Genomic DNA, 576,716 nt, shown 5'->3' on the forward strand with positions numbered 1-576,716 from the left:
GCTCATGCACTATCTTCCCCTAGTACATTGCATATTACTTGCCTGTTGACTGCTGAGTAATGCATATTGCATACCACCACTCCCTCCTCTAAAAGCGCTCATGCACTGTCCTCCCCTAGACCACCCACCCTCCCTCCCTTCTCAACACACTGTCTATTGATGATAAGCTGGCAGACATAAAACAAGATCTTCAATCAGTGAAGGAGGGCATTCAGAACCTGTTACACTTCTCTATGAAGTTGAAGAAACTCTGGAGCATAAATACCACCCTAAACCCAACCAATCTTGTCATCTCGCAATAGTCAAACACAATCGAAATAGATCTTCATCCATGGTAAACTAGAGCCTACACTGGTAATCACGGCCACATCCCAACCACCTACCCAGGCCCAATAGGATAACTGACCATTTAACGGAAGATGACATTCAATCCCTTCTACTATCGTAAAACTTCTCCCATAAAAATTCATCACTCATGTCATTCAAGATCCTAACTATTCCCTCCAATCCACTTAGCGAACTCAGCATCAATCTCAGAACTATGAACAAATATAATGTATTACCTGTCTCCACTTCTCACCTTGAAACGATAGTAACTAAATCTCAAATCAAATCGATGCTTCTTAACTGAAGGTCAGCGATTACACATGCTGCCGATATTGCTGACCTCATACTTACACAAACTGGACCTATTGATACTAACTGAAACTTGGCTCAACGACTCCTCACCAATTCTGTACATCTTGGTTCCCCCCCGATTATTACATGATCAGACTGGATAGACAGGTTAAAGGTGGGGACTGCACAGCATGCATATTTCGCTCCACTCTTACCCTGAGACATATACAAACTGCTCCGATGTCCTCTTGTGAACACCTGAGCATTGACATCTGTAACAAGGACAAAATAGTCTGTACATTCCACACAATCTATCACCCCCCAGGTGATAATCTTCTCTTTGTCGAACTATTAATGGAGACCATTTCCTCTAACTCTGAGCAACACCATAACCACATCTTCCTTGGGGATTTGAATTTACACTGGAACAACGTACATTATCCCCAACTGTGCACTTTAAGGCTTTCCACTCAGACCTAAACTTCACCCAATCCTGCGACCGGCCTACCCATAAAAAAGTTGCCACCCTTGATTTAATCATTGCCAAAGACAACGTTATGCAACTGGGTGACATATCACATTGTGACTGGTCAGACCACTACCTTATCACTTTTCTCATCATGGAAAATGTGATGATCAGACAGGGACAACCTCTTAAGACCAAACCATGGGTAAGAGATTTGAGGAACATCAACGCTAATGATCTCACCTACATCAGCAATAACCTTCTTTCTCCGCCCCATCATATGTCAAATCTGGATGACATCACTGATCTTTACATCTCCTCCATGACGAATTTGCTCGACAAAATTGTGCCAAAACAGCTCAAAAGGATTCCCAACAAGCACTCCAATCCCTGGTTCAACTGCTCCCCTAACAAGGAAATATGCAAACTTTGGGTGGCACAGAAATCATGGAGACACTCTCCTCCCATTACTAATTTCATGCAGTTGAGGATGACAAGAAGTGCGTAGAACAAACACATCCGTTGCGCCAAAACCAATCACTTTAAATCACAGCTAGACAATGCTAAAAACAGACCGAAAAAACTCTTCGCAATTGTCACAGAACAAGAAAACCAATCAACTAACCTGCACTCAACACTTAGAACTCATTCCCTAGCGATGAGGAGTTCTCTACACACTTCAGAGAAAAGACAAGAAAAATTGAACTAGAACTGCAGCTCACCTAACCAACTACACAGCTTCAGACCCACCCCACTTTCTCTCCATTGGTACCCTTGATAAGTTCCCCTCTCCTCGGCTATATGGAATATACTCCAAAAAACAAGGCATCGTGGAACTCCTTCTCAGTACCAGACGATACTGAACTATTCAAAACGTTAACTTCACTTAAACCTTCAAATCATTTCAAAGATCCTCTCCCTGCCAAGTGCTCCAAAGAACTTAGATCTTCTGTGCTCCCTCTCTGGTCAAAGATACTCCATGAATCACTCATGCAGGGCTTGATTTCTGACCGCCTCAAAAAAGACCAAGTTACTCCCATCCCTAAGAAACCTAATGCAATCTTATCTGATCCTAACAACTTCTGCCGTATTTCTAATAGCATGACTTTAACCAAACTGCTAGAAAAACACATTCCCACACAACGCTGTAACCATATAAAAGTTTCAACTCCTGGACCAATTCCAATCGGGTTTTAGATCCGGACATAGTACTGAAACTGCGTTAACACACAGTCTATGGCACCTCCAGATTACTTGACCAGAACAAACCTTGCTTACTAACACTTCTTGATCTCTCCTCGGCTTTCAACACAGTCTCCGGTCTTGCTGCAAGAATTTGGAACGCTCTTCCATCAGAAATCAGAGCTAACCCTTCGAGCGTCATATTAAAAAACAAGTCAAAGGTCTATTCTTGAAAAACTCCTGCAATTATAGACCGGAAGTCGCATAACTAACTTTTGCTTCTTCTACACAACATGGATCAACCTCTCAACTATGTAATGCTTTGACTTGTTATACCTAGTATGATCACTATATGTTTATTAAAATTCCTTTATGGTTTTGCCTATATGTACAGTGCTCTGGTAATCTATAGGATCTTGCTCGCGCTCTATAAAACTTTTCAAATAAAATCAAACTGATCAAATCTTTTGGATTCTCAGTGTTGTATGTGGACGATACGATGATTTGAGTATCGGTGTCAGGTAATCATTCTCAGACAGCTGAACGATTCCGTAAATGCATGAAGAACATCAGTGCATGGATCAGTGAAAACTGCCTAAGACTTAACTCAGGAAAAACTAAGGTTCTGATATTTGTTAATATCACCTTTTGGTTCCCATATTGGTGACCACAGAACTTAGGCCCCCTTTCCACACCAGTGGATAAAGTAGGAAATCTTGTGGTCATATTTGACAAGTGACTTACTTTTGGAAATCAGGTGAACCAAATCGCCTTTGATGTGTTCTACCTTACAAAGATCATCAGAAGAATTCTTCCATATATTCCCGCTCATATTCAAACATCTGTGGTCACAGCACTAATTTTGTCCAAATCTGATTATTGTAATGGACTTTATGTGAATATGCAACCGAAATTACTGAGAAAACTCCAAACCTTGCATAATGCAGCAGCACACCTTATGTTTGGTCTTCCCAAACACCAGTGGGCTTCCATGGCATTACGCAAACTCCACTGGTGGCCCATAAGGAAAAGACTCCCCTTTGAAGCCCTAAGCATTGCCTATAAGGCTCTGCACAAAACCAGAATATTTCATCCTGAAATTTAGATGGTAATAGGGCTTCTAGATCATTTCGCTCCATGAACGGTAAACATATGACAGTTCCAAGTTTCTTTTGACTAGCACTGCAAAAACTTGAAACTCCCTTCCCCTTAACCTCTTAACCTTTAAAAATCACAAAACCTCCTTCAATTCATAAAGGCCTTGAAGACTTGGCTTTTCAATCATTAGCCACTCCCTCTGCAGTTATACTTTCTTGAAACTAGCTCCTTGCACGGCAGTGCCAAGACACCTTCGTATAATCGAGCGCTATACAAAACATTAACAGAAAAGAACACCTTAAATGTTCATCCATCCAGTCCCACCTGCCTTTCTGTCTTTGGAGGTATAAAAAGTTGAGAAGCGCTCTGAAGTCCAATCCATTTCTCAAAGTCTTTGTGTAAGAAATGAGGTTATTGATTAGGGGTGGGCGGAATTTGCGTAATTGCGTTCCGCAAATCTCCGCGAAACGGTAAAAAATCTCCGCGAACACGATGAAATTCCGCGAACACGTGGAATTGCTTGTTCGCGATGCTTTTTTCCTGTTCACAATTGCTGTTTGCGTGCTCGGGGAGAAATATCTCGCGAAAACGCATTTTGAGAACGCGAACAAGCAAAAATTTCGCGAAATCGCGGAAAGCAGACTTTTGAGCAATTTCGCGTTCTCCGCGGAACGCGAAATTCCGCAAAGTCCGCGAGCGGAACGGAATTTACTGCCCAGGCCTATTATTGATTGAGGGCATAAAAAACAGTTTCAAGCAGTAACCACAATCCTTGTTAGGATGAACCACAAAAGTCACTAAATTAACCTGTTATTTATAGGGGGTCAGGATCCACCCCAGGCAGAGACCAGGTACAGGGTTCAAGGTCTTTGGAGCTTCAAATGTCCCTGTAGATCACATAGGAGGCCAACCTACTAGCCCTTGGAGTCATACCGATAGTCTTGGGATTAAGCAGCTAGGCAGGTTTCAAGCAGCTAGGTATGCTTCAAGCAGCAGTGCAGTCCTCTGAGGTACAAAGCAGGCCTCAAGCAGCAGGGCAGTCTTCTAAAGTATAAGGCAGTCTTCTGGAGTGCCTCTGCAGGTCCCGGGGTGAACTGAAGAGTTGGTCTGATATTTAGACCAGATGCTAGTCTTTGTAGTGGCGGTAACCTCTAGACTAACCCAAAATCTGATTCTAGGAATTTCATTCCTTCGCCTGCCCAGGCTCCAAGTGGTCTAGGGTGACAATATATATTGGTGTTAAGTTCTTTGGGAGTGTGCGGGGAACAGCCCTTTGAAATGTAAGTGGGGCAGGGAACAGCTCCACCCCTCACATCCTGCTACCTAGTCCCCCTTTGTCTCTGTCTGGGCGAAATACACAAAGGCCAGCTGCCCACTATTCACAGTCATGTGAGTCAGGACACAGCATCAAATGGTTAGGACAAAAAATGCCAACTTTCTAAAAGTGAAAATTTCAGAATTGTGAATTAAAAGCTTACTTTACCATTAAAGAGGATTTACATTACAATTCTTTTGAGACCAAACAGGATATTCCCATCTGTTACCAATCAAAGGTTAGCACATGTTAAATGTAAAAGGTAACCCAATGTTATCCTGTGGGAAAGGTAGGCCTCTCAGCAGTGAAAAGAGAATTTGGGAGTTTTTCACTAAACTTCAAAAAAACATGTCCTACCTTTTAATTTTAATGAACCCTGTCCTATGGGCTGCTGAGGGCCTACCTTAGGGGTGACATTTGTATTAAAAATGGAGGTGTAGGTCTAGCAAAAGGTTTATCTAGCCAGGTCGAATTGCTAGTTTAAAAATGCACACAGGCTGCAATGGCAAGCCTGAGATAAGTGTATTAGGTCTACTTAAGTGGTTGGCACAATAAGTGCTCCATCCCACTAACAGCATTTAATGTACAGGCCCTGGGTAAATACAGTACTGCTTTACTAGGGACTTGTATTCAAATTAAATGTGCCAATTGACGGTTAGCCAATTTTGGCATGTTTTAGGAGTGAGCACAAGCATTTTAGTAATGGTTAGCAGTGGTAAAAGAAAGTGCACAGAGTCCTAAAGCCAACAAAAATTAATTTCAGCAGACAGGAGGACAGATGGCACAAATTCTGGGGGAAGAGCCACTCCAAAAGCTGCCAGATCTAACACTTTTTTATTAATCATTGGTTACTCTAGATTTCAAATAACTGACGAATTTGGTATTTGCTATTTTCATCCCTTCTAATTTGATTATAAAATTGTCCTAAAAATGTTTCACAAAATTATCTGTGGAAACACCCCTGTTTGGGGGTGTTTTTTTTACCTGGGCCTCGGTTTTTCCTTTTTAGATCTAGTCAACCTTAGCAGTATTATCAGTTCCTCAAAAAAGTAATAGTACAGAGAAAGTGGGCTTTGGTCAGCAATTGGATTTCCTGTGTTTTTCAAGGACTTCCATTGCTTTTATAAGTTGCCCATTTAGGTCATGAAATTTTGCAATCGAGAAATAGAAAACGGTTACATTTTCCCATTTGCGCATCCATTAGGTTTTGATGAATGGGCTCAAGTAGTCCTTTTGTTAGATAAAAGCTACTGCGCTCTTTGCTGACACAACAACATTTTAATAGCTGTTCTATGTTTTTTTAAGTTTATGGATTGCTTGCTGTTTGGATGTCTTAGTATGCCATGAAAAGGTGTTGTTAACAAATAAACCTAAATTATTTTAGTTTGTTTTACAGATAAAGGACACATGCACATACATTTTCTTAAAAATTCATCGAAAATACTGGCACTTAGTTAAAAGTATTTACCATGCAATATTTTCACCTTCCAAATTTTTTCACAAAGCTCTCATTTGAGAATCCAGCTAAAGTCTGCTACTGCAGTCTGTTCAGCAAAGGATCCATACCTCCATCTTTATTATTTTAGCGCAAGGTGTTGTATTTTGATATTTTCTTTCTTACATATTGCTGGGGAAACACAAAGTGGCCATCTGTTACCAAACACTTCTTATCTCCTCTGTCTCAGACTATGGGACAGATATTAGACATTGTGCGAAGTGGATGGTTTTCTCAAGGCTAGAAAAGTTGGTGCTTGACACTGTGTTAGACATCATTGGCAAGTAACAGAAGAAGGCCTGGTATCCAGTATTTTCCATCCTTCAGATACTGGATTCTAATCTGTAGATGCACCTGCGGTAGGCCTTGCTTAGGCCTTCTGGTATCTTGATCATGAAGCTAGCTGTAGCAGGGTGTTGATGATAGCTTTACAGATTAAGCAGTAAGTCTTGATGATGCATTCAGCAGGTGCAGCCAGTGGAGCTCTTTAAGCATTGAAGATATTGTGCTGAATGTCCAAAACCCTTTGGCCAGTCTTACTGCAACAAGTAGGAAGCTTGTCAGGAGTCAGGCACATTTCAGGTTTGTTGGCCATTTGAGTATTGCTTCCATCAAGTTAAGACATAAGCAGGGCCTGTATACTCATTTAGATTATCTCTTCCTGGATTAAAGGCTTCATTTTGAAATAGTTGCTGTAGGGCACTCTTGGTAATGTGTGATAGGAGTTTTAAAGCTATGGATGGCATAATGTGGAAGACTTATGTAGAGCAGAGTCCTTCAAGTTCATTTCATTGAGCCAAGCTTGTTGGCAGTAGTGGCTACATTACACATGGGGTGCGACTGCACAATATTCAAATCTGTTATCAAAAAGACTGAAAACACTACAGATGGTTGATCTCCATTTTTGGCACTAGGCAGTCTGTCATCAGTGTTTTGAAAACAGACTAGAGCATCTTGCTATGTAAAGCCTCATGCTTATTCATGTTCTGATTGAATCTGTATACTTTATTCCACATTCCGCAGTCTCCTAGGTTTTTCAGAAACAGCCAAGCAGAGGGAGTGGTTTTTGGGTGACTTCCACACAAATGCAGACATCTTACATCCTTATGAGCATATTTTTCTATACTACTGCTCATACTGTGCGCTTCATCTAAGCAATAACACTGTGAGGAACGCATTATATGGTTAATCATGTATGAATGAGTAATTGGTCTTTGCTTTTCCTGGCCCATATCCGCGACTAGTCTTTCCGGCTACAGACATAACTCATAATTGCTGCTTCTATCAGTCCTTCCTAACCTTGCCAATCCTGAGGTCACTTTATGTGTAAAAGCGTCCCTTTTGCTACCTAGAAATAAGTGTTCGCTTGTTTATGCTAAGCTAGCATTTTATATGAATGTCCTGATTTATTTACACTGGCCAACATTAAAATCTATTTTTGGTGAGCCTTTTGCCTCCTCTCATATTCCACTGGTAAGTGTACCAGCTTGCCACTTTATTTCAAGGGACGTATACTCTTAATCCTTACAACCCACTGTACAGACTTATGTGATGTACATTCTGACCTTCTCACAATCTAAACCTGCATTGATGGATATAAGAAGCACTTTCCGGACATGTTTTCAAGTCCCAGATCATTCTGACCATAGTCCAATCAGTACATTTTCTTCGTGAGCTAAGTTAATACCTTCCACTTCCTCTATTGATGTGCCACTGCTTCTCGCTTATACGAGCTTATTTGTGATAACTATATGAAACAGTTAATCTTGCATCTAATTTATATGTATCACTATTGGACTATCTCGCAAGTTTCATTCACATTTTGAGCATTTAATCCTGCACATTCCATCTCACTCATGTAGGTCAGGTTCTGTACAGTTGGTAAATATTGACTATTTATAATAATACTATATCTGTTCAACAAATCTGGCTCATGCAATTCCGGCCCTATTCTCCAAGCATCCCAGTGAAATATTTCGGTCTATTGTATTATAAGGGACAGAAAAATCAAGGAGAGTGAGGATTTGCACCGACTGTACTTCTAGTGATCAGACACACCCTTAAGTCGAAAAAACTGATTTGGTGCCCCTTCGTTGTCTGAAGCAACAATGGTGGACAACATACAATGTAGTCTGTCTTCATATGTTCTTGTACTTTGCGAATGATCAAGAACCCCATAATCCTTCGTTGGAAAGGGGTCTCTAGAAATGTTCATGGGGCCTGCGGCAGTCTTTTTTATTAGTAGTGCTACTATGATTTGTCAATCTTTACAGATACAAGAACATACCCTGGTGAGATGAGTTAAATGAAAAGAAGGGATAGAAGGCTGCATGAAGGGAAGAGATTACTCCTGTGAGGTCAGGTGGATTGACCTACCTGGCTGAGGTTTGGGTAGTTTGCAGGAAGGGGAATATGCTTCTAAACAAACATTATTATTTGGCCAATGGGAATGTTAGCACTGATTACAGCTATATTAATATACCAGAGATTTCCAGTTTATGTAAGAGTGATGATTCAAACATACAAAGATAAAGTGCTGGGGGTGCCAGCGTGTAGACGTCTTCTCTCATGGTCGATAAGGTTCACTCAGGAGGTTTGAGTCTTTGATTTTTCTTGTACTTCAGAAGACTTGTCAAAGAGTAAGCACTGAGTAGAAGATGGTGGTCTGGCTATTGGCAGGTGCTATGAAGCCAAAGTGTGATGTGCCCCTACTTTCCAGTATTCCAGCCTGAATGTCTCCATCTTGCCACTGAATGAGATGAGCAGGTTTTCACAGTAGCTCTTGATTTTTTTTTCTGGATTTCTTCAGGTTGTCACTGCAGGGAATATTTTTGAACAGTCACTGGTCTTGTTAGCAGGTTGGATGATTCTGGTGCCACAGAAATAGCATATACATACAGGGATCCTTTTTTTGCCCTTGAAGAAGCTAATCGTGTGGTGCCTGACATTATTGGCTTCTTAGCAGTATGTGATTGAAGTGGCTGAAACTTTTCTCCAGTCTCTTCTCAAACTACACCTCTTGCCTTTTTAGGTCTGGAAAATCGGTCTCAAACTGCTTTTTAATTACTTGATGTGTGTAATTTTGTTTTTTATAGCAGGCAGCAAATGCTGTGCCACGGATGCGGTTGATGTTAAGATGAGGAGCTTTAAGCAGTTTTCTAGAGTCGCCTGCAAATCCAGTGGGTTTTGGAAAGAGGTGAAATTGTCCCAAGAGCTGGAAGGTATGTCAGTGACTACTGGGAATAATGTTTACAGAATTCTGTGGTTTCAGCTTGCCTTTTTGGATTTTAAAAAGTAATCTGGAACAATCTCTCTAACAATCAGTAGTCTCCATGGATGCATCTATCACTAGGGGGCACTATACATTGTACAATATGTTTATCTTGACTCAATACAAATTATTGTGTCCCACAGTACACAAATGACTGGCATGTTTTAGGTTCCTGCAAGTATGGACTACTGAAAAAAAGATGCTGTGGACTGAAAGTGGAATTAAACTTCTGATACGACTTACTGGACATATAACAAATCATTCTGTCTTGTAAATACTATGAATACAAAACTAGTTACTGGAACAGTTAATACATACATCATATGTCAGAAACTAGGCAATGAAGCTCAAATTAGTGATTTTTATTTTCAATAAAACTTGCCCGTATGTTTAGAAACATGTTATAAACACTGTAAAATGACATTTAAAACATGCCTTGTGCATTTACAATACAGAGCTGCACGTTTCATATTTAATAAAATGTATATTTTGTACAACAACTGACTGATATATTTACTTTTACAACAGTTTTAGCTTTGATTTAATATTATTCTTCATCGCTGAAGGGACAAAGGAAATTATTTTACTAATATTTACAATAGGAATAGCTACAAGATTGTGTAGTTATGACTGATCATCCACTGTGGAAATGCACGTTCTCCTGAGTGTCTACTTTTACTATATTACGTCATAAGTAGTTATATGGCGACATCGGCTCGAGATTAAACGCTAGAGTTCATGAAGACTGCAGGGCACATCTTGGATTCGTCCATCACTTGAATTACACGGGCCATTCTTGCGTGTCTCATCGCGAGCTTCCCTATTTGGCAGCGGGATCCTTGGGTGGGCGGAGCTTGTACATATTGAAGTAAGATACGACTTGATTGGGCACCTCAGCCAAGACGCTCTGAGCCAGGGCTTCTTTTGGAGCCTGAAGAAAACATATGTATTTATTTAGTAATCGTGAACTGTAACATGGTGGCCGCACAGGAGTATGTTACTACATTGTAAGGCAGGGTTTCTTCAAATTTAACATAATGACTTTTATAAGCAAAAGGTAAATGTCAACCAAATTAAATGGAATAGCAGGTCGTATTCACTCATTCACACTGGTTTTCTGGACACACCTATTTCACATTTAAGGGCAGGTGTTAGCATACACCTTTTCATTTTGCTTTCAGCCACCTCTCCAGTTATTGGTGTGTTGTTGTGTCATCCACATTTTGCTTCCGCCCAGAACAGCATGGGGCAATAGGTCAGCCTATTTCAGCCACTGGCTAACTTCACTGAGAGTGACAGCATTTTGCTCTTTCAAACAGAACACGTCCGCACAAAAGTTAGTTCTTTTCAGTACCAGTGTTTTTAGGTCTTGCCTACATAGTGGATGCACTGTGCTGCAAGACATTGTTTACAATTCGGTGGGCTTACAACCCGCCCACAGAATACCATTAGTTGTTTTCATTATCACTCTCATTTGCATTGCTCAGCTCCCTTAAGCTTCTCTTCCATTCCTACCTGCAGCATGGACCAAGTACATGTGTTCTTCCTCTTTTGCGAAGCACTTTTTTTAATCTTATAAGTATTTCAGTTTTATTCCCGGTTGTGCAATGTGCTTTCCTACTTTAAACACAAGCACACAGCTTTTTATTTATGTTGCTTTCACCATACCTGCTGTCTTTATTGACACTTTAGTTACTTGCACCCACAACTGTACAACTCTTTGCCATTTAACTCTACGCTATTTCACTCTATACCACTCAATTGTATGCCACTCCACTGTACTCTAAGCGACTCTACTCCGTGCCCCTCCACTCTACTCTGCCACTCCACTGTACGCCATGCCACTCTACGCAACTCTACACCACTCCACTCACCTAAATAAGTCACCTTTTCTAAACCACAGCGCTAATGTTTAGCCATGCTGCTGTACAACATGGCCAAAAGACAATGGCAAAGCCAATAGTCTCACATATGCGAGACCTACTGGCTTTGCCAATGCTTGTTGTTTTTACTTTGTATTTACTTTAGCATTGCCTTTATGTTTGGAGCATGATTTGATAGCTGGATGCTTTTGATTTAAGCACAGGGCAGATTCCATCTTTATCAGTTGCTGTCCCCTGCTAATGCTGTTGTAAGTTTGTTTATTTGACTGCTGCTAGTTTACAGCACTGTTGCAAATGCACAACATGCCAGTTTATGCCCATTTGAAACTATCCTGTATTAAGTTATCCTCTTTACAATACACCCAATTAAGTGTAAATATAACTTATCTATTTTAATATGAGACATAAACCAAAAGTTTCAACATCATAGGATGTGAATTCATAGGCAGACTATTCTGAATAACATGTTTATCCTGCACTTGGGTTCGAAAATGGTTATTTAATCAACTTGGTACAGGGAGAAAAACAACCTTTATAGTGTATGTTGTTCGGTTATGTTAAAATTATTTATAAAGCGCACGAACACCGATTGGTTTCTTGGCGCCAACTATAGGAGTGACCGGAGTCCTAGGTGGATAATCAGATGTCTGGGTAAACATTCATGTTTGAGGTTAATAATATGCCTGAGTAAACAGCCATGTTTTAAGGAGTTTCCTGAATCTGAGGAGATCTGTGCAGGATTGGTTGTCAGGAGGCAGGGCATTCCAAAAGCGGGAAGACAGTACAGTGAATCTGCCGCCACCTAACCATTTAGATTTGTAGTACAGGATGACCAGCCGGTTTGTGTGGGCTGATCGCAGATTGCGGGTAGGTGTGCATCTCTGAATGATATTGGAGATTAATTCTGGGCATATGTCATGTAACGATTTGAAGATAAGACAGCCGATTTTAAAGGTACATCGTTGGAGTACAGGGAGCCAATGTAGCTTCTTCATGAGAGGGAAGGCATGTTGCCATCGGGGCTGCCGATAAAGGAGTCTTGAGGCCGGATTCTGCATAAGTTGCAGTCTCTTTATCAGGTATGAAGGCAGGCCGAAGTATAGGGAGTTAGCATAATCGATGTAGGACATGACCAGGGCTGATACTACCTGCACCAGGGCTTCCCTAGTGAGAAATTTGCTTATTTTCCGTATTTTTCGTAGCTGAAAACGTAGAAGTGTATGATTCGCAGCACACTTCTAAGACTTTTATATAAAGATAGATTGGGTGTAATTTGGGTTTCAGTAAACAATATTTTAGAATGTGACCCTTAGAAACAATTTGAGAAATATACGGGTGCTTCAGTATCTGAACATGGAATTACAGTTATCTTCATATGCTGGTAAGACAGTTATTTATAATATAGTCACTGATACTTTTGAAGCCAGTGAGATAACTCATCAAGAGTGCAATTACATAAACATTCATGAGCCAGGTAGACAGCTCATGATAGTGTATTCAGGGAGACCTTTGCGTGCTGCTGAGATAGCTCATTGGGCTGATTCTGAGTGAGGTATGCCAATCTGTAACGCAACCTTTCTGATTTCACTTCTTTCTTACTGCTTTCTTTAATTCCTTTCTTTCTTTCTAGCCTTCTTTCTTTATTTTCGTTTTGGTTCTCTCTTTCCTTCTTTTCCAGCCTTCTTTCTTTCTCTCATATCTTGCTTTCCCTCTTTCTATCCTTCCTTCTTGGCAACTTTCTTTCCTTTTTTCTAGACTACTTTCCTTCCTTCTCGGTTTCTTTTTATCTTGCTGTCTTTCTTGTCACATTTTTTATCCCGCCTTTTTTTTTCTTGCCCGTTTTCTTTCTTCCCGTCTTTCTTTGCTGCTTTTATTTATTTTAAGCCTTCTATCTCAAATGCAAGAAGCTGGCATCCAATGCCACACCACGTGGATTTTTTTTGTTTTTCAGCAGACTTCATCCATTAGTCTATGGTTGTGTCAATCACATCTTTCTTCCACTCACTCTAGGGTGCATTAAGGTGTTATACCTCTTCAGCCATTGGCTGACTTCACTATGAGTTCACAAGAGCACATCCACTCACAAAGTAATTCCCTTCAGTGCCAGGGAGTGCTATGGTACTGTATGCTTTCTTGAGACCAAAAAAACATTTTTACTTGTAGCCATTTTTTTAGGTCTCGCCTGACCCAGCGCATGCGCTGGTCTGACGAGACTTATTGAGAGGGCTCCAAAAAGTGCTACCAGGCCAGCCTAGAGCTACAGTGCATGTGCGCGGGCGCGCGCGCCGCACCGCGATTACATTCACTTTCACGGCCGCTTTGCATAGCCAATAGGTCTCGCTTTTGGGACCTTATAAGTATTTAGTTATGCAACTGTTTCATAGCTAAACACTTATAAGGTCCCAAAGGCGAGACCTATTGGCTATGCCAATGCTTGTTTTTAGACTGATGAGGGCCAAACAGCTTACCAAACAAGGTTTGCAAAAACCATGACAAATCAACTGCCAAAAGGCTGGCGGACAATGCCAGACCTATTGCCTTTGCCAATGCTTGTTAAACCTGTGGATCCAGAGGGCCAGAACAAGACAACTGTGTGTGACAATCGATAGGCAGAAATAACAGGAATAAGATACACAACATGTCCAAGTCCATATCTATACTTAACTGGTTAAGCAATCAGCAAAGCAACTGTACAACATCTACATGAACTTGTATCAACATTTCAGAATTAAAACTGTAAAAGCGAGCAATGTCAAGAAGTGAGCCATTTTAAATAAGCTCATCACTTCACACATTAATATTAGTTTACTAGACACAGAGCAAGCACTTGGAAGGATAAGTGGCATTCCTGGGCTACCTGTGCAATAATCCAGCTCGTGAAACAATATTTAAAAGGCCTTGGTGGAGGTTGGCAGAAACCCAAACATATTTTAGAGCTTTAGTGGCTAATCAGGAGAGCCTTTCATGTGCCAAGGATAATGCAAAAAGGGGTGCAGTGTCAACCATTGAAGGCTTTCTCAGACTGCCCTACTAATTTTCAAAGAAAGAGGTTATTTTAATATGAGATATCTAAAATGTAATTCAACGCCTGGAAAAGGAAAGCCAATTTTTTGTTGTGGGTCCAGAATCCAGTTTTCAGAATGTTGGCAGCTTTGAAAAGCTCTGCAGGTCCCTTTATGGTCGTATGACATAGTCTACCTAGCTGGTAACTGCACTGGGTTGTCCAGTCTGAGATTTTGTGTATAGTTGTGATCCTGAGCTGCAGGACTGCAGGGAGAGAAAAGTGGAGGGATCTATTGTGATAGATATTTTCACGATCATCTCATATATTAGTGTCTATGTGAGATATAAAGTAGTGGTCAGAATGTACAGATATTCACGTCCTGCAGTGATTGGACTATATTAAAGTCCTCCACAAATGTCCAGTAATGTGAAAGATCTCTTCAGTTATTCAACGCCTGTGCATTTGGTGATGTTTTCCTTTAGCTGTACACAGCTGACGATGGACCACCCTCATAGCAGATATGTCTTACTTGAATTTAATCGGGTATAAGTTACAATTTGTTGCTGACAGCTCTGTATTATGGTCTTGGCATTATTGCGGGCCATAACTGCTATATATGGAAGTAAATATCAATATAATGCCACAGTGAACCCTCAGTCAGCTCCTTTTTTGCTTGCCTGCATAATGAAAGCAGTTTGCTGGTTGAGTTGTTTGCAATTAGTGGGTTGAAAGCGGATTTCGCTTGATGGTGCAGTGTTTTCTGGGCTTTGTTGCCGGGATGCAGGTTGTGAAGTTATCTAGGAAATAGCCAAGTTTTCAACTGTCTTTGGAAGTGTTAATGTTCCTGGGTGCTTCTAAATGTTGGCTGGTGGCGAGTTCCAGAGTTTGGTAGCTTGTAATGAAAAAGCAGTGCCTCCTACAGACTTCTTATGGTAAGGTGGTATGATGGTAAGTGGTGCAAGACTGGAGCACAGTGTTCTGTTTAGCTTATATTGCTTGAATTTAACTTATAGGTATGAAGGCCATTTTCCTTTGGTGGTTCTGTGGATAATGAAGAGCGCCATGAACATTGTCCTTTTGGCTATAGGTATCTAGTGGAACAATTGCAGGACTGGAGTCATGCGTTCTCTCGGGTGAAGGCGATGGAGAAGCCTTGTGGAAGCATTTTAGATGAGTTGTATTTTGCATATAATAAATACAGACGCACCAAGGTATAGGTGTTGGCCTAGTCAAGCTTGGAGATTACAAGCGAGATAATGGTTTGCAGTTTAAGTTGGTGCACAAGGTATGGGAAGATGCAACGCGTTTTCATCATTGTAGAAGGCACTCTTTTTGGAGTTGTTAACATGAGGATAGGTCTGAATGTATGGTTACTCCTAGTTTTCTAACTTCTTTTGATGTGGTTGGAGAAGCTTCAAGTTCCTTAGGTCATATGGCCGTAGTCATAGTGGTTATAGTTTGTCAAGCTATTTATCATGCAGCTGCCATGTTATTAGTTATCAAAATGTATTACACACTTTCTTATATAAGCAAATTATATTATATGTTGTCGCACTATTATTTACTGCATATGGCGTCTGCACCTGCCATGCCGTTTGCTATCTAGTGTTTTGAGGGCGTCGATGGAAAATGACTGCATTAGAAAAACTACAAACTGGATTACAAGCAATGGTCTTAAATTAAACGGCAACAAGACCGAGATATTGCTATTTGGAAAGGCTCAACAGCTTGGGTCAGCAGACTGGTGACCCGCTGAACTAGGTCTGGCCTCGTCCCCGAGGTTACTGCCACTTGTGGCAAATGTTTTGTTACCATGCGCCTCTTGAGGAAAGCTTTCCATTGGCTTCCGTCCTCCTCCAGGAAAACCCTAGTCCAGGCCTTAATTAAGAGTTGCCTGGACCACACAAACGCGCTGCTGGTTGTGGCCAACGACACACTGATGTGCAAGCTTCAGGTTGTGCAGAACACTGCCGCCCGACTAGTATGCGAATCTTGCCTCAGGCTCTCCTTCAGCATCCATTTTAAGTGCCTTGCACTGGTTGCAAGTTATAAAGCGTACAATCTTTAAATTATGTTGTCTAACTCACAAGGCACTAACCAGCAAAGTCTCAATCTATCTGCACAGTAGGCCTTGTCGCTACCGCCCTCTCATATTGCTTAGATCTATACACAAAGCATTACTACGGAGTCCTGGAATTCGCACCTTGAGATTTGGTGACAGTTATTTCACATACCTTGCCCCTTTTCATTGGAGCAAACCTCCTTTGTAAATTCGCTCATGCACAGAGTCTGACAAATTTGAAAGACTTCTGAAGATGTGGCTGTTTTAATGTATTCTATCGACCCTAAGTTAGTGAAGTGCCGAGATACACCTCCGGGTGTGAGCTGCTGTACTATAACAAGTGGCAGTAACATAACAGAATGATGAAGTTAGAATAGACAAGGCCATGTTAGTTTAAATAAGGTATGGTAGACTAGGCTGGATGTGATGTTAAGCTAAGCTTCATTTTATTGGTACCGGTACTTACACAGTGCTTTCCATACCCACTGCTAGGATCAGGGGGCTTTCCTGGCTTTACACCCCAGGCTAGGCCATCAAGCCCTCTGATTTGCATCAGATTCTTGGGAACCCTTTGGAGTGCATGGTCAAAAAGGTGTTTGTAGTTTGGCCTACGTGGTACATGTTGATCTGGTGCATGAGGCTTCATAATGTGGTATTGCAGCCCATGAAAATAGGTGTCGCAAAGTATGGGAGAGCAAATGCAGCCCTGCCAGCAGGTACTTGATATCTTACAAACACCTTAACATAAATGTTCTATGCAACATATGTAATGTAAAGTAAACATTATTTATAATAGACAGCTAATGCTCAGATAAGAGTTCCAAAAGGAACAACTCATGGAAGGAATGCTGAACAATGTCAAACATTCACCTACAGTACATAGATCTGGGCCTAAATCCATTGTATTTTTGCTCAACATGCCATTCCAGCTTGGACCCAGCCATATGCAAATCAGTCTCAACCCTGCTCCCTATGGGAGCAGTCCAGCCAGAACCCCCAGGCCAGGTCCTTCCCAGACTGGAAACAAACATCCTGGGACCGGTTTCGGGGTATCGCCCCTCATCAGCCAGGCATCGGGCAATTCAGGCTTTGGCAGAATTTGCTACATAAAATTTAAAGGCAGGGAAAGCACCAGGTTTTCAAAAGCAGGGTCAGAAACCCTTCAACTGGTGATCCACCAGCCATAGGGCCACTGTGTCACAGTGGAGGATGACCTACCCTACTAAGGGCAGGGCATGCACCACTGATGTTTTCAGCCAAGTCACGCCATACACAGCATGGTGGTTTCAAGCAGGAAAGCAAACTATTATCCCTGACTCTCAGGAAGAAAAGTCCCAATCTTTCATGGTCATTGGTCTACTTCTTTTTCAGAGCCAACCCCTGCTTTAGGTTTTATTTCTGAAAAAGAATAACCGTGGCAAGTAGTCCACTGTAACTTGGGGGCTCACTCGTTCACTTTTGCAAAAAATTAATTACAGACCGGTGATTGATGCATGAACCTTTGTAGATTTCCTATCCGAGGGAAAAGTAGGGAAGGTATTCAAATTCACCTTGGACCTCATTCGTTTTGACCCAGGATGTTGGAGATTTGCACTTCCCGAGTCTGAGTAGTGACACTGACGCCTATGCTTGCCATGCCCACTCTCCTCTGCCCACAGCTCAGTCCTGGGAACCTGTTTCCTCTTGCTCTTGGCTTCACGTTCCACCACCGTGGGAATCAAGGAAGGTGCCATGGAGTACTGCCCCACTACCAGCCATTTATCTGCTTCACTTTACTTTTTACTGACAGACACATGAGCTTTGTGGCCCTGGTCCCCTGGATCTCCGTATCTCTGACCTCCAGTCCTTGTCCTGCCAAGGGCTGGACCACTTCACAAACCGGATTCCATATACCAGATAGCTCCAGATACCGCCATAACTGAGGTCAGCCGGTAAGCTGCCACGGTGAACGTGAGTGTGGCAGAGGGTTGATGGGGGTGCGCGAGAGGGTGTGAGCTAAGAGGAGCGTAGGAGTGGTGTGGAGCACAAAGTGAGAAGAAGAGTAGCATGAGGAGAAAAGTAGAAACATCAACTTAAGTCAAACCAAGCCAAGACTAGCCATCTAAGCGAAGAACTAGCTGGGCCTGCAGACAGCACCAAAAGTCAGTAGGTGCCCTGCAGCGAGGGGAGGAAAATAAAGAGGGATAAATCACATGTAAAAGATCGAGAACCTCAGAGGAACTCAAACCTAAAAGGAACTCACAGGCTTCAGGTTCTGATCCAGGTTTAGCTCTATTTTGGACAAGGTTCGCTACAGAAGTAGAGGGGCGTGCATGTTCCCTCTGTAGGAAGCCAACACCCTGCCCGTAGCGGCTTGCTAAAATCAGCCAATTGCCCTCTATTTTTCGATTCTTGAAAGCCGGTCTTGGGCAGTCTTGGGCCCCGGCTTGGGTGACCAGGCGTCCCGGATTTGCCTGGACAGTCCCGGGTTTCCAACAGTTGTCCCGGCAGATTTCGGTAAAAGTGGCTCATGTCCCGGTTTTTTGAGAGGGTAAACCGAAAACAGTGAGAGGCACTTTTTTAGGTGTTCCAAAGCAGGTCTAGTAAGCAACTATTATGAGTAAGCAATTTAATGAACAGAAATGATACTAAGTTTAAAAATTAAATTTTATTTATTTTCTTAGTGCCTCTTCTGTGTTTCTATTTGGATGAGTGCTGTCATTTTTTGGGCACTTTATTGATGTACATTTGTAGTCATTCCTCTATTTTTGCGAAATGTCCCGGTTTTTGGGTGGCACGATCTGGTCACCTTAGCCCCGGCAGGGGTCCTCATTGTTCATTTAGTGCAGACAGAGGCAAGCATCTTGAGAATGTGGCCCCAGTGTGGCTTATAGTGAAGTGTTTCGAGCTGGCAGACCGGACAATCGACAGCAATTCGGCCCCTACGGTACATTTGCTACCTCCTCTGATCTGCCTTATTAAGTAGTTGGTTTGACTGGCCCAGCACGACCTAACCAGCGAAGTGTAATGCCACCCGAAGACAGAGTGATTAGGTGGAACTTTAAATAGGGTAGAGAGCCTTAACCTACCCTACCCCCGCATACTGGGAGAAGCACGTAATAATATAGAATATCCTTGCAATTATGCATAAACACTAAGACTCATTAGACAGAACTCTAAACCAGGAGCACAAGGTGCCCCCCTTGGTGTTTATAAGGGATTCAGAGATATGTCTATAAATATTGAATTTCAACAGCTTGACGATAGTAAAAACAATTTTCTGCACTTTCCTTTTATGCTATCTTAGTTAGAAAAGTCACCCAGACCCATTTTCAGTTCCTGTGATTTGCGCCTTATGCTTAGGGTGATCAGATCTTGAGAACCAAAAACCGGGACATTTGGCAAAAATAGAAGGGCTACAATTTTACATCAACAGTGCTGTGCAGAATGACAACTCTTATCAAAATTGGAACACAGAAGATGTGCCAAGAAAATAAATAAAATGTTATTTCTAAAACCACCATCATACCTGTTAATTAAATCGCTTACTTATAACAGCTGCTAACTAGCACAACTTTAGAACACCCAATAAGTGCATCTCACTGGTTTCAGTCAACCCCCTCTAAAAAACCCAGGACATGAGCAAAAATTGCCAAAATCTGCCGGGACAGCAGGTGAAAACCCGGGACTGTATGGGCAAATCCGGGACGCATGGTCACCCTACTTATGCTGTATGGCTGAAATAATAAAGGAAGAATTAACCAGACCCACCCTGCCTGTTGTGCCAGCACGACCCTCACGAATCACACTGTAATTGCCGTGGGAACCTTATTTTCTATGACACCGTCTATCACTGGGGCCATGCAGGACAGAAATGGGGTACATCAGAATCCAAAACGTTTCTCAATGCATTAGACATGATTCTTCTCCTTCATTTTAGGAGGATAAAACTTCCTGGACCAGTGATGTGTGGACCCTCACATAAGCGGCATTACATTTCTCAACCAGGGAAACACTAGCTTCAAGAGTCATCCAAATCCTGCTTTGCATAACGGTATTTGCATAGTTAAAGTAATGGAAAATATTCAATTTTTAAACAACTAAATAGAGCCAGTAGGTTTATGGGCTGTATGGAAACAACTTGTTTGGCATCTCTAGTTTATACAGATGTGCCTATGTATCCTGGGTTAGGTCATGTGTTAGTGGTGGGATGGCAGGCTGCGGCAGTGGTGGACCGAAGTTCTGCCCTCCCACCCGGCGATCTTGGTCGTCACTGTGAGGTATTTGTGGATCTGAGAACGGCTAACAACAGACAGAAACAGACCATTAAACATTGGAAGAAAGAAGTAGAGGCTGTGTGTAGTGTCTTGCATTTCTGCTTAGACAGTTTAGTTATCCTGTGGAATGTTGACATTCATGTGATGGTTGGAATGTTGGCATTCTGGACTCTAGGAGTCAGTTGAGAGCTGGGCTGAGCAAGTAACATACTGCTCCTGGTGGGGTCTCTGCATAAGCTTCCATCTTCTACTTGGAATAAACTTCTAAATATACTACCTCGTCTGATTCCTGATTCATACACCATCACTACAATTTTGGCGACGATTTGACTGAACTTCCGCCTGCTACTTCAAGGATTTCTAAGATTAATGAAACTTCAAGGTAATGGACTTCCTTTTCTTCTAACCACTAATTCAAAAGCATACTGGCACCCTGCGAGCCCCACCAGTGACCTTTCCACCGGTCGCCCACATCCCTTAAGTGCCAGTCCCTGCTGTAATTTACCTACATGCTTCTCCTAAAATCCATGGAGAATTATTCTGCCTTGCTGTAACCTCCTGCTTGCTTGCCTTATTCCAAAGCTACTAATCGTTCCTGCCTACTTGCTGTTTGACATCCTTTCTGTCAACTACATGACTACAGCACTGCTAACTTCCTTTTGTGCTGCCCTGAAACGAGCGTTTTCTAACAGTTGGCTATCCCCTCAAAACAACATCCACAAGGTTTTCGTCCTGGCGTTGTTTGGCAGAGCTTCGTCCCTAATGTGCACAGTTATCTCTTCATTCCGGCATGATTTGAATAATGAGTCGTATGGGAGAAGACTTTTGTTAATGACATGTTATTGTGATGAATTTAAGGGCATGGGAGAAATGATTCTTGTGTATAAGAACAACTTGAAGTGTTTTCTACTAAATCGGCAATTTATGCCCGGACGTCTCAGAGGTCTGAACAGAAACTTTCCATTCAAGCGACTTCAATTTCTGCCTTGATTTTTAACCTTGTTTTCCTCCACGGAACAGTCATGCATTATTAAGAGGCCTGTCACCTGATTCGAGACATTGGGGGGTGAGTTTGATCTTATTTTTATTATTTTTCAATATGGCACAGTGCGCACCTTCCTTTTGGCAGTTTAACTGTTTTTTTTAAAAACGTCGCATGAGCCTTCGACAGCACGCTCACACACAGCGCGAGCACTCTCACCTGTAGCTCCGGTGCAGTTCTGTCTTCATGATGTCTCTCCATTAAAAATTGCTTCTGGTGATTATAGACGTTTGGAGTACGATGAAGCCGGGAGCCACCCGGCACAACGTAAAATACGTGCCGCCATTTTATGCATAACTCACCGATTTCACGTTTGCATTGCCTTATATTGTTGTTGCCAACCATTCTGCCAACCACGTTTCTACTTGGCAATGTGAACTTCCTCGTTATACAGCATGCAGCACTGTTTTTATTGATTTACGAAGCATTCTCCTCACAAATTATTTTTAAGAGCTTGAGGCACAACATCAACCTTCTTCACAAATAAGGAACTAAACTTCAAGGTCAGCATTTGAGTGTTGATTTATTTCGTATTTCACTCGTTATTTTCTTCTACCGCAGTGACTTACTACATGAACTGAATTAATTCAACAGCGCCATCTACTGGTTTTTATTTGAATATTAAATTTGATATTAATCTTGGATTCACCCTACTAGATCTGTATTTTCGCCAGTGAACAACGGTGACTACCTTATTTATTTTATCTTATTATTTTCGAGAAATTTTACTGTGTCATCTGCATTTTTCGTGCTTCACATTTCATTTTCTGCCTTCAGTTTATTTCTCATGATCTGTGCAATTTCTTGTGTGTAGAAGTACATCACTTGAAATTGATTGTTCACATTCTTCTGATTAATGATGATTAATGACACTCGTTATTTTCTTTGCAGGTTCTTTCATTCATGATTTCAAACTATGTTAGAATTTTTTCGCAAATTCTTCTTGATGTTTGTCTCCTGCATTTTCATTATTCTGTATTTATTCTATACTCATGAGTTTTCTTGGTTTTGTGCACGAAACCTCTTCCTGTGATTCTTCTTCAAAAGTTCTGTATGATTTTTCTTCAACAGTTCTGTATGATTCTTCTTCAAATGTTATGCCAGTTTCTGTTTCACCTTGCGTAAGGGTTTCTTTCTAGAAATGTTACTGGCAATTGTGGTTCTGCCATTTTTTTTAGATGGTTTGTACTCCTGTTAGGTGTAGTTTTTCACCTTTCTTCTTTCTTTCTTTCTTGGAGATTCATGTTGTTTTCTCCTGTTAGGAGTACTTTTCTTGTTTTTTGTGTTTCTCTTCGTTGCATTACGTTTGTCGGTTCTCGCCTTCATACCAGTCTGGCCAATTGGTGTGTTTTGCTGTAACCTTGAACGTGTTGTATAATTCTCTTTTGTCGTTGAAAGAGAAGATGTCGTGTCGTGTCTTCCTTCCTTCATCCTTGTTGTACTTCTCTTACCTTTGCTATGCTACGTTTTTCGTATCGTGCGTCACATCTTTTTCACATTTTGTAATTATTCACCTCATGTAATTAGTGTTTTCTTCCTTTCTTATTCTTGCTGTTCTCGTTTATAGCTCTTCCTATTTATTTAATTCTATTCTATGTATTTTTGGTGTCTTACCATTTTATTCTTGGTGTTCCTGCTTTGTACTTTTTCTTCATGTTACTTACTCATCGTCCACCCTATGTTTCTATTGTTATGGTTATACTTTGCATTTTTTGATGCCTTTATAAGGGGGAAGATGTGTAGTGTCTTGCATTTCTGCTTAGGCAGTCTAGTTATCCTGTGGAATGTTGACATTCATGTGATGGTTGGAATGTTGGCATTCTGGACTCTAGGAGTCAGTTGAGAGCTGGGCTGAGCAAGTAACATACTGCTCCTGGTGGGGTCTCTGCATAAGCTTCCATCTTCTACTTGGAATAAACTTCTAAATATACTACCTCGTCTGATTCCTGATTCATACACCATCACTACACTGTGCAAGGCAAAGGTTTTCACACCACTGATGAAAGCAAAAAACAACGTTAAATCACCGCTACACAACAATGCATGTTCTCAATTATTTAACTGGCTTCGTACTGCAGCAACACACAATGGAAAGGCAGCTGCATACAAGAACACATGAAATAAAGCATTAAAAATCCACGGAGTTAAAACAAAATGACGACTCACATTTTGAAAGTTTCTGAATGGCACAAACTGCACAATATCCCGGACCGCCGTCTCTCCCGTAATAGCTCTGAGCGCTCCTCCGTCACTGTCCAGAAACTCCATAGCGCCGAAGTCAGCCCCGCCCACTCCAACAATGATGATTGACATGGGAAGCTTGGCAGCGCTCACGATGGACTGCCTCGTTTGATCGAGATCCGTAATGACTCCATCCGTGATTATAAGTAGCACAAAGTATTGCTGACAAAAAGAGCACACTTTTAAATCATGAGATGTTACTCCCAATATTTACAGTTTAAAAATATAGGCAAGCATAACATTTAGCTTAAAAAAAAAAACTGTTGAGTGGCACGTTTTTAATTTTTAGCTACAGCTAACAAAATACAATATCAAACACACTTTTTTGGAATGTAACGTTAGTGGTTTTATAAATTGAGTTCAGTGGCACAGGTGTCGGGAACAAGAGACCACATAGAATGGTGCCTTGAGGTCATTCTGTCAAGAAAAGGACAAGGGAACCCAACTCACTAAGGAACCTGGGTGGGTAAATTATTGTCAGAAACAGAGGTTCCTGTGGAATAATAGAATTATATAAAGATAATATAGTGCACAATCGCAATGGAAGGGTTAAAATGATGTCAGAGGGTGAAGAAACCAAATAAACCTATGGTTTTAGTTTGATACAATAATATTTTACAAACAAAGTTCTATATACAATGAAAAAGAAAAATGTGCGTAGTGTCCCCAGTGAGAAAAAGGAACCTAAAATATTGGTGACATAATTGTGACAGCATTTTACAAAGGTATTCAAAAAAGTCGACCATTTAGCAACTCAATACACAATATACAGCAGCTATATACAATAATACGCGCTGTTAATGGTTCGCTTTCCTTTGTTGTCGACAAAGTTTCGACCCTATGCGAGATCTAGGGTCTCATCAGGACCTATGGATTTAGGGACATTTAGGAAAAGATAAAAATAATAACGCATCTGGCCCATGTACCAGTACAAATGCGACCAATTGGATAAAAGGTAAAAAAAAATCAAAAAGTACCTGACGGGTAGAATGCGCAGCCGCGTGAGGTGTACGTGCCAACAGTGGGTGAAGGAGAAAAAGGAAAACAAGAAACTCACAAGGACACCCAGCCGGGTACTGATTATGTGAGAAGAAAAACAAAGAGAAGAATATTAAGTATAGGGACGGCAGGCAAGATGGTAGAGGTGCTGTAAGGGCGATCTGTACTAATGATAATACATAATAAGGAAACCTTACCCCAAGTGAGAGTGGAGGCTGGCACTCTATGGGTAGCTGAGCACTGTTACTGTGTTGATGATACACCGACGTGTATGAAGACGGTCATGAGGAACTCTGTTAATAATGGGAAACAATTAGGGCCTGCACACTTAAGGTGTGGTTCTATAAAATGAGTACCTCTGGGGTCTGATTTTACCTGGAGTTGGTGTTAATCACAAGTGGTGCTGTCGGGCTGACCTGTGAATCACGACTGTTCAATATGGTGGCCTGTACCTGAGAATAGCAGGGGGGACAGAGTTACATTGCATAACGGCATTGCGCGGTGGAGCAATGGCGGGCAAGGCCAAAGGTTCTTACCTACACATGGTATGAAGCCCATCTATAGAAGCGAGTATTTTTTAATGAAGACAAATCCTGTAATTAACAGGAATCAGCCGATTAGTGAGGCAACAGGGAGAGTGAAGCTACTAGAGTCTCTATGAGTGCGCAGCATCATCAGGTTCTTACCTTCAATAATACCAGTCCTCAAAGCGTGAGGCGATCCACTACGCGGGCAGCACGACAGCATCAGTCTGTCTGCTGTTGGCCAAATGACAGTGAGCCTGTGCTGACTCTGCCTTTAAATACACAATCTGCCGCCAAAAACTGAAATGACCGGCAGGCATCACAGTTGAGTGCTGCAACACCGTGTCATCCGTTTTTCGGTAGAAAAAGTAGATAGTAAAGAAAGTCCGGAGATTGAAAGGTCAAAAAGTAAAGAGAAGGTAAATGCAGGGTCAAGGATAGGATTACACTGTGGCAAAAAACGGCTGCGACACAGATCAGGGGGCATTTTAAATGATGGATGCTTGTCCTTTGAGGGTTTATGTAAAAAAAGGATGCATAAGCGGTTGAAAAAGTGATGAGTATCCCATGCAGCAACCATGTGGGGAATTGTAACGAAAGGGGCATATGGGAGGACATTTTCAAGTCCTAGTTTATCCACTTGGTTTGTTTTCATAACATGTCTGATGCGTGTGTTTCCACTAATAAAATTGTAGGTAGTGAATTTTAATATTGCGCAAAGACATAATTCACAATTTCTATAACATATAGAGATTATCGTGTGCTTTTTACAGAAAGTAAATGATGAGCGATTATTACAAGGATTAGTACTTCATGATTTATTATGTCATCATGTTATTACAGTTGTGATTTGCACCTAAAATGCTCTCAGGAAGGCATTATTAGGGTTGATGCGCTATGTATATTAGTGTGGTGCATACAAAGTGGATCTCTTACAGTTGACATATTACATGAAATAGTGTGTCCAAGGAGGCGCATACGCAATTATACATTCTCCGTTGTTGATGACATCCTATATTATATAATATTCTATATTCTGCAGCCACACTCTGCTTCAACTGTGACATTGGTAAGGAGGACATATTTTAGCCGACAATCAAAGGGTAGACATTTTAAGTAATGATATTGTGCTGAAAAAAAGCTATCCTGGCTGATGACGGCTGATAGCCAGAAACCGGTCCTAGGATGCTTGATTCCGGTCCAGGGAAGACATGGCTTGGCAGTTCGGGCTGGACTGTTCCCATGAGGCACAGGGTCAAGACTGATTTGCATATGGCCATGTCTGAACTGGGGTGGCGTAGTGGGCAAAAGAACTATGGATTTAACCCAGATCTCTTGACTGGGGGAGAATGTCTGCATTGTCAGCATTCCGTCCATCAATTGTTTGTTGTAACGCTTTTCGCCCTAAGTGGGATGGGTATTCCTAGACGTGGGACCCGTGCTCACTACGCCACTGGAGTCAAGCTATCCTGGCTGATGACGGCTGATAGCCAGAAACCGGTCCTAGGATGCTTGATTCCGGTCCAGGGAAGACATGGCTTGGCAGTTCGGGCTGGACTGTTCCCATGAGGCACAGGGTCAAGACTGATTTGCATATGGCCATGTCTGAACTGGGGTGGCGTAGTGGGCAAAAGAACGATGGATTTAACCCAGATCTCTTGACTGGGGGAGAATGTCTGCATTGTCAGCATTCCGTCCATCAATTGTTTGTTGTAACGCTTTTCGCCCTAAGTGGGATGGGTATTCCCAGACGTGGGACCCGTGCTCACTACGCCACTGGAGTCAAGCTATCCTGGCTGATGACGGCTGATAGCCAGAAACCGGTCCTAGGATGCTTGATTCCGGTCCAGGGAAGACATGGCTTGGCAGTTCGGGCTGGACTGTTCCCATGAGGCACAGGGTCAAGACTGATTTGCATATGGCCATGTCTGAACTGGGGTGGCGTAGTGGGCAAAAGAACGATGGATTTAACCCAGATCTCTTGACTGGGGGAGAATGTCTGCATTGTCAGAATTCCGCCCATCAATTGTTTGTTGTAACGCTTTTCTCCCTAAGTGGGATGGGTATTCCCAGACGTGGGACCCGTGCTCACTACGCCACTGGAGTCAAGCTATCCTGGCTGATGACGGCTGATAGCCAGAAACCGGTCCTAGGATGCTTGATTCCGGTCCAGGGAAGACATGGCTTGGCAGTTCGGGCTGGACTGTTCCCATGAGGCACAGGGTCAAGACTGATTTGCATATGGCCATGTCTGAACTGGGGTGGCGTAGTGGGCAAAAGAACGATGGATTTAACCCAGAACTCTTGACTGGAGGAGAATGTCTGCATTGTCAGCATTCCGTCCATCAATTGTTTGTTGTAACGAAATATAATATATAGCATAGAGGTATGTCCTTATGTCACTGTTTCACAATGTACATCTATTGTAAACAACCATAGGAGAAAATAATGCTTAATGACTACAGATACACATTGACAAGTTTACAAGATGCAGTTATAGACACGAGATCTGATAATGATATGGTCACAACAGTGGGCTAGTGTGGTCACAAAACCCAGCCATTCTCCGGCAGAGTTCAGCCCATCATTGATAGAGTTAATTCTCTCTATCCAGCGACATTCTAATCATTATAAAATTTGTGAGATATCACCTCCTCTTTGAGGGACAACAGCGACGTCAATCACTTACCATCTAATGTCCTCTGCAGTAGGATTTCTTTCATCAAAATGGGACACCAAAGGGGCATTGGCAACAGAGTGTCTTATCCAGCTGCGATGTTGTCCAATGCGTGCTTTTACTGGCTGTTGTGTTTAGCAAATGTATGGTAACACACAAGGGCACCATATGCAGTATAGTACATTTTGTGTATTACAATTGGAAAAGAATTCCAATGTGTGCTTCAAACTTGCATGTTCAAATACGTTAGTGTTTGATGTAAAAGTGCAGGAAACATAATTCTTACACTTGCGTCCTTTGATTTCTGGTAGGCCCCATGTGGATTGTAATGTGTTGCTTCGACCTCTGTAGATGAACTAGGTGATCTTTAATGTTCTTACCGCGTTCAAAAGCAAAAATTGGGGTGTCAATCTTAGGGACGATACTTTTGGTTATGTCCCAATTATTGGTTATCAGCCTTCGAATTTTGTTGGTGTGTACAACAAATGTAGTAACACAAATCAGTCTGTCTACTGTAGGTTTTTCTCTGGTGGTTAGCAATTGTGGAAATTGCGTTTCCTGCACTTTAACATCAAACACGAACGTATTTGAACATGCAAGTTTGAAGCACAAATTGGAATTCTTTTCCAATTGTAATCCACTGTATATGGTGCCCTTGTGGGTTACCATACATTGGCCAAAAACAACAGCCAGTAAAGGCACGCATTGGAAAACATCGCCGCCGGATAAGACGCTGTGTTGCCAATGCTCCTTTGGTGTCCCATTTTGATGAAAGAAATCATACTGCAGAAGACATTAAATGGCAAGTGATTGACGTCGCTGTTGTCCCTCAAAGAGGAGGTGGTATCTCACAAATTTTACAACGATTAGAATGTTGCTGGATAGAGAGAATTAACTCTATCAATGATGGGCTGAACTCTGCCGATGAATGGCAGGGTTTTGTGACCACACTAACACACTGATGTGACCATATCGTTATCAGATCTCCTGTCTATAACTGCATCTTGTAAACTTATCAATGCGTATCTGTAGTCAGTAAGCATTATTTTCTCCTATGGTTGTTTACAATAGATGTACATTGTGAAACAGTAACAAAAGAACATACCTCTGCTATATATTATATTTCAGCACAATATAATTTCTTCAAATGTCTAACTTTTGATTGCCGGCTAAAATATGTCCTTCTTACCAATGTCACAGTTGAAGCAGAGTGTGGCTACAGAATATAGTTTATTATATAATATGGGATGTCATCAACAACAGAGAATGTATAATTATGTATGCGCCTCCTTGGACACACTATTTCATGTAATATGCCAACTGTAAGAGATCCGCTTTGTATGCACCACACTAATATACATAGCGCATCAACTCTAATAATGCCTTCCTGCGCGCATTTTTGGAGCCAATCACTACTGTATTAACATGATGACGTAATTAATCATGAAGTACTAATCCCTGTAATAACCGCTCATCATTTACTTTCTGTAAAAAGCACACAATACTCTCTATAGGTTATAGAAATTGTGAATTATGTCTTTGCTCAATATTAAAATTCACTACATACAATTTTAATAGTGGAAACACACATGCATCACACATGTTATGAAAACAAACCAAGTGGATAAACTAGGACTTGAAAATGCTGATGCGTCCGTTTTTTACATAAACTCTCAAAGGACAAGCATCCGTCATTTAAAATGCCCTCTTTTCTGTGTCACAGCCATTTTTTGCCACAGTGTAATCCTATCCCTTACCCTGCATTTATCTTCTCTTTACTTTATGACCTTTCAGTCTCCGGTCTTTCTTTACTTTCTACTTTTTCTACCGAAAAACGGATGACACAGTGTTGCAGCACTCAACTGTGATGCCTGCCGGTCATTTCAGTTTTCGGAGGGAGATTGTGTATTTAAAGGCAGAGTCAGCACAGGCTCACTGTCATTTGGCCAACAGCAGACAGACTGACGCTTTCGTGCTGCCCGCGTAGTGGGTCGTCACGTGCTTTGAGGACTGCTATTATTGAAGGTAAGAACCTAATGATGCTGCGCACACGTAGGGACTCTAGTAGCTTCACTCTCCCTGTTGCCTCAATAATCGGCTGATTCCGGTTAATTACAGGATTCGTCTTCATTGAAAAATACTCGCTTCTATAGATAGGCTTCATACCATATGTAGGTAAAAACCTTTGGCCTTGCCCACCATTGCTCCACCGCACAATGCTGTTATGCAATGTAACTCTGTCCCCCCTGCTATTCTCAGGTACAGACCACCAAATTGAACATTCGTGATTCACAGATCAGCGTGAGACAGCAGCGCTTGTGATTAACACCAACTCCAGGTAAAATCAGTCCCCAGAGGTACTCACTTTGTAGAACCACACATTAAGTGCGCAGGCCCTAATTGTTTCCCATTATTAACAGAGTTCCTCATCACAGTCTTCCTACACGTCTCTGTGTATCATCAACACAGTAACAGTGCTCAGCTAACCATAGAGTCCCAGACTGGGGAACAACCTTTACAACGCAACTATTACAACGCACTACACTTACAACGCAATTTTTACAACGCAACATCCACTACAACGCATTCCATTACATCGCATGACACTACAACGCATTTTTAAAAACTACCTTTACAACGCATTCCATTACATCGCATACTACCTTTACAACGCATACCATTACAACGCATAATATTACATTAAACCCCCTACACTATCCAACACTTACCCTACTGTTGCACCCCCTGGAGTTAGAATAGTAATTTTTACCCCCATACTATCCAACACTTACCTTTAATGCAATGTAATATTATGCAATTTTTACAACGCAACATCCACTACAACGCATTCCATTACATCGCATGACACTACAACGCATTTTTAAAAACTACCTTTACAACGCATTCCATTACATCGCATACTACCTTTACAACGCATACCATTACAACGCATAATATTACATTAAACCCCCTACACTATCCAACACTTACCCTACTGTTGCACCCCCTGGAGTTAGAATAGTAATTTTTACCCCCATACTATCCAACACTTACCTTTAATGCAATGTAATATTATGCGTTGTAATGGTATGCGTTGTAAAGGTAGTATGCGATGTAATGGAATGCGTTGTAAAGGTAGTTTTTAAAAATGCGTTGTAGTGTCATGCGATGTAATTGAATGCGTTGTAGTGGATGTTGCATTGTAAAAAATGCGTTGTAAGTGCATGCGTTGTAAAAGTGTGCGTTGTAACGACATACATCTGCCAGACTTCACTCTCACTTGGGGTAAGGTTTCCTTATTATGTATTATCATTAGTACAGATCGCCCTTACAGCACCTCTACCATCTTGACTACTGTCCCTAAACTTAATATTCTTCTCTTTGTTTTTCTTCTCACATAATCAGTACCCGGCTGGGTGTCCTTCTGAGTTTCTCGTTTTCCTTATTCTCCTTCACCCACTGTTGGCACGTACACCTCACGTGGCTGCGCATTCTACCCGTCAGGTACGTTTTGATTTTATGACCCTTTTATCCAATTGGTCGCATTTGTGCCGGTACATGGGCCATATTCTTATTTTATTATTTTTTCTTTTCCTAGATGTCCCTAAATCCATAGGAACTGATGAGACCCTAGATCACGCATAGGGTCGAAACGTCGTCGACAACAAAAGAAAGCAAACCATAAACAGTGCGTATTATTGTATATAGGTGCTGTATATTGTGTATTGAATTGCTAAATGGTCGACTTTTTCGAATACCTTGGAAACCTTGTAAAATACTGTCACAATTATGTCACCAATATTTTAGGTTCCTGTTTCTCACTGGGGACACTACGCACATTTTTCTTTTTCATTGTATATAGAACTTTGTTTGTAAAATATAAAATATGATTGTATCAAACTAAAACCATAGGTGTATGTTGTTTCTTCGCCCTCGGACATCATTTTAACCCTTCCATTGCGATTGTGCACCTTATTATATGATTCTATCATTCCACAGGAACCACTGTTTCGGACAATAATTGAGGTCAGTCTGTGCAGGATTTCCCACTGACTTTGGATGTTTGAAGAGAGTGCCCCCTCCCTACCAAAGAAATTCCCTGCAGGGAGATGGAGTAATGAGGGCAGTGAAGTAGCAATCACCTGACAGGAAAAACCATGCATAGCACACTAAACAACTATGAACAAACAGAACAATACATAGGGACTTTTAAATAGGATACAAAAAAGATTGGGTCTCTAAAGGGACATGGCTTGTGTCGCTATAGGTGTGGGTTAATCACGTAAACTAAATATGTGATTCCCATAGTGTGCCAATGTATTTTGGTGCCTCTCTGAGCTTTATGCTATTGTATCCAGATATAATAACACAGCAACTGATGTACACCTAAAACCAGCCACGACTATTGGCTTTGTCAGTGGTTGTCAGCGTGCGCTCAGGAGAAAAGCCAAGGATTGGATGACCATGTATTCAGGACACCCTTTTGACCCACTAACAGGCACTGGGAGAAACTTGCACTGCACTCAACTTCAAATCCAGACCTCTTCATCACGGCCATAATAAACACCAGGAGGCTGCTCATTTCAAAGCATGCACTGAACAAGAGTAATATGCTGAAAGAACAAAAAACACAACATCCTGGCGATAGCCACCACTCTAATGGAGTGCAAGATTTGGTAAAACATGTGATAGATACACGAGAACTAAATCGCTGACAAGGATGACCGAAACATTTATTACATTGACTGTTCAGAAATTGTCAGTGTTTTTCCCCTCAGTAAAGTTAAGGGCATAAGGACCAGATAGCAACCCATTTCAATGTCTGGTCTACAATACTACCGCGGGCAGCCAACAGGCAGTCCCCTCTTAGAGGCACAGCAAAAAAGCCTCAGCTTATGACAAAAAGCACCCTATCACCACCATCAGTCTCCAAATAGCCGTGAGAGAGAAGGAAGTAGCCTCAGAGTGCTCCCCAGACAAGAGAGCTCAGCACTGATGTCTTAAACAACAGGGAGCACCTCCAGCAGGTTAGCATGATTGTCGATCTCGCTAGGAAGAATAAACAGGGTGTTCAGAAATGAAAAACAAGCATATGACATTTATGGCAATAATCCCCTAAATATGACCATTGCAGGAATTTAGCATAGTTATACCCTCCAATACATAACTATTTGAAGGAAATTTAGGATTACCACTTCATTGCACTTAGGGTAAATTCACACAGTTTCCTATGAAAACTAGCATTTGCAATGCAAATAGGTCTCGCATTTTGAGAGTTAGAGGTATTGGCGAAGTAAATGACAATGTCTTTTACCCATGTGTTTTGGATTGGAGTGGATGTATGTGCTGTGGAGTTGAACTATGGGGGTTAAATTGGAATTGTTAGCTGTGTAATTGTGTGTGGTGGTATGTATCGAGTAGATTTGTGCAGTGGAATTATGTGGCATGGTGTGTAATGGAAATATGTGGTATTGAGTGTACTGGAATTATGTGGCGTGGGATTGTGCGTCAGAGTAATTATGTTGAATGGCATTTTGTGTTGTGGAGTTTAATTCTGTGGTGTGCTGTTGAATTTTGTGGCATGATGTGGAATTCTGTGGTGTTAATTGGATGTTTGTGGTGTGTTGCGTAATTGTGTTGTCGAGTTGAAATATATGGTTTGTTGTTGAATTATGTGGTGTGGAATGGAAATGTATAGAGATAAATTGTGTCGAGTGGAAGTGTGTGGCGCTGAATGAAATTAGGGCCGACTGGAATTAGGTTTCATGGTATGGAGGGCATAAAAAAATGGAGCCTGTACATTGAGATACATATATACACATATATATATCACCATATCAGTGGTCTTCAACCATCACCACCACAGCAGCCGCACCCGAGCATCGAACGAGTAGAGGATTCCAACAAACGAAAAGGGTACAGTGGGATGCACATAGTGGTTTTATTTTGTAGAAAACAGTGCACCAAACACAAGCAGGATGCTCCTTTCCACAGCACTCTGGGATGCAAGAAATTCCATTTATTCAATCAGGCCACAACAGACAGGACTCGTTTCGGCTGCGTTCTACAGCCTTTGTCACCTGATGAGCACCATTTTTTAAACCACTTATATGCAAATTCAAAGCATGAATGAATGAATATACACTTGTAAAGCGCATGGCTACCAAAGGCCTCCCAGCGCCAGAGACAGAGCCTAACTCGAGACATGCCAGCAGATTCAAGGGAACAGCAGGGTCTTCAGTTGTTCGCGGAACAGAAGGTGGTTGGGTTCGAGACGAATCGGATCTGGTAGTTGATTCCAACATTTTGCCGCAATGGCGGAAAAACGCCGGCCACCACTCCGCACCCGGTTAACTCTGGAAACAATTGCGAGATGTTTCTTCTCAGAGCGCAATGATCTTTTTGGGAGATACCGGGGGATGATGGCACGGAGAATCGGTGGAGCGCTATCCGAAAGAGATTTGTGGGCAATACACAATGCCTTAAATTGGATTCTCTCGGCCACTGGCAACCAATGCAAAAACGTGATGTGAGGCTTATTATGGGCCTGCATCAGTAGTCGAGCAGCGCAATTTCGGACCGCTTGAAGTTTTTTGATAGTAGAGCCGGGGACGCCTAGATAGATGGCATTGGAGTAATCAAGCCGCGAGAGGATCAAGGCTTGTACCAGCAGTTTCCTAGCGCTAAAGAGCAGGAGGGGTAGAATCTTTCTAATCATTTTAAGGATGCCATAGCAGGTACCTGCCACCCTGTGCGCCTGTTCACCAAGGTTCAGATTGTGGTCCAACCATACCCCGTGACTTTTAATATGATCTTTGGGGGGTGGCATAGAACCTAGGCACTTCGGCCAGAATGTACTGAACATAAACGAAATACTAAAAAGGTATCTTGCCTGTATATTACCTACTGGCCGTAGTCAGTAGGTAGTTATAGTTAGGACCTACTTTCCATAGGAAGCGCAGTGTTTTCTCAATATATTTGGCGCCGGTTGACGAATCTTCAGGGAAATTTTCAAAACTGGCCCGCTCCTGTCAGCGCCTGTCTTGAAAGTTTCGGGGTGATTCGACAAGCGGGGGCTAAGAAAAAAGGGGGGTCCCAAAACGTGTTTTCCCCATGTCATTTTCCATAGGAAGCTTTAGACACGGCTACAGCCCGAACTCCTGAACGTTATTACAACAAATTTGGCAAAAAGGTAGGTCTTGTTACAGAAAGTCGTTTTTGTAAAATAGTGTAAATCTGTTCAGTAGTTCCTGAGAAATTTGAAAAAGAAAAAGTTTCGATATCTAGGGACGCGCTGGAGTAGCGACCTCTCCCGAGCACGAGCTTCACTGTGATTGGCTGCCAACACTCCAAACCAGGAAGTGTTGGCAGCCATCTTGTGACTCGGTAGAACAGAGTCACAAGAAAACAGCAAAACAAAGGTGAAAAAAAGAAAAGGGGGCAGGGCAGAAACACCCTGACCCCCTAGGCCTGCTCAGGGGGTCCCCCAGGGCCAAAAAAAAGCATTTTTTTTTTCCTATTTCGGCGAAATTCACGCTGGTGTCGCGAATCCTGCCAAAATAAAAAATGAAGTGTAGGCTCCTGCGCTTCATTTAATTGAGGCCCCCGGGTGGGCCAGGTCCCAGGGGCATTGCCAACAAATATTAGCGGGGCCCGTGTGCGGGCCCCCGCAGCCCCGGGAATCACCACCTCCCCGGGGCTTGTTTAATTTGTGGGGGGCCTCCAAGACCCCCCCAAGCCCTGGGAACCGCCACTCCCGGGGCTTATTTCATTTGTGGGGGGCCTCCAAGGCCCCCCCCAAGCCCCGGGGACTGCCACCCCCGGGGCTTTTATTTAAAATTATTAAACCTGGATGGCCCCCTTCCACGAGTCCTCGATGGCCCTGGGGACCGCCCCCCCCCGGCCCGACTCCTGCAGTTTCCCGGGGTGCCCACCCCCGGGACACTGCTGTTTAGCATGTTAGCAGCTCCCTGTGTGGAAAAGCAATGCCAGCTCCCGCAAGACGCGGGGAGCCGGCGGGACCGTGGCGGCATTGGGGCTCCCCCCACAATCCCCAACGGATAGGGCCGGCCCGGGGGAATGGGGTCCCCAGGGCTAGAAGTGGCCCGGGAGAGGGGCGCGCCGCCTCGATCCCCCAAAAATAAAATATAAATGCCGCCCCCGGGGGAGGGGATCCCCGGGGTCAATAGAGGCCTCAAAAGGGGGGCCACGCAGCCCCCCTCGTTAAAAAGTTAAATATATGTGGCCATGCCCCGGGGGATGGGGTCCCCGGGGCGAGGATTGGCCACGGGAGGGGGGCTCAGGTGGCCCCCTTCCCGTTCAGATTTTTTCTTTTTTAAAGGGGCCAGGCCCTGGGGGATGGGGTCCCCAGGGCCCAAAAAAAGGAAAAATAACAGCCCCCCTTCTCATACAATTTTTTTTTAAAAAAGACAGCAACACACTGCAATTGCGCCCTGTGTCGTGCGTTTTAAGTTGGGGAATTCCCCTTCAATACTGGGAGTCCCTGGGGGCCAACTAGCCCACCAGGTACCTCCAGTATGCACCACAGGGCTGCCTTGCAGAGAGGTGGTCTGAGGCCACGCCCCTTTGTACACCTCTCTGCAACACAGCTCTGTGGCGCTTAGTGGAGGTACCTGGTGGGCTAGTTGGACCCCAAGGACCCTCAGGACTCAAGGGGATTTAATACCCCAATTTACAACTCGCCAGGGGGTTGTGTTTGCACACTTCTCACATCAGGCCCTGCCCCCCCTCCCTGCACCACAGTGCAAACGCGCCCTGTGGCACGTTTTACGTTGGGGGATTAATTCCCCTTCAATCCTGAGGGTCCCTGGGGACCAATTAGTCCACCAGGTACCTCCTATAAATGCCACAGGGCTGTGTTGCAGAGAGGTGCTCCGAGGCCACGCCCCTTTTTACACCACTCTGCAAACGCAGCTTTTGGTGCACTGCTGGGGGGGCGATGAGGTCCTCTTGTGTCATGGAGACCTCAAGACACAAGTGGACTTCATCCTCTGAGCAGCAGTGCGCCAGAAGCCGCGTTTGCACGTGGTGTAAAATGAGGCGTGACCTCAGAACACCTCTCTGAAACACAGGTCTGTGGCGCTTACTGGATGTCACCGGCAAGAATCGTGGGGGAGATATCTTTTACGGCACTGGCGAACGACATCGAAGTTATGTCTTATTGCCCTGGGACTTTGTTGCATTGGCATGCCTGAGGACATTTTGGGAATCATTCCGTGTTCAAAATCCTTACAGATACTTTGGCTCCTGGGGATACATAGAGAGATCTCCATTTCAGCAATATCAGATGAATTAAGGCGAAAGCTAGTTTCTATTGGAGTACTTGAGATTACATGTTCCCGTCTGGACTGTTATTCCAGTGTGGCCCTAACACTAGGCCTTTGGATCCTTTGCTTTATACGTAGAAATTGTCTATAGCCCTACTCATACACTATACATTGTGTATTTTGATTGTTGATGGCCTTTTCCTGGCCACAAACCAAAATGATGAAGTCTGATGACGGAAACCTCAAGCAGTGGCATTTTCGAAATGCGCGTCGGCGCTTTTCACCTTTGTCGTTATATGTGCTTTATGTGATGTATTGGCTTTGTATTTTCTGTCTTAAGCTTTTTCTTTTTGTCCTGTTAGGATAGTTCTTTAGTTTCACATTCATGTAGGTTTGTTATTCAGTCATGGTCTATTTGGTAGTGAGTTGATCCTCTGTATAGTGTTGTCATTTTTTCTTTTTTTCTAGGGCTTGTTCTGTCTTGTGATTATTTGCTTGTTGCACATATGAATGGTGTTATTTATTGTGTATTCACATTTATTCACTTATTTATGTGAAAAAAAGAACAAAAAAAAAGTAATGAATTTTAAAATAAGATGAATAAATAACTGATTTCATTTCTTCAGTGGGCGACACTGATTATATATGGAGCTACTGCCCATTAAAATTTAGGATAGCGGGGACATTCCGTCATGTTTCTTATTGCGCTTACTGATGTACCTGGTGGGCTACTTGGCCACCAGGGACCTTCAGGATTCAAGGGGGCTTAATAGGGATGTCATAGTTAGAAATTAGCATTTAAAAAAATTGAAATTCACTGAAAAAAAACAGAGGTTTCAGGTACATTATAGTTAGAAATTAGCAAAACACAGCACCAAATGCACCACTCTATTCATATAATACAAATAAGTCCAAGTCTTCAAGGTAGTACGTTTTCCAAAGGGTTCTTCTTTATTGTTCAATTTAAAATGTGAATTTTTTGACAACAGCAAAAACAGCCGACGCGTTTCGTCCAACTTTGGACTTCTTCAGGGCTGCAACAAATTTATATACACAAAAGCACAAAAAATAAGTGACATACATAAAGACAAAAGCACAAATAGCACATACAATACATCTATAAATATTAAAAAACATGCTGAACTGGAGCATATTAATATCAAAATAGTGACAGGCTCATTTGAGCACATCTTAATGCGGCTAAAAAGGCTACAACGGTAAACAACAATAATACAGTGAACAACCGTGTGCATTGAGATATCAAATCAATGTTATAGTGAGACATAGGGGCACGCCTCAACATATGTCACATGTTTAGGATGACCCTAAGCTATCATAAAGGGAACTAAGGACTGGAGAAAGAAATAATGGTACAACAAAAGAAGGAGAGACGTCACCCCAGTGAGATAAGGAGACAGCAGTCAAGTAAAAGGAAACCAGCTAGTGATGATAAAAATAGGAGCAAGACGAAGACAGCGTCTTATCAAGACAAATGCTCAATCTGTACCCACCTAAGATCGTAGGTTGAAATATAAGCACATATGGTTCTGATCGGCTCAAATCGAAAGTCTAACACAATCCAGTCGGATATGGTATATTCATGGTATAAGATCACAGTCCCTAGAAGGGAAAGAAGGTCACATCAGAGGCCCTATGAGGAAACCAGCAACTTCTCTAAAACAATTGTCGTAACGTAGTCAGGGTGTAAACCTACTTACTGTATAGGAGAGGAAATGGATAATACTAATTAGAATTCAGAAGTTCAGAAACGGTGTTCCTAAGCCATCAATGACAGGTCATAGTCGAATGATAAGAACAAATTTGTCTTATCGTGGGATACCTATGAAAGAAGGGGACATGTTTGAGGCATGTTTCTCACGAAGGATTGGCGTTTTACAGTAAAATGTCAAGAGGCAGAGAGAGTCAGGCCAAATTCCTTAAAAGTAGGGAACGTGAACAAGGGTAAAAAGGTATGTATCAATAGCATCAATGTCAGAAATAGCCATGAATTAAGCTTAACCTGCGCAAGGCAAAAGAAAAGTGCCAAGAATTCTGTAAATCCTACGTTTAACCAATAGGGAATGTCAAAGACGTGACGGTTATTTAAGTAGATAAAAAATAACCTCAGAAACTATCCGTAGCACGCTATTACCATCATGCACCATGACCCTCCCTGCAGGCATGATAGGAAGCTTCTTACCCGATTCAGTATCCAAGAGCGAAGTGAAAGGCAAACGTCCGCTCCGTCCAGAGAAAGCAACAACCACTAGTCAGGAAAAACTTGTTTAAATAGTGTGGGGTATCAGACTCGGATGGAAAACACCTGTAAGCAATTCCCATGGGTCGGGAGTTCAAACCTAGGGTCCGGCGTCAGCCGAAGGGGAAAGGTATCGGGAAGCCGGTCGCCATATTGGAACGAGCAACAGAGCCTGAAAGACCGTTACCCGTATCATAACGTTAACGGGAAATTAATAATCCCAAGTATGCCGGAACACTCTCCATTACACCTAATATGATTTCCCAGAATAGTGTAGGGTCACCTGTCAGTAGTGCCGAAATAAGCAAAACTTTGATTCAATGAATCTAAATAATAATACTAAATTTTAATGGCTCTCTAAACACGACCATTAAAAGCCGTACATGCCTAAATGTGAACCTAGCTGATAATTTTTTCACCTTATTATTATATTGAGTCACTCTTAAATCCGGTGCTGTCTCAGTGGGATTCCGCTAGCCCTGTGGTTTTTACTTAGTTAGAAATTAGCCTTTAAAAAACCATTGAAATTCACTGAAAAAACCATAGGTTTCAGGAACGTTCTAGTTAGCTGGACATTTCACTCTTACGAAATCATAGAAATACAGCCGTTCTAGTTAGTTCAGCTAACTATAACTCACGCACCCGCAATGGACAGCTCATCAGTGACATCACTGATGACATCTCAAATGATATCACTGATGACATCATCCAGTGACTGTGTGTTTCTGTAAAGTTTAAATATCTTTTATATATATATATATATATTCCAAGGTGTATTGAAGAATGAGTGGGTGTATAAGTGTCTGGATGGAGGATTTAGTAGGTGCGTGACTGACTGTATAAGTGAGTGATTAAATGTGTCTTACTGAATGCATGGGTTAGTGACTAAACTGTGTGAATGTCTATCAGTCTGTCTGTTGTTGTGCAAGCTGCTGCATGGGTTGGTCAGTAGTTACATGAGTGTCTATTCAATGAGCACTTTTGATGTCCGGTTTTAAAGAATAAAGGAATGCTGCCTCAAGAAGCAGGATTCGCCGTTTCATTCAAGTTCATCCTCAAAGGTGGGATACCTGTTGTGTAAGTATATTTTACGGCCAGTCCTGGTCGCGAGGACTGAACTACCACGAAAAGAATGTGGGCTGCCGCGCACAGACTGCCTGTGTTCACGTATGCAGGTTTGAACTGGTATCAATTAAGTAGCCGGAATCGGGTGCTTGTAGCTCACTGGACAGCTTAATTTGTGCATTATTGCTGTTCATGAAAGCGGAATCCACTGGAGGACATAAATTAAAGCGTTGGATAACTACGAGTTCCAGAACTCTGTTATTAATGAAGCCCACCAGAGGGCAGAACCTATTAAAGGACTAATCTGCCTTTGAACATTGCCAGGAGCCCGTGAGCAAGGAGCAGGAGCTCCGAAACGCGTAGGGCTGTGTATTTCAATGAGCACTTTTGATGTCCAGTTTTAAAGAATAAAGGAATGCTGCTTCAAGGTGCATATATATATATATATATCCACAAGAAAAGCCTCCGAAAAAGGGAGCCTCCAACCCTTCAGGGCGGCCTCGTATACGGGCACGGAGAGACCCGCTACTTTCAACAAAAGACCAATACGAGCGAGGCCCACTTCTGGAAAGAAACGTCTTTAATTCTAAGCATAGCCGTACATGAGCCCTCCATAGTCCAACATGTTTCAGCTTTCATAGCCTTGGTCACGGACAGAGGGTAGTTGCAAAGTGCGTGCGTACCGGCATATTTGAATACATGTGGTCACGTGACTGTTCAAAAACTGCTTCTCCCACAATGCACCTTAATGAACAGAAAATGTGTCCATTAATAAGATAGTACTCATTTTGAGGAAAGTTCCAAATATTAACATTGCCCATGGTGCATTTCATATTTATAACATCCAAATGGAGAGAACAGTCACAGACGGATAATTCTCAATAGTGATGTTTGTTAAAGTCACCTTGAAACAAATAGGCTCCGTTACCAGAACGATTAATGGAACGGTCAGTCCCATCAAATCCCTTCCAAAGCTGCAACTGCTTTCGCTGTCGTAGCGTCTCCTTAGTAGGTTCAGTGGCAGCCAGTGAGTCATGCTCCCTTATTTGTATCCACAAGAAAAGCCTCCGAAAAAGGGAGCCTCCAACCCTTCAGGGCGGCCTCGTATGCCGGAGTCCAGAGACCTCTGATCTCCGCCTCTCCCATGTGGCTGCCCCACCCCAGCAGTGATGCATCTGTCACCACTGTGAACTCTGGTTGGGGAAGGGAGAGCGATCTGCGGTTGACCCAATACTGGTTCGTTTGCCACCACTGCAATTGGCGTGCAGTGCCCTCTGAGATCTGGACGCAATTGGAAAGATTCCCCTGATGCTGTGGTCACTGGAACTTCAGGCCCCACTGCAGAGCCCGCATATGCCACCTTGCATAGTCCACCAGCAGGATGCAGGAGGCCATGAGGCCCAGTAGCCTCAGGGTCATTCTGACCAAAACCCGTGATAGAGGCTGAAAGATTGGAATCATAGCCCGAATATCACAGACCTGCTGCTCGGGAGGATAAGCCCGGAACTGTGCAAATAACACCCACGACCTACTTCTGTGGCAGGAACATGCTCTATGGCTCCATTGGCCAATAGAGCCGTAACTTTCTGTTGGGGAAAGGCCAGGTGATCCTCCGACATGCGATGGAATTGAGGTAGCATGGATGGAGGGGTAGTCTCGAATGGGAGGAAGGAGCCCCTTCGGACTATCTGCAAAACCCACCTGTCCGACGTGATGTTGAGCCAGTGGGGGAGGGGATGGCAGATCCTGCTGCCCATTGGCGATTGATGGGCCTGAAAGGTCGGACTAGGAGGGTTTAGAGGCTGCTGCAGAGGGGGCGCTGGTGGATTGGTCAGCCCGCCCCCGCCAACGGCAGTGGGATCCACGTCCCCGGCCATGCAGAGGCTTGATAACTTGCGCAGGCCAGTGGCTCTGGGCGGAACGTGGCGGGGCACCCCTTCCGTAGCCATGAAAGAGGCAAAAAGCAGACTGCACTGGGTGGGAGGTGGAAGCAAGGCCTAAGGATCTGGTCGTAGCCCTAGAATCCTTAAAGCGCTCGAGAGTGTTGTCTGCCTTGTCGCCAAACAGGCGACGGCCATCTAAGGGCATGTCCAAAAGCATTGCTTGTTCATCCCCGAAAAGCCAGTGGACCTCAACCAGGCTTAGCGTCTCAGTGCTACTGATGTGGAAATCGTCCTGCCAAGTGAGTCGGTGGTGTCCAGCCCACACCGGATGGTTAACTTCGCTGCGTCTCTCTCTATGGCAACAGCGTGGGAGAGCACGGCCTGAGCCTCCTCTGGGCATGTGGCAACACCTGCGCAACCATGTCCCACACCGAGTGGGAGTAACGGCCCAATAGACATGTGGTGTTCACCGACCGCAGTCCCAAGCTGGAGGAAGAAAACATCTTCAGGGAGGCCCGGGGCCGACGCCGGCTAAAGACACAACCGGCGTCGGAGGTCGGCAGGGGTGTCGTCGCTGGATTCAGCGCCAGAGGAGGTGTCACGAGGTCAACCAGCGCCGATCCGGATCCAGGCCTGCAGAGATGTAATCAAAGACCTAGAGCCCCCAACCAAGTCCGCGGGGCCTGAGGGCTTGCCGGCGGAGTCAGGCTGCCTGAAGATGGAATGTAAGGCTTCCTAAAAGTTGCAAAGCTGGGCAGGGGTCGCTCTGGCTCCCGGAAAAGGAGGGAGGGCCTGAGTCGACCCAACAAGCTCCTCGGGCAGAGCCGGACGACTACCTTCTGCTTCCCACGGAGGAGGAGAACACAAAGAGTGACAATACTTCACCTTCTTCTTGCGCTTCGACTTACCCGAAGACAAAGCCTTCGGTAACTATGGTGGTGGCTCCGTGACCGGTCCCGTGACCTCCCTCTCGACCGGGACCTTGAACGGCGCTGAGCAGAAAGCCGGGCCTCGAGAAGCTTTCGGGATCACTCCCGCAAAGACTTCGGGTTCATGGCCCGGCAGTCGGCGCATGACTCTCGGTCGTGGTCGCACTCCAGGCACCAAAGGCACACGAGGTGCGGGTCTGTGACCGACATCAATTTGCAACAGGAGTCGCAAGCCATGAACCCGGTCCGACGTAACATCCCTCCGTGCACTAGGAGTCGATCAACACAGAAAAGGTGTCGACAAAAGTCGCAAAACTGAGTCAAAAAGTGACTCGAGGTACCGCTCTCTCCGGATCTGCGTTGGCTGGTGTGGAAAAAGAAAACTGACGTCAGCGCTCGAGGGTGGCATCTAAGTAGATACTGCGACATCATTCAGGCGACCACGACACCAATGACGAACGCGGAGTCGACCGTCGCCACCTATCGACGCGAAGAGGTACTGCTGAGGAAAACTTTCTGCGGATCCAGTCTGACGCCTTGGGGTAATTCTAAGGTGAGGAATCCACAACTAATAGTCTCTTTCAGATATCGGTTTACAGCAGCCATAGTACATTACGGCCCCTGTAGCCTTCGGAGAGGACATCATTCTCTTGCACACACAAAATATTTTGGAAGGAATTTGTCAACTGACAAAAAGGGAGGGCAGCTTGAATCTGCGTCTGAAGGCAAGGGAAAAAGGAACTGCCGTCGCCTTCAGTCTTCTGAGACGGAAAGAGGCATATGAAGTTCCGAATCCATTCTGGCACCTGGGGAATATACTAAAGATGAGGAATCAAGCATCAGAGCAGTTATTACTTGTAATTCAAACAACATCTTCATATGTAAGAGCAGAAGAGGTGTCTTGGTATGCTTTTATATATAGATATGAAAATTAAAAATATTTTTTTAAGATACTAACCAGGTAGAATCATGACGTGTTGATTTCAATATACATTTATTTATACAGCTGATGGACAATCAGTAATATTTAGGAAATTGCAATCAGCAGATAGTATATTAATTGTAGCAAAAAATAGTTAATGTATATATTTCTCATACACTTCATTATCAAAGCTGGAAAAAGTCTTTAGAGTGTCTTGCAGTTGAAAAAAATATTCGGAGTTACATGTAAATCAGATTTTCAAAGCCTTTCGTGAACCTCTGGTCACTCTTGTGTTCCCAGCAAAGGGATTATCATGGGCATGCATTGCATTGCAGTGGCCTTTTTTGGAGTGGATACCTCTGAGCTACCTAAATTGTTTAAACAAGTTTAACAAACCTATCAGAGGTAGGTCAGTAAATTCTTCTTTACATTCACTCCCCTCACCTGGAACCCGTTTCCTCCTGCGAGATGCATAGCACTTATCAGCTCTGTTAACGAGAACATCCAATAAAGCTGACAAGTCTTTTCACTGTCTACGGTCTACTCAGAGACTTTAACATTTGTTTGTATTTAGTCTTCTTTTCTTTCCAATCATTTTATAGATTACCAATGATTCAATGTGCCAAGAGGTTTAGGGATCAATTCTGATAGTTCCATTAAGATTCCCTTTATCCAGTGATATGTTGTGGCAATTCCAGCATTTTGGTAATCATACCCTCCCTCCGCAGCCTCAGCATATCAATCCTTGCTGTAATTATGGGATAACATAAGAACATTGCATGTCGAGTAAGATCAAAACACTCCTCCTATTTTCTTTTTACAAGCATTAGCTGAAGCAACCTGCAGTTTGTCTGTAGTGCTGAAACTATTTATTTCCAGATTCTACACCACCTATCCTGGCTTTCGCTCCAGGAGTGGACTTTGTTCAAGCTTGTTGTATAGTGCACAGAACATTAAGCAAAGATCATCTACACATAACTTCTATAGGGCTTTTCTTTCAAAAACCATGACCGTCATCATGTGATGGCCGGTAAACTGTATCAGTAATGTTTCATCTACAACACTGTGATATGGCAATTCCAGAAGAGCAGCATTACCACACTATTGCAAGGTCTGTACCCAAAAACTGGGAGCAAATTGAGAATTCTGAAGACATCTATTGAGAAAGAAAACTGTTGAGAACAGTTTTCTTGCATAACTCATAATGTTTATCTGGGAGGAAACTCCTGTTTCTACCTAAATTGGGAAAACCTCGAAGTTCATAAAGAGTGATCTTTTAAATTCTGAGTCGAAAGTGGGGTTAATTAAATGAACTGCAACATGATATGCTACTGTAAAGCTGTTCCATGTAATACAAAACGAACACTAGGAAAAATACTTACAGAAGCGGTTTGCTGTTGGGTTGCTGCTGCAGCAAACTTAGCCACGTGGTTAATAATTGGAGAAAAGTTGGTGGGTCCATATAACTTCACCTGGGGAAGGCAAATTCGATAGGCATCTACAATGCCTTGAATACCTGAGAAAACACATTACAAGTCTTGTAACTGCAGATAAAACTCAGTGTTGCATCACTGCAGTGCTTTATTCTATCAAGCATACGAGGTTTCGAATCATAGATGTCCGTTTTAGAATCAAATCAACTGGCGCCACTAGTACAAGACGTCTGCATCTTTAAAAATAAAGTCTTAAAATATTGTATAAGCTATGTTCGATCTTTAACAACTAGACTACTACGCATGCAGACAAAAGAGCAAGTATTCCTTTGTTACTCTACTTCGCCATTCACATTTTATATTGAATTGTACATATACAATAGAGTGACGTTTGTATAAAGTCATACAAAAGTGGTGATAGACAATGTTAAATAGAGTCTATTCTTTAATCCTTGCGATACCATAACACCATTTACATGAATGGACAACTGAAGTAGCCTTGCAGGCTGTAATATTACATAATTCCTTGAATACTAACCAGTAAACTTCATTAATCTCATTACCTTTTCTCGTACAGGAACTTACTATATGAGGGACTACACAGAACACCAAGTCACAACATGACCCAGCAATAAAACAAAAAATAAAATAAAACCATCCTCCTTAGCCTGCCGTGGCACCTCACTGTACCTGGGGAATAAACTGAGGAAAGGTCTTATACGCATCCTGTCATTCCAAAGTCTGAAGAAATCGAGGCTGTGAGTGGGAGAGGATGGATGGTCTTATGTACTGTTGAAAGAAAAGGGTAATCAGATTAATGAAGTTCACTTACCAGTAATCGGGCAATACCTCCTGAACTCGCACCAGTACTTACTATTTGAGGATTTACAAGAGAAGTCATAGCAACCGGATTGCCAAGATTAAAAGACTGGGAAACCACATCTAGTTTTTAATAGAAAGTTTGCAGAAACAAACAGGACAGAAAGATTTCATCTGGGAATAGCAGCCACTTGTACTGTAGATCTAATTTCCATTGATTGATGATTTCCAAAGTCCACTCCATGGAGACAAAGGTGGGGTGGTCCACTTTGCCGTCTTACAGATGTTTTGGATAGAAATACTACAGGCCTCACCCAAGATGCAGCCATACATCATGTACCCCAACCCTAATTTAATCCTTAGAGGAAAGCTGAGGGAAATACATGCGATGGAAATCATTTTTAAATTCATTAACTCATGGTAGAAGAGGAAGTCTTATGCTCATGCCTACAGACAACATTTACAAAAAGCGAAGTTTCATCATTCTTTGTAGTCCTGAGAAGTAGTAAAATAACCCTGGGTGACATCTAAATTATGCAAGGATTATTATGAAGGGGAAGGAGGAAAAAATGAAGGAAGTTTAATTTCTTTTTCATGACGGAATGAATACATTACCATGGGACGAAAAGCAGTTCCTGGACGAAAAACTAATCTATTTGAAAAGATCTGCAAGTATGGGGGTCACATTGATTTAAAAAAACAGTTCTCATAACCTATGGGCTGCTGTTATGGCCACCTGAAAAAACCACCCAGAGTCAGATGGTTAAGATTAATATGTGCAAGATGGTTAGAAGGTGGAACTGAAATGCCCAGAGGATTAAAGGAAGATGCCAAGAAAGGAAAAGAGAAAAAACTAACCTTAAAAATATGGCAACACCGGTCCTGGGTTGCATGCGTTACGTTCAGGGAGGACCTGGCAGTTCTGGCTGGACTGTTCCAACTGGAGCAGGGTCAAGACTAATTTGCATATGGCTAGGTCCAAACTGAGCTGGCATGGTGTGCAGGAGAACAATGAACTGTGATACAACCCGAGTGATTACCTGTGACTGAGATTAATTCAAGCATTCCATCCAACACTTTTTTGTATACTTTAATACTTAGGAATAGATAAGCATAGTTCATGCCCACCTGAATAGATGCACACACAGATTGAAAATCCTTTATCAAAGACTGAGATGCATATATAGCAAAGATAACAGCCATATTTGCAAGGTTCAATCTGGAAAAAATATTTTTTCAATGAAACTTCCATCTTGTGATCCACCATATCAGAAACGTAAACGTCATTGGAGAGGACAGATGATTGCCGTACCACATTCTTTAGTGCTTAAACAGTACAGAAAGAACAGCTCTCTCACAAACTTGCCTTTAGGAGTAGAATCTGGAGCTTGAACATCAGCATCTGTGAAGGCCATGCAGAAGAAAAAGGAAGGAGAGGATACATCGCAAGAAATGTTTTGAAGAAGTCGGTGACTGGCTTTTGACCACAGGAATGCCTCTGAACACTGAGACACTAAGGGAAAGGAAACCTTCACTCGTATACACTCAAGGAGGACCCCAAAGTTGGTCTTGATTGCCCAAAATGTCCCTTCTTTTTTGTCCAGAGAACCTTGAAATGTATTGCAATGGGATAGACCATAAACAAAGATACTTAATCTTGGAGAAAGTGGGAAATGAACCTTTGACCATCAGGCTGAGAGTCACAGGGGCAGATGTACGACCATTTTCAAGTGAAAAAGCGTTCGCAAACCGATTTGCGCTTGCAAAAATGGTCGTGCGCAATGTAGGCAATGCACTCGCAAATCACAAAATTGCGATGCAAACAAATACCAACTCGCGAAAAATATGACCGGTGTTTGCGTTCCGAAAATAGCGACTCTGAATGAGCGAGTCGCAAATGAATGTACAGACCATTTGCAAATTGCAAAAATGCACAAATATGCCCATTTGCGCATGCAATTTACGACTAATCAGAATCAGGAGGTAAACAGGCCCAACCTACGAAAAGTGGCCCAGAATGCACCTGAAATCATTCCACAATGTCTGCCCTGTATGTGATATCGAGGAGGATGCAGATACTGGATGCTCAGCAGAGGAGGCGGAGACAAGAGAGGTTTTTCAGAGTCAGGCTGACATTGTTTGAGAAGACCGAGGAAGAGATATATGACCAGTACAGGCGGAGTAGAACTGTCATCCTAGACCTCACAGAAACCTTGAAGCCACAATTGGAAAGCAGAACCCTGCACAGAAATGCAATCCCCACACATGTGGAGGTGTTGTGCTCCCTCCACCTATTGGCCACTGGTAGCTACCAAGATGTCACTGCAGTGGCTGGAGGTGTGTAGCAGAGTCTGCTTTCACGTTTCTTACACTATTTCCTAGATGCCATGCTACACCACATCCATCAACAGCATCTACCTGCCCAGGAAAGATGTGGAACTTGAAAATACAAAAATGCAATTTTATAGAATAGCAAGGTTTCCACAGGTCATAGGGTGCATAGATGGGACCCATGTGCCCATATGTCCCCCCTCACGCATAGAATACATATTCCGTAATAGAAAAAGCACACATTCCCTCAACATCCAAGTTGTCTGTGACGTAAACAACATCATCACAGACATTGTTGACAAATATCCTGAATGCACACGACTCGTACATCTTCAGACACAGTGGCATATACCAGAAATTAGAAAGAGGTGACTTTGATGAAGGATACCTACTAGGTACTGAATTCCCATGTCCACAGAGAAATGTAACTACACTAGGATGTCTGACTGCATGTTGTCTCACCTTCATATATCCCCCTCCCATGTGACAGTGTGTATGCCCTGCGTCCATGGATCCTCACACCGTATCTGTGTCCCACCAACGCACCTAAAAGGCGGTAAAACAGTGCACAGACGCACCAGGTCAGTCACTGAGCACACATTTGGCATACTAAAATCACGATTCCGGTGTCTTCTCAAGTGTGGTGGAGTCTTGAAGTATGCGCCTGAGACAGTCTGCAAAATTGTGGCAACCTGTGCCATACTCCACAATATTGCCTGCAGGCATGGCTTGCCCATGGTGGTGTCTGAGTCAGACTCGGGAGATGAAGACCCTGGTCCAACAGCCAAGCAAGCGAAGCTCAGCAGCAGAGGGGAGAAGGCCCAGGTACCTCATAACCAGACATTATTTTTCAAGGTACGTCATTACCATTGACAGTCTACACACAACAAATTACACCACAAAATGTGAATCTGACAATTTGAATTTCCCTTTATTTGAAGGGCATGACAATGGACAATGCTGGACAACCTGTCCATCTCAATCCACATAACCAAATGAAAGTAGAAATGTCATGTGGTTACTGCACCACCCAAAAAAAGCAAACCTGCATTTTACTATCAAAAAATTCATTTTTTCCCTCAAAGCCCAGCATGTGAGGATCTGCTGCTTCGTCTCTGCATAGGTGTATATGCAGAGGAGACACTGCTGCAGCTGGACACCTCGCTGTCTACTGTTTCTGTGGCTCCTCCACTAGCAATCATGTTTGTCTGGATTGCCTCAACTGCCGCTGTAAGTTTTTGCAGCCCTCGTACAACGTCACCAAAGTAGTGGCCCATTTCAATCTGCAGAGCCAGGGTGCACCTAGAATGCTGTGTTGTTGCCGTTGCCAGCCTACCGATTGCCCTGGTCATTGAGTCCATTCTGTGTGCCCTGCTGCGCTCAATTCTCCTATGCTGCCTCTCTCCTCCCACAACTTTGTGCACAGCTGGCCAATAGCCCCTGTAAGGGCATCAAATTTCCCCTCAATGGGGGCTGGTTTTCAGCCATTTGTTGGGTGATGTTTAGGAATCCCTGACTCAGCTTTGAACTGATCAGCCTTATCTGTTTTTGTTGCAGGCGCTGAACTTCAACATGGCTTGCTGCAGGTCACCAAACACCACCTGAGTGCCTGCTCCAGTGTAGGTGGGAGTGTGCAACCGAGCTTGAAGTCGCCTTCCGGACTGCTGTGTCGGACACAGAACACGGACCCTGGTGCCCAGAGTGCACTGGGATAGTGCTTGCTGCTGTGTTGCTGGTAGGAGCCTGTGATGAACTCTATGCAGCTCTTCCCAGGACATTTGAACAACTTGGCTCATCCTGCCCTTCCTCCATCTGGACCTGCTGTGCATCAATAACATCTCCCCTTGGGTCACCTCCCAGAGGTGTATCTATGTTACAAAAGGGGGAATAAAGAAAACATTCTGAGTCACTATCTCAGTGGTGGTTCTTTGTTCTTAAACTCATGTCAGTCCCAAACTGCACTGTTTATGTCACCTTCTACATTTCCCATAATGCACCAACTATGACTTTTGGATCATGTAGATGGAGCATGTAGATGCAGTTGGTTCTGGGTGTGGGGCATGCATTAGAGGAGCTGATTTTTGTTTGACATACTAATATGACACATTTCTCACTCACCAGAGGGTGGTGGATGTTGAGATGTGCCGAGAGTCCCATATCCCACTATTGCCCCTCTCTCCAGGGTTCTTTCCACCATGCTGCTGAAGCTTCCATGACATTGGATGGGCCTCCTCCTGTTCCTTGTGCTTCATGCAGCCACCCTCTCCTTGGCGCTGGAGTGCAGGTCCTACCACCTTTTCTTAATGTCGTACAGGGACCGGTCAGCCACACCCAGGGCATTTATGCGCAGCTGGATATCTCTCCAGATTTGCCTTTTCTCTGATTCTGGAACTGTATGTGATGACCTCCCAAACAGGTGCTCGTGGTTGTTGCAGCATTCTTCAGTTAATATGTCCAGTTCCTTCTCAGAGAATTTGAGTTTGTGCAGCCTCTCCTTCCCTGCCTTCTCACTGGACTTGCTGGAAATCTCGATTTTCTTTCCTTAGCTGGCTTGCACTATTGGACTGTGCTGCTGCACCTTGCCATGTGCTGTCAATTTTGTTCAGGATTCTCCAGCGACACCACTACCTGTTTTGGGGTCCTTTTGCTCTCCCGGTAAGAAACTTTTCTTTTTTTTTTATTTGCGCATGCAAAATGCCCTTTTCAGCCCTTTGCGCACGCTAAACTGGCTATTCCACCACGAATGCCATCTGCGTGCGCTTAGCGAGTCGCAATTTGTCTCCTCGCTTTATTGCTATGCGAGTCGCAAATTGGGGACCAGCTGGGTACATACATTGATTTTTGCGACTCGCAAATTGCGACTCACTATTTGGCGCAAATTACGAGTCACAAATTCATGCAGTCGTACATCCGGGCCACAGACTCAAAGTACTACCCCATAAAAGAATCTACCTTAAAAAAAAAATATGTATCAAATAAAATTTACTATGATTCAATCAGAAGAAACTAATTATCGGTCCTGCCTCCAGCAAGCGGAGAAAGAAGACAGGCAAATAGTCAAGTCAAAATGCTGAGCTACTTTTAAATGTCAGCTTGTCGTGACATCTCTTTGATCCTTCAACCTCAGAGTTCACACCACGACCAATCTGGAGCTAAACGTTAGTGAAAATGATGGGAGAGTCCAATACATCTAAAAGTGAGTCCACGTGGAATGGTGAGACCTCAGAATAAAGGTACTTCTTGAAATTCAGGATGGATTATACTCAGACTGAAGTGAAAAAACAGCCATAGATGATAAAAGTAAGTTGTTTCTTCCCGATCCCCCAGAGACTTGAGAAAAGTTAATGTAACTCAGCCCCTCAAGAGTACCCAGAAGCCCTGGAAGTCCTTAACAGTAGTATGTGACACGGATGAGGGATCCTGATGGCACAGGGTCCATGCCGATTCACTGCATCGCTTTAGCTTTCAGCCTCTTGCTTTCTCATCCAAACCTTCCTAACTCTGTGATAAGTTGGAAAAGGGTGAGGTGAGACACTGACGGACAGCACCAGGCAAAAGTCTAAAAACCCCAGGACTACCTGTGACAGGGACTCCGTGTTGAATCACAGAGGAGGAGTCACTGAGAAATTTCCAAGACGCTGAGGCCGGGAAAAGAATTCACTGGTGTGGGTGCCTTTATGTGCTGTCAGAAGTCATCACATAGATTCGTGCTGCCTATCTCATGCTGCTGCTAGGCTCAATCTACATTTTTTTCTACTATTCTAGCAGTGAATAACAGTTTATTACCAGTATAGAGGAAAAAAGGACAGAAAAATAAGGGGTGCAGTGCCAAGAAACTCATAAGATGGAGCCTCCCCTGATGGCCAGTTTGTCACATGGAGAGACAGCACCAATAGATAAACTGTACAAGTTGCCTCTAGAAAACTTGCTGCTAGACAGAAATTACCATTTTTAGGTCGAGCCTACTCAGCGCATGCGCTGCCCTGCGAGGCATGCTGTAATCCTCTCAGGTGTTGGAACACACTCAGCACTTTTTCATTGGTTGCTTGATCTGCCTTCACACATTCCATTGCTTTCTTTGGCTAATAGTGTATATTTCTCCCGCCTCCTGGCTGTTTTGATAACGCCCTGGCGACTGGCCCTGCTACTCTGATCCTTTTATTAGTGGCCATTTGTTTTGTTTCTGTGCACTACTTTTCTTTTCACCATCTCCTTCCAGCTCGCTATTTTATTTTTTTTAGGTACGAGGCTCGAACTTTGATTCCCAGTACCAAAGTTGGGCTCTCTACATCTTATGCACATCCTGTCGTAATAAGGATCGGCATTTTTGGGCCTTTTATCTACGTTTTCCCAGGCACCCTCCCAGCACACCCACCCTTACTTAACCCTTTCCTTTTGTTTGTTACTTATTTAGACAATGCACACTGCCACGGTTCTGCACTATTTTCTTTGCAGCCGTGAAGTGTTTTGAAAAGTGAGCTTTTTGACTAACAGATTTCATCCTCTTGGGGCAACAGCCTTTTTGTGTTTATTCATTGAAGCTCGCATGCGATTACCGAAAGATTAAAACACGCAACAGAAAGAAGAGAGGGGAAACAGCAGGAGTGATGGAGATATGGGCTTTAGGATAAAAAGGGTGCCAGCACCACTTGGAGTCGGATACAGCACAAAGGCACATTTAGCAAAGCTAAGCTCTCCACGTTGGTAAACCTGGATAACTTGATCTTTGATGTAACCGGCTTCAGACTGGCCTGTGAAAAGGCTGCAGCTGCTGTTTATTTTTTAGGTCTCGCCTGGCGTTGCAGCGCAAAGCGCTGCTCGCTGGGCGAGAGATATTGTAAGAGAGTAGATTTGAGAAGGGGACTTGAAGCCCCGCCCATTTTCATTGGCTGGCGTGCCATTGGAAATGAGGTTTTTAGGCTACTGCCCTTTCTCCCTTTAGTCTGGCCGATCTGGACAGGGTTGTCGGCTTTGTTGCTGTCGCAATGCAATTTCTTATCTTTATGGGGGCCATCTGTTTTCACTCAGCCCTGTGTTTATTTTTGCATGGCGCTTTCACTTAAAGTGAAAGTAAAAGCGCGATGCAAATATAAACAAGTGGCTGGGTGAAAACAGATGACGAGTGCTTGTTTTAACCCCTTCGGCGCTCATGACGGAACGGTTCCGTCATGAGCGTCGGTTGAGCAGTGCTCATGACGGAACCGTTCCGTCATGACCACGCCCGCGCAAGAAACGGTCAGCGCTGAGCGGGAATCGGCGCCGCATCGAAGGGGTTAAAAGAAACGTGCATGCATCCGACACAGCATCAGGGTGGGGTGTACGGTTTAAAAGATGAGGGTAGAACCTTTGAGCTCGTTTCATGTGTAACAATTTAATACAGCGGTTTGAAGTGGCTGTGTGGCGGCAGCTTAAACGATGCCGAGCCCCCGCGGCCGTCATTCATCACTCTAGGTGACGCTCTGACGGGAGATAAGCTATCAACGGCCTCCAGATCAGAGATTTCTTCCTTTACCACAAATCTCCAAAGCTGCCTCGCCTTCCAAGGGGCCCGGTAAAAGCAATCTGGGCTTCAGCTGGTGTGTGCGGGCCTTGGGGGGGGTGGGGCGGGGGCTGAGCTGACAAAGAGGAACACTCCCAGTTTGCGAGCAAAGCCTGGGACTTAGATATAGGCTCCGATAATAGGCAGCTCCGATCCGAATTGCCAGCCCCTCATGCAGCAGCAATATGTTTCACGTAAAGGTGATATAGCTCAGTGGGCTAATGTGCGTGCAGCAAAGATCGGAGCGATAATGTGGATTCACCGATTTGCTCGACTCATTCTTTCCATTGACGTAAATATGAGCTGAGCAATTATACCACTAATCGCTTTGCGTGTGCAGAGGCGTGAAGTCGCAACACAATGTCAGGAAACGCTATTAAATGCAAGAATTAATGACACATAGGAGAGATTGGACAAGGGAAAAATTTTGAAGTGTCGACGTCATGTTGGGTGTTGGAAGTGGGGCGGGGGGCATATCACATTCGAAGCCAACACAAACAATACGTGAGAGTATAATTAATCCTGGGTCAGCCTCCCGACAGCTCTTTCTCGGAAGGTGTCTGAGCGCTATAATCACGTAGAACAGAAACGAATGGTATACACTAGCGGAACAGACTTAGGTGTTGTTGAGTCTTACACACATGAAGTACCCACTCCACATGCTTCCCCACCACTCCCCCTTTCCCGCCCAGCCTCTAGATTCTCAGAGGAGTGTCATGTTTGCCTTCAGACTTATGTTTTAGCCACTTAGACCTGCCCACCTTCAGCAGGAAGGGGTGGACGAATACCTTCCCGCTCGCTGAGGCACGCTCCTATTGAGACGCAGATTTCATTTCTCTTCAGAGTGGGTATGGCCATTAATGAGCCCCGCCTCTCACAGGGAATGCATGACCCTTCATCATCATCGCATCCCATCAGAGCAACCCCTCCTCCAGTCAGCTCCAACATCTAGATTTCATTTGGCACATACGGGACTTTTGATTTGAACCGAAAGGATAGCTCAGTGGGTTGGGCGCCTGCTGCAGAGATGTGTGTTTAACGAAGCCGGCAGATCACAGATCCCACTTTGCTATCACAACATAGTTTCTTCACAAGCCTAAAGTGATGCAAACTGTTTAGCTCAAAGATCAAAGTATTAATCTAAAACAAAAAATACTAGGAAAACACAAGACAAAAAGCAAAGCCATTATAATTATGGGGCTGGAGACAACTAGATTATGTGGTAGGGTTGACTAAATCATGTGTGAAGAAAGGAAAAGCATGCACATACCGTGGCACGTTTTGTCATAATATTACTTAATTATTGTCGTTTAAGGTCGAGCATTCGAGACCTCTTGTATATACTTTAGTATATACTTATATGTGTATGTACTTTGTGGGCTCTTCCACTTAGGGACTTTTTTTTTCTGTTCAACTGCCTCTATTTAACTGTTGATAGAAAACGGCCAGTAGAGGTCAGTAAAATACCAGAAATGCTTTCTGCTGAGGGACTTTTTTTTAAAATGTTCTGGCAATTGCCTCTATTTAACTTTCCTGATAGAAAATGGCCAGCAGGGGTCAGTAAAATACCAGAATCACTTTAGCATTCTCTAGATTCCAGTCCATAGAAATCGTCTTCCAGGAGCACCCGTAGACAACAATATTTTTTTTCAAATCTGGTATGTTCAGTGATATGACCACCAAAGGCCCTGATTTTATATTAAAAACAAGCTTTAAACTTGACCATTTCCCGCTGAAAGGCAATATTTCTCTCCATGTGTTCCCATACCTGACGTGTCATGCAGTTTGGTGCTTACTTTCCCTCCATGTTAAAGAACAGTAGATGTTTCAGCACCTAGACTAATGTGCTGCATAGCTAAATACTTATAAGGTCCCAAAGGCGAGGCCAATTGCATTGCAAAGGCTTGTTTTCTCCAGCAGTAGCGAGGGCGGGAAGTTTCTGTGCGCCCAAGGCGCTATTGGAACAAGGTGAGGTGCCAGTCACTGTGGCTCTCTGGTCGTGGCACACTATTAGGTAGACAGGTACTCAAAAATCACCATTTACCGACCGTGGATGACAGCACCACCTATATTTGTAAAGTGAACATTAACAAGCATGAGGGTGCTTGAAAACACTTCCCAATAGTTTACACGATATCTCAACCAAAGTTAATTATTTAAATTTGTCTAGTTGTTCAATGTGTAGTGTTAGACAAGCAAAAGGCTTTTTTTTAGAAGGGTGTGGGATCACTATCTTTTATTTAAAGGATTGTATAACTGCACATCAGCTAAGTCACTTCAAAGTACTGGAACAGAAAGAACAAGCATTTGCGATGCAACAGGTCTCGCGTTTGTGAGTTTGAGCTACTGGCATTGTCAACTGCAATGCCTTTTATTTATGTGTTGGTTTTTAAAACAATTAAATAAAAGGCATTGTCATTTACAATGCCAATAGCTTAAACTCTCGCAAATGTGAGACCTATTGTATTGCAAATGCTTGTTATTAGACTGCTGCTAGGAGTCATGGTACCCCACAGATCCATACATTTAGAAAAAGAAACAAACAATAGATGAGTGTTATTAGTAAATAGCTAAAAGTAAACTTACCTGCACAGTAAGGGTTTGCAGGGTTAAAGTTCAGTGGAAACTCGTGTGATACCTGACGGAATGAATATAGTGAACAATTTAAGTTATAAACATCCAAATGTCATTTGCGGTAAACATGGTTACTTTTATTAAGTTTTAGTTCTCCGCCTCCATCGGTGTCTTTTTGTTCACAATATATTTGCTACACCTTTCGTATACATTGCCAAATTAATGGTAATTTGACCTCAGATATTACAGCCATGACAAGCTAATTGCAAAATAAACTTAACTACTTACAGGCATGAACAATTTTGATTCTACAATAAATTATTTTACAAAATAATAAAATGGCCACTGGCCAGGCTCCCCAACTAAGCTATGCCATTCTAGGTAGGTTAAAGGGCATCTGTCTCTTTACATGACTCTTTCAGCCTTTTAAAGAAATACTTATCAGAGAACTGGGCCTTTTCTTGTTTGCTGTGACAAGAACAGAACCAACCCTTGCCCATGTGCACACTTTCCTTTGCATGTAACAGTATCTATCCTTCTAGACCTGAGAAAGAGACTCTCAGAGTACTTTAATACATATGCCAGGACAAACATACAGCTGTCAAGTGTAAGCTTTGAACAATATACAGAGAATCTAAATCTGGCTGCCACATTTTACTTGTATGTGCACTGCAAAGGCAGAAACACTGTTTCTAATGCTTACATGAGTTAATGAGAATGGACCATACCAGTCACATCAGAAAGTACTGTGTAGTAGAATCCAGCTCTGCGCACACATCAAACAAGATAGCAACTGTTAACTTGCATTGCAACCTTTAATGTTCACTCAGTGTCTGCCAGGCTGCAGTTCAGTCATAATATGGTAAAGTGTGCCTCACTTTTTATTCATTAACTGCGTTTTACTGTACGGGTCTTCTAATGTTTCAAGCAGGGCAGGCTCTAGCGCTGGTGGCACCCGGTGCGACAATCATTTTTGGAGCCCCCACACCCATGACAGTCTATTCGAATTCTCTCACTACCACCTGGAAAAAGTGTCCCTCATCTCTGCAATCATAAGCTATTGCTAAACATAGCCCCCCCCCCTCTTGAGGTCGGCACCCCCTCCACAGGGCAGCGCCCAGTGTGGCCGCACCAGTCACACTGCCCTAAGGCCGGCACTGGTTTCCAGACACCCTCTTGGACACGATATTACAACAAGTTTTCATGGATACAGCAAGATGGTTCTGTAGATTTTGCTTTGCTGCGTAATAGCGCCTTTTCCTTACGCGCAACTCAACTTCACAGTTTCTAAATATTTCAATACTCCTTAGAGTTTCTCAGTATCTCCCACTATTAGCTTTTGCATCGGGCTCTCATCCCAAATAATAGAGAAGCAACAGAGGCAGTAACTATTTACGCTCCCCTACAATATCTCACTCCCTTCAGGGAACATTCTTATTGCCTGAAAATCAGCAAATATATGGCTGTAATTTATGGGAGCAAAAAGAACTATTGAGGGACAGAATGCAGAACAATGTCATACATTCACCCCAGTACAGAGATCTGGGCCTAAATCCATTGCTTTTTTGCTCACCATGCCATTCCAGTTTGGACCCAGCCATATGCAAATCAGTCTTGACCCCGTGCCCAATGGGAACAGTCCAGCCCGAACTGCCAGGCCAGGTCATCCTTGGACTGGAAACAAGCATCCTAGGACCGGTTTCTGGGTTTCACCCCTCTTCAGCCAGGATAGCTTGATTCCAGTGGCATGGAGAGCACGGGACTCACGTCTGAGCATACCGTCCCACTCGGGGTGACAAATGCAAAAAGAACGATTGATGGACAGAATGCAGAACAATGTCATACATTTACCCCAGTACAGAGATCTGGGCCTAAATCCATCGTTTGGAGGGTATGCCCAGACGTGGGTCCCTTGCTTACTTTGCCACTGGATTCAAGATAGCCTGGCTGATGAGGGTTATGAACCCGAAGCTGATCCCAGGATGCTTGTTTCCGGTCCAGGGAAGACATGGCTTGGCAGTTCGGGCTGGACTGTTCCCATGAGGCACAGGGTCAGACTGATTTGCATACAGCCATGTCTGAACTGGGGTGGCGGAATGAGCTAAAGAATGATGATGGATTAAACCCAGATCAGTTGACTGGGGGTGAGAGTGCTTGCAATGTTCAACACTCCGTCCATCATTCGCTTTGGTCTTGCTTTGTTTGCCCTAAGTTGGGAGGGTATGCCCAGACGTGGGTCCCTTGCTCACTTCGCCACTGGAATTAAGATAGCCTGGCTGATGAGGGTTATGAACCCCAAACCGGTCCCAGGATGCTGGTTTCCGGTCCAGGGAAGACATGGCTTGGCAGTTCGGGCTGGACTGTTCCCATGAGGCACAGGGTCAGACTGATTTGCATACGGCCATGTCTGAACTGGGGTGGCGGAGTGAGCTAAAGAATGATGATGGATTAAACCCAGATCAGTTGACTGGGGGTGAGAGCTTGCAATGTTCAACACTTCGTCCATCATCCTCTTTGGTCGTAATTTATCGGAGAACCTCTACATTGATAAACAAATCAATACCGACAAAGACAGGAAACTGGCAATCAGGAATACATACCATTGGAGAAGAAGGATAACGACTTTAAAAGCATAACAATAACAGTTGGCTCCATGAAGCCAATTTTAAGAAAATATTCTTTCGAGTATAGATTGTGTCAGTTAGAATAATATTAGAACGCCTCCAGGATTGGGCGGAGGAAAACTCTGTTCGGTCTGACCTGCAGTACGGTTTTCGTGCCGGGTTTGGAACGACAGAGCAGGGTATAAATCTATCAATCCTGGTGGGGAAATACACAAGGGCAAAGCAGGGAAATCTATTTTTAGCTTTTGTGGACCTCACAGCCGCATTCGACTGCGTGGTCCACAGCAAACTCTGGTTTATTTGAGAGGATATGGGGGTTGATGTTCAGATTATTTATTTTCTTAAGAGTTTTTATTGTGATGCTAAGGCACGTGTGCGATGTGGATTGAAGGGCGAATGTTCGGCTGCATTTCCAATTAAGAGCAGAGTCAGACAAGGTTGTGTTCTGGCTCCGTTTCTTTTTAACCTCTATATAAATGGGCTGGGGAACGCCCTTCTTAAAGACAATAAAGATTTTCCACAAGTGGGAGGACGTCCAATACCAGCGCTTCTATATGCGGATGACGCAGTGTTGATGTCCCGCACACAGGTTGGCCTTCAGAGAGTGTTAGAGAGCTTCTCTCTTTTTATGACAAATCTTGGCTTCAGAGTAAACTCCTCTAAGACATTCATTATGCGTTGTGGCCCTAGCATTAAGAAACCCAAAGACATGTTTGTTGCAGGGCAGACGATTGGGGCAACTAAAGAGTTCCCATACTTGGGAATTCTTTTTGCACATAACGATACCTGGGGACAAGCAGTCTTAGCAAAAAAGGTGGTACTCCTACGCACAACAGCAGCCCTAACTACCTTTGCTAGAAAGCTGGGAAAGAGACCACCCGAGGAGCTTATCAAGATCTACAGGGCAAAGTCTGTCTCATCTGTTTTATATGGGGCAGGAGTCTGGGGGTTTACCGATTCTCTCGCAATCCAACGCATAGAAAATTCTTTTTTAAGATATATTTCATCAGTTCCGAATAGCACTTCATCATATATATGCCATGCGGAGTTGGGGCTCTCTTTCATTTCGGATTTAATAAAGCTACAGCCTCTTCTTCTTTGGCATAGGCTATGGACTAAAGAAGAGGCCAAGTTAAACAGGGATATTCTATTAGATGTGTTAAAATTAGAAGGGGTATTGAAAATCCCATGGATAAAATATGTCCGTAACACTCTAAAAGATCTTGGCCACTTAGAGTATTTTACGAACCCTCTATCTATTCGACAAATAACAAGGAAAAATCTGAGAAAAGAGGGTCTTTTGCTGTTGGATTCTAACAGAGTGTCGTCTGAAATTGTAAAACCTACTGTACTTCACAACCAGATGGTTTTAACTACATTTAACATTCAGCCCTATTTAAATCTATGTACCCGGAGTTTATGATAGATGTTTATTAACTAGATTCAGGCTGGGAATATTTTATAGACTAGTTACCTTGCCTACAAAGAACGATTGGTCTCAACATCTCCCTCCTTGCCCTTGTGATAATAACTAGAATCAATCTATGATCCATGTAATGTTATTTTGTAAATTTGATATCCACTTGAGGAAATTGTATTTGGTACCAGTTTTAAAAATGTTTGGGCTCCGCCAATGTCGACCTGCTTTACTTGCATTACAACAGCTTGATAATGCGCACTCTACTTTTAGAATAGTAATTTATTTGAAGCAAGTATTGAGACACAGGAACTGTTTGTTTACTTAACCTCTTCTTTGGATACAGCACACGTGAGTTTAATCACACTTTTAATCCTATAATGTATTTATACTGAAATGATATTTATATTCTTTTAGGCTATGAAATTAGTTGTTTTTTATATTGGTATGATATTTTTAATGTTACAAATTATGTATTGTGTGTTTCTATGTGCTTTTATGATTGTCTTATGTAGCAATCGAATAAAGCTTATTGAATTGAATTGATTGTGTCAGTTTGTTGGGAAACCTCTGATGCGCATCAGAGGTTTTCCAAACTCACTCCAATATGTTAGTGATCCTCTGTACAATGGGACCCAAACCCCTCAAAAACAAGCAGATTAAATCCCAAACCTGCACCAGCGCATGTAAAGGGACGCCTTCCTTAGAGGGCATTCACGTCTCTTTATGCTTTCGGGATGAAGCTGAACCTCTCTAATCCTAACCACTGAGATGTTGGAGGCGAAGTTCAGTCCCATTATACAGTCACAGAAGTCCTTCATTGCTTCTCTATAGAGCTTAGATCAACCATAGAGGAGGAACACCATTCCTTGCAGTTGCCAAATACAGCCCTAACCTATGAAACACAGCTTCCAAGTCAACTTCAGAGGCTACTTGGATAGTTTTACTGCCAAACTCAAGGTCAAAGGTAAGGAATGGCTCATGATATCTAGGCTCAGCAGAGTGCCCTAAAAATCCTGGCATCTACACACAGGTAGACGTGTGCATCCTGGCATCAGGTGTGCCATAAGCATACATATTTACTTGGTGAAAGACTCATGGAAATCAATATTAGTCACATCAGAAGACGTACTGGTAATTCTCACACCCCATTAGGTAGCGCAGCAATCGGGAGGCTTTCTGAAACTGGCATCTGAAGTTATGCCTCCTGAAGAAGCATAGAAAACAGCCAGTCACCTTCTTGCGAGAAGAAACAGATCTAGACCTGAGTGATCAGCTAAGTACTTGTGCCCAGATCACAGGTGGGCCCTTAAATTACGATCCCTGCTTAGGGGGGTTTAAGGCGTGATTAAACCAGGAAATACAAACTGGCTTTTGGATTTTAATTCTGAAGCCAAAAGTAATGTGAAAATTGTGACCAGATGTCTGAAGTATGGAGTTCAAATCTACAAGATTTTAAACAGGTCAGTCATGTTGGAGACTTAGCAGAAAAAAACTAACTTTGGAAGCAGTCTTTTGTAAATGTTGATGCAACATCAATTAAATATTTCTCTTAGGGGAGGTATTGTGATAAATTTCCATGCTAATGATTTTCATTGCATTAGGTCTGGATCGTAGGCAAACACATTAAGAGTACTATCTGACAACATACAGGAGGAGCCTGTTACGGTTTGTTTTAAATAATTTTACCAAGATTCAGAACAGGGAGCGACATAAAAAATCCAGTCGCCACAAACAAGCATTTGCAATGCAATCGGTCTCGTATTTGCGAGATTTAGAGCTTTTGGCATTGTAAATGACAATGTCTTCTACATATGTGTTTTGGTTTGAAGTGGAGCGGATGTTTGTGGTGTGGAGTGGAATTACGTGGGTTAAATTGGAATTGTATGGGGTGGAATTAAGTGGTGTGTAGTGTATTGGAATTATGTGGTAAGGTGAATAGATAGCGGTGAGAGCTGCACAGACTAGATAGAAAGGAAAATAGAGAGGGATAAGTATTTTGTGCTCGAAGTGGTGAATGAACTTCAGACAGAGGAGCAGAAAGAGTGTGTGAGAGAGAAAGACGGGGAGAGCAGGCTACAGATGCATTTGAGGGAGCGCCCGTGTATGCAGAAAACACCCTATAAGATGAGTGTGGGTTTGAGGGACAGAAACCTTGAAAAGCCACAGGAATGAAACTGTGCTCAAAGACATGAAGACAATCATATGAGAGAGGTAGGAAGAGTGCATGAGAGAAAGGAGTTAGAGAGAGTAAGAGAAGGAGGGACGAGTGGGAGTGGTAGCTAGAGGTATGGGGTGAGAGGTGAACCAGTGCACAGCATGAAGAGGTACAGCAAGGTAGCATGTGTGAGCAGGTATTATAGAGAGGAGAGAGGGAGTGTGAGGAAGGGATGAGAGGGGGCAGTGGGATTGCGAGATGAGAGGGTTGGTGGTAGTGTCAGGGGGAGATGAGAGGGGTAGTGGTTGTGTGGGAGAGAGATGACGGGTTTGTGGAAATGCGAGGGAAAGATGGGCTGTATTGGAATTGTTTGTTGTGGAATTGTTTGTTGTGGAATTGTGTGGCATGGAATTGTGTGGTGTGGAGTTGTGTAGTGGAGATAAGTGGCATTGTGTGCTGTGGAATTATGTGGATAGTAATTATATGGTATTGAGTGTACTGGAATTATTTAGAGCGACACTGTGTATTATGGAGTTTATTATGTGGAATGGTATTGGTGTTGTGGAGTGGCGCGTTGTGGAGTTGCATTATGTGGTGTGTTGTTAAATTTTATGGCATGATAAGGAAATCTGTGGTGTGTATTGCAGGTATGTGTTGTGTTGCAGGTTGTTTTGTAGGTCACACCAGGAAAGTCAGAGAGGGCAAAAATTAGGTAAGACTAAGTTTGGAGAAATGGAAATTTAAATCTACTCTGACCGTATACAGAGACATTAGGAACATTCAAAACTGTCTGCAGGGAAACCCTAACTAACGAGACAGGTCATTAAACTGGCCCAAGAGGAAGAAACAATAGAAAGGTACAGGAGTGCATTAAATGAAATGAGAAGCCAACACTTAGAGAGCACAGGAAACAGTTTGGAATCTGCAAAGACCAGTACTAGAGTGACATATTTAAGGTCTTCTAATATGTACCATCATAACCTAATACTGCCACTTACAATTGTTTGATACAACACAACCACACCCAGTACTAGAAGCATTAGTGCACTCAATGAGCATCTGAATTATAGTGAGAGTAAAGAATAATGAAAAAATTGTGGCAGCAGTAGCCATGATATGCACAAACAAAACAGCGCAGGTATGCTCATCTAAAGTCTGACATACTCATGGATAGTTTAAAAAGACAAAGAATGTATATTACTAGCACTGTAGAGCAAAGAGAACAATACGGAACACACATGATGATCATGATAAAGATTAACAGTCTAGTTTGGTTCGATAATGGCATGCTCAGATAGGTGTATACAGTAAAATCATGGGACAGGAGGTGGTTTTTAAATGGTTGATGTGCAGGAGCATGGAAACTGATGTGATCGACCTAAAAAATAAGAGCAATGGAGTGGTAAGTTGTTGCTAGTTTAAAGTTGTTGAGGTAGCCTGCTCCTAGGGTTCTATCAGTACACTTCGAAAATTAACTAGTGAGACGCGGAATGCTGCTATGATTCTGTTGTGGGATGAATTATCTTAGCTAGGAAGAACGATAGGATGGTGCTACCCCGGTCTAGCGGAAAGCAGATCATATCTGTGAGATAGGTCTGTTGGATAAGCATTGTATGTTGCCTTTCATGAGGTAGCTGTTAAAGCAGACATGCCATTTCAAAACATTGCATTAACTTTGACAAGTATTAGACTATTTTTCCTCTGTCTTTAATGTTCAGCCTTCTGTTCTGCTGTCCCAATAACAGATGCTGTGATGCTGTTCCATGTATTATATAGAAGCGCTAAGCTGCCAATTAGAGTTTTGCAGCTGCCCCAGTGTTAGGAGTTGGGCTGTCTTTGTGTGAGGTGCTTGCTCCTATGTTTATCTGTCTTTGGTGGTACTAGATAGTAGATAGAGTATTGTACTGTTTCCCTGCTGTAGGCCTCATTGTTTTAGCTACACATGGTTTCTTGCAAAGTCAGTGTATATTCAAGGTCGGATTGGGATAGGAAATAGTCCTGGGCACAAAATAAAGTTTTGCCATTGGTGAATTAAGTGGCTAAAAAGGTGAATTGGGTCTTTAAATCGGGGCAGTTTTGAAATTACAAAGATACGCTGTATATATAATATGCAAGGTATGGAAAACTGCAATGGTTGTGATAATATCGGGGAAATCGACAGTTAATACAGGCCCAGCAGACTTTAAAACAGGTCCACAAACAGCCCAAAAATGGCCCATACTCTGATCTGTTAAACCAGCCCTTCTGGCCTCACTTTCAATCGGAGGCCAGCGTTTACCATAAAGTATGACACCAGCCAATGAAAATGATGGGCTTGGCTTCACGTCCCCTTCCGAAATCATCTCAAACACAATAAGCCTCGCAGAGCGAGGAGCGCATGCGCGCTTCAGCGCTAGGTCTGCGAGACCTAAAAATGGAACACCATATGTATCGAATTCAAATATGTATGACTTGGACTAAGTCTTGCACTTATTTGATTGGTCCGTCTCTTTTAGTTAATGTGTAGACATGGAATGAGGCTCTTGTGAATGATACCCCAAGTAAATATGTCACCCTGCTCTCTTTCTAGGGTTTACAACACTAATTACATTTCAAAGCAATAAGTCCATCAAACATGGAAACCTTCTCCCCTCTTTCCAACATTGGGAATCCGGTTTCCATAGGATGACGAGTACCGCTGCCATTAGGTTTAGCTTCCAACTGCTCTTTCAAAACTGCCTATGCCTTCAAACTTGCCTGCCTATATATAATGTATTATATATAAATATCTATATCAACAATCCTTCTACAAAAAACTAACCAAAACACAAAGCAAGTGCAGCATATAAGAAAACAAGTTACTTACCTATAACTACAGTTATCCAGTATTGGTATCTTTCATAGATTCACATGCCTGAATCATTCCCCGTCGCCGAGGCGGGAGTCCCACGGTAAATAAAGTAGTGCCAAAAGTGGTAGTAGTAGTAGTAGGCCCCAAAGAAAAGGCCTAAGGCCTAGATCTTAGCAGCCTATCTACATCATTATGCAAAAAGAACCAAAGAATTGGTACCAACCAATCAGACATAAGCACCCTTCTAGAACCCTCTCAACAGAGCCAGTTCTCCTCAGATTTTCCTAGCAAAAGTGGGAAGTAAACATCCCAAAACATAGAGAACTGACTCTACGGGGAGGAGGGCGGGTGCATGTGAATCTATGAAAGATACCAATACTGGATAACTGTAGTTACAGGTAAGTAACTTGTTTTCTTATCCAGTATTGGGGTATCTTTCATAGATTCACATGCCTGAATCAGAATAGTAAGCAGTATACCAAGTATACAGTAGTTTGCGGATGGTGGGAGACTAGTGTTGATACACTCCCAATTGCATCCACAACTTGTTAACAAGAGGTATAAGAAAAACCAACCTTAAAATTCACAACGTGCAACATACACAGGGAAATGCAACATGCAGTGTAATAACATTCTAAGTGAAACATGTCATTATCGTAGGTGAGGGACCACGAGAACTGCTTAATGCTCACAAATAAGATCAAGGCACGCACTGGGAAAAAGAGCAGACACCACCCACTGGGGATAGTACTTACGCCAAGATGTCTGCTCTGCACGGACTTGGATTGCTGAGTTCGGGCCACTCCCTATGAGACTGTGTCAGAGATGCCTCAACCAATCGTAGAGAGGCATTCTCTCTTTTAAAAGTGAACTGGAAAATCATTTGTAACTTTGGCGGCATCTGAGGAAGTTTTCACAAACTAAACACGTCATGCCGATTGCCGATGAATTCATTAAAGGGCAGCTTACCTGATAACCCGTGTGTGCTCCGCTTTCTTTAGCAAGGGAGTGTGGTTTTGAGATATATATATATATATTGCATTTGAAAAGCAGAAAAGGTACCTGACACGGGCCTCAAAGAAAAAGATGTTGTAGGACAGCTTGTCCGACCGCTGCATCGTCTTGGTGCGTAGATTGAAGGCAGTAATGCCTCGTGAACGTGTGGCAGATATTTTCAAGAGTCACCCCAGCAAACAATGCTGTAGACGCTGCTACTGTTCTTGTGGAATGGGCCTTGGCTTTCCTTAACAATGGCCTGTGAGCTTTATCATGGCAGAAATGGATTGTTGATGCTATCCATCTGGCAATAGTGGATTTTGTAACTGCATTCCCCAAAGTAGTTTGGCCATAAGCCTCAAACAACTGGTCAGACTTCCTAAGGCTCTTTGTGTTTTGAAGATAGAATTTTAGACATCTCTTGATATCAAGAGAATGTAAGGCTCGTTCTACTGGAGTAGATGGGTTTGGAAAGAAAGTCTTTAACTTTACAGGTTCATTGAGATGAAACTGTGACGGTACTTTAGGGATGAATGTCGGATTCGTTCGGAGGTGCACGTAGTCTTGAGTGAAGTGTAGAAATGGTTCCTTTACAGTGAAAGCCTGAATTTCACTCACCCTTCTAGCTGACGTTAGAGCCAGAAGTACAGCAACCTTCCAGGTAAGGAATTGGAGTTAAGCCTTGTGGATAGGCTCAAATGGATGTTTCATTAATTGCATTAAGACTGTGTTGAGTTCCCACTCTGGTGGAGGAAGCCTGATCGGAGGAAACTCCCGGAAAAGTCCTTTCATGAATTGCTTGATTAAAGAGGACGAACACAGAGAAGGAAGATGAGCGCCCTTTCTGAATCTGGAAAGTGCGGCTAAATGGACTTTGACTGTAGAGAAAGAGTCCAGATCTTGCCAGATGTAACAAATAAGGAAAGATCTGTTCCGCAGGAGCTTCCACCGGGTGAATGTGATTATCTTCGCACCAACAGCAAAAACGTCTCCATTTTAGACGGTAAGTTTTAATCGTGCTGTGAGCTCGTGATTTTGTCAATATGTCCCGACAGTCCTGAGGGATGTCCAGGTCCTTGAATTCTAAGAAATCAGGAGCCATGCGTGTAAATGTAGAGACTGAGGGTCCGGGTGGAGTAACTGACCTCTGTTCCTCGACAGCATTGCGGGCGTTGGAAGAAGACGGATCGGCTGGTCCTGGGATAATAGCAGAAGCTCTTGAAACCAGTACTGGCGTGGCCATCTGGGTGCAATCAGGATGAGACGGCAGCCCTCCAACTTCATCTTGCGTATGACTCTCGGGATTAGAGGTATCGGGGGGAAAAGCGTAAGCACAAATCCTGGACCATCGCATGGACAGGGCATTCTCCCTTGACCCCTGTTGAGGGTATCTGCTGGCGTAATAACGGCATTTCTTGTTTTATTTTGTTGCGAACAAATCCAGTGCCGGCGTGCCCCAAGCTCTGAATACCCTGAGCACTTGAGCCTGCTCTAATTCCCATTTGTGGCAGTCCGATTGGGACCTGCTGAGCGTGTCCGCTAGTGTATTGTAGAGACCTCTGACATGTTCTGCTCTGAAGGTTATGTTGTGGAGTGTGACCCATTCCCACAACTTCTGAGCCTCTCTGGATAGAGTTGCTGATCTTGTCCCTCCTTGCTTGTTCACATAAAACATGCTGGTGGTATTGTCGGTCCGAACCAGTACCGAAGAACCTGCAATCCTTGGAAGGAAAGCTTGCAGAGACAGGAAAATTGCTCGCAATTCCAGGCTGTTGATGTGCTGTTTCTGGTACTCTGGAGACCACTTCCCTTGTATCTGTAAATCTTGGAGATGACCTCCCCATCCTTCCATAGAGGCATCCGTAGTGAGGACAAACTCTGGAACCTCCTGTATGAAAGTGAGTCCTTCTGCTAGGTTGGGTATCTGGGACCACCAACGCAGAGCGCTTTTCATGCCTGGTGTGACTCTGAGGATGTCGTCGAAGGAACCCACAGCCTGTTGCCACTGAAGGTGTAGCTCCTCTTGCAGGGGTCTCATCCGAAGTCGTGCCAAAGGGACGAGGTTTATTGCAGAAGAGCACATCCCCAGGAGTGACGCAAACATGCGGACAGAAACTGACTTTCTTCTGGAAATCAGGATTTCCAGCTTTTGAACACGAACCTGCCATTCGTGAGATAAGAATGCCCTGCACTAGACGGTATCCAGCAGAGCTCCGAGAAATGGAAGGACCTGCATCGGGCATAACTGCAATTTGCTCTTGTTCACAGTCAGCCACAGAGAGTGGAACAGACGAAGAGACATTGTCACAGCAATCTTGACTGCGCTTTCCGAAGGACCTTTGAGTAACCAATCGTCCAAATACGGGAATACTTGGATTCCCCGGGATCGTAACGCTGCTGCCACAGGAGCTAGGCACTTTGTAAAGATCCTTGGAGCCGATTTTAGCCCAAACGGGAGCACTTTGAACTGATAATGGGCACCAGCCACAGTGAAGCGAAGATACTTGCGATACTTCGGATGTATTGGGATGTGAAAGTAAGCGTCTTCATATCAAGAGAAGCCAGAAAATCTCCTTCGTTGAGACAACCTAGAATTTCTGCCAGTGTGACATTGCGAAATCCTTGCTTCTTGAGTCATCTGCTCAGGTTGCGAAGGTCTAAGATCGGACGCCATTCCCCTGATTTCTTTTTGATGAGAATAGAAACCCGTCCCCTTTTGAAGTGCGGGAACCTTCTCAAATGCATTCTTGAGGAGCATCGTTAAAGCTCCTTTGAATAATAATTGAAGACGAGGGGGAGGGGGTCCGTTGGGTGGGGGGTGGGGTGGTGGGTGGCTTGGTGACAAACTCCAAGGTATGACCGTTGTTTACCAGGTCTAGAACCCATTGGTCCGATGTAATTTCCTGCCACTTGTCCACAAATGCTGAAATTTCCGCACACACAGGGAGGGGGAGGGGAGTGGAAGGCGCCCTGCAGAGATCACTGCTTCCTTGATTTTGCGACCTTTTTAGTCCGCATTGACGAGAGAAACCAGACGTGTTGGATTGTCTGTACGATGACTGATAAGATTGTCTACATTGGGGCTGGTACTGTCTATTCTGCTGGGTTTGATACCCTCCTCTAGAAGAAAAACCACGCCCTCTTGCACCTCTGAAGTTACCACGTTTGTACTGCAAGGAACCCAAGGATCTTGCGGTATCAGTATCAGTCTTTATTGATTGGAGCGCGTCATCTATGTGTTTCCCAAACAACGATTCGCCATCATAGGCCATATTCAATATCTTTGTCTGGACTTCTTGTCTGAAAGTGGTGGCCTTAAGCCAGCCCTGGCGTCTAAGTACAGCTGCACCAGCCAGTTGGCAAAAATTGGTATTCACAATGTCCAATGCGGAGTCGATGGTCTCGGACGCTGCGCGCTCTCCTTATAATAAACTTTTTCGAGCGTCTTGTCTCTTGTCCTCCGGAATGAGCTCAATAAGGCCAGCCATTTCTGACCACATTTGGCGGTCATAACACCCTATTATTGCTAGGGAGTTAGCTGCTCTGATGGAGGCAGCTGCCATTGTAGAAAATGTCTTGCCAATTAAATCCAGACGACGCCCCACCTTGTCCGGTGGTGTAGTAATAGGTGCTGCCGGATTTTTAGATTTTTGTTGGGCAGCCTGTGAAATGACCAAATCTGTCCGAGGATGGCCAATGAGACAGGATGGGCTATTGGCCGGAGCACGGTATTTGTCTATCCGCGGAATCACCGCTGGCACAGATGCAGGATTTTTCATGATTTTGACCCCTTCTTTCCAGATGTAGTCGATGATGGGGACAGCTCTTGTGACTTTCCTTGAATCCTCCTTAAAATCATGGAGAAAGCATTCAGACTGTTCAATGGTAACCGGCAAGTGAAACCTAGCAGCAGCCCGCTGCATGAGATTATGAAATCCCCCTATATCCTCTGGGGGCAAATCAGATGGTAGAGGGGTGGGTGGCGAAGGCATAGGGATAATATAGGAATACCAAGGATCTGCTGGATCTGGAAGTTCACCCTCTTCAAATTCCTCTTCAGAGGTTGAGTCCTGACCCTGACGCGGGTCATTTGGAGGATCTGGAAGTTGAGGCGTTGGAACAGGAGCATCAGGTGAAGGCAAAAGATCCGGAAGCGGCACAGGTGGTGGAACCTGCGGAAGGACTGGCTGTGGGGGAAAACGTTGTTTGTAATCTACGAGCATGGCTTGCAGGTCTTGTATCAGAGTTGGAGGCAGATGGGACATCTCGCTCGGACGAGGTTGTTTATTTTAAGTCTTATGATGCGGGACGACAATGTCCTCCTGATAGTATTGTTCTTGATAATTGTCCTCCTCCTCCTCAGAATCATCATCCTGACATTTGATGTGTAATTCGGAAGGATGGCGAGCTATTCCAAAGGGACCTTCATCCTAGTCATCCTCATAGTCATCATCCTCATCCTGAACATATGTTTCCAGGAGATGTGAGGGAGTAAGGGGTGATATATCGCTATAGTCATGCCTTTGAAAGGTTTTAAGTTGAAAACTCCTGGAAGAAAAGGGAGTGGAATGAGTGGGTGCCATTGCAGGTGTCGCAGACTGAACAGGCAAATCCCCTGGCATCGTCGTCGACTGGCTCTCAGTTGATGCCTTCGTTGTCAACAGGCTTTTAGTTATCGTCGTCGACGGGATCGACGTAGACGGGATCGACGTCGACAGGCTCGACGTCGACAGGCTCGACGTCAACGGGATCGTTGACGAGACCCTCGTCGACAGGACCTTCGTCAACGGGACGCTCTTCGACGGGGTGGACTGTATCTTCGTCGACACTTCTCTCGTCGATGATGGAGGCTTTGTCGACGGCAACGTCGTAGACATGGATTTCAACGCTGGCTTCGTCGACGAGGACTTCGTCGGCGATGGGCTTCTTTGACAGGATAGTAATCCTCGTAGACAGAATAGGAGAGGTGATAGACGTCGTCGAGATAGTTTCCGTCAACGATGGAGCAGAAGAAGTGACAGAAATCGTCGACAAAGGAGGGAAATCCAGAGATTTTGAAAGGCTTTTACTCACTGTTTGCGAAGATGGCTTTAGAGCCCTTGAGATCAGAGTCCTGAGGAGAGTGCGCTGATTCAGAGGAAATGATGGGAGTCCTCTGAGAAGAGCCAGAAGTAGAGTGGGAAGATTTATGGCGTTTTTTCCTCTCACTGGAAGAGCTGTCATGCGACCTAGCTCTCTTGCTAGAAGTTGAGGCTCTGTCATCCTCTTCAGCCGAAGAGGACTTAAGCCATAATAGCACTCTCGCCTCCCTATCCCTAAGAGTCTTTGTTGGGAAGGTGCAGCAAATTTTGCAATCTTTTACCTCATGTTTGGGGTAGAGGCAGTAGATGCAGTCCACATGCTGGTCAACAACAAAGACCCTCTTCCTGGCGCAGGTTCTGCAGGACTTGAACAAGGCCTTCTTGTTAGACATGATGAAGAAAGTTGAAAACTGAGTGGCACTCAGGGAGACTCCCTTCCACACGACGTGCGGTGAAAATCTGAGGAGAACTGGCTCTGCTGAGAGGGTTCTAGAAGGGTGCTGATGTCTGATTGGTTGGCACCAATTCTTTGGTTCTTTTTGCATAATGATGTAGATAGGCTGCTAAGATCTAGGCCTTAGGCCTTTTCTTTGGGGCCTACTACTACACTACTACCACTTTTGGCACTACTTTTTTATTTACCGTGGGACTCCCGCCTCGGCGACGGGGAATGATTCAGGCATGTGAATCTATGAAAGATACCCCAATACTGGATAACTTACAGCATGCAGCCTCTGTTTTTTATTTTACTCAAGACCTATGACATCATGATTTCTTCATGCGTTACAGTAGTAGTAATGCTCCAAAATGTGAAATAAGAACTCAAAAAAGTAAAGGACGGAGCATAAGAGGGAAGAAAGTCTGAGTAGGGACCATGAGAAGATGACATCCGGTTTTGTGTGTGGCATACAAAGTAAGACACAAGTGAAAACAGATGGGGAATGGCTCACATAGGCTTAGCGCTGTGTGATGATTGATATAGTTCACTTCGGTGATGCTCTTTGTGTTAGAGGTTCTATCTAGCTGCTGATTCCTAACCTTTTGCACATTCCTCAGGCATCAGACTGAATCCAGAAACTTTTCAGCAGTACCTCTGCGCACTAATATGTACCCTCCCTCCCCCAGATGCAGAGCCCCAAAAGCAAATTGATGTTTCCAGTTTGCAGATTCCTAGTATTTAGGTCCTACTAACGGAAAGGGTCCAATCACAGTAGAGGTATGGGAGGGTCTATCTGTGGCTAGATAGATTCCCTAATGAGCAGGCAGTTCTTATGGAGATTGCTTTTTAGCCAATGCGTAGCAGAGCTTAATGCAGAGCATGAAACAGTGGGAGATGGTTCCCTTTGCAGAGCCTTGCATTTTTTCTCTCCTGCAAAGCCCAAAAAGAACAGATAGTCCACCTAGTGTTCATTGGTGTGCTTTATGCAAAAGGTTAGCGTTCTCTTAGTGAAGGTCTCATTGGGGAATGACAATGGGAGAGGGAGCGGACCATTTTTACAACGCTTCCAAAAACGGCTTTACAAATGGGGACGTCAGCATTGAGGGCTGATCTGCCAACTGTAAAAAAGCCAAAAGAGCCAAAAGGTACCCTTTAGCTGTGCCCAAAGCAAAGCCTTGCTGGACTAGGGACAAAACAAATAACAAAACATCAGATAATGTTTCCTGAAGGAGGTCTATATGCGAAACACAGCTCCAAGCTATAAATCTATCCCAACAAACATCAGATACAGTTTTTGTTGAGGGATGCCTGGTTGCTAAGATGACATCAACCACCTCTGGAGGAAGGTCGAAGGTGTTTAGCTGTCGCTGTTTAATCTCCAAGCATGAAGAAGGAGATTGCGGTGGCCCGAATGCAGAACCCTGCCCATATCCTATGACAGCAGATCCTCCCAGAGGGGCAGCCTAATCGAAGGACAGATGCTCAATCCTATCTTCTTGAGAACTCAGGACAGGAGAGGTATCAGCGGAGAGGCATTGAATCTCAAGTTCCACTTGAGGCGAAACACATCTCCGTGCGAGTGATGCCTTGGAAACTCAATCCCACAGAACTGCTTACATTGTGTGTTCTCTGCGGTGGCGAACGAACTGAGCCAAGGTTTTCCCCATTTGTGTAAGAAAACTTGCACCATCTCTGTGATCTGCAGGCACGAACAGCTGAGCTTGTCTGGCCTGAATGTAGTCATAGAGGTCCCCTTGATATTGGGCTCACTGAGGATTCAGATCCCACTGCAAAGCCCACGTGCCCCCTGGCGTGCTTGACTAGCTGGACGCAGGAGGCCATCAGTCTCAGCAGCCTCAGAGTCAACCTCACTGAAATCCAGGACCGAGAGTAAAAGAATGGGATCATAGTCCGAATGTCATGGACTCTCTTCCGCCAGGGAAAGGCACCAAACTGAACCATGTCCAGAATGTCGCTGATAAAGGAGAGTATCTGAGAAGGAGTAAGGTGTGACTTTGGCACGTTGCTAGAGAACCCCAATGATGACAAGAGGCTCACCAGAGACTGGAGGTCGTTGGCAATGGTGTGCTGCCACCATGGCCATCACTTTTGGGAAAACTCAAAGGGGAGCACAGCGAACTGAATATTCTTCGGTCTCACCACGAGCCTCAGCTAACTGCAGGCCTGCAGGACGAGTGTATGGAAAGTGTCAGCCTGCACGTTCAGCACACCACATCCAGTCTCCAGGGACTAGGGTAGAAAAGACATGTCAGCTTTTTTCATTTCTCTTATTTGAGGAAGACGTTGAGAGGAACAGGTCTAAAAATACGATGTAGGACTCCCTCCTTTTTGGGCACCAGAAAGTAGCAGGAATAGCAACCATGTCCTACTTCTGGTGCAGGCACCCTCTCAAAAAGCTTGAACTTCCTGCAGCAAAATGGAGTGCTGGTCTTCTTTCAGTCACTGGAGGGATGGTGTAAGGTGCAGCGATGAGGGAAAGAGGCAGGGCATATCACAGCCGAACAATTTGCAGGACCCACCGGTCTGTTGCTATGGCCTGCCAACCCAGCAAGATTCATCGAATCCTGCTTCCCATCAGGTGGCTGTGCTCCATTAAGCACAAGCTAAAGGGGTTTGACAGGTGAAGCTGCAGGAGAAGTGGGGGATTGGTGAGTGAGTGTAGCAGGAAGGGGCTTAGTCTTGTTTAGATATTGTGGGCATTTTCTTTGACTTACTCGACAATTTTGACTGAGAAAAAGACCAACACCCGGAATGACTCCTGTGACCTCTTGATATGGAATGGGAACTTTCAAAGTGGCGTGGTCCAGTCATGGAGATATCCGGTGCTTGGAGATGTTTAGTTTCACCTCAAGGCCAAGGATGGCTTTCGGGATCATTGACGCGTATTCGCAGCAGGCTTTAAAGAGGTGACTTGACCCTAGAAATCTTAAGCAAAACTTGATGGGGGTCTGTCACAGACATTTGCTAGCAACAGTTCCTACAAAGTTTAAAGCCTGTAATTACCCTTGCACTCAGTTTTACAATTTTGAAGTAGTAAAGGGAGTCTCAAAGAGATGAGAGTGAGCTCCGGATCCGCGTCTGGTGGCACGGAAAGAAAGAAACGGATGTCAGTGCACGAGATTGGTGCCTATGTAGGCATTACAGAGTGGAACTGCATCAGTGCAGAGCCACATGGCGCCACCTATCGACCAGAGGAACTGTTTCCGGATCTAGTCCACCGCCTGGGAAATATTCAACAGATGAGTGATCTGCGGCTAGAAGTCTCTATCGGAATAGATAACACTACTGAGAAAAGGAATAGGATTCAGTAGGAAAGAAATTGATTCTTAGTAAGTGCCAAAAAAACTGAGGTAGAAGCAAATGCGAAAATAAAAAAGATGTGGTTGAGGTAAAAACGTCTGGTTGTAGAGGGTAGGGGGGAAAGGGAACTGTAGGACTGAGTCAGTCATATATCTTAAGAATGAGTAATGAGAGATGGCAGTATATCATTCCTTTTGCTACCCTTATTATTGCCTTTGCTACCCCAATCTCAATGTTAATAAAGGAAGCAGCAGGAACAAACAGTACATAAGGATCAAAAAGCTTAAATACTTTCTGCAGTTTCCACTCTGTTCCTTCCCCTACCCACTAAGCAGCAAACAGTTTGCTCTAGAGGGGCTAATGGTGGTCAACCTGGTGATGTCATCGGTGGGCCAAAAGGTGTGTGATGTTACCTCTGCGACCCTTGGCATTAGTTAATCAATATTCATGCTAACAGAGCTAGATGGCAGAAGGTACTATCTGAGGGTCGTTGTGGGAAGAGAGGAGACAGGTAAACAGAACAAAATGAAACAAGGGGATGTGGGTTCTAGTATTGCCCAGATGTGGAAAAGTAGCTATGGAGGGACAGAAATCATGATACGTGGGTGACTGATAAAAAATGAAGTAGGAGGGAAAGAATTATTAAGCAATCAGAGTAACCTTGAATGTAGAGAGTTCTATATATGACTGAATGGGAAGAAAGAAGTGGGCTTAATTGGTGAGATGGAGTTTTGTTAGGTATAGCGCAATCTCGGCACAAGGGCACTGGCGCGCTTTAAATGAGCAGCAGTTGTACTACATGAGATCATATTTTTTTTCCATAATTGAGAGATTAAGTGATTTGTCCAGAATCACAGGGTGTTCAGCAGAGAGGACATCAACCTGGTTCCCCAGTTTCAAAGTCGTCATTTCTGGCAATAATGCCACTTCCTCTCTTTGTATATCCCTGAATAATTCTGAGCGATAAGATGTTACCTTACCTCTGAGGCCTGAGTTGAAAGGGTATTGAAAACATAAATAGAACTCAGTAAGAAAGAGGGTAGAAGGTAAAGAACTGATTGATGGAGGAGTGAAGTAGAGGGAGAGGGCCTTGTAAGACACAGAAATGGGTGCAACTGAATTGTTATTGCTAGAGCTGTCTTTATGCACTGAAAGAAGGCAATGCACTGGGTCTTTCATAAAACTTTAACAAAACTATAGGGTGGTGACCTATGGCTGCTCCTTTCCCTGGCCAGGGTAAACAACTGCTCTGAGTGGACAATATGTGTATGATGAGGTGTTAAGAAGAGGGTGCAGACAAAATTGAGGAATGAGCAAATAGGATAATAGCAAATCAACAAACTGAGTTCTTATGAGCAAATTTCATAAAATGGGGTAGCAGTTACACTGAAACCGTGATAGCTCTGAACATTGGTGTGGGTATATGTGAGATATATTGTAAGGGGGTACGAGTAGTTTGAGGAAGGAGAAATTAATCAGAGGTGGTACGTGTCATCAAGAGCCATTTGAGGAGAGAATTTGATGTCAAAATAAGCAGCATAGGGGAGGTGGGAGATTCTTTACCTGCCATGAAGGTGGTACTTGAGCACCAAATCCAAATGCTGGGAACATCTTGTCCCTGAAATAAATGAAACGATAATTTAATTTTTTAGACCAGCGTTTCCCAAACTGTGGGTCATCAGCCAAATTCTGATGGGCTGTGAAAGAGCAATAAATAAAGATGACTTTACAGTTTGTATTTATCAGTTTGTATTTATCTTGTCGCATTTTCTGTGCTTCAAATGTCAGACTACGTCTCCTCATAAACTGCAGTTTAACATGGGGATTGGTGTTTACTTTTCTTTCCCCGACTCCAAAACGGAGTCGGGGAAGAGGAGCTTTTAAAATGAACTATATGACAAACATGGTGGGGTATAGAAAGTAATGGCTGTAGGATGTAATGTTTTGTAACACACAAAATTTAGATAACCGTAAATAAACTGAACACATTTCAGAATAGATCAGCACTTAGGAAAGCAAAAATGATTGACTGACACACATTTTAATTGGATGAAAACAAATCAAGATACTTGCAGTTGATGTGCATAATAAATATTCACTGAAATCAGATTTCCACACATTATCATTTGTGTGCTAGATAGTTTTATACATATAACTGTGTCTGCGCAAAGTTAGTGGCCATTTCAATGGAAACTGTGCTGTCTGTGAATGACAGTGTGCTACTGCACAATGCTTTAGTATTACATTTGTAGCAGTGTGCTCCTAAATGGACCATCAGCTACAGCTTTACCACTCTCCTGCTGAATACAATATTATGACTAAGTCCAGTTTTAAAACAAACCCTCGCAAGAATTCCAAAGCAAGACTCCAGATGAAATTTCGAGTCGTTTTTTCAGCTTTTTCTAGTTCACAAAGTCATTTCAACAGAGAATGTACACAATATAGGCGGGTCTGGTGGCTTAGTGGACTAACGCATCCACTGTAGGGGCTTGTGTTCGACCTCATGGTCACAGCTTCAAATCCCAGTGGGTCCATTCAGCTTTTCATCTTACTAAGGTCGATAAAATGAGCACCACTGAGTTGGGTAACAAACATCTGTTATTCACGCCAAAATACCCTTGGGTGAACGTGCGCGTTACATATACACGTTATGTTATTATAGGTGATCATAAGCAATTATTCCACTTGTATATGACTTTCACACAAAGTGAGAAATATGGATGTAGACTAATAGCCAGAGCTGCTGACTTTGAATCTGGGGAACCAAGGCAGAGTCCCAACAGAGGCTCTAGGAAAATCCCTTTATTCTCCTGTGCTTAAAATAAAATGAATATGACCTTATATAATGTAATCTGATGCTCATGTAAAGCGGTCCTATGCCCTTAGACCAGTGATACTCAAAAGTACAGCCCGGAAGGCCGCATGCAGCCCTCCTGACCTTTATGTGCTGCCCCATGGTCAATAGCAGAACTGGGCTACTGTTCACTCGATATAGCACTAACATTATAAATATGTTAAATAAATAGGGGAGCATTTATTTAAATGTTACAGAGTGGGAGTAACTAGGGTGTTCTTCACTGCTTGACTTTAGGAACACCAATTTATAAAGACATCTTGCAGCAAGCTCTTCAAAATTCATTTAATTAACATGCAGAATCATTTCACCTTAGTATCACATTATATCAGTGCACTGAGAAGTATTTTTTATTTAAAAGTGAGTTTTCAAACATTAATTTTGAAGCATTCATGCTCCCCCTTCCCCATGCTGGAAACAATACCAATAATGAACTAAGAGGCAAGTCAGTTGTTATGTGCACCCTTTGGATGACCAGGGTTGCTAGTATACATGAATATTATAGTTAATTAAATAAAGCACAGGAGAAGATTTTGTATGATGCATGTCCTGACATCATGCATTTCAAGGCCCACTTATGAGTGATAATGGAGGGAAAGTAAAATAAAAAAATTGTCTACAATCATAGTTTGGTCAAGTGGGGAAGCCAGAATTGATCCCAGGTTTTCTGGTTCAACATTGCGCGATTCAGACTGTAGTTAAGTTGCACATGTGTCACGTCACTCACACCAAACTTAACCCCCAACCCCCTGCTGGCGTCAATGTGGCCCTCTGTCACAGCACGACCAAACTTTTTGGCCCCTGGGAAAGTGTTTGTGAGTACCCATACCTTAGACCGTGTTTGTGCTATAGAAATGGGAATATATATTTATGGAGTTCAAAATGTACCATAGGGCTTTGTTTTAAAACAAAAATGGACATGAGGCCTTATGCCCATACTCTGCTGCTGAAAGGCTTTTTCAAATTTGCTAAAATCACTCTTATTAACACTAATATTTTTCAGAGGCCTTGCGAGTTTAGTGAACAGATGCCACAGGTCAGCACCCCACCCTAAAACGTGTTCCAGCTCCAGTGCAGTGCACCACCTGCTACCTTTATGAGCAGATCAACATCTTGACCACAGTCATATGAAGACATATCGAAAGTGTGTTTAAGGTCGTGACATTTACTAGCTACCGTTCGAAAGGAAAACAAAAAAAGTAGAGTATTTTATTTTGGTAATTTACGGCATTTTGAAAAACAAGTTTAATATTACATTAAAAAAATCGCCCCTGCTTATGTCTGTTTAGCGAGGTGGGTCGAGAAAGTTTGCCATTCTAAAAATGGGGTTATGGTTCTCTACGTGAGTTTTGAGCCTACAAAGCGGGCTGAATTGTCTTTGTTTCCAGGGCTGCGTCCACATCTTAGACAAAAGTAGTGAGCCAGTGGAGCACAGTTGAGAGAGGGGTGATGACAGCAAGACACTGAAAACAGACTATTAGAAAGACTATCAGAAGACCCAATGAATACGACCCAAACTCCACTTTCAGCAAAGCAGTACTCCTATTGGTTAATGTATGAACTAACTCTTGGAAGCCAAGCTCAAGCAAAATTAAAAACAATGGCTATTGAAGACTCTTCCTGTTTGGATTGCACTGCCATCCGTTTCCATCCCCATAGTTTTGCAACCAGATCCCATCTTAGGCTGAAGTTTGATCCCAACCTCAAGTAAACTCCATAGCTGGGTCCGGGTGCGTCTGACAGACCGCTTTTATCCTCTTTGAGTCATGTTGAGATCATGGATTTACTCCATCCTACTCTAAGAAAATTACATTAAAACTACTATTTGTTCTCATCACAGCTAATGGAATGCCTTTTATTGGGCCATACTAATGTCTACACTACTTACAATTAGAGCGGAATACGGCTCTTAAACATATATCAAGGTTAGCAGATACTACGGACACTACCTCTACCATCGACACTTCACTATATTAACCACAGCGACCACCATAGAATTTGTCTGGCTTTTTTTGCAAAGCAGACAACACGCAGCCTGCACATTGCCTTCAGTTTGCCAACCTTGTGGTCCTTTTAGCAGTGAGAGTTTTTCGACCAAATACTATCACCACTTTGTTTTCCTACTTAGCTTCTTGCCTCTGTAATTTTAAGTCACTTTCTTGCAGACCTAAACTGGGGCAATTTTTTAATGTAAAAAAAGGACACATCCGAATCTTTTAATGTGACCAGTGGGCAGAACCCTTTATAAAAGCATAATTTAAAACCACATGAAGATAAGTAGACATACGTATCGTAATCTTGAATGACCATCCCGACAGACCAGATCGCTGTTAGGTACTGATTCACTCCATTGGGACTGATGTAATGCAGAGAATCTGGTGAACGTGGATCTCCATTTGAGCCCGTAAAGTCTACCCCAACCTGTTAAAAGGAACAAAGAATTCACCAACAAAATACAGAAGATACGCACTGATTATTTGTTAATGGAAAGATTTGAAAATGGACTAGTAAACAGCAAAATATTTTAAAAACATAAAGATGATCTAAGTGCGCCTGGTGAACCTTGATTAAACATAGGGATAGCACATGTCCACACTGCAGGTGAATATTTGTGTATCACAATACTAGGTGGATCATTCACAAAATTGCAGCAGACACTGTCATTCGTATTCATCAAAAGAGCGAATTTGCTTATGACAAATGAGTATTTTAGTCAGCAGTAAAAAGGCCTGATGTAAATGGTAGAGACACGATGCTGTAGCGCAAACCCAGCACCATATTTAATGTTCAACTGATCATTTACAGATCCATCAATCGTTCACATGTAAATATAATAAATACTGCACCTTTCACTGGATCCTAAATCTTGTTTGTTTCCTATTTTGCGATCTCTCATATCCTTTAAGGGCAGTGATGTTGGAGCAGAGGCATTCATTTGTTTTCTGAGATGGAGGGTCAAATAGCCTAGCACATCATTCATTCACATTTAGATATATAGTCCATGCAACACTCTTCTCTGGAGTCCAAATCAGGTTTATTTTACACACTTGGACTATATGTGTTACTTTCAATCTCCAATAGCCTCGAAGGATGGAGATGTTGGAGTCGAGGCATGCATGTGTTTCCCCAACTAGGCTAGCGAACAGAGGCAGAGCACCACATACTGGACCAGGGGCCTGCTGATCAATAACTCTACAGGGCGTACGCCATTCTTAACAGGGTGGAAGCCAAAACAACAAGGGTCAAGTAGGCACATCAGAGACAGAGAGGGTGCATGTAAACAATGAGAGGTATCGAGATGCAAGAACGCGTGTTACAGGTATGTAACATATGCTTCTGCATTGCGGATTGTCCTCAGAAACTGTCTACTAATATTTTTTACACAACCGAGGGAATGTCAGCATCTAGGCACACAACAGTATACAGGCAGTCATTACTTGGAAATATCACTTCTTTGCAAGGTTCAGAGGGAGGAGTAATGGCTGTCCGCCCCCTATAACTAGTGAAATTCAGTTATTTTGGGTTTAAACTGTAATCAAAATGCCCCTTCAACTTAACTAGTTGCTTTGTTTTTTCAATTAACAAAAATTGTCTTCTCATACGACTAAACAATAACTTTCCTTTTCACACGGTTTTGTCAATGAATAAAAAAAATGTTTAATGTTATACTGTCCAAGATGTCCAAGATGGCCGCTGGAGTCGGAGGTGCCTACGGCAAGCTTCAGGGCATGGGCCTGGGATCACTTTAATATCCTTGATTGTGCCTGCCATCTACCCGCGAGTTTGCATGTATGCATTGGAGGACCGGAGGACATGAGGATCACGCTGGAAATTAATTGAAAACAGAACACACTACTTACGTGAGGATTCCACAGACATGCTGGGGAGTCTCGACTGGCCTCTCAGTGGATACTGCTGCTAACCGAAGACCTTGCTGGTTTGTTGACTGTCGGCTGGCGGTCACTGACTCCTTTTGTTGGGCCGCTTTATAAATCAAGAGTTGGATGTCCTGCGGTTCCCCTGCCTTGAGCTGCAGCTTGAAGAAGGTTGTTCCGCTGTTGCCACGCCGCGCTCTCTACCGTAGCAGGAGAGCTCACTGGTCTGCCGGCTTCCATCCTTGCGGCCCGAGGCTGTTGCTGGCACCCCCGTTCCGCGCCCACCGAATACACAGGCAGTGTAACGGTACAGCAGATGCGCTACATATGGGAATGAGCTGTCCCGTGGTTCCCCTCCACCACGCTGCATCTCGAAGGAGGCTGTCCCGCTGTTTACACGCTGCGCTCTCTGCAGTATCTGGAGAGCTCACTGGTCTGCCGGCTTCCATCCTTGCGGCCCCCAAGGCTGTTGCTGATATTCCCGGTGCACGCCCACCACATACACAGGCAGTGTATCGGGGCAGCGGACGCGCTACACTTTTGAAGGAGCCCACTGGTCATCTTGTAACTGCTAAGGAATTGCACTTGTTCTGGTTAAAGGGCGATCAGAAGGGAACGTACGACAGGTGATCGGGTGCCGCTGTTGGGGCAATTGGGAGCTTCTCTCTCTCTGCTACTTCACTGCATTGATCACACTCCATCTCTTTAAGCTGGGCGCGGGGCTAACTACGCCTACCGACATCTTTGCCTACGCTGAGCACCTCTATCTCTCTTTATCATGGATTCCACCCCACTGAAGTCACCTGATGCCAAGCTGCTGCCACTGGGCCTCAATGCTTTATCAAATACCCACCTACCCTAACAAAAAATGCATCTAAACGCCTCAAAACAGAATGAAACCTTAATCTCTGACCCCTACTTCTGCATGAAAAGGGGTTCCACAATTAATGATCTTATCTTCTACTCAAAAAGAAGAGCTACATGGAGGAAAGCGTTCCACTCGCAACTCAATCATTTCCTCCCCAAAATTTGCACACGGTCTAAGGCTTGTGGTAATCCCCTCCCCCACCTTCAAAGCAGACGCTACCATCACCATATACAACAATGGGATAATCCTCATCCAAACGGCTGACCGTCATCTAGGTACTTTTGAAGATACGTTTCACAACATTAGGAGGTCTATTACGAACAGCTATCTCGATATAACAAATATGGGGCTTAGCCCCTCAGCCCCCCGTTGCTTATTACCTCACACCTTTCCACCCCTACCCATGCTTTCCTCACCATCCCGCCGAGCAGCTCCCACCTTCCCAGCCCCCCTCCTCAGCCAATTGGACCTGACTCATAATTAGCAGTGAGCCTCCCCACCCATTGCCCACCCCCCCAATCTGGGCAGCCATAACATCTCCCTTTCACTGCCAAATGGACCCGACTCTCACATCACGATTAGAATGGATCCTACCCAACCCACTACCACACCCCCCTAATCTAGGCAGCCATTGCAATTGCTCTCCCACTACATCTACACTTACACACACATCCTGCGATAGCCCCTGTGTACTGGATTCTAATATGTCCTTCACACATCCCTCTGCGCAAAAGGTGACCTCTCTGAATCCTCATCCCACTCTCCCTAGTTACATCAGTACTCATACGACCCCAGCATCTCTTTACAATCAGCTCAGGAGTCTCCTATCGCACCCAGGCATGTCTAATTATCCTTCCAACTCAACCTCCCCTTCGCGGGATCACACAGTCCAGCATCACACAAACGCCACTATCAGCTCTCCACCCCCACAAACGGACCAACAGATACCCGCCATATCTTCTGAGCATCACCTAATCTCTGCTCCTTGCCTAGCTGACATCTCTCGGGATCTCCAACTACTTCAGGCTGACCTACAAAAGCTTACTGTCATCACCTCAGCATTGGTTAATGACTTCCTGGCCTACAGGACATTAGGCAAGAACAGATATAATCAAGCGCCAGCCACTAACTACCGCACTAATTCTATGTCCTCTCCCCTCTCATTGAAGAGATTATCGCTCTACACGATCCCCCCCCCCCCCCCCCACAAAAGGTGGAGATCCATTCCCTGCCCGAATACTACCTCCAGACCCTGTAGATTTAAGATCTCCTTAACAGATTCGGACATTCACTCCCTCCTTCTTACTTATAACTCTACTCATACAGTCAATTTGGGTAAACAACTCCATATTCAGTCTATCCCCCCTAATCCTCTCAGAATACCCAGACACAACCCTAATACTATAAACACCTCCAACCTCAAACAAGCTCTCATCACACAAGCTACCTCATCTGACTCAACTAGCCACTTGAAATGCATACTTATCATTTGTAGATCTGCTGTAAAACACACCGCGGATATCGCAGATCTTATCCTTGCGCAGGACCTTGACCTTCTAATACTTACGGAAACCTGGCTTAAGGAGTCTTCAGGTCCAGTCCTGGACATCCTAGTCCCTCCTAGCCATAACATCATCAGACTTGACAGAACGATCAAACCTGATGAAGGGATCGCCTGTATATTTCTGAACAGTCTTACTGTGAAACAATCACTCACTGCTACTCTCCCATCTTGCGAATACATGTACATAGACATTTCAAGCAACCTCAGGCCTCTATACACCTTGCACACATTCTATCACCCGCCGGGTGATAACTTCCATTTGTTGAACAAATTATGGAAACCATCTCCTCAAATGTGGATCAGCACCTGAATGTGTGCTCTCTGGTCAAACACTATATGGAGATCTATGACCTTATTGAGGATGAATCTCCTGATGTGTTTTTCATTACTGAAACTTGGCTTACTGATGACACAGTTGCAGAACCAGGCCTTGCACTCCCCGTGGGGTTCAGCATTCGGACTCTCAACAGAAGGACTAGAGGCGGGGGGATTAGCTGTCATTTTTAAATCCCACCTCCACTGCACATTTGTTAAGGAAGACAATGGGTGCGAATGCGCCCGTTTAGTCATTTCCTTTAGCGCACACTCCTCTTTCTCTGGTCTATTAGTTTACCGCCCCCCTGTATCCATCTTAGAATTCAAAACAGCCATTATTGAGGCTGTGCACTCCCTGGCACTGAGAGCCGCGAATTTTAGCCTCATTGGAGATCTAAACATCCACTTCGATCATCCTTCCGACCCGGAAATTGGCAGCTTGCTTGCGGATATCGCTGCATGTCAACTAAGACAGCTGGTCGTGGGATCCACCCACACTGCTGGGCATTTACTTAACCCAGTTTTTTCCAACATCTCCCCTCTTACGGTCAAGACCCCTAGCCCAGTGTGCTGGTCCGATCCCCAACTTATTTCCATCGCCCTCCCCTTTTTTGAGGGAGTGACCAGAGCTGACCTTAGGGCCACCTTCAGACGCTGCTGGCATAAACTCAAGCTGGAGGACCTTCTTGCCTGTTTGGCTTCCTGCTCCCCTATCCTTGACACTGACCCGGAGCAATCGTACAAAGCAATCTGTGAGTGGATACTTTAGGCATTAGACACTCTTATTCCGGCCAAATGGTCCAAAGGCCGCTGCTCTAGCTCCAATCCTTGGTACAACGATTCTCTAGCCGCTTTGCGTACCACATGTAAACAGCTAGAATGGGCCTGGAGAAAGGACTATGACCTTACAGATAAAAAGCGGTATCAGGACGCGATCAAACGCTACCATAAAGCCATACATTTGGCTCAAGCAGCCTACCTCGCCAACGAGATTATATCCAGTAAAAACCTTATGAAAAGTATTTTTAACATACTTAACCATTTTAAAAAGGAGGAAGGATCCCCCTACCTCGACGATTACGTCTGAACAACAATGTGAGGATCTGGCCACCTTCTTTGTCCAGAAGGTAGAAGCTATATATAAATCCTTCCCTATTTGCACCACGGACCTGGCGACCGCTTAAGCACCCAAGCCTATCACCATTTTGGCAGTAATACCCCCTATTTACCAGGACGAGCTTCTCACATTGAGCACTAAGGTCAAATCGGGCTCCCCTCAGGAACCTATGAGGCCGGCCCAATTTAGAGACTGTCTACCTATACTTCTTACGCCCTTATGGCAGACGATTGACTCCTCCTTCAACATGGCAGTGGTCCCTTCGGCATGGAAGCAGGCAAAGGTGCTCCCCCTTCTGAAAAAACCCTCATTGGACCCCACCAAGCCGGAACATTTTCGACCTATTTCTATTCTACCTTGGGTTGCAAAAATCGCGGAGGCCTACGCCAATAGAGTCCTCTCGGACTTTTTGAACAACAGCAGGATCTTAGACCGCTCCCAGAATGGTTTCCGCCCCGGTCATAGCACAGAGACAGCGCTATTAGCAGTGAGTGAACATCTGCGGACCATTTTGGATGAGGGTCAAACGGCGGCGCTGATATTGCTTGACCTCAGCGCCGTGTTTGACACGGTCTCCCATCAGATCCTCCTGCGCCGTTAAGAGGAAGCAGGGGTAGTCGGCATGGCACTGGAATGGTTCCAGTCCTTTTTGTCCGACAGATCTTTTCAGGTCTCTGCCCCTCCCTTCCTCTCTTACGTCCATTCCATCAAGCAGGGGGTCCCCCAGGGCTCAGCGCTAAGCCCTGTTCTATTTAATCTCTATGTCCAACCCCTGGCAGAAGTCGCGCGGGACCATGGTTTGGCCATGGTCTCCTATGCTGATGACACTCAGCTGGTGGTGGCCCATTCTGATGACCAGTCTCGGGATGCCATTCAGTTCCGGAATGGTCTAGAGGTGGTCGCATGCTGGATGACCACGAACTGCCTCCAGCTTAATGCTAATAAGTCTGAAGTGTTGCTGGTGGGGAAGGACAAGGGGCTCTGGAGTACGCAGTGGTGGCCAGTATCCTTGGGCTGTGCCTCAACCCCCTAAGTCGGCGGTGAAGAATCTAGGGATCTGGCTTGACTCCATTCTTGGATTTCAAGATCATACTAAAAAGATCTCTGGCACCTGCTTTGGACTCCTACGGGGTCTGAGGCCTACATTGGGGTTCTTTGACCCAGCCACACGTCAGCTGATAGTCCAGGCGACTATTTTGTCGAGACTTGATTATGCCAACTCCTTGCTGATAGGTGCCAATAAAGAGGAAGTGAACCGCCTTCAACGAGTCCAGAATGCAGCCGCCCGAGTTCTGCTCAGACTCCCCAGAACATGTCACGCGTCGGGCGCTCTACGCCGCCTTCACTGGCTTCCCATCTCCAAGAGGATCGGATTTAAGACACTGTGTTTAGCCTTTAAAATTTTAAAACTCTCCACCCCTGAGATCCTATCCAATATGCTGGTCCCCTATGTCCCCACCCGCCAGCTACGCACTGCTGAGCAAATCCTGTCCACTGTTGCCCGAGTGAAACGCATCAGGGCGGGGGGCAGGTCCTTCCGCTATCTGGCCGCTAAGTTGTGGAACTCCCTCCCTGTGCAGATTCGTCGTTTAGACTGCCTGTTATCCTTCCGCAAGACATCAAAACCCACCTGTTTCCTACAGTCTAGCCCTGGCTCTCTTCGGACACTGCTATCAGTGCCGGGACGCCCCTTCACTGGGGCAGCTGCACGCTATACAAGAGGCTATAACATACCATAACACTGTCCAAAAATCTTCCTCGCTGACTTCAATCTTCACTAGAATGACGATAATTACCCTGCAGTGAATAGCCTCAAAACCTTCCTAGTAGACCTTAACATGACTCAAAAATGTGACACCCCCACTCACAATCTGGGCGCGATCCTGGACCTTATTATCGCTAAACCAAACTTCATTCAACTTGATTCCATCGTCCCATGTGACTGGACTGACCACCACTACATCTTCTTCCGCATCATGGAACAGTGGACTAAGCTAAAATCTCAGCCTAAGAAACCTAGGCACTGGAAACGATCCATCCGAAGTGCAAACCTGGATGAAATGATATTTCTTAGTAACATGACCTTACCTCCTCCTACTCAAATGTCTGGGGTTCATGACCTCACCGAACACTACAACAACTCCATATCGAGCATTCTAGCAGCTATCGCCCCCTTACAACTAAAAAGAAGGTCCACCAAAGACTCCAAACCTTGGTTCAACAAGGGGCTAAATACAGACAGACGCAATCTAAGACTAGCCGAACAATCCTGGAGAGGCTCGCCGTCTCTTGAACCCCTTGTGCTCCTGAGAGCTAGGAGGAGCACATACAATAAACACATTAAGAGCACTAAAGCGATCTGCAGAAAATAACTTGATAAACCCAGAAAATAGGCCAATAAACGCTTTTGAATTAAACAAACTACAATCCAACAATCTTCGTATTCTTTCGCCAACTGCCTCCATTACACAGCCAAACTGTGATGATTTCTCTGACTTCTTCATTGGAAAGATGGATGAGATTAAAAATGATCTCCAGACATCGATGAACCAGCTGACAGACCCTTCCCCTCCCTCCCCCAAGCACCCCATGTTCTAGGGTACACTCCCAAAAATAGCACCTCCAGGAGCCTTTTCACACCCTTTGACGAAATCTTGATACTTAACATACTTACTACACTTAAACCCTCCAACCACTTCAATGACCCTCTACCACCCAGTTTCATGAAGAGGTCCCTAGCTCCAATTTGGACCAAGATTGTAAATGCCTCCTTTCAGCAAGGGGTGATTTCTGACTGTCTAAAGGCTAACCAGGTTACACCCATTCTTAAAAAACCCTCTAAGCAAGAAGACCTTAATAACTTCTGCCCAATCACTACCATTCCTACGCTATCTGAAGTGCTAGAGAAATGTGTCCATGTCCAACTCTGTAGCCACATTAATCAATTCCAGCTTTTTGATCAATTCCAATCGGGCTTTCGCAGGGTCATAGCACCGAAACAGCCATTATCCACATCATGGATGACACTCTAAAAATGCTGGATCGGAATGAAGCTTGCCTTCTAATCCTCCTTGACCTCCCGTCAGCTTTTGATAAGGTCAAGCATGACAACCTCTTGGATATACTGGAACAAAAGATGGATCTCTCAGGATCAGATCTGAACTGGTTTGCCTCATTTCTTCACAAAAGATCGCAAAGAATTAAAGTCAATCACTCCCTCTCCAACTCTTTGATCACTCTGTGGGTCCCTCAAGGGTCCTCACTCTCACCAACACTCTTCAACTTGTTCATGGAGCCCTTAACACAAATGCTCAAACCATCCAATATACTGTACCACATGTACGCGGACGATACCCAATGGTACTTGAAAATCGCCTCCCCATAAGACATTACTTTACTCAATTTGACCCTACTCAAAACCCAACACTGGTTGACTTCCAATCATCTATAATTAAATTCCATCAAAACGGAATTCCTCCTTATCTCCCATCCCAAACAGACCGCTACTATCACTGAATACATGAAGCAACTTACGCCTCTCAACTATGTTCCACACATCATTGACTTTACCATATCTCTTGGAATAATACTTGATAAGGCCCTGAGCATGCAGGAACACATCAGCACCGCCACCAAAGGAGCGAACTTCCAAATGAGCATACTAAGAAAGCTAAACCCTTCCTTCCTCCGGAAGACTTGAAGTCTGCTGTTCAAGCACTAGTCATCTCCAGATTGAAGTATGGGAGCTCAACTCTCTGTGGGCTTCCGAGCTACAAGCTGGCCCCGTTGAGTGCCTCTCTGAACTCGGCGGCTAGGCTCATCACATGATCCAAAAGAAATAACCACATCACACCGGATTTGAAATCTCTAAACTGGCTTCCTATGGAGGCTAGGATTCATCTTAAAATTGCTTGCATGGCGTACAAAGCCCTTCACCTTAACACGCCTCTGTACCTCGCCCAGAAACTGGAACTCTCGGGTAGTTGCAGATCTTTGAGGAGCTCAAACACTTTACTGCTGAAACCACATAAATTTCAAATGAATAAAACCTATAAACGAGCCTTCTCTGGTATCGCCCCGAGAATCTGGAACGCCCTGCCTCCGGAAATCAGTCTGAATACTTCAACGTCCTCTTTCATTAAATAAGTCAAAGCACATCTAATGCATAAGTTCTGAACCTTTACTGTAACTACTCCCCCCGGTAACTATGCGCCGAGACCCCCTCCTCACACGTTTGCTCCCTTACTGTACTTTTGTGTCGTTCTGTTGACTGCAGTATTCTTGTTTACCCACTTATCCTGCATTGTCGGACAGCTGTTCCTGTCCTTATGTGAAGCGCTCGGATATCCGCTTAGGTCATGTTTGCGCTGTAGAAAACTTTATAAATAAAATAAAAATACTGTCAAAAGCAGGAATCCACTGCACAAAGAATCTGTTTCTTTATAGTGGGCACTGGGTGTAGTGTGGTGGCAGTCCAGTCTCAATGGCTGCTCAAAGACCTGTGATCATGCCCTGCGGCTAGTTAGTCTTTTGGTCAAGTACAGCAGGCAGTGGAAAAAGGATATGGTCTTTGTCCAAGCCCTTTACCCAGTACCCCTCTCTCCAGGGTAGACGGAAGAAGGTGAAACAGAGAGCATGATTAGAGTGTAAGGGAGAACAGGCAAGGAGACATGCAGAAGGGTAGCAGAGATGAAGGGGAAGATGTCATGTGGGAGTAAAGACATAAAAGAAAGGAAACTGAAAGTAAAAGTATCACAGAAAGAGAAAGTCAAGCACCAGGAGAGGCGCGAACAAGGAGGGGCAGGAGGAAGATGGGTCTGAAATTCAAGTGACACAAAACTATCCAGGTGCCCACGGGAAATGTGAGCAAAAAAGGAGACTTGCAAAGATATGAAGTAGACAAGGAATTCAGAGGGTAAATGACAAGCGCAAGACAGGGAAGCAAACGCAAGGAAGAGGCTTCAAAGAGATGTCATAACATCCTCATTTCAAAATAAATGAATCTTGAACCAAAATTCTGCAATGGTTGGGTAAATCCAAGGGGCATTGTTTATTTCTGACAGTGCTAAAGACGTAATATTGTTCTTGTTCTCTACGTACTTGAAAATTCACTTTAAACACGGATTTTACCTGAAGCAGGTTTAAGCCATCTTGGCCTTTAGTGACATACTCTGGAAGGGGGCACTCACGATTAATCAGAAGAGGAAGGAATTAATCCTTCTAAAACACATGCCTGTGCTTGCGTTTTGATGTGCTATGCTCTTTAACAACCCAAGTCTGCTGTACCAGAAAAGGGTTGGATTAAGGAATTTCAGTATTAGGTGAAGGCCTATGCTTTCCTCCACTCTGCTAGAATTCGGAATAACCAAACATTGCCGTTTCCGTTTTATATTTGTGAATTTTTGAGGAAGCCATAACTCTGCAACTTCAAGTCTTCAAATGGGACAGGGCCTCAGATGCGCCCTGTGACAACGCTGAGCAACCTGAAAAGGGTTGAGTTAAATATATGGGGAATGGAAGAGACCACTAGCGGCAAAGCTGAGTGTTCTCCAACACACTGCTCTGAGGATCACTTGATATTTGATTTTTTTTTTAAAAGCCAGTAAAGATGGACAGCCACCTTAAAATGTTATTTTGCATCTTGCCAAACGGCCTCAAGTTTTTAAGAGGGTGAACAGGCCCTTTGTTCAAAGAATTCAACCTTAGAAATCAAAATTTTCTGTATGGTCTCACCAGAAAATATGTTTATCAACTGAAAGATCACTTGACAGGTAACAGTACTTTGCTAATTAAACCGAATTTAAATGGAGAGCATTCCAGTACGCATGCGCCACATCGCTTTGACTGCGTTACGCTTTGCATTACATTCATCAGCCATAAAAAACTTCTTGCAAACAAAGGCCACGTGGGTAGAGCTGCATTCTGGTGACAGGCAGCCAGCCATGCTCATATGTATTACATCCACAGGTGCGACATGGTTTTTCACAAATAGGAGGCAACAAATGTCAAATACGCAACTGTGCACAAGCATTTTTGACAGTTACATTTCATTTTGACATCTCGAATTTGGTAAAACTATGTTGAGTGCTCTGTGCATCAAGTGTATTGTTTGACGAGGGTCGTGCTCCGTGCATCACCAGAGCGGAGAACTCTGTGAAATCACGCGCCCTTTGCTTGCGCCAGAAAACGAAAGTACATTCCAAGGACAGTTTGAAATGAGTCAGTGTTCTAAGAGGTCAGGAATCCCTAAAACACCCAACGGTCTTATGATCACTGTGACCTACGTTCCAGAAACCTTTTGCTGGGCTGTTAGACGTTTCTTGAAAAATGCGGCTACCTGGTAGACAGTGCAGGGCACCCAACCATCTTCCAAGCAGCGGCGTCTAGGCTTTAAAAAAAAAAATACTGTGGGGAAATTGACATTTCTTTGAATCTATATGCAGCATGATTTCCTAAGGAAAAAGAGCTCTTCCAATTATTTTGTATATGCTTTACTTACTATAAAATTCATCTGGCATCCTCCCATTATGTAGTCAAGGAATGTGTATTCTATTGTAATCTAAGAGGAAACAGAAACTATGGTGAGCTTGGCATTCAACAGCATGAACTGACAAACCAACATAACATTAAAATATATTTCTTATCAGCATCTGATAATCCTTTGAAAAACTTACAAAGCAGGAAAAAACAAACAAAACATCTTTCTGTTCTGCAGCATTCAACAGTTGAGAAAGTATTTCTGCAAGTTTATTGAAATATTCACCAAGAATGACATATGCGCGGAAAAGAAAAGAATTTAACATACTACAGTAACATGGACTAACTACAGTAACGGCTCACAAGTCATTTTAAAGAAGAATTCGACCCCTCCTCTTATAATCTTGATAAGTTTTTTTCTGGACTTTCTGCTCCCCCATCTCTGAATGCTGAGTTTTCTGCCTTAGAGGCGGACATTACCCTTCAAGAGATTATTGCCGCCCTTCAAGCTTTAAAGAAATCAAAAGCCCCCGGCCCGGACGGATTACCGGTGGAGTTTTATTGTACTTTCAAATCTTTGTTTGCCCCTAAATTATTGCAGCTGTTTAATTCCTTCATTGCTGATGCGAAAGCATCAGGCTCCTTTATGGATGCCCTGATCGTCATTATCCCTAAGCCTGACAAGGACCATTCTTTATGTAAAAATTTTCGCCCAATCTCCCTTATCAATTACGACTGCAAGATCTTCGCTAAGATTATTGCATCTCGACTTGATTCTATCATACCCCTTTTGATCAAGACGGACCAGGTGGGTTTTGTCAAAGGTAGATTGGCTTCCGACAATGCTAGAATGTTCATGAATATCCTGTCCCATGGTAAAAATTATAAAGATCCTTTGGCTGCTTTGTCTCTGGACGCTGAAAAAGCATTTGATCGTATAAATTGGCAGTATATGTTTCATACTCTACAATGGTTTGGTTTTGGCCCTAATTTTATTTCCTTTATCAAATTGTTATACTCATGTCCGAGGGCAAGTATTTTTGTTAATAACCAATTCTCTCAATTTTTTCCCCTATCCAGAGGCACCAGGCAAGGTTGTCCTCTCTCCCCATTACTTTTTATCCTGTGTTTGGAACCCTTCCTTGAGCGTATTCGAACAAATCCCAAAATTAAAGGTTTTGTCTCTGCTTCTGTTGAAACTAAAATATCTGCCTACGCGGATGATATATTGGTATACATGTCCAACCCCAGTGAATCCCTTCCCCCCTTTTTAGAAGAAGTCCATCTTTACTCTTCCATTTCTGGGTACAAACTCAATCTAACCAAAACGGAGGTTCTTCCTTTAAATTCGATTTGTTATCAATTCATGTTTGCGGATACAGCCTTTGCATGGTGTCCCTCCAAAATTAAATACCTTGGCATTTGGTTTGCCCCCAATATTGCGGACACTATTAAATTCACCTTTAACGCACTAATGAATAAGTTGAAATCCCTTCTCCTTGTGTGGTCCCCCTTATTTTTGTCATGGTGGGGTCGACTAGATACTATTAAGATGATGGTCACTCCTCATATTCTTTATACGGTTTCTATGCTCCCTGTCAAAATCCCTAACACGTTTTTCTCCCAACTAAACTCTTTATGTATTAAATTTTTATGGAACAATAAACGCTCCCGCATAGCCTTAAACAAACTTATTTGCCCCAAGGAAGAGGGGGGAGTGCGTTTCCCTAATTTTAAAATATACCACTCTGCTTTTTTGATTAAACAATCTTTCTCATTGGCCTTCGATTTTGGGGATACGCCTATACCTCGTTGGATTATCTTTGAGCGATCGCTTCTAAAAGAGTTTCAGTTTCAGCATGTTACATTTATGTCCAACTGCACCTTTTTGTCTAAAAACCCTGTACTAAAATACTCCCGTGAATTGCTGTGCAATACATTTCTTAAGGACCTATCCCCTATCCAATGTTTTTTAACCTCTACCCTGTGGTATAACAAATTTCTCAAATACAAAGGTAGATCTTTCTATTACAAATACTGGAAGGAAAAGGAGATCATTTTTGTCCATCAGTTTTTGAATGGGTTCTCTATCATCTCCTTCCAGGAATTACAAACACGATATCAGCTACCTGACTCCTTCTACAAGGAATACCTTATTATCTCTAATGCTATACAAACCCAATTGGCTACCTACTCTCTCCCATCAGCCCCACCTTCTTTAACACCCTCTTCATCATTGTATCCTCTATTCCCGGCGCATAAACTCAAAGCTGCCACTGTTTATAAGTTATTGTTATCTAATGCTAATGTTCGTTCTAAAACCACCATTGAAAGTGCATGGGAAACGGACCTATCCTTTTCTCTTCCTATTGAAAGTTGGGACAAACTATGGTCGAAATTATTTAAAGTTTCGGCTGCAGCCAGGATAACCCAATCTCTGTTTTTTCTGTATCATAGAGCCATTATTACTCCTGTTACTATTTGTAAGTTTTCCCCCACATCCTCTCCCCTTTGCTGGTCCTGCTCTACCGAAACTGGTACATTAGTCCATCAGTTATATGAATGTGCATCTGTTCTATCTTTTTGGAATTCAATTTGGAATGTATGCATGTCAGTTTTCAACTTTAATGCAACCTTATCTTTTGTAAACATCTTTTTAGGTTCCTTAGCTCCTGATATGGAAACTGTTTTACCTAGTTCTAGGTTATTTGCCCTTTTTATTGCATTAGCTTTTAAAGTGATCCTGTCTGCATGGAAAGATAATTCTAAACTGTCGTCAATTACTTGGTGGAATTTTATTTGTGACGAACATAGGAGTGCTTCCATTTCCTCCTCTTCTGTCTCCCAAAAAATCAAAACTGATCTTCTTTGGCTTCCTTTTACTGTTTATCTCTCCTCGCACCCTCCCTTGCGGTAATTCTTCTTCTTTTTACTCTCTTCTCTCTCTGGCTTTCTCTCTTCTCTTCCCCCCTCACCTCTTTGGTCTTTCCTCTCTTCTTCACTTCTTTCCCTCCTATCCCATTCTCCAGTGCCATTTTCCTCTATTTACCCTATTATTGATCCTTTTTTCCTTTTGTTGACCTAATCATTATAAACCAACTTCGTTTATATAATATTTCTTATGGCGCTATATTGTAATAATTGTTTTATTGTATCATTTGTTTTTTCTTTTTCTTTTTCTCTGAAAATTCAATAAAAACTTCTTAAACAAAAAAAAAAAAAAAAAAAAAGAAGAATTCGAAAGTCTACTCAGACTAGTTTTTCTACTTCAACTGAAGAACATATCAGACCTTTTGGTATGTTCACAAAATCCACAATAAGTTGCAGTCTTAACTGAGGGTGTTTCAAGGAAGTCTTTACCCCACCTTTTCAGGAGTACATTTGTGTGCAAAAGGGAAAAATATACTGGGGATATTTAGGAATATCTGCATCATTAGGAATTTCAGAGGGCTCACCAGCTACCCAATAGTCACCATACTACCCCACTCCTCGGAACAAACATTTCCAACAAAACCCTAAACTTACTATTGTGGAAAGGCTACAACACTGGCAGATTTTCGATGACATTTTTTGAGTAGGCGTAAATGCTTGCAGATATGGATTATGTTAATCAAGATGTACGAATTATGCTTCATTTGCCATTTTTAGGGCATCAAAGATGAAATCTCTTGAAGGGGGACCTTCCTTTCTGCAGTCACTCCAACAGCAGGTGTTCACACCACAATCAGTACAGAAAATGCACCAAACCCTTTACTAAGTGCAGGGCCCACTCTTGACGTTTTCCATGACTCAATGTGCATTTCCTGAGAGTCTCGTCCTTTAGTTGTAAGAATATATTTGCTATTTATATAGCGCAAACCAAGCCTGAAAGGCAGCAGAACCATGTATATGGTCGAAAGCAAGCGGGAAGTTAATAAGTGAAAAGAGATGTGGCTGGTTCTGGGAGGAGAAGTGTACAGTTATTGCTTTGCAATGTACTGCTCTTTAAAGAGGAGTCTTCCACTCATTGCTAAATTCAAGCAGCTCAGGGGCAATTCTGCTGGGTGTGAAGATGTTGTTCTGGATCCTTGGTGCACAGATTAAAAAGGCCTGCTGCCTTGTTTTTATACTTTTTTACACTTCTTAGTCTCCTGTTTGATGATGTCCTGGCTGAGGGTGTGCTAAGAACCACCAGAGAAGGCCAGCTTGCTTACTAGATATGCCGCGGTGCCAGTCTTGCTGGCTTTGTAAACAATACAGCTGGCTTAGAAGATGGTGCAGGTTGGCAAGAGGAGGCAATGGAGTTCCATCAGGATGGGGGTGATGTGATCATATTTCTTCAGTCCTTGGTGGAGACGGACTGCGACAGGTAGGTTGCCCTTAATGGGTACCAGTGTGGAGTCTGGGAGGACATGGAGAAGGGTGTTTCCCCATCCAGATGTGAGAATATGAGGGCTTTGAACAGTGGTTCTGAAGTCAGTTTCTGGTTTCATTTTCTTCAATAAAGACAGCTGGCTTTAGACCATCTTTATTTTCTTGGCAATGTGTTCCTTGAGAGTAAGGTTGGTGTCCAAGGTGAATCCAAGCGACCTGGCACTTGGTGAAAGTTGTGATTTGAAGCCATCAAGGGTCAGGTCACTGACCCATGAGTGTACTTTTTATTGTTTATTGTTCTTGGCAAACAGGAATTATGTCTTCTTGGGTATGAGCTTCAGGTCGGCACTGGACATGCAGGTTTAGTTGCGGTACAGGCAGTGTTTGAAGCAAAGTGGAGGAAACATTCAAATAGAGTTGTGTATTGTCAGCATGTTGGGGAGCTGTGATGCTATTATCTAGGAGTAGTGCAAAAAGAACAATAGATGGACAGAATGCAGAACAATGTCATACATTAACCCCAGTACAGAGATCTGGGCCTAAATCCATCGTTTTTTTGCTCACCATGCCATTCCAGTTTGGACCCAGCCATATGCAAATCAGTCTTGACCCTGCGCCCAATGGGAACAGTCCAGCCCGAACTGCCAGGCCAGGTTCTCCCTGGACTGGAAACAAGCATCCTAGGACCAGTTTCGGGCTTTCAGCCCTCGTCAGCCAGGATAGCTTGACTTCAGTGGCATGGAGAGCACAGAACCGCCGTTTGGGCATACCCGTCCCACTCAGGGTGACAAATGCAAAAAGAACAATAGATGGACAGAATGCAGAACAATGTCATACATTCACCCCAGTACAGAGATTTGGGCCTAAATCCATAGTTTTTTTGCTCACCATGCCATTCCAGTTTGGACCCAGCCATATGCAAATCAGTCTTGACCCTGCGCCCAAAGGGAACCTTCCAGCCTGAATTGCCAGGTCCTCCCTGGCCTGGAAACAAGCATCCTAGGACCGGTTTCAGGCTTTCAGCCCTCATCAGCCAGGATAGCTTGGCTCCAGTGGCATGCAAAGCACGGGATATCTATGAGTAGAGCACCCAGGTGAAGGCGCTCCATGCAGAGATTGAAGATGGGACAATATGTAATCGTGGAGAACCTGCAGGTGTCTATATGAACAATCTGGTGTCTGTTATGGGAAACATCCGGAACAACGACTCCGGAACAACGAGTTCCGGAGTCACGATAGTGGAACAAAGACATGCCCGAACGACGACTGAGCCTTAACCACGCATGTGCATGTTTAAGGCTGAGTCGGTCTAGTGTTCGGGCAGGGCGGAGTTCGGAGGAGCATCGCAGTCGCAGGGGAACAGGTAAGAGGGGTTAATTTTTATGGGGTTAGGGGTTAGTTTATAGGGGTTTGGGTTTAGTATTTAGGGGGTATGGGTGATCGGGTTTGTTTAAAGGTGTGGGAGGGATTAGTATGAAGGAGTAGAATTCATATAGAGGTGGTGGGGGTTTACGTGATTATGTAAAGGGAGAGGGGAATTCGTTTTATGGGGGTTGGGTTTGTATTTAGGAGGAGGGGGGTTTCGTGATTATTTAAAGGAAGAGGGGAATTACATTTATGGAGGTTGAGTTCGTATTTAGGAGGTGGGGGTTTCGTGATTATTTAAAGGAAGAGGGGAATTACATTTATGGGGATTGAGTTCGTATTTAGGAGGAGGGTGGTTTCGTGATTATTTAAAGGAAGAGGGGAATTACATTTATGGGGGTTGAGTTTGTATTTAGGAGGAGGGGGTTTCGTGATTATTTAAAGGAAGAGGGGAATTAGATTTATGGGGGTTGAGTTTGTATTTTAGGGGGTGTGAGTGATCGGGTTTGTTTTTAGGGTGGAGGAAATTCGTTTTTATGGGGTGGGGGATCGGGGTACTATTCGGAAAGCATTTTTTTTTAACACGCATTCCTTTACCACGAAAAATCGTGATAAAGGAATGCGTGGTAAAAAAAATTGTGGTTGCGACCTTGTTGTTAGGGAAGTCGTGGTTGGGGAACTCGTTGTTCCAACATACAACTGTCTTTTATAGAGGTAGGAGGACAGCAAGCAACAGGACACTGCCAGTGAAACCCATTGAAGACTCCAGGCATGTAGGAGGGTGGGATGGTCAACAAAAGTGCGGAAGGCAGCGAGGGGTCCAGTAATATCAGCAGGAAGTGGTCATCATCCATAGTTCAGGAGAACATCATCCATTATGAGTAAGGCAGAAGTTCCCATGCTGCAGCATGCTATGTAGGGCTTGATTGTTTAGATGAGCATTCAGCTTCTGCTGGTGGCTTCATCACTGGTGTTGATATAGTACTTGCTTTGGCTGACATGGTGAGCTGCCTGTGTGTTTTACGGAAGGAGTTTAATATTATTAGATCATCAGGAGTTCTGTTTTTCCTCCATACTTCTTTCTGGTCAGCGGATGAAGCATTTATTGTCAGCAAGGTCTTGAGAACACCAAGGTGCTGTAGGTTTTGGCTTGCACTTGAGTGTTTTAGTTGAAGGCCAGATGTTCATATAGTTCTTGAAAATGGTGGTGAAGTAATTTAAAAGGGTGTAGGCGTTACGAGATGAATTCAAGCATTAGGATGTCAATGCAGAAGCAGTTGAAGGATCTGAAGGTTTGGATTTCTCATTTGGGTTGACTTTTCTTTGTAGGTAGGATGCTAAGAAGAGAGATTGGGAAGGTGAGATGGTCAATGCAGTCTAGGGTATGGAAGGTTTGCAAAGGACTGTTGGTGATGTTGAGAAGATCAAGTCAAGGATGTTGCCTTTTGAGCCTTAGTTCCATAACAACACCACATTTTTTTTATTTACATTGACTACAACTGCGAGGTGTCCTACCATTATATCCAAGTGTTAATATCAACCTGCACTTACGTCAACTCCACATTATCGACTACCAGCATATCCTCAAAGTACATTGGTATGGAGTTGTCAGCAGTAAAACAATACTTCCCTACATTTACTTATCTTATAATATGTTGGTAGTAGGCAATGCGTAGTCAATACATGTGCAGGTCAAAACTGACTTTTAAATGGAGACATACAACCAAGAGAGTGCTCTACCACAATATCGAGTACTAAATATTATCCCGACAAATTTCTGAATCCAGGATATTGACTACTACAACATTGTGAAGTTAACTATATTTAGATAAATATAGATTTACTATTCTTAACTAAACATGTACATCCCTTGAAGATATCTATACAATACTGGACCCTGTTTTTCACTTGCATCTGCTGGAAATATTCTCACAGTAGGACAGACACCATTTTTAAATAAGATAAGAATAACGTGTTTAGAGAGTTTTGATTTACTTAGGACCTTTGCTGATTTACCCTCATTAACGTAATGTTATTCGCAGTTCAGGATATAAAACAACAAGCGTTGTGTGTGTATACACACACCTACATATATATATATATATATATATATATATATATATATATACACATACACATACGTGTATATATACATACATATATACATATATATTCAGCACTTAAAGTTATCCTAAGAAACAAAGACTTGTGCACTAAAGAAATAACTCATGCCCCTGCCATGTACAGTTTTCACATTTTCTCATCAATAACTGTATTGCCAATGTTGCAGTGATTATCAATGATGTCATAAAAGAGGTCATGACAGATGTAATATGTGGGGTAATAAGCAGGGCATGGCGAGGACGCAAGTCATAGTTATAGTTTCTTGAGAACTATAACTGCTGAATTTCTATGGTTTTAAGTGTGTAAAATCTGAACTTAACTATAAAGTCCCAGTAACCTTTGATTTTTTTCAGTCAATTTCAAGGATTTTTTAACATAAAGTAATATTTAATTACCATATGTTAATCCAGCTGACGGCGGGCATGGCCTTTGGCTGTGCGCAGTGGTGTGTTGGCCACAAGGCCTGGCCTGCGACCAGACCCTGTGGCTAACCCCCAAAGGCAGCCAATTCACAAGTCCCCTCCCGGGGAAGCTTTTAGCCCCAGGGATTCCACCCCTAAGGGCTCAGGACCACATTTAATTGGGAGGGGAGCACTTGGCCTCCCTTCCTGTGCCGGTGCTGGACCCTAACTCCACATTTTGTGGGGAAGGGAGCACGTGTCCCCATCCCTGGGCCGATTTTTGCCCCCGGTGGACATCCCCAGAGTACCACCACTATATTTACCAGTGAGGGCACGCAGCCCCCCCTGACTGATTTTGGCCACAGGGACCCCATCTCCCAGGGCCTGGCCATATTCCAAAAGGGGAGGAGGAAACACAGCCAATTTCTGGCCTGGGGACCTCATCCCCAGACCCATGTCCAAAGGGGGAGGGCGTCGGCATGGTTCCCCTCCCCAAGCCAACAAAGGGTTAATGCCCTGGTACCCACCCACAACACTATGGTTGGGGGCTGCAGAGGGACCCCCCCCCACATCCCCATCATGCTATCCACCTCCGGCAGGAGCTGGCATTGCTCCCACCCACAGGGAGCAACTAAAGATGCTGATCACTATGGCAGTGTAGGCAGGGAAATAGATGAAGAGTCTGCTCCCAGTGGGTTGGAGAATTTTTCATGTTCCCATCTGCTGAGAGCTCATTTAGTATTTGCTCCAGCTTGGGTGGAGTTTTGAAATTGCTCCGCCTGTGAGGGAAATGGCTATGTCCTGGGGGGAGGCAACCTCGGGACATAATATATGAGCTGGCCCAGAGGGATGGGGTCCCCGGGCCGAAATTGGCCGGGATGGGGGTCCGCATGGCCTTCCTCCTCATTACTTATACGCCCAGAGGCCAAAATCGGCCCGGGGAGTGGGGCTGTGCACCTCCTCCCACTTTTAGAATCAGGCCAGGAGTCGGCGACAGCGTTTGTTTTTTTTTAACATTTTACCACGGATCCAAAGCAAATTTGCTGCAAAATTGAAGAAAAAAAAGGGGTTGGCTCCCGGCTTGGTCCCTGTGGGATCCCACCACCAGGTTTACTGAGTCAGGGTTTTCCTACACTGACTCCTTGTGGTTTTTTGGCCGGTTTTATTGGAACTCGGTCAAGTCCCAAGACGGATGCCAACACTTCCTGGTTCAAGTGGTGGCAGCCAATTGTCGCATTGCTGTTGGTGCGTAGGATCCTCCGTGGTGGATCAGTTTTTCTAGATATTCATACATCTTTTTTCTTTATTGACACCAAAACTATTGAACAGATTTTCACCAAATTACACTCTTTCTGGACCAAGATCTAGCTTTCTGACAAATTTGGTGTAATTCAGTTTCATGGTTCAGGTGGTATGGGAAATTGAATAGGGAAAACATGTTCTTTTTTCTTAGCCCCAGCTTGACAAATCACCCCGAAACTTTCCAGATAGCAGCTGACGTGACTGGCACACTAGTTTTGAAAATTTCGGGAAGATTCCTCCAACAGCGCCAACGTTATTAGCAAAACAAGAAATGCTTTTACTATGGAAACTAGGTCCTAACTAGAGCTACCTACTAGCGACCATCAGTAGGTAAGATATTTATCTCCTTAAATTGTCACTGAAATGTATACTTCACCTCTTCTTAATGAGATTTGGATAGCTTGTGTAATGATTAAATATTTAAATCTGTATATTCTTATAAACAAACCAAAATACATATTAAAATAATTATTTTCAGTATTGATATAGATGCGCAGGCCCTGCAGCAAAACATCATGAAACGTATACCTCTGATTCTGCAGCACTGAGACTGCACACATCAAAATATCCATGTGCTATTCAAAGTTACATTTCTTTAATGTATGTGCAATTCGAACCATATCCACACTTACCTCACACTGTTTCACACTCACTACTCCAGAATTTTTGTAGCCTTTTTTCTTCTGTTTCTTTTTCGGATTTATACAATCAAATTCAACCTACAAAAAGGAATAAATGACAGAACATCAATAACAAGCAGATGTCAGTGGGCCAAACAATTTTACAACGCAAGTAGAATGTGCTCTTATCGTAGTCAATGCTGAGCACGCGCCTTTGGTGTTGCTGCAAAAGCAAAAAGAACAGATGATGGACGGAATGCTGAGTTAATCAAATATTCACCCCCTGTCACAGATCTGGGTTTAATTAATCTTTTTTTGCTCACCACGCCATTCCAGTTTAGACCCAGCCATATGCAAATCAGTCTTGACCCTGTTCCTCGTGGGAACAGTCCAGCCCAAACTGCCAGGTCAGGTCTTCCCTGGACCAAAAACAAGCAGCCTTGGACCATTTTGGGGGTATCACACCATATCAGCCAAGCTCGCTTGAAGCTGGTGGTGTAGCGTGCACGGGACCCACATCTGGGCATACCCTTCCCACTTAGGGTGACAAATGCAAAAAGAACAGATGATGGACGGAATGCCGAGTTAATCAAACATTCACCCCTTGTCACAGATCTGGGTTAAATTCATTTTTTTGCTCATTGCACCATTCCAATTTAGACCTAGGTATATGCAAATCAGTCTTGACCCTGTTCCCCATGGGAATAGTCCATCCTGAACTGTCAAGCCAGGTCTTTTGCTTTCTCACCTTAAGTGCGCCGGGTATGCCTAGACGTGGGTCCCAGGCTCACTGTGCTACTGGATTCAAGCTAGCCTGCCTGATGAGGGGTGATGCCCCGAAACTGGTCCCAGGATGCTTGTTTCCGGTCCAGGGAGGACCTGGCTTGGCAGTTTGGGCAATACTGTTCCCATGAGGCACAGGGTCAAGACTGATTTGCATATGGCTGGTTCTAAACTGGGGTCGCATGGTGAGCAAAAGCACTATGAATTTAACCCAGATCTCTTGACTGGGGGTGAATGTTTGATTTGCTCTGCATTCCATCCATCATCTGTGTCTTTTGCTTTCTCGCCCTAAGTGCGCCAGGTATGCCCAGACATGGATCCTGGGCTCACTGTGCCACTGGATTCAAGCTAGCCTGGCTGACTAGCGGTGATGCCTTGAAACTGGTCCCAGGACGCTTGTTTCCAGTCCAGGGAGGACCTGGCTTGGCAGTTTGGGCAATACTGTTCCCATGAGGCACAGGGTCAAGACTGATTTGCATATGGCTGGGTCCAAACTGGGGTAGCATGGTGAGCAAAAGTTCAATGGATTTAACCAAGAGCTCTTTACTGGGGTGAATGTTTGATTTGCATTCTGTCCATCATCTGTGTCTTTTGCTTTGGTGTTGCTGCAGTGCGGCTGTGCAGGTTCAGAGCCCTGCATAAACCGTAAAGAGCCGGTGAGGGCGAGGGACCCTGACAACCCCTCTCAGCTGTTGGTATCTTCAAGATAACCCTTTGAGTCATAAGTTTGAGCGGACAGGAATATATAGCTGGTTTATTTTTTCTCTTATTAAGCTAGTCACAGGGGAAACATGAAGTCATTACACTATCACCTAATGAGGCCCTTAAATTCTAAAATATCAAGAAAGACATTCTGTAAAGTTCACCCTAAATTCCCAACTGCACGATTCCATGGATTGTTTAGTTCATTAATGCCATTCCCTTCTCTGATATAGTTGCAGTTTAATTAGTCCACTGGTTAAACCCTGGATGTTTGCAGGAAACACACTGCTGAGCTGTCGCGCTTTCAAGTCTTAATAAACCTTATAAAACATCACTTTACAAGTAAATATAAATCGGCTTAGTCTGTCAGTACAAATTGAAAATATCTTCTTGTCTTAAAATAACCTCAGTTTCTAATCTCGCCGCTGAGGAGGACACACAACAAACAGGACGCGCCTACATGAGCTCTCCGAATACACACCGGAAACATGTGAGAAATAGTGATGAAACAGAGACATCCCTTGAGTTGAATTACACTACTCAGTTACACCTGAATGGCACCGGCTACACTACCACCTCCTTTAAGTTTATTCAATCATTAGCAGTTTTGTACAGCACAACTGAGATGACAGAGCGCTTCAAACCAGAACAAGTTGCCAGTGCTAGGGTACACAAGATGAACAGCAATAAATGTTAATATATGGATATGACGCTAAGGATTTTGTTCATGCCCAATTAAGGTTAAAACGGTAAACAGCTGTCAGGACCCCTTTCAGAGGGCCGTGGAGGTATTCATGGGATACTGGGCCTAACAGTGGTCGTTAAGGATTTAAACTCCTTGTGTACTCGGGGCACAACCAATTATGGATCCTGACCAACTGCACCAAGTGCTCCTTTTGCACTTGACTCTTAGTGGTAGCTGTGGACAAGCAGTCAAAGGCTCTTTTAGGGCCGAGAAGGAGTAGTGCAGATACAGGTTAGTGAGCACGACCCATAACTCAAAGTGCGAACAACACTTTCAATAAATCAATGTCCCGTCAATACTTATTTTGAGATTAATAAGAAGTATTTTCGTTTCTAACTCTACTCATTTAAATAAGTATTACGACATTCATATGCCATAGCACAATCCCCTTGAGGTAGGACTCTAGTGTCTCACTGGCAAATCCCTGCCCCACCTATTCGTCATAGGTTAGGGATTTATTCCCCATTCACTGGTGGCGCATCCATGGAACGCTAACTAGCAGGCCCTACTCAAGAGTCCACTCCCAGTCTCTGAAAGCAGCCAAAATTCTCTATGGTGCCTCAGCACTTTCAGCAGCGAGTCCCCCGGTACCTGGTGGGCCTGTATCATGTCTTATCTGCTCCAGCAGAGTGGAAGCGTTCAGGGACTCTGTGGGTGCCTCGACCTCGTGTACTTGCAATGCTACACTCCTGCTCGGTCGAGTCGATTTGCACGTGGGACGAAGAGCAGCAACCAGCAGTGGCAGGCTGTCCCTGAGCAGCGTGGCGGCGCGAACATCGATCAAAGGTGCTCCTGGGCTTCTGTCACTCTGCATAGGTCTTGGCGCTTTGTCAGCAGCAATTACTTTCATGGTTGCTCCACTTGGTGTATGGGGTCACCAAAACAAGGCAGTACAGGTTTTATGCTCCTCGCATAGCACTCAGTTCACGGCAGCCCTCTCCTGCCCTACCAGGTTGCTGACCTGATCCTGCTGATGGGCTACAGCCCATTCTGTGCACAGCCATCTCCTCAGACCTCATCAGGAGTTCTCTCTGCAGGGCTCCCCACTGGTCCTTACTCCCTCCAATGCTCTTCTTTTCCGCACAGGATATACTGGCCTTGGAAAGCAAGTAGGCACTAGTGCTCCAGGCTCCACAGCAGGTGGACTTGGTTTCCCTAGGTGATGTCCCCTCACCCAGAAGGGAGACTAGCAGGCCTTGGCATCAAGTCCTGGTAACAGGCAGAAGTCTTGCACAGCTTCCCCTCCTCACAAAACCTGTTTGGCTGCTGGACAGATGACAAATGTTTGGGGTCTCAACCTCTCCTTGTGCTAGGGTTCTTCTGAAAGTACACACTTGTTCTCTCCTTCTTGAGGGCAGGACGGACTCCTAAGCCAACAGCCGTAAAACACAGGCCATGGAAGCGAAAATAGTTCACTCCCGGATGTCAGCCAGAGTGATATGTACATCACAAGGTTAATTCAGGGCTCCAAGCCCTTCTCTATAATTCCCTTTCAGCCCCATCTCCTTCCTGAGATGTGTCCAGGCCCTTTCCTTGTGCTCGCTCACTGAATCAACAAGCACCCTTTAATTTGTATAGGGGGAGTCTCACTCTCCCTTCTCTAGTGTGTCCCACTAGTGTGTCCTGCTCACGGGAATGCGCAATACATAAATCTGTCTGGAGGATTCCTCTACTCCTCATGTTTTCACGAAGCAGGCCTGGGCTTTCCAAAATTGAACCCAGTGTCCTCCACGTAATGTTCCATAAAAGGCATACTTGTACTTTGTGTTTATACACAGCACACACTTTGTCCAGTTCTGTTACCTACAAGGTTTGTGTCACCACAGGCACACATGTAGTCAGCACACAAATTCAACCCGCGCACTACCCAGTACTGTAGTCTTCCTGTATTGTGTCATGGTGTGCTACTTGCAAACACATATGTTGCTAGCACGCCTATTCATTGTGGGCGTGCCGCACAACACTCCACCTTCCATGTATTGTAATTTTCAAAAATACTGATACACCCAGTATATGCATTCAACGCATATGCATTGCACAGAACTACATTTCTCATGTAATGATATTCCTCGCAGATATACTTACACCCAATACATGCACCCACCATGCATGCACTCCACAGAATTGCTCTATCCCTGTACTGTACCCTTCCTAGGCTCACATGCATTCAGTGCAGAGTCATCACTCCTGCACTGCGCAGCACTTCACATCTAATAGGTAAAGTTAAGCAGACAGCAGCAGAACTTCAAAAAGGTGAGTGAGCTGGTAGGACTCACTCCAGTGACACAGGTTAAAAAGGACATGTTCACTCCTACTGATCACTACAGAATATGCTGCCACCACCGCCTATGTCATGGCGCACAAGCATGGTCCGCGTTTTTGCTGTGACAACAAAAAACAACATTACGTTATCCAGACAACAGTACAGTGGGCACTCAGGGCAGGGATACACATCCATTACCATGCAGACAACTTTTCCACTCCAACAACAGCTGTCTAGAGGAAAGAGTCGGGTATTACCAAGGTTAAATAATACTCCTATTACTTCTTTATGCCATTTGTGGCCTCAACACCTGCAGAAGGCCTGCAAACCGCCAATCTCCCTAATGCAGCAATCACAAGTCAGCTGGTGAACACGAAAGTAGCTATAATCGAGGTACACGCTTCAGGTTAGGGAAAATCATGAGAAATGTTAAACTCACTACGAGAGGCAAGCGCATCGTCTGCACAGACTACCCATAGGAATGTTCAAAATGTTTTTCCATCATTTGTTACTCCTAGCATGCTGTGTATAAAGGTGCATGGTGCACCATGTTTGCCAGTGATCAGCTTTGGGAGACCGAGAGTAAATTAGTTACTTTCCTTCAGTAACCTTTCTAGTAGGGTCAACCGCAGATTCCTCACCTTTTGAATACTCCCTAGGTGCCAGACGGGATCCGGAAAGTTTTGAGCAGTGACGCTGTGCCGGTTGGTGGCACCATGCGGCTACACAGAGATGCGGAAATACTGCAGAAATGATATGCGGGGCCCATAGAGACCCCACTCCTGCATGCTGATTTCTGTTGCTTTTGAGGCTTTCCGCACCCCCATATGCAGAGCCCCAACAGCAAATTGGCTTTGACTAGTGTGCAGATTCCTAGACTTGGGATCTTATTAATGGGTAGAGACCAAATTATACACCGGGGAGGATGGGAGGGCCAGCGTGGAATCTATGGTTAGATAGTCTCCACCAGAAAGACCATTAGTCGAATGCAGGTAACTTGTTCTTGTGATAGAGACTTATAACCGCAGATACTTCACCTTTTAAATAGATACCAGAGCAGTAATCCCTCCTTGTGAACCTGGCTGTCCAGACAATAGTAGTTTGTGAACGTACGGAGGGACGCCCACGAAGTCATCTGGCAGATGTCCAGAACAGGAAATTCATGTGCCAACGAAGTGGTAGCAACTTTGGCCCTGGTGGAATGAAAAAAAGTGGTGTAATATGGATTGAGGTAGAGAGCCTGCAACTCGCCGTGGCAATGTTATGGCAATAAGGAACACGGTCTTGAAGGTAGAAGGCGAAAAGGGGCAGCTGTGAAGCAGCGCAAAGGTTGTGCACTTCAAATAAGTCAGGACCAAGTTAAGGTCCCACTGTGGCATGACTAAAGGAGAGGGAGGAAACAAATTTTGTAAGCCTTTTCAAAAACTACATCACAACGGATATTTTAAATAAGGGATGGTCCGGCAACCGTAAAAATACCAAAAGAGCAGAGAGGTACCCTTTAATGTGCTTAAAGCAAAGCCTTGGTGGGCGAGAGTTAAAACAAAAAACAGAATGTCAGATAACCTGCCCTGGAGGGAGTCAATCTGGCACGTGTTGCACCAAACCACAAATTTATCTTAACAGCTGTATACAGTTTTTGTCGAGGGCCACCTGGCTTGCAAGAGGACTTCAACCATTTCTGTAGGAAAGTCAAAGGTGTTCAGCTGTTGACGCTCAATCTCCACGCATGACGGTAGAGTTTGCAGGGTCCAGGTGTGCAGAACCCTGCCCTGCTGTTGCAACAGTAGGTCCTCCTGGAAGGGCAGATTGATCAGCAGACAGATGCTCAAGCCCAGGTGTTCTGCACACCATATTCTCCATACCCAATTTAAGGCCAATTGGATGACTTGGCCTCGGTCAGTCCTGATCTTTTTCAGAATTTAGGGCAGAAGAGGCATCAGTGGGAAGACATATAGGAGAGTCCAGAGTTCCCCTTTAGACTGAACACGTCTCCCAGTAAGAGACGCTGTGGAAACTTCAATGTGCAGAATTGCCGACATCGCACATTCTTGGTGGTGGCAAATATATCAAGTCAAGGTTCTTCCCATTTGCGGAAGAGACCTTGTGCCATCTCCGGATGTACCTGCCACCCTTGATCTGCTAGGTGTCGCTGGCTGAGCTCAAACACCCTGGCATTCAAGGGTCCTGGCAGGAGGTTCAACACTGGGAACATTTCTTGAAGGTCTAGCCATTACCAAAGGCATATCACCTACTGAAAAAGGGCCCAGGTCCCCACTCAGGCCAACTTGTTACAATACCACATGGCTGTGGTGTTGTCCATAAGTACCTGCCTTAGATTCTCCCTTGATGGACAAAAAGACTTTCAACACCAAACAGATGGCCAGCAGCTCCAAGAGGCTGATCTGGAGCCCCTGCTGAAGACTAGAGACCTATGGTCTCCACACCTCCCATGTGGCCACTCCAACACAGAAATGAAGCATTGTTCACCACTGTCAGCTCTGTTGGGTAAGAAGAGTGGTCTGACACTGGCCTAATCGCGATCAAGTAACCACCACTATAGATGTTTCGCAGTCTCCTCTCAAACCTGGACATGGTCAGAAAGGTCTCATTGATGTTGATACCACTGATACTTCAGATCCCATGGCAGAGCCTACAGATGCCACCTGCCCTACTTGACCAGCAGGATGCTGGAGGCCTTCAGTTCCAGAGCTCCTGTGCCAACCTCACTGAAATCCAGAACACAGGATGAAAGATCCGGAACAGTACATAAATAGAGAGGCATCGACCCACAATTACAAATAATACATGGAGTCCAGAATTAAGGCTTCAGACGTCTTGCAACAAATTTATAGTAGGTTTAATTCCTTTATTCTTCTTCAAATTTTTCTCCATGCAATACAGCCATGTAGTCAATGTGTTTCGCTCTTGCTAGTTGGACAAACTGAACGTACTGATAGTGAGTTGAGTAGTCCTTAGCTGTCACAAGATCGAGATCGTATCCTGAATGTCCTGTACTCTCCTTTCTGGGGTAAAAGCACAAAACCGAACCGTGTTCAGAATGGCTCAGATGAAGGGGGGTGACTGAGAAGGAGTGACTTTGGCAGTTCATAATGAACCCTAATGATGACAAAGTTCGCCGCAGTTTGGAGTTGGTTGACCATTGCCTGGGGCGAGCCCACCATCAACAGTCAGTCATCGAGGAAGGTGAAGACTAGGCCCACAGACCGACAAAGAAATGCTGCTGCCAGCACCGCCATTACTTTTGTGAACACCAGAGGGGCACTGGTGAGACTAAAGGAAAGCACAGAAAACTGATAATGCTCCTGTCCCTCCACAAACCACAGATAGCACTGGTGGGCTTGCAAGAGGGGACCGATGGGAATAGGCGTCCGGCAGGTCCAACATTACTGATGGAGCAAGGACTCATAAAGAAGAGACTTGCTGGGAAATAATCCTCTTGTTTAACTCACAAACATGGTTATTAAATACGTTTTGTGAATAACTAATATGGACCACATGAATACGCGGGTTAGTGAAGCTTGCCTATATGTTTGCTAACGCTAATAACATGAACGAAGGGCTAAAATAGCTTTTAACAGGGAAATCTTTACACATGAGCAGAAGGCACTAAAATGGAGTCTTGAAGACTCACGTGCATGGCACCTGCTTAGCTGAAGTGAAAACGAGCTATTTTAGTAATGATAATACGGGAAAAGTATTAATAAGAAAAGGGGAATAGAGTAGAGATGGGTGGTAAGCAGTGTGTCCATTTTATTTGTGAAAGTAACATTTGTCTCTTTGACTTTATTACTAGTGCGCATTTGGGCCTCTCGTGTATAACTGAAATAAGCCGAGTCATGTGACGACTGCGCAGGTCTACTGAAAGTGAACCCGGAATGATGACTCAGAGTTTAAACAAAAGCCAAGTTCGCAAAGTGTCCTAGCCTGAGAACGGATGGTGAAAAGTTCAATGGAGTGGCTTTACATGTTAGACTTTAACCAAATGTTGCAAATGAAATGTGAATGGAGGTGGGAATGAATATGCTACTTACCAGTATGCATCTGTTCTTGGCATGTAGGGCTGCTGACATTCATAACTGTGCATAGATCGCCGCCTAGTGTTGGGTCCGGATGTTTGCACGTTGTTGTCCTGGAAGAGTCTTCGAAGTATCCTGGGATAGGTGACTCCTCCCCTGGACTACAGTGCGCATGGGCATCCTCTCCATCCTCAGATTGTTTTTCGCCATTGTGGCAGTGATGGAGTAGATACAGAAAGTGATGACCATGCTTACAGTAATTCTGAGAGCTGCAGCTGCTACAGGCGCCGGGGAGGAGGGAGGGCGATATGAATGTCAGCAGCCCTACATGCCAAGAACAGATGCATACTGGTAAGTAGCATATTCAGTTCGAGGCATGTGGGCTGCTGAATTCATATCTGTGCATAGAATACATAGCAGTACCTCCTATTAGCGGCGGCTACCAGTGCCAGCTGCAGCGGTCTGAAAAAGAGTTTTGAGAACAGCCTGTCCTACAGCTGCCTGCTGTTTTGATTGCACATCTACACAATAGTGTTTGGTAAATGTGTGTGTAGTGGACCAGGTGGCTGCTCTACATATATCATGCAAAGGAATGTTTCCCAGGAAAGCCATGGAGGCCCCTAACTTGCGTGTTGAGTGGGCTCGTGGGGGAATCGTTAATGTACGTTTAGCCTTTTGATAGCAAATTTGAATACATTTAACGATCCATCTGGCTATACCTGCTTTGGAGATGGCGTTACCTTTGTGGTGTGGGGCAAAGGCAACGAAAGGTTGTTTGGTCTTCCTAAAGACCTTAGTCCTGTCGATATAGTACAGGAGGGCTCTCTTTACATCTAGTGTATGGAGTGCTCTTTCTGCGACAGTTTGTGGGTTTTGAAAGAAAACAGGCAGTTCAATAGTTTGATTCATGTGGAACTGCGATATCACCTTGGGCATGAATTTGGGGTTGGTACGTAGTACGACCCTGTTGGCATGAACCTGTATAAATGGCTCTTGAACGGTTAGTGCCTGGAGTTCACTAACTCTTCTCAAAGAAGTGATTGCTACTAGGAAAGCTACTTTCCAGGTGAGGAATTGAATCTCGCATGAGTGTAGAGGTTCAAAGGGTGGACCCATCAGGCGTGTGAGGACCAAGTTGAGGTTCTACATTGGAGCTGGTGGGTGGCTTGGAGGAATTACTCGTTTGAGTCCTTCCAAGAATGCTTTGATGGCCGGCACTCTGAATAAAGAGGTGCTGCCCGTTTTGGAGATAGGCTGATATTGCGGTCAAATGGACACGTATTGAGGTATACGCCAGATTGCATCGGTATAGGTGTAAGAGGTAACAAATTATGTTTTGGATGGATGCGTCTAGCGGGTTAATGTCATTATTATTGCAATAAATGACGAATCTTTTCCATTTGGCTGCATAGCAAGCTCTGGTAGTGGGTCTCCTGGCCTCCTTAATGATGTCCATACAGTCAGGTGGCAGGTTTAGGTAGCCAAACTCTAGGACTTCAGGAGCCAGATTGCCAGGTTCAGCTGTTGCGGATCTGGGTGCTGAATCTCTCCATGGTTCTGCGTCAAATGCGCGGGTTTGATCCGCAGCCTTTGATGCGGCACCACGGAAAGTTCGAGAAAGGTGGTGTACCATGGTTGGCGTGCCCACGTTGGAGCAACCAGGACGAGTGTCAGTGAGTGTTGTCTGAGTTTGCGTGCCACCAGCGGTATCAGTGGTGCTGGGGGAAAAGCGTACGCAAATCTGCCGGACCAGTTCATCCATATCGCATTGCCCTGCGACTGCGGATGTGGGAACCTGGCGGCAAAGCTTTGGCATTTTGCGTTTTCGCTTGTGGCGAACAGGTCTATGTCTGGGTGACCCCACTGCTGGAAGTACGGCTGGAGTACTGATGGGTGTAGCTCCCACTCGTGCATCTGGTGGCTGTGTCTGCTGAGCAGATCCGCCATCTGGTTGTCCTTGCCGGAGAGGTGTTCCGCCATGAGGAACATGTTCCTCTGAATGGCCCACTTCCACATGCTCTGAGCCAGATGAGACAACTGTGGAGAGTGTGTTCCTCCCTGCTTCTGTATGTAGTACATGGCGGTCATGTTGTCCGTCCGGATCAACACGACTTTGTTGCACAAGTGTACTTTGAATGCTTTCATAGCCAGGAAGATTGCCATCAGTTCTAGAAGGTTGATGTGCATCTTTTTCTGTTGTGTTGTCCATAGTCCCTGCACTGTGTAATTGAGTACATGAGCTCCCCATCCCTGGAGAGACGCGTCCGCTGTCAGTATGATTTGTGGAACAGGCTCTTGGAACGGTCGGCCCTTGCAAAGGTTTTGTGGATTCCACCAATGCAGAGAGTTGTATGCCCGACCGCTCACCAACACTAGGTCTTTTAGTTGTCCTTGAGCCTGATTCCATTGACGTGCTAAGCACTCCTGAAGCGGGCGCATATGTAGTCTCGCGTGTGGGACTATGAAAATGCAGGAGGCCATCATGCCTATCAACTGCATGAACACTCGCGCGGGAAGGGAGTGTTGGGGTTTGAACTTGGAAATCAGCATTTGCATGCTGTTGATTCTCACTAAATTCGGCTGAGCTGTGGCCGCCAGAGTGTCTATGGTCGCACCTAGGTACTGTTGTACGTGTGCGGGTTGGAGATGGGATTTTGGCTAATTTAGTGAGAACCCCAGACTGTGAAGAAGGTGAATAGTGCAGGACATGTGGCTGGCACATTGCTGGGCTGACTTTGCCTGAACAAGCCAGTCGTCAAAGTAGGGGTAGACATGAATGTGTTGCCTCCGTAAATGTGCGGCCACAGTAGCCAGGCACTTTGTGAAAACTCTGGGCGCTGTTGTCACACCGAAGGGAAGAACTTTGAATTGGTAGTGCTGCCCTTGAATAGTGAACCTGAGATATTTCCTGTGTGATGGGTGAATGGGTATGTGGAAATACGCATCTTTGAGGTCTAGCGTAGCTAGGAAGTCTCCCTGTTTGAGCAGTGGGAGGACTTGTTGCAGGGTGAGCATGTGGAAATGCTCCGAGAGAATGTAGCGGTTGAGGGGTCTCGGGTCTAGTATAGGTTTTAGTGACCCGTCCTTTTTCGGTATTAAAAAGTACAGGGAGTACACCCCCGTACCGTGCTCGTGGACGGGTACGACCTCTATTGCGCCTTTTTGTAGCATACTTAGCACCTCCTGCTGTAATAGCGTTAAGTGCTCTGAGGACATAGGACGGTGTTTTGGGGGTATTGTGGGTGGAGATGAGGTTAATTCTAGGCAGTAACCGTGTTTGATAATATCTTTGACCCACCTGTCCGTGGTGATGGAGTTCCACGTGGACAGGAACCTTTGTAGCCTTCCCCCGACAGGTGTTATGTGGTCGGGAGGAAGGGAGAGGGCGTCACTGTTTGTTCTTGGGGGAGAACCTGGTGTTGCCGTATCCGCGTCCTCTGCCCTTTGTGCTTGAGCCACGATATCCACCCCGGGTGTTTTTATCGTAGGAACTTTGTGTGTTTCCCTTGTTGTAGGTTTGCTGTGACCCCTGTCCTCTACCTGCTCCTCTATTTCCGGGGCGACGAAAGGAGCCGCTCCGAAATGTCTGCGTTTGGAGAGCCCCCATGGACTTTGCAGTGTCTGTGTCCTTTTTTATTTTTTTTAGGGTGGTGTCAACCTCTGGGCCGAATAAGTAGTCGGGGTTGACCGGCTGGTTGAGGATGTTATTTTGTACCTCAGGTTTGAATCCGGAGATTCGTAACCAGGCGTGTCGTCGTAACATGACGCTAGTGTTTATGGCTCTGGCAGCTGTATCTGCGGCATCCAGCGCACACTTAATGGATGCGTTGGTGAGGAGTTGTCCCTCTCTGATGAGGATCTCTGCTCCCTCTTTGTATTGGTCAGGGAGATGTTGGAGCAATGTTTCTAATGTGTCATAATGTGCGCGATCATAGCGAGCTAGGAGCGCCTGAGTATTGGCAATACGCCATATGTTAGCTGCTTGGGCTGCAACCCGTTTGCCGGAGGTCTCTAGCACCTTGGACTCTTTGTCCGGGGGAGGAGCATCCCCTGTTGTCTGCGAGTGCGCCCGTTTGCAAGCGTTCGCGACTACTATGGAATCCAGTGGCAACTGGCCTCTAATGTAGGTAGGGTCCCCAGGTGCTGACCTATATTTTTTGTCGATCCTGGGGTTTATTACTCTTGCCCTGGTGGGTTCTTTGAAAATGTCCTTTGCTGGTTTGAGGACACCTTTCAACATGGGTAGAGTTTTGATATTCCTTTCTGAGGATGCGAAAGTGTCCATGAGAAAATCGTCCTCGATGGTGTCAGAGTGGAGTTGCACACCATGATTGGCCGCAGCACGTTCAATGAGGGCGTTGAATGCGGCAGTGTCCTCTGTGGGAGACGTTTTTGCGCCATATAGTTGCGTGTCCTGTGTATCCATAGGTGCACCGGGGTCTACAGGGTCATCCCAAGCCTGGTCAGGGCCCTGTTGGCCTTCAGGGTCCAGCTCTCCGGGGTAGGGGACGTGGTCACCCATGTAGTCCTCCAAAACGTCGGTTTCGGAGTGTGTCGGAGAGAAGGACTGTGGATCATGGTAAGAGGTATGGAGAGGTTCGTAAAGAACTGGTTCTGAATCCACTGGCAGCTTTTTCTTCAGCGGGATCCGGTAGGAGTCCAAAGCTGGCTCAGAAGTTATTCTCCTCTTGTGGAGCATTATTCTGCCGGTGTCGGCATCGATTATGTGTGATGGTGACGTCTCCGTAGGAGAGCGTTCGGCAGGTGTGATCCTGGTGTGGGTGACACGTGTTCTGATTTCGAACAGTTTTTGCGCCGTGGATGGTGGCAGGCCAAAAGTGATGTTGGCCGGTGCCGGAGAAGCTTTTTGAGCTTTTTTCGGTTCGGAGCCCGACGTATCCTGGAGGGCTGCCTTGTCTTTGATGCGTTGCAAGGACGCTGCAACTTGCCGCACCTGGAGCGTCGACGGTTCTTTGGCGCCGACCGGTTCTGTAGAGGTGGGCGTGGACCTCTTCGGCGCCACTGGTTCATCGAGCCGAGGAGAGTTAGTAGCTGTCGACGGCGTCGATGATTGTGCCTTTGGTGCTGCTTTCGAAGCGGTGTGAGACGCAGCAGCCATTTTGACCTTCGTGGCTGGAGCCGAATGTTTCGGTGCCGTGAGCCGAGGCGGTTTGGCGGTACTGATGGTCTTTTTCCATGTGTCGGCGCCGACATCGGCTGCTGCAAGCTCGGCACCGAAGTCCCGTTTGGTGCGCTCGGCGCCGACAGGTTTGGCTGGCGTCGAATGCGTGGTGGGCTTCGATCCGACCAGTGTCACTTTCAGTTTCGGTTTCTGATGAACCAATACGGCTTTCGGTTTCGATGAAGGGAAACCAGTCGTTTTGGGTAATAATGGCTGCCGCTGAATGTCCGAGGCCGGGCCAGAGGGCGGGGCCGAAGAACTGCGGGATAGGTCTTGGGTAAGGCCCGAAGGCGATCCCTCGACCGGAGCCATAGACTGACGCACTGGGATATCCTCAGTCTGTACGGGTAGGCCTTGCTCGTCACCGGAGCTACTCTCTTCGGCCCCTAGGGCCTCATCGTAGTCTCCTACCTCGGTGTCGGCTTCGTCTCTGTGAAAGAGTCGTTCTTCGACGTCTTCCGATCCGGAGTCGTGTTCGGAAGCGGGGCTGGAGGGTAGGTTCTCCACGTCTTCGACATCTTCGTCTTCGGCGCATAAGATGTTGGTCGGGGCCGGTGCCGCTTGCTGCGCTTCGAGTCTCGCTGCTCGTCGATTCCGGAGAGTCTTCTTGGATCGGAATCGGGCACAGGCCATACATGTGGACTCGTCGTGATCCGGTGAAAGGCATTTGTTGCACACTGGGTGGACGTCGACATGGGGATATTTCGCATTGCATACAGGACACCGCTTGAATGGTGTCCTCGATTCCATCGTCGATGTCGGGTCGATGGTCGGGTATGATGCGAAAAAGTTGTTCTTGAAGTTAGTAAACTAACAAATAACTATCGATACCGATCGGGAACAGTACCGACGCGAACTAAAGGCCTTTTGGCCTGTAAAAAGTTTTTCCTAACTTGAGTCAAGATAAGCACATCCGAACCCAATGGCGGAAAAAACCAATCTGAGGATGGAGAGGATGCCCATGCGCACTGTAGTCCAGGGGAGGAGTCACCTATCCCAGGATACTTCGAAGACTCTTCCAGGACAACAACGTGCAAACATCCGGACCCAACACTAGGCGGCGATCTATGCACAGATATGAATTCAGCAGCCCACATGCCTCGAACATAAAATTATGAATACAAATTAAGGGGATGGGTTTGTGAACAATGGTTTAACTGAATTAGATGACATGTAAGCATGACGTGATGATCTCCCCCCTTGCCTGACCAATTAGATTTTGTATTTTTACGATATTGAAACTTTAGTGGGTGGTACATGAAGAACGAAAGGTATCATTGAGAAAGCTTTAGTTAGTTAGCACAAGAGATGAAGATATGCAGAGCTGGGGATGCTGTCTGTGTAGCGGGAGATGCTGATGCTGTGAGATGCTGATGAAGAAGCCGAATGCAGAACCTTCTAGCCTAATTTAATTGTGTTAGATAAGAAGATCGCAGAAGAATCTCGAGGAGGAAGAGCGTGTCAGAGATGGGTGCGGCGCAACCATCTGTATTAGAGAGGTCAACTATCCTGTCCTGAAGCTTATCTCGCCTGATCTTTCCCGGGTGACCCTTACCAGCCCTTTGGCCAGGAGGTTGGTCTATACAACCTTCTTGGTAATTATAATTTCACGTTATTTGCAGATTTTTTCTCTCTCTGTCCTCTCCCTTTCTGAGCATTGATCATAGCATGAGTCCGAAGTAAGAATTTGATGATTGACTAATTGAATTTTGGTGAATGCGCTGTGAATTTGAGAAGATACACATGAATTTGATTTAGATAAAGGTTTTAAAACTTCCCGAGTCTGTGATTATTTACTTTAAATGAATAAGATAGAGTTAGTGTTAATCTTCACCATCAACTAGTTCAACTAATGGTCCATCGACCAGAGGAAAGAACTTTTTGATCAGTGAAAGGTTAGTTAAGATTAAGAAATAACTAATCTTGCATTGTGGAAAATCATAAACTTTGACTCCAGCTGTTTACTCAAATTGTGTGTGTTTATGGGCCCAGGTGAGTATATGGTATTGGAGTATCGGTTGTTGGTACGCCGCTGGATCACTACCATCCAGTCTCCAGGGTCGAGGTCAGATAAGACCTGGACCAGAGTGAACATCCTTAATTTGTCTTCCAGAAAAAGGCATTGAAAGGACATGCATCTAAAATAGGACAAAGGCCTCCATCCTTCTTTGGCACCAGCATGTGGCAAAAGCAGCAACTACAACACACTTCCAAAGCAGGTACTCTCTTAAAAGCCCCCTTGGCGAACAGAGCTTGTGCTTCCTGCTGTAAAGCAGACAGATGTCCCTCCATTAGTCATTCTGGGGATGGAGGAAGGTGTGGCGGAGTAGGCAGGAAAGGTAGGGAACACTGGATGATCTGCAGGCCCCAGTTTTCTGATATGATGGCCTGCCAGTCCAGTAACAATCGTTGGATTCTGCATCCAATTGTGTGGGTACACTTCACTAAGCATACGCGAAAGGAGTTAGGCAGGTGGGGGTGCTGGGGATGTTGGGAGGGGATCAGTAGTCTGACTACCTTGTTGGCCTGGACTATGAGGCTGGTGGGTGTAACAGCCACAAAATGGCTGGGCATCTTGGTGAGGTTGTAGATGTTGCCTGTGAGGAAACGACTCTTTTTGTAAAGTCAACTCCAAGTTTTTGGGCAGATGATTCTGGTTTTTCGTCTCAGAGTTCAGTGATGCCCGCTACCCAGACATCAGTGCCAGTGCCCTGACCCTAAAATGTATATGTTACATAAGCCCATACCCAACTGACATAAGCTAACTTACCTATAAGTCCAAAGGATGTGTGCCCAGGGTATCCAGGGCATGCAAGTTAGAGGGTCACCCAAGGGATTGCAGCGCTGGCTGTGCCACCCTGGAAGTGACCCCAGTAAAATGAGTCCTCCAGTCCCGCTATTGAGCGTTGGAAGAGCAGTTTCAAACTGCTAGCTAGACTTTGCCATTTAAAGCAATGGCAAAGTCCAATCTCCCCCTGAAATATATGCAAGTCATCCCATGACAGGCCTACCGAGCCCTAAGGCAGAGTTCAACATATTTATTGGGCTGACCATGTATTTTACATGTTCTGGCAGTACAAATGTGAAACTATTTTACTGTAGAAAGACTTGGTCGCCCCTTTGGCGAGCACAGGATTACATGCTCAGCCCTCAGCTGTGCTAACTTTGGAGCAGTTATTACTTTACACCTACTGTAGAAGGAATGAAAAAAAATGCTTAATCTCCATTCAATGCACTACTATATGTCTCATCCTATACCTCTCTCAATATATCCTCTACCTCCACTCTGACTCTTTCCAAACGTCATTCTACTACCATGATCTCCCTAAGATCCTTTCTTGACTTTTACCTCCTCTATGCCTCCTTGACTCACCCCACACCTCAGACTAATACTATGATCTCCCAGACAACCCTTCCAAGACTGTTTTCTCCTCCCTAAACTGCCCCAAATCTCATTTTATCACTATGATCTCCAAAATAACATTTCCTATACGCTTCCCTCTTCGATCCCTCCTTTGTCTCACCCCAAACCTCATTTTACTAATATGAGCTCCAAAATAACAGAATCTAGATTCTTCCCTCCTTTAACCTATTCAATCACACTAACAGACTTGCATGCCCACTGCTCAAATGAACTACCTCCTTTTCCCTATACTAATCTACCACTAATCCTTCCGAGTAGCATGCTATGCATCGAAACGCACCTCATTGCCTCCTCAGGGGTAGGAAGCGCTGCATTACATTACATTACATTTCTTTCGGATCACCTGCTCCTCCCACATTAGTCTATTCTGAACTTACAATGCTTGTTTAAGGGTCACATGCTAAGAGCTTATGGTCCCAATAGTTTTCAACACCTTCCATTGTGCATGACATTAACTTCCTCCACTGTTGGGATGTTGCCTCCACATGTAGCACTAATTACCCATAGTGCCATGGGCTAAAATTGCTTTCATCCTTTCAATGAAGTCCACTCATCCACTATTCTGTGTTGAACACAGCCCCACCCAACTCTTTCCTGCTTGCAAACTAGATACTAGATACAGGACTGAAACATCAATTCTTCTAAGATCATTTCGGTTCTTCAAACTCGTTTTTTCATTAAAAAAAAAGAAAAACAAGCTCTCAAACAATTTAGGAAGGAACTTACCGGCGATGAGCGTTTTGCTTCCTTACATTTGGACATCGTGGTCTCAAAAATTCCTATCAGGTCATGCGACCCGTCATTGTCATAATCGTAGCATTCCACCTGAAAAAAATAATTATTATTAATAAATGTATCTAACATTTAATGCCAATAAAAACTCTCCGTTGGCTTACAGCTGAGAAAGTGGAAGGTAAAGTTATTCCCTAAAGGTCACTGTGTTTAACTGTGAAAGAAGGCTCTAACTTAGAAGTCCTCAATTTAATACATCCTGAGTGCACAGGGTTATAATGTAATACTTTGACAGACAGCAATAGATTTAATGATAATAGAAAATCGGTTGAGCTATGTAAGAAGCCTTACTGATAGCCACCGAATTTTAAGGTAAAATGAAAATTTCTGATTGGACAGACCATGTGGCAAGACCATTTAATTGGATGTCTTGTAGGGTGCTGCTGCAAGGTTATTGATCAAATAATGATCATCTGTTCCTTGTACTTAGTATGTTCAATTCATAATTTCAACAGAAAATTATATTTAACAAAAAAAAGTCAGATAAACATGGATTCAAATCATGGTGCAGCACTATTTTCGTCTAACTTTCTTAAAAAACACAAACAAAAAAACATGTTTCACACACGACTATAGGAAAAGGTCATCACTTATCACTGGTCTGCCCATTTACAGGGAAATCTCAACAATACGTAGCGAGAAGTGGAAAGAATGGGTGATGTTGTTTAACCACGGCTTCAGAAGGGACAGGAAAAGGCAGTCTGGACATGAATTTAGTCCAGCCAGGAAAATGAGCAGGTATGGTCGCACATTCAGACCTTCACAGAGGACTAGAGGGGATTAGGTAAATAGATTACGGGGCAACTTTTCATTTAGCAAGAAAACGCTCCAGAATATGGGACAGTGAGAAATCTTAAAACCTATTGGACTGAAGCAGCTAGACAGCCAATAAAATGGCCACAAAGAGGCAGAAAAATTGAGTATCCGCAGAAAGCCACCAATCTCATGTGAAGCTACACACATGATTTCCTTCGATAGCCAATTATTCCGATGTGGTGATTCTACTGAGTCATGAAGGAGTCTCTTGTGGGGCACCAAGACTCACCCTGAAACAGGGGGTGAATTCGCATTTTGAGTCCAGCACTTCTGCAACTCTCTTCAGTGCAGGTTGTTCTGTTTAACAACAGTTGTTGTCCTCACCATTACTGCTCAATGCATGTCTTAGTCGGACAGCAAGCTTGTGTGTCAATAGCTGAGCTGCTCTAAATCACTCCTGTATCATTGTACAGTCAGTGTCCAGGAACCAAATAGCAAACATGTTTGTTTAATATAGAAGTCAATGAAGAAGGCAAACCAGCTTAAACCTTTATCTTTAAACCTGCACTATAATCACTGATGCAATGAAGCACACAATGCTAATTAACATTACCAAACTGACATTGGAACAAAGACATCTGCTCTTGCATATTTTCTACTCTGATATCTCAGACATATTTTGGGACCATATTTGAAGAACTGTAATGATTTATAAACCATATTTACAAATAACAGGAATGTCACAAAACAAAACACCTACCTGTGATGTGCTGGCCAATTTCTTCCGCGAAAAGACTAAGGCTATTGAGCTCGACATCCAATCCAAGAAGGCTCTACCACAATTTATGGCCCAAGATACTAATTGTGGCGCACGACTCAAAGTCCATTTTAATATTCCAGGGGAAGTCTAAAAAAATAACACCTTCTCGCCAATCTCGCAACAAATAATCGATAACACCCTTCAAGCAATCAACCCCTCCAATCACTTCTCTGACCCCCTGCCTCCTGCCCTATTCAAAATGCTAAAAACAACTATCTTACCGCTATGGGCTGAAATTGTAAGGCGCCATTCCGGACTGTCTTAAAATAGGGCAGGTCACACCTATACCAAAGAAAGATGACATCTCCCTGTCTGATCTCAACAACTACCGCCCTATATCCAACATCCCCACTTTGGGGAAACTGTTGGAGAAATGTGTACAAATTCAATTATGCAACCTTATTGAGAAGTACAACCTCTTAGACAATCACCAATCTGGCTTCTGTCAAGGTCACAGCACTGAATCTGCACTCACTCACATTATGGACGATATACTAAAAATGCTTGACCGCAACGAGTCATGCCTAATGATACTTCTTGACTTATCCTCCGCCTTCGATACGGTCAAGCATGACAACCTTTTGTCCCTACTGGAACGAAGGATGGGCCTCGCGGGCACAGTGTTGCAATGGTTCTCCTCCTTTTTAAATAACAGAACATGAAGAACTCACTCTCGCAACCCTCTGGGGTAACCCTGGGTGTCCCTCAGGGATCAGCCTTATCACCCATTCTTTTCAACCTACTAATGGAACCTTTGGCGACCGCACTGAAATCAGCGAACATTCTATATCACCTGTATGTGGCAGACACCCAGCTGTATTTGAAAATCTCCACTCCAGAAGATTTCATCTCCCTCAATGCTACACCTAAGAAACCTTAGGTTAAAACACCTAACCTCCTTTGACTGTGCTCCCCTCATCATTGACTCAGCAAAATCCCTAGGAATCACGATAGACAAACACCTGAATATGCAGTCGCACATTTCTAATGCCACCAAGGTAGCTAATCACAAGTTGAGTATACTAAGGAAACTCAAACCCTTCCTCCCTCAGGATAACCTAAAAATGGCAGTGCAAGCCCTAGTGCTACCAAGACTAGACTATGGAAGCACCACTCTTTGCGGTCTCCCCTATTACAAGCTGACTCCGCTGAGGGCATCACTTAATGCTGCGGCTAGACTGGTATCAGGAACAAAAAGAAACAGCCAGATCTCTCCGGCCCTGAACTGGCTGCCTTACGAGGCTAGAATACACCTAAAGGTTGCCTGCATGACCCATAAAGCTCTACATAACAATACACCCAGTTACTTAGCTCTAAAGCTAGAAAGGTCAGGAGGTTGCAGACAACTTCGTAGTGCGAGTACTTTACTTCTGAAACCACAATCCTTCCATAAGAAGAGATCTGGTTGCACAGCTTTCTCAGGGATTGCACCAAAGATTTGGAACTCCTTACCTCTGGCGGTGCCTGGAATCTCTTCCTTTACCGCATTCAAAAAAGAAGTAAAAATACTACTAATGAACAAATTCAGCTCCCAAGTCTAATTCTAGGCGGACACCTAGTCACCAATAAGAACCGCATATTATTGCCTTCCTCCCGTGGAATGAATGAGATTTTTATATGTATGATTATTGTCACAGCCACTTAATGCTCAATAACTGTATTTAGCATAAAGCTTAGTTGGCCGCGGATCTACTATATTTATCCATATTCTTCATACCCATGGTGAATCGAAGGAGTATGTTATATGTATGTTTATTAGCACATCCACCTAATGCTCAATAACCATTTATTGTACAATATCCTGCTGAATCCGGGTCACCTATGTTTGTTATCTATAGATTATATTTCTCTATTGTACGTATTGACACATTTCAATTGCTTGTATACTACATCATCCACTTATGTGTTTAACTGTATACTGTAAAGCACTCTTGATACCCTCGTGGGTCACGTTCGCGCTATATAAAACTTTATAAATAAATAAAAATAAATTATAAATAAAACAAGATAACATAGGACGGCTACAGGATTTTTATGGACATAATTTTCACATAAGAATATTTAGAAGCAAATTCAAAATGCAAAGATGGCCGCTCTATTAAAAAACGGTTTAACCACTGACATTATCCGATGATCGGATCAGTTACAAAGTTGATTCACACATATGGAAACTGTGTCGATACATGCAGCTGATCGGACGAACTGGGGGAAAAAAGTTACTTACCTTCGGAAACACTCTTTCTGGTTGATAGTCTCTCAAACTACAGATTCCTCACATGTAGAATACACCCAAGCGTCGGACTCGATCCAGAAGAGTTTTCAGCATGGCCTCTGTGAGCCAGTAGGTGACATCGTGTGGTTCCACGTCAACTCTGTTCCACCCTAGAAGTGATAGCGCTGCAGGTTTTTTCCCCATGCAACATTTGGAGTGAGCGTGACTGACCTGAAACTACAGACTAAACAGTGACATTAAATAAAGAACAGGGATTCAACATAAATCCTATTAAAAGCCCGGGACCCAGTATGGTCTGTGAGGAAGGGCGCAAACATGTTGACATATTATGAGGGTATAGGGGCAGTAACCCTCCCCTTAATTCACCCGAATAATTAACTTATATTTCAATCATACCAGTGGCACCCAAAATAAAGGGAACTAGGGTGACCACTAGGTATTTATAATATTGATACTCCCAGTCAGGTTTAAAATATCATCCTAAGTGGTCCCTGGAAGCTGGTTGAGCCTACCCTGGTTGTCAGGGACTAGGGTGCGAACGCATGATGAAGCAGGACACCAAAAGGGTGTGTCAGGGTCCACAATAAAATACTTAATGCTTCTTCAGGGGCAAGAGGCCAAGGTCATTATTTCATAATCATTTACAGAAAGGTAGGATACTCACTGAGAGGTAAATTATAGATAGGGAGATAGTATCCTACGGGCCCCATAACAGAATTTTCTCTCTCTGCTCAGTGTGATTTTTGGTTGTAAGCGTCCTTTATCTTCTTCAGAACTCTGGGCAGGAGAGGTAGCAGCAGGAAGGCAGGCAGAAGTCCCACGCTCCATTCTAAAGGAAATGCAATACATCGCTGAAAGACAGAGCCTTGTTGGTAACTCCAATGTGCAACAATGTTGACACTGCACTTTCTCAGTAGTGGTGAAGAGATCGAGCCAGAGTTTTCCTCTTTGCTGGAAGACGCCCTGTGACACCTCCGGGCATTCATGATTCACTAGTCATCACCAGCTGAGTTTTCCCACCCTGCTATTTACAGATCCTGCCTAGTGGGGTACAATCAGGGAGGTGCCCTGACAATTCAGCCTGTTCCAGATGTGTGGGGCCTCCTGCCAAAGCGTCCAGCACCCCACCCTCCTTGTTGCAGTACTACATGGCAGTGGTATTATCTGTGAGGATCTAATCCCCTTGATCGATGATCGGAAGACTTTCAATGGCAAGTGTATGGGCTGAAACTCCAGCAAGTTGATGTGGATGGTGGTCTATGCCGGAGACCAGAGTCCTCTGATCTTCACCTCTCCCAGATGACCTCTCCAGCCCAGTAGCAATACATCCGACACCACTGTCAACTTTGGTGTGAGGCAGTGAGAGGGATCTACTGCTGGTCCAATTGCGGTTGAGCAATCACCACAGCAGATTGTTTGCAGTCTCATCAAAAACCTGGATGGGATCCGACATGCTCTCCTGGTGCTGGGCCCGCAGACTTCAGATCCTTCTGCAGAGCTCACATATGCAATCTGGCATGATCAATGAGCAGGATGCAGGAGGCCAGTAGGCCATGGAGCCTCAGAGCCATCCTCACTTAGAACCAAGCACTTAGGCCGATCATAGGTCAAATATCCTGGACTCGTTGATCTGGATGATAGGCCTGAAAGTGCACAATATTCAGGATGGCTCCAATTAAAAGGAGTCAAGTGTGACTTCGGCAGGCTGGTTGTGAGTCCGAGCGATGTAAGGAAGTTTAATGACTTCTGGGCGTGGACAACGACTGACTGTGGCAAGTCCGCCTCCAACAGCCATTTGTCAAGGTAAGGGGAGACTGGCACTCAGAACCTGCAAAGATGGGCAGCAATCACCATCACCTTGGTGGACACCTGAGGAGCACTGTTGAGCCCCAGAGGGAGCATGGCACTTGTGGCCCACCTTGCACCACAGGCAGCACCTGTGGACCTACAGGAAGGAGATATGGAAATAGGTATCCTGCAAGTCCACTACCACCAAGTCTCCTAGATCCAGGACTGATAGAACCTGGACCAGTGAGAGCATGGTGAATTTGTTCTACTGCAGGAAGAAGTTGAGGAGTGAAAGGTCTAAAATAGGAACAAGACCACCAGCCTTCTTCGGCAGAAGGAAATATTGGTATTAACACACAGTTCCGATCTATGAGGCTGGGACCCTCTATATGGCTCTTTTGTCCAAAAGCCTGCACTTCCTGCAGCAAAATGACAACAAGTCCAAGCTGCTCCACTAAGGGCGGTTGATACAAGAGGACAGAAAGGAATGGTGGGGTACAGCCTTTCTGGACTATCTGCCGGACCCACTTGCAGGATGTAATCATTTGCCACCTGTGGAGAAAATGCCTGGTCCTGCATCACAGGGGGTGATCGTGTGTCACTAAGGGTAAACTAAAGTACCTTGGAGACAGCTGCTGGAGGGGCTGGGAGGTTCTCTATCACTGCAGGTCTGGGGGTTGTATGCGGGATCCTCCATCCGAACGCCAAAAAGACTGTGGTGTCTGTGGTTGGGTTACCTACACTGTCTGTAGGTAAGACCCTAGCGGTGCCTCAAGAGGGACAACATTGTTGTGGATACGGTCTTGCAGGTGTGGAAAGACCAAGAGAGTGCACAGTAGCTCTACTTTCTCTAAAGGGCTCGAGGGCAGAGCCAGCCTTCTTGCCAAGGAGGAGAGAGCCATCAAAGGCATATCCATGAGTGATGCCTGAACATCCCCTAAGAAGCCCATGGATCTCATTCACACGTGGTGGCACCACGAAAGTTCTAACTGCTCTGCCCCATTGGTCTGTTGTGTCCAGGCCGGCCCCCATTGAGGTACTTGGCCGAATCCTTCGCCATCTTGAAAGGTTTGTGCCAAATTAGAGCAAAATTCTTTCAGGACTGCTGGAAGGATTTCAGTGACTTAGACCCGTAAGGCATGGGAGCACCTGCCTACCTAGCATCTGCCATTGACAGAAAGAAGGGCAAGGCTAGCAAAAGAAAACCTCTTCCCAAATTCTTCAATTCTTTTTGACTCAGTCCGGTCAGGGGGTAGGAAGTAGGGGTTGTAGTTGGAAAAGAATTTGGGTTACCCCTGCTGGTGGAGGCCTGTACTATCAGGCTCTCAAGTGTAGGGTGTTACGTAAGAAAAGCAGAGTCACCCAAAGGATGTATTTGACAATGTGACGCTTGTCGGTTTACTGGTACACAAGAATAGGGTTTGTTACAAATGCCCATAAGGGTATCAGTTAGGGCCTCGTTGAAGAGCTGTAGGTGCTCTGATGAGGATTGTCCAGGATGTACCACCTCCATGAGGACGTTGGTTTTTACATCAATGGAAGGTACCTGTAGATCTAAAATGTCTGCCAACTGTCTGATGACCATGGCGTATGAAACAGGTTTCTCTGTGGCAGGGCCAGGGGGTGAGACCATTCCTGAGTCCGGGGAAGTGCCCAGTCCACTGGCCTTGTGAAGGTCCATATAAAGATTGCCATAATGATGGACTCATCTTCACCATCATTGCCAAAAAGTCAGAGTCCGATCTGAAAAGCTGGTGGACGATGGAAGGGCCGAACCTTGGCAAGGGTAGTGTTTTGTCAGTCATGTATGGGGGCCAGGTGTGTCGGAAATGTACCAGAATGTAGTTTGGCAGAGGCTGAGACTGATTTTATTAGGAGTCAGACAGAACACTATGATCGATGTCCTCAAACAGCAGCGATGTCAATTCTGGAACTGGCGCTGTAGAAATGGCAAGGATCATGGGGCTTAGAGTTGGCTCCGAAGCTAGAGCTGAACACAAAGCAGATTCAGGAGGCACAGACTGCACTGATGGTGGACCCGCTGGTGGTAACCTGACTGGAGGTCTCAGTGAAACCGCTTCAGAGGGAGCTGGTAGGGTGCCAAAGATGTGCAGCATGGCCTCCTTGAACATCTCAATCTGTTGCGTTAATGCCAGCAAACCCAGGAATTTGGGGTGAATTGGGATCAGCTATGGAACAGGATCCTCAGTATGTGACCAGGAGGGAGACTGGTGAGGCGGAGACTAGTGCTTTGTTATGGACTTGGACTTACCCAAAGACTTGGATTGCCACGATAAGTTACTGCGGGACCAGCTACAAGAATGTGAATGAGTTCATGGCCTCAACCTCGAGTGAAAGCGGGCCTTATGTGACTTACTGCAATGTCCAGCGTCATGCATCTTCACTTCATAGTTGCGGATCGCCTTCAGGTCCACTCCCCACATGACTTCTAGTAGAGGCCCGAAACAAGACAACAGCGAACATCTTGTAGGCATCTGTCAACGACATTTGTTTGCAGCTGTCCCTACAATGCTTAAACCCTATAGTTTTAGCAGTGGACATGTCCCCTTGCACAGTGGAAATATATTTGGAAAAATGCTCGTCAACTGATGAGAAAAAGGTAGGAGCTAAATCTGGATCAGTGTAGAAAGCGTGGAGAGAAAGGAACTGATGCAAGGGTACTTATGTGGAGCCACTATGCGGTTCCAGCTGTCATGTTCGGAGTGGAGCAAAGTCTATAGGGAGTCACACAAATCCATCTACTGGCGCACATGGGCTATGCTGAAAACTCTTCTGGATCCAGTCTGGTCCCTGGGGATAATCAAAAGGTGGGGAGTCTGCCATTAGAATATTCATCAGAAAGCACAGTTATAGGTGTATAATCCTTTCATAGATGCCACTGTAGATGGAAACCAACATTTGATGGAGAAGCTTGATACAGCGCTTATTTCTTACGAGCCTCTGGAGCAGTATTTCATGGTTTAGTTAATCCGCTTCATGAGAGAAGCTGGTCATCCATGTGCAAATCTGAGTGCAAAACATTCCTCGAGAGGCTCTAATGGCCTACCATCCAGGAGACATGTAGAGAATAGTGGAGTTGCTTATTGTGACTAAAGGATTCACTTTGAAAATGCCCCCTTCAAAGGTTGAATATCCATTGAGTCATTATATAGCTCATTTAACATTCATGTAAAGAGTAGCAGAGTCTATTGAGTCTATCTTCTCCAACATAAACTATGCCCTGCTAGTAAACCTACCCTCATGCAAGAAGTTAAGTTTTGATTGCAATCATGAGGCAATCTCTTTTAAAATTGATTGATTCCATCAAATCCTAGGTGTGTAATAAGCTGTAATTTCTATTCATGATATGACCTACAAGCAAAATGATTATCTAGGACTGAAGCAAAACTACTTTGAGGACTGGCTCCCAAATCTGAAATGACAACCAACAAAATCTAACTAGTCATCTGTTGTACAGACTAAACATTACATATTCTTCACGTAGACATTTCTCTGAAAAAGCCTATCAGTTTGAAAATGGCTGCAATTGGCACCCCTGTAATAGTATGGAGAGCAGGGGCAGGAGAAATCTTAATAAGATGGAATGGACCTCTCTGATCAAAGTTTTGCTCTTGAATTAACCAGGAGAGGTGACAGATACATTTGTGTAATTTAAACGTGGAAATAAACAGCCATGAACTACTATACTTTCTCAATGACACATTCCCACCCCTTAATTCAATCACATCTGTATGTTGGCAATTTGGTCTCAATCAGACTATCACAATATAAAACCTGTTTGTGATGTTCATGCTTGAATACAAATTGTATCTGTAAAGCAATTTGCTGCTCAGTCTGCAAAATTTGATGTTTAATTCGGTTTTCTGGTTCCTGATATTTGATCACCGTTATAAAAAAATGTAAGTTGAACTTTCTTCATTTTAGCTTAGTGTGAAGAACAGCTGCTCAAATCCAGGAACCACTCAGCAAGAGAGAAACCCATGCCCACAGATGGGTCTACTATGACCTCAAATAGAAGAAAGCAGTTTCTAATAGGGTCGGTGCACAGACAAACAGAGATTCAACAAAGCATTTTCAAAACGTTCTGAAGAGGGCCTAAGGCAGTGAATGAGCCCAAGTCAGCCAGTCATTCAAGAAGGGAAAAATTAAGTTTCTAAATGTTCAGATAATCTGGTTATCAGCCAAAGCCTCTTGATGAACACAATGAGAGCAGGTCTGAGGCGGTTAGAAATGTGTTTTTTTTTAAAAATCATAAACCAAAGAAGCTGACAGTTATGTTTATTGATGGTGATAAGCAGTAAGTAAGCATCCAGCAGCCCTACTAAATGGTCTAGAGACAGAAGAGCCAACGTTTCATAATGTGCTGTGTATAAGGCAATATGTAGGCATAATTAAAGCAAGATGTTTCTTGGTCCATTATCCACAAAAACATGCCACACACCCTAAACATATAAGCACATTCCTTTAACGAAAAAGAGCTTAGTAGGTTTTTTTCTTTTAAAAAAGTGTCTCAACTGATGTCGCCACTAGGTAGTTTGCTTTTTAAAAAGATCAGACACTGGTTAGATTTTTGCAATTTTCAGAAATACTTCACAGAAGAGCCCACATGCACATGCGTGGACAACCAGACTTAATTCGTGCACTGTATATTAAAAGCATCAACTGACATTTTTTAATGTGATGAGATGAGGTCAGGCATATGTAATGCTGTGTCATAAATCCAACAAAATGTATTACCTTTATGCCAGATGAAGAGAGACATATGTAGAGACATACACTCTTAAATTGTCTAATGGTTCCCTACCTAAAGAATATTACATAACACGCAAAAAGGTTACAATTTAGAGTGGGGACTACTGCTTATTCAAATAGCAATTTTCATTTATTTTTGACACTATTTGACAGTTCATAAAAATCTTGTCCAAATTGATGACACAATTACCTAGAAGGCCAAACGATCAGAAAACAACCTGCAGGAATGTGTTGGGAATTTCCATCGCACCCTTACAAGTCTTCTATTCAAGGCCCGGGTTTAATGTTCGGGATAATAGATTTCATGACTGCTACAAGAGCAAGAGCACCATTCTCCTCCAAGACACAATGCATGATAATGTCCAGGAAATGTTCAACTGGACTAATGCGTGGAACCCAGGCTCATTCTTGAACGATGATAATGTGACTCCCAACAGTCCATTGAATGGGCACACATCGATCTACCATGTTCTCTCTTTGGAAGGGAGTTGAAATTAAATGATTTTCATTATGCTAACCTTGTTCGAGGGACTTGAAAAAAATTGGCCACAGGCTTACTGGCTTCACCTGCAAGTCACACTACAAAATGCTTGCTGCTTATAGCACAACACACATAAATGGCACACTGATGACTCTCAATGGTTTGTGCATTAGCAAGTAATGCACAAGGTGAGCCGCTACAAGCGATCACCCATGAAAACATAAAACACCTTGTACTTACATTGCTAGAATGGCATGGTTGTTAGGTAAGCATCCCAAATACATAAAATTGGTCAGGCATTGATTAATTACATTTCTGTTATCATCATGGCAATATTCTCAAAATATATTATTTACATTTAGAATCCGAAACAAAACGTAAAAAGTCTAACAAGTGATGCAGAAAAACCACAGGATTCTCTCAACCCTTGGTACTAACATGTAGCCGAAGAACATCCTACATCTTTTCCTCCCTTCTTAACTCAAACACTGAAGCATGCAACTCCAACCTTCCCCTGGGTATCCCCTTCACTGCAGAATTTGCTTTTTTGTGGTTAAAATGGACATCACGATCATGAATTTGCGTTACAGAAAGTGCTGGAAACTGAAATGTGCCATTTCCATACCTGGAAAGGGGGCTGGGGGGTGCTGTGTAACAGAATACAATGAAACTCTAGTTGTGATGTACACAAAGCAATGAGATTTGGGAGCAAACGGCAGAACGGTCATCTCTTAGTTACATCAATAATTTTCAGAACAATCTTCTGCTTCCATTTACCCTTCACAAACTCTGTTTCAAAGCATCTATCCCTCCTCTATTTCTAACCATTTCAATACCTCCAGAAATCAGATGGGGATCTCATATGCAGATTTCTTCCTTAGTACCTCATCTGCCTTTAAACTCTACCAGTTCTCTGGAGTGCCCCCGCTTGATGGGGAGAGGTGGCTTGAACTTCCTACTGAGTTAGTGCTCGAACGTACCGAGACAAACAATGTGTGTACCAAATGGTGACAACTGTGTTACTGTTTTCAGTGCAGGACATCTTCTGATATGGGAACTTGTCTGGGACCACTAGCCCATTCCACAAAGGTCACTCTTAAACGTATCAAGCACTGGATGCCGAAGGGCGCCATGGACATGAGGTCAACCCGAAGCACCAGGCACCAGAGCCCTCATGTCTAAGCAAAGGGCACCAAAACAGCAGCTGTGGTGCCCTGTTCTATGCTAAAAGGGAGATGGTGTTGGAAAGTTGAGAGTGTCAAATTTCCAACTTTACCTCCCCTTCCTAGCAGAATGCCTTGCAATCACAGTGGGATATGTTTGCCTGGCCCTCACACTAGACACCAGGGATTCGTAACAGGGGGAGCGGACCCTTGGGCAAGAGCTTGTGCTCCCCACACCCTCCCAACAGTAGTAGTATTTCTGCCCTAAACCCACGGGCGGATGGGGGGGATTACCCCCAATCTATCCCACCATGGCATTGGACTATACCCCCATCCTAGGGGCAGAGACGGGGTATGCCCCAATTTGCCCTGAGAGAAGGGGCTGAAAGCCCACTGGATGACACAAATTTTTTTTTATAAAATAATGGATTTAAGTCTGGCTCATCCTGACATCAGGCTCCACCCTAAAGCCTCAACAGTCTTTCTGCTCCCCTGGGATTAAAGCATCCCCATCCCTATGGCAAGCAAGAGGAAGTTTTGATTCTTTTGGGTGCTGTTTTTACAAATGGGCTAGCAGAGTGGGGTTAAATTCCAATATCGTCCCAACTCCCATGCTGAATGGATGCACTTTTCGGGCTTGAGTCGGCCACCAGCTGGGGAAACCTACCAAACCCAGACAGTTCTAAAAACTAGACATCGAGGGGAGGTCATGGTGATGTGTCTCACATGGATCCCACAACGTTTTCTAACTCACAACGCCTAGCAAACTTTGTCTCAAATAACACATTTTCCTTGGATTTCTGTGATGTAAATTTCCCCAATTCACAGAGATCAACAATTTTTCAATAAAACATGTAGTTTAATAGGGAAACATGAACTACAATATTCGGACTACAAAATGCTTGAAGAATGCAGAGCATGTTTAGTGAACAAGTCAATGGAAAGTTACAGATGTCCCCTTGGTCCTGCCTGCATCTGCATGAAAAGCCTGGAGCAGGACCAGAGGGAACAGAAGGTCTAATTAAACTCTGATGGTCCTCCTAATTTCCAGTTTAAAAGATGGAAGTTAACTAAAATGTTGGGAAACGGGTGAGGTGAGACACACGAAAAACCTTATCACTATGCTAGGAAGTCCGTGCTTCTTTCAAATAAAACTGCGGCCTTTCATGATGACATATGGCTGTAATCCCAAACTGAAAGGATTCTCCTGTAAATTAAATTTAAATAGGAAAGGCTGTCAAAAAGATCACAATCAGAATTCCAAAGGAAGAACAAGAGAAAGTCAGCTTACCACTCTGGATATTCCAATGACATCACCAGATAACAGTATAAGAGTGGATAAGCAGATTTATTCTTAGACTATCCCAATAGCAGAATGTGTTTATTCGCTCTTATACTATTACATGGTAAAGTTCTTCTCAGCCACAAGGTGAAATGTGATGCTGTGAAGTGATTCCTAAGGATTTAAGGCTAATTTCTGAGGCACAAAGTAGCTATTCAGAAGGAGTGAAGCACTCCTGAGACGCGGAATACTATCTCGCTGGAGTTGAAGAAGTACTAGAGCTCTAGCCAATTCTTGGTGAGCTTAGATTCTGGACATACTGTGAAATACACCTGTTATCTGACCCATGGATCATATCTGACCCTGTTGATTTGTCAATCCAACTTTGAGTCAAAACTTATATAGTGGTAAAATTAGAAAAAGTGCCTACCCCTTTAAAGCTTAAACATCTCCACAAGAGAGATCATACATCATTTAAAATTGAGACATTTACAACTAAATGTTTACATCCAGAGTATGACAAAGATGCATCAGTGTTGTGCGGCTCCCATATGTTTGCGGTGAGCATTAGTTTGACCAGATGCTCTGCTTGAACATTCTGCAGCTCTGTTTGATGGATGGCTGATTACAGAGAATCCAAAACCCATACTAAATCCTCATTTAAACAAGAGGAGAATACACACATTTGTTTATTAACACTGCCGTGATATGGTCAGAGTAAATCAAACAGTTTTGGTATGAATTTTTGTCGTTAACTCTGGGATGCATCTGTAATGAGCCACCATTCATCTGGAACTAAAGACAGTAAACTAGGTCAAATGTTGAAGTGACACTTTATCTGTACTTGGACCTATATTAAATCATGGCTGTCTTAGCTCAAAGTAAGACGTGATTTTGAGACGGATATCGACGACCAATCAAACATGTATAGAGAGGGGCGGAGGGTCCGATTCCTGTTGACATGTGCGGGGAAGCAGAATGACAAGCACTTTGAAGGGGCATGTGGACTTGTGATCATAAATCCAAGAGTCCTCTCTCTGAAGCAACTATGTTATGGTCAGAGAATGTGCCTGAGGTCTTTAAAAAAAAAAGCACAGGACAGGGAAAGCTATCATGCAGTTGTGACTAGAAGGTCACCTGTTGTGCTCCAACTAGGGGGGGGTTAAGCTATGTTGTCAGACAGGCCTGTGGCATAAGGCCTGAACATCAATCCTCTAGCAGAAAGAACTCATAGGTTGTTTTAGTAATACTTTGTATTAGTCTCACCTACATTCTCTCTGTTTTTGTTTTCTGTTTATTTACACCAACCCTGTAAAGCGCTCGGATACCTGTTAGGGTCTTGTTCGTGCTATACAAAACTTTCAAATAAATAACTCAGAGCATCCATGGGGAAGTGGCTATGAACAAGCAGTTGCCTAGGTAGATGTAAACACAGACTCCTTAGGAAAGTGGTCAAAATGGAGCAGATTGCACAGGTAATACACTCACTTGAGACACTCACTAAACATTTCCACTGAGACTGCCAAACTAGAATTTGAATGTTGGCATCGTTCAGATCTAGGTTAAACAATTGATAGAATATTTTTCCATGGCATGCCACATAACAGAGCTCCTACAATTTTGATAAGGAGTTCTTTGAATATAAGGAAAACATCTAGTGAAAAAGAATGGGCATGTGTTATGGTGTAGTTGAAGCCATATCAGACCTCTGACAGAGCCCAGGATTCGGGAGTTATTTTTCTCTATGCCTATTCATAAATCTAACCCTTCACCACAGATTAATTATGAACGTAAAATAAATGTGTTTCCTTTGTTCATTATGAGCTGCAGGGCTCAAAGAGTACTTGGGGTTCTCGGATATTCCCTCTTATATCTAGCGGTATTGGTTTTATCTCTGGCAGACTGTGGAAACAATCTATAAGAGGCTATCAACTCAAGGGCAGTTTCCAAGAAATAAGGGCAACAGGAGCTACATTTTTTCAACTCTTCAAGACCAAGGGCAGATTTGCAAAACGTTTGCCATGAGTAGGAGTGATTTGCTCAACTAAAATCAGTAAGCCACATCTACTGGTTGTATTGCTAATGCTTGTTTAGTATTTGCATTCTTTGCAAAATGGTCTCCTCTGAAGTTAAGCCTGAAAATCTCCAGGTAGCAAATAATACCACCAGGTAGATGCATAGAATATGCAAGCTGTAATTGCACCCCACCTTCAAAAAAGGTGTGCACAAGAAAAAGAAACTGTTATCAATGGCAATACTATATGTTTGCCCTGTTAAACTGGAAAAATCTAGATATCAGCATTCAATTCGAAATTAGACAATCATAATCACTGTGGTTATGTAACATGCGATCTCCAAAGAGATTTAGGTCTCTTTTGTTCAATGCAGAAAGTGTTTTTTAAACGGGTGGGTGCCGCTTCAGACAGTATTCTGCTTGTGAAAACAAAAAGACAATAACCGAAAATAAATGGTACGGTCATATCCAGGTTAATTACACTGGAGACCTTGAAAATAGATATTTTCAAGTAACATTTATAGGATTATACAATAAAGATCAAGTTGCCTGCAGCTTCTTCTTGCAAGCCCCCTCATTAAATCCAGCCATTTAATTTTAATTATAAAACTATACATATTCAATGGACGAGAACATCAGACGATGCTGAATTTTAAAAAGCAAGTTTTATGAATTTTACATTATGTTGTTGAAGAAAAGGCAGAAATATTAAAACAAATGTTACCCCTTTTTGTTAACTGTCACACACTCCGAATGGCAATTCTTCAGGCATTTAAATGTGTATGTACTGGAATTTACCTTGATTGATTTGTCAAAGTCTCCGTCACACAGTGCCTGAAGGGGTATTTTAAAGGGCCTCCAAACTGGGTTCAAATTGTTTTTAATAACCTGCAAAAATAAACACATATGAAATTAACATTTGGACGATTGGCTATTTTCTTTTAATCTTAATCCCTGCTACTGAGTATTACCACAATTCTATCAAAAGCTTTTTGCACAATTAATCAGTGACATGAAAGGCATTCCTTCATTCTATGGAATTTCCCAGGAGATGAGATTATGAAAATACACCTTGTACTCTCTTTCACTTGAATGCGTATCGGTTGTCCAAATGTCCGCTGAAGATGCACCTCTGCTAAAAGTTCTGCGATTTCAGTTTGCACAGCTAGTTAGCTGGTACATGAGAACCAAGAAATGTTTGATGACTTTCCGGTTTCAAAGTTTCTCCAGTGTCCCAACACTATACTATAAATGGCAAAATATGGCGCAGTGGTCTAAAAACGTACGCACTTTGAGCCAGCCACAAACAAACTTAAAGGCAATGCTTAAAATGGCAGAGAGTTGGATAGGGTTTAAATCCCTACACTTTGACTCATACAATCCGTATTTGAAGGATTTTAAGCCCAAATCTAACTAAAGGAACAAGGAAAATCTACAAGTGTGTAGGATTTCCCACTGTCATTGGTTTCAACTTAGGGAAGGCAACATGGGTGTTTCCAGTGTTGGGGACCATTGGCAATGTGCCCCGCTGCTTACCAAAGCAATTTCAGGCCAGTGACCTTTGCGAGGTGCCCAAGAGTTAGTTTCACCTCTTGCTCTCAAACCCTTTTTTTTTCAAATCCTGCATTGTTCCAAAATATTCAACCAACGAGTAAACTATAAATCAAGAAATGCCATAGTTTCATGGATGCTCCAATGATTTCCTACTCCTCTTGATTCTACTTTTCCTTTTACAATTCTAATATCTTTGAGGTCGAGTCTTCTCCCAGCATCCTTGCTTGCTCTCCACAAATGGCTGGCTAGGCATGTACCCCTACCTCCAACACCACTCTATGTGCATGTCCCCATAAGCTTTGTGTATAACCACACAGGACAACTCTTCCCCCAACAGAAGTATTGTTGTGAAGTCTGTCTCCTGGCTATGCAAGTAGATCAACTACCCTGCTGGATCTTCCGAATAAGTCTCAAACTTCATTAGTAGGATAAATGTAGGATAATCAAGAGTTGGACTCATCCAATTTATAAATCAGCTAAATCCGTCCTTTGGTTTACCAGTAACTAATTAGGTCATTACCACATCGTCCATCTTCCACGCCATATGGCTTACATCAGTAAGGATACACCAAAGCAACTAGCTTGAACAGTCAGCCAAGTTTAAACACATCAGAGCCTTCTCCTCCTTTCTTGAATTCCGCAAGAAGCAAAAAACTGGCTCTTTGAGTAAGTCTACACACTGCTCCTAGGGCTAACCTCACACACCTGCACAGCGCCAAGATGCTTTCATGGATAAAAGTGCGCTATACAAATACACATAACACAACATTAAAGTACACCATACCTCACAAAAATGATCCAAACAGGAGCCTTTCTGAGTGAAACCATAAAGATGCAATTGTCAAATTTAGTTCAATAGACAAGAAATAACCTTTCCACCACAACTTTCATTTGCTTCACCCCTACTAAAATTATAGTGTCATCCAAATGTGTGAGGAGCCACATTGTTGCATTTCATATTCCTTTAATGAAGACCAATGATAAGCAAGGATGTGACAACTCATGTAGATCAGACCTAAACTCCCTCAGGGACAATCATACTAGCCATCACACACGCCATGATCATCACAGGACTACCTCTCCTGAGTGGGAACTGCAGGTTTCATCCCTGTACATGACTTAACGAAATGTAGAAGAACTTCTACCCTAAAACACACCACTCTCACCATGTAAATAAACACATCTCTGCAGACATTCAATGGGTATATAACATGGCTTGGACGATTATGTGAGAGCAGTTGCTCACAAACATTAGTAAAGTCTACGGGCTCTGCATTCAAAATATCTTGCCATACCCCTCTGAATGCTGAATAGTAGCCCACTGACTGTGCACGGTTGACGGATCCAAATCCATAAAATCTCTATTCCAGAACTCATTTGGGGGCCATAGTGCAAGCAGGGGTTATGGGCTTCAGCAGTGGTGGTTGAAGCAGTTTATCACTAGAGTTCTGGGGCCTACCCTATTATGGTGCTGCAAGCTTGGCAAACTACACCCCTACTACTGGACTCTCAGGGAAGTGAAGGCGAGCAGTTCCTGGCATCTCTGAGAGGTAGTATGGAGGTAAGGACTTGGAGCTCAAGGATTCAAGCAAAAGGTGCATTAAGAAAATGTTGAGCCCAGTGCTCATCTTTCAAGAAAAGAGAAGCACTGTAGTCAGACCAAAACATAACATGGAAGTGACTAGGCAGTACTTGTATGCAGGTTGCAATCATCCTCGAAAGTCAAGTCTTTTTAGCCAATTCAAAGTCAATGTCTCTCACACTTAACTTCCAAGTGCAGGTGCACTGATGTAGTTTGCACAAGGAGAACAATCATGCTTGCGGTCACCTGAGCTGGTTTCAGCAGCCCGGTCTCCTTTCCGCATCAGCTAGTTAAGAATGCAGCAGCTGCTTGAAGACAAATAAGAAATCGGTTCGAGACCATGTGGTAGGAAACAATTTCCCTCCAGTCCATGGTATGGAAGGGAAGTCCTCGGGCTCGGCAACAGTAGTGTCAGCACAAATGCTCATTCTTCCACTTGGTGGCCTCTGTGGCAGGCTCGCTGGTACATGGTTTCTTATTCAGGCTGGGACGTTCGGGGACCCTCAGCTCCAAACACTCACTTGGCAGTCTGCTTCTTCTGGGCCATCCCTCTCACTGGACTTGACAGCTGGGCTTCTCCTCAGACAGACAGCTCCTGTAGGACACTGTGCTCCCTTCTTCCTGCTCAGCAGAATGGCAGGTTCCAAAGTCTCAGACACACCCATATCTTCTCCAGCGAGACGTGCAGATTTCATGTGATGTCTCCATGCATATGAGAGATTGGCTATTAGTATTAACAGTTCCAGGTCACAGCTGCTGTTCCAGTACTCTGTGGCATACCCATATCCTTGGTCAGTGAAACAGGTTGATACTAGAACAAATTTGGACGGTTTGGTTCCCACTTTTAAACAGCACTGTCAGATAGAAGATGTGGATCCAGCTGAGGAACCAGCATGGGGTTGTTCCTTTTCATAATGTCATCTCATTCTGCAGTGCAAACAATTCTTGTGTAAGGTGATGGCTTCCACAGCCGGTAGTGATGATGCTGGCTCAGAGGAAGAGTACCAATAACAAGCACAGTAAGCGTGAAGCTCTGCACCTGGCGGTCATCAACCTTTCTGGATGGACCACTAAGGGTAAGGCAAATGTTTCATGCCCTGCCTAGAAACTTCCCTCCTTCTAAAACCTCTCTTCTGTCTACTCACGCCATTCCACTAACATCACACAAATGGCAATGCTCAGGGAGAACTAATCAACAATACCCTCTTAAATAGGCCACATGGAGTTTCTAAAGGCAGCCTAGTCTCCTTCCCTTCCACACTTCAAGTGTCTGGAGCAATATCCTCTAGCTCAGGAATGTAGAAACTACACTTCAATTGTCTGGGGAGACTGTATCAGCATCTCAATCTTCTACCATTTCAAAAACAGGGGCAATCCAAAATGGATCCCACTGGCTGCAGCATACACACACTCACCAATAATATGGAGTCCTACAAGCAGGTACTGTAGACACAACACACACTCAACATACACATAGGGATGCCTTTGCAACATCTGGGCATGGCACCCAATCAGAACTGTACATGAGCAGGCAGGTAGGCATGGTGCTATTTTTTGGAAGAGGGTAAGATGTGTGCCCAACTACGGTGCATTCAAAATCAGTTGGCAGCCACTACTGCACATGCCCCAGGAACACAAATGGCACGCTTGTGTCAGATAAGGATTAACCTCTGGTATTCCCCACTTACATTCAGAGGCAAGCTCTGTTTCATGGACAATTTTGTGCCTATGCCTCTGCACACACTACCAGGTCATTGAGTTAGGGGCAAGTCTTTTTAGTACAATATATGAACCCTTACCAGTAGCAGAGCCAGCACTTGTGCGTAGACTCTTGAGGTGTATCTCAGTCAAAATATGAGCACCTGAAACTAATAATTTAGATCAACTACTTAGTGGATTAGGAACAAGGAAGGGATGTCCTAGCAAAGATTGCCCTGTGTCATCAAAGTTTAACACTGCCACCCTTCACCATATTATGGATCCTCATTTGTCAAACAACTGGCCATGATGCACTCTTATTTTTATCTGTCAGGACTGATCACCTGTTCTGGCATGTTCGGGACTGTGGAACGCTATAGGTGCTAGACACTTGTAGATTGTGCAGTGGAAGCTACTCATGGTGTGAGAACTGAACTGATCGAATACTTAACATGGATTTATGGCAGTACTCCTGAATTTATTAGTACAACTGTCAAAATTCAACAATTGGAAACAATTTATGCTCTTGGATATGTGTTTGTTTTTATACAAAAGTCCTGAGTTTTTCATGCAACGAAGTGTTACAGTTCATAGAATAGACTTATATATGACAGTTCTTGATATATCTAAGAATATATACCTTAGGAAACAACTGACAGGTGTTTCGTCAATAAATGGTATCCTAAGGACCAAACTAAAATTGTGACATACAATAAAATATAAAGTGAGGCCGTTCGCGGGATAGCCAATTTCAGGTATGGTGCGTATTATTTGCAGCAGGCCACCGTAAGATCTTAGTAAGTTATTGTGACACAGGTTAGTAGTGTGCTTGATAGGAGGTGTTTGGCAGCACTGGTATCCAATGTGGGATAACAATCTTGCATGTAGTCGCACATAGCACAGAAACAAAGGGTCACAGTTGTCAGTGATATGCGATGTATGGTAGCACCACGTGTCAAGTGTGGCACCCAGGATCTATCGAGAGAAGAATTTTAGCTGCTTGGGACTGGAGAAAAGTCATGTATTGACGAAATCCATGTTGGCTGTTTCGATGTATCAAAAACCTAACATTGTCAAATATAAAGGATTTTTCAAGCAATACTTCGTTGTATTAAAAATTCAGGACTGTTGCACATAAAAACATAAAATATCCATGGTGCATACATTTTCAGTTGTTGAATTTCGACACTTAGACCAACAAACCAAGGAGTGCTGAAAGCCTTCTTCCTCTGTAAAGGGAAAAGGTCTTTATGGTGTAGATAAAACAAAAAGAGCTACCCACTCGTTCTATTTCCACTAGTACATATAGCCCCACCAGGTCTTCCACATTTTTTAGTATGTTGTGTAATACTCTGCAATAACGCTACTGATCTCCTACGGTTTGTTTTTTATACGTGATTTTACCACAATATGTGGTGTATTTCCTTTTAAGAGCCTACATTTGATGGTTTGCTTCGAGACCATGATAGGATCCATCATATTGATCAGGATTACATCATCATCATCATAGTAGTCTTTATTCGAATTAGAATAATTCATACAAGACACAAACACAAAAAACGAATACAAGTAAAACAAGTCAGTTAATGATTAAAAATGTAAAAACTTTACAATAAATAGATAAAAGTTTTATGTAAAAGGGATATTAAACATAGAAATAGACGCGATGATATAGATTAAACATTGATGATCAAGTAGTGCTAAAAAAGTTAATACACGAGTAATAATCATATTTGAGGGCCTGCCTATGCACCTTTTCACTAGACCGGAGGGTTTTTAATCTAAGGGACCATGCCCACCCCATGTATTTGGCTAAAACTACTGAGTGGAATGGTAAAGTGCTTGTGAGTAGAATTCTAATGGCAACGGCAGATCTCCTTGTGCCCAAAAGTTTACATAAAGGAGAGAGCCAATGACGTCTGGGGGTAACATATACCGGGCAGACAAACAAGAAGTGAGCAATTGTTTCTTCTTTCGCACCACAAGCAGGACAAGTGCATATAGTTGTACCAAACCACCCACAAGTTAGAGCCCTTAGTGGAAGGGAACCTGCTCTGAGTTGGAAGTAAAGTTTCCTGTCAGTCGGTGAAGTAATCAGATCCCAGTAAGGTTCCAGGGTAGGTGAGGCCTTTGCCTCTAGAAAGCGGCTGGTCATTGTGGGGGCAGAAAAAGAACCCCATACCCTGCGATTTACCTGTTCCCAATATAATGTTTTCAATAGCTTTTTGGCTGGGAACAGGGCACCAACTGGATCATTCCATAGATCTTCCAACCCCAGGGCTTTTAAGGATTCACGAAGGTTCCTTAACCATCCAATCTTGTGAAACTTGTCAACCCGGATTATATCCAAGATACCCCTTGCGTAGGGTTGTAGCTCCGGAGTGGTCCATAGTCTCCTCCAGTATAAAACCGGACGGAGACTGGCCAGATCATTAATACCCTTTCTACCCAGGTCATAGCGCAATGGGACCATTGGCGTACTTTGTGGCAGGCCGACGATGTAACGGAGAAATTTATTTTCTGCGGCTATTAGGGGTGTTAATGGGTCAAAACCCCAGAGCTCTGCCCCATACAGGACAGAGTTTAGGGCCTTTGCCTCATATACTTCTAGCACTGGTTTGATAGGTTTTATGAGCGATTTTTTATGCTCTTTGACCAGCGCCCCCGTAATCTGGGTAAATTTCAACGTGGACAATTCCAAATGTCTATTCCACCGATTATTATTGGAGACATGGATACCCAGGTAAGGAAAATTTGTTACCTCCTCCAGGATTTGGCCGTTCATTAGAAGCTTGCCAACTCTGTAGCTTGGGTGTGGATTGAAGGTCATAAGCTTGGTCTTTGCCACATTGACCTCCAATCCATGATCTTCGCAGAAATTTTCGAAGATTGACAGAGCCCTTTGCATGCCGCACGGTGTTTTGGACACTATAAGGGTGTCGTCGGCAAACATTAATATTGGTATAGGGACTCCTGCCAATTTAGGGGCGTCAGTGTTTGCTTTGAGCATGTAATCAACTACTCCGTTGATATACAAGGAGAAAAGTGTAGGAGCCATGGCGCATCCCTGGCGCACACCACTCTCCACAGGAAACTCTTGAGTTGTTTCCTCCCGACCACCCCATTGTATTTTCGCAAAGTTAGGCTCATGGAGTCTCCTGATTAGAGTCAAGAGCTCCAGAGGTAGACCAAGCTTTTCTAGAACCCTCCAGAGATGCTCTCGAGGGACAAGGTCGAAGGCTGCTCTTAAATCCACAAAGGTGACATAAAGACTGCCTTTGCCTAGTTCAACTACCTTCCAAAGTAATTGTTTAAAGCGAAACACCTGGTCCACAGTGCTGGTAAATTTGCGGAAGCCCGCTTGGAGATTGGAAAGGATCTTATTAGCTTCTATCCAACTGAGCACCTCATTCAGTACCATCCTCCCAATGACTTTTTGAATAGTGTCAATTAGGCTGATGGGCCTGTAGTTCCCTGGGAGGGTTTTGTCGCCCTTTTTATATATTGGGATTATAATAGCGCCCCCCCAGGATTTGGGTACTGGGGCACCTACAGCCACGGCGTTCGCGATTAGGGCAATATACTTGCTCCAAGAAGCTTTATTACTAAGGAAGAGGTCGGATGGGACACCATCCAAACCGGGGGCCCGCCCTGTAGCTACACAAGACAAGGCAACTAATACGTCGTTAGCGCCAAAAGGGCCCGACGAATAGAAAACATATGGAGTAGAGCCCAAATTACTACAGTGGGGTACTCGTGCATATTGGGGTTTAAAATACCTCAACCAGTCGTCTTGGGTGACATGATTCGCGGGGTTGTCAGGGGAACCCCCTCTGCCCCACTTTAGCACGTTCCAGAATAATCTCGTGTCACGGGCATAGCAAGCATCCTTCAATTCAAGCCAAAATGAAGCATCCCATTTTCGTTTAGCTTGAGTAATGCTTTTCCTATAAGAATGTCTAGCAGATTGGATGAGAGGTAGACTCCCCGTGGAAAGGGCATTGGCCAGAGTAACTCTTGCTCTTTTACATTGCTTATCATACCACCTAGGTCGCTTGGACGGTGGTATAGTGACCTTTCTTGATTTTTTAAAAAAGAAAGCACGTAAATCCTCAAAAAATGACTCGTGTATTCTAGTTGCTTGTACATTTTGGTCCTGAGATTTCAGAGTTGCTTCGAGGTTCGCATTGATTGCAGAAAGAGTGGCATCAATGTGAGCCATTACTGAGGTGTTGGTCTTGACCATAGACCATTTTAGCCTCCGCATATCGTTTGATGGGACGCACGCCAAGGGATCCACAGTTGTTTCCTTGGTCAATGGGCAGGGTGAACCCCACCAACAATGGGAGACGCTGATAGGGTTGTGGTCGCTCTCTAGTCTTTTCTCCACCACCATGTCTATGGGGTGACGCCACAGCCTCAAACAACAAAGGACGTAGTCAATCCTACTGGCCGAACGGCCATTATCAAAGGTATATGCTCCCATCAAGTCACCCTTTGTTCTGCCGTTCAATGCCCGTAAGCCTTTTCCAAGGCAAAATGCATTTATCTGGACTGCTGCCGTAGACCACCTTTTGATGGGGGGTAACGAAAGACCTGGAATTCCCCATTGACCGTCCTCGTCGGGGTCAGTGCCCCCTTCCAGATCGGAATCTAAAAGGGGCTCAAAGGTGACATTAAAATCCCCAGCTACGATCAGATCCCTCTGGCACGAGTTGGATTCAATAAGTGAGGTTAAAATATCCAGCTCCCTTGACTTTTTCCCTTTGGTACCCCGAAGGTAGATGTTATAAATATCAAGGGAGCACTTGTGATTAAAAGTTAATCTCACTAATTGGATGTCTGGGGACCCGGTGTCAATTGCCACAGCATGTGGAAATAGATCCTGGCGAGCCCAAATAATAAGGCCGCCAGAAGGACGGCCTTTCGGGCCTTTCGTCGCTGGGACATGAAAGCTCAGGTAACCCGGCAAAAACCGAGCCTCGAGGGACCATGTTTCCTGCAATAAGCAGAGATCGTAATTATTTACAAAGCTAACCCATTCGGGGGAGTCAAGTTTAGTGTTAATGCCAGCCAGGTTCCATGACAAAAGGGTGCCAGTATAGTTACCGGGCCGTATAGTGTGGCGCACAGTAGATTGACTATATGAGCTTTCCCTCTCACACGAGCCGGCTGGAGGTGGTGTTGGGGCTCTAGGTGTTGTTTGGGATCCGGTCCGAACCAAAGTGATGGCCACCGGGTCTATTGGTGTAGTAACAGTTGCCCTCCATGTCACGGGATGAAAAGGTGGTGTCAAGCTATAGGATTGTCACTGGCAAAAGCCTCCAGTGTAGAAGTAGGCTAAATTGTGGGCCTCTATGCTGGATCTAGACTCAAAAGATGTATGCTCAGTAATGAACCTAGGGAGGCGTGGGTCTTTAAAATTGACAATGATGCAATCACCCTGCGTGTTTTTTGGTTGGGGGCCTATCCAATGGACCCTTCTAACAAAAAGAATCCGACCATTCAAGTCATTCGGTATTGGCCTGTGGATGTTAAGCCAATGACTTACTTTATTTTTTAGTTGTTCAAAGGATTCCATTTTGTTAATAGGAAGTTCAGGAACACCCGTTAATACCACGACATATGGGAAAGATTCTTGAGGTAGATGTATTTGGGTCGGAGATGGCCTAGTTACATTACATGGGGGAGGGGTATTAACAATCGCGTTAGATCTTTCTAGGTTCGCAATAATAGGGCCTGAGGGTGCCTTGCGTAGCCCACCCGATTGCCTCGGGGACTGTCTATTTTGTTGCACTCCCTCCCTCCGAGATGGTTGTTGGGTATTTAAGGATGGCATGGAAGTATTCATCGATAGACCAGTGCCTAAGGTAGAGGGGGCAGAATCAGAGGGTTGGCCACATAAAGGTGGGATGGCAAGGGTTGGGCTTGCTCCATAGGTGCAGTTAGTTTTCGATATATCCCTAGTACACAGCTTAACAACATTCTTCAGTGAACAGAAGTTGTCCAAAATGCATTGCTCTAGTTTATCAACTTTAGTTACAACCTTTTCAATCCTTTCCACTAATGGAGAAATAAGAGATCGTACTATGCGTTCTAGCTGTGAGGTTATATTAGTAGATTCGAGTGAGGGGGGAGCGAGTGAGCTAGTTTCAACCATGGGGTGGTGTGCGCTAGTACTTGCGGTGACAGGGGGTACCAAGTTTTTTGTTGCCTTGGTTATTTTCGCCTGCCTACCACCATCCTTACCCCCTCCCCTTTTCCTTTTCTGAGTAACTGCACCAGTGGATGTATTAGATCTAGCCCCTGCTCTAGTCTGGGGGCGGGGGGCACTAGGGGAGATTCGAGATGCAACTTCCTCCTCTGGCACTATATCCATATTTATTGGGGGATTTATCAACATCCCGGTTGGGGATGACATCTGCTGGGATGAGTCAGACGTAGATAGTAGTGATACCTCCTCCCTCTGGCTCTGGCGCTCTCTGGAAATGATTGGTGATTTAACAAGAGCAAGCGGGCCCAATGATGAGCGCCGGCCCGACACAGAATCTAACGAGAGGCGTTTTTCAGTCATGGCTATCTCATGTTCCAGTACCGAGACGGCACGTGTAATGAATTGGTCCATAGTCCCGGCTACTGTGGAGGGGGCTGTGAAACGCTTGCCCTTTCCAGCCATGTCTCACAGGGCAACACAAATCAGTGGACTACAACAATCACAGGTTAATCAAAATGTCAGTGATCAGCAAGTCGAACACGGCTGCAACCTACTTCCAGCGTTGTCAAGGGGGAGGCCCAGCCCGGCCTCTTCCGGCCCCGGACGGCCACAGACGGCCCCGCCCTCTGCCCGGGCTCAGCCCGGCGACGCCCGCGCGCGTCCCGCGACGCGAAGGAAGCGCCGGTTTTTGAAGCGCCTCCTGGCGCGGGAAAGGTTGTGGGCGGGTCTCTGGCTGCACAGGCTGCTGGACAACGTAGTTTGACCCCACTCGGCGACCGCTGTTGGTGCTTGCGGCGGCGGGGGACTAAGGGTTCAGCAGGACAGGGCGCGCAAGGCACAGGGCACACAATGCGGCAGAAGTCAGTGATACGCCCACAGGTCAACGAACAAGCAACCCCCTTGCCTTTTGGAATAAACAAGAAGAGGGAGGTATCCCTGGGGAGAGAAGAGACCGGAATGAGCCACCAGGAGGTTTGCTAGAATGATCTGGGGGGCAACAAGCGGATTCGAAAACAGGTGCTTGCCCACAGATAAGAATCTCGGATCATGTTTTAAAGCGTCTCTTTTTCTCAACGCCAAATAAATGAAAGGAGCTGAGTTTAAAAAACACCACAGTTCGTTTTCTCCATGGTGAATCCCAGCAACTAAATAAAGGGTGTAGCACTTCCTAGTGCTCTTCGTAATTAGAGACTCATATTTACATAGCTTGTCCAATAAGGCGAAGAACGTTTCTGTCCCATGAAAGCCCTGCATATATCACCATGCATGCAGATTCCAAAGATAGCAATGACCTCCTCCTAGCGTTCGTGAAAGAACAGCAAAAAAAATAAAAAAATCAATAGCACCGCGTTCGTTTTGAAACGCGTACGTGCGTATTGCTGGAACTTGTTAAGAGTGTTTCCGAGGAGCGCTACCTCGCGCAACAGCGTTCAAAGGAAAGAAATAGCCAGCGGGTTGATAAGTTTCAACACGTAATTGTCCGTAGCGCTTCCCTCGCGCTACGGCGTTGCACAGGGAGGAATGATTAGGAGCAATCAGCGCGACCTCGCGCTTACCACGAAGAATGTCCCAATAGAAGAAACACCTCACAGCGTCAGCTCACCACAACAAACGTTCCACGAAGAAGGAAGACCTCCCAGCGTCTTCGAGTTCACAAAGGCAATCCAAAAGTCCAAACGAAGAGGGAATCCCTCGCAGCGTCCTCGCACCGTGAAACTGACAGGAAGCGTTCTCGAGAGTAGGCGGGATCAGGATTACAAAAGCGGAGGTAGTGTGACTGTCATTTTTAAAGATTTATTTAATTGCATTCTCATATCTCCTTTTACAGAAACCTTTTTGAGTCTCCATTTCATTTTCTTCTACCAGTTCTCATAGTATTTTACAAGTGACTTTCAATCTCGATTAGGCAGAAACAGCTGGTGCTTCAATTTTATTACATATTCTTAACCCTTCACAATTGGTCCCAGTTGATCACTACTCTATCACATTCCAAGTGCAATGTTTTGAGTTGAATCATGCCCTCTGATCCACTGCCTGCCCTTCAACCTTCTATTGTTGTTTCCTTACCTGATCATGTTGAGCCATATTTTTCTATTGTTCGCTATGTAATTCGATTGCATGCGTAAATGTCTTTCCCTCATAACTTTTCCCCAATCTTAATAATTTCCCACCTTTTTCTTTGCAAGTGAGGTTTTCCAGCTCCCTTTCTGTAGATTATTTTACTATGACTAGGGACTGCTTTGGTCTAACGAAGCATCTGGTGGTAAAATAAAATCATCCTCTCTGTGCATCTATGAACCCTCTTACGGCATGAAGAAGTACCTCTGCCGTACGGTTAGTAGGTCAGAAGAATTTCCACAGGTAGATTCTCCTCCAGATGACAAACTTCCAGCAGAGGATTTAACATTTAATCTACCAAAAGGCATGTTATGTACAGGGAAAGAGGTGACAAAAACAGAGGGACACAGCCGAGGCGGACAGAGCTGCAGAGGATAGATGTGAGATAATCTCAGAACGAGGATTCCTGTGAAATATGTCAACTCCATCCCCAACACATTTCACAGGCTACTGTGTGGGATTAAACCGCTGAACGTAACCTTTGTAAAATGCATTCAAAGAGCCTACAGTGGTGGACTGGCATGGCAGGAATGCACTTCTGCTACTTGGTGGCTGTAGTAAAATATTATTTATTTGGGTGCAGAGGACCCCACTATTCAGTTAGAGCTCAACTTACATAATAATGACAACCTGCATGAACTTATTTATACCTCCACTGTTCCCGACTGACTTTACCAAAGTTGTAACAGAATGTTAGCACAATGCTTTACCCTGGATAAGGTGGAAAGGTAGACTGATTCTTGAATCACTATTATGGTTAAAACCAACCACAGCACAAGCTCCCATAGAGAAATGGGAGTTTTTGTTAATCCTTGCATCGCGTGTCAGGCACCACACGGTGCCTGCCACTCAGTGCAGGTATTGACAGGGGGCCTTAGTGTCTGAACGGTCTATTAATTTGTGGTTGCTGACTACAATACAATTTATGAAACCGACAAAGTGTATCTTATTGTCCGTTACCAGAGATTATGTCTTGCACTCTTTTAGGCTCCCTAAAGATGTGAAAGATTTTGAATGCATCCGAATGGAACACTGCATTTTTCTATGTAAATTGGGAACCTGACACGTTAGTCAGTCTTGACATTTCCTCTCTATATAAATCAATTCTCATAGAATGTGGTCTTAGGGACATAAAACATTAAATTCCAGATGTACAACCCATTTTTGCATGCGTAAACAGGTTTGTAACCCGTTTGCCCATGCAAACACCTCATGGGCCGTGTACAAAGCCTATGTAGCGAGTCGCAAATAGGTTTTGCGACTTGCTTTTAGGAAGGGTGTTCCCTTCCTAATGGCGACCGCAAAGCCATGTACCAATGTTTTGCGACCGCAATTAGGGTCGCAAAACACTCGAAAATTACCACCCTCTTCAAGAGGGTGGTAATGAAGTCCCCTTCCCCTTTGTGACAGGCTCTGAAAATATTTTTGAAGGGCAGGCACTGGTCCCAGGGACCACTACCTGCCCTTAAAAAAGTGAAATGAAAACGTTTCATTTTTCTTTTTTTAAATGCATCCCGTTTTCCTTTCCATGGGAGGGCCTGTCAATCCCAATGGGCTCGCGAATTGCGAGAGGCTCATTAATATTCATAAGCTTCACAATTTGCGACCCCTTTAGGAATCACAAACCGTGTTATACACACTGTTGTACATGCCAAATAGCGCCTCGCAAATTGCGAGTCGCAAATGCGGCGCAAATTGTGAGGCGCTATTTGGCAGGTCGTACATCTGGCCCTATGTAAACAACAAAAGCTTACTTTCTTTAGGTATACTCAAATGGACAGGGACAGTGCAGTTTGCAGATTGAACAGCAATGTTTTTATGCAAAGTTTTGGTTTTGATGTGCTCCAGATTTGCTTCCTCTTTTGCAAACCCTGTCAAAAGGTAGTTTGAGAGAAAGTAGGTCTAGAGCCATTGCAAATCCGTATACTAATAGCATAATGTACTGGGGAAGTAAGATTGAGGTCTTACTAATAATTTGGACAAGCTTAGAGATGAAGACAAGCTAAATGAAAGTTTGCCTACCTTAATTCGAATCAATATAGTGTCATGTATCTGTACTGAAAACAGCATTAAATTTTTCAAGGTATCGTAAACCTACAACTTACAATTCTCTACCATTAGATTCTGTTTCTCTATTCTCCAATCTCTAGTCTCAATTCTCTACCATGTTTTAATGGCAGACTTGCTAAAACCCAGATATATGGCATACCTTTAAAGGAGATGCCACGACTCAAATGTAACTGAAGTATGAACACTGACTTTCAGACCAGGTCACAAAACCTAGAAAGCAGAGATTGAGATAGGGCTATCCAGAGCATGCAGTCAGCTAGGCATTGGATCAATAAACTGAACAGATATACAGTCACTATACACTATAAGCAAACATACATGGAAATTCTGTTATAAGATGGCAATGATTACGCTTTTAAGTACTGCCAAGGAAAGCATTTTAAAAAGATCCCGAAGCACTGGAAGACAGCAGCCTTCGAAACAATACCACCATGGACACCTTGTTTACATATAAATTTATTTGAAGGTTTTGTATAGCACGAACAAGACCCTAACGCAGAGTTCTTCAATCTGTGGGGCACACCCCCCTGGGAGGGCCCAACATCATCTTGAGGGGGGCGCGCGCTCCACCTTAAAATCTCACCTTCCCACCGTCCCATGTCGCAAGTACATTTGCGACGTGCCATACTCTTGTAATTTAAAGAAAAAAACATTTACAGCTGTCTTCAGCTCTCTCGGCGACTCTGAGAATGGATGGGGTCTGGTCCAAACCTGCCTCTCAGACACCGACGTGCAGGCAGGCGCGCAACGCCCATTAAGCTCAAAGGGCTTCGGCCCCCTCCCCCCCTCGCGTGTGGCTGAGACAGCTTCCCGGGAACACACACAGCCGCACCGAGTAATTCACAGGTCTTTTAAAGACCATTTCCTTGTTAATGACGCTCTGTTATTTTTTATTGCAATGCCAATAGCTGAAAGTCGCGTAAATGCGGGATCTATTGCATTGCAAATTCTTGTTTTTAAAAGGACATAGGATATTAAACTGATGGCCTATTGCCATTATACCCTATGATAGTTCTACATACTGCTTTACTATGATACAGTGGGACTCCTACTTCGATGACAGGGAATGATTCAAAAATATGAATCTATGAAAGATACCAATACTGGATAACTACAGTTCTATAGGTAACGTATTTTCTTGCTTGTATTCTGTTCACTGGCTTTTTGGTTAAGGCTGTCCAACATGTCTTTTCCCCCTCCCCTGGGGCATAGCATAATTTTTTTTACTTTTTTTATTACATTGACAGATAATACAAACCAACAATAGAGCAGCCAAGGTAAACCTCCAAGATGATTACAACTCAATGAAACATAACAGTTTCACTCAGCCTTTAACCAGAGAAAAACACACATGTGCACATGTGAACCACTAGTGTTCCAATAACATGACACTTCCCCTTCCTCACCGTGTAAGCCAGAAGAAGTTGATCAGCTCATTCCGGAGGGAGGGCAAATGAGGCGTCGGCCGTTGGCCCGAATGAATAGATACCCTACGCTTAGCCAATAGCAAAAGCATAACAATAAGATGTATGCATAGCCGAGGGCGCACCCTTAACATAGTCAAGCAGTGCAACCAGCAGAGACCGCTGGAGCTCACAAAATGTAATCTGCCTAATGGTATTAAAAACATCATTCCATAAGCACGCATTTCTAGAGCACTCCCATTTCGGTAGGAGCAGAGCACTGCCAACAATTCGGGTCCTCAAGTAATCCCATTCCATGTAATTGCATCAGGGTATGGTACAAGCTGTGCTGGTATTTAAAATGAATAAGATGAAGCCCATAATTTGGGGCTAGGGCCTGGGACAGAAATCAGCAGTACAGCTATTGTTCTTCACTGATAGCGGTTACCAAGTCCGACACTCGGGCATCCTGTGCAAGAGGTTTACGAATCCGTGCAGTTTCCTGCATTGTAGTGTATAAGCATGTAATGAGCTGATGGGACAATGGATTGGTATCCCTTCCAGTAGCATTGGATTGGTAACGCGGGCACTCTGACAATGCACCGAGGGGCTGGTATCTGAATTCTAGCTGTGGGCTATTTGGGTGGTTTTTGCATTGTTTGGATACCACCAGCGGCCCAGTGGGTGCCTGAGTGGCCTTTCTGGAGGTAGATGGACGTCCATTACCCTTTTATCAACAGGCATAGGTGTCACTCCCTTTCTCTCGCTGGGCCGGTCAATTAAGGTGTGCATACTGAGCGGGGGCAGGGACCTGAGCAGAAGTGGCCTCACTTGTTTTCAAGTGTGTTTCACCATCTTCTTAAACCCCCCCCCCCCCCTCTTTTTTAAAAAAACATAAACTTTCGCCAAAGCAGTGTTTTGCAGAAAGGCATTATGCAAAATTGGGCCACTTTTTTTTTTTTTTTTTAAAGCATTCCTGGGCCTATTTTGAATCCCAATCCAACCCGGCCTTCCAGCATGCAGAAAGTTGGAGGGGCCACTGAGAAGGTGTCATGTGTGGTGCGCAGAGATGCCTGCAGCTGATGGTGAGGATATCTAGGGGTGTGGACATAGGATCATCATATGCCCTACGCAGGGGAATGAACATATCCTCCGGATAAACATCCCCAAAGGTCATCAGCTGCAGCCATTGAAGGCGACTGTAGGTGCCCACGTCCTCCGCTACTGGAAGCAGGAGATGGTAAATAAGGGACGCTGGTGGAGCATACAAATGATATTAACTACTGCCCGCTGGTACAACTTGTCGCAGGCCCAGACTGTGTAAGCCACAGTTGTACCAGAGCATGTGGACGTTTAAGAGGGAGATACAAAGCAGCCTGTAACGGGCAGGGGCAACGTGATAATTGTGCAGAATGCAGCCAGAAATGTGCAAACTGGGCCTGCACGCAAAAGCAGTATAAATACATGCCAGGGGCGCAGAACCCACACTGCTCAAAAGGAAGATTCAAAACCTCATATGCCACCCTAAGCGGTCTCCGTGCCCAGACCAATGATACAAAGAGGCAGCGAAGGCACCTGCGAAAGTGAGCCGTCAGCGGCATGGGAATGTTAATGAAAAGGTATAGAAATTTAGGGAGGATCACTATTTTACCTAAGGGGATTTGGCCAATGAGGGACAGCGGAAGCCTCATCATGTGTCCACCCTATCCTCCAACCAGTTCATCAACCGGCAGTAATTTTCATGCCAGAGAGCATGTAGATCACGACTGAGCTATATTCCCAAATATTTAACTGGATCTACTGCCCACACTAGGGGAAGCTCTGAACCAAAGACCTGAGTGGCGTCTGCAAGCCGGAATATAATAGACTTCGACAAGTTTTTGGTAACATGCTTTGGAAGCTTTGCTTGCATTATCTCCTGCATGAAAAATTAGATTAGTTTGAGGGTTATGGACAAAGTGACGTCATCAGCGTACTTTGAAACCAATATCCGGCTGGGTGTGAATGCAAGCCCACAATGGGCATGATGTTATCGCACCTGAGAAGCTAAGGGCTCTATTGGCAACTGCAACAAGCCTATATGTGCACACGTTTTTACATAAAGTCTGCCTTTTATGCTGCACACCTAGTTATAATTTGCATTTCCCTGTGCTTCTGGAGTTAGTTTACTTACAGAACCTATAAGAGCACCGGTTTTCACTAAGCAACATATCTGCCTACTGTTATATGCTACATATTTATTATTTGTACAGCATGCTAGAATGTGTTCTATTCTATTTTTGTGGGGAGATACATATTAATGTCAACAAAAGGAGAAGTAGCAGAATTCTCAAACTTTCATCCACAGATACATTCTTTGATACAAAACTATTTAATTTTAGGAGATTTGCTTTCCATGTATTCTTAAAATTTTTCCAGTCCTCTTGTTACATTAATAGTCGCACACATTTTAAGAGTCGCTAATGTACCATATGACAAGAGTCCAAAGATGAGTGGAGTCCAAAGATGGGTGTAGTTTAATAGGAGTTTGTTGTTCACGTGGTACAGACTGTACACAGATAAAGGACTAAACAAGGTCCATGAGCAACTCTTAAGATGTATATGACTGTAAATGTAACAAAAAAACTGGAAAGTTTTTATAAGTCTGATGGAAAGCAAATCTCTTTTTAAAAAAAAAAATATATATACAAGTTTTTATACTGAAGATTATCAAATAATGTATATGGGATGAAAATGTATTTAGAATGCTGCTACTTTACTTTTTATTGGCATAAATAGAATGCTCCCCGCCAAAAATACAATAGATTGTTTTAACATGTAAACCAAGGGGATGAGTGACTTAGTGTGTGGAAGCAACACAGGGCCCTTTATCAGTTAACCCAACATGGAGAGAAATGCTAGGAGGAACTTCAAAATTGAAAGCAAGGGACATTAAAAACTGATGCAATGTGTTTCAGATCCCTTTCTGTTTTGAAATAACTGCCGCCTTGACATCAACATGTGACACAAACATGAACGGCCATTCATATTTAAAGACAACATTTTCATGATGAGGAACGGATCGCTCTTTCCACATTGTTAAATTACAAATACACATATGTAGCGTGTTTTCCTGTGTAACTGATGCAACTCCATTGATTCGGTAGGGTAACAACAGCTGGACAAACAAACTTTACTCCCTAGACATAGCTGTCTACAGCTAAAATGTTATTAGTTATCTCTATTAACTTTCCAGGCACTGGGCTGAACGTTATTCGCACTTCCTTTTACAAATTTCTGATCGGTTTTAGCAATAACCAATCATCCAACAACTTGTGGTTTAAGTGTCAAGTGTGAAATCTATAAAAATGTGGAAAATAATACGGTGTCAGAATCGCATAATTCCTTCTGAATATAGGTGACACGTGGCAACAAGGGGCGATGCGAGGGGGAAACCCCTAAGGAGGAGCAGATTCATCCAAAGGATTGCTGCTTTTAGCTGGGTCGGTCTAAATATTTATGTATTTCCAGATGGGCACTGGAAGTGTTGGCTAGAAACACAGGGGCAGGAACTGCATTAAAAAAAACACAAAACATGCATTGGAAATTCGAAAAGGGGCTTAAGGGTGCTGGGTAGATTGAATAGGTGCTTGAGAAAATAAACATTACCACTAAATACATATTGGTGCAGAAGAGGACATGGCGTGGATTCTGGAGCATCAATAATGGTCATGGATGAGTGGTGTATTTCCTATATTTAAGTCTAGGTACTCAAAAGGAAGTGTACTTAAAGTGCTGTGGTATCATAAAGCTGGAGAGTGATACAACCCTGAGGGTGGTACACATGACGCGCTCTCCTTTAAGCGTGGGGCTTCACATATCCTGAAATGGCAGTTTACCCTCTGGGGACTGCTTTGTGGTTAACAAGGGCTCTGAATTGTTGTGAATGTCAAAGGGATACCAAGTGTGCCGCTATTGATTCTTGGGCGATATCGGGGTGGAGTGAGTGGGATGACCCACCAAAAGGCAATAGAGGTATTGTGAGGGAGTGACATCTCACCCAAAGGTGCGCTGCAGGAGCAATTTATGAATTGAGAGAAACAGATTATCAGGGAGTGGGCACGAGGACGTGTGTAAAGGGCAGAATCGCTGCCAATGGCGCTGTGAATGTGGTGGCTTTGAGGAACAGTATGACTTGTGCAATACAACTCCCAAAAGCGGCACGTACACCTCCTGGGTGTGCATCATTTACTCACCTTATTCAGACACCCCCTGCCCTCCAGGGGCGGGGTCGCCGCTCCAAGCATTGAGCCCAGTTCTCCGCTGAGCTCAGCCGCCGCTCTCTCCCTCAGCGCCGGGGATCCGGGAGCTGAGGGAGGGGCTGCCGGGGCGCGGAAGTGACGACACGTGACACCGCCACGTCTGTGAGGGGCAAGCAGGCCCCAGTAGTCTGTCTTCCATGCTGACGGCCCCAGGTACCGTTATCTGCCAGTCTTTCTTCAGAGTCTATGGAGCAGGAGGTTTTGAGGCAGGCAGGCAGCCCGTCACCCGCCCTCCTGTGAGGTACAGATCAGCTCCAAGGACTCGATGCACATGTATTTACACTGAGCCTGGATTTTAACCAGTGCTGGAATTGAGAACAAGCACTCGCCATGACGTATTTGCTAGGCTTTTTCTGCCTCGCCTGCTAAAAGGTTTCTTGTCTTTATGGGGCCATGTGTTTGGCATAAAGATAAGAAAACTTTTGCGACGAACGCAAAGCAGGCGAGGCCGTCCAAATGGGACGGCCGAAAAAGCCGAGCGAATATGTCATAACGAGCTCTTTTCCAATGGCTGGCCAACGTTTAGCATAAACGGTGACGCCAGCCAATGGAAAAGAGGGGCGGGGCTTAATGCCCCATACAGAAAATACCCCATATCATTAAATCTCGCCAGCGAGACTGCGCATGCGCGCAGCCTACACTAGCGAGACCTAAAAAGTACTTCTGTGTATTTTTCTGACTGCTGTGCCAGCCCCATTCTTTATCTCAAAATGTCTTTGATCCCATGGTCACATGTTCGATTCCCTGTAGGTCCACTCAGCCATACAGGTTTCTGAGGTCGATAAAATTATAGCCGTTTAGTTGAGTAGCAAAGATGTGATGTCACTTTGTCAAAGGCCATGTGATGTCTCTTTCTGTGTTGTCATTGGGGTCTTAGTTCTGGTGTTCTGGCTTTTGCCCTCCAAGCAGATCTAAGAGGTATGCCCAACAGCTGCGCAACATGCACACTCAAGTCATTTTAGCAGAGGACAATGGTGACTGCCAACACATCTTTTCAATGAGGTATTTAAAATTGTGTACAACCTTTCAATCACCAAAGCACCTATGCCTGCTGGATGTTTGCATTCCAGATGCAGGTAGTACAGCTGGAAGCCTGACAGGGCAAAAACTGATTGTAGCCCTCGTAGTAACTGCCCTTCATGGTCCCATTGGAAGCAGCAGAACACACTATATGAAGGTAGCAGAGAAAGGCCTGGAAATGGAGTAGCCAGAGATGAGTAGCCAGGCCTTCTGGGGGAGAGCGGGTCCGCTATTAGTTGGTCACAGGCGTTGAGCACTTGGATGTATGCAGATTCAGTCAGGAGTGGAGTGCAACCTTTACTTCAATGTGCATTATCCGTGGTAGTAATTAAGAAAGGCCGGTCAGTAAGGAGCTCCACAAGTGATACATTTAAGTAGTGGCATCTTGCTTTCTACCATGAGATAATACCTCTCCTTTTTTGTGATAAGCTAGTTTGAGGTTCACTCACAAAGTTAGTCTTCTTGCAGTGGGAATGGTGCTAAGCCCTGTTTAACAGCTCTGCTGTTTTTAGATAAAGCTAAAGTGAGTACAAAAACACCTGGTAGCACTGCTGTATTTGTTCTTCCAGAGGAATGTGCATTTGGAGGCATAGCTTTTCAATAACGTTAGGGGCATGTGAGTCTGAGATTTCCTAAAAAGCATCAAGGTGTACCCAACTAAAAGAATAGGGCAAGCTGGAGCTCCTGGACAGTGGTAACAGGCAGGGTAAGGAGCATGCATTTTCAGTTATTTAGAAAAGTACGCCCAGTACGCATTGGAGCTCAGTGAAATAGTCTTGACTATGTTGTCCACAGTAGTCCAATTCCTCTTTACAGCAATGTAGAGCAGAAAGGCCACGGAGAGCAAGCTAGCATAGCCCAAACGTAACATCAACAGACCAGGGTTAGGGTGAGCAGCGGCAGCAGAGTTTTTAGTAGCTCAGGCGCAGCAGAAAACGTGTGGAAAAATTGAGGAATCAGGGAAAGCAGGCTAGACAATTTGTACAAAAAGCTGCAGAATACAGAACAACATACAATAATAAGGCACCTAAACCTCCAGGAAGGGAAAGTTTGGAACTTCCTGAACCATGAAACCAGTGTACTCCATGGTGATCTATATAGCAAGGAACCAATGATCTCTCTTTCTTTCTCCTTTTTAATAAAATATATAGAAATGGTTTCACAAATCTAACGATATGAACATTATGTGCAAGGATTAATGTGCTGAACGACATTGTAATTTGTTTTGTTCTACTAAGATGTACAATGCCCATTGTAAGCTTCAAGCAGTAAAGTTTTAAGCTATTGTTTCTAAGTGGCTGTAGATGTAGTAGGTTCGATCAGTTATATGCCAGATATGGTATGGGGTATGCGGATGGCGGTCGATTATGTAGCGTACCAGATTCCAGACATTTCTGACAGGTGGTGGGGGGGGTCCAACATCTACAAAAATTCAGCTGGGCGGGAGGGGGATTCACTCATCCTAAAAAAGTTTGAAGACCTCTGCCCTAACGGGTATCAGAGCGCTTTACAGGGTTGGTGTAAATAAACAGAAAACAAAAACAAATAGAGAGAATGTAGGTGAGACTAATACAAAGTATTACTAAAACAACCTAGCAGATATATTACAGGTACATATAAATAGTTCAAGTAAATATAGCCATGAGAATAGCCTTCACTTCTTTTTTGAAGAATGCAGTAGGAGGGTTCTGTCTCGTTTCAGGGGGAAAAGCATTCCAAATCCTGAAAGCTATTCCTGAGAAGGACCGGTTGTATGTTTTTTTCTTGGCAGAGCGTTGGGGTTTTAGTAGGAGATTTCTGGAGCTCCTGGTGGATCTATTACCACAGGATAGTACTAATTTCTGAGCTAGATAACTCAGAGTTTTGTGATGAAGTGCTTTGTGCGTCATGCAGGCGATTTTCAGATGAATTCTAGCCTCCAAAGGTAGCCAGTTGAGGGCTCGGAGGTCAGGGGATATGTGACTGTTTCTTTTGAACCAGTGATGAGTCTGGCAGCAGTGTTGATTGCAGCTCTTAAAGGAGCCATCGTCGCTCTGGGAAGGCCGCTGAGAGTGGCACTCCCATATTCCACTCTGGGGATTACTAGAGCTTGCACTGCATGCGTGAAATCATTTCATGTTCATTTGAAGATTTGCTCCTTTTGTAGCGGCGCTGATGTGTTTCCGCAAGCTTAGGTTTCAGTCCAGGGTCACTCCCAGTGATTTCGCTGAGTCGATAATGAGAGGTTGACATTTGAGTGCTGTTAGCTGGTTCATCCAATTGAGGATGGTGGTCGATTGGTTGGGGGGAGAGATTAAGAGAAATTCAGTTTTGAGGGTGTTTAGTTTCAGATGGTTTTCGGCCAGCCAGGTCTGCATTTTTGAAGCGTTGAATTGGGAGATTTGATATCCTCAAGTGAGTGGATTTTAATGTAGAGTTGAGTGTCATCTGCGTACATGTGATAATGTACATTTGATGAGCTGAGATCAGTGAGTGGTTCCATGAAAAGGTTGAAAAGTGTAGGGGAAAGGCATGATCCCTGTGGTTCTCCTAAAGTGACTGGGACGGTCTTGGATAGGGATTGATCTACCATGAATCTTTTTGATCTATTTTGGAGGAAAGAGGTGAACCAGTTTAGAACAGATCCAGATAGACCCATTATGTGTTTGAGGAGATCAAAGTGTCATGATTGACGGTGTCAAAAGCAGAGGATAAGTCCAGCAAGATTAGTAAACAAGCATCGTTTTAGTCCAGGATTTTTAATGCGTCATCTATTATGTGGGTCATGGCCGATTCAGTGCTGTGACCAGCACGGAAACCGGATTGGTATTGGTTAAGCAGGTTGAATGGTGCATGTTTGCCAAGCTGCAAGTGGACACATTTCTCTAAGAGTTTGGCCGATGTGGGGATGTTGGATATTGGGCGATAGTTATTTAAGTCCGCTGATGGCTTCTTTGAAATAGGGGATAACTGCTCTGCTTTAAGGGCTTCTGGGATGATTCCTTGAAGGAGAGAGGTGTTTATAATCTTGGTCCAGAGCGACAGTAGCAGTGGAATGAAGTCTTAAGTGTTTTGCGGGGAGCGGGTCTGTTAAGTGACTGGAGGGATTCAGGGCCATGAGCGTTTTTATAGATTCTTCACTGTAGGTGTAGAAGGATGACCAAGATGCGTTGTTTTTGAGGTCGAAATTTGTGGGACGCATCAGTAGGGCAACAGGCAAGGGCACTGAAGTGGCCAAGTGTGGGTTGGTAAGGGATATTAGGTCCTTGCGCAGGTCCGTCTTAATGTTTTCTGTCTTTATTGTAAAGAAGGAGGCAAATTCCTCGCAGTTGGGTAGTGTGTCTGGGATAGCTAGGGGGCGTTAGAGTACCTCCTTAGTCTGCGATTTGATTAGTTCGAAAAGCTTTTTGGGACAGTTCTTGGACTGATCTAATTGCTTAGTAAAGAAGTCTGCTTTTGATAGTCTGATCTTTCTGTAGTAGGAGTTTCTCGTGCTCCTTAGTAGCTTGAGGTGATCCGAGGATGATGTCGCTCTCTATCTACGTTTGATTAATCTTAGGGAAGCCTGTCTTTGTTTAGCCTGCCCTCATACGAGGGTTTTGAGTCTTTTATGGTTACTCTTTTCAATTGTAAGGGAGCTATATGGTCTAGAACCGCGTTCATGAAATGGAAGTAATGGTTGGTCAGATCTTGTACATCAGATAGGCCTTCAGGGGGAAGCAAGATGTTAGGGCTGTAAGTTGTGATTAGATCGGGGAAAAAAATTTGATTTCTCTTCCATATTTTTGTTCTCGTGGGTTGGGTAGAGAATAATTTAACTGATTCGTTGATGTGTAATGTAATGTTGTGGTGGTCAGACCAGTCGCAGGGGAGGATCGAATCAAGCTGAGTGGAATCGGCTTTTGAAATTACTAGATCAAGTGTTGAGCCTTTATCATGTGTGGGGCTGTTACAGATTTGGGTAAGATTAAGGTCTGAGAGAAAGTCTTTTAGGCTGTTAACTCCTGGGTCATCAAGGTCATCCCAGTGGAGATTGAAATCACCAAGAAATATTTGGGTAATATGTTGCCCGTCCTTTGTAGCTAGAATGTCCATGAGGTCTTCGATGAAGGTGAGGTTATCACCAGGTGGGTGGTAGAATGTGTTTAGAGAGCATATTGATTTGTAATTACTAGTGATGTCTAAGCATAGGTATTCACAGGAGGATAGTACCGGGGAGTGGGAGCGGTTCACTGAGAGATTGCTCCGATGAATACAAGCAATACCCCCACCTAGCCTGTCCGTTCTGTCAAGTCTCGTTATGTAATGGTTTGGGGGTACTAGTATGTCTAGGATGGGAGTAGATGAATCGTTTAGCCAAGTTTCAGTCAGAATTAGTAGGTCAGGTTCTTTCGAAAGTATGAGGTCAGCTATGTCGGCTGCATGTTTTGAGGCCGATCTACAGTTTAGAAGTATACATTTTAGCCGAGTTTTGATGGGTGTTGTGGTTTGTTTGTGTATTATGGGGACTTGCATTAGGTTGTTTTTCACTATATTTCTAGAAATTTGTCCTGTAAGTCTATGCGTATTGGGATGAATAGATTGGATAAGGGCAAGTTTAGGCACGTTGTCTGAGAGCCCAGAATTAAGGGGGAGAGGCAGTAGCTCATAGGAACTGAGTAGGGAGGTTAAGTCTTTGTCTGATAGAACACAGGCTGTGAGTGTGTAGGTGTGTGGGGTGAGAGTGAGATATTGTGACTATTGGTGGTGTTGGGGTGGGGAGGGAATTGCGGGATGTGTGTTAACTTGAGGATGTGAGGGGGAATGGATGAGGGGTATGATTGGGACAAGGTTAGTGTTGGTGAGGGGAGAAGGGGCAGGAGGGAAGGTGGGATGCGAGGAGATTGGGGTTTTGGGTATGGATGAACAATAGGAATATTGGGAGTGTTGGGGGACGAATGGGACTCGGAGTGCTGTGAGTTATCTTGAAGGGTGACAGTTAGTTTGGGGCTGCCAACTTTTTCCTTAATGATAGGAAAAATATTATCTAGTAAGGTTAGGTTAAGGTCTGATGCTTGCATAAGGATTATCCCGTTATGATAGATGGTGGTTGTAGCTGCGGCATTGTAGAATGGGGAGGGGCTGATAGATAATGTGAGGACATGTGCTGATTTCCTAGTGGAGGCGATTGCTAGTAGGGCGGGAAAGGCTTTCCTCCATTTGGCTCCGCTGTTAGTATAAAAAATGATGTCATTAGTTATGTGACCTTTGTTAGAAGAGAAGTAAGGGTCGGAGATTGGTGTTTCGGGATGAGATTTTAATAGGTTGTGTTTAAAGCTTTTAGCTGCTTTTTTTGTAAGATTCGGGGGGTATTTGATGGAATATGTGTGTAGACCAGTGAACTCCATCGCTGAGTAGAGACTAGTAGGAGGGGGGTAGAGAAGGTTAGGGGGTACGTTAAAGGAGTTATGACCAACAGATGTGTCCAAGTTACTTAAAACCAGATTTAATAAATAAAATGTTGTCATCATCTCTACCCAAGGGTTTTCACAAATTGGGCAACTGCAAAACATGCCAGTTTGGAATACACAAATGCAATTTTTTACATACAATATTATCATGATTTATCAAATTAGTGGCTTGATAAATATGAATACCAAATATGCTGATTATGTTACAATTTGCCAGTTCAAACTGATCTATATGGGTAGTTCTAGAAACTCACTAAAGAAAAAAAAAAGTCAGAAACAGGATATGGAGCACCAATTACGTAGTCATTTTAATGAAATTCAAATTAATGTGGGCTATATACCTGTTCGACACTGCCTCTTCTTGTTTTAAACCACATTGCTTTATTAAATTACCAGTACTGCTATATGTATCCTAAATATGCATTCGTTGTAGTGTAAATTCTCATCAGCTGTATCCAAATACATATATTCTACTTTTTTTGTAAATTCACCATATGCCTGGCCCATTATGCTTTATAAACATTATTGCTATATTACAATATGAATGATGATGATTCATGATATTACAAATGGCACATTATTTCGTTTTCTATACTTTCCTCTACAACACCACTTTTACTATTTTTACATCACATTTAATTTCAATAATATTATACTTATGCTCTGATTTTATTAAATATTTCTGTATATATTCTCCCATGGTGGCCAGCCTTTTATTGTACAAAGAGGTCACGCCCTTGCAAAAATATATTTCATTAAGTTATTTGTTCCTTTCATACTAGTATTCAGCATCTCTTCTCGTTGTTTTATAATCCTAAAATGGGATGATAATTGAACATTCTAGATATGGCCCAAAATGGAATACGTTTCTATATTTACTGTTGTCTTACATAACATAGCTTAAGTAGCTCCACTTGACATCCTTCAATTATTGTGGTGTTTTTTCCCCCAACATACCCAGGTATACAAGAAACATTTCTGGATGCTCACAGAGAAGAAGCTGTTTACAGCAATGCTAGGACTCCGTTTTGTGCACTACTGTTACAAGAAAGATCCCTAAACAAACCTAAATCTAACATTAAGGAAACATACAGCTTTGCTTTAGTTTCCCCCTATGCCTCATGAACATAGTCTCTGACCTTAAGCCCTTTAAAAGTAATATTTTTTCTATATTATTCTGGGTTGGATATCATGACCACCCACTTTGTTAACATGACCCTCCGAACATGTGCATTATTTTTTGGGGCGTGCCAATGTCCAATTGCTTTGGGTAATTTTTTAGCAACTCATTGACAATTTTGAAGAATTTATATTGTATAGCGGGTGCCAGCCCGTATACCTACAATTTTGAACTGCACTGAAAATCTAGGAACTCACGCGGTTTCTTCCTATTCTGCTCCAATGTGCCAATTTATGCACATGGTTTCTAATAACACACCACTCAGGTTTCAGACGACTACATTGTCTTTAATTACTGCACTTAAAAGCATATACTATAGCAACGTTCTAACGTTTAGCCAACATTGACACTTTGCCTCAAAGGTGCAGTCTGATAAAGATTTTAAAAATATTACCTTTCCTCCTGACTTTGTATATTATGTGACTTACTTTTGTTTCTAGGCTCTAATACAGGTACTCTGCAAGATTACAAATTACCACAACCATGATGACGTGTTTTTAAGGATACAAAAACCAACTGTTTACAAAATAAATACACTGCTTCAAATCTAAGAACAAACCTAATTATCCGGTAAGGAATTGCTGTGGACAAACGATTTTTGCCAGATATGGTGCAACATTTCCCCTAGTAGGAGAAACTGTTCATCGATGGATAGAGTTTTGTCTAAAAGAAAATCAGCCTTACCTCTGTTCTGTGAGCGAGCTGCCACCTGCCATCGGGTGTCTGCCTGTAAAACTCCAAGTAGGGGTCTGACTTCGAGAATAAGTCCTGCAAAAAATAATGAGCGATTTCAAAATTGGTTTCAAGTGACCATTAGCATGCACCTGGAATGGCCATCTTCAGACATGATTCAGATAAGAGATGTAAAGTTATAATTGAGCTACATCTCTTTAAAACAAGAAAAAGCTTTGCAGATGGGAGCGAGTGTCAATAAAATGTAAGGATCAAACGACATTGACTCTCTGTTGCAGATACACATACAGGCACAAAAGGCTTATGGGAAAGGGATACAAGAAGCTTTAAGAATAAGTGACTGTATTTATGGGTCTTCTGAATTCTAAATGATAATAATGGTTGGTTGATTTGAACAAAAAAAATATAAATTTCCAAGACCCATTACACAATATTTATGTATTAGGAATAAAATTCTTATGGTGAAGAGGTCTAGGAAATTACTAGACAGTTTCCAACCCCTCTTACACTTGAAAACTGCTGGAACAAGCCCTAGAAGAACAATTGCACTGCCTTATCGAATTCAAGAAAATCAGCTGTTTTTCTTTACTATCGCTCTGGATAACATGAAAACAGAAATGGCCAATTCCTTTGTTATCATTCACCGTTGTATCATGTCGGATTTGCTTTCTTGAATTCAGGCAAGGGGCCAGTTAGGAGCCATGACCCATTTTAATCTAATGCTACGCAAACAAATGATGACGGAATGCTGAATAAATCAAACATTCTCCCCCAGTCACAGATCTGGATTAAATGAATCCATCGTCCTTTTGCTCACCATGCCACCCCAGTTTGGACCAAGATCTGCGATTGGTGGTGAATGTTTCATTGGTTCAGCATTCTGTCCGTCATTTGCTATTTTTGCTTTTGTCACCTGAAGTGGGAAGGGTATGCCCAGACGTGGGTCCCATGCTCACTGTGCCACTGGATTCAAGCCAGCCTAGCTGATATTGGGTGATACCCCAAAACCAATCCCAGGATGCTTGTTTCCAGTTCAGGGAGGACCGGGCCTGGCAGTTCGGGCTGAACTATTCGCACAAGTAGGAGGGTCAAGACTGATTTGCATATGACTGGGTCCAAACTGGAGTGGCGGGGTGAGCAAAAAACGATTGATTAACCCCCTCCAGTTCTGTGAGTGGGGGTGCATGTTTGATTTTTTCAGCATTCCATAAATCATTGGTTCTTTTTACATTAGAATCGAAGGCACATGCTGCAAGCTGTGGGGTTCCCTGAAGATCATCCTTATATCCAGATACGGGTTTCATGAAAACAATGAGGCAATCTGTCATTAAACTTTAGACAATCCCTTACGTTTGTAAAATCTCTGCAACGGATTGATGCTTCAGATATGTGAGGATTATGTCCAAAGATGACAGAGATTCACCATCTTGCCACCTACCATAAAGCAAGGGACACTATGGCGTGGACATGGGCATGTTTACGAACTCGGCCCATTCTTAAAAATCCAGGTCCAACAGAACTCTACAGATGTGAAGATGATAAAATTATTGTTTTGGTAGCTAACGTGCACACAAAAAGTGCTTTCCAGCGTGTCATGTCAATTTCTATTTGCAGAGCACACCAACGCAAAAGCTTCTTGGTATCAAAGGACAGAAGTCCGTCCATACACCAAGATGCTGAACAAAAGTTAAACAGCAAGCAACCAGGTTTTAAAAATGTTTCTAACTTTCAAAAGTTCCAAGACAGCCAAAAAGAGGTTTCTGTAGAGAAATCGGTTTCCACCATGCACTTCATTAAGCGAACGCATTGTGAAGCGTACAACCTGCTTTCACTTATACGCTACTCTTGTAGTCAATTTTGGAAAGTATTATAGCATTACGTATGGTTGTGCAGACAGGTTCATAATGGTCAAGGTACAGCAGAGGATTCTCACATGGTTAAAAGAGAAACTGGCAACTGCTAAAAGGAGAGGCTGGCTCCTGATTCCACCTGAGGTTTCAAGGAGAATTTAAGAAGTGTGTTACCCATGTTGCACGCTGCTCTAGATGTGGCAGTCTCCCATGAATGTAGGCTAATCAACTGAAGTCCAAAAGGATATCAACAGCCTAAAGGACATGGGTTATAAAAGGAGGAAGCTTTAGAAAGGTAGCCAACACAGATAATCTCATGGATGCCAAGCAGGTGGCTGAATGTGGTGTTAGTTCCACATGGATTGTAAGCAGAGCGCCATCGGTGTTGTAAAAATTGACTCCCTAGGCATGAAGAAGGCATGACAACGGTTGCGAACAGATAATAAACAGGCGAGGGGAATGTATCTCCCATAGGGGACTTCACAATTCAACTCTCTTGAGACAAAGACAAATGGAGACTTAACGCCGGCCTGTGTTCTGCCTGCCCACAAAGACTAAAACCAACATGTGGCATTTGTCCTCAATAATGTATTCAGTCTTTTGGAATCTACTGCACACATTCACGGAGTCATACAGTCAAGATCAATAGTTTGTGTGTCGTTACAGAGATATATGCCTTGTGTGTTGTGTAGGAGTATATATTGATTCCCTGCAGAACATACAAATGAATAGCCTTAAAATGCATGATTAAAGTCCCTTTTTCACCATCCTTGCACAATCAGTTTAACATACTACAGTGCAGCAATTTGGTCTTGAGCAATTTTTCTATTTTTCATTTAGCTATAGTCATCACAGACGGCTTCACAAATAAGTTACTTACCTTCAGTAATGATCTTTATGGTGGCTATTCAGTCTAACCACATATTTCGTCCCTAGCAATACTCTTCAGGTACCAGGCTGGATCCAGAAAGCTTTCACTAACAATGCTCCCACAAGCTACTGGTGTCACGATTCGCTCCATGCGCTCTCGTGCCCTTCAGCAGGAAGCCTAATTGTGGGACATTCCACTGTTATAATAAGCTGCTGGACCCTTCCCTTCATGCACATACTGACTTCCAGCCATTTGGACTCTACTTGGAAATGGTCATCCATTCCAAATCCATGCCAGGTTTTGTGAAAGCCAGCCTGCTCATGCCTTAAACTCCATTACCTAGAATTCCCTGCTCACTGCTTCGTCTCAACCCCTGCAGGCCAAGGTTGGGTGGAGGAATCCAGGTCACCTGTGGCTGGTTGCTGCTAGCCTGCTCACACCTGATGGATATGATTACTGTCAGCTCTTTTGAGCCCCAGCTCCCTTCAGTCCAGCGTTGGTCATTGTAACTGTGTACCGGTGAGACAGACTCTTGTTTCCAGTGTTTCCTGAGGTTTTGATATCCTGGTTTCCAGTGTTTTCTGAGCTTTATTTATTCCTTGTTCCTGAGCTGCAGCAGTTTCCCTTGGTCCTGAACTAGCACTGTCTGTAGTGCTACCTTGACACTTGAGCATTTGCTCAATTCTTGTTCCTGCTCCAGCACAGCCTTCAGTGTTACTTTGTTTTCTTGATTCCTGATCCAGCACTATTCTAGTATACCCTTGTAGCCTTCCCTTCTGTATATCATTTTTCAGTTCCAGCCTTTTTTCCCCATTTCCTAGGTTACAGTTCCTAGTTTGCTGTCTTTCTATTCTGCCGTCTTGCCTCTGTTACCTTGTATGTTTGTTACCTGATTTCTGCCAAATGTGCCCTGTGATTTCCTTGCACTCCTCCTTGCTAGCTCCTTGTCTATCGCGCTTGTGTTTAGTTCTACCCGCTTGCTGTTACTGCCTTGTGTGTTTCTGTTTAATCTGTGGGCACAGCTGACAACCTAGATGGTGTTTCTTATTCACTGTGAATATTGTCTTCTTACATTTAAGTTACATTTATAACATCACCATAGGTATATGCTCCACAGACCCTGCCTTTGCAAGCATATCCTGCATGTGGGTATTTGTAGTCATTATCTTAAACAGCATTGTGGGTGAGGAACTTACTGAGCCTCAGTCTTACCGTGTGGAACTCCTGAGTGCTTTACCCCACATTCCCTTTATTGTTAATGCTGATATAATACTTATGAGTGCCTGTCCTTTCGGAGTCTTAGCCATCTTGTTCCTTCGTGCAGGCTTCCCCTGTGGATCTCTGTTCTCCTCTGACTTCCTGTATGATCCTGGGCAGAGCTGTACTCCTCTTTCTGTGCGCGTTTTCTACCCAGTTCCAAGTCCCCGACTGTGTCCCAGACAGTCCTGGACAGTCCCTGAAAACTGGGTGGGCTCCGCCGACTCTATACAGCCGTGGAAGTGACAGAGCAGAGCTGCATATAAACACCAGCCCTATGCTCTGACGTCAATTTCTTGCGGTGCATGAACATTTGGTGGTAGTAGTAGTGTGTGGATGTCTAACTTGGAACCTTTTTAAATGTAAAGAGGCCACGTCATAGAACAGGTGGGTGGGTGGGGGCGTGTAATGGGGAATCTGTGGTTAGACAGAGTATCCACCAGAAACGTTACAGAAGGTAAGTAAATTGTTCTTCTGATGGATGCCTCTAACCGCAGATTCCCCCAGAAGAATAGATCCCAAAGCAGTATCTCCCCAAGGTAAAGGGCGGGTTGAGTTAGCAAAATGTCCTTTCCGTCTGACCTGATTATCAAAGCTGTAGAGCTTTCTGAATGTGTGCACTGATGCCCATGGCACGGCCTGGAAGATATCAAGAACAGGCACTCATATCAAGAAGTACAAGTTACTACTTGTGTAATGATATATCTGTAAGAGACCTTAGTTAGTGATAGATTCCTTACCTTAGAATATCCCCAGGCGTCAGACTGGATCCGGAAAGTTTTCGTCAGCAGTACCCCTGCGCGTCGGAAGGTGGCGTCGCGCGACTCCGCGGCCATCGCTGGCGTCATAAGCGCCGAGATGACGTCACGGAGACTACTTAGGTGCCACCCATGCGCTCCGACGTCAGTTCTGTATACGACTTTCCGTGCCAGGAACGCAGAGCCATGCAAGAAACTGACCACTGGTGCCATGAAACTAGGGCCCTGAAAGGGATGACCTTAACCCTAGAAATCAGTTTGCAGAACAGGGAGGATGGGTGGGGCGGTAAGGAATCTATCACTAACTAATGTCTCTTACAGATATAGCGTTACACAAGTAGTAACTTGTGCATCTGAAAGAGTCACGTTAGTGATAGATTCCTTACCTTAGAATAGATACCCCAGCAATACCTACCCCGGAGGTGGGTCTGTGAACCAAAATCACACCAAAAAGTCCCGGAGAACCGAACGGCCAAAGAAGCCGTCTCTCCGGACTTGGCTGTCTAGGCAGTAGAGCTTGGTAAAAGTGTGCAGTGAGGCCCACATAGACAGATGTCCTGCAAGGGAAAGCTGCGTCCCAAAGCACTAGTGGCTGCCGTTGCCCTGGTAGAATGGGCACGCAGCCCCACAGGAGGCTGCTTCTAGCCAACGAGTAACAGGCTTTGATGCAGAGAACGACCCACCGAGAGATGGTCCATTTGTGCACGGCCCGACCTTGTTTGGCGCCCAAGTAGCAAACAAAAAGTTGGTCATCCACCCGGAACTGTTGTGTGTGCTTCAGATAGAACGAGAGCACATGTTTTGGGTCCAGACGATGGAGCGTCTCTTCTTCTTCTGAAGGATGAACAGAGAGAAAAGGAGGTTTAGAAGAAAGAGCCTGGAGCTCACTCACTGTTCTGGCAGAGGTGATAGCTACCAGGAAAGCCGTCTTCAGAGTGAGAAGACGTAAAGGACAGTCATGAAGTGGCTCAAAGGGAGCACACATCAGATAAGTCACGACAAGATTTAAGTCCCATTGAGGCATTATGAAGGGCACGGAGGAAACGTATGTGTAATGCATTTTTAGGAAGCGATTAACAAACGGGGACTAATAAAAAGAAGGCTGATATGGAAGCCGTAGAAAGGCGGAATTGGCCGAGAGATAACCTTGGACAGTGCCCAGAGCAGAGTTCTGCTGGGCCAAAGAGAGAAGTAACAGAATGACCTTGGAAAGAGGGACAGCAAGGGGATCCACAGCCTTTGCTGTGCACCATGCCACAAATTTGTTCCACCTGCAGGCGTATACCGTCTTAGTGGAGGAACACCTGGCTGCCAGAATGTCACAGACTTCGGAAGGAAGGTCGAAGCTGTTAACTGTCGCCGCTCAATCTCCACGCATGGAGGTGGAGGCTGGACAGGTTCGAGGGGGAGGACTGTTCCCTGATGCTGCGACAGAAGATCCTCCCAAAGAGGCAGTCGGATCAGGGGAGCGATCGCCATGCAGTCACTCGTGATACCAGAATCTTCGTGCCCAATCCGGAGCCACAAGGATGACTTGGGCCCAGTCGCGCCGAATCTTCTTCAGCACTCTGGGCAGAAGTGGTATAGGCGTACAACAGACCGCAGCTCCACTCGGGACGAAAAGTGTCGCCGAGCGAGTGCCGCCTTGGAAATTCCAACGTGCAGAATTGATGACATTGCACGTTCTCTTCGGTGGTGAATAGATCTAACCAAGGCTTTCCCCACTGCAGAAAGAGACCTTGCCCCACCTTCGAGCGAAGACGCCATTCGTGATCCATCATGCACGGGCAGCTGAGGTCGTCCGCTCAGGCGTTCAGAGAACCTGCAAGGTGGTGAACCAAGGGAATGCCTTGATGTTCCAGCCATGACCAGAGGCGGAGAGCCTCCTGACATAGGGTCCACGACCCCACCCCGCCCTGTTTGTTGCAATACCACATGGCGGTGGTGTTGTCCGTGAACACCTGCACCACACGTCCCCGGACAGAAGAAAGGAATGCTTGCAGTGCAAGTCGGATCGCCTGAAGCTCCAAAAGGTTGATATGGAGCCGGGACCCCGCCGGACACCAGAGGCCTCTGATCTCCATCTCTCCCATGTGGCCACCCCATCCCAGGAGGGAAGCATCCGTCACCACTGTGTGCTCCGGTTGGGGAAGGGAGAGGGATCTGCCACTGTCCCAATCGCGTTCGTGAGCCACCACTGCAGTTCTCGTGCAGTGCCCTCCGAGATCTGGACGTGATTGGACAGGTTGCCCTGATGCTGTGCCCACTGGAACTTCAGGTTCCACTGCAGAGCCCGCATATGCCATCTGGCATGTTGTATAAGCAGGATGCAGGAGACCATTAGGCCCAGGAGCCGGAGGGTCATCCTGACTGAGACCCGGGATAGAGGCTGAAAGATCGGAATCATAGCCTGAATACCCCGGACTCGCTGCTCGGGAGGATAAACCCGAAACTGCTTCGAATCCAGAACCGCTCCGATGAAGGGGAGCGTCTGAGAGGGACTCCGGTGCGACTTCGGCACATTGATGGAGAACCCCAGCAAATGCAGGAGATCGGCCGTAGTCTGGAGGTGGGAGACGACTGCCTGTGGCGAACCCCCCTTCAACAACCAGTCGTCGAGATAGGGGAAGACTGGAACCCCTGAGCTGGGCAGATGAGCTGCGACCACCGCCATCCCGTCCATGAACACCCGAGGGGCACTGGTAAGGCCGAAGGGGAGCACGGCAAACTGAAAGTGTTCGAGGCCTACCTGGTAATGCCGGTGGGCCGGCAGGACGGGGATATGAAAATATGCGTCCTGCAAGGGCAACGCTACCATCCAGTCCCCAGGGTCGAGAGCAGCCAAGACCTGATCCAGAGTCAACATCTTTAACGTCTCCTTCCGGAGGAAGCAATTGACATTCCTGAGGTCTAAGATGGGACGCAGGCCTCCTTTTTCCTTCTTGGGGACCAGAGAGTAGTGGGAATAACAACCACGTCTGACTTCTGGCCCAGGAACGCGCTAGATGGCCCCCTTGGCCAGGACAACCGTGAATCCCTGCTGGAGGGCTGCGACTCCCTGCTGGAGAAGCGCAAAAATGGTCCCCCAAAATGCAGTGGAACTGAGGTGGCATGGCTGGAGGGGCAGTTTCGAAGGGGAGGGTGTATCCCCTTTGGGCGAAATGCCCGGGAGTCCTTCAAACGCTCCAGCACAGTATCTTGCCTTATCACCAAATAGGCGAGTACCATCAAAGGGCATGTCCATAAGGGAACTTTGTATATCCCCTGAAAAACCAGTGGACCACAACCAGGCGTGAGGACGGAGAGCCACTGTTGTGGAAATCGCCCTACCCAGTGAGTCCACGGTGTCTAGTCCACACCTAATCGCGAACTTTGCTGCATCTTTCCCCCTCAGCAACAGCTTGGGAAAGCATTGTACGAGCCTCCTCCGGACACTGAGGCAGCACCTGCGCAACCGTGTCCCACACAGCATGGGAATAGCGGCCCAAGAGGCATGCGGTGTTCACCAACCGCAGCCCTAAGCTGGCAGATGAACAGTTTGTTGCCGAACTGTTCCAGCTTTTTGGATTCCTATCCAGCATAGCGGAATGGAATGTGACTAGGTGAAGTGGAGGCCTGGAGGACCAGGCTCTCCAGGGTTGGGTGGGTGGACAGAAAAGCAGGGATACCCGGGGCCGGGTGATGGCGCCGGGCCACATTCTTAGCCACGGGAACCCCTGTGGCCGGTCTAGACCAGGTGCCCGTTAAAAAGTCCGGTAATGCCTCATTGAACGGAAGCAGGGGCTCCGAAGAGCTTGTCAGTCTTGAGGGTCACTGTAGGCAGGTCAAGGGCCTCAGCTGCTCTACGGAGCACCATAGTGTATGTGGCGCCCTCCTCCACAGCCACAGCAGGAGGAGAAAGAAAACCAGGGTCAGAGGAGAGGTCAAGGCCACCGGCATCCTCTAGCTCTTCCGTCCATTCCCGTTCTGACCCACACTGCTGTGCAAGAGGATCCTCAGACCCCTCCCAGTCGCCCCCTTCTTCCACTGCAGTGGAACAGGCTGTGAGGGGGGGGCAGGTGATTACAAATGGTCGAACAGCACCGGTCCGGCTCCGTGTCCGTGTCCCAAATAGGGTCCCAACCAGGAGCAAAATTGTCCGAGAACCCGGGCAAGGGCGGAGGTGGAATGAACGGAACCCACTGCGGTGCCGGGATTGGAGCTGCGGGTGGCGCCGGAGCCGCCGGCGGAGGTCCCTGCGGTGCCGGGGGAGGTCCCTGCAGCGCCAGGGCTAGAGCCGCCGGCGGTGGTCCCAGCGGCGCCGGGGCCGCCGGCAAGGGAGGGCCCTCAACTGAGACGACAGGGACCGAAGGCGCGCCGGCGAGAGCCCAACACATGGGAGGGCCCTCAACTTGGACCGCAGTTTCCAAAGGCATGCCGGCGAGAGTCTGAGGCCTGAAGAGGCGGTCCATGGCTGCAAGAAATCTTGCACCTGGGCAGGAGTCGCCGACGGACCCGGATAAGGTGGGTAGGCTGCGGGACTGTCAGGCTCCAAATGAGCTGCGGAGGTGGTACCACCAGCCCCCTCGTCCCCGTCCGGAGACCGATGAGGGGACAACGGAGAGCGGAAACGCTTCTCCGACTACTTCTTATGATGTCACGACTGCCGGGCCTCCAGTAGCTTACGGGACAGCTCCCGCAAGGCCGTCGGAGCCATGGCCAGACAGTCGGAACATGACCTGGAGTCATGGTCGCGCTCCAGACAGTAGAGACAGACGCCATGGGGGTCGGCCACCAACATCGTACGGCGACAGGCCCTGCAGGATTTAAAGCCAAGCATCCCTACGTGGCACCAGGAGTCAAAGACTCAAAAATGGAAGACAAAAAGTCTCAAAAGTTTAGTCAAAAAGTGACCATGGTACGTGCTCTAACCGGATCTGCGCTTGCTGGCGTGGAAGAAAGAAAGAACCGACGTCAGCATGCATAATTGGCGCCTAAGTAGTCTCCGTGACGTCTTCTCTGCACTTACGACACCAGCGGCGGACGTGGAGCCGCACGATGCCACCTTCCGACACGCAGGGGTACTGCTGACAAAAACTTTCCGGATCCAGTCTGATGCCTGGGGATATTCTAAAGTAAGGAATCTATCACTAACGTGTCTCTTTCAGATCACCGTGGTAGCAGCCTTGGCTGTTGTGGAATGAGCTTTAAGACGTTCCGGAGGGTGCTTCTTGGCCAATGCATAGAAGATCTTAATGTAGAGGACTACTCAGATCAACAGGGTCCTCCTCTACACCGCCTTCTCTTTTTTTCACCCCACAAAAAGCAGATTGTCATTTGATGGCTTTGGCACAATCAATGTAAAAGCTTAAAGATTTTGGAGTCCAGCTAGAGAAGCCACTCCTCCTCTGTCAAAGGATGAGGCAGGGCAAACGAACGCTGGTAGGGTGATGGATTGCCTAATGTTTAAGCGAGTCATGGCTTTAGCTAAGAAGGCCAACCAAGTCCTTAGGGCAATATGTCTGGGGAAAAAATGGGGTGCAGGGCGGTTGCACCAATTGCTCACCCACACAACGAGTTGAGGTGATCGCATTGATGAAGTTAGTCTTTAGAGTCAAATCTGTGCATCATTAATGAAAGGCATACACATGAGAAAGGTCAAGACTAGTTAAGGTCCCACTGTGGCATCACAAGCGGTTTGGGAGCGGATAACTTTAAAAAACTGCAGCAAAACAGGGGATTTTAACAAGGATGGTAGGCCTGGAAAATGCAAACAAAAAAGTCAGAAAGGGGAGACAAATAACCCTAAATTATTTCTGCTGTAAGGCATAAAACATCCAACAGTTTGGCTTGTAAAGGGCCTGTCTTGCAGATTCCACACTAGGCAACTAATGTATCCCAGCACCAGGCACAAACAAACTTCGTGGAAGACAAGAATGACATCCACAGCATTGGGTGGCAGTTTAAACGCAGTCAACTGCTAAGCTCAGTCTCAACACATCGGGGTGTAGATTGTACAGTTCTGGGTGAAAGACTCTGCCCTGCTGCTGCAATAGAATATCCTCCCAAAAATGTTAGCCTGATCAAATTACAAAGGTTTGTGCCCAATCTGGAGCCACTAGGATGACTTGGGCATTAAATGTTCCTGAATTATTTTTTTAATTCAGGCATGAGAGGCAGAGGCATGAAAGAGTACAGGAGTCCTTTGTTCCATTCCAGCCAGAATGCATCTCCTAGTGAGTTCCTTCACAGAAACTCCCAATACGTAAAAAGTTTGACACGGCGTGCTCTCGACGGTGGCCAAAAGATCTAGCCAGGGTTCACCCCGCTGGCAGAAGATGCTCTGCAATACTTCGGGATGCAGACAACCATTTGTGACCAGCCAGCATCGTTGACTGAGCTAGTCAGCCCAGGTATTTAAGGATCCTGCCAGGTGGTTCACAATCAGGGAAAAGCCCGGATGTTCCAGCCAACTCCAGAGGAGCAAATCCTCTTGGCACAGGACCCAGGACAGGACATTGCCTGTTGCAGCATTACAGGTTGTATTGTCCATGAAAACCTGTACCAGCCTCCCTTTGATGGACCGTAGGAAGGCCTTCAATGCAAAGAGATGGCCCACAACTCCAACAGACCACTATGGAGCTGGTTTCTGCTAGAGACCGGAGCCAACCACAACCCCTCCAAACCAAGCAGTGACGCATCCGTCACAACCATCGGATGTGGGTGAGGGGCCTGCTACTGGTGATGTAGCAGTAGAGCAGCAACCACTGTAAATTGTGTACAGTCCTCTCCGAAATATGAATGACATCCAATAGGTTTCCTTGGTGCTGAACCTATTGGAACTTCAGATTCCACTGCAGAGGACATAAATGCCACATGGTGTAGTAGATAATAAGGTTACAGGAGACTAAAAGGCCAAAAAGCCTCAGAGCTGCTCTCATCTAAAATCCAGGACCAAGGCTGAAAAATCTAGATCATAGGCCAAATGTCCTAATTTTGTTCTAATGGGGAGAAAGCCCTGAATTGTACACTATTGAGACAGATCCAATGAAAGGACTCCTCTGTGAACGGGTCAGGCTGTGCCTTCGGCTTGTTGATCATGAACCCCCAATTATGTCAGGTGGTTTGCCGTTATCTAGAGGTGGTCTGCAACTGATTGTGGCAAACCTGCTTTCAACAGCCAGTTGTCGAGGAAGCTGAAAACTGGTATTGCCGAACTCCCAAGATGGTCAGCGACCACTTCCATCATTCTCAAACACCTGAGGGCACCGATGAGGGCGAAGGAGAGCATGGCAAACTAAAAATACTCATGGTCTACCTTGAACAGCAGGCAACGTCTGCAGGACTAAAATATAGGTATATGATGATATTTATCCGGCATGTTCATGGACACCATCCAGTTGCTCAGGTCCAGGACAAACTGAAACTGGGCCAGATTGAGCATTGTGAATTTGTACTTTTGTAGTAACTCATGCAGAGGGCAAAAATGTATGATGGGCCAAAGAGCCCTATCCTTCTTCTGCACGAGGGAACAGCAAGAATGACAACCTTCTCAGAATTCCCAGTTTGTAACCCTCGCGATGGTTCCTTTGGAAAGTAAAATTCACACCTCGTCCAACAGATTGGATAGGTATTTCTCTGAGGTTAGCTCTGAATTGGAGGGGCATGGGGAGATTCAGCGGAGCAGAAAGAAAGGGTAAGTCATAGCTGTGCTTAATGATTTGAAGGACCCACCTGGTGGGCGTCATGGATCACCACCCTGCAGAGTATGTGCTGGATCCTGCCTCCCATAGGGCGGCTGTGAGCAACTAATGGCAAACTAAAGCAGCTGGTGACTGTTGCCACAGCTGAAGGGAACTGAGAGTTCTGGTGCTCATTGTTGTCTACTTTGACTGCCAGATCCATGTCTCTGGCCTCGAAAGGATAAGGATGATAGCAGCAGAGCCTTGAGAGCAGCCTCAGAATTTCCTAAACTAGGGAAGAAACTGTTTGGCAGGGGTCAAAGCCCCTGTGTTGGGTGCTTGGCCATACTCTCTCAAACGTTCCAAGGCATAATCTGCTTTTTCCCTAAACAGGCGTGAACCATCTAAAGGCATATCCATGGTAGAGGCCTGTACAGATCCAGGGAATTTCATGGTGAGCATTCAAACATGGCGGAGGAGCAGAACCACTGGTCCCCTTCCCAGACAATCAGTAGCATTGAGCTCAGCACAAATCACGTATTTGGCCGCATCTTGCCCATACTAAATGGTTTGAGCCAGTGAGAACCAAAGGTCTTCCGGGACCACTGGCAAGATCTCGCTGGCCAAGACCCAGAGGGTATGCAATAAACAAACTGCATTTGTTTTCTGAATGCCTCAATCCTTATTCCCTATCCAGGGGAGTCATATGGAATTAAATGGGTGCCAGTTGAAGGGTGAACACCTTGATTGTCTGGAGTAGGATGTTTAGTGAGGAAATCAGAGTCGCAAGGTGCCCAACATCTGCCCACCTGCCTATTCACCTGTGGGCACGAGCACAGCTTTAACCAAGTGGCCATTAAGGTGTCAATGAAGGCTTCAATGAATGGATGCAGAGGCTCTGATGTGGCTGGCCAGGCTGGAAGATTCTGTAAGGACATTTGTCTGAACCTCAACGGAGGGCAGTTGCAGGTCCAAAACCTCAGCTGATCATCGAAGTACCACTGCAAATGACGCCCTTTATGATCCACTGGAGGTCCAAATAGAGAGTTCAACCCTGTATCAGGGGACGCATCAAGCCCACTTGCATTTTGTAAGTCCCTGTAAAAATTGTTCTTATAATCAGGGTGTAAATCATCCCCAAACCACCATCATCCTTCCTCTCAGTGGGGTGGCACGAGCCAAAAAGACAATGGAACATCTGATGGCGCGTCTGTTATACTAGAGGCATAGGATTAGAATCAGGTTGTATGGTGACTGAACTTTAGTAATTTCACACTGTGACTTTGGTCAGAATCATGCAGAGTCAGCTCGGGTCAGACATCAAGACCAGCACCATATCCTCCTCTGGCGGGGCCGTGGAGGTATCGGCCAGGAAGGGACCAACGCAGGTTGTGGAGCTAGGTAGAAATCTGTACCGGAGCCAGTACTGATTCTGTACCAGGACCATGGGGGTCAGATGGCACAGAGGACAAATCTGTCTGTGGTAGCCCGACTGAGGGTCCAGGCAGATCCTATGGGTCCAAGGGCACTTCAAAGGAAGCCAGAAGAATGCCAAATATCTGCAATATGGCCTCTCATAAAGGCTTTAATGAGCTGCAGTGTCACTGATGGCCCGCGAAATGCCGGCGATACCAGGAGCAAATGAGCATCCAAAGCCACAACCGGAGATTTGGACAAACAGACTTTGTGATGGCCTCATGCCTTCTCTTTAGATAGAGTGGCAGGATGGGGTCGAGTTCCACTTCGCTTTCTTCTGTTTATGCTTGGACTTAGACTTACTGGAGGACTTGGAAGTTGACCTCACAGGAGCTCGCTTTCTAGAGCTGAATGTAAAAAAAGTCCCACAATTTCTTGTTACAGCTTCACTTCACAACCCCAGATCGCCTTCGGGTGCATGAGAGCACACCTGTTGCATGACTGAGTCGTAAACACCACAGACACCTCCTGCGGTCCATGACAGAAATTTGCTTTCCACAGATGTAGCATGGTTTCCAAGCTCTAGCCTTAGTAGGGACACAATGGAATTTTCCCTTTTTTAAGAGTCATTGGAAGGGCAACAGAATGTTTAGCGGAGCTCCGGATGATACAGGAAGAAATAAACTGACATTCGCGCAAAAACGCTTATATGGGGCTCCACTACTGGGTGGTATGTAGGCCACATGGAGCTTCGCAGTAGCACCTAGTGGCTTGCAGGAGCATTGTAATTAGGAGCTTTCCAAATCCTATCTGGTGCCTGGTGAGAAATCTGCGGTTAGAAGAATCCATCTGAAAAGACATGCTTGCTTGTTTATTAAATTATTTTTTTCATAGTGCAAGCAATGGCTAACTTATTAATTCTATTATTTTTGTAAGCATTTTCCAGTTTGACAGACAAAAGAAACAGAGCTTTATAATATTAAGTTATGTTTACAATGAAAACTGCTTCTATCAGGTTGACCAATAAAATAACAGCCTTGTAATATATATATATATACACAATATTTTGCCTTAGTTCAATCAGGTATCTGCCTGATAACCAATCAAATACAGCTTCAAATGTATAAAAGGTGTTTATCTAGAAATAGAGTTTAAATGGATTAGCTAATAGTGCTTTGATACTAATGCTAACACTAAAAGCAAGATTTGTATGTAAGGTTCCTTAACAGCCTCTTAGATGAAAAGAGAACATGGAACAGGACGCCATTAACGCAAATAGGTTACATATTCAAAAGGCAAAGCTACATCAGGCTGCAAAGTAGTGTAGCTTCAGCCCTCACAAGCATAGAGAAGGTCACGTTACTGGGACTACCTGGCCGATCCACTAGCAGTTGTCCTAATGAGATATTTGGTAGAGGAAGCCATTTTTTAATCCTATGTGGGCTGCTTTTCAGCTTGGGAGACAATTGGAAGTTTCACTGCTAGAAGTCACAAAACATACAGTTGAAGGTAGATAAATGCACACTGCTGTACAGGTATGTTTAAGGTAATAACAGTTGATGCTGATATGGCTCTGAATAGGATTCCGGTCATTAAAATTACAACAGCTAGCGTCTGAGGAGTGGAGTCTCTTACTGTGTAGATCTAACAAGTTTTATTAGGTTCCTTGATGTACCCTACGTGGCAGGGATTGTGTAACAGCTCTGCACACAGTAATAAGCTTAAGCCTAACAAGATGTTCGGACAAGACGGTACCTACGATGAGCATAAGTATTCCATAGACAAGATCACTGTCTTGGGAGACAGGACTTTCCTATCTGAGCGGCAAGTGAACAATCATTAAAAAAATGATGTTCAATCTTTTGGTGAGTAGGTCATGGTCAGTGGTTTAGAAGGTTCCCGTATGAATAAGCCGAATCATGGTCCCGACACCACTATTATCCAACTCACCAAGCAGATCAATCAATGCAGACAACATGACAAGTTCGGTACTCCTTTCCCTTACTGGGGATCCAGCAGGTTATTCTTCTCCTCAAAGCTCGTAAGCATGGTCAAGACCATTTTCTCAATATTTTTGGTCAAATAAGGAAGCAAATACATAGGCCAAAATAGCTATCTTATTCTTGTCTAGATTAGGCTTTAGGAGAGGTATTACTACACCAAATTTAATATTGTCAGAATGACCTGGGATGAGAAGAGCTGTTAAACATATGCAGGATGTATGTGTGACTATGGGTGGTGCAGTACATGAAGGATACAGTATTGTGCAGTGCATACGTGTTGAACACATGCATTGGATATGTGTGCGCCACTGAATGGCACAATTCGTGGAGAGCCCTGGGTTTAATTTTGGGAGACCAAGGCCTGCATGGTGAAACATTGAGAGGGAGTAGAGCGATTCCACCAGACATATTTGTGTATTGCTGCATTCCCGAAAGCTGTGTGGGACACACACTGGGGAGGGGATCACCAAGCTTCCCCTATGCGCTGCAAAGGGTGCTCTCTAATTCATTGAGAGGTCACAAGGAAGGGGCCAGGGCACATCTTAGGAAGGAGATGGGGCTGATAAGAGAATCAAAATTAGTAGGGGTGGAGGCCCTATGCTAACCTTTTAATGCACATAATCACTGTGGCTGGCATCCAGGTGTGAACTCCATGGCCTGTGTTGTGGGACAATGAGCTTGCTTTGGACACACTCCAGCGTTGAAAGACTGCTTTTCAAGAGGAGTAGAGGAGTGAAAACTTCAAAAGAAGCAGAACCCCAACACAAAACTTCAAAGACTCAGAACCTAAACCACATTTGTTTCTGGAAATGGACTATAAAAAGGGAAGTTTGAAACCCCAAAAGGTGTCATCTGCCAAGCAGCCAGACAGGATGTGTGAGGAGGGGAAGCTCTGCAAGACTTCTGTCTATGACCAGGACTTTGGGCCAAGGCCTGCTAGTCTCCCTGCTGGGGGAGGGTACACCCAGAGAATCCAAGCACCTGCCTGCTTAAGACCAGTGTGCCCAGTGAGGAAAGGGAGAGCATTGGATGGAGCAAGGTCTAGTGAGGAGCCCTGTCGAGTGGACTCCCTGTGCGAGGTGTGAGGAAACAGCTGCTGCACCAATCTGGTTGTTGTCTGTGCACAGGATAGAGTGGGTTATCCCCATATGCCAGGGGAGGACCGCTGTGGGAAAGACTGTCATTCGGTAGGGGCCAAAGCCTTGTGCGGTAGCATAGTGGCAACCCTGTATACCAGGAGGGGCGCCATGGGAAAGACTGCCGTGCGGTAAGGGCCGCAGACCCGAGCAGTAGCAAGGTGACGACCCAGTTTGCAGTAAGGGATAATGTGGAGAACTTCACCATATTGATCGGGCCGAAACCCGTTGGCAGTGAGTTGTGGACACCTCGTATGACAGAGGGGGTCACCAAAGACTGTGACATGTTCTTCCCTTGCCAGAGAAGCAAGGGCATCATGTGAGCACTTCCACCCAGGTGAAGGAACCAAGAGAAGATCGTCATAGCCACCCCAACTATCAGGAGCCAAACAAACACTTACCTTGCAGAAGAAACTGCAGAAAGCCTCGGTCACTTCAGGCAGTGATGTTAGAAGAATTGTCAGAGATGGGGTGCTTCCATTAATGTTACCTCATTAAAGTAATAGTGAGTGTGAAAAGTCTAAGGGTAGCAAATGTATCAAGCCAATTCATGCAGGTGGGTAGTAAGGGTGTGGTATGTAGCCAGTAGTGCATTTTGGAACACTGTTGTATTTGCACAAAGTCATTTACAGACAGACAATTTTCTGTTGAAATGGTCACTAAATTTGCATAGATATGCAGTTTTACTGGTAAAACTATACATCACACAAACGATAATATGTGGAAATTAGGTTTCAGAAAATATTTATGATTGGCACATCACCAAGTAAATTGTCTTGATTTTGTTTGATTCTATTAAAACCTATTATTAAATTATTATCAATATTAAAACCCACTGAGTGCAGGTGCCTGAGATGCGTGCGGCCGCCTCACCTGATCTTGACTTCAGCTGCTGTGAGTGCCCACAGACAGGGCGCACGCTGGAATTCCAAACACTTCTCACCTGGCCGTGTGTGTTAGACCGATTTCGAGCCTGTCGGCCCAGGGGGAACTTGAAGATATCTTAGCATAATATCGCTGGAACACTATTGACTTAAAGTTAAAATCGTAGTGGATTCTTGAGACTTGAACTACTAGTGAGGCATACCCTGGATGTTACCAATAGCGCAAGGGGAATAACCACAATCGCTAATGTACGGAGTGAGTGGGACAGGGAACCACCAAACAGTAGAGCCCGACCTAAAGGAAGCGCTGTGTAATTGTTTGTGGATGTATTATTGTCTCAATGTGTGGATATTGGTAGAAATATGTTGTCATAAAAGTGAGTATTTGATTTGATAATGATTTATTGCTGTGCACATTTGCAGTTGTGAGCCCGAGTTCACTATCCTGTACCAGCCCACCCCAAGGGAGCTTTGAAATGCTCGGACCATGCTAACCCTGTGAGTCAAGTGCAGAATGAGTACTTGGCCCAGTTGCTCAGAATCCATATTAGGTTGGGCTTTGGGACATCAGGAGTAAAAGGCCTCAACCCCCATGATTGGTCTCAGTAGCCTATGCATGCCAAGCGGCCCTCTAAAAGTGATTCTAATAGTCCATAAAGGTCTCAACTCATCAGATAGGTTTCTTTTCAAGGATAATGACACAAGAAAATAATAGCTAGTTTATAAGTGCTGTGATCATCTGAAGAAGGGTCTAGTACGGGCTTAACATCATCCAGAATACAGTCTTCATTTAAAATTATTTACAACTCAAGCAACTGCATTAGTCGGATGAGCCAAATATTCATTATCTAAGAGTCAACAGAAATATAGTAAATCAGAAATACTTCAATTCAACACATAGCAAACAAGCATTTGCAATGCAATCGGTCTCGCCTTTGGGACCTTGTATGTATTTAGCTATGCAGCACATTAGCCTGGGTGCTGACACATCTACTGTTCTTTAACATGGAGGGAAAATAAGCACCAAACTGCATGACACGGCAGGTATGGGAACACATGGAGAGAATTTTTGCTTTTCGGCGGGAAATGGTATAGTCCAAAGCTCTGTTTTTAATATAAAATCTGGGCCTTCGGTGGTCGTATCACTGAAAATACAAGATTTGAAAAAAATATTATTGTCTACGGGTGCTTGTGGAAGACAAATTCTATGGACTGGAATCTAGAGGATGCTAAAGCGATTCTGGTATTTTACTGACCTCTGCTGGTCATTTTCTATCAAGAAAGTTAAATAGAGGCAGTTGCCAGAAACATAAAAAAAATAACGTCCGTAAGCAGAAAGCAATTGTGGTATTTTACTGACCTCTGCTGGTCGTTTTCTATTAAGACAGTTAAATAGAGGCAGTTGAACAGAAAAAAAAGTCCCTGAGCGGAAGCAGACAAGTCCTAAGGCTGATCTCCAGAGCCCACAAAGTACATACACATATGTATATACAAGAGGTCTCGAATGCTCGACCTAAAAAAGGGGCTGTAAAAGTAAGAGTATTTTGTAAAAATATAAGGAGTTCATATGTTCGAGGGGACTTATAAATACAAATGCTATAATTGCTAACACAATTCTTCTGACCAATCAAAGCAGTTTTGTTGTTTTTATGGTCTGGCTTGACAGCACACAAGTTGCCAGACAAGTATGTGAGCATCAATAGAGAGGTGCTTTAGCCAGGAGTACATGATTTGATTGGGCAGAAATGTCATGCTTTCACAAAAAAGTGGTTGCCCTCCACCTCCTGTGATCATTGTGTTTATTTATCCAGATGCCTGAACTTGAACATTGAGGGGCACACACATAACATTGTAATGCTGTGAAAGTTTGTTTTATAACTAGATAATTCATGTTTATTGTCTGTGGCAGCAGCACATATGGGAGGAAGGCAGTCCTTAACCTACATGCATTTTCAGGTCTCATCTTGACAGTGCAACTGTCGCATGGCCTTTTAATCTGCAGCAACATTAATCCACAGTTATTTGCTTCCACACAACTACATATAATATATTCCTTTGCTATTCCCATTACCATACAACATTTCTTTAAAGCCAGACCTATTGGCATTGTCAATGCTTGATTTCAAAATGAATTTAAATGCATTTATCTAAATTGTCAAACAATATTTTGATTCTTGGCATTTAGTAAATATTTACTGAAGATCCTATACCAGCACAAACAGTTCCTTGTGATGCCCGTGTCATTCTCAACATGTTCTCCATGAAAAAATGATGTTCTATCATATCCGTTTCTTTCACCAAAACCATGTACAAGGCCTTTGTAACACAACAGGTAAAGGAAAAAACATTCATATCTTGGTATGTGGTTAAATGTGTACGGAGAAAAGATGTCAATTTGTCAGAATAGCATAGCTTGCAGCAAATCCTAATCATGCTTGAGATTCAGGTAACAATTTACAGCTTAAGAATCAAGACATTCAAACTCCTCTGTTCTTTAGAGTTGCACCAGCAGTTACTTGGGATTGCTAAAGGTACAAGGAACTAATCTGGGTTTTGTCCAAAATTATTGTTCCAGGAATTGTGCCTTGTGTAACACTTGCCCCTCAGCCTGGAATTTAAGACACATAGCAGAGTATAGTACAATTTCCTTTCAAATAGGCCAAAAGAGGTGGACAATGCATGAAAGGTCTTGACCAATCTAATAATGAGTTTGTGTAATTCAGGGCACCCTATCTGAAGCACCTACTACAATAAACCATACCCTACAACAGTGCCTCATCTTGATTTAGGGATAGTCCAGGAGCTACCCTGTGCCCTCTGGAAAAAAGTACAGAAACATGGATCCAATGTACCAAACTCATTTACATGAACATTATGTGAAAAGGGTAGAGACTGACCTGCTGTGAGAATACACAATGCCACAGGATGTTTTATGGTGGATAGGGCGCATCATCTAATAATCCACTCACACATACATGCGAAGAATCACATTTATACTAGAAGTGCTGGCTCAACATATACTCAGTGGAGTACAGTGTTGCAACAGAGCAATGTTACCCATCACACCAGAATGAATGAAATTGGATAAATAAAATTTTAACTTGACAGCGCACGTTTGCCCAGAGGCCTCTTGGCACTAGGCCTGGTGAAACGAGAACTGGTAATACTAGAACTGATGAGAGATTTAGACAGCAGTCCAAAAGACTAATGAATAAAATGGGTTTTTGGTGGTTTGTGAAAAGAAACAATTCTGAATGCAAGGCAACGGTAACAGCAAGTGGTTCCACAACTTAGAGACCACAGAATAAGCTCTGCCTTTCATACGAGTCAGTCTGAAATGAGGAACTAATCCCATCATTTGGCAAGATAACGATAGGGAACCTGAGGAGGTATATTTTAAGATACGAGGGTGGATGGTGGGGACACTTCCCTATTCCAATTAAAGCCAGTGTAGTCTGCAACATGCTTCTGGTAGTTGTTCACATTTTCAGACCAGGAAACCAATCTGCCAAACCGCATTCAGCGGGCCATGGGGAAAGCAGGGGCTACTAGGTCCATCATCTATGGCTCTCCAAGCTAGGTCACTACAATCCCTCCAGCAGCATTTGACTGACAGCAGTAGTGAGCAGTCATTGGCTTCTTAAGGAGGTAGTGTGAGGGTGCATCAAGCACTGCATCAGTCAGCAGCGCAATAACTGATAGTCCTGCCCAGTGCTTGTCTTTTTATAAAAGGAAGTACTTTAATACCTTGAAAACAAAATTCCACACACTACAAATTGCAGTTAAGAATAATCACTGGCACTAGGGTTCAAGGTCCTCCCTGTTCCCTTCTACCTTCCTCTTTTTTCAAGGTAAAGTATGTGTGGTAGTTTTCAGGTACAGGTGCCTTGCTACCCTCATGTCAACAGCCAGCAGATGCTTGATGGCAGGCAGGCAGCAAGCAGTCTACTCCAGCTACACTTACGGCTTGCAGCTCCTCTGTCTGTTTCAAGACCACACAGTTGAGGACACTGTGCCTCAGTCCACTCTGGCAATTCACAATAGGTTTGCAATTTGGCGAGAAAGACAATGCTCCGATCCAAAAGCACACCCAGGCACTCTCTTTCGAGCCTTTCGTGGGCAGACCTTAAGCTCCAGAGTCAGCTGCTTCTGTTCACCCTGGCAATCAGATCTTCCTGCAGAATGGCTCACTCTTTTCCTCTTCCTCTCAAGCTGGTTAGCTTCCAGGCACTTCGAGACAGGGAGACAGTGGGGGCACGTGGCTAGCAGCCGAAGCAAATGGCCGCTGCATAGTGAGGCTCCGGGATCAAGGCAGCCTCCCCACTGATCCGATAGGAGATCTGACGGCGCAGGACGCTTGAAAAACAATGAATAAAGCATCCGAAACACCAAGGAACTAAATAATTGGCTCCCGACCACCGAGCGGATAATAAAGCACAGCCGACGTCATGATGAAGAGACAAGGCCTGTAGCACTCGGCGAAGCTGGGATGTTGTGTAACCAGGTACCCGCGAGCAGCTTGGACCAAGTTGAATGGCGCGATCGGGAGGAAGTGAGCCGATCGTGACTCTTCATGGCAGCGGGTGACCTGCACACTAACTAATGAATGCGGGACAGCGGAGACCTACTCTGATCACGTAAGGTGGGGTGAAGTGGGTGCTGCACAGGACTGTACGGTGGCCCTATAACCGGACCGCGAACCCCCGGTTGCGCCTTGCTGGCGGTGGAAGATCTGAGGACTGCCCTGGCAGAGAGTGGGGTCCTGCACTGAGTACATGCCAGCAGGATGGGCCTACACTAGTACTGAGGAGCCCAGCACCAACTGAGAGGCCCATAAGTGTAGTCTGCCATCGACCGCCCCCCTCGCCTCTGGTCTGCTGTAGAGAGCCTCCCGGGGCTTACAAACGCGCCCGATTATGCATAGTGGGAAGAGCGAACATCCATCAGGGCTGGTGGCGGCTGTCGTGTCACCCCCCGTGGCGGCTCAGGCAGTGCTTTGGGCCTGGACCTCCTGCACATCGCCATCCACAACTTAATCACCAACGCTGCATCGGCAATCGTACAACAACCTGTGGGCCAGCGGTGCACTAAGGTTTTGAGCCATGTGAAACGTTTAACCCACAACTGTCACAGGCACTTGGAGTGGGCTGAGAAGAGGCCCGAGGCAACTGGGGGGGGTCTACAATGCAGAGATTCCAAATCATTGAGCAGAGGGGCGAGCACTACCGTGGATTCCTCTGTTGCAGCACAACCACAGGTACATGCTACCAAGACTATCCCTGAGGTATTAAATACGATCCAGACTACGAACAGGCCAAATACCGGCAAACCTCCACTGTCACGTTCTCAGACTAATACTACAAGGGGAGGGTGGTAGGAAAACCAAAAGACCGCACCTGGCTGCTTGTCCCATGGACAGGCAGCGGCGACTACTGCCTCCCCCACACACAGTCCAGGGTGATACACGAAGACCAAGTCAGGATGGGGGATCGGGATCAATGAACAGCACAGCAACTCAAACTGGATAAATACGCCTACAATAAAGACTCACCGGACCAGTCTGGGGCAAAAACAGGCGGAGGCAAAAAGCCTTACCACCGATAAACCTGCAGAGGTCACCTTGCAAGCTATCATGACCACATTAACTAAGCTTCAAACTATGGTGGGGTCGATCTCTACCGGTATCTCACTAATACGTGCAGACTTCCAGAAAATGGTCACCCCGATCACAGAGGTAGAAACCACAACAGCAACCCTCTCTACGGGCACGGCTGCTTTACAGCGTCAGGTCAAGAAACTGGAAGCGGACAATAAGCTGATGGCGGCAAAGCTCTATGACCAGGAAGGCCGCTCAAGGCGCAATCACGTCTGTATAATTGTCGTGCCGGAAAGGGCAGGGGGCCCTGCTCTGGACCGGTTTGTTGAAGACCTCGTTAAGAACCAGCTACAACCACAGGGACTGTCCAACTTCTTCTCGATCGAAAGGGCCCATCGAGTGTCGGGTGGCAGACCCCGACCCGGAGCCCCCCCTAGGCCCATACTCGCCCAAATCTTCAGCTTCCGTCATTGAGACGTGATCCTCCAAACGGCAAGCATTGCTCCTCCAATTCATATTGAGAACTGTACTGTAACATTTTTGCCGAACTATACGTCAGCAGTGACCAAGAAGGAAATGAGGGCCCGTAAGCTGAAGTACTCGATGTTATTCCCGGCAAAGTTGCGAGTAGAGGCTGAGGGGAAACTTTGGTTCTTTGAAACTCCTGAGGAAGTAAACGACTGGCCTGAGGGATGGCGCCCGGCGTCTGGGCCTTAGAGGCTGGGAAAGAAACAACAATATCTACTACAGGGAGCGACCTCCCCGGAATCGGAGGACTCCGGCTCACCGGAGGATCCACAACAGGAGAAAGGCTGACACTAAGTACGCAATCTGGACCTGGTAATCCACACTTGTTATGGGACAGGACCCCATAACTCAGATGGACAGACCCAGGTGTTGGCCGAATTGTCTGTAACGGATCAATGCTTGTGACCGGAATCGTTACACATTCAGCACTACCCAGGGTTGCCGCTGTCCTGGAACTAAGACTTTTCTTGGACCATTTACACGTTATACTTTGTTTTATCCACGGGGATGGTTTGCTGTGATCGTGGGACTACTCTCCTCCCCGCACGCAAGTCCAAGTTATGGGGACAAATCACTCTGCAGAGTTTGGGTGGTGGGTAGTTTCAAATCCGCAGAGCTGGGAGGCAGGGAGGGGGATGGGATCTGTTTCATGTTATGCTTTTCTTCAAGTTACAGGTATACTGCAAGATTACTGGGTACATACACACTACTTGCATGGTGGTTGCATTGCAATGTTCTTTATGTTGCCCATTATGGATGTAATATATGGTACAAGCGGATGCCCTGGCTGGCTCTTCGGCTACACACTCATTGAATTCCAGTACAAAAGGACCCCTCTCTCGATTATATCCTGGAATGTAAACAGCCTTGGAGATAAGATAAAGAGAGGGTTAGTCTTACAATATCTTAAACGCAATGCACCAGCAGTGGCCCTGATCCAAGAATCCCACCTGGTGGGCTCGGCTTACAAAGCTAGATAGATGGGGTTTCAAAATGATGGCGCACTCCAAATTCTCCTCCGGCTCTCGAGGGGTAGGCATCCTGATCAATAAACGCTTCCAGATTATTGTAACAGGGTAGTGGTCCGACACTCAAGGACGTTTCGCAGCTGTAGTGTGCCAGTGGGAGGGACGTCCGTATAATCTAGTGTCAGTATACATCCCGCCGGCTCTGCATCGGGTGACCTTCCCTGCCCTGGGTAAATTTCTACTTACACTCCCACAGGGCGAATTGGTAATAGGGGGCGACTTCAATGCCACAGTGGATGCCGACATAGATCGACGGCCCCCCAGGGATCAAAGCTGGATCAACCTCCGGTTATCTGAATTCCTTGACGCTTTTGGTCTCGTGGATGCTTTGCGTTCACGAGTTTCCACAGGAGCGACAATACACCTTCCGTTTGGGGGTGTACGACAATCTATCAAGAATAGATTACATCTTCACATTAGTGACAGGCCTGGAGAGGATACTGGAGGTATCACATTTGCCCAGAGGCATCTCCGATCACTCTGTTGTAAATAAAACAGCGATATGATTAAGCATTTACTGAAGACATGCGCTCTTCATGTCTGAAGTTACGTTTTCTGCTTTATATTGACCAATGTTCTGACTCCATTATGTTTAGCTGTCCGCCATTTTGTATGGCCATAACACCATGTGTTTTGCACGAGGAGAGTCCTACCTCTTCGCCAGTCACTCCCGAGATTTGCCTAGCAACAGTCTATAAAAAACTCCTTTGTGCATTTTGGCGCATGTCCAGAACTGATCACATCTGCCATTAATTAGGCCTTGCTCCAATATGTTTTCTACGGGTTTCAAGTAACTGTTAACTCCGCCCACATATCGATCCTGCACTGAATATGTCCATATACGGTCATAGATCTTGCTTCATGTTGTATCCGCCTACTCATGAACCCCTCTACTGTGTATAAAAGGGGACCATGTGCACGAGTTCCATGTACTACTCTGTGCAATGCTGTAGAGTGTTGCGTAGGTTGTAGGACCACCTTTGAAGGTTAATAAACTTTGTCTTTGTATTTGCAGTTTCCATGCCAACTTCCTTCTAGTATTTTGTACGCAGAAGGGCGAACCCTTTGTACTAGCGGGCCTTGCTGGGGCCTGTACTCATCAACTCCCCTGTCCTACTCAGATACACATCACAAACCCTGGGGCGACGACGCATCTTTCCGGTCTACTCTGGGTTCCTACAAAACCCTAAGATATGGAAGGGTCTGCTTACAACCACAAAACAGTACTTTGAGGAAAACGAGCACTCAGTCACATCCTCGACGACACTGTGGGAGGCATACAAGATGGTACTGCGGGGTCAAGCTATCTCACTGATCACATGCCATAAACAGGAACAATTGAGTCACATAGAGGCTCTTGAGAGGGATACGCGGAAGCAGATCACGTATCAAGCTCCACTGACACCACCGCACATTAACTGGATTTGGCCAAGAAGGAATACAGGACTACCTGTGGGAGGAGGCGAAGATTAGGTACACCAAAACACTACACACTATTTACGAGGTTGGAGATAAGGCGGGCAAGCTCATAGCCTGGTTAGATAAATGAGAGAATGCTAATCGGTGGGTGACACAGTTGAGACTGGAAAACGGAGCTAGCACGACAGATCCACAGTAGATAGTTGACGCGCTAGCACTCCACTATGAGAAAGTGTACACACCTACCGCCACAGCCACGATAGACGACAATCTTTCATTTCTCAAAGATATTCAGATGCCTACACTTGCCCCTAATGAACGGCGGGACCTAGAGGCAGATTTGACGGCAGAGGAACTGATACCGGCAATCGGCATGCTACACACTGGGAAGGCTCTGGGTCCCAACGGGATACCTTTAAAAATGTATAAAAAAGCTGCGAGTCAACCAACGTTACACCTGCTGGAAATGTATACAGACAGTTTGGAAAAGGTGGAACTTCCCAGGAATCAACGTTTAGCGGCAATAGTGGCAATACATAAACCAGGGAAACCACCGCAGGACTGTACATCTTACCGTCCGATTTCATTGCTAAACGCAGAAGCCAAAATATTGTCTAAAACTATGGTCACCAGACTGCTACTCTATCTCACAAAATTGGTGCACTCGGACCAATCAGGGTTCATGCCAGGTCGTAACACGGCACTTAACCTGAGGCGACTGCATGGCGTCATGGCCCGTATACCCCTCATAGAGGAAGACGCTGTCATCCTCTCTCTGGATGCACGTATGGCATTTGATTCAGTCGAATGGCCTTCTCTTTTTGCAGTCCTCCGACACCTGGGCTTTGGTCCCCGGTTTTGTGCATGGGTCCAACTACTCTACACGAAACCCTTAGCACATGTAGTAGTGAATGGCCGTATCTCGGCGGACTTCCCCTTGGGCAGGGGGACTAGACAGGGCTGCCCCTTGTCACCGCTACTTTTTGCGCTGGTGCTTGAGCCATTGGCGGCTTGGATTAGACAAGATCCGGTCATTAGAGGGCTCAAGTGGGAAGAGGGATGGGAAGACCGTATTTCTTTGTATGCGGATGATGTGTTATTGTAGACGGCATCCCTCACACGCTCCATTAATTGCCTTCTAGACATTTGCGCTGCATATGGTACAGTTTCAGGATATACCATTAACTGGGGAAAATCACTGCTGTATGTGCTTATGGGCCCTCCTCCGCGACTACCTAGACACTGTGAGATACAGATTGCGGAAAATGGGTTTAAATATCTAGGATTATATATAAAATCACACCCCGAGCAGTACACGGAAAAAAACCTCCTGGAACCCTTGGGTAGGTTCAGACGGGATGGTGAAGCACTGGCGCTCCCTGCCGCTGACGCTGAGGGAAGAGCGGCCCTCTTCAAAATTAAGGCGCTCCTGCAGCACTGGGGAGCGTTGCCTCTAACACTGGTGGGGAGGGCGGCGCTCTTCAAGATGATGGCCCTGCCACGGTTTCTCTATGTGTTGGAGAACACTCCGTACCTGGTGCCTCCGACCTACTTCCGCACGATAGCTGCGCTTGTTTCCAGCTTACTCTGGGGTAATAAACCGGCGCGCATTGCGCAATCAAAATTGATTCGTGGATGGTACGATGGGGGCCTGGCGCTCCCGGATATCCAACTCTACTACTGGGCGGCGCAGCTTAAGGTGATCAACCAGTGGCTTCATGCGCCTCAGTCTGATCCCGCATTTAAGGCAGACAGGGAGGTGTTGGGGGAGAAGGGTATGCTGTCCCGTCTATACGATGCCCGACGGGCCCCGCAGCTGATTGGCCCCCTTAAGCAGACTGTAGTTATCTGGCATGCGGCACAGGCCAGGTTGGGATGGCGGGGGGTCTTGACTCAACTCACGCCCCTTTGGGACGCCAAGCAGCTGGGTCGCTTGAGGGATAGCAAAGGGTTCGATGCCTGGGACAATATCGGAATCTCAGTGGTAGGCGACGTGTGGCAAAAAGGGGCGGTCGTCCAGTTTGCATGTCTACAACAGCAATACGAGCTGGCTCCCTCAGAATGGTTTCGGTACCTCCAGATGAAGCATGCACTGGTGGCGCAATTGACTCCTGGCGCCCAGGTTCCGGAGGCGTCCCCGTTGGAGGATAGACTGTTGACGGAGTACATGCCAAAGAAGGCTACGTCCTTCACGTATCGTAAACTGATCAACAACTTGCCAGACCCTTTGGGGCCCCTGAGGGAACGGTGGGCAGCAGAGATCGGTGACTTTGATGATCCGGAGTGGCGTGAGGCGCTGGCCTCACCGCGGGAGGCGGGTATATCTTCACGGCTGCGGCTGGTGCAGCTCCGCATTTTGCATCGCTCGTACTTCACCAGATGCTTTCTACACAAGCTGGGTAGGGCGACTCACCCCTTCTGCCTGCGGGGTTGTGGGGAGGAGGGAACCTTTTACCACACTGTCTGGGAGTGCCCCATTCTTCAGGTGTTCTGGAAACGGGTGCTGCGTACAATGTCACAGGTGTGCAGGATATCGCTGTTGCCGGAACCCCGGCGCTGTTTGCTGAATGTGTGGGAACCCAATGATCTCGATCGTCAGGCGCAGGGCTGGGTGACGCTGGGGATCATGACGGCCAAACGAAATATAGCCCAGAGGTGGGGAGCGGCGGAGACGCCGTTGCTGTCGGTGTGGCGGAGAGAGATGGATGCAGCCATGTTTGCTGAGCGGTCAGTGTTCGTCAGGCGGGGCTGCCCTCGCAAGTGGGCCAAGGTTTGGGGGGCATGGAACAAGTACAGGGGAGGAATATGTGATCCACCGCCCGTGTCTGATGGGGACTCCTCTGATTCGGAAGGTTAGGTTGGTTTGGGGGGGGACGGGGAGAGGGGGGAACGTGGTCCTTTTTAATGCAGTGGAAGTGGGCTGGGTTGAGGAATTGTGCATTTGGGTGGGAATTTGTCATGAGATTCCTGTACAAGGTCTGTCTCGTTGTCCTTTTGTTCTAACTGTTGTGAAAACAATAAAAAATTTTACACAAAAAAAAAATTAAGGCGCTCCCTAGGTTCCTATATGCCCTGCGAAATACCACCTTTGCGGTTCCCCCCAACTATTTTAAAGCCATTGAAACCAAAGTCAGCAATCTCCTCTGGGACGGGAAGCCCGCCCGTATAGCAATGCATAAATTGGTAAAGAGCTGGTACAATGGCGGAATCACCCTTACAAACATAAAAGTATACTATTGGTCATCATAACTCACCGTAATAAACCATTGGGCTCCATGCTCCACAAGAGGAACCGGCATTCCGTATGGACAGATATGTCCTCGGTTGGGAGGGGGGGGGGGGGGGGAGAGGGGGGGGGGGGCCTGGCGCGTCATGGGAGCACTTTATAATAAACTTTGGGGACCTAACCTCATAGGGCCAGTGGCGCACACCGTCCAAATATGGTTCAATGCACTACCCACGCTTGTCTGGGAGGGAGTACTGACAAGCCACACCACTGTGGGAAACCCAACGCTTAGGCAAATTACGCAACACCAAGGGATTTAAACAATGGGACCTAATTGGTATCTCCCGGGTTGGGGATTTATGGAAGAGGGGTAAGATCAGTCCATTCACCCAGCTCCAGGAAACATATGGGATGGCACCGACGGAAACTTTCCATTGCATGCAGGTTAGCCACGCACTTACAACACTCATCCCGCCGGAAACTGAGCTTCCGGGGGCCTCACCACTAGAGGATAGATTATTGATGGACCACATGACGAGAAAAGCGATATCTCAAACGTATCGCAAAATTATAAACAACAAACCAGACCCCACAAAAACCCTCAGGGACAGATAGCAGACCGACATATGGGAACTGGACGAGACAGACTGGCAGGAAGAACTGTCCTCCCCGAGAGAGGTAGCAATCCCCTCTAGATTAAAGTTAGTGCAATTTCAAATTCTCCATCGCATCTACTACACACGAACGACTATGCACCGCATGGGACGTGCTGACACCATTCGGTTTACGGCAGTGTGTTGGGCTGGGTACCTTTGACCACATACTGTAGGATTGTCCAGAGTTACAACCATATTGGGAAGCAGTAATGCGCACCATCTCGCGGGTGGGCGGAGCCCAAGCGATGTCTTCTAAATATCTGGGAGCTGACAGACCTCAACCAAACAGCCCAAAATTGGGCGACGTTAGGCATGACGATAGCAAAACGGAACATAGCCCATCACTGGGGAGTGAGACGAATTCCCACTTACCATCAGTGGTGCTGTGACATGGACGGCGCAATGATAGCAGAGAAAGTGGTATATATGGTATATATGCATAGGGGTGCCCCAAGAAATGGACACGGTTATGGGGAAAGTGGAATGCCTTCAGAGGCAACATTTGTGATCCGCCTAGGGTTGAGTCGGTGTCTGATGTCAGCGAATAATTTTACAGACCGGGGGGCTATGCTGTATCCGCCAATTCACATTGCAGTGTCGCTAGGCACGTGGAGGAAAACTGTGCTGAAGAACATGTAGATGTACTCAATGTGTTTAAGAATGATCGTAATTATTTCTATACCTTAGTATGCAGTATTATGTACCAATTAACGGAAAATGTTAATAAAAACTTTTTTTTTTTAAAAAGGTAGGGAGACAGCTCTTACTCTCAGGTCAGACTTCAGGTGATGTCCCCTCATCTCTGTGAAGCTGACTCCCAGCAGACACTAGCTCTGGATGCAGTCCTCTGGGTACTCTGCAAAGCACCCACCTTCCTTAGTCAAAGAGGACTTGGAACTGGAAACATAAAATGTTTGGGAAGGTACCACTTTAATACAGTCAAAGCAGAAAGGGGATGTGCATTCTCCGTCTGCACTCTCACAACCACGTTGGATGGCTCTTCTGTCATTTGTCCTTTCCAGTCTATCTTCTAGACACAGCCTTTGTGTAAAGTGATGCTACTAACACCATGGTCATCTTAGGTTAGAACACCCACAAGAAAGGCACACAAATGTGTGAGCATTCTGAACCTGGCTCCCAACAGAAACACTTAACAGTGATGAAGTACAGGTAAACAAGGCAGGCCTCACCTCAAGGATCCTTCACAGTCTGAACAACGGGGACTGAGTCCCATCCCTCACCCCGACCATCTAACAAATAGCAACATCAAGGAGACTAATCAGAAACCTCCTGAGCAAAAGGATATAATTAAATTTCTAAAGGAGCTTTGTCTCCTCTTTCCCTACCTCAGTGCCTAGGCCTCCTCCCTCCAGGAATGTCAACAATACACTTCACTGTCTGGGAAAACACCCTCACCTCCTCCTTCAGTACAGGTAGGCCCAGGGCTTCCAAAATGGAATCCACAGGCCGCCAATACTCTGGTTCACTCATACACATCATGCATGCACCACACAGGTTACACATATACAAACGTGCATAACATAAACTGGGATGTTAGCTTTAAGATCCAACAGTGCCCAGAAGCAGAATTTTACATGAGTGGGCAAATTGGACTCAAGTCCAGTGACAAAGATAAAAAATGCCTGGCCACAATTACTGATTCACAAATCACAGTAGGGTGCCTCCATCGCGCTACATGGTAAACCCATGACAGGGACATTCGCACACTGTCCAACAAATGACAGCACGGTCTCTGTGCCCTTCCAGGAGCAGGATATGTCCAGGACCTTACTTATGTCAAGAAATAGGCCTAAGCCTTCGTACATTTTCTAGATTAGTGTGAAGCTGTGGCCAGAATCAAAAACTAGGATACCAGGTACTCTCTGTTGGGCACTCAGGATTAGGGAACACAACTGTACACCATGCATGGGACATTTCAATCTCAGTCCTGGAGGGCAATTCTAGAACACAGAGTTAGCACAGTTGAGTCTACATAAAACGTCACCACCAACCATTTTTCGCCTGCTGTGCAGTGAAGGGAAGGACCTTTTTCACCTGGTGCAGTTGAAAGAAGAAAGCCAAGGAAACTGATTTACTTGGCTATCCATTGTGAGATCCTTGTCAAATCAAAAGCCAAGATTCTCAAAAATGACAAGATGAGAGGATGTATTGCAGAGGCTTCGAGGTGACTAGGCCAGAAACAAGCACTTCACAAGCAGTTATTGCCAAAAATGAAATTTTCTCCGTTGTCTGCATTCAATTTCAACATATTAGTGCTCATCCAGGGTTGTATATGTAGGAGACAGAATTGAAGATTGTTTTACAAATTATTTGGAGTACAGTCAGATCAGAAAATATTCTGGGAATCGGAGGCATAAAATATACAGTCAAAACCAAATGATCTGATGATACTAATCATGCACCTTATCTGAATATTAAATCATTTAGGTGAGAGTGAGGGGGCCCGGGATGACACTGAAATGAGGCTGGATCGATAGGGGAGGGAATGAGCAACTGCATCACAATAGAAAATATGATAACCAAACAAGTGTGGCAATGAGAAGCCCAAACGCTGTCAATCTGTCATGTAAAATGGAATGTTTGACCGCAACACAAGGGGCAGAGAAATGCAATAATGAGGCAAGTCGGATAACCAGAGGCCTGTCTCATCCTTAGGTAATCTATAACTGTAACTAAGCCATTGTGCTCATGCCGGTGTGAAGCTCTATTTCTGATTAATCCAGCAACTTTTCATTTTCCGAACCGAGAGACATTTTTCTCTAACAAAGCTATGGCTGGTAGGACAAAGATAGGTCGATAATTTCTCGTGTGGCTGGGATCCAACAGATTTTTTCAGAAGAGATTTAAACACACTGTTCTTCGGGTTGCTCTGGACAATACCTGAAGAAAATGAAGCACTAAAAATAGAACCTATCCCAAAAGGTATAGGGGGGAGCTCAGCGTGCAGCACTTTTATTGGACATATGTCATCAGGAGACTGATTTGATTGAAGGTAACAACTGAATAATTTTCTGGGCTTCCCAAAAGCCCATACTGTTGGTCCCTGTAGCTTCGTTTAGACTAAAGTGCATCCCAGGTCTAAGGAAAAAGGCAGGGCACCTATGTTAGAAGGTAGTGAGTGGCCGGTGAGTTTAATGTGATGGGTAACTCCACTTCTTGTGTGTACTCGGCCATAAAATACTCCGAAACCGCAATCATAGTGCCACGTCACCCGGCAAACAGAGGTGAGGAGCAACCCCCTTGCCCTCCAGGGTTAGGTAAGAGACTATCCAGTGTCCAGACCCATCCACGTGGTGCCTTGTTGCCAACGGGATACTGGCTACTCCATTCTCCAGGGTGGATGAAGGGATGAAAACAGCCCTAGGAAAACACCCATCAGCACCTTAAGGCATCTTGATGTCCACTCATCCAACTCTTTGACAATTGTTTTGTCATGCCCTGCACAGTCCCTTCCCAAGCAGGGCCAACCCCAATGCAACCGAAAGTGCAAGGCAACCAATACAAGAAAGTTTCCATTCTCCTCCAGCCTCCCTACAATATATCTCCCGCTCTCAGAGAACATTCTATCCCAGACAGGCTTCAGGCGCGCCCATTCATCCGGTCAATCAGTCACCTACTATATGCTCACAGTCACCCAGGTTCTGTCAATCGGACCACCAGTGGTAAACCAGCAGTTGTCGCTGGGCCCTGTCAGCACTGCAACCTACGGGAACCAACAGGAGCATGCACTTATAATATGTGCCCTCTCAAAAGTGAGAACCGTTCTTGTGACCTATCCTCAGCTTCCAATTGTTCACCAAGTCTGTAGAAGAGATACGGTGGTAGCTAGCTTCTCCATTCAATACCCACAATTAAAAACCATATTAAGGATATGTCAAACTCATAAGTCAAAGAACTGGTCTACTAAATAGACTACAAGACATATTAATAAAAAGGTCTTTGTGGTTACAACTTTTGAAAAACTCGTACTAAACCATTCAGTGAAATGAGAAAACGCGTTAAAAAAAGTTCCATTTTAAAAACCGACTGTTAAACATTCTGAGATATGCAACTGTAGCGTTATTTGGTATGATCTGGGAATCACACCTAGCTATTTGCATTTGGGCATGCACTGAAGCTCCTGGCATAAATTCATTAAGATCCATGTTCTACGATTACAGTCCGCAGACATAGGTTCCTGGGACCCAGCACAGAAAGACAACAAGCATTGGCATAGGCAATAGGTCTCGCCTTTGGGACCTTATAAGTGTTTAGCCATGCAACAGTTAATGTTGTTGTACCAAGGATATTGTGCTGGATAACTAAACACTTATAACATACCAAAGGCAAGACCTATTGGCTATGCCAATGCTTGTTTAAACATGTTTTTAGGACACGGGGGCCAAGTCCCATAATGGTTCCACAAAATGTTCTGTACAGTTTAGGCGCGCAAATCTGAATGTGTGATTCAATCCCACTCCCTTTTCTTGGTCCCAACATGACAGATCAGCATAAAATCTTTGTGTAAATGAGCCAAGAATTAACTTTTTGGGGGGAAAACGTTTGTGCTGATCCGTTAAACTGCTCCATAGTTATTAGAGAAGCAAAAAATTATCTTCCTGTGGAAACTCCGATTTAAATATACCTACACAACGGCGCCTGTGTATTCCCCTGTCCTGTATGACCCCTGCACTGCTCTCTCCTTGTCCCCCTCTCTTCCTCAGCCATTGTGGAGAAGTGTGGCTCAATGGTTAGAGCGGCAGACCCTGATGCAGAGGTCTGGCCCAGGACCAGGGTTCAATTCCCGCCTCGGTGGGTCTTGGGCTCAATTTCCTCGGACCTGTTAATTCTCTACTCGGTGCCTACTCTAATCATGGGTGCCACTCTGCAACTCTGGGCAATGGCTTGCTTAATCTCCACAACGGCCCCAACAGCGCTGGGATGCCTGGCTTCACCTTGGGGGTGCCCAGGAGTGGACATTTCACAGGGAAAAGCCAGGAAGGGTTCCCAGCGGTATGAGTACAGCGCCAGGACACCCTAGAGTAACAGTGCGCTATACAAGTACAACACATTTATATTTACATTGTAAACTAGGTGACTAGCAAAGTGCATAGTCGCAATCATAAGAGATGAACTGACTGTCAACACATTCTGTGTCTAGCGATAGCTAGGAGAACTGTGCTCAGCAAAAGTCACTGATTGGCTGTAGGAGTGTCAAGGTCAGATCTACTAACCCAGTGAACAAAATGGGGTGTTAATCCTAACTAAGGTAACCAGCGTGACTGCACAGTTTGACATACCAATTCATTGGGACTCAAGTGTACCTCTTGGAATGTGCATAAGTTAATCATTGGGTCCCTCAAAAATTTGACCAGCTGATCAACTTCAACTACCATAGTCTTTGGATATAAACTGGTCTATATGAAGATATCAATGTCCCCTTTTACTTCAAGGATCACTGTGCTCCAATTCAAAGGAAAGGATTCAGCCAGCGACAGGTAGTTTGGCTGTTATTCCAGAAACAATAGGAAACATTCCAGGACTGAAGAAGAATTTCCTACTGTAATTGCATCTCAAGAGAAGGGTTGCTTGAGACGTTTGATTCTATCACTCTACAGCATGACCTCAACAAATAAAGAAATCTAATTACTGCAACCACTATCCATGTTTTTCGGAGAGACAACAAAACACTGTGTTGTGGAGCGGTCTGTATGGTGCGAGGTAAAAACACAAGAACCCACGGGGTGATCCCCTGCTTTGTGGAGATTGCTCAAAGTGCTGTTTGTCACCTGCGACTGCCAATCCCCTTGTAACAAAGACAACAGTGCTGTTCGGCCTTCTGCATTGCTCAGCCTATGCCACTAGCACAACCACAAAGGGCACTACATCGTCCCCTCATCCTGCTCATGAGTAATGTTACCTGTGAATGTGCCTCGACATCCTTCTTTGTTTCACAAGTTCCGCGCTAGAGCCTTCACTACAGCATGTGACACTGAGCTCCAATTCCATTATTAAAACAGTTCACCAGCCCACTCCAACTTTAGTTTTATAACACAAGACTTGTGCAAGTGCACACCGAAAACGGTTTATGACGCACAACGCTATGCGTGTAAATAACTCCAGGAGCTTCTCATGCCTCTACCTGGTCTTTTGCTTGATTTCACTCGGGCTGCTGTATTGAGTCTTTGGTAGGTGACATCTAGCTTCCAACATTCATTTTAATGAAATATTAAATGGAACACCCCTTTCTCTTAAAGTATATGTACCGTGAAAAAAGTGGCACTTGCTGGCCACTAACATTATTACAGAGGTCTCAAGACTTGATAAGGAATACATTTAAGTTATTCCAATTCGAGATTGAACAAAATTACTTCTGGGTCATCATGGGAAGTGATATACATGAAAACTGTTTAAGAAAAGTACTCTCTATCTCCCTAGTGTCACCAGGTATACACCTGCTTTCATCTGTCAATCCTATCTTATAGGTATTCGTGGAGGTTCACCATTGGGTCTCAACAATACCACTTGGACTGACGACAGCACACAGGAAGGTGTGTGGTGACTTCACAGAGGTCGGGAGTACCTGTATTTCCATACCTGGACAACTGGCTAGTGAAGGAGGATCCAAGTGGCTGGCCACTGACCATCTTACGCGTGCCATGTTTCTGCTGTACCACTTGAGCTTTCACTAGAAATCCCATCAAGTCCCCATGCAGAGGCTGATGTTCATGGGTGTGGTTCTAGACCCAACGTCCTTGAATGGTTTTCTTCGTCCTCCTCAAAGTATTGCAGATAATATAGATAATTTCAGTGTTTCTAGTTCAGACTCCATTTCCAAGTCCTACACCTATTAGGCCTGATGGCCTAGTGCATGCTGTTGGCCCATGCCATAGGGCACATGAGTACCCCTCAGTAGTGTGAGGGGAGATTGTGCCTACAGCATAAGCTAGCCGCTCAGCTGATGTTCATAGCTCTGATTTTGTTGAGCCGGATCTGCACTGTTGTATGTGCCCCTCGAACCTTCTTGTGGATCACCCCTTCAGCCTCCATAATTGCAGGCTACCATGGTAACAGATTCCTCATTGTGCTGTAGTGCCAACCTAGGGGACAACACAGTGCAGGACCGGTTATCGGTGTTGGCGCCTCACCTACATATAAAGGTGTTGGAAATGCAGTCTGCCCACCTCACTTTGAAGGTACTCCTCCCTCCCATCGCAGGAAGATGTTGACAGTGTATGGTCTAGAACCTTGTGTTGGGAGGTGATATGGCTATGAGCTGGGCATAGCAAGTGGGCTTCTTTCCAATAGAGGCCCACCTTGCAGGTTCCCAGAATGATAGAGGATGCGCTGAATCATCTCTCCCTCAATAACCATAACTGAGAGCTTCAACCTGAAGAAACAAAAGTGAGCTTCTCCATATTGTGATAGCCATGCATTGGTAGCCTCACCATAGCCCTGAACAAGAAGTAGCATTGGTTTTGTGCCACACAATGTCTTCTGAATAGTTCCCTGAAGAAAGTCTTCAGTTCAATTGGTCGTGGGGCCTGCTTTACATATTCCCACCTATTCCTTTTTTTGTCAATTTTGTTTCTGAAGGTGCTTCTCCCCCAGATTGGGAGAGAAGTATATGGTACGCCTATCTGTTGAACAGAGATTACAGGCATCATCTTGGCTGCTAAAAAGTCCGCCACAAAATCCATATATGCAGGTCGCTGGATTGTTTGTGGAGAGGAGCAATTTGAAAGGCCTGAACCCTTTTCAGTCCTGCCTTTCTAATGTTCTGTGCTTTGCACAATTTCTTGTCCTTCAGAACCTGAGTGGCTTCCATAAAGTGTTACAGATAAATTGGTGGCGATCACATATATTCACACCTCTGTCATTAACATCATGAAGGGGTACAGTAAATCGATACAACGTACACAGAATTCCTAGGTGCTCTCATGGTAAATGCCCCTGCCAACCAAGGGCGCAATGACAGTTCTTGAAACCAAAATCTAGGGCTATATGTTTAGCAATATTTATACCAGACCATTTAACATCAAGTAACCCAAGAATTTCAAATAGAGTCCAAGACAAATTTAGTAAACATGCCGTAAGTTCCCCTGATAGTGTAGTCCTCTTCACATCCTTCCATTCTTACAGTGTTTACATACAATAGACAAAAGCAGCCGACAAGTGTTTCTGTTTCGTCAACTTGACTTTTTCAAGGTTGTAAAATATTCATATAAAATGGATTACAAAATTTACTACACCTTAGCATTTCAAAACAGCATCTGAATGAACCAGGTTTCTGGAACAGTGCCCTTTGTGCAGATGAAACCTAAGTGAACTTCATTGGCTGTAATGCACAAAAACTAAATGCAGGTTATCACCACAAGAACTTCATGCCAACCATCACGCATGATGGTAAGGGGTGATGAATTGGGCCTACTTAAAAATAAACATAGGGGAGCGTGGCCTGGCAACATGGCCATGAGCTCTCTATTAATCGGGTCTCCGGGGACCCCGTAATCCTGTTATAACCCGTTAAAAAGAAGTGATACTGGAACACATAATCTAAAAACACCCCGACAGCGAAAGTAGGGACCCAGCAGATCCCAGTGCAAAGAACAGTGGGAACACAAAGTATTCGGGGCCTGCAGCCTGCTCCGGAGGTGGCGGCATAGGCCCATTTGCCCGCGGCCCAGAGGGCACAGCAACAGAAGTGGCCATGACGAAAAGCAAACAGCAATCCGGACACCCACCTGGCAGAAGCCCTTAAGGGAAGACAGCGTCGATAGCAGCAGATGGTGAAGTGAGTGACTCGGGTGGCTGAATAGGGCGGGGCAGACATCTGAGACCAGTCTTGCAGAGGCTAGCAGGCAGGAGAGGGAGTGACCTGGGAACTCTCTCTCCAGAGAAAATCCAGGGGCTGGAAACAGACGGCCCCGAGGTGAGGCCGCGGCAGCCAGCAGGAACACAAGACGGCCGCCTTACGGCTGCATCCGGACTGAGCCCTCGAACCCGGGCCTGCAAGGAAAGGGAGCGGTGCTGCGAGAGCGGCAGGGTGAAACTCCTGTTCCAGATTGTGATCGCAGGGAGGCAAAGAGGGCTAGATAGCGAGGCCGAGTGATTACGCCGCCTGCTAACTGAGATTGCAGGAACAGGAGCAGCAGGGTGAGTGCCCTTACGCCCGGCTGGGTCATCATAGCCGATTGGAGCCCGCGAGGAGAACGCCCCCCCAGGGCGAATATAGCCCATCGGCGGAGGTTTCTTGGGCAGCAGGGAAGACTAAGCAGAAGGAATAGCTTGAAAGAAGACCCCGTGCCAGGGAAACAGCAGAACTAGGAGGACACAGTGGGAGGCACGACGAAAATAAGGAGGAAGAATAAAGAAAAGGCAGAACAAAAACATAATAAACCAAAAAGGAAACAAGCACAAGCGAAACAAGAATAAACACTGCAACACCAACATGCAAGTTATGAAAAAAGCTCGAGATAGAGATAACAAGCACGCGCGAAAAGCATTGGCCGCGCGGGAGCCGAAAGTTAAAGTGATCGCGATCGCAATGCACTTAATTACCCGTGACGGAGAAAAGACAGATGGCGGCTGCGCGTGTTCACGCGCACATACACGCAAGCTTGAGGCCAGCAAAAGCCTCTGGTAGCATTTTGAAAACCCCCTTACTGAAAGTCAAGCAAGCCGCGCATGCGCTGCTCTAGGCTCGACCTAAACAGGGGCTATGTGTTTACATTGATCAATCTCTGTCATATATTCCTTGTATTTGCCCAGCATTGTTACAGAGGCAAGACACCCTTTAAAACATTTCAGACATGTAAGGAGCTTGTCTTTAATTGTCAGAATTAGGAAGATAAATGACAGTTAGCAGCAGAACATGCTTTAATCTATTAGGGAGCATTTAATGTAGTTACATTGAATAAAATATAAACAATAGTTTTAGCTTTACTTTTTGGGACCATAATCCAATATTAAAGGCCTAGGGCCTAATTTAGAGTTTGGCGGACAGATTACCCCATTACAACGAGACTGATATCTAGTCCGCAGTATTCTAGTGCCATAATATATAATGCACTTGTAATGCAGTGGCGAGGCAATATACATGTACAGGAAAAACTACTTATAATCAATAATTAATGTCAAGCTTGAGGCCAGCAGTTCCTGTATGCCATACTGATCTTTTATTGTAATCATTTTTATTAACGGATATACAATTTGAACTGACTGCCATTTTTTTTTTCATTTAAGGGGCGCTGAATCAAGACCTGAATCTGAAGATTTTCCACTGCGGACTAACGTGGCAGGTCATTCATCACTGCCGTTGGAAGTGTAGAGGAAAGAACACTGCACAAGGGCTTCACCGAGTGAAGCTGGGAATCATCTGAAGCCTGCCTGGCATTGTGGAATAACTGGACCCTGGATTAATGAGCCCGAGGGCTTCTAACCAACAAGTGTTCCATTCGACCTTGTCACTTAGACCTCGTCGGGACTAGAAAATATACATACATTTACCATAATTTGCTTGACGTCATGCGTGAAACCACAATCCATCACGCAAGGAGTGAGTTCAAAATAACATGCATGCAGTGTACAGACTCAAGAGCACGCATAAAGGGGTAATTCCTAAACCATTACAAGATGATGTTCTGCAGTCCATACAATAACTTTAATGTTCAGAGTGTATCGATAATCATCTTCAGTTTACAAAAGCTTTGCAGCACTCATGCAATGTAGTTATCTTTGCATATTGATAGCAGCCTAGGTCCATGGGGGTTTATCTTCAGGCAATGCATTTGGAGTAGGTCCCCAAAGTAAGAGTATGTTATAGTTGTATAATGATAGCTATAGCTTAAAGTGAACACACCTTAGAATAGTAAGTATTCACCAAAGTATCCCAAACCGTCATTAGTATGTTTGACAGTTTCAATGAAGTATCTTGGTCTACAATACAGAAAGCACAATATGTGTAAGTCACCATTAAATCAAATTATGATATAGTTACCACTGTACAAACTTGTGCGCCCCACCAGTAACCACTACCAACGTAGTGCTAAAAAAGTATCCCCATAAAACCATTAAGTGTCAAATGCCTCACCCATTGTGCACATCATTAAAAAACATACACATCTTAAAGTGCTACGTGTTGTCAGCCTATGAAACCTGATCCGGGTCTCCTCTCATCCTGTGTAACCTCAAAGCACCAAAGTGTGAGTTAATCTAATTAAAAGCAACATGAAATCAGAACTGTGATATATGTATATACTTACATGAATAAAATTCAAATCTCTACAAATTGTGGTATAAGCACGGCTGGTTCCAGTGTGGAAACTTCATTCTAAATGGAATAACATGCATATAAGCTCCCCATAATTCCTGTGTTAAAAGCTGGTCATCTTAGTAACAGAAAAGTCAAACAAAAAACACAGTTTTTTGACAAAACCGTATCGCAGTGTAGAAGAGGCTTCTCGCAATTAAGTGAAAACCTGCAATGCTGTGAGTCAAGGAGTGCTGCACTCTGCAATTAAGACACCAATAATGTAACACATAATTAACTACTTAACCAGTGAAACCATAATCGTGGCCAAAGCGTAAAAGTGATTAAGAGATAAAAACTCACTAAGAATATTAGCCAGCGTTACCACACCTTGATCCAAGGAGTTTCCAGAGCCTCTTGTTTAGGCCCTATCTTAAAAGGGACAGAATTGAAACCTGCAAATACCTAGCATTACTATTATTAGATCTTATCCGCCATTTTGCAATGGGGAAGGTACAACCTTAGTCCTAACAGGATTTCTATAATCATCGGTCAAATATCCATATTAATAGAAAAAAATATGGGAAATGTGGGGAGGATGGATGCTGGAGGGTCAAAAAGTGAGCCGGTGCAATGAACGCCTGAGAACGGTATGGTAGGGCAATGAGTGGTTAATTAAGTCATACATTGCTTAGAGTTCAAGAAGTCCACAATAATAAGGAGGATACTCAGTCTGTAATGATGTGATGTAATGAACAAGTGCGGTGTATGATTACTACCCAGAGATGAGGGGTGAAAGAAGCATGTAAAGCGGAGGTTGTTTTGCTAATTTGTTGTCAAACTAAATTTAATAAGAGAAATAAAAACTTTGGGAAATGATATCCACAAATTCATATAACAAAAAAAGTGAAGGCCGATTACTGCCCATATCAAATAAACAGGAGTGTAACAATAACAATACATGAGAGTCCAAATATCTTCACCGCTAATGATGAGCTAAACATCTGCTGAGGATAAGAATGTCTGTAAAACACCAGTCTCCGTGTACATATGTCAGTAAGGCCTAATAATGTCCCAAGAGCATCAATAAAGACTGTGTATTTGAAGTTAGAACATTCTAAAGTGAGGGGACAAAAATGGGATTAACAAAATTGGGACCCAGATAAAAGTTCAGGTAGCAGTTGGTATAGATGTATGTTTAAAATGATAAATAACTCCGCATAATCCAAATGTCTCTACTCTTAGCACAAAACATTATACCCTTCCATGCCAATCCAGGCTTCAAGTGCAATACACACACAATCAATTTCCTACTGTTTCCTAGACACACAATTCATTCTCTGCGCCCCTTTAAAGTCCATGACTTTGAAAACCACAGTCACTAATAGGATCCAAGACATCCTTATCTTTGAAAAGGTTTTGTAAGGATACAAAACACAGGGCAGCTGCCAGTGTTTGTTTTCTCATAATTTGATTCAAAGGGCATTTACATAACCCTACAACCTGACAAATATAAACTTAATGGTACTACGGCATTAACTTCATGTGATGCTATTCTACTAATATTCATGATTCTGGATTTGTGTACAGTAATATGTGTTGAATACAACCAAAAAACTAAAACTATGCTGTACCAATCTTAGCTTTATGAAGCATATGATGTGTCAAATATAATCCAAATGTCATATTTGAGAAACATAACCCAAGTGTCAAAATGTATCCTGGTTTAAATTCAATTGGCATACCCGTACATATGCACTTTCAGGAGCATCACGATATATTGTGAAAGCAGCAACAGCCCTAGTTGAATTGTTACTCCACCTCAATAAACAGGTGGCATTCTTTGACCTCCTGAATTGTCAATTTGTAGGTAATTTTTGAGATGAGAATAAAAATTCTCCCATAACGTTTACTTTCAGCTAAGGGGCTGTAAGATACCAAAGGCCATCACCTTATAGTATGGAGATTTCCTTCTTCTACTTGATGCCTTTCTAGCATGGGAAACATTCGAGAATCCAGAATTTGTTCTAATTGGTCACTACAATTGCAGGCACTATTGCTGCCAAACTCAGATATTTGATGTTGTGCTTGTCCTGTTCAAAAACTGTGAGGTCTTTCCTTATGGTACTGAGTAGTCAGTGGTTATTGGGCAGTTTCCTAAGTGGTACTATTGTTTACTAATTGAGTCCCATGGCTAATCATACTACAAATGGATAACCAAATTACCCTAATTGGGCACTTCGCCCTCTAGGTGTAGTAAAGCTGAGCATTTAAGGTTTACTGCAGAGGTTGGTATGAATTAGAAACCCTAATACAGCACGAGATAGCAATTTAAAAAAACAATGAACTCCGTGTCTGGTGGGCACTGCGACTACAGAGAGTTCACAAGCGACCGTCAGATAGGAAGCATATTATGAGTGTTGTAATTCATTAATTGTTCCTTTTTTTAATTCAGAAAAGAATAGGACACGATTAAGAAAACAAATAGGGACATTTGTAATAGGATCTTGGGTTTTGATATGACCCAAAACATGGGCATAATTTTTACATTGTCGAGCTAGATTTTCAAATAACCTTGAGTACTATGGATAATGTTGTCCAGAGAGGAGTGTTTAGGAGATCTTTAAACATTCGGTTGTTCTCAGTGAATGGGTCACAGTACTAGAAAGAAAGATGCAACATATCCAGCTTGAATGTAATCGGTCTGTTCTCTCCTACTGTGGCTCTGAAATAAAGGCTGGACACATTAGTTCTATTAGTCACTGCTTCTGAGTTTACAGTCAAAACATTCCAATATCCTCTAAGTTGGTAAACTTTCCATTCAAACAAAAAAAGGTCTCCAACAACGAGTTTCAACTGACTAGGCCAATTCCTTAGGAGTCCTGGAGACCAAGTTACAAGCCTTGAATGTCTTACCTGGTAGAGACTCTCTCTAGTCACAGATTGCTTATCTTAGAATATACCCCAGGCACCAGACTGGATCTGGAAACTTTTAATAAGCAGAACTCCTGCACACCGGTAGGTGGCGTCGTTCAGCTCCATGCGGCGCCCTTAACGTCGTCCGCGGTACCAATTTATGCACCACCCAAGCCAAATGATGGCAGTTTCTTTTCGGGATTTTCCACACCAGAAGCGCAAAGTCAAAAGAAACACTGACCACTGGTGTGTGAAGCTAGTGGCCTTAGAAAGGGTGAACGAACTCTTTACATTATAATCTGTTCACACAGTGGTGGGTTGAGTGGGTTGGTAAGGAATCTGTGGCTCGATAGAGTATCTTCAAGTTAAGGCGTCACCAAAGGTAAGTAACTTGTTCATCTAATAGAGACTTCTAGACGCAGATTCCTTACCTTAGAAAAGATACCCAAGCAGTACCTCCCCGGAGGTGGGGCTGCTATACAAATTAGACAAAAAAGCCCTGTAGGACAGAATGGGTAAAGTGACCATCACACCGGACCCGTCTGTCCAGTCTGCAGTGCTTCGGAAATGTATGCAAAGTAGCCCACCTTGGTGCCCGACAGATGTCCAGGACAGGAACTCAGCAAGCAAACAGTGGTCGCGACCTCTGCTCCTGTAGAGTGAGAACACAAGCCCTCAAGGGGTTGCTTTATTGCCAATTGGTAGCAGATTTTGATGCAGAGCACTATCCATCGTAAAATGGTTCGTTTCTGCACAGCCTTCCCCTTTTCGTGGCTCTGACACACCCCACGAAGAGTTGATCGTCCACCAGCAACTCTTTTGTTAGGTCAAGGTAGAACGACAAAGCTCTTTTTGGGTCCAGCCAGTGAGGACTCTCCTCTTCTTTGGCGAAATGAGGCAGAGTGTAGAAGGTAGGCAGAGGGAGTCCCACTGGGGCATAATATAAGTTGCTGTGAGAAAGAATGATTGGAAACCGTTCAAGAACCTATGTACAATAAGGGATTTAAAAAGGGATGGCTGGCTGGCAACTGTAAAGATAGTAGAAAGACAACCTGACAACGTGCCTAAAGGATTGCCCTGCTGGGCCAAGGAAAGAAGAAATGGGGGAACTTGTGGAAAGGGGTGCAGACAGAGGATCAATATGCGTCTTTACACCATGCCACGAACTTCCTTAATGGTAGGCATACGCCGTCTTAGTGGAGTAAACCCTGGATGCCAAAAAAAGTTGCAGACTTTGGGTGGAAGGTTGAATGCTGTTAACTGTCACTGCTCAATCTCCATGCATGAAGGTGAAGCGTTTTTAGGTTTGGGTGCAGAACCCTGCCCTGTTGCTGAAAGTGAAGATCCTCCCAAAGAGGTGGCATGATCAGAGGATCGATGCTCAAGCACAACAGGTCCGTATAACAGACTTTCCATGCCCAATCCAGAGCCACCATTATAAACAATGGGGTATTCCCAAATGGTACCTGGACATCGGTTATTATAAAGAAACAATGGTCCTGGACCAGTTATTCAAGGAAGAGTTAGTTTAGCAGAATTATCAACTTATTTGACCTTACATTAATCAGCTCACAAACGTCTGTAAATCGTAAAAATAAGTAAAACAAGCAAATGTGCAGAAAAACCGCTAGGTATTATTACAATATATTCATTTAGTCATTTAAAGGAACAATCACTAGAGGGTCAAGAAGGTAGGAAAATGTTCTAGGGAACGTGCAAGAAAGAGTGCTCAAGTGTATATAAAGGAGTCAAGAGAGCTCAAAGTGTGTAGAAAAGTAAAGGGCATATATTTACAAGACTGTACAGAACTAATATCCAATAAACAGTTAGATGCAACCTGGCCACATGCAAATTATTCATTTGAATTATATTTTCTAAAGTTGTAAGGAGAGTTTCTTTAAGGCTGTAAATAGGGGGAAGGGGAAATTGGTCCAGGTGCGGTGGGGGATAGCGTCCACGTTTCGATCCGGCTTATTGGCAACCGAGGGACTTTAATACCTCAGCCATGCGGATCTTCCTCAGGACAAGAGGACAGGTGAAGTGACCCTCATCCATCTTGCAATGCTCTATTGGAGTCCAAAACCTGGTTACACCAATGCCCGTAAAGTGGCAAGGGACAACTAAGGACAAATCCAGTTATTCAGTGGATATAAACCATTGACGGTGGTGCCCAGACCATCCATGGAACATAATATTCAGGCCCGTATGCGTGGCAAGAGTTGGCTGAATGAATCAGGCAATCCGGGGCACAGCGTAATTTATACGACTGGAGACGATCTGATCGACGTCCTTACTCCATCGCGGCTGCTACCGGGATTTGTCCTTAGTTGGCCCTTGCCACTTTATGGGCATTGGTGTTTCAGAAACCAGTGAAAATCTTGATTTTCTGTCTTCAAGTTTGGGTCTTGAAGATACACTGAAAATGGCACACTATAAGGTGTTAGAATACTTTAGTTTGTAGTGGTCAATGGTAGCTAGAGACAATCAGTTGTGCAGTGTGCACCAAATAAAATACAGTTAAATTAAACTAAACTAATTTAAACAGTTTGTGCCTGTATTTTTTTAAGTTGGTGTGTTACATAACAAAAGCCAATTGCTGAGCCGATCAGGCCCTTGGGGCAAATCCCAGTGAAGAGGGTATTGAATTCTCTGGGTAAGTACTAGTGGTGGTTGAAGTCAAGGATGTAAACATTCTAAAGAGTTGTGTAGGCGTTCTGGTTGAGGAACACACCGGTTCATGGGAAGTTTTATATTTTAGGAGAGCTTTCAGATTTACACAAAGCCCTACATCAAATCGAGGTCCAGTGTACTGGCTAAAGCATTCACCTTTTGTCAAGAAAGCAGAGTGTGGGCAAAACAAAGGTAGATCATGCAAGCAAATAGAGCATAATCTTTTTTTTTTTTTTAATGTAGGCAACTAACTTTGAAATCAGAAAATCATTTTCTGTAAGTAAACATGTAGTATAAAAAAGGGGTACAAAAATTGGAATATTATTTAGTATGAAAATAAAATCTGTTTATAGTACAATGAGGCTGTGGTGTGTTATAATTATGTAAATAATGTATTCTTAATATTGTTATAATATATTGAGATTTAAGCACAATGTGAAATACAAATTTACAAAATTTAGAGAAGGAAACCCTTCCAATTAAAAACACCCCAAAAGTTCTATAAGAGGGATGAGGATTACAAGATAGCACTACATAAATATAGTACATAAATGGGCAATCAAGAAGATATTACTCACATATTTGCCAAAAAGGCAGCTAAATAACCAAAATGAAAAACCAGGGATTCAGACTGGAGTCTAAGATAAATCTTCTAAAACAACTTCCTAGCACCAGGTGTTTTTGTTTTTTTTAACCAAAGCCAATGTAAATAGAACAATAAATTTAAGGCCCGATATACAAAAAATGTATTTGCAAACAGTGGTCACAAATTGCACACCTACTTTTTGAGAATGTAAGGGAATTTTGTGAACAGACCTATGTACTAACAGGTGGCTTCACAAAATTCCAAATTGTAGTGAGTCACAATCCATATACCTCATCAAAATTTATGAAGAACGTTCCAAATTGCAACTCACTACAATTAGGTGACATCAAAGGGATGGTGAGAAGCAGATCAACATGTCTGTGATCGCATTGGACATAAAGTCAGCTTTTGTTTTGGTAATGTAGCGTGTTTTCCTTAAAGAAAATGGGCTGCATTTAAGAAAATTGTTTCCTGCTTGTTTGTTTAAGTTGACCGTAGTTCCGTGGACCACTGCCTACTCCCCAATAAACTTATTTTTTTTTTTTACATACTCAAAGGTGAGAGGGTTCCAAAGGACCCCTTTCCATTTGCGAATGGGTCAACAGCTCCTTTGAGGTGTCGGTAAAATTTCAATGTTTTGCAACTGCATTTCGATCACAAAACATAAATAAATAACTTAACGAATCGCTCTTTGGGAGGGAAGCTCTAAATATTCTCCTTCTAAAGAGCGATTCGTTATGTGTTTCCAAACCAATTTTGTGATTCAATAACTCGGAAAATGTATTAAGTACATAAAAAAGATTTTGTGGCTGCAAAGCTTGTGATTTAGCAACTTGCAGGATTTGCGATCGCAGAGTGGCTTTGTACATGAGGCCCTAACTGTTGAAGCTACAGTGACGTTACTGTTGCTTTCTCATGCAGCAAACAGATTATACATACCTTATTGTCCAGTTTTCTTGCTTCTACCTCGAAAAGGACAGCTCTGTTATCTTTTATTTCTTCGGCTTCAATCTAGAGAATTAAAATTTGAAATGAGTAAAAATATTGATGAGTATATCCACCTAACATTTAATGCCTTACAAAAGTTAAATCAGCAGAGTGCAAAAATAATCGATGTAATTGATTATTTTTTTTAAGGTCTTTATTCTTGAAACAGCAGAACTTAAAACTATAGACCCTCGAGAATTGATACACTTCTTTTCAAATTATCCAATTAAATTCTGTATAAGAAAGCAGTGAGATTCTGAAGGAGGGCATTCTTGAATAAAACAATAACAATACTGCAATGTCATCAAGAGTAAGACAACAACAAAATAACACCCCTGGGTAAGCTTACATACCGTGATGGTTCCTTTTCCGGCTGGCTTGCCATTCTTAAGCACCAAAGGTCTTGTTATCGTTCTGCTGGATACGATCTGTTGGAATACAACTATATGCATTAAAAACATTCATATTCGACAAAGATGCTCGTGCTTTACTTATTATGAATGACTTATTTTCCTGGAAAAGTCCTAAAATGGAAGACCTCCTCAATACACGTGTTCATTCTGATCAGAGTTCAATATTTGCAAAGGACTGATTTTGGAAGCCATATCTACATATATTGCTCAAGTATGACACAATAGTGTGTTGATTGGCAATGGAGATGACCTGCCACTCTGTTTTTATCAACGTGACACAACAAACTTCGAGAAATATAGGGACTAGGTATTACTGGACAAATACCAGGCTCGGTTTGCAAAGTAGATTTCTGCAGCAGCGGTGTTCTTCTCAGCATAAACCCGGCTTACTCCTCAATTTCTCTGTGTAGCACACACTAACTCATAAAAAAGGTAAATCGGATACAATGCACGCATCGCTCCTATTTTCCAAAATGAGATAATGAATAATTCACGATGCTATTTTTAGTTGAGAAAATAATTTGAAAAACGTGATTCGGATCCTTTCTCTCTCTGGATTGCAAACTGTGAAATCGATAGTCAATTGTCGAAGTATGAAGCCTAAGGTTTCATCCTCCGTCAGCAGATATGTTTTTGTGTAATCAGCAGTCACTAGTCGAGGAGTGACAGAAGGTAATTATGAAACTGCAGAGCAAAGCCCGAGTAAGCGGCAAAAAAGGTGGAACACGCACGCAGTTTTAGACTTCCCGCCACACGGCGCGCTATTTATAGAAGGCAAAATCCTTCCTCTGGAATAGTGACGTGTGTTCAACATAGCGTGACTTCCGACGCTGGCATGTAGGATACAGGACTCTACTTACTTTACTGATAGGAACAGCGATTGAATCCTGAAATCAAGACATTATTTATTAAAGGCGGCAAGATAGTCTTTTTTTATGACACGTGGAAACACCTTAACTGACCTGGGAAAAATGCAATGCAAGATGAAGGACTACTCGGTCTAATTTCTCAGTACATCGGGAAGCCAGACACACAAACACACCTCTCTCCACATAGGATATATATATAATCTGTAACATCATGTGACGGTTCCGGAGCAGTGTACTGGAAGGGAGCTATGGTTGCTTCGCTCATTATAAATGGTGAATTGTTAGTGGTTGTTAGGTTTAAGATCGTAACCAGAACACTCTCCTTACAGTGAAAAAAATGTTGGGGGTCACTTTTTTTTTTTTTTGTTTTTTTTTTTTATTTAATTCACAAACGTTACTTTCTCATTTAAGAATATAACCTTTTTTCAGCGAGATGGTGTTGGTCTTTTCAAATCTTGTCCCCTTTCAATTCTTTGTCCCCTTTGGTCTTTTCAATTCTTAGTCCTTGCCCTGCACCCCACGATCATGCTCCGAGCCACCCAAATGTGTTCCAGCAAACCACAATCCCTTCAGAAGTGCACCGCAGGGTGTGGACTAAACACTTTAGCTAGCCCAATGTGCGCCATCAAAACTAAATTGGACTGCAGCTCTGCCCTCATCCCTTCCAACCCTTGTGTCCTGGCCACCCAATGTGCCCCAAATCACGAGTCATCCAGATGTGCTTCACCTGCGGTCACCTTAGGAAGAGTCTTCAATATGGCCTGCCACTATGCTTCCAGAGCTGTCTTGGTGTATTTGTGCCTCCGACCCAACTCACTCTTAAACAATTATTTGAATATGAATAAAAATGTATAAAACGTGTGTCCCTAAAGATGATTATCAGCAGCTATGCTAGTCAACTTCTGGGTTATCTCTGAATCTCCTCCAATGTCTTGCAGGCGCACCCATGTTGCCCATCACTACACTTTAAACAGCTGACATTTTTACTAACCAAGGTGCTCAAAAGGTCTCTGAGTGAGGTTGCTTCTAAAGTTTCCTCATTAATGTTAAAATTGTTTAATGTCACTTTCTTTGATGTTCAAGATATCCTAATCCGCCTACAGTTCAGGTCAAGAAATGTTAACTTGGCGCACAGAACGAATAGATGGTTTTCCGGAGAGTTAGCAGCTCTAATACCGTCATACAAGAGTCTTTCAGCCCAACAGACACGTAAAGCCAAACTTAAAGAGTTGACCAAATGTGTCAGAGGCAAAGAAATCTGCATTACCCAGTGGCATGGCCCAACTAAGGCAGAGGTCCCCCCCACTGCCTTGAAGCAGCAAAAAAGGGAAACAATAAGATGATAATAACGTAATGTTATTATCATTTTATTTTGTCCTTCTGCTGCGGCAGCTTTGCGTGACAGGTTGGGCGGGGCTGCAGAGCAGAGGAGGAGTGGCAGAATCCTGCTCAGTGCGCAATGACTGTTTGGGCGGCCCAAGACTTTTCCTGTTCTCCATGCAGGGTGAATTACAGCCTGCATGGAGAACATGCCCAGGCTCCCATTTCCGGCTGAGCGCCGAATCACGGCGCTCATACCAATCACAACGCTGCATTGCAGCATTGTGATTGGTCAGGGGAGCCTGGCTGTGCTTCCTGGAGTCCGAGACGGAGGAGAGCAGGAGTGGAGACGCGGTACCCGGCAGCAAGGTAAGTGTATTTTGTTTATTTTACATTATGCCCCGTGCGCCCCTCTCCCCGCGCTACCACCCCTTCACCCGCCCGCCACCTGCGAGCCGTGCCGGCCACCACTGGCATTACCATAAGTGAATTACATCGGCAGATGATGTGTCTTAAGAACTTTTCAGGACTTTCAATGAGCAGAACAATCCTCTAGAAGCACATACTTTACTTCAGCCATACCAGGAATTGTGCTGTATCCTTGGGTCCTTTTTTCTGGCTGTTGTTAACAAATATAAGATGGATATGTTTTCTTTGCATTCCAGGGTCGGAACAGCCGTCATGTGAGAACTTTAAACCAAGATCAGATTATTTTTGCAACTTTTATCTAAGCATCATGTATTTTCTTCTTTATGTCACACATGAACCACATTACGCTGAATCATCAATCAATCAATGATTTATAAAGTGCAGCAAATCACCCGCGAGGGTCTCAAAGCGCTGGAGATGCTGCATGCTTCGTGGTGATCGGTACATTCAAATAGCCGGGTATTAAGTACTTTCCTGAACTGCTGGAGCAATGAGGTGGTGCAGGGGAAGGCCGTTCCAAGCTTGGCCACAAGATGTGAGAAGAAGCACCCTCTGCTTTGACTCTGGCATTCCATGGGGGTGTCTGCGAAGAAGAGGGAGGCGGATCGTAGGTGCCTGGTTGGCTAGTAGCAGTTCAAGCCTTTGTTGATGTAAGCTAGTCCTTAGTTGTGCAGGGCTTTGTATGCATGGGTCAACATCTTGAACTGGCATCTCCTCTGGATCGGGAGCTAGTGTAGCCTACTTATTGAGGTGGGATGTGATGTGGGAACAACTGGGAGGGTCGAGGAGGAGTCTGCCGCTGAGGTTTGATTTGTCTGTAGTCTCTTCGGGAGTCTGCAGTGACTCCTACGTAGAGTGCATTCACTTTATCCAGCCTGCTGGTGATGAGGGCCTGAGTTAAGGTCCTCCTGGTGTTGACTTGGAGCCATCTGAAGATCTTGCGGAGCATGCGCAGGGTGTGGAAGCAGGCAGATGAGACTGCGTTTACCTATTTATTCATGGAAAGCTTACTGACCAAGATAATGCCAAGGTTACAGGTGTGGTCTGTTGGGGAGGGGGACGGGCGGAGTTCAGCAGGCCACCATGCCCTGTTCCATGGAGAGGTGTTGTTCCTAGGAGGGAACTTCCGTCTTGTCCATGTTGAGCTTGAGACAGCTGTTGTTCATCCAGTTGGCTACGTTCTTTATGCACCGGTGGAAGTTAGCTCTGGTGATGGAGGAGTCTTTAGACAGCGAGATGATGAGCAGGGTGGCATCAGCAAATGAGATGATGTTGAGGCCGTGTGATCTGATGGTGCTGGCCAGGGGGGTCATGTACTCTTTGAAGTGGGTGGGGCTGAGGGATGAGCCTTGGGGATGCCACAGATCTTCTTGGGTTCCAGGATGATCGGTGGGAGGCTGATTCTCTGGGTTCTCCCGGTGAGGTCTGAGGCAATCCATTTGAGGGAGTCTCCCTGGATTCCGATGTGGTGAAGTCTGTTGATCAAAACGTGATGGGAAACTGTGTCGAAGGTGACGGACAGACCTGTTCCGGCGTGGTCCAGGAGGGCCCGGATGTCATTGGTGGCTGCGATCAGGGCTATCTCGTTGCTGTTGGCTCAAAACCTGATGAAGAGGGGTCCAGGAGATTGTTGCGTTCCAGGTGTTCGGTGAGTTGATGGTTGATTGCCTTCTCGAGACCCCCTAGCTGGAAAGGGGAGCAGGGAGATGGGCCGGTAGTTCTTTTGGTCTCTTGGGTCGGCGAATGTTTTTTTTCAAGAGGGACCTCACTTCAGCGTGCTTCCAGTCCTCAAGAAAGGAGGCTGAGGTGATGGAGGTGTTCAGGACTTTCTTGAGCCCGTCGCCAATTGTCTTGCTCCAGAGGTTGAAGACGTAGTTGGGGCAGGGGTCCGCGTGTGAACCTGAGTGCACGGAGTTCATGATGAAGATGGTGGCTTGAGGCTTGAGAGGGTCTCAGTGGATGATCAGGTGTTAGGGGTTTGTGGGTGTGAGAAGGCCAATGTTGTTTGTGGCAGTGGGTTGGGGTGTGAACTTTTCGTAGATGACAGATTTTGCTGTGGAAGAAGTACGCCAGGGTGTCACACAGTTCATGGAAGGGGGTGATGCTGTTCCCCGCAGATGCGGGGTTGGAGAAATCATTCTAGATGGAGAAGAGCTCCTTGCTGTGGTTTGTGCTGGCTGCTATGCGGTCTGCTAGGGCACTCTTCTTTGCTTCTTTCAGGAGGCGGTAGTACCGAGTGCTCTCTCGAAGGTGGTATGGTCTCCTCTTTGCAATTTCCTCTCTAGTTGCCGGCAGTTGCTTTTGGTGGATTTCAACTTCACGGTGACCCAGCTGGCGCTCCTGGCAGGTAGTTTATATTTGGCTGGTTTGGCAGGGGTGATTGTGTCGGCGCATTCAGTGATCCACTGGGAGAAGTTCTACGCTGCCTGTTCATGGTTGAATGTAGTGTCTGGGAGGTGAGAGTTGAGAGACTTGTTCCACTGGTCTTGTGATCTATCTTTTTCTAGTTTTTGAACATGGAGTTGGGGGGTTAGGGGGCCAGTGTTGGTAGGTCCTGAGATGGTGAATTAGACGCTGTAATGGTCGGTCCAGGTGAGCTGAGAGACGTGGTTGTACATGACTGTTGCTGAATGTGAAAATGGGGTGAAGCATGGGTCATGGATGGAGTTGCAGAAGCTGGGGCGTGGTACTGATGGTCTGTAGGCCAGGCTTCCTCTGATGGTGCTTTTTCCATCTGTGTGGAGTTGGAAGTTGAGGTGCTCAATTTTCAGGGTCGATTCGTCTGAGGATTTCGTGCAGTGGATGGTGTCCTTGTAGATTATGGCAATTCCACCTCCGTGTTTGATGCTCGATTATCTATTTTTTTCTTATAAATCTTCTGAGTAGACCAAATTATAATTTCTGGATTCATGAGTTGTTTTTAAATAACTATGTACTGATGAACAATTGAGATAACCTGATGTTTCGTTGATATTTGTTTATTTAGTATTATAGTATGGAGGTTTTTTTTTTTTTTTTTTTTTAATATTGAGTGGGTACTCTTTTACCTTATTAGTGTCTCCCACTGTCCTATTTGTTCTAGCTTTGGCCCAAGATGAAGGCACAATGTTAACCATAGCTACAAAGCTACAGTATTTAGACAAAAATCAATCAAAGAAAAATGTGAGCACAATTACTGGTTTCTTAAAATTGACTAAATTAGTCTCAAGGCGGCCAGCAAAACAAAACCAGACTATAACACAAAGCATGCTTCCCACGTCTGGCTGGATAGGAAGCGAGGCAAGCAGATCAAGGCAGAGAAAACACAGGTGAATCAACAAATGCAGCACACTGAACAGGAGGCGAGAGTGGAAACAGCTGCACTAAGCAGTGGGAGAGATTTCATAGGAAGCAATAGTGGGGAGATGTGAGGGTGCAAAATTGGATCACAGATAACAGCATTTGGGGACATAAGGGAAAGCGCTGGAAGCAGTGTGGATCAGAGATTTTGAAAGCTGAGAAGAGGACCAGCAGTTCCAGTCGTACTGTAGGAGGATAGGAGCAAAAAGATTAGAGGGAGGAAGAAGCTGCAGCCCAAGGAGAGACGCAAGTAGTACCAGGGAAGGCCATGAGAGCAGTAAGGAGAGAGCTATCAGTATAACTGCAGAGCACTAGAAAAAAAACAAAGCATCAGCTGTGTACCCCAACAGAGAGACAAGGGCAGGGGCGAAGACGAAGAGCACTGACCAGATGAGGACAGAGGAGAAGGTAAGAAGTATCAGCTGTCAGGGGATGAGGAGACCAAGAAAACAACAGGAATACAAATTCTCTTGGGCTGGTTTTAATAATATGACACGAGAGGCTCTACAGAGTGCCACCAACCCCTACTGGTCACTGGGGAAAATTGTTACAGTCTGAGAAATGCCTTGGAGCAGAACAAACTGGTGTCCCTACTGCTAATTTTCAAACATCAATCGGGATACACAATTGGGGAGCCACGCCTGCAGCAATGAGTTCTGCACAGAACTCTTACCAGGAAGGTAGAGTTGTGGCTTGTGATACGAGGGCCCATTTTCTTCTAATTCCAATGTAATTGTACGATGCAACTGGCACGATTCAATACTAGGCAAAAATGTGTACAATGTTAGCACTTGGAAGGACAATAGCTTCAATCAGAAGTTAAAAAATAATAAATGATCTCTGCACGGTTAGCTATATGGAGTGGGGCCCAAGAGAAGCCAAGATGGTTCTCACTTCTGCACCCCATACGTGCCCTTGAAATTATCCATGAAACTCATTGGAGACTCTGTGGTTATGGAACTATAACAATGTATTATTCTGAAGGTTTAGCTAGAAGACAAGTGATAATATTATTTACCACAACATGTGATGATGTTGTTTATCATAGGCCACACAGAACAATTACAAGCCTTTAAGCTTCGATTAACTCTTCTTAAAAAATCCCTTATGATCCCACTCATGGTGTGGTCAGCGGAGAAGACTTCAACATTGCCTCGAACATTCTTTAGATTTCACTTAATGTTAATAATAAATGAGATGCAAAGCGATGAGAGCATACATTTTGACCTAATGTCCAAGGAAACATTCAAAGCATATCAGCTAATTCCGGAAAACAGAAATTAAATTTTGCATCGTCCAATGGATCTAATGAAATCCAGGAAAAAAAGTTCAGCATAAAATGGAAACCCCACCTCCTAAAACAAGCTTTCAGCATCAAGACTGCCTGCGACCATGTATGCGGCAAGAAAACTACCGCTTCACACACTTGCGCCACCACAAAATCCTGTCCAAATCACAGTGGTGAGATTTCAACCATACACTTAATTCCGTAACAGCATTGTATTTTGTCTGCACACTCGCGTACTGCACATTCTGGTAGCATTACTAGCTAATGTTATCGCTACATAAAAAAAGAAAAATATAATGTACTTTAGCATTTAATTCCACTTGACTAGCTGCACATTTTTATTGCTAACTTTATTTTGTGTGCAGTGGCCTAGGGATTATTTGAAGCTGCATCGCATATAAATGTACTGAAATAATATGATCTGTCTGCAATTTGATGATTGCACCGAAGGATAAATAAAGCCACGCCCATTTTACATTTGAACTTACTTGTCCGAGAGTGCATTCAAATTGTCCCAAGAAATCATCATCGTCCAGGCCGATGGTTTGGTTGTCGATGTCATATATACCAAAGATCAGCTTCTGCACTGCCTCGAAATGGTAATCAACCTTAAATCGTTTACAAAATTTGGGGGCCAGGCAATTGTTAATTCTTTCAGTGCGATCAACCTAGAAGAAAGAAATTCAGAGAAAAAAAGAATTTTGAATCAATCGCTTCGCCTATAAAAAAACAAAAATACAATTTGATCATGTATTTGGAGCGTTCGATCAATTATGCAATAGCAAATTATTGATGGAGGAATAAACCTGTCCATTTCTTAATTACTGATCCCCATTACAGGCAGTGTAGTTACTAATTTTGATTAATGTTCAGTAAAGCAATTATGTGTTTAAAGTGCAGTTTGCAAGCTGGGAAGCTACGAAGTGCCAGATACACTGACCAGTGTCTGGAATACACGGACTGGTCCTTTTACAGACAGACATGATTGGAGTGGCATGATGGTACCCACTCCTCAGTTTGTACAGTGGTGGACTGTATAATCTGGTGTTACGGAAGTCAAACTCTTGCTCGGGCTCGCATAACCGGAAGTCAAAACATAATATTACGATTACGAGCACGCCAGAAAATAATGGCATATGTTAAGGGAAACATACGATCCACAGTAGGGCACAGTCCTCAAATACAGGGCATTTCAGACGAGCTTACCGTGAACATACAGTGCTAGACAGAAACTTGTGTGTCTGTAGATTGTGCTCCAACTGTCGCAGGAGCCATGCCTTACAGTGTCACAATGTACACTACAGCGAGGCAGAGGGAGGTGATATTTAATTTGTGTATCAAACAATGATGGGTAAATGAACTTTGTACTCTGCATCTGTAGTGCCTTATGTCACTTCTTTTAGTAAGACATTTAGACCCATCCTTTCCGCACTCTGGTGGGCTCCATGGATTGAGCTGCACTCCCCGCTTCAGATCTCTATTGCACTGCATCCTCCTGGCTAAACTACTCCATCAATCCCTGTGCCTCAGACATCATGGATGTCTTTAAACAGGGGCTAAATGCCAAAATAAAGCTCAGTAACTGGATGATAACAGCCACGTTTATGGCCACCAGGATGAGCCAGGTTTATGACACCCATCCACTGGCACCCATCCACTACCTTTATCAATATTACACTTTGTGTCCCTTACTACTCCGGCTGCTACTTTCCCACAGTCCCCCTCACAGACCCCGTTCTCCTACTCACAGACCCATACTCTTCACACCTCTCTGTAACTGGGGATGTGCTGAGCTGGCTGCAGTAGCCGCCCTGTCTGCACCTTAACATGGGCCCATGCACACAGACAATGGGCCTAACTCACAAAGTGAAACTTACACTTTGTGTAAGTTTACGATGGTTTGTTATTCACAATGGTATTTTACTAGTAGTATCCTTACGACAGCAGAGTCCACGCACACAAAAATATAGGACAGCCCTATTTTTTTATGTGTGGAGACTCAACAGTCGTAAAGATACAATTAACTAATCCCTTTGTGAATAGCAAACTATTGTGTAAATTTACACAAAAGTGCAAGTTCTCCTTTGTGAATCAGGCCCCTGAATATCTGCTCAGAGACTTCTTTACAGCTTGGTAACACTTTTATCTCAAGCATACAAACACCACTCCAGAATTGATCCTTCGTCCACCATTTCATTTTGAAAAATGTTGACACCAAATTTTGATATTGCAATATGACAACTCCCAAAATGCATAGTTTGGGCATAATACATACCATTAAGTTTGCATAAGTAGAGAATCATAACAAAACCATAGGCGTTAACACCATCTAAATAGTCCGTAAGAAAGGTGGTGTCACGAAAAAAATATGTCTGTAAAAATGTTAGTCCAGCCACAGACCTTTCCGCATAAACCTGCGGTTCACTGCTCATGATACCGCATCCTGCACAATCTACTGAATTTAATGAGGGCTGCTGGCGCACGATAAGAGACACTGGCTTTTTAGAAGTTTATGTTCTCTGTTGATTTTGGCTCGTTTGGTTAATTTTTAACTCAAACCAGTGTCATCACGTTCACAACCCATATTTAATCTCACTGAAGCGGGAAGCCTACTCTTATCTCATACCAGGGGTATAAATGACTATTATACCAGAGGCATATATGATTACTACACCATGTCATTTGGTCACCCGCTTCATGCGGTGCTACAAATGCACTACTCAGGCGTGGTAGCGATCATAACATTCCTGCTTGCGCATTCTAAGATGCCTATTTAATGACCAACACGTCTATACACTCCTCCAAGCCATCCATTGCTTCTAAGCAAGGCGACTAGGATTATGTGGCATAAGAGGGCCAAGTTATGTGGCAGAGTGGACTAAATTATGCAGGAAGAAAACCAAATTATGTGGCGTAATGTGGCAAATATTTTGTGAGAGTATTACTTCATTATTTTGTTATTTTTACACTTATTAACAATGTCTGGCCATAGGTAGCACCTCATAAGTATCAGTTTGACAAACAAATATAGCAAGATGTAAGGGAAAGGTGAACAGGCAATCTTGGTAAAGGGCCTTCCACTGTGTAGCAACACGCGTCACTGTATTTTTAGTAACTTGATCCATTCGAGCTACAAATGTTTCTGCGTTAAAATATGCAAATTATGCAGCACATGACGGGTTGTGTGGCAAATCCATAAATATGTGTAAAACGCAGCCGCGGCACAATCATATAATTCTAGTGGCCCTGCTTTTAAGTAAAGAAGCTAGAAAGCGACTTCAGCCCACAACTAGTAAATGCAGGTACCATTTTTTCATTCACATCTGCTTGAGAAGGGGACATCTGCTACTGTGATGCAAGTATGTAAGTAAACATTTGTAAAGCGCAACGAATGCCGAGGCGTCCTGGCACTAAAGGTTACATGTACTTCATCTGAGAACGGGAGGAAAATTTGCCTTTACTTGGAGGGGAAAAGCCAAGTTTTTAGCAGCTTCCTGAAAGAGGATCTGTTAGATTGCAGTCTGATTGAGACCGGCAGTGCAGTCCAAAGTTTTGCTGCCCGGTAGGATAGACTTCTAATACCCCACCTAGCCCTTCTAATTCTAGGAACAAGAAACAACCCAGCATTGGCAGACCTTAGGTCCCATTGCGGAACATAAAAGGCAAAAGGTTTCTGCAGCTGACAAGGCCCCCCACCCCCATACAATGCTTTGTGCACCCAACACAGTGCTTTAAACCGAATCCTTTCCTGGACAGGTAACCAGTGGAGGTCCCCAATGCTGTTGGATATGGGATAAAATTTGGGAATATTCAACAGCACCCGTGCAGCAGTTTTTTGTAAAGACAGTAATTTTAGTTGTAGAAGTTTATCAATGCCCAAGAAAGGGCATTGCATTAGTCTATTCTAGACAAGATCAGAGCTACTATAACCATTTTGCAGTTCTTGTGGAATGTAGGGGAGGATCTTTTGCAAGATTTTCATGAGAAAAAAGACAGGAAGATGTGATATGGTTAATCTGTTCCGAAGAGCAGAGCGGATCGTCAACCAGGACTTCCAGATTCTCGCTTTGTTAACCTGTCTCAGCTGGCCACCAGTAGTTATGCCAAAGGGGAGGGCAGCTCCCAAAACTCCACCACCTCTGTTTTGTCTGCATTTACCTTGAGGTAGTTACCATGCATCCATCTAATGATATGCATCAGACAGTTATGGAACAACGTGGTTCTACAAATATTGTCCTAGTCGGATGTAATATTTATGGGCAAGGGTCTAACTTCCTGAATGGTAGCTACTTTAGAGCATTTGGAAATCCACTATGTAGAGCCTGTGCTTCGCACTTCCTTCATCCTCTTTCAATCACCTGCAAACAGGTTGTAGATAAAGCACGCTCAGTAGTAATGCATCAGGTTGGGGACAACAAGTCCTCCTCTGACAATGCTCCTCTACAAAACTTCCCATTCTACCCTACCTGCCTTTGCAGATTACATTAAATTACCAGTGCCAGAACACAATTCGACAAATATGTTTTCCCAACATAACATGGGTAATTTGTCAAGGCAAAACACGAGTTTGGCCAACACAACTGTTTTAATCAAAGTAGTATGTCCTATTCACGATAAGACGTTTTCCCAACCTGCCAAGCCTGGTTTTATGATGGTCATCATCAGCACATTATGCCACTGAAACATGGTTTCCTAATTTGAAAGCTACATTCTTAGATACATAAACTCTGTATCACAATCGCGGAGAAGGATACCCCAGGTACGCAGCTATAAACTACTGTACCTCTGTGCTGCAAAAGGTGAATTTTAAGGTGCAGTGAACAAACTGGAAGGCAACATCTGAAATAGGACTAGTGTGTGGGCCAGTAGCGGCAGGGTATTTCTTCAAGTTGCAGGGTATGGTTCCTACCTCATATAGACCCACACCCACCCTTTCACAAGCATATACATATACACTCATGCCCACTCATCCACAAGCACAGACGTGCACATACCGACACTCATAAGCACACACGCATGCTCACACCTACCCATTTACAATCATACACATGCACAACCTCACAATCGTCCATTCACAAGTACGTTTGCAGAAACGCTGACACATGCATCCATATATATGCTCTTGCACACCCCCAAACATTTTCCTAGTCACTTTCCGGTCAGGCCTTAAGATCAGGGATCTACACAGAAGGCAGAACCAGTGGCTTGTTGGAGGCAGGTGGTCAACAGACCAGGAGGGAGCGCTGGGCATTGGGCAGCAGAAATTGAATGATCCTGCTGGTTCCTCACAATGGCTAACCTTGTCAAGCGTCAGCCAATAAGAGGGGGGGCTTTTTTGCAGTTTTATATAGCGCAAACTCGACACAAAAGTATTGCAGCACTTTATATTTGCACCGGTTACATTACATAAGTACACATTCATTTTTTGTATGCACTGGGAGATTACGTGATTTGCCCAGAATCACAGGTTGTTGCGCCTCCCTCCCCCCCCACCCACGAGAACGGAGGATACAAACCCCTGGGGACACAGCTTGAGATAGTTGCACCCATTTTCAAATACGGCAGCTGCCGATTCATACGGGGAGGGGGAGGGGGTGGGGGAGGCGAAGCCAGAGCTTGAGGCTGCAGCGGGACAGACAGTGTCAGGAGCAGCATTCAAGGGGTAGTGTCCTGGGTCACTGTGAGGCCGTCATCAATCTGTCCCCTGAGGCCACAGAAATACACTTACTTTGCAAATTGGCATCGGGCTGCCGCAGAGCTCACTCGAGCAGCGGAGCGCTGGAGATGCCGACTTCAAAAGAATTCAGCATCAGGAACAGGGGTGTGGTCACTCTGGGCTGAAGCACGACTGCGCAGCAAAATTTACTTGCATTTTACCGTTTCTAAATATAAATACAGACAAAGGAAAAATAGTTTTCCGGAAAACCAGGAGCCCTAATTACAATGCACCACCCTTTCCCTTTTGTGGCACACTGTGGCAGTGCCTTCTACTGGCCTGTTTGTGTCTGCATCAACACGTTGGTGGCGCAAAGGTAAATAGATTCCCTTATTTGCATTGGTTTCATGCCTCCATGCAGATGAGATCTCCCTCTCATAATAGCGCTGGTACTCCATGTGCGCCAACGCTATCAGTATTACAGAAGGGGACGCAGATGCTTCTGTGATATCAATGTGCCCCAGAGACACACATAGCCAGAGCACATGCCCTTTGCACTCCTGGGAAACAGTATATAATTCAGTCCCTGGTGTCTAAAGTAAGTATGACCTGCTAATAAGGCCTTTGCCACATGTGCTCTGTTTAAAAGTACAACTGTTTTTACTCATGTTGCTATACATGTCCCTTTGGTAAATCATCTGACTGTAAACAACGATTCTGCACAATTCTACAAAATGAAGCTAGGTTGCGCAAAAGTGAATACAAAAACCTTTTCCTCTTGCACCTTAAAATCTAAAAGTGGTTTTGGAAAGTGAAAATGATTTAATGAACAAAACAGAATATTATCAAATTACTTAAAATGAATTAAATAATGATTTAAATCTTAACTTGGAAACGTCTGAGAAAAATGCTATCAAAACCTGCTACAACTTATTTTAGAAATCAAAAATGAAGAAAACAGACCTGATAATGCCAGGCTGGTGAAACATCATTTTTGAGATTTCCCAAAACGAGGAAGCACTTTTCCTCGATAAAAGTGAAGAAATCCAGCAAACAACTCAATGGAGTGAAAGAGAACATGGCGTAAGATATAAGGTAATGAGAAAAAAATCAGCAGGATTAAATAAAGGGTAAACGGATTGAGATGCTGGGGCCAGGTAGGTGTCAAAGTATGTGCGTAGGTAGGAATACATCTACTAGGCTCTAGATAATTGCACAGGGACTACGGTGTCGTTATGGGTAGAGGCACAAGTGGGCAGGCAGCATGATGAAATTAAGATTTAGGTTATCATACACAAGGGTTTGCCAGGGTTAGGTGAACGAAGTCAAAAGTGGGGTATGAGGTAGTTGTAGAGGCATATGAAGAGTTGGGGAGAGAAGGGTATGCATAGGGGTAACACATCCAGTGGCATAGGCAGGGAGGACAAACTAGGTACTGGCACAGGTAAGTATTCTAAAAGTAAGGTATGAGCAGAGGTGTTAGGTTTAGTTAAATGCATTGGTAAAAGAGTGAAGACAAGGATAAGAGTAACTGAGTACAGGTCGGGGTAGAAGTACTATGGTCTAAGCGAGGATAGAAATAGGGTATAGGTAAAGGTGCTAGGGTAAAGGCAGCAGTAGATATGCAATGGTGGGAGCAGAGTTACAGTAGTATAGGTGCAGTAAAAGTACTAAGATATAGGCAATTGTAGAGGTTCATGGGTGTAGGTAGAGGCAGACGCTGTACGGTATAAGTATGGATAGTGGTGCAAGGGATAGGTAGACTTCAGGGATTTTTCAAACATGAGTCCCGTTCACCAAGCTGGATTCGACATCATTGGCATGACTCATCTGAAAAGATTCGAAGAAAGAGGACAGTGGAGAAAGTTTCTCCATATCAAGTTTCCTTAGTTGAACTATTTCCTTACTTTTGGTAATGCCATATCTGTAGTAGCCTATGCTGGGAATGGCTTGAGCAGTGCCTATATAGGCACCACTCGAGCACGCTGACGTCAGTTCTTGACAGTTTTTACGCACCAAAAGCACAGGGCAATCTGAGGAGGAATTGCTAGTGGGCCAGTATGATCCGAAAAGCTTTCTTATTTGAGAGAAGACCGTTCTCAGAACCGGGAGGATGGGGTAGGACCGGAAGGAATCTGCGGCTAAATGAGATTCTCTACCAGATAAAGCGTTACCGAATGTAAGTAACTGGTTCATCTGACAGATTTCTAGCCACAGAGTCCTTGCCTTAGAATAGATACCAAGGCAATCTCTCTCTGGAGGTGGGTCTGCAGAACATCTTAGACTAAGACGTCCTGGAGGACCGAACGGGCAAAGTGCCCACCTCGCCAGACCTGACTGCCGGAGCAATAGCGTTTAGCACAAGTTTGCAGTGACCCCCATGCAGGTGCTTGGCAGATGTCCAGGACAGGGACTCTTCTCGCTAACGCAGTGGTTGCAGGAGTAGCTCTGGAGTCAACTCTTAAGCCCTCAGGGGGCTGTTTCTAGGTCATTGTGACTAGATCTTAATGCAAAGGAATATCCATCGAAAGATGGTTCTCTTTGGATTGTGTTCCTTTCTTTGACTCCATTGATCCAACAAAGAGTTGATCGTTCACCCGTAGCATGGGGGTTGTTTTATATAGAACATCACTAACCTGTTTAGTTAGAGGAGCATTTCACTGACACTGCAATGTTGCTCAAAGCAAACACAAGGAGATGATGGACGGAGGGCTGGAACTTTTCAGACACTCACCCCCAGTCACACATCTGGATTAAATCCATCATCATTCTTTAGCTCACTTCGCCACCTCGGTTCAGACCCAGCTATATGGAAATCAGTCTTGACCCTGTGCCTCATGGGAACAATCCAGCCCGAACTACCAAGCCAGGTCTTCCCTGAACCTGAAACAAGCATCCTGGGAGTCGTTTCTGGGTTACACCCTTCAACAGCCAGGCTAGCTAGAATCCAGAGGCAAAGTGTGCAAGGGACCAACGTCTGGGCATACCCTGCCAACTTAAGGTGAACAAAGCAAACACAAGGAGATGGACGGAGCGCAGAAACTTTTCAGACACTCACCCCCAGTCACAGATCTGGGTTGAATCCACTGCAAGGGTGCTGCATGTCGGAATTCCAGCCCAGCTGATTCCTGATTACCTCTAAGAGGGATGCCCAGCTCTCAACCAAGACGGGCAGCCCGATGACGCTTACCCACAGGTAATGGGAGGTAGACCTCCATGTAGGGATTTGACAGATTTATCCACCCTAGACAAAATAGGTTAGGTAGCACTAGGTTAGAGCACAATATAATACAGTATTTATATGCCAGCATATATTCATTGCTATAGCACGACTGTTGAATTATTCATTTTTTTACTATCTCATAATGCTAATTCCCCTATTCTCTTTCCTTCTATTGATTATAAAAGTGCATGTCTTTTATACAAGAATCCCAATGCTTAAATAAATATTGAAACACCTTACTGAGTATTTTTTGTGTATCTGTTTGGGTATGCATCAGTAACAAAACAAAAATGTTCAAGATCCGTTACCACCATTTCCTTGAGGAGTCAGGGTTATCATGTTTTGGGGTTGCATAATCCATCTAACTGGTCGGGTTTTGGGTACAGTCCTGTGCACTGCGAGCTAACAGGACTTAGACCAACATATGCTGATGATGTGTGATAAATCAGTCTCACACAATCCCGACGTTTATGTTGGCCAACAAACGCACAGTTTTTCTTGCGAAAATATAAGCCATGTGACTCCACATGGCAGTGGTGTGGTCTGTGAGCACTTGTAATAGTCTTCCCTTGACTGAAGGAAGGCAGGATTTTAATGCCAACCAGATAGCCTGGAACTCTAACAGGTCAATGTGAAGGCTGGACTCTACCAGTGACCTAAGTCCACTGACCTCCACGTCTCCCACATGTATATTCCAGCCCAGATATGAGGCATCTGTCACCACTGTACGCTCTGGGTGGGGAAGAGAGAGTTCTGCCGTTGATCGAATCGTAGTCCATGAGCCACCAATACAGGTCTTTTGCAGCTCTCTCTGATATCTAGACCAGGGCTGAGACATTTCCCTGATACCTTGCCCACTGGCTCTTCAAGTACCATTGAAGAGCCCGCATAAGCTAACTGGCTTGTTTTACCAACAGAATACAGGAGGCAATGAGACCCACAAGCCTCAGTCAGTCTCACTGAAATCCAGGATAGAGGCTGAAACATCGATATCGCAGCCCAAATATTCTGGACTCGCTGTTCAAGAGGATAAGTCCAAAACTGCGCTGTTCAGAACAGCTCCGATGAAAGGGAGCATCTGAGAGGGAGCCGGGTGTGACTTCAGCACTTTGATAGTGAACCCCACAGAGTGCAGGAGATCCGACATAGTCTGGAGGTGGGAAACAATTACTTGGGCGAGACCATCTTAACAGCCAATAATCGAGGTAGGGGAAGGCTGGAACCCCTGACCTAAGCAGATGTGCTGCAGCCACCGCCATCACCTTGGCGAGCACCCAGAGGGCACTGGTAAGGTCAAGGAGCAGCACAGCGAACTGATAATACTCCTGGTCCACCATTTGCCACAGGTAGCATTTGTGGCAGGCAGGACAGGAATGTGGACATAGGCATCCTGCAAGTCCAACACTACAATCCAATCTCGAGAGTTGAGGGCAGATATTGAGCAGAGTCAGGGTACGCATCTTGATTTTTTCCTTTTTCAAGAAGCAATTAAGAGGGGGCAGATATAATATAGGACGGAGGCTTCCATCCTTTTTTGGCAACAGAAAGCAGTAGGAATAGAAACCACGACCAACCTCTGATGTTGGCACCCTCTCGATGGCTCCTTTGACCAGAAGGGCAAGTACTTCCTCTCGCAAGAAAACAAGGAGGTCGTCGGTCAGCTGATCTGGGGACGGAGGTAATAGCAGCTGGGTTTGTTGGAACGGAAGGGCGTAACCCAGTTAGAGAATCTGGAGCACCTATTTGTCAGTAATAATCTCCCTCCATTGGTGCAGGTATAGGATTCAGCCACAAACCGGATGACTATGTTGAATTGAGGGCAAACTGAATAGGCTTTAACTGTGCGGCTGTCGAGAGGAGCAGATTGGGCCATCCTGTGGCTTTGGGCCCTATAAGGCTTGTGGAACTCGCATCCACCACCATGAAAGGACTGAGCCAGCTGGCCATGGTGGTGTGGGGGGAGGAGATGGCACGACTGACAGCCCCTACTGGAGCCACAGATGCTGCTTAAGGAGGTATTAGCCCCAACGTACCAGTAGTGGCCCTACTGTCCTTGAATCTCTCCAAGGCAGAATCTGCCTTGCCTCCAAAGAGACAGGTTCAATCTAAAGGCATGCCCATGAACGAGGCTTGGACATCCATTGAAAAGCCAGTATTCCTTAACCAGCTGTGACGTCGAAGTTCCACCGAAGAAGCAATGGCTCTGCCCAAGGAGTTGGTCGTATCTGACCCACATCTGATTGTGAACTTTGGTGCATCTCACCTGTCAGCAATAGCTTTAGAAAGTATGGCCCAGGACTTATCCAGGACCATAGGCAGCAACTGTATCCAAAACAGAATGGAAATAACAGCCCAATAAGCATGCAGTGCTCACCGACCGCAATGCCAGGCTGGCGGAAGAAAACAAATCCTCTTTCCGAAGGTATCCGGACTCTTGGATTCCCTATCAGGTGGTATTGTAGGGAATGCACCAGGACTGAATCAGGAAGTTTAGGCCTGGACTACCAAACTCTCAGAGGTAGAGTGAGGGGAGAAGGAGGCTGGGTCCACAGGAGCAGGCAATGGTGACTAGCAATGGTGCGGAGCACAGGAGTGCCTGCGCAGGGCTTGGCCCAGGTACTAATCAGGACATCAGTGTGGGCTCTGTTGTAGGGTAGTAAGAATACTGATGGGGATACCCCTGGTTGAAGCACCTCTGTGAATACTTGACTTGGACCTCAGACACCCTCCAGACCACCAGTACAAAGGAGGCACCTTCTGCTGTAGCCCTGTGAGAGGAGGCTTATATCAGGTGATGTGCCCAGATCACTGGCGTTAGCCAGGACCTCATACCAGTTGTCATTGGTCATGGACTTTGCAAGGAGGTTAGTGTATGAATAAGGATCCTCAGATCACCCCTATTTATGCTCCTCAGTAAGCCCCTCAGTGAAATTGGGCTCTTTCTCCAATTCAGGCCGTGTGAGCCTAGTCGGCGCTGGAACGGACATCGCGAGATGCCAGTCCGCCTCTGTATCATACTCAGAAATTGTGATGAACAATCCTTGGAGGGAGTTACAAAGTCGCGGTCGAGACTAATCTGGATCCACTGACTAATTCTAAGGGGTCAATTGGCACAGAGGGTGAACTCGCCAGCAGAGCCCCTCCTGAATCCAAGGGAACCAAAGGTGCTCCATAGAGAATTGGCCACCCAAAACTGAGGCTTATGGCCTCATAATACTCTCGCAGTTTGGTGGGGGTCACTCTGGCTCCGGAGAATTTGGTGAAGCGCCAAGCATACCTAGTTTCCGACACCGGTTGCACAGAGACCACCTTCGAGCGAGGTGGAGACTTGTGGCGTCATTACTCCTACATCGTCTGAAGAATGTGAGCAACACAGAAGTCAAGGAGCGCTTCAACTTCTTGGACTTCCTCTTGTGGGACTTAACAGAAGAATTCCTGGAGTGGGATCAGGACCGACACAAACGACTCTGGAAGCAGTCCTGAGCTCCCACACGAAAGGGAACTGGAGCGGCGCAGAGTCACATGACGAGCCATTGAGGGCTTCATGGCCCGCTCGCGGACAGCATTGGGGTTCATGGTCTTGCACTCTAAATATGACGCGGAGTCATGGTCCCTCTCCAGGCACCGCAGACCTACCCAGTGGGGGTCTGTCACTGACATCTGTCGAACAAGCACCACAAGGTTTGTACCCGGTGGCTTTCTTCAGGGACAGCTCCAAAAAAAGTTGGAAAAGCAGAAGGCACATTAGATTTCGACAAAAGGTCAAAAGAAGTCAGTCAAAAAATGACTGTGGGGAGCTTAATCTGGATCCGTACTGATGGCATGGAAAAGAAGGAACTTAGGTCAGCCTGCTGGGGTGGCACCTATGTAGCCACCGTGCACGTCATTGCTGATCACGCCACACGGAGCCGGAGGATGCCAATGCCAGGGAATAGTCTACACTACGGAATCTGTGGCTAGAAGTCTATCAGATATATTTTTTGTCAGAATCAAAAACAACCATCAAAACCAAATTTGCAGAATATGGGCAGCCCAATATGATAAAATTACTGTTGTGGTCAGATTTTTTTTAAATTTTACCTATCATGATTTAGCCGGCTCAGACACATTAAATATGGCCCACCTATTCTAAGTTGCAACGTTCGACAAGACGTTCCCTTTCCTGACTCACCTCCTGTCATTTACATCTCCATCATTGATTTGAAAGAACCACCAGCAGCTGCTGCTTCAAAGATAGGCCTGCAATCCAACAGGCTTTGGAAGGAGGCAAGGCAAGCCTGTAAGCTATTCTAGGTTGCATTTTCCTGTGAATAGCTATTACACACCTTTTTTAGTTGTGGGAACAGAAGCATACGTCTGAAGTCAACATCCAGATGGAAGTTACAGCAGATACATATTAGGAGTGAAGGTTTTTTGGTAAAAGTACCTTGGCCAGCTATGGATAGAGTACGAAGAATGGAAGATCTCAGTCCAGAGGTTGATCCACAATGAAAGCTTTTGGGGTGATAGGAAATCCAGGACAAGTTTTTGCCTGAAGCCATGTACAGGAATTGAGTCAATACTGCTGCAAAATGTGGTAGTCAGGAGCAGGCGACCTACATGGCTTTTCAACTTTTGCTCCCTAGATTTATCCTTTAAAAACTCCATGCTCACAAGGTGCAGTTAGCTATAGAGAGCTCTGGGAGTTGACCTTGGTCCAGTTTACCCTCTTACGTACTCGCTAAAGCAGCAGTAGCTAAAGTGAATACAGTGAACTTCATTTTGTTGTTGGACTAGCACCCATTACTGTGATTTTTTTCGACACAAATTCCCTGGAAAACAGAAAAGAAATGGCCCACGGAAGCAGTTTTAGCCTGTGCTGGGCCTGACAGCTTTGTGATGTGAGAGGATGACAGTAAGGTGGCCAGTCAAGGAAATAGGTTCCGACTGAGACAAGACATCAAATGTGGCTGCCTAATATAAATGTTTTGGCTTAGTAAGGACCTTAAGTGTCCATAGAGTGGAGTGGCCGAAGAGGTGGACAACCCAGCTACAGACAGTATGCAGACTGGTTTTGTCAGTATGAGGAGGACGGAGTACAGACAGACCAGAATCTCTGTTGTGCTGTGCAGGAGGACAGAGGCATATATGGTGAGCGTGGGAGAAGAGCCTGTCTCTGGGGCCTTCTTCATCCATTGAAGCATCATGGAGTGCAGGAGTTCAGACGTCTACCATGAAGATGGCTCCTTCTGACAATTCATGAATATAGTTAGATCTGCAAGGTGCATCAACTGCATCCTGGGTGCCTAACTGTGTGAAATTGTGATGTCCTTTCAGAATAGAATCGATGTGCACTTAAAAGCTGTGGATTGCTGTACTGAGGCGCATTAAGTGAGATCATGTGTCATGCTTGGCAGGCCTGGGCTGTGCTTCAGTGCCATCTACAACACCACCGGTGTGTGATTCTGAAGTCTCTATGAGATAAGGGCCGTGAAACTAGATCCTGTTGTACCTCAGACTGGCAGGTAGAGGTTTCTGCTGCCTTTGGTACTGTATTATTGCTTCCTTTCGCATATCATACATCAAACTACAGTGAGCCCATCTTTCATGAAGTGTGTCGCAGGATAGGCCTAAATGGGCATCCATTTTTATTTGGAAAAGATCCATGCCAGGCAAAGGGGCCAAAATCTGTGGAGATACACAAAATGGTGATGAATAAGTACTTACCCATGCCACAGATTTAAAGGAGACCCCGGGGCTGCATCAGTTGTCTCTAGAATAACATATCTGCGGAGCAAACCAAAGGTGTCAAGGAAGATATGACAAGTTGTTCGTGGATATCTCAAAAGAAATTCAGAACATATTGAACAGCGTGAGCACCAATGAAAATAATGTTTCCTTTCTGCCTGGTGATATGAAAGGCATGTGGAGGCCATTGAAATTGAAGGCAATGTGATGTGTGCAAGAGGGAGCAGAGCAACAAGCACAATGGCCTGAAAGACCATGCCAGGTGAGGAACATTTACGTGTGTAACGTAAAACAAAATCTGGGTGATTGTGACCCCCAAAAATTTGCTGAAGAATAATTTAGAGAAATTCGGATGAAAGAGGACCCTGGCCCTGTATGGATTGTAAGAGCATATACAGTATGCCGCCTATGGGATGCTGGAGGAACATCCTGTTAAAATTTGCCTTTATGACACCTTAAGGACAAGGTCATGCCGAAGGATATATGTCCGGAATTTCGTGTTAGCAGCAGCAAATTACAGGGCTGGTCTATATTTTACAGTTCGGTGAACTCTACAAGGTCTTAATAGAGTTAAAATGTTAATAGCCAGATTTTCAAAGCTAGGTTTGGCTTACACGTGAAGAAGTTGGATTTGCGCTCATAAAAAAAATATTTCATGCATGGAAATCTGCTCATAGAGGCTGAAAGCAAGTATGAGGTGCTAGATTCAAGACTGGCATGTGCTGCTGGTGTATGCACACCCATAAATTGACATGTTTAGCAGCGTTGAGTAACTCCTCTACACCTCAATGGGGTCGGCGGACCCCGAGCATGATGGAGCGAAAAAAAGCAGCACCAATTTGTGACCGAACTCACACTCCGCAAAACCCGATGACACCACAAGTCCCTTGAAACTTGCAAGAATTCTTGTTTTCATTTAGATGAAAGACGATGGTTGAATTATCTAGAAGCAGGCAATGGGTCATGGCTACTGAGATTAATGCTGCGGATTTGAATAAATGTGTAGCTTGAAAAACTCTTCAAGATATACTATTCCAGTGAGCCACCACATCTCGGTCTGATATAAAACACGGGTCTTGTGTTATCCAACTATCACGTTGAAGTAAATGGTTGGATCCAACCAACAGCAACAATTTCAGAACGCTGATCCAGAGCATCAACCTGTTTTAACTAAGGCAATATATCACCGCAAGAAAAGTAAGCAACTTATGTGGGCATATGAATGTAAAATGCCAGAAAGATAAAGGATGTATGTGTAAGGATATCACATACTGGATGATATAAAGAAGGTTCTGAGTTACCTGTTAACGACAAAAGAGCTCTATGGATTCTGGGTCTGAGGGATGAGGTGCTGGAGGGTGCGTCTAGTAGGGACTGCGTTTTGCAACCTCATATGCTACTAGTGGCAAATTCTGTGTCACTGGAAGTGAGCAGACTATCGCTATGAATGCCCGTGTGGAGAAGAGAAATTGTGGCATTCTGGTGATGGAATTCCTGACTCATTGTTAATGATATGTAGGACTAATTCACACTAACCAAAGTTGACTTTCTTGTAAATTACTCACCCAAGCTGCATAGCATGACAACTTTAAGGACATGGAGATTTTCCTGGGAAGACTGATCCAAGGATAGATGTTGCTGTATTCGTGACTAGAGGGATGAATTGTTGCCTTATCTTGCGCTGAGAAACAAGCCAAAGCATTCCATAGTGATGGTGTTTTTTTAATTAAGGGGGTGTGAAGAATTGGAACGTTCTTCCAGGAGTTGGACCAGCAAGCTGCAATTATTTTGTTTATGGTTACACTATGGATTAGACTTCATACTCCGGGTGGTTGCTTGTGATTGTATTTTATTGAAAATTAATAAAACTTTACTGAGAAATAGACCATGGTTACACTCTTAGAAGAGAGCTGTCTGGAAAAGAAGATGAAAATAATACTTAACTTGTTGCTGGACGGAACTGCCTGCCTTTGTTGTCCTCATATCACCTCAGATGTGCATCTGAGGTTAATTATTTCGTGTGCTCATCACCACGAATACTTTTAACACTCCTTAGCTCATCTGATCCAGTTTATCTGAGGTGGATACCCAAAGGACCTCATAATACTACTGGCACATGAGATATAACCATTGTACTTTTTATCTCTCAACCAACATTGTAATGGTTTCCAAAATTCGTCTAAAACAGCCTGCCTTATACAGTACTGTGGTAAGAGTTGTCTCAATTTCTGTCATGAACCTCTTGGACCAGAGAGTAACACCAAGCTTCTCGCTGACCTCCAGTGATATAGTGGTTGGTGACTTGCCAGTAAAAGCTGATTGCTGCTATGGAATTTGTCTCCTGTGATTGGAAAATGTAGAAGTTCTTGTAACAGAGGAAACTGTGACATGCATGAGAGATAACCAAAATACCAGCTTCAACTGCCTACCCCTGTAGAACTGGTGTCCTATGTCTGGAAAGCACAACCATCCTGTAGACTTAACAAGCTGCTGCTACAACAGAGACATTCCAGTTGAAAATTCACATTTTTATGTGGATTTGTATTACAGTTCTGTGGTGCCCCCTGTAACTTGAACCCATAGACAAGAGTCTGGTGATCCATTTTTTAAGGTCTGGAGCTAAGTTGCTCAGATTTTCTGCAGGTTCCTGCAATGATTGTTTACTTTTAATAAACAAGTTACTTTACTTCAGTAACGCCTTATCTGGTGGAGACTATCTAGCCAGGTGTCAGACTAGAGCCGAAAACGTTTAGTGAGCAGTACCCCTGCACGCCTGAAGGTGGTGTTGTTCGCCTCTTCTAGGCATCATCGGGTCCCATACAGGTGCCACTCTACCATGTTGGCCTCAGTTTCTTTTCGTGACTTTCCACGCCAGAAGCGTGGAGCCACAAGGAATAATAACAACTACTGCACTAAGCTAGGGCCCTTAAAAAAGGGGACAACCCTTTACTCTAAAATCCTTTCACAGAGTAGGTAGGATGAGTGGCTCGGTAAGTATTCTGCAGCTAGATAGTCTCTACCACATTTGGTGTTACCGAAGTAACTTGTTCATCTGATAGAGTCATCCAACCGCAGATTCCATGCTAGATAGCGAAGCAATACCTCTCCGGAGGTGGGGCTGCGAAACGGATTAGATTAAGTCGTCGCGTAGGATCGAACAGGCAAAGTGACTGTCATGCCCTAACTGAATGTCCAGGCAGCAGTGCTACGTAAACGTGTGCAAGGAAGCTCACATTGCTGCCTGACAGATATCCAGAACAGGAACTCCGCAAGCTAAATCAGTGGTCACAACCTTCAGGAGATTGCTTTTTGGCCAGTGATTTAGCAGATCTCGATGCAGAGCACTATCTGTCATCAGATGGTCTATTTCTGCCCCGCCTTCCCTTTCTCTCCCTCACCTACCTACAGAGAGTTGATCGTCCACCCAGAACTCTTTTGTGCAGTCAAGGTAGAACGGCAAACCTCTTTTTTGGGTCCAGCTAATGGAGACTCTCTTCTTCTTTAGAGGGGTAAGGCGGAGCGTAAAAGGTAGGCAAAGTGCTGGACTGGCCTACGTGAAAGGGAGTCACCCACTCTGGTAAAAAGGATGCTCGAGTCCAAAGGACCAGCTTGTCTGGGTAGATGTTAAGGTGCCTGTAATTCACGGACCTTTCGGGAAGATGTCATCGCCACTAGGAAAGCCGTTTTGATTGTGAGAAGACTGAGTGGACAGTTTTGTGGAGGCTCTCCTTAGAAATGTGAAAACTAGGTCGAGGTCCCACTGTCTATTGAAAGGTGTTGGTGGGAAACATATGCTGGAGTACTTTCATCAACCTATGTACAATAGGGGAATTGGATAGGAATGGCTGATATGGCAACCGCAAATGATTAACTTTTAACATTCAGATAGAGGATCAACATGTTTATCTGTACACGATATCGCAAACTAACTCCAACGGGAGCGATATACCGTCTTGGTGGAAGGACACCTGGCTGCTAGTATAACATTGCAGACTTTAGGCAGAAGGTCAAAAGCCATTAACTGTCACTGCTCAATCTCCAAGGATGAAAGCAAAGTGCTTTCATGTTTGGGTGAAGAACCCTGCCCTGCTGCGACAGAAGATCCTTCCGAAGAAGCAGCCTGATCAGGGGACCAGTGCTCAAGATCAACAGCTCCGAACCAGACTCTCTGTGGCCAATCCAGAGCCACAAGAATAACTTGAGCCCAGTCGTTCCTGATCTTCTTGTGAACTGTGGGCAGGAGTGGTATAGGCAGAATGGCGTACAAGAGGCTGGATCTCCTCTAAAAGACAAAAACTGTCTTCGAGTGACACCAGCCTTGAAAACTCCAGTGTGCAAAACTGCGGACATTGCCGTTCTTGGCAGAGGCAAAAAGATCTAACGAAGTATCTCCCCACTCTTGAAAGAGAACTCATGCCTCCTCTGTATGGAGACATTGTTCATGATCTTCTAAGCATCGATGGCTGAGTTGGTCTGCTCTGCTGTTCAGAGAATCAGCGAGGTGTTGAACCACTAGGGATATGCCCTGGTTTTCCAGTCAAGTTCAGAGGTGCAAAGCCTCTTGACAAAGGGTCTACGACCCCACCCAACCCAGTTTGTTGCAAAACCACATGGCAGTGGTGTTGTCCCTGAACACCTCTTACCAGCCTTACTCTAATTAAAGGAAGAAAGACTTTCAATGCAAATCAGATAGCCTGAAGCTCCAACAGATGTGGATCCTGGATTTCACCGGAGACCAGAGTCCTCTGATCTCCAACTCTTCCAGAAGGCCACCCAGCCCAGGAATGACACATCTGTCACTACTGTAAGCTCCGGTTAGGCAAGGCAGAGGGGTCTGCCACTGACCCAACTGCAGTTTGTTAGCCACCACTGCAAGTCTTTTGCAGTGCAAGCCCAGATTTAGACCATGTTGAAGAGACTCTAGATTCTGCGCCCGCTAGAACTTCAGGCCGCATTGCACAGTCCACACATGTCAATTGGTAAGTGTCACTTGAAGGATTAAGGCAGTCATGAGGCCCAGCAAACTGAGTCAGTCTCAATGAAATTCAGGATAGAGGCTGAAACATCAGTATAATAACCTGAATAAAGCTGGACTCGCCACCTGGGACAATATGCCAGTAACTGCCCTGTTTCCAGAACAGTTCCAATGAAAGGGAGTGTCCGAGAGGGAGTCAGGTGTGAATTCGGCCCATTGATAGTGTACCCCAGCGAGTGCTGAAAATTCACCGTAATCTGGAGGTGGGAGATGCCTCCCTGGGGCAAACCCACTTTCAACAGCCAATCGTCGAGGAAGAGGAAGACTGGAACCCCTAACCTCTAGAGATGAGCTGCAACTACCGCCATCACTTTTGTGAACACCCAAAGGGCGCTGGTAAGGCCACATGAGAGTGAGGTAAACTGAAAGTACTCTTGCATGACAGCGAACCACAGGTAACGCCTGTCTATAGGCTGGACGGGGATATTAAAATATGCATCCTGCAAGTGTAGCAATCCCATCAAGTCTCCTGGAAAAGCCTGTGGTTTTCAATCAGGCATCGCACCCAAGGGGCACAGATGATGAAATTGTTCTGCCCAAGGAGTCTGCTGTGTCCACCTGACATCTTATGGTGAACTTGGTTGCATGTCTCCCATCAGCAATTGCTTGAGTATGGCTCGGGCCTCTTCTGAGACCATGGGCAGCACTTGAGCAACAGTGTCCCAGATCATATTGGGGTATCGGCCCAAGAGGCACACGATCACTGACCGCAGTGCTAAGCTGGCAAAAGGGAATGTCCTCTTAACCTAGGTGTCCATCCTTTTGGATTCCCTATCCAGTGGTGAGGTAGGGAATGCGCCGGGGTTGATTTTGTTAGTGGAGTCTTGGACCACCAAGCTATCCGGGTTGGGGTGCTGGGTGAGGAAACTGGGGTCCCCTGGGGCAGGACGACAGCAGCGGGCAATCGTCCTATTCACAGGAGCCCCTGTGCAAGGCTTGGACCAGGCCCCGAGTAGGTTGTCGGTAAGGGCTTCATTGAATAGGAATAATGGTTCATTGGGGTAATGCTCGGCTGAAGCACCTTCGTCAAGACATTTGTCTTGACTGCCACTGAGGGCAGCACAAGGTCCAGGACCTCAGCCAGCCTACACACCAATACTGTATAGGAGGAACCCTTCTCTGTAGCCACAGTAGGGGGGGCAGGCCAGTTTCTGGGGAGATGTCCAGTCCACTGGCATTCGCAAGCTCCCCATACCAGTGTCTTCGGGATCTTCTAATGTCTGATGTCCATGAAGGTCCACAGAGCACTCCCAATCATCACCCAATCCAGGCCGGTCATATGAAAAAGAACTGGGTCCAATATGGGGAGTCTGACCCTGGTTGCTGCCAGACCCATGGTCAGGTGATACCCGTGCTGCTCCGTATCAGAATCAGGAATGACAAGGGGGGGGGGGGGCACCATCACTGGGCATTGGTGGTGCCTGTGAAGGTCAATGGATCCTGGGGGCCTGACTGCCACCAAGGGTGAACCCACCGGCAAAAGATGAGTAATGGTCCCTCCCAGACCCATGGGGCCCAAGGGTGCTCCAGGCTGGTCAGGCCGCCCAAAGATTAGGTGCATGGCCATGTAAAGTTCTTCAATTCAGGGAGGCACAGAGACAGACAGGCGCAGGCTCTACCACAATGCTAGGCGTCGAGTGCCGACTGTTCCCAGACTCATCCGAAGACTTGCACAGTGAAGTTGAAGACCTATTTGACTTCTTTTTCTACTTGTGATATTTCTCAGACTTCCCCGATGACTTGGAATGGGATGATTGCAGTGTATGACTTCATGAACGATCTCAGGATCTTTCTCGCAACTGAGATCTGTAGTGTTGCGAGTCGATAGACGTGGGGTGACAAGGTGCTTGAGGGAACACTCCCTCAGCACGTTAGGGTGCAGCATTCCACACCAGGCAGGCTGTTGTGGTCTCACTCAAGACACCAAAGACAAACCAAAAGCAGGTCCGTCATTGACATCTGTCAGTGACAGGCGCCACATGGTTTAAAACCTGCCTTTCAGGTGGACGTTCTGCACACCAGGAGACTATCCCAAAAAACCTTCAACAAAAGGTTAAAAAAAAGGGCAGTCAAAAGAGACAGAGGTTAGTTCTTCCCTGGATCTGCGGTGACTGGCACAGAAAAAAAGAACTGATGTCAGCACACTGGGGTGGTGCTTGTATAGGCACTGCGCACGTCCCTTTTGGCGCAGATGACACCATGCAGAGCAGAATGACGCTGCCTACTTGCACGCAGGGTACTGCTCAAGGAAATTTTCCAGATCCAGTCTGACGCCTGGGGAATTTTCTAAGCGAAGGAATTTGTCTCCAGATTCTGAAGTTTACTCAGTTACACACTACTTTGATCACTTTCTTTGTGGGTCGGACCTGGTTCAGTGGTTGCGGAAAGATGCTTGACACATTACAGTGGTTGATGTAGGGCAAAGGCGTGCCTTTAGAACTGGACAAGACTGTAGTCTCTAGTGTGTTCTGACTTTTTTGGTTGTGGTACTTGAATACGTCGCTACTGAAGTTAGGCTGCCTCAGGATAAAAAGTGAAGTTTGGAGGCTATAGTATTGAAGAAAACACCACTAGTACAGAACATATAGGTGCTGCTAGGTCGTTTGACCTTTTCATGCACAGCAGTGAAGGCAGGGAGGACGTTCTGCAAGATATTGAGAGTGGCTCTTTCAGGGTACACTGTGCCTCATCAATGAGTTCCACTATCGGCAGGCGTGGAGGAGGACTTGAAAGTGTGAAAAACATTCCTGTCTGATTCAATGGGATATCCTTGGTGGATATGGGAGTAGAAGCAGAGTGTTCCATTGAGACATTCTCTGATGCTGCAGCGGATGCAGGTTTTAGCATCTTTTGCCAGGGAAGGTGGTGTGCTGAGACGTGTCAGTGGATGAGGGCAGGATGCAGCATCACCTTTTCATCGTTTTTCTAACTGTTGGTGGCATTTTTGTTTGTTTTGTTTTTTTAGTTCCTCATTCTGCCAATTAACTTGTTGGCTATACTCCCTTTCCCTTACCGAGAGCCGGACAGGAATAGAGTCGTTCCACACAAGAAATCTAGCTGCTTCCACTCCTACCCTTCTCAAGCATAACATACAGAAGAAGGGGACCAGGACCAACAGCTGTTTATTGGCTTATTCATTGGACCCCATTCCTCTGACACTAGTCAACCAACATAGCCCACATTTTCTTCCGACTTCTGGGATCACATGCCATGTCCTGTTGGCTTATGTGTATAATATTGTTTTTACACTCAGAGAAAAGGGGTGGAACTGCTGATTTCCAGGCTCTGCAAATCTCTTGTCTTCCCATTAAGATGACATAAAATATTAATCTTGCAACCATTTTATTTGAAAAAGAGATATTGTCTTGGCCTATTCCGAAAAATATAAGTAAGGGGGTTACTTCTATCTGAATTCTAGTTACATCCGACAAAAATTCACAAAGGTCCAGCCAATATTTAGTGATCTCTGGGCAAGTTAAAAACATATGGCAGTCATCTGCTGAAGGATCTTGACACCTTGAACAAACATACTGAGTTCCAGAAACTTTTGTTAACTTTGCTGGGGACCAATATACTCGTTATAAGGTAGAAAGATGGTTTTGTTTAAGAAAGGCGGGTTTAACTATCTCTCGAAGCAATGCAAATGAGCCCATCCAAGCCTCGCTCAGGTTAATTTTAGCAATATCATCACTCCAGAGCTTTTGAATATCCTGATCTATATCATCTTCTGCTTCGATGAGAGTTCGATACCACAAGACGCTTCTTTATTAATACCACCAACTTTCATAGCTTGAATTAACCAAGAATCATCCATCTGTTCCGCCCAATTTTGCCTATCCCACCAAGCAGAGAGTTGATAACATTTAAATCTGGTTAGTTGTCCCCGAGTGCATGATGTCAAGGTTTCCCAAGTAACCAGATCCGTACCTATTCTCAAATCTCCCCAACGTAAGATACCCGCTTGCTTCAATGGTAGACTGAGCATATCTTCTAAACAAGGAGGGGTGCCGGGGGAACCCCAAATTTGTGCATAATCCGAATAGTAAAATATTCCAAGTTTTATGTTGGTGGCATTGGTGCTGTGAGGCAGGTTATTCCAAAACAAAAAGGTGCTTTTTAATGTGGATAACATGGTCATTGTGAATATTGTGAACTGGCTAGTCATCATAGGAAGTGAGAGTTTTGTAGTTGTTGAGAGGTTTTGTTTTGGGTTGGACCCATTACAGCATTATCTTCACAGCCAAGCACCATCTGGGTGTGTACAATGAAACTGTGGATGTGTTGTCTCATTTGCGTTGAAGGAGATTCTGAGGGCTGAGGGTAGATGACGCTATGGAGTATAACATTTGTGGAGTGATCGAGATAACTGAAGAGTCACTGGCTGAGTCAACCAGGAAGGCATGGATAAGGTTTTTAGCAACAGGTGCAAAGAGGAGATCTTTTGGAAGGCAGTATGGAGCGACAGAGATGATGCAGTTACGTTCATTATGACCATGAACAGAAAGGGTTTGTAATCAGACGACTGAGGGTAAGCTGGCTGTGTTGGCTTTTTATGGAAAGCTTTTTAAGGTGTATGAGCTGTCAGCAGGAAAGAAGCATATTGACGGGGTGGACACAGGAGAAAGGAGTTAGTAGCAAGATGAAGAGACCTTTGATGCTACAGATTTTGAGTACGGTTTTGGCTGCCGTTCTGGATGTGTGCGGCATAGAGGCACTGCAGTTCTCTTGTGCAACAATTTTTTCATTTATTTTGCCTGAAATATTGGTGACTAGGGCAAGAATGGTTTACCTTTATCAGATTTAGTCAAATGAAAGGAAGTGGTTGGTTGTCAAAATTAAAAAAAAGAATCGGAGAGGGACAGGACAGTGCATTGTTTTTAGACTCTACCAGGACTCGAAGGTTTGTCTTATGACCTGGTGGAGAAGTTACAAAAATAATAAATTATCTTGGACTCAAGACTTTCACCTTTTAGATTGCTTGCAGGTTTACCCAAGGCACTGCAGTTTGCCAGCAGAAGAACTTTGAAAAGCATTCATTTTTGCATACCTGTGACCACTGAAGCGAGCCGAGGGGCTGCTCTGGGGGTGAGATAAGGATATGCAGAGATGGAAATCAGAGTACTACAAGCGCTAAACAAGACCTTCTTGGGTTTTGTAATAATACATCTCTAATTGTTTTTATTGCTGTTACTTTTGCAGGTTGTGTCTCAGGATGACTAAGTGCGTACATTGAGATTTGGATCTGTGCTCAATTGTTTATAGATGGAGCTTTAGGAGATAAGTAGACTTTGACAATAACAACGTGCAAGTAAAATGAGAAGAGGAATGCGGTAGAATGAATTGTTGCCAAAGTTCAACAGTTTTGCCTGCGGGAGTATTTGTCCTGACGTTTTGCTAACTCACCTCAGAGAAAACTATCTTGTACAATTGAATGGATTAGCTCTGTTAAAGAGCATAAAAAGAGACCTGTTGACAATGGAAAGGTCATGGCAAGGGACAACATTGCTGTGGAGAGAACTTATACCTAGGAGAGAATGGCAGGGTGCAAAGAGGCCTCAGCGATTGATAAAGCGCACCGGCAAGTGAATGGGGAGTTGAGAACATTTCGTTCACCCGGACATACGTTCTGAAGAATAGGGCTACTACTGGGATGCAGGGGTACATTTGTTGGTGATGGGCACCGAGCTGTACCTGAAGCAGGTGAGGGACGCTCTGGCAGGTTTGCTGGATGAGACACTGTGGCAGTTATTTGGTGAGGCAAAAAACTCCTCTTGGAGGGTTTTTCTGGCGGCAGTATTTGGAGGGCAGGGCTATGTTACTGCTAGGGCAGATCAGAACGGGGGTAGGAGAGTGGAGTGTTAAGAGTAGAAAAGTTAGAATAAGTCTACCATGGTATGTTATTTACTGGTGGATGCAAGTTCTGATAGAAGACAGTTGAGCGTCTGCACATAGTCATTTTTAAGGGATAAAGATGGTGTTCAGTAAGCTTTGCTTCAAGTTTAGTGAGGCATTGTCAATATAGCCCTAGGAAAGGAAAGTTTTTCTTGACAGATTATTGTGGTTAAACTCCGATTTGGCTTTAAAATCTCCCCTTTTCACACTTACTGATGCATTTAAGTCCTGCGCGGTCATGCCCCATTGTGCATGGCGGGCAACTGAAACAAGCCTGTAGCGCACCTGTGCAAATCTTAGGCGGGACACCTGTTGGCGGATATATTTTACCGCTCTTCATGTCTTTGTAAGCCTCTGACAGGCCATCGGACAGGACTGGCTCCACTCTGACATAACAGGTGCATCGTGGAACAACTCAGTTTTCTTTTCTCAGAAAGAAAAGTCTTCCCCATGAAAGAGGAGTGGCTGAACTCTGGTTTGGCTTTTAATTCCGCACCCATCCTTCTTTACAACTATTGACATGAGTGGGTCCTGCCCAGCCACGCCCATTTTTCCCATGGCAGGCTACTTAAAAAAAGCCTATAGGATCTCCACCAAAGGCAAGCCCATCTGGCCCGCGCTTAGCACCAGGTGCCCTGGCTCTCAGCTCGAGTCAAATGGCTAATCTATACCACGTAATCCCTTATTGACCTTAATCCAGCTAATATGTTGCGCAGTGCATGGGATCTGGATCGCTCCCTATCCTATACATATAATATCTGCAGCTTATCAACATGCAAACAACTCCTCAGCTTATTACCTAGCTGCCACAACTTTAAATCTCATCAACCCTACTCTAACCTTGCCACATCGCCAGCCCAGACTCTTTTTGGCCATCTCTTTAATATTCGGTCCCTAACCCAGAATAAACTGGAGATACACACGTTTATCTGAGACCATGAGCAAGACATTTTAATCTTAAATAAAACATGGATAACTGATGTCTGTGCCCAAAAATTGTTGCTGCCTCCCCACGGCTGCATCTTGGATCCAACCTTTTCTGATTCAAACAAAATACTTACTACCAAATACAGTTAGAATGGTCACATCGTGTAACGGTAACTTAATATTTGTTTTCCTCTTAAGGGACACAAACACTTAATACACCACGTTCTGCTCAAAAGTGGGCTAACGTCACAGAAGCTATGCTAATCCCTATTCTAGCTATTACTGCTTTCATAAAAGGCCAGGACCTTATAACAGGCGCAAAGGCCATCTATTATGCGAATACGACTGAACAGTCCACTCACTCATCAAGAAGGCTTTTTGCCCTAGTTAAACAGCTCACTCAATCTGAAACTTTTAAAAGTAATACCTTGCCATATCTGAAACTGTGGGATGATCTAACCTCCGTCTTTAAAGAGAAAACAAGCCTGATATGTACCAATTTTTCAGGCCCCTATTATCAATACCGAGATCGTATTCATCAAGCCTGAGGCCTCCTATTGCTATCACTATTTAAAGGACTTTGCCCCCGTCTTGGAGCATCAAATAGACAAACTCACCAATCTGCTAAAATCAGGATCCCTTTTAGATTCTTTCCCTCTATTGTTCTTCAATTAGCAACTAAGTTGTTCCCATACTCACATCTCCATGGAATCAGTCTCTCCACAAGTACCGCTCCTTCTGCCTGGACAAGGGTGGTGGTCATTCCCCTCCTAAAAAATCCCTAGGTCTACCCTTTGGTCTCTTCTAACTACCAGCTTTTTTATCTTCTTCCCCCTCACACCAAAAACTTAGATCTAGCAGTTAACACACAGCTTTCAGTCTGTCGAGAAAAGAACAAGATCTTTGACGGTCCTCCGTCAAGGTTCACATCCAGACACAGTATTAAGTCTGTACTGATGGCCATCTTGGATGACATTAGACACAATTTTAGATCAATGTGACTCTGCAGCCCTTAATTTATTGGACCTTTCAGTAGCGTTTGACACAGTATCCGAGGCAATTCTGTTGCAGCATTGCAGACGCTGGTCGTCGCGAGATGGCCTTAAAATTGATCCATTGTTTCCTCACTGGCAGAGCACAGGCCGTATTCTGCTTCCCCATCCTTTCTAGGGGCTCTCCTTAGTTGTGGAGTCCCCCAGGAATCCTCACCAAGTCTAACTTATTTTATTATTTATGCCTCCCCTCTTGCAGCTTTGGCAACATCATTTTGGCTTAAATATCTATTACAATGCTGGCAACACATCAGATCAGCTCTATCACCAGGGGCTTCAGCTTGACTCAATCCAATTTCAATCTTTTTGTTGTCAGTGGCTTCTTGGATGGAGCAGAACCTCAAAAGTGACAAAAGATTTAGCTTTTTGGTGATTCCTCTTTATTTAGGTGCCCCCTCTGCTGGTCTTACTACCTTGGACCCACTCCCATGCCTGTGAGCACTGCTAGAATCGTTGGGGCTCTTTGATAATCAGCTATATTTTTCCAACAGATGTCACAAGTTGCTGCTACCTGTTTTTTTCATTCTGTTAACCCTCCGTATGATTTTCTCTTCTACCCATCTCTCGCGTCTCCCCACCAGTAAGAAAGCAGCTTTTACATTTTTTTAAAGAATAAATTATATGCATGCCAACTTTTCCTGGTACAGATCAAATCGCTCTCTACAATCGGTCTTTATTTTTAACCAGGGCACTGAAAATAAATAAATAAATCCAGAGATACCCCGAAGGGGTATCTCGGCGCTGGGGGCCGTTGGGAAGATTAAGCGAGCTATTGCCCAGAGTCGCATGGTGCTGGGCAGACCCCTGCAGCCAGAGCCGGGGATCGAACCGTGATCCCCAGCGCCCAGCGTCAGTCGCCCTGGCCACGGCGCCACACCTCTCCCCGCAGCTCCAGACTAGTAGGTTGCTCCTTCACATCCATTGCAACACAAGTCTAGAACAGCCTCCCTCTGTACCTCCCAGCCAATGCTGATCATCTCAGCTGCAGGTCATTCCAACATAATTCAACTTACATTGCCAATATTTACGCATCAGAATACCCACTGGGTATACTTTCATGCTCTATATAATTTAAAATATAATTCATTTTGTTCATTCCTAAAAGAGTTTTTGAATGAATCGTGAAATGAGAACAATTACTTCAAACGAGCCAAATAAGAATGCGCCTTATTTTGCCAATGTATTTTCCTTAAAAGTTTATTAAAAAAGCAAATGCATCACAAATTCCTTTTCTTTTCACAGATTGTGCCCAAACTAGTCAGCTGACAACACAGAAGTTGACACAATCTGTCTAATTTAAGTCCAAGGTATGGCATGAACTGAGACATTTGACAAACACGGAGTATGTCAAACCGCAGCTCGCCCTTAAAAAAAAAAGAAAAGTGGAAATGCACATTTTGTTAACTACTGTGCATAATCCGTTTTAAAATGTTAAACAGTATTTCTTTCAATGGGTTGCATACAGCTTGATACATACTGTTTTGTACTATGTTTCAATATTTTTCATTGCAGTATTGTTACATCAGTTGGCTACAAACACTGAATGCAGCACAAAAGAGTGTACTATTGTCTTCATTTCATCACTCCCTGATGGGAATCCTTCCAAACCTCTCGTGTCTTCAACACAGGTGGGACCACACACCTGCACAAACTCTCCATTGTGAATAGAAATATAATGGTATGACAGTATTAACGAATGGACGCATTTCTCCAATATATGTTCAAATCTAATGAATGTTATGAACACATCTAATTCGGGAAATACCTGCGAATTTCCCCAAGCAGGCTTTATCAATAAAGTGCAAATGGTGAAACGAATTAAAGTACTGTTTATTTTCCTATGCAGCGTGGGGCATGGCCCCTGTGGGATGGGGTAGGTGTCCCTCACAATGTTTTACAAGAACACAGTAGCTTTGGGGAATTAAATATAAATGTGGTCGATTGATTATGAGCACAGATTCAGCCTTTACCTGAATCTGCACATGCTATGTTGATGTGTATGAACTTTCACAGATGTCAGTCACCCAGAGCCGGCTCTAGGGCGGTGCGACCGGTGCCACTGCACCGGGTGCTAACTTCGCATTGCTAGTTTATATTGTGCTTAAAAGCACCTGCGGCCGCGTCCCTGGCCTCCAGAAATTTTCAGGCAACAAATAAATTGTCAAGAAAACTCCGGTGATTAACGTTCTTCCTGGCGAGATCGGAGTTTTGTTTAGTAGAAGTTTAGACTTCTGAAAGTATTGATTCATGGTAAGGTAGCGCTGAGGGTTAACATGCCTGCTGCAAAGAACATGTACCATGCAGATCACAAAGTGAATTTAATGTAAAGAGGTCAGTGGCTTACTGCTTTTGTGAGAGACTTCCTTTTGTTAGTTGCAGTGTAGTGAGCTATTAACTGTCAAAGAGCAGCGTGCAGACTTCAAGGTATAGATTAGAGCAATGGATTTTTTTCTCCGACTTTCATTATTCGAATATTGCAAAAAGGGTTCATTTGGGTACAAATCAGTTCTTGTTATTAAAGAGAGTTTTTACGTCGGAGCTAAAAACATCAGTTGCAAAGGGTTGCGGTTTTCGTGGTTGTTAAATACAGCTGGGTTGTGGTTTTCTCAAAATATTGTAGGTGCAATTTCATTTGTAGAGCCCTTCGTCCCTGTTTCAGTCACTGAAGATCATTAGAGGATGGGCTGCACGGTCATACTACACAGTGAGGGGGGGGGGCTTGGTTGGAGGGGTCCTGAACTGCAGCATGGCATTTTGGTGTTTATGCATGCGAGACCAATAGGGTGCTACTATCCTCTTTTACGTCACAGTCTAAATTGTGTAGGGGGGTGACAGATTGAGTATGCCCACTTTCCATTACATCGAGCGTTGTCAATTATTTCTATTGGACTCATTCAGGGTGACAGCAGAACAACCGACAGCAGGAGTGGGATGCAGCAGCCATGACAAACTCTCTCTATGGCCTGGTGAGATAGGCGAGGGATTATTGGAAGGGTTAGTTTACAGCTATCCATGGGAGCGCACGTGAGTAAACGGACTCATATGTATTTCACCAACAAAATAACAATGAATTGCAAATTCTAACAAGAGATCTCGAAATTACATATTTACACGATGATGCTTATATGTGTTACTGAGTTTTAAATGGCGTTAGTGTCAAAAACATGTCAGGGGTACAAATAAGAAGGAAGTGATACGATACCTCAAACCAATGCTGTCCAGTTGAATTCATGAGCAGCACACACAGCGGGTCTGATTTTGAGCTGACATCGCGGTCCAAGAGGTTGTTACAGGAGACACTGAGCTCCACCTTTGTCACACACTGCTGAGCCGCCATCTCCTACCCTGCAGCCAATAAAGAACATCAACAAACGTCACTGATGCCGAACACCGGATTACAGTACAGCCGTCTTAGGGAGTAGAGTTTACCAGGCGTGCATAAAACATTAGGAAACTGAAAGTGGCTTAAACTTGCTGTGAAGAACTCATCTACCAACCGAGGTCATAGAAGGCATTCTCGGGGATGGAAAATGAAGGGCAAACATTTGAATGCGTGTGGCGACAATCCCACAACACGTAAGATACCCACCTGATGCTTCGGAAGAGGAGGCTGCATAGTGACACGGAGCATCTGTCCTAGTTCCTTCTGTCGCTTCAGTCTATGCCTCTCCATCCAAAGTTTTAAAGAGCAGAAGTATATAACCCAGTTTGTCACATAGAATTTAGTGGCCGACCTGAGACTGATATTACTTGGATTTATTAGCAGCTGGTGCTTACTCTATGTATCCTCCTCCGTGACATACTGCCTTTTAATACGGTAGTTATAAACAGTAATGAGTTTTTGACTGTGTTCAAGAACAGTTTGTATTAAATTGCCTTGTTTTCCTAGTGGACTCAAAGAAGGGGGACAAGGGTCTCCCCTGCCATACTGGCTCCTTTACTTTAGCACACTAGAAAGAAAACCAGAGTCGAAGGACAAACAAACTAGACTGGAGACATCCAATTTCTTCAGAGAAAAACTTGCTCATCAAACCAGGAACACACCTCTCGGCCAAAAAAAAGATTCTGTAGGTTCAGGAGGGGTAGAGGAATTCTTGTAATTGGGAAAGTAGTGCCCAATTCTTTGCATCATTTTAAATACCTAACCTGTCCACATGGGCGACTGCTGAACATGGCACCAACTTACTGATGAGGGGCATTGAAGGGGACATCTTAGGCCAAGCTTTTCTCACCCCAACTCTTAACACTTAACAGCTTCAAAACATTGCATGGAATTATGGGTTTGCTCTGTTGAGTGCCTGTCGCATGCTGAGCACATGGACAGAGGAAGAAGAGGTCACGCCTATGCGAGTGAGAACATGCTGCAAGAGGAAGGCCTACGGGCGTAAGGGGGCTGATGGCCAACATTCTGAATGGGTTGTGTAGTACCAGGGGGCAATGTCTGTAAAAGTAACATGTTTCAAAGACCAACTATCAGAACACATTTTGGGGCTCATACATGGTCTTATATGAATGAAATGATGAAATGTTTTATAATAATTTATACCATTGTGTTATATAACTCCTTCAATGTGCTGGGGCTTTAGTTAAGCTCGCTTCGGGTGTTTATGTGCAGAAAAAGGCAAAACCAACTTAAAGAATACGAGCCAAAGACCGAAAGACTCCCATAAATGTCACAGCGTGTTCCAAGTCTGTAGCATAAGGAGAGTTCTTCGAATGGCATTCACAGAGCCCCAGACCCCTCATCCAAAGGCACTCCTAGTTCTAGTGCCCAGGTTATCACTCCAACAAACATTGTTGGTTGCACTGCTTTCGGTTTGCTTTCAGAACTGAAAACCTAAATTTGGAGGATTTCAGTGGCCTTTATATTTGTCACATGAATCATTTAACATCAAACATTTAGGAATCAAGACCTCTACATTATCCAGAAATTAAAACGACTTACACATTTTAGCCATGGGATGTTATTTGGCAACCTTTCCAACAATGTTAATGGAAGCGCTGAATGCATGACACCAGATCCAGGACTCTTCAATTAGGCAACCCAGTGGCATTGTCGGTGGTAATTTTGCAACCCATTTCACACAGATTATCATAATCCAGCCCTTGCTACCTTTGCATCTGCAGCCTTTCGCCGACACATGCTATGTGTACTATATTCACAGACAGTCCTTACAGTGCTCAGCGTCCCAATCCTATTGCCTAAAACGGGATTCCGTCTTGCAGAATGATGAAGCGAGCCATGGCTGGCCCTGTGCCAGCATCTCACTCCTCAATCCTTGTGGGAGGGTATGCGAAGCAAAGGCGCAGGCTTTGAAATCTCGCCATCTCAATATTTGCTCAACGCTATTGAACCGTTCTGGTTACACCGGTTCCCTTTCCCCTTCGCAGAGCCACTATTCACTGGTTCTTGCCGACTCAAATCCAACACTACTTAATTATATTTATACTTTCCACTCTCGTCTCTCTCCATCAGGAACACGTTATTGTTTCAGTGAACAATATGCGTCCACATGCTTCTGTGGGTTGTATTCCCTTTTTACATTCACATGCTCCTGCATGTTGCAATCCATTTTTTAGTCTTCGCCAGCACAGCACTGTGCTCGAGAAGTCTATTGTTTTTAATATAAGGGACTTACTCTTTTTCCTGGCTTCTCATTAGTTCCTGTGCGAGACACTTACCTTTCCTCCATTTCTATTTACTGTAGCATATTTTGCTGCATTTACCAATGCTTGTACCTTGCCTGCTTCTCTTATCGGTTTCCCGCAGCCGAAATACTGTTATCATCCGCATTGTTGGAACTATATTTTAATAGTGTTTTGTCTTTTACTCTTGCAGCATATTTATGTAACAATTTTTCACCCAGGTTAAGTGATTTACACAGAACCACAGAGTGTTGCGCAGCGCAGCCGAGACTTAAACCGGGATCCCCAGCTCTCAAGTCAGCACCTCCTGCTGCTGCGCCACATCCTCTCCACTTCCTTGTTATCTGTCAGGGAGCTCTTTCCTTCTACCGGACGATGATTGATGAAAACAGCTCTTTATTCTTTACAGAGGCGAAACCGATGCGTTACAAATGCTTGTTTGAACAAGCATTAATAAAACCAATAAGCCTGACCTATGTGAGAGTTATTGGCTTTGGAAGTGTGTTTTAGCCATGGTGTACACCAGAGTGAATGATGTTCGGCATGGCTAAAAGTGGCCTGACCTATGCAAGAGTTATTGGGTTTGGCAGTGTGTTTTAGCAACTGTGTACACCAGTTTGACTGCTGTTCAGCATGGCTAAAAGGGAGTGGAGTGGAGTGGGGTAGACTGGGGTGGGGTACATTGTGGTGATATGGGGTGGGGTAGTTTGGGGTGGGGTAGAGTATACTGGGTGTAGTACATTGTGGTAGTGTAGATTGGGGTGGGGAGATTGGGGTAGACTGGGTGGGGTTGTTTGGGGCAGGAGGAGGTTGATTGGGGCGAGGGACATTGGGGTGGGCTAGATTAGAGTAGATTAGAGTGGGGGAGGTTGACGTAGATTGGAGTGGGGTAGATTGGAGAGGGGTAGAATGGTGTAGTTTGAGATAAATAGCAGTAGATATGAGTTGGGTAGACTGAGTGGGTAGGTTGGGGTAAATTGGAGTGTTGTAGTTTGTGGTAAGGAAGAGTGTGATAGATTGGAGTATGGTAGACTGGAGTGGGGTAGGTTGGGGTAAATTATAGTGGGATAGATTAAGAGTGGAGTAGATTGGGTGCAGTAGTTTGGGACGGGGTAGATTTGGGTCTGTTGGCTGAGGTAGTTTGATGTGGAGAAGATTGGGATAGATTGGTGTGGGGTAGACTGGGGTAGGTTGACATAGATTGGAACGGAGTAGATTGGAGTGGGGTAGATTGGGTAGACTGGAGTAGTTGGATTGGAATACATCAGTGTGTGGTGCATTAAGGAAGATTGGAGTGAGGCAGACTGGGGTAAATTGGATTGGGGCAGATTGGGGTAAACTTGAGTGGGATACATTGGGGTAGATTGTAGAGGGATAGACTGGAGTGAGGTAGATTGTAATGGGGTATACTGGAGTGGGGTACACTGTGGTGGTGTACATTGAAGTGGGGCAGGTTGGATTTGGGTAGTCTGGAGTGGGGTAGATGGGGATAGACTGGAGTGGGGTAGATTGGAGTGGGGGGATTGGGGTAAATTGGAGTGCGATAGATTGAAGTAGACTCAGGTAAAGTAGACTGGGGTAAGGTACATTGGGGTTGGGTGGGGTAGATTGGGGTCAACTGGAGCGGGGCTAGATGGGATCGATTGTAATGGGGTAGGTTGTAGTAGACTGGAGTGGGGTAGATTGCAGTAGGGTAGAATGGAGTGGGGTAGACTGGTGTGGGGTAGATTGGGGTAAACTGGAGAGGTTTCGATTGGGGATAGACCGGAGTGAAGTAGATGGGGATAAACTGGTGTAGTGTTGATTGAGGTGGACTGAAGTAGTTGGAGTGGGGCAGATTTGATTGGGGTAGGGGTAGATTGGGGTAGGGAAATTTGGAGTGGGGTATATTGGAGTAGGGTAGATTGGGGCTAATTGGAGTGGGGTAGATGGGGTAGACTGGAGGTAGGTTGAGGTTAGGTTGGAGGAGATTGGGGTGGGGTAGACTGGAGTGATTTGGGGTGGGATATATTGGAGTGTGTAGATTGGGGTAGATTGGAGTGGGTAGATTGAGATGGGGTAAATTAAGGTTGGGTAGATTTGGGTGGGGTAGAGTGGGGTAAATTGAGGTGGGTGAGATTGGGTGGGGTAGATTGGGGTGGGGGTAGATGTGGTTTGGAGTGGGGTGGATGGGAGTGGGGTGGATGTGGATGGGAGTAGGGTCGTTTCAAGTCGAATGGAGTAGGGTAGACTGGAATAGAAGGAAATGGGGTAGATTGAAGTGGGGTAGATGGGGTAGATGGGAGAGGTGTAGAATGGGGTGAATTGAAGTGGTGTAAATTTGGGTAAATTGGAGTAGAGTAGATTGGTGTAGACTGGATCGGGGTAGATTGAGTGGGGTAGCTTGGAGTGGGGTAGATTGGAGTGGGGGAGGGTGGGGTAGATTGGAATAAACTGGAGTGGGTTGGATTGGAGTAGCGTAGATAGGGGTAGGATAGATTAGAGTGAGGCAGATTTGGGTAAAGTTCAATGGGTTAGTGGGGTAGATTGGAGTGGGTAGATTGGAGTAGGGTAGACTGGGATAAATTGGAGTAGGGTAGACTTGGATAAATTGGAGTAGGGTAGATTGGGATAAACTGGAGTAGGGTAGATTGGGATAAACTGGAGTAGGGTAGACTGGGATAAATTGGAGTAGGGTATATTGGGATAAATTGGAGTAGGGTAGATTGGGATAAATTGGAGTGGGGTAGATTGGGACAGATTGAAGTGGGGCGGAGTAGGGTAGGCTGAAGTGGGGGAGGGGGAGTGCAATGCTATGAAGAAGAGAAGTAGTAGCACATGGAAGGTAGAGGAGAAGCAGTGCCATGAAGTTGGAGGAGCAGTAGCACTATGAAGAGGGAGGGGAAACAGTGCCATGAGGAAGTGGGAGCATGATTGTGATAATGTGTACATTCCTCTCCATCAATAGTTGCCTGGCCAATTTGTATTGAAAAATTAAAAAAATACTTTTCTGGCCCAGAAGACATTTATCCCATTGCAGCTACCCGAAGAAAAACCAAACTATCCAGTTTCAAATGCTTGGCAGCTGTTTTAAATTTAACTATTGTATTTAACAAAATGTATTAATTTTGTGCAATTTGTCATCTTTGCATAACATTTGTGTTGCTCCAGGCAAACAACTGCATTATTGACAAATTCTGTTTCACTGCATATCAGTTTCATTTCTTACTAGTTCATAACTGCAACGTGGAGAAACCGTTCGAGTTCATGTGCATGCCCATAATGCCATGGGCTCAAATTGCTGATTTTAATTGCTTCCTCCCCTTTTTGTCTTTTAGCCACACCAGGGATGTGTTAGAAAGTTCCCAGTAGAGAGTGCAGAGTGCATGAGTAGTGGCCCCTACATTTCAAAATCACTCACTTTAAAATCTTTTCAGATTAGGGATTAATATACTCAGGCGCGGTCTGTCCATTGGGGCGTTGCCCCCCGCCCGCAGCGCCCTCGGCATCTTTGAACTTAAGTAAACTGAATCAGTTTACTTAAGTTCAAAGACGCCGAGAGAGAACTGACAATCATGTCAGTCAGCATGACGTCGGACCGCCCACCCCCTTCAGAGTCTGAAGGGGGTGGGCGGTCCAGCTTTATGTTGACTGACATGATTGTCAGACGGAACAGGGGCAACAGGCAGCAGCACAAGTGCGCATGAGTGGGGAAGGTGAGCAAATTTTCGCGCCGTGCCCAGTCATGCGCACCAGTGTCTGCTCTGACTGGCGCATGCCCATTAGGAGAGCGAGGGTTGAGCAAAGGCTCAAACCTCGGTCTCCTAATGGGCAGGCGGGCGAGTAGTAACCGTGCCGTAAGCCAAACATGGCGCTGCTGGCAGCGCCAGGATTGGCTGAGAGGAGCTGTAGGCGCCAACGGACCTGAGGCGGCGCGGACGGTGGACCTGTCCTGCTCAGGTAGGATTTTTTTATTATTTTAAAACTACCCCCTCCCGGCCCCCACCCCGGGCCTTCCTCTCTTGCTTCCTGACACAGCCACTATCCCTTATCGATCGCCAGGCGTGACATTGGTCTGTGGGCAGATAATTACATCCCCGGATGGGCGAGAGGGTTGAGGATGAAAAGTTTCACACGCAGAATAGAGAAATCGCAAAAGCCGGCGCTTACCTGGGCATGAGAGAGCGCGTCCTTTGCAGGGTCTCCTCTTGCAGAAAAAGTTTGCGAGAAAATGTGTTTAATGCAAAGGGGAGGAAACACCAGAGGCTCCAACCTGACGTCAGCCGAGTGTGGGCACAAGATGATGATAGCAGTAAGGTTCAGGGTGCCCCTAAATACTAAATTTAGGAGCGTTACAGGTAGGTAAAGGGCAGGGACCAATGGGTCCCTTCCCTGGGGTGGGTACTGGATAGCTACTGGACGGATCCCGCGGTCACCAAGATGTGCAGCCCCTGCCCCCGGGGAGTTCTCGGAGACGCCTGATGCAGGGAATCGTGAAATTAAACTGTATAAATGCAGCGCGATTGAAGCAGAAGCGGGGGAACTAATGGAAAGGATGCAGAGCTGACCCAGTCGCAGAAGCTGTTTTTAAGAAGAACGGTGGATTTAAAAATGGCATTATTCTAAAACCACTCGTTTATCTTTTATTGTGATAATAATGGATTTTATTTTACCAAACGGAATTTGGCACTTAAAAATACAGTCTCCACATATTTTTCAAAAGCATCGTGGGAGTGAATATTTTCTACATTTTGCAAAATTCCGAGAGCACTTCTATGTAGAATCGTGTCGACTCCAGCTAAATATAGAATTTCGGTACATTTCTAGCAGATTGTTTTTTAAAACGATATTGTGACTTAGGGTTTGCCAATGGCTGGACGTAATGATGGGCAGCATATTCAAGGAATACGTTTCCTTTTCTATCAGCCACTATAAATCTATAATTTTTGTCAGGTGTTTTAACTGATGTGAATCAGAACTACAACTCCCAGAATGCAGGGTGTTTTTTTTTTTTAACCAGGGCAGCACAACTGGGTATATGAAGCGATGGTGTCATGTGGTGACACTGTAAACGACTTTTTAGCAGGGAAACAAGCACACTGTGCATTTTTCGCACATGATCTTAGATATTGCTCAGATTAAGGAGTGCGCGAAATTGCATAGCTCGGTGGGGCTCTTATCTACGTCTCCTGACTGTGAAGCGGAACCGTGTAGGGAAGGCATTAAAAAGATGTAAGCAAGTCTGCTTTGCTGATTTGTCGCCTCAGATATACATTATTCCAGAGAACGGATGCAGTCACCGGGATAGTCCCATCCATCTGGAAAGTAATGTTCCGCTTTTAGATGCGAGTTTGTTCACTGCCTGCATTTTATTGTGTGACCACTGGGAAATGCTCCAAAAATCTCCTTGTGTAAAGCTATGATATAATTCTGATTACTTAATGTTTGGTGGTTGCAATAATAATAACCTTTCTCAAAGGCATAAATAATGCTGTCTCTATTTGCATGAAATATGTTGTAAGTGGCGAATACCTAATGTAAAATGGTTTATGTACATCAATACAGCTTTCCTGAAAAGAAAAGTTAGCAATAAGGTAGGGAACTACAATGTGGTCAAGACTTCGGTGTCATAGCGACTTTGTGCATCTCATTAGCATGGTTGCGATTTACCAAAATATGACATTTAAAGGGCAGTGATGGTCAGAAGCAGTTTTGGTCCGTGATTATGGATCACAATTGTGAATTGTTTCATCGGTTCTGTGAACCGGACGTCTGTACTTACTTCCAGGTCAGGAAGTCCAAGTCTGAGGCGGCAGTGGGAGACTTTAACATGAGGACAGTGTTCAATACTTGCTTGTGGTATGGCTTTCTGTTCCCATTAATGTGGCACCGTATTCTTGCTTCCCTTACCCTTTCTCCCATTCCTGGTTCCCTAGGATTAGTGGGATTTGGCAGGTTAGATTTCCCTTGCTTCTTGTTTGTGCAATGCCTCCTTCTGAAGTCTGAATTACCTGCTGAGCCTGTCTGTCCTCAGACATCCGAGAAGCAGACGAGTGGCACCTGCGTGTCTCTCTCTCTCTCTATCCCTTCCACAATTTCCACCCAATAATCTTCGACTGTTGTGTGTATGTCAACAGAGTGAGCGGAAGGTTTGGGATTCTCTAGGGCATTGACAGAGTGCCAACAGACTCTCAGCCCTCTCCACTGCAACAGAATTTAGATAGGGGCATTCGTTGGTAAAGAGCCCTGTCCCATAGAGGAAGCGATAAATCCTGAGTTTTGATAGGGACAACGTCGAAGCAAGATGGCAGCCCCGTAACGGAGGCCGACGCAGCAGAGCAGTGAGGGCAATAAGTTAAGCCCCCAAGGAGTCCTTACCTGCAGCCACGGCTCCATCAAGGCCCGCTATGCCGACGGCACTTACCGGGTGTCAGCTGTTGAAACATGCTCTTCGTTTTGCCTTGGTCGCGTTCGCAGCTGCTCTCTCTACCGCCTACGGAATCCGCGAGTTCCGCGGAAGCAAAAACTGGCTAAAACAGAAGAAGCGTTGGTTTTTAGGTCTGTTGCGGTATTGAGGATTCTAATTTCTTCAGGTTGGAAAGATACTCTGGCCCCCTCCTTTCAAATGTGGCTCTCAAGGCTGCTAAGCATTCATAACATAGAGACCCGTTTGTATGAGCAGAAGGGCAAAAAAATGCGTGACTTTGGTAGAAAATTTTGGGCCCCGATCTCAATATGGAGGGAGATGACTAGTAGCCAGTCGAGTTAGGCATACAAATTTTAAATCTGCTTTTATAAGTCTCTTTCTGTATCTCATGTACTGTATTTTGCGATGGCCTGATAAGTAATTGTGCTGATGTTTTCTTATTGATGTGTTCAAACTGCAAATAAAATAAATAAAAAAAAAAGATAGGGACAACGTCATTGGTGTGGGATAACACGGACTGCCCTGTTATCATCCACTTTCGCTTGCTGCCCCTTTCTGTCTCCCTTTACCGTCACTCACTCCAGCTTGGAAATACCCGCTGCGGTTTGCAACTTCTCTTCACGGTCTCTTGACGTCATGCTCATCACTGTCATCCCACTACATCTTGCTGTCAAGCGTCTGTCCCTCATCACCTTCTCCACTCTGCTGCACTTCCCTCTCTGCTGTCCACCCCTCTCTTCATTCTTAACGCCACACTGCACCCCAATGTACTTAAACTGCCCGTTTGGTTCATTCCACTTCTGTCATCTGTTGCCCTCACTGCCCTCCACTTCAGTCACTGATAACCACTGCTTTACATTCCATTCACTGGGAGCATCGCCGCCAAGCAATAATCGTTATTGTCCTAATCTGCCCAATGTCGTCATCCATGGCTTCTTGATTTGCTCTGTCATCATGCCTTGTTCCTCGCTTTCACACTGGTGTCTAGTAGATCGAAAGAGGATTTACTGATTCGTGAGGTAGAGAAAAATGTAATACAGTATAAAGGCAGAGCGAGGTGAGGCAGAGATAGGTGAGGCAGAAAGAGAGGGGAAAGGTAGAGCGTAAGCTGTGGAAGACAGCAGGAGGTAAGAGTAAGCTGCAGTGAGGTAGAGAAGGTGTGCAATCTAAAGAGGGTGAGCAATGTAGGGAGACTAAGATGATAAAACAAGGGATACCTGAGGTATAGGTACGGAGTAGTCAGCGTTGTTGACAGAGAAAGAGATATACAAGAGAGGGGGATAACGTTCTTGCTTTCTGAAATATCCTTGAAAATGCACCATTTGACCGCTCTCTCCCCCCCGGAACCCCTCTTGATATGTTCGGGCTCGCTCCCTCACCACAGTGTGCCGCGCGCAACTTTTACGCTTCACCACTTTCAAATGTCACCAGCCACCACTGAATATACTGGTATGTTCCATTTTGCTGTAGCTTGCATTCTGACTTCAAAACACTGCAGGTTCTTCCGCTTGCTGGTGTCCAAATGCAGGGGAAGCAAGAGCAGCTACTGATCAGGAGGGTGTGGAGGCCCAGCAAGCAACAAGGGAATACCGAGTCAGGGGCAGATGTGTGTTACTGTAAAAGAAAGGAAATAGGAACGGAAGAAAAGGAAATAACATGAGGCATATGATGGCTAATTAGGAGGGAGCTAAAATAAATGACAATTAAGCCTGCAAATGTAAGCCATGGCAGGGCTCCAAGCCCTTTACTGAACACATGTTTTGCAAGTGCCTGCAGACCCAAAAACGAGATATGATAGAAGCTCCTTCTCAGTACTGACCTGCAAGCCGTGGAATGTGAAATGGGCGGGGGGGGGGGGGGGAGAAGCCGGACCAGATAGGGGCCTGCGGGGAACCCCTAAATGTGGCGGGACCACCGGAAGTGCATAGGGCGAAAGCCCGCGAAAAAGACGCATAATTATTGGGTGCGTCTTTTGACAAGTACGAACCGCCCAATACATAAAGAAGGGCGGGGCAACTAACAGGGTCAAAAGGCGGCAGGGGCCGACCTTTACTATAATCGGACCTTGCATCATCACCTTGGAAACCACCCACCCACAGCAAGAGAATATGGTTGTCGCAGCCGTAAGGACAGTGGATGAGGGTGAGGCGGAGGCAGCACAAAAAGGGGACCCAGAGAAAAGAGTAACCTAGGTAGAGGAGCTGCTCAGTGTCCTTGGGATGCCTCACGGCAGGGACACGGGGGGGTGGGGAGGGGGGGGCAGGCGGGGAAGGTGACAAAAACAACCAGAATAGAAGAGCTGCTCAAACACGGTCCTTGGGAAGCCACAGGTCTATGTTAGCTCAATGGTATGGCGTTATTTTGCAGTTCGCCTTTCTTATTGTAGCTCCATATGCATTACAGGACAATTCGGTTAGGAGTTTAATGTTTCGATCGTTGGACGACTGCTTCGTTATCCGTTCGGAGTTGCTACAGGATGACAAGATTCATTTTACTATAATACCATTTGACGTTATATCCAGGATTTCTGATATCTTAAGAAGTCCCGACTGCTCAGATCCTCCGTACATTTGATCAGACTACACCCCTCCCAGACCCACGACTCCAGCTGGTGGACGGGTGCATTGACACGAACTTATTCGCTGCAATCCTTTGTTTTTCCTTTGGCATTCTTCATTTATCTTTATCATACAGACTCATTTATCAGCCTTATCTTCTTACCTGATCCTTCGTGTGGATTACCCATTCCTTCTGGTATTCTACATTCGTTCGGCCCCATGGACATGAATGTACCCCCACGCCCTGAAGAAGGTGATACCCCAGATAGGTGGTGGTAACACCGAAACACGCGTCGGCGTGTTTGATCTTTCTTGTCCCTTACATATATATTTGACTGTCTGATTCATGTAAAGACGAACAAATGTTGATTCAATTAATTTTTTCAATATATTCATCCAAAAAAAAAAATTCTTTGCAATTTGTGTTTATAATTCTTAAACCGCACATTAGCAACTAGACTGCTTTATGAAGTAAAAATTCCTTCTAGGTTTCATATGTATAGGGATCTTGAATCATTATTACGTATAATTTGTGATGAAGGTTTAGTGTGCTTTCACGGCATGAATGGATTTATCTGAGTGCGAGACTGTATGAATGGTTTGTATGAAAAAAAGTCCATGGGAATCACCATTATTCGGGCCATTGTATTTGTTGTACATATTTTAGTGTGCAAAGAGATGATTTATGCACGGATTTATCTGCTTTGAATAACAGTAAAATAAAAACAAAATGTTGTTTAAATAATTTGATTTATGTTTTTGTTTGAGCGCATGGCTTAGCTGGAGTGGCTTTCCAATTAAACGACTTAATTGTGTTCTTTAAAATAGTTAGGTAGAGCAGACTGCTAGTGTTTTGAACCTTGGGAAGCCACATGGCAGGGGCACTGGGAGCAGGCGAGTGGCCAGCAAGGGTCCAGGAAGGCAGAACGGCACTTGCAGCCCGGGCTGGGTTTGATGGACGCCCACAAGGTCAGTAGCAAGGTTAGGCTAGAACCCACAGAACCCGAGACACCTGCAAAAGGGCCATTGCGCAGGGGCAGTGCGGTCCGACAGAGATAGAAGGAAGGAAAACCAGTGGATAATATTCAGAGTGATGGGTGTGATATGTAATAAACAAACATGGGTTGGAAATGACCAACCAGCAAGATGTATGATCCATGTTTTGCAATAAACTGCAGCCTTTATTCACCACAAACTATTGTCCTCTGAATGATTGGTGGGAAGGGGACGATGCATGGTATGGCCAAGAAGCATGGGGGAACTAGCATGCCTGAATGTGGTTACGCTCCGAAATCAAATAGAGAACAGCAAGCATGAACCATGAAGAATTCAGAAGAGCAATGAACTCTTGGCCCAAAAATCAAGATACCAGTGGTCCTAAACTGTGATCAGTTTAAGTGACTTGAATATAAATTTGTAAAACTAAGCTCACATTACTTTCACATAACTTTCCATAAGAAAGACACCCAACGTTAATATCTTCCCCCATCCTTGTACCACTGTTATGATAACTACTCAGATGACCATGTGGAAAGGCCTAGTGGGTCTCCACAAGAAGTAAAAAAGTGTTACAGTAACCCTGCAACACAACAACATTCAGTGCTGTGCCGGTAACCTAACTACGGCGGGAATGAACTGTGGGTGGCAGGACTGCTTTAATGGAATGTGGTATTTCTAGTACAGTGCTAGTGCTTCGTGAGAGTGAAGTGTAAACAGGAACACAGTCGTGTTTCCTGCAGCAATACCGTAAATATAAGGGATAGGGATGTTAAGGAATACAGATGTTATGTGCCTGGATGGGAGTTTGTCCGCTGTGTGGTGCATGCATGCATCGTACAATTGTGCCAGAGTGACTTCGGCAAAGAACACAAATCGAATCTTAACGTAATTTTTTAATAAGCAGCCACAGCACGAGAAATGGTACAAAGGATGCCAAATGCCTACCATAAAATATTTATTCTTAAAACCAAAAAGAAACGTTAGTTGAATTCGCCATCTGGAAGCACCAGCAATTTGGAGTGATAACCGAAAATAGGGTTGCCACCTTTCTCAGCCTAGAATCGAGCTAGTACTTGTAAATGGTTTTCTGTAAACTCCTCTATTATTTTAACATAGCAAGCCTGAACAACAGAGACTTTTACTGTTTCGCTCAATATTTTCCCCACTCTTGCCTCGAAAAAAATTGTCAAGCCTGTAAAATACTGGTTAGGTGGCAACTCTAAGGCGGAGTGTACTCCATTCGGAATAGCCTGAGCAGAGTGGTGAAAACAGGAGAATGGGTAAGGCAAACCAAGATCACAATCGATGGTATAACTTATGGGAACAAACAGCATGGCAGTGTCAGGAGGAATTCGAAAACAGCCTCAGGTAACTACATTCTGAGTAAATTGCGGGGAGAGATTGAATGTATATTTACAATGAAGGTAGTACCTGAAATCGACAGTGGCAAGTAATTTCAGAGAGGCCGGACACAACATTAGCCAATTGAAATTTTGTGTCTTAGAAACAATTACAAAAAGCGAAAGCAAAGACAATCACAACACATTACTACAGCGTGAAAACCTTTGGATACGCACATTGAATTCCATGAAACCCCATGGGATGAATGATCGGATGGAATATACTTGTTATCTCTGATTGACCTGATTACAATAATATTGTCTTTAATTTAACAGATACTGCACATTTAATTATGATGTTTTACAATTTTAATTTAATTCCATTTTTGAAGTTTCACAACATTAAACTAAGTTTCGTCGAATCAATTGCACAATTCGTAATCATATCGTACACATTTCACAACACACAGTAGTCTTTTTTCACTGTCAGATCCAGCTGGACAGTCCTATTTTTATCTCTAACTTTCACAAACACCGTTGTTTAATGCCGGCGTTCACTTTCACGTATGCACGCCAGGAGCAACAGCACGTTTCCACACCGAACGCGCTTGAGAGTTTCACCAACCTACATCTTTTACATTGTAAGTAAGCGAGGAAGCGTATGCGACATAGTGAGCAACTTTTTCTTGTCTTTTCTTGCGTTTTTCATAAGCGGCACTCGTAAATCATTATTATTTTTTCACACGAATCACCCCATAACGCCACGTTAATGAGTGTGCACGTCTAAATAACGCTCACAAACACGCCTCTTGTTAAATGCTTTGCACTATCTATAAGCACATATAACAGCGAAATCGAAAGCAACTAACACACAAAAGCGACATAAGAGAATGGATTTGACTTGAAGTTAGGGGCACAACCAATTTAATTCACTTTACACCGCATGGTCCAAAAATGCTTATGTAATATATATGACAATACAACTGCATATTTAGCTTAGTTCGTATAGGATTTGTTTTCAGATATTCCCCAGACGAAGGCACTTAGCCGAAATGCATCGGGATATATAACAAAGAGATTTATGTAAAATGTATGCATCATGGAAATGAAGATTAATTTCTTGATGGGCAATTAAACAACAATCAATCAACAACGTTGTTGTAACTTTATTGAAACCGAACAAAACCTTAGAACTTGAGACATATACCAGTGCCCAGGGGACACACCCTATCACATAAGGGTATGCAGCCTACATAAATCGCGGGGAGACCATTGGCGTATAAACAACTGTAGGACACCGGAATTTACTGGTCTGTGCAACAACCTTTACGCAAAATGCAATTGGAAAAGCGAAGGTGCTAACACCATAAAGCTACAATAAACTGAGAGACCAGCAGCAAGCCAACGTACAACAAAGCTTATGAAGCTAATCTTGGCAGTACTGCACTGGCTACCCATAGCCCCATGATCTTCAGTATGAAATGCACTCAGCATCGTTCATAGAGCAACTACAGAAAAAGCCCATAATACCTTAAAATAAGGTTCAAATGATACTCGCAAAGCACGACACTGCTCTCAAGATTAGCGCAAAGGATTGCCGGATCACCCTCCAAAAAGATGTCTATTGGGAGATCTGCCTTCTCTGTTCAGGAACCCACTGCCAGCCAAAATGGGGGATATGTACGAACACCTGAAATCCAGAAAGGAAGTAAAAACTTGGATGTTCCACAGATAACATCCTAGATGGCTGGAATAACAACAATGAAAGCCAACACGTCTCAGAGTTTACGGGAACTGTAGGCAGTGCCCATTAAGATCAACATCCACCACACAAAGAAAACTGACAGTTGTCCCCAACAAACCGGAGAGATAAATACGCTCCCAGAATGTGTCTGGGTACCTACTCCTAAAATATCCCTCACTTTGAATACCAATCACAAAAAAAGATGACTTTAACACAAGCCATCCAGGTGAATATATGCCTTTACCCTCTCCACCCCAGCCCGGTCCCATGTCAACATAAGACCTGAAAATAGACACCCTTATGTAAGAGAATAGAAAAGTACAAAAAGTAAGAAAACAAAATGGATCACGGCTCTGCAGAGCTAATTCACAGCCAAAATACTACAAGGATACATTTGAGCATCTTTCTCTCACATTGCTGTGATCCATCACACCGCTTAACACTGTGATATAAGACACAATAGGAGCACCTCTCTGATCACTCGCAAACATTAACACGCTTCCCACATAGGCACACTCCCATTGACAACATCCTTATAATCAAACAGTCCCGGATGATGAAGCTTGCTACCCATCTGTGACGCTGCTTTGGTGCCACACGTAGGGATAGAGGTGCAGTATAAATGCTGCAATACAATTTAATGGTTTATAAATAATATGCTACATTCCTTGAGGTAACGTTCTCCGCACCAAATTCTGAAGGGGGGAAGCAAACGTTGCCCCACAAATTACAGAACGAGAAGAGACTTATCCCAGAATCTTAGCTAAGAATACACTGATCTATATACAGAAACAGATCTATTCCATGGGCGGAATTCATGTAACTTAATTTGGATTTAGACACTACTACTCAAGGAGTTAAATGGCCTTGCTTGGCCATTGGAGCAAATAGATGTAATCAAACCCCAATATACTTCTATTTTACAGCTTATAAGGCAGCTTTTTACAGTGTGACCAGACATCTTTAGAAATTGTTGACAGAGATGTTGATTGACCCAAAATACTGGCACTTATCAAACTGCTGTGGTCAAAGTGCGGTTGGGCAGCATGGGATGGTTTTCTAAGTAGATCTGATCTTTGAATGCTGCTAAGTAGAGCTGTGAATTGATTTCCACTGTGCTTAATGTATACCTATCAAATTTACATGATGTTATTTATGATGGTGACTAACACACCACCTCAAGTGGGTTTACTTAAAATTCCTCTTCTAACTTATGAACATGACAGGAATATTAGCCTAGTCTCTAGTAGGGCACCAGAGGACCCATTATGCTGTGGTCAACTCTTAAACTGCTCACTCATTAATTCTTATTTACAGAGGCGTAAACAAGATGGCGGACGTGTAGGATGCACTATCCACTTCTCCGCTAATCCACTACTGCAGGAAACCTCTACTGCTGTGCCTAGGACCCCGAGTGGGGACTGCAGACATCGGGTCGTGCCAGAGAAGCCTCTGGTGTTGTTTGGGGATGGTTTGTGACACGTCCGCCTGCGAGTGAACCCCCTCGGCTCCAAAGACATAAAATTGAAATGAGCAAAATGGAGGAGGCCACATGGTGAAAAGGCGTTGGCCGGTCGCAAAACGTCACAGAGCAGCTTAGCCCCGGACCACATCAGAAGCACCTGGACATAATGGAGGCCCGGCTTAGTTTTCAGGGGCACAGGAGGCCAGAAGTGAGTGGCGTGCTGCTGCACCACACACCGCTGCCTGCCAGAGGCCCGGTGAGGCGGATCAGCGGAGGAGGGCAATGTCTCTGGAATGTGCAGCGTAGGGTTAGCCTTCAGACCCCATCCACTGGCCTCAAAACATATATAATTAAGGGGGTAGAGCATGAAGCCCCTCTCAGACCCTTATCTGACCAGAGGACCCCCTCTCCAAGCCTTCTTAAGTTCTGCGGACATTTTTTGTTTGAAAGGGAAGGGGGTGGCTGCGCTTGCCCCCCTCCCCGAGCCTTCTCAGCCCCAGGGACCCCATCCCCTGGGGTGAGAGGTGGACATCCCTGAGTCCATCTGGGGGACCCACAGAGCACAAGTTGAGTGGCCTTCAATGGATCGGGAAGGGGAGTCATGGGGGCCACCTCCCTTTTTTAAAAGGAATATACCCAGAGGATGGGGTGACCAGAGACTTTCAAGACTCAGGGGGGTTAGGGGGGCTGCGCGCCCTCCTACCCTTAATGAATATATCTGGCCCCAGGGAATGTGATCCCCCCCCAGGCTCAAAATGGTATCAAGAAGAGGGGCCATACTTCTGCCCCTCCCCATATTTAAAAAGAAAATGGCAGCCACCATGTTTTTTTTCCTGTTTGACGCAATCCAGCAGGAGTCCCAAGCAATCGAGGCAAAAACACACCATTTTTTTTTTCCTTCCCACAGGGCAGCGGGGAAGAAGAGAAAGGGAAGAGAGAGAGAGGGAAGAGAGAGAAGAGAGGGAAGAGAGAGAAGAGAGAGAAGAAGAGAAAAAGGAGAGAGAGAAGAGAAAGGAGAGAGGAGAGAGAGAGAGAATGAGAATATTTTTATTTTACTTCAGGACAGGTGACTAAGTCCCTGGGTCCTATAATGACTACTGGCAACATGTTTCTAACGTTGCTGGCAGCCAATCAGAGTCCTTGCTTCTGCTGGAGTGTGTCTCCCATGGGGGCATAATTACCCAAGGGGTAAAGAAAGCTCACTGGGCCAATTAGAACCGTTTATTTTTCCGTCAAACCCAATCGTCCATTTTTTTTTTTTTTTTTACATCAAATCTCCAAAACTACTGAACGGATTTACACCAAATCGCAAAAAGCACAATCTGCGAACCGGGACATAGCTTCCTGCCTCATTTGGTGTAATTCTGTTGAGCACTTTTTGCGGTCGTGCTGCCAAAAGAAGTTGATGGAAAATGTAGGGGGATTTTGCATTTTGAGACCCCCACTTCTTACTTGGCCCCGTTTAACAGATCACCCGAAACTTTTCACGCACAAACTAGTGGAAAAGTAGCACCTTTTTGGAACGTTTCATGAAACGAAGCCAAAGTTATTGGCAAAACAAAACACACATTTGCTATGTGAATGCTGAACTAACTGTAAATACCCAGTGACGACCGACATATGAACACATTTTTTTTTTAATGCCAAAGGAATTCCTCACAGTGATATGAACATAGAAATGCACTATAAACCATGTCTAACGTGTCCATGCTAGCTTTTCCATACTCTAAATGTGCCATAAAGCTCCTATGCCACTATGCCCTCCAAGAAGGTACAAAAGTGGCTAGCAATTGTGCACGAGTTCTGACAATGAGACTGTTTGGGTCTTCACAACTACTGATCATTCACTTGCATCAGAGATGGCTGTTGTGACAACTTTAATTAAAAATCAGGCAAAACGGGCCAGTCTTTGTCATTAAAAACAAAGGGGGGGGGGGGGGGTTGTGGAAAAGTCAAAAAAAAGCCTGAACAGTTAAAAAATGCAGCGACACTAAGAGTAGTGCAGGAATGTAATGCTGGACCCAAAGCAGAATCTGTCCACTGCGAGGAGTAAGGGTCTGAGGCCCATGTCAAAATAAAAGTGTTACCCTTGATATGGGAGTCCAACTCCTTCAAAAGAATAATGTATTACTGGACTGGACAATAGTGACGTCTCAAGGTGGGTAGAGCCCTCAGAAAGGAGCAGTAAATGTCCCCAATAAAATACAGGTGGTCTCGTTAGTGACAGGAATCCGTCAGCAAGGTATGTGCGAAAGTAATGTCAAAGGCAGGTATAATCACGTGAATGTAATAGACGTGTAAATCCTCCCGAAGAGAGACATGGCGGAGCCACCAACGCACCAACTGTCCGCACTGCCGGTCGCCAGTAATGCGCACGAAACAAAAGGGGCGCGGATGCGGCATACAATTCAATCAAGCGATGGCACTGATGTAGAGATGGGAGGGGGGGGGGGGGGGGGTGGACGGACGCCATGGTTCGCACACAGGAAACGGATGCATAGGGGCCCACTGCGATACATCACTAAATCCTGGGATGGGCACCACCTGCGAGATCGGAATTCATATCTACATAGAAGCTTCCAGGTGGGGTTAGGGGGGACACAGATGTTCACTGGAATGGTTGTCTGGTAAATCTGTTTACTTACTTATTGCGTTTTATCACTGCATAGTGCAATGTCGGGATTGTCATGATTGCTCATTGTATCCTGTATGGAAACTTTAAAAGCTAATAAAGAATTTTTTTTGAAAGCTTTGCCTGCAGCTAGCTTAAATGCATGCAGTTTACCATACAGCATACGTCTACAAGTTCAAAACTGGCCTGATATCTAAGTGTGGATCCCTTTTTTAGCTACTTTCATTTTGGTGCCAGGTCTTTGTTTTTTATCTTCAGTCCGACCATGTGGGAAGACAGCCTTTATTTAAGTTTGAATGTATTGATAATTACAAGCAAAAAGAACAGCACTTTAATGAAGATAATGAAGCTTTACTCAATATTTTCTTAGGCTCCTTATCACCCCATTGGCCTCAATCATCATCAAATTTCAAAGTGGTAGATTTATTGTTAGCTGTTGTCTTTCACTTAATCTCAAATTGGAAACAAATGAATAAGGTTACTTTCAGAGCTTGGTGGAATGCCGTATGTTTTGATCATAGACTTGATAGCAATTATGTTAACCCTATTTCTTTAGCAATTAAAAGAGACCTTTTATGGCTTCAACTGAGCACATATTTATCCTTGTCCGCTTCTTCCATTGTTAAAGTTGGAACCCTGGCAGATGATGTATTGTACGGAAACAGCCCTCTAATTACACCATGTTGTCTTTTTCTCAATACATTAGAAGCTATTTTTTATGCTTATATGTTTATATTATGACTTTTACATCTATGTTTAATAGGCCTACAGGGTTTACTTACATTTTTATCTTCAATTTTTGCAGTTATAATGTATTGTTTGTTCCCCTCTTTTCCCCTTATCTTCTCCCTCCCCCTCCCCCCTTTTCTTTGAATGTATTCCCCTCTGCACACAGTGGGAAGACAGCCTTGACCCGTGTCAAAGCTTGAAATGAAGTGAAGCAGTGGGTGTCGGCAGAATGGAATGTGGTCTCTCTGTGGGCAGCCTGCCAAAACCCATCACGTGGCGTCAGAGTGAGGGAAACCGTCTGTCAAAGTGGGAGAAGTGGGCGTATTCTGTTGCATTCTTGCAGTAATTTGAAAATGTAAAAGGCCGACTTGTGATGTCAGGCGCTTGCATTTGAAAGCAGGAAAGGAATGCATCAGGGTGAGGAAGGCAGCAGAGGTGAACCACTGCTTACCTGACTGATACATGTGCACCAACCAGGGCTTTAAGCGAGCCGGGTCCCTTTGGCAACATTTCAGAAGATCAAAGTGCACGTTTGTGTCTTACCTTTCAGAAGCATGGAGCGCAGTGGCAGGCAGAGAGTGATGCAAGTCGTGTCGTGCAGTGGCCTGGTAGGTTGCTGGCAGTGCATACACCCCCCCCCCCCTCCACCTGGCAGCCCAGGCACACACACAGCCGCCCCGAGTACTTCACAGGTCTTCACATGACCATTCGCTTGTTAATGGGGCTTTGTTGGGTTTTCTCCCCTTCTAGAGCCCCTGCATCAATACTCTGACTATTGCTGGAAGAATTAGCACGTTACACAATACCAAGCCCTGTCAGCTGAAACCCCGAGGAGTCAGGTTTCTGGATGCTTGAATCAGGAGGCGAGAGACTAGCCTTGAAATCGGTAGTCTCCCGCCTGAATCGGGAGGGTTGGCATGTCTGCCCTTCGGGTCACAGATCCGGTAGTAATTTAAAACGGACAATTAAACGGGTCCCTTTCGGACCCTGTATTCATGTCATGTCCATAACTTTTGATGCAAAAACACAGACCTATTCCTGATTAATGGGTGTAAAAGACTTTAATACATGTCGTTGCTACTTATATTTCACAAGATTTACTTAATCTTGCATTCACTATGAGGGTTTGCTTTTTCTAGGATGTTGTATTACTTATTTTTTCAGGCAGCATATCACTCTAGTCTAGTGCATTATTTCAATTCAGTCGTATCCAGGTTTGTAGAACAGGGCACAATTGAGTTGTGGAAGGCAGTGCCTGGTGGGCAAAAATGTTTTCAGAATAAGTGGCCATTCAAACTTTGGCCTCAATTCAAACCACGCAGAGCTATTGTAACGTGTGCCAGTTGCAGTTGTGATTCCGTGCAACTATGTGGGTAGAGTGGCACTTTATCTTTAAGCCACACCCTTAATTATATAGGCTTTCAGCCTGGGCCACACACACTTTTTTGCATACACTTAAAGCCCTGCCACACAACATGGGTTTGTTGTATGGAAAAGAAAAGGCTGTACTGGGAATCGTAGAGGTTGAGAGCCTTGATCAACTGGCCTACTTTGCTTTTATGTTCTATATCGCAGTTCGAAGGCGCATAGGACTGCATAACATCTAAGCATAGGGGAGGGAAGGTCTTCCATACATCTCTACATCTTTGAGTCCGAGCAGTATATCTTGGCCTTGAAAGGGCAGAATGGGAGGCACTCTGGACTGCCCAGTGGTCTAAGAGCTTTGTAGTGAATTCTTCCACGAATGTGGGTCTTTGTTAGGCTGCCACAGAAAGCTAGCCTATTCAGATACAGGGCGTCCGGCAAACATGACTGGATCCAAGTGATTTTTCAAAACCTATTGAGCTAGCGCAGAGACGAGCCCCACTAGTCATGCTAGTTCAACGTGAGTAAGTGGCTTAAGACGTTTTGTAGTGCTGGAGGCCAAACAGATATGCTCATAGATACAAAGCAAAAAAAATCTAATAAATTAGGGCCTATGATTCGTCTCTGTCCCATGAGTCCTACCATTGTACATGCACACTTTGCAAGAAGAATTTTCACTGCGCATACTTGATTGGTTCTATGTCTATCAATGGCCTGATATCTCCATACACTGACAAAAAGTATTTCGGAAATTCATGAGAGATTTGGTGGAGATTCCCTCCCTCCAGCCGCCAACAGCCATAACAGTAGGGTTACCTCCTACTCCACACTGGTGGTGGAAAACCTGCTGTATTTAGAGATCTCTGTGATGGTGGGAGTGGTTTCTATGCCAAAGTCAACATCTATGGAAAGGGGTGGGGCCACTGTGAATGATACATTTCTGCCAATGCCAATTGCCGGATGATCGCATTTCTGTCAACATATGAGAGCTAGAAGTGTGGCCCCCAAATTGGGACTACTTTGCCATCACTCACATATTAGGTCAATATAACGTGCCAACACCACAGAGGTGCAGCCAAACTCGCATTTTTTTGCAGATTCCCCATTGCCAATGTCCCTTAGCTCTTAGGCTCTATTTCTCACACTTTTTGTATCTATACACCCCTTAGTATTAAGTAAGATGTACAACACTGCTACATTTCATGTATTACTCAGTATTCTAATAAAACCAAGAAAAATAAAATATGAAGAGCCATTTAAAACAAGCATTGTCATAGCCAATTGGTCTCGCCTTTTGGACCTTATAAGTGAGTAGCTATGCAGCATATTATCCTGGGTAGGCAAAATTGTTCAAAGCAAGACTAATATGCAAAGCATACACAGCTCAAAAACACTACCACAGGAAAATAATTTCGACAATAACAGTAGACAATTGTGTTATTTTCAGAGTAGGACAAGCAGCACTGTCCAAAAGATGCACACAATTTAAAAAGAGAAAGGGTGACGCTTATTGGGAAGAAAAAATAATAATGTGTCAGTAAGTCCTTTCTAGCATGTTCAAATTCGATACTAACATTTATTAAAGAGATAAATGGCCATTCGCCAATACACAAAGGGAGTGAGGATTAACTAACAAAAAAGAGATTGCTATGATTCAGGCTGTGGCTTCCCATGTTCAGGCGAGATTAGTAATTGATTTGGAAAAGAAATGCATGTTAAAATGTATCCAGGCGCTCTAAGATTCGTTTTTGGGACATCTGTGCATCCTGGGGAGGTAGTGTGACCCGTGGCAACTGTGTATTATTCATGCAAGTGCACACTTTACATAAAAATGTGTCACGTGATGCCTACAGCAGACTGGTTCGAGCAGAAAATGTCTCTACATGACACGTTTTGAGCACACAGTATCCAAGCTGTGCACAACTTGCGTGAAATTGTCTCATTTCGTCAAATTGTATGGATTTTGCCTACCTCAAAATTCAGGGATGTTGGCGGTTATTAACATCTCGCAGAGGGTTAATTAACACAGGCAAATGTATACAAAAGTCACTTGCGTACGTACTACATTTATTTCTCATGATGCCATTTTGGGATCTAAGCCACATAGTTCTTCCTTCTGATTCAGTTTCCATTCTATGTAACCAGTTAGATGTCATCTTCAAGCCAATGTCGAGAGGTGTCATTTCCACCGTGGCATCATTATGCTAATTAGCGGTTTATAACTTGAAAACTCCAACCTATGCAGCTCACATAACATTCGCAAGCATGAGATATACCCTCACTGCAGGATGCCACTTAAAAATACTGATGACCTTACCAGTTAATGATAGTAGCAAAAGCAAGTACCAATTGTTTCGTGAACATTACGTCACCCTAATTTGAGAATAGGGTGTAGCACAACTGGCAACAAAGACTGGTTCACACTCGCCACTGGGAGGAGGACAAAGTTACATTTCTTCGAGCCAGCACAGGAAGCAAGGAAAAAAATTCATGCCTCGGATTTTGCCAGTCTATTAAAAGAATACTAAAAAGCTGATCATCTGGAGAATTCAGTGCCCTAAGTGATTAATTAGACCTTATTTTGTCTTTAACAGATTTACTAAGCTTTTTTCCCAAACAGCTACATTGTTTGTAATTACCCAAATCACATCTCCATTGCCTGGCCTTAGTTTCTTCACGCTCGGACAGCAATCTGATTGAGCACTCTTGTTAGGGTTTCATTCATCATTGTAATTAGCCATTATCATAGCCTTTCCTAGGTCGATGAGAATGCGCATGCGGCTGATTCACAACATCGGACTATTTGAACATGAATCTTCTGTGGAAAGGGGCAATAAAACCATGAGAAACAAAGCCGCTTCTCAGGGGAATTTTTGCAGAGTACCACCGGCTCTCATTCTTCGACCTTAAAAACAAGCATGAATTCAAGGAAAAAGCAGGAAAGAGATAAAGAAATAGAGTAAACCGCACGTTGTTGTCGTTCGTTAAGGCAGCAGGAACACAGCCCTGTGGCCCTAAAAGATCATGGGTCCTGCTGTGAAAACACAGCACAAAAGTGTAAGCGACTGCGAGACCGGCAAGGCAAATGTAAACAAGCGCGGCCACGCTAATTAGAAACAGATGGCCCCTGCACACCGCTGCTCGCTCCCTGCAACGTGGATGCAAGCACAAGCACGAGTGTTTCAAAAATGCAGACAGATTCCAAAAGGTCATCTCCTAGAGTAGCGCTTGCTCACTGTGCTAGGCTCGACCTAAAAATGGAGTCTAGTTAAGGGTTCCCTGAAAATGAGAGGCTATTCAAGTGAACTGGACTCTGCAGTTTAGGACCAATCTAACTTCTGTGTTTTTTTCGCTTTATGGAAAGTCAGTTGATCACGGCCAATTGCCAGTTAGATTGGGAAGTTCATGTCTTAAAAAGAAAAAAAATCAGGGAAGAAAAACTGTTTTTCATACTAAGTTACATGCTGGTAACATCCCGCGCTTCATGCTGATTGCATGCCGGGTTCCATGCCGGTAGCATGCCGTGTTCCATGCTATTAAAGTCCCCAAAGAGGTCTTAATCTTCGAAAAGGTGATTCTATCAGCCATAACTGAAACAGAGAAACAAAAAAAGAAATACATAAGATCCAATATGACTAAACTTCAAAGGGAGGCACTCATCAACCTGAAAAATGACACATCGGTAATAATTAAACAAGCCGATAAGGGCGGATCGATTGTTATTTGGGCAAAGGAGAACTACATCATAGAAGTTAACAGACAACTCTCTAATGAGCTGTGTTACAGGAAGATATCTAAAGACCCCACAGGTGAACTCCAAGGCAAATTATTCCATATGCTCCAAAAATGGTTTGATCAAGGATTTCTGGGAAAAAAAGAATACGAATATTTAAAGAATACACACCCTCGAATTCCCATCTTTTATGTACTACCCAAAGTTCACAAAGACCAACACAATCCGCCGGGTAGACCAATAGTCTCCGGGTGCGAATCTTTATTAGAACCCATTTCGAAATTCATTGATTTTTTCCTAAAACCTTTTATGAGTGAAGTGAAATCGTATCTAAAAGACACCACCGACTTTTTGAACAAGCTTGAGACACTGGTTTTCGATGAAGGGACACAGTTTCTAGTGACTTTAGACGTCACATCGCTCTACACGGAAATTCCGCAAGACGAGGGACTAGCGGTGATCCAAGCATTCCTGGACAGCAGACCAAAACCCGAGAAAATTCCCACCAAATTCATTATGGATTTAGCCACTTTCGCTCTTAAGAACAACTACTTTTGTTTCCAAAATGATTTTTTCTACCAAGTCAAAGGCGTGGCTATGGGCTGTCCATTCGCCCCGGAACTAGCTGTTCTTTTTATGTCCAAATATGAAGATCAATTTGTTTACAATAATAATCCATTTGCAGATTCCATCAACAGCTGGTTCCGGTACATCGATGATATTTTTATGATCTGGACCGGAGATGAAAAACAGCTAGAAGCATTTTTCAATTGGCTCAACAATAGAACACCAGACATACAATTCAGTATGAATTCCTCTAAAACCAAAATGGCATTTCTGGACGTTGAAGTATATCCAACAAATGGACGCCTCATGACCACATTGTACAAAAAAGAGACAGACCGAAACAAAGCGTTGCATTTTTCAAGCAACCACCCGCGCAGTTTACGAGAAAATTTGCCCTATGGGCAATTTTTACGCATACGAAGAAATTGTTCATTCAAAGATGAATATTTCTCCCATGCAGAAAGACTGAAAGAAAATCTATTAGCGAGAGGATATCCAAAAAAACTCTTGAAAAGAGCTATTAAACGAGCCTGGTGGACACCTCGTGAAGCTTTACTTGAGAGACGCAAGAAACCGACGTCCGAGAGAATAGTATGTGTTTCCACATTTTGTCCAACATCAAATTGGTTCAAAAAGACCATAAAACAGAATTGGCATTTAGTAAAACACTTGGACACAACATTAAACGAAGTTCCCTTATTTGCCTTTAAAAAGGACAAAAGTATCGCCAATCAGATAATACGGGCAGCATTACCAAGAACTAAAGATTCTGACTTACGAAGTATGCTATGTCTCCCACCAATACAAGGACATCGTAAATGTGGAACATGTGTCTGTTGTGACTCCACTATGGAAAGCAATTTGTTTTCCCACACAGGCCAACACTGGAAACACGAGACCTTTTCAAACTGCAAATCAAAATTTGTAGTATATGGCATCCGTTGTCCATGTGACAAACTCTATATCGGCAAGACCAATCAGGAAGTACGGATTCGAATCCAACAACATAAATCAAGGATCCGTAAAAAAGTGCAAAATGCGCCATTGGTGAACCACTGGCATTTGAACAATCACACAGAACAGGAACTAAAATGGACAGTTATTTCCAAAGTGGAACGCGACCTACGAGGCGGCGACTTGGACGCCAAACTACTGAAGAGAGAAGCAATGTTGATAATTAAATTCAATACGTCCATTGATGGATTAAATGAACTCTCGGAAATTTACAAACTATGAACTAAGGCCTTTTCCACACAAGAATAAAGGACGGATTGACTGGGTCCAACTGCAATGGGTGTTTGAGACATCTACACATGCTATTACATTTGCATTCCACTCGTTGCATGTAATTGAAAAAAACTTTTTTAGGATCCCTTGAATACTCCAACAAATCAAGAGAGCACCCATGCTCATCCACCAGGGCGCATTACCAAAAAAGAAACAGCCACTGCTAACCTGATCGTGTCCAAAAAACTACAACTCCCATGTCACCTAGAGTCTTGTTAACGTGAGAAGGAAATGCGTAAATACGGCTGACGGCAATGGCCACCTCCAGCTTGCAGCAACTCTGAGGCCAGCCACCGCAAAATTAGAACATGAACACCTACGCTCCCGCAGGTAAATAGGTCGTTGACTTCTCTATAACGACTGCTTGCTAAACTCACGATTCACTCGCGGACCGATGCCTAAAAGACCACTTTATCCGTCTGTCTTCACAGAGTAAAACGGACGCCGCGATTGATTCGTCCCTCCGCTATACTACGGAAATTGCTTGGCTGCTCGCGCTCTGCACCGAGGTAAGCAGATCAGCTTCAAGTAAAGATTGCTTTCATTTAAGACCATGTTGCGCGTACTCACACACAGCGTTTTCGGTTTTTCAGATAACGCGCTTGTCGTGTTGGGGCGGCTGTCGAGTCAAATACAAATTATAAAGACAAAAGAATCGTTCTGGCCCAGATCCTCGGCTCATTACAACATTTTAAACAAGGTGTGTTTTCTCTGTCTGTTGGGCTCCTTCTGTGTTTGGTTGTGGCAATATAGATATAGAAATTGACTCGCCTCTGGTCCTGATTCCATTTAGGTTTTTGTTTGAAGAAGCAACACCTTAGAGAATAAGTTGGCTTTCCTCACTGTTAGGTAAGAGCCTTTTTTAACAAACTCATGCAGCTTTGACACACTAGAGTTGGGTCACTATTATTTAAAACTTTTTCTGTTTTTTTTGGTTCACAGCCACATGTTGGTCCTGATGAGAATCCCAGCACTCAGTGGGATTCGAAACGCGTAGACCTCTCTCCGCTTCGGGCCAATCTTTGTTTAAAGTAAACAGTGAATTAATTCATGACTATGTCAATTGCGATACACTGATGGCCTGTATATAGATTGTATATAATGTGATTTGAATGTGTTGTTTGTTTGTGATGTATGTTAGGTAGAACAAATCTCTTCTTTTTGTGCACAGGTGTCTAAATTGTAACAAATGTATTTGTATTGTCATTAATGTTGTAATGTATTTTGTATTGTAATGAGCGTACTTTATTTAACATTAACAAAAAAACAAAAAATGCAGTGTTTATAAAATAGCAAACACTTTTTTGATTAAATTCAACGACAAAGTTGTGGCTAGTGTTCTTGTTTAATTCAGTTCACTACGTAAACTCGAGGTGAAAACACATACAGCATTGGCGCTTGGTTTGTTCTTTATATTAGCTTTGGTTTGGCCGTGCTGTTACTTGAGCCAGAACCCTCCTTGCTTTTTGTGGTGTTCCATGCTGGTAGCATGCCGTGTTCCATGCTGGTTGCACGCCGCGCTTCATGCTGGTTGCACGCCGCGCTTCATGCTGGTTGCACGCCGCGCTTCATGCTGGTTGCATGCTGAGCTTCATCCTGGTTGTCACCTGCGTTCATGGCGTGTTCCATGCTGATAACATAACGCGCTTCAGGTCGGTTGCATGCTGAGCTTCATCCTGGTTGTCACCTGCGTTCATGGCGTGTTCCATGCTGATAACATAACGCGCTTCAGGTCGGTTGTCACTTGCGTTCCGTGCTGGTAGCATGCTGCGTTCCGTGCTGGTAACATGACGCATTCCGTGCTGGCAGCATGCCGCGCTGACTGCTGGCAGCATGACGCGCTGCATGCAGGTAACATACTGCTTTGCAGGCTGGTAGCATACTGCGCTTCATGCTGGCAACAGACTGCGCTGCATGCAGGCAACAGACTGCGCTGCATGCAGGCAACAGACTGCGCTGCATGCAGGCAACAGACTGCGCTGCATGCAGGCAACAGACTGCGCTGCATGCAGGCAACAGACTGCGCTGCATGCAGGCAACAGACTGCGCTGCATGCAGGCAACAGACTGCGCTGCATGCAGGCAACAGACTGCGCTGCATGCAGGCAACAGACTGCGCTGCATGCAGGCAACAGACTGCGCTGCATGCAGGCAACAGACTGCGCTGCATGCAGGCAACAGACTGCGCTGCATGCAGGCAACAGACTGCGCTGCATGCAGGCAACAGACTGCGCTGCATGCAGGCAACATACTGGGCTGCATGCTGGTACACTGCAGTTCATGCTGGTAACTTACTGCAGTTCGTGCTGGTAACTTACTGCAGTTCGTGCTGGTAACTTACTGCAGTGCGTGCTGGTAACTTACTGCAGTGCATGCTGGTAACTTACTGCAGTGCATGCTGGTAACTTACTGCAGTGCATGCTGGTAACTTACTGCAGTGCATGCTGGTAACTTACTGCAGTGCATGCTGGTAACTTACTGCAGTGCATGCTGGTAACTTACTGCAGTGCATGCTGGTAACTTACTGCAGTGCATGCTGGTAACTTACTGCAGTGCATGCTGGTAACTTACTGCAGTGCATGCTGGTAACTTACTGCAGTGCATGCTGGTAACTTACTGCGTTGCATGCTGGTAACTTACTGCGTTGCATGCTGGTAACATACTGCGTTGCATGCTGGTAACATACTGCGTTGCATGCTGGTAACATACTGCGTTGCATGCTGGTAACATACTGCGTTGCATGCTGGTAACATACTGCGTTGCATGCTGGTAACATACTGCGTTGCATGCTGGTAACATACTGCGTTGCATGCTGGTAACATACTGCGTTGCATGCTGGTAACATACTGCGTTGCATGCTGGTAACATACTGCGTTGCATGCTGGTAACATACTGCGTTGCATGCTGGTAACATACTGCGTTGCATGCTGGTAACATACTGCTTTTTATCTCCATCTAACAGGCTTAATTAAGAACAGACAGCTGAAACCAAACTGTAGTTTAAACTATTGCGCACAACTGAAGATAAGATAAAGCAGAAGCAGGCAAGAAAAATCTATTTGACAACCTCATTGGTTTGCCCCAATTTCCTTATTCACAATCATCCAATATATATTTTGGCTTTGAAAGTCTATACAGAATTAATGGGGACACATCTCATAGTATGGAGTACACCCTCTGCCAGTAACACTGGTCTGCACATTTACTTTTTAGCACAAACAAACACGGAGATATTTGCACTGGTGGTGATAATCCCAGATGCTACAAGTGACCAATTTAAGACACGTCCATTCTAAAAACTCATTGTTGGAAGGTGGGTTATTGGCAAATGTAGGTCTGCCACTGGCAATAAGGCCGCTAACACATGATAGGAGCCAGCATAGGTCTTAGAAATTATTCCTATGCTCAACCCTTGGTAACGTGGCTGCGAACAGACAGGCTTAACTTCAAAGACAGGTATGTAAAGCATTCAAAAATACAATTTCAGTAAATAATTAAGACACAACACAAAATAATAATCCAACACCAATTTAAAAAAAATAGGTAATATTTTTATCTTTTAAATTACACCAAAACGAAAAAAATCCACTGTAGGGAACCAGAGATATGAATTTTTAAAGATTAGTCACTTTCTAGGGCTTAGAAACCAACAGTCCCCCTTTTAGTCATTTTGTTTTCTCTGACAGGGACACACCTTTAGAAACGGTTCTGGAGAATATCTCACCACTGTGTAGCCTTCTCCAGCAGGCTAGGTCCAGTTAGAACTCCTTCCTGAAGTTCTGCTTGCGGGTCCCAAAGTATCCAACACACAGTCCAAGGTTCTGGAATCTCCAAGAGGGTCCTTGAAAGTGTGAAACTTCAATTACGCAATCCACTTGAACAAAACCTTTTCAAATCCACCGGTTCTCCAGGCTGGGGATTCTTTGTGGGGATGTCCAGGTAAGCTCTGTTAACCTGTAGCTTGCAGGGAGTCTACTTCTTAGTCCTTTTGTAGCAAGGTAATCCACAGGGCTGCAGTGTTCAGATGGTGCAGTTTTCAGAGGTCAGGCCTTAGAAGTCTTTGCACAGCAGAACTTCGCAGCAGGGCACGTCTTGCTTCAGTAAGTTTTAAGCAGCAGATCTGGAGGGCTCTGCCCCTATCTGATAATTATTCACACTTCTCTGGGTCAAGCCACAGGTCACCTCTGACCAATGAAAGCAGGGTAACTCCTCATAGTGATGACCACATCCTGCAGAGTGTGGCATTTTGTTGTCCCAGAGTGCATCATTCTTCCAAATCCATAATGGCTGATTTTCCAGCAAGGAGGTAAGAGCTGGCTAAACACCCCCCCAAGGATGGCTTATTTCCATGGACTCTCCCCCTACCATCTGCACATACCTTCCTTAAGCCTAGCCCTGACTCCTGGTCAAGAGTGTCAGAGTGAAACTGAAACCCAGGCCTCCCCTCTGCCTTTGAAGAGCATAGTTTACGAATCCACCTCCTGGCCTGGCATACCTATAGACCAGCACACTGCCCCCCCAGCAGAGTGGTTCTTTATCACCTCTTCAAAGCAGCCTGGCTAATCCACTTAACTCTGACCAATCAGGGCAGACCACTGGAAGGCTGAATTTGGACTTACAAACAAGAAAGTCTTATAACTTCTTGTATATACACTTTAGGAGAAATTCAACAATATAATATTGTTGGATATACTACTACCATTCGGGGAAGTCTTTGAATGGTCTGGCTAGTCCTCTCCTATCAATATTTATTAATCATTAACTTCCTACCATGTTACCCTATGGGCCATGGGGTTTGCAATGGGGAAAATGAATTGGGCCAGTGTTCTAGCACCAGGGCTTATAAAAACATATTTTATAAGTATTTCCCTAATTTCTACAGAACCCCCCACCCCCTGTGCAACTAGGGGAGACTTTATGGGTTCTGAATCTGTAGAAATATTGCAGATTCTCCTTTTACTGTGTTTCTAGCATCAAAGTCGAATTTGACCAGCAATTTACTATTTCAAAGCAGTCCTGGCACCCAGTGCTGCTTTTAAACTCGCCTCAGGCTTCAGCACTGCACACATGCTAGTGCAGAAAAAGCTGCTGGCCTCTAAACTGCCATACCCCAGGATACTGGGGACTTCTAGGTAGTTTCAATCCCCTGCCCTATTAGATACTAGGGGCTTATGGGGTAGGTCATGCCAATTACAGGGGTACCGCACCATACCATAGTGTACCCCAGTGTATGTTGGGTGTTTTAACTGTATTCTAATGTGTTCCTTTCAGCTTGGCACAGGCCTTGGGCCTGGTTAGGCAGAGCCCAGGGTCAGTAAGTCAGTTACCACCAGTTCCAGTCAGCAAAAAGTTGGGGGGTGCCCAGGGCACAGGAGGACTTTGCAACACTCATCCTTTTAAGAGGCGGCCGAGAAGCTCTGGAACTCCAGATGCGAACTCCTTGTGTAAAACTGTCGACAGGTAATGTGGTACTTGAGGTCTTAAAGTGCTTGAATGGAAAGATACACAGCAGAATTATTGTGGAAGACAGAAACTTCTATTTCAGAGGCCTACATCCTCTCAGTGATGGCAAGAATACTCCTATATAAAGTATCTGCCTAGCGATCACTCACTTTAGTCCGAGCTGAGCAGCACACAGCCCGTCAGGCAGAACTGTGTTATTACCCGGCCAGCCAATACTGTAATATACCTCCACGAAGCAACACTGTGCTGAAGCCAGAAGTCACTCATTGGGCCCTTCGTACAGCCCTTGAGAGAAGCATTCCTCAGTTTTAAGGACTTGTCTGAGGGAACTTGCTTTAAGGCATGTACAGAGGGCGAACAGAAGGACCTTGCTTTCAGGACGGGATCCCAGAGTCACCGTATTTGCATCTTTCCCACTGAAAACGCGCCTCTTTGCATTTTAATTGAAAAGAGGAAATTACTCTACAGTGGTGAGTGACTAATCAATGTTTATGATACCTTTGACCTTTTTCCACCAATAAACGTTCCGCAAACAGATTTGGTAATTTGTTTTACCTGCCTGATTGAATAGCTGACCTTCCCTGGATGTTTATAGTTCCTGCAATCACCCTTCGCCCCCACCCCCTTGTGCAACATGCTTCACAATAGCTCAACAGATTCTCACAAAATCCCCTTTGATATTCTCGGGTGAGGAGGGGTGGGGCGGGGACAGGAAGAGGCTTACTATTCCAGCTAACTAAAGATAAGTGCTGAGGGAAAACACATCACCGTTAAGTACTCTGTGTATTTGCTGTGTATAACATTACTGGAGAGGAGGAGGCGGAGGTACCAGAACTACAGACGAGGAACGAGGACAATAAATCTAGACTCGTGGGTTGTTCTGGTGTGTCCACGCCAGCAGATCTTGGAAGATGTTTAGTGCATAAAAAGGAGGGGGGGGGGGGGGGACTATGATGCGTGCAGTGGGAGTGTAGTCGGAGAATCTGACGGCAGGGGGAGGGCGTGGGAGGGGGGCAACAAGAAGTATGGGAACTGGTGTAAAATTAGAACGGACTGGGAACGCCGTTCCCAACAGATCCCAACCACTGGTTTTTGGAGCACTTTTATAACCCTTTTACCTTTCTACACACCATACAACTGATCCAATTATCCTGTGCTTTACATTCAGAGTACTCACTGCCTGAAGGGCATTGCCTCTACTCTCCTCAGTCCCCCATGTTCTCGCCTCATCCTTCCCATCTTTTGTTTCACCTTCCCCAATCCCGCACACAATCATTAGAAATACATACGCTCCTCCATAATGCTCAATCTCTCTCCATCCTATTAAAGAACAGGCAAATTACTGTCTTGTCTGAGTCATTAAAAGCAGGGAATTATGCGCTGTCCCCAGTCCTGCTCAGGGTATTCAGGCCTGTGCTGCACTAACAGCCCTATTTCTGGTTCCCATCGAGAAGAGGTTTCAATAAAAGGTCTGCTAATATTATCCTAGCCCCTCCATTTCTAGATGCTGGAGAAACGTGTTGGCCAGCTCCACGACTACCTAGACATACGTGTGTGTATGACTGTACCTGCACAATCGAGGTTTTGTCCTCCACAAGCCTAAGGACAACATTCTGATGGCAGAGGACACACGATGTACCTGGATACCACTTTCTAAGATCTATCAGAGACTTTTGTTACCAGGGATCACGACATACCTAGTTACCAAAGGTTACTGTGGGAGTTGCCTCCTTACTTCAATTATTTACCACTTTTTTTGTCACACAGAAAACAAGGGGCAGAAATAGGAATATTTAATAACACTCCAAGTAAGATTGATTGCGGGGCGCCACAAGGTTCATTAGTCTCAACAGTCCTATTTAATACTTATGGGACTTCACTTCCTGCAAACTGTTGCCTTATATTTGGTCATACATAAGCAAGCAATAACTCAATCTGTATCACAGCAGTAAGCAGGAAAAATCACTATAAGGGGCTGGCCAGCTATTCATTGTCGACTGGGCAAAGGATGCCCAGACATACTTTAACACCCACAGGGAAAATCAAGTTTCTCCTCTTTGGGGACCACTGCCAATCCGGCTCAGGGGTCGACTCGGTCTACTCTTTTCCTGGCGCTTACTTCAAACATTGAAGAACGCACTGCAACCCCTAGGAGGAGTAGGAGGAGTGGCATTTTCTCCTAAGGAGAACGTGAGGGCCCCATTGAAACATTTTTTTCCTACTCCACAAAACCAAACAGGTCTTTGCCCTTCCTTCCTAAGGCACGCCTGAGGCACAGCAGGGCTTGAGGACTCCAAGTCTGATTACTGCCCTTGGCCCGATGAGGGACTTCCCAACTGGCCGCTTCACGCCCTATAGCTGGCAAGGAACGAGGCAAGTAAAGCTGGTAGGTGTCTGGGTTGAGACGAAACCCTCAAATGTACATTTTTCAAAAACTCGTCTACAAACTGAAAATCTGATTAGGACAGTTAATTCAGAAAGGCTGCATGTGCCTGTCTGGATATAGGACAGCTTAAATGGTTACCCCACACTGGCCCTTTCACCAGTCAGAGGCGCTGCGGAGCTACCGTGAATGAGTATCTTATTCGGGTCATTTTTTTAGGTCTCGCTGAGCCCCAGCGCTTGCGCTGGCTCGGAGAGACATTTTATAGTTGGGAATTTCAAAGTGCTGCCGTGGCCTAAAGCTTCAGTGCACGTGAACGTGCACGCGCGCAGCGCAATGTTTCTTTCCTCCGGAGCACGCGATCGCAATCGCGATCACTTTCACGGCCGCGGTGCCAAAGCTTGTTTTATATGAACTCCTCGCTAGTGCGTGGAATTACTACATTCAGCATTGCTTGTATCTTTCCATGTTATAATCTAACACAATTATTTATTGGCCGCATTTAAGTGTCAACGATTCTTGAATGCGTGTATTTTGTTTTAAAAGGTATAAATAGTGAGGAATAAATATGTGTGGACCACGTGACTCTTCAGCTGTCCGGGAAGAGGGGGTGGCATGCGAGCACTTACGAACATCGTGGAATGCAAGAGACATGTTATAGTTGAAGGCAAATGTCTGTCAACCTGCGGTCCAACTGCGCTTCTAGGCGCAAGTTCTTTTACACAGTAGGAGTAGCAGTTATCGTCTCTAAAGTCGTGGTCGGTGCCGCCATTCCACTCCATTTCCATAAATGTTTTTTATAAAACACAAATAAAAAATTGTATTGAGTGAAAACCTCGCATATATGTTATGTGTGAATTATGTCGACGGAACACAATTTTTGCTGATATTAAATTTTGTGGCGTTTGGAAAATATTTGCGTATTTACATGTTGTTATACAGCGCCATTGAAATCCCAGAACAATAAAGATTTATGTATGAATTATCATGGTTAATATTATGTTAGTTATTCTCGTTGCTATTAACTTCATTTTCTTTTATAATCATAATTTTTATAATTTTAGGTATACGGAATTAAACAGGGGCAGATGAATTCCACTCGTATTCTTTGAATTTGAGCTCACACAATACTATCGGTTTGCCTGTTACTGAAATGCAGTGTTTATCATCGTGTCATTTTCCTCGTGTACAATCAAATTTCTCCAATTTGGTGTTTTAATAAAGGCGTACCTCTTTGTATTTCTGGATACCATTATTGGCCTTTAGAATCAACTACAACATGTAATGGTATACCTATTTACGTCAAGCGCTATGTGTAATTTTGCCGTTTCCGCTGTAGAGGCAACGCTGCGTAGAGGTATACTGAGAACCGACATTTCTCTAGAAGCGCACTTGTGACGATGGTTTTTCAGAATACTCCCAAATCAGCCGAAATTCATTGTGTTGTCTAAATGCCGAATTCGGGCTTGTAGTTTCCCCATTTTTTCTTCGTAGTCTGCGCAAATTGTACACTGAGGTGTAATTGAATTTAAAACAGAATGAACCCTAATATTGAACAGGTTTCCTATTCTCAGACCTGTCATTGTGGTCCATCACCCTCCCACCCCTGGAAAAAAAATTGACTACAGCTTATGCTCAAATTCAAAAATGTATTCACATTTTATGGGAAGGGGGGGGGGGGCGGCTATCATTGAAGTATTGTGTTTGTAAATGTTTTATCTACAACTGATAACTAGGAGATTGTGAAAGTAACCAAAGTGTGTGGGCAGAGGGCTGCTTAGCGATAAACAGACGTCCGTACATGTTTTCACTGTATGGCTGACTTCCTAAAGATGCGTCTGTTGTTTTATTATACGTCCCAGCGTCACCCTGAAGTGAAATAAAGTAAAACCTGAAGAGAAAACACAGAAATTGCTGCCAGCATCGACCATGCTCAAATATAAAGCTCTAAAAATTCAGATTAAAATTCAGAGAAATAGTTCTCAGCTTGCACATTGCTCAGACAGAGCGCAGTCTCCCTGAACAGAGGTCGGTTATAGAAAAACATGTATTAATGCCTGCATGTGCTTCTTTTTAGTACAGAGCATCGAGGCACGTTACGAGGGTTGGACTCAGACAGCACATAGGCTAGCTTCACCCCATACTGCCTGCGTTCGAGGCTCCTGTTTCGATCGCCTTCATTTGATCAAGTGTTCACGTGCTCCCTTAAAATAGCCCCATGACTCCATGCACGGCGGGCATTGCAGGCTTTAAAAGGGGCAGACAGGGCGGAAGTGGGCTTCAGTAACTCAGACTATGTTGGAGGGCCTGGAGTTTTGGGATGTGTTTTAGGCTACCGATGCAGCGTCGCCTGGCTCAAGACAGCTACGGAGCGCTACACGGATATTTTTATTGTCGTACAACGAACTGATACCGGAGGTGCTGCACACAAAGTGAACAGTGTGGTTTTTAGTTCTCGCTGAGCCCCAGCGCTTGCGCCGCTGCTTGCACAGCTGCACGCCTCGCACCGCTGCACGCCTCGCACCGCTGCACGCCGCACAATGCTACACGAAACACTGCTGCACGCCGCACACTGCTGCACGCAACACACTGCTGCACGCAACACACTGCTGCACACTGCTGCATTACTCACTGCTGCATTACTCACTGCTGCATGCTGCACGATACTGCTGCACGCCACACGCCGCTGCACGCCACACACCGCTGCACGCCGCACACTGATGCATTACTCACTGCTGCACGAAACACTGCTGCACGGCACACACTACTGCATTACTCACTGCTACACGCCGCACACTGCTGCACGCCACACACTGCTGCACGCCGCACACTGCTGCACGCCGCACACTGCTGCACACCGCACACTGCTGCACGCCGCGCACTGCCGCACGCCACGCACTGCCGCACGCCACACACTGCACGCCGCACACTGCTGCATGCCGCACACTGCTGCGCACCGCAGCACGCCGCTGCACGTCACATGCTGCTGCACGCCTCGCACCGCTGCACGCCTCGCACCGCTGCACGCCTCGCACCGCTGCATGCCTCGCACCGCTGCACGCCGCACAATGCTACACGAAACACTGCTGCACGCCGCACACTGCTGCACGCCGCACACTGCTGCACGCCGCACACTGCTGCACGCCGCACACTGCTTTTATGCGAGTTTATGCTACTGACATTGTAAATGACAATGCCTTTTATTTGTTTTAAAACCAAAACATAAATAAAAGGCATTGTAATTTTACTATGCCAATAGCTCAAACTCTTATAAATGCGAGACCTATTGCATTGCAAATGCTTGTTTCCATTTCATTTTGGGCAGTAGGCCAAGTGCAAACATGTAAATAAAATGCGCTGTAGCACGAAGGCGCAGCTATGGCGCATCAAATGATAATGGTCAAACATTTACACTTAACTGGAACAATGTTGCTTGCTAGCTGGCTCCGTTGCACAGCCCAATGAGAGCCCCCGGGGGCCTACAGCCCCACCACTCCCTTGACCACGTCAGCAGCGGAAGTGGCGTGGATGTGAAGCAGCACGCACCTTTGTGCTGGGACGCGGAGCAGCTTTCAGAGCATGAAACGGACAGTCTCCAGCCGCTCTACAACGCCTGTTCTTTTTCAGAAAGAAGAGTATTGTTTTGTCCTAATTTTACACATGGAGAAACAGGACTACAACTGCAAAGAATAACAGTACGACAACCTCACAATTCCAAGGAAAAAATGATCTGGGGCGAGCTACTGGAATTGAGAAACTTCACAGTTCTAGGGCTGTGGTGGGAGTCACAGAGGGAAAGGGTAATTAATGGTTTACATAACTGAAAATAACCATTACTACAGTGAGCACATCCCCTACCACCCCCTTCCTTCTGGTGCAACAAGAACAATGCCGGAGGTTGGGCAACCCTTTCATTTCATGCCCAGGGGCAAGGGATTGGAACGCAGGCAGCGAAACCACGCCACCATACGTTAAGAGCAGATAAGTGGGTCTTTAAAATAGAGAGAGCTTGACAAATAGCTAGAGTAACTGAAGTTTTCTATGCAAAACAAGTGCCCGCCCCCTGCTGGAGGAGTGGCACACGAGGTTAAACCTATCAAAGTGCATTGCTTCATTTGGAAGACGGTTTTCTGGTGTCAAGTGGGAGTAACTTGTGCAATCGTGTTTCATGTTACTGAATAGTGGCGGACTGACCATGGGACAAGCAAAACTACAAGTACTGCAATGCACAACATTTTAGACGACGTGACGTCACTGGAGTTTAAAGCTTACAATTCTCCACTCATGCACTATTAATGAGGCATGTTTGTTTGTTTGTTGCCAAGAGTGCAGTTATATGCAGGGCCACTGGAATTATGCGATTGTGTGGTCGCTTTCGCATAATCTGCAACACGATCCATTATCTGCTGCAAAATGTGTTGATAACAACAATATTGTTCCTAGCTCAGGCGGTTCAAAAGTTACTACAAACGCAGCGATACAGCACATTGGAAGGCTCTTGGCAAAGGTTGACTAGTCAAATTTCTGTTGCTTACTGGTATAGTTGGGTGTTAAATTGGTACTAATGAGGTACAAGCAATGCCCAGGCAGTGTTAACAAGTGTAAACATGAAAAAACATGAAGTAATACTATTAGAAAATATGAAGCAGTAGGTCACATATTTAGTTTTTTCTTGCCTCATAATGTACTCAACCCTGCCACATAATTTGGCCCTGTCCTGCTGCATATTTCTAGTGGTCCTGGTTATATGTCCTATTCAAGCAGTCTTGGCTTTTTAGCATGCAGTACCTTGCAATCTGGGATTTGTAATTGGCTCCTACCATTAGAAATATTACTGTACAAGTCTGTTTCAGATTGTACTTTTTTTTCGGACAAAAAAGGAATTTTTTTGTGTTAAATTGGTACTAATGTGGTACAAGCAATGCCCAGGCAGTGTTAACAAGTGCAAAATGAAAACATTAAGTAATACTATTGGAAAATGTGCCGCATTATGTCGCAGAATTGCTTTCTTTGTGCTGCATAATTTACTCAATCCTGCCACATAATTTGGCCCAGTCCTACCGCATAATTTCAGTGCCGCTGGTTAAATGCCCTATTCAAGCATTCTTGGCTTTTATACCATGCATCTGGGATTTGTAATTCGCTTCCACCATTATAAATATTATTGTACAAGACGGTTTGCGATTGTACGTTTTTCAGACAAAAAAAAACAGGAATGGGTGCCATTAAAGAGGCATTTATGTATTTAAAACACACCCTATTTGTAAAGCTGCAAGTAAAGGAAGTGGTGCAGTTATTTTTGAAGCCTCTGGCATACCTTCGTTATCAAGACTAAGGTATGAGGTGTGCGTTTAAACCAGGAACCAGTCCCCTTCTCCGCCAATTCTCTCGCATCCAGAGGTATTCATGTTAACCAGAGCCCTTCCATACGTTTACAGTAAATATGCCTCCATTTATTTATACCTGCCAAAAAATCACAACAGGATTTCGAGCAAGGCATAAAGACATTTACTATTATGGATTCTTCAGCCACGGATGTGGACAAATCCACATTCGTAAATCCTACTCAATGGAGTCACGTGGATGTTCCCAGGTGTGACTTGTCCTATAAGATTGGGGACGCTTACAGCAATGCATGGCATTCCCAAACTCCAATTCCATTTCCCAGCACGGAAATGGTCATAAAGATACTCAAGCCAAGGGTTGCAGTAACTCCCCTTTCTCAGATCACCCCCGGATTTGCCAAGGGTGTAGGGCATTTGCACCGGAGGCTCCATTTCCCTTGTGCCTACTTCTATGCTGTGTATAAAAATGCTGTGTATAATTCCTCACAAGGGGATTAGAAACTCGAAGGAGAGATCACATACATCACTGACCAGTCTGTTGCTCAGGTGTGACATTTTCATCATTTCAATGTGCTGTTGTGAAAAAAACTCGAGTGAAACTCTTGGGTGCAACGCAAGCAGCAGGAATGAGGATAGCATATTAGCTCGTTTTTAGCTTTGCCTGAACAGTGAATGCAGCGCATGCGCGGTCCCTGTGGTCTAAGTGGGCTGGGGAACGGCGTTTCCAAGCTTTATTAACTTGATTAAAACATTTCCCGTTCCTGAACAGTTGAGCTGCTGCAGACTGAAAGGGGAGAAGAAGTGAGAGAATGGAGAGGTAGCTAAGGAATAAACAAGCCTTCTCTCCAGGGTGCAAGCTACCTGAAAGAAATATCAATCTGTGCAGTGAGTTAATTGAAAAATCTAAAGGCTGCTTCACTAAAGGCATTAGCTGATAGAATTTGGAATTTTACCGGAAACCTACAAAAAAGGATTTTATAAGGTACAGAAACGGTGTTACTAAACTTATAACTTTTAGAAGCACTGTAAACATTCAGACACAATCATTTTGCACTTTTTGCAACAGCCTATTTATACTGTGCGCAAAGTAGGTTATACTGTGTGTAATACATTTTTAGGTCGAGCCTGGGTAGCGCATGCGCTGCTCTGCGACAAATGCTGTATTTGAGTATGGACCTGAAGCCCCGTCCACTCTCCGCCCATATTTTTCATTGGATTTTGTCCTTGTCCACTATAAACTGTGGCTGTTCATTGGTGAAAAGGCTTAATAGTCCCTCCTTAGTACCACATTATCGCATTTTGTAACGTCCCATGGCTACACCCGATTACAGGCGTTGTTGCTCGGGAGGCTTTAATTACAGCCTCTGAGCACTATTTTGTTTAATTGCTTTAACAAGCCTGCTGCAGGCAAGTCTTTCCAGCTTCCCTGGCATCAGCAGCAATGACGTTCCAAAAAGCGCCCCGAAGCTGTACGAAAAGGCCTATTACAAAAGAGTTACTGCGATAAATTAATGTGCAGAAGCCTCATGCGTCAAACAGCCCCGTTGCAGCTGCGCGAGCGCGTGAGAGTTTTCTAAAGACACTTATACTTTAATGGCGGCCGCACTCCTTACCTTGAATGAGCTGAGTCTAAGGAAAGGGATGCGGCTGCTGTTAAAGTAAAATCACTGCATGGGGCGCTTTTACAAAAAAAAAAGCATTTGTTTGTCAGTTGACAAACAAATGATTTTTTTTTGTAAAATCACCCAATACCGTGCTTTCACTTTAATGGCGGCTGCGCTCCTTTCTTTTGGCACGACTCGTCTAAGGAAAAGGGCCCGGCTGACATTAAAGTTAAAGCGCCACATGGGTGTTTTTTCAAGAAAAGCATTTGCAATACAATAGGTGTCGCATTTACGAAACTTGTAAATGCTAGAACTATTGCATTGCAAGACAAGTGTTAAACAAGTGACATACATATTCACAGTCCTTTCTGTCACAGGTTTGGATCTTTAAGCACTGTAAATACGGTGGCGTGGGTTCGCCGCGGTGCAAAATGGCTGCACTTTAAGCGAGCTCCGCCGGCTGAGTTAATTATCCGTCAGTCTCCAGCCGATCCGGGGGCCATCCATCCCTGAAAATGGCACACAGCACCCTACAGTCACCAGCGGGTGGGCACCGTTAATCCCGCAGCCGTGTGACGCCTGACACGGCCATGGTTGTGAAGAGCGGAGGCGAACCGGGGCCTGTGCGCGCGGCCCGCGCCCGTTGTCCTAACGATCTGATGGAGGCCCACAACGCCGAAAACTCACTTGTGACACGAGCGAGTGCTGGACCCTACCTGCCTCCCCCGGAGATCAATCCAGCGATCCTGCCGCCTGGCCGGGGCACGCTCTATCAAGACATCGTTGAGGCCCGCTCGCTGCGGGCGCCGCCGCGGAGTGAGGTCTGCCGGCACCAGGTAAGACGGAGGGCTGCGGCTAAAGACAGCGGACCAAAGCTCGCAGAGGCCTGTCCAGAGACACCGGGCCTCTGAGACTCACGTGAGGCCGCCCTACCTGGCGGGTATCCGAGCACCTGGCTGGCCCATTGGGCCCCCCTGCAGTGCCACATGAAGACAATCCTGGGGCCGCAAGAGACGGCAAACCTAAGGCACTGAAGAGTGCGACAGCCCAGGTCTGAACAGCGGCCATGCAGTTAACGTGGCTAACCTAATTCCGTCGGCCTGTGATTTCAACCGCCAAGAGAACGGGCAGAGAATCCACAACCCCTAGGGAGCCAGATAACTCCAGATCCCTGTTGAAGACAACCAGGCACCATACCAATGGTGAGAAACGCTTGGGCCCTCTTTCAATGCCAGGTGTGGCCTGCGCTCATATCCCCCGACGCCCATTACCGGACGCTAACGCTGCACACCACAGAACTCTTGTGGCCTGCGCAGCCCATGCGGCGCGCTGCCTGTGAATGCCACCCACACCAGCGCTTCAGATAACAGGCCCGGATAGACGTGAGCTCGGGCCCGGGGCAGCGGGCCGCTGAAACCACGAATTCTGCTATCCAAGCGGCACTGGGGGAAGGCTGAATCTGCTTCCATAACCGCCAATTCGCATCCTGCGGAACGATGAGGTGAAGGAGGGACAAAGAGGCACCTGGCGACCTCCGTGCGTAGGGGTGAGGCGAATTAGCAAAGAACACCCCCTTCAAGCTTCGGCAGTCCGACGACCACCGGACTGACACACCTGCAAGCATGGGAAAAGCGGAGGGCAGACAGGCCAAGCTCAGCTTTGATAAACCACGCAGTGCTAAACAAATTGAGAACTAAGGGGAGATGAATGCTGCACCACACTCTCAAGAAGACGGCCCACCAGAAGACCAAGAGCAGGATCTCAGAACTATATTGCTGGATGGTCAATCCAGTTTGAGAATCATTGACGCCAAATTAGAAGTGCTCTCCACCCGCCTGGACAGTCAAAAGTAAAGTGGACGAGCATGACACCGACTCGATCACATTGAAACTAGTGCCTCTCAAACTGAAGATAACGGCCACGGCAGAACGCATGCTGCGAATGGACAAAGTACTAGAACTCATAAAGCAAAAAAACGAAGATCTTGAAGCACGCTCAAGACGCAACAATATCCGCATAATGGGCATCCCCAAATCCACAGCTTTCTCCAGAATGGAGGACTTTGTCGAGACTATGCGGAGAGACCTCTTTGGCTCACACCCGTCACCGGTCTTCCCTACCGGGAGCTCCTCAGAGGCCCATTGTGGGGAGTTTCCTAAACTATAAAGACCGCAACCCCATTCTACAACAAGCCAGGGAGCGGGGACGCACTCAATACAAAGGCGATGTCGTGTCTTTCTTCCCAGACTTCACCCTTGCCGTGCTGGCTGCTCAACATGAATGCCTACCAACAAAACAGCTTCTGCAAAAAACTATTATCAAATATGCCATGCTTTACCAAACCAAACTCAAAATCACCCTCAACGGCAAGACAACTTATTACACAAATTTGAAACTGGCTCTCAAGTTTGCCAAGCAGCAGACCCTCAAAGAACGCTCTCCTGAGACTCATTCCAGTTCCTCCACGGCTGGCACAAGGCTGAGAGATAATGACTAACTGCCACCAGCACGGACTCAAAAGACGAGTGCGGGAAAAAACCCAAAGCAGCCTGCCGCCGCCGCCAACACTGCTGGGCCCTTTTAAAACTGCTGTCGCAGCTAAGTGAAGTGCGACAGGGAAGGGCTGGGACGGGGTGGTGATGGGTGGTCTTCTATATACTTATGCTCAGCCACCCGGCCTCAAGGCGGGTAGACCCCGCAATGTCTCCACTACCCCCTGGGATGATTCCCAGAAGTTATGTTCACAGGTGGGTTCACCTCAACCTAATTGGGGGTTGCAGTGGGAGGGTGGAGGTCTGGGGTGGAGGGGGGATTGTTTTCTTAAGTTTTTTGTTTGCATTAAATTTGTTGGCACACCAACACCTTTTCCTATCATCATACCTGAGACCCACAATATCACACTGACACGGGACAAACATGACCACAGCACCAGAAATCCCTCAAATGTGAATGGATAAGAGACATGGTTAAATTAATATCCTGGAATGTACGAGGACTTAACGATGCCACGAAGATGCGTCTTATACACACATATCTAAACAGACATGCCATAGACATTTGCCTTCTCCAGAAAACTCACCTCTCAAGTAATACACTACCTCCCCTCCTCACTCGCGGATGGGGGCCCACGTACGCTTCCTCTTACTCTAACTACACAAGGGGGTATGCATTTTAATACGTAAAGATCTGGCCTGTACTACAGACTATTGCATATGCAACACTGAGGGGCGTTACCTCATCCTCACTGGCAAACTCCATAACAATTCCGTCACTCTCTCCACTGTGTACGGCCCAAACAGGTGACCCGACCTTTTTTGCTACCGTCTGGCAACAAATTGAAAGCACCAACCTGCAAACAGTGCTCTGGTGTGGAGACTTTAATGTCCCATTGACGGAGGACATGGATCGGGCGGGGTGTGCCAGATGACCCCACCCACAAGCGGCATCCACACTTGCGGTAATATTCACAGATAACCTCCTCTTAGATACATGGCGAGATGCGCACCCCGACACACGTGAGGGCACCTGCTTCTCCCTATAACATAAAGCGTGGTTGACAATGGACTATTGGTTAACGTCCAAAACCATGCTCCCCTAGAACCCTCAGATTTATCACCTTCCCCACACTCTTTCACATCATGCACCGGTCCTGCTAACCCTTCACCCCCACAGCACCAACACCCGCATTCTCCTGGCGACTGCCCCAAACGCGCTTAGATTCCAAATCGTTCGAGAAGAGATACGCGTTGCCATCGAAGAACACTTTGCACACAACACCAGGTCGGTAAAATCCTCTGACAGTCTTTGGGATGCCTTCAAGGTGGTTATTCGAGGGGAGTGCATAGCCAAGCAACATGGGGTGCTCAAAGCCATCCGCGGTGCGCTCTCAACTCGAGTCTGAAATTTCTGAGCTTGAGACACAATTTCATCAATCCAATGACCCCAACACATTAGCTAACATCCATAGTAAACTAACTGCATACCAGGAAGAAGTAGCTAGGGAGGTCAAATTCCTAGGTAGAGAAACACAAGCACACAGATATGGCGAGGGAGACCATTCGGGCAAGACGTTGGCTAGACTGCTCCAGAAGCCTCTGGCATCTTCTTACATTACAGGCTTGATAGATTCAGAGGGCCAGTGCTGCTCCTACACCCCCGATCTCATGCCCATCATGGTAGAAATCTTTACCCAGATATATTCCACTTACCGAGAGGTTGTCCCCTCAGAACTGCAGTCATACTTTGAAGCCATTGAACTTGTATGGCTCTCCAACTCCCACCAAGACTTTCTGGACTCTCCCATCACTGCTGCTGATTAGGTGCGGCAGGCCATTGCTGGCCTCTCTCCAAACAAGGCCCTGGGCCTGGATGGACTAATTGCATCCTTCTACAAAGAATACTCAGACCTATTAATCCCCCGGCTGTTTGAGGTATATCATGATGCACTGGAGGTGGGATCGCTGCCACCCTCAATGCGAGAGGCTGTAATCTTCACGCTTCTAAAACCCGATGAGTCTGCTGATCAATGCGATTCTTACAGGCTCCTATAATTATTAACATTGATAATAACATTTTTGCGAAGATGCTAGCGAATAGACTACAACTGCTGTTACCAGTAATGATCAAGCCAGATCAATCCGGATTTATACCGGGCCGCTCCACAGCACACCACCTCAGGACCATATTTGCAGTAAAGCACTATCTACACCCCCACACGACAGCGCTGCGAGCTCTGCTCGACGCAACCAAAGCGTTTGATACATTGGAATGGGGGATTCCTGTTCCCCCTCTTAGCCAGAATGGGTCTTGGTTCCATCTTCCTCGCACACATGCGTCTCCTATATACGCTGCCCACCGCCAGAACACGGCTAAATGAGCAAATACCTTTCCCGGTCAGCAGGGGCACGCAACCATCACTCTTCGCTACTGCAATGGAGCCCCTCGCTGCACACATCTGACAACACCATGCAAATCGGGGGGTGGGATTTACAACACGTAGTCTAACTGTGTCTCTGTATGCAGACGACGTCACACATTCTGTGATTCATCCAGAACCGAACCTATCCCCTCTAATTCGCGAACTTATCCACTTCGGAGGACTATCTGGAGTCCAGATTAACTGGAGTAAATCAATACCTTCCCCAAAGACGGAAGCTACAGTTCCGTTTCCCATAGAGTATCCCCTCAAGTGGCCAACTGTGCCAGTCAAGTACTTGGGAATACACATCAGCAGGGACCTGCCTGAGCTGTGGCAGGCTAATTTTGTCAAAGCGATGGATTGGCTCGAGGAGCGCGTCCCCATGTGGTCGAAACTTCCTCTGTCTCTGGCGGGCCAAATCACCATTGCAAAGAAGGTGGTTCTGCCTACATTTCTCCATTTATTGATAAATATTCCCACTCCACTCACACAAGCCTTTTTGAAAAGACTTAAATCGAACCTCATTGCACCGGTGTGGGCCGGGAAACAGGGCCGAGAAACAGCCCGGGTTAAATACGAATTACTGACCCGGCCACAGCTTCAGGGGGGGTTGGGTGCACCAGACCTACAGCTATACGCGCTCTGTGCCCAGGCACATTTCCTACATTATTGGACACATCCCACACCATTTCAGCTGCACGTCGCTGGCCTCTATCCACAGCCCTATTCGCCCCATACAAAAGTCCAGTTTCTGAAATGGACACCCCACAATGTCGGAGGTGGGCGTGGATTGGGCTGGCGTGACGCGTGGGCGCTCCTCTCTTATATGCCCCTTCAGTCTGATAGCGAAACATCCCCTATTGCCTCCTCTGTAAGATGGTGGTGCCCGTGTCTGAGCGGTCAGGCTCAACATGCACACCTCTGCTGATCTTTTTCCAGGGGATCCTTTTCACAACCAGTCGATGGTACCTGGCGCACTGCTGGACACTTTTTTGTATTACCAATTGCGGGCAACATGCCGTGAGCTCTTCCCAACATTTCCAGCGCCACCTGCGACCCTCTCCACATTAGAATACACTTACACTGCCACTTCACCGCGGAAAATCATCACATCACTGTACCAGAACATGCAACGCCCCTCACCTGCAGCTCCTACACCAGCCTGGGTAGCCTGGGAGGAGGATCTCGCTCTGCCACTCAGACGCGCAATGGTTGTTCTGCTGCAGCCAGATTGAGCTATCTCCAAACTACAGGCTGCGTCTCATCCATTTTAACTTTTTACACCGAACCGATCGCACCCCAGTGTTGCTACATAAAATGGGTTTATCACCAGACTCTCAATGCACGAGATGCCATGCTGCCGCAGCAGATTTTATTTATCTCACCTGGCATTGTCCAGCGGTCGCGGCATATTGGGTGGAGATCTACCGGGCCATAGGGGAAATCATACAGCTACAGTTGTCACCCTTCGCTCTAGTTGGGCTACTGGGTCACGTGGCAGAGCTACCCAAGACCTCTCGCAGACTCCCTGCGCTGCTACGACTATCAGCCAAACGCAGGATTGCAATGAACACCCTGGCGCCCAAACTGAAAGACTGGATAAAAGGCATTGTTTATTGTCACAAACAGTTCTCAAGCTACTGGCATTTAATGCCTCTGAGATCCTGGCCTCAGGATATTTGGGATCCTTTTCTTAGCTATATGCGCCAACAGGACTCGACCCCCAATTCATAAAACACCCCCTAGTTACGTGTCCATGAATAAATGCTTTGCGTCACTGAACTTATGATATATGATGTTGTATACGCATGTAATGTCAGATGTGAAATTTCATTGTTCTGTACACACTAAACAGTTATGTATGTAAACGCCAATGCTATAAAGTTTTTTTTAAAAAGCACTGTAAATACACTTTACTATATCCTCAGTACACCAACCAGAATCCAAATCAGTGACTGTCTAGTTACACCCACAGACATCTGAGGTGTTTATTAAGCAACCCAGCTTTCTGTTATGATGCAAGTTGAATTTACATGTATTCTATTCTAGAGTGTAAGGCAGTCGGTGTTCCAAGATGGCCAGTTGCACCAGGCGCCTTGGAGAGGATCCACACTAGGTTGTGTGCGCCATTAAATCTTGTTAAAAGATTACTGGTGTCTGGTGTACTCTCTGGATTTCACCACAACATTTTGGCGACAATCTATAGAAAACGTTGGTGAAGGGAGAGCGCACAAAACCTGGATGATCCTGCTGTGCAGTTATTAAGGAGACTGAGGAGCAAGGAGACTGATGAGCGTGAAGTCAGGGGTGGAGCTACAGCGACATTTGGTATGTCGAGCTGTGGTGCGAGTATAACTTAACCCTGGAGGCATAGCAAAGATTCTGCTTTTGAAGGTACTGTGTCTGTTTGGTGTAGTTGTGTGGGGCACTCACCGTTGGCCCATAACATGCGCTGAAACTCAGGAGCGCGCTACTGGAGGACCCAATACTGTGCACGCGAAGGCAATGTTGCAGCTGGCTGTGCAGCGAGGCACATGATGTACTTTTGACTCAATGAGTGTCAGTGGAACGTGACGCACTGCACACATAAGTGCCATCTTGTGGGATTCGTTTTTACGGCCACAGGAAATCAGTGCGAGTTACCTCTTCAGTAATTGGCACACCTACCGCTCCAGAAAGTTTGAAGTACACCGCACACTTCGCAGGCTTATTTCTGAAGGGGCACTGAAAAGGGAATTACTTTGTGCAGGTACCTCCAATGGTGATTTGCACACCCATCGGTCGAGCATTGGCATGCGGTGAACTATTGTGCAGGCACTAACTGGTGACTTGCACCAGCTGCAGTCAAGCAATCCTGCAACCTGAGGTACAGTGCTGTATACAGATTTGGGGGTGTGGTTCAAGTCAGCAGCGATCTAGACACCTGGTGTTGAAGAGCTTCCTCATCTCATTGTTGTGCAGTACTTTAAAGCAGCTTCTGTGAGGATCACTACAGTGGGTTTAGCCTTTGTTTAGTGCTATAGTATGACTGGACATTGGGTCCAAACAGTCAGCCCATGGATGATGTGTATAAAGAAGGGCTTAAACGGTTGGAGACCAGATTTGCAAAAGAAGTGAATTGTTATGGCGAGGTACAAATTTTGCACGCAACCTCAGGCTGAAAATGAATCGATTGATAAATTTATAGTGAGGCTCAGGGAGCTTTCTGTCAAGTGTCATTTTGGTAATATAACAGAAGAGATAATTCGCAATCAACTCATTGTTCAGTGTGGAGAGAAGACGATTCAGGAGACATTATGTGTGGCGAAGGATCCATCCCTTGAGGAGGCTGTAGAAATGGCAAAAGTAATTGAGAAATTTCAACGATCTATGAAGGAGTTAAGTAGAAGCGAGAAAAGTAGTGCTCTATCCATAGTAAATAATGATACTCTGAGTTTAGAGGGGGACGTCAGCATTGTATCGAAAAAAGATGGAAGGGGGGTGCAGTGGCAATGTTTACAGGTAAGGTTTAGGAATGTACCAGTTGTGGGAGCCCACATCTTAAATGTCTGACTCCAAGCGGTGTTTTGCAAGTAACAAAGGTCATTATGAAAGCATGTGTAGGGAGTACAACAAATTGGACAAAGATACCAAGTCTAGAGTGAGTGTAGTGCAGAGGATATTAAATAAAGTGACATGGTGCTTGTGATAGATCAGCGTACAGAAAACAAGGGTAACGAAGGTATGTTGACAGGTGACGAAAGAAGGATATTAAGAACTACAGCTAAGTTTAGTGTAAGTGGTTATGAAGTAGAACTCATGGTAGATTCTGGGTCAATGTATGCCATCATCCCAGAAAGATTGTTCAAGGCACACTGGAGTGAAGTTATACAAATGCCCAAAAATATTAATCCAGGGGGATATCAGGGTGAATCCATAGAGGTTCCATACAGTATGGAATGAGGTGCACTGAAGGAAAAAGTGTATATCTCAGTAGATGGTCATCCCATTTTAGGATGGATGCACAAGTTTGATCATAATATAATAATTAATCCTAGAGCACACAATCAGGTAATGGTTGTGGAAGACATTCAATTGGGAGATGTTCTGGATGGTGTTTAAAGGGTTTTCGACAAAATTCTTGGATATTTGAAAGGGTATGTCCATAAAATTGTTTTGAAGGAGAACGCTGTGCCTATACAGCACAAACCTAGAAGGGTACCTCTTTCAGTGAGCGATGAAGTTAGGAATTGCTGAATGATAAGTTTAAGGGAGGTATAATAGAACCTGTGGAGTCTTCTCCCAGGGATTCTTAGGGGGTAGTTATGAAAAAAAACGGATGGTCGTTTGAGGTTCTGCGAGGACCGTAGATCCTTGAACCAGGACACTGTAGCTGATACATTCCCACTCCCTAATATCAATAAACTGTTATCGTCTGTGAAGGGTGGTAAATACTTCTCAAAGCTAGACTTGAGAAGTGCTTATCAAATCAGGTTTTATAAAGATTTAAAAGCTTTAACAGCATTTATAATGACAGAAGGTACATTCCAATTCACTCGGATGATGTTCGGCTTAGTGTTGGCTGCAAGTGTGTTCCAACGAATGATGACAGATATTTGAAGGGATGAAAAATGTTGTCTATTTTCATGATTACATATTGGATAATGGGGAAACAGTGGAGCAACATAATGTCATCTTGAGAATGGTATTAAGGTAATTGGGAGGGTCTGGTTTGACTTTAAATCGTGAAAAATTTAGTTATTTAACTGAACAAATTGAGTATCTTGGATATACGAAATCGAATAGGGGAATCAAACCCAAGCAGTGTTTTTGGATGCAATAAGATTGGCACCTGCCCCAATGACAAAGACCAATTGAGATCATTTTTGGGTCATATAAAATATTACGCCAAATTTGTGGAGATTTGCTGACAAAACAGAAAACTTAAGAAAGCTATTTCATAAAGGGAATAGATTTGTGTGGAAGAAGGAACAGAAAAGTTTTGACAGTATTAAGGAAGAAATTTGTGATGCAGGGATTTTGACTGCTTTTAATTTCAAATTGATCTCAGTACTCGCAGTGAATGTCAGTGCAACATAATTAGAGGTTGGTTTATCTTAAATACATGGGGGAAAGAAAAAACTGTTGTATTTGCATCACGCATCCTTACGTTTGCAGAAAGGAAGTATTCTGTAACGCACAACGTGAGGCTTTATTTGCTGCTTGGGGTGCCGAGTTTTTTTATGTATATTTGTGGGGTTTGCATTTGTTATGCAAACTGATCATAAGCCCCTGATTAAGATATTATTACCTGGTGGCGCAGGAAAAGGGTCGGCTAGGCTGGCCAGGTTAGCTTCTAGGCTTCAGGAATATGTGTCTACAGTGGAATTTGTTAAGTGTTGGAGGAATGTACAAGCGGATTGTCTGTCAAGATTGTCGTTGGATTGGAAAATGGTGGATAGCCCTGAAGTGAGGTATTTAGATGCAGTGGAAGCAGTATCATCTGTACAAGATGTGGTACACAGTGGGCTGGTAGCTTTCACCATGTTGCAATGGGATGAGGAAATGGAATCTGATGTGGTTCTTAAGGATTCACAGGGGTGCTGTGAGAGAAAGTACATATCGGTATCATGAGGCCATATTTTATAGTACTGGATGAGTTATCGGTGTTAGGTCAAAACATGGTCATGAGGGGTGATCGGTTTGTACTTCCTGGAGGTTTGAGGTGCAAATTGTTCAATTTGGGACATGAGGGCCATTTAGGACAGGGTTTGCAATTAGAAGGCTCAAAATGGAGTTTTTGCGGCCTGGTTTGGATGATCAGGTCAAGAGGTGTGTAGAGAAGTTTTGGATTAGTAAGGAAAGTGAGAAAAGATTGACAGTGGGTATCAACAGTGAAGGAGGCAATATTGAGGATCCCATTTCAGAAAAGCTTGGTGAGTTACAGTTTGCAGTAGAGGTTGTAGATGTATGTTACAAATAGTTGATAGCAAAGTTCATGACAGATGTTACTACAAGGATTACTTTAGCAATTTTGGAGGACATGTTTGAAGAAGGTGTACCTTCCATTCTCATAACTGATAATGGTACACAGTTAACTTCTTATGAAATGGTACATTTTCTGGAGCAATGTGGGATAAAACATTCTTCACTGCATTGTATACAATCCACAGGGGAATGGTATGGAAGAAAGGGCCAACAGATTAGTCATAGTTACTATTCAATTGGCTTTAGCTAATCAATATAAAGTTAAGAAAATTATGGCTGATATGGTTTAGGCGTATTGCACCACTATTTACAGTATCACACAGAAAAGTCCCTTCCTGTAAATCCAAGGGCGTTTACATAATACCAAGTTAGTTCCTGCTTGGTTGAAAGAATGGGTCAAAGCAGATGGTCTGAATGCAGCAAGGTCCATGGAAAAAGGGGATCCTAAATTAAGAGTTGATGATTGGGTCAAGATAAAATCTGGAAGGGTGACAGGGGGACCTTATAAATTCAGAGGATCTTTTCACATTGTGAAGGTTGGCAAGGTGTTTGTGGTGGTGGCAGGAGGAGAAAAGTGGAATTTAAGAATTGTGCCGTTATATAAAAAAAGAAGTGAATGTGTAAGGAAAGAGAAGGAGGGATGTTCAGGTATGATGTTGATAAGAGATTAAGAAATCAATGAGGTGAGGAAGGTTTTGTTAGAAATCCCATTTGTAGTGAAGCTAGTGGTTCAAGACTTACCAAGCAAGAGTTTGCAGATCACCCTCTTATCTTGAGGGCAATATGCAATCGTAATCATCTCCATGATGATACATTGCATGGTGTATACTTGTTCATGTACATTATAGGTGTTGAAGAGAGTTTTATGTTTTAATGATATAGCATTGTTTTATTTTCTGTTTATCTTCATTTATGAGATTATCTTGGTTTACTTTTCCTACAATGTGTGCTCTTATCTTAAGGGCACCTTTTTATAGTAGTATTGTTAATTTGTTATGCAGGAAGAGTGTGGGATGAGTTATGATTTAAGTTAAATTGGCATGTTTTCTTTTCTAGAGTGCAAGGCAGTCCGTGTTCCAAGATTGCCAGTTGCCACCTAGGAGAGAATCAACGCCAGGTCGTGGGCTCCATTAAATCTGGTTAAAAGATTACTGGTGTCTAGTGTACCTTATGGCTTTCAGTGCAACACTTTCCATCCACGTTAATGCATTTCCCAGAGATAAATTTAAAGTTGCATTTATTTTTCCTTTAATGTGTGTGCATTATATTTTATATGTAGTTACCTGTAAGTGAAAGGCTGACAAAATAGCTACAGAATATTCTGTTCCTTTTAGCCATGTCTCCAACTCTTTGGTACTCTGGATCACAGTGGCCATATTTTTCTTTATGCACTTCGATCACTGCACTGTCCTTGCAATAGGCTTTTGCAATAGAGGAAAAAAGCTTAAAAGGGGCTTAAAGCTTGCCATCACTTACATTGATTGGCTTGTGCATTTCTTTGGTTTCATTGCTTCTTATTTCTCAGCAGCTTCCTGCCTCCTCCTGGGATTCGTGTTTTACGCATTGTGGTGGAGCTTGGACCAACTACAGTTTCCTGTCTGCAGCCAGTGCCCTTTCACTGGACACTTGCTCCCCAAGGTACTTTTTTTTTTTTACTCTTAGACATGCATTCTCTTAGAGTGTACATCTCTGTGGTTCGTCCGCCCTGCCTTGCTGTCCGTGCTTTTTCTGACTCCCTCCCATCACCCGTAGTCTGTGGTTTTGCCCAACCCTTCCTCTCCCATACACCTTATCCCCACTATCCCCTTCTACTGTCCTTTTTCGGTGTGCCCTCCTGCCTCTATTCATCGCCGTTCACCAACCCCCTTCTCTTTCCCCCCTCCTGTTGCTTGCCTGTCCCACCCTATTTCATCCATCCGATGTTCACCACCCCCCAAACTCCCTCTGCTCTATCCAGTTTGCTACAAAAAAAAAAAAAACAGAATTGGAACTTGCCACCATAAGGAGAACAGTGAATGCTTTAGAGATGGTTTCTTCAACACCTCCTTCTGAAGTTAGGATTGACTGCAGTTCATAAATCGCATGCACACTGCTGAAATACTGCTTGTTGTTTGTTTTTCATCTGTGTGTAAGGACTTTGAACAAAGCAGTTTGTACACATGGAAATCCGATTAAAGGAGGCCTGCACTCCGTGATGGTCTCCAGATCCCCTTCGCAAGCCATTAATTATGTCTGCAGCTAATTTGAATTTCTGTGGCCTGAGGTCAATCACAGCCACTCCCTTTCCGTGTAAACAAGCTTGTTAGTCAGATCCTGCCCTCGAGTTTACGACTGTATTCGTAATCGTATCTAGTCCAGAAAATGGAGCTGCGTTACAAGACCTGAGGGGAAGGGACTAGCTTGCTTTAAAAAGCGTTTTGTACCTTACTTCTACAGTTTATAAGCTCTGTGTGACACTCTCCGCTATCACCTCCCATCAAATTTCAATTGTTCGTGTGTAAGGAACATGCATCTACATTAGAACCAGCAGACTGACACTTTCATTAATCTGTTTTGTGACAGGTGGAGAAACAGCAGCAAATACAATACATGAAGGAGACACCAATCCAAACCTCCTTAAATACTGGTGATAGAAGTTGTGTTTAACCAAGTGTATTAACGATGTACACTGAAGTGTATAAAATAGATGCGTGCTGAAAACATACATTTCAATATTGTGGAAAGCTCTATGGTGCTTGTAAAGTGAACTTAACTAATTATTTAGTTATGACAACCAGGAGGTGTTGGGTTTTTTCATTTTTAAGTAATATTTATCCATAGGAGTGGGGTAATTTGTGGCTATTCTTTCTGATATTCAGCTACCAGCAGACTGCTCTCATGTAATATTTAAGTTTTGTTTACCTTTTTACTTAGAATCTCACTTGACAATGGCCCTTAGTTAAACTGCACCTGGCGCTTTGATTATTCAAAAGTGCTGCCATGCTAAACTCATCACAGGACACAGTATTTTCTAGGCATCATTGTACCTGAATTAATATTGCTAATAATTCACTACTATGACATAATTCCCGAGATGAGCAGATCCAGCAGTTCGTATGACATAGAAAGGATGTACCATTACAGAGTAACAGGGTAATCCATTGTAAGATAAAGGGCATGGGTACAATTTGATACAGAAACAAGATGGTCCTAATGGCAATACTTATTATCAAAAGGAAACCAAAATATAGTTGGTCTGCTATCAAGCAAATTGATCCTTAGGCGAGAGAGAGATAAATATATACACACAAGAAAGAAAACGCAACACTTTTTTTTATAGGAAAAAGATTCACGTTATATTTTTTCTTTGAGATAAATCAATAATGCATACAAATATAAAAAAACAATTACTCAGCGGTTGCTCAAAAAGAGTACAGTAAGATGTGTTGATTAGAGTGCTCATATACAATGTGAAAATAGGAAAAAGAATCGGGAAAATGGGTAGGTTACAATTTTGTAATTCTTGACATTGGCTTGTGTAACTTAGGAGAAAAGACAAGTGTGGGAGGCCTGTTTGGAGAAAAAAACATTTTTTAGAGTCCATACTGGAGGATAGTGATCATAGAGTCTGGATTCACCATCCAAGAAGGGCTAGCAAACCAATCAAGGCCAAAAGGTAGGAAATGTTGATGTTTTGACCTGACTATTGCATAGAGTGTGGATTAAGACCTCAGTGAGGCATGTGGGTCTTCATCACGACAATACGAACGGTATAGGGCAACCTATGGTTCAAAACCAACCGGTTCAGACCCACTTTGAGCCAATGGTCCTTAATCCCAAAATACCATGAATGGTAAGTGACCGCAATGGTATGCGTCCAACAAAGTTTAATCAAGGTTTCTAGGTTGTTCGATTAATTATACAGAAAAACGGTCTGATGCATCACCGTTGCATTCGGCGAAAGGCAGGAATCAAAAGCGAACAAATCGCAGCAGTCCTTTCAAGACCAGTATCTGCTCTCAGCGTATTGAGACCAGCATCTACTCGCAGCCTATCAAGAGCGCGGGCCGCATAATGTATAATTAATTGATCTACCAAGAAACCTGGATTAATCTTAAGTCTCTGTATAAAATGGTAAAATTACCCAGAGGGATGAATAGAGACGAATTGTGCAAGAATAATTCAGAGGAAAATGCTTTATTTTCAAGTTGCAACACGAGGGCCTCATTCGATTACTATATTAATAATAACTGGCATCCTATAGTGCTAAATACCAAGGTAAGCGTTGTAGCTAACATATGTCCCTATTGCACAATAGTGAACTGTAATGTGTGTCTCCGTTGTATCACAATGTTATGTTATGTTAACTTCGGTTTATATAGCGCCAACTCACCTACAGGTCTCTAGGCGCTTAGAACCGATAACCAACAACTATATTTCAAGCATAAAAGAAGCGAGAGAGGAACCTTGTAAGGTAACTATTTAAATAGGCCAAAAGCCTCCTTGAAAAGAAGCGTTTTTAACTGCTTCCTGAAGCATAGAAGATTTCCTTCTCTCCGGAGTGGTTCTGGTAATCTGTTCCATAACTGTGGGACCAGCACTGAGAAGAATCTACCTCCTTTAGTTGACAGCTTGTATCGAGGACAAACCAACAACTTAGCGTCACAAGATCTAAGAGCTCGTTTAGGCTTGTAACACTCCAGACGTTCTTTAATATATACAGGAGCCTGTCCATAAATTGCCTTATGAGCCGTACAAAGGCTCTTGAACTCCACTCTCTGCACAATATGAAGCCAGTGTAACTTGAGCAATAAAGATGAGGCTTGAGTTCTTCTAGGGAGCCTAAAAATCAATTGTGCTGCATCATTCAACACAACCTGCAATCTGTTGGTCAAAGACTTCGGTAGACCTAAGTAAAGGGCGTTCCCATAATCCAACCTTGATATAATTGTAGCAGAAACGACTGTACAAAGTATGGAAAAGGAAAGGAAAGGGACAAGTTTGCGCAACTGTCTATTCAAGCCAGTACAATTCCCTACAACAGAAGAATTCTGACTGGCCATTGACAGCTCATTGTCAATCTGGATACCAAGACTTTTTACTTTATTGCTTGGTATCGGCGTGGGACCTAGTTCCTGGGGCCAATATAGGTCACACCAAGGTGAGACTGTGGTCGAAACCACCAGTATCTCTGTTTTATCTGGATTTATTTTCAACAGATTTGCCGTCATCCAGCTGACCGTGTGTCTAAGAATATTTTGAGCGTTGGTTTGTGCTATAGCCGTATTATCAATGCTCAATAGTAACTGGGTGTCATCGGCGTAGTTAAACACACGACAACCCATGTTAGCTAAGGAGTTGATCAGAGGTTGCAAATAGAGATTAAACAGTAGTGGAGATAGGGCAGAGCCCTGAGGGACTCCGCACTCCAGAACACCAACCTCCGAGATACAATCCCCCAGTTGGATCCTGTGCCCTTCCTTTCAGAAAAGACTGTAACCATTTATAGGCCAGATCCTTTATCCCAAAAAGGGCCAATCTGTCCAATAGCAGGGAATGGCTGACAGTATCAAACGTCGCTGATAGATCTAAAAATATCAGGGCGCTTGGTTTCTTACTGTCAGCCATGCCTCTGAGCTCATCCAGCACCGAGAGCATCACCAACTCGGTGCTGTGGTGTGCACGAAAGCCTGCCTGACGCTCCTGGAGTATATGGTGTGACTCCAGGAATAAAGAGAGGGACTTCAGCACATGTTGCTCCAAAACTTTGGACAAGAAAGGCGTTGAGAGATTGGCCTATAGTTTTTCAGGATGGTCGGATCGGCTCCTGGCTTCTTTAACAATGGTTTAACTCGAGCCTCCTTGAGACTTGATGGTAAAAGGCCGGTCTCCAACGAGCTATTAAGGAGGGAGATAATATGATCTCCTAAAATAGGGCACGCCAAACGAAAGACCCTAGGGGGACACGGGTCCGCCGGGGATCCAGACTTAATTCTGCTCATAAGCTGTTCAAGGCTTTGATAATCTATTTCCGGAAACCTTGAAATAGATATTTCCAGAGGAGTTTGGGCTTCCTGTATTAAAGGCGGGCTATTCAAAATACCATTCTTAATCTCAGAGAGAATGGTCTCCACCTTCTCCAGAAAGAAGCATTGAAACGTGTCCACATTTATTGTAGTTTCAATCGTTTCTGATTTTTTGCTCAACTCTGTCAAGATTTTAAATGTTTCCTTCTGAGTATTCTCAGCCTGATTAATACGAGTTTCATAGAAGGCTGCTTTTGTTGCCATAACAATAACTGCACCAGTGCACAGAAGCAACTGCAAAAGTGCCCCGGTTGCGGATGGCAGGTCAGATGACTTGAATTCTAGACGCCTGGATCAGGGGCAAATCCAGGGGACTCAGAGGTCCTTGAACCTGCTCATTCTTTTATCATCATTGCTAGTGACTATTGTAATGCACATTCATTCAGACTTATAGGTGACATCAAGCGCAGTCATGCAATATACTTATGAATGTAATTCAATGTTCTTTCCCTTCACCTTTGCTGGTTTACTTTGCTGATCTTGTCAGAGGGGTTCTATCCATAGAATGTGGTGGGCTTCTAGTATGTTGGTTCTGGGGTGGTCAGTTGCTGCTGATCACATGGATTATTTGGATGTATGTACTCGTGGGTCCTTTTGTTTGAAGACAAAGCTTCTTACTCAGTTAGCTGAAGTTCTGCCTAGAGTATTTCTTCTTGCCTGCCTTTACAGGGGAGCCTGCTACATATTGTTGCTACCAGGAGTGGAGTTTACATTTTCTCATACAGTTGCTTCTCTAGAAGGGAGAACGGACCATCAAATCGTTAAGGACCCATAGAGACTACAGGAGGATAGACATTTGTAGTGGTAACTATGGACACATCAGTAAAGCAAACTGCGCCAGGTGAGTGCCTTGTGGTAGTACCTTTGATTACCACCAACAGTTAGACTACGCGCTCACCTGTGAAAGCCGGCACACACATTTCATCACAGAGACCATCAAAAGGCTTGCAGCTCTAGTGCACAACCAGGCGGAGGAGGTGTGCAGTTTTGGGTTTACATGGCTCTCCATGCCACTGGAGTCAAGTTATCCTGGCTGATGAGGGCTGAAAGCCTGAAACCGGTCCTAGGATGCTTGTTTCCAGTCCAGGGAGGACCTGGCCTGGCAGTTCGGGCTGGACTGGGAGCAGGTTCAAGACTGATTTGCATATGGCTGGGTCCAAACTGGAATGGCATGGTGAGCAAAAAAACGATGGATTTAGGCCCAGATCTCTGTACTGGGGTGAATGTATGACATTTTTCTGCATTCTGTCCATCAATTGTTCTTTTTGCAGTTGTGGGTTTCACCGCAGGCATTGGAGACAAAGTGAGTCCGACCTGGATGCAGCGGTCTTTTTAAATCGGGTTCACATAGGCGCATCGAACGTGAGACATGGTAGCCATTTTCTGGCATTGAACAGGTTTGTGTCTGACGTTCGATGCAGCAGCTATTTTGTATCGGTTGCATTTCGCATAGGATGGGTGGCGTGGCTGTTTTGGATTTGCGCATCGCATCTCTGTTGTGAGGCACCAGTCTGTAATCCTTTGACCTTCGTGAGAGAGCAGATGGGGGAGCAGTGATCACCACAGGGAACAATACAAGAAAGATAAGGAATAAATCTTGAGGTTCACTGTTTTCCGCAATGGTATTTTTGGTCTGCAAGTTTGTTAATCTGCATTTTTTGAACTTTTTATACTATTTCACTCACAATATCTTTCACAAGTCTTTTGGTCATGGTATCTAACCAAAGGGTGATACAGCCACCGCCATTTCTGCAGAGAGCAGGCAAGCCAGAAATAAAATGGAAAGAATGGTTAGGTATTTTTAACAAACATTTGCAATGCAATAAGTCTTGCATTTACACGAGTTTGAGCTATTGACATTGCAAATAACAATGCCTTATATATTTGTTTTCGTTTTAAAAACATAAATAAAAGGCATTGTCATTTACATTGCCAATAGCTTTAACTCGTGTAACTGCGAGACCCATTGCATTGCAAATGCTTGTTATAAATTGGTGTTGTATTTCTTTCAGGTTACATGACAGAAGGAGCCAAATTAAGACTTTGACTTCCATTGCCTTTTCTTTAACACAGATTTGAATGTTGCTGTAGGCTCCCGGCGCAGCCCCCGTAAGCGCGGGCTATTTGTCTCTTTGTTTGCTTCACTGACTTTGTGTGAAACCAAAATGGCCATCCATCATCCACATTTTATGCTGACCGGTCTCTTCTCTGGGGACAGCAGCATTAACTCAACCCAGAGAAAAACAGAGCCATTGTTACAGAGGAAGTATTTAGAAGTGATAGTCACTTTTGGGTGAGTAAACTCCGAGAGAAGCAGGTAAACCGATGTCAATCAATGGCAGATGTTTACTCACAGGCAGTGTCAGTTTACGCTAGGAATTTCCTGACACATGCAGTGCAGCAGCATGGGCGCACTCCGCATCACACTTCAGCTTCAAACACTGCTTAAATCATCCGTGGAAACGGCAGCAATTATGGGGAGCTAAAACCAAACAAAGAAAGACCCACAGTGCGCCAGTGGCAGCACAGCAGATGCCAGACTCATGGCGCTGGTGGAAACGGAAAAGAGAAAAGAGATTAAGGAGCTATGGAAAGAGGATTAGCCTAGCAGTGCCCAGCAGGGAGCCCGGTTGGTTACATGACGCCATGAACTATCAACACGTATGCCGCTCATGGTATTGATATTTAATATGCGTTTGCATCGATCAGGGCCATATGTAATGGAAGCCCTGCAGTCACTTCAAAAGGACCGGCATTTCCTCCTCAATCAAAAGCCACATCATTCATGAATTGCACATGGACTTTATCGCAGTAGTTCCTATAGGTACGTGCACGCACGATGATTTGCGGCATTGAGTACATGCTTTGGTTTGTTTCCAAAGTTTTTATCTTTTTGAAATAAATATGTTAAACAAAGCGTTTTTTCGAAAAGGAAGACTTATTTTCAAATATTTCATTGAAGTCAACTTGGGCAGCTGATTAGATTAGTTACCTGCGGTTCCGAATGAATTCAACTATAAAGACAAAAATCCCCTACGACCAGGGCACAAGTCCTAAAACAAGCATTGGCCGCGCGGCCGTGAAAGTGACACGGCCGCGAAAGTGATCGCTATCGCAAAGACACGTGCACGCAAGCTTGAGGCCACCAAAAGCCTGAAGTGGCACTTTCAAAAGCAGCTTACTAAATGTCTCGCCAGAACAGCGCATGTGCTGGCTCAGGCGAGACCTTAAAATAATTTAATCATTTGGGCTTTGCAGGGAAAAGAGTTGATAATCTTTCTATAGTAGCTGCTCCCACAGATGAAAATGTCATTTGGAATGTGTACATTGAAGCAAAGCAGACAATGAAAATCAATTTTGGGAGGAGTCCAGTGTACCTTTGGAGAGGCATAGATTTTTCTAAGGGAAACAGTCTAGTGAGTAATCGGCAGATGAGTTTATTGCTGCCCTACGATTGCTAGCCTCCACTTGTGAATTTTAAACCAACATTGATATCTATATAAGAGACCAATTTGTATTTAACTGCTACTCTAAGAAAACTCAGGAACATCTGTTAACATACCGAAATCCTACTCTGATAGAAGTTATAGACATAGCTAAAAGTATAGAAAGGTCTATAATTTCATTGCAACCTTTCTCTAATCAAGGGAGATTATTTCTCATCAGTTGCATTTCTGCAGAAAATTCTGTGCGCGATGAATGTTAAGAATGTAAAAAATAAGAAATTTGGAAACAAGTGTTATAGGTGTGGTTCTAGGAGGCACATTGGTAACAGTACATCTTGTCCCATAGTTGGAAAGCAATGCAACAATTGAAGGAAGATTGGACTTTTTCAATCGTTGCGAAGCCATCTTAAAAGTGTTAAACAAAGTGAAAATAAATAATGTGGAGTTACAACAAGAATGTGTGGATGCATGAGTGCAGGAGTGTGTGGGGATATAGGACAATGTTCTACTGACACTGGATGCAGTGAAGGATGCTAATGCAAGTAAGAAAATTAAACGGGCATGTTTGTCAAGCAAATGTTGATGGGAGTTTGACTGTTGGTTAGTGCAGATTCTGGGGCACCAATTACAATCTTGGCAGACAGTACATGTTACAAGGTTTGGTCTAAACAATACCTTAATTCTACGGACGTCAATCCAAAGGCATGTGGGAATTTTGATATTGATATGCTGGAGTACTTTAAAACAACTTTGAAATGTTTGGACAAAGGTATATGTAGCGGTGAGGGATCGGGATATTGTGGGGTGGAAATATTTAGCAAGATTGGGGATTCTTTCAAGACTTGTTCATGGGAATCCCATTGTTTTGGGAGACATTTCTGTTTTGGCAGAGATTACTTATGAGGATGTTGGGCAGATGGTGATGGCCGAGTATCCTGGTGTGTTTTATGAACAAAATTAATAATATAAAAGGATCTGAACATGAGATTAGGTTGAAAAAGGACGCTGTGCCGATCATATGTCAGACCAAAACCCTTAAGTGTGAAAAAGGATAAAAACATTTTTTTAGCCAAGTTATGTGCTGAAGAATTGATACAACCTACTGAGTCTTTGGAGTGGGTGTCCCAGTGGTCTTGACATGTAAGCGCACAGGAGACTTACATTTATGTGTAGATTTAAGATCGTTGAATCAGAATATCTTGATAGATTGCCATCCTCTGTAGGAGAGTAGGATCTGCTTCTTATGGTTACCCCCACTTTTTTGCTGATTTTTCACAGTTTTTCGACTTTAGTCTGGCTGGGGCCCTGCTATCCGGGACCCCAGCCTAGCTGCTTCCTCTCTAAATTGATTCCATGTACCTTAGGTACACTCCAGATTGGATTCTGGGGTACCCTCATAAGTCCCTAGTATATGGTATAGTACGTACCCAGGGCATAGGTACCCCAGATGCCTACCAGGGGCTGCAGCATGCATTATGCCACCCCTGGGAAGCCTTCCAAAATGACACCACAGGACTGCTACTGTAGCCTGAGTGAGGTGGTGCATGCACACCTTACTGAGATATAGGTTCACTATATCTCACCCTATCACTGCACATATAAACTTATCAGTCACCCCTATGGCAGGCCTTAATCCTGAAGGCAGGGTGCTGGGATTTCTGTGAGAGGGTGCCCATGCATGAGCAGAGCCCCTGTGCAGCCTTCGGAATCTATTCTCTGGGGTTGTCTGTGATGCAGCCTGACCATATACTCTTAAGTGCATTATAACCTCGCGGATCCTAACTTTGGGATGGCTGCACGGAAACATGTTGTGTTTGGTGTCAAACACCTTGGAATCATACTCCCACACCAGTAACTGGTGTGGGAGTATGATCCCACCCCTCTAGAAGGAGAGACATGACAGCACGGGTATACCCGGTACCACCTAACAGAGCCCTAGCATCACAAAATTGATGCTGCCAGCCACAGACACAAGTCTGGCCTCCTGCTGCTGACCGAAACTCCGGCAGGGGAGGCCTGGACAATAGGTTTCCTGTCACAGGGAGGTGTTACCACCTCCCAGACAGGCTTTAGTGGATTGGGGCTGGGTGGGTGCACTCCAAGAGTGCTTTGAAGTCTGCACTGGGGGGCACATTTGGTGTCCCTGTGCATAGTCCAGTTCAATCCGGTTGCAGGGGCTACCAGCCCCTGCTCTGGCGCAAAACTGGACAAAGGAAATGGGTGTAGCCACCCCTCTTTCCAAACCCTCCCATAGGTGGGTCCCCTGAGTTAGTCCAACCCCTTCCTTTGGGTATAAAGAAGGAACCCCTGAATACAGAACTTTAGATATCCTCGGACGAAACTCTGAAACTGAATCCTGGAAATTCGACGATTGACACAACGCTATTTGACTGAAGAATCTCCCTTGGAGTAAAAGAGTTACTCCCCTGGTTGGCAGGCACCAAAGATGCAACAGTCCGGTTTGCATCTCCGAAGCTCCTGAGGACTCCGAAGAATTTTGCAACACAGGAGGTGGGTTCCCTTGGTCTCCAAGGTCGATCTGTGCGCTCAACAACTCTGAGGCCTGTATCCCTCGTGGAGACCGTGCAACCCGAACCCCTGGACATCGCAACGATTTGCAAAAGCATCAGCTTTGCGGGGACCTCTACAACTGAGCTTTGGGTTACTTGTAGCCCTGACCCGAGCAGCATTAGCATAGAAGATTGACCGCTTACACTCCACGAGTGTTCTGTGAGCTGGCCCTTTAAGTTATCTCTCGAGGTCCCTTCGCGATCCCTGGTCCGTTGACTGGTGGGTTCCTGTGAAGGCAACTGTGACTTTAATTGGGCTTCCCTGGTTGCTCCAGACGTGCTCTGACTCTCCATCGCTTGGGGAGTTCCCAGGACCTTGCTGGTCCGCACCGAAGCATCTTTCCTCTTCCTGCGTGGGTTGCTGTTGCCAAGGCTTGTTGTGTCCAATCCGGGCCCGACGCTGCAGCACTCGACATCCTTCGTGGGACAGCTCGAATCCAGCTCCTGGTCGTTGTCGACGCCTCCTGGTCCACGTGGCTGAAGAGTCAAACTTCCCCTCTTCGCACCTGAAGCACCCGACATCGGTGGGCATTCGTCTATCGTGCCCCTGGTCACTGGCAAGTGACCCAGACTATGTCCCCTCTGCTTTCAGGTTCTTCACATCTTCGATCCAGGCTTGGATCGATTCGGACTCTTCTCCTCTTCCCGGCAGCAGCACTTTGCAGCATCTTGCCATTGAAATCGACGAAGACGCCTGACACAATTTGACACCTATGCACCCGGCTTTCCTGGGTTAGGTAACACGAGTACTCTGGTGCTCATGTGGATGTTGGCCCTAGAACCATCTAAGTCCAAAAGGGTTTGTTCCTAGTCCACCGCTAAGTGTCCTTAAACTTTAAAATTCCAACCGCGACTTTCCTTATAGAAGCTAACGGAGCTCGCGGCAGTGTTCTCACACTGCACACGTCCCCCGTGGGTCCCATGTCACTACCTTGGGTGGTTCCTTGGGGTCCCAGCAATTCTACAGGCTCTAGGCCTTGTGTCTAGTTAAGTCGTGGTTCTTATACCACTTTCTTAATATATGGTTTGGTTCGCCCCTAGGGCCCATCGTATATTGTGCTAATTTAGTATGATATTTTAAGTGTAACATATGTGCTTTAACCTCTAGCATCATAAAGAGACTAGCAGGGTGTGTTTAGTAATAAATACATAATATATATATATATATATATATATATATATAAATATAAATATACATACACACACACACACCTGGTGTGGTTCTCCTTTCATTTGGTCATAAACAAGCTGCTTTACATTCCTCCAAGATTTAGCCTGAAGGCTGCTCTCCATAGCTACCACTAGGATAGCTTTCAAATAAGGTTGTCTTTAACCTATCATCAATAGGGGTTGTTTGGACTGGTGCAAGGTGCCCACTATAACTTGTGGGCAGCATATACCAGGCCAACTTCTCACATCCTCTACCATGCATTCAGGAGATGCTGGCCAATGTTGGCGGTAATAAGTATTTTTCCACTATAGATCTGCAACAGCCTAAAATCAAATTTCTTTAAGCACAAAGTCCTAAGAGCTCCCTGCGTTTGTGGCACCGCATGGCACTTTTAAATATTTACGCTTGCCATTTGGTTTAGCATCAGCAGCCAGGGCGTTCATCTCATGATGGATGTTTTGTTTGGTGATCAACTTTTCAAGATGACATTCTTGTTTTTACAGAAACGCTGGAGCAGCACTTGCTCATGCTTGAAAAAAGTGTTGGGTATCTTGGAGGAAAGAGGGACGACAATCAACCCAGAGAAATGCAGATTGCTTCTCCAACAGGTAGATTATTTAGGACATACCCTTTCAAAAAAAGGTATCAGACCTAAGTTTTCCAATCTAGTAGTCATTCAGAGAGTGCCACTACCATGAGATGAAGATTCTTTAAGCTCCTTCCTGGGTTTATGGGTGTACTATGCCAGATTTGTCCCAGGATATGGCTGACTCTACAATCATTGTGGCCACTTCTGAAGAAGGGTGCTAGGTTTGAGTGGTCGGGTGAAGCTAATGAAACTTTTGAAAATATTAAGAAATTGGTAGTGGATGCACCCACCTCGAGTCCTTTTGAACCTATGGGGAAATCATTTATCACTGTTGATGCAAGTTTGAAACTTATAGGTACAGTTTTCGGTCAGGCAGTAGATGGCAAAGAGATAACTGTTGCTTTTGCATATAGAACACTCAAAGATGCAGAAGCAACCTACAGCACCATCAAACGGGAAGCCCTGGTTTGTGTTTCAGCGGTTCAGATATTTAAACGTACATTTGAGGCAGGACATTTGATGTGTTCACAGATCAAAAACCGTTAGTTTGTCTTTTGAGTGGAAACGGCTTGGGCAAGGCTTTTGCAGATTTGCTTTCTAAGCTACAGGAATTTGATAGGAATGTTAAGTACATTCAAGGGGAGGGAAACTTTAAGGCCGATTGCCTTTCTGGCTTACCCTTGTCTGATCAAGAATTGTGTGCAAGATAATGATGGGTGTGTGGTGGCTGTGACTGACGCAATTTTTTAATGTAAGCAATACACCAATGAGGAAGAATGGAACATCTCAACTTCTCATGATCTGGTGTCGCAGAAAGTGTTTAAAAACATAAAGGAGTGGTGGCCACCTTTTAAAAATTTGGAAAAAGAACTAAAGGGGTTTGGGCAGGTAACTTCACAGCTCACATGTGAAGGTCAAATTTGTTAAAGGAATGGACTAGTTGTTCCTCCTAAAGAGTTGCCGAACGCATTGTTGGCTGTAACCACGAGGGACATTTAGGTATTACAGCAAAAAGTGAGGTCTTGTTTATCCATATTTAGCCACCAATAAGCAGGTTTCAAGTTTTACTGACAGATTCCGCAGTGTGTTGTATCTGATAAACACTGGAAGACCATCAACAAATCTCTTTTTGAGGGGAGGAGCCTAGCGCGCAACCAAGATGGCCGCGTAGGTGCGAGGCTCCCGAGGACCTCCGCGACCTCCTATGACTATCCTGAACATATCCTGTCCCAGATGAGGGGACTGTGTTGGTGAGCCCGAGCTGAGGTGGCGCCCGTTTTCCGCTTCCAAATCGGACCTCGGACACCGACTTTAGCACCGATTGAGGTTTGCGGCCTTCTCCTAGCCGAACCCCGGATTTGCGTCGTGGGGCGATCCAGTGACGAAGTGAATAACAGCGGCGGATAGGGCTTGGTGGCTCGCGTAACCCACACTTTCACTTTCGCTTTCGCACCCTCCTTGCTGTCTATGCGAGGTTGGGTCGCGGGGCTTTGTGTGTTGGTGTGGCCTCGCTGGGGGACCCTGCCTGCCCGCCGGCTGTGATCCGCCCCGCAGATCTGGGGTGGCACCCCCCCGGAGCCCGTGGACCGGCTTGCCCGCCCTTCACGACGTGGCTGGTGCCATCGGGAGACTGGGACCATGGCCACGAAACAAGATGGCGATCGGGCAAAGGTAAAATCGACCCGGCGTGGCGCAGCCCATCAGTCCAACAGCATGGATCGCTATACCCTCCAGAAGGGATCTCCTGAGGTGCCACGCAGGTCCCTTGAGGGCCCTACTGATGCCCCCGATCTGCCCACGGATCTGACTCTGCGGGATGTCATGGGCGCCATCGCCGAGATGAAGGCCTCTGTGGGCCAGCGTTTTGACACACTGGCGCAGAAGATCGACTCGGTCCTCGTGGATGTTGGCCTGATAAGGGCCGACCTCTCCAAGACCAACGACCGAGTCGATTCTTTGGCCCACACCGCATCGGGCCTTACGACAGATGTGGCGGCCCTGCAAACGGAGGTGCGCCGGCTTGCTTGGGCGAGTGCGCTGATGGATCGTCGCCTGGAGGACTCAGAGAGTCGGGCCCGGAGGAACAACATCCGTATCATCGGGGTGCCTGAGGGACGTGAGGAAGCGGCGGCGGACCTTTTCGTGGAAGACCTGATTGTTACCCATCTCCAGCCACGGGGGCTGAGTAAATTCTTTGCTGTGGAGAGGGCCCACAGGGTTCCCGGGGGAAGGCCTAAGGTCGGAGCCGCTCCGAGACCTCTCATCGCCCGGATTTTTAATTTTCGGGACAGAGACGCTATCCTGCAATCCTCCAGACTACAGGGACCGATTAGACTTGACAATTTGGACATTAATTTCTATCCCGATTTCACCCCTGCGGTCCAGAAGCAGAGACTGAGCTTCCTTGGTGTCAAGCGCCGTCTTCGGGACCTAAATCTCAAGTACGCCATGCTTTTCCCAGCTAAGCTGCGAGTGGAGGTGGAAGGTCGCACACACTTTTTTGATCGTCCCGAAGCGGCCGGGGACTGGCTGGATACTCTGTCTGGAGATCGGGATCGGGGTGGCGGGGGGGGGGGGAGCGGCCGGGGGAGAGGGCTCGCCGGATCAAGACTGAGGGACTAATATTAGGCCTCGCTCGGGACAAAAATTATGCCACTTTTGACTATACGTCGGATTGCTTAAGTTCCCCTCCTATGGAGGTAGTGTGGGGTCTCTTGGGGGTTCTCCCTCCTCCTCTAGGGGTCTAGTTAGTTTAACTATCTATGGGGCGACAGGCACACTGCACGTTGGGGGGGCTGTCTGGGCTCATGCAGGGGTGCAGGGAGGGGGGAGTTTTGTTGGGGTGGGTGGGCAGGGATGGGGTGTTGTTCGTTATTATCACAAGGCAACCCTTTTTTTGTGTTGGTTCTACTGTGCTCTCGGGGGGACGAATGATGGTTTCTGTGTATGATGGGGGGTAGGGAATTAACTTTGTTGTCTTGGAACGTCAATGGACTGGGGGACAGGATCAAACGAGGTGTGGTCCTACAGTATCTGAAGCGACTCTCGCCTGATGTGGTCTTCCTGCAGGAGACACACCTTATTGGCAATTCCTTCTGCGCCATGAATCGGCGTGGCTACCGCCTCGTGGCCCACTCGGGCTTCACGTCAGGCTCGAGGGGTGTGGGTATCATGGTAAAGAACTCGCTCCCGTTAGAAATTGATGAGGTGCTCCACGATGACAGGGGACGTTACACTGTCTTGGTGGGTAGAATGGAGGGCAAAGTGGTTGTCTTTGTGTCAGTGTACGTCCCACCGGGGTTGCAGTCGACCACCTTTGCAGATCTGGGGCGCCTCCTCCTTGGCCTTCCGGGGGGGGCTTCTGGTGGTGGGGGGGGATTTCAACGCGGTGGTTTCTGGGACTGTGGATCGTCACCCCCCTAGGGACCTCCCCGGGCACAGGCGTGGCTATCCGGCCTCTTGGATACACTGGGATTGGTGGACTGCTGGCGCTTAAAACATCCCACGCAGCTGCAATACACTTTCCACTCGGGGGCCCATGGTAGTCTCTCACGGCTTGATTATGTCCTTGTCCCGGCGGCCCATGTCGGGAGGGTGGGGGAGGTGCGCCATTTGGCACGGGGTATCTCGGACCACTCCCCGCTATTGTTGCATTTTGATGTCTTCCCGAGGGCTGAGAGCAGGGTGGTCCCAATCAATTCCTGGTACCTGCGCGACCCCACCATTCGCGCTGACTTGATTAAATCCCTCCAGCGCTATTTTGAGGAGAATGTGGGGTCAGTGCCTTCAGCTATCTCCCTGTGGGAGGCCTTCAAAACAGTACTTAGAGGGGAGGCCCTATCCCTTATTTCCCACGCCCGGAGGCGCGAGCGGGAGGAGGTGACCCGGGTGGAGGCTGAAATAGTTGAGCTAATCTAGAAGATGGGGTGATGGATGCTGCACTACATGTCCTCCAGCTCAAACAGGCGGCTTATAGGGCCCTCGTTACGGAGGCGGCCAGGGGCCTTAGTAGAGAGCAACAGGGGCGACTGTATGATGTGGGTGATAAGGCTGGTAAACTGATAGCGTGGTTGGATAAAAAGGAGAGAGCGAATCGTGTGGTCCCGCTGATTGAGAAAACGAATGGGGTGTGTGTAACTGAGCCAGAAGAAATTGTCTCCTGTTTCGCGGAGTATTTCCGCGAGGTGTATTCCCCGGTCTCTTCTTGCTCGGAAGAGGATTCCTGTGCCCTGCTCAGGGATATCGCGCTGCCTTCCCTGTCCGGGGAGGACAGGGTGTCGCTGGACGCCGCTCCCACCTCCGACGAAATCGCCCTCGCCATACGCTCGGTCGCTTCTGGCAAGGCCATGGGCCCGAACGGTATCCTTATCGAGCTGTATAAGCTGCGACCGGATACATTGGCGCCTCACCTCCGCGCAATGTTCCTCGCGGCCCACTCGCTGGGCTCCCTCCCGCTTGACCAGCGTCTGGCTACAATCGTGGTGATCCACAAGGAAGGGAGACCTCGGGATCGGGTTACTTCTTATCAGCCTATCTCATTACTGAATGCGGAGCCCAAAATTCTCGCTAAGGTACTCGCCAATCGGCTGGTCGGTGTGGTGGGAGATCTGGTTCATCAGGACCAGTCTGGCTTTATTCCCCATCGCAATACAGCCCTTAATCTGCGGCGTTTGCATGGGGTGCTTGCGCGCGTCCCATTTATACGGGAACCGGCCATTTTGGCGTCCTTAGACGCCACCATGGCGTTTGACACGCTTGAGTGGCCATACATCTGGGCGATGCTTGCGAAGTTCGGATTTGGCCCAGGATTCATCAGTTGGGTCAAACTGTTGTATGCGGGCCCATTGGCGCAGGTGGTCGTGAACGGAAGAGTATCGGCCCCGTTTGAGCTGGGCCGGGGCACGCGACAGGGCTGTTCCTTGTCGCCGCTTCTTTTTGCGCTTGCCTTGGAGCCCCTGGCGGAGTGGCTGCGGTGGGAGCCTTCCATCCGTGGTCTCCGTTGGACCCCCGAGTATGAGGACCGCGTATCCCTATACGCTGACGACATCCTTCTGTACCTAGCCTCCCCACGTAAATCACTTATAGTGCTAGTTGATGTTTTACACTCGTTTGGTCGTAACTCCGGTCTCGTCATCAACTGGGCTAAATCGTGTGTGTATGTTCTCTCTGGGGAGGCTCCTATTCTCCCGCGGGGCTGTCCGATCCAGATCGCCCCGCAGGGATTTCGGTACCTGGGTGTCTTCATTACTCTGGACCCGGAGGCCCGGTATGAACGGAATCTGCTTCCCCCCCTCCAGCGTCTGCGGGTAGATGTCGCACGCTGGCGGCGCCTTCCGCTTTCGCCGCTCGGCCGGGCGGCATTGTTCAAGATGATGTCTCTGCCGCGTTTACTGTACGCTTTGCAGAACACTATGGACTTGGTCCCGGCGCGCTACTTCCGTGAGGTGGAGAGTCTGCAACGCCGCCTGTTCTGGGACGGGAGGCCGCGTATTGCTCTGGCTAAGCTGACGCTCCCATGGTTTGACGGGGGGATTGCCCTCCCGGATATTAAACGGTACTATTGGGCCTCCCAGCTCGCTGCCATTAACCATGGCCTCTACGGGCCCGCCCTAAACCCGGCATTTGAAATGGACAAGATGCTCCTGCCAGGTGGCGACTACAATCGAGCGCTCTACTCTAGCGCGCCCGACGCTCGTCTGACGGGCCCCACGCGTGTTATGGTGCAAGTCTGGCACGCGGCCAATACAGCTATGGGGTGGAAGGACCGTTTGACCCGGGCATCACCTCTATACGCGTCTGAGCGGTTAGGTTCCCTGTGGACCTCTAAGGGCTTCGAGAAGTGGGACATAATAGGTATCAGTAAAGTGGGGGATCTTTGGACGAGGGGAGGATTTAAAACGTTCGATATGCTGCAGACGGAATTTCAGTTGCAGGGCAGTGAATACTTTCGGTATTTGCAGGTCCGTCATGCGCTGGGATCCGTCTTCTCGGACGCTGCCTCCATCCCGGAATATTCCCCCCTGGAGGACAGAATGCTGGATGGGCACGTCCCGGACAGCACGATCTCACTTATATACAAAAAGCTCATAAACGACCGCTCGGGCCTGTTGACTGCCCTTCGTGTGGCTTGGGTTGCCGACGGGCTGGAGTTGGACGACGAGGACTGGACCTCCGCGGTGGCCTCCCCGAAGGAGGTGGCCATACCGGCTCGCCTTCGCTTCGTCCAGCTCAAGATACTCCACCGGGTCTACATGACGGGGCCAAAGCTTCTGCGTATGGGCTATGCTGGAGATGGGTTGTGTAAGCGTGGGTGTGGTGCTTTGGGGACCTTTATGCATATTTTGTGGGAGTGCCCGGAGGTAGAGGGGTTCTGGCGTGGTGTACATGAGGTGCTGCGACTGGTTACGCATGTGGCGCTGTTGCCTGAAGCGAGGAGATGCCTGTTGAATGTGTGGGAACCGACTGATTACTCGGCGCCGCAGATGTGGTGGGTGACTCTGGGATATATGATAGCCAAGCGTGATCTTGCTCAACTGTGGGGATCCCAGAGGCCCCCGACGGTCTCGGCCTGGAAAGAACACATGGACTGGTGCATGTTTCGCGAAAAGGTGGTGTATGTGGCGAGGGGTAAACCTGGGACATGGGTGAAAGTATGGGGCCCCTGGAACGCCTATCGAGGGGGTATCTGCGCACCACCGCTGCTGCCTGATGCCTCGCCAGCCCCATCCCCTTAGCCGACTCATTCCCCCGCTGCCGGGCATTGGGTTCCCCCAGTCCTCGCTCTGCTCTCTTCCCCCTCCTCACACTTCTGTGTATAGTTGGGATCCCCCCTCTTGGGGAGCACGTGCTGCTATTTTTGATTGTGGGTTGCCTTGTGGGTGTGGTTTTAATTTTTGTTGTTCTTAATTTAAAATGAAACCGCATAATGGGGCCTGGATGATGTGGCTTTTGACATTGTTACCTACTGTGAAATGCTCCTCCTGTAATGCCACGTGTTCCATGAATGTATGTCGTATGTTCCTATCATTGCTAGCGGCCGGCCGGAAGGTTGTGGGCCCATACTTGTATACTTTTAAGACTTGTAATAAACGGTTTCAAAAAAAAAAAAAAAAAAAAACCTCTTTTTGTTGTTCCTCTTCCTGATGGACCTTAGAAAAAGGTAGCTTAGGACTTTTCAGGCCCTTTCTATCTTGGTCCAGGGGATAAAAAAATACCTCATGGTCTTGGTTGATTATTTTTCCAAATTTTTATATTTTTCATTTGTGGATGTACACAACACTAGGTATGTTAACATGTTCTTGGAGGAGGCTTTTCTTTTGGAATCACCTCCCTAAGAAATAGTCACAGGCAAAGGCACATTTTCAGACGAGCCATGGCTTTGTATAGTCTAGCTGCAAATGGTCTGGTAGAAAGGGATAATCGTTTTTTAGGTCTCGCCTACGCAGCGCGCATGCGCTGCATAGGAGGACCTTTAGCCGTCGCTCTGCTCTTTTTGGAAGCACATACTCATGCTTGTGGTGGCATCCACCTTGCGGGAGCGCGCAGGGGCGCGCCACAAGCACGGGCTTCCAAAAAGAGCAGACTGCACGCGCACACACCACTCCCAGGCCAGCAAACCCACGATTGAAGTGCCAGCCATTAATTTTAAAAACACAGCACAATTAACGGGTTTTTATTTGACTACTTTTTCAATCGTGGTCTTTCATTTCCTTTTTGATGCTGTGTTTTTTAGAATTTATATTTTGGGCTTTCTCTAGCGCCAACAGTCCCAGTCGGGTGGTGGAGCCATTTTAGAGTAAGTGGCAAAAATACAGGTTTCAAGAAGGTACATCGCGGGGGTAGCGTAGGTTTATGCACGAGTTCCTAGATACAATGATGCTCCCTGTTGTGTGGTGCATTCTGCCTTTTCCTTCCGATTAACTTTTAAAATTTTAAACAAACACTAATGCTTTGAATGGCAAAAGCAGAACTAAACTGAAAACTGAAAGACCAGCACTGAACAAACCTGTCACGCGTCGATTACTTGCCAAACGGGTTAAGACGGGAGTATAGTTGGCGATAAATGCTTCTAGTTCTAACGTCTAATGCACAGTTTCATGCGTGAAGTCTTAAGCGTCATGGTTTTTGAGACAACAGTACATTGCGTCTTGGATTTTTGAGCCAATGCTTTTCGGTGTTGAAAGCGAAACTACGTATGCCACAAAGTAAGCTGCAGTCAGATTAGGACCAAGACTAACTGCAGGTGTCACGGATGACGTGGGGCCACGTAAGAGCTGCAGGTCAATATTTAGTTGGAAAACTTGTATCTACAAAGACTCCCGTCAGAAAAATGAATATAAAATATAAATACTATTGAAACAGGAATAGAAAATGATAAACCTTTCACCCATTCATTGATGTGAATGCTTTTAAAGTGTGCACCATTAGCAACATGTTAATACTACGTTGCAGGCACACACGCTGAATACAGTGTCAAAGTACCCTACTGCATTCTGCAAGCTGTATTCTGGGTTCACCTCTCCTACACCACTTGAACTGAAGTACCAGATAACGATTATTTGGGGGCTACGGCAATGCAAGGTACTGTTCGTCCCCTTGTATCTCACTTGAGGTGGGCTCCAAGTGTAAGAGTAGCAATAAAAGTTTGGTCTAGGAGCTTTTAGGATCCATTTCACTTTGAGCCGTTTGTACCTGGCACGTATTGGTTCCTAATTGTTCAGTTCGGTTTTTCTCCAAGTGCAGGAGAAATATCCACATGGTTGGACAGCGCTGAGAAGTGATCTCCCTCCACCATTTCATTTTAAGATGGAAGTGATGATCGTGGGCTATGGAGGGCGTTTCCTGTTTGGCCCATTAGTCATCTGGAGTGCTTGTTGCCAGATAAAGGAGGTGTCAGCAGGCGTTGAACGCTACCTCATTTTGGTGGTGCCTTATGAGATGAGACAAGACTGGATGCTTGACATATACATGTTGTGGGATATGTATTTGGTGAGAGTAGTGGCTTTGACTATTAGGATGAACCTTCTTGGGACGATGTTTCGCGGTTACAGATTTTCCGCACAGGCATAAAGGACAATCTCATTGAATGGTAAAGTTGAAACAAGCATTGGCATAGCCATTAGATCTTCCCTTTGGGACCTTATAAGTGTTTAGCCATGCAGCAGTTGATTTTGTTGCACCAAGGATACTGTGCTGCATAACTAAATCCTTATAAGGTCCCAAAGGCGAGACCTATTGGCTATGCCAATGCTTGTTTTAAAAGAGGGTGATCAAACTGCCTCATCGGCAGGTTTGAATGTGTTTGAATATATCAAACAAAAGCCGTTGGCCTACTTAATTACAACTCTGCAACACCTGAAGTTTCCCCTTTTAAGTTGTTGAGGAAGTGAGAAGCAAGGAATCAACTTTTACCTGTTTGGCTCAATAGGAAGTTTTAGAAGGATAAATTGGTGACTGGCAAGGGAGGTGGTTGAAAATGGGGAACGAACTGAATATTGCAGAAGAGAGTTGGACTTTAATCAAGAAGTCTTATAGAGTGATTAAAGGAGATTCTAACTTTTCAAAGCCAGTTGAGGTGGTGAAAGCCAGCACAGCTTCTGTTGGACTCAGTGGTTAGGGTTGATGGAACTAGAGTAGCGTGGTTCTCATTTCGGAAGAACAAGCAGAAATATTTTTATAAACCTTTACTAAACTTGGTGTCTCTGAATCCATATTGACAACGGATGGCATATTTAGTAGAGATAAACTTCAAAGCAGACCTCTGGAGAACAGAAACACAAACTGGGTAGGGGTTCTGTGCAATGTTCTGGAGGGAATGAGGACTGTTCTGGGGGTAATGTTTCCCCTTCCCAAACTCATAATTCTACTGCAGAAGAGACCCAGGTTGGTAGAAACTTACTGAGTGGTGGTGTGGCTAGGTGCCATATTTAGATGTTGGCAGACTGGTTACTCTGTCACAATGGTGATGGAAATCCAATCTCCCGAAATATAAATACCATAGGATATAAAGGGGTTTTATATTTTGGCGGACAGGTTATACATAACCGTTGTGACAGAGTTACTCATCCGCCAAGATCTAAATCAGACTCCAGGTCTTCTCGTGCACTAAATGCACCTTCAAAGATGCAAGATTATGTGCTATACCAATTATATTTATTTTCAATGTTGTCATTTTGTTTATATAGGCTATTCTATACCGCGTTCTCGGGAGTGTTGGAAAAAAAAGTTGAAGGGGAAATAATAGAACCCCACCACATTCTATGAATAGAACCTCTATGACAACATCAGAGAAATAAGCAAACATTGGTAAAGAGAAAGAACAAAGCACCCTGAAATTCATAGTATATTATTAGCCATTATGACTTTTGATAACTTCCTGCCTATTTATTATAAGTTGTTTCTTTCCACCCCCTGCCCACCTCCAGCTGTCCGTGCTTACTTTTCCACTCCGACCCACCTCCTGCTGACCATGCTTTATTTCCCGACCTCCGCCCACTGTAAATGCATTATTTCACCCGCCTTCCTCCAGCAGTCTGTACTTTATTTACCACCCCTATCCTCCAATCCCGTGTGTTGATTCCTACCATGCTATTTTTAATTATATTGCACAGCAGCACAGGTTGCAGTGCAACATAGTTAAAAGATAAAAAAGCGCTATGACACAGTCAAAGCTGGCCGCATCAGAGTTTTTAATTTATTTTACTTTAAGCTACATTGCACAGCAGCCCATGCTGCAGTGCAAGATGTCTAAAAACATTGGCAAAACCAATAGAAGTCACGTAGGCGAAACCTATTGGCTTTGCCAATGCTTGTTGTGTGATGTAATAGTCTGTGAAGTGCATTAAAACAATTGCAATGTTCATAACTCAGGTGGTCAATCACTGAAGAGAGGAGATCAGGCTGAAAGCAATGTTAGTCATAATTAACTAACAGGCTCAAAGAACACCAAAGGTTTTGTTGACAATCTCACAGGCAGAGGACAACTTATGAAGGAGCAAATATATTACTGTGTACTGCGGAAACATTCAATTATAGCAGATTTACGAAGGATGTGAGGGAGGCAGGCTGATACTGGATAGTAAGCTCTTAGCGCTGCTTGAGAGCTGATGTCCTCCTTCCCTAACTAAGACCCTGGGGCCACAGCACACTGGGTTGCCTGCTATTTAAATTAACCTTTTGCTTACCAGCACTGCATCACTGACGCTCTCTGCAACTGCAGGTGTCCCAGAGGCAGGCCAGCTCAGGATTATACAGAAATCCATCTCTCCTGAGTGGGCACCAACGCACACATCAAGAGCTGCAACCAGCAGCAGAGATGGTCTGCTTGTCCCGGGAGTACTGCCACTGTGTTGGTACTGGAGCAGGAAGGTGTCTCTCAGAGTTCTGGATGTCAAGCTGTATGTGTGGCGTCCACAAATGACAGCCAGCATGAGGCGGTGGCCAGATCAAAGTACAACGGATGAATGGTATTAATCGGGCTGGTGCCTGGCTGTTGAATGGCCATGTGCAGCTCACTGGGGCTGGTGCCTCACGGTTAAATGGCCCTGTGCAGCTCACTGGGGCTGGTGCCTGGCTGTGGAGTGGACGTGTGCAGCTCACTGGGGCTGGTGCCTCACTGTTGTATGGCCGCATGCAGCTCACTGGGGTTGGTGTCTGGCTGTTGAATGGCCGCGTGCTGCTCACTGGGGCTGGTGCCTCACTGCTGAATGGCCACGTGCAGCTCACTGGGACTGGTGCCTGGCTGTTGAATGGACGCGTGCAGCTGGGGTGCCACGACACATTTTCCTTGATGCACAAAGCTTTCTAAAGCCTCGAAGAGACCATTATCAGATGGACTCAGATGATTTGCGTGACTGATCTCAGGTAGTGTGGTGATGCAGAGAAATGCATTTCTTGTTATAGCTAAGGTTTCATACCATGCATCTTCCCTGTTTCTCTGCCTCTGCTGCTCAGCCAGTGTGAATGTGTTGGGCAGAATGTTCGTGTGGATGGTGATGTCATTGGAATGTGTGGATTGCTGTGAGGTGGAGTGTCAGTTGGATCCTGGCTGAGCAGCAGGGAGGCTGCTCCTGGTGGGGCCTTTTTTACATCTTTACTGGAAAACCTACTTAACATCTAAGATCAATAAACGTATTCATCTGTAACCTAACCACGTATACTGGAACTCCTTACATACAACAACATAAATTGGCAACAAATTGGATTAAAACTACACGTGAGGATTTACTTCAAGCTTTTTAAGGAACTTTTATTCAAGATTTTACTTTAAAACGAACCTACCTAAGGATTTTGATGCCCTCCCGCCTCACCAGTGTCCAGATTCATGGGGCAGCCCATTGACTGGTCGTATTGCTTCCTGCTTCAGATTTTTCTACAAAGGTGTGGACCTGAAATCTACTAAGAGTGGCACTACACCAAACAACCCACTGACTGGGCATGAATTTAACTGAAGTAGAGTGAGCCAACTGCCTCATCATGCAGCTACCGTGTTGTGCTTCATCATGCAGCTACCGTGCGGTGGTGTACAGTGACTGCTGAGAGTTGTTGCGCATCATTGGTGCCTTGTGTTCTGCTACTTTATATTGATTTTGTGTTGAGGCAAGCAGTAAACCACGACATGCAGCTGTGTACAGGTGGGCATGATTTATATTGTGAACTGATTACAGCTTTTCTTCAATGTCCTTTGATGCGATATTCAGTGGGAATTTATTTTGCTACCGCCACGCATGGATACCTCATCAACACAGGCTACTCAATTCCTATGAGAGTCTATTTTTGCCTACTGGTTTGTTTTAAAACTATACCAGTTGGGAGTCTGGGCCATTGCAGCACGTGCAGTCTTTTCAAAATGAGCCACGAGTCAAGCTTTGCACACTCGATCTTACCTTCTGCTTCGAGTCGCGTGGAGCCTCTTTTCCTTAGTCATCGTTGCTATGCGTCTCACAAACTGTAGTGGGACGTTTGTGAGCTGTAACGTGCCTTGAGCCATCTGACACGTCACTAGCGTGCCGCCATCTTGCGGTTGTAGTCATCAAGATAACTCCAGGCTTACGAAGTATTTCGTAGGGTCCAACCTGCTTCAGCCATCTGCCAACCATGTGTAAATTCCAATAAAGCTGATGTCTGAGTACTTTGTGAGTACTTTCTGTGAAGCTGCGACCTGTTGGGCCTACATCATTTTCTGCTTTGTGGTTGTCCATGTCCCTATTCTGATGCCACGTTGGACAACCATCATTCTTTCTGTTGCTGATATGCTGGTACTAACTTCCCGTCTTGAGGTCCGTGGAGCCATATCTATCTGAGGTACTTTCGGAGACATTATTTTCTGCCTTCAGCTTTACCGCCTTCTGAGATGCTTTGCAGTTTTCCTCGTTGCGTTTCTCTTTTCCACCTTTATGTACTGAACTTCAGGTCATAATTGGTACTCGTGTTTTGCTGTCTCATTTTGGCTCCCATAACTACGGCGTTTTTACTATTATGCATTTTTTGTTTTTTCTCATACCTGCATTTTCTCTGTATCACTATTTCTTGCCATTTCACGTATGTTATTTAATGTTTCTCTTATTTTACAATGTGTTGATGCTAGTTTGTTTCTTTTAGTACTGCCATTATATTTCTGATATTCCTGCTTTAACTTAATTCATGATTATTTCTCTTTGGGTGTCAGTGGGTATCTTTTGCTCCTTTCCTTGATCTACTCTTACTATGTATTTTTTGCTCTTGTGTACTACTGGTTGAATGTGCATTTCTCTTCTTTTTCTTTCATGTGTGGTCTCATTTTAGGTGTGTCTGCATCAGTTGTCTTTTGTGGGGGTGCGGTCCATCTAGATCACGCTCTTCTTTGCGTGTTCTGTTTGGAGATTTCCCTTACTTCTGTGGGGTGTTGATCTCCTTTACTTTACGGTTGGGTGTATGCCACCCGTTGTGCGATTTCTGTTTGGGTGTCAGTCACCTGTTGCTTGCTTTCTGTTTGGGTGTCAGCCATTCGTTGCTTGCTTTCTGTTTGGGTGGCAGTCACCCCGTGCTTACTTTCTGGTTGGGTGCAAGGGACCCTTTTGCTTGCTTTCTGGTTGGGTGTATTCTCATCTTGGTTGAGTGTATTTCACCCCTTGCTTGCTTTCTATTTGAGTGCTAGCCACCCGTTGCTTACTTTTGGTTGGTTGTTAGTCTTTGTCCTTTTTTCTTCCTTTTGCTGGGTTCCGTGTTTACCATTTTCTTCACCTGTCTGGCCAGCCGGCGTGGTGGTAATTCTGAGCACTCTTTCCTTGTTTGTTTTCATGGTATACTTCTTTCTTATTTTTGTCTCTTTCTCCTTTTGCTTTGTGTTTTTGGACAGTTTCCTTCTTTTTGAAATCTTCTGGTTTCAATTTTGCTCTGCTAAGGAAGGAGATGTGTGTCTGATCTTTCATGTATTTCACTTTCTCCTTGCACGTTTCACCATTTTTATGTATTGTCGGAATTTAAGAGCCTTGTGTAGTTCACGAAATTCTGTTTGCATTTGCAATATCTTCTTATGCATGTTTTTATTTTTTTAACTAATTTTTCTACTTATGTACTAGGCTTTTGCGTTTATGTAATGCTGTTTTCTACTTTTATTTTGCGACATTTTCTCTTGCAAGATTCTTTTGTATCATTGTGATATTTCTTCTTATACTTGCTATGTTTTTCTCTATTATATAAAGGGGGAGGTGTGTTATATCTGAGGTTTTATACCATGCATCTTCCCTGTTTCTCTGCCTCTGCTGCTCAGCCAGTGTGAATGTGTTGGGCAGAATGTTGTTGTGGATGGTGGTGTCATTGGAATGAGTGGATTGCTGTGAGGTGGAGTGTCAGTTGGATCCTGGCTGAACAGCAGGGAGGCTGCTCCTGGTGGGGCCTTATTTACATCTTTACTGGAAAACCTACATAACATCTAAGATCAATAAATGTATTCATCTGTAACCTAACTACATCTACTGGAACTCCTTACCTACGACACAACATTACTTCAACCTAATATGCGTGTCACCCGTTAGAATGTTTGGTGTAAAATTATTCCATCAGAAGGTTGTTGTACTACTGGGAATGTTGGTGAATGGCAAAAAGTAGTAAATCTACACTGGTACTGAGGCAAACATTTTTGTTTAAGAAACATTTCAATTGAGTAACAGTTAACATTAGCCTACATACATGTGTACCTCTCCTCATAGATTGGTACATAAAAACGCATCTGATACATTAACATCAAAATTCGATCATGCTGAAAAGCACGCACATCAGTATTACAAAGCATGAATTGCTACAGTAACAGGGGAGTAGAGTTTTCAAACCAGGTTTCCGATTCACTATCAGAATAACCTAGATCAGTCTCACACCTCAGTTAGAACCCGGAACATGTCCATCTTGGTTGACATTGTTTAATCACTCTTTTCTTCCATTGCAGCTACTTCTCCCACATATTTATAGGCATACTTCTACCAGTGCCAATTTTCTACTTTGTACATGAATAGGAACCGGAAAGTGTAGCAGAACCAGAAAATAATTCTTAGACATATAGTGCCTGATCACACATACAATTTGCACTTGTAACTTCAACATGGTCATGCAAAAGTCTTACAAGCGCAAATACATTTTCGCATACAGATCGCCCAGTATGGTGTAATATTATGAGGATGTAAATCTGCTAGCATGGGTGGAGAGGAAGTGTTCCAGAACAGTTAGCCAACACACATGTACATCAAATCTATGAAACCAATCAATAAGTAAGAGGACCTAAAGAAAAAAGCACACAAAGCCAGCACGATGTCAAACGCTTCTGGACACCACTAATCCCATCAAGCTGACGTGAACTGTTGGGGAAATGTGGTTCATTTTCTAAATTGCCCTCTGTGGAATAAGTAGACCTTTTGAAACAGGCCACACTGACTTTAATGTCAAGTTGTGAACATGTGCATGTTTACCGAATGTTCCACTGGCTTGGAGGGTACAATAGCGCTTCATTCCCTCTAGAAGTTGGCGAGCCAACGAAAGTAACAGGGCGAGCCTAGTCAAGGGTCTGGCTGGGCTTTAAGAGCCTGAGCACAGCCAAGCCCTGAAAATATTTGGCATCTAAATCATGCCACAAACATGTGAATATATAATAATCTCTTTAAAATTAAAAAAGGTATTTCTTTAACAGGTCGAAGCACTCCACCTTAATACATCAGATTATTTTTGTACATACTGTCTGAATTCATATAGTGGAAGTTGCTCTCAATCAATCAACACACTGCTTTATTTCGCATTATTTCAATGCGTAAAAGTACCAAATACAGGTTAAAATTAACTCACATCCATTAAAAGCACCTAAAACCATACATCATATGAAAATTATTTAATAAATGTACAATTTCCTAATTACCAACTCATTACTGTCCATGAAAACATCTGCAAGAATAAGCATCTGTGTCTAGCTACCGCCCATAGGAAGGAAGCAAGGGAGGAACACAAGGGTCTGGCAACAGTTGGATAAAGTGCAGTGCAGTCATACATTGGACAAATGTGTATTTCCATAACATTGGGGCTACAAAGGCTTTCCTTTGGCGCCCATAAAAAGTGCAAAAGAATAAAATATGTAGCGTTGTTTGAGCTACTCTGCCATTACACGGACACAGTGGTAAATCGTTCACAGAATGAGTATTTGCCGGAAAGCTAAACATTAAAGGAATATAGTTTAGCCTAAACCTGATCAAGATGTATCGGTGCTGAAGGTTCTGTACAAATGATAGGTATGATTGTAATATATCTTTAAGAGGGGGAGCAAGCAGTATGCAATTATTCTAGCTTTTGCTTTATTCTTTTCCCATCTATCTTTTGTAGCTTTTTCTAGTAAAATCTTTTTTAGTTTCGCCTTTGAGAACTTGGCGCATAGCGACGGTGACTCAAAGTTCGCAGTCCCAGCGCAGACAAGGTGTTCTCAATATATTTTAGCCAGGAGATCCTATGGGCATAATCCAATTTTAAACAATCCCACAGGATCACCTGGTTTAGTTGTACACGCTGTCTTTTCCATATGGAGAGCCCTAATAATAGTGGGGCCTGTCTAATTACGTCCTCAAGGTATGATAGATCCAATTCCAAATGGTGGAGATAATTTACACATAAACGGGGGAGCGACAGAAGTTGCTCTCATATCTGATAATGAATGAAAAAGGAACCTCTGTAAAATAAAATTTTAGCCCAGGATCACACAATTTGGTCAAGTGGAGAAGCCAGTATTGGTCCCAGGTTTTCTGGTTTCCCATTGTGCAGTTCTTCCACTTAATGGCTGTTTCTGTCTCTCCTTTTTAATACCAACCTTTATACTTTGTTTTTAATTCTTGGTGCAATGATAAAGGGTGGGTTGCAGGCGGAACGTGGCTCACTTTGGGCAAGAGGGTCCAAGAGGACCTCAAGCTGAGCCAAGGCCAGGCCTCTGACTTGAACCTGGTTTGAGCCGCAAGTGGCTTGCCCACCCCCTATTCCAACATGCAAACGTTTATCAAATTTGAAGTGTCGGTAGCTGATGCTCATCACTGCCCAAAGACAGTTTTTGGCACACGTGCAAACAGGACTTCATCAGAATGGAGACATAGAAGAGCAAAAACAAAACCGGGATTGGCAAAGCCAATAGGTCGGTAACTAATATGCCGAATCATGTAAACACAGGCATTCACCAATCATAATGCACAAATGAGTTTTTTTGCATTAAATCCTGACCAAGTGGCATTTCCAATGGCGGCAAAAAAAGTAGCAAAAAAGGAGCGCTTTGAGTATAGCATGCATACAGAATATAAATAGTTGAATCCGATGATAATTGAAGGTTTTTTTCAATGCTAAACAAAGACCACATACGCAAACATCCACATGCATACCTATGTGCATAAAGTTTGCCAAAGTGTGCTGAATACTGCTGTGCCCAAAATGAATCCAGGCATCTGAGCAAGGGTGTGGAGAGGGGACAGGCGCAGTGGGATATCAATCTGAAAGGGAGAGTAGGTGTGAGGAAATATGAATTTTTATGGTCAATTGTGTCCCCTATCTAGACCCCAACGGCTCCATGTACATGCTACAAGTACATGTATGTTCCCTCCACTTCAAGCTATGAAGACGCAAATACAATTGTGTCCAACGTTAATATGTCCTCTTTCAGATCTGCCATGAATGGGTCAGATATTCCGTTCCTAAGTATGCCTTGCCACCGTCTTTATATGGTATACTTTTCACGTTTTCCAGCTCTGGCAAGCTAGGCCCTGAATTCTGCCATCGAGCTTTTCCTGCTTCTGCCTCTGAATGCTCCAGCCTGGACCTGCATCTGTATCCATGAACTTTGTCTTACTTCCTGCGCGGCTAACGGTGCCTAGCCCGGCCTGTTGCCTGCCAAAACTATATTCAGCCTTCAAGTTATCTGCTCCGCTCCTCAAGAAATGCATTCCTGTCTAGTAGCTTAGGTAAACATCCCTCCAGCTGCAGAGCAAAGGGCCCGGCCTTACTGTCTCCGTGCAAGTAATTCATGACTCTCGCTACCATGGTAGGCCCATGCCCCCTCGCATCTCATGTAGACACTTAGACGCTTGTACACGCACTAGCTGTCAGTATAGAATAGGCGCTGTCCGAAAGACCTTTCCTTCTAGATAATATAGTTCCTTAAACACAAGATATTAGATATGATTTAGGATTAGGTTGTCTTGACATCCCAGACTTCTGTCTCCTCATGTAGGGCTAAATGTCAAGTTCCCTTCACCCTCTAGTTACACGTCAATCACACGTCATGCGGCTGCGCGCGCATCTCTGCCATGTATTTTTGCTGACTTTGCAGGATTCTCTTATGGATCCACCCACTTGTGTCATCATCATAATGACGTTTTTAGTATACGCCTCTATGCACGCCTATTGTAACGCCTTTTTTATTACGTATGTGTATTCTTATCAGCTGTTACGCCTCCTGCATCTGTCTTTACTGTAATGCATTTACTATATATGCTATAACCTGTCAATAATGTATTGCTGATCCCTTCCTGAACCTTCGTGGTGACGGAACTCGATTGCCTGGTTCGAACCATCATCATCATTCCTTTGTAAGGAATAAATTCCCTATTATACCCTCGAATACCACGGATTCTGCCTCTTATTTTTACTGAGTTATTCGTATTGTATTTTACCGCATAAATTAAGTCTAGGTAATTTAAATTTACCACATAATTGGTGCCCGAATAGGGACACCTCTCACACCCCACGCGCCGGAGGTGCGTTGCAGACCCGGTCTCCTGCCACAGCCGGACGGACAATTACGCGTACCCGCAGGATTTCCTGTGTCTCCCTCAGGCCAACGGGGGCGACTGAGGCTGCGATCAACACCCAGACGAGGCGGTGAGGAGTGCGGAGAATCCCGACCAGAGCCTAGCTGAGAGAGCAAGATCCGAGGTATACAGAGGCCCACCAGATTCCGAAGTTCCGAAGTATCTAAGTCACGAGTCGAGTCCAGTCCAGTTTGGTCTAGTCCAGTCCAGACTTCCGAGGCCTTCCGTTCCATGCTTCCCGGTGAGTACCGTTGCTGGGGACGCATCTAGACGTGCACATTAGTTTGTGCCGGTCAAGACGGGTCTGGGTACACAGACCTGGTCTGCACTGTTTTAGCAGTGTATCTGTGCTGTTTAGCAGTACATACAGTATATTTAGTATTATGCAGTTAACTAGTTTTATTCTAATTATTATGGTTCGTTCTAAAATGTTTTGATATGTTTTAAATGTCGTGGTATGAGTGATTGTTCGATCTTCATTATTGTGTTTATTGTAATTATTGTGTTCAAGACCGAGTAAGAATTAAGTAGCAAGGTTCAAGATGCCGTTATTTTCAAAATTAAGACAGATTAAAACTAGAAAAGGGATACTCGAGGAAGCTGTTCCCATCCCACCTAGGGACACCCCAGGGTACTTTATGTACCATAAACATGGCCTGGATGCCGTATTATATCTTGATCTATGGGTGGACTACACCAAGGATTTAGCAGAGAGTCTGAGATGGCCCGCTGCTGGAACATGGGATGCAGATTGCATCATGAGAGTAGAAGAAGCATTATGGAAAAAGAAAGCCAGACAGTCACAGAAAGATGCCATTGAACTATGGCGTAAAGAATCGCATAGGCGCACAGAGAAAGCGCTCAGAAAGGAAGAGAAAAGTAGGGAAGACTCAGAAAAGGCCCGAGAAAACATATTAATTGACGAAGGTATCCGAGTAAAAACAGAACAAGTAGATAGGCAACGAAACACTCTTATGAATGGTATGTATCCTCTTCTGGCCGAGGGTTTGCCTAAGGCCACCTTGGAGGTACCAAAAGATCTGCCACCTCCATTACTCCCGATTAAAGTACATCCCAAGACCGCAAAAGACATTTTCTTTTCTTCCTATTTAGATGATGCAGCCCCCGAATATGCTAATGGTGCGCAGCCACGCACACCACCTGTTAACGACGCTCAACCCCAAGATCAGCTGCACCCACCTCCGCAGCAACAAACTCCTACCCACGTTCTAAACATTCCATCTGTTTCTACAGTCCTTCCTGCACCCACACACTCTACCTTACACCCAACAAATCCTTTTGGACTTGGCACCTCAGGAGGTGCGACAGGAGGTTTTTCCACGCCACCGCCAACAACTAGATTGACTTATAGGGATTTAGCATACCAACGTACACCCCAAAGAGCTAATGACAATATATTAAATGAGCCTCTTACAGATTGTAGATATGATCCAGTGCCAGGTAAACACGACAGAATGTTGCTATCTTCAGTACGTTTACGACGAGCTGCAAACTATTTAATGACGTTACCAGGAATGGTTGAACATCTAGACAAAATATATCGCTTTGTCCAAACAGGGCAAGGTCCTGAAAGTATTGGCGAGGCCATGGAATACCAGAAAGTAGACATGCAAAAATTATTGTTACGCTTTTTCATAAACTGCTTGATCAGAAACAGAGATAGGCCCGAGGTAGATTCGGAGGAAATGCAAGTACTTACCAAATGGGGTCAGAATATAACAGACGGGAAACATGATAAACAGAAGTGTATAGAAGTCATGTGCCGAAGGATCAGAAAAGAAGTAGAACGAATACATGAAAGAAGAGTAGAAGCAGATAAAACTGAATCAGAGTAAGAGGAGGAGGAACAGTCAGAAATGAACACAGGACAATTAGAATTACCAGCTAGACCAACGATAGCTTATGTAGGAAAAGGAAGATCTTTTAATAAAACAATACGTCCAATACGTCCAGAATGTAACAGAATTTTTCAAACAGTTATCTCAAATCCAAGGACCCCTGAACACTTATTCCAGGCTACTGATAAATTACTTCGAGAACGAAGGGGGTACCATGTGCTCGATTCTATGGATGAACAAGAATTAGCCAGGTCAGCAGTACAATGGGCTGACAGCTCTGAAAAATACAGTGATGAAGCGCTAGCACACATGTTTCTGAATCTCGCCCCAGACGAACAGCGTTTAGCTAGTATATACATGATACAACATCTCCTTATATTATATAAAGGCCAACACTCCGATCCTGGTCCCCTACCTGAAATATTGATAGAACTACTCATGAATAAATGGAGAGGTCTAGGTACCGATCTAATTAAAGTAATTCTAGAATACCGACATAGATATAGTGCCTTTTTGTGTCCAGAACATGATTCAGCTCCTTCCATGGAGAGAAAAGCGTATTACATAGACAGACAGAATCCCTTACGCGAAGTGCACCCAGTTAGAAATGATGACAATACGTTTAGACGCGTGTTTGTGTACACGCCCATAACTAAAATAGAACTATTGGAAATGAAAAAATTAGTGCCCAGCCATGACAAAGTAGCTTGGCAGTTCGGGCTGGACTGTTCCCATGTGGCACAGGGTCAAGACTGATTTGCATATGGCCATGTCTAAACTGGGGTGGTGTAGTGGGCAAAAGAACGATGGATTTAACCCAGATCTCTTGACTGGGGGAGAATGTATGCATTGTCAGCATTCCGTCCATCATTTGTTTGTTGTAACGCTTTTCGCCCTAAGTGGGATGGGTATTCCCAGACGTGGGACCCGTGCTCACTACGCCACTGGAGTCAAGCTATCCTGGCTGATGACGGCTGATAGCCAGAAACCGGTCCTAGGATGCTTGATTCCGGTCCAGGGAAGACATGGCTTAGCAGTTCGGGCTGGACTGTTCCCATGAGGCACAGGGTCAAGACTGATTTGCATATGGCCATGTCTAAACTGGGGTGGTGTAGTGGGCAAAAGAACGATGGATTTAACCCAGATCTCTTGACTGGGGGAGAATGTATGCATTGTCAGCATTCCGTCCATCATTTGTTTGTTGTAACGCTTTTCGCCCTAAGTGGGATGGGTATTCCCAGACGTGGGACCCGTGCTCACTACGCCACTGGAGTCAAGCTATCCTGGCTGATGACGGCTGATAGCCAGAAACCGGTCCTAGGATGCTTGATTCCGGTCCAGGGAAGACATGGCTTGGCAGTTCGGGCTGGACTGTTCCCATGAGGCACAGGGTCAAGACTGATTTGCATATGGCCATGTCTAAACTGGGGTGGTGTAGTGGGCAAAAGAACGATGGATTTAACCCAGATCTCTTGACTGGGGGAGAATGTATGCATTGTCAGCATTCCGTCCATCATTTGTTTGTTGTAACGCTTTTCGCCCTAAGTGGGATGGGTATTCCCAGACGTGGGACCCGTGCTCACTACGCCACTGGAGTCAAGCTATCCTGGCTGATGACGGCTGATAGCCAGAAACCGGTCCTAGGATGCTTGATTCCGGTCCAGGGAAGACATGGCTTGGCAGTTCGGGCTGGACTGTTCCCATGAGGCACAGGGTCAAGACTGATTTGCATATGGCCATGTCTAAACTGGGGTGGTGTAGTGGGCAAAAGAACGATGGATTTAACCCAGATCTCTTGACTGGGGGAGAATGTATGCATTGTCAGCATTCCGTCCATCATTTGTTTGTTGTAACGCTTTTCGCCCTAAGTGGGATGGGTATTCCCAGACGTGGGACCCGTGCTCACTACGCCACTGGAGTCAAGCTATCCTGGCTGATGACGGCTGATAGCCAGAAACCGGTCCTAGGATGCTTGATTCCGGTCCAGGGAAGACATGGCTTGGCAGTTCGGGCTGGACTGTTCCCATGAGGCACAGGGTCAAGACTGATTTGCATATGGCCATGTCTAAACTGGGGTGGTGTAGTGGGCAAAAGAACGATGGATTTAACCCAGATCTCTTGACTGGGGGAGAATGTATGCATTGTCAGCATTCCGTCCATCATTTGTTTGTTGTAACGCATGACAAAGATCCAGCAGGTTTTCACCGTGAATTAAAAGACATGTTACTCATGGGTGATTATACCTATCCTGACATTATGAAAATATTGAAAGTATTATTGCCTGCCGGTATTTATGAGAAACTCAAAGAAAAAGAATGGGAAGTGGGAGACCAAAAGATTGATTGGACCGCATTAGAAAACGAAGAAACTGCCCGAACTTCAGGCGTAGGGCTTGGGGACAAAACAAAAGCATTGCCAGGATTATTAGTACAAGTATTGCCACGCTTATTAACTACGAAAAAGGAAGATTGGGGAGCAATCTCAGCTTGTAAACAGAAACCCGATGAAGACACTAGTGATTTTTATTCCCGATTTGAAAAATGTTTTGGTATTAATAGCGGCCTGAAAGCAAATAGCGAGTCATATCCACATCTTTTTGTAACAAAACTAGTCGAGAATTCCCTGCCACAGGTTAAAAACAGAGTATTGAAAGTTGAGAGCACTTGGCAAGCTAACACTCCTTCACAAATGTTACAAATGTTACAGTATCACCAGAATAGAATTAGAGAAGAACAAGAACACGAACAAAGACGTATGAAAGACACAAAAATGAAAATGCTCGTCGCTCAGTCAGTTCCAGCTGACGGTCATAAAAAGGGTGCGACACAGTCCAGTAATTCAGCGGTTCCCGTTAAAGGGACATGCAACTATTGTAAACAGCCAGGTCATTATATAAACGACTGTGCAGTTCTGAAACATAATATCTCTACGGGTAAAACCAAGGAGAGACCACGTCCGCCTAGACAGGATCAGATCCAACAACAAGCACCTCAACATGTACAGCCTATGCCGGTTCCACAACAGACCGTAGTGGTACCACAACAACAGCCACAGCCTATTGCCGCAACACAAAACACGACACAACAGATGTACCAGTATGCACAAAATGACTATCCAGAGTATCAGCGATACACATGAAATAGCCTAGAGAGGGAAGTTGGCTTACCCCTTATTGAGGTTCCTGTAGATCAAGAGGGTCCCTATGTACAGAGTCAAGTATTAGGGAAAGACAGAAAGTTTCTACTTGATACAGGGGCAAGCAGAACAACTATAAGTCACAATGAAGTCCCAGGGGCACCCCTCTCAGGCTCACAAAATATTTCCCTTGGTTTTTCAGGAAAGCCTACTATTAACGAAGTATCGCAACCACTTGCATTTACAGTCGGTCCATTGACACGGACTACAGATTTATTGCTTACAAAATCTTGCCCAGAAAACTTGTTAGGTATAAAAACATTGAAAGCTCTAGGAGCTATAATATGTTGTTCTCCGGACGGAGTACGACTATTTTTGCGTGACTTTAAAGGTCACTACGTGTCAAGAGACATGGATCACCGATTACAGAATCTACCTGCACATTTATGGGCACAAGGCCCCACTGATGTAGGTTGTATGCACATTACACCATATCGAGTCACACTCAAAGCAGGAGTGGTATTACCACGAATGCGACAATACAAGTTACCGCCAGATGCTGTAGTGGCTTTACTGCAAATCATTGACGAGCTCATTGCACAAGGAGTGGTTGTAGAAGCCGACTCCAATGTATGTAATTCTCCGATCATTCCGATTCTTAAACGAACTGATCCAAAAGCACCCCCAGTATATCGATTAGTTATTGACCTGCGCGAATTGAACAAATGCATTGTACCACAATATCCCGTGGTCCCAGATATCTCTTCATTACTGACAGCTATTGATTCAGAGGCAACGTTCTTTACTGTAATTGACCTCAAGAACGCCTTCTTTAGCATCCCAATCGATCCGGAAAGTCAATATTTGTTCGGATTTAGTTTAAATGGACGAAGTTTTAAATTCGCACGCGCACCTCAAGGATTTACAGAAAGTCCTAGCATCTACAGCCAAGCACTGAAAAGACAACTTGACAGTATCCACATGCCAGTCAACACTGCACTGCTTCAGTATGTCGATGATCTGCTGATCACCGCCCGAAGCGAACCCGAATGTGAAAAAGCCTCACTGACGGTTTTACATTTTCTGGCCGACAAGGGACACAAGGTGTCCCCTTCGAAGCTGCAATTCTGTGCCCAGCAAGTTGTGTACCTAGGGCACTTGCTGTCCAAATGGGGGAGACAGCTCACACCTGACCGCATCCAGTTAATTGTAAACATGCCACCACCCAAGACACAAAATGAGGTACGGGCCTTCATAGGCCTCACTTCGTACTGCAGGCAGTGGATTCCCCAATATGCATTTTTAGCAAAACCACTCATTCAGTTGGCAACCCAGGAGGCAGCGACATCGACTGTCCTCCCTTGGACTCCAGAACATACACAAGCATTTGAAGACTTAAAGAAAGCTTTATGCCAAGCACCTGTTTTAGCGACACCATGTTACAGTAAGCCTTTTACACTCTTTGTTACAGAACGTGAAGGTACTGCCTTGTCAGTACTCACGCAGGAACAAGCAGGATCACACAAGCCATGTGCTTACTTTTCTAGCACATTAGATCCCGTAGCTCAAGCTCTTCCTACGTGCCTGAAATCAGTTGCAGCGACAGCTCTAGCGATTAGACAAAGCGATTCCATAGTATTGGGACATCAATTGACAGTACAAGTACCACACGCAGTAGAGGTTCTCTTGAACCGGACACAAACACAACACTTGACTATAGCACGACTGACAGGTTACGAACTCACATTGTTTCAGCCACACATAGAAATCAGACGTTGTAGTACATTAAATCCTGCCACACTTTTGCCATTAAGTGGAACAGACCCACTGGCACATGATTGTATTGAAGTCATTACTATTACGACGAAACCCAGACAAGACTTGACAGACGTCCCATTACCAGACCCAGACCTGACACTTTATGTGGATGGTTCATGTATGAGAACAAGTACAGGAGAGTTAGTGGCCGCTTATGCAGTCACGACAGACACCGAAGTCATTGAAACAAATTGTATTGACACATTATCAGCTCAAGCAGCAGAACTTATTGCTCTGACACAAGCCTGTATTCAAGCCAAGAATAGAAAACTTAACATATACACAGATTCACGTTATGCTTTCGGAGTTGTACACGACTTCGGAGTCCTTTGGCGAGAGAGAGGTTATTTGACTTCTCACGGTGCCAACATTCAACACGGTCCCCTCATTCAAGCTCTGCTAGATGCAATACATCTGCCTACTTCAATATCTATCATGAAGTGTAAGGCCCATACAAAGGTCACCGATATCATTTCCCAGGGTAACGACCTAGCAGACCGAACAGCTAAGCAAACAGCACAGAATAGGACTCATGCAACTGACTTGACAAAGACAATAGTTCCGACGCCGACACACTGCATGGCAGTTAGGGATCCCGCCCTTGATGTAATTGACATACAGACACATGCAACACCAGAGGAAATAAAGAAATGGACTGAATTAGGAGGGATCCAAACAGATCAGGGATGGATGACGAAGGGAAAATCTATATGGTTTCTCCCCGACTCAATGGTCCAAGTTATCATTAACACAATACATAGTCCAGCACATCTAGGAGAGAAAGCTATGTTAGACAGTATTCAACACATTTGGTTCAACAAACACTTACGAGCTGCAGCCAAACAGAAAGTCCGAACTTGTATGATTTGTTGTCAGTTCAATCCAGGTAAAGGCGTACCTGTAGAGCAGGGTGGATTTCAACCTCCCGATCACTCTTTTGAAGTCCTCCAGATGGATTATATCCAGATGGAACGATGTCGAGGATTCAAATATGTCCTCGTAGTTGTATGCGCTCTTTCCCGTTGGACAGAGGCGTATCCCGACTCAGATTACACTGCCCCGACTACTGCCAAACAATTAGTTTGTGAATTCTTCCCACGGTATGGTTTGCCCCGTATCGTGTACTCAGATAATGGCCAGCCTTTCTCATCCGAGCTAATGAAACACATTTCACTCTTGTTAGGCTATCAATGGAAATTCCACTGTGTCCGACATCCCGAGGCAGCAGGTCTCGTGGAACGTCATAATCAGACCCTGAAAATACGACTTTCTAAAATCTGTAGAGAGAAAGGGGTCGACTGGATAGTAGCCTTACCAGTTGCACTATTTTACATGAGAATGGTAGCACATTCTCGCACAGGGCTATCCCCGTACGAGGTGGTCTTCGGTAGGCCACCAAATATGTGGGGGACGCCTATACCTCGTAAAATAACTGATGTTGATTGTAATATGCTGACAGATTACCTTGCTTCCTTGATGTCTGCACTACAATCTTGCCGTTCACAGGTAGCTGCAGCCTTTCCCGACAACACCGAGGTAAAGCCCCATGAAGTGGTTCCTGGAGACCTAGTTTTTATACGAAACTTCGACAGGAGGAGCCCGTTGGAGCCCCGCTGGCAACAACCAAAGCTGGTTCTTCTAATGACGAGGACAGCAGTAAAGGTCGAGGGTCGCAAGGGTTGGTTACACTCGAGCCATATCAAGAAATTTCATGGACTACCATCCGATCTGAACTCTCAGCCCTGCCCCCTTCCAGAGACTGATTCAAAACTCCCCCTGGTCGAAAAGACCGAATCACAAGAATACAAACTGAAACTAAGGTCTAGCAAGTCAGACAATTCGATTGTTTAAGTCCTCTCCAAGGTGAACCGGTTGAATTAAGTCTTTGACATGTATCCTCTAGACCGAATTAGAGAGAGAAATAGACAGAAACAGCTCAAGAAACATGCATATTGTAAATCACTTCATAGTCACTGTATAGTGACATTGTTGATTATGTTTTTTCTAAGTCTTTTTATTATTGCTGCAAGTATACTGTTGCACATGTACTATCCTATTTTCAAGCGTGCTTACAATGTTACTGCCGAACATTCTTTTAGTGAACTACCTCCACATGAGTTGTCCTATAGATTTGCGCTGCGCAACAACACATTCATTAGTATGTTACATCATTCCCATCAGACCAGCAATGCTACAAATTGTTGGATATGTGGCCGACTCCCTCCCTATCAGAAGTACAAAGGAGTTCTGCCTCTCTTTCCGTACCCGTTTACACACAATGGTTCCTGTGGAGCATGGTTTAGTTTGATTAACTCTTTAGATTCAAACACTGTAGTTTACCAGAGCAACTGGGTATGGGGAAACCTGAACTTAGTTTTGCTTAAAGCCTGTTATCCTAACAAGGAGGGACTTCCCAAAAGAACAGGAACTGACCTAGAAAATGAAGTATATGGATTAGGTAATTTTACACTTAACCTCATGATTCTGAATGTTGAATCTGAAGCTGCACTAGTCTTGCCTGCTATGTCCGTATTACCAGTCAAAGGTGAATTCTGTGTAAGAAAGAATGGTTCAGTACACCTGGGTCATAGTAAATGTACTACTGTGATCGAATTCAGTGATAAAGGCAAGTCTACATTTAGAGCTTCCCGTCATTCTTACTTCATATGTGGTCACACCGCATATATACGCCTACCTCTAGATTGGGATGGTACCTGTTACATTGCATTCCTTCTGCCACCTGTTTTCCTAGCCCCTCCTGATTATCATAGAAATACCAATCTAGTACACCATAGACCCCAGAGAGATATCCCGATTGTTGACTACACCGAAACAGCATGGGAACAATATACAGACTTCAATAAAGGTCTCTTTCCTTACATAGGTGTTGTCTCAAACAGTAAACTGATACGTAGATTAACCAGAACTCTTGAAGCAGTAGTGAATGAAACTACCTCTGCCCTAGGCAACTTAACAGAGGAGCAGTCTGCGATGCGGATTGTTGTTCTCCAAAATCGTCTTGTCCTAGACGTCATCCTAGCCGATAGGGGCGGAGCTTGTAGGGTCATCGGATCAAGTTGCTGTGTTTTCATCCCAGAAAACGCGCCATCCGTATATAAAGCCATAACTCGTCTTCACAAGATTGCAAACCAGATACATCAGAATGCAGGCACCTGGACATGGTCCGGTTGGTTCTGGAGCGTGTCGTCAGCCTGGGGATGGAAAGTCCTATCCTTCCTAGGTATTGGCCTTCTAATAATATTCAGTTGTTGCCTGTGTCTACAATGTGGACCAGCGATTTACGGCCTGTGTGCCACATCGTGTATTCCACGTTCAAGTTTTCATTCAAGATCCCGGAAGAAGAAAGAAGAGCAAATGATGTTACATGAACAGATTGATGGATTCCTGAAGATCGATATTTCATGAAGGGTCCGTAGGGGACAAGGAGGGAATGAGGAAATATGAATTTTTATGGTCAATTGTGTCCCCTATCTAGACCCCAACGGCTCCATGTACATGCTACAAGTACATGTATGTTCCCTCCACTTCAAGCTATGAAGACGCAAATACAATTGTGTCCAACGTTAATATGTCCTCTTTCAGATCTGCCATGAATGGGTTAGATATTCCGTTCCTAAGTATGCCTTGCCACCGTCTTTATATGGTATACTTTTCACGTTTTCCAGCTCTGGCAAGGTAGGCCCTGAATTCTGCCATCGAGCTTTTCCTGCTTCTGCCTCTGAATGCTCCAGCCTGGACCTGCATCTGTATCCATGAACTTTGTCTTACTTCCTGCGCGGCTAACGGTGCCTAGCCCAGCCTGTTGCCTGCCAAAACTATATTCAGCCTTCAAGTTATCTGCTCCGCTCCTCAAGAAATGCATTCCTGTCTAGTAGCTTAGGTAAACATCCCTCCAGCTGCAGAGCAAAGGGCCCGGCCTAACTGTCTCCGTGCAAGTAATTCATGACTCTCGCTACCATGGTAGGCCCATGCCCCCTCGCATCTCATGTAGACACTTAGACGCTTGTACACGCACTAGCAGTCAGTATAGAATAGGCTCTGTCCGAAAGACCTTTCCTTCTAGATAATATAGTTCCTTAAACACAAGATATTAGATATGATTTAGGATTAGGTTGTCCTGACATCCCAGACTTCTGTCTCCTCATGTAGGGCTAAATGTCAAGTTCCCTTCACCCTCTAGTTACACGTCAATCACACGTCATGCGGCTGCGCGTGCATCTCTGCCATGTATTTTTGCTGACTTTGCAGGATTCTCTTATGGATCCACCCACTTGTGTCATCATCATAATGACGTTTTTAGTATACGCCTCTATGCACGCCTATTGTAACGCCTTTTTTATTACGTATGTGTATTCTTATCAGCTGTTACGCCTCCTGCATCTGTCTTTACTGTAATGCATTTACTATATATGCTATAACCTGTCAATAATGTATTGCTGATCCCTTCCTAAACCTTCGTGGTGACGGAACTCGATTGCCTGGTTCGAACCATCATCATCATTCCTTTGTAAGGAATAAATTCCCTATTATACCCTCGAATACCACGGATTCTGCCTCTTATTTTTACTGAGTTATTCGTATTGTATTTTACCGCATAAATTAAGTCTAGGTAATTTAAATTTACCACAGGTGTGCCATAGGAAAGAGGCACTGCGAAAAAGACAAAATGATAAACTTCAATCGCAAAAAACAATACTCCCAACATTATCGCGAATACAATTCAAAGACCAGTACTAGCTCTGCACAGATACAGAATGTCAAACTTCCATGATTATATTAGACAACAAAGGGATGCATAGAAAACTACTGGTAAGGGCTGCCCAAAACCAAGTAATTCGTGCCATAAATGAAAAGACTCCTGCCCGAAGATCTTCAACAGGCCGCACAAGCACCAGCAATATGGAGACTGAATGCTGCCGCCCCTGCTCCCCACATGAACTCGCTGAAAGCGGTTATTCATGAGGCTGCAAGGCTCTTTCTCCACCCATAATGCTTTTCTCCTTGCCAATATGGAACATACGTACGTAATTCTCCCGTCTCCTGATCACTGTAATTGTAAATCTGTTTAATTTCCTATGTAAAGAGTTCTACCAGCCTCTTGGGTAATGGCTGCACTATAGGGAAACCTAAATACATAAAAACGGCTTATAAGTAAAGCAGAAGAAAGAAGGTTGTCTGGGGTAAGCAGACAATCTCTTCTGCACGCGCGAAGGATTAGAGATAACTGAGGGGAATTAAGGTTAAGAGTATGAGGACGCCTGCCAAGAATCATTTCGGTGCGTTGCATCACACGCAGCATTTACGATTGCAGCAATAAATGATAGTTGTTAGAACTGGCATCCTTGGCATGGTTTTCCCTGACGTTTTGCCTCTACAGCCTGTGTTTTTGATGCTGTGCTGGATTTCGTTGTTGCTGGCTTAGATGCTTTGGGCACTTTGCCACTGCTGATCAGTGTCAAAGTGCAAGTGCTCTCTGTGTAAATTGATAATGTGATTGGATCTCCCTGACTGGCATATTTGTTTTACCAGTAGGTCCCTAGTAAAGTGCACTGAGTGTGCCAGGGCTGGTAAATCAAACGCTACTAGTGGGCTTGCTTTTCTGGTCTGAGGATGACCATTCTGTAAGTGGCGTTTGACCTGTCCCTATGAGCTTGTGACACAAAGTATTAATTCCTTTGCCTAGGGCAAGTGGTGGCCCATCAAGAACAGTAGAGCAGTGTTCACCGAGAAGAAGCAAAGTGTTCCTTACGCACTGTAGGGAGCCAGTGTAGTGCTTGGAAGAGGATCCTCATAGCGGGTCTCTCTCTCAGGAGTCAATATCTACCTGGCAGCAGACCAAGTTAAATGGCACAAGTGACACCTGCTGGAGAAGCGTCAGGATGTAAAGACTTATCCTTAAGCAACAGCAGCACTGGTGCTGTATCCAATTGTAATCAGGAAAACCAAAACTATTTGAATGTAAATATCATGTAGGGACAAGAAGTAGTCTGTAAGAGAACACTTCGCGGCTGGAGTGGTTTTTCAGTCAATTGTATCATTTTCAGCGCTCCTCTCCTCTTCCCAAAGTGCTAGATTTGTTTTTGTGAACTTGTGGTTTGACCATGAGAAGCCTATTGTGGTTCTGTCCGATCTGGTGTTCAGCCCTTCAACCATCTATGGGGTTCTGCTCCTCTGGCCTCATCAGAGGTACCTGCTCACAAAAGGGAGGAAATGACACTAACAGGCATGGCAGAAGTCATGCACATCGTATACGTTGCTAATCATACACAAGGAAATACAGGGGGTTTTCTGGTTGGCTTCAGTGTAAGCAGCTCAGTTCTCTTTGTTAACAAGCAGCTGAAATAGCACATTGTTCTGACTCCCTAAAAACAAACAAATTTAGGAACACATGAACTAGAATACCACTCTGCTGTTTATGTTTAAGGGAACGACCAGGATTGCATTATCAATCCTCAAAGCAAGTCTCCACAAAAAAAGCCAAAGAACGCGGTCCTGGTTCAGCTCGTCATCAGCTTTTTTAGGTCAGTGTTAGTATGTGTCACAGAGCAATGTTTATTAAAACTAGAAATGGGTTGTCCGGCCGGAAACTCACAGAACATATCATTATAAAAGCCACTGGGCTCCCAATAGGAGGGAAAGCCTGGGTGCCCAGCCCTGAGATCTTAAAGTAAGGATTCCGCAACAGAAAGTCTAACTTACTTATGCGCCCTCGACACATTCTGTGGCCTTTGGCAAGCATAGCACCGAAGAAGGTGGAAGGGAGGGCGGGGGGGAGACAATGAAGCTAACAATTTTTAGATGCCCAGCCAAGATTTTGTATTTACAACACTTAATAATATAGGTATATTTTCAATATAAACAAATCAAAATTAATAGAAACCACAAAATACAGCAATATATCACACATGCTGGTGTAATGAAAAGTAATCTCCCAATAAGAAGGGTAAAGTCGTGTGCGATAATGACAGTTAAAGTAGATGCTTATCACAGTCCAGGAATTAAAACAAGGCTCTTGGCTAATCACACTGCACAATATCCTCATTCACACACCTTCAACATAAAAAATAAAGTACCAATGCCAGCGAGTGCATGTACAAAAATAAGCGCCTGGCAAACCGCTTCTGTTCGCAAAACCAACAATCTCCTAAAACAGATTGCTTTGTATCCATTGTAACTGTTGTTGTTTGTGGCCATAAAGGACTGAAAACATCCAAACCACCACAAAACATAGATGAACACAATGACAACGTCAACGTCCAGAGCATCGATAGTTTCGGAGCTTGTTGACGAGGTACATAGGCCTAGGGGGTGGTCGTGGAGAGACAATTACAACAGCCTTGGAACAGGCTAAGCAGGTCACTGCACAAAGCTAGTGGCTAGTAACTGCAAGCCGGACTGCTGCTCTCTGCCAGATCAAGTGGAAGCAGATAACAAGCATTGGCATAGCCAATAGGTCTCGCTTTTGGGACCTTATAAGTATTTAGCCATGCAACAGTTGCATAACTAAATACTTGTAAGGTCCCAAAAGCGAGACCTATTGGCTATGCCAAACGGCCGTGCAGCCGCGAAAGTGAAAGTAATCGCGGTAAAGCGCGGCGCGCGCTCCCGCGCACATGCACTGTAGCTCTAAGCTGGCCTGGTAGCACTTTTTGGAGCCCTCTCAATAAATCTCGCCAGACCAGCGCATGCGCTGGGTCAGGCGAGACCTAACCAGACCAGCGCATGCGCTGGGTCAGGCGAGACCTAAAAAGGGGAAAAAACAAAGACTGGTGTCGGGAGGAAGTGTTCCTAAATCAGTTACCACTGCCTCCGTCGTTTCCTGCGGCAGTGAAGCTAGCATCCTATCTCTGTACCTGGTGAGGGAGTCAGTGAAAGGAGGTTTGTGAACACCGGACTCCGTGAGGGTGGGCTGTCAGCAGGCAGGCTCAGACTTGGATGCTGGACTGGCGGGATTCAGCATCTGGCAGGGTCAGCAGACGGCCAGCAAGAGCAATGCCAGAAGTGCCATAGGCTCAGTCCTAGCCAACAAGAGGAGAGCCCCGCACTCTGGAATGCAGTTCAGCAACATGGGCCACAACCTTCATAACCTAAACAGTGTTCAATCAGCTGTTCTGCAGCTTCAACTCATGATTCCCAAAGCTGAGCAGGTGTCCACAGCAAATCATAGTCCAGTGTATCCCTGCAATTTCAAAGGTACAGGCACTAAAGTACAGTCACGTTTACCCCCTCGGAAAGAAGTCTGTCATACCAGGAACAGACATAAGTCCAGAAGCTCGTGTGTAACCCTCTAGGTGCTCCCCAGGCAAAAAGTGTATTCCTTCCAGCTGGCTAAAACAAAAAACGAACCGGAAGTAGTAGGGAAAGTGTGCCCTGTGGGCAGCCTTCCTCCTTCTTGCAATTATATTTTACAGTAAAATAAACTTGTGCAATCAGTTACAAGAACCCAAAAACAGAGGCATGTGCGATGCTCGGTGGGGAAACGTGCTGCACAGGTCGTTGTGACTTGTCTCCAAAAACGTGCTTTGGGAATTGGGCCAGACCCACTTCCTCTTCTACTCCGCTGCCTTTCTACAGCTCTAACTGTTACCCACTCCAGAGTTCAATGCAGAAAGGAAGCCTTACAGTAAATGTGAACTGAAATCCTGTGGACTGCGGTCACATATGGAAACAGACTGCACTGGAAGAAGTAGGACAGCAATACCTTCCAGCAGGTTATTTAAAGTTGCGTAATTCCTTTTCAATTGATCAAAAAGCTCTTATCAGTAGTATCCAAACTCAATTCATAAATTGAGGATACATTACTTGGTCTCTGCATAGCCGATATATGACCCAGAATTTAAAAAAAACCTATATGCTTAATCATGGCTCAAAATAAATAATATCTAGAATAGGGACTGCCATACTACCTCTAGCAAAAGGAATCTGATGTCAGCTGTAGAGGGAACCAAGCTACCCGTCATAAGCCGTGAATGTCATACGGATTAAGAGAGGTACTTTTTACTTGCTCAGCGAAAAACGCAGGTTTCACATGTCTGCTAAAAGTAAACCCATTTTGTTGAAAAATGTGGCCCCTTTGGCACCATTTCTAAGCTCGGTTACTTTCTCTGGATGCACAAGAATAAATAGTTTTTTCCTACCGCAATTCGGTCGTTTCCAAGCGTTGTAAATAAGTGATGCTATTGTGATGCTATTGTGTGATTTACAAATAAGAATGGAGTATGAACTATTGGTTTTTGGTCATGTAGTCACAGGGAGTCACTTAGGAGTCCTGATAAAGACGGATCTTGACATACACAGAGAGCAGTGCAAGCGTACTCCATCACTGAACAAACCAAACCGGACATGTTCATAAACCCAGGCACCACATCACCCTTACAAGCATCACAAACCAGCCTTTAACTTCCTCTGTGAACCCGGACGTCAGCTCGGGAAGTCTACAGTGTAGATGATACCAGGGTACGGCGCACAGTTCTTAAATGTAGAACGAACTGCACAGCAGCTATGAAGATATATCACTTCTACACAAATGTTACGACTTGAACAATGTATATGTGTATTGGTGCTATCTTGAAAACATAATAACATTTGTGCAGCGCGGCGGGGCCTACAGGCAGTGCGCGGCAGCGGCGCTGGAATCAAGGTACGCAACCACCTGTTAATAGTAAGATGGCCGGAAGACCCCGAGCTGTCTCCAGCCGTTTATTTATTCTCTCGGGTCGAGCCCGCCCCGAGGGGTGTATTTGTGCGTGTTAGTGTGTTACAATGTAGTGGAGAGCCCGGGTGGCTCTCTACAATTTGGTTGTTCAAAAAAAAAAAAAAAATCACTTCTACACCAATTATTACTAAATGTACATTAAAGTGTGGATTAGGAACAGGTGGGGCGTCACTATCAGTGGCCTCACTGGATATTGCACATGTAAATGAGTCTCCCCACTTGTTTCTCTTCAACTTGAGCAACGCCATTGGCTACATATAGGCGGTGCCCAAAAGCCAGCCTCACAGACTTCTTGTAACGTACGCCATGGGGATGTAGCTCCAGAATTCGCTTTTTTTGAAAGACTGAACAGCATCTGCAGGGGTGTTCACGGAAGAAGGCCCGGGACATCATTGAAAAGCGCACTAGGAAACAAAGCCGTTTCAAAATAACAGATACTGACGCAGTCCCTGATGTCATGTCTAGTCGCCCTACCAGTGGGCACAGTCAGCTTTAAGTGAATGGATTTAATTAATGCATGCATTCGGTACACAGGTTTCCAACAGACCGCGGTAGCCCTGCGCCATGCAAGGTTAGTATTAGCCTAATAACAGTGCGGAATCAGTTAGCAGAGGTGCTATTTCACCAATGGAGAGCAGCTGGATTGTGTCGGTGAAGCTAAAAATAAAGCATTTAACTGGTTTTCCACACAGGCGAAAACAGTTGGAGTGCCTGACCGGTGCTAGGTCAGACTCAAACCCAGCACTGGCAAAGCCAATGGGTCTTGCTGTTAAAGAACAATGGTGTACACATCCTCATGCCCTGGAAAGCATCAACCCTATGCAGGCTGTGTACCCTAGATCTCTGAGGAGCAAAGCTTGCATACCAGAGGACTCTCGCATTAGGCACAAGTGCTCTCAGTAGGAGGCGAAGTACTTCAAACCGCTGAAAGGCCCAGGGCTCCATAGGCATAAGCTGTCATATCCACATCACTTCCGCCTCATGGATGATGTAAGATGCGCACGGTGCAGAGGCGGAGGAAGGTTTAGTTATGGTAGGTTAGATGTGGTAGGTAAGGTATTATAGATATGGTAGGTACTTATGTATGGTGGTTATGACCGGCAGGTATGTCAGATAAGTATAGTGTAGGTAAGTACATATGCTAGGTATGTAGATAGGGGAATTAAGTAGGTATGGGTTGCAGATTTGGTTATAGATGAGTGGTAGGTTAGTTATAGTAGGAAGGCATGGAATGATAGAACTGGGATGTCTGTATGTATGGCAGGTAGGTATGATAGGTTAGATAAGTAAAGGTAGGTCAAGTAGGTAGGTTAGTTATGGTAGGTTTTCTAGGTATAGTAATTTAAGTATGGCATGAGTGTCATATGGGGATGGTAGGTACGGAACGTATGGTGAATAGGGATGTACATACCGTAGTGAGGTAGCTATTACAGGTTAGGTATGGTAGGTTGTACAGTAAGCCAGTTATATTGGATAAAATTGATAAAGTACGATGCAAATGGTAAATTGTTATGAAAGATACATATGGATGGTATGACATGACAGGTTAGATTTGTAAGGTTTGATATGGGGGAATGCTAGGTAAGGTAGGTTGCTTACGATTACCCTAAAACAAACCAGAAAATCGACACTCTTTATCCACCTCACATCACATTAATATAGTTAAGGACAAAATACACCGGCAACAGCACAAACTGAATCTGAAACGTCCCAAAATAAAACACACACAAACAACAACATATGCAAGATGAATTAATAGAATAAAAGTAGGAATAGGAAATATGCCGTCACCTAAACATGGCAGGCATATACATGCAATAACAAATACAATCCAACATAGCAGAGAGTGCCCATTTTGCGATGGTATTATACATAGTGTATCATTGTTTTTCAGTTACAGCATGGCCGCCAAATTTAGCCAATATGATGGCCATCCTGGAATAATAAAAAACATATATATATAGATATGCTGGGGTGTAAGAAACTGGCTCTATATATACTAAATCAAAGTGAAGTACAGTGTGTATAGAGTCCAAGGGTCTCCAGAGGTTTGGCAGAGGTTAGAGTTAGATAGGACCTTACTCTCCAAAGTGGTAACTTGGTCGAGCAGCAAGGCAGTATCAGAGGACAGTGTTCAGCATTTGATGTACACACTCAGTCAGCAAATTAATTCACACACTCAAGGACTGAACTCTAGGCCTATTGTTTTTGTATAAAAATATATACTGGTATTTTATTAGAACCAAGCAAGCCTGATACAGGTAAGCATTCAATTCTTTTCAGAAATAAGTTACTTGTTGTCAACAGTTTTAAAAAGCAATGAAGATTGTACTTGATTTGATTTACAGGGGATGCAGTAGGTTGCAATACTTAGTAAATGCAGTACATTGAAATGAATGGCTTTTTAAAGTAAATGCATGTAAAATTACATTTGCATTACTCTTGTAATCCAGTGCTGGACTCCAAGATTCAGCACTGGGACATCTACTTAAAATAGGTAAGAAATACGTTTTTGTAGTTTGTACGATTTTTAAAGAAGATTCTTGTATTTCAAAAGTTGACACTTAGAAACTTTTTCACAAAGAAACCCCAATGTTATCCTATGGAAGAAAATTCAATTTACAGGTAAGTTACTTTTTAGTTACTTTTCTTACTCAGTGCTGGACACCTGGGTTCAGCACTGGGACCTTTCCTGCAAACAGTTGAGAAAATTTGGTTAGGTTATTTGTGCGATTTTCAAAGAATTTTCTTAGTTTTCAAAAGTCACACTTAAAAACTTTTTGGGAGAAAAGTGTCAATGTTATCCTCTGCGGAAAAACAGGTTATCGGTTTCGAGGTAAGTATTCGGTCTTTGAAGTTAGGGTTCTGGGGCAAGACTCAGGGGTCTCCCAGGGTCAGTGATGCACTGTTGTTGCACCCCCAGTGGCACTAGGGCGGCCGGGTGCAGAGCGTTGAGGCCCAATGTTATCTCATGGAGGATAGGGGGACTCCGGTGGGTGGCTGCTGGCAAGCAGGCAACGGGGTTGTGGGAGCAAAGCTCCTAGGGTTAAGCTATGGACAAGTTGGGGACCAAGTTAGCACCAATGGGGCACCCTCAGAGGCACTAGGGCGGCCGGGTGCAGGGTGCTGTTTTGAGGTCAGGTGCCCTGTTGATTTCAATGGAGATTCTCCGGGACAAAGAAACACTGCAGGCTCGGGGACGAGATCCTCCAGGAGTGACCACCACTTCGAGGGGTAAGTTGGGATGTTGAGGGTTGGTTAGGCACCGCTGGGTTGGGCCACAGGGCCGTGGGGCGTCGGTTGCAGGGGTGCCTTGGTACGTCAGATTTTCTTACCCGCTCTGGTCGCGGTAGGGGGGGGTCCTCTGGATTGAGGCTGCAGGCGTCGTCAGGAGGCTTGAGGCAGGTCAGGGGTCGCCAGATCTCGGGTCAGGATCGCATGGGAGACCACCTCGTGGTATTTGTCCACTCGAGCTCGGGCCGGATTCGGTGGGTGCAGAGTGTGCGGGATTCGCAGTTCCTGGCTGGCACCAGAAGCTACAGTTCAAACACGTCCGGTGTTCACGGGAGAAACAGCTTGGAAAGTGAGGGCAGGCAGGTCCTCTGGGGCTTTTGAGGTTGCTGGCTGCTGGACACACCGGGATTTCGCAGGAACGGGTTCGAGGGGAGACAGGCCTGTAGGGCTGGGGTGAAGTCAGTGGGCGTCATCCTCTTGTTAGCTCTGCACGGCTTTTCGTCCTCCTTCTTCTCTTCTTTTCTTGTGGTTGCTGGATCGGAGGAAGAAAGGTTCAGGGTGCCCCCAAATACTCAATTTAGGGGTGTTACACGTAGGTAAAGGGCAGGGACCAATGGGTCCCTTCCCTGGGGTGGATACACCCCCTATTCTGCCACTCTCCATTGGGAGGGGGGCAGGAGCCTGTCCCTGGTTGGCTGGGTCACCCCATCCCCTTAGGGGTGGAGGTGGCAGAGGTGGGCACACCTCCCTTCCTCACTTGTTTTTCCTGCCGGTTCTCCCGCCCAAAGTGGGGGGTAGAACCAGTGGGAACCAGTTGCTGAGTACAGCAAGTGGTCCGGAGAAGCTCAAAAAGGCGGCAGGCCTTTGAAGCTTCCCCTGAGCATCCTGGGGGAGGGTTCCTAGCACCTCGTCCCAGGATGTACATTGTTGCAGGCCCTCGATAGCGGATGGCTCTCAACCCACGGGTCCAGCAACATGTCCTGTGGGTGGCAGCCTAAGCAGCCACTCAGTCGGGACACTGGTTGTGGGTCGAGTTCAGGGGGCATTTCTAAAATGCCCTCTGTCGTGCGTTTTACATTGAAACCCACACTGGCATCAGTGTGAGTACAATGTGCTGAGAAGTTTGATACCAAACTTCCCAGACTTCAGTGTATCCATCATGGTACTGTGGAGTTCGTAATGACAACCTCCCAGCACCATACACTCTTTAATGGTACACTGCACTTACAATGTCTGAGAATGGACTCAGACACTGTAGGGGCACAGGGCACATGCCTCTGTGCCCTCACCACTGGCATAGTGCACCCAGCTTGAGGGGTGACTGACCTAGGCCAGGGCAGTGGTTGGTAGGCATGGCACACAGGGATGTGTGCCATGTCGACCCTTCACTTTTGATCTGCACCAAGACACGCAGCCTGCAAGGCAGTGTGTTTGTGAAAAGGTACAGGGCCCCTAAGGGTGGCACAATTGGTGCTGCAGCCCTTAGGAGCCTTCTCTGGTCACAGTGCCCTGGGTACATGGGGTACCATTTACCAGGGACCTACCTGTGGCCAGAGTTGCCAATTGGGTTTTGTTTTGGGGAAAGAACACAGGCCCTGGGGTGCTGATTGGCAGGGCCCCAGAGCACATTAAGTCAAAGAGCATCAGTAGTCTGGCAACCAAAAAAAGATGGGAGGGGTTTACTGCAACAGAAACACACTTTCTCACATGGGGGCAATGCCATTCCATGATGACTGCATGGTCAAGGAGCGGTGGATGCGTGGAATGTGGCGCACTGCAGATTATATGAGCAGGAAGCAAACAACTCATTAACACAATCTGAGTAGCTGTAGTATGCCATAAAAATGACATTAGAATAAGTAGTAAAAAAATGAAAGGGGACCAATCAAAACGAAATTGCACTGCACGAAAGTTTGCCTCTTTTCCAACCATCCAGGGAGAGTAACCATTTGGTAAAACCCTTCCCCTTTTCTTATCCTTTGTTCTCTCCCTGCTAGACTTTTATATCTTCCGTGTGTCTTCTATAGGCATCTCAATGTCATGAAAAGGTGCCTCTTTTAACCACTTGGTATTTTCGGATAAGAGCCCCTCTAATAATACTTTTAAGCCTTCAGAATCTGTGATTACAATAAAAGTCTCAGGTAGGTAATCTAACACACCGCCCTCCAATGGAACCCCTACTAGTAAGGGTGTCTTAAGTTTAACTACAGCCAGTGGATAACCATTTTGATCCCCGTGTGAAGACTGTATATTTACCCTTTTTCATGTTAGAATTTGCTGGGCTTCTACAAGAACCCCAGCAGAAGCAGAGAATTTATTTTTCACCCATTCACCAGAGCAATAATTGGAATTTCCAGGACTCTGAGTCCAATATATTGGTTTCTGAATCCATCCAACCTCCATGGCTTCTGCTTTCTTTTGAGGACGGTATCGTGTGATATGGCGCCCTGCGGTTTCTGGTAGATAACGTGATTTTTATTTGCAGTAGGCTTAGCTGAACCTTCCCCTTTTTGGAAAGTAACTTGGTCTGAATGTCTAGTGGAAATTATCAATATTTTCTCTGTTCTTTCGATACTGATCATGGCCCTGGGCTCTTCAATAGGCAGTTGCCATCTCAATGGTTTGAAGTACACTTAAGCCATTGTGTTGACCCAGTCATCTTTGTATGGTACTGGGAAAGGCTTCCAGGATCTGCTCTGGATAGAGTTTATCCATTATCATCATTTTTTCCAAAGTTTTGTATAGCGCAAACTTGACCCAAAATGAGGTATCAGAGCGTTTTACATGAGCACTATTTGCGTTCCATTAGGACACATTCATTTTGTTAGGCACGGGGAGATTAAGTCATTTGTCCAGAATCACAGGATGTTGAGCGTCCCTAAAGAGACTCAAACCCAGTTCCCCAGATTTGAGGGCGACGGCCGTAGCCGTTAGGCTACATCCTCTCCCTCCACTCTTCCTTATTGGCATTCTGGGAAGACTACCACTTTACTGCCCAATCCTTAATATTTAAAAACAGAGCATGAGGAGCATTCCGACTGGTTCCCCTTTCTGCAGAAACATAAACTATCTTTGTCAATACCTTGTGGTTCCATTTTAATCGCAAGGTAAGGTGTGCTACCTGTTGTATTAGCCAACTGAAATGCTGCCTTTATAGCTTTGATTAAAAAGGAACCCAAATCATGGCCCCCACCTTTCCTGTAGCCAATTGGCAGCTTGATTGATTCTTTCGAAGCTAAGAAAAACAAACTAGGATCTCTCCTCCCATAGCAAATGCCTGCAGTACTACAGAGGGGGGTTGACTCACCCCTCATTTACTCTGGGTCAGGGCAGCTCTTATTTGATTTAACATGTTAGTCTGGTCAGACTACAATGGTTGTAATTTTTCGCCTTGTGTTTTGACAGCTTGTTGAAGATTGTCATGATCCTGCTGCAAGGTGATGATATACCATTACAGTACCCATTCCATTTTCTTCTGCCTTTCCACCAGTTGATGCACTACGCGCGTCATGGCTCACAGGATAGGTTCAGGATCTCACGTTTGGCACCATATGGTTGCCAATTCCTCTTTTTAATATGTCATTTTCAAAGGCCATGTGATATAGTTAAACTTTGTTTTTCTCTTCGAAGAGTTATCTGTGGGAATGCTTAAACTCAATCGTCTATGGAGTTTAAGCGTTTCCACAAGACAACCATGAGGTATGCCAGAATAACATAGCAAATTTGTACAAAAGTACTGATGTCTAAACAATATAAAATCACTCGTAAAAGGCCCTAACAAGGATTTTCATACTGCAAATCTCCTATCCCCGTCTTTTCTTCAAGTAAGTCATCAACACCAAAACCCTTGCCTACTGAGATATTCGGTGAGAGTTCATATAACAAAATATCTGCGAACCGGCTTTTGGCATAGTGTAATAATCCACCCTTAAACTAATGCCTTCAGAATATGCTTTTTACAATAAGTCATGCCTATTGAAAGTGTTGTATAATAAACAGATCAAACCTATGGAATCTGAAATAACATTTCCCAATGAACCAATATGGCATGTAACGTTACCATTAGTTTGGCACTGTAACTAAAACAGGTCTCCTGGAGTGCGCATAAGCTGGCAACCAAGAACACAGTTATAGAATCACAAATATGTACAAAATTATTATGGCAAAACAATATGCAATGCGTCTCAAAAGGCCTAACCAAGATTATCACAGAATACAATCTTCTAACCTCCCCCCCCCCCCCCCCCGTTTGTCAGAAGGGTGGACCAATACCAAAACTCTTGTCTACTATCTTAATATGTCACATTTCATGTAACAAAATACTTGTGCACAAATTGTAACAGTGTGATAAAAGGTACCCTGCAATAGGCCCATTGCCTTGAACAAATGCTTTTCACAGCAAATAAGCAGGACCTTCGGAGTTTGTCATAACTTTTATTGCTAAACGGATCCGATGTATGGCACTGGACTTAACACTTAACAAACCAGGCCTGTTGTGAGCATCATTGGCTTGTCACTGTAAACAATTCAGGCCTATGGTATTGAGCAAAGCAACCATCAGGCATACAGTCATAAAATTACAAATGTAGACAAGCATTTACAATGCGATAGGTCTCGCAATTGCAAGAGTTTGAGCTATTGCCATTGTATATGGCTATGTCTTCTATTTATGTGTTTTAAAAACCTGCAAGCACTGCGTAAACACGCACTTTGTATTTATAGTCCTTGCTTACAGGAGTAACTGCCAGCCTTGTTTCTCCGAAGTAATGATAAGTACAAAGTGCGTATTTGCGCACCATTTGCAGGTTTTCAAAACACATAAATAAAAGGCTTTGTTGTTTACAGTGGCAATAGCTCAAACTCTCGCAAATGGGAGACCTATTGTATTGCAAATGCTTGTTTAACCTGCCAATGGAAACTTCAAATCTGGACAGGCATGTTATCTTATGTTCGCTGCAGAGAACTGCATGGAACACTGGTCTTTATTTCGAAATGGGACTTGGGATTTGCATTTCCTAAGAGATGATCTGCGGCTGCACCCATTATGGACCCATCTCACGTGGTGATGCAGCTCCCTGCTAGGGGCGCCGCATTGGTTCGATACGAAGCCTTTGGCGGGGCTATACCCTACAGAAAGCGGTTACTGTTAGAAGTAATGCAGACCGCTCATTGGTTTTATGGTAGGGAACCCGCGAGTTTCGCCAGGTAGAAGAGCTGTTACTCTGCCTACTGCAACCTTGGTTTAATGCAAATTGACTGCTTCTTCGATTGTCCAGGCCGATGACCTTTTAAAGACAGCGAAATGACTTCCTAGATGCAGATTTATTTTGTGCCAACAGGTTACGACTGAAGTTGTTGGAAACTCCCAAAACACGATGACTTTAAGAAAGTGAAGATAAACTCAGCTTGTGCAAGATGTCTTTCTTCAGCAATGGTGCTGTTTTGGCTTGGCTGGTGGAGGTCTTCCTGAGATGAGCGAGTTACGGGCCGGGCAGCGGGAGCCTGTTGCGCTGTGGTCTGCTTTTCTGACGACAGGGAAGTTGTGGGAGAAGGGGCTAGATCTTAACCCTATCATGTCTGTTAAGAATTGTTAGGCAGGCCCACTTCGTTTCTGTTCAGGTTGGGTGTTATAGCTAAACGCGGCGTGACCGCAGCCGGGAATGATGGGGTGACCGTTCTCTAAGACCTTTGTGGTTATTCTGTTGGTACCGGATACTCGTTGATTCGCACCCTGCTGTGTACATTAACCGCTCCCTGGCACGTTACAAAGCATTTTAAACTTTGGCTGTGCGACTCACCAGATCCCATTTCTTATGGCACCCACACATTAGTCATGTTCTCCGTGGCACCACATATATGCAAGTCTCATTCAGCATAGCACTCAGACCCCTGAGGGACTTTAGGGTAGCTAACATTCAGGAGCTCTTATGCAATGATAAACAATGCGATAGTTAAAAAGTAAACAAAAAATAAAAAAAGCATTTGCAATGTAATAGGTCTTGCATTTACGAGAGACCTATTGCATTGCAAATGATTGGCATCATGGACAACGGGCAGGGGTAGAGGGGAGCGAGAAGGCACGGACAAGGGGAGAAAGGGTGGGGTGGGGGGAGAAGGCACGGACAAGGGGAGAAAGGACGGGTGGGGGGAGAAGGCACGGACAGCGCGAGAAAGGGCGGGGTGGGGGGAGAAGGCACGGACAACGGGAGAAAGGGCAGGGTGGGGGGGAGAAGGCACGGACAACGGGAGAAAGGGCGGGGTGGGGGGAGAAGGCACGGACAACGCAGTAGGAGAACCTCATTAATGAAAATAGTGCATGCATTGTAAATAAGACGTACCATGTAACAACCGAAGTAAAGGGGCCAGTCGCCATGGGAGGTGACAAATGAAGAGGAGGTGGTACTAAGGTGGGACTAACAAGGCTATTTGCAAATCAGAAGCCAGCATTTAGAACAAACAATGACAAGCCAATGGCATATATGGGCGGAGTTTCTATTCACTACACCACCACAACCAGTCTCGCAGAGCAGCTTGTGTGTGCAGGCTCTAGGCTCGACCTAAAAAAGTAACATTTGACAAACTGAAACACTATCTCGTGAGAGGACCCAACAAGGGTTAACACAGTGCACATATCCATGGTCTCACGCAGAGAGGAACCAACACCAAAACCTTTACCTACTATGATAATCTGTTATTTCATGCAACAAAAGTACCTCTCTGAAGGGTTTAATACACAGTACTAAAAATCCACCCTTACATGGCTATGGACATTAACATATGATTTTCACAATAAAAATAGGAGGCCAATTGCCTCTATTGTACCGTAAGATGTAGCCTGTTGCCGTAGTTTTGGAATTACCAGCACAACCAACACCGTTCTGCTATTTTCAGCGTAAACTTTCCCACAAGGCAAAAAGTGTAAAGCCAGCACTCTTTTTCAGTGGAAGCACACAACGTCCGGTACTGTATTCAAGGCAACCAACATGTGGTGTAAAGCCTAAGCCTGCTTATAGTAGCACTTCTGAAATCTCTTTTTTGGCAATAGCTTTTATGCTAGACCTAAAGTTGGCAGCATTATCCTGGTCATTTACTGTAAGCCTAACTCACCCTCTGTTGTGAGTAACTTGCGTAGAGATGGAAACAGGGAGAAATTCCCATGGTTTCCTGTACTTTACCCACATGGGGACTGCAATTTGACTTAGCTGCGCTCATACAGGTTTCCTTTTGTGAGGGGCTGTAAACAAATCGGGGTTTACCAACAAATGCACTCTTGTGCAGCCCACTGACTGTCCATCAATCATCCATCTTGGAGAGTCATGGACAGAACAGCCCCATTGTAAAGACGGCTGAGAGGTCCGATCCCTGCAACTAAGAAAGGCATAGAAGAGAGGATCCATTTTTTTTTTTTATTTGCACATGGATGCTTACGTACCAATCTATAAATAATATCCACACTGTACAGAGCAGCAGACCAAACGTTCCTTTTACCACCCAAAACGCCTAGAAGGTAGAGGCAACCCATAGAAATTCGATCTGCATCATTCAGGACACATGTTTTGTGTAGAGAAGCGTGTGCCATTTCCATGGGTTCTTGGAGCTTTTGGCACTGCCGGATCTGGATGTTCCCAATGTCAGAGTGTCTTGTCCCTGGTCTTGCAACTTTCCATCAAGCCCTTAAAAGTCCTGTTTTAGTTGTATGTGTCAGTGTTGCCCTCTACCACTGTTAAGTTAGTGTCTCCTTTATCCAGCGAACGAGTTTGTGCTGCCCTGCCATAGTGTCCAAGATTACCTGTCCTGGGGTCAGTGTTTTAATATTCCATTGTATGTGTTTGTGTCAATGTGACCGCACTGAGCAGTTTTGCACTGGGCACTTGCCTGTCCCAATCAGGGAAAACATGCCCCCTGAACCAATGTCCATGCCTCCTTGTTCCATTGTTATCTCTTTCAGTCCCAGTGTCAGTGTATGCCCGGTCTCAGTTACCCACCAGGAATCTTACTGCCTCTCCCAGTCTCTGTGTGCTCCTGCGTCTGTGCCGGGGTACTCCATGTTTTAGTATACACGACTTGACAGTCTCAATGTATGTAACTCCATGTTGTAGTGTCCACAGCCCTCTGGTCACATGTGCTGTATTCCTGTCTCAGTGTAGTATTCATAGACACATGCTCAAGGATGAATTCACTGGTCTCTGCTGACAGTCTACGGAAATAACGTGGCACTCCTAAACTCACAGTATTGATACTTGAGAAACAGAATGTTTATTGAACACCAGCGGTAGAGTAAAATGAACAAAAAGAAGGTTCAAAACCCAGGGACCTTTTGACTATCATCATGACAGGGTAATTAAATATAGAAGTAAATAACAGGTCCAGGACTGCTACCAGAAAGCCTCCCTCGGAGACAGCTTTTAGCTGTCTGTGGGCTAAGAACTGTTGTGGACAACACCAATATTTAAAGTTGGGTTGAGTCATTCCATTGATTACCATTGGTTGGCTTTCTTGTCAATCTCGTTTGCTTGCTTCTTATTCAATGTTGTGTCTTCTTCCTCTTGTGTTTATCCCTACCTCTTTACTATCCTTTTGCCTGAATAACTTTATCCTTCTACTGTCAACATTCAGGGAACTACGCTTTATTGCTTGAGTTTTTTTGCTCTGTCTCTCCCCTGCTATGCTTTCCATGTTGTCCACTGCTTCCCTCAAGCAACCATTTTTTATTTAAACCCCCTCCCCGAAAGCTCCTCTATTGCTCCAGAGGCACTCCCGCTTAGGGACTGACCGCTCCCAACCCACCTGCTCCTCCATTGTTATAAAATTAGCAGTTGGGCCACACCTAAATAAAAAAAATAAAAAAACACAACAAAAAAAGCTTTGCTGCACTTTTTTTTTGTTTTAGTTTAAAACAGCTTCAATATGGGCTTCCACCATGAAAAATGCCGACCACAATTTTAAGTGTGATGATGCATGTGCAAGCATGTGTGTGATGCATGTGCAAGCATGTGTGTAGATGCCAAGATCTCCAAAGCCTCATGACACCTATGCGCACATCAGTATGTTTTTTTTTTGGGGGGGGGGGGGTTGTTCAGCATCGTCAACATGGCAATTACAGTTTTTGGTTGACAGCTTCATCAAAAAGCAATGCCAAAGTCAGTAGGTCTGCATTGGTAAAAAAAAAAAAAAACAGGTGAGACCTATTGGCTTTCCCAATGGTTGTCTCTGTCTGAAGCCAGATTTTCTTGGATGGATATGTTGGGCCTTCCCACAGATTTTGAGGTGCATGCATGGCTGGTGTGTGTACATTCATCATGTGTCCAGCTTTGGGACAGAAAAGTCATCTGGTAATGGACATGCACCCTTGACCGGAGTACTCAGCTATACTGTTGTCTAGATCCCTAATGCTGATTTTTGTAGTCCGAAGCAAACCAGGATCATGCGTGTGCACCATGACATAGGTCTGTCTCACAGACTACGGTCTTGTAGGGGTACCCAGAGCACTCCCCCCCCCCCCCCCCCCCCCTCCATAGTGGTTAAATGCCACTGCCTTCACCAGGAGCGCAGTGGTGGTAGTATACCATGTTGTGATCAGTAGGAGTGAACAGGTACTTTTTAGCCTGTGTCACTAGAGTGAGGCCTACCAGCTCCGCTGCTGTGTGTTTAACTCACTCTTGGCCTGTATCAGTTAGATTTAAAGTGCTGAGCAGGGCAGGAGTGGTGACTCTGTGCTAGATGTATGTGAGCCTGGGAAGGGTACAGTACAGGGATAGAGCAGTGCTTTGCAGCGCATGCATGGAGAGTGCGTGGACCACTGGAATTATGCAGCACAAGAGGGACAAATTATGTGGCAGGGTTGAGTTAATTATGTGGCAAGAAAAGGTAAATTATGCAGCATAATGAGGCACATTTTGTGATAGTATTACTTCATTATTTTGTCATTTCCAAACTTGTTGACACAGTCTGGGAAATGGATGCACCTCATTAGTACCAGTTTAACACCCAAATGTAGCAATAAGCAACAAAAATGTAATTAGTCAACCTTATCAAAAGGCCTTCCACTGCGTGGCAACAAGTGTCACTGCATTTTTAGTAACTTTTGAGCGCTTTTGAGCATTTGAGGTAGAAACTATTTTTTGGGGTTCAAATCTGCAGATTATGCGGCAGATGATGGATTGTGTGGCAAATGCGGCAAATCTATAACTATGCGAAAACCTCTGCAGCTGCTAAAATCGCATTATTCCAGTGACCCTGATTTATACCTGGGAGGAATAAATTACATGAGAGATGTAGTGCTGAGCAGCATGTGCACAGGGAATGTGGGTACTGGGTGTAAGTGTGCTTGCGAGCAGTACAATACATGATTGAAGGGTAAAGTGTTGCACATCGCACGAATAGTGAATGTGTCTGCTAGCAGTGTGTGTGCTTGCAAGTGGCACACCATAGCACAATACAGAAAGGCCACAGTCCTGTGCATAGTGAATTGTGTGCTGAATGTACGTGTGCCTGGGATGGTACAATACATGGAGTTAACAGTAGTGGGCAATGTGTGAGCTTTTGAAGGGCGCATCTGGTTATTCTGCCACAGTCAGTGGTGCAATTGGTGGATACGTTTGCGCCTGGTTGTACACAGCGGAAATGGGAAGAATCACCTGCAAGACAGTTAGAATTGGTGGATAAGATGGCCTCTCCCACAGGGATGGGGTGGGTGTGTTGTACCAATGGCACATCAGGAGCCAGAACCCAAAGGCACTAGTCACCTTCTCCCTAGCACCGGAGGGGCCATACAACCACCGGCCACCAAATGCCGGAGCCGCAGGAGCTCACACACCCTCCAGCACGGGAGACGCGGGTTTTTTCCAGTTGAATTCCAGTGAACGTCATGTGCCATGGTGACCTATACTCACAAGGACGCTTGCCCGAGCAGCCCAGAGATGCACTCTGCAACCGCACCTGCTTTAGGAATATGGCTTTGAGAAAAAAAAATCTTCTTAACACAAAGCTTTACAATGGAACCTGGAGTGCCACACGATAAACAAACTGACCATCTTCCGGTTTCTTTACTGAAAGCGTACTCCACGGATGCATCCCATCCGGGAATGTTCGGGTTTCTTTACAACTGCAGATTTCAGTAGAGGACAGAAAATGCATAACTTGTCAATCATGCATCTCTATGGATAGAAAACAGGAACACGATCTCCTGCCTGGCTCTAAACAGATGAGTTTGTGCCCGGCTACCACAACCTGCTTGATTTACTGCATTCCAGTTTGAAAAAGAACAGCAACTCCTTTGTATTTTGACATTGCCAAGGGGCAAAACATACCGGTCTCTCGCAGTAACTTTCTAAACAAGCATTGGCATAGCCAATAGGTCTCGACTTTGGGACCTTATAAGTGTTTAGCCATGCAACAGTTGATGTTGTTGCACCAAGGATATTGTGCTGCATAACTAAATACTTATAAGGTCCCAAAAGCAAGACCTATTGGCTATGCCAATGCTTGTTTGTTGTTGTTGCCGATATAATAAACCAAACCTAATGTACCTCGGCCAAATAGTGTGTGTCTGGGGCTTTGAGGAGGATGTATGTCGTTACAACGCACACTTTTACAACGCATGCACTTACAACGCATTTTTTACAACGCAAAATCCATTACAACGCATTCCATTACAACGCATGACACTACAACGCATTTTTAAAAACTACCTTTACAACGCATTCCATTACAACGCATACTACCTTTACAACGCATACCATTACAACGCATAATAATAAATTGCATTTAAGGTAAGTATTAGATAGTATAGGGGTAAAAATTGCTATTCTAACTCCAGGGGGTGCAACAGTAGGGTAAGTGTTGGATAGTATAGGGGTAAAAATTACTATTCTAACTCCAGGGGGTGCAACAGTAGGGTAAGTGTTGGATAGTATAGGGGTAAAAATTACTATTCTAACTCCAGGGTGTGCAACAGTAGGGTAAGTGTTGGATAGTATAGGAGTAAAAATTGCTATTCTAACTCCAGGGGGTGCAACAGTAGGGAAAGTGTTGGATAGTATAGGGGTAAAAATTGCTATTCTAACTCCAGGGGGTGCAACAGTAGGGTAAGTGTTGGATAGTATAGGGGTAAAAATTACTATTCTAACTCCAGGGGGTGCAACAGTAGGGTAAGTGTTGGATAGTATAGGGGTAAAAATTACTATTCTAACTTCAGGGGGTGCAACAGTAGGGTAAGTGTTGGATAGTATAGGGGTAAAAATTACTATTCTAACTCCAGGGGGTGCAACAGTAGGGTAAGTGTTGGATAGTATAGGGGTAAAAATTACTATTCTAACTCCATGGGGTGCAACAGTAGGGTAAGTGTTGGATAGTATAGGGGTAAAAATTACTATTCTAACTTCAGGGGGTGCAACAGTAGGGTACGTGTTGGATAGTATAGGGGTAAAATTACTATTCTAACTCAAGGGGGTGCAACAGTAGGGTAAGTGTTGGATAGTATAGGGGTAAAAAATACTATTCTAACTCCAGGGGGTGCAACAGTAGGGTAAGTGTTGGATAGTATAGGGGTAAAAATTACTATTCTAACTCCATGGGGTGCAACAGTAGGGTAAGTGTTGGATAGTATAGGGGTAAAAATTACTATTCTAACTTCAGGGGGTGCAACAGTAGGGTACGTGTTGGATAGTATAGGGGTAAAATTACTATTCTAACTCAAGGGGGTGCACCAGTAGGGTAAGTGTTGGATAGTATAGGGGTAAAAATTACTATTCTAACTCCAGGGGGTGCAACAGTAGGGTAAGTGTTGGATAGTATAGGGGTAAAAATTACTATTCTAACTCCAGGGGGTGCAACAGTAGGGTAAGTGTTGGATAGTATAGGGGTAAAAATTACTATTCTAACTCCAGGGGGTGCAACTGTAGGGTAAGTGTTGGATAGTGTAGTGTAATATTATGCGTTGTAATGGTATGCGTTGTAAAGGTAGCATGCGTTGTAATGGAATGCGTTGTAATGGATTTTGCGTTGTAAAAAATGCGTTGTAAGTGTAGTGCGTTGTAAAAGTTGCGTTGTAAAGGTTGTTTCCCCTTTGAGGATAAGGATAATACACTCTTTCTTGTATTGCACTTGCAAATGAAGCTCGTGCCATTATTTGTTTTATAGTAAGTGTCTGGCAAAATGAAATGAATGCTCCTTAAGTTGAGAATGCAATATCAAGTCCACCTTCTCTTTAGGCAACAGAACCTCTTACCCTTTGTTTTTGGTGTCATCGCGTGGTGTTTGAACTAACTTGAGCTATCACGGCATCCATAGGTTCCAAGCCATCTCATTCGGTAGGGGGCCTATGAAGTGTTTGGCATTCAAAACTGAAACCTGCCCTTTCAATAGTCTTGCTGGTCTCCTGTATAATTATAGCCACGTTGGGAGTCAGGGCCTCGTGTAATCGCTTGTTTACAAAGTACAGTAGTGCCTGCCTCAGATTCATAGTTTCCTCCTGTAGGTGCACGCCTAATGTATCCTGTCAGGTGTCCCTTCCCACGCTGTAGCAGACATGAGCAAAACAGGTTTAGCTGGTGGCGTAAGTTATCCTGCCCATCGGAGCAGGTAGCACATTCCTTGCCAGCATCCCTAGATGATGTAGAAATATCTACGCTTCTTAAAGGGAAAGTTTTAATTTCCCTTATTTTGAGGTTTAATAATTAGGCATCAGTAGTTGTGTCCTTTGCAATCTCAGTTCCACAGGTATCCCTCGTTTGGGGGGTGGGTGAGTGAAGTATGCATGCATAGACGTGTGGGTGTTGGTGGTGATAATGATGGTGTCTGCAGTAATGGGGATTGCAGATGCACTGTACAAAAGCCAAACCTATTGCAATTGTCAATTATTGTTCTTTTTAATTCTACTTTTTTTTAAATTCTACTCTAGATATTTTAGTTCCTCCTGTAATGACGCTTAGTTCAGAGACTTCTAAAGACTTCTTAGTTTCTGAGATGATTCCTGCAACCCTGCGCTGTCTTTAACACTATTGTAGCATATGAAGTGTTTACTTTGTAATATATTGTATAAGTGAATTACGCATGGTTCTATTTTGAAAAGATACTGAAGGAGCTCTATCAATACAGACGTATTGCTGTGTATGTGCTGCTCATCTTTCTATTTCTGATGAATAAAAACAAAAAGCAAGTGGTGTGTGTGGCGGTGAACTCCGCTGCGCTGGGAGGAAACACCAAGGTCAATTTATCACTGCTAGCTCTTAGAACAGCAGTGCGATATTTTTGCTTTTTTTCAGCTCAGTTCTTAAACGGATTCATTTTACAGTGTTTTTGATTAAGACGTTGCTGGAATACACTTGGGAATAGCTGTTAAGTGAAGTTCAAGATTTTGAGCTTCCGGTTGTTTTTCAGTAAGGAATGTTACATTTCCTAGCTAGCGTGAAGGAGAGTTTTAGGTACATTAAGGAAATGTAGGCAAGGGTTATGCAAGGTCTTTATCCATTTATTTTTCTCAGCAGACTATCGGTGACAATGTTCTAGCAGCACAATAACACTGGGTCAACATATCCCAAATGTCCCGCTGGGGAGTGCCACCTGCAACTATTGGGCGCAATCAACAACCTATACACTCATACCTGGGTTCAAATCAAGGTCGATGACGGCCAGAGAACCACATGTAAAATTAGTTCCAACATAGGCCTGAAACGGGAGTGCGTCCTTGCCACACGCCTATTCAACATCTATATGGCAGACCTCAACAGTCATCTGGACCAAGTGGTGAGCAAAATCTGCCTAGACTGGCCCAGGAATAACTACGCTGCCTTCAATATGCAGGCTTTTTAAACAAAGAAGGCATGGGTCCTTGCACTTGCCAGACTGTACCACTAACATACTATACAACATATGAGATGTCCAGAAAGGTTCTTTATGACACATTAATGAAACCGAGACCCTAGACACTCAAATCAAAGGCCTGAATGTTTTATTTCACTCTTACTTCAGAATTTTTTAAGAACAAGATTAAACTATTATTTTTATGTCATCTTGTGGTGCAACACTTTTTTTTTTAAAATAACATTTTCATAATTACAAAAAATCATGCATAAACAATTCGTAATGCAGCACAATAGAATGCAAAACACTTTAAACATAACAGTGAGCAAATTAAATAATCATAAATTGTGAAATAAATTCCAAATGACCTGTCCTTACTTGTAATGTGCACTCGGCGGACACTACAAGTTCATTGACAGAGGCTTTTGCCAACTATCCTGCCCGTGTCTGATGCTTAAGGAATAGTAATTTTAAAGGGTGTTGTCCTTGCAGGGAAAGAGGATGGAAATTGTTCCCTCGAGGCACACCCAATAGATATCGCTTAAGCTGGAGTCAACGCGTTTCGAACCCCATCATGCTGGGGGGTTCTCCTCAGGACCTGGACTTGGTCTTGAACACTGTGAAATTAAATAACAAACGCCTATCTTAATTAGATCCTCCCTACTCAGGGTCTAGCACTCAGCCTGACTGTTACCTTTATAATTCAAGGGACCTACTTGTTTATCGGAGTGCCAAGCAGTTGATTTTCAATTGTAAAATATTCTTTAGAGCGTTGTCACTGAACAAAAATTAACATTGTACACATATTGTAATGCTGGCAGGAACGTCTTTGTGTTAAAAGAGATAGTGCATAAATAAGAGAAAACCCCATACCCCGGCCTGTTACATGGAACCGGAATGTGATGGAGATTAACAAGTCTCTGTTGTTAGTTTCCTTCTGTAGGAAGAAAGAAAGAAACTGCTCTGAGTCAATATGCAGGCGGCATAGCCTTGTTCAGCCAAACACTGATTGACCTGCAGCGCCTAATTGATCGGATATATGTAAAACCTGTGCTTGGAGCTTAATCATAGCACAACTAAAGTGGTTTGCATTTTGGAGTCCCTCGGCTAAATCAAAGCCCAAATTCACTTATTGGGCAAACTGGCAAGCCTTAGAACTGGGTAAATCTTCCAAGTACGTCAGTCTCCATCTGGATTCCCAAGTAACATTCTAAGCTGAGCTAACATCCCGAAAAGCAACAGACACTACAGAAAAAAAATTGTAAGAAATATCTCGACACATCATGTCCTTCAGGTCATTAGCCCAAAGTTCATGCTATCGATCACTTATGGGGGTGAATTGGTGAAAGGGAGAGATGCGCCTACTTAAAATATACTTCAGTCGAACCGCTTCAAGTTTTTGTTACCACAGCACGTCTAGCAAGAACTATGTTGACCATGCAGTGCTCTCAAGTGGTGTCAACAAGGCCCGCGCATCTTGCGTGCACTACCTCCAATCGGCTTTCAGTACCATTTGTATTGCCAGGAGATGCCTTTCTGACGTAGTGCGGAGCAGTTGGGGCAGACATCAAAGGAGAACCCTGACCAGACCGCCAGCCTGACAGCTGCAGATCTGCAGAGGACTCCTGAAAATAAATCAGGTTCGCCTCAGTAGATTGTATATACCAAATAAAGAGCAAAAACAAGCAGATGGGAAAGCGTATTGCTTACGATGTATGGTGTCACACGGCTCCAGCAGCACCTTCCGTGCTGAAATGCCTCATGCAGTGATAACGCATGCCCGGGAGTTGTGTGCGCGCTTTTTTTTTTTTTTTTTTAAACACGCGAGTGGTGAGCAAGTTATGTGCGCACGCGCAAAAAGGAAATTTTTAAAAAAGCACGCGAGTGGTGCGTGCGCTGCAGCAGCAAAAGTGATTGCGCTTCAGATGACGCCTCGGGTGCTGAAAGCTGGCGGCTGCGCGCATGCACGCGCACGTGACCGCAAACTCTAGGCCACAGTGGTAGCATTTTCTGAAGCCCTTACTAAAAGTCTCGGCCAGAGAAGCGCATGCGCTGGCTCAGGCGAGAACTAAAAAGTATATGAGCATTAGCCATATATATGCAGAGATGAGAAACTGGAAATACCTCCTTATTGTGTGACCTTCTAAAAACTACATTTATGTCCAGGTAGTAGGTAGAAAGCCTCCATGGTCACAAATAAACATTAAATCGTGCTAAAGGAAATCTAACTGCATTATCCCGTCACATTCAAGGAGTCAAGGACACAATGCAGGAGAGGGCGTGGCCTTACAGCAAGAGCGGTAGATCTCACATTTGGGGAACTAGGTTTGAGTCTTGGCAATGACGCTCAACATCCTGTGATTCTGGGCAAATCACTTAATCTCCCGTGCCAAACAAAAAATTAACGTGTCCTTGTGTAACGCAACTGGTGCTCATGTAATGCGCTCCGATACCTTCAGGTCAAGTTTGCGCTATATAAAACTCAGGAGAAAAAAAAGATCTGAGGACGATATTCACGCAAAGTATGTACCACTTTACTCCTTACTAGACATCGACCAATGGGCAAAAACGGTCATCCCAAGAGAGACCATGCTTAACCTATAATGTCGATTCCTATGCACCGTACAGGGACCCAAAAAAATGGTCTAAGGTATCTGTAACAGGCACAGAATGAGTATTTCTTCTCCACTCTAGGCCAATATTAGTTTTTTCAAGTCAATAATCTAAATTTCCTTTTAGCAGCGTATCATGCACAGTATTAACACATAAAACCCATCCTCAACCTTCTCCTCTACGTCAGGGCTTGACCATTGAAGCTTAATCGTCGTTAGTCAAAGCGTGTGGGCGTTTTGAATATGTAAATAAAAAAATATTTGATCATCCGAATTCAATAAATAGCATGTTAAGCATACTGGTAGACAGTTTCCAAAGGTTGCCCTGTTTAACATACATATGTTTAGTGGAGCAGTAATCACCAATGGGTATTCATGCCTAGATTGGCAACTGCTGTCAACCTATCCTTGATAAGGGCGATAAAACGCAAGATTACAAACTGGCCCCAAGGATCTACTCCACAAAGCACCAGCAGTAGAACAATGCAAAAGCACTATTAACATACATCACAAACCCATCTAAATTACCCCCCTTATTTAAGAAAGTCGCCTTCAGAAGTGAATCTTTTAAAATTTACAGGTCAATAGCAAATTTAATCGCCATATCCAAGATTCTGGAGACAAAAGTTGTTGCTTACTCTATACTCACAATCAACATGACAACCAGGACTTTACAAGCTGATACGGTAAGATGACATACTCAGGACTATGCTCCCAGAGTAGTAGAGGAGCCAAGCCGTGCTTTCCCATTATGCTAGATCACAGTGAAGCCTTTTACACTGTGGGCCATGAGATCCTGCTTCACTGTAGTAGGGTGCCCAACTAGCAGGCCTTGGTAGAGAGGGCACAGCCCTGATGAGAACTGCAATTAAACAAACAGGGGTAACCCTATAACCCAAGGAACCTGGGCTTTATCAACAAAAAATGAACAATGGTTCCGGAAGGGGGAAGTAATTATTTACACTTGAAAGAAATCAAATTTCACAAAACACAGCATTAGTAGATCAAAAGAAAAGATCAATCAATATTACGCAATGAATAATATTTGCAAAGAACCAAATAATTTATTTATAGAGATTCATTTTGGTATCAACTCAGTTATCAATTCATTGGAATATGAACGAAACATAGAGAAGGCTGTATATACAAAAATATTGGCAAAGAAGCGACGCAGTGACAAAGTGAATAAGGTGACTAAGTGTAGTGGTGAGGATGCAAGTATTTACAATATATATACACGTGATAATTAATAAAATACACAAACAATTTTTGCAGAGATTCGCAAAAAAACGTCCTCAGTTTAATTATAGAGAAAGGAAAAACCTTGTAAGCCACATGTCCTAATTGTTTTATAGTACAAGGAGTTCCAATTGATACAGGACTGTAGAACCGTCAACGTTTCGACCCTATAGTAACCAGTCGTTGTGCATAGTCGTATCGGGTCTTCTTCAGGACATAGGTAGTGTATAACAGCCTACACAAAATAAATATATATAGATCAGTATCTAAGCTGTGTTCAAAACTTTTTATTGTCAAGGAAATAATTCCATCAACTCACCTAAAATTCAGGAGATGAGACAGATTTTTCAATTACAATCGTGGCCACTCGATTTCAATCAGAAGGCACTGCCTGAGGACATGTATACACGTTAGTACGCATATACTATATGTGTAACGCATTTAGATTACATCATTGAAACACATAAAAAATTAATTAAAAATAGTTACCAGAATCATAGAGGGTCCTGATTCGGCTTAGTCTAGTTTTTAAGTTTTTCTTTCTTTATACTCTGATTCCAAGGACCTGTTGTGGATATAAACCCAAATGGGGATAATCCGAAATGTATTCAAATAACTAAGAACTTATGGTGTTGTAAGTTAATGAACCCCATAATTGCTCACCTGACTTCAGGGCAGAGATATGGATTAAAGTACTGTGGACATCAGGACACAAGTTCAGCTGAAAAGAACATGAAGCAACCCAGATTTAGTGACAACAGGAGTTGCTTGGTCTGTTCAGACGTTAATTTTAAGTCAAGTGTTCAAAACATCGAAGTATGTTGTGGTTACTGGCAAACAGAACGATTTCGGATATAGTATTATCAACGTTGCACAATAGGTAAAAGCTCCTCATGGGGTAAACGTTTTAGCTAGCTACTAGCTAAAAACGATAATATCAAAGTATCACCCGATAGTTAATCGCTCCTCAAGTGACAGGGACTGTGTGAGAGTCTCTGTGTACGATAATTACGCTGACTCCCCAGATCGTGACGGGCAGCTTAACATTCAAGCACCGGAAAGGCTGTGACCAAGCCACACGGTTAGTTAGCGCTAAAATTTTCCTTTAAAGCAATTTCACATGTTTCCTACCTGATGTCTTTCGTATTTATCTTCTTAGTTAATGGGAGTCCGTCTGCAGCATGTATCCGGCAGCGAACCGAGCGTGCAGCAGCTATATGAGAGCTGTCAGTGAACATAAAAACAGGACTAGTGCGGGCCAATTCGATTGGTCTTTCAGAGGCACGCTAATGCCCGTGTGTTTAAGGCGATTGTATACGCACTTAACTAGTAAACAAAATAACACGTTTCTGTATTTAAAAAGGCTTATTCCTGAAGGCTTCATTCTGTATTTAAAGCCAATGAGCCTAATTATTTTAAACTTGTCAGACGCTTGATATTGTAGCCTGGCAAAAAATGTATGGCTTATTCATAGGGTGTAACGGCAAAGGATATAACGTCCCAACATTGCGCAACTTTAGGAATCGGACTTACTCCCTAAATCTGATGAGAACTGCAGCTGAACTCCAACACTGTCCAAACAATCATTTGCAATGCAATAGGTCTCGCATTATTAAAGTTTGAGCTACTGGCATTGGTAATAATAATGCAACACCAATAGCTCAAACATTCAATAACGCGAGACCTATTGCATTGCAAATGCTTGTTATTTAATGTATATTACAAGTGTTTGCAAACAAACATTAAAAAAGCATGTTAAGCTTGTCAAGGCCAGATCAATTTGCTTTACCAGTGCTTGTTTAACATTGTATGTATCATTTCAAAATACCAGCACTCTGGAAAGAAGTTTTGGGTAAACATTCAAGACTGCCTGAAGGTGCCACACCTAACAAGGGGTCCTTGTTGTTGCTATCGGATGTAAAGATAAAATTGTGCTCTTAGCTGTAAATGGGTCTGCTGAGTCCCTAGCATGTTTCTATCTACTTACTTCAGTTTTGCTTCAGGTGTTTTGTTCCAGGCTTTCTGGTTTCTTTGACAACACGGAATTCCCTTTCCTATGGCCACGCCCATCGTTTAGAATTCTCAAACTCTGAGGTCATATGTGCCTCCTGTATTCTTGCAGCCTGGGGGCGAAGACACTCCTCTGGTAGTGAACACACCGCTGTGCCCTGTTGCATGGATGTGAGCCTGTCTGAGCGGGAGGGATAACAGGCTACACTTCTGTGAGTGCGCTAGGAATCACTTCTAGTTCTAGCTCTGATACCTCTGCTAATAAACTGGAGTAAACGCTTGGAATGGTTTCCTTGAAAGCTCAATACTAACACAAATACACCAAAATAACCAACACTGACCTGGAGTTCTTCTGGAGTAACATGTTACTCACCACGAAGCGCTTCGACCCCCTTCAGTGGAAGTAAGCGCTATCTACATGCAAGTAGGCTACATAGAAAGAGAACAACAATGCATAGTGAGGAGGCAGAGGATGGAATGCTCTGACGTTGATGGCATGAGGTCCAACCCAAGGTCTGTACCCGTAGCTCGTCACACACAGGGATATAACTCATGCTGATGTGCAACTACCCAGAGTTCGCCGCGCTGCTGTGGTGAATGGAAGAGCGCACTGCATGTGTCACGTGACACTGGGTCACACACAGCAGCTCGGAAGTATGTTTGTGACGGAATCAAAACAACTGTTTACATAGTGTTGAATGCTGCGGTTAGTTTAAATGAGCATCCGTAAGCAGTGAGGTTAAACCATTTTAGATGCGTCATAAACATATACATATTAAATATACAATAATAATTAGAAACAAAACCGTTAAAACCCATCCCCCCAAATTAAACCCCTCCCTTGGTGTTTGTGAAGTTAATGGCAGTTTCAAAATCAGGCGAGGATATTGTGGTAGAAGGGGGTTCATTTTACTGCCTGTCACTCGGAGCAGGAAGGGGACTCCGCTATTCTTGCCCTCCTCACTTTTAAAAGCTTCCATTCCAGCCTCGGAGCTTATTCACCATGGCATGCCTCTGCGCCCGCGTTACTACAGAGGACCCCAAAACATAACACCATAGCATGAAATAACATGGCATGTGTCCTTGCTAGCACATATTCAGGTTCTTGGCACTATGTAACAGATGTCTATTATTACCCAACTATATGGTACTCCTTTTATCTATCTTAAGGGTGGGACAGGCTGTATGGACTGCCAACATGTGATGGGGGAGGAGTCACACAGAATCACGCATTAGCGAACGGAACCACCAGACGCAGCCATGTAATGGGGGACACCACATTCCAGCCCTGGGCTTCAACAGGTGCAGCGGCAATCAGCCTAGACTACAACACCCATAATGCCTAGGTCATTGAAGCACCGGAATGGAGCATAATGTACTCAATGACATCTGGTAAACTTGTTTTCAAAGCAGTGTGTGTAGAGCTTTGCCACAAATGAGAACTTTCACAATGTTGCCAAGTGTTAGCATACTTGTTCCTAGACCAGTGTAACCTGGTTAAGACAATCATACACAGGCAGTCTCTTTCTTCATGCAACGGAGACGTGACACTGGTGCCATGCGACCCGCGCAGCCTCTCCCGTTTGTATGGCATGATCAGAGAGCCCGGGCAAGCAGAGATTACAGACACCCACGCCACAAGTGTAGTGTGAAATAAAGACAGAGCCCTTACCAGACTGTGCGCAGGTGAGGCGCCTACTCGTCCTGTCACGCGAGACCACGCGTCCGGGCCTCCTGCGCCTCTGCTGGGAAGGGGAGAGCAAAATGTTGCAGAAACCAAAGGGACACAAAAACACCGAGAGCACACAGCAAGCAAACCCCGGGAACTAGCTGCCACTCCCACCTACGAGAGCTGCCTGTGAACGGGGTGATTCACAACATAAACTATCCACAGGAATGCCTGGAGTACAAAGAGCTGCCGTTTACTGCGGCGCGAGACAGGCGGGTGACAAAGAGACAGCGCCACTTCACAGCGCTTAGCTGTTGCCTGGATTTACCCTGATCAAAAGGTGACGAAGATGGTACAAAGGAACATACATTAAAGATTGGAGAATTTCAGACTTAGGATAAGTAAGAAAAGAACAGAAAAGAACAGTAAACAACGGTCGGGGAGTAATAGGGACAGGCACGGCGCCAGAATGTCAGGTGCGGCTAACAGCAAGAGGTTTTAATGGAAAGTCCATACTAATAGCAAGACTTTATTGCATACAAATCAGGACACTTGGAGGCTACAGGAAAGAATACTTCAACAATATAGCAAATAAACACAAGTCAGCAACATCCAAAAACAAAGCACCGTGCCAAGACATTTTTTGTGGCAGGCAGTCAAGGTGTCTTCACCCTGCCCACACTCCTGTAAAAGGCTGAGTCAGTTTCATGTCCTAGTGTACAATTGAAGCGGATACGATCAAGGCATGAGTGACCATTAAAATATGTGTTCTGGTGCATGACAAAAGTATATGGTTAAAGTATATGTTTACCTCTGACCTACCAGGTGTAAGAAACACTTGCAACTAAAAATAAGGCTGTGTTATTTGTGTTTCCTATTGTTTATAACTTTTTACATGTAGCTGTTGAGTCAAAATGCAAGAAAGTATTTAATCACGCTGGTAGAAAAGCAACTGTTTCATACATGCAGTATTCCCTCATTCCATTCTTTTATCCGCTCTGCTCGGTTTCACAATTGAGAGATTGCATAGTTTTGTTAAGCAACAGGATCAAACCCGTCATCTTTCAGATAACTCTGCTGCCCCCCTGAACGAAATTATTCACCAAAGGAATGTGAGCAACTTTGCTATTCCACTGCCTAACCACTACTAAGTATGAACGCAATTTTAGGCACTGGAATAGCAAAGTTGCTCACATTCCTTTGAGGGAGTGAGACCGTTGTCTCCCAAGGAGACGTCTGTCGTAACTACTTCTCTCACACGACGTGGAAAAATTATACTTCCTACATGATAGAGCCAGACAATGTTGCACCCCCTTACAACCCACAATATCTCACTTGCAACGGGCAGAGTCTAGTTGTCAACAGAGCAGTAGGTGCCGGTGCACTTTGGCGCGGGGTGGAAAGGGGCCTCTGGTGGACCCCAAATAAGGCTGCATTTTACTAATAGACTGTTAGCATAGGGCCTATTTCCCTTGCTTGCAGTGGCGCCCACAGCACGTTTAGCTATTCCACTGTGCAATGGATGCTCCGAGTAAATGAAATTTGGGATTTTTTCACCCCCTGCGCTTCAAACACTGGTGTTATAAATACTATCTGGCGCTATTATGACTTCACCTTCATGTAGGGCGCAACATAACAAAAATATGTTTGTGGTAATGAGAAGTAGGCACGTCGATAACATCCACATGTTCACACCTGCTGATCTATGCTGCTAAATTGTGATTTTGTATTCACAAGCACGTGCATGCTTGCGATGTGCCCTAACAGGCCGCCGAGATCTCCAGCAAAGGTGTCTGCTCGCGGCTTAGTTTCAGCCCTCCACTCATTCCCAGAGCATCGGGTTGGCTCGGTTTCGTTCACACAGCGGGGAAAGGAAAGGAAACGAAACCACAGGGAAATCAAGAGATGTGAATTTATGCAGCGTGGCCTCAGAATGGTGCAGCCTCTTTTGCTTTATTTGTTCTTTTTCCGGCCCGCCCCCACGTCCGTTGGTGAATAACTACTGTTTACATATGGCTCGGCTAAAGCAGATGCCTGCACTCCAAAATGCCCAGGCAGGCACTACGGTGTTATTCGGCCTGCTAAGCCACCAGACCCACAACGCACATTTACAAGCCACTTAAAGTGATAACTGGCACTAACAAGTCCGCGCGGCGCGCGCCAATTTGACTTGGCTGAAGCAGATGACCTCCGGAATGCCGGAGCACCACCGCGCCAGTGTTTTATTCAATCTGCTGAGCCAGAGCCGGGCCACATCCCATATTTAAAAACAAATCGTTACGTAGATCATAAATATGAGGACTGTCAAACAACTCACTGACTTACCTCTGTGTGGATTGGAAGCACGAAGGTGATCGAAGTACGCAGCACTTTTTCAAAGCAAGCAACGCATGCCTGCAGCCTGTCTATCTTCGTTCCGCACCGAGGACACAGCCTCCTACCGTCGCTACGTGACGTCACATGCCCATACTCGTACCGCATAGCTCAACCAATCCAGACACTGCTCCTGATGTTACAGGAGCGCCTGGACTGGTTGGGGGCAGACAACCTCACTGCTCATACTGAGCCAGGGGGCTGCGGCGCTTTGAGTCACCCCCGGCTCCAGTATGCACAGTTGAAGAGCCGCTGAGAGGCCTCTAATGCGCATATCAGGTTGGCCGGAGAGCTGCAGCAGTCCAACCCGGCATGCACTCTTGGACTCTGTCAGTCAGTCGGTCAATAATTGTAAGTTCCTCCCACTCCTCAGATTTGCACTGGTTTCTCCTGGCCCCGCCTCAGCCCTCGATGCTGTAACCGGCCACGGCAGGTCTTCAATGTAATTCAAAACGGTTTTAGCAGCATTACATCTAATTGAATTGGGGGCAACGAGGGCCAAACTGTAAGTGGGGCAACGCCCCCACGCCCTAATGGAGGCACCGCCCCTACCTACAAGTTAAATTCCCTGCCTACAAGTTAAATTCAAACAATACAAATTAAATAGAACACTGTGCTTCAGGCTTGCATCACCGATCATACCACCTTACCATAAGAAATCAGTAGGAGGCACTGCTTCCTAGTATAAGCTGTCAAGCTCTGGAACTCACTACAAGCTAACATTACAAGCACTCGGGGGTATATACATTTCTGTAAACACCTAAAAACATGGCTAACTGCACCACCCACATCTGAGGAACAGAGCGCAGAAAACAGTTGAACCCTCAAGTGCAATCCTCAGCTTGAAACCCACAAACTGCAAACAACTCAACCAGCAAACCGCTTTCAATATGCAGGTAAGCTAAGAACCTATGGTTCACCATGGCATTATATAGTTATGTACTTGAATATATAACAGTTATGGCTCACCATAGTTCTATAAGCATAAGACGTAGCAGTCGTCAACAAATTATACTTAATACCTCTTAAATTCATATAAGGCATATCTGCTATGATGCTTGTCCATCACCAGCAGTGTACAGCCAAAAACAACCATCACAAGATGAACAGGCATGGAATAACTTAAGTGATCTGTTACACATTGCTGGACAATTTAGAGGACGTTAAAATAGTCCACCACTGCAGGTCCCAAGTAGAAAACTGCGGGTCTGTCTCTCACATTTCATCATCCAGCACGGTGCTACACGCAGCGTCCCATAACACGATAAATGCAGCGGAGTGGTCATCACACATGATATGGTAACACTTAACACAGAATCAAAACAAAGACAATATTCTTCCAACCACACACCCTGTATGGCGTAGCGTGCTACTCATGTAGGCCCATGCTTCAGCACCCCACATGTGTAGTAAGCGCTATATAAATGCTGCAATGCAATACATTCCTAGTGCAAACCCTGGTAATATAGCACATATACAACTGGGAAAGGTCGCCTGCACTCACAAAGGCTAACTTATGAAGTACTGGTCATACTTAATGTTTCTGGATTTACATTGCATTTATCCTAGGATCATATTTCACTTAAAGAGTTTTGGACATGATCATGCAATTCTGTAGAAAGTAATTATGACTACTCACAAATGCATGAAGTCAGTGTATTCGTTTTCAAGTCTCCGGAGACTAGGTAAGGATTTCTTCAAGATAGGTGTGAATCAAACATGTAAGTCAGTTTTACAGCCGTCCGATGCTAGAAGGGTTGATCATGCAGAACCTTAAAGTCTCCATCTAGAATCTTTACCTGTATTAGGTTCACCCAACAAACTAACAAACTACATATCAAATAAGAAGTTCACGTTTATATTTACGACACTATGTACAAGCCCTATTTGCATTTATTCTGATGTTCAACTCACACCTCCAGAGTCATGCTAGTATGGAGTAGCTTGTACATGAGCACATGATGATAGTTAAACAACATCCACTATAAATCTCACTACACACAGCTGCAGCCAAAAAAATCCCGCTCCCACTCCAAGGGTACATGTGTGAGGCAATCCACACAAATTCAACGTGCTTCATTCGGATCACATGGTTTTTGTTTAGGGCCGTGTTTGCTATTTGCATGGATTCTTGGTGCACTTGTTCCTGCTGCTCTTAGCAAACCTGTGATGATGAGTAAGTATGCATTGCCCTCATGTCACAATTAGACTGTTCTGTATATAGTAACAAACCAAGTCCATTCCAGAACATAGTTGGTAAAAATAAACTACTCCTAATTCTTTCAATGACAAGATTTTTTCGCAAAATGTATCGCTCTTTAATAATCTACGACCTATTATTGGAGCCCTATTTCATACACAAAGGCATTTCTTTGCAGTGGAGCCCTGCTCAGCTGCTTCTGTTAGCACATACTGCCAACAGGTTGATGCAGCACAGAAAAAATAAGAGCCACTATTCTAGGTTTTGGCGGTCATACAGACCACGCTGAAGATTTACCATCAACCTAGGTCATCACATCGAACAATACTGCAATGGCATCAGAGTTGCAATGCATGCTGTAAAGGATGAGAACTGCAAGCAGAAGTCATATCATTGCAAGTGTTAACACCACGTGTGTTTCTCATTACAAATGGTAATGGTTTATATTGATATCTGCACATAGAACCGCTTTAGCCAGAGGGTAGCACAAAAGAATCTTGAAGGTAGGAAGTGAACAAGAAGGTTGTAGGTGTTTCATTGGGATTTATATGTTATGCATGTACGTGGTATCTCTACCGCACAAGCCTAGCTAAAAGGCAGCAGAGTGCTGGACAGGGTCACAGACAGCCATAAAGTCAACGAGTGATAGGAGAATTAGTTGGTAAATGGATTGTAATTTAGTGTTCTTTAAAGACATCCAACTTTAACTCACTCCTAAATTGGAGCAGCGTTGGGCCAGTCCTAATGGATACAGGTATGTTGTTCCAGAGTCTGGGTGTGTACATGGAAAAGGCCTGCTGCCATGCACCTTTCTTTATATACTTGGACTGCAGCCTGATAGTGTCCTGGCTGCAAGTGTGCAGAGAACCACCAGGGATGGTGACCTTGTCTGCAAGATAAGCTGGAGTGCAGGTTGCGATGGCTTTGTAAATGATTCAGCTGGGTTTGAAGATGGTGCTGGCTGGCAAGGGGAGCCAATGGAGGTCCATCAGAACGGGGGCGACATGAACATATTTCTTTAGGCCCTGGATGAGACCTGCTGCTGTATGTGAAACACACATTAAGGGTGTCAGTGTCAGGGTATTACCACCACCAAGATGTAACAATACAAGGGCTGACACAGCAGTTTTGTAGTTGCTTTCTGGAAGATATGGTTTCATTTTATCTAGAAAAGACAGCTAGTGCCAGGCTGATTTTATGGGTCATTTTGATCCTTGAGGAAGAGGTTGGTGTCCAGGGTTACTTGGCATTCAGTGAAAGCTGGGGTTCAAAGTCGGCAAGGTTCATGTCATTGAGCGAGGTTTGTACGGTTTCTTGTTTGTTGTTTTTGGCAAATAACAGGATTTCTGTCTTCGTTGGGATTAGCTTCAGGGAGGCACTGGAAATCCAGGTCTGGATAATGGTATGCCAACCATTTACATTTGTTTCATATGCATCACCTAAAGTCCATCTGCACTTACTGATGCAACATCTTCTCTGTTATATTCATGGAGTGTCAGCTCACCCCACAGCTAAATGTAGCATAGAATTAATGCTATATATAGTCCTTGCATTGAAAGTACCCTGTACTTGCAGATGGTACTGCAAGGGGCTGAAAATACAGTTGTTCAACAATAACAAAGCGCTTCTTTAAATTAGTCTTATGAAGCGCTAGTTTAGTCCTATTTTTAAAATGCTACTACAACCTTGGAACATAAACAAAAATACCAAATGCTTTTAATGATGATAATATTTAGTTTTATAGAGCACCCCTTACTGGACTTCTGTTTCTACATGCTATAAAAATAACTAGGGTTACTTTTTCCCAATTGAATGCTATTCAGTTTAGAACCTTATAAGGATGGGAGTCTGAATTGATCTTACCGGGATTCAAAAGTGTAATCTCCAGATCACCGAAGATCTCAGTAATTAGTTTTTTCAACTTGTTGACCTATTGTGCCATCTATTTTATACGTAATAGCGATTTACTTTCAGTCTATTGGTCAGCTGCACCGCTGGACCAAACTATAAGAAATGCAAAAGCTTAAAACAAGGTATTATACACAATGTAAAGATGCTGTGGGGCGGCCAAAAGCAACCAAACTGCTCTTGCCCAAAAGGCACTCAAAAGAGTTTGTTTTAAAAGTAAGACACATACTGTAATGGAAAAAGCCGTCCGAACAGCACAGAAAGAAAAAGGGTAGTAAACACCATTATCAGTAAATGCATTGCTATCTTTTATGTTGTTTAAATGGCCGTGAATCCGATTGCTGCAGACACATTGTCAAACACTAATAGAACAAGCAATGGCAAGGCCAATAGATCTCTCATGGGCTGCCATCTTTTTGGGCAAGGACTACGTTATTTCCAAACTTTTTGCAAAACTTTATAGTTGGGAAAGCTGCTGGTCCTTTGTCAATCCAAAACCTTGTTAAAAACCACACAGAACAAAAAACAGTGCCTAAAAGCGACTTTTTTGGGGACGTAAAAGCACATTGTCATAGTAGTCCCTGGCAATGAAGTAATCTACTTTGTATGTGAATGTGCTCATTGTGAAACAGGAGAATGCCACTTCTCTCAGTGAAGTTAGCCAAAGGCTGAAGTGGGCTGATCTTTTACCTTTGTGCTATTTACCCTAATGTGTAGAAAAAAATGCAAATGGCAATAGCAGATCAATGGATGAAGCAGGCTGGCTGAATGTCCGCATACGTAAATATATTATGCATACAATTTTAATAAAATCAAAATATCTTTTCTGCTGGGCATGACGTGAGTCGCCACAAGATGGCCGTGTCAGGTTAGGGCTCCACGCATCGAGCGAGACCCTTCTCTTCATCTGAGGTTTTTTCCACCCTGCAGCTGCATGGACTGAGGTGTTAATTGAGCGGACGCGGGGGCTCAGGTAGTTGTTTTATTTTCGCATTTTCATTGCTGTTTTCTGCCTGTATTCCCCGCGCCGCTCCTGCCTCAGGTGTATGCCGTGGCGACTGCCATTTGGACATCGGCAGTGCACCCTCTTTCCTGACAAGATTCCCATCGCTGCGCGGTGTTTGATGCCGCCGTGGCAGCCTTGTTCTAAATTTATCTGGTGAAACTCCCTGCTGGAGCTGAATAACGGAACAATGCTTTCCTCAATTGCTGAATGGCTGCAGTTCTGGGGGTTCCTCACTGGTGGCATGAGAGCCATTTTTTTCATGAAGGCATTTTACCCTGATTGAACTGCTTCAGAAGAGGGGCATCACTAGTGTTTTTCTTTTCTGTTTTTTGCCAATATACAACTTGTTTCACTGGTAGCTGTTCACAGCAGTCTATATAGGTGGTTGCGCCACTCATACTGATTAGTTCAGTGAGTTGGGTTATACCTGCCAAAGAGAAGGCTTATTTTCCTCAAACTGAGCACTTTTTAATATTAATGTGTGTCGGAATGAGCCTAGCTGTCATGCCCGGTGTGCTTGTTTCATCTGTCAGTGCATTTCCTACAATATATGGTGGTCGCTATTAACTCCATTTGGCTGATACTCAACTAGTTCTTCAACTCGGCGCTATTGGAATTGTACATCTCGCCCTAGTTGTGTTGTAATCTGACTGACTGTTTTTGCTGGTGCTGCTACTTTCAGCTGCCTCCTCATGGTGCCTAACTTCATATGTCATCTTTGCTCTCCTTTTGGTCATTTCAATATACTACCACCCTCTTTTCCTTATGGATTCACCTTCCTCCGCTGGTCAGAAACCCATCGCATCAGGTATGTCTTGTCTTCACAAGGAATCCAACACCGCGGCCCCTTCCAAACGCCATAAGAAGGAACCCAATTCGCCAACTAAGTCTCCATTGCCCATCACTTTGGAGGATCTCATGGAGGAGATAAAACGTATTAAACTTTTTGTGATTGAAACTAATGCTACGCTTCAGAAACTTGACGAGAAATGGTCGAACTGAGACTCAAGAGTGTTGGCGATGGAACAGTGAATTAGCAATACTCAATATGTGATCCCTCAGGTTGCAGCCATGTCTAAGGAAACTGCTCTCCTCAAGGCACAAACAGAGGACTTAGAAAATCGTAATAGGCGCAACAATCTCTGAATTTATGGCATTCCTGAAGGGGAGGAGGGGGGGGGGGTCGGACATGATCGCCTTTTTAAAGATGCACATCCCCAAAATTGTTGAACTCAAGGATGGCACCAGTCTTAACTTGCAACGTGCCCATCGCATCGGTCCTAAAACTGGAAGCTGATCTCCCTCATCTTTGACCAATCGTCCCAGAGCGATCATTGTATTATTTCAGGAATACACCGAGCCGTTAGTGATTCTTTCAGCGGCAAAGCAGATGTTATGGTCCGGTCACAGTCTTTTTTTCTCAGGCCGTTGCCCGTGCTACTGCTGCCTGTCGGAAGTAATTTCTCTCTTTTCGCTCGGCGCTCCGCTCCATGAATGCCAAATATGGCCTAGTTCATCCCTGTTTCTTCAAAGTAACCTACAAAGAGAGGTCCTACTCTTTTGATCGTCCTGAGGACTTGAAACAATTTATTTTTAGCCATAAGGGAGATGAGATGGACTTTGGAGGGTCTTAAACGTCATTGTCGATTTGTTTTATGTTCTGTCTTCTGAGATAAATGACTTCTATTCAACTGCTCTGCAGCTATATGCTCTGCTTGTCGTTATCTTTATGTTATGCTATTGTTGTCCCTTTTCGTCATTATGACTCGTCAGCCCAGTTTAGATGATATTGCATTATGTGATTTTACCCTTGTTTTTCTCCGCAGAGGTTTCTTCCCTGTGTTGACATATTCCCCAGATGCCTCTTTCCTCCTTGCCCTCTCGTTCAATTCCTAATGTTCATGGCCACCCTTCCGTATGGTAAGTGTTAAACGTTCCATTGGCTATCATGGCTGTATGTTGTCGCCCCTGTTTTATTGTTCTTAGTTGATCTTATTTGTGTTTGTTATATAATGGCTTCTTCCTGATTTGTTCTCTATTTTATGCTCCTTTTTCCATTTATTCTTTTCCTCTTTTATTCAAAGGTTTCGGTTGTTCTCGGATGTCTTGGCTAGTTTGGCTGTCTGTCTTCTCACGCGGCTTTCTGCTTCCCCATGTTATTTTTCTCATTCTGGATACTTATTTCGTCTTTTTTTGACTGAAGTCCTTTGGCTTCTAGTCAGCTGTCTGTTCTCTATCTCTTGTTTCCTTTGCTTTTTCCTGTGCCCCTCTCATTTGTTTACCTTTTTCCTCTTTCACCCCCGTTTATTCTCTAAATGTATTTCTTCTTTTATTCCCTTCTTATACTTTTCTTATTTTTTCTTTTCATATTATCTTATCTCAATTCAGTTTTTCTTTTTTCTCTTTATCGCCCTCTTCCTTTCTGATTTCTACCCTATTATCTAATTGTTCTTCTTTCCTGTAATCTTCATATTTTATTATTCACATACTTCTTTTTATGTTCAATTGCAAAATTTTCAATGCACTCATGATCTTGATTTTGGCTGTTTTTATATTGACTATATAACTTATGTTGAATTATCTAATATTGTTACTAGTACTAATATCTCTTTTGCCTTGTAATGTCAGATAATGTTCGGATTATTTCATGGAATGTGAAAGGGCTACATAATCCAGTTAAGAAACAGCAGGTACTTACCCATCTCTGTAAACTTCAATGCAAAATTGCTATGCTACAATAAACACACCTTAATGAGTGATATTAATTCCCTTAAAAAGCAATGGGTGGGTCATGTTTATAGTTCTCCTTCCAAAGATAGGAAAAATGGTGTTGCAATACTCTTTCACAAATCCTTATCCCTCACGATAGAAAAAGGAGAGAAAATGATGATGGTTGATGGCTCCTTCTTCATTCTATTATTAATGGATCCCATGTTACCTTACTCAATATCTATGGCCCAACAGGCATTGACTCCCAATTTTGGCAGTATATGTCCTATATCCTTCATACTTGTTCAAGCTCTAACCTCAGTGTGTGGGGACTGTAATCAGGTCATGGATCCTTTCCTTGATAGGAAATCATCTTCTAGGTACATCCCCAATAAAATGCAAACAACATTTGTTAGGACTATTCATGCACGAGGCCTCGTAGATGCCTGGAGAATATTCAACCCAGACAGTTTAGAAAATACATTTTAATCCCCCACTCATAGCTCTACCTCTAGAATAGATTACATATTTCTAAGCCCACACCTCCTTTCTAACCTTCTACACACAGAGATTGGTTCCATTCTCATCTCTGATCACGCTCCTGTTTTGATTAATTTAGACACCTTCTTTACCTTCTAAATCTCGTTGCTGGCGTTTTAACAATTATCTTCTTAAAGATCCCTCCTTTCTAGGCCGCTTTAAAGATTTTGTTTCTGAATTCTTTCTTCTTAATTCTACTCCTGATATACCCTTTCATACTATTTGGGATTCCTTCAAAGCAACAGCCAGAGGCTTTATTATAGACTGTGTTGCTAGCAAAAAGAAAATGTATTGCAAATAATCTACTTTTCTACATGCTCATTTCTCATCTAAAAATGCCGATACCCTCAAGACTTTAGTCCAAGCAAAACGTAACTTTAATAGGACATCCACGGAGGAGACCTCGGGGACGTTGTTAAAAGTGAACTCTAAATCTTATGGTGGTCACAACCGTGCTGGTAAACTTTTAGCGATCTACCTGAAGGTTAAATCTCACAGATCTAGAGTAGTCAAAATTATTGATGACAAGGACATTCCCCACCTTAAAGATGAAGAAATTTGAATGTGTTTTACAGATTTCTATAAGAATCTTTATACTCCTGAAACTTTCCTGTCTGACACAAATCTGGACTCTTTTTTCGATTCACTACCTCCTCGCTCCTCTCCTCTTCCTGACTGCTCAATTTTGGAAGGAGACATTTCTCTTTCTGAGACTAAATCCTGCTCTGTCCAGGTTACCGAAGGATAAGGCTCCTGGCCCTGATGGTCTCACTGCGGAGTTCTATTCTTGCTTTTCCTCGGTTCTTCTGCCCCATCTGTTATTTCTTTTCCAACATTTTGTTAGTCATGGTGAAGCTCGTGGCTCTTTTCTTGAAGCCATGATCGGTTTCATTCCTAAAAAAGATAAAGATCCGTCCCGATGCGCCAACTACCGCCCTATATCTTTGATTAATTTGGATTGTAAGCTCTTTGCCAAGATGTTAGCCCTTTGCATCAATCAGGTCCTTCCTGATTTAATCTGAACAAACGGGGTTTGTTAAGGGAAGGAATATTTCTTATAACTCTAGAACTTTTCTCAAAATTATTCATCTTGCAGCTAAGAGTTCTTCCCCTATAGCTGCCATAACCCTGGATGTGGAAAAAGCTTACGACTGCGTCCATTGGCTTTTTATGACTCGCGCTCTTAAATGGCATGGGTTCGGTCCTTCTTTTCTATTCCTTATTAATCTAATATATTCCTCTCCGATCACTTTAGTCTTCATTAATGGATCGCAATCTCCTTATTTCCCTTTACAGAGGGGTACCCATCAGGGATGTCCTCTCTCTCCATATCTTTTTATCCTTTCTCTTGAACCCTTTCTTCACTCCTTGCGACACTCCCCCCGCATTCCGTGACTTCACGCACAAATCTGTCTAAATGAAGTTCACTGCTTACGCTGATATTAAGTTATAGGTCTCTGATCCTTCTACTTCTATGCCTGCTTTAGCCAAAATTCTCTCTTCTTATGCGGCCTTGTCAGGGTATAAATTAAATTTTTCCAAATCCGAGGTGCTTCCTTTAAATAAATATTATTTAAGAAGCATGTTTGAGGGTATTGATTTTAAATAGAATACTAATACTATCACTTGCTTAGGTATTAAATATTCTTCTACCCTTGCCAAAATGATTCACTTCAATTTAGAAGAGGTCTTATCAAAAGTTAAGAATACGGCAGATGGATGGTCCCCTCTTTTTTTGTCGTGGTGAGGTAGATTAGACACCATTAAAATGATGATGCTTCCCATTATTAATTTTTATTTATCCATGCTACCAGTTAGATTACCATTGAAGTTTTTTAAAACCCTTAATGGGAGTCTGAGTAAATTTCTCTGGAACGGCCGGAAGGCTCGTATTTCTTTAGCCCTTCTCTCTGCCCCAAAATATCGGGGCGGCGTTCATTTTCCCAAATTTCAACAGTATCATTCTTTTCTAATTCGCCAAATGTTACCCATATATATCTACTTCGGATGACGTTCTCTCTTCTGTTTGGTACAAGTTGGAGGAATCTCCGATTTCTCCTTTCCCTTTTTCTCTCTTAGCAAATTTTACCCATTCTCCCATTCTCCTCGCTCTTTCAATTATCCAACGATTTCAAAATTCATTTCAACTTTCCATCCTATTAAATGTAAATCTCATACTCTCTTACAGATATTTTTAGATTCTTCTATTTGGCATAATAAAAATATCAAATTGTCCAACCACACTATTTTTGGGAAAGCTTGAGCGGCCAAAGGGATTTTTCAAGTTAAACAATTAAAACAGGATGCTCGTTGTCTTTCTTTTCAAGAGGTTCAGTCTACATTTGACCTACCTGCATCTTCACTGCTTAGATACGAGTCTCTACGATTGCTCTTAACGGACCAGCTTTCTCTACTTTCTAGATCTCCTCTTCCCCCTCAGGATCCTCTGTTAGAACCACTATCTATCTCCCCTTTCATTAAAGCCTCCCAAGTCTACAAATACCTTCATTTTTCTTCTCCTAGCCACCCAAAAAGTAAAGTTGAGCTTTTATGTGAATCTGATCTACAACGCGCCATTTCCGTTCATACTTGGAACTCCATTTTGACACGCATACATCACACCTCTTGTAATTCTAGCACCACTCAGACCCATTATTATTGTTATCATAGATTATTCTTAACTCCATTATCAATCTCCAGGTATAGTTCACATCTATCACCGAATTGTTGGGTATGTCCTCCTACTCCTGGCTCCTTTATGCATTCCTTTTTTCTTTGCCCTAACATTGCCCGTTTTTGGACGAGGGTTTGTGAATCCATCTCCTCCATTTGTAATATTAAATTCTCTTTTGACATATACTCCATATTTCTGGGGAGCAATTCTACAGAATGGGTTGGTTCCCGCAGAGTGGGTATATTTGTGGATTTGTTAATTGCTATTGCATTTCAGGTAATTACCTCTAATTGGAAAAATGCCTCGAAGGTTTCCTTCTCAACCTGGTGGAACATTCTTCGTTATCATCATAGACTGGACAGAGCTTCTTCCAAAACTTCTCAACAACTTATTCGTAAAGAAGCCTTCTGGTCTCCACTTACTATCAATTTATCTGCATTTGCACTGCGGAATGAAAATAGTTTATCAACCACCATAAGTACCTTATTCTAAACATTTATCTCTTTTATTCCATTTCCTTCAATATGTCACAAATGCAATTATTACTCTGTTTTTGGATAACAATGTGATTATTATAAGATTATTGTTCTACTGTAATATTAGATGTAGATATTAGATCTCCAATTTCTTTTCTTCCTTTTTCTTTCCTTCTTTTTCTGTCTTTTCCCCCTTCTTTACATTTTCCTTTCCTCTGTAAAATCGAAAAATGTAAAATGCTATTTATTCTTTGGTACACATTTTATCATTGCTTTTTCTTTGTGGCATATCTTTAGATCCATGATAACAATTTGAATGATACTTATTCCACCAATTTATTTATTCAGTTGTTAAATTAATGCTACTTGTTTTTTATGCTTTGTTGTATATTGTACCCATGTTTGGAAATACTTTAATAAAGCTCTTTAAACTCAAAATATATTTTCTAACGCTAGACCTAACAACCCTTACCCACAAGAAATCCCAAAGCTTAGGAAAGAAAGAAATCCTTCAAAATAACAGTAGGTCTGGCTTTATGAGCCACGTAAACACAGGCATTCACAAATGTTGTTTATAAGTGTTGTATGCAAAAATGCTCTAGCACGTTAATTGGCAAGGATCGCTCCCTTCCGTGTGGTGGCGATCGCCACTCATCCTACAATCAACTGGGGTAGCTCTGCCTCCTCGACGATAAAACAGCTCTGAGCAAAGGGAAATCAACATCCGGGTGCTAAGATGGTACACAGCACAAGGAGACAAGTCTCTCCAGCTACTTATGGAATTCAGCCAACATTCTCACAACTAAACGTTCACATGGTGTGTTGCACTCTACTGATTTACTAATGTACTGGCATCTGGTGAGGGGTATTAGGCATTATATCAATGCAATTATAATACACTATCCTCACTAAATAAAACACAAAGCCATAAAATCCAGCTTTGGTCTCTGCATTTTGCTACCAGATAAGGACCAAGCCCTCCCCCTTCCCTTGGAGATCGCAATTCAGATAAGATGTTTTCAGCCTTAGAACCTCCAGTGCATCTCGATGGTAGCCAGAGCGCTGTCATAACACCATTACCTTTAGTCTGTGGATAATTGGGAAGATCTGTATTTTAGTCTTATAGAAATTTCCCTCTAAGAGGTACTCCTTGCTCTACACATTGACTGTTAGGAAAGAGGTTGTGACCTTATCTTATATTTTGTTACTAACACCTACGATAGACTTTTGGGTATTTTCGAAGCATGTACGGATTATGGCCTAGCCAGTTTTTTTTAAGTAACAGTATGGTCTGAGAGAAATCATAACACTACTTTTTGGATTTTAGAGGAATGCGATAGGCTGCCCACTCACAACATTCCAATTCAATTCATGAATTGTAATGTTGTGAGTGGGCAGCCAATCGCATTCCTCTAAAAGCCAATAAGTAGTGTTATGATACGCTCCGTGATTTTTGTTGATAAGAGTCGCCTGTGTAACAGGCAATGTAAACTTTTCAGATAGCAGCAGTGTTTTATGGTGTGTAAGTAGAGGTATTTGTCGACAGCACAGAATACTTGGGAAAGGTTTCAAACTTCAAAATCCTGTCATCAAACTGATATAGGAGCATATCCCCTTTGCAGAATTCCAACCAAAATGTTATCCAAATCAGGAAGTACAGTACCCATTGTGTTGTAGTTGAACCACAAGTTGGAAACATCACAAACAGGATGCATAGCACTCGTGCATGCCAAGTTCAGACCTGTTCTGTCATCAGCACAGTTGGAGCGGGAGAGAAGAATTTACCTGAACTCAACTCAATGTAACTTTTCTAGCTAAATCACACAGGTCAGAGGAATATAGGTTAGCCTTGATGAATAACACAATGGTTTCTATTACTTATCCTTGTTTGCTTGTTGGCACTTCTGCTAGATAGCCACAAGTTCACTACGGGCAGTAGTGGGAATAAGTTTCTAGCGTGAAGCTATCAAGCAGGGATTTCACTTTAGTTCTATGCGCTGCTATAAATAAAATGCTTTGGCAAGACTCCAAGAAGCACATACACTATGCCCAATACTAGATACTTTAAAAAAAAAAACTTACTTTCTACAGCTCTTGAACCAACCGTGTGTTTTTCAAATACGAGCTTTCAAATGAACTCCAAGAGGATTCACAGGGTAAAAAAATAATTGAGGTTTACAGTAGAGACATTCTATTAGCAATGTCTGATAACCAAAGCAATGCAAATAAAAATGTAAAAAATCCACATCATGATCAAAAAGAAACTACATTTCCAATTTACTCTAGTGATCTTGTGTCACCACCACCCACTTTACCACCATTCACAATTCATTGAAGATAATTCCATATTTTCAGACTTCCAAACAGGATTCCATCCAGAAAGAGGCACAGAATCTGCCCTCATTGCCATCTGGGATGACCTTAAGGACACAGTTGACCATAACAGGATTGCTGCACAACTTCTCTTCGATCTCTCAGCTGCCTCTGACACAGTTGACTATGACACTCTAATACAAAAACTCTACTAAGAGGGGACTGTTCTCGACTGGCTCACTACCTACAAAACAGTACTAATGTAATCCATTCCCCCCCCCCCTTTCTCAGCCAAACCATCCTTCACACAAGCCTGGGTTTCTCAAGGCGCTTTCATCTCACTCATGCTTTTCAACATCTACATGAAGTCATTACCAGCACTGAATTTCACATTACATGCCATAACTATACAGAAGACACACAAATACTCCATCAACTGGAAAGCACCAAGGACACTGGAAACTCACAAGTTTTCAGTTGCGTTAGAGCCGTTGATCAGTGGATGTCATGGAGCAATCTCAAATTGACAGCTTCCAAACCGGAAATACTCACGTGTGGCAATTGGAAAAACTATGACCAAGTTGCCGGCTGGCCTGACAATCTGGGAACACCGCTTAAAGTATCTAAGGAAGTAAGAAACCATTGGCCTCCAAGCTATCAATGAATGCCCAAATTGACAAACTAGCAAGATCCAGCTTCATTACTATAAAAACTCCGTGATGCATCTTTCCGCACCTTGGATTTCCACACAAGATCCAGACTACTATCTCTCTTGTTCGGTTTAAACTCGATTACTTCAGTAGCCTCTACTATATATCATCTTTAACAACTATGAAAATACTACCATGTATTCATAACTCTGCTGCCAGACTACTCTTACATAGAACGCCTCAAGCACAGATTTCCCCTGCCTTGAAGGCCCTGCATTGGTTACTGGTTCCTAGAAGATCCACATTCAAGCTGCTTTGTGTCACCCTTGAAGCGATACATGGAACAGGGCCGCTCTTCATCAGGAATGAAATAACCAAATACTTTCTACAAAGGAACCTTTGCTCTAGATTGGCACCTCGCCTCAAAATCCCACCATACAAGAAAAAAAACATAAGTGGCGTATTCTTCTCTGTCCAAGCAGCTAAACTATGGAACTTTTTACCCCACACATAAGATCCACGGATAATTACCTGATCTTCAGAAGACTACTCAAGAATTAGTTTTTCCTCACCTAATCACCATACTCAAACATAAATATACAGCAAATCCCTGTGTGTACAAGCAGTTATGTGGATTATATATGTATACCTAGATGTGTAGTCCTTTGTATAAATGTGCTTAATAATCAGGTTTATAAATATATAGATATTAGTTAGTTCTGCTTGACAAATGTACTGATTACTTAGGTTATAATATTCTATATTTAACTTGTATATAGGTCACTGCATAAATAAGTACATTATCATAACTGTCCATCTACAATTGCTTCACTATTGAATATAAAAAAATAATAAAAACAAATAAAATTACATTAAATACAGCAACACTTGAAAGTGAGTTTATTAAATACAACTTATATCTAGATATAGTACCTTACTTATACATATATACCTTCCATGTCCTTATGTATCTTTATAGTTATTACTTTACTTCTAATTCAGCATTTCCAATGCACTACCCTATATCGCACCCTATACCACTCTAAATATATTCTCTACCTCCATTATCTGACTCTTCACAAACCTCAATCTACAACTCTCTCCAATACAATACCCTATTTCTCACCCTACACCTCTCAATATATCCTTTACCTCAACTCTCTGACTCATCCAAAATCCCATTCTACTACTATGATTACCAAAATAACCCTTTCTAGACTCACCTCCCATACCCCTCCTGGCATCATCTCAAAACTCTTACTATTCAGATCTCCCAAACAAGACTTTCTAAACCATTCCCTCTCACTCTTACCCCCCTACTCATCCCAAACCTCCTTCTGCAGCTATGATCTCCAAATAAACCCTTTCTAGACCCTTCCCTCTTCTATCCCTCCGCTAACCTTTGCAAGCCAACTAACACTCACATGCCAACCGCTCAAATTAATTTCATAGTTCCCCATACTAATTCACCACTAATCCTTTTTGGGTTCCAGAGTAGCCTGCTACTTGCCAAAAAGCACTTTGACGCCTCGTCAGGGGTAGTAAGCACTATATAAATGCAATTACAATTGCAATTTCCCCTGCACGCCAACTGCCCCTTCTCACCTCCTGTGCCCAACTTCCCTCCACCAACTTCTGGGCTCCATGTAGGTTTTATATTGGGACAGAATCAGACCTATGATCAACCTCATTAGGTGGTTGCTGGACTTGGCCTTCTCTGCAGGGTCAACCCAAGCTTCTTGCCTTCACTCCCGCTACTTTCTGACCTGTTTTTCTTGACTTTTGGGACTCTTTCTACTCTGCCACTGCTAACTAGTGCTAAAGTGCTTGTGCTCTCTTCCTAAAACATGGTAAAAGTGCTTTTCCACCCAACTGGCACATTTAATTTACTTATAAGCCCCTAGTACAGTCGTTCTACATGTACTCAGGGCATGTAAATTAAATTATAATTGTACCACCCATTTAGGTAGCCCTTTAAAACATATCTCAGGCCTGCCATTGGGGCCTGTGTGCAGTTGTAAACTGCCAAAGCGACCTGGCAGAATAAACCTTTTAACATGAGTAAATCCAATCAGCCAGTCTTGATACAGTTTAAACAATTTCTTCCCTTTTAAAATCAATGAATTTTCATCCTTCAATATTTTAATCAACAAATCAAAAAAGATGCCAATCCAGGCTTTTCTCAACAGTACATGGCGGTTCACCATTCCTCATAATGGAGCGTAGATGGTATAATCCCAATGAATTTTGGGCCAACTGCCCTTCATCAGGGAAAACTATGATATAGAAAATGTCACATCAAAACCAGTAGTAACTAACTTGTTATCAAACATTCTAGTGTACCAATTTTAATACCAAGTGCATTACGTAGCACTGTTCAATATCATGAAATAAACCCTTCACCAAGCACATCCAGTGTATAACATAACTGCTAGTGAAACATTTAAAAGTGAATGTTTCGAACTGCCCTCACAAAAAAATATACCTCAATACCTTATATCTGTGAAATATATCAAAAGCATGTTTTTCAACATATTGGTTAAATACGAGGGCACAGGGTTGCGCGCCAAATCATCGCCTTTCAGCATCATTAAACTCTAGTTGAAATTGGTTTGCATTTTACCGCTCATAATGAAAATAAACCTTTTGCCGGGCTTAAAACTCCCTTTTTAATACACATAAGTCACCCCTAAGGTAGGCCACAGACAGTCCACTACAATAACTATAACTCGCACCTTTATGATACACTGCTTACACTCTTTCATATTATATCACTTACACTATGCGAAAACATAGCTTTCATAACGCTGGAAACATTTCAAATGGCATCATTTTTAAGAACACTGCATCGTAAAGGCGGGATATGTATTTATTGTAGTGTTGCTAGCGAGTTGATAACACTATTCGGAGGTGGGCGAGTTTTATTCATTTGAAGCTGGTGCGCAAATTATAGATTTACGGTATAACTATAACTTTAGAGTTTCTACTGCTTGGGTAGTTTAAGTTTGGTTTGTATAGAAACAATAACGTCTTTCTAACTATAAGTTTTGACCTTTGTTTTTTAAACATATATAGACAGATTTATACATTTCTACCTTAAAGATATCTCAGTACGCATGCAGAAGAACACCAACAAGACAGACCCCCTGGTATCAGGTCATGTTGGTTGATGGATCCTGAATTTTTTGACCAGAGGAACTTGTTCCTTCTCAGGAAGTCAAGAATAACTGATGGGCATATAATCGCTCACATCATCGCTAAAAGGTAATGCTGTTGCTAAGGGTGGTTGGTACAACAATCGCATGATCAAACTGATGCCCCAAATCTTACCACATACTCAGCCCAGCTTAGGGGCGAGTGCCATTACCTCGGCAAGACTGGAATGGTCTTTAAGGTTGCTGCAAGTCAAAAAGACCCAGCTGCAGCAATTCTGGCAAATGGCAGCATGCAGTGTCGATTACCCAGCCCCACCCCACGTCCTCTTTAACCCTTGTATTTTCTGGAGACGGGAGATAGGACTGGATGTTACTTATTATGATTAACGCACGTTTTGGAAAAAAGGTGGCAATATCACCATTCAATTATGGAAGAATACCTGCAGTTGCATGTTTGTTTTATTCAGCATATTAAATTGGTTCTCCTCAAAATGCAACATATAGATTTAAAAAGTGTAATAATACAATTAGGTATATTGTCTGCTCTTGTAGCTCTTACGCACATGAATATGTTATAGCTGCCCGTTACTTATTACAGGCTGTAATGCTCAATGCCGAGTTATTCATAACAAGAGCACAAATCTCTTTTGGTTATTTATTAGTCTGATTCACAAAGCAGAAAATGTACGGCTCTTTACACGTTAACAAGAGAATATGCAGCCAGGAAACAATATAATGTGGAGTAACAGGAACCTCTGGTCACTGTGAAGGGTTTTTAACCTTTTTTTTCTTGCCTCAGCTTTTACCTCACAAGTGCAGCTTGAAAAAGCCGTCGGGTGGCATACCTGTCTGTCAAAATAGCACGAGTCACAGATCTTCAATAAAGTTCAGAAAGAAGTCCCTTTGTCTTGGGCAGGGACAGGATTGCATCTCCCTAAGCATGCTGGTTCCGGCCTCTGCAGCAAGGTGTAGTGAGCTTGGTTGGGATGCCTATTGCCTGCTGAGGTCACTCTTGCACGTCCAGGTACAGTAGGTCACAGGTGAGAGTTGCCAGGTTTCTCATTGGCATGCAAAGTGAAAACAATAACTTGGGACAGTTTTAAACCTATCACCCCTCCCCCCCCCACCCCCGTGAAAGTCATTTATTCTTTACTCCCAAGTGACCAAGATGATCTTTAGTGTCTCACAGCAGCATTCGCAACCGAGTGTTTTAATACAACTGTGAAATGCTTGCTAATTGCTGTTCAGAGCAGTGATCACCCTGTATCTGCTCTGCTAATTATGAGTAAAATAGAGAAAAACTAAAAGTGTTGGGTGGAAAGCTTGAAACAATTTCAACCAATGAACATTAGTTTGGGCCATAGGAGCCTTATTTATTTATTTAACTCACAGGGCGGGGACCCACCATACACATACCAGCCTTGGTCACACCTCAATAGGAATAATGTAGCCCAAACTGCTATGCCACATCCCCTCTGAACAGGAACCAAAGTATCCATAGACCAGTTTAAGTCTACGTGGCCACATTAGAGGTACAGTGCGGCACCTAGGGTCTCTGTTAACAGTTCAAATTCCCCATTATTCAAAATGAAGAAAAAAGTCCCTCCCGCCCGCTCTTCTGCCGCACCGCTCGGCCCCACAACAAAAAAAAGGGGGAAATAAAAATCGCAGATCTGCATGGAATCCGGTAATCGCATTCGAAAAATTACCAAAAATGAGCAAAATCTTTTGCTCTGGGAGTATTATACTGATGTGTATGGATACAAATAATCAGCTGGGAGAAGAGAAAATAGAAGAGTAAACAGACAAAAGGATCGAGCAGTCTTATTTATGCTGCGACATAAAATTAGAAGGAAAAACAGAAGTGGACAGAGGACAGAAAAGTAAATAGATAGGGGGAAAAAACAAGGGAAAGGAGAATAATAAGAGCTGTAAGACAGCTGTGAGACAGGCGTGGAGATAAAGGGCAAAGAACAGATCAGAAGTCAGAGGTGGAGAAAGTTGAAACTGAAGAGAAAGGAGCAGGGGTTTCTAAAAGATCCCAGGCTAAAACAAGAGAAAAAGGTTTTTATATCTCCCTCCATATGATGCCCAGTGATGAGGGTGGGAATGAATATTCTGTGGCATTCCCTATCCGCAAACAAGCATTAGCAAAGCCAAGTGGTCTAGCACTGGCTGTCAGCCTCTTGGCTATTCTTTAGTTACGGTTTTTGCAAAGTATTATTGTTCGGAAAGATGCAGGATCCTCATTAATCTAAAAAATATTGCCATGGTACACACAGCACTGAAGAGAACTACCTTGTATATGGATGTGCTCCTTGTGATAAGGGAGCATGCCATACCTCATAGTGAATTCAGTCAATGGCTGAAGTGACATTGCCCCTTGATGCACTCAAGGGTAGGTGTAGAAAACATGTGAATGACAGTCAGACTAACGGAAGCAGTCTGGTTGAAAACGCCTATAATTAATTATGTTATACATACTTTTAGTAAAATTAAAAGATCTTGGCAAAAACAGATCTAAAAAAATTATTGGTCTGGCATTGGCTGCCAGCCTTGCCTATGAGAAAGGAGGCAAGAAAGTAAGGACGGCAGACAAAAAAAGGGGAGGGAGTCAGGCAAGAAGGAAGAAAATTAAAGAAGGAAAGGAGGCAAGAAAGAAAGCAAACAGACTGAAAGTAAAAAGAAAAAAGTAAAAAAGAAGGATTGGCAAAGAAAGAATGGAACGAGGAAAGTAGGCAAAAAGAAAAATGCTGAAAGTAAGAAGGCAACAAAGAAACAAAAGAAAAGAATGCATAACAGAAAAAAGGAAAGAAAAAAAAAGGAAGAAAAAGGAAATAAAGAAAAAAGAATGAAAGAAGGCAAAAAGAAAGTAAGAAGGAAAAAAGAAAGAAGGAAGGAAAAAGTAATAAGAAGGCAAGAAAGAAGGAAAAAAGTAAAGGCAAGTGATAAAGATGCAAAAAAAGAAAAGAATGCAAAAAAGATAAAAGGCATTAAAGGCAAAAAAGAAAGAACGAAAGACAGAACGATAAAGGAAAGGCAAAAAGGAAATAGTAAGAAAATAAGAAAATAAAGAGAGCAAAAAGGGAAAGAAAGGAGATGGAAAGAAGGAAGCAATAAGAGTTCAAAGTATAAAATATTGTATACTAAAAGCCTAATGACACCCCCACCTATGTTTAAATAAAAACGTTACAAGTGTACTTAAAATTGAAAACACTGTAAAGTTTGGTGTTCTTCCTGAGAAAAGTTCATTAAGGACCCATTAGTGGAACAGAGTGCAGGAACACAGTATGGTATGCTGTGAAATAGCAGCAGTTCACTTCAAAATTAATTTACAGCAGCATTGGAGACAGGAACTGATGAAGGTGGAACGTGCCCTGTGTTTACTTCAAATGTGTCTACTATCACACCAAGCAACACTGGTGGTAAAGGGAACTACACTGTGAGCAGATGTCCACCCTGTGAAAGGGCAAAATGCAGTTACTCAAAGTGATGTTAACCAGTGGCTTAAGTAGGCTGAATTATGAAAGTGAACGGTCGCACTCCTCAATGGTAATTGCGTAATCCAACGGTAATCATAATGTAAATGCTTTGTGGGTGCTGTTGAGTATCACCCCCTGATCATGGGGCGTTGTAGAATGTCAGATGTAGTTCTTACTGTCTGGAAGGACAAACTCGTATGAGCACTCCTTTTAGCGAAATCAAATCGCCTTAAATAATTGCTGTACCATTCTCCTTGATTCACTTTGGTTTATTTAACTGCATATTCCAATAGTGAAATACATTATCCTCATTATATAGAATTCTTTAGATCGTTGTAACAATATCACAATATTTAACAATCCATTGTTGTTTGGCTCACAGGGTTGAGAGTGAAGTTCCCCGATGCATTTCGGGTCAAGCCCTTCTTCAGGGGGTTCTCCCTGTAATAAATCAAAAATGCGTAGTTTGATCCAAGATCCGGAATGCGATTTTAAAAGACGCGGTGCACAATAGCATTCCCGTAAAGTCAATCAAAAGTAACGTGAACAGATTCAGTTATGCCCGATGTTCATGCATGTTGTGAACGAAAATATCACAAGCATTAGATGCTAGCGGAATGAAAGACAATATAATGTGAATTGTTAAAAAGCACGTGGTATACGGTATCTAGCCAGTGAGATCAAACGGTGATTACAAACATGTGTGTTAATAAACTTGTGTGAATGTCGGGTATTTTAAATGACGAGAATATCGCCAAACATTATATTCTGCCGAAGGAAGTGAAAATAAGTATGAATTTCTCCAAATAACTATACAGTCCTTCACGAATAATCCGGAGTACTAGCATGCTTCATGTAAGGAGAAAATGTAAAAAAACATGCGTACCCGGCGTACTTCGGTAGGCTGACCCATTGCCCCATGCTCTAGTCGGCGGAAGCAAATTGGGAATTACATAACACCAGACCAATGAGTGAAGAGAGGCGGTTGAAAGCCCCTGTAAGTAAATATATTATACATTAAAAAAAATTAATAAAAAAAGATCTGACTAACGCTAAACCTAACAAGCATTTGCATAGCCAACAGGTCTCGCATTTGGGACCTTGTAAGTTTTTAGCTATGCAGCACATTATCCTCGGTGCTACAACATTTACTGTTCTTTAATGATGAAACGTTGACACTAATAGGCATATTATAGAACTGCATTGTGAAGTACTTAATGTGTTATTTTTGTATAGCAAGTAATCTGAACTCACATATGATGAAGAGCTTTCATATGCTATGTGAACTTGCATCAATACCTGGTCCAGAACTATCACACACAATTGCAATGCTGGCTATCGAGTCATGCATGCAGGGGAGAACTATCACGATGGAGGCAATTTAAAGACTTAACGGGGCCTTCTGTGCCTCCTGCCCCAAGCCTGACACTCTTGCCCTTGTGGTATCAGCATGGCGAGTAGATTTAGATGCTGAAAGGATTCAATGTTGAAATACAATACCAGTGACCAGCATGGAAAAAACAGGGTGCAGTTTTTTTCAGCAACAAATACCAGTAATATACCGGTTTTATACAAATGGCATCTGAGCACCTACAATCACATATGAGTAAAAACGCTGTACAACATCTAGAGTCTTTCAGGCCGTAAGAATGAGGTATTGATTTTCACTGAAAAGAACCTGAATTTCCAAATTTTGCTTAGTCTGCCAACCCAGATGAAGCTTTTTTCATCCATTCTCTTACAACTCCTTCTGGAAAGTCCTAAAACCCAGTAAAGAATGTATAGCTGACACCAATGTTAGAGGCCTGTGGTGAATTAATGACTAAATATGGGCTCAGAAAAGAACGTCCCTTGTTGTGCAGTGTGCCACAAGAGTAAAAGGAACCCCACAAGAAGAAGAAAGCCCCTCAACCAAAGTCAAATTGTAAGTCTCCTCCCTAAAGTTGGTGTCTAATTGCGCAGTGCAGTGTTTCAAACTCTTGTTATGTGGGGGTTGTGGATAGAGGCCAGCGTCCACTTTAGTGTAGAAACAAAAAACCAAAGATGCCAGAAAGTGCGGAGCTCTAGGGCCATGTAATCACTTATTACCACCTTAAAACAAGCGACCCAGACCCACCTTGTTCGCCAGCTTGTGGTGCAGGCTCTCCTACTAGAGCAAGGGGATCCTCGTGGTGCGCAGTGCCGGTGGATACAGCTTGACAAAGTTAATCTCTGGGCTCCAAGAGTGTTCTGCCTCCTCCATGTTGCTGATGTCACGGTGACTAAAGTACATCCACCACGCAGGGGTTTCCTGGAAAGCCACGCTGCCCCCAAGGAGGGATTCGAAGGCAAGGGTGTGTGGGGTGGGGGGGGGGGGGTATGGGTGTTGTGTCTTAGTATGTAGCCAGGCAACATGTCAACATTCCTTCCATAGCAACCAGGATGCTTTGTTCTGAGTTGGCTGGGTGAGAAGAGATGGCAGTTGCAGAGAGAGGACCAGTCTGACTAGGGGTTGTACATGTGAACTTGCAATAAAGTTTTTCTCACAGATATCTGTCTGCGCTTCTTAAAAGTGGCGACGAAGGTGGGATGATAAAAGCATATGAAATTTAAGCTTGGAGTCATCAACCCCTAGACGAGTGATAATCAACAAATTATTGAGACCAGCGAAAATGGACTGCCTGAATACAGCACAAGGTCAGTGAAATCCAATAAAAACTATTGAGACCAGCATTATTTTTATTATTAACATTATAAGCGTGGAACTGATTGATGACTGCTGGTGCTACAAACGTGAAGAAGACAAATGAAAGCATATTTTATGCTTTGAAACTAATGACTGTTGGCGTCACTAGTGCTTAGAAGACATGTGGAAGCTTATTTAAAAAAAAGGCTCCTATATCTGCGCAACAATATTATTTAACGGCCGGCACTGAATTGCATACATTGCTGAATTATTCTGCAGTTGAGGAATTGAAAAGCATTGTTGATGGAATCAAGCTGTTGATATGTGTGACCTTATGCGCATGGAATGAAGTCTTATCCCTCATGTGATTTTAAATAAAGGAGAAAAAAAAGTGTGGAGCGTGAAGTGAGTGGAAACCCTGACTTGACAAAGAAGATTGCCAGCGTGTATGCCTCTGATTCACTGTGCGCATTGAACGAAGACTTCCTGGCTGTGCGCGTGTGAATTTAATTAAAAATAAACACAGCAAAGAGAAGCGTGTGTTTGTATCTCCTGCCATAATTGGGAGTGTGGGCTAAGCCTCCCTTGCCGCGCGCGTTGTTCAGGGGTGGACACAGCGTGTGTTTGTGGCTCCTGCAACCAAAGCAAACTCACAGCAGCTCTGCAGCTCTTACTTGAATTGTCACTCTGAAGTTCCAATCAACGGACTCAAGTTTGGCTGGTGTGGCTTCCTGTACAAGTGGAAACAAAAGAACCCTTACAAGCTGTATCCCCACAAATAAAACAGAATACACGGGTCCTTTATTTTAGATACAATGAATAACAAATACTAAAATGTCATTGCATGCAAATTAAGGACCACAATAATAACCAGACCTCGGTGACTACTTTTATTTTGTTGGTTTATTATTTTACCAAATAATCAATTTTTTTTTTTAGGTACTTGGTAACAATTTGATAACGGTGACTACTTTTATTGTCTTAGTTTATTACTTTAATGAATATTCAATACTGTTTAGTATACATATCAATACTGTTTAGTATACATATATTTTCATTACGTGTCATTTTACTAGTGTATAATTTAAGAAAGGTTCCAAATGGATATGTCATCTATAACTGCTCCACCCACATTTTTACAAAATCCAGGAGAACCTCCCTTACCATGGGAAGATTGGATAGAATAATTTGACACATATTTGGAGGCTATTGGTGGGGAGGATTTTGTAGCTTCGCGCAAATTGGCCATACTTGAACACAATTTAGGCATTGAAGGCAGAAAAGTATTAAAAACACTACCAATTAACACATAAAAGAAACCCATAATAACTAGTGATAAAACCAACGAGTGAAGATGAAGAAGTGGTAGAATTTCAGCAGGACACAATAGATAGCACTGACAAATATATTGAAGTAATAAAAGCATTAGAAGAAAACTACGGCAAAAAAGTTAGTATTGTAGTAGAAAGACATACGTTTTTTTCTCTGTCACAGTTGCCAGGAGAATCTGTAGAACAATATATTTCTGTATTAAGAACATTAGCCGTTACTTGTAAATTTAGAGACCTTCATGAGGAGATCATAAGAGATCAATTCATCAATAGAACAAACAACATCAAAATACAAGAAAGATTACTAGACATGAAGGATCCTTCTTTGTCAAAAACCATTCAAGTAGCAAGGCGCATTGAAAACACTTCCAAATATGTTAAAGAATTGAGTGCAGAGAAACCTGTATCGAATAAAGTGTGTGTGTTAGAAAAAGATTCAGTCTAAAAGAAGGAAAACAAAAGTAAAAGTGGTTTCATTACGAAAAACAATAAAGTATGTTATAGATGTGGTAGTATAAGACATACAGCTGATTCTGATAGATGTTTTGCTATCAAGGAAAAATGTTATAAATGTAAAAAGATTGCCATTTAGCACGCATGTGCAAAGCAGGGTTCTTGCCTAATGCAAAATGGAAACCATCTGTAAATGCCATAAGAGAAAATATTGAGGAAGATTACTCTGACAATGAGGGAGAAGTTGAAGTAATGGTGATTTGTGACAATTCCATAAATAAAATATCAGAAAGTTACAATCCTCCCAAATGTGATGTAGGAATAAATGGCACCAAGATAACAGTATGGGCAGATTCATGTTCGCCTTATACTATTATAGATAACAACTTTTGGGAGAGAATAGGAAGTCACAAGTTGAGAACACCCGATGTAGAACCTGTGGGGTGCTGTGGAGTAAAACTTCCCATTTTAGTATTTTTTGTATGTACTCTATCCCATAAAGGACATGTGGCCACCACTAAAGTATAAGTAGTGGAAAAAGGAAGGGCACTACTTGGATGGTGTGAACAAAGAATGCTAGGCATGAAACTAGACTCCAATCATCCTCAACAAGTGTTCGTGACTGAGGATGCAGAAATAGCCAAATGGAGCACTAAATTTCCCAAACTATTTGATGAGAAATTAGGTTGCTTAGAAAAGTTTGAACACCACATTGTGCTCAAACGAAATAACATACCATGTGTGCACAAAGCAAGAAGCGTACTTTTTACTCTCAGAGAGAAATTGAAAGCTGAACTACAAAGATTATGTGATGCTCAAGTCATAGATCCCATTGAGTCATCTGAATGGCTCAGTCCGGTAGTTTTGGCACAAAAACCGGACGGAAATTTACGCATGTGTATTGATCTGAGAGATCTCAACAGTAACATTCTTGTTGATAGGTATCCACTACCTCACATAAATGAAATGGTAACTTCAGTAAATAATGCAGAATACTTCTCCATAATTGATCTCTCAGATGCATACCACCAAACCAAACTACATGCATCCTCTAGACATCTCACTTCCTTTATTACTCCGGAAGGAGCTTTTCAACTTATCAGAATGCCATTTGGCCTGGCATCCGCCTCCGCGGCTTTCCAAAGAGTAATGAGTAGAATATTGGCGAATCTACACAATGTGCTAGTATTCCAGGATGATATATTGGTATGGGGGTCTACCCGTGCTGAGCACGACTCCAGATTAATGGAAGCATTAGAAAAACTACAGAGTGCAGGACTAACGGTGGGAAATAAAAAATGCAAATTTGGTGTAAAACAGATTGATTATTTAGGACATACATTGTCTAAAAATGGTGTCAAACCAAAAAAATTACTTGATGCAATCACAAATGCTCCGGCGCCTAAAGATAAAGAACAATTGCGCTCATTTCTGGGTCTTGCGGAATTTAATTCCAAATTTGTACAGCACTTTGCTGACAAAGTTCACAAAATCAGAATTTTTATGAAAAAAGGGGTCTAATTTGAATGGACTGATGAATGTCAAAAGGATTTTCTCTCCATCAAGGAACAAATCGTTAAAGCAGTTTCCCTTAAACCATTTAATCCTTCTCATCAAAGTATAATAGTAGTGGATGCCAGTGCTTATGGACTGGGGGATGTGTTGATGCAAAAGAATTTGGGACATGAAAGGGTTTTAGCATTTGCATCTCGTACCCTCAAGGGTGTGGAGGCTCCATACTCGGTCATAGAAAAAGAAGCACTGGCATGCTGGTGGAGTGTGACCTATTTTAAGAATTACATATGGGGCACACACTTTGAGGATAGAACTGACCACAGACCTATCGAATTATTTACAACCAAGGGAGTGGCAAAGGCTACTCCCAGAATTGCCAAATGGTTATTCAGACTTCAAGGTTTCAACTTCTCCTTACAATATGTTCCAGGCATTTGAAATGTTAATGCTGATTGCTTGTCACATTTGTCATTGGAATGCAATGAGGATGAAGTTGAAATCAATGATGATTGTGTTGTAGCAAATATAACTGAAGTGTGTAAAGGTGCCATATCATGTGATGAGTGGAAAGAGGCTGTAACAAATGACTATCTTCAAGGATTTAATAATTGAGTTATCTAATCCATCTGTATCCAACATCACACTCAAAAAGAAATTTGGGGAATTTTGGACTGTATGGTCTGAATTATCGCTGCTAGATGGTGTATTACGGAGGAATGGCAGATTAGTAGTTCCAGATAGCTTGAAAGAAAGATTACTCAAACTATTACACGAAGGACATGGTGGCATGTCAGCCATGAAGAGGAAAGCCAGAGAAACATTTTGGTGGCCAGGAATGGACAAAAATATAGAAGAACATGTACGTGGATGCATAGATTGCATGTGTTGTGACAAATCTCATAGAGTAGAGGAATCACCCATACCATCAACCACTTTTTCTAGCAGATCATGGGAGAAAGTAGCCATGGACATTTGTGGTCCATTCTTAGCCAAGGGAATTGTCAACAAGTACGCATTAGTGTTAATGGATTACCATTCCAAATGGCCGGAAGTAGCATTCACGGGGGACATCAAAGCACGTAATGTCATAGAATTTTGTGACCAAATATTCCGCAGCGAAGGATGTCCTAGCACCTTAATCACAGACAATGGTCCACAGTTCATTTCCAATGAGTTTAAAACTTATCTAGCCAACATGGGTATCACTCACCATACCACTGCTGTCTATAATCCTAGGGAAAATGGTCTTGTGGAGAGATTAATAGAGCCTTAAAAGAATGTATACAGTTATCTGAACAATCTGGTGAAGATTGTAAAGAGACAGTAAAGGAAATATTATGGAGTTATCGCACTACACCTCATTCAGTCACTAGGGAATCTCCATTCAAACTTCTCAAAGGTAGGCAACAGGGTACTAAGGCTACTCCTGTGTGGATGTTCAAGGACTTTTCACGTCCAGTTTGTAAGAAGGGGCTAGAAAGTAGGGTAAAGCAATACCAAGACAAGTATATGCACAGACACAATGATAAATTGAAAAGAAACAATCGCAAATTCACAGTTGGAGACTGGGTAAGAACATATAGTGTAGGTGTACAAAAAAGAGGTTTATCAAAATGATCTGTTGTAAAATGCATAAAGAAGGTTAGTGGTAAAGTGTGGAACACACGATGTGTGACCTTATGCAACAAAGTGGAAATTGATACCTGGTTGGATGGGGATGGCAGCAATCAACTAAACAAAGGTTGTGACACTGTAAACAATGACAAACGTGTCAGGAAAATACCCAATTGGCATAATGATTATGTGACTTATTAATCGTCCAGATGTTGTATTTTATGTATATAATGAATTTCACATATTGTTAACTTAACTTATGAATTTGTTATTCCTTAAATTGTAATATATATTATCTTTTTTTTTGCTTTAAGGAGGAAAGATGTGTTGTGTCTTAGTATGTAGCCAGGCAACATGTCAACATTCCTTCCATAGCAACCAGGATGCTTTGTTCTGAGTTGGCTGGGAGAGAAGAGCTGGCAGTTGCAGAGAGAGGACCTGTCTGTCTAGGGGTTGTACATGTGAACTTGCAATAAAGTTCTTCTTACAGATATCTGTCTGCGCTTCTTAAAGGGGGGCAGGGAAGGTTAACCTTTCCAATGAGCACAGAGAACACCGGCAGCAGGCTGCGCATGTGTTTGATAGGGGGAGGAGAGTGGGGCGGCAAGAAGCCAGTGTTTCTCCATTAAAAAAAATTAACATTTAGTAAAAAACACAGAAAACACCACATGCAATTAAAATGAAGAGGAGGAGGGGGGACGAAGGAGATGGTCAACAGACAACGGGAGTGAGGAGGGAGCAAAGGCAACACAGACAAAAATGCCTCCCTATGTGTTATTTTCGCCTCATCTCCTCCTAGTTGGAGATTTTAACCATCATGCTGAGCTAGCATCCAATCCAGACGTTTTAACCTACTATCTAACCTTAAAATGCTCAATCTCCATTTGATAAAAATGGTCCCCATGCACTCTGCCGTCACACTTTAGACTTCATATTCTCCAATTCCCAGCGTATACCCACCGATGAATCGGAACCTCTCACTTGGACAGATCACTTTTTAATCAAATGTATCATTTCTTTTGAATATTACCCTACAAAATCTAAAATAGGAAAAAAGGCTACAACAAGATGCTGTAAGCCGCTATCTGCAGCCAACTTTCAAGCTGTGTTTAGAACCCCAGACTTGGACAATACACCAAACATCAATGCTGCCTGGGAGACGTTCTCAGTGTTCTTTGCCGGGACTCTTGAATTGTCGTCCCCTTCAAAACCTATACCACTAAATTGTCCAAATCCAATACCCCTTGGTACACAGCAGAATTAAAAATTGACAAATCAAACTATAAGAAATTAGAACGTATATGGAGGTCTTTGAAAGGCACCCTCCATAGACAGCAATACAAACAAGCATTGGCATAGCCAATAGGTCTCGCCTTTGGAACCTTATAAGTGTTTAGCCATGCAACAGTTGCATAACTAAATACTTATAAGGTCCCAAAAGCGAGACCTATTGGCTATGCCAAGTGGCCATGCGGCCGCGAAAGTGATTGCAATCGCGATCAAACATCAAAGCGGCCTTGAGGCCGTGAAAGTAATCGCAGTCAAGTGAGGCGCGCGCGCCCGCGCACATGCACTGTAGCTCTAGGCTGGCCTGGTAGCACTTTTTGGAGCCCTCTCAAAAAGTCTCGCCAGACCAGCGCATGCGCTGGGTCAGGCGAGCCCTAAAAAGCGCTAGGAGCTTACCACGCAAAAATCAAAACAGCCAGAAGACTATATACAATAGGCAGAATTTAATTAGCAGGCAATTACACAAAAGAGCATTTTAAAGTCTTAAAGGAGCACTCTAACCCCCTTGCCTGCAGTTCAGGTACAGTAGCTGCCCAAACACTGATTCCTTGGCTTCGCACTCTGAAACCAAAATACATAATATTTATCGAAATATTCCTAATAACTTGTTGGCGCCAATATACACAGAACTTGTTAATTCGTCAGGTAATATCTCCCAGGCTATAGCAGAAAGATTTGAATTGATCACATATACTTAAGTATTGGATCTCATAGTTGAAACAAAATCTGGCTCTCCAGGAGATGTTTGCCCTCCCCACCTACAATCACAGCTATGCTATCCAATTCTCTTGCACCAATGGTTACTTCTTTATGCAACGTCTCGTTGTCATCAGCCACTGTGCCAAAGGAGTAGAAAGCTGCTTTTCTTACACTTATTTAAAAAAAAAAAATTCAAATACACATTGGCCAATCCCATGGACGTGGCAAGCTACTGTCTGTCCTCGATTAGCAAGTTTTTGGAATCTCATGTCAACAAACAACTTTCCTCATATTTAGAGACACATCACTGGCTGGATTCCTCCCAATCGGGCTTTCGTCCGGCTCATAGCACAGAAACCACTTTTGTAGCGGTAGTTGACTCACTCAACCTTTCCTTGGATGCGGGCACACCTGGGAGGCTGGTTTTTCTCGACATGTCGGCAGCATTCGATACCATGTCTCACTCCATCCTGATCCAGCATCTGTATGAGACAGGAATTAATGGCTCGGCAAAGAATGGCTAACTGACTTTCTCAAGGACAGGACTCAAAAAATTAAGCTTAGTCCCTTTCAATACAAGACCCTGTCCCTAGGAAGAGGAGTGTGTCAGGACTTGGCCCTGAGCCCCACACTCTTGAATATCTACGTCTACCCTTTGGTTCAGCTGGTTAAGTTCTTCGGCTTTGAAATAAGGACGACACAAAACTGGTTCATCGCCCTTGGACCAGATATAATGTAAAAATACATTTCACTACATGCATGAGAAACATTGCTACGTGGATGTCCCTAAACTGCCTTCAGTTGAGCATGGATAAGACTGAGATTTTACTGTTTGGAAAGGCACAGTCCATTTGGACAACTGATTGGTGGCCCATGGAGCTCGGCCCTGCTCCCTTTCCTAAAAATACAGCAAGAAATCTAGGCATTTTGACAAACTATCGATGAAAGAGCAGGTAATAGCTACTTGAGGCACATGCTATGGGGTAATGAGCCTCCTTAAGAAGGTATTCCAGTGGCTTCCAGGGTTTTCCCGGAAGACCCTAGTCCAGGCGCTTATAATCAGTCCCCTGGACTATGTAAATGCACTGCTCGCAGTATCCAACGAATCCCTTCTATTGAAATTACAGGTGTGCAAAATACTGCTAACCAACTGGTTAATAAACAGCCACCGGGCACACCGTGTGTCCCCCTGCTCAGGAGCCTTCATTGGCTGCCTATAAAAAAGAAGAATTTTTGTAACTGCTCTGTCAGAACTTTAAAGCTAGGTCAGGCAACGGACCAAGATATCTGCAGGATAGGCTAATCCCCATCTCCCTCAAAGTAACCTCAGATCCTTTTTGTATCTTGCTCCCTATCATTGGAATACGCTCCCCCTTCATATCAGGGCATGCATCGAGTTTTCAGGCTTTAAAAGACATCTTAAGACCTTGCTCTTTTAATGGCTAATTCCTACCTGACTTGCTATCCAAGCGCCAAGATGCCCCTTCAAGGTCGTGTCCTTGCTCTATTTCAAGTTATTGTAACATAACATAATAACAGACGGCGCTCGGAGTTAGGAGCAGAGCTCAGAATACAAGCAGGAAACTAAGAAAAGAAGCAGAAGCAAAAAGTAGTGCACCAACACTATATATGGACGATTGTGGAGTAACACGGTCAGTCTGCAGGGCGGGAACAAAACAGCCAAAAGGCAGGATGAAGTCAAGCATTTAAGAAACAAACCAAAGGAATTTTGAAAGGCAGGCCAAAGAACGAATGAATGTGATGGGTGTGTGATGGGCATGGTTAACGCCCACAGAAGGAGAAACAGCATAGCACATGCGGGTTGCCTCGGCTCGACCTAAAAAGGATACATGGACCGGGGTGGGGTTAAAGAATTGGGGAGTAATGAACATAGGAGTATCTGTATCAACCACAATACTAAAAATAAAAGCTTGGAAAAGGATTCCAAACAAAAGACATTTCTCAGATTGAATGGGTAAACTTGGTGCATGCTCTTCTTTTTAAATATTTCTGGAAAACAGTTTGTATAACCAGGTTTTTTGAGGTAGTCTCTTGCTTGACATCATGTGGTGCACGAAAGACTACTGATTCTCTCAGAACTCACTGTGGCCTTTGATATCTTTACACACACATTTCTTACTGACATTTTGAGCGACAGAATCGGTTTGTGGGAGTGTCAATCAATCAGGGAATTATAAGCGTGCTACTCACCCGTAGCAGTCTCAAGGCACTGGGCTGAGTGTAATAAGAGGATATAATTTTTTCTATGTTGGATTAATTCGTTCAGAAGATCAGAATGGGAGTGGTAGAATCTAACCATATCAGAGGTCTAGCACAGGCACAATACTATTTCGTTTGCATATGGAAGAGCTGGGACACCTAGTGGGCACCTATACCCATCAGTAAGGAGAAGACACAGTCATATCTATGAGGGCCATATATTTGAAATGTCCAGCACCTTCGGTCTTCCCTCACAGCTATTGTGGACTGGCGAGCCCAGAACTAGCTTATGTTTAAGTGAGCTGAAGCACTCATCACGAATGGATCCTGCTAGTTACCCCTTCAATCCTGGCTTGATGTGTTTGGATGACAGAGTCAAGCTTAAATCTATCCACTGACAAACCTATTCTGGTGCTAGTTAAATCTGCTCATCATCAGCGGTTTCTATTGTGAAAAGTTGCTATGAACACTCAATGTGCATAGTGTTGTATAGGCTTTAGTACTGTGGATTCTGTAAATGCTGCTCACGAGTGCTTCTGGAAACTATTCTGCAACCTCTCAAGGTGATGCACGCTGCAGCTAGATGTGTGAGCAGTGCCACCAATTACAACCACATTGTGTCACATTTGCAGAGTCTGAACTGGCTCCCCCTGGATAAAGAAACAAATTTACAAGGGCCAGCTTGGCTTCTAAAACGGTTAAGCATAGTTCTCCACTATACACTTCACCACTGTTTGGGGTTGCAGGAGGTTCCCGTCCTTCATAGCGGTCCGCTTCTTAGTCTTAAACCACCAAATTTCAAGAAGACACTGATGCAGTCTTCTAGAGGCCTGGTCACGGACTGGAATTCGCTGGTGTTACCCATGTATGTATGTGTACTTCAACAGCACAAACCTAGCTAGGGAGCAAGATCGCTGCGCACAGCAAGTAGATGTCAAGCTGGCCCTTTTTATAACTAATAAAAAAAAAAACTCTCCCTACTCTAGGATTTTTTTTTTTTTAATGGTAGTTTAATATCTTCCCGAGCAAGATCTTTTTTTTATTGTTGTTTTTGGTTCCTTTGTTATTGTTACTGCCTATTTTCTACTGCGCTTAAACGTCTATGCTACAGAGAACATTACAATAAAATATTCGAATACATTGTTTAAAATCATTATTTATGTAGAATCTAAAGCACCATTGTGACCAATTCTCACAAAAATAAACATTTGCTTTTTAAACAGCGCTTCAGACTGCACTTCTGCTGCTTCTTTCTATATGCTTTAAGACATACACGATTAATTGTACTCATTTACAAACCTCGGAAGAATGGAAGTACGTTCTGCGTGGAGGGAATTCGAACTTGAGACGTTCAGATCGTTGTGACTGTCTATCAGTGCAGCGTTCTAGTCACCAAACCATCCTGCTGGTAGGCGCAGATTAACTGTAAATCTAATCTTGTAAATATTTTGTTTTAGCTCTTATCTTTGTCTGCACACGAAACAAAGATAAGTGTTGGCTGTCGCGGTGTTTGCATTAGAAATGCAAGAAGTTACACTTTTTTTAAAACATGGATCGCATAGAGTGCCCGAGTAAACTAGGCTGGCCTTTATTTCCTTGAAGGCAAAGATGATTCATTAATATTCTAGGAAACTTAACATTCATCAACAAGCCTTGAAATTATGTAGGCGTCGCCTTTGGCTTTGCCAAAGCAGAATTATGCAGATCTGCCAATGCTTTTTGACAATGCTCTTGAGCATTGGCAAAAAGAACAAGCATTTGCAATGCAATAGATCTCGCATTTGCAAGAGTTTGAGCTACTGGCATAGTAAATGAAAATGCTTTTTATTTACGTGTTGGTTTTCAAAATAGATAAATAAAAGGTATTGTCATTTACAATAGAAATAGCTTAAACTCTGACAAAAGCGAGGCCTATTTCATTGCAATTGCTAGTTTGTAAAAGTGTCCCATGCCGCTTTCTCACTTTAATGGCTGCCGCGCCCCTTTCTTTAGGGAAGCCGCGTCTAAAGAAAGGGGTGCTGTTGCCATTAAAATAAAAGCGCGGAAAGGGGCACTTTTACAAAAAAAAAAAAAAAAAGTTTGTCAAGTTGACAAACAAATGCTTTTTTGTAAAAGTGCATCAATCCTTCACTTTAATAGCACCTTTCTCTAGACAAGCTGTGTCTAAAGTAAGGGCGAGGACGCCCATAAAATTAAAGCGCAGAATGGGACGCTTCAAGACAAAAAAAGTTTAAAAATATGAAGGAAAAAAACCACCATGTGGCTACGTTCGGCGCCACAAACAAACCAAAGGCACGGCCGCCATTATATCAGCTGAGGTGTGCCGTGCTATGAAAAAAAAAAAGAGAAAGCGTTAAGAGTGTGGCCTACCAGCAACAGCAGGCAGGAGAAAACCAATTATCAAATAGTGCTCGGAGGCTGTAATTAAAGCCCACCAAGTAACACATGTAGCAGGGGATGTCCTCATGGGAGGTTGCAAGACGAAACAAGGCGGTACTAAGGGGGGACTACTAAGACCAATGAAAAGCCACAGTTTACAAGGGACAGTGACAGAATCCAATTAAAATGATGGGCGGAAAGTGGGTGGAGCTTCAAGTACATACCTGAATACAGTAGGTCTTGAAGATACAGTGCAAGAGCTGCCTAGTCGAGACCTAAAAAGATGAGCCTAAAAGGAAAGAGGTTATTATGCAGATGGAGGGTTTCACAAATGAGAGGGGAATAAGAGTGTGTCTAAGAGTGAGACTTCAAATCAAGTCAATTTGGCGGGGGGGGGGGGGGAGGTGGGGGTTTCAGGAGTGAATGGGACACTGAAGATCTCCACCCCTTGCACAGACCTTAGTAATGTTTGTTGTCACAGCCTCATATTTTCAGACTTCAAATATTTCAACTCTAATCATTCACAATAAAATTATTGTCATGCATTTATTTGATACTGCCAACACATCTTCAAAGCTAATAGGTTTGGCTTGTTTAAACGTATTGTAATTAAACGTGTCTCCTTAGGTTATGTGTCTGGATGCAACAACAGAATTTAAGTCACCCACATACTACTCCGGCAACACACTGAGGAGCACAGGTCTAGTTTACATATTTTAAGCCACGCCCGTAATTACATAGGCCCTCTATCTTAAGGACGCTTAGCTATGCGTCTTTGGCCACGCCCCTTTTAGAGACGACCCCCCCCCAAAGCTCTGGACAGCAGAGGCAGCAAGAGAGGCCAGCCCCTGCAATCAACGTGACAGACCCCTGAGAGGCCAGGAAAGACCCGCAGGTGTGAGCTGTGACTGGCAGTGGAAAATCCGGAGGATGGTAGCACAAACTCATCAGCTGACACACAAGAGGGCTCAGAACTTTTTGAAAGCGCTGGAACAAGGGGTGCTGGCAGCGTTAAGGTTGTCCCAGCTTCACAAATCTTGCAAGCTATTACTATTGGGTGAAATCATATCAGTTTAAATACTCGTATAAAATTCTCACAAAATGAGTTCAGTACCAATGCGTTTGTGGGGGCAGGGGGTGTAGTTACCGCTCACCATAGCATTCCGACGCTAAAAATCAGACAGAATGAAACTTTACACCAGAGCGCAGGCAACAGGCTTGCCTGCTGCTCACAGAATAGGCCCCTATATTCCACCCACTCTGCCAAGTGGGGACCAATTGAAGAAAAGTGTCTCCGCTTGCAAGGGCGGAAACACAGAACCGCAGCTAAATATATAGCGCATTGTGCAAGCTGACTCCACATGCCCGTCCTAAGAATTTTACCTCGCCCACCCCTCTCCCAGTACCGAAATGGAGGGACGTCCTTGGCTCTCTGTCCACTGCATTCCGTTTATGAGCACAGGGCCCACCAGCTGCAGAGCAGGGGTGGCTGCCCTATCATTGGATGTTGTGCTCGCCATCTGCTCTTTAGGCCCTACTAGTAAGGTATCTTATTAGAAGCACAGACTGGCTCTGGGCAACAAGGCCCTGCCACCGCCTGCCAGGGTAGCGGCCTGTGCAACATGCATCTCAACCATTTGCTAGAATTTTTGTACAGCACCCACTCCAACTTTTCAGGAGCTTCATGGTGTTACACAAAACAGGTCAGTAAAGTAAAACAATCTGTCGCCATTGCGCAAAGGCAGCCACTTTTTTAGATTTGCATCGCGCTTTCACTTTACAATAGCTGCCGCCCCACACAGCACTCGCTGAGTGGGGCGGCAGCTATTGTTACAGAGAAAACGTGATGCAAAAATAAACAAGCGGCCGCCATTGCCAAAATAGTGCTTACCAACTAATAAAGGCAACAGTGTAACGCTGCAAGTAAAAGATCCAGTCCTGATGGGCGGTCACAAAAGAAGACAGGGCGGTAACAAGGAGGGACTAAGAAGACTCATATTGAATTTGAAGTTAGTTTACCAGAGAAAAGGACACCAACCAATTAAAAATATGGGCGGGGCTTCCACTGCACTTCCACCACATATCCTACTACAGCATGCCTCGCAGAGCGAGCAGCGCATGCACTGCAACGCTAGGCTCGACCCAAAAACATGGTTTTGACAATAATGTATAAGTTTGCATATGTCATACTACTTTGGTGGATCCATCATGATGATGTATTTGTACACATGCATAACCATGAACGCGCAAACATGACAGAGTTGTCATTTTTAAAAAAAAATTAAATTCAGTATTCCAAGACTGCAGAGGCTCATCTTGGAATAGAAAATAAATAAATGTGTGTATTTTAAGAACAGAGTGGATCAGTAGCCAATTGTAGCTTTATTTTTAAATTACTATAACAACAATTGGGACAGGGGTGTGTGGGATCAAGTAAATTCTGTAGGCAGGGGTGATCAGTGAGTTAAGAGGGGTACTGAGAAGAAAAGTGAAGTGGGAGGGGTGGGAAAGCAACAGAGCTGGGGTGAGAGAGTGCAGGCAGGGGTTTTGAGGGAGAAGCATCACACAGGGGAGAGGGGGCAAGATCAAGAAAACATATGCACTCCCACTGACTTCCAATGGCAGAATGTAAAAGTAGTTCCAAATAAAAGGAAGATAAAGAAGGAAAATTTCAGTGGAGGGGCAAACACAAAGAGGAAGGAAAGCTATCAGATAAGAAACAAGCATAGAAGAATGACAAGAAAGCCAACCATTTATAAGCAATGGACTATTTCCAAGCCCAAGGTAAGTACAGGTATTGTCCACAATTGGTCTTTTGACAACAGACAGCCAAGGAAAACTGTAAGTGAGACCTAACAATGGCCAGGAGGTTAGACCCACATAAGGTAGTTAAGATATGGGGCTTGTTTCACACAAAATGACATAATGGACATAATGGAAATCTGTGGTAACTCTGATAGGGAGTATTGGCAAATGGATGTTCAAGGTTAAGGTTCCTATTTTGTAACAGTTTCTACTTGATCCAGTAAGCTGATTGCTCACAAACTGGTTAATGCCACAAGATTCAGCCAGCCCGATGGCTCAGTGAGTGGGGAGCTGTCTGCAAACATGAGTTACCAGTAAATAAGATTTTTTAAAAACTGGGTGGACTACCTCAGCCTTTCTTTCTTCCATGGTTGATAAGCAGAGAACCAGTACATTGGTTAATAACACCGGTTATTTGCAGCTCTTAGAACCAGGAAAAAAATAATATTGAGAGGTATATAAAGCAAACGTTATATCATAAATACTTGTACTGCAAAGAGGTTGAGTGGTGTCATTTTGCAAGCACTTGGATTCAGTCTCTTTGGGTTGGATCTGTTGGTGGTCATCAAGGGGCTGAATGAGCACAACAGAACCGAACCAAAGGGAAGGCTACGGTGACTATCCACTTCCATAAGGTATCAATACACAGACATGGTTGTTCCATAACCCTAAACCCAGAGCATTAAGTCCTCTGCCTGCCAGACCACCTAACACTACACTTCCCCCCAAAAAAATTACTCTGGCTGCCCCAGCTTCCACCCAGTACTAAGATAAGTACAGTGTGGGTTCCCAGGTCTGATCCAGTATACGTCTTATCCAGTGTACGTCGCTGTTCCAATATCCAACAGTATTCTCACACAAAACAAACAAAGCTCTGAAGCTTACGAAAAGGTAAATCACCCTTACTGATAATCCCGGCATTGTGTCTATGCCTATGTTTTTGACGACTTTCTTTCCCCGTGCCATTCATGCTTCACTAGCTGTACAACACGCTATGATGGAAGAGCTGAAGGGAGAAGTGCTAAAAGTACAGAAGGGGGTCTTGCTGCTTCTTCCTGAGGTGAAGAAAGGGTCAAGAGGGGAGACAGTTTACACAACAGAACAAAACAATCTTCACCCTTTCCCCATCTGCCACACTGCCAAGACACAGACAAGGGAACACTCTTCCCACACAGCAAGGATCAAAGTGACCTGGAACAGAGTACCATTCCTGAAACTGCCCCACCACATGTCATTACTTTTCAATATCCCAATAAAAAATTTTTTAATGTAAAAGCAAACTTTTCTTGCACAATTACTTTATACTCTCTTTAAATTTAAGACTAAATTTATACTGTTGCTCAAATGGAACATCAATAGGAATTTTATCACTTTTGTACTCCTAAAAAATTGTTGACAAGCATCAGTCATGAACATTTTCAGATTTTCAAGCAATGCCACAGGAGTGTTGTTTACGTTATCTTTTATTCATTATATCTCTGATGACTTCTATGGCTCCTTTCTTGGGTACGTTCTTAAAGAGTACTTCAATATCGAAGCACATCAAAATATCTTAGAATTCATCAAATTCTGTACCCTCCACTTTACTGATAAAGTGCATAGCATCTCTTCTGAAAGTCTGTGTTTCTATCACAAATGGTTTAAAGAAAAAAATGTATTGTGAAAGTAGTTACAATAGGGATACACAACCCAAAACTATTGGATGGCCTGGGAGATTCTCCTATATTTTTGTAAATGTTTGGTAAAAGGCCAATGAACAATGGTTTGTTTGAAGTGTAACCAGACATTGTAAGAAAGGAAGGACACCTATCAACTATTGTTAATGATAAATGTTAAGCGGTCAGATATTTGCCTGCTACAGATGCATTTTTCAAGGACCTTTGTGTCTTATGAGAATTTTCTTTTGCTGCTTATTGTTTTCAACCATTTCTTATCGGACTACAAATGTATATAAGCGGAGTAGTTTGTATGCTTAAGTAGACTCTGTAGCGAATGCTCAGAGACTTCACAGCAGTAGCAGAAGCAGAATAAAATGATACTGGAGATTAACCATGACCGATTCCTCTGTTATTTGAAGACATCTTCATTTCAGCTTTAACAACTGGTGGCCCGCACGGGGAGGAAAAAGGACCACTCCAGTCGCTTCTCAGCACCACGGTGAAGAGACCAGTGTTGATCCCTACAAATCCTAGTACGCAGTACGTAATACATTGAAACAAGAGCTACAGAAATGTTAATATGTCAAGAGTGTGCAGAAGAGTAAGGAGCACTGGTGCGAAGACCATTGGCAGAAAGTAAAGCTTTTTGTGGCACAGCCTTCGGCACCACAACATGTGAAGGAGGCAGCTCTAATAATAGAGGGACTTTTGGATAGAAGGCCTCCTCCCTACAGTGAGACTAAGGTAGGTGATGAAGGGACATAGAATGGTTTCAAAAGGAAAAAAGATAAAGGTAGGATCAGAAAAAAGCAAAAAGGTACAGGTGATGAGCGACAAGACATTCAGAGATGAAGGGAGTTAGGCCAACATTTGCTACAAAGTGGAGATGATTCAGTACTAGTTGTATTGGAGTTAAAAGAAATGAGAATAGGGTGGCACATGAGATGTCAGACTTGGGGTTATCTAGCATATACTGGATGCAAACTGCGCCACATATCGAACAATGCCCAGTGTGACATCCAGTCGGTGAGGGTCCACACGTTCGAAACCCCCTGCGTGTTGCGGAGGGGCGGAAAAGACCAATCAAGGTGTATGTCAAGGACCAAGTTAAAGTCCCCGCCCAGTAGCCAGGGGAGGCCCGCATATGGTGCCAACACAGTGGACAGATGGGCAAGAAATGACAATTGTTCAACGTTCGGGGCGTATAAGGAGCCTAGTAATATGCGTTGGCCATTAAGCCTCCCGCGCACTAATGTGTATCGCCCTGCCGGGTCAACTACCACTTCCGTGCATGTAAGCGGTGTGCCCGCCCTCACCCAGATCAATGTGCCTCGGGCGTGTGCGGAATACGTAGTCCCAAATAGCCCAAATAGCTGAACCCTCCAGCGGGCGCGCAACCGGGCAATTTCTGGCTGTGTCATGTGAGTCTCTTGGAGGGAGGGCTATGGCCGTCTTATGCCTTTGCAGATAAGCAAAAATGGAATAATGACGCGCTGGCGTGTGCATACCCCGTATGTTCCATGTGATTACGTTGGTGGTGGCCATCTGAAGCAATTAAAGGCTGTATTAGTGACAGGGCCTGATCGGCCGGTGAAGGGGATATGGGATCTAGGTGTCATGTCGGAGTGCTGCAACAAAAAACAGAACAAAAGATCGTATGCGTGCTGCCGAGCACACGAACTAAGAATCGAAAACTGTAACTACCCGGGCAAACCCCCGTACGGGCATTCATCCATCTGCAAGCTAAACGCTTATGGAGTGAAACTAAGCCAGGTGATGGCTAACGGGTGCGCATTGTGGCTATAGCTACCGTAAGCTGCTCCCCTACCGCAGCGCCCCTGCATTCTATATGTGCCTTCTATGACGCAGGTTTAACTGAGCGTGGGCAACTAACCTAACTACATCCATCTACACCCCCTGCCGCAGATCCCGCTTGGCGCATGACCTCCCCCTAAGCAGGACTTCCCGCCACCCCGCGCGCACGGGGCGACCAAGCAAACTTAACTGCACGAGCACACAGCACTGTACCATAGTATACATGGGAATCTGTAAGCGATCAGTCACCATGACACAATGTCCATCACATGTTGACACGTGTGCCAGCGTGCACCGCCGCCTCGAGGTCCTTGGCTCACACGATTGGCGGTCTGGAGCGTTACCAGCGGCATTAGTTGATCCTCAGAAAGCATGGTGGACGGGGATGACGATCTGCTGGTCTCGGGCTCACTATGTCCGTGAACATCCGCTTCACCCTGGCTGCTCGTAGACCCTAGGGTTGCCACCGCCTCCAGGGCTCCCGGACGCTCCAGCCGCATCCTCTCCGGACTGGGTGCCACAACCGGGCCCAACCCCGCATCTCTGCGGGACCCCCTGCGTCTCCGCGGTCTCCTCTCCTGTCAGTCACTGACTCCCGGGGCCTCCTTCCCCTACACTGCCCCGTCTCCTCCAGCCAATCCCAAACATCCGACAGGGCGTCAAAGAAGTGAGTCCCCTCCTTCGTGACCACCCTGAGACGCGACGGGTACAGCAGGGAATATGGGATCCGCAGATCGCGTAGCTGGCGCTTCACTGCCAGGTAGCTGCTCCTCCGCTTCTGCACCGCCACCGTGTAGTCCGGGAAGAACATCACCTGCCCACTTCCCACTGTGATGGTGCCCAACTTCCTGGTCTCTCGGCCTGGGTTTCTGCGCCGGGACCCCCTGTGCCCGCTCCACCATGAACTGCGGGGAGAGCACCCCCGGGGGGAGCATGTCCCGGAGCCACCCCTCAACAAACTGTTCCGGGTGCCGTCCCTCCTCACCCTCCGGAAATCCCACCACACGGATAATGCTGCGTCGGGAGCGACCTTCTGCATCCTCAACGCGATCCTCCAGGGTGTGGACGTGATCTATCAGGTCCTGCAGGGTTATAGTGTGATTGCTCACCACTGGTTGGACATCCTGAAGTGTTTGGCGTTGCTGGGCCACTGTTTCCACCAGCTTGCGGTGGTCCGCGTGGAGAAGGGTGAAGTCCACCGTAACTTTATCAATCCGGGACTCAAAGGAGGCCTTCGTCTGTTCCAAGGTAGAGCCAATTCGTTCCACTGCCGCTAGCACTGTGTCCAGCTTTGCCACAAGTGCCGCCGCCTGATGCTCCACGTTGCCGTCATGACGTCCCGGCACGAGACCTGGGCCCACCACCTGCGACCGGCCCTCCTTCGACGTGTTTCGCAGCCGGCCCATGACCAATTGTTGTGCGGAAGGCATATGCTGGCAACCCCGGCACCAGACGGGCGACCCGGGCCCAGACCCCTAGTCCACCGTAACAGGAGAGAGTTAACATCACGTTTCCTCTGCTATTGTGAGGAGGAGGGAGGGGGGAGAGGGGGAGCGAGGACCCTCCCGGCAATGGCTACGACCACCATCCAGGAGTCACAGACTTTCTGCTGCTTCCAGGCTCCGTAGGCCTCCAGGGCCATCTCGCGCCGCTTTCCCGATGCACCAGGATCCCCCACCTGGCACCTATCCCCCGTCTTGACGCCGGCGTCCCTCGCTGAGTAGCTCTGGCGATTATCCGCCGCCACTGCCTACAGCTGCCGCTCCTGGGCCATCGCCGACTGCTGGGCACCACCTCGGCACTACAGGCGCGGCACAGTCAGCAACACGTTTCAGACGGCACTCCAGCTCCAATAATATCAGAGCACTCCACGCGGTTTGCACCAGTAGGGAAGCAGTCCAGTCCGCGACTCTCCCGTCCTCTCAAATCTGCGCTGGATACGATGGCCTCAGGCACCACCGCTACGCGCCAGCACCTCCCGCATGTGCAGTGAGCTCAGTTGCCCCCCTCATCCCAGCACCAGCACTGTCTCCCCTTACTCCGCAGCCGCTCACCCCACTGTCCGAATCCAGTCCATCCACTATCTGCTGACCAGACCTCAGGCGGCGGGCCCCCCCCCCAAAGTCCTAGGCTCCCACGCCGCTGCCGCGGGCCGCAGGGCAGTTTGTTACATCAATGGCCACTTCACTGACCGCCGCCGGGCCCGCCACTCCACTGCCGGGCACAGAGAGGCCTGTCTCACTTCCCAGGTCACCTCACTGCTCCCAACGGGCCCACGGAGCCCTTCCAGGCGGCCCGCCAGGCAATCAAGCAGGCCCCACGTCTAGGCACTCCAAGTGTCCTTACATATATCTCAGGCAGCACCCCGGAGAGTCCACAGTAGGTCCGCTTCGCTGTAGCGCCACCAAAGTTGGTGCTCTGCAGCACCGCCCGCAAGTTGCGGCCGCTTCCGCGCCCTCTTCGCACTCACCGCGCCGCCGAGCACATCTTGCATGTTGAAGCGTCCCCAGCAGGACACCGGCGGGCAGGTCCTCCTCACATCACTACCGCTGACACAGGCTGCCACAGTGGAGAGGTCCGGCGGCATCTCGCTGTTTCCGCCGCGGAGGTCCCGACCAGCGCGGCCTGGTCACCTCGTGGCGAGCCGCCGGCTGGAGTACCCGCTGTAGCCGATAGCAGGTCCCCGCCCGCTCCACCTTCCTCACCGGCACCAGCCTCCGCGCTGCAGAGCCGGACCAGCAGGCGGTTGCGGCAGCCGAATTTTGCCGCAGGGCGGCAGGGAGCAGAGGCTTCGCGACTGGCGGCATCTGGTAGTGTAAAGAAGCCCAGTTGGCAGGATAATCACCAGGATGATGGCAGCGGGAGCTTCACGTACGCGCGACCATCTTGTCAGCGCGCCACCTAGCGCCCGCCTCCACTTCGAATGATGGCCCAAGACATCTATAGTGGAGGTCTGTTATGCATAGGGGTGCCCCAGAGGGGAAATAGGAGTAGTGGCGCTTGCACTGTCAGATCATCAGACGTCTTATGCTCAAGGAGACATTGATGGTCATAATGTTAAGTTTCTCATAGACATTGGTGCCAATTACTCCACCGTATCAGCCAATACTGCTCCCTACTTATCCCTCTCAGAGATGACCAACAGCTCCAGAAGGATTTCAAATGTTGCCATTACAAGTTCTATTAGTCAACCTGTGATGTTTACCATTGTTCCAATTATGAACAAACATTCTTTTGTGGTTTATGATCAAAGTACCTTTAATTTGTTGGGGCTTAATTTATTACAAAAGACTAATGCGGTCATTAAATGCTCACCGATGGTGTTCTTTTTGAATGTAGTGATAAATATCCATTTCTATCTCAAATGTGTTTACATCATACTGCTGCGGAATCTGATGTTTTGAATTGTATACCCAATATTGTGTGAAACAATGTAACAGTTCATGTCTGGGCTTTAAAGAAACCTGATGTGGGAAGAATATTGAATGTTGAGCCCATTTGTTTTGTTTAGAAGATAATGCTATAAGTAAACTAAGAGGCAAGTCAGGGGCCATGTGCACCCTATATTTGGGCTTGATTCTTATCATACATGAACCAAACGTTCAGTCTATTAAATACATTTTTAAAAAGTCTTTATGTACAGCAGATATGCTGAACTTGCACATTTGAAGGTGCTCATATCTAATAATGAGGAAAAAAGCTGCTTCATAAAATAAAGTATTTGCCTAGGATCACACAATTTGAGACCTGTTTATGGGTCACGTACATTACAGTTAGGTAGAGTATTCAAGTTACTAGACCTGCAGGTTTAGTTACATTTTTATGATTTTTCGAGGTCTGGGGTGGTATGAGTCACGGTCAGCCCACAACCCTTCATGATTATTTACCTCTCTCATGACTGAGTCATGGATATAGGATTGAGATCTCTGCCGAGCTGGTTTGGCAACATGGGCAAACAGAGCACACCTTGCTGGGCACTGGTAGGGCTAGTCGTCTGTCACACACAGAAGGTAAACCTGGTTCCTTGTGTTTGTTTACTCAAATAAGTCTTTTATTCCCTCAGGATTGTTGGAGGATGGAAAGAAGACTTGTTGGTATTAAAACTGTTCCTACCCAGAACACTAGGTCAGAAATGTTGGCAAATGTTTGCAGGCAAAGGGTACCGGGTGCAGGTAAGGGAACACAGCCGGCCCCTTTTTTTGGTTATTCAGACCATGAAACCTCTGCCATGCGCATGGATGCTGGGAACCGGGTTTGTAAGCAGAACATGCACAAAAAAAGGGGCATTAGATTGCATACTCGTCCTTTCACTTTCCAGCATGAACTACAAGTAAATTTAGGAGCACGCTGGAAGCAAGTAGGTTATCACCCCACTCGCCATCGAATTCAAGCATTACATCATCTTCAGACACCTCAACTTCCAACTTGATGACCCCACAGACATGAAGCCCACTAAAGTCTTGAAATGAATGGACAACATCGTTCTCACCCAGTTGGTTACAGACCCCGTACACAAAGAACGACACACTCTGGACCCTATCTTCACGTCCAGCAATAGAGTCAACTACAGCCATACCACGGACCTCACCTGGACCGACCACTCCATTGTCCACTTCACCATCACAGGATCACCTCGCACAACCCCCATCCCTCCTAGCACCTCTTTCCACAGCTGCTGGAGAGTGGCACAAACCCAATGGACAGACACCCTCAACACCACCTAGCCCGATGCTGCATCTAAACTGAAACAGGCAGTTGAGAACTTCAACACCTGGATCACCAGCGCCGTTGACAGAGTTGCCCCATCAAATCACCCAAAACCTGCAGAACCACCAAACAAGCCAGCTGGTACACACTTGAACTCAGCTTAATGGAAGGCAGCTGCAAACAACTGGAGAGAACATGGCCACACCAATGACTCACAGCGAAAAAGGATGCCCTTGTAGACCGTATAGAGGCTAGCAGCAACCTCACCAAGGAACTCATCACCATCAGAGAGCTCTCTTGCCCAACAGCCCCCAAGAACACAATCCGCCCCTCACAGGAACTCTGACGCTTGTGAATCACTTCCACAACAAGATATCTACCATCTACAGGAACTTCGAGCCCAAACCCACGACCTCCTAAGCCTCCTCGCTCCAACGGAAACCTCCCCATACCAACATTTCACCGCATGGGAACAGCTCACCACACAGGACACCACAGCGATTATGAACTCCATCCACTCTGGATCACCCACAACCCCTGGCCCCACTGCCTAATCAACCTAGGAAACATGAGATCAGCCACCAACTCACCACAAATCCTCAACGCATCTATCGCAACAGCCTCCTTTCCTGACGCATGGAAACATGCAGTGGTCAGACCGCTCCTCAAGAAGCCCTCCGTAGACCCCAGCGAACCCCAGAACTACCATCCCATCTTGCTGCTCCCATTTCCTGCCAAAGTCCTGGAGAAGGCCATTAACTGGCAGCTGACCGAACAACTGGAGAGAAACAATTTGCTAGACGCCTCCCGAACCGGTTTCTGAGCCAACCACAGCACCGAGATCGGCCCGATCGCCCTGACGGACGACATCCACAACATACTCGACAGAGGATAATCGGCCGCCCTGATCCTTCTCGACCTCTCCACAGCCTTCGACAGTTTCCCTCCGTACACCAGGCCAGAATCAAGGGAGACCCACTCAGATGGATTATATCATTCTTAACCGGCCGCAACCAGAGAATCCGCCTACCCCCCCTTTACCTCGGAACCCACGAGCACCATCTGCGGCATCCCTTAAGGCTCATCCATCAGCACCACCCTCTTCAACACCTACATGACTCATCTACCAGAAATCATCAGAACCTGCGAAATCAACATCAAATCCTATGCCACTGACACCCAGCTCATCCTCCCGCTCTCTGCAGACCCTGACACCACCAAGACCACCTTCCACAACTGCATGGAGAATCTCGCAGCCTGAATGAAGGACAACTATCTGAAGCTCAACATGGACAGAACTGTGCTGATCTTAGGCAACCATGCCTCCCTCTGTAACAACACCTGATAGCCCGCTAAACTCGGATCCATCCCCACACCAAAAGACCACACCCACAACCTTGGCATCATCCTGGACATTGGCTTACCATGAAAAGACAGACAAACTCAGTCTCCTCTGCCTGCTTCCACACATGCTCTGAAGAATCTTCAAATAGCTCCCCATAAAAATCTATTACACAAGTCCTTATCACCAGCCATCTGGACTACAGCAACGCAATATACACAGGAACCACCACTGAACTCATGAGAAGGCTCCAGATGATACAGAACGCACTAGCCATACTGATCTTCAACCTGCTAATAATGTACCCACATTACCAAGCACCTGACGAACCTCCACTGACTCTCCATCCAGAAAAGATGCCAATTCAAACTACTGACACACGCTTACAAAGCCTTCCACAACCAAGGACCAACTAACATGAACCACCGCCTGAACTGCAGTCAAATTCCAGGACAATACTTCTGTGCCATATTTACGTATAATGCTATGCAATGAAGAAGTTATGGGGAAGCATCATAAGACATCTAGGCATCATGACCCATCTTCAAGCAATGACTCCACGTCCAAGTAGGGATGTAGGTCCCCCCCACCATGAAGAGGTACAAAAGATTCAGAGAACCAGAAGGGGAGGACTCCTTTGAAGAAGGAGTTAACAGGATTCTCTTGTGCACTTTGGTTTGAATGCAAGAGATCTCTATGAAGAAAAAGAAGAAGAGGATGGAAGCACTCTCTCTCAGGAGTGCTGAACAGGAGGAAGGTGAATCTATTCATGCAACCAAAATATAAGGCAGGAATATTGACAGGGAGATGCTTCCTGAAATCTTATCCAAGATATGGATGAATATAGGGTTTTCAGTGACTGATCTACTGTCTACTTCTACAGAACCAGTATTAAGACAGTTTGAAAGGTTACAAACGGCAGGGTTACCTATCCACCAGAGCTGGTAACAGGGTGTGGTGGTCAATCCTCTTTCCAATGGATAGCCAATGAAATATCCATCACAAATCTTTGCCAAGATAGAGTCCAGCTTATCAATTTTTATTATCCATCCAAATAGTTTTAGTGAGCCAAAGTATGACGCAAAGAATTACAGCCAACACATGTTTTGCCCCCTGTGGCGTGCAGGCCTGGGGTTTTTTCAAGGCGTAAAGTTCATAATCCAGTCGTAGGTACACAAAAACAATAAAGCGTGCATGTTACTAAATCTCTCGGCCCTCATGTAAAAGGGGCGGATACTGATGTCATATGCTGCGTAAAGGTCTGAAGTGCAGAGTGTAGCAGAGTGATATTTTGCATTCGGATTTTTGCAGTCCTGGGCCAAGAGGAATGACCACCACACCCTCCCCTGTGGTTGGGACCTCAGATTTGTCATGGGGACAGACTCAGCCCTGAAACTACATCACTCTTAAATCGTCTGGACACTTGGACTTACACAGGAACCGAGACTGCACCCAGGAAGACTCCTGCAGCTTCTGGTCTCTCTGTTATTCAAGTTTTCTGCGTCGTCTGTGCTTCAAGGGCACCTGTATAAATCTCCCTTGGATTGAAGGAGTCACTCCTCTGCAGACAAGGCAACGAAGCTGTACGGTTAGATGCTCCCGACGTTCCACGGATATCCCAAGGCTCAGCAACACAAGTGGTGGTTCTGTGGCTCTCTAGAGACCTGACCTGTCTTCCTTGCATTTTGGAGGGCAGTATCCCTCGTCAGGGCTGCTGCGACCAAACCTCTGTGCACTACATCGACTTTCTGTTGCCAAGGCTTGTTGGCTCTGCACTCCAGAGATCTTTGGGCTACAAAAAGCTCCAGCCTCCAGCACCTCACTTCCGCAAGAACAGAGTCCTCCCTGCATCTCCTGCATCGTGTGCCTCCAACTTTGGCGAGCTGCTTGAGGTCCTCTTGCGACTCCTGTGCCTGGCCTGTGGGTATTCTCGGGAGTCTTCCTTTGCTTCAGTGGGCTCATCTGCTTGGGGCATGCTCTGACTCTCCTGCACTTAAAGAGTCCGTTGGACCTTGCTGGCCCAAGCGTTTGCTCCTTTTCGTTCTCCAAACCAGTTGCAGCTACCAAGGCTTGTTGTTGCTCTCGCCAGACACCGGCCACCTAGCCACCAACATGGGACAGCTTGTGTACGGCTCCTGGTCTTCCTCAGTGTTGCCTGGTCCTCACAGCTGCAGCTAGAAGGTCACCGTCATCTCTTCTGAACCTCTCGACATTGGTTGGCATTGTGCTTCCGTGCCTCCTGGTCACCTCCGAGTGGCATAGACTCTGTCCCCTCTGCTTGCAGGTTCATCACATCAAGAATCCACCCTTGGATTCCACCGGACTCCTTCACAGTCTTCTCCAGAGAAATCTTCTTTGACGTCCCCCATTGTGCTCTACAGCAGGTTTCGACATCACTGCACCCCAATGCACCTGGCTTCACTGGTGCATTGTTCCTGGGGCATCCACAGGTAGGGTGGCTCTCCAACCTTCTGTCTTCCAAATAGTTTCTACAGGATCCTCCAGGGAGTGTCCTTCTCTAAAACTGGAACCGCGACTTCTCCATTGACTTCCATTGGGCACGCAGCTGTGTTTCCACTCTGCACACAGCCTTCATTGGGTCCCTGGGTACTTACTTATCTTGGGTGGTTCCTTGTGTCCCCAGCTCCTCAAAGTTTTCTGGTCCAAGTCCTGTTCTCCTTTGCAGTTTGCATTCAATGTTCTTAATACATAGTTTGGTCTGCCCCTGGAGACAAGTGTATATTTGTGCTACTTACCTGATTATTTTAAAGTATTCTTGTGAATTGTGTTGATATCTCCAGGTAGCACAAAAGCCAATGTTTTAGTGATTGTGTCGAGTAATAAATAGACATTATTTATATAAACACTGTGTGGTTCTTTTTCATTTAACTTACACTATTGATTAAAGTTGGTAAAACAAGCAGCTTTACACTATTTCAAGATAAGTCTGAAAGGCTGCTCTCCACAGCTACCACTTTGAGAGCTTTCTATGGTTATCAAAGACGACTAAAATCACCATAAGGGTTGTCTGGTTTAGTGCAAGGTGCATCACTTAAGTGTGCGCCATATACTAAGCCAGCCTCCTACAATTATTGTGCCTCAAGTCATCTCCAAGCTCTATCCTTTGGAGGACATCAGGAAACGTTTCCCAAGTCAATGCCAGTAGATGCCTGGGTGACCAGCCTAGTATAATTCACTTCCATGGCGGAAGAAAATATGATTAAGGGCCCTACAGACAAAAAAGGCAGATTCAGCCTTCAAGAAAGCTTATGTTGGCGCCAATCTGGTATTGCAGGATAGAATTTAGAGGGCACACAACAGTCACTACATGCTGTTTGACTGCAAGGAGCTGTTCAAAGCTGTTCTAGAAGACAGTTTGGCGTTCAATGGAGGTTTGGAGAAACAAGCAGAATTTATGTTGACGTTTCATTTGACATAGTAAGGGCAGCAGCCTTATGAATAACAGTAGCTGCACAAAGAAATGTTTTCATGAAAGACAGAATAAGCTTAGAAGAATGCTGCCCTATGAATGCCACTAGAGGGTACAAAGCACTTTGGGCCAAAATTAGATGAGAACCTACATAGAATTTATAATGAGAAGAAGCATTTCTCATCATTCAGACACTCAGTCCTTCATCTCCTATTCATCTGAATTGAAGACTACCATATCACTTAGGCAACCTTCACAGACAAAATAACCAGGGGCCAAATAAACAAAAAGGGAAGTCTTTCAAACCTCAAACGAACAAGAGCAAATCTTCTCCAGGAACAAATCACAAAGATCTTCACTCTGCCAAAAGTGGCCTAGATTGGCCAGTTAGAGTAAGGTTTACTCACTTCCCAGAGGCTTTGAATCAGTTCACTTCAGACTCCTGGTCCCAGAGATAGTGGAGAGAAGTTACAGAATAGAATTATTTTCTATTGCCCCGGATACCTAGACCATTCAAACGTGAAATCCATCATACAAAGACAAGGTGAAGTATCTAAAATCATTGATCAACAAGAATGCTATAAACCAAGTTTCAGAACTTCAACAGGGAAAAGATTTCTATCTATTTAAGGGTATTTCTGACTAAGTGGGTGAAAGGAGGCTGCCTTTTGTTAAATGACTTGAAGAACGTAAACAAATGGTCAAGGAACATATATTTTACAATGGAGACAATACAGAAAATAATACCTATGATTATTCCAAAGGGCTAGATACTGACTATAGCCCTAGCGAAGGCATACATTTGCATCCCAATTGCAGCCGAAAATCTGAAATGTCTAGGTTTTGCACTTTTGGCATCCACTATCAGTTCCAGATGTTAACACTTAGGATCAGATCTGACCCCAGGGTCATCAGAAAAAGTATTGCTCCTCTCCGTCTCCAGATATTCCTGTACGATTGACTCTTGCTGTCCAGAACAAGAGACTAGAGAGTTTAACAATCATGGAGGATTGTCTAAAAGCTCATGGTCTCATTATGAATCAAATAAAGTGTCAGCTGGTCCCCTCCCAAGAGGGGTTTTCATTGAAGCACTCTCCAATAAAGTCAAAGGCATGGTCTATTTCCATCAAAACTGGGTGGACAGGTTCAGACAGACCTTATGTCACCTGCTTCAACAAAAGAAGGCATCAGCGAAATTATGGCTCACGGTCAAAGGACATATGGCCTAATATGTCTTCCTTGTTTCTTGGGCGAGATAACATCTGAGACCTTTAGTAGTGCATCTTCCGAAATTTTGGAGACCAGTGTCAATAGAATACAAGAGGAATATTCCTGTCATAAATTGAATTTGAATGCAGCTTCTTTGGTGACTCAAGACATCCTCTCTGACCAAGGGGTTTCTGTTAAATCCCAACCCTCCCTACCTCCTAACAGACGCCAGTTTAGCAAGATGGGAAGCAACTCTGGAGAGACACACAACTCAATGAAGATGGTTGTGGAAGCAGAAACCACAATCTTTAAATTGGAGAGAACAATTGGCAATATGAGAAGCCTTAAAAACATTCCAAGACATTCGAAAGCAACATTATGTTCTCGTTCAGAAGGACATCTGTGTGACAAAGGCTTACATCAACAACCGAAGGGAGATCAAAATTCTTTTCAATAAATCTTGTGGCAGAAGATAGTGAATTGGGTGAAGCTCCTACCTCTAATTCTAGCAGCCAAGTATTTTCAAACGGAAAGACAATGTCCAAGCAGACTACTTGAATTGAATGTTTTCAACCGCTCAAGATCTGTGCTCATCACAAAAAACATTCAGGGAGATACATCACAGATTTAAAAAACCATTCTTGGACCAATTTACTTCTCCCAACATTGCAAAGCTGAAATGCTTTTGCACTCAAATTCCAACAATAAGTGCATGGGGGTGGATGGGTAACGATTCAATGAATCCGAAAACTACTTTTTGCCTTTCCTCCTTTCTCTCTCATTCCCAAACTACTGCTGAGGATTCAAAGGGAAAAGGTAAAAGTAGTGGTAGTCGTTCCTTTCCAGCCAAGATTATTCTCCCTCTACTTCTATCAATATCTCTCCTTATCCCCATGGAAAATTCTGGTGTTTACCTCCCCTCTGGTAAATCAAGGGCAGGGATGTGGAATTCCTATAGCCCGATGCCTGGGACATATTGTTTGGGGTCAAGGGCAACAAGTTTTCATGTGTATTTTGTCGTTGGGCCAAGTAGGCCCAACCCCCTGCAGCACAAACCCTTTGGCAGCCAGTTTGCAGTACCACATTACGGATCAGGTAAAGGCACTGCTTTAAGTTAAGGTAATATTTGTGTCCATATGTTAATGCTATTTTTTTATGGTTCATTAATTAAAAACCTTTATTATTAGGATGAACGCTCTAAGTAAATGTTGTAAGCTCAGACTGCGCCGACAGTGGTTCCAGTATAAAAATGTGTACACACATTTTCAAAGTTTAGCAATATGAGGCTATGAATAATGCTCGCAGAATGCTCTCGGATTTGATACAAATATTTGCAGAAGCTTGAAAGCACGATTGATGCTTTGCTTTCAAAATAAAATGTTCATTCAAAAACAAAAGCAGGAAAACAAACATTTTGCTAAACTACTGTAACATTTCAGGTACCATTTGTTTGCAGCATCATTTAGTAACATGTGTTGATGCATCCTAGTATTTCCCAAAAATATTCATAATGGAGAATCAGAGTAACCAGTTTCAATAAGATTATAGGAAACAAAAATAAACAAGCATTGGCAAACCCAGTCGATCTTAAATTGATGGTCAGCTTTTTAGTTTTGTTAATGTGTGACTTGTTTTGTTATGGTTTTTATAAAACCTTATTGGTGTGGGAGCTGCCGGGACCTCACCATTATAACAAACATTGGCAAAAGCAAAAATAGTTTTTGGTCTCAGAAAGCACACACTGCCAAAGTAGTTACTGGCACTGGAAAAAACTACTCTGTGTGCCGATATGCTCCTTGTGAAAGAGCAGAATGCTGTCACTCACAGTAAAGCCAGCCGATACAGAGATAGAGACAGAATTTTAATAAACACAAAAGGTCACAGACAACGCCAGACCAAATTAGGCGCCCCAATTATTAAAGAAAGTCTCAAAAGTGCACCCATGGTATATGTCCTTGCATTAAGTGCAGCTAAATGGCTTTAGTGAATTCCCAAGAATTTACAATAGTAGGACAAGAAATAGTACTCCTAGAAAATATCTGTTAACTGCATTTTAGCATGAGCAAATTTGCATGTGTAGATTTGCTCATGCGAAAATCTGAGTGTTTGCAAATCCACTTTCCCTCCAATCATTTTTTCCCCCAACTATGGAAGAGGGTTTACGCCTGCCATTGTCCGGAGTAAATTTCCAACATTTCTCAGTATGGGAAAAGATTAGAGAAGAGTTGCTGAAAAACCTTAAAACATGCAAGTTAGTAGGTTTGCATAGACTCAAAAGAGCATTCTAACCCTGGAACTATTGCTTATCACTACCTTCACACTAAGTATGTAGATCTGCGGAAACATGGCGACATAAGGGGATTGCAAGCCCTCAAACACTACAATGGTATGAGCCCTGGCATAATAAGAGAGGCTATATCAGAGCTCTTATATAATGAGATTGCTGCCACCATAATGTGTCGCTGCACTACATGGAACCAAAGGGGTAAGTGGATTTTGTTACAGGGCAAGTAGATTTAAGAAGCAACCTGCCCTATAGAAAAGTAGATATTTTATTAAATTCCACACCCCTGTAAGGGTCTCTATCCCTAACTCATTTGACTCTTTTGATTTGGAAGTTATAAGGGTTGTTTTAAGAAGGAAAGGAGAGCCTGAACATTTAGACGCTGTAATTCATTAATCTAGACATCCTTTCACTCATCCTATTCTAGACATTGAAATATTTTTTTTAAATGGTATTCAGAAAATCAGAGCTCTTCAACAGATTGTGAGACTCTGACAGTTCTGAAATTGTGTTTGATGGTTACAACAAGGGCTTGTCAGTGGCAGCATTAAGAGCTCAGTGGGCAGCGATTAGTCTTTAAGGAAACCAGGGAAATGTTTCCAAATAATGGAGATTTAATATTTAGACTACTGAAAAGCTACACCATTTGAAGACCAGTGGTTCGTTCTTTTTTTTACACCATGGGATGTACCTTTGGTCCTTAAATCATTACAATGGTTTCCCTTTCAAACTGTAGCCATGGTGGTGCTTAAGTGGTTTACTTTGAAAGTGGTGCAGCCATGGTAGTGCTTACGTGGTTTCATTTGAAAGTGGCGCTTCTTGTGGCTATCAATTCAGCCAGAAGTATACGTGAATTGGGTGCTTTAAGTGTAAATCTCCTGGTCTAAGGATTTTAGAAGATGGAATTGTGGTAAGAAGTAATCCAGGGTCCTTTTCAAAGTTTCCTCTTTATCTCATAGAGACAGGACATTATTCTTCCTTTGCCCAAAGAAATATAGCTTTTTTCCTTCATCAACAACACCCTGCAAAATAGCCACTTCTTCGCACCCACCCAATCCAGTTTCAGCCCAACACAGCACCAAGACTGCTGTCATTGCCACCAAAAACAAAATCCGATTGATAATGTGCAAAGGAGACACTAAAGTCCTCCTTCTACTTGACCTAACCGCTGTTTTCGACACATCTACATTCATTCAACTGCTCCAAGAAGCCGGCATTACCGTTTTCTGCTGCGTTTGCTCTGTCCTCACCGGACACACCCAGTCGGTCTGCCTAGGTCCCTACAATTCGACCGCTGCCAGCCTAATCTGCAGAGTGCCACGAGGATCATCTTTCAGCCCCCATACTGTTCAATGCATACATGCCTCCTGAGGTCAACATGATCAGAGCCCACAAAATCAACATCATCTCCTAGGACGACAACAACCAGCTCACCCCTTGACTCTCTGAAGGAACACCCAGCCTTCCAAGCCAAGCACCTAGGGTTAGTGGTGGAAAAACAACCCTTGATGACCAGCCAAGTAAACATAGTAGCCTCCTCCTCTTTCTACACCCTGAAGAGCCTCAAAAGAAATCTTAACATGGCTCCCCACCAACGCACGCAGAACCATCAACAAAGCCCTCATCACCAAAAACTGGACTACAGCAACGCTCTCTATGTCGGTATCACTGCCCAACTGACCATAAGAATTCAGTCACACTCACGTCCCCCCTCTGCACACATCACCTTGCACCTCAGAGACCTCCACAGCCTCCCCATCCACAAACACACACCCTTCAAGACAGACAGACACACGCACACACAATCTAGGTCCCTGCTATCTCAGCAGATGCATCAATTTCCAAACCATGCCCAGAAACCTCTGCTTGGAAGGTTTTCTGCTTGCACACATTCCTGGCATCCAGAGCCTAGCGGTCAAGCTTTTTCATACCTCTGCCCCCAAAGCCTGAAATATCCTGCACATCAGAGCTGCCTCCACAGTCCTTAAGTTCCACAAAAAACTGAAGACGTGGATCTTTACCAAGGCAATAGGCTCAGCCAGCACAGTACCCTCACTTAGTTCTAGCACCTGGTTATCCTCCCAGGTGAAACCCGCGCTCAACAAATAATCATAACATATCGTAGCATAACTTGGATGTGAGGAGAGCAATGGTGATGTATTTAGAATGTACTAAGAATTTCAGAAAAACACAAACTGTTACATTTGGTGGAGTAAACCAGTATAGCAAAGCATCTGACATTTCCATGAGCCGGTGGGTTATAAAGACTATGTCCTTGACTTATGAGTCTTCTAAGGTCCCTCCCCCGTTAAGATCCAGGACAAATCAACAAGAGGTATAGCAGTCTATTGGGCAGAATTTAAGGGTGTTTCCTTATCAGATATCTGTCCTGTAGGGAACTGGGCAGTTCCTCACACCGTTTTGAGACATCTGACTCAGGGTGTAGGAATGGTGACTAATCTTGGTCTCAAAGTTTGTGAATAAGTGATTGGTGATTAATTTTTCTATAACTTTCTTTTCATTTTTACTATTTGAAAGTTTATTGGCAGTAATACTGATTCTCGTGGTTCTCTTCCACCAGTATATCTTTGGTATTCCTCATAAGCAATGACTGGGATGAGGAAGTACGACACAAAGATAAATAATGTCACAGTTAATCACCTGTAATCTTCATAATCCTTAGTCCATAGTATCCTCCCTCAAAGTCATTACAGGTTTCCCTCCCTTGAGTTTCTGGCCTCAGAGGGCTTGGTAGTTCAGGAAGGGTTGTGGCTGGCCAGATTACTCCACAACTAAGGGATTAGTAAGATTACATCATGTCCACTCCTACTTTTGGTCATGAGGATGAGGTTGGATAACCTCACAAGTAATGACTATGACTGATTATGAATAATGAAGATTACTGGTACTTACCTGGGAAATTCCTCTCCCTTGTGACTTGCAAAGGCGTGCACATATACTCTGCAACAGATTCTGCAGTCTCAAAGCATGGAATAGAGAGCCTCTGCAATAGGAGGTCCTAACCATTTGCAAAATCTAAGGTGTCAATATTTGACAGCTTACAATGTTATTGCCCAAGTTGGGGGAGGGGGGGACATCAGGAGGAGCATGCTCTCCTTGACGTCACAATCACTGTGTGACACTTCTTGTGGCATTGTTAACTCTGTGTCCTTAAGGAACAGAGATAACAATGCCACTACATTGCCTGGGATGGGGGTCTACTGTTTGCAATGACCAATATCCACCCCATTAACATTAATGAGGTAGATGGTTTACGCCTCACTCCATGTAGTACCTTTGTGCTCAAGGGGTTTGAGAATTCCTCGCACTGCAAAGGGTTGCAGAGCAACACAAGGAATTGTGCTTCGGCCAGACTCTTTGTGCATTAGATCCCTGATTCTGCATATAAATGCATTATGTATTTTGGAGGGAATGGGGGCAGTGGTTACCTTAAATGAGGGTGAAACTGTTAGGTAGGCTGTTTAAACAAGCATTGGGAAAGTCAATAGGTCTCACCTATGAGAGCTGCTGGCTTTGGCAATGTTTTCTAGCCATGCTGTATTGTCATGCTGTATAGCAACTAAGATGCTTTGCAGTGCGAGTAAATTCAAACACGTATTTGCAATGTAATAGGTCTCGCATTTGCGAGAGTTTAAGCTACTAGCATTGTAAATGACAATCCCTTTAATTTATCTGTTTTGATAATTAATACATAAATAAAATGCATTGTCATTTACAATGCACATAGCTCAAACTCTTGTTATTTCAAAGAAGTGGCCGACACTGGGCTGCTGAGAAAGTTAAAGTGCGCGTGGCGCGCTGAATGGTACAGAAAAGCATGTTGCGCCTGCAGTAGGAGAAACTCATTAAAGAAAATAGTGCTTACAGACTAAATAAGACATGCAGTTTAACAACAGAAGTAAAAGGGCCAGTCCTCATGGGAGGTTACAAATGAAGATGAAGCGGTACTAAGGAGGGACTAACAATCCTATTAACGAATCAGAAGCCAGCATTTACAAAAGGACAATTAACAATCCAATGAAAAATATGGGCAGAGCTTCAAGTCCATTCTCGAATACAGCATGCCTCGCAGAGCAGCACATGCGCTGCCCAGGCTCGACCTAAAAAGGGCTGTGGCATACCCAGTGTAAATGTTTTTTTTGTTAAAGGGCTTTAGTGCTGGATGCATCATAGCCCTATTTTTAATATGTTTAGCCACAATGCTATACAGCATGTCTACAAATCATTGCTGAAGTCACCAATACCCATGGTTTATGGCATGAACAAAAATAAATGGCAGAGCCAATAGTATCAATGGTGAGACCTACTGGTTTTACCAATACTTGTTAGGTTTTTGCACAACAACTCTGATTCTGAGCAGTTCAGTTCATATCCCCAAAAATCATATGGCATTTAGCAAAAAAATCCTATCATATAAAGAAAGCTATTGCGTCCATGTCTTAGTGGAAATACATTTGGAAGCAGATAACATCTGTTGTCACAATAAACAACCATTTCGAAGGAGAAAGGGACTTCTTTAAAGTAGCTACAAATGGCAAGAGGCTCATCAAGGAGAGCAGGGAAGAAGAAAAAATAAAATTATTATCTCGATCACAGCGTGATCAGCAATCAGTACTTGGTCCATGCTCCAGCAGAAAAAAAAAGAAAAAAATGCCAGCAAGCGGGAGCCAATTAGAAGGCAGCAAATAAGATTGACAGTGAAGCCCAGGAATATTAAACAGGCGGCTACAATCCCCTTGTTTATACAATATCTCTAACAAGCGAGAGAACACATGCCATGAGGTAATTGAGACCAAAAAGATAATGTTCGCAATTAGGCGTGAAAAACCTATCTACTGACTTTAAGGTAACTAAAGCGACATACAAACAATGCGACAAAAATAAAGAGAAATGGGAAAGTCTGTCAGTTTTGGAAGAACCATAGAAACAATAAAAAAAATAAAAAAAAATAAAAAAAAAAATCACAAATTATGTTAAATTTCAATGCATCCAATCACTTGGCAAGTAAAGCGGAATGGTGTTGGATAGTAAACTTGTGTGACCTACGTTGTGAGGCGTTTTACGTGTAACGCAAAGCCCACTTTGTCGCAGTTCTGAGACACGTTTTAATTCCAGCTAATGTAATCGCACAACACGGAAATATGTGGTCAAAAGGTTAGACACTGCGCCCGAAAAACTCAAGGTATGCGTCACTCCCATTCGCATAGTCAATTATGAAATTTGAATAAAGTCAGTGGAGGCGTATATATCTAATCCTACTCGGGTTTAGTGAGTCACGGGATCTCATTATACAGTAAGTACAACAGACTCTAGTGTACACAGAGCACAGTCAGCGTGGCCCAACCCTGTACTGAGCCCTCCCTTCCCCAGCACTAGCAGACCCCACTCTTTCCCTCCAGGCCTCCTAAGATCTAAGCCGTACATAGCGGACGCTGTAAGGTACTTACCGCTCCTAGTCTGACTGGTGAAGTTGCAAATCCGAAACACACAGCAAGACAGCACCTCTGACTGGGGTGAAAGCCAGCAGTGAAGTCACAAATCTCTCGCGTAAGGAGATTGAGACGCGCCCGGCTCCTCCCGAGGCTGCGAAGCCGTTTGCTCGGTGAACGGTCCCCTGGCAAACGGGGCGTGCTGGTGTGTCTGAGCAGGCGCACAGGAGGAAAGCGGGCGTGTTCCTGTTAACGAAGTGTGTGTGCAGATTGGAGAACTGCCTCCCTCCCATCTGTCTGCCTGTGCCACTTCTGGCGAGCGCCTTCTTCGCCTTGCACGCTTCTAGTGGTTCTGGGGGGCTGCGCGGGCGGAAACGCAGTGGGTTAGATGAAAGACATTGAAGTGGCACAAGAAGCACTGTCGTCACAGAAGCAGCTGGAAAACCAGCAGATTATATAGGAGTTGCTGAATTATGCGGCAAATGCCTATTTACTAATTATGAGGAAACACAGCAATTGAAGAAGCTCATCAACTCAGAGGCTCTGATTGTGCCTTACGCTGCCCAGTACCTCTTTATACATCCATATACCCACGTGTGCCACTACGAAAAGCAGTTCTTGCAGTATCTTCGTTCACATAAGGTTTCTTCCTTTACACAAGCAGGACCGTGATGCAGGCCCCGGAGCTCCTGCAGTGCCCACCCTTCAGAGGATACTCTGAATACAGGCAAGGATGTGGCGTTACAGCCAGAGCTTCCAACTTTGGAACTGGAGAATGCCGCTGCCCGCGTCCCAAGCAGTGGGACATCAGCAGGGCAGCATGTTAGTGGCCGCCCGTCGGAGCCTTCCCCCCGTTGCGGCCTCGCGCACGAGGCTACGCCCACTTGGTATGTCCCACCTATGGTTTTGAACTGGAGGCGGGCCATTGGGGGCGGGGGGCGCGGCCGCTCCCTCTACTTAGGGGGCCCTCTCGTTTTTCCGAGAAACCTGTTGTTGCCGCTAACTTCGATTCTCAACCACCCCCCCACCTTCGGCGACGTCGTGCTTCGTTGTTCGATCATCCGGTGAGTCTTGCTGTCCTCTCCCACCCCGGCCCTGTCCCTGGGCATGACCAGGTGTACAGGGCCCCTGTGGCCCGGGAGGCCATGGGTGTGGGGGGCGCAAGCCATGGCCCGCGTCACAGCGTTTTAGGCGGGTGTTGGTGGTTACGAGGTGGGGGGCAGGCGAAGTGGGGCTAGGTCAGGTCGGGCGTGGATCAGAGACGAGTGCCGGCCCGTCCCGCATGTACGAGCATGGAGGGTTGTGCCCGGGGCGTCTGCGTGTTAAGGGTAAACTTGTTCACGCTGACTGAATTGGCCCGCAGCGATCGCGCAACCATTTGGGGTTTTGATCAGCATGGGCAACGCGCGGCGGCAGGTACCGGGGACTTAGGAACATCGTTCCCACTGTAGGCTGGCCAGAGGTGCTTCTGTGCCTGTGGGGTACAATGGCCAAGGCGTCTGTTCCCGGATCCCAAGCGTTAGGTGGCATGCCTTTGTGCTCAGGTCGGGTGGCTTGGTGTTCATTGCAATCCCCCGACCCCCCCCCCCCCCACCCGCCTCCTTCAATGGCGTCGGTTGCGGAACCAATTTATATGCAACGGGGTTTTAAATTCACGGTGGGGTTGGGCGACTCGCGGCCTCGCGGCATGGGCGGTCTTTCTGGGGCACTGCAAACCGGGTCAGGTCCCGGAAACGGCTCCTGCCGGGGATCCTGGGTAACCCACGTAACTTGCTCGGCATGGGGTATGGGTTTAAGATGGCCGAGCAGTCTAGGGATCATTAAGGTCGCAGCGCCCCCCATTATGCGTGGTTCGTTCCACACTTAAAAAAAAAAAAACTCAAACTGGTCGTGTAGAACGTCGTACATGGCCTGTTGGCCAAGCCCATGGGAGTAAATCATTGATAACGCGCTCCCGGCTCCCGGTATTTGAAAGAGAGAGATTTCGACGGGCGGGCGGGAGGTAGCGGGATTGTTGCCCGCCCTCACTAGGCCACAATCCAGCAGTAGGGTGGGCAATTTACGGCCTCTAGGATGCCCAACCCTCCAAGACCCCCCCACCCCTCTTTTGTTTGGCGCCGCCCGTCTCGCAGCAGTGCGTTTGGGGGGGGCCCTCTTCTCTGCTTTCTGCTTGCCTCCGTTTTCACGGTCACCGTCCTAGGGCAGCGCCCGATGCAGGTGCCGAACGCGGCAATTAAGCGCGGTTTGAGCGTGGTGTTTAAAGGTTAGGGGGGGGGCAAGTTTCGCGGAGAGGGATGGCTTACTGGCTAGGCCAGCCGACTTTGACGGCGGGAACCAGGTCGAGCCTAGGGAGGCAAACAAGATCACTGAATCGGGTTTTAATTACATGTTTTCCTTCTGCCTCAAATTGAATGTGTCCGTCTGTAATGGTGATGTTTATGTTCATGTAAGGTGCCCGGATACCTCGGCTGCAGCCGCGCCGGAAAAACCGCTAAAGTAGTTACGTAATCGCATTGTTTCCCGGCGGCGGACCGAGGCACTGGCCCGGTGGTGTTCCGCAGTCTGCTTGGTGTTCCGCTTCATCGGGGCCGGGACTGCGGGGGTGAGAATCGGCTGGCGGGCATGGACCAGGTGCAACGATGGGGCCTCCGATCCGGCCCCCCCCCCCCCCCACATCGCCCTCATAGGCCCGGCAGAGTTCCGACCTGGAAGGCGGGGTTAACGCGCGAGCGTTAGGACGGCTGCATTGCGCGGGCCTCATTATCGTGCCAGAGTTCGAGTAGGGAGCGCACGACGAGCCGGCGGGTGAGGGGGGTCAGCGACTATAGCGCATCCGGCCATTTGCAGGGGGGGACGCATGACGGAGGTGTCAGGGCATATGCTTAGCCGGGTCTGTGGCCCCAGTGAGTCACGCCGCCCACAGCGCGGGAGAATCGAGCAGTGTTCGAAACTGGTTTGTTGACATTGTTTACAATGCACTGGTCACCTTGGGCGCTAGGCGTGGGGTCACTCCTCCTCCCGGGCTTTGCTCCTGAAACAGGGGCCGGTCGGGGCGGCACTACGAGTCCTATGCGGTCAGTCTAGTTTTCGATCACGGGTGATACCAGGGGCGGGGTGAACTTAGGCGTACTGCACTGGCCCCCGGAGGTTTCCGCCAGACACGATCCGGTGTGCTGGTCATGTAGAGAAGTGACGGGGCGGGGTGCCCTGGAAAACCAAATGGTACAGTGGCAGTTCTCTGTGCTCATGAGGCTGTTGCCCTGAGAAGGAAATTGTGCTAGTGAAGCACAGGGCAAGCCGGCGCGCTAGGCGCTGGATAGGCGTTTAGGGATAATTACTCAGCACTCCCTTGGCCGGAGGCCTATTCACTGTAATTGCCAAGCTGCTGTGTGTACTTGAGATGCATGCCAAATGTACTAATCACCGTTCCTTTTCCCAATTGCAGATCGGTGAGGGAGCGCCCGCGAGTATAGGGCTAGGAACGGAGGCGAAGGCACTAAGGGACGCACATAGCTGTACTATCGGAGCACCGCCATGGAGAATGTCGGGACACCGGGTCCATTGTTCTCCCAGGAAACGTCGGTCGAGGAAACGCAGCCGAGCGCACCACAGGAAGGGGTCTGGGCAGACTTTATGGCATTTGCCCGAGAGAAGGGCACGGCGTGGGCCCAAGGTTTTCTAGAAGGCCGCAGGGTGGAGGACTCGGGAGTTGTCGTCACCCCCCCCCCCAGGAGGACGCCCCAAGCGTATCCGGGGTTGAACCCTGGAGGTCCACCAGGGTGCGAAGCCCACATCAAAAGACTTACCGGAGGCCCAGCCGGCCAGGAAACGGCAGGCGACCGCAACACGTTCCGGCCCCCTGGCGGTCGCAACAACACCGGTACACGATTCGGCCACAGGACTAACTGACTTGGCCCAGATGGGCAAAGCCATGGACCAGATGCTTAGCCTCATGTCTGTTTTCCAGAGCCGCCTCGATGCGCTGGCCGCACCGCCGCTGGTGCCCCCAGCACCGGCCCCCGCACCGGCCCAGGCGCCCGTCCTACAAGTGTGGGCTGGGCAGAGCACAACCGTTGAACGACGCAATGGTGAGATTGTGGGAGCTTTAGGGTTGTCAACACAGGGGGAGGCTGGCCCCTCCACAATCATGGCGGCGAGCACCCCCCCGGCCGGCGCTACGGCGCACCCTCCTCCCACACAGGCAATCGCCATCCCCCCCCCATCACCGCTGCCGCGGAGCCTGCGCCCGTTTTACCATCAGCTGTGGCGGCGTGCGAAGGGGGGGGTGTATCCCAGGTTCCGAAGCCCCTCGTTACCCAGGCACCGCTGGCGTCGGGCCGTTGCTCCCTGGCATGGTTGGTGCCGCAGGCCGCAAAAGAAGGGATCTGGAGGAGGGAATACATAGACATCCTGACATTACTTATGCATGGGTCTGCTGGGGTGGACACGAGGAGAATGGGCCGCAAGGAAGAAGAGAGGGTTAGGTACCAGCGGTGGCCGGACAAGACCATCGAGAACTGGACATCTGCATTCAATATTTTGGCAGCAGTGATAGTGCAGAAATTCCCCGATCAGAGTGAGGCTTTGATGCAGTACGCCAGCACTATACAGGAGGAGGCTAGGCTCTCGGGGGGCTTAGGGTGGTTCTACTATGACCAGGATTTTAGGAAAAGAATGGCCATATGCCCAGACCTGGGGTGGGACCAGAAAGAAATTCAGCTCTGGGTGGAACACATGTGCCGCCCCGCCAGGGAAAAGAAGGACCAGGGATATAAAGGGCAGAGCGAGGCACCTGAGAAAAAGAAGGACAACTTCCCCAAGCGCCCATTTAAGCAGCCTTTTCGGGGTGGCAGGGGGCGGGGGCAGCGGCAGGGCAAGAGATTCAATTCTGGGACGTGCCGCCTTTACAATGGGGGCAACTGCACCTGGGGTAGGTCATGTAAGTTCGCACACAGCTGCAGCAAGTGTGGCGCGCAGCACCCCACCACTTCCTGCTCCTCCAGCCAGAGCGCACCGCAGCCCACAGCAGCAACCAGGAATGACGCGCGACTCTGAGACCACTCAATGGCCCCCCTTCCCTCCCCTGCCTGCACCCACCCCTCCCACACCAGTCACGCCCTCAGCAGTTCAGGGTGCACCACAGAGCGCCTTGGCCCCTGTCAAAGGCCCTTCGCCCATCATTCTGGGAAACATCCTCCCACTCATTAGGCAGTATCCACTGCTCCGGGACAGAACACTCCTGGCGGGGGGGTTCATCGATGGGTTCAGGATCCCCTACACTGGGCCTCTGGAGTCCAGAGATGCAAAAAACCTCAAATCAGCGAGGGACATGCCGGGGGTGGTGGACCAAAAGGTGGGGAAGGAGTTGTTAGCAGGTAGGGTAGCGGGTCCTTTTAGCGGCCCGCCCTTAGACAACTTTTTAGTGTCACCTCTGGGGGTGGTGCCGAAAAAGCAACCAGGCACCTACCGCTTGATCCACCACTTGTCTTACCCTGAAGGAAATTCGGTGAACCACTGGCTGGAAGAGGGTGTTTGTTCTGTGGTGTACTGCTCCCTGGACATGGCCATTGACATGGTCAGGAGAGTGGGGCAGGGGGCGTGGCTCGCGAAGGCGGACATCGAATCCGCTTTCCGCCTGCTGCCGCTTCATCCAGCCAGTCAACATCTGTTAGGCTTTAAGTGGGCGGGCCAGTTCTTTTACGATCGGTGCATGCCAATGGGCTGTGCCGTGTCCTGCGCCTACTTCGAAGCCTTCAGTTCGTTCCTGCAGTGGGCCTTGGGGGAGCGACACGGGATTACGCAGGTGACCCACTATCTGGATGACTTCCTCTTTTTTGGTACCAAGGGGTCAGATGAGTGTGCGGTGGGCTTGAGTCGGTTTGAGGAGCTGGCAGAGTTTCTGGGTGTTCCCCTTGCCCCAGGTAAGACCGAGGGCCCGGCGCAAGTGCTGACCTTTCTCGGGGTGGAGTTGGACACGGTACAGGGTGTGTCGAGGCTCCCCGCCGAGAAGGTGCTGGGCTTGTTACAGGACGTCCAGGCGCTGCTGGGCAAGGATAAAGCGACCCTCGGGGCTGTCCAGAGCTTGATTGGCAAATTGAATTTTGCAGCGAGAGTGATCCCAGCAGGTAGAGTGTTTTCAAGGAGATTGGCAGGGGCAACGGCAAAGGTGACAAAGAAGCACCACTTTGTAAGACTAACGGCGGGCTTGAAGGATGACCTGGCCATGTGGGCGGAATTCCTCAGGGACTTTAATGGAACGGTGATCTGGAGGGCCCCATGGATAGCCAGTCAGGAGCTCTGTTTGTTTTCGGACGCGTCTGGCAGGGAAGGTTTTGGTGTGATTCTGGGGGAAGAATGGTGCGCGATGCGATGGCCCAATGCATGGCGCAAGAAGAAGGTGACGCAGAATGTGGCAGTGTTGGAGCTCTTCCCAATTGTTGTAGCCATGCACCTCTGGCGGGCGGAACTGAGCAACAGGAAGGTTGTCTTCTGGTCGGACAACATGGCGGTGGTGCACGCCATCAACGGCCTGACTGCGTCTTGCCCGCTAGTCCTGAGCCTGCTGAGAGAATTAGTTAGGGAGGGCCTGCGCAGCAATGTCGAGTGTAGGGCACGGCACATCGCGGGGGTACGGAATGTGGCAGCTGACGCTCTTTCTCGCTTTCAGTGGCTCCGGTTCCGGGAGGCCTGGCCGCGGGCGAGGGCGGAGATGACACCATTTCCGGACCACCTCTGGCGCTTGCTTCAGTGGGAGAAAGACTGAGGAAGATGGGGGAGAGGTCCCTGGCGCCGGCGACACGGCGGAAATACGACTCGCAGCTGGCAACTTTCAGAGCTGTGGGCGAGGCGCTGGGTGCTGCAGCCTTAGGGGCAGAAGATCGAGTGGAGGCCTTTGTGGTGTGGGCCAAGGATGCCGGTAGATCGCACTCCTGGATTAGCGGTCATTTGGCGGCGGTGCGCCACGAGGCTAAGCTAGATGGGAGGGGCGACCCCGCGGGATCATCCAAGATCAGGGCGGCCCTGAAGGGTTGGGCCAGGGAGGAGGTTAGGCAACCGGACACCAGGGCACCCATTGAATACAGGGACCTCCAACTCCTTATAGACGTGTTACCCCTGGTGACGTTCTCACCGTTTGAGGCCAGCCTGTTTTCCACGGCCTTTTGCTTGGCATTCTTTGGCGCTTTCAGGGTCAGCGAGCTAGTGGCTAAGTCTAAGGAAGACCTGTCGGATCGCGCGCTGGGGATTACGGATGTGACCCTCAACACAGCACTGGAGCTGCGCATCCGCAGATCTAAAACAGATCAGGTGGGGAAGGGGAAGACGGTGGTGTTACAGACCCTAGGGGATAACAGGTATTGCCCGGTCCACCTGGTTAGGGATTACCTTGCACTGCGTCCAGCATTTCCCGGTCCTTTTCTGGTTCATGCGGACGGTTCCCCCCTGACCAAATTTCAGTTTGAGCGCCTACTTGGGGCGTCACTGGCGAGAGCCGGTCTAGCAGGGTGTGGGCGCCGGTTCTCCTCTCACTCTTTTAGGATTGGTGCGGCCACATCGGCGGCCAAAGCCGGCCTGGGCCCTGAAGGTGTAAAAGGGGCAGGCCGCTGGGAATCGGACTGTTTCAAGAAGTATGTCCGTCCGTGATGCTGTGGTACAACCCGGAGCTTGTCACCGCTCCATGTTTTTGGTCCATTGTCATGAACGCATTGAATTTTTGTGTTTAATAAAGTCACGCTTACCTAAAAGCCGTTTCATCGCTTTATTGACAGGTGCCCGGGTCTGGTTGGTAGGCCATTCCTACATCTCGAGGATGGAACGCTGGGCAGCACACAGGAACTGGTCGCAGAACTTTGCTACTACACAGCTTGTGTGGTTGGGTTCCCCGGGCATGAAATGGAGCGAAGCTCGCGGCAGGATTGAGCAGCGCCTGGCAGTTGTAGGGGTCCAGCCCACTGTTATCATCTTGCACTTAAGGGGTAATGACCTGGTTGCCAGGGGGAGGAGGGCTCTGCTACTGTCAATGCAATCCGACTTGCAGGCCATTAGCCAAACAGTGGGGTCATGCGAGGTCTGGTCGTCTGAAATCGTCCCTCGCAGAGTGTGGAGAGGGGCTAGGTCTCCGGCGGCGGTAGAGCGGTCCCGTAGGAGGGTTAATAGGTCCATGCAGAAATTCATGGAGCGCAGGGGCATGGGCTTCATTAGACACGCTTTGATCCAAGAGAAGGTTGAAGGGTTTTATGAGGCTGATGGGGTGCACCTGTCCAGGGTAGGGATGGACATGTTCCTCTTGACGTACAAGAGGCACTGGCTAGCAAGGGACATCAGTAGCACTGGTTAGGAGGGGGGGCTCTGGCAGCGACGGGAGCCTCCCCAGAGCTGTGGCGGAGTTACAGGGCGATCTGGATGCAGACGGGTACAGTAAGGGTACCCCTGCGACAGGCGGTACAGTAAGGGTACCCCTGTCCGGCACAGTAAGGGTGCCCGAGCCAAGGTCCACGAGCCGAAGGGGGTTCTGGGAAGACCGCGACGGCGCCCCGTTAGTCCTTCGGGCGGTTGGGGGGCCTGACCAACCGGGGGTGTGCCACAACACGCTCCGCCCCTGTCCGAAGGGGCGGGAGTAAGGAGACAGATCACGTGACCCCGTGGATGATCTGTAAACAATTATGTGCCACACTGCCGGGCATCGACCCACCGTGTGTGCGGGCTCACCAGGCGGGTGGAGCAGCAAGGGGCTGCCTGCCCTGGATCGCCCGTAAGATAACCCAATTTTATTATCATACTGTGTTGTATGAAAATAAACCTGCAGCAGTTTTTCACCCACAAATAAAGTGTCAGTGTAATCTTTGGGTGACGTCTGTGTATGCGTGTTGTCTGAAGCGGATGACGGTGTGGTCACTATGCCGCTGCCCGCGTCCCAAGCAGTGGGACATCAGCAGGGCAGCATGTTAGTGGCCGCCCGTCGGAGCCTTCCCCCCGTTGCGGCCTCGCGCACGAGGCTACGCCCACTTGGTATGTCCCACCTATGGTTTTGAACTGGAGGCGGGCCATTGGGGGCGGGGGGCGCGGCCGCTCCCTCTACTTAGGGGGCCCTCTCGCCCAGTTCCTCCTCTGTTTCCCGCGCGCCGCCCCAGCCTGGACACGCGATTTCCCACCCTTTCCGCTTACCCCACGTGTCAGGCGCAGGGCTTCATTGGAATGTTTTAATGTTTTTCTTTTGCGTTGCAGGCGGAGTTACAGGGCGATCTGGATGCAGACGGGTACAGTAAGGGTACCCCTGCGACAGGCGGTACAGTAAGGGTACCCCTGTCCGGCACAGTAAGGGTGCCCGAGCCAAGGTCCACGAGCCGAAGGGGGTTCTGGGAAGACCGCGACGGCGCCCCGTTAGTCCTTCGGGCGGTTGGGGGGCCTGACCAACCGGGGGTGTGCCACAACACGCTCCGGCCCTGTCCGAAGGGGCGGGAGTAAGGAGACAGATCACGTGACCCCGTGGATGATCTGTAAACAATTATGTGCCACACTGCCGGGCATCGACCCACCGTGTGTGCGGGCTCACCAGGCGGGTGGAGCAGCAAGGGGCTGCCTGCCCTGGATCGCCCGTAAGATAACCCAATTTTATTATCATACTGTGTTGTATGAAAATAAACCTGCAGCAGTTTTTCACCCACAAATAAAGTGTCAGTGTAATCTTTGGGTGACGTCTGTGTATGCGTGTTGTCTGAAGCGGATGACGGTGTGGTCACTATCAAGTTCGAGTGGCGGAATCGACTAAACATCTTGTGACTCTGACAAATCACTTAACTCCCCTGCCTAAGAAATGAATATGCTCATTCAAAGTGCTCCAATACCTCCGGGTCGAGTTCGCGCTATATAAAACTGCAAAAAAGATTCGGCCTAAAACCTTCGCGAGGTAATCGGTCACTGCCCTCCATGATGCGTGAAAGGCCATTTATTAGGACAGGATTGCATACCTCAAAAGACCTCAACCATTTATTTATCTTTATTATCAAAACGTTTTTAAACGTAAACCCTTTCTTCCCACCATTCTCTCTTCAACCCCAGCTTTCACCTCAGCACCCCATCTTTTTTCACTCCTCCTTTCACCTTTCATTCAATAACCTCCTTCCATTCCCAGTCTCTTTCACATTTATTTTACCCAATCACCCTCCAATGAAGCCTCCTTGTCCTGTACCAGGCATCCCACACACCGCCTTCCTTCGCATATGCTCCCCCCATCTGAGGGGTGGTTACGCCCGCATCTGACTCCCCACACACCCCCAACTATCGCCTCTGCGGCTGCCCGAGGCCACCACAGGGGACCACTCAGCAGGGCGGCCCTGTAGTGGCATCAGGCATCCACCCCCCTCTTCCGTTCTCCTCCCCCCTTTTTCTTGGGGGGGGGAGCTTGGCCTAGGGAGGAGTCCCCCCTTTGGTCGCAGGTGTCCCGCGTCGCGTCCGGTGCGCGAGGCGGGGTGAGGGGTACATAGGTATCCCCCACCCCCTCCTCTGCCTCTTTCCCACACCGGACGCGCCGTGGACACCTCGCCTCCAACACGCTCACCCACCCTGCCGCTTTCCCGGCATGTTGGCAGTGGGGAGCACAGTTGAACTTTGTAATGTTGTACTTTTTCGTTGCAGGCGGAGTTACAGGGCGATGTGGATGCATATGGGTACAGAACGGTACCGCTGCGCGGCACACAGTGGTGCCAGAGCCGAACCCCAGGAGCCTCATGGGAGGTTCACGGATTCTATGTCGGCGCCCCGTAGTCCTTCGGGCGGTTGTGGACCTGAGCAACCGGGGGCTTGCCTAGCTACGCACCGCCCAGAAGGGCGTGAGTATAATGGACCTAGGGTGGTCAGGTGATCCGCGAAGGGGATCACCAATAGGTGCAGTACTAAGTGGTTTGCCACGGTGCTGCTAGGCTCATCAGGCGGGCAGGTGGCGAGAAGGCTGCCTGTCCTTGGATTGCCCGTAAGCTAACCCACCAGATTACATAACGTTGTATGTAATAAACCTGCAGCAGTTTTTTCCCAAATATATCTTGTATGGTGTGTTTCATTTGCGGGCATTCTTGCTGTGGGGGGGTCTGTTGCCATGATGGTGCTATGCCCTTGCAACATGTCCTACCATGGCAACCCTTCAGCACACAATCAAACTAGGTCCCAAACCCCAACTTCGCTTCCCCGGGACCCACATCAGGAGGTAATCAGACACTGCACTCCAGGATGCATAAAAGGCCATTTATTAGGACAGATTGCATACCTTAAAACACTTCAACAATTTATCATAATTATCAAAACATCTTTAAACGTAAACCCTTTCTTACCACCATTCTCTCTTCAACCCCAGCTTTCACCTCAGCACCCCATCTTTCTTCACTCCTCCGTTCACCTTTCTTTCAATAACCTCCTTCCATTCCCAGTCTCTTTCACACTTCTTTTACCCGAGCATCCTCCAATGTAGCCTCCTTGTCCTGTATCAGCCATCCCGCACACCGTCTTCCTTCGCATATGCTCCCTCCCCCCCTCTGAGGGGTGGATACGCCCGCATCTGACTCTCCACCCCCCCAACTACCGCCACCCAGGAAAACCGTTTTGTTGCCCCACCCCAACCTGCTGCAACACTGTGCCCGCACTGCCCGTCATCACCAACTTCTCATTGATATCTCCCATTATCTCCCTCAGTTCCCACAGATAGTGAACGGTGCCCCAGATCAGAGAGGTATACCAGACTGTAGCAAAACAGTCCCATTTTCCCTTCTACTGCTTCCATATAGGCTGCCACCATAATGTCCCTGTCCAGACTAAAATTCTCAGTGCTCAATAGATCGTCCTCATGGCCTCAATGGGCGCATATGCCATTGCCTCCAATCCATCTCTGCAAAGGAACCAATGCAGAGCATCCAAGCAAGTCCCGCCAGCTTCCATGTGAATAACAACACATCCCACATCCCCAATTTGCATTACCGCTTGCCCTGAGCGCCGGACTAAAATCCTTCCTCCTCTCAAATGTATCACAAGCATGTCTGGTCATCCCTTTTCATGCACCATGGTCGCCCAAACCGCAAAACAAAACACCATCTCCCTCCAAGTATTCCCCACCAGGGCACATTATGTCCGTTGCTTGGTCCAGTCCAATGGTGCTATACCGTTCCTGGTATCCCAGAGGCGACAGCTGTCCCCACTATCCAATCGCCATCCCACAGTTCCCGAGACTGCTCACACCCTACGAAGAAAGGAAATATTAGCACGAGCTATGAAACACCCCTTTTCTCTTCCCCACCCAAGGGCAACATGAAACCCTCTGTCCCCATGTATCCATGACCAACTGTGTCCCAAGCACGCAGCAGTATTTGCTAGCACGATCCTGATGCAGACAGTCCCTGATTACTGCCACCTCCCGGTGGAGTACTGCCACCCAACGCAGAACAGTGCTGAAATGACCATCCGTAAGAGGAAAAAACCCTCGCCGTATGGTGCAAGGGCCTTGTTTTTTTCTAGGCAGTTCCTTCCAATGTATGTGGACACCCATACCCTGGCCCACATTCCCCACCACCTGAGCCAAGCATAGCTCCTAAAATGCATATTTACATCATTGCACCTGTCCCTCGTTGTGTGGGCAGGGGTGCGAATCAAAGACCAGCACCCTCCCAAAAACCATACAGCCGCTGTTGCTGCATATATCTGACGTGAACTGTATCCCAGAAATGGCATAAAAACTGCCCACCCACTGTGGCGAATCAGGGTCTATCAGGTCAAACTATACTGAGGCCCACTCTCCCGTTCATGTGAGGTGAACATGATCAAATAAACCTGAGATCCTTTTCGAAGTAAGTACATTCCTCTGGCTGCACTGATTTGCCCATGTGGTTCATAATGTGGGTCCAGTAACATACATAGTTTCTTAGGGGCTGTCCTCGTTGGGCGGACCAATCTTGACATTCTTAATTATAATAGACAAGGCCTTCCCGCCCCGGTTGAGGGCAAAGATTGTCCTGTGGCCATCCACTGATTCATAACTCTGCATAAATATGTCTTCCCAAAATGTCTCTGTTCATGTTTACACTGTCCCCCACACCCCTCTCTACCCAAGGCAAACGTGGCCCTTGAAATGTACTTGAATAACCAACATCATACTTGGCCCTTGTTGCCCCGGCCGGGGTGGACAGGTCATTCCTGTAATATAAAGGCACTTGCTGTATCGATCAAGGCCGTAACTTGCTACCAGGCCCACAACAAGTCGGCATCAATGCCTTTGTAAGGTATTGAAAACCATTATTCTTGCATTCCCGATTCCACAGTTAGTGCCATACCAAACTGTGCAGGAGACCCCAGGGCCTCACTCGGCCGTGCTTCTGGCCTCCCCCTTTCCACCCTTCCGGTTCCTCTCCCACACCTTCAATTACCTGGTCAAACCCTAATTGAGTTAACTACATATCCAACAGGCCCCAACCTCCTGTGCATATCACATTGACCACCAGCCTATCTCACCTGCGATAAAAAAACTCCAATGTCCATTCTGTTGTGACTTCCACGGTGAACCTCCATCCGCTGCCCGGTGTTGTCCCCTCCACCTGCCTTTGCTTTCTGTAAAGACACCAAAAGATATGTCGAATTGCCCTGCCTCCCGCTGGGCCTCGCACCTCAGACAACCTCACAATCGCGTCCCCTTGCCCTTCACCACCTCACTTATTCCATTCCCTGACACGCAATCCTACCCATGCACCCCAGCATTCACAGCAAACATCTATAGCAAGGACATAACATCCTTCGTCACACCATGCACCACCCCACCGCCGAGGTGAGTAGTGCAGTTGAGGTACTGTGTGGACAATCCCACGATGTAGGGAACGCCGTCATAGATGCCCCTACTTCTTCTGACCATGAAACCTGGAGCCGTCATGCACCCCATTGGTGTCCCCAGCCACCTGTCCGCCTCTTCTGCGGGCATTGTCCCTTTCATCCATCACTTGACTGTCCTGAACAGGCGGTCTCCCCGCACCACCAGGCCCACGAGCTGCCCTGGCTCCCAAGTGGGTCTCCGCACCCTTATAGCCTGCTCTTTGTCACCAGCTTGCTTGGAGCCCTGGCGTCCTTGTGACTTCCCCCTCAGTCTAAATGAAAGCCCTCACAGAGCTGCAGGATGCCATCCTCCCCAAAGCCCTGGAGCTGTGCCTCTCCTGCGTGTTTGGAACCGACATGCCCTTAACCGGCTCTGCCGTCTTACCCCAGGCTCACCTAGTTGGCGAAACAGCCAACAACACCGTCCGGTGCAGGCAGAGAGGGGAGGCGAGGCACCCGTTTGCACTAGGCAGCCCCTTCAGCCTCTACCACATAGGTCTTCAAACTGTGGGGTGCGCCCCCCTGGGGGGGCGCAGCATCCCCTCGGGGGGGGGGGCGTACTCCACCTCACCACTTCATCTTCCATTGTTGCCTCCAGGCGTCAGTCGTGTGTCTCAGCCATAGTCAGAGTGGAGATGCAGGGGCGCTAAGAGGTGAAAAAAAAAGCAAAGCCTCGTTAACACGTGAATGGTCTTTTAAAGACCTGTGAAGTACTCGGGTGCGGCTGGCAGCTCAAAAACTGTCTGTGTGTGTGCCCTGGAAGCTGTCTCAGCCCGGGCTGACACACACGACGACGGGGGTGGGGGGCCTGAGGGGGTCTTCAACTTGTCAACAGTATGCCTTTTCTCCGATTATCTCTCCTCAAATTCTGTCATTATACTATGTGACATCATTTTAGCATTGGGAATCGCCATGCTTTGAGGATTTACATGTGTGACCAGCAGTGCTCTCTGAATGGGGTGCAGCCATGAATGAGGGGCCCTTGCTGAATGAGGCAGTGACAGGATTCTGTTGTCTGTAGTGATTCCGTAGTTTACTTTGTTTTTAATTCGGCCTTGTTGACTTCTCTCTACAATTACTAGTGAACTTCACCTCTTGACATGGTGGGTTGTGACAGTTGAAGGAGGGAATGGTGTGCCAGTGGCTTGGAACTCATGTGTGTTTTCCTACAGTCGGTTGTCCTACTTGGCATTCGTGTTGGGAAATGGGTGGTTGCCGGCAGAAAAAATAAATAGTGTTTTTAACCACACATTCTAAGTATCTTCGACCGTTTCGTGGTAAACCTCAACTAAACAGGAACAACACAAACACCCAGAAAGCAAGTGGCTGTTGCTCTCAGCACTTGTGGTTTTGACGCATTTTTTGGTTTGAAATGCATCCTCGCATCACAATATGGACGCAAGGAAGCATTTAATGCTAAAATATACTGTTAAATGCCAGTTTTATATTTTGCATAATCATTGTTTTAGAATTTCGCATAATTACCCAAAAGCAAATGACGTGAATTTCGCACACCTGATCCACACTTTGGGGACCCCCTGCACCCAGAGGGTGTGTCCGTACTGAGACACTTTGCAAGTCCAAACCGGTTAGACAGGAGGTTTTGTATGTTTTTTAAGGCATTTGACATGGCTGCCGCCACCGATTCAGATACTGTCAGTTCTAACATGATGATAAAACCCATGTCCATAACATAGGGGACTGCCTCTTTTTGTACCATCTGGAACATCAATATAAAGAGCTGGCAACCCTAATCGCAAGACTGGAAGTTTGTTGCAGGATAAGCACGACATTTATTTCCTCCACCCTCGATCCCTGGAGCCTGAATAATGCCATAAAATAAATAGTTTAACTTATATCTCAAACCCTATGCCAAGCCTCAAATAACATGCTGAGGAACTTCAACTGTGTCTGGGAATGCACCCTGTATTCTGACAACTTACTCCTCATTCTCGCCCTTCTCTTTCAAACCCACCCTGCACTCACAGGGATCACAATGTACTCACACTGATCACCATGCACTCATACCACCCACTCACCCTGCTCTCACAGTGACCACACTGCACTTATGCCACTCACCATGAACTCACACCGTTCTCCCTCCACTTAGTTGCGGTCACATCAGCACACCGCACACTCTGCACTCTCAGTGATCACTCTGCACTCACAATGCTCTTGCGATGTTCACCCTGTACCTCACCCTGCAGTCACACGAGTTCACCCTGTACCTCACCCTGCAGTCACACAAGCACACTTCTCAACCTGCTCATGTGACACTTCACTCACCTGTCCCCCTCAGGTGTGCGATCAGTGTTAGGGCCAGCCCTGGCTGGGAGTCTTAGCCCCCCCCCCCACCCCGAAGTTCGGGTCTAGTTGCACCCCATGTTGCTTCCCACGTCGGAAGTATGTTTCACTGCAAGGAATTTACAATGGTTGTATTCTTCCTGAAGATTCCATTTTCTGGCAGGTAAGAGTGAAGAGCTTTTTGTAATATTTTTTAAAGCCTTGCTCCTTTATCCTTCATCCCACTACTAGTGGGAAGAGGGAAGAGGTGTGGCGCCGCAGCCAGGGCGACTGACTCCGGAATCTGGGGATCACGGTTCGATCCCCGGTGCCGGCGGGCGATTAGCCCAGCACCATGTGACTCTGGGCAATAGCTTGCTTAATCTTCCCGACAGCCCCCAGCGCCTAGAGACCCTTACGTGTGATTGTTCGCGCTTTACAAATGTGGATTATTATTAAGAAGGAGCGGATTTGGCATTAATGCCATAGGTGCTGACTTTGGTTCTGGGCACCCCGTTTCCAGTCCTGGTATCGGCTCAACATCATGTGATCCTAGGCAAAATCACTTAATTTACCAGTGACTTACGAAAAATGAATTTGACCTTGATTAAAGTCGCTGGTGCTTGCATGACATGTTCCAATCCCTAGAGCTGCATCCACAAGCCTGATATAAAAAATATTGTGAAGTATGCCTAGCATCTGTCCTCACTTCTTTCATAGACCAAATTAAAAAAATTATTGTGCAGCTATTTCTGAAGCTTTGGAAGGCAATCTTCTTTATAAGCCAACTATACCAACACATTGACTCTTGATGCTGCTAGAGAATAAAGATGTATATATCCTCTTGAATCACTTATATCACATGTGTATGATGTAAATGTAGCCTGGCCTTCTTGGGAAACTGTGGCTGGCCTCCTACTGACAACGCAACACCTGGCCATACTCCACCTTATTATGGATTTTTCAATCGTGTCAGAAAGCATGTTTTGTGGAACCCCTTTTACTGATATCTTGTTTAGGGGTAAGGATGTGGCGCAACAGCCATAGCTGATGACTGTAGAGCTGGGGAACCAGGTTCAATTCTTGGTGTCTGCTCAAAATTCTGTGATTCTGGGCAAACCACTTAATCTCCCTGTGCTTACAAAAAATGAATGTGTGCTTGTGTAATGTAAAAGATGCTCCTTTAAGCACTCCAATACCCTTGGGTCATGGCACACTATATAAAACTGCAAAAAATATATTACAACATTTTCTGAGCACTCCAGTTTCTAGGTACTGCTCAAAACCGGAAGTGGAGCACAACCAAAGGATGGCAGAAGCAAGAATCCATCCACACATTGACTGTCTCTGTGGAGAAAAACAGGCACACCCCACGCCTGTGTTTCGGTAGTGTTTTTGCTAATCTATCCTAAATTTTGTGTTTTATGTGAAAAATAAAGCACCAATGTAATTTTTTGTGCTAATTTTTTCTTGGATACTTTTCATTTGAACTGTAGATTAAGCACAAGCACTAAAAAAACTTCAGTTTACTAAACAGTCTTAATTTATTTAATATTATTTGCCCCATACGACCTGGGCTCTGCAGGAGGGAAGGGCCATCAATGATGCAGAGTACCAGCCTCCAGAACTTTTTTGTCAGGTGGTGGTGATGGTGGGGGGGGCTCGACGTGTAAAAAGTTTTAGATGGGGGTGTTCAGCCGACAAAAGTTTGAAGACCTCTGCAATAGTGATTAATGGTCCAACAGCAAAGAGATTTGGTGTAAGAATGAAAGAAGGATTATTTGGTTGTCTAACTTGAAACAAAAGAGGGAGGGGTGGATATCTAGTTTATTAGTTGAATACACGTTGCATTCCCCTAAAGCAATCCTGCATGATTATGGTAATTCGATATGTAACACAGAAAATAGCTCGGATTTGTTTCACATCGCAAATAATACTCCAGTCTGAAAATCTGGCTGCGATAAAGCAGAAGCAACATTAAATAAGAATATATGGATGACCTTCAAACTAGATTTACTAAAGAGACAGGTAGCCTTAAGAAATTCCGGAAAGGCGTACAGGAAAGGAGTGCAGAGAATAAGGCGGGCTGAGAAGAAAAAGCGATAGTCTGCACTTATAGTGGTTTTAAGGGAGAAAAAGAATAAAACCTTCTGGAACTCAATAGGGAAAACCATAAGTACCACTAAGAAGATTCTTTCCAGCCCCATCGGTGAAGAAACATAGGTTAAATATATATCCACATTGTATGAGGTTAAAGAGCCCAATGGTCGGCCAGGGAGGGCGCTGTGCCTGTGGGACACAGAAAAAGGTCAACGCCTCATTTCTCAAGAACATCTGATTCCATCTACTAAGGAGGTCGAAATGCTAATAAACAGATTAAAACAACTGAGAGATCAAGGTCCTTATGGCCAACCTGCAAAGATAATACTAATAAATCCCACATTATGCACCCAAGTTCCTACGCCTTTATACGAAGCAGTTATAATGAAAATATAATTCCGAAGTCCTGGTGTGGTAGCATAAGGGTTCCAATTTATAAGAAGAGCCCAAGAAATCTCCCACAGAACTATAAGATGATTACACTGCTCAATATTTCCAGTAAAATATATGCCACATTGCTGATGAATCATTTGGATGAAATGTTTGAGGAGAAAAATATATATCCCGGGGTTGAAGATTGTTTTCAGGAAGGGACACATCTATTCATGGATGTTTAACATTAAAACTCCTTGCAGGGAAATATACTCTACAGAAGCACCAAGGGGCATATTCACAAGCCCCTATCACCATGGGAACGTCACTTTTCTTGACGTTTCCGTGGCGATAGGGCCAGAGCCCTATTCTCAAGGCAGCATTAATGCACTTAACGTGGCTTAAAGCCACATTAAGTGGCTTAACGCTGCCTTGAGAATAGGGCTCCTTTAACGCTAAACTTAGCGTGAAAGGGGACTTGCAGTGGGTGTTGCGGTGGGTGTACCACTGCAACACACCATTGAGTTTGACGCTACTGCCTATTATCAAGGGCGGCGATAATAGGTGGCAGCACCAAACTTAAGACCTAGAAAATCAGGTCTTAATGTGGCTAAACAAGGAGAAAACCTTTATTTCTCTTCGTTCTTGCTTTTACCATGTGTGCTGCATGTAGCAGCACACCTGGAAAAAGCCAACTGCCATTTTCGGTTTGTAAATATACAGGAAAGGACACCTTCCTGTGCATTAACAAACCTCCCTGCTCGCAGCCACCCTTGCGCTCTGGTGCAAGGGTGCCTGTTCTGGCGTTAAGTCGAGAGATTTAGCGCCGTCAATGGGGGAAATGCCAGGCTGCACCACTTTCTTGTGAAAAGGGCACAGCCTGGCGTTTCCAAAGTGGCGGTGTGAGGCGTTAAGCCAAGGGGGCTAACGCCTGTCACCGCCACTTCTTTGTGAATATCCCCCTAAGTGTTATATGTGACAAACAATGATTTGTCCTCCGCCTTCAAATCTATATATAAATTGGCCAAGTCTGTGAAGAAAATTGAAAAGTTGGGGCTTCCCAGGGGGGCTACTGGCTCTGTTAGTCCAACTACACGAAGGCTCGTGGATGCAACTAGAGCTGGGGAGTAATGGAGCCCTGTGTGAAAAATTGAAACCCTGAATAGTCTCCAGCACGGCTGTATACTTGCCCCTCTTTTATTTTCTATCTATATAGCAGACCCCCCAAGGAATTTGATGAAAGTCGGTTCATTTCCGCCAAAGCTACGGCATATTGGTTGTATTTTATGCAGACAATATGAGTATCGTGGATCTGACACTAGAAGGTATGCAGAGATTGTTGGATGCTTTTGTAAAGTACTGTCCTAAGAATGACCTGATAATCAATGTGTCAAAAACCAAAGCAATGTCTTTTGCAAGGAAACATCCCACAATACAAAGGCAAGATCTATGGTTAAATTGGCAACAGGTAAAGAGTTTGTAAGAGAGTATAAGTAGCTGGGCATGACTTTTAGTCGGAATCTGAATTTTAAAAACCAACTCAGTATACTGGAACAGGGGAGTAAAGCAGGCACTCTGGCCAGATTGGATAGCGAATTAGGGCGTAACTCTGTGGATCTGCTGAGAGAGATATATAATTTGAACATTTTCAATCTGATGCTCTATGGTGCTGAGATTTGGTAGAGGTCATCCAACATTTGGAAATAATCGAAATTAATTTATGGAAGTGTTAGCTAGGTATATCTATGAGTCAGCTAATTCTGCACTGCGATCAGACTTAGGTCTTGTAAATATTAAATTCAAATACTTCCAAATACTTTTGAATTATTGTTATGTTATGTTAATTTATATTTGTAAAGCGCCAAATCACCAACGGTCTCTAAGCGCTACAACAAAGACCATGAACGTTTGTTTTGCCATGTCAACATGATATCAAACTTATTAAACTAAACAAAGGTTAGGTCACAAAAATGAACAAGATAATGCAGACAGACTGCTGGCCTGACTTAGGAAGGTACAGCAAATGGGTCAATAGTCACAGCAATAGAAAACAAGCACTTGCAATGCAATATGTCTCGCATTAATGAGAGATCTACTGGCATCGTAAATAACAATGCTTTTTATTAATGTGTTATTTTTAAAACAGATAAATAAAAGGCATTGTCATTTACAATACCAGTAGCTTAAACTCTCCCAAATGCGAGACCTATTACATTGCAAATTCTTGCTATACATTTTTTAAAAAGCTTTAGGAGAGTGCGTGTCCTTCCTGCAACAGCAGGCAGGACAACGCTATTTGAGAAAATAGTGCTCGGAGGCTGTAATTAAAGCCTACTGCGCAACAACACACGTAACAGGGGGTGTGGCCCTGGGAGGTCAAAAAATGAGATAAGGCGGTACTAAGGAGGAACTACAAAGTCTTTTTACCAATGAACAGCCACAGTTTACAGTAGACAATGACACAAGGCAGTAAAAAATGTGGGCACAGAGTGGGCGGAGCTTAAATCCCTAAATGCCTCGCAGAGCAGCACATACGCTGCCCAGGCTCGAACTAACCAAGCATTGGCATAGCCAATAGGTCTCGCCTTTGGGACCTTATAAGTGTTTAGCCATGCAACAGTTGCATAACTAAATACTTATAAGGTCCCAAAAGCGAGACCTATTGGCTATGCCAAGCGGCCGTGCGGCCGCGAAAGTGATCGCAATCGCGATCAAACATCAAAGCGGCAGTGAAAGTGAAAGTAATCGCGGTAAAGCGCGGCGCGCGCGCCCGCGCACATGCACTGTAGCTCTAGGCTGGCCTGGTAGCACTTTTTGGAGCCTTCTCAATAAGTCTCGCCAGAACAGCGCATGCGCTGGGACAGGCGAGACCTAAAACGCTATAGGCGGAGAATTGATACAATGAGAGTGAGAGATAAATCAGGCATCCAATGAGCACTACTATGTCCTTTAAAAACATGCAACACAGAGATGAAACAGGCGTTAGACCAATATATTAGGAGAGCTAAACTTGTGGCACTGCTGGGAGAACTAGCATAAGATCTGGGTGTAGACATAAAAGTGACAGATAAAGATAGCGGCCAAAGGGATGGCAAAAGGCAAAACGCATTGATCTGATGGCCTCCTCACTGAATTTTATTCCTTTTATATCAACTTATTGGCACTGCTTTTGGCTGACATGAATTATATGCATATGCGTTAGTGATCCCTGCCTCCAGTGAAACGTGAGATGCTACTAGTGCCTGTATTGAAACCAGGGCCAGACACAACAGAAAATACACATTACAGACCCCTATCATTGCATTCAACACTAATGACAAACTCCTGAGAAGGATTCTGACCCTTAGATTTCCCCATATGTCCCTCAACTCGCCCTCCCTGGTCAATGCGGATTCATCCTGGAAAAGCATACATATATGAATATCAGACTATTGATCCAGGTCATGAATGAAACGCCTGCCCTGCAACATGGGCAGCAGTGTGGACAATAGATCTCAAAAAGGCATTTGACACCCTGTACTGAAGTTATCTGTTTGCAGCCTTGAGAAAAATGTCAAAAGGCTGTGGATTCCTTGGATGGGTCTCACTGCTGTCTGCAAAGCCTACAGCACAAGTCAAGATAGGCCGGATCATATTCTCATTAAATGCAGGTGAGCAACGAATGAGACAGGGTTCCACCCTGTCACCTCTTATTTTTATCTTAACAGTCGATCTCTTCAAATATCTACAGTTTAACTACACGCATATGACTTGCATGACCCCGCACTGACTTAATGTGGCGTATGGGGGTGAGGTTCGCTCTTGCCCCAGATGTTTGCATCCAGATGCGGACTTTGGTCATATGATATGGGAGTGCGGAGTTGTGCGGCCTTTTTTGGAGGCGGTGCTGAGTAAGCTGGTGGATGTATTAGGCAGGGAACTACCTCTCACGATCCAGACGTGTATCTTAGGTCTCTTTCCCAGACCGCCGAAGCGCAAGGTGGGGAACAGATTTATAGACCTGGCACTGGGGCTAGCGAAACGTCGCATTGCGTTGGGATGGAAAGCTTCAGGGGGACCACAGTTTGCGCATTGGCATAGAGATGTGGTGGTGTGGGGTGGAGCAGAAGGCAGAGCGCTCAGTTGGGAAGAAAGTAAAGGCATGAGGAAGCTTCCCTTGGCAGATCAGTGGAGGACAGTGCGGGCAACCTGGGAGAGCCCGGAGGGACAGGTGGCGGGATCGATAGACTCGGGTCCCTAGCCAGATGTGGGCGCCGGCCCGGGGGTGCACTAACTTGTATCACCCGTTGCCATCTCAGTTGGTTTGGTGCCCGGACGGTGCGCTGCGTCTACAGGCTGAGCTATCGGACCCTTCCTTGGGAGCCCACCTGCTGGTCCACTGCTGTCACTACTTTCTCTATTGTGTCCTCACCACTAGCTGCATTGGAACTATTTACGGTGCTTCTTCCTCTACCTCAGGTCTTTTAGTTGGTTGGTGTTTTCTTTTCCTTTTCCTTTCCTTTGCCCCAGTTGGGTATCCTTCAATTGTTTGATGATATCTTTGTGTTATTTGGGCATTTTGAAATACTGGTGACTGATCCCATATCTACCATTGTATTGCACTAGATACCCAGGATTGTGCACTGAGGAGGTAGACGTTGCTATAATTCGTGATTTGCTTGCTACTTTCTTTAGGGACTGTCTTGCCTCTGCATGTTTTAAAAACATTTTTTTATAATGGTACTGTGTATCTTGAAAAATTAAAAATGCCAATAAAGATATTTTCACAAAAAAAACAGTTGATCTCTTCACTAATATACTCAGGCTGGGAGGTGGGAATACAGGTGTAACTGTTGAAGGCCAAGCACTTCATCTCACTCTGAAACTGATCAAACTATGAAGGTGTATTTTGGTAACATATCAGGCATTTGATGAACTGAAAAAAATCTGGATATCCCAGACACATCGAGATATGATCAGAACAGCAGTCTCAATGCCATGCCAAAAACGGAAGTGGAAAGCCGCCACACTTCGTTCCTAGCGGGTACAGAGTTCTCACTCAGGGACAGACTTGTTAGATGGGAACATTAGGACGGCATTGACAGCTTCAAAAGCCAGTGTGGCTTTTAGAAGGACATTGCCGCCATCTGTGGCAAGCAATATTCCCTTATCAAAAATGGTGATCCAACACAGGATGTTATACTACAATATGGGTCCCGTGGTGGTTCTTTTGGGAGCTGGACACACTGCTAAATTTGATATGGGGCTGAGGAAGACCCAGGATGGCACTGCGTAAATGACTGTCACTGGTGGGGAAGGATTGGCTGCTCTGGACCAGGTTTCTCCAAAGTCGGTCTGGAGGACCGGATCCATGCCAGATTTTTAAGATAGCTACATTTATCTGAATGTGGATATGCTAAAAATCTGGCATGGATCCGGCCATCCAGGTCTGACTTTGGAGAACCCTGCACTGGACTGTAAGCTGTACTATCTGGCGGCACAGGTACAGCTGGATGGTTGGGGACAATAGAGACAATTAATGCTTCTCGGAGCTGTGGGCAGAGGCAACAGCTCATGGGACTTCCGGCAATGCTGGACAAAACGTCCTCAACAAATGCACACACTGTCAACATACACACCTGAAATTACTCTAATATCAATACTGGGCCTTCGCTCCAAGGAGGGAAAAGGATGCCGATTGTAGTGACCTGGAGACAGGGCACTAGGACCCTGCAGCGGGACACTTGGGGACCTGAGGGCAACCGGACACATCCGGTCAAGGGTGTGGGGAGGGGCAGAAAGAGCACGAGAGGGAACGAGGGTGGACAAAAGAACAAGGAGCTCGTGGGCAGACAGACAATAAAGTAACGAGATCACCCTTACCTGTGTTCTGTGTCTTTCTTGGGGACACGACAACTCGCGACAAAGGTGGGATCCACAGAAAAACAAAGAACGTCGTTTTCTCCGACACGAAGCCGGCGTGATGAACCAGGAGCCCACCCTGGTCCGCCGGACGACGAAAGAAGAATCTCGATGATCACGATCATCGCGCCGACTGCACCATAAGGAAAGCCAGGAGCCCACCCTGGTCTGAGGAAGCAGTGAAGCTGAAACGGCGCGGGAGCCCACCCCGGCCGTGGAACAAGTAACGCGGTAAGCAACCGCAAGAGAAGCGCAATTTAAATAAGTGAAGTGCCCGCCGTGAGGAGAGAAGCGCCTGCACCATAGCATGTAAGAATAAGACTGAAGGAGAGAGCGCGCGCGTTATTTAAACGAACTCTCGCGGGAGCGGCGGCCATCTTTAAGTCAGGCGAAAAGGGCCAATAAGAGCGAGGAACAGCACGGCGGCCATTTTGGAAGGTCAGGCAGACTGGGAGAAGATAGAAACATCGCGAGATTACGGTGGCCATTTTGAAGTCAGGCAAAACGGGCCAATACGTGCAAGGAACTGCGCGGCGGCCATTTTGAGGTCAGGCAGCCATTGAAATCAATAGAAAGAGTGAAAAAGAGAGAAAAAGGAGGCAAAAGAAGACAAAAAAAGATTGAAACAAAGCAGGAAACAGCAGAAACAAAAGGGAAAATAAAAGAAACAAATAAATAGAAATAAATAAATAAAGAACAAGGTAAAAGGAAAATGGGCGAAAATGAGGAGAAGACGGGCACGCAAGCCATATTCCGCAGGCCTCTACCGTTCAGCCTATCGGAGCCACAAGTGGGCATCCGGTGGGAGAGATGGATCAGGAAATTTGGGCGCTACATGAGCGCCACGGATGTCCCGGATAACAAGCAGCTGCACCTGCTTCTGAATCTTGCAGGGGATAAATAGAGGATCTATTGTTAACATTCCCCACTGATCAGACGGCGGACTACAAAGGAGTGATAAAGTGTCTCACTCAGAAGTTTGACCCTCAACGAAATGTGGATTTCGAGAGATACACATTCAATGCTGCGTGCCAACAAGGAGAAGAGAGTCTAGACGACTTTGCAACGAGATTAAGAAAATTGGTCACATACTGCGAGTTTGACAAATTTGACAATGAGCAAGCGATAAGACTGCGCATCATCGAAGGCTGTCAATCGATGGAGTTCAGAGCACGCGTCTTGAAGGAACCAACGACGCTGGAAAAGATATTGACCATGGCTCGCACGGAAGCAAGGGCCACAGAGCACGCCAAGCAGATGGAGCTAGGAAAAGAGAAGAAAGAAGCGGTGGCACATCGCGTCACTGGGAACTTCAAAAAGAAAGAATTCCAGGCGCAGACTTTACCAAAGAAGGGCGAACAGACATGCTACCGGTGCGGCCTCGAATTTCCAAACGTCGGTGCCTGCCCTGCCATGGGTCAAAAGTGCAGGAAGTGCAACAGGGAAAATCACTTTTCAAGCACGTGCATGACAAGACAATTCAGAAGTGAAAGGGGCAGAACAATGAGACCAAGGATGACAAGTAATAGGTACGCACGACACATGGAAACAGCAAATCGTAGCTCCTCTGACGAAGCAGAAGAAACGGCAGCTCCTGTGTCGGAAGCAAGATTATACCTCATGTCAGATGCACCAAGAGAAGGGAAAGAGACAGAACACATTCATCTTGTGGAAAAAGAACAAATAAAGAAGACAGCGACGGTGGACATTGGCGTAGGGAGCCACCAAGCAAAGTTTGTACTTGACAGTGGAGCAACATGCAACATCATGTGCATGTCAGAATATCAGAAAATGAGAGTGAAACCACAGCTAGCACCGTCAACAGTAGATGTGTTCACTTGGGGTTCCAAAAGGCCAGTAGCAACATGAGAAAATTCACGGAGATCCTGACGTACAAAGACAGATGCTACCAAGAAGAAATACATGTGCTCAAAGGAGACATCCCAGCACCATGCCTGCTCAGCAATGTAACGGCACAGATGATGGGGCTACTAGCCATGACTTACCACATGTCGGAAACGAAAAACATTCTACATGAATACCCTGCCATACTAAAAGGTCTTGGTAAGCTGAAAGGGAAACAAATAACACTGCACATCAATGAAGCGATTAAGCCAGTAGCTCAGCATCATAGATGAGTACCAATACATCTCCAACCACAAGTTGAAGATGAAATAACAAGCTTATTGGCGCAAGCCATAAATGAACCAGCGGAAGGACCAATGCCGTGGGTGTCTCAGATCGTGGCAGTTCCCAAGAAAAATACCTCAAAGATCCGCATCTGCGTGGACATGAGGTTCCCAAATACAGCGATCCGCAAGGGAACGTCACCCGGGGCCACACCTAAACGACATGATAAGCTGCCTCACTGGAGCATGCAGGTTCTCAAAGCTGGATTTGTGCAAAAGATATCATCAGCTAGAACTAGATCACCAGTCCAGATACATCACAACATTCACCACGCATCTGGGCCTATTTAGATACAAGCGGCTAAGCTTCGGAATATCATCTGCAGCGGAGATATTCCAGGAAACAATACGGCAGGTGATAAGGCCAGTGCGGAGCAGCCTCAACTACAGTGATGACATTTTGGTATTTGGAAGACAGACAAAGAGCATGATGCAGCGTTGCGTCAAGTGTGCACACAATTAGAGCAAGCAGGTCTAACATTAAATGGAGAGAAATGTGAGCTGGGGAGAGGTGAACTAGTGTTCTTCGGACACATTTTCTCTAAACAAGGAATGAGGCCAGATCCCAGCAAGGTTGAAACACTGAAGAACGCAACTGCTCCAACAGATGTTGCGGAAGTAAGATCATTCCTGGGCCTCGCTAGCTACTGTGCGCGATACATACAGGATTTTGCCACAGTGAGCACACCACTAAGAGAACTGACCAAACAAGGGCAGAAGTTCATCTGGTCCCATGAATGTCACAAGGCATTCGAAGAAATAAGGAAAGCAGTGATGACAGTGGAACACCTGGCCTACTTCGACCCGCTACTGTGCACTGAACTGACGGTCGATGCCAGCCCGGTAGGACTAGGAGCAATTCTAGCGCAGCACCTGCCGGGGAGAGACACACAGAGAAAAATTGTTGCGTATGCAAGCAAAAGCTTAACAGACGTCGAACGAGCATACTCACAACCAGAGAAGGAGAGCTTAGCAGTGGTATGGGCAACACTAGCAGCTGATTTCTTTAGGCCCCTAGACCCAGGCAACTATCTGCTTGTGAAGTACTGGGAATTTTAAGCCCAGCGGTGCAGGGGAACACACCCTATGACTTCGGGTTCTTCCTGTTTCAGACCTACAGAAACACAGAGTCTTCTGGGTGAAGTCAAAGATCAGTTTATTGGCTGCAGACCAATTACAGGCGTCCTAGAAGTACAACAGCGTGTATGTTCTCAGGAGAATGCTAAAAATCACAGAAACGGGCTTCTCCTTAAATACAAAATATCCTGCTTCAGGCACACATTCCTAGGTTTATGATATGGCCATATAAAATATACATTACAAACGAAAAGGCAGAGTCATGATGACCATCCCACATTCCAGTTAAGCCAGCCCGCGATTATTTACCCAGCAAGGCTCAGATCCCACATCAGATATCGATAGGCCCCAATAAACATGAGCATCTCCTGTTTGGAAAACAAGCCATAAAGCAGGAACAGTCAGGTGTGAAAGAGATTAGCTGGAGGCTTGTGTAGGATGAAAAGACTTTATGGTGTGTCAAGCCCTGATGCTAATTACAGGTGGCCAGAGGACGGGGAGCTCGTGAGACCGGATTGACCTGGGGCAGCGGAGCCAAGCTGCCCAGGTCACAGAGAAGTCAAAGGAAAGCACATGTGCTCTAAAAGGCCCGTATTTGCTTCATGCTATGTAGCCTATGTGAGGGCAACCATAAGATGGCCACCGCTCCAAGATGGAACCCACGCAGTGATGTATAATAACGTACACACAGTGCATTCATAGCTAAAACGTTACACAAAGCACTTGTACATACCGCATTAACCATTCGCGGTTCACTAATACCGGGATGGACAGGGGTAGGGCCCTGCCTCCTGCGCGGTCCCAAATTTTAAAGTACGACACTTGTGGTCATTGTCGAATACTCACGGTTCCCGATAGTACGCCAGGTCTCATCAACATCAGCCACAGCAACACTACCGATATTGGATGACATCTTTGCAGCATGGGGCTCACCAGAGACACTGAAAACAGACAATAGTCCGCCATTCTCAGGAGAAGAGTTCCGCCGATTCATGGTCTATTTAGGGATAAGCCACAGGAAAATAACACCGCTATGGCCTCAAGCAAATGGAATGGTTGAGAGGTTCATGGGGAACATCAAAAAGGAAGTTCAAAGGGCAAAGATAGCACAGATATCACTTAGTCAAGCACTGTGCCAAGTACTACGTGATTACAGAAACACACCCCACAACTCCATGGGAAGGTGCCCAGCAGAACTAGTACTGGGTAGAACGAGTAGGACGAGGCTACCACAAATGGAAGCGACAGTGCCATCTGATCATAGAAGCATTGCAGATAGGGACATAGAGGCGAAAGAAAAAATGAAGAGATATGCAGACGCCAAGCGACACGCCATCCCGTCAAACATACAGGAAGGAGACAAGGTGGTTGTACGTCAACGGCAGCACAGAAAATCAGACAGCATGTTCTCCAAAGACCCGCTAACAGTAACCAGAGTAAAGGGCCCCATGATCACAGCGGAGTCAGGCAAAGGGATAGCCTTAGAGATCTCTGCTCGCATTTCCGACAGTTGGTACAAGACCACAGACTCCATGCAGGACAGTTCTGCGATATTGCTCTCTTTTTGCGATGGTGAAGAAAGTGTGGATGGCAGGAAAAATAAAACCTCCAACACATCTGCACATTGGAGAAGAGGAAAAAAATAGTTTAATTACTGTGCAAAGTGCTCTTTGACCAGTCAAAATGTACATTAGATTCCCTAAGAGACAACTGATCTCGGTAGATCAATTGCGGCTGAAGACTGGGGTAGGATCTTAAGTGACGCCTTCTGGGTGTTCAGGAATGCATGCTTTGCATGGGCATGAACTGTTATTTCTGTTTCTGTTGACCTTTATAATGCCTGCTGAGTTGGGCAGGTTCACTTGAAAACTTTAAATAAAACGATGATAAAAAAAGAAACGCATACTTCAAGTTAATACAGTTCAACTGTGTGCATAGGACATACATCACCTATAGCACAATTAGATAGTTCAACATGGAAGCTGCAGCCGTATATCCTAGATTCAGAAATGAGAATGCAGGGTTTTACCTCATGGCCTGGTACAGCCCCAAGCTGGAATCATAGTGAAGGGAGGTGATCCAGGCAGATAGAACTAACGCCAGAAGCATGCATACTGGGTCTATTTCCACCCTCCAAAAACAAAAAAGGCACTAATAAGTTTACAGACCCAACCATAGTAGTAGAAAGTGGCAGACAAGCTGGAAAAATTAAAAGACAGAGCATGAACATGTGGAAATCTGAATCTAGGAAGTGGGCTGAGAGTGTAGGTATCCTGCTTTGCACGGAAGCTGAGAAACCTTGAAGTGGCACGTGCATCAGAGGTGTACACATTGCAATGTTATCACAAACAGCAGCTTTCACCATCGCCATATTATATGCTCTGTGCCAAAAGCCAATCAAAGGTCTTTGAAAAAAACTTGAGAATAGCATTTGGGCAAAAGCCTCCAGTTAGTATACTGAAACCATGGCTGCTACACTAGTGAGTTCAAGAACATTTTGAGCTTAAGGTTTGGGGTATCAACCTCCAACACCCCTTCTAAAATTCTGGAAAAGAAACATTGGGAACTATGGGGCCAATTACGATGGCAGACGGAAAAGCCCTCCGACCTCCGTGGTTCCGGAAAAAAAACGCCCGCAGGTTACGTGGAATATTTGACAGTCACATTATGATGTAATGCCTGAGAAATTCGACCACCATGGCAGTGGGAGTTGTCAAAACTCCTTCAGCCACGGTCGGAAATCCAGAAACTCCGACTGCGACAGAGAGAAAAGCAGTTTTCCGGCAAACGAACGCCGATTCACCAGCGGCATGAACGCAGGGGAAATTATGATGAGATTGCGGTCTTGTCGTAACGACAATTGCTTTACGACCACTGCGGTCGCACAAAGCTAACATAAAAAAAGTCCATAGCAAAGTCAGAACAGAAAAATACGGCTGATGGTTATTCCTCAGGTGGACACACCCACATACCAGAGTATAAAACAACCCCCTTCCCTGACCAGCATCCTTTGCAAAAAGCCAGCAGTGAAGGAGCACACAAAACACAGCATTGAAGGCACACTTAGGAGAGCAGATTTTGCACACTGCACGCCATCACACCCACCTATGTGTACGCACCAAGCTGTTTCACCCACATACCTGACACACCTTTCACACCTCCAGTACCACCTTCCTATTTGCTCTATAATTCTATTTAGCAAACTTTTGACCATGTAACAAAAAAATGCCCAAATTCACTGACAATGAGTAGAACCACATTTGTTTCGAGCCATGGTCCAACCGACCCCACTTGCTAGAAGAAATTAAATGTGGGAAAGGATAGTCGTGGCATTAAGAATGTAGAATGCATTCTTACCACCACATTTCTCACATAGCTACCATTTCCTTCCTCTGCTTCACCTCATAGGTAGCTATACCTCTTTCCAGGGGGTGATGGGGATAGGCACTACTCCAACTCCCACCATGCCCTCTTTCCTCACAGCTGAACAGGAACAGGATGGAATACCCCTTCCACCCCAGAGCCATGTGGCAGCCATTTCACTCCTCTGCTTCACCTTACAGGTAGGTAGCCATCTAATTCCTTCTTCCCTCACCTCTGAACAGGATAGAACACCCCTACCACCCAAGAGCCACCAGGCAGCCATTTCACTCCTCTGTTTCACCTTACAGGTAGCTAGCCATCTTATCCTCTCTTGCCTCACCTCTGAACAGGATGGAACAATCAGCTCACTAAATTTCTCACTTGTTAGCCACGTCTACAATGCTCCATATGTCACATCCACTGCGCACACAGCTATGCTTACGTACATGTCAGAGAACTCACACATCCAATCACAAAGGCCCATGTAAAGAAATGCATAGACCAATCACAGGTTGTGCACAATGCTATGTGTAAGTACTAATTTGATAAAGCATGAAGGCTGATATGGCCACAATACATGCATGGACACTAATCCAAAGAACACAGCCCACATGACGTCAATGCATAATGCCTGCATATGTATAACATGGTTTTGAAAATTCAGCAATAAACATGCCTAAAATAAAGTGGATGAGCACAAAGTTGCTAGCTAATTACATGTCCTTGGAAACAGCCAATCACAATTGTTTGACATCTCCATGTCACCTTGCTAACAAGTAATAGATGTACCCCTACTTCATCCCCAGAATTTGCTCTTCTCCTCTAATACATCAAATACTGTGTCACCAATTATAACTAATACACTCAACATCCTAACAATGTAACCTTTGTCCAACAGGCAGATAGCTATCAACAGCTGGCGCGACCACCAACAACCAGCAGAGCCAGTCTCCCCACCCAGGAAACAGGAACTCTCAGACTCAGATTCTTCCCAATTCTTGGATGCGGAGGACCAACCCGGCCCTTCTGGTCTGCCAGGGTGCACTCAGTCAGAGGGCCTCCCTGGCCCCCCCACCATCACAACTTCCACCACAGCTGCAAAAACAACGCAGAGCCCTGCACCAAATACCTGTGGATCAACCCGCACCACTGCTGCCTGAACCACTGTCCCTGTTGCAACGGTGACCAATACCACCACCCTTACTGAGGAAGCTGGGGACAGTGTGCGGGTGCCTGTTCAGCCAAGGCCACAGGTCAGGGTGTGCAGGGCAGGTGGGAGGGCTACTGGGGATCAATCACAGGAGGACACTGAGACTGAAGCCCTGGCCACCATCGCCAGAGTCCTTGGAGCATATCAGCAGAAGCAGGGGTAGATGGGCCAGGTTGTAGACGAACTTCAGAGGTCCATCGACACCTGTTTTAGACAATTAGTCGATCTGATGTGCTCGTGGGTGTTCTGAGGGACATACATGCAGCTCAAGCAACACCTCCCCTAGCCCATCCAGTGGGCAACCTGCTGATACTCCAGCCACCTCTGTGGTGGCCACAGGGAGGGAGGAGCAGCTAACCGATGTATCCACAGACACCTCTGAGCCTGCAGCAGTGTCCCCCGCCAAACGCAGCCGGGGGTATCCTAGAAACACAACGGTAGGATCTAGTGGCAAAGCACCAAGCCAAGCCAGGAAGCTGAGCAGTCCATAATGTCACCAGTGTTGCACAGAACATTGACTTTGATGACCATCCTGTCCCAGTCTGATATGTTGATGGCAGGAGTCTACTGGACTGTGGAATTCCACTATTGTAGTTACTACTCTAATTTTCTCTGTTACCATCAATGACAACTGAACCACTCTGTATTCACAATCAATATGTTATCAACTTTTTCTTTAAAACACCAAATGCCTGAAAATAAACACAAATATCACCCATACCTTTGAGTAAGTTGTATGTTCATTAAAGTAAGTACAATGTAAACTTAAATGTACCACCAGATGAGATTGTGACAATCCATTGATAGGACGGAGGGACCTAGAAAGACACAGCAAGAAGATAACATTGATTCGTCATATGATGTCACTACAGCAACAATACAGTACTGTTTAATACTTTACAAGATTCATATCAGATAACACTAACCAACAGCATCAACATAGACATCAGTTAAGTGGAAATACAAATACAGCATGGCACAAAGTACCCCACAGTAATGTGCTAACAACAGCTAGCATCCCAACACATCATCAAGGCTCCTGCCCGAACAGCAAAGCAAAATGTCACAGTCATACAATCTCAATGCATTCTTACACTCATGAGAAGTAGTTGTTGATAAGCTGTTGACGCGGTCAAGACCTTCCTTCTCACCACTATCATCTTCACTGGACATGTGAGGATTTGCAGCTGGGGGCTCCTGACGGTCATCATACTGAATCAGGGGGATCTCCTACCGCAAGGCCAAGTTGTGGAGCATGCAGCATGCAACTGCGATCTGACACACCTTCTGGGGGGAGTAGAGGAGTGCACCACTGCTCTTGTCCAAACACTTGATTCTTGCCTTCGGGAGCCCAAAAGCCCGCTCCACTACCCGACGTATCCTCCCATGGGCATCATTGAAGCAGATCTCCCCTGGTGTTCCTGGATTCCTCATTGGGGTCAGCAACCAAGGTCAGTTTGGATACACTGAGTCACCTAGTTGTGAGAGACACAGAGGCACAATCTAATTGAAGTATTTGAGGAGGAGGAGGACAGGATGTCACACATACAACCAAAATATTGGCACATTTCACACACCAACAAGCCAGGCCCCCTCTGGGTGAAGAATTGACATAAACTGTGGTATATTGCTATTCCACATTATATAGGAGTCATGTGCAGAGCCAAGGAATTTGGCACAGACAAGGGATACAGTCAAACCTGCTATGCACTTGCACGTTTATAGAATGGTAATGTTTTCTGTTTCGGTAGATATACTCACATGCCTGAGGTGGATTCTAGGAAAAGTAGTTTGTAAACAAGGGCAGTCAAATGATAGGAGGATTAAGGGGGTGGAGAGAAGGTTCATGTAACTGCAACATTTGAAAAATTGAGAATACATTGAAATGTCACACATGTGATTGTCACCTCAGAACTACATTGTCTAAAGGATTGGATTTTGGCAATAAAGGAAAAAGTAAATGAAAAAACAAAGTAACCTTTTTTAAGGCATTCTGCTGTGCGTCCGAAAAGGAGCACCAAGACATGACGTTCCACTCTTGTTTGAATTGTCATGGAAGTGGTTGCAGGGCAAAAAACACTATTTCCGGGCTGCACGCAAAAGGATTAAAACTCGATGAAACTCTAACCTTCTGTATTAACTTGGTGTGCATTTCGTTATTCGTGTATGAGGTGGAACAAAGCCAATGTGTGTGCCGTTAATGGCTCCTATCTCATTTGGGATGCGACCAAGGTCATAAAATTCACCCTTCATGTCTGGCAACTCATCCATCCTTGGAAACTGGATATAGCTGTCCTTGTATGTTAACAAATCAGACAAGAAATCACGCAAAACCATACTGAACATAGGTTGAGGCATCCCACCTGCTATGGCCACCGAGTATTGAAAAGAAGCAGTGGCAAAGTAATGCAGGGTGGCCACCACTTTCACTGTTGGTCTTAAAGCTGTTGGATAGGTTCAGTGAGGCCTTAAATGGGGCTCCAACTGACCACATAGCTCTTTAAGAGTAAGGCGATTTAGATCGAACTTCTTGATGACGTCTCTATCCTCCATTGTCAACAGGTCTGGGAAAGGCCCATAGACAGGTGGTCTTCTCCTTTGCACTCTTGCATGGGACACATGTGTGGAAACAGGCAAAGATGAGATGTTGGTAACAGCATACACAATGACTCAGATAAGCACAACATTAACAGACCTATTGAATCAGTGTAATGCACAAGTGACATGGATGCACACCTTGGCACCTTGTAGTTATTTAGGTAGCTCGTGTGTACATAATAACTACTACAAATCCCAAAATTGCCTAGGTGTCAGACATATGGTACATTGCTAAATCATGTGTACACACAGCCCTGTGGGTAGATGCCACATCACAGGTGGCAAACAGCATAAACACAGAGTTGTAAATAGCTGCTGTCACTTAACCAGACCCACCTTAAGGCCAAAAAAGAACATCATCATACCAATACGCTGACAGTGACTGGAAGCTGGAAAATACTTCATTAACCCAAAGCACAGTGTAGAGCATATATGCACATTTTGTGGGCAGACCATTATGCCTGTGTGAGTAGTCTGCATTACACACATTTTCATAATCACATCAATGAAACACAAATCCACTGGAACTGTGTGTACATGCCCACATGGATGAAAAATACCTGCGAGGATGGGCAAATCAATGTTTTTGATCCCATGTGTAACCCGAGGTTATGAGACTGCCATAACGCCCACCGAGCTAGTGATATGCGCTACTCTATTGGAGTCAGCATAACCAGCATTGTATCAAAGCGATGTTGAATGGGGGGTGCATGTGGGGTTCTTACCTAGGTGGGCTCCACGTGAACTTGAATAATTTAAAAAGACTACATTGTAACTGACAAGGCCTTTTATTTATGTGTTTTGAAAACCTGCATGCGGTGCGTAAACACACACTTTGTACTTATAGTCGTAGCTTACGAGAAGCAAGGCTGGCAGTAACTACGCCTCTTTTACTGCCAGCCTTGCTTCTTGTAAGCAATGTCTATAAGTACAAAGTATGAGTTTACTCACGGCTTCCAGTTTTTCAAAACACATAAATAACAGACATTGTCGTTTACAATACCAATAACTCTTGCAAATGTGAGACCTATTGTTTTGCAAATACTTGTTTATGTAGCGGTTTGATTATTACTACTTTCCAGCTAGTTAGAAATATTCCTGCATGGCTATGGCTATAAAGACCTTAGAAAAGAAGGATGCCCATCACATAGAGTTAGTCTTAATAACAATTGCAGGTAGGTTATCCAGCCCAGCTGCCTTGGTTACATTTGTCAGGCAGTAAAGCGTAGAATAGCGGGATTGTGGTATTTTTGACCGAAGTGCGTATAGCGTACATTTGGGCAAATGAATGGGGGGTGGACTTAAATGCGCCATCTATTAGCCAGGGTTCACTGTTTTTGAAGATAACAGTGTTGTGAGTGGTAGAAAAAATGTAAATGCATGGTGCAAGGTTGTCATTATCAAAAAGTAGAAATTGCTCATTGCTAAAGGTTTGAGTTAGTTCAGGAGGATGTTAATATCTGAAAAGGTGTGTTTTTGTCTTTGAATCATTCTCCTTGGAATAGAAGTCATACTAGAAGCAACATGAATGAGGATAATCTGAGCTACCTCCCTCAGAACTGAACCCTAGGGTTAATTGGAGTTGGCACCAAGTGCTTTCATGTGCTGAATGTTTTCACTAACCTCTAACTCTGTTACAGAGGCAGAGTGGTTATGCTCTGTGGTTCTTAAAACAATTTCCCTAAGAGTAACCGCTCTGCCTTTGCAGCAGGTTGAAAAATAATGCATACACCTCCAATGACTCCTTGGCTCAGTTAGTCTCTCTTTGGAATAAATTTCCAACCCTATTTCAAGAGTGTATTCTCTTTCTTAGAGAGTATATAGGATGCCTGCCTTGGATTCTGCATTTCAAAAAGTTTTGAAAAATTAAAAAAAAAAGAAAATATAATTAATTGGGTTGTCAAAAAGAAGTCCTGCCTGGAGTTAGAATAGAAAAGCTGCCCCTTTTCCAGTGCCCAGCACCCTCACACATACAAAATATGGTTGTAATTGTTGTAGAAAGGTATTCTGCCTACTGGAGGAGTTAAAGTTACTTTTGCTTTTGATGTGTTGAAGTTTGAAGATACAAGTAGCGCTTTGGGTTTCAAAAATGCTCAAAGGTTTTAGGAAAGCAGCAGACCAATTCTGACAATCAATCAATCAGGCAATCAATTAGTACATTTGTAAAGAGCACTACTTACCCGAGAGGGTTTCAAGGTGCTTGGGGGAGGGGTACTGCTACTGTTCGAATAGCCAGGTGTTGAGAAGCCTCCTGAATGTTAATAGGTCCTGAGACTGCCGTAGGGGGTGGGGAGGGTGTTCCAGGTCTTGGCAGTGGCGGCGAGGTGGGAGAACGATCTGCTGCCGGTAGTTGCTCTCCGGATGCGGGGGACGGTGGCGAGGGCGAGGTCGGCGGAGCGGAGCTGTCAGTTCGGGGTGTAGAAGGTGAGTTCGTCTATTGAGGTATGCCGGTCCGGTGTTGTGGAGCGCCTTGTGTGCGTGGATGAGGAGCTTGAAGGTGATCCTCTTGTTGACGGGGAGCCAGTGCAGGTCTCTCAGGTGTGGTGTGATGTGGCTGTGGCGCGGGATGTCGAGGATCAGGCGTGCAGAGGCGTTCTGTATGTGTTGTAGTCGTTTCAGGAGTTTGGCCGACGATCCTGCGTAGAGGGCGTTTCCGTAGTCCAGCCTGCTGCTGACGAGGGCCTGGGTGACTGTTCTTCTTGTTTCGGTGGGGATCCATCTGTAGATCTTTGAGAGCATGCAGAGGGTGTTGAAGCAGGAGGACGAGACGGCGTTGACTTGCTTGTTCATGGAGAGTGTTGAGTCGAGGATAAACCCCAGGTTGCGTGCGTGGTCGGTGGGTGTCGGAGCTGTTCCCAGTGCGGGCGGCCACCAGGAGTCGTCCCAGGCTGAGGGGGTGGAGCTAAGGATGAGGACCTCTGTCTTGTCCGAGTTCAGCTTCAGATCAATCAGTCAATCAACATTTGTTAAGCATGCAGCTGCTTCAAACAGAGTGTACCAGTGTTCAAAGCAGACAACAGAAAGCAAGCAACGTTATCTTAATAACTAGGCTGCATCAAACAACCAGGCTTTGAGTTTTATTTTGAAGGTGAGCAGCGACTCTGACCAGCAAAAATTAGGTGGCATACTGTTCCATGAGTTAGCTGTAAGAACTGTGAGTGAGCTTACTCTGTGGTGTGTATTCAAAAGGTCTGCAATCTGCATCAAGAACAATTGTTACTTACCTGTAAACAGGTGGTTCTCCAGTATTGGTGTCTTTCATAGATTCACATGCTTGAATATTCCCCGTTGTCGGAGTGGGAGTCCCACGGTAAATAATATAGCAATATATACAGTCATAATATATATATATATATATACATATATATAAGTAATCATATAAAAAACAGAGATATAAGTAAGTGATCAACATCAAGAATGTCCCTATATGAAATCTCCATAGAGATACATGGAAAGAGAAAAAAGACATTCGCAGTCTATCTCTGTCATTATGTTAGTCCAAACTACGGCCAATCAGGCGCCAGCTCCTCCCTAGAACCTTCTCCTCAGAGCTCCTCACCTCAGATTTTCGTAGCACCAAAGTGACTTTAGAGTGTATGAGGAGAAGAGAGCCTCTGAAGGGAGGAGGGAGGGTCGCATGTGAATCTATGAAAGACACCAATACTGGAGAACCACCTGTTTACAGGTAAGTAACAATTGTTCTTCTCCAGTATTGGGGTGTCTTTCATAGATTCACATGCTTGAATATAGAATAGCCAGCAGTAACAATTATCATTGTTTCCATAGTCATAACAGCACTAAAAAATTGTAATGCCAATCAATATCCTTATATATATCAAGTCAAAAAACTTTATTTCGGACACAATGTCCTAGAAAGTGCATACACATAAGTAAAAACAGTAGAGTTATACATGCAGTTTCAAATTTAGAAAATCATCGAATCGTTGAGTCATAAAATTTGGACAGAGGTAACACGATTTTTGTTAGAGAGTTCTTATATATATGATATTACTGAATATCTATATAAGTGTAAATGAACCATTATTTCAACGGTACATGGAAACAATATGGAGGAGGGAAGGAAGAGGCTCACCTTATTTAAAAAGATTGCGAAGCACTGCCTGCCCAACTGCAGCATCCTCCTCGTTTAAAGTTGCCAAGCAGTAATGTCTTGTAAACGTATGTCTGCTTGACCACGTAGCTGCTCTGCAGATCTGATGTAAAGGCACTCCAGCAAATAATGCGGTTGAAGAAGACATCGCTCTAGTGGAGTGAGCCCTCACTGGTGACTGCAATGGCTTGTTTGCCTTTTGATGGCAGAAGACGATGGCTGCTGAAACCCAACGTGCAATAGTTGGTTTTGTAACTGGACGTCCCTTGTGATAGCGTCCATAAGCTATGAAGAGTTGATCAGTCTTTCGTAAAGAAGCTGTTCTGCTGATGTAGAACTTTAAACATCGTTTCACATCCAGGGGATTAGCAAAGAAGGTTTTCAAAATCACTGGTTCGTTAATATGAAAGTCTGAAGGCACCTTCGGCAAGAAAGTTGGATTTGTACGCAATACTACAGAATCTGGTTTGAACTGTAGGAAAGGTGGATTTATGGTAAATTCATGAATGTCACTGAAGCGACGTGAAGACGTTAGTGCCAGAAGAAGAGCCACCTTCCATGTTAGATACTTCAACTCGACCTTGTGAATAGGTTCAAACGGTGGCCTCATTAGTTGTGCCAATACGATGTTTAGATGCCACAATGGAGGCGGGCGTCTAACAGGAGGAAATTTGCGAAATAACCCCTTGAAGAATTGATGGATAATCCTTGAAGAACAAAGGGACGTCGAACCATCCTGACGGAAACGGGAAATTGCAGCCAGAAAAACCCTTAAGGTTGCATGAGACAATCCGGAGTTAGCTAAATGCAAGAAGAACGGTAACAATTGTTGTGGCGTGGAGTGAAACGGGTGAACCCCATTAGCTGCACACCAGTGGCAGAATCTTTTCCACTTTAATTTGTACGTTTTTACCGTAGAAGGAGCCCTCGCCTGAGCCAAGATGTCTCTACAGTCCTGTGGAATGTCTAAATGGGCAAATTCACAGTGTTCAGGTTCCAAGCTGATAAGCTCAGAGAGGAGGGATTCGGATGACAAATTTTCCCCTTGCTCATTGTAAGTAGATCTGTACGAGGATGTAGAAGGATTGGTTCGCATTGAGACAGTAGGAGTAACGCTGAGAACCATGCCTGCCGAGGCCAACGGGGGGCTATTAGAAGTAGATGGCAAGGTTGCCTCCGCATCTTCCACAGGACACGAGGTATGAGTGGGATTGGAGGAAAAGCGTAGGAAAACAGATTGTACCAGTTCATCAAAAGGGCATTGCCCCGTGATCCTTGGTGGGGATGCCAGCTTGCATAATCTCGGCATTTCCGGTTCTCTGGTGTGGCAAAGAGATCCAGTTGTGGGCGACCCCACCGTTGAAATATTTTCTCCAGAGTTGGCTGATGTAACTCCCATTCGTGGGTCGATGAGGAGGACCTGCTCAGGGAATCCGCTAGAATATTGGATACCCCCGGTAGATGAACTGCTGCAATCGTAATGTGATGGACGAGAGCCCAATCCCAGATCGACTGAGCTAGTCGAGACAGTTTCGGAGATTTTGTTCCGCCCTGCTTGTTTATATAGTGCATGCAGGTTGTGTTGTCTGTCTGTATTAGGACTGATTCTCCTTGGATTAAATGGAGAAAGGATTTGAGAGCCAGAAATATAGCCATGAGCTCCAACCTGTTGATGTGCCAGGCTTTTTGGCATACTGTCCATTTTCCCTTGATTGATAGATCCTCCAAATGAGCACCCATCCTTCTAGAGAGGCGTCTGTTGTTATTGTCATGTCTGGTACTATTGACAGAAATGAAATGCCTTCCGTTAGATTTAACGGTTGTGTCCACCACTTCCGCGCCGACTTCATCCGATCTGTGACGGTTACGAGATCGTTGAAAGAACCCGTAACCTGACGCCATTGAACATCCAGTTCTTCTTGAATGGGGCGTGTCCGTAATCTGCAATGAGGGATCAATGCAATGCATGATGACGCCATTCCCAGAAATGACTTTAACAGTCTTACAGAAACGGATCTTTTTGATCTGATAAGGGTTACCAGTCGGAGAATCCTTTGAAGACGGTCTTGGGAGAGAAGTGCCCTTGCTGACACTGTCTCCAAAGTTGCTCCCAGAAAATCCTTGTGATGAGAAGGCTGTAGATGGGACTTTGTGGTATTTATGGAGAGCCCTAAGGCGCGAAACACCTCCTTGCAAAGACGTGTGTGCTGTCGAAGTTGCACTTCCGATTGTGATTTTAGGAGACAGTCGTCCAGATATGGGAAGATCTGGACACCCTGGAGACGTAGGAACGCTACCACAGGGGCTAGCACCTTTGTAAACACTCGAGGGGCCGAGCGAAGCCCGAATGGTAGTACCTTGAACTGGAAATCGTTCCGACCCACTCGAAAACGAAGAAATTTCCGATGTTGTCGTAGTATGGGGATATGAAAATATGCATCTTGGAGATCGATTGTTGCCATGAAATCTCCTTGTGAGAGTAATCGCAAGATCTCTACAAGCGTTAACATGCGAAAGGATTGTTTCTTTAGAAACCTGTTGAGAGCCCTCAGATCTAGAATGGGTCTCCATTCCCCGTTCTTTTTGGTGATAAGAAAAAATCGGGAATAAAATCCTTTTCCTCTTTGAGATCTTGGTACTACCTCTATAGCTCCTTTGTTTATTAGAAGTTGAACTTGATGTAACAGTTCCTTGATATGAGTCGGTGGTGGTCCGGTAGGTGGTGTGGGTGGAGGGAATTCGATGAACTCTAAAGTGTGACCTCTTTCTACAATGTCCAAAACCCAACGGTCCCTTGTTATGGAGGACCATTGAGAAGAGTACAGAGAGATTCGACCTCCAATTTTCTGGGACTGATACAAGTCATTGGCTCTTAGGGGTGGAACCCCTATAAGAGGATTTTCCTCTGTAAGTCTTGGAAGACTGCTGTCGAGAGGTTTGCTGTTGGTTATAGGAATAACGGTTGGAACCCTGGTTATATGGTCGATACTGGTTGTTTCCTCTTCGAAAATTAGAGGAGGTGCCGCGCCCGCGTGCACCCCGAAAGGGCTGTTTCCGAAATTGTAATGTGCCCAGAGAGAGAGCAGTCTCCGTATCCTTCTTTATCGATTGGAGAGCTTCATCCACATGATCTCCGAATAAAGCCTCTCCGTCATAAGCCATGTCCAATATTCTTGCCTGTACTTCCTGACGAAAGGATGTTGAGCGCAACCAACCTTGCCTGCGCAATACCGCTGCTCCAGCAAGTTGACGGAATCCCATACAGGCGATATTAACTGCACAGTCTATCATCTATGCAGATGTACTCTCTCCCTCCTGGAGTAGCTTTAGGGCTTCACTCTTGGACGGTTCTGGCAGTTGTTCAACTAGCGTTGATATATCAGCCCATACTTGACGGTCGTAACGGCCTAAGATGGCTAAAGCATTAGCCGCTCTCACAGTGGTGGAAGCCATTGAAGAAAATTTTCGCCCTATGGCATCCAAACGACGTCCATCCCGATCAGGTGGTGCAGTGATCGTTGACGCAGGGTTTCTAGCCCGACGTTGCGCTGCCTGTGTGACCACAGAATCTGGCTTTGCTTGACCAGTGAGACACGCTGGCGCTCCTAACGGTGACTTGTACTTTTTTTCCAATCTGGGCACCTGTGCCGGAAGGCTATTTGGGGTCTTCATAATCTTTTTGCCTTCCTTCCAAATAAATTCGATTATAGGGATTGTATGTGTTTGTTTAAAAGGTTGATTTTTGAAATCGTAAATGAAACAATCCTCTTCCTTATGTTCCGTTGTTAATTTGAATCTTTGTGCTGCCCTATCCATTAACTGGTGAAAACTTGCAATATCAACAGGTGGTGAGTCACCAGGTATCACTGGAGAGGGAGATGGTGTTTGAGCATGATAATCATCCCACTCCGCCATACCATCATCCTCATCATCATCATCGCCACCATAATCGAGAATCTCACCATCCTCCCTGTCTTGAGGAATTTCTTCTTCTTCAGTAGCATGAGAAGGTACTGTCCGAGTTGAAGAATGTCGCAGCGGTAGTGAAGGTGTTACCACAGATGGAATTGGAGCCGGCACCGGTTCCGATATAGTTGTTGGCACCACTGGAGGAGGCGGAACCACAGATTCTTGTGGTGATAAAGGAAACCGCCGATTATAATCGTCCAACATGAGTTGAAGATTTGTTATCAGAGACAGTGGTAGCGTCGCAGTTTGCCTTTCTGTAGGAATTTCTTCCTGATAAAATTGTTCCTCATCTTCATTACTATCCTCTTGGCATTTTAGAATTAAATCTGAGGGACTGCGTGCCTTCCCAAACGATTCAGGTAAACCTTCTTCTGAATCTTGATCTGAATCAGTGGCAAACAATGGTGAAGGAAGGTGGGAATCCTCCAACGATATAACTTCACCTGACATATCTGGTCGAGAACTCGGTGGCAATGGTAACAAAGGAACAGTGGCAAAAGACGAAGTAGGTGCTGTAGACGTGGAAGAAATTTGATTTTTTAATGACCTCTTATTTTCACTGATCAGACTGCAGTCGACGGGATCGGAGACATAGAAGGTACTGAAGACATCTTTGTAGACGGACTTGTCAACGGAATCATCGTCGACGGGACTATCGTCGACGGAACCATAGTCGATGGAATTGGCGTCGGCGAAACCATCGTCGACGGCACCATCGTCGACGGAACTATCGTCGACGGAACCATCATCGACTGAACTATCGTCGACGGGACCTTCGTCGACGGAGTCGTCGTCGACAGAAACGACGACGAGGTTTTCTTCTTCTTCGTCGACGGACCACTCGTCGACGGGTCAATCGACGACGTAATCGTCGACGAGGAAGATTTTACAACCTTCGACGACGACGATGTCAACGTCGACGAGATCTTTTCCTTCTTCGTCGACGACGATGCAATAGGTAATATAGATGATACAGTCTTTATGGTACTGATGATCATCGTCGACGCCGACAACGTCAACGGAACCGTCGTCGATGATTTTGATGCTGACGTCGTCATCAGAATCACCGGCGACGAGCAGGAAATTGCGGATTTCGTCGTCGGAAGCTTCGTCGACGATGAAGCCAGTTTTTTTCCTGAAAACTGGGAAGTGGAAGCCTCAGCAGCCTGAGAACTATGTCTCGTGGGCGACAAAGCAGTAGTCAAAGAAGAAGAAGTGGCAGATGTCATAGTCAAAGACATTTTCTTCTTTTTCAGAAAAGGAGAAGGTAAATCTTGTACACTACTGCGCTTTGAGGCTGTGTGGGAACGGCCAGAAGTAAGGCTTTCTACTTCAGAAACCACTTCATCTTTATCTTTAAGTCTCTGGAGCCACAGCAAGAGACGGCCTTCCCTGTCTTTCAGAGTTTTTGTAGAAAAAGTTCTACAGAATTTACATTTAGCCACTTCATGGTCTGGGTAAAGACAGTAAATACACTTACTGTGTGGATCTTCTGAGAATAAACGTAGCTTTCCACAAGAAGAACAAGGTCTAAACAAAGACTTCTTACTTGAAGACATGCTGAAGAGAACAAAACTGAGCAGAGCTCAGGGAGACTCCCTTACACACGACGTGCGGTAGAAAATCTGAGGTGAGGAGCTCTGAGGAGAAGGTTCTAGAGAGGAGCTGGCGCCTGATTGGCCGTAGTTTGGACTAACATAATGACAGAGATAGACTGCGAATGTCTTTTTTCTCTTTCCATGTATCTCTATGGAGATTTCATATAGGGACATTCTTGATGTTTATCACTTAATTATATCTCTGTTTTTTATTTGATTACACATATATATATATATATATATATATATATATATATATATATATATATATATATATATTATGACTGTATATATTGCTATATTATTTACCGTGGGACTCCCACTCCGACGACGGGGAATATTCAAGCATGTGAATCTATGAAAGACACCCCAATACTGGAGAAGGAAAGGTTACTATACCTAACTACTCCCTCTTGGCGATACGGCTCAATCTATTCATCAGGTAGCGCTGAGTAGCTCTGCTGAAAGCCCTAGAGGCCAGCATCAGAGCTTTAAATCCGTAAGTACATATGCCTTAAATGGGAAGAGATATGTTGATGGCAGGGGACTCTCCGTATAAGCCTGGCCGCTGCATTCTGGATTAGCTGTAGTTTGTTTCTCAGGTGTGCAGGTAGGCCAAAGGAGAGACTGTTTGAGTAGTTCAATCGAGAAGTTACTAACGACTGGACATCCGCTTTACGAGTCTGTTCTGGAACCGGATGAAGAAACTTCCTTAAGGTTTTCAATTTCAAGAAGGAGACCGAAAAAATCTGTTCGAGTGGGAAAGGTGAGTGCAGAATCAAATATAATGCTGACATTTCTGGCAGAAGAAGATGGTGTTTGGGCGGAGGATTAAGGTCAACATGCCACTGTAGGGGGAATAGCAGCAGCCCACTTTGACTGAAAACCAAAACAACAGTTTTAATGGAACTTACTTCCAGGCCATGACTCCTTTAAGGCACTCTTTGAAGCTGTAGAAGGCTGCATCCGAGCTATTGTGAAAGTAAAATTGCAATTGGGAGTCATCTGCATACAACATTACCTTTACATTCCAGGTTTCGATCAAATCTGCCAGGGGCGAGGTAGAGGTTAAACAAAAGCGGGCTTAGGGCTGATCCCTGCAGTACACCAGACACCAGCAGTTTAGATGAGGAAAAAGGTTATAGGTGCACACATTAGGATCTGCCCTCCAAAAAGGATTTGAGGCCCCAAGCTTTGCCCTGATTACCAGGATGAGTGAGTCTGTTCAACATGATGGAATGGGACACTGTGTTGAATGCTGACGACAGGTCAAGAAGCACCACCATGATAGGTGTGCTATTATAAAGATTCTCCCGAAAAAAACTCTACCACCTCCAGGAGAGCTATCTCTGTGCTATAGCCCACTCGGAAGCCGGATTGAGAGTCGTGGAGAATGGCATTAGTTTTCACAAAGGCAGACAGTTGTTATTTTACCAATTTCTCTAAGATTTTGGTGGGGCCAGGAGAAGGGAAATGGGTCTATAATTACTCAAGGCACCAGGGTCTGTGTTCAGCTATTTAAGAATTGGTATGGACGCCTGTTTCCAACATGTAGGAAACACACTGGGCAACAGAGAAATTTGACATTTTATTAAGGTAAAGGTTAAAATGCTGGGCCATCAATCTATAAATGTGCGGAGGACAGGCATCATCAGGGGAGCCTGACTTACATTTTTTTAAAGCTCAATTAAGAAGACTTGCTCAGAAATAGGATCAAAATTTTAAAAGTACAGTTTGAGACTAAGGGGTGCGATAGAGGGCACATTCCCCACGTGAGCCGGAATGGAAGCCTTGTCCCCTTTAGAAGCCACTGGGAAGGTCTGATAGAGATTTTGATTCTTCTCATCGAAGGAACCAAGAGTTTTTCACAGGTCTCAGTGGAAGGGATGATGGCAGTTTTAACTGCTTTGGGAAAGGAAAGATTTCACAACTGTAGACACCTCCCTAGTATAGTTATTAGCCGTCTCAATACAAAGCGCAAAGTACTCTCTCATCGTATTTCACGTTTTCTTGCAGAAGCTGCTTAGTGTCGCTTTATAGAAGATCTTAGCATTGGGGTCATATCATTTCTACCAATTACTCTCCAATTATAAAGGCTTTTCTTAGCCCTTAGGGTAGGGGAAAACCAAGGGGCAGAACACCTAGATCTTTTTGCCACATGCTTTTTCAAGGAAGCTAGAAGATCTAAGGAGTTAGTGATCCATTCATTAAATAGTGTGATGTATGAGTCAACTATCCTTAGAAGAATAGGTAAAGAAGAACTGAGGGACTGAGCGAAGGAAACAAAAGATTCTGCCATTTTCTTTTTGTCCCTTGGGGGTTGTGTGGAGTATCCTATTATGCGTGTATGTTCCTGAAATGTGAATGGGATACTATAGTGATCAGACCAGACCAAGTGCTCTAGGGAGTTAACCTCCATACTGGGCATAATAGAAAACATCATATGGAGAGAAAGGATCCTAATGAGCCCAAATGCTAGAGCACTAACCCAATATGGCACCTCTACATGGCACGAGAGTAGGAGTAAAAATTACGTTCCACTCTCTTTAAAGTGTTGAGTGATTCAGATTTTCAAGTTTGTCAGATATTTAGTAAGTTTAAGCAAGGCATTTGGTTACAGCATTGGCATTAAAATAGCCATTCCACCAACTACCAATACAAATGTGCCCCCGGCGACAAAGTGGGTTGTGAAAGCAGCAAGGGAGAGCGAGCTAAATCTCTCTTCAATAGTAGCAGGCGTTTTTTTTAGATTTTGCAGTGCAAATTCAGTTACAGCAAAAAACAATGAAGCACAAACACAACATAGATCAAAGATTAAGAACAGCAGAAAGATAATGACCGACAATAGTCACAGTCTGTTACTGATTGCAGATGGTGCATGAAAGAGAAATGTTAACATGCTTCCTGTTAATTTCTTATGCTTGTGCTGAATAAGCATTTGAAAAAATGCTACTGTAAAGGCCTATACCTGTTCACATTTGATGTATTGTATACCCCTTCCAGGGTCCATCGCTGTCCCTGAGGCAAGCACTGACCGCAGTTAGAATAGAGTATCTGGCCCCTTTCCAGTACCCAGCACTTTAACACATGCAAAATATGATTGTAATTGTTGTTGAAAGCTGTTTTGCCTATTTGAGGAGTTAGAGTTACCTTTGCTTTTGGTGTGTCGAAGTTTGAAGATACAAGTAGTGGTTTTTGGTTTCAAGAATGCTCAATGGTTTTCTGGAAGCAGCAGACTAATTGTAGATGGAGTAGGAAAGAGAAATGTGAAATTGATTACTGTCCATTTCTTATGTTTGTGTTGCAAAACATTGAAAAAATGCCATATGTAAAAAACAACATCTATTTTCCTTTGTTGTATTCTGTACCCCCTCCAGTGTACAGCCCTTTCCCTAAGGCAAGCTCTGACTGGAGTTAGGATAGTAAATCTGCCTCCCTTCCAGTGTCCACCTTAAATCATCTTTCCTAAAAGTAATAATTTTTCTCAGATAGCTAATTAGCATATATTATCTAATATTAATACAGTATGAGTAAATATATTATTGGAAATGTAATAATTTTTTTAAATAAAAATAAATTGAAAAATACTTACTACAATGTGTATTAAATTGATGATTTTCGAATGTATCTCTGTACAGACTTGTTTTTTGTCCCTTTTTTTAAACAGAATATATTGGGTGGATTCTTTAGAATTTTGTAAAGAAATCAGTTAATTATAACAAAATGCGTGCACATCGAAGTCCTAATTTATCTCATTATTAGTAGCAGTACTTACTTATAAACAAAGGTGGCAGTGTTTGTAAGGTGAACTCTCTTTCAGAACTCCTCCTCTAGGAAAAACGTATGGTCACTTCAGAGTGCAGTGTACCAGTAAACACAAAATGATGGCTGACCGACTACTTGTGAATTACAACTACAACTGTTTACAGAATATGCCCCTAATTCATTGAATTTTGTTCTTTCAAATCGTGACTAAACCATTAATTTTAGAGGAATTTCTTTTTTCCATTTTGAAATATTACCTTATCTATATGTAACATCTGCCATCTTGGGGCAGGCAGACTGAAATAATTCAAACCAGGATTTATTTTATTGATAATATCTTTCTAAATTCATAGTGGTACTCTAAGTGTGTGTTTTCCTGTGATGTTCCTATGTAGTATATGTTTTGACAGAATGCGTGGGAAAGGTATGTGTGGTAAAGGAATTTTTAATAATATCCTAGGTATGTGTGTGGTAAAGGCATGCATGGTTATGTATTACAACCGGTCATTTAAGTTGCAAGAACCCCACTTTCTTGAAGAGCTCTCTGACCAGTTTGAATTGGACCTGCCCTGAACTCTACTGGTGGCTTCTGCTGTAGTGAATACTGACCTCTAAGTGGTGTTACTAAGGTCCTGGGACCCTTACATAAGTGCCAGAGTGTACTTCTCCTGCCTAACCTTAAAAGCAGAGACTTATAAACTTTTAAAATTATTTTTGCCTGGAGAACAGACTGAAGAATGGGACGAACCTGCCAAGTTAACCCAATATAGGTGGTTTGCAACTGGGTCAAAGATTCAGGTTGCTCCCACTCATAGCTTTTTACAACAGCAAATCTTCTTCAGCAGGACATTGCAGAGAAGGTAACTGACCTTATGGAACCTTGTTCAGCTACAGTTTGTAGCCCTGTCCGGATGGAGGAAACCGAGCTTCAAAAAAGTGACTAAGTCCAAAGGTAGAAATTGCCACTGAGTGAAGGCACCAAACGTATTGTGCAGGCGAAGGACATTCCTTGACGCAAATTTTGAATTTCTTCCGCACTGAGCTTTTAATAGCTTCACCAGGACTCCACCCGGTAGCTATCTGGTCTGGTGGAATTCTTCTCGGCCACAGCCTCCTCACTTGCCCCCTCTGAGGATTTTTGACTTCCAATCCAGACTATGTAAGAAGGTAAAACTTCCTACCAGGATGAAAGTGGTCTCTTTATCTAACCCCTGCTCCATTGTGGACGGCTTTAAACAGTACCTTTGTCCCAGTCTAGCATAACCAGTTGACCGTGGTTGGCGCTTTGTAGGTTTTGGTGCCGCTTTTTTCTTAAATTTTAACATTTCATATCTCTGGTTTCCCATATTGGATTTAGTGTCATTTTGTTCATTACATTATCTATTTTCATAAATTAGACTGGAATTTTTATTGTGTTGTGTTTTTAACATTTTCACTAATTTGGTACTTCTAAATGCTTTACGCATTTTCTTAGGTAAAGCCGGTCTGCTCTGTGCCATAGCTAAAAGGGTTGAGCTCAGATTTAAATTACTGAAACCTTTACTGGACCAAAGAGGAATAGTGACATAATTACTTGTAGTGGACTTCCATCCACCCCAACTAATAATTCACTTTCTCAGACTTATCTTTCGCTGTTTCAAGACAGAGGGAATCCACCTTCTGAGCAATGTCCTTTTCCCAGGTGACCAGGTGGTCAGACTCGATCTGAAAGATGCCCACCTAATGGTTCCCATTATTGCTCCCCACAGAAGGACAAATCTACAAGTTTTTGAAATTGCCATTCGGCCTTTCATTAGCCTTGTGGTGCTTTACAAAACTCCTACACCCATTAGTAGAACATCTGAGGATGAAAGGTATGAGACTTTTAATATACCTGGACAATGTCCTAATGATGGACCACTGTCACCAATGTCTGCAATCCAATCTGATGATATCTAATATCTTATTACAGGATATATAATAAACCAAAATATATCAGAACTGATCTCAAATCAGTCCTTATCCTTTCTGGGTTTTGTTATAGATTCACCGACTTCCAAAATAATAAAATAAATTAAAGACGGTTTAGAAGAGGGACAGTATTTCTGTCAGACTATTGGCTAGGGTAGTGGGACTTCTTTCGTCCTTTCATTCAGGCAAGCTTTCTGAGTTCCTACACTACAGGGCCCTTCAAAAACTCCAGGTAGCGGGTGTGGCTTGTAGCCACATGGAGATCGCTCCCTAAAACTTAAGCTCCCGCGCCGTAGCCCATGAGTGCCATCATACTGAACCCCCCTGGGGATACCGACTGCCAAACCTGAGGTTCTGGCATGCATGGGGGACCGTCTGACTGTTTGAGACACCGGGGGCAGTCGCAGCGATGTGAGAAGCATCCGACGAGCATGCATGGGCTAATATTTGCACATTTGGCGAAGCAGGATCGACATGCGTGCTGGTCCAAAATAGGAGGGAAGCACAGTGACTGTCACACAACTGGGGGAAAGCAACATATGTGCTGAGAACTGGGGCAACAGACAAATGCCCCCACCTACAGGCAACGGCCTGGAAACACATACAACAATATTGAAGGTAATAAAGGAGATCAAGATGGACGTGGAATAAAACATTTACTCAGTATCTCAAGAGGTAAACCCTTTTATGGGCCATTCATATGAAACTGGAAGACAGAGTATTGGATGCAGAAAGTGCCCTGGCTCAGGTCCACTCAAAGGTGATGGAGAATACCACCACTCTATGGGCATTGGTGAGGAAGGTAGCAACTTTGGCGGATTGACTGAACAATGCTGAGTGCAAAGTCCGCTGTAACAATATCCGTCTGGTTGGCATTTTGGAGAGACTCGAAGGCCCAAGTGACTAACTCTATCTGGAGGAATGTCTCTCATTGGTGGTTGTGAACTGAAGGGGAAAACCTCAAAGTGGTTTATAGAGGAATGGCACACAGGGTCCCTAGACAACCACTGTTCCCTGAGGCCCCACGTTGGGCCATGATAGCCAGCCTGATGAACTTTTAGGACAGGGATGCAATACTACTAGAGGCACAGACACACAGCTCATGGACGGTGGAGGGAGCGAAGGTCAATATTAACCTGACTACACAACAACAGTCCATATACAACCTTTCTTGGCAGTCAAACAATTCCTCTGAAAACTGGACATCCATTACACTCTCCTCTTAGCGCCACAGCTCCATATCTTAGATCAGGGGGCCATCTTGACATTCCCATCTGTTGCTAGTAGCACTGCTGGAGCGAGCTAGCATGACTTCTGACCTAAACTCTCACCAGACGGGCAGAACCTGCAGATGTCATCTGGCCGCCGGGGACCACATGTCCCAACATTTCCTGCCACAGTGTCATTTCCAGTTCCTGGTGGGTGCCACTGCCACCCCCCTGATCTTCAGTCTACGACAACCTTGCATATCAGGTTTGTGAAGAAAGCCCATGTTCTAAAGGGTTATTGTTTCCCAGGCCGTTGAATTCAGACCTAATCTGGAAAACCTAACAGCTTTTGTATTAGCCCTGAGAGAAGAAGTCTGAGGTCGCCTGCAGTGGGTCTTTTTTGGTGTTGATTGTACTTGCAATACTTTGGACTGCACAAAACCCTCTGTTAATAGTCTGTCAAAGTTTTGTACATTCTATTTTTGACACAGGTATCCAGCTATTCCAAGGTTATTCGATCCCTATACAGCACTATTACCAACTCATGGCATTCGGGTTTGGTCTTTGTTGTACCTCCAGTTCTTGTGCCGGTCGGGGTAGTGTTGTATTCTCCTTTTAGCTGAGATAACTCATTAAGGGCATGATTGGTGGCCCAAAATTTGTGGTGGATGTGGTGCAACATTGTTTATAAATATTTGGGGGGACATTTGAAACGTTTCCTAGACCTTGTCAGTTGTGGAGGAACTTCTTCCCCAGAAGGAAAAGGGTTTTACAGGTTTAGTCCATTTATAGTCCATAAATAGGTGAAGACAGGCCTGCAATTAATTCATTCATCCCCCATATTTATCAATCAATTACCACAGGGAAACAAAAAGCTGTTGATGCTACCACTATCCCTCATAAATCCACCAAATGTGCTAGGAAAAATAAAGACGTTTTTAAAAACACAACCACATTTGACCAAATAAATGATTTATCAGAAGAGGTTGAGATAATCCTGAATCCTTCCTTACCATCTCGGACTAGTTGACTTAAGAAGGGCCAGAAATCTACACAACCAACGTTGTCAAGTTTTCTTTAACAAAGATCTTATAAGGCAAGGCCTAGCACTAGTAGGTCATCTCCTGTTCCAGTATGTGCCCCAACACCAGTAGCAGCAAAGAAGATTACTGATATCCAGCCGGTGCGCCCACCTCCATCTCTTGAACCTGTGGTGATTTGCTCCATCCGATTTACCCAATTAATGCAGGATACTCCAGAAGGTCTACCAGAAGTAGATCACAGGAGGGATTAGGCTAGAATTATTACTACGTCATATAATCCAACAACTATTTGTATGACATAGGGCTCGCCTTGCGTAATGAAGTAATTAGTCTAAAGGATTTGGTAAAGTCCTCAAAAAATTAGATGAATACCACAGCTGATAAGATCACACAGATTATTACTCCGCAGTCTCATGTGGCTGGCTTGTCTGCATTTATACCCCCTTGTCAGTCGTTGCCACCCGGTCAAAGTAACACAGTGGCATCTACTCTGTGTTCTCAATGTAATCCATTGGGTACCGGGATGTCTCGGCACGTTGCCTAGCCTTCACTACTTAAGAGATACCAGCTTGGGCTCTAGACAGGTATTCACATGTGATCATAATCGTTTGGAAAGCCATACTGTTAGATCTACTACATCAGGTTTCACTAGGGCATTGCATAGAGTGCATGCTAGGAATGGTCAGTTGGATAGGGATTTGTACGGTCCTCCATTGCCGGACTCCACATGGGTTATTACATTTTCAAACTGATCAATGCCCCTAAATTGGAAAATGGTTGTTCCGAAGGTAGGGAATCATTATCTAATAAAGTCCTACACTAAGGAGTAACTATAAATGCAAGTCGATCATCATGCCAGATATCTTGAATGTATAAAGGAAATACCTTGGCCCCCCCATCACAAAACACATTTGAGATTGAGGTAGCATCCAGTGAAAATATTGACAGGCTACTGGTGTTTGAAGCTCGAGACAGCTTGCTTTTTCAGGTAATCATGATTGTTGATTCCCTATTGGCTTGGTGGGTTGAGATTATAGGAGAGAGAGGCCCATCTCCGAGGCTGACTGACTACCTCCAAACACCACTAATAAGGCCCCCCTCCTGAAACCTTTTCAGTGGACGCTGAGGGATTCTATCCACAAATAGTAGAACTGAAAGCTTCTACCCAGGGAGAAGTTGTTTGCACTAGAGCCATTTCTCAGGAATGTTGCAACCTCGACGGGCAGTTGCAAGTAATTTCATGGAATATTTCAGGCATACGTAGTAAGTTGGCTGATCCACCATAGAGAGCTTACATTTACATCTTTCATGTATGCTTGTTCCAAGAGACATGGGCTTTAGAACCCTTGTATAGATCAGGGTTCGAAACACATGTTGTGGACACTCTCCCCTCTTCCTCTGGTCACCCTACTGGGGGTCTCCTGATATGGGTAAAAGTATCTCCGGGTTGAGATATTAAGCAATTGATAATTGAGTCATCGGATATATCAGGTCTAACCCTAAGAGCCAGCAACGGATTCACCATAACATTTACAACACATATGTTGGCAGTTTTCCTAATTCATGTGCCTCTGTGGCTATAAACTCCCTAGACCACCACCTAATGTAACGATCTAATCAGCTAAAAGTGCTGATTGGCGGTGACCTCGATACAGCCTATGAGCCACTGGATTATATATCTTGGGCGACTGATCAGAAGATGTGCCTATGGCTATCCCGTAACTAAATGCCTCTCCCTGAAAATCTTGCTCTGCAGTTTCTACTCAGCTGGCCCTGTTTACAATCTCTCAAAAAGTACGGGCATGCAACGGTAGGTCATTAGGGCTCATACCTTCCATCGAGGGGCTGCCAAAAGCAGAATAGATTACATACTTCTTTCCCTTGATTTCTGGTCATGGCTGACAGATGTTCTGGTTGTAGACAGAGTAGAGAGTGACCATAACCCATACATTTTAACTCTCAAAGAAGAGATGTTGGCTACTCCCTCAGAGGTAAGGTTTCTGGGGGGTGTTGTCGTAGGAAATTCCATAAGGGTCTTGAAGTGGTCAAAAGTTATTTCTTGTCCTAAGCTCCTTGGCACAATTTACGAGTGTTTTGATTCCGTTTTTTCACCGTATTCTGATTCTAATGTAGGGGCGATACCGATTTCTAAAATCCATAACCACATTTTTAGTGCCTTAAGGGGATTATTCCAGGTTGAATCAGGCTCCGGTGGCACGAAACAACTCAAAGCTGACACAACCCCATGGTTAACACAGGACTGTAGGTGGGCAACACTAGTTTGATACTAGCCACTGAAACCTTAAACACCAATCTATAAGTGAATCTAGAGCTTTTTATAATAAGGTATTAGAAGCAAGTAAAAACAAACATTGGCATAGCCAATAGGTCTCGTTTTTGGGACCTTATAAGTATTTAGTTATGCAGTACAATATCCTTGGTGCAACAACATCAACTGTTGCATGGTTAAGCACGTATAAGGTCCCAAAGGCGAGACCTATTGGCTATGCCAATGCTTGTTTTAGTGTGGGAATGACATTCCAGAATACCGCAGTGAAACATGTACGTAGCACAGACAGCGAATTACCATCTGTCATAAATTACTTGCTTTCAGCGTGCCTTCATTTAAATTTCAAAGAAAACTGTGAAATTCAAATAGCCTTTATAAAAAGCATGATTGATCTACACCCACAAAGCCATAGCTGTCTTTAGTCTGGAATACGAAGCCCTGATCATTTGAGTAGGAGATGTTCACATCACACGTGTCACCATACATAAATACATAGGGGCAGATTTACGTTCCCTGGCGCATCCCTGCAAATCAGCAGGGATGCGCCAGGGAAGATGCGTCACGCAAGTTTGCCCTTGCGCTTCCGCAGATGCGCCACATTTACAATGTGGTGCATCGTGGCGCAAGGACAAGCAGATGCGTGACGCATCTGCTGGCATAAGGTTGGCGCAGTGCTGAAGTTGTGTTGCAAGCGCGACGCAACTCCAGCACTGTTCCAACCTGCCCTATCCCGAACATGGTGCGTCACGCCTTACGCCTGCTTGAAGCAGGCGTAAGGATTTGGCGCACCAGCATCGGAAAAGGGACTGCGTGAAATCTTGTAGATATCACTGCGTCACTTTTCCGAGGCTTTTTCCGACATAACGCCCACACTGCATACATTAAACCTGACGCGGGTTTAATGTGGCGCAGGGCTTTACAACGTGACGCATCTCCCTAGATGCGTCACGTTGTAAATCTGTCGCAGCATGGCGCTAGCTTTGCGCCGCCGCTGCGTCACAAAAGTGACGCAACGTCGGCACAAAAGTGGGGCACGGGGCTTGTAAATCTGCCCCATAGTCCAAGTTTACAGGCGCAAATCTCTGTATGAACTTGTTTTCAAGCAGAAGACTGCAATGATGAATTCTGCACTGTAATTTGGCAAGTTTAATGGCTATGTTTGCCGATTGTAATTTAGTATAATTGTAACTAAAAAGGCAAATATGTGTTGCAATACATTATTTTCCTGCCGCAAAATGCAGAAATGTATGCCGTTGTATACTCTCCTTTATGTTTCAGTGTGCACCCAGGCATTAGGAAGCAGGCAACTGCAGAAAGTCGGGTGGGCACTCTGTTACCAGAATTCAGTAACATCCAACTACACTTTATGTCTCAACATTTTTTAATCAAGACCTTGCCAATAATTGTATGTAGTAACGTTGTATCTGGGTCCCGCCTTTTCATCTTTTCTCAAGTTGTCTTTACTGCATTTTATACATGATTAGGAAACCTATTTCAGCAACGCTTGGAGCTCATTTAATACTGGCTCGACAAAATTTCATTTGCACTAGTGAAATCTCGCACTATTTTGCGCATTTCGTGTTGTGGTTGTTACACAAAATGCCTGACGTTGTTACTCCATGGCACCTCGTCGCATATTCGAGATTGCGTTCGGGCTTTGCAAAGGAAATTAAGCGAAGTTAACACAGGGCTGTTTACTTATTTTCTGTTTTGAAGTAACTTGCATGCATAGACCCTGTTCGGTGTTGCCTCGCAAAAATGCAGTAGTGCTGGTCAGCTTTGTTCAAACGAGAACATTTAAAAAGACGTTTATAGAAGTGTTCTAGAACACTGATTCTGACAAACGGAGTGTAAAGTAGATGAAACGTTTGTACATTTTCAGGACAGTCATTTTCGCGATGGGTCTGTGCATACAGAGAGTACAGAACATGAGCACTGAGCGCTGCAAAAGTAAAAGTGATCACGAGTGTGCCCACGAACGATGCGGCTGTGCAGCGAAAGTGAAAGTGATCGCGAGGGTGCCCATGAGCGATGCGCTTGAGCGATGCCCTTAATGAGGAAAAGGTAGGAATGCCAGATGGCGGCTGCGCACGGGCACTCACGCGTAATCGCAAGCTTGAGGCCAGCAAAAGCCTTTGGTAGCACTTTGAAAACCCACTTACTAAATGTCTCGCATGCGCTGGCTCAGGTGGGACCTAAGGAATGGGATCATCAAAATTGACAAGATCTATTGGAGGCTTCCCAAAGAAACAATTGTAAGCAGAAGCCTGGCACTGACCCGAAGACCAGCCCGGATGGCGAGAATAACCCACACTTGCAGGAAGAATGCAGCACTGTATTGTCTCCAGAGGAGGGAGGAGAGCGACTCGGCAGAGAAGACGTCATGATGCCATCCTTGGGGGCATGCCGAAAACACACAGAAGAGAAAGCCCAGTACGAGAGAGAGAGATGCCTGCAACGAGCAAAGGAGTCAACAACGCGCAGGACAATGGACAGGGCGGTAGAATTCCCTGGGGTCTGTATGGAGATCCAGACTAGACGGAGAGCACCAACAAACCCTCAGCAAGGGAGAGTGACAGAGGAGTAGGAGGTGGCAAATCCGGTTCCCTGTGTATGATGTTAAAGCCCAGTGGCTAGAGAAACTATAAGGACACCCTAGGTCCCGACGCCACTGCCCTGGAGACGGCTCGTGGCTTGAGGCAAGTACCCTTAAAGGAATGGTGTGGCGGCACAAGAGTGTGAGGCACAAACCCGAGTAGTGGGGTGCATGCTTACAACACTCCAACTCCAGGACTCCCAAGTTGGCCCAACATCGACCCTGAGAGAAGTCCCGTTAGGAGCCGGGACCTCTGGCTGGAACAAGAGAAGACACTTCTCAAAGCAACTGTGTCTCAGCTATTTTTTTTTCTTTCTTGGTCACCCCAGAATAGCAATTAGCAAGGGCTACGATGCCTATAACACCAGAACACTTCTACGTGTCTCCCCCCCCCCCTTATTATTCTCACAACAATGTTTGAACCTTTTGGATTATTATTGCCCAAGATAGCCTAAAAGCTTGTCCTCCAACAATCCATCATATACCACAACAGGTCTGGGTACAACATTTTGCTAATCTTTACTCCACTCCTCATCGAGATCAGCCCACTTGTGATATTAATCCTGGTTCAAGTGATATTGGCAATACAATGATTCATCTTTTATCACACCAAGAACAACTTGTTCGGACTAGCTATCCAGATTCTAGGGGCGATGGTGACCTATCCAACTAGGTGGGTGATTTATTTTCACTTGAAGACACCAGAGCAGCAATCCAGTCCCTGAAGCTTGGGAAAGCCCCCTATCTGGATTGCATTCTGGGTCACCTATATCGATCTGAGATTCATGTTTGGGCCAGTTACATTAACATCTTGTCAAATGCTATCATGGCTGGAGCTACCCTACCTAATACTTGGAGCGGTGCTGTGATTATACCTTTCTACAATAAAAACTGTGCCAGAGAAGAGCCCAGTAAGTATAGGCCAATCGGCCTCACTAGTATGTTACAGAAGGTGTTCTCTCATCAGGTTCTTGACAAACTCTACGGGTGGATCATTGATAATAATATTCTTTTACCCTTTCAGGCAGGGTTCAGATCTAGGGTGGGAACAACAATCAGGCTTTTAGATTTTCCATGATCCTCTGGCAATATATCAGGATCCTGAAGGAGCATTTATATGTAACCATTATTGACCTGAGAGCTGCTTTTGATCTGGTCCCAAGGTCTAATCTTAGGGACTGCCTTAGGTAATATGGGCTCCGTCACACCTGTTGGAGGTCTTAATGAGACTACATATAGACAACTTTGCTCAAATCTGGTGGGGGCCAGATGAGGAACTAACTGAAAGGATAAAGGTTACACTTGGGGTGCGTCCTTGCACCCACCCGTTTCTAATTGTTTATAAACAGTGCACTTGACTGTCTTCTGGAGTGTACTCATAATGCCCCTAAACTCAGGGGTATTCCCATACCCGGCTTACTGTTTGCAGATGACATGTTGCTTATCTCAAGGACACCTGCTAGAATACAGAAGTTGTTAAACAAATTCGAGGATGTCTGCAACCATATAGGGCTTGAAACTAATGTTGTTAAGATTAAGAGCCTGAATACGACATTGGCGGGCCTCCTGCAGTGCGACATGCCAGCCCTCTGTGGGAGGACCACCAAAGCTATCCTCAAACCACCCACTGGATTACACCTGTAATCCTTGGTGGGAGCACATGCTGTGGCGGTCCCATGGCAGTATCTCTCTAAGGCTCATTGGAAAGCCTTGGAAAGGCATCACTTTAGGTCCGCCGCAATACATTCCTGCATGGGAAGGAATGTACCGGTCTAACCGCCATGAAAAGGAGGGCGATGAGGCAACTCATAATATGCTTGGTGGTGTCGCAGTTGCACCACCAGCAAATTGCAGCCTCTGACCGCTGTGCAACTGCCACAGGATCACAGATACCTGGCGGTTGCAGTGGTCCTGTGGTGGCCCAACAGCCAAAGTTGTAAAACAGGAGGTTGACCGCCACCACCACAGGGGTCCAATGGACCGCCGCCATAGTCGTAATCAGGCCGTAAGTTTGTGTATATCAGGCCACACAGATCTTTCAGGCGGAAACTGAATCTAGGGGACCTAGTACTAGAGGAAGCTAAATCCTTGCCTACTTGGGTATAAGAATTAGTAGTTCTCTATCATGGGATTCCTATATAGAGAAAAGCAAGGCTTTTTATTGACCACAAAGCAGATACAATAGGGAGAATACATAGGGCTTCCAAACAGAGGGCAGTATCTCCCACTGTAGAAATTTATAGGATTGCAATTCAGTTAGCGCCCTATATGGGCGAAGGTTTGGGGAATGACTTCTGTTGATCACTAATCGGTAAGTGAAAATCACTTTATAAGATCCATACTCTCTTTGCCGCGAGCTACACCACTTGTCTCCATGTATTATGATTTAGCCTTTAATAGAATCAGTGGCTTATCCATTTTAACACCATTGGCTTACTGGGTTAGAATATAGTCCACTCCCAAATTGAGCTCGCATCATGAAGGCCTCCTTGATCTCATTTAGATGGATAGGAATACGCCACCCCTTGGTTGGCAGACGTTAAACTATGGCTTTTTAAATTGAGTTTGGGAGAACTGTGCACTAAACCCCTAACTATTAATTCTGCCTCAAAGGTCCTTCTGGGTGTATAGAATGTTACTCTTGACAAAACAGTTGATAGTGACAGCCTTACTGGCAAGTTTTTATATATTAAACCAACACCTCATTTTGAATCTTATGTGGACGAGATCACGCCCTTATGTGCCAAAATCCTTTTTTATTAAATCCAGGTATGGTATCCCAGCAATTAACAGATATAGCGCTATATAAAACTCTGTAAAATAGAAAAATAAAATAAATAAATATACCTGTAAGTGGAGCAAGGAGAGCACTGCCTCAAATGTCAGGGATAAGTGCCCTCTTTGCCTCAATTGCATAGAAACTACCAAACATGCTCTTTTTAGCTGTCCCCTGTTTTCTCGTCATAGACCAACATGGCTAAAACACTATTGGAGGAATTTGGGGTTCCGGCGTTAAATTAGCCGTCAAACGGCAGGTTCTTATTAGCAGTAGCTGTGAGCAGAAAATGGCTAAGCCTACCTTTCTAGTATAAATTCATATCGTACTTTAGCCTAAAGGTAAATGCTGTGAGTGATGGCTGTGAGTGATGACTGTTCTGTGCATACATTCTTCGGTCATTCTCCTGTAAAGATGTAATAATACGTTGTGCCATCTAGATATGAGCATTAGTAGGTGGTTCATGAAATCAGCCAGGGCTTTCAACTATGCTTAATTAATTTCACGCAATGTTAAGAGACATACAGTGGGAAGTTTTATCTATCAGCAGCGGTCCGTGCAGGTAAGACTGGTGGGGCGGGGCGTGGGGATTGTTATGTTGTGAGCCCTAGGCCCACATGCTGATCAATGATTGACACAGACACCGTGGCTATCGTTATTCAACTGGCCACGAGCACATGCACTCGGGCCCTTTTATTAGCTGGATCACGTCACTCGTGACATCGGTGGTGAATGGGTGTGGGGTGTGTGTGCCCACTCCCATAGGGAAGCGGCTACTAAATCAGTGCCTGTCGAGACACTATAACATGTCTTACAGGACACAACAGGAATGTTGACAGATGACGGAATAGGAACTATTCCGTCGTCTGTTGACTTGCCCCCTTCCACCCCGCCCCACCGTGCTTACCTGCACGGACCGCTGCTGCCATCCATTATGCATGATGTGCTCTCGTTCCTATTTTATTGTATACTTAAACTCATTAATAGAAACATCTTTGCTCTTTATATGTTTACCCTCCATGTGAAAATGTTATGTTAAGTTTATCCTGTGGATCATGTATCTTTTTTTAGAATACTGTATTTTTTAATTCTTGTGTTTTAACTTGTGTCTTGCTTGATGGTCTGTGACCGAAATAAACCATTATTCTAATACTACTACTAGATTCAGGCGAGATGCAGTTCTTCATGGCAGCAGAGAATATCTGAGACTGGTTGGAGAGACAGGGGTAATGCCTCCAGGATGTTAGAGTGGTACCAGGTACCAAAATGGCAGGAATACAAGAAACCCCACAGAACACAACGATGATGGTCACCAACAGCACCCAACCAAGAACATGCACTAATGAACAGGGCCTACGAAGAGGATAATGAACAGTGTTGGCGTGTCTCCAATGCAAGAATTCCCTGCAGTCTACCAATAAATGGCAATCCCTTGGGGATGACCACAAGGGATAGCTGAAAGAGAATCGAGACTACAAAGAAGATGCAGAGCACCCAGCCACCCACAAAGGTCACATGATGACCTCGGAGGAGATCATCTGACTGGGCCCACATCGGCCCTTGGACTCGAGTTACTGGGGCAGATCCTGGGTTCCATGGAATCCATTCCCAACGACAACCGGGGAATGATTAAGTTGATACAGTACACTGATGCACAGCTCGTGAGCAGACAGGGGACTGCCCCTACATAAGAACCGGAGTGTGAAAGAACTGATTGATGTTGCTGACATCCCGGATCGTTGATTTTGTTGTGTGACGGACATACCTTACGTTGAGGTGGGGTCAGTTCGATGATCACAGCATGGCAACATAGGGAGTGTGGGGAGTTGGGATATTGTTGCTGTTAAGGTTGACCAGTTTGCAGCGACACTAGAGTACACAGGATGAGAGAATGAGACTCCCCACCCAGGGGGTATACACCCTCCTCATGAGACAGGGAAGAATAGGGAGCACTATGAAGAAACACTCCCTTAGGTTACTTATGTGGAATGTCAACGGGCTAGGCAGGAAAATCAAGCAGGGACTGGTGACTAAAGCCATAACACACTACACAGAGGACGTGGAGTTCCAATAGGAAACACACCTAAAAGGATCCCTGTGGCCGCTTAGGCAGAGGACACAACATATTGGAAGGTCACTCTGTTTAAACGTTGGGTTCAGGAGGGGTCACGATCCTATTTAATAAAACCATACTCTTCTAGGTGAAGCAATTCCGGTTGAATGACCGGGGATGTTACATGATGGTAGTAGGAACTTGGGAGGAGGAATCCATGGCGCTGATTAATATTTACATCCCATCTGGACTACTGTCCAATACCCTGCAACAACTAATATGGGACCTGCCTCAAATGATGACCTTAATAGGGGGTCACTTCAACATGACAATGCACCCATAATTAGATAGGACCTCCTCTACTCAGACCCGCAACCCCCCAGACCAGGAGACTGGGTGACTTTGCAAAGGCAGGGGGTTTGGGCGACACATGGAGATCATTGCACGGGACGCACAGGGAATACTCTTACTGCTCCGGTGCATACAACAGCCACTTGCGAATAGACTATTTCCTTAAACCGCTGACGACACCCCACAGGTTCATCAAAGCCAAATTTAAGGCACAGGGGATTTCTATATTTCCCCTTTTCGTTAAACTACACTAATATAACTGATCTCTCCATATTCAAACCACCCAGGGAGTCTTTATCAACCCCAAACACCCATACCAACAATGGACACCGTTGGTCTCAGTTTCGATGACGAAACTATAGCTGAGATTCTCCGGGCACCTTCACTCTTAGGAGAAGATGGCAGCGCAGCAACAGGCAGTAAAGCAGACGATTGGAAATCCCTATTATCACTGAGGAAACTACAAATTAAGACAGCCCTGCATGGGTTGATGATGATCGAATACCTTAGGGCTAACGTAGCACCCAACGGTCTCCTAGTTACCATACCTCCGAGGATTTTCTTAGAAGACTTGACATTTCGCACAGAATGGTCACAGATTGCATGGAAGTGCACACGAGACTGGCTCGTGTTAATCATTAACACGGCCAAGCGTCTCTCGGATGAACTTCTTATTCAGATTACCATAGCTGAGAACGGTTTAAAAACAGGGATCTCTATTACTTCATTTAAGTCGAGACTAGCCGAAATTAATGAAGAAATGAATGAACATAAAGACTTTCTCACTAAGCAGAAGATCACAAAATTACAGAAAGACTTAAAACGGTTCAATAAAGAGAAGGTGTACCCTTACACTAAAGAAGATTATGTATTCCAAAATTATGACACAACTTCTGACGAAGGGAGTAGCAACATATCTAGCAGAACAGGATCATTTGGAAGAGATTCAAGGAATGAAGGGCAACGGTACACACCGCACGCCAGAGGGATACAACAACCAATACGCCCTCCTTTATTCCAGAATCCTCCACCACCACCTCAATTCTCTCATCCATCCTTTCAACCACCTGGCTATCCAGGACAATGGATGGGACCTCCACCCATGTGGCACGTACCTCCAACTCACCATCTCCAACCGACCCACTTCCAACAATTCCCGAACCCACCTTTTCACAACAGAGGGAGGGGCAAAGGAAGAGGCAGAAGAAGAGGAAGTTACAAGAAGGTACAATGGCAAGACCAGGAACCAATGACGCTACGGAGCCAAGCGAGAGGCCAGAGACCCTAGTGGTGAACCTTTCATCCAGGCTACTCACAGAAAGTGAAACCAAACTCCTTGAAAAAGGTTTGGGATTTGTCCCCACACCCAAAGAAGACCCCTTTAGGTTACACCAAGAACTTCACCAGTTCTTTCGAAAAGTCAGACTGAAGGCCTTCTTCCAAGGAAAACCTGACAACCCCCCTACTGAGACGGGTCTGAAGAAACCTTCGAAGTTTACCCCTACAGCAGCTATGACACCACATGAGGTCCTTACTTATGAACAAGCCGTCCTCAAAGATGTAGGAGCTTTGAATCAGAAGCGACCTTATAACAATCTATCAAAAGTACAAAGAACTATCCTCCGAACTATTACCGAAGATCGGGACATAATAATCAAACCAGCAGACAAAGGCGGAGCAATTGTCATTCAGAACCAGGATACATATGACAGAGAATGCACCCGCCAATTGGCCAATACTACATACTATGAAGTAGTCACAGAGGATCCCACCAAATGCCTTTCGACTCGGATCAAGAGCATGATCAACGAAGCATTAGCTGAAGGCTGGATCTCACAACAGGAAGCTAATTTCCTCACGACACAAGATCCTCGTACCCCTTACTTTTACACACTACCAAAAATCCATAAGGGGGTCACCCCCCCACCAGGCCGTCCGATTGTCTCTGGCATCAATTCTGTACTAGAACCGTTAAGCAAGTTCTGCGGTTTCTATCTACGCCCCTTAGTGAGCCAGACTCCTACCTATCTGAGAGACACTACAGAGGTCCTCAATCTTATTGAACGCTTCCCTGATGCAGACAGAATTGACTTCCTAGTGACCATGGACGTGGAAGCCCTTTACACGAACATACCGCAGGATGCCACACTGGAAGTACTAGAGAATACCCTCCGGAACATCAAACCACGGCCCTTCATAACTCCTATTTCATTTATCTGCGACTGTGCTTCCCTTGCTCTCAAAGAAAATGTCTTTGCCTTCAAGTCACAGCTATTCCATCAAATACAAGGCACGAGCATGGGAAGCACATTCGCGCCGAGTCTGGCATGCCTCTACATGGCCCATTTTGAAGAACGACACATTCTAGGAGAAAACAACCCCTTTAATGAACACATTCTACTATGGCGTCGTTACATTGACGATGTAGTCTTGTTTTGGCAAGGGAATGAAGAACAATGTATCGCATTCTGCAATTGGGTCAACACTCTAAACCCATATTTAAAGTTCACAAGCACAAGATCTCGACATGAAATCCCCTTTTTGGACCTTCTCATCTCATTGGATAATGGTTGTCTACACACCACTAATTACAAAAAACCGACAGACAGGAATAATCTCCTGATCTACGACAGCCACCACCCCAGGGCACTCAAAAACAATCTTCCGGTTGGCCAATTCCTACGTCTCCGGAGGAATTGCGACACTGTCAAGGAGTTTGAGATACAGTCTGATCTTCTCAGGCACAATCTGGAAAAACAACATTACCCCAATAACATTATTCGTCAAGCTTACAAGAGAGCCAGAAACAGCCCCAGGGCAGCTCTCCTCGAAATAAAAGAGAAATCTGAATTAGACACCATTACATGTGTCACCACATTCACTCCCAGCTCCAACAGTATACAGAAGGTGATCAAGAAACACTGGCCAATATTGAATTCAGGTTCCTTTGAACCAGGTCCGCCACCACTTTTTGCATTTAAACGTACGGAGAATTTAAGAGACCACCTTGTACATACTAGACCAAAACTACAACCCATACATCAACCAACACTATGGTCCTTACCACCAGTAGTAGGCCATTACCCTTGCGGCTCCTGCTCAACATGTGCAGAAACTACGATTTCTAAAGAAATCGATTTGGGATTAACAACACCTTGGCGCCAAACCAGACACACGAACTGTAATACGACCAACTGTGTCTACACAATAGTCTGCCCGTGTAATAAGAGGTATGTGGGCATGACCACAAGAGAAGTCAAAATTCGCATGGGGGAGCATAAAAGCACTATAAGACGTGGCAAAACAAACACCAAACTATTGACACACTTTGCAGAACAAGGACACACAGCGAATAGTCTAAGATGGACCATCATTGTTTCCAATCCCTACTGGACCAAACGCACTTTGTTCAAACAAGAACAACGATGGGTCCACAGATTGAGATGCGACACCACGGGCCTGAATGACGAAATCCCATGGGTTGAGTTAACTTGACACCCTATTTCGACATCTAGTTTGAGCTTATAGATGACAATCAGATGGTAGCTCTGCAAGCATGACACCACATTCCTACCCGTGACTTCCCCTAGATCCTGTGATTTTCTTTTCCACCGTCTTTTGCATGAAACACGATATGCATTCCAATCTACTACAAACTAGCAAGACGAAACCACACTTGCTGTAATATAACCACAATGTCCCATAAAATTTTTCTCATGTATATAATACACGCAACGTCACCGCGCCATCTTCCGGCGCTAAATAACTACCACCAACATTACTTCAGCGCCAATGAGGAAATACACTTATGAGACATCCCCCTCTCACCATTTTTTCACCATGTCAGCATTCCCGATAGCTTTATTGAAGGTTCTTTGTCAGCATAAGACTGAATTTCTACGAATGCGTTGACATTACCGCGTCGCATACTCCCGTGATTGCCATGACAACAATATACATAACGCCACCACGTCTTCTTTCGGCGTCAGAGAACTCCCGTGATTGCCATGGCAACAATACACATAACGCCACCACGTCATCTTTCGGCGTCAAAGAATTCCCGTGATTGCCATGACAACAATACACGTAACGTCATCACGTCACTTTTCGGCGCCCTAGAACCGCCCCAACCTCTAATTCAGCGTCTATGAGGAACATACTTAAAAGGCACGTCCTCTCACCCTTCCTCATCAATCCCGGCGCTGTACGGAGGAGGGGTAGGTTTCCACACCCTGGGCGAACGAGCACTCGTGAGTATTTACTCGCTACGAAGAGGTGAGCGCGCGCTCTCTCTCCTTCTTTACTGACAGATACCAGTTTCCTCGGTATACTTATTTTACATCTCCCTTTGTTAGTTTCTCTTTCTGCCATCTCCGAGACGCTGACGGAGCCCATCCCTATACTCTAAGGGTAGGCTATATGTTTTCTCATGATTATCATTGTACACACAAGATGTTCCATTAGAGAGTTGTACTTTCCTTCCTCCAACCACGATAGCAACTGAAATATTCACACGGTGTTGTCGGAGAGTTGTCTTTACACAGGCTGCTGGCCGCTTATGGGGATGTTTTTGTATGGCACATGATCACTGTAGATTGGCTAAACAAAACATAACATGCACCCCACCGTAGCGGTCTTCTGAACCGTGATTTAGACTTTTTCGGCATTAGGTCGTTCGACCTGCATGTGAACTATTGAAGCATGTTTGTTTTGAATAAACACTCATTGTGTTGGTTTACAGTGTAATCACAACATATAATGAATAATGATTACAATAGATGCCGTGTTTCTTTTTTCTTTTTTCTGTCCATGTGTGTGTTTCTCTTGTTTTTACCTTACCAGGTTGGGTATAGGTTTCCAAAAAGAAGGAGTACCTACCAGCGCGAGGACGCTGTATCCCCTTACTATTAAGGTACCACAGGTTCACAGCACTGCACCTTACTGGAACCTGTCTCAATAACTCACATTTGTTTCACTCACTTTTTATTTGGTCCCGACGAAGCGCTCTTGGATCCCTTATGGACCTACTCTGAAGCGCGAAACATGTTGACCCCTTATCAGTAGGACTTCCACTCACCATCCTGAGAGCAGCAGTTATTTTCACACCTGCCCTCTATATCTTTTTTCAAAGAGGAGCTCCGGTAATATTATTTTTAACCTTTACTAGTTAGAGCTGTGAATAAAGGTCTTGGACTCTATCCAGTATTTTTAACGCACCACCCACTTTCCTCTAGATAGGCCCACACACCCCCATGCACAACTGCGGCATCTCCAACAAAAGATCTCCGACAAAGAGCCCTCTTGCGGGGCTCATGGGGGACTGCAGCGCCACCCCCACGAGGAGCAACGCCCCATGATGAAGCAGGACACTCGAAAGGGTGTGTGAGGGCACTATATTCTAAAGGAGAAATTCCCCACACTCAATTCAACCCGACCACACCTTGAGCACACACAGCCATTTTTGTCTTGTCTTTAGGAACAGTTACCCTTTCAATATATATACAGGGGATATCAAACCACTCAAAACTGAGTGTAACATTGACGACAACAAAGCCGGTAGGTAGGACAGAATGAAGAATGTCACTGTGGTGCCAATTGAATAAGAAGTTAGTGGAATGTCTTGACAAGGCTACGGAGCACTACTTCAAAGAATACCCACAGAGATGAATGCACTGATCAGATGTGAAGCCTATATTATCATAATCCGGGGGGTAAGCACAGCCGATAAAATAGGATTAAAAGCGGAAAAAAACTATCCGCCATATAGATTTAGAACAAGAGGAAGAGTATAATTTGAGACCGTTAGCCGCCACAAGGACAAGTATCCTTACCAAGATGGAAGAATTCCACACCCTGGTAATAGAGGAAGTTAAACTGACGCATATTGCCAAGCAGAAACAATTTATACTTGTGGAGGATAAGGCAGGGAAACTCTGGCATGCTTGAGTACTGGTGATCAGTAAACAGCTCAGGCGTCATGGGCAGCCATGACATAGCAGACACAATGGCCAAATATATGAACAACTGCTGGGACAATAAACGGACAATCCCAGAATTGCAATGGACTGCTCTTGTATATGGCTCGAGGTAACAGCTGCCCTAGACTTAATGACCAACCTCACACAAGATGAAATACTCTTTGCACTCACGTAGCTCCACTTTGGGAGGACATTGGGCCCAAATGGGCTTCCGGTATAATTTTTCAACAAAATGGCAGGTAGGATAGCAGGCCCACTACATGATATGTATAAGGCAGCGTACAAAGAGGGGGAGTAACTGAGAGATGTCTGTACCATGAAATTTGTTCTGACCCCTAAGGCAGGCAAGAGCGATGGAACTCAAACAGACTGATTTCTCTTCTTAACACAGACACCAACATCTTAGCCAAAGCCTTGGTAAACAGACTGCAGGGTGTGATCTCAGACTTGGTCCACCAGACCAAAAAGGGTTCATAACCCATAGGTCTCTAATCTGAATCTATGACGCATGTAAAGTGGTTTTGCAGTGGTGGATAAATTGGAGATCCCACTAGCAATCATGTCCTTGGAAGCTAATAAAGCATTTGACTCCATACAATAGCCCTTCTTGTTCACCATCACGGATAAAATGGGATTCGGACCCAAATATCTGAAATGGACCAACTGCTGTATACACGGCCTAGAGCCAGTCTCAAGATTAAGGGAATCCTATACTGGGAATTCCACATTCAGAAGGGCATGAGACAGGGATGTCCCCTGTTGCTGCAGCTATTTGCCATGGCCATAGAGGCTTTCGCCGAATGGATTTGTTTCGATGCCCAGGTATGGGGCTGGTGGTGGAGTGAATCGTGGGAAAACCGTGGGGTCTAGCTGTATTGTACACAGATAATATCCTGCTTTATAAAGTGGTACCAGCCACCTCGCTACAGTGTCTCAAAGAAATACTCGCCACTTATGGAGCTTACTCTTGGTTGGGGATAAATTGAAAGAAATTCCTGATATTTCCAGTGGGAGGCTGGGTGGAGGGGGACAGATTATCCCCTACCACTGAAAGTGGTAACTGAGCATTTTAAATACCTGGGTCTGTGGATCTGCAGAGAGGAGCATACACATTCTGAGGATAACATAGCTCTGCTGCTATGGAGGCTGGAGACAGATATAAAATATTGGCGGGCCCTCCCACTCTCTGGATAGAGCAGCTTTATTTAAGATGATAGTACTACCCAATCCACCTATATTTTGCAACAGCCCATACGCAATCCCCAACACCCTTTTCCAGGCAAAGAACAAGCTCCTACTTTCGTTACTCTGGTTGGATGATCCTGAACAAATCGCTATTTCCACATTGCACAGAACGGTTTATGAGGGGGGCATTGCACTCCTGAACATTCAGAGGCAGCACGGGTACACATTATAAACAAGTGGGCGTATGTCCCGCTCGGTGACCCTGCGTTTAGGATAGACCAGGAGATACTAGGACAAAAGGGATACCTTGACGTATTGTATGGGGGAAAATACAACTGAATGCTTCCCTGGCCACTCCCATGGTCATATCCATATGGTGTAGACTGACTAGAGAAATGGGGTGAGATAAGCAACTTACACTGAGCACCCTTGTATGGGTGGGCACAAGACGCCGCCAAGTAATGGACCTATCATGCTTTAAACAATGGGACCTAATCGGACTCTCTACACTGGAGGACGTATGGGATGCTAATGGAATAGTACTATTTGCTCATTTACAGGCTGAATATGACATGGCCAATACACAGATATTTAAATACCTGCAATTAAGACATGCCCTGCAGGTCAGGATCCTCAAGGAAGAAGAAACGAAGGAAGACTCCCCACTAGAGTAACATGTGTTGGGCGGACACTTGACATAACAAGCATTTGCAATGCAATAGGTCTCACATTTACACGAGTTTACGCTATTGGTATTGTAAATGGCAATGCCTTTTATTTATGCTTTAAAAACCAAAACCTAAATAAAAGGCATTGTCGTTTACAATGCCAATAGCTCAAACTGGTGTAAATGCGAGACCTATTGCATTGCAAATGCTTCTTTTCACTCCCTAAGATTGCCCCTAAGCCATGCCCCCTCATGCGAGGGAGGGAGGGTGCCAATAGAGGAGGCGAGCATGGACTGGCTGAGGGAATAGAGAGGGCAGCGAAGAAGCCATAGCATGTTGATAGCAGCAACTGTTCCTGGTTCAGCAAGGTGTCCTTGAAGCGGGCGCCATGCTTATTATGAAAGTTGTAAAAAAAAAATTAAAAGTGCTGTGCCCGCTTTAGGGATGACACCGTGCTCAGTATTAAAGTTAAAAAAAAAAAGTAAACCGAGCGTGGTGTCCTTGAAGCGGGGGCCACTCTCAGCATGCAAATACAAACAAAAAAACAGCCACCAGTGTCAATAAACAATATAGTGCTCACCCACTTATAATGCAAACCGTGTAACAAGCGAAGTAAAAGGCCCAGTCGTTATGGACGGTAACAAATGCATAAAAGGAGGTACAAAGGAGGGACTAACCAGCCTTTTTACAAATCAGAAGCCGGCATTTAATAAGTACAATGACACAAGCTAATGACAAATATGGGAGGAGACTGAGCAAGGCTTCCACTGCATACTCTGTTACAGCATACCACGCAGAGCGAGGAGCGCATGCGTGCTGCCACTAGACTCGACCTAAAAAAGAAAATGTGTGTGAGCATTTCAGTATGTGTGACAGGGGAGTGACTAACAGTGTTCAACAGTGTAACTGTGAATGAGACTGAGTGAAAATATTCAACACCAAGCTATAAAAAGTGACCGTGTGCAAGTGAGTGACTGAGTGAGAATGAATGAGGGTAAGGCAGCAAATGGAAGTGAACATAAGTGTGTGTGAGAGCATGTGCATGAGTGACTGATGGGGGTGAGTGAATAAGTGAGAGTGACTGACAAGGAGTGGGTGTATGTGAAAGTGTGTGTTGCGCTTTTTAGTCTTCCGCTGGCCCTGGCACACTGGAGGTAATTCTTGGCCGACAGAGGCACTGATGGCCAAAAACTGACATACTAGAGGTAATTCTTTGCATTAAGGGCACAGCCACTGGAATTATGTGATTGTGTGGCTGCTGCGTTTTCCTCATTGTTATATATTTGTCGCATTTGCCACATCATGCATCACATGCTGCATAATCTGCAGTTTAACCCAAAAAAAATGTATGGTTCAAACGTTACTAAAAACTCGCTGCAACACATGTTGCAGTGCAGTGGAAGGCCCTTTGCAAAGGTTAACTGGTTACCTTTCTGTTGCTTATTGCTATATTTGAGTGCTAAACTGGTACTAATGAGGTGCAACCAATGCCCAGACAGCGCTCTTAAGTGTAAAAATAACACGATAATGTAGTAATTTACCACAAAATGTGTGGAATAAAGGGACAATCTTGGGAAGAGAGGTGCTGGCATACTAGGTGTAATTTTTGTGATAAGAAGTGCCCAGAGTAATTGAACAGCTGTGGAAAAATGCTGGAGGTGGTTCTTGGCATTAGGAAGACAAAATGCGGGCATTGACACATTAAAAGTAATTTTTGACCTGGATCAACCATGATATATGGCTGCAGTCAATAGCAAAATTCTGGCACGGTCATATTATATGTAGTCCTTGGCATAAGGCAGAATTCATTAAAAAATGCTAGCCTTGACGTACTGGAGGCAATTGTTGGCGTGTGGGTAGCATATGGAATATAGATGTAGTAAATTCTGGTACTGTCATATTGTATGCAACTATTGGCATAAGGGAGCATGTATTGTATGATGGAGATCATCCATGACAAAATTCTGGTCCTGATACCATGGAAGTAATTGACAAATGGGGCCTACTGCATATTTTGAAAATAAATGGAGTCAACCCCTGAGGAGCATGAGGCTCTACTGATTTGGAACACCATGAAAGTTCCTCACTATTTAATGGGTGCTCTTTCTGAGCCTGCAGGTTTTGAGCAAATTTTGGTGAAAATTGTTCTGTATACAAACAGCACAGTTTGTGGGATTCGTTCCCATTTTTTCAAAGCATTTGTGTGAATGGGTTGGAGGGGGGAGGGGACAAACCTCTCTGAACCCCTCTTACAAGAGCAATTTGGGCTTGCTTGCTTGACTAGGCAGAGTTCAGGGCAAGTACCAAGTCCCAGCCACTTTCAAAGCCCCAGCCGCAACGTGGTTTCTGTTTCGGCATGTACTGCGGGGACTTCCCGATATGATTCCAGATTCAGAGAACCTGTATTCAGACACCTGTAGTCTTCTAAAGTGACAGTGATCAAGAGGAGTACACGACCGGACGACTAGAGATCACGATCTGTTCCACGCAGGACATATAATACCCGAAAGCACTCTGGACTGCTCCAGAACAATACACTGGATCTGAATTGGCATCCTGACTGCCCGTATTCTTGATCACTGTCACTTAGGAACACTACAGGTCTGTTCCATGCAGGACTTAAATACCTGAAAGTGCTCCGGACTGTTCTAGAACAATACACTAGATCTGCATTAGCATACTGACTGCCCGTACTCTTGATCACTGTCACTTTGGAACACTACAGGTATCTGAAAACAGGTTCTCGGAATCTGGAATCATATCGGAAAGTTCCCGCAGTACATGCCGAAACTGAAACCATGTATTGGACATTTTAAATCTTGCACTTTATTTGAACATTTATGGAAGCCCTGATGAAGTTCCCCGTGAGGAAATGCAATGCGCTGGCTGAGCTTTTTGTTTTGCTGATTTGACTTATGAGTTTGAAATAAAGAACTTTCATGACACTACAATTCGACTACTGGACTTCATTACCTGGTGCATCCCCATCTTGTTGAAAATGTTTTTGGATCTGGAGCACAGAGGCGTCACGCAACGGCTGGTGCTGGGGTTGATTGCGCAGGAACATTACCTATTGGAACTAGCGTGAGGTGCGAAACCAGGGGTCCGCCGTTGTTACTCTTGCTATAGCTCACAGAATACCCTCTATTCGTAAACCTCACCAAGTCAAACCGAGACAAATCATATTTAAAGTTTTGAAGCACCATCACCTTCTAATCCTACGGAAGGCTGCCCGAGAGATTCCTTCTCTCATAATTGAAGAAAATAAAGTCTTTATTCACCAGGATTTTGCAAAGGACACAGTACAAATACGACGCCTATTTCAGATTTGAGGCCTTGTTTGCGAGAAGCTGGATACAAGTATTGCCCCTTTGACCCTTTGGTTATGCGCATCTGGAAAAATGATGTCTCCAAGTCTTTTTCAGCTCCTGCAGATCTAATGAGATTCTTAGATCAGCATGATCCTCTTCTCATGGATTCTCAACCATCTGGTTCTGCAGGCTAACATTTCATACCCTTTATTGAAGGATGTTACTCTTTCTCTATGCAGGTGCATATAATGGTGGTTTTCTTGCTTTGTACCTCCGTCTCCAATGTTCTATTGGTATGAGGTCTTGGAGACTGACCTCTTTATATGTTGTATGTCTTGTTTTGTCTTTTCTATGTGAGCTACTGTCCTTTTTTATCCTCTTCTACTACCTATAGAGTAATAAGTCCAGGCCACAAATGTGAGTGGTTGCTTCATTAAATGTGAAAGGTCTAAGACACCCAGTTAAACTATGAACTTTTTTATAATATCTGAAAAAACCTAATGGATATATCTGTTTTTTACAAGAAACACATCTGGATGATAAAATGTTACATACTATGTCCAAAGGTTGGGTAAGGCTTATAATTTCATCTCCTACTGCAAAACGTAAAAATGATGTAGCCATATTTTTCTCACACAGAGCTCATGTACAAATATTGTCTCATCATCATGACTCAGATGGTAGATTTGTTTATGCTCAAGTTAAAATTGACAAACTCATTTTAAATTTGGTCAATGTATATGCTCCTGATCCTGCCTTTTGGTCTTACGTCTCTGCTGAAATATTCAAAATTGGTAATATGTCCCTTATAGTGGGTGATGATTTTAATCTCATCAGAGATCCTTTGTTGGACCGTTCTTCTGTATTTAAATTTCAGCCTAACAAAGCGTTCTTTGCTTTGAAATCTTTTCTTTCTGTTACTAAATTGGTTGATTTTTGGAGAATGGAACATTCTATGGACAAAGAATTTACTTTTTATTCTAATGCTCACTCTTCTTTTTCTAGGATTGATTACTCACTGAATTCACATAATTTATGCCACATGATTAGTGAGTCAGTTATACACCCTATTATGGTTTCTGACCATGCTCTAATTTCCTTTTCTTTATGTATTTCTGACCCTTGCACTCCTAATAAAAGATGGAGAATGAACTATGAAATAGGTCTTAATCCAACTAGTTCTAAAAAATGGCCTTGGCTCTTAGTGAATATTTTTTTAATAATAATCCATGCGACACCTCCAAAATTATACATCGGGATGCTTTTAAAACTTATATTCGTGGTGTTTCAATTTCTAATATGGCCCATGAGGATAAATAATTTTACTCCCACCTCTCTAAATTAGAGAAACATACAGCATCTGTGGAAAGACTTTTCATCACATCTAGAGATCCGCAATATATCTAAATTAGAGAAACATATAGCATCTGTGGAAAGACTTTTCATCACATCTAGAGATCCGCAATATAAGTCCCAACTACAGAAATGCAGATACGGATATATTTGTATGCTTAGCAAAAGAGCAGGTTTACTTATTTCAAAAGACAAATCAAACTTTCGTTTTAACTCTAACAAATCTGGTTGACTATTAGCTAACTATATACGCCTCAAACGAGACAGAATTCAAATCCCAGCCATCAAAACAAATAATGGTACATTAGTGACAGATGTTGAGGATATACTGATGAAGTTACTTTCCTTCTACTCCTCTTTATGTCATGAACCTCTCGCCCCTCATAACAATGTCATCATTGATTTCCTTAATTCTTGTCAATTGCCTCAGATTTCAGACACTGATAGATTAACCTTAGATAATCTCATTGAGATTCAAGAAATAATTGCAGCAATTAATGCATTAAACTCTATAAAAACACCTGGCGCTGATGGTATTCCGGCTGAATTCTATAAATGTTATCAGGACCAATTATCTCATACCCTACTTTCTCTTTTTCAGCGTACTTCCATGATGGGGGATCTTTTAATGAAGCCACTATAATTGTTCTCCCCAAGCCTAATTAAGACCCTACTTTAGTATCACATTTTTGTCCCATATCTCTAATTAATCAGGACTGTCAACTATATGCCAAAAGTTTAGCGAATAGATTATCTCCCTTGCTTTTCAATATTATTCAACCTGATCAAATTGGCTTTATGAAAGGCAGCTTGTCCGCTCATAATATTCGATTGCTTTGTCATGCCTTATCTCTTGCTAAAGACTCCAGTTGTCCAATTGGTTTAATGAATGGGTAAATATGCCTTCAAGGGATTTATTACAGTACTTAGTGAAGTTATTCACAATCGCAGTTGTGGGCAAGATTTAATATTTGCTTGCCAATTAATTTCTTTAATTTACTCTTTCTCTAACAACAAAGTTTCTTTATACTTGGAAATAGATCTCAGAAAAGATATATTTTAAAAGATATATATAAAATAATCAGCAAGAACACGGGTGTATATAAAAAGAATCAATTTTACCTTGAGATTTCATCAAGGGTACTTGAAAATAATACATACAATGAAATAAGAAGACACCAATCTGATATTTCAACCTTCACTGTTGTAATTGTAAACACTTTTTCACAATCACAGTAAAAATATATATTTGGGAAAGAAGTGTGCAAGTCGACATTTCGGTCTCTAGGCTTTCGTCGATGAGACCATCATCAGGACTGAAATGTATTTAAAGCAGATGACCCCTGAATTCTGTAGTAGGAAAATAAATTGTGTGTATCGGCAGCAGTATTTTGGCAGTGACATGGGACCTATCCTTGATGAAATCTCAAGATAAAAATGTTTTTTGTAATTCTACAATGCTAGCAAATACTGACATAGTATGGTCCCCAAAAAGACTCAAATATTTGGGGGTAACATTTACTGATTCTGTTAAAGATACAGTTGATACAAATTGTTCCACAATTTTAGCTAATACCAAAGAGAAACTGGATGGATGGTCTAATCTTCATTCAAATTGGTGGGGACGTATTGAGGCAATTAAAATGTCTAAAACTCCACAAATTCTTTATTTATTGTCCATGATACCCTTTTTTTCCCATCTACTTTTAATCTTAAACTATATAAACTATTTACTGAGTTCATCTGGAATAATAAACCTGCATGAATTAGTCTTAAACATTAGCAATTGCCCAAATGTTATGGTGGGGTTGGTCTCGATCATTTTGCATTCCTTGTGGCACAATATTCATTATGGTTTCATATTACTTCTCCTTCTAATGCACCTAAATGGCTTATTCTGGAGAAAAATTGTTTGGCTCCATATCTATTACCTGCATTCCTTACCATGGCAAATGGCTCATTTGGTAAAGGTTCCCCCCTTATTGCAAACTCTAAACTTGCCCTTTTATCATTTGGCAGTAGTTTTTCTATTACCATATCTTCCACTAAAAAAGTTTTTCTTCGGTTCAATCCCAAACTTTAATATCATAGACATATTTCTTTCTGGAATTAATGGATTACTGCTGGTATTTTTAGGTCTCGCCTAGCTATTGCGTAGCAATCGCTATGCGAGACTCTAGTAAGGGGCTCCCAAAAGTGGATTGCATGGCGAGCACGCGCACAATCACGTGCATCGTGCCACCATGCAATCCGTTTGGGGAAGCGCTTCAGCCCACTGGCGCGTGCACTGGCGACGGGCGTGCGGTTACGCGCACAATGACGAGCAGAGGCGCCATATGGCTTTCCTCTCTCATCATAGTGCGCGCACGTCGCACACCACTCGCCAGCCAGCCTGCTTTCACTTTTGCAAAAGAAAAGACTGTGCACACCAGTACGAAAGCAGCACACTGCCTTCGAAGCACGCCATTCATCGCAGGCAGGGAAACCGCCACTGCCCAAAAATAGGAACGTATCTAAAGCACCAGCTCCCCACAATCGGCTCCAAAATCACAATGCAAATGCACAAATCGCCAACATCGGTCCTTGAACCACAAGGTAAAATGTAAGCATTGTGCTATCTAAGTTTTTCGTCAGTTCTCTCGTGAGCAAAAAAGAAAAACCTGAGCAAAAAAAACCAAGCATTTGCAATGCAATAGGACTTACATTTACGCTAGACCTATTGCATTGAAACGGGAGTGTGGGTAGGGGGGAAGGCATGAACAGGAGTGGGGGGCCGAGAAGTCATGGACTGCGGAAGTGTGTGTGGGGGGGACACTTGGAAGAAAATATTGTTGGAGTAAAGGGGCCAGTAGCAAGGGAAGTATAGAAATGATGGCATGGCCGTCAGGAGGAGGGACTAACAAGCCTAAAACAAATCGAAATGCAGCATTTAGGACCTAAGCCAATGAAAAAGATGGGCGGAGAATGGGCGGAGAGTGGGCGGAGCTTCCACGAAGCTTCCACACTATACGAGCAGTGCATGCGCTGCTTCGCTAAGCTCGACCTAAAAAGCCATCTCCCTCATATACACTACACTGATGAGAAACACACAGGGACAGCTAACACAATTGAGAAAGAGATGGCAAGGGGACATGAGGGAGCTGGAGGATAATGACTGGGGGGGACACACTGCAATGATCTGAGAGTTGTGGCCATCAGATCCAGTTTCTGTATTTCTCATATAACTATAAGCCATACATAGAACTTACTACAATCACATACTGCTCCACAAGGGCTCAAGAAGACCAATGCCTCCAACAATGCAGACAGCAAGGTTCCTTTTTTCATACACTATGGGACTCCTTGACACTTTTGGGAGGGCGTGAGAAACACCCTGGTGGAGTTTATGGGAATTCCCATGCCATTGACTGCACCAATGGGTGCTGCTAGTTTTATGGGCAGACTCTGTGACTATGTCCTATAATAAACTGCTGATCAACTAGGGTTATATGGTAGCAAAGAGAGACATTGCCCAGAAATGGGGCATCTAAATCTGCCAGAGACTCCAATATTGGAAGGAAGGAATGGGACTGCGCAGGGTTAGAGAAAAACTAGTCTTTGAAGGCAGTGGATGTACCCACAAATAAGACAAAATATGGGGAGGATGGGAGACTGGGATCTAGTCACCTGACTAGGGAAAGGGAAGTGGTATGGTAAGTGGTCGCTAATTAGGGCCTCCGAACAAAAGAAAGAGTGCTGGTCTATCTATTGAACTCCAGAGGGAAATTCTCACACCTACACTGAAATATCTTTTGTACCTGATGGAGGGAGGGTTGAGGGAAGCTAGAGGAAAATGCAAGCAGGTGCTCCATGGTGGTAGCTTAATTGGTTGATATGTCTCACGACTTTGTTTTATAAAATCAATAAAAAATCAATAAAATGTTTTTCAAAAAACTCAAAGTAACACAACTCAGCAGAGGAATGACCCACTCTCAGGGGACCCCATTATCTCAGGGAGTCACGACAGGGATTAACTGGTGGCTGGCTCATATGAAAGCTTTGAATCGGAGAGCGATCACCAGTTCCAATTCGGATCTGGTCATAGAATCTAACAACAATTGATGGATCTGGGGAGGCAGCTATTGAGACATCTTGATGAGCGGAATATGGTCAGAGGATGAATTGAAGCTTCATATAAATTGCTTGGATCTGCTGGCCAGTTCCTTCACCACCAAATCCGTGACAAAGAACAGAGTATCCTGCTGTATACTACTGAAGATGGACAACGTGTCAGCGATGAGATATAGCAAGCGCCTGGGAGGTCTGAGATCTCAGAACCTCACAAAGATGGTGAAAGATTTCTGCCACTTCTGGCTGGAGAAACAGATTTTGGTTAACTGTGGGATTGTGGGACAACAGTTTGGGATTGTTAGAATCACGTGGCAGACTGGAACTTCAGGTACAGCTCAGATTCCAATGATAGGAAGCCGAACCAGTATGTTTTTGAGGCTTTGATAAACAGATGGGGTCCTTGCAAATCAAATCTTTTTTACTCCAGGTTGAACAATTAACTCCCTTTGTAATTTCGCTGGAGGTCGTACCCTGCAGCAGCAGCAATGGATACGTTCCTCCAAGATTGGATGAACAATCAGAATCATGTCTTTGCCTCTATCGCTATGATTCCCAGAGTGGCAGCTCAACCCAGATAGCAGAAAGGAACTGTGATATTGGTGATTTCCATTTGGAAGTTGCAACCATAAGTTCCAATCTGAGTTATCACAGGACATCCCGAAAGCCTTACCAGTCTTTCTAGAAAAACTGGAGATTGCCTCAGCCAATATTGCTCAATGTCCTATGGGGACATCTGAACCTGATGGCCTGGAGGATTTCAGGGGTAGATGGGTGAACAACAAACTTTCAGAATGTGTTGCAGAATAAGTCAGGTGGGGCAGGGAAGAGAGCATCATCAAACACTAAAGAGCAGCTTAGAGAAAATTGGCCGTTAGTATTTGGAAAAACAATAGGATGTCATGGGGGCAAGAATGATCCACATCCTGAAATTCCTCCGGATAGAGCCAACTCAGTCTGGCTTATAGAACAGCCAAAACCTTCAGATCTCAGCAGTACATGTTCTCATTAATATTACTGTAGATGAACACCTTTGGGTGTGCAAACTGACTAATATGTCTTTCTAAACCTCTAGAGCCCAGATATTCTACATTGTGGAAAGTGAATGTGGCATTGAACTTGTTTCTCTGCTAGCAAGATAACAAGTTCCTCTACAAGCAGGAATATTCAGCAAAACTGTCTATGCTGTTGTACATGATTTCATGTAAGAGGGTCTCCAATGTCAGCGCTCTAGACATTCAGGTATGATGTACACTCCGGATGGAGTAACCTTTACAATTGTCAGGAGGACAAAACTTCCAGATCAGTGTCATATCTAGATTTTCAAGACAAATCTGAACTATGCATGGACAGATGTTTTAGGGCATACGAGAACATGGCAGCTGAAATAAGACCTCCTGAGGAAAGTCTAGCATTGAAGAAACTGGTGTCTCCCCCAATTGCCAGGTGGGTAAGGTGGATCATGCAGGAGGCTAGAATTGACATTTCAGATTTCGGAGCTTATTAAGCTAGATGTACAATGGCTTCTAAAACGATTTGCCATAAAGATCCAAAAGCCAGAATCCATTTTGTGCCTGGACGTTAAGTCAGTCTTCTACCTTTCACCCAGATTGAACATGTCCTTATGTTTCCGGTGAACCTCTGAAATTGTAAAATCATCCAGACAATTACCTTGACAAACACCTAAGGTGAAATATGGATGAGACAAGTTCCCTGTTATCTATATTTCAGGGTCAGACATTGAATGTATGATACAAACAATGAAGTCTGAATTGACATACTTTTGTCATACTGGTTAATATCAGTTCATCTTGAACTGTCAAACTGCCTAATGCCAGTCATGTCAGTAATATGTGGAAATACTCTAATGTAGGATAAACGTCAGTGAGCAACATTATATCTCCCCCCCGACCCTGAAGTGCCGACTGATATAGAGAGGTCTTTATCTCATGAGATCCTGCCAGACATTTCCAGACTGACGTACTGCTGTGGCATCCATTCACATGCTGAGAGCTGATACTGAGCAAATTCTGATCTGAGAAGAGCTGAGACCAGCTGATGTGTTTTTTTCCTTTTGAGGGAACACTTTCATTGGCTGAAGCTGATAGCCACAGTTTCTACGCTTTTCACAGGTATGCCGTGCGTTGAATTCCAATAATTCCAAGAAACTCTAGATGCAAGTTAGCTACTCCATGCAAATAGAAATTGTCTTAAGGGTGTTAGGCAGTCAATGAGATTCTAACCATGTTAGACATTTTCATATCATTCTTGCTGTTAGTAACAGGTATTGGTGCTTTTCTAATTATATTCTGTGTGGTTATTGCTCATGTACTAAGTAATAGGATGAGACTGTTGAAATAAACAGTTGTAAATATAAAGTGTCGCTTCTTAGTGCAGCATTTGTGAGTGATATTCTAAAGCACAAAATTGGGTTTTATAGGACTGTTAATAACTCCGAGAGCACAGACACCACATCAACAAGAATGCTATGCTGAGCGCGGTTGTGTGGGGCTACAAGAAACTGGACTTTCACACTTAATCGTTGGTGCACCGAACTCAGCTCTGGCACACGTGGGTTGGAAAGTCAAACCTTGTAGAACTAAGCAAGAGCCTTAGTTTACACAACAAGACACCCAGTGTTGGCATTTTGATATTTTGGACATTTAAGCAATCTTTAAATTTGCACTCACAAGAGAACCATCACTGAAAATACAGAGAGACGTCTGGTTGCCTCAGACAGGGAATAAAGGAGCACCTATCAGTGTAGGTTTATTGTGAGTGACTCTTATAATGTTATTCCCCACCTGCAGGTTTTCTGTGTCTTTAAATCTCAAGTTTTTAATCTGTTCAATTAAACTGAGGTTCCTGTTGTTATGGGAGTAAATTACTGAGAGGTGCCTCCGATGAGGGGGGCATTTTTAACATCTGCACATGCACAATAGGCCTTTGAAATATTTTACACATGGGTGGAGTTCAAGGCTATAGATGTTGCCTTAGGGTGGTCTTGGGTTTAAAAACTAGCAGCACTGCCTCTCCACTATAGGGTATACATCTATCTGGAAATCCCCTTAACTTACCAAGAGCACCAAATTTGGTTTGCTGGTGAGTTACAACACCACACACGTTCGATTGGGTCTCTGATTAATGAAGGGGATACGTGGCCAGTATTAGCTGGATACATACCCCTTCTATGTCAGAGCTCTAGATATTCTGGGAAAGATGTACACTCTGTACCATAGACATTGTAGGGATCTTGAATTACACAGTCTCCTTATACAGGAAACATTCAATATATGCTACGAACAATGAATATTATACCAGCTCTAGCAGGACAAGTAGTACAAGGGTTAGGTTCCAGTACAAGCAATCAGTCCACAGACGATACATGGTGTTATGGATAAGATGCCCACGAAGCTTGATGAAAATGCCTTCTCGATTACTCAGAAGACCAACCAATTGGGAGCAGTTTACCCTCATGTGACACAGAAAGACAAGCATAGAATACTGATAATTTGTCTTCCGCTTGGAACGGTGCCATCCGAAGGGGAGTGCAACACCTGGGGATCTGTATTTGCATGCATCTACACTAACACACATGGTACACCCTAACTAACAGTTCTCCTTGAGGTATTAAAACAAGTAAAAAATAGCTGTGATACTGCACCATCTTTGGACTTAGGTATGAAGTTAATGGGAAAAATCTCTACAGTTTTCTCAATCATCCTAAGAAAAATTAAGGGAGACGTGTTGGATCTTGCCATATGCCAGAGCCATGCAGAAGTTTCAGTTCAAGATTGGGAATAGAATAGTTTGGGAAATTTACATATCAATGGCCCGTGTTACCTTTTGTACACTAAACAATAAATCACATTTAAAACCCAAAAGCAACATTGAGGGGCCGTTAAGGAAAACACTAGAATGGAAGGTAAGAAGAAATATAGGGGCAGAGAGAAAAGAAAGACTGAATGTCCAGCAATTCGGAAGTCCAGCCGGGGTGGTTATAATTTAAGGGATCAGTAAGCTGATAGCCGCTCTTCACATTCTTTTCAGCACTCAGGACTCTGACGGTAAACGTGCAAAAAGAAGGTGTTGGACTGAGTACTGAAGAAACAAAACATATAGCAAGCATAAAACTGAAACGCCACGAGAGACTGTGATCAGTGTAAAGAGGGAAGAGTAATGCCAGGACTCTAAAACTCAAATTGAAAAAAATTAGCAGGGTGTTCTAAGATACATGCCCTATCAGCTATAGATACTTCTACGGAATGAGACCTGGGCAAGAACGCTTCTAGACAGTGTAGCAGATGTAACAATAGGCCTTCCGACTCTCCAGGGGTTTCAGATGGCGAGTCCATCTGATGATTTCATACAGATTGAAGGTCCAGGTTAACATGTGAATCCTCCTGAAATGGTTTATAATTTAGGCATAGGGATTGAAGGGGATATATCATGCACAATTAAAGCAGCCCTCTGGAAACATAAATCTGAAAAACATGATATCATACTAGAAGAAACCTTCTGACCTGATGACACCTCCCAACCAGGCTTACAAGAGGGCAAAGTAAAAAAATCTGGGGATAAAATTTTATGAGAATTCGTCTTTCAAACTTCAAATTAGATCAGCAGTTAAAACCTGCGTTGGGGTGCTACGTTCCTTGAGGAAATCTTTGCACTTTTTGTCATCTCAGCGATGAAGCTGGTGATCCAGGCTTTGATCACCTCCAGATTAGATTAATGCCTTATTCTTGGGATTACCCGATCAGTTGCTTGGCAAACGTCAAATTGTCCAAAATGTTGCAGCCCGTTTACTTCTGAACCTGCCGATTAGAACACTGATGTCTCCCCATCTGTGAGATCTTCATTTGCTTCCTATCCAGGGAAGAATCTTGTTTAAAGCTCTTGTGCTGGTACATGGGGCCATGCATCAGACATGGGCCGTCTATCTCAGAGCTAAATTCCGCTTTTATAACCCACAAAAACATTTGCAATTAGATAATAAACTCTTAGTGGCAATTCCTAAAATTCAACAAGCCAGAGTGGGAGGAAGATCTCTCATGTATCAAAGAGCTGTCACATGGAATACAGTGCCCCTGGAGCTTTGAGCACTAACCAATACTGCAATCTTTAAAAAAAGCCTAAATACCTGGCATTTCGTGTAAAATTAATATCTTTTTAGATCTTATGTTAGGGCTGATGTTGTGCACGATAGAAAGTGCTTCATCATCATCACCAGAAGATGACTGACCTCCACTCTTCACTAGGGAAGTGCCCCGAGGTGAGGAGGTAATACGAGTGGCCTTTTTATCTAGATCCTGAAGACATCAGGGAAATTTACACCAGCGAGTGGGCAGTTAAACAAGTGCAAGCCTCATATAAAAACCAAGTGGGGAGGGATAAGCACATTCTATTCCACATGTTATTCCCGTAAACAGTGAGTACTAAGCACAGCACAATTCCCTTGAAACCAGGAGCAAATCACGATATAAAAGCAATGTTAAATCAGTTGCTATATCAGGGTAAATTAATGACTTGTCTATCACCAATGAATACACCTTTTTTACCATCTCTAAACCAGATGATCCTATAGAATAGTTTTACATAGTAGAAATCTAAACTAGTCCTGGGCGATAAATTCCGTTCCGCTCGCGGAATTTGGGTAATTTCGCGTTCCGCGGAGAACGCGGACTTGCCCAAAATTTTGCGATCCGCGGCTTTGCGGAAGTTTTTGCTTGTTCGAGCATTCAAATTGCATGTTCATGAAATATTTCCTCCTGAGCACGCAAACAGCGTTCGCAAACAGGAAACCATTAGCAGATATCCCCAGAGGGAAGAGAGACTGACATCACTTAAAATTCAAATGGAAGAAACCCTACAAAATAGGCTAAAAAAAAGATGGAATACAAGCAAGTTAGCCCATTTTGAAAATGGAAAGGGAGCAGGGAAGCTCCTAGCCTGGAAAATTAAGTCTGACCAAAATAGAAACTATATCAATGGAATTAAGCTGGGGCAGTCTAGTGTAATGTTAACAAAGGGTTCTGAAGTGGAAGAGGCCTTCTTTGAATACTTCCGGGATCTTTACTCCGTGGAGGAAGAGGTCTCGGAAGAGAAGGTGGTAGCCCGGTTAGTAAAGTCTGTGAAGCCTCTGGACCAGGAGCAAAAAGACTGTCTTAACCAAGATGTAACAGAGGAAGAAGTGAGGAAGGCTATACAAACATCTAAGGGTGGGAAAGCTACTGGACCGGATGGGATACCAGTGGAATCATACAAGGTCCTGGGGAAGTTCTAATTCCCCTTTTTACAGAGGTAATTAAAGAGATCTTGGATAATGTGATGCAACCTCCAAAATCATGGAATGAAGCAACAATCTCCCTTATCCTAAAACCTGTCAAAAACCCCACTAATCGCAAATCACACAGGCCTATATCCTTACTGAACGCGGATTATAAAATCTTTACCTCTATATTGGCAGATAGTCCAAGTAAGGTTACTGGAGGGATAATCCATAACGATCAGAAGGGATTTATTAAGGGGAGGCACATCCATGAATCAACATATGGGCTTATCGGAGCAATCAATGTGGCAACAGCTTACTCTGTCCCCCTTGTGGTTATTATGCTAGACGTTGCCAAGGCCTTCGACAGGGTCGGGTGGTCTTATCTGCTAGTGGGTTTGAAGAGATTAGAGTTGAGCTAGTGGATATATTCTGTAGGGCAGTACAATTAATATATCAAAATCCTACGGCGAGAGTTCTAGTAAATGGGAACCTTACTACTCCTTTCAAAATCTCTCTCTTGATAACTTTATTTCGGTCAAAGACCATAAAAGTGCAAATAAAATACATACAGAGCACAAAAGATTAAAACAATACAAAACAACAATTTTTAAGAACAAGAATTAAACTCATAAGTTATCAGAAGAAAAAATAAAAACAACCATACTCAATCTCATATGTTATACAAAGATTTGCCTTCTGCGCCACATGCCATGTGGAAAGCGGGATACAGAAAAGACAACAAGGGGATGAGTATCGAAAGTCAAGACCCGACTGGCCTGCGCACAATGGCGAAATCCAAAGTTCCTACATAGTGGGATTAACCAATATTTCCTTATTTTAACATATGCAGGACAAAAAAACATAACGTGGGGAACGTCTTCACGTTTATGGTTACATACAGGGCAAGCTTCCCCATCTGATTTGGACCATTTAGAGGTAAAAGTCCTAATGGGCAGGCTACCATACCTTAGTTGGAGATACAACTTCCTCGCTAGGGGAGGTTGTATTGCATCTAGGAATTCCTCGAATCGGAGTTCTATTTTTACTAGGAGAAACTCAGCGGACAGCCTGCCCAAGGTTACCGATGTCTGCAGGGCTAACAGATTCTGCCTCCTCAACTGGGTTTGTAATTCCAATTTCGGCAACCCCGGACAAGACAGCTCAGGTGTCTCCCAAAGTTGTGGGATACCTACCCGCTTACTAAGAGCCCTAATATGGAGCAACCATGGGATGTTTTTACTTTTTAGCAAGGGCCAAATCTCCAAAAACTCTGCTCTATAGGGAGCCAATTCAGGGACAGACCACAGCCTCTTCCAATAGAGCATAGGTCTTGCAGCTACAAGCTCCTCTATCGACTCCAGCCCCAGATCGAATCGCAGAGGAATGAGTGGTGTGCTTCGAGGTAATCCTACCAAATTCCTCATAAAATTCTGCTCCACCCTCAATAGATTAGATGTATTTTTATGGCCCCAAAATTCAGCGCCGTAGATTGAGGCCATTCTAGCTTGAAGTCGATAGATTTCAAGGGCCGGGGCAACCGGTTGAAGATCAGATATTCTACGAACTTTGCTAATGCCCCCAATTATTTGTGTTAACTTGAGGGCCGATTTGGAAATTTGAAAGCCCCAATCAAAATTCTCCGTTATGGTTCTGTCAAGGTAAACAAAGGGTTTGACCCTCTCCAGGGAAATACCATTGAGGACAGGGTTCGGGCGTGTTTGCCTCGGGGGATTGAAGATCATAAACTTGGTTTTATCCAAGTTAATCTCCAATCCCCGCGAAGCACAGAACGCCGCGAAGCCGTCCAGAATGCGCTGAATGCCCGATGATGTTTTGGATAACAACAGAGTGTCATCCGCAAACATCAGAGCGGGCACTCTCCCGGTCGCTAGTCTAGGAGCATCATTATCTATTGTACCAGACAAATGATCTACAAGACCATTGATATACAGACTAAATAGTGTTGGGGCCTAAACGCAACCCTGGCGTACTCCCTTCAGAACAGGGAAACTTTTTGAAAGGTCCCCATGCCTCCCACACCTAACCCGGGCATAATTACCAGTATGTAGTCTAATTAGTACGGCCAAGAGGTAGGGTGGGAGACCCAGATCTGTCAGGACCTTCCATAGCTTATCCCTGGGCACAAGATCGAAAGCAGCCCGCAGGTCAACAAAGACAAGGTAGAGGCTGCCACCCTCCACACTTGCCATTTTCCAAAATAAAACCTGCAGGCGAAATATTTGGTCCAGGGTGGAAATGCCTGACCTAAAACCAGCCTGGAGGATTGTCAATACTTCATTCTCCTCCATCCAACCCAAAATCCGATCCAAAATAATCCTGCCCATTAGTTTTTGAGTTGTATCTATAAGGCTAATGGGCCTATAGTTGGATGGGGATAACGGACAACCTTTCTTATAAATGGGAACGATCTCAGCTCCGAGCCATGTCCCCAGCAAATCAGTCCCTGATAGAATCTCATTGAACAAGACAACCAAATATGGGGCCCATATTTTGGGCTGGGTACGAAATAGGTCCCCTGGCAGTTTGTCCAAACCAGGGGCCTTATTGGGAGATAACCTTCCTATTGCTAACTCAACCTCCTTCAGGGTAATAGCCTCGTGCCATTGAAGATGGCACACTTCCCCAACCTCATTATGTTCCCTCCTCCGCCGGCCGCCCAAGGCCCCTACCAATCGATACTCATGGCGGGAGCCCGGGGAGGCCGGCGGGTGAGGCACCCCGTCCTCCCCATGTTCCAAAACAGCCAACCCCATCAATCCTGATTCCTTAGGGAGTTTACTACTTGGGTCTGATATAATCTCTAATTCGACACTAGCATATAGAGCTTCAAAGTGTGCCTCCCACACTGTGGATGCTATATTAGGGGCGCATACCCGGTCGCCCCCGCTAGTGCCTGTAGCAATAGTGGCCCAAAAGGATTTGGTGTCCCTGCGCTTAAGTGCAGATCCAAGCTCCTCCCACATCTTATCCTCCCAATCCTTCTTACCCCCTATAATTGCTTTTTTATAGATAAGTCGAGAATTCTTTATACCTACTTTATCTTGGGCTTTAATTGATGCTAATAGCTCTTTTTTTGCCTTTCTACAGACGGTATCGTACCATGGGTGTGTCTTAGCCCGCGGTGGGTTTACCACAACCGCGGAGCAAAGCACATCCACTAGTTCGTCTGCCAATTGCTTGTGAATTTTCACAGCTCTGCCCTTAGAGGCATCATCCCCTATTTCGGAAATCAATGGTATGACTATATTATATATTTTAGCCAGTTTAGTGGGGGACTCCTGTAGATATGGCCATTTTACCCTACGTCTATTGTTAGCCATAATGTAGGGCGGGATTACACTAGTTGCTTTGGGCACCAAATTTGTCAGCCCAAAACTTCCAGCTTTCAATGTTAGTACGAGGGCATTGTGGTCACTATCATATCTTGGTACCACCCTGAACTCCAGCAGCCTATCCCAATATTTTACTTCCATCATTATATAATCGATGATGGAAGTTTGGCATAGCCTGTTAAACGTAGCTGTCCCGGGTCTACCAGGCTCCACCCGCCCATTGCACGCCCGCATTGACATTGTGAGAGAGAATGATTGTAATTGTAGGACCAATGGGGACCATGCCTTAACAGGGGGGATCTGTGGATCAGGAACATGCCAGAACTGATCTTCATCATCCTGTTCACCCTGCACTGTACTCGCCAGGGGCTCAAACTGGCAATTGAAGTCTCCTCCAATGACCAAAACCGTTGTTGGGTCAAGTGACTGTATAACATTTTTTAGTGCATCCAATGCAACAGACTCCCGCCCACTCTTAACTGGTCTTGAATAAATATTCAGTATAGCCACCTGGGGCCTATTTTCTGGGGTTAGAAGTACACATTGGATGTCTGGGGAGTTGGTAGGCATTTGTACAGCCCTGACACCCAGGTACGTGGCCACCCATATTGTAAGCCTTCACCTCTGACCTGGAAGCCGCACTATCTCCCGCCCTACAGATAGCTACTAGATTTGTTGAAATTCCGGGTTACCAGGTAAACAAGGCCAAAACTGAGATCATGGTCTAAAATTGGAGGTTAGATAACCTGTTGTTTAAAAAGGACATGAAATACGAAATAGTGCAATTATTGAAGAGCTGGGTATATCTTCCCCTTAAGATCTTTGGACGAGTTAACCTGGTCAAGATGGTGATTCTGCCAAAAATCACATATTTATTTAGCACAATACCTCTCCATTTTGAGAAATCAACCATAGACAAGATCCAATAGGATATAAATTATTTTATCTGGGCATACAAAGGGGTCCGGATATCCTGGAAAAAGCTGTGGAGATGGTGAGAGAAAGGGGGACTATCACTATCAGATATCCAGCTATATGCTTGGGCTTTTCAAACCACCAACTCCATAATGCTTTTTAGAACCCCTGACAACACGAATATTGGATCTATGTTCTCTGCAATGATAAAAATGAGTGAGGGGGACACAGCGGTTTCCTCTTCAAGTTTGGGGACCCAACATTTTTCAAGAAGATTAAGCTAAAAGTACCGCAAGCTCTCACTAGAATGTGAAACATGATACGAAGGCGGCTTAGAGTAGATTACTATTCCTTCTCTGCCCCAATCTGGGACTCTGTTGACGTCATGTGTGGTGGTTGCCTCTGGGATGGCCCCTAATGCTCTACCCGAACCCTCCCATGAAGCTAACTTTCATGAGGCTCCCAGTAAGAGGAAACAAGAGACAGGAGGGAAAAAAAGCCACACTGGGGTTAACTCAAGGATCAGTGCAACCGGAAGGTGGATGTTTCCAGCCTTCTGTTGCTAATTTATGTGCTGCCTCCCACTCTTTGTGTTCCAAGGGAAAAGCTTTGGTGGATGCGGCCTCTAATGAGTTGATGGGACCGGGGAGGCAGTTCAGACCCACCCTGGCAAGTGCCTTACTAGCGATATCCCCATAGCTGGATTAACACCACTATTGCTGCAGGCACAAGAAGGCTCTCTGTCGCGTGGAGCTACGTCTGCATTACAGGATGGTCCACCACGGAAGCTACTCAAGAAGACTGCTTCCCTTGGATTCTATTCAGGGAACACATAGAAGAACAAACAGCTGCGTGAAAAATCCTGCCACCCACATGACTGGTACCGGGTGTGTCCCTGAAGTTCGGCAACAAGGGGGGGGAGGCTGCCTCTCATGAGACGTTGGGGGAATTAATTTTTTTACTAACTGATGGATCCGAATCCTCTGTGGATAAAAATATTTTCTCAAGTGATTAAAAGATCTGTGATAGAAATAGCAGTCTTTCAACAAAGGATCTGGTATCAACTCAACATAAGAAGTCACCACAGAGCAAAAGAAAAGGAAAGAAGAGTCTGAACAGTCGACAACTAAAATGAGATTACTCAGCTACACTGCTCACTTATCCCGACGGAGATAAATCCGCAAGAGAGCCTGTCCAAGAAGGGTCAAACATTACAGGTGCTGAAATGGGGGATCCCTCTCTGCCTACTATCTTTCATTCTATAAAGCTGTTCAGGAAGAAGCTCAGATTGACAGCCGCCGAGCGAGAGTTGCTTTAATAAAACTGCAGGGTGGGAAATGGAAGCTGAAAAAACATGTATAGATATTGCCGATCGCTTAACTACTGTTGAAGGCCGGACTGAGAACCTCAAGGTAGAGGTTAGCGCATTGAAAGCTCAGAGTACCTCCCAATGTGCCTTTCATGTCTGATGTTATGTGGAAACTAGAGGACCAAGAAAATAGGCAGCGAAGGAAAACTTGTGACTCCTAGGGATCCCAAAAGGGGTAGAGGGAGGCAACGCTAGTCTTTTTTTGGTGAATCTTTTAAAAAGTGCGTTCCATGATCAAACCAAATGGGACTGGGACTTAGAAATCCAATGCGCACATTGGTCCCACTTTATGCTGAAAAAATGGCAGTCGAATGATGCTGAGAGGCCTAGAGCAATGTTGGTGTACTTCAGGAACTTCTTCAGACAACTCATCATGACCAAGATCGCCTGAAGGGGTGTCCTTCTTTGTTAAGCTTGACTTTGCACATGCCACTGTTGAATGGAGATGGCACCTACGCTAATTGTTTGTCCCATTTCAGAAAATCGGTGCTATAGTCTTTTTCCAAACTCCTGCAAGGTTAAAAGTTATTGCCAATGGTCATCCTCGATGCTTCACCTCGGAAATTAAAGCCAGAGAGTACTTAAGTGAACTTAATATCAGACCATGCAGCTCCACTCATTTGAACTGAGATATCTTTGTGTGGCAGTTTATGGGTGCTATGAGCTTGATCTAAAAAACACACAGAAATGTACTTGTGGTAGTTGAAAGTGATCTGGATTTTATCATCTTTGGCACAGGAGGGATGGGCGGTGGGTTTGCTGGTTGGATGCACATCATTCTGGCATTTCCCGATTGCTCAATTTTTGGAGGGGGTGAAGGGGTTGGTTTGGGGTTTGTGGAAGGGGCTGGAGGAGGGGGGGTTCACACAGTGAAAGTGCTCTGATCAAGGGGAAGCGCTTTTTGGTTTGCTTTTTTTTCATCAACAAGTTTAGTGGTTTGTGTAACAAACAAAGTTGCGACATGGAGAGGGTGGAAGCCTTGCCACCTTAATGCTGGGAAAAGGTAAGTTACAGATTATTATCATTAATATCTGTTGGCTGAATGACACTTAGAATAGGCAGAGAGTCTTTCAAGGGCTGCAACTCTTGGATGCGGATATTATCTGCCGAGCTAGTGCATTAGTCTTTGTCAATTGTTAGATGTGATGACTTGAATATTATTCTACCTGGTAATTGGGTTATGGATGAATACCAGAGATATACAGGAAGAAAACCAAAAGTGCTGCAAGCTCTAAGGAATTTAAGCCGGGACTATGGGCTTATTGATATATGGTCTAGCTTGAAACCAGCGGGCACGTGTTATTATGCTCCACAACAGTTTCATTCACGCCTGGATTCTTTTTTTGCATCCTCTTTCTTTCTGCAGGATGTTTATATTGAGCTCCAACCTCACATTTTGTCCAATCATAATTCACTAACTTTGGAGATTCAGGGGAAAGAGCTTACAAAAAGGTTCTCTTCTCGGAGCTTTGAAAGGGCTTTGCTGCATAATGAGAATTATTGTGAACATAAGAAGGGGTGGATTCTGGAATTCTTGGTAAGGAATGTCGGTACTTCGTCAATAGGAGTGGTGTGGGACACACTCAAGGCATATATTTGGGGTGAAACTTTACAGCTCTCCTTGAAGCAGGGAAGAAACGAAAAATGCTCATTACAGGAATGCCAAAATAACTTGGCTGTGGCAGAAGAGAAGCTCATAACTGCTGTGCAGCAGGGAAATGAAGTGGATGCAGCCCAAAAGGGGGTGGCAACTGCCAAGGCAGCAATAGGGAAAATAGTTGCTAAAAAGGCAGCATCTAAATTGGCTTCTTACATGCATTATATAACGAGAGCATAGATAGAGAGGCCCACTTGATACCGAATGCTGTCTTAGAGTATCTGAATTCTACGTCACTGAAACAATTGACCAGGAAGGAAAAAGAGCTATTTGAGGGGCCCCCCTCCTGGGAGGAGCTCCTTCTTGCTATGACCAGTTTACCAGAGGGGAAGGCTGCCAGTATTGATCTTATACCAACCAAATTCTGTAAAATATTCTAAGGGTCAACTCAAGGAGTTTATTACAACCCTTATTGATGATTTTTTTAAAGATGCAGTCCCCCCTATCTCCTGGCCTGTGGCCAAAATCATCGTATTCCCTAAAAAGAATAAACCTATCGAGGAGCTTGGCTCTTATCCTACGAGCACTCTAAATAATGGGTTTAAAAAATGTATTAAAAAATTTGAGCCTCACGCTTGTCACAAGTGATTGACAAACTGGTCTCCAAATGGCAGCATGGGTTTATACCTGAGAGAGGCACAATAGACCATATAAGAAGAGTTATCTCTCTGTTTGATGCAACATACGTGACATTAGATCCTATGGCCCTGATCCTGCTTGATGCGGAAAAGGCTTTTGATAGGGTCTCCTAGCTCTATCTTTCGGCCACCATACAGAACATGGGGATAGGCTCTGGCTTTTTACAGGCATTAAAAGCATTATATGTTGAGCCCACTGCCAGTGTATTGATAATTGGGGAAATGATGAACTTTTTAAGATCTCACTGAGGACTCAGCAGGGTTGTCCTTGTTCCCCTTTGCTATTTGCGTTGTACGTTGATCCCCTCATCAGGAGACTGGAAAGTAATCATACTATTCGCCCAATACAAATGCAAAGCCATTATATGAAAATACTGGCCTACGCTGACGACATTGCTTTGGTTACCCCAAATCTGGAAATTTCTATCAAGGCAGTTGAAGCAGAGCCACAAAGTTTTGATGAAATTTAACCCTAAATAAATATGATACAGATTATCATTAACCAGAAAACACCCTGGGTGGATTCTAGAGTGGCAAAAAACGCTGTGCATCTTGGTATTAATATAACGGCTCACACCGATGAAATTGTTAAAGAGAATCTCGTCCCTCTGGCCGACAAGATCAAGAAATCACTCTGCAGGTTTAAACAATTTACACTTAATCCCTTGTAGGTAGATTTAATGAAGTTAAAATGATATTTTTGCCGAAAATCCGGTACCTCTTTAGAGCTATTCCACTAGAATTTTTTTAACCAGTGGTTGAAGAAGCTTGATGACCTTTTCTCTCAATTTCTTTGGGCCTACTCTTGACCCGGAAGGTCTACAAAATGTCTGTCACCTTCAAAAGACGAGTCGGGGGCTTGGCCCTTCCTAACCTTAAATTATATTACTGGACTTCTACTCTGCAGCATTGCTCTGGTTTACTGCAAGAATGCTCCAGTGTACAAGCACTGTATCCTCCCCCTCCCCCCGAGCCTATGGCGACAGCTGGAACTGGGGTATTACAAAAGGGTGCGATTCAAGACCCTTCTGGGGGCCTTCTAGCTCTTTACATCAGTTCGCAGATTGCTGGGTTTTGGTAGATTGAATTTTTATACTCCTTTGAGAAAAAATGAGAATCTACCTGAGATCTTCAGGGATTATTATATGGCTATTTGGATTAAAGCCAGAATAAATAAATTAGAAGTATTTTTCTCCTCAACCGATATTATCACAGTTAACGATCTCAGAATAAGTTTTGATCTTATCAAAAGGAATTTTTTAAGTAGCTTCAAATTAGGAATTTCTTACAACATAAGGGGGTGGGCCAACAGGCTTTTCTAAAATCGAACTTATTGAAAAACTGATAGATACTCTACCTCCCCGAATTGGCACACTATACAATTTCTTGAACAATCAAATGAGAGACGATCTGGAACAATACTCAGCAAAATGGCAATCCAAATTAGGCATAAGAGATAAGGATTTTCATCAAGCCCTTTCATTAGCATAATCCATTTTGTTTTCCACAAATCTTCAAGCTCAGTTTTATAAAAACAGTTTTTTTACATTATAAATGCTCACAAAGATTGACCAGCGTCATGCTTTGTAGAGCTTCCTAAAGATTGGCTTACACCACTGCTTTCACTCGAGGCATCAATCGGAGCAGTTCCACCAACTCTGGAACTACAACTAGTGTTTCAGTTCTCTAGTCCAGCCACCTCAAAAAACCACCATGCCATATCTGTGTCACCCATTTGTTTCATCGCCCAATTGCATGCTGCTTGTGAGCCCGATGCCATAGAAATATCTTTAGTTGATGACTAAGAATCACCCCTGATCTGACAAGATACATGCACAGAATCCTGTATTAAGTACAAAGACTGTGTCATTAAAAAGAAAAGCTATCAACAGTAAAACACTAAAACACAAAAAGATACCACACCTGGTTAGAAAACTAAGGCTTAACCCCTTCGATGCGCATGACGGAGCGGTTCCGTCATGCGCGTCGGTTGCGCTGTGCGCATGACGGAACCGCTCCGTCATGGCCCCGCCCGCGCACAGAACCTTCAGCACAGCGCGGAAATCCGCGCCGCGCTGAAGGGGCTAATTTAAAGAACAAAACAGGACCAAAATGACACAAATCCAATACGTTGAAACGGAGTGATGAATTTGTAAAGAATAAACTGAAATGTAATTTTTAAGAGCCAACCGGGGCTATCCGGTTGTGCTAGACCAGGTCAAGTCCAGAAGTTCAGGCCGACCACGATAGAGCATGGGTGGGATACAGGGACCAGCCTTCGCCCGCTGAAACAGTATCTTGGTTTGCGGTTGCATATATGTGGAGGACGAGCTGAGAGGAGAAATGACAGTGATGGGTCGATCCTCAAGAAGTAAGCAATGTGTTGGATCCAAGCTGTGCAAAGTCAGTGATGTATGGGGAATGGAGGCAATGCGCTGCGCCATCGCCAAAGCAATGTCCTTGATCCTCGCATCAACAGCGATGCATGAGCGTCAATGGAGATGCCTCAGTTCTGAGAGGCGCAACGGCGTTGATGCGTGGATTTCTGCTGGATCAGCACTTTATACCCTGGGGCCCAGGACGGGATTAGCACCATGTGGCAGGGCAAGACTCACAGATGGCAGAGTCCAGGTGCTGTAGTAGGGTTAGTTGGAAGTCTTTGATGCCCAACAAGCTCTTGGAGTCACTTTGGTTCTGGGTTGAAGAGAAGCAGGTTCAGTCCTTCTCACTCCCAGGCAAGAGGGCAGCAGGTCAGCACTGCAAAGCAGGAGTCCAGCAGAGTAGCAGTCCAGCAGAGGGGCAGTCCTTGTAGCAGCACAGCAGTCCTTCTTCCTGGCAGAGTATCCACAGGTCCAGAATTGTAGTGAGTTGGTGGCGTCTGAGGTCCAGTACTTACACCCAGTTGTACCTTTTAAGTGGGGGAGACTTCAAAGAGATGCCTTTGAAGTGCACAGATTCCCTGCCCTTGCTACAGGGGGATAGTCAAACCTTTGTGTGGGGATAGGACACAACCTATTCAGGTGTGTCAGTTCTTCCCTCCCATCCTGCATAGGAAGGTCCATCAGGATGTGTATGGCCCATGAGTCACACCTAAGCTCCCTTTGTGTGTGGCTGTCTAGAGGGATTGCAAAAAGACCGGCTATGACCCACCCCAGACTTGTATTGAGACACAGGCAGAAGGCACCAAATGGCTAAAGTAATAAAATGCCAACTTTCATAAAGTGGCATTTTCAAAATTACAATTTAAAATCCGACTTCACCATAAATTGTGATTCCAGAGACACCAAACTTGGGGGTTCCATCTCTTCCCAATTGGAAATTACACTTAAAAAATGTGATAAGGTAATCCCAATGGTATTTTATGGGAGAGATAGGCCTTGCAGTAGTAAAAAATTAATTTAAGAGTTTTTCACTACTAGGACATTTTACGCTTAAAGGTACATGTTCTACTTTTTAAATACACTGCGCCCTGTTTTTGGGAAGTTCAAGGCCTCATGGATGGCTAATTTGTATTAAAAAAGGAAGATTTGTCCTCACAATAGGGTTAACTGGCCAGGTTGACACAGCAGTTTAAAACTGCCCACAGGCTCTGCAATGGCAGTCCTGAGACATGTTTAAAGGGCAATTTAAGTAGGTGGCACAATCAGTGCTGCAGACCCACTAGTAGCATTTAATTTACAGGCCCTTGGCACATATAGTGCACTTTACTAGGGCCTTTTAAGTAAATTATATATGCCGATTGGGGATAAGCCAATGTTACCATGTTGAAAGCAGAGAGCACATGCAGTTTAGCACCTGTTAGCATTGGTAAAGTGCCCAGAGTCCTAAAGCCAGCAAAAACAAAGTCATGAAAAACACGAGGTCTGAAGGCAAAAAGTTAGGGGAAACCATGCCAAGGATGCCATGTCTAACAAATATCATGCCTGGTCTGCTTAGTCATCGAAAAACGTCTCTCCCTAACAGACATCATGATATGATCATTTATCCTATGATAATGCCTTTTATATGATATAATGTTTATCTTACCTCTTGAAACATGCCAGGTTTAAAAAAAGTATTTGTAGAAAGCTTACCGCATCATTTGATGCAATTTTACATATGATATGATATTTCATATATATTCACTTTTCTGTTAAAGCTAATTTTATGGATTCATTTTCAATAAGAAGCTTTACATACCTGTTTTGAGAGCATGAACATTACTTGAGTATTTTAAAAAAAAACTGATGCCTTAAACATGGGGTCATATACATACAAATGACTCTACTGCGTCATATTCAGACCTACATGCCAGTGTTGGCATAAAGACACAAATGCAAGACTCTATTTTGTGCCAGACTATTAAGTTATCCTGTCTACCTTTGCCCCAGATACCACGTCCTTATCTTTTGAGGAACCCATGAAAGTGTCAAATAATCTAGACTATGACCTTGACAAACACCTAGAGTGACATAAGTCTGAGACAAGTTACCTGTTATCTATGTTTCAAAGTCAGACAATAAATGCATAATGTAAATAATGTAGTCTGAATTGATGTCTACTGGTTCATCTTGATTTGTTATACTGGTTCATATTGGTTATGTTCGGAATTAAGTGGATATTCCCAAATGTAGGATAACGGTCAGTGGCCAATACTACAAAAACCCCATGAAGTGACCACTGATTCAGAGAGGTCTTCACCCTAGATTATTGCATGGGGTCCTGTCAGAGATCCTGCCAGAGACTGCTAGGCTGATATACTATTACAGCATCCATTCCTATGCTGAGAACTGATACTAAGCCAAATCTGAAAGAAGAATAGCTGAGCCCAGCTGATGTGTGTTTTCCTTTCAATGAAACACTGTATCCTGGCCAAAACCTGAAATCACAGAATCTACGCTGTGCACAGGTATGCAGTGTGTTGAATCCTAAGAAACTTTACATGCAAGTTAGCTACTCCTTGCTCTCATAGTATAGCCATAGAAATAGTTTTTAGGGTATTAGGTTGTCAATGACATTCCAACTATGTTAGAAATGTTCATATTATTCTTGCTATTAGTAACATGTGTAAGTGTTGTTCTAATTATATTCTGTGTGGTTATTATTCATGAACTGAACAGCAGGATGACACTTTTGAAATAAGCTCTTTTAAATATAAAGTATCTTTTCTTAGTGCAATACTTTTGTGTGATATTTTGAAGCACGAAATTGGGTTTGAACTAGCATTATGCATCCCTAACCCCTTTTGAGGGACTGTTAGTAACCCAGAAAGCACAGACACCACATCGACAAGTATGTTGAGTGGGGTTGTGTGGGGCTACAAGTTCAAATTCCACGCTCAAGCATTGGTGCATTGACCTCGGTTCTGGCATTCCTGGGTGGGAAAGTTAAACCTTGTAGAACTATGCCAGAGCCTTAGTTTATGCATCAAATTGTGATTCAGGGGAGACTGTAAGACATTCTGAATGCTGCTGATTGATTGTCCGATTTTACTTTACACATTCTATTTTAAATCCATTTCAAAAGCAGCATCACAGATGATAACTAGGCTTTAAACATGCATAATTCTCACTTTCTTTCCTGATAAGGAATATAACATTTCATAGCTATTGAGAAGGACAGTTTAAATTGCATTAAGTACACAGAGGCCTGGATTATCCCTCCCAAGAATATTTAAGGGAAAATTCCATAGAACAATGGTTAAGAGTAAGCAAAGTAATTTATGACTCAGTATAGCATCTGTGTTGATGATGTTGATGATGTGGTTACTATTTTGAGTAAACTGAATGATTACCTTATGTTTTCGGAAAACGTTCCCTGTTGAAGAAATGTCAAACTTCTAGCTTGAATATTTAAAAACTGGATATTATGTTGTAGGTACAGACCAGAAGAATGACAGTTGAGATCCCTGTGCGCAGAAAGAGGAAGGGTTGTCACACACAGTTAAACGTTATGGGATTTTATGATTGATGGACTAATGAACACTAATACACATTTTGTTTCTTTTGCTTTGCCAATGAAAAGGTAGTTTTCAAGTTGATTAAAGGAATGAACTGAAGTATGACTGTTATTTAATAAAGTGAAGTGGATGCATAATTGAAACTTTCCTAGGAAAGTTAATGTTTGTGAAAATCCAGCTAACACTGCTGAGATCTGGAAATTCCGCTGACTTCTTTGAATATTGCGGAGAGCTGTGAAATCTCCAGGCTTCCTTGAACACTGAAGAGGGCCATTGTAATATCTCCATTGGCATCTCGCTGTGATGAAAGCAAGTGATGACTTGATTTCTCATTTATTTAATTTAGTGTATCAGAGAAGAATATGTTTTGGGCCGCTAAGTACTTTCAGAATATAGTTTAGACTGCAGGGCTTCAGATTTTATACTATTTAAAGTCGGAAAGGTAAATAAATTGATAAAGACTTCTGAAATGACATCTGTAATGTGTGGTTTAACATTGTTTTGTGAGAATGAAAACAAAAAAAGTATCAAGTTATTGTCATTATAAAATAGGAGCTTAAGACTCAAGTGAATTCTCAAGAATGTGCAACACTTTGTATGATGACTCAGTGGGGCCAACTCATGACTCTTTGTAAATGAGATAGGTGAAAGAAGGATACTAATATATTTTCTAACCGAGATAAGTTTAACTAAACTACACTTTGATCTGGCCCTTTTCTTATGTTTACAGAAGGAAACAGTGCATCATCAAGGAAAGTGACAACTAGATGGAGGAAATATCTTTCAGGCACAGTTTAAAGAAAAAAAGTATATACAAAACATCCACAAAATAATTTTAATAGGTGGTTAATGTCTGTTATTCTGTTTGAGACATACAGGAAGATATGTGCGGAGACCATAATTCAAAAGGTACTGAGGAAACAGGCTGAGCAGTACAGCCTTCCAGTTGTCTGTTTTCTTTCCCAATTCCCATTTCCCCTGTAATTCTCTAAGGGACTGGTTGACAAACTGCACTTTTAGTATAAATAAAGTAACAATTATTGATATATTATTTTTTACATTCAAAACAGCATGACAATAAATAACAATTATTGATGCATTATTTTAAAAATTCTAAATAGCACAATAGATAATTATTGTTACACTCTTTTTTAAATTCAAAATAGGTTATTTAATATGTTAAAATTAAATAGGTAATATTTTGATTTTTCTAACATTAATTTATATTTATTTATATTGAACCATTTTAAATAATTCAATTTAACAATATTTCCTCTAGGGTTTAATTTGAATTCTCTACTTCCATAATTTTCTGTGTGAGTGTGTTGCAGTACCAGTGGTTTAACACATGTAGTACTAGACTGACTAAAAAAGTGTAAGTTATTACCAAAGTGCAATTTGTGAATGTTGAAAAGTAGTAAACTTACTCAAAAATGTGAGTTACCTTTTTGAATCAGGCCCAATTGACGGTGACACCAAAGTTTTGAGTGTTGAGTTTGAGGGGGTAAGAAGGAAAAATCATCTGTGATTCAGGCCTACCTGCAAAACATGGAAATAATTGTTGAGTGTGTGCAATGCTCACATATCTCCTTTTGACTGAAAGTCTTGAATTATATTGGATAGGCAATAGACGGCTCAAAAAAAGAAATTGCAGATGCCACAGTGAAAATGAGCGGCTACGCCAAAAGATAATGAGTATGTCATCTAGAATAGAAAAACTGCATGCTTTTCAAACGCCATTGCCTGGCTCCTGTTAGTGCGTAATTGAATTAGGTTTTATTGCTATCAGTTGTTATGCCAAGAGATGACAAGCATGTCATGCAGGATAGATAGATTCCAATCACCGTTACTTTGTTACCCTGATAGCAAAACTGGAGTAAGTAGTACTTGTAATCCACTTAGAAGTGTTTGTACCACTTTACAAGTAATTATTCAGTGTAGACATCCTTAACTACACCAGAGAGATATTCAGTTGACTCCCTAGAAACTAGGAATTTTTATGAATCACTGTATTTTACACCTTAAACCATCATCCTTTCCTACTCAAGAATCCAGGGTGGCCTTTATGCTGCCTTATTTGTCAGGTGATGCAGCTGCTTGGTCCATGTCTCTAGTTGATTACATGATATTGATAGATTATGGCATATTCTTGATAGACATAATTTAAGTCAAATTGTAGAGAATAGACTACTTGAAATTAAACAGGGTAAGAAGGATCTTCTTGTTTATCTTACTCAATTTCAACAATTAATCCAGGATAGTGACGAGCCTAAAGAAAAAAGACCAAAAAGAGTTGGGTCGGGAAACAAAGCAGCTCAATGGGAAGACAGGGTAACCTATTGAGTAATAAAGTCGGTCAAGCCCTACAAAAATCTGTCTTGTTAAATAGCTTACAACCTTGATCAGCCTGTTTAGAAGTATCCTTACAATAACATCTCTTTTTATACTTAATTGCAGTAATTGATTCAGGTGCCGCTGGAAATTATATTGATTGGAGATAATTTAAGGTAAACGTTTAGAACAAAGAAATGTCAGAACAGGTTAGAGCAGTGGATGATACTCCATCTGGTCTCCTTACTCATAGTACTCTACCTTTACAGCTCACTTGTATCAGCAATTATAGAAAAAACATTTATTTAGACATTGTTGATGCACCTCAATTTCAACTCAATCTGGATTTACCATAGTTGGTAAAACTGCTATTGAATGGGGTAATGGTTCTGTATCCTTTACTACTCTTGTCTGTCAATATGTATTATAGTGTTATACCTCGAAGCAGTGAGAGTTTGCATGGTGCCTTTTTATTAGTAGGAGCCTTTAACAAGGAGAAACCGAAGGGGAAGCTGCATTATCCTCCTGAATACCATGGTTATGTAGTGTTTTTTTGAGTGAGATGTAGATTGGAACTCTACTACCTCAAAGAACCTATGATTGTTGCATTGATTTGGAACATGGAGCAAAGTTTCCATGTAGTCATATTTATATACTCATCGACCAACAAAAATAATACCTACAGAAATACTTGAGTGCATATTTGGAGAATAGGTTTAACAGACCTTCACAATCTCGTCACAATTATTCTTTGTTTTAAATAAAGAAGGTGATCTTTGAATGTGCATAGTTTAACAAGACCTTAATCAAACTACCATTAAGTACCACTATCCTTTGCTATTGATCCCAATCCTTCTTTATCAGATAAAAAATGTGAAAATGTTTACCATGGTCAATCAGATGGGTGCTTACCTTCCAAATTATATCCATGAAGGTGTTGAATGGAAGACAGCATTCCAAACAAAATATCGCCAATCTGAATACCAAGTAGTGCCATCTGGTTTATGTAATGCCTCTGCAGCTAACAATTCTTCTTAAATGTCATCTTACAAGAATACACTAACATGTTTGTAGTAGTAGTAGTCTACATTGATGACAGAGCATATCCAACATGTTTTAATAATTCTTCAAAAACTCAAAGAAAACCGATTACATGATAAAACAGAAAAGTATTCCTTTTATCTGGCAACAGGAAAGTATTTCGGATTTATACTCTCTCCAGAACGACTGAAGATGCATTAAAGTAAAGAACAAGCGATTTTGGATTGACCATCTTCCAATATGGTTCAAGATATTCAGAGTTTCCTTGGCTTTGCAAATTTTCATAGAAAGTTTATAAAGAACTTTTTTAATATCATCACTCCACAGGCAGAGTTGCTGCTTACCTGGTGAGTCCCTGGGGCCCATGGGTCAGTTGCCGCTGGCTGTCTCCTTCCCGGCATTAGGGGAAGTTTATGGACTCGCTGTGTCAGCATCACAACCCGAGTATGGAGCCGTATTGGTTTGGGCTGATGTTTAGTCCAAGCTAGGTGTTAGCCTAACCCAATATGGAGGAATCAGTTTCAAGGAGATAAGACGATGTGGATCGGAGATAAGCCCGTCTCGACTGAGCAAAAAAGGCTGAGATGGGCTGAGAGGAATCTGAGAAAAGAGGGGCGAATCCCAGAGTTCGTTCTTCTCAGGAACAGCCCCACCATGCTCCTGGAGGACCGTGGCTGACCCAGGTACGTGACCGTCTCCTAGATGGTATCGGGAGGCATAGAGGGACAGGGCTGTGGAGAGGCGAAGCCCTCAACTAGGAGGGAATCGGTGTTTAAGATAATAAAACACCTGACTGGATAAACTTTCATATTTTTTTCCATGTGGTGACGAGTTAGGCTTTGTTGTGTTGAGGTATGTCCTTACAAATCCCCACCCTAGCACCCTGAGACTCCTGAGGCGGAAATACTTACCTGTGGCCTCTTTATTTAATTTTTAGGGGCATATCTCTCCTACTGTGACCCAGGATCGAAGAACTTGGAAAGAAGAAGGAAGGGATTAGTCCACTAATTATACATTTATATATATGTGATCAAGGCCAGTGCGTTGGCCGAAATGCGTTAGGACCGCTTTGCACCATTTATTTATTTAATAAACACGATATCCTGAACAGCAGAATACAGCATATTCAAGAGTCCGTTTTTCTATGCGTGGTGCCTGCATGCATCTTGAAGCGTAAACTGATATATATATATATGACCACCAACTCCAGTTCCTACTAACACAGGGACGCCGGTTGTAATTGAAAAGCGATTCTCTTTATTTTCATTCTGTTTGGTAATGCGTTTTCGCACACATATATGTGTGTGTGTGTGAAGACCAGGCTCTCTCCCAAGTGACATCAGAAAAAGAGCACAACACAGCTCCGGGGTGAACAAGTGGCTTTAATGATTTTCTTGTGCGTGATGTAAGCAGTCCATGAAATGCTTGGCAGACGCGTTTCAGCCTCAAATGGCTTTCTTCAGTGCCTGTCTCACGGGCTCCTCATTGTTGTACTGACTGCTCCCAGTCAGGTGGTTTCTTGCCCCTCCTCCATCTTAAGAGTGTACAAACATCTTGTGCTCTCCCTGCCAGGCAACAGCATGCTGGTAGTTGGAGTCCTATATGGATGCCAATTAAGTAATTCGGACAATCCAAACTCCAGGTGATGTACCAATAGATACTGATTGTCAGACCCCACACCAGCTTGAGTACCCAGAGGGATGCTTAGCCACTTCACAACCCTTACTCAGGCAATACATATTGCCTCCTCTCTCCCCAATGCAGAAATAAGTCCTTAGTAGTGATTAGAACTGCTGGGGGGGCAGCGCGTTGCAGTTCGATGCAATTTCCAAAGTGCCGGCTTCCCGCGCTGCTCCCGACCCAGAGGGCGTGTCGTAAGCCAGTGCTTGCTTGCTGGCAAAACATGAAGACCAGGCTCTCTCCCATGGGACACCAGAAAAAGAGCACGACACAGCTCCGGGATGAACAAGTGGCTTTAATGATTTTCTTGCACGTGATGTAAGCAGTAAGCATATATATGTGTATTTTTATACATATATATGCATATATATATATATATATATATATATATATATATAAAAATATGCATATATATGGATAAAAATACACAAATATATTAACTTTACGTACAGCAACACTTGAAAGTCTGAGTGTCTAACTATCCATCCATACATGCACATATGGAACAATGCAACTTTATATCCTCTATTATTTTCCTTTTACAAGTATACCAATTCTTTGTAGTTATGTATCTATATATTTATCACTTCATTCCTACAGCAGAAAAAAAGCATTCAACTTCCTCCAATGTACTACTCAATGGAGCCGATTGCGAGTTTGATGGTGCGGCAGCGGGACGCCAAACCGGTGTGAGAACCTCCTGCCTTATAATTACTTTTTTAGTCATTGGTGGGCGATTTCTTTGGCATTCCCATGGTGGTGCCTATAAAATAGGCACAACAATGGGAATGTTAAAAACAGTTCCAGCACTGCATGGACTAAAAAAGTCCATGTTCAGTTGGAAAGTCTGTGCGTGCCCCCCCGTTTTGCCCCCCTTTGTTCATCCACAGGGCATAGGGCCCCTTTTCTTTCCTCTCCGCCAGGATTTCAATGGAGGAAGAACCATCATGAAAACACTGGCGGAGGGGAAACTCGTAATATGTTTGGCGGGACCACGGCGGTCCCGCAAAGCATATGGATGCCTCTAGACAGCCACACCACCACCAGGGAACTGGCAGAGTTGGGGGTCCCAGGGTGGCATCACCACTAAGGTCATTACAACCGCCACCGTTGACTCACCACGAGTCTGGGGTCCAAGGACTTGTAATTAGACCCTATGTCTGAATCTATACCTCTCAAAATATCCTCTACTTCCACTCTCTGACTCATCCCAAACCTCATTCTACTATGATCTCCCTAAGAACCAATTCTTGATTCTTCCCTCCTATATACCTCTTTCACTCACCCCCAACCTCAGGGGACAACCTCTTGTGAGGACCTTAGTTTCTTCCGGGATCCAAATATAAAAGTACTTACAGTCTACATACAGCAATTTCGAGTGATTTCTGGAATTTTGTCCTGATGATGACCTGAATTAACACAGGTTGAAACTCTGCAGACAGAATTAAGCAGAATCACGGACTTTGGCATTTAACATGCGCCCCGTCATAAATCCCCCCCAGTATTCATGTTATGTATAATTTTAAATAGAAGCCCTATTACTATTACCTTCACCTTGTCATGTGCCTCACATACTTTGTTCACCTTTTCATGAGAACAATGTGTGCACCGTTATGTGGATTAAATTTACGTATGAATAACTGTAATATTGCTGTCTGAATGTATTCTTACACTTATTATTGAATACAGACAGTGATAGTCAACACCTAGTGCTTCTTTCTTCTTTTCGCCATTTTGTAATTTAATTCTATGTCAGGACCGGAAGTGAAGATTATGCTCAGTCTTTCTTTTATTTCCTCTCTAGCAGCTTCAACTAATATATCAAAAAAATATCTTTCCCATATGCACATGGAAAAGGTTAAACATAATCCATCAATAACAGTCCAAGATACATACAAAAGGCGGGCTCCCCCTAGAAGACTTCCTCTTTCTTTCAGGATCGCAGCAGTTAAGTGAATACCTTTTTCTTCTCATGTTTCCTGCGCTATATTTTGAATATTGACGCTATGTTTCTGTCAATTGCCTGGTTGTTGGTGCTTTACATGAGGTGAGTCATCTTACCATGGGTTTGTTTTGGGCTGCGGGAGCGTGGTCATCAGTCCACTCGGGGTGCCTCTTCTGAAAGTCTCAAGTGCGGTGTGCATCAGAGTTCCCTAGAGGGCGCGAGTGATAACTCGTCTCGCTGGTCCACCAGGGAGCACTGCTGTCAGTTTCAAAGGCAGCTAGTGCCCTGTTAGGCACCCCCCGAAGGAGCTGGCAATGCTCGAGCTGCCTGAAGCCAGACATCCTGTCATGAGTTACGGGTTGGTAACTAAAAAACGTGCTCAGCCTGACGCCCGCAAATAGCAGGTTTGTACTTACATCCTGAAGCATCTCTTTCCCTCAGGCCCAGGCGTTTTCCCAACACCCGTCTGAGGCAGGGTGAGTCTCCACAAGGCAGAAGTCCATAGATATTTCTGGTCGTATTACAAAGATCCTGGAGTTGGCGGTGGAGGCCAAGACATCAGGCATTCCCTTTTAACAGACCGAATTTCCACGTTGGCGTAATGCCGGGTACTTTTTCTGGTAAACACCAATTGCGCTCTCTCAACTGAGAGACTTCACTCCCTTCTCTTAAAGGTGGATCCCAAATTGGGAGACTTAGCTTCCTTCGAGGTGGGCACAGTGGCTCAGGGAGGTCTCTTTGATGACTCGTTCATCAAGGGGCTGGGCCACGTTTAACTCCTTGGATAAGGCGCAGTCTTCAATAAAGAAGATCTTTCACCCAAAATCTTTTGTTGGGGCCAGACGAGGCAGAGCGTGCTTGGCTGGCCGATTGTTCATGCAAGGCCCTCAGAGAGGATTCAGAAAGTCCCAAGAGACATCCTAAAAGGGAGAATTCTTCCAGACGAGACAGGATAATAGAAGCGCCTCCAGAGGGCCGTTCCATGCCACAACAGGTGAGACATTTCCCCTCCCCTTCTAAAGGTGGGTGGCAGGTTGGCATTTTTTTAGCACAATTTTGCGAAAATTACCACAGACGCAAGGGATTTCACATGGAGTTCTACGTGTCCCCGACCAAAGAATCAAAGTCGCCTTGATAGATCAGGAAGTGACGGACTTACTGCAAAAAGGGGCGATTGTCCCCTCCTGCCTCCACCCCAGGAGTTTCCTCAGCAACATTTTTCTAGCGGACAAGTAGGTTGGTGGTCAATGTCTGGTAATAAATCTCAGAGAGTTGAATCAGTGGTTGGTTTACCGCCACTTCAAGATGGAGGGAATCCATCTTCTACGTGACCTCCTTCAGTCTGATGGCTGGATGCTGCACTTGAATCTAAAAGACGCATACCTGGCAGTCCCCATTTTTGGACCACACCACAGTTTCCTACAGTTCAGGTGGAAAGAAACGGGTGTACGAGTTTGCCACCCTTCCTTGTGGTTTGTCCTCAGCTCCCTAGTACTTCACCAAGGTCCTCAAGCCAATAGAGTAGACCCTAAGGGCGTGGGGTTTCCAACTCACCATTTATCTGAACGACCTCCTCCTTTTAAATCAGTGTCTGTCGAGACTAACACAACAGTTACAGGTGGTCGTCGATCTGCTGCAGGGCCTAGACTTTGTGATCAATGCCAAGAAGTCTCTTCTGGTACCGTCCAAACAGATGATCTTCCTCAGGTTCATCACAGACTTTGTAGTCTTCCTTCCCAAAAGGTGGTCAAGATCCGCAAGGAGCTGAAATGGATGCTGGTGCGTTCCACTGCTTTGTTAAGGCAAGTGGCCTGAATTGTAGGCCTACTGTCATCATCAACACAGTCGATCTTCCCGGAGCCACTCCAATGACAGAGCCCTGCAACCACTCAAGGCGTTCCATCTTTGTCGGGGTCTGCAATACTCAGACCAGGTACCCCTATTGGACGATGTGGTGGTGATGTGATGGTTGCTGGACCATATAGAGGCATAGAAAGGCCGGGCCAAATTTGAGATAGAGTCTGAGGCCAGCAAATCTGGGTCGGGGGGTAGGCAGATCTGGCCAAGGATTTTTGGACCTTCTGCCTGTCCCACAACGTCTCTGTGACAGCAGAATATCTCCCAGATGCCTTCAATGTGATATCAGATTGGCAGCTGCACCCCTTGCTCTTTCAGAGGTTAGATGTCCTTTTTGCGCGAGGGCTCGACCATCAGCTACCCAGATTCTTCAGTTGGAAGCCAGACCCTCTCGCAAACAGCAACGGACGCCTTCCTCCAGGATTGGTTTCTGGAGGCTGGGCATGCGTTTCCACCATTCGCAATGATAATGATACTCAGAGCGCACGTCTGCAGACAACAGGTGAAGATAGTGGTGATCACACGTTATTGGAGATCTCAAGTGTGGTTTCCAGTTCTCCTGGAACTTTCCTGGGATTCCCCAATCCTTCTACCCCTCGATCCAACTCTTCTGCGGGATCCCCAAGGCAATCCCCATCCTCTGGTCTTGCAGGCTCGCATGGCAGATTTCTAACATCGCTGGAGAATCCCAGGCTTATCGAAAGATGCTGAAGAGTTACTAGCAGCAGCATGGGCAGATGGTACCAACAAACAATATAGATCGGCATGGACCAGATGGGTTAGTTGGTGTGTATGGAACGGCCAGGATCCCATGGGGGGCAAAGTGGTTGCTATAATGAACTTTTTGGCCTCTTTAGCATATCAGGGGTTGGTGTATCGTACCATCAATTCCTATAGATCAGCTATTTCAGCTGGGCATGTAACGATTCAAGGGGCCCCTGTGGATGAACATCAGTTGGTCTGTAAGTTAATGAGGGGGATTAACCTGATGGCCTTCTCCGGAGCTTAGGTACTCATCCTTATGGTTCGTTAATAAGGTCCTTCCATTATTATGATCTTGGCAGCCCAACAAATATTTGTCTCGCAAGGAACTGTCAGCTAAACTAGCCATGCAACTGTGTCTAGTGTCATGTCGAAGAGTGTCTGATGTATGAGCTCTGGATATTTCAGGAAGGGTCTTTACTTCGCATGGGGTGGCCTTTCAAATTGTTCATAGGACCAAATCCAACTCGAGCGTGTTGTCCTTTCGAGCCTTCAATTTGTATCTAAGATGTGTGTGGTCCATTTTCTCAAGGAATACGAGAGCATGATGGAGGAGTTTTGCCCTCCAGGAGAACGTCAGTTGTTAATCTCGCTTTGGAAATCTTTCAAAGCGGTTTCTCCTCTCACTTTGGCCACTGGAACAGGTAAGTCATGCAAGAGGCACGCATTGATGTCTAGCAATTTTGCCCCCATTCTGTTAGGGGAGCGATCACTTCTAAATCTTTCACCCTCTGCACTCGTCTGGAGGATATTATAAACACAGTAGACTGGTCCTCAGACTCTATGCTCAAAAGGTTTTATTTTAAACCAGTTGAGAATGGTGGACAAGCTTTGAAAGACCTTTAGACTTGCCTCCAGTCATAACATAGAATGCAAAAATGTTCTATTAATCATGAAGAAAATTTGTAATTCTATAAAAAACACGAAGGTGAGGATTATTCCCCCAGAAGGTTCTGGAGATCCTTGTCCCATCCCAGGTAAATTGCATTTCGATGACTCTACTTTGCTTCAGTCGGGTGTATGGTATAAGTATTACTTACTTTTCCTCTAGTATTACCTGTGATGGCATGTTCTTTTGTATGTGTACCATATCCTTATCCTTATGATATTAATGGGCTGTGGGCGCAGGACTAATCTGCCACCTATGGGCCTCTAGTTGCACTGAATTGCTGAGTTCAGATTAATTTATTCTTCCTCCGGCTTCTTTAAGGTCTGATACTTTCAAAAGGAGAGTAATAGAAATTAGTGTATTATCTGGTCGCAGTCAAGAAAGAGAAAGACTTCCAGGGGGAGACTGCCTTTTGTGGATATCCTGGACTGTTAATGGTGGATTACGTTTAACCTTTTCCATGTGCATATAGGAAAGACAGTTTTTGATGTGTTAGTTGAAGCTGCTGGAGAGGAAATAAAAGAAAAAGACTGAGCATAACCCTCACTGAAACTTTCCTTCATGATTACTAGGAGATTTTTCATTTACCGTGTTACACTATAGTATTTATCACCTGTTCAGACATTGTTGTTTGGTAATATAAGCACCCAGGTCTCAACTGGTCCTGTGGGTTCCCTCCTATTGTATTTCCTGTCAGTTTGAATATATTCATCAATAGGAGTCATGACTGCAAGTTACACCTGACTTATCAGGCAACCATGAAAATGTCAAGATAACTCCAGTGATTAATGTTCTTCCTAGAGTGAGATCAGAGTTTTGTCTAGTTGACGTTTTGACTCATCGTAAAGTGCAGAGGGTTAATATGCCTGCTGCAAAGAACATGTACCATTCTGATCACAAAGTGCATATAATGTAAATAGGTCAGTTAGTTACTGCTATTGTCAAAGAGATACTTTTGTTACTTGTAGTTTATAAGTAAAAATCCTCATTTAGAACAGTGAACTTTTAACTGTAATCAAAGAGCTGCTTGCAAACTGCAAGGTACAGATTAGAGAGCTATGATTTTTTACTCCAGTCTTTCATTATCCTAATGTTGAAAAAAGGATTAATTTGGGTAGAAAACAATTCTTATAATTAAAGAGACCCACTTCCCTCAACCATGGTGCTACATTTTAAATTCAGAGTTTGTGCTTTTCCAGGCCAAGCCCTCTTAAACTCTACTACCTACCAGTATGGATGACAGGTGACGTCTACACCTTATAGTCCTCTGTCGTATGTAAAATTTTCCATACACTGATTTACAAACGTATGATTGATTGTCTCTGTGTAATGGTAATGGAGATTTGAGGGGCACTGTAAAAGGGTAGTAGTGAGGGAATCTGTGGCGAAGGGGAGGGCGCCTACAAGCATTGTTGCACTGGATAGCACCAGCGCCAAAGCTGGCCCTACGCTTTGTACACCCATTACACTTGACTTTAAACCATTGATGCCTCAGGTAATGCTACACTCACACAGAAGAAAATTGAAAGAATTTATCTAGGACCAAGTGGGCTCAGAAGGGGAAGAATTTCCTCATATGCATCACATCAGCACATTGCTGAAATCTCTGCTTTGTCAGGTGTGGAGCTCCCTCCCTGCCTGAGTCTCTCCAACTCTTCTGCACTCACAAAGACCAAGACTGTGTTTTTGTAGGCTGAGGGCAGCATTGACATTGGGCGAGGATGCGTGCCTCCAGAAAGCTGCCTGGCATGCTGAATGTCAATCTAGTGCTTTTTCTTCAAGGTAGAATAAACACCATGAACCTTTGAAAAGGAGTGGAACTCGACCTTTTAAATTTCCCTTTCCAAGATGTTCAACAGTAAGGTTGAAGTTTATCTGAGTATTCCAAACTAAGCGGTTTCTTCTTATGTTGTAATTTTCTGTTTCACGCATATGTAAGGCAGTACTTGTAAAGGTAGGATGGTTTACAATACATTAATTCCCAGTGTTTGTTGTGTTCATCACACATGGTTATTCATTTCTGTCCCTGATTTTTTTCTCATCCATATTTTATCTTTTTTTCATGGCTTTTTCTTGCCTTCACTTTGGATCTGCTCAGCTCAACTCTCCTTCCTGGTGGAAGGAGGAGTTTGGTGTCTTGTCGTTATCACTAATACTAACTTAATTTTCAATCAGAGTTCAAAATGATTCCCATAGGAGATTTTTCCATTTGTTGGTTGTTTTTTACTCTTAACTGAGAAACTTCTCACCTTTCACTTATAATATTCTATGGCAGGTGACACATTGGTTACTGGGAGGAGTGGTCCTATCCTCATGCAGTTTAAAAGGCCACTCAAAAGACCTTTCTCAGTGTCTAATCCTAGACAAGTAGCACCAAGGGCGAAGAGATGTCCAAAACATTTAGGTACAACAACTTTATTGCCACTCCTGCTGCCGTGGAGTAGGAAGAGGTCCCTGGGCAAACCTTAAAGCAAAATCATAACATCCTACAGCCAGTCCCCAAGCCCCCACCAGCCCAGGGACCTGCTAGCCAAAGGAATAAAATGCTAGAAATATTCTACAAAGAGCTGGAAAAGACAAGGCAAAAAGTGCAAAGCAATGTACTCCGTTAGGTCTGGTTAATCATGGAATCAGTCTTTATCGCACCACTTGACAAGACTGAAACCCTGAAGCCATCAGCAGCACCCATGGGGAAATGAATCAAAAATGGTAATTTGGAAAAAGAGCGAGAGACAGATATGCCCGAAGCCTGGTAAGGGGTTAATTTAGGATTATTATCATTATAAAACATTTGTTAAGCGCAACTGCACTTTCACAGGAACCTGGTGCTGTGGGGCATACGCCTGACCATCCAGAGAGGAAACTACTGCCTGTAGATCCACGTTTTCAGTTACATCCTGAATGATATATGGTCCTGGGTCAGTTGAATGTGTAACCACAGAGGATGAGTGGAATAATCTGCCTGGTCGGTATTGAGTAATCCTATCGGCCAGGATGCAAGGTGCCTGCTAGTAGACCATCTTGAGAATCTTTAAAATAAATTCTCTTTTTCACTGGCAACAAGTGCAAGGAGTCAAGGGCTGTAGAGGTGGTGGCACTCCATTTCTGTCCAAGAGCCAGATTGGAACCTGCAGCTTGAATTAATGAGACACTTTTTTGACTTCTCAGGTGCACCGATGAAAAGAGCATTACAATAATAAATTCAGCTTATGGATGATGCCAGAGTGCCCCTTGGTTGGAAGAAGTGGGAGGATTTTATGTAAAGGTCTCATAAGAGCAAGGCGGATATTGGATGTCTTCTTTGCATAGTCTACTAATGAGAGGGTGGAGTCTAGCTGTACCTCCGAATCTTGTACAAAGTCTGCCCATGCAGGAATTGACTCATCTCCTGTCACCCAGAAATAATTTAGATGACTGGTGCTTGCCCTCTCCACCTGGCCAATATATGGTCGCCGCCTTGCTAGCATTAAACTGCAGCAAGTGATTTCTAAGCCAGTTGACTATTCTCTTTATCCACTGATGGAAAGAGTCAAAGGATTTTACAAACCCTGGGTTGAACGAGACCGTCAACTGTGTGTCATCTGCATAATGAATGCAATTAATTCCCAGCCCGTGTACCAGTTTAAAGAGAGGTTGGAAGTATACATAACACATGGTGCGACTGAGAGAGAAGACCGGCTGAACTCCCTGCTTTAGTGCGACAAAGCTGGAGCGAAAAGGGAGTTGTGCTGTCTGTTCACGGTCAGATAGATAAGAGCCGCACTAGTCCAAGGCTTTTCCCACTACACCAGTTTCCTCCAACCACTTGAGCAGGATGGAATGATCCACAGTATCAAATGCTGTGGACAGGTTCAAAAGTACCAGAACCAGTTCCTGACCCCTGTTTACAGCCACCCAGATATCATCAGTGACTGCGACCAGAGCTGTCTCAGTCCCATGACGAGTGCTAAACTCACACTCGGCCATGTGGAGCCAATTACTGGCCTCAATGTGGGTTGATATAATTTTTTTGATATGTCTTTCCATAACTTTTATCAGAAAAGGCAGCAGAGAAATGGGCCGAAAATTTGCAAATTCTTTATGGCTTAAAGATGGTTTCGTTAGTAAGGGCGTAACTAACGCCTGCTTCCAGGCCCTGGGAACCTTAGCAGTGGCCAGAGAAAGATTACAGATATATTTTAAAGGCTTTTGCAGCTGTGATTCAAGTACCTTCCAGTGTTTTCGATGAAGGGGGTCGAGCGGAGAGCCCGATCAGTTGTATCATCTCCATCTACTATTTGACAAGAGTGAAAGGAGGATGAAAGATCAGTTTGAGAACAGGAAAGAGACTAGTGCTAGAAGACCGTTAGACGGTTTATGGTAGAGTTCTTTTCGCTCAGGGTTTAATCTACTACCATCAGAATCGCCAAGAGAACATTCCACCCATGCCCACCAGATGAATATGCTGCAATTGAAAAGACCCTCAATGACTGAACAGTCAGTCCATCTAAAAGCCTACCTACCAAGAAAAGAGAGAATTAAAACAGTAATCTATGCCGACTGCATCTTAGAATAGCATTTCCTAAACCAGAGTTCAGAGGTTCATTTATGAGGATGGCAAAAGAGTAGGAAAAACAGACTTATCCCTCATAGAAACAAGTCTATTGCTGGAGCAAGGAGCAATGTAAAACCCTAGGACAAAAATGAATTTTTACACCACTCAAAATTGGGAGACCAGGGAACAATGAACCGTAACAAATCATAGAGGCCAAAAATGTAAGTAAATAAAATGGGCACAGCATCTGGACACTGGGAATGTAATGGTGGCTGCAGTAAATAGAAGATATCATTGTGAAAATATGGAATTGTTGGTGAATGGTGGAATTTTCAGTGAAAATAAGGCTCAAGATAATGCTAACACAAAAAAGGACACCCTTCCTGCTATGGCCAGTGTTGCAGATAGCAGTAGGCCTTTCAACAGATAAGAAAACACAAAAGATTTACATCCAAACAGACAACCTGATAATACACTCATTGGCATACGCATAACGGTAAACCTACAACAACTTGGAATCGTAGACAGTGTTCATATTGGTGTTTCTATTTGGCAGACAAAAAATAAATATACTGAATGCTTTGGCTAGAGAAAGGCATTATGAAAGTTGATGGCTTAATATTGAATGCAACTATAAACTAATTTGACAGTCTGTGACAGGAAATTGAGCTTTTCTAACTGCAACAGTGCAAATATTACCAATTACACCATTGCCCCTGGAAAGTGACATGCGGATCTCTGATTGAACTACAGTGATCCCCTGTCTTCCAATCTCTACAGACATGGGATGCATTCAAGAGAACAATCTCTGGTCTGTCTCAGACCTTCACTGACCATACATATTCTAGACTGACGACACATGCCATTAACAGAGATGTGAAGACCGACTAACAACCCAGTTATTAGACTAGACTGAAATATCCTTGAGAAGCATGATAAGGGACTCAGAAGGGTTGTTCAAAATGTGGTTACTCCACCAATGACACTGGTCACCATTTAAATATAGAAAGAAAGAATGTGCCTTTCCTCAGAATGCTGTAGATGTGATCTGTCCACAGCCTATGGGAATGTCCCTTTCACTTTATTGGGCAAAACTTTGGGATGAGGTAAAAATGTGAATTAATGTTGCCATCCCCCTTTACTGATAAAACTGGACACGATACCTCAGATTTTTCACCTCTTGATTTCCAAATTAAAGGTGCCCTTCTACAACACTAGCAGGTGAAAATAGGCATCTTGGAGCACTGGCGAACAAAGACACTAGAGACCCGTAAGAATTGGTTGAAAGATACATTTAGCATGGCATCATTCGAAAGACCAATCTATAGACTACAAGAAAGTGAATCACATTTCAGTACGGTATTGGCGGGATCCCCGAAGCTTTGCTACTGCTACACCGCTTAAATTTCATTGAAATCTCTACCAATTATGGAACATCTATTCATTATCAATCAATCAATAATCAGGGAATTGTGAAGTGCGCTACTCACCCGTGAGAGTCTCAAGGCACTGGGGGGGGGAGAGGGGGGGGGGTGCAGCTCAGAGCCAGACGAAAAGCCAGGTCTTGAGGCTCTTACTGAAGGTGTGCAAATTGGGGCCGCGTCTGATGTTGATGGGGAGCTCATTCCAGGTCTTTGCTGCAATGTATGAGAAGGCTCTTCCACCTGTTCTGGCTCTGCGGGTGCACAGGGTTTCGGCGAGGTCGGCGGATCGGAGGTTTCTCTTGGGTACGTGGAAGGAGATTCTTTTGTTGAGAGATTGGTGTCCGGTGGTGTGGAGGCATTTGTAGGTGTAGGTGAGTATCTTGAAGGTTACTGTCTTCTCAACGCGGAGCCAGTGGAGGTCTTGCAGGTGTTGGGTGATGTGTTCATGTCGAGGGATGCCGAGGATGAGTCTGGCTGCGGTGTTCTCTATGGTCTGGAGGGTGCGGAGCAGGGATTTGCTGATTCCGGCGTAGAGGGCGTTTCCATAGTCCAGTCTGCTGGTTATGTGTGCGTGGGTGACGGTCTTTCGGGATTTGGGGGGATCCATTTGAAGGTCTTGCGAAGGATGCGGAGGGAGTTGAAGCAGGTGGAGGCGACGGCGTTGATCTGTCGGGTCAGGATGTGGGAGGAGTCAAGTCTGATGTCAGGTTCGGGGCATGGTCCGTGGGGTTGAGGGGGCTGCCGAGGGCAATGGGCCACCAAGTGTTGTCCCATGCAGAGAGGGAGGGTCTGAGGATGAGGGCTGTCTTGAGCTTCAGGCAGCTTACACAGCCAGATGAAGTCTTAATACAATAGGATACTAGACACCCTTTGTTGAATCTCCCAGGACCTCAGGAAAGGAATCCTATGCAACAAATAATTTCTACTGCGGTACATAGAATACATAGAATATTTTGCTATTCACGAGGGATTTCTGAATTTAAAAGAACTAGGAAAGAGTGCAGTAGGGCAACACAGGGTACGAGGGAGAGTGAGATCCTTACTCTGGGGCCGATTCACAGAGATAAAATCCTAAACTTACTACTTTTGGTATTCACAGAAGGCATTTAGTAGTAGTAAAGTTAAGATTGTGTCTTAAATTTTGTCTTAAATTAGGATTTTGTCTTAAATTAGGATTTTGTTTTAAGACCAAAACTTTAGACAGACTTAAGTTTAACTTAAATTTAACTTAAGACAAAATCCTAATTTAAGACAAAATCCTAACTGAAGACAAAATCCTAATTTAAAACAAATTCCTAACTTTACTACTACTAAATGCCTTCTGTGAATACCAAAAGTAGTAAGTTTTGGATTTTGTCTCAAATTAGTTCTGTGAATCGGCCCCTCTTATTTTGTAGCACTTTTCGGATGTCGTTCACAGATTGGCAACTAATTACTGTGAGCTGTTGCATTTAACTACAATTGAAAATGGGGGCGGGAAACAATTTTCAAGGAGATGATTGGGACAGTTTTGTACAATGATGAATCGAGAAAAAGGGGAGAAAAAAAGGGATGGGTCAACTGTTTGAAATGATATGTTTTGGTCTAAATGGAATGCTGTTGTTCTGGGGGACTTTTTCTGAATTTTTTCTTTTTTATTGAGTTCTTACTGGTATAGAACCAAGAGCTTGTCACACTTCAAAAGGTTATCTTCAGCGATGAATTTTATATGTAAGCGGCAAATGTTTCTTGTGCACAAACAAAGGTTTAGAGTCAACACACTAGAGGCATTATGTACAGGCTACACCTGCATGCAAATCCTAGAAGTTTGGATCTTCAGCTTAACTAGCGGTATTGCCTCTGATTAACAGATCTAAGTCTTCATAACATTTCCAAGTCTTTCCCCACTTTGGGACTTGTCTGCGCTGTGATCACACATAGTTCTTCTGCTATCACCCATTCATATATTTTTGCGACTTTTCAAGTCTCGGACCCCTAACATATTCCAATGGATAGCTAATCGCCTTGTGGCTAGAATTTATCCCAGTGCCGTCAAACTGCATGTGCGTCTGTCCTTCTTGGGTGTGGGTGTAGGGCCAGTATGCAGTGTTTAAATTCTAACCAAGGGATTTATTCTGTAAACTGTTTCACTCGATAGTCCAAGCTTTTCTCAGATGTTTTTTTTTTAAAAAACAGATTTTATTATGTCAATGGTCGAGTACAGTACACAGCTCCTTCAACCAGGAGACATCAGCCAGATTAAACATTGCAAAATGTTAACATTGACAATTAGTTTATACAATATGATCATCATTATAAAATTGAACAACACAATGTAAACGCAATGCATCCCCCCGTTGCACTTTTCCATCACTACATCTTTTTTGCCACCACTTCGCCCACCCCAGCACATAATGTCCATCACCAGACAACCAGTCTCCTACCCAAGAGGCTCACACACCAACATAGACATGCATCCACCGGGGCTCCGGATCTAAGTCAATACCTTGATAATCTGCCCATCTTTTCCAGATCTTGGGGTGCTGCTGCGGGTAACCTCTGGACCCAAAAACCGGAATCTCCAACCCCATACAGAAGTCAAGTTCCTTTTCCCATGTCGTAAGAGAAGGTTAGACCGGTGCCTTCCACAGCCTGCTATGTCCCTCTTAGCCAGTGTCAACCCCAACAGTAAAGGGTGCCTCTTATATCTGTTGCCTCCAATACCCTCCATAATATGCAAAATTGCTAATCTTGGGGAGGATGGAAGCACCCACCCCAGCACTTCTGCAAAACAGGCCATTACCCCCGCCAAAATCTCGCAAGTGCTGTGCACTGCAGATTGGGTCTATCAAGGACCCCTCCTCCCGACCACACCGCAGGCACAACGGGATGACACTAGGCCCGCTCTCCACAATCTAAGCCTCGTGTAGTAAACCCGGTGAAGGTATTTAAATTGAAGGAGACGCAACCATGGGGAGGCCAGTGCATCCATCCAATCATCTTTTTCTCAGATGCTTTTGATACAGATTTTATTACCAGAGGACGTTTGTACAAAAGTAAAGAGTTGTTAGTATCTGCTGCATCACTGTATAAAATATAAAACGATAAAAGAAAATCCCATTGGGAAATCTAGCAAAGCCAAAAATGTTGAGCAAAGAGGCTGCAAGAAGAGGCTGTATAAAATATCCACGTGAAAGAAAAGTCAGTATATAATTTATAAGTGTGGAATGCAGAAATTAAAGATAAAAAGACCTGAGTCTGTCCATGAAAAGAGAAACTTAATAGTTAATGTGAACAAACCTAGGGCAAGAGAACCTGTTGACATACTAATAAGTAAAGTGTAGAACTGGCTCCAGAGGAAAACCAGCTGCAGCCATATCAATTTAATAGTTTTTCAGAAACTGTGAATAGAGGATTGGTCACAAGATGAGGACTGGATAGTGGCAGGTTGTGGAAGCGGAAGTGAATTAAATTTGTATAGGTTAACAAAAATCTGAAATCTACAAATTCAGATTTAAATCAGGAAATGGCTAATACTGAAACATGGGGAATATAAAACTGCATGCAAGAAATCTGTCACAGATACCCTGGACATGGTCTTGCCCAGCCAAATCTAAACTGTTCTGTTTTACAGATTAGCAGCACTCAGAAAATGAAGTAGACATCCAACTCAGTATAGGGCAAGCAAGTCACCTGATCAGTAAAGACCAGTGTGTAGTGAAGACTGTTCACGATGTTTAGTTGAATCCTTTAGTTTATTGAGAATAAAGACCCCAGCCAAAGCATAGTACCAACTTCAGCCATCCTGTCCCTTCTCTGCCTTCACATTCCATATTACATCATAAGCATCCTACCAGGTGCCTCAACTAAGGAGGCTGAGAAGGGACAGTACAACAGTAACATTCTATTACATACCTTTATATACAAAGTGATAACACAATGTTCCCTCTAATTATTTTCCTCTGTGTGCGGCAGTGTAGGGTCTCTGTGCGCTGCAGTCATGGCTATGTGCGCCAGGAACCACACCGCGCGTTTGTGCAGCGCCAAATATCACTACAAACGTTTGCTTAAAACCCTAGCAGCCCAGCTCTGTTAAGAAGAGACATTTTATTCCTCTGTCTGATGTAACATTTCCTATACATTGATTTACACACTATGATTCAGTGTCTCTGTGTAATGTGTATTCGATGTAAAGTGCTGAACACCTTACACTGGTATGAGTGGCGCTATTAAACAAAATAAATATGAAAGAGAGAGGGATTATAGAGACTTGAGGGTCACTGTTAAAGGTTGGTAATGAGAGTATCCGTGGCGGAGGTGGTCATTGGGGCGCCAACAAACATTGTCACACCAGGCGCCACCAGCACTAAAGCCAGCCCTGTTCAAATGGCACAAATAATTACAGTGAAATTATGAAAACATCCCACATTGCAATTTGAAACCTTGGCAGCTCTGTTGCTGCATTTCTTTTCTTAATACGGTTGGGCTGCGGGGGGATTGTGTGCATTTGTTAAGGCTTTTGTGTTAATTCCAGCTCATGATGGGTGCTGCGATTAACATGAAAACTTTACCAAATGCACAGGGACATCTTAAGGATGTTGAGTGCCAGGGCCAAACTTATTTCCGGGACCCCTGATTAGAACAGATTTGGATTTATGATTCAATTTCAGCTTTTTCATGTTCTTTTTGGCCAGGTCACGCACACTGCAGAGGCACACTGGTCCAATTTCTAAATGTGCTTCCATGTAATATTTAGGGATAGTGTTATGTGTTTTCAAAATTGTAACATAGCCTGAAGGAAAAGGAGAGGAGACTAGTGAGAAATAGGATTTAGTGGTGGAGAAAGGGGGAGAGAGGAACAAAGTAGAAAAAAAAACAGGGCGCAAAGGTGAGAAATGGGTAAGTGGTAATGGAGAAATTGGTAAGAAAGGGACAGAAAGAGAAAGGCAGCCAGAGGCTTTGGAGAACTGGGAGGGAGAAAGGAGAATGGAAAACCGGTAAGAGAGAAAGCAAAGAACAGGCAGTGAGAAGGAAAATGAGACAAGAATGGGATGGGAGAAGGGGGAAGTGGGTAAACGTGGAGCGGGACTGATATGAGGAAGAAGAAAAAGAAGAGAAGGAGACGGCGAGAGCAGCTGGGGAGTGGAAGAAAAAAGGACAAGACATATATCAGAGAAGACAGCGAGTGTGGTATGGCAATGCTTCAGAAGTAGCGTCTCTGCATATCGACATTGGGGTTTTTTTTAAGGAGCCTTTTTCGCCATCTTGTCATTTCTAAACGCTTGCTCTATGTAACCGTGCTCACCTGAACGAACTAAGAAGGGTGGAAGGCTGGTTAGGCCTTGCCAAGATTTTTAATCTTGCCAAGATGCAGGTCTGAGCAGATGGCAGCTGCAAGTGTGTTAATGACAGATCCATTTGTCGGGAGTATTCTCTTCACTAACACTTGCTTCCCTTCTCTTTTTTAAACTTAGGGGCAGCAACATTGTCGTGGTGTCACCAGGGCTTTAAGTGGAAGCTTTTTCAATATTATATGAAAGCCATAGTTGCTGCTTATATAGCTCATGCAACTGAAGATTTCAGGAAAAGTGGCTCATGTCCCGGTTTTTTGAGAGGGTGAACTAAAAACAGTGAGAGGCATGTTTTTTAGGTGTCCCAAAGCAGGGCTAGTAAGCAGCTGTTATAAGTAAGCAGTTTAATTAACAGGCATGATGCTGGTTTTAAAATTACATTTTATTTATTTTCTTAGTGCCTGTTCTGTGTTTCTATGAGGATGAGGACTGTCATTATTTGCCACTTTATTGATGTAAATTGCGATTCTCCTATTAACATGACCAGAGAATCTGGATTTCATTAAAGACACGGAGGCTAACATTATGCTTACACTTTTAATTGCGTCACCAAGCAGCCGCTTAGATCACAAAGGAAGTATTCCAAATAGAACATTAACAATAATAAAAGGCATGAGCCCACAGTATTCTGCCTCTTTTAAATCGCGAAAAAAACAGGATAAGTTCGTTAAAATCCTTTGAACTTTAGTAAATGAAGAAAGAACATCTTGATAAAACGAAGGACGTCATAGAAGGCAGGATACCGAAGATGAAGAAGAAGACAACTCTAATCCAAAATTCTTTAGAGAGCATCTGCAAAAGAAAGAGTCGCGTGAGTAAAAAATTGATAAAGTCAAACACAAGCAAGGTGAAATAAGTGCAAATAAAGCAAGAGTAAAAGACTGATGTCAAACAGCAATGCATAAAAAGCATGAAAAGATGACAAGTCAACAATATCAAGTCAAACACAATATCCTTTAAATTGAATAATAAACATAAGATTAATTTCTAAAGAAGCATAACAACCTCCAGTGGGAAGAGGAGGGGGGATAATGTTAGCCTCCGTGTCTTTAATGAAATCCAGATTCTCTGGTCATGTTAATAGGAGAATCGCAATTTCATTACAGGACCGGAGGCTACCATTATGCTTGTTGGTAGCTTTGTAATACTACATCAGACACATGCGGAATAGGTTTACAGTAATGATGAGCAAAGGTGCGAGCATTAGACCAATCAGCATATATCGTCCAACTTACCTCCGGACCAGAAAGACTTACTGGCCATAGCGCCTCTTATAGAGTGTGGTTTAAAAATATTAAGGTCGATACCAGCTAGGTTCATCACAATTTTAACCCATCTAGAGATAGAACTGGAAGAAACAGGTTTATGTGGTTTAACGAAGGAGATGAGCAACTGGGTCGCAGTAGGAGGTCGAAGAGAATTCATTCTAGAGTCGTATTCTTTCATACAGTCAACCACACAGAGTTTAGGGTATTCATCAAAACGAGGGTAAAAGATAGAGTTGGACATGGTCTTGGTTCTCTTGAAGAGATCAAAGTTTACTCCGAACATGTTATAAGACCTATTAGATATCTCCAGAGCTTTGACATCAGAGACTCTACGACAGGAAATTAAACAAAGTAAGGTAGCCAGTTTAATAGAAAGTTTTTTATTGTCTAAGAATGTATTAATGGGCCAATTTGAAAAAAGGTCAAAGATTAGGTTTACATCCCAGAGGGATTGATATCTGGGTCTAGGAGGTCTTCTGAGTCTGATACTTTTAAGAACTCTGCAAATAATTGCGTTTTTACCAATAGTCTTACCGTTAACGAGGGAGTGACCAGCGGAGATGGCAGACCTGTAACAATTGATAGATCTATAACTAAGGCCTCTTTCAAATTGTTCTACTAGAAAATTGATTATGTCAACGATAGGTGCTTGAACGGAATCCAGATTCCTTTCCAAGCACCAACGAACCCAAGATTTCCAAATGTTGTTGTATCGGTAGTGTGTGCCAGGGGCCCAAGATTCGCCGAGGAGAGTTGAAGCTGTTGACGAAAGTCCTGAGAGATCGTTGGATCTCCTGACACTCTCCAGGCAAGAAGGTTCAGTTTCCCTGATTGAACCATGGGGTGAAGATGACCGTCTATGTCTGTAAGAAGGTCCACAAGGAAGGGAATTAGGAATGGGATGTCGTAGCTCATCTCTAGGGCAGTTGGGAACCAGGCTTGAGAAGGCCAGAAAGGAGTGATTAACACGATTGAGCATTGATGGAGTCTGACTTTCTGAAGCACTCTTTGAATCATGGAAAAGGGGGGAAAGGCGTAGCTGTTTCTGCCTTGCCAAGGTTGTAGAAACGCATTCACTGCCAGAGCACCCGGGTCTGGCATCCAACTGTAATAATTCACGATTTGGAAGGTTAGTCTGCTGGCAAAGAGATCTAATTCTAGAGGTCCCCAGGAGATGTTGAGGGAATTGAAAACGGAGACGTTGAGTTTTCAATCGCTGAAGTCTAGGAGGAATCTTGAGTTCCAATCTGCAGATACATTGGATTTGCCTGGGAGGTATTCGGCTCTTAAAGCGATTTTGTGTTCCAAGCAGAACATCCAAAGTTTTTTGGCAAGATTGGAGAGGTCGGCAGACTTGGTTCCACCTAGCCGATTTATGTAGGCTACGGCGGAGATAGTGTCCATTTTTAGGATGATCGACCTGCCCTGAATGAATTGTTTGAAACTCATCAAGGCTTAAAGACCTGCTGTCAATTCCAGAAAATGTATATGATGTAAGGATTCCTCCAGAGACCAAATTCCACCAGTGTTCTGGCCTTGGAAGCATGCTCCCCAGCCATGAAGGCTGGCGTCTGATTCTAAAACGAATTCTGGAGTTGATCCAAAAATTGCTTTCCCATTCCATGCCTCTAGGTTGTCTAACCACCAGGCCAGTTCTACCTTGGCTTCCTGGTCTAGCGAGATAAGGTCTCCGTACCAGAGGCCCGATTGAAGGGCCCTTGCTTTCACTCTCTGAAGTGCACGGTAATTTAGAGGGCCTGGAAAGATGGCTTGTATCGAGGAGGAAAGGAGACCTAGTAATCTGGCTAGTTCCCTTAGGGGAAAACTCCGAAGTTTTAGGATATGTCTTATTTCTTTTTTTATTTTGGATATCTTTTTTGGAGGAAGGAGTAGTAGACATCTTGTGGTATCCACGGAAAAACCAAGGAATTCTAATTTTTTTTAAGGTGAAAGGATGGAGTTTTCTTTGTTTATGATAAACCCCAGGTTTTCCAAAAGATCCATCACAGTTTTTAGATCCTTGAGAATTTGACAGTGGTCCTGAGAAAGAATGAGGATATCGTCTAGGTAAAGAATCATGCGAATACCTTTTTCTCTTAAGGACGAAGCGATTGATCTCATTATCTTGGTGAAACACCAGGGGGCTGATGAGAGTCCGAAGGGGAGGGCTTTGAATTGGAAAAGATGGTTTTTCCAAAGGAATTGGAGGAAGGGTTGATGAGCTTTGGCCATGGGAATCGTGAAGTATGCGTCTTTTAGGTCTAATTTTACAAGCCAGTCTTCTTTTAGAAGTAAATCCCTGAGGAGATGAATTCCTTCCATTTTGAAGTGCCTGTAGACAAGGAATTTGTTGAGGGCTCTTAGATTTATGACGGGTCTCCACCCTTTGTCTTTTTTCTTGACAAGGAATAGGGTGCTTATGAATTTTAGCATCTCTAAGGGGACTTCTACAATAGCACCCTTCTGGAGCATAGAGGAGATCTCCTTCTCTATAATCTTTTCCTGATCTAGGGAAAGGGGCATTTCTTTTGGGAAAGAAGATTGGTAAGGGGTTTGGGTAAAGTCTATCATGAACCCCCTAACAGTATCTAAAACCCATGGGTCTTGTGTAATCAACTTCCAGTTGTTGAAAAAGAGTTTGAGTCTCCCACCCACTTTGGGAAAAGGGGGTTGAGAAGAAGAAATTGTACTCACTTTGGTTACTGTTGTCGGTAGATGGTCCGCGGGATCTGAAGCTTCTAGAGCGAAATCCTCTTCCTCTTTGCGGAAAGAATTGGGGAGTATTTGGGTTGAAGAATCCCCTTCCGCCATATCCTCTTCCTCTAGGAAAGGGCCTTCTGTTGAATCGGCCGGAAGACTGGCCCCGTCTACCGGCCCTTCCGAAAAGGTTACTATTATTAAAAACTCTCTTCATATTCTGATGGGCTTTATCTAGAACTGGGAACGTAGAGACATATTTCCCTAGGGTCTTAATCAGATCTTCGCCGAAGAGTAAGCCTTTAGGGTTGGCAGATGGCTCTTTGTCTGCTAGATCGCTGAGCTTGGGGCTAATTTTGGTGAGGACCACTCTTCTCCTCTCTGAATTTAGGCTGGCATTTGCGTTGCCTAATAGAACGAGGGCTCTCTGACTAAGACCTCTAATGAGTTCTGTGTCGAGGGGAGTGCCATTAATATGGCTTTCCTCCGAAATATCGATGATCCTTGCAAGTGGGCCCAGGATGTCAAGGACCCTATCTTGGCAACCCTTTAGAGATCTCTCCATACCCTTTCTAGGGTCTCTTCCTAGTTTGAAAAGATACTTTATGAGTTCTGGGTCGAGGTTTAGCGTTTGAGAAGCTTTATCTCCGATGGAGGGTCGGCAACATTCCACTCTTAGCAGGTTTCGAGCTTCCCTGTCAAGCGGGTTTCTTAGCCATTTATTAATTAATCTACTCACATGATCGTGAGGGGTCCATTCTGAGCTCCTTGGATGTTTGATGTTGAGAGGAGAGAACATCTCTTGCCCTAGAGGGTCTAGGATGTTATCTTTAGAGGAGTGAGTGAGGTCCTCATCAAGAGAACTGAACTCGAAATCATCGTGGTCTAGGTCTAAGACATATTCGTCAGGTGAGTCAGAGGCATCAATGAAGTAAAGATCATCATCATCATCATTATAATTATCAACGAGGTTGTCGTTCTGAGCACTTGGATATTTTGTGCCGTGGGGGACACCTTGATATTTTGTGCCGCTGAGGACACCTTTATGCATTGTGCCGCTAGGGACACCCTTATAATTTGTGCCGCTAGGGACACCCAGGGAAAAGGAGGTATGGTGACCTCTTGTAAAAGGAGAGGTAGTAGGACCTCCAGTGCTCTTCGGGAAAAACTCTATGTTTTTACTTTTTTTGGTTCTTTTTCCCTTTATGTCAGTGAGATCTTCGTTAGTATGTTGGTCTGGGTTGGTGTCCTCGTCAGATAGAAAGGATCTTTTAGAAGTAATAACCTTATTCAACGTTTCCAACATACAGGATCTCATTTCCTCGTGGATGATGTCTTTAAAGGTCTCATTGTTAAAGCTGGGGGTAGGAGCACTAGCCTCTGCTTCGTCTGAGTCAAAATCAGACATGATAAATGCAGTAGGTGAAGGAGTAGATTATATATAAATTTTAAATATATTAATTATATAATAAAATCTATCTTTTTTTTTAGGTAATATGTATTAAAAAACTAACTTTCTCTCACTCCTCACTCTCTCTATTTTTTTTTTTTTTTTTAAATATTTTTTGGTAAGGTAAGGGTATTTCACGGTAAAGTAAGGGTTAAGTAGGTATTTCACACGAAGGTGAATTGGCTAAGTAGATTATTCTGTTCAGGGAAGTTTGAAAAGCAATGGAAAGCGAGCATAAACTGAGCAGGTGAACAACCGTCTTCCTCCGGTGATCGTAATGCGCTCGAGCGCGATCACCGGAGGTTTTTTGCACATTGGTAGTCATGGAAACATGACGCGAGGGATGCAGGAAGAGGATTCGAGAAATGCACCCCGGCAACGCGACGACGTTAGCGTCGCGTTGCCAAGGTTCATTCCTCGGAGCCTAATACGAGAGAAAAACGGAAAACCTCCCCAAAACGCGGCGGAGCCTCGGCTAAAATCCCAAAGTGAGCGTTTCACGAAGAAACAACAGAACGAAGTGAATAAAGCTGGTCAAAGGTGATCCCACCTCCGTAAATTGGAGGTGAGGCGGAAGCAAGGGAGGGGGGTGGGGGGGCGAGTCCCGAAGAGTGAACGAGCGAGGGAAAACGTCGATGGGGCGCGGGGGGGAGAGATAGGGAAGCGATAGTCCAGTATAGGACGGGAGATGAAGGGAAATATAAATCAAATTTTAGGTACAGTGATAATGTGTACAAGTTAAGCTATGTACTAACAGATAAAATGAATAAAAGGCAAACAAGTTAGTAATATACATAAGCATCTAGAATCTAGCATATGGTAAATCAGATAAGGAAAGTAAAGGAGAACTTATCTGCTTGGAGCCGCATTTACAAGAGGCAGAATAGTGTGGGCTCATGCCTTTTATTATTGTTAATGTTCTATTTGGAATACTTCCTTTGTTATCTAAGCGGCTGCTTGGTGACGCAATTAAAAGTGTAAGCATAATGGTAGCCTCCGGTCTTGTAATGAAATTTGTGGTCCTTCCTCTATTTTTGCGAAATGCCCCAGTTTTTGGGTCACACGCTCTAGTCACCCTACTTGTAGGGGATGGGAAAATCCTTTAAAGAGAGTAATTTTCTCTCTGGATTTCCCTTCTCTTTTTGAAACTAACGAGCAGCAACATTGTCGTGGTGTCACCAGGGCTTTATGTTGAAGCCTTTTCAATATTACAAACAAGCCATAGTTTCTGCTTATTTATCTTATGCAGCTAACAACCATTGACAAAGCCAATAGTCCTGACTTGTAGGTATGATGTTACTTGTTGTATCATATATCTGGATGCAATGACAGAAACAGCTAAATACAAGTGGGGCGGTACACTATGCTAAGTACAGATTTTTAGCTTATGTCTTAAGCCAGGGCCTTAATTACATTGCCATGACCCCCCAGTTTTTTCATCCCACTTAAAGCCCTGGGTATGATTTTTTTTTTTTTTTATATCGCGCCTGAATCACACCCAAAGAGGTATCTCTGAGCTTCGTACTGTGCTGCTGGGCAGGCTGACGAGCATTATCACATTCTATCCTGTACAGTAATTTTTTATCTATCTGCAACCGCATGTCAATATACTATGCCGATATTATGTGTTAACATGCAACATGAAATACTAAATCCCAATAAACGAATTTTCAACAAAAAAAATGTATATATTCCTTGTAAAATATATGTGAATATTTGAAATTTAAAGCATGCAGAATACACATTTGGTACCAATGATTCATGAAATATTAACCACATATACTTTGCTTCTTTAACCCCTTCCCTGCTCATGACAGAACCACTCCGTCATGAGCCACGGGTGCCGTGTGCTCATGACGGAGTGGTTCCGTCATGCTGCGGCCGTTGGCGGCCGCTCCGCCCACGCGGCGCTAATTCCCCGCCTGTGCGGGCGATTAGCACAGTGGGCGGAGACGTAACGGAACCACTCCGTCATGAGCACAGCTCACCCGTGGCTCGTGATGGAGTGGTTCCGTCACGAGCACAGCGCCACCGCACCTGCCCCCAAACCCCCCCCAGCGCCGCGGCGGAATTCCTGCCGCGGTGAAGGGGTTAAACAACTTCATTACTTTCAGTGCACCCTCAGCCATGATGTTACTCGTAGTATCATATAGCTGGATGCAATGACAGAAACAGGAAAACACAAGTAGGGTGGCACACTATGCCAAGCACAGAAAAGTGTTAATCACCCCACAGCTGCGCTCTATTAGGAGAAATTCAGCAAGTCTACCAACAGAACGTGTGCTTTTCACGCCGTGTTTGTAGAGTTGCTGCATTTCTTTTCGTAACAGAGCTGGGCTGCGGGGTGGTTGTGGGCCTTTGTTAAAGATTTCAGGTTAATCACAGCGCCCATCTGGAGCGGCAATTAACCTGGAAACTTTAACAAAGTCACACAATCACCCCGCAGCCCAGCTCTGTTAAGAAGAGAAATTCAGCAAGTCTTCAAACACGACGTGTGCTTTTCACACCGTGTTTGTAGACTTGCTGAATTTCTTTTCATAATAGAGTGCAGATGCAGGGTGATGGGCACTTGGGCAGATTGTGTGCTTTTGTTAAAGGATTCATGTTAATTGCAGCGCCGGACGGCGCTGCAATTAACATAAATACTTAAACAAAAGCACACAGTATGCAACGCAGCCGGGCTCTACATGGAAGAAACACCCGGTTTTCGGGCAGCTCGCTTTTTAAAAGCAGCGGCGCGAATGTTCTTGTTTGATGTGCTGTGTGTATGTGTGTGCGCGCGCTCCACACACAGCACTGCGCGCTTCTTGTAACGGAGGTGCGCTCGCGCCCAGGCGCGCACGTTATTGGGAACAGCGAACACAACACATCTTCCCCCTTAATAAACTAAACATAAAAAATGAAAAAACAATGCTCTAAACAACACTTTCCCTCATATGAGACTAACACTAAAAACGTAACAGAATTTGTAATGTAAAGCAGAAAAGAAAATGAATAAACAACACATAAATCTTATTCACAAATGAAGTCCTTCAATCTCTTTGGCTTTCTAATTCTTCTACCCATTCGACTTTCTTGGAAACTTGAAGAAGAAGAACTTCCTCTGGAGGTAGACGATAACTAACTATGCTCTACACAATCAGCATGACAATGAGGAGATTTAACAACTTCCTGATTCCCCGCAGAAAACAAATTATTTGTGATTGTTGTGTCCCTTTGTCAGAGACATCATCAAGCAACCAACTAGAATTCAAGACATGATCTTTTTTTGAAAAACGTAGACTATTTTCTGCATATTCAACTTTACCTTTAAATAGAGAGATCTGTCCCATGTGAAACATTTTCCCATCACTCAATTGGACAGAATTGCACAAAATGTGTTCCACTTGTAGGGGTTTAGTGAACCTACCTCCAGATTTACCACAAATTCCGGGTTTTTGCCCTCCACTCAATCACCAATGCAAATACACACTTCCTTGCATTTATGCTTTTCGTTATAATACAACTTTTTTTTAGAGTTTTATATAGCGCAAGCTAGACTCGAGACATCAGGTATCAGAGCGCTTTACATGAGCACCAGTTTAGTTACAGATGGACACATTCATTTCTGTTAGGCATGGGGAGATTAAGTGATTTGCCCAAAATCACAGGATGTTGAGCGTCATTGCCGAGACTCGAACCTGGTTCCCCAGCTTCGAGGTTGACTGCTCTAACAGTAAGGCTACATCCTCTCCCCAACTTACTTTTGTCTTTTGCTTTGATCGAATTCCTCTTGACTATTGAAGAAGTCCATTCACCCACCTTGGTACATTTTAACCACCCAATGTCATCCTTGGTGTAAGGGGTTCTTCCCCTCATGACTTCAAAAGGACTGAATCCAGTCACAGATGGTGCAATCCTATATGACCACACCGTTTTCCACATCTCTTTAATCCAGTTAACACCAGCTTCCTTAGCTAACTGTATAGCGTTTTTGAGCACCTTGTTAAAACGCTCAACAGCACCATTACCAGCTGGATGGTAAATAGATGTAAATTTATTAATAATTCCATTCCTACTTAAACATCCTTCAAACATTTTGGAACAGAATTGGGGACCATTATCCGTGAGAATGGTACGCCAAATGGACTACTTGTCCAAAAAAACTATCACTGCGTTGGCATCCACTTTGTTGACTACCTCAATCTCAGGCCACTTGGCTAAATGATTCATTAAAACAATTACATATTTAGTTACGGATCCATCCAGAATGGGCCATAGTATATCAAGACTTAACTTTTCCCATTGCATGTTGGGACATTTAAGAGGACACAAAGGTGGTTTCAATGTAATTGAAGTTTTCTCAGAATTATTGCATAAGTTACATTCTCTCACTTTTCTCTCTATCTGCAAATCCATACCTGGCCACCAGTACAATGATTTCATTCTACATTTATTTTTGGATATCCCTCAATGGCCCTCATGATAAATGTCCAATAATTTATGTCTCAAACATTGAGGTGGAACAATCCTCCAAGCACGCATCACCAGCTCATTTTCAAAAGACAATTCTTGTCTTAACACCCAGAATGGACGTAATATTTTCTCTATTACCTTTTTGTCAGGCCATTCCTTGAGGATGTAAATAACAAGTTTCTGCAAAATGACATCTTCTTTGGTACTTTTCACCCATTCTTATTCTTGTATAACACAGTTAGAAATCTCAGCCACACACAGATCATCACATTCAGAATCTGGTTCAGTAGCTAAAGGCAAAGGTGACCTGCTTAAAAAATCAGCAATCTTATTTTTAACTCCTGGAATGTAACACACGTCATAATTGAAATCCAATCATTTTAAGGGTAAACGTGCCAATCTTGGAGAAGCTCTCAAAAATCCTTCTTTGGTCGGAACCCTTGTGAGAGGCTTATGATCACTGCGTAATGTGAACCTAGAGTCCCACATAAAGGCCCTAAAATGTTCCAATCCCCAAACGCAAGCAAGTGCTTCTTTTTCTATTACTGAGTACCTTTCTTCCGTTGGAGTAATGTCACGGGAAGCAAATGCAATGACCAATTCATTACCTTTGGCATCAACTTGAGTAAGAACCACCCCCAATCCCTTACAGCTGGCATCAGTAGTTACAATGCTTCTCAATTTGGGATCAAAACCTTGTAACGGGGGTGCGGTACAAATACAATCCTTGATTTCTTGATATGCAGTTTTACATTCCCCTGACAACAGAAACTCAGATTTGATCTTAAGTAACTGTATTAGTGGAAATGTTTTACTTGAAAAATGCATAATATACTTGGCATAATACTCTGCCATCCCAAAAGAAACTCTCACATCATCTTTATTTGATGGCTCAGGGGCTTTCCTAATCACATCCACTAAAAACGTACAATTAGCATTCAGCTTTACGACCCTTGAACTTAAATAACAATTTCTTGTAACCCATTAATGGAATAGGTTCACAAGTGAAACTTGTGGGTAAAATGTCAAGTGACTCCTGAATTTCACCTAAACTAGCTTGAATTTCTCATCCGATACAGTTTTGTTGATAATAGTAAATGGTGAATCTGAATCTGCAGTAATGGTAATTAGAATACCACCAGTGTGAATGTCGCATTTAGGTTTCTTCCAAGCAACTTGTAATCCCAAAACTGTAGGATCTGAATTTGTACTCCACACTAAGAGCACACATGTTAGTGTCTTCAATGTCAGTATCTGATGAATCATATTTGGAATGTCTTCTAACATCTTAATGGATGTATTTTTTGCAGACAATTTGGAAATGGCGAATGATACCACATGCTGAATAGCATTGATTTCTTGCTGGACACTTTTTTTATCATTCACTAAATGTGTAGCTGAGCCACATCTGAAACATTTTAAATCATTAGCATTTTTCTTTTTATCTCCAGAGAATGTTTTTCTGAGTTCTTGGTGAAATTAATTTCTTACTGTTTTGGATTTTATTGACAGTACCACTGGTAGAGGCTTTATCTTGTGTTTTTTTATCATCAGACAGAACAGCTTTGGCACATCTTCCAGTAAGATCAGCACCTTTGACAAGCTCAATAACTTTTAAAGGAGCTTCTCCTTTAGCCGACAAACTATCTTGTATGGAAGAGTTAGATGAATGCATAACGATTTGGTCTCAATAAATTCATCATGGAGAGTGGCAAAACGACAGTTTAAAGCAAGATTTTTTAAAGCTGAAACAAACTCTTCCACTGGTTCCTCTTTAGATTGCTTTCTGTGAAAAAACTTATAGCGGTCAATACCTACGCACACTGTAGGTGTATATGTCATAAACTAGTTCTTGTCTCTTAACTACTGCTCAGCTGGAATGTGTGATGACCTCATAGAATGTTTGGGTGCTTGTGTGGGTGTGGAGCGTCAGTTGGTGAATGCAGGCTGAGCAGCAGGGAGGCTGCTCCTGTTGGGGCTACGCTTTATCTTCCTATCTTCTCCTACTCATCTATCCTGGAACCAAGCCTCATCCATTTACAACATTTTGGCGACGATCTTGAAGAACCTATGCGTTGAGTAAGGAAGGCCCTGTACAAAGGAACTAAGGAACCAAGACATTGAAATCTTGAAGAAACGCCCTGGTCAGCCCCACCAGTGTTCTTTACCATCTGGACAGCCTACAGCCTGGACGTTTCACCTTCTACTACCGGTCTGCAAACAGTTACTGTGGAGATTACTGCCATCCTGCTGCCTTGGAAGTGTTACTCCTGC

The 576,716-nt window shown here is 44.6% G+C and overlaps 1 protein-coding gene across 9 annotated transcripts; it reads right to left on the reverse strand.

The window, feature by feature from the left end:
* Positions 1-9,792: 9,792 nt before the first annotated feature.
* CPNE3 (copine 3) lies at positions 9,793-444,008 on the reverse strand. 9 transcript variants are annotated; one of them, XM_085605319.1, is made up of 18 exons: positions 443,413-443,603; positions 408,672-408,703; positions 407,871-407,927; positions 252,848-252,990; positions 222,622-222,801; positions 214,829-214,903; positions 214,428-214,499; positions 165,768-165,851; positions 137,313-137,402; positions 121,139-121,237; positions 103,286-103,372; positions 93,131-93,190; positions 81,180-81,313; positions 77,602-77,656; positions 57,185-57,236; positions 45,859-45,992; positions 23,859-24,095; positions 9,793-10,376 (listed from the first exon to the last, which is right to left on the reverse strand). In XM_085605319.1, the coding sequence occupies exons 4-18, from the start codon at positions 252,980-252,982 to the stop codon at positions 10,266-10,268; spliced, it is 1,605 nt and encodes a 534-aa protein (XP_085461445.1). In that variant the 5' UTR covers positions 252,983-252,990; positions 407,871-407,927; positions 408,672-408,703; positions 443,413-443,603; the 3' UTR covers positions 9,793-10,265. The 9 variants fall into 9 exon arrangements, with proteins under 9 accessions (XP_085461445.1, XP_085461451.1, XP_085461444.1 ...); XM_085605325.1 differs by lacking the exons at positions 407,871-407,927; positions 408,672-408,703; positions 443,413-443,603 and adding exons at positions 377,686-377,757; positions 377,856-377,931; positions 378,030-378,087; XM_085605318.1 differs by lacking the exon at positions 408,672-408,703 and having other exon boundaries at positions 443,413-443,607.
* Between the last annotated feature and the right edge of the window lie 132,708 nt (positions 444,009-576,716).

Source organism: Triturus cristatus, chromosome 5_1 (genome assembly GCF_964204655.1).
Source record: "Triturus cristatus chromosome 5_1, aTriCri1.1, whole genome shotgun sequence".
NCBI classification, from domain to species: domain Eukaryota; kingdom Metazoa; phylum Chordata; class Amphibia; order Caudata; family Salamandridae; genus Triturus; species Triturus cristatus.

What these genes read in the sequence shown, in the direction of transcription:
- CPNE3 (XM_085605326.1), bottom strand. Translation starts at nt 252,982, where the DNA reads ATGGCGGCTCAGCAGTGTGTGACAAAGGTGGAGCTCAGTGTCTCCTGT. An exon ending in CCGGAAAAGGAACCATCACG is followed by an intron (nt 214,500 to 214,828) that starts GTATGTAAGCTT and finishes TTAATTCTCTAG; the next exon opens with ATTGAAGCCGAAGAAATAAA. An exon ending in CCCAACAGCAAACCGCTTCT is followed by an intron (nt 24,096 to 45,858) that starts GTAAGTATTTTT and finishes TCTTTTTGTCAG; the next exon opens with CAATACTTTGTGCTACTTAT.